This window comes from Typopeltis vanoorti, chromosome 2, assembly GCF_054136105.1.
Source record: "Typopeltis vanoorti isolate ZY-2024b chromosome 2, IOZ_Tvanoo_1.0, whole genome shotgun sequence".
Classification (NCBI taxonomy): domain Eukaryota; kingdom Metazoa; phylum Arthropoda; class Arachnida; order Uropygi; family Thelyphonidae; genus Typopeltis; species Typopeltis vanoorti.
Genome location: NC_143550.1, coordinates 142237763 through 142814478, shown reverse-complemented (window position 1 = coordinate 142814478; position 576716 = coordinate 142237763). Strand labels below are relative to the sequence as shown.

Here is a 576716-nt window from a genome sequence, read left to right as displayed (position 1 = left end):
TGTTGCGGAGTTACTCTTTTGGGAACCTCTGGCTTCATCTGAAGGGCATCTGACCTTTTATATTGAACTTCAGGAAGCTGTGAAGTAATCTCTGTCACAGGTGTGTGCTGAGTGAGGAAGAAAATGTTTCTGCTTCTGATTTTCTATTTCTTGGATTGTGAGCGCATCCTTTGTAATTGGCAGTGTGAGGACCGCCACAATTGGCACATTTCTAGGAAAACAGCTCCTGTGCACTGGCGCCAATTGTAACTGGTAATGATGTATTCGATAATTCTGTGGATTTGCTGAGTAGTACTATGGTGTTGAATCTGAAGGCCGTGGATAACATCTGGAAAAGTAAAGTGATCAGTCTGCAAACAAAACTAAGAGTATTGGAAACATGCATCTTCAGTGGTGTACTTTACGGATCTGAAATGTGGGTAATAAATAAGGAATCAAGAAAAAGAATTTTGGCATTTGAAAGAACTTGTTACAGGAAGATTCTAAGAATAGGATGGGTACAGAAAATCACCAATTAAGAGCTCTATCAGAAGATACAACCAAAACAGAATCTAATGCAGAAGATTATAAAACGGAAGCTGCAATAATTTGGACGCATCTGTAGAATGAGTGAGGACTGGAAGATAAAGACATTTACGTTTGGTATTTTGGATGGCTTAAACAGAAGAGGTAGACCATACAGAGAATGGATAGCCGATATAAAAGACTGGTGTGGAATGGGTGTACAAAAACTGCGACACTGTGCACTGGACAAAGAAAGGTGGAAGAAGATAGTGATAGTGAAACAGGCATCAGACATCAACTGGCAGTGAGCCCGTGATGATGATGACTATAGTGTTGCCGAAAACTAAACTGTTCTTTAAGGAGGATGTTTAGCTCATTTACTGAGGTTTGGAGTCGTGAGAGGATGACCTTCTCCACAACTTTAGTCAGATTGGAGATGAGACTGATTGGACGATAATTTTGCGGTAAGTGTGGGTCTTGGCCTGGCTTATGTATAGGAATTACATCAGCCAGTTTCTAGGTGGAAGGAAAATAGTGAAGTCTTAAGATTGCATTTATTATACTAGTCAGGTGCACTACAGCTTTTCGAGGAAGCAGCTTGATCACTCTGTTTGAGATGCCGTCTGGTCCAGGAGCTTTATTGTTCTTAAGTTTTTTAATAATATCATATAATTCAACAAGTGTTGCGGGTGCAATATGGTCAGCACTGGTACCTGGGAGATTTAATGCATGCCTGACTTGTCTGTGGATTTTGTACAAGTGATTGAAATTTAAGTTGTTATAAGAAGGTTTGCACTGCTGCTCAAGATTCTTTAGTATGGCTTCTGCCTTATCTGCATCAGTGTGGACTAGGCCTTGGTTTGAGATTATGGGGGAGGGATCTGCTTTTATTTTTGATGTTTCTCAGTAACCCCCAGATAGAGTGATCAATAGGTGAGATAGAGGTTAACTTTTTATACTTTTTAACTTTTTATGAGTTTTAAGTGCATCTCTTACTGCTCCATTCAATCTATTAAGCACTGTCTTGTCCTGAGGAGCGCGAGTGTTACAAAATCTCTTCCTAGCTCTGTTCTTCTCTCTGATCAGGCCCATAATATCCTCAGGCAAACGACCAAGCTTGGGAACAGGTTTGTGGAAGGTTGCAACCGTTATAGCGGACTTAATCTGTTGGGTGAGGCTAGTCACTGCAGATTCCACATCTTTTGGTGTGCATATGTGAGGGACAGGTCCAATTTGATCCCTTAAGTGCTTTAGACAATCTCTCCTACGATATGCCTGAATGAGAGGGAGGAGACAGGCATTCTTGATCTCCCAATTGCAGTAGAATTTGGTTGTGATCCGACGACAGCTCGTTTAGTGATTTAAGGCTGTACTGTAGTTTAATGTCTTGCAGGATAACTATATCCATGATGTCAGCAGTGCCAGACGTACTGAGATGTGTTGGTTCGGTAGGTCCAGCCACAACAGCATAGTTTGATCCTGTGTAGCTAGAAAGGAAGCGACCATTTTTATTGGTAGATTTACTGTTCCAAGCAGGATGTTTTGCATTGATGTCTCCAGCAAATGACGACCAGTCCTTTTACTCCAAGGATGGCATCCAGATCTGAGGTCAATAATGTCTTTAATGGAGGCTTATAAGCAGAAAAAATTTTAAGGTTTCCAATTGAGTTTGTGAGGACATTAATTCCTGTGATTTCGTGGTTGGTGGTTGTAGGGTTGGTTATTGAATGATGACTGATATAGTTTTTGATGTGACTGTACCTCTACCTCTATACCCAAGTCTGTCGTTTCTGTAAATCTGATACCCTCTGATTTTTAGGATGTCAGCAGGCCTCAAGAAATCCGTTTCATTGATTAGAAATATATCTGGGTTGTATCTATTATTGAATTCCTGGATTTCTAACAGTTTATTTTTGATACGGTTGGCATTCCAAGCAATAATCCTAAGAGAATTTGGGACGATTTTTTCCTATGCATCAGAGAGTGCAGATAATATGGATTGGGTTTGCTGTAAGAATTTTTTGTAACACTTATTGATGGATTTGAGTTGCTGAAATCCTGCAGCATGTTTGCAAGAGAAGAGGTGATAATAGCTGATAGATTTGAATGTGGATTATTCAGGTTCTGGGTTTGTACCATCTGTTTGGAGCGGACCACATCAGCATATGTTCTCGCTTGATGTTGAAGATTCATTTTCTTAAGGGGCTCAGTTAATGATGGGCGAGCACCTGTTGTCATGATCTCACGCTTGGCGAACTGAGGAGCCTGAGCTTCAGGAACTCTCGCACTAGATGACGGGGTAGATTTTGGCTTGGTGCAAGGTGTTTGTGGGATGATTCTCGCCACATTTTAGGCATCTGAACTGAGCTTTGCATAGCTTCTGGGCATGGCCAAATTTTTGGCATCTATGGCACTGCCCAGAAGATGCTTTCTTTCTCAATGGTTCTGGGGTTATTTTGAGTCCACAGATTGATTTTAGATTATAGATGTCTTTGTAAATGTTATGAATTTCTACTAAGAATAAAGGCATAGGTGTCTTATTTGATCTAAACATTCTAGTGACCTTTATGGGAGGTAGATCCTGTAAGTTAAGGTCAGTAACTATTTCATCCGTGTCAATATCCTCGGGACTCCTCGTAGGACCACTTTCAGATTTTTTTCGGAGGCAAGTGAAAATGTGTGATATTGAGTTCCTCTTGAGTCCAGTTCCTTTGTATGATTTCTATAATCAGCCACTGTGGTAGGCTGAATTTTTACGCCTTCGTCTACATTTTTATCAGATCTATAACTTATTTGTAAGTTAGCCATGATGGTTCTTAGTGTTGTCCATCTCTGCTTTTTCCTTAGGATAATCAGTGACACCTTTTCATTGGGGGAGGCAGAGGGATCTGAAATGGGAACATCCTCGTCCATACCAACATCATTTGTTGGCTCAGCAGCGAGAGTTTTTCTCTTCTTACGAGCGTGGATTTCTCTTTGATCAGAAGGATTAGAGGTAACGACAACTAGATTGAGTTTTTCCTCCATTTGAGGAGATTCTTCATTTTCCTCAACGTCGACTTCAGATGAAAATTATAAGTTTAAGTAGCCGGGCCAATCCTGTTCAAACTTTTTGAAAGCTTTTTAATAAAAGTGAGTGCTAGCTTTTTATCGAGTGACTCGATAATGATGTCGGGGTCCATCATGCTAGCAGGCCATGTCAGCTTGAACTTCATTTGGAGTTTATCAATAAGTACAAGAGCCGGCTATTTATCGAGCAAACCAGTGAATACGTCTAGGTCAGGTACGCTCATATCGTTTTAACTGCGTATGAGTTAATAAAAATCCCGTAGGTCTAAAGACCTGCCAGCAGAAATTTTTGTAGAATATCCCGGAGCTGCAAGGAACTGCCAGCAATACCAAGCGTAGGCTGAAGAAAGCAATAGCAATTAAATTGCATCTAATCAAAGTCTTACCTTGAAATACCAAGCATAGGCTAAAGAAAGCAATAGCAATTAAATTGCATCTAATCAAAGTCTTACCTTGATGATATTTCATAAAATAAAATGAAGAACGCTTCGAATTCCTCCTTTTTTCCCGACCACCACTCCTATTACTTATTACTACGAGAAACTTCAAGAGGATGCAATGAGTCACCTTCGTTTATTCCTTTCCTTATAAGGACTGGTTTTAAGGGGCGAAGCAAGAATGCTTTTCATCTTCCCCGTTATCTGTAGAGGACAGTGTATGGATAAGGTGTTATTGAGCTATTAAAGCTCTGATCATGGCAGGATGGTTAACAGCAATAGCCGATCCTCAGTTAGAGCTTCATTGTCTAAAGCATTGCCATCCATTACCCTCCAAGAGTATTGGATTGAATGAATCAATCACCGCATTTCACGGTCGATTGATTGATCTCCACCTTCTTTTATAGTCCTTATAAGGACTGGATTAAAGGGGCGAAGCAAGAATGCTTTTCATATTCCCCGTTATCTGTAGAGGACAGTGTAGGGATAAGGTGTTATTGAGCAATTAAAGCTCTGATCATGGCAGGAGGGTAACAGCAATAGCCGAGCCTCAGTTAGAACTTCATTGGCTACAGCATTGCCATCCATTACAATCACCGACTATGTAAGTAAAGGTGAAATCTCAAAAATATGGACGATCCCTAGGCCACTCTATAGTGGGCGAAAGACCGTCCTAATCTCAGCGTTGGTTCCACTCAGTGACGGGCTCCCCGACCACTGAGCAGAACCGCTCAAATTCCGAGGAAAATAATTCACCGACAAAGCCCCTCAGCGGGCCGTGCCGGAGAACACTTTCCCCGGAGACTCAAAGTGCTCCCTTAAGGCAAAAAACTTAAGAGAGCGAACTCAAAAACTCATCACCCAAGGGGGTAACAGCAACAGCCGAACCTCAGTTAAACTTCATTGGTACAGCATTGCATTGTTGCCATCCGTTACCTCCAAGGGCATTAATGAACCAATCGACCGACTATGTAAGTAAAGGTGAAATCTCAAAAATATACGGATACGGACGATCTCTAGGCCACTCCATAGTGGGCGAAAGACCGTCCTAATCTCAGCGTTGGTTCCACTCAGTGACGGGCTCCCCGACCACTGAGCAGAACCGCTCAAATTCCGAGGAAAATAATTCACAGACAAAGCCCCTCAGCGGGCCGTGCCGGAGAACACTTTCCCCGGAGACTCAAAGTGCTCCCTTAAGGCAAAAACCTTAAGAGAGCGAACTCAAAAACTCATCGCCCAAGGGGGTAACAGCAACAGCCGAACCTCACTTAAACTTCATTGGTACAGCATTGCATTATTGCCATCCGCTACCCCCAAGGGCATTAATGAACCAATCGACCGCATCTCACGGTCGATTGATCCCACTCTTCCCAGATCACCTTCTTTTATAATAAACAACATATTTTATATATTAAAATTATTTATACAAATTAAAGGTGCTAGACTAGTTACTTCATTAAATTAAAGAACTCTTTTAAAATTTAATACTATTAAGAAATTATGTAATAAAATTAATTTTTCCTTTCTTTTTTATATATTAACTTCGAAATAAATAAATAAATAATGGGCGTATGCTTTAGCGGTATTATCCATTACAACGATATAATATACTGTTGGATGAACTCAATTGAGATCGTTGACCTTGTGAGGCTGCAAATTGTTCATTTCTTACTGAAGACTATAGGACGAACTGCTTATTTTCACTTTCAAAAATTCAGTATTCTACATGTGAAACTTACAGGCCTCTGTTGAAAGAAACTCTCTTCGATGATATATCTGTGTATCGTCACTTTGATAACAAGTGATTTCGTGTGTAATTGGAGTGTCGTGACTATTTTAAGAGCAAGAAGATGCGATCTTTTAATAAGAGGAACAAGACACTATAATGGGTGTAGTGACCTGTGTTTTTTTTTTTTTTAACGTCGAGGACATTGAAGTTGTAATATGATATTAAACAGATCACGATTGTATTAATAAACCACTAATGCTCCTATTCGGGAGAATCATGGGATAATATTAAAAAAAAAAAAAACTTATTTTTATTCTAAATAATAACAAAAAAAATTGCAACAAGAGGTTTCAAAATAAAAGTTGTTAATATTGTGTCATAATTTTATTGAGCATTGTTAAGAATTTATTCCCGAATTTGTAATATCGGAAGAGGAAAGAGCACCGTCTTTTTCTCCAAAAGTTGAACCATCAACAACCAACAAATACAAGAGAATATGCAACGCAAACGGACTATATTATTATTATACACACTGCTTGGAAAGAAGTCAACGGACACCATAGTGTGAGGAACAAACATTCATGGAGTCCATCTTAATAAGATGTAGGACCTTCTTTCGTTGGTCCCGTTGGTTCCGCAATTCTACGGGGCATACTTTTCCTATGCAATCAATAGCAATCAATTTGAATTTTGGACCATTCTTCCTGTAGTCATGCAATGAGGTCCTAGGCTGTTGTGGGCCGACGTCCGTTGACCTCACCTGACGCTCCAGTTCATCTCACAGATATTCAATAGGGTTAAAATCGGCTGCTCTGCGGAGGCAGTCGAGCGTGGTGACATTTACAGCAGCAACCTTATGACACGGTGCATTGTCTTACTGAACAAGACAATGATCAATTCCATAGAAACGCCACAGAACATTGCATTGCCCAGAATGTTCGGATACCTCTCGGAGTTCATGATAAACCATAATTAAATGGTTTATAATTAAGCCATTTTATTTTATTTTATTTTATGTCTGTTTTAGGTCTTGTTTTAATAAATTATGTCTTATAAAAGGCTCCAGAAGCAAATATAAAACAAATCACGTGGTTGTCTCAAAAACGCGCCTCCTGTTAAAGGCCAAGCTGTTGCAGAAGTGCGATTCCGGTAAAATAAGAGTTAATTAAAGCACAACAGCACAAGATTCAGCTGTAAGATTCGTAGAACCTCAAACAGAGGTCCGAGGCAAACTAAAAATAAAAAAAAAACTGGAACATACGATCACAAAGCCACCTCCGAATTTCATAGTTGTGGTTACGCACCCTGGTATATTATTATTGAAGTAAGAGACGTTCACCTCTCATCCGCCAACCCCACCCGTCTATCTGCTCGGTAGAGGGCGTAGCGTGTTTCACTGCTCTTCATAACACATCTTTCCAAGCTTCCACTTCCCACTGTACACACTCTTTGCACTACTGAAGAGGACGCAGCATGTTAGTTCCGGTAATGTGAGGCTTGCATATTGCGGTTCTACCATGGAAACTTGTTGTGAGCCTCGATTCTGAATGTTTTTGTAACTCTGCACTCAACGTGCCGGCCAACGAATGGCGGTTTATGCATATCAGTGGCGCACCCAGGGGGGGGGGAGCCAAGGCCCCCCTCCAAAAAAAAGAGAAAGGAAAAAACACTAGAAAATTTTCCAAAAATCTTTTCCTAATTAAAATGATTTTTTTTTATTTATGTTTTGTCGTGTCTTCTATTTCTATACCTAGAGCTCTCGGGAATCACGGTCGCTGTGAACGCAAGGCGAACGAGGTAGTGCTCTGACGGACCGAGCGCTACTTCGTTTGCCAGAGGAGATCACGGGTTTCATGTATTGGCGATCATTGCAGATGCTCAGTCATAGGTCGTACGCATTGCATACTACCTATGACTGAGCGTCTATTCTCAAATCATCTACTCAACTGCCTCCTTCAAGATTATATATATATATATATATATATATATATATATATATATATATATATGTAGAAAGTATTTTACCTTGGGTATAATAAATGTTAAAGATACCAAGCTATTTTAAACCTAGTTTTACTCCATTTCCCAAGTAAGCAAACAGACAAACAAGTCAAGTTTGCGCCTGCAAGTGTTGCAAGTCTAGCTGATCCTACACGTAGTGCAAGACCAAGACAACTCATGGTAAAAGTAGAATAAGCTCTGATCACTAATCTTAATATTTACCCTTAATGCAAAGCACATCTCCTGGAGGAGATGTATGATATTTTGTATTAAAGGCAAGGGGGGGGGGCACTACCCAGACCGGTTTCGACCTTTATTGAGGTCTCATCAGTGGGAGCCAGGCTAGAAAAATACCAAGATTTTAGTAATACAGAGGTAGTGGCCCCCTTGCCTTTAATACAAATTGGAGGAATATGATGCTCCCAAGTCAGTGCAACTGTGTCCTGGTGAAATGAGCGAAAAGGGAATTGACGGAATTTGAAAGGAATTTATCTGTTCGGCACATTTTTTTCACATTGGGCCATCCCAGGTCAGGGCTGGATTAACCATTAAGCAAAATAAGCACGCGCTTTGGGCATCATGGAAAGGCGGGGCACCACAGAATTTCTGCTTTAGTTAGATGACGAATTTAATTTAATTTAAATTAACTTTTAATTAGTTTTTCATTGTTTTTATCTTTTCTTATTGTTATATTCTTTGTTTCAATAAATAATGACGTGTAGAAGACCTAATAAAACTCTAACCACGTGCATGACGGTTCGATTACACCGTATTATCGCTCAGGACGCTTTCTGCCACTAACATTGCGTCAAATGAGGTAATTTTTTATAATTAAACCATTTTATTTTTTATTTTCCTGTCTGTTTTAGGTCTTGTTTTAATAAAGTATGTCTTATAAAAGGCTCCAGAACCAAATATAAAACAAATCACATGGTTGTCTCAGAAACGCGCCTCCAGTAAAAGGCCTAGCTGTCGCAGAAGTGCGATTCTGGTAAAATAAGAGTTAATTAAAGCACGAAAGCACAAGATTCAGCTGTAAGCCGAAAATTAAATTGTTCGTATGGTTTTGCCTGTGATATATCTGTAACTGTGCTGATTGCCACCTAATATTCAACAAAATAATATTTTTATTTATGTATTTAATAGATCCCAAGAACCAAGATGAAACGTGTTCAGTTAAGTGATGCACGAAAGCGAAAAACTATCGAAAAAGAAACGAGGAGACTTTGGAATTCGATTCCAAGACTGCAAAGCTGACTGATTTCTTCACACAAGTTCCACAACATTATATACCAATTCCTGATCAGAGCAAATCTCCGTCATCAGAAGTGGACACAAATATCACTTTGATCATTTCAAAATCAAAATATGCTGATGTTGGAATCATCAAGGTGTCACAAGCAGGTTCATCTAGCACATGTCTCACTACTGACCTCACTTTGTAAATTCTCTTGATGTCTCTACTGCAAATGTTGATGCAAGTTGCTTTGCAAAACATTCTGAGGTTGAAATAATTGCTGAAAATGAAAGTTTAGTAGGCCATGGTGATGGTGGTGAAATGATTCAGTCTGCAAAAGATGAAGTAAATATAGCAAAAGATCTAGGGTTGTGGCTTGATTTCTCTGCTGCTGATGATGTGGCTTGTTGGACTGATTGTGGACCCAGTCACTGTCAATACCACAATAGGCCATTTGACAAGTCTTACCGACATTTCAGTAGTAGCAAACCAGTAAGATACTGTTCACAGAAACATTTTGTTGAAACAAAAGCTAGTGGTGAGGAATACAAGAGAGAGTGGTTATTGTATTCACCATCAACGGGATCAGTTCATTGTTTTGTTTGTAAACTGTTTGCTCCTAAAAATTTCTCACATTTTGTTACAAGAGAAGGGTTCAGTGTCTGGCGAAGTACTATTGTAATTGATCAATATGAAAAAAGCATTACTTACCGAGACTCTATGCTAACATACTTAACTCGCTAACTAGGTGTAGAGTTGTGACAACAGTTTGAAAAACAAATTCAAGAAGAGTGTGATTATTGGGAACATGTCCTGCGGCCTGTCATAGCTGTTATTCGTACGTTAGCTGATGTGGCTTGGCTTTTCGAGGAACAGAAGAAAGATTTGGATCATTGCAAAATGGGAACATTATAGGGCTGCTTGAGCTCATAAGTCAGTTTGGTCCATTTTTAGCAAGTCACATTGCGAAATATGGAAATTGTGGCAAAGAAAATCCTTCTTATCTGTCCAAAGCCACCTGTGAGGAACTCGTTCAACTGATGGCTCAAAACGTCCACGTGCTTATTGTTGATGAAGTAAAATCTTCTGGTTATTTTAGTTTGTCAGTTGATTCAACACCAGATCTGTCACATATCTACCAGTTAAGTGTTGTACTTAGGTACTTAAAAGATGGATAGCCTACTGAACGATTTTTAACCTTTCTGGAAATGAAAAGCCATACCGGTGAGGAAATGGCAAATCAGGTGTTGCAATACTTCCGTAAAGTTTGTCAGCTAAACTTTTCAAAATGTAGGGATCAGTCTTATGACAACGCTGCTAACATGTCTGGGCGCCATAAGCGGATGCAGCAAAATTTTTTAGAAACAAACAAGTTTGCTATATGTGTGCCCTGTGCAGCTCATTCACTAAATTCGGTAGGCCAAAGTACTGTTGACTGCTGTCAAAAGGCGGTTAATGTCTTAAAATTCCTCTCTGATACCAGATGGGAGGCACATGCTATGGCAACAGCAGCAATTTTGAAATCTTTCCTTCAAATTTTAGAAGCGTTAGACTGTATAGCCGAAGACTAGTCACAAAAGGGAGACACTAGAAGAGAAGCAGATAATATTGCAAATAAGATGCAAGAGCTAGAATTATTTTTATGTTGAATTTTTGGGATGAGATTTTGCAAAAGTTTCATAGAGTAATCTAAGTTATACAGAATGATGATGTCAACTTAAAAATATGTGCAGTTCTGTATGGATCATTAGTTGGCCAGTTGTGCACTTCACGAAACGAATTTGAAAGATATGAAGCAGCTACAAAGGAAGTGCTACCAGATGTTGATTACAAGGCAGCTCAAACTCGCAAACGTATCAGAAAGAAGGTACCCAATGACGGAGATACTCCAGAAGTATATCTGAATGCCAGAGGTAAATTTCGTATCACTACCTTTTACACAATTGTTGACAAACTTGAAACTGAGTGAGAAGAAGAGGAGAGATATACAAAGAAATATCAGAGGGATTTTCTTTTCTAAGGTGATGTGCCACATAATGCTACTTCAGTGACTTCATCATCTACTGAAATTGAAAGGTATTCTCAGTGTTGTAAAAAGCTGACTGATGCTTACCCAGAGGATTTGAACTCTAATTTCTCGGCTGAGCTTCAGCAGTTTCACTCATATGTGCGCCATAAGTTCAGTGCAACAAAAAATGTAAAAACAAGATTCAGTCATGCTGAACTTTATAAAATAATTGTAGAAGACAATATTGAGTGTGCCTTTCCAAACGTAGACATTGCCTTTCGTATATTTTTAACATTAATGGTTACAAATTGCTCAGCTGAGCGTTCATTTTCTCAGTTTAAGTATATTAAAAATCCAATCAGAACAACTTTGCAACAAGGCAGGTTGAATGCCTTATCTCTGCTAAGTATAGAAGCAGATGTGTTACGTAAGATTAATTTTGAGGATCTGATCAAAGACTTTGCAATTAAAAAAAGTAGGAGAAACCTTTACAAATCTAAATAAAGTTGAAGTATGCAAAAAGAAACATTATTTTCCATCTTACTATAAGTTTTGTTTCATTTTGAAAAATAAAAATTTATTTTATTGTTTATTATTGTTTATATTTTGAATTACATATATATGGGGCACCAAAATCTTTTAAGTGCTTAGGGCCTCTATGGGTCTTAATCCGGCCTTGTCCGAGGTCAACTTAAAAACCGCCATTCGTCGGCCGACACGTTCAATGTGGTGTGGTGTTTTTGGGATCGATTGGAACAAGAATCTGCACAAAAATATTCATAACCGGGGTTCACACATGGGTTTCCATGGTAGGACCGCAATTTGCAAGCCTCAAGTAACATCGAATCAACATACAGAGTCTTCAGTGGTGCAAAGAGCGAGTTCAGTGGGGCATCGAAGTTTGATAAGCGATGTTATGGAGCGAAGAATCATGCTACACCCTCTACTCAGCAGATGGACGGGTGTGGGTGTGTGCAGCGGATGCGCGGTGAACGTCTTTTATCAGAGTGCGTAATCCCAACTATGAAATTCGGAGGTGGCGGTGTGATGGTATGATCCTGTTTTTCCTGGTTTGGCCTCGGATCTCTGTTTGTGATGCCACGAACATTGACCTCCGAGAGGCATCTGGACCTTTTTTGACAATGCAATGCTTTGTGGCGTTTCGTAGATATATCACAAAGTATCTAATAATACTCTTTAATAAAAAAAATAAATAAATAAAAAGAGAAGCTTAATAAACTCAGGAAGCTATAGAAGTTTGAACGGAGCAGGCTTTTATAAATATCTGTACTTTACTGGGGATTTGAACCCACACCTTCTGTACTAAATAAGCAGTGACTTTACCTATCGGACTACCGAGGCTGACTGCTTTCAACATGGAAAACTGCGCCTCCCCTGTAATTAGACCAGCTAACACATTTCTTAAGTTGAAAATCCCTTAAAAAGACACCTGATTCCCAGGTGTCTTTTAAGCCCTAACCCTAGTTTTTTAAATCATGTAATGATGAAACTAATCATCTCATTCCCTACCGTCTCGTAAGGAATGAGATGCAGAGATAATCATATAAATCCAACTCTTCAAAATTACATTCACTAATTAAATATATATTAATTATGAATTAAATAAACAACACTTAATACAATTTATGTTTCTTCAAAGATTATTAAAATGTTTAAGAGATAAGTTTTTAACAATTTCTCCTCTATAAGAGAAAAGCTCTTAAAATTTATTCATTTAATTTTTAATTTAAAATATCCATGATTAAGCATATTTCTAATAAATCAGAGAAGTCATATAAATGTGACCTTATTCCGATTCCTTTATTTCTGTACAGAATTATTCTCATAAGACTGAATTTGGAGACAGAAAAGCAGTGAGAATTCAATGCATGTGGATAATAGAATATTATATTCTTACAACGTAAGGGAGAGGAAATTTTTTTCAGTGTACCACAGCATTACACTATTGAGCCCAGGTCATTTCAACAAAAGGACATCGTCAATACCAAATCTGTTACGAAGGCTGGATTACTCCGGTCGCTTAAATCTCAGTCGTACCGAACGCTGAAGACTTAGGTTCGAATCCCGTATAGGATGCAAATCACCTTTATAAGAGCTTTTCAGTGTGAGTTAGGCAAACCGACCAGAGAAATGAATGCAATTAACGGATATTGAATATTGAATGATAGCGTTTCTTTGTTTGTCTCCAACTTAACAATTGATATATGCATAATTCAGCATTTGCTGTGTATGATTTAGTTCTAATGGATGACATCGATCTTGATTCTTCCTGTTTTGCACGCAATGTATCGCTCTGTTTATCCAGTTAAGATCATCCATATTTCTAAGTTGCGTCGAAGATCGACTAATTCGAAAGACCGAAGAATAAAAAAGAAAATAAACCCTAGATAAAGTTATTCTAGTCATTTCCTGAAATTGAACTTTTGTCTTTCTTCTGCCAATCTAGCGTCATGGAGATTACTACTACGCTACGCAGGCATCCCTAGGAAAAGAAACTAATCCGTAGCTACAGTTTTTTCGACCATGTAAATTTACATTAAAGAATAACTAATATGCTTTGGATTTTGCTGCGTTAGTATTCTCGTATGACATATCACACATCTGTTGCCATTACCTTCCATTTACTGATCAGTTTATCCTCCTCCTTTTTTTCACATTCCTTTTTCCTTTCTCTAGTAGTTTTCTTAAGTAGCTAAACCATTCCACTACCTTTATCTCCGTCTGTCCTTCTAACTCAAGTGGCTTGTTCTGCCACTCAGCATTTTATGTTTTCTATTATTAATCTTCTGGTCTTTTCTTTGTTGGATTTTCTACCACGTATCAAATTTCTGTTTTTTTTTCTTTTTTGCTTCATCCAAAGGGCTCTTTTTTTATGACGATGTTAAAAGAAAGATGATTGAAACTGCAATACTCCAGTACCGCAAATGGCATGAGTGCAAAAACACATCTCTATGCATTAAAGACATTCTTTCATATATCTCCGTCGTGGACCAAGTTGGGATTTAAGACTATTCCATTATTTCAATGCTTATGTTCGTTGCTGTTTAACTACTTTGATGCATTTTGTTATTTTTTGTAGTGTAGTTGCAAGCCTGGATAATATGCCGATTTGTGATGAGACATTTTCTTCTGTTATTGATGATGCTGTTGTTAAAAAAGCTGATGAGAAAAAATCCATTCATTAGCATTTTCAATTTAATTATGCATTTATGTTTTTTTTTCCTTCACAATCTCGCATAAGAATTAAACCAGATACAAAGATCATGGTAAAGCTATCGTCCTAGTTACCTAAGAATGACTCTCTATACAAGTATTCAAATGATCAGAGACATTCATAAAAAAAGGTCCTTTTACAATAGCTTATTCTGTAAGGAGTTTATTATTAATCACAAAAAACCCTGGATCTTTTTTGATTAATGTACAAGACATAGTTTATTTCTCTATGATATCTTGTCACACAGTTTTATAATGCCTAATCGTTTTATCAATTTTATCACTCAAATGATTCCCAGTCAGAAACAAAAATCGAAATCTTTCTAGATATTTGAATAAAAATCCCAAATATAATATTATATAATATAATTTTAATCCTACACCCGAGTCGTTAACAAATCTAACATATCAGTACTATGTATAGGCAACAAGAAAGAAGGACCATATTGATGTGGTTCTTGAACAGCTGAAGATTGGAATTCTTGGGGAAGAAAACAATGTGAGGAAGTATGTTCCAGGGAATAATATGAGAGAAGAGGAAGAGGATGGAAAGATGATTCATTGGTTCAGCAGGTTTAAAACTGGATGTGAATGGATGTTGACGAACAGTCGCAAGTGTTTTTTAAACGCTTACAAATAACCTAGAGCAATGAGTGAAACTAGTTTGGAAGAAGAGCATTTATGAAAAAAAAAATCCTACAGAAAAGGACAGAAAGCAAACTGGAACGTCGATGACAAAGCGACCGAGAGAGAGAGAGAGAGAGCATCTGTTAATATCATTACCCGTTTTTTAATAAAAATCAAGTTTTTTGGAGATGTTTGCTTACCGCTCCAAGGGTAAGATAATATAATAGATAATATATAATAATAATAAGATAGTATAATAATAATGTTGGGTGGATTTTGGATTTTTAGAGGTACAAGTGAGAAGGAGCATCATTACTGAAAAAAAAAAGACATCAATGTTTGTAAATGTTGAGGAGGTGATATGATTGTGTAAAGAAACGTTAGACGTGAGTCGAATCAGCCCATGAAGAGAAATTTGATCTTGTCCCGAGATCTAAGTATTATGTAAAGAACGGCGAAGCCAGACCGTTTTTTTTTTTGCAAGAAATAGGAGTGTGTTTTGGTGGCATTGAAATTCATAAAGTTGACCTCACTCCACTGAAGAATAACAAGAATAACCAGTGATTAAAGTATCAGTTATGGAAGACCTTGAGGCTTGGAATTTATGACCACTACATGGTTTGTCGAATGAAGAAAATGAATAGGGAATACATTATCATTTGTAAATCTATACATGGGATTTCTGGACAATACGAAAAGTCACGTTAACACAGGAGGAAGGACTTGAGGAAGTACAGAGCCCTGGGACACCTCAACATCAGTAAGGAAATCTGAAGAAATGAAGCTATGACTCCTAATGATCTAGAAGAGTGTAAATCTGGCAACTGATTTCCAGATTTGGATTAGTAACTCGGGAAGTTTGGCTCTATTCTATACCCTTAAATGGAGTAGAAATGTCAAGACCTGAACATGAAAAGAACGCGAGTTTCTTTTAACGATTTCATGGCATATAGATAATTTGGACAGAAGACCTTCAGTGGACAGAGAGTTGTGAATCCACATTGGCGGTCGTTAATGAAATGGAGGGTTTTCAGGCAGTGAAGAAGTTCGCTGTTGGTAACCTGCATTATTGAGAATTACCGAGAGAACTTAGATTAGGGTAACGGAATTGAATTTACTTCCAGTTCTATAGATTTGATGCCAGACGAGAATAAAATGTTGTAAAGATGTACACGATGAGTGTTGATTCTGAAGCATAAGTATGAATGAATTATTAGGGGACGAGTTGCTATTAGCATTGTGAGATACGATTTGTTTGATCATCTGTGAAAGAGTTCAAAGAAAAGGGTAATTCCAAAAGTTTGACCTAATTTTCGCCTAAGGACGAAACGACACGTGGATCTAATGACTATTTTTGCAAAATTTAACTAAAATTGCCACACGTTGCAAAACTGGGAATGAGTGATTAATATTTATCTTGAGATTATCAGTGTCGAGAGAAACAGATATAGATATTTGCATTTTTAATATAAATCTAAATGAATAACTTGAGATAACTATGCTTAAATGAAATATCATAAAGTCTTGCGAAAATAGTAGATTAGTTTAAAATTTTAAATTATTTTTATTCGAAGGTTTAAAACTTTAAAGTGAAAATATAAATAATCAAATATTTAAGTAGATTCGGATTTAAATTTTTTGCTTTCTTAAAATATTTCTTTATGATTTCCTAGTTTATATGATGAATCACGCTGTTAACATTCCCTAGCTGTTACTAAACAGCTAGGGAACCACTTTGCTTTTCCCCCATTTTTTTATGAGTATCTTAATTAATTGCTAATCTAACCTTAAGGGTCATTGATGTTCGGAGATGTTCCTAAAGAGCTTTTTTGAACTTTCCAAACATCATTGACGTTTTTATATACGTCATGGAAATGGCGACATAGTCAAGTGGAACTGTTGCTTCACCAAGAATCGAGTAAGTGGGCGAAGAGCAAGGAGTAAATATTTTTTTCACCTTTTATGGTGAAACGAAGCACAATTATTTCACAAACACAAACCCTATATTTCACTTGCATAAATTACAATTAAAATAATTATCTATTTCTATTTTATGATTATATTAAGATAACTATTTATCAATTTTATGCAAAAAATAAATAAATAAATAACTGTGCCTGAGATTTTATGTTAATCAGCTTTTATTTTAAAAAAAAAAATACTGGCAAAAATATAATATTTTAAGTACTTATATTTAATTACAATAAATAAATAAAAAATGATAAAAAATTAAAAACTAAAAAAGTTAAATTCTTATAAAAATTAATCTCATGACATCACTCATTTGGAGATATGTTGGCAGCTTAGGGACCCCATCATACAGGTAAGGTTTTGCTTATTTAGTTGTATTTAATTATTAATGATATTAATTATTGATTTTTTAATTCTTCTTCTTCTTCTTCTTCCGATAGTCCAAAATAGGACCCTTGAGAAGATATCAGAAAATGGTTCTCTACGAAATCTTTCAGCCAGTCCTTGAGCGACACTTAGCTTCAACTGGATACACAAAAAAAAAAAAAAAAAAGTTGAACAGGTGCTTCTTTTACATGAAGCACCTGTCCAATATATACATATAGTCTATCCAATTTATTCTAGGTCTTCCTCTTTTTCGAGTTTCTGTAAGTTTTTCAATGACTTTCATTGGGATGCCATCAAAGACGCTGATATGGCCAAGCCAGATGAACAACTCTATTTCATCGAGGTTCCAAGTTTCACTTCCATACAGAAGTACGGAATTAACTAGTGTGTCACTAAGGCATAATTTGTTCATAATTGTAAGCTTGTTATCTATCTATCCATAATGATTTTCGTTTTTGGATGCTATTGCTTTTGTAATTTTTGTTCTAATGTCCTGTCTGGATCTTCCATCTTTATTAAATATTTAAAGTATTTAAACTGGTCAACTTCTTCTATGGATGTATTCTTCAGTAGGATATTTTCAGTTTCTGCCATAATACTTCTTTCTTGGTCAGAAATACGGATATTTGTCAGTTTTGATTTGGGGCAATTTATGATTAAGCGATGTTTTTTAAGAGTATGAGCTAACTTTGTACTGATTATTCATCACAGATTAATTAATTATTGATTATTGAAAAATTATTAATTGAATTGTTACTTATTGATTGATTATTGACAGTGGTAGAAGGCTTTATCACGCAAGAGAAGCATTCTCCACATTAGTCTCATCAGGGTGGTTGTTTTCTTCAGCAGTGGTATTACAAAGCTGTGGGATTAATTAATTTGAAACAGAATCATTATCATTATATTTTAAATTGTAAATTAAATATTAAACGTGTTGCTATTTTATTTCCACCTTAGACATTACTCGTAATTAATGACGTATTTAAGAAATAAAATAGACAATTTATGGAAGCATCAATGTTAATTAGTATGAATGTCCACATGAAGGTTTCGTAAAGGTGAATTTCAACACTTAAGCTTAGCAGAATAATCCGACACAACTCATGACCGTAATCGTAAATATTAAGGAACTGTCGCAACTCCATCACGAACTGTGATTTACTTCTAAAGATGTACATCGAATTATTCTGATATCCTTAAGGGAAAACATTCTCAGTACATGAATCTTTCTTGGACTATTTTTTTTAAATTCAATATTAAGTTATTTATTTTCTTTCTATTAATGAGCTTTTTCTTTCCCAACGAATTTTCATGTTTTGCTGCCTCATAAATAAAAACATCATATAAAAAGTGTGTTTGGCATTAGGAATAAAATTCGAATATAAAACTCCGGTACTTCACCAACAACCTATCGCAAGACAGCCTGAGAAATAAACTTAGAAAAAGAAGAAGAATTAAAGATAACCTCTTTATAATTAACTTCTGACCTTATGCATAGGACTACATTCAATAGGATATTGTACTTGTCTGAGTATTCTCATTATGTTTTGGATTTATCTATTAACGCCATTTTCTACTTATCGTGAACTTGTGGACAGAAGACATCGCACTAGAATAGCTGAGAGATGCTGTCAGTAAATATGACATTACGAGAATTCCATTTGTGGAGCAAAGAGGGCACGTCAGTGCATTTATTATATGATGGGGAAGATCTGTTGCCACAGACATTTCCCTTCATTCAGTGGGTCCATGAAACATTTTTTTTTCATTCGACCCAGTGTGATAATAGTAGCAGGGGAAAATCTATCTCCGGGAGGCGTTGTAAACATTACCATAGCTACTTCCAAGACCTTTTAGCAAACCAGTTTTGAACGAATTAAAATTATCTCCTCTCCTAGTTTTCCATTCAACAGCTTATGAATTTCAGGTACAACACTTAAAAGATTAGTAGCTACTAACAAGACTCGCCAAGGACATATGTTAGATAATATTCCGAGTGGCAGCACATTTAAAAGAAAGTTCCCCTTCTGTTAATATAGATTATATTCATAAAATGTTCACTATAGTATCTCTCATGGCCGTTAAGATTTAGATTACTTTGAATGGTTTTTGCTGAGTATATAATTTAAGGAACTAATATCAAACAGTAAATGGAAAACGTTTTACTGCTTTGTCCCTCTAGCGGAAGCCGGCAGAAGTCACTGAGAAATAATTATTTATTATTAATATTGGTTGGTTAATTTAAGCGAATGTGTTGCACTCCAATTTTTACAGCAAACTGCACAAGAGAGGGCGCTTATCTCCTACACCTTTGCAAAGGTAGGTTAGCAGACGCTATAATAATATTTCATTCAAACACGAATAATTCTAAAGATATTTTTTATCATTTGCGTTATAATAAATTACAAACATGTGAACCATTTTTTAACTATTAAATACAGTTTTAGTTAAACGATTCCAAAATACGTACATTAAAAACAAAAACCGTGAAAATTAAATTCTCGATAATAATATTTAAAAAAACGTTTAATGAAATGAATGAAGTTGATTCTGTTGGGAATAAGTTGGTTTGGTGAAATCCGGTTCTATATTTGTTACTTTTAGCCGTATATTGGAGACTCCTCGTCAAGAAGCAGGTTTAATTTTTTTTAAAATTTATTTTAATTTATTTCGAAGTTAAAAAAAAAAAAAAACTAAGGGCAGAAGATATTTCGTAACTTTTTCTGATAAAAGTGGATATTCATTATTAATAGGTAGCCAAAATTTTATTAGTATACTCTGGTCATATTTAGTTTTGAGAATGTCATCTGAGGCCAATTCTAATAGTCAGAACGCGGTTGAAAGATTGAGTCCACCTATACGCTGCCCTTACGGAGGTTAAGGAACACATACAAAGAGACATATTTTGTTTAAAACATTCCTTAATTTTTTTTAAGTTATTGAAAAAATATACAGAATATACCTATACTTATCTGCGACAAAAATAAAAATAAAAAGGTAAAAAGAAATATATCAAAATTGAAAACCGAGTACCACACTTTGGAAAACTCTGGTCCAGATTAGACAAAATACTAACCGTCAATGATATTCTCAAAGGTCGACTACATGGAACTCTTGTAAAAGGTGAAATAGCGGACCTTCTGAGTTTAATTACGAAATAAACGAGGTATTAATTACAAAATTCAGGTTCATACATCGATATGGAATAAGGAGGAAACATAATGAGTACACCAAATGACAAAGAACTCATTTTCTCCTAGTAGAGCGCTGTAGCAGTCTTTAGTCGATACACATCGCGCTTGAAATTGAAGTGTCATGTGATCAAGAGTCCTTCATGGCATCGGATTAGATTCCTTAACTTTTACAGCTTTTGGGTATTAAAAACGCCGAGAAAGTGTGAAGTAGAGAAATTTCATCTGAAAATATCAAACTTTAGGGGTTGAAGAGCTTTTAACCTTCACATTAAGAACTACAGAGTAATATGAGCCGGCCTAAGTCAAAGTAGGTATAAGGCAACATAAATAAAAGAGACCTTTTTTTATTGTTGTTTTGTGTGATTTCTGTAAACAAAGGCAGATTCCTAAGTGTATTTCGTCTGGCAGTATTTGAAAAAAAAAAGGGGGGGGAAGAGAGGGAGGGCTGACTATTCAAGCGTGAATGCACATTCTAGACTATCCTTGGAAGTAACAAGTTGGCTTGTAGTATTGCTATCGCGTCACGGTTGTGCTAGGTGTAGTGACGCATTTCTTACAAGGCAAACGTCTGTGTTTGTAAGCTGTTTGTCTCTGTCAAGTGTTTATGGGCAGAGATCTTGTTACAGAGAAAGCCCACGTGAGGACTGCTGCTAGAATTGCTTTGTTTCCACGTGGTTGTAATTTTAAATAGGTGCTCGCAATAGAATAACTTTGAGGAATGACTTCTGATGAGTTTGATAAGATTTAAGAGCCCTTTTTTTTACCAATAAAAACTGAAGTCTTTCTTGGAGTCAGATTAATCAATCACAACCCATGTAAGCTCTCCTAAAAGAGATACCGAGCTTCTAACAGAAATTTCTTTATCCTGTTTGAAAACTTTGCGGTATTAAACGAAAGGCGTCTATCTATTCTTTTTATTTATTATTTTTTTTTAGCATATTGTATTAGAACTTATGCATTATTATGTTAATGCATGTTAGTATATTCATATTAAGATTTAATCCGATACAATGAAGCAGAGTTGTATAACATTGACATTAGAACAGAAAAAAACTTAGAAAAATCTGTTCAGACTTCAAGTCGTCATTTATTTTACTTTACAGCAGTATATTCTAATGCTCATTTATACGACGTCGTACTCGTTCGTACGTTTATTTTAGCTACATGACACTGCAATGCATCAACTTATGGGCAGCATTCGTGAACTCAGTTTATTTACAACGTTCTTCGCCACATCTCTGTTTTGGTGTTTCACTGGGAATTATAAACTGTTTAGAATTATTATTTTACTGTTGTTAATAATGGCCGATAAAATTCAAAGGGTGCTGTTGCTTTCAGTGATGACAGCAAGCAGTGAAAATTTATATCTTCCAATATTAAATTCTTATAGGATTCTTTATCTATTAAGGAGTCCTATAATAAATTCACCTTAAGACAGATAAACCACGTGCGCAGTTGATAAGCAATACATGTCGTTTGGTCTCAGTAATCAATGCCTTGTTGTAGTATTAAACAAACATCCTATAACAGAACACTGCTTTTTTAGATATTCAATTTCAAGAAAGGGAAGCGAGTTTCTAATTATTTTCATATTTCTCCCCATTATCGGTGTATTTTTTTTTTTAATCTAAACGTTCATTATTTGTATTCTGGTGTCTTTTATCTGTTTCCTTAATTTTATCTTCCATATTCAATTAAAAATGCATGCTATAAATGAATTATAAACAAAAATAACTTTCATAGAATATTAATGCGCCTTATTCCTATTTTGAGTAATGTTAAAATGGATTTTATTTGCTTTAATTAAGTGAGAACTTACTAAAAAATCTCTTCAAGTTTAGTCACACGTCACAAACTGAATGATCAAAGATTGTAAGGTGATGAGCTCTAAGTAACGCCCTCTGAGAGAATCACAACAGATGATCTTGGAGTTTGGACTGGAGGTCTTACATATCACATGTGAGTGAGTTGTTTTATTTTGTTATATCTTTCATTTGTTGCATTTTATGTAGCATGCATCTAAGGAATGGTCTGCAAGTCCAAAGCAGTCATCATGGCTGTACTGGCAACAGTTTTTGTTCTCTTCCAGTCTAATGTTAACTGATCTTCATGTTTGACAGAAGTAAGCTAACTTATAGAAAGAGGGTACTGTACCAGAGTACCAGGGTAATCCAAGGGTAGAATGTGATTTTCATTAGAATGGTCTTTAGGAGAAAGAAATCACATGGTAAATTGGTAAATTAGCATCCTTAGTCGGCTCTCCTCAGGATCCATTTCCCCCTTTGGATCATTCTTGGGTTTCCAAATCTCTGTCATTTTGCAAGTTAGCCTATTTCAGCTATACTGGAAAAAGAGCTAACAATAAACCCGGGAGAACAGAATAATATATCTGCAACCACCATTATGGCCGCTATGGTCCTGAAGAAGCAGACTATGTTTTGGATTCTCCACATAAGATTCGACTGGGAGAAACCTCACTGACATACAGAAACAAAGGCAGATCTGAAGGATTCTTCCCAGAATTGGCCTATGATTCTGAAGCAACCTTCGAACCTCAATAAATATGGTTGTTTCAGGTGCCTAAAGATTTGAGAGGCTGTAATCCTAAGGTTTCCTAGACTATTAATCACTTTCTACGATAACTCTTGTTAGCATTTTTAAAATAATGCATATATTTAAATTGTCGGGTTTCAAATAAAATGTCAAATACAGTAATTATAAAATTTGCTATAAATAAACAAATTAATGATTATTTATCATTATTTAATGATTCATTAAATAATGATAAATATTTAATGAATATTAAATATTTATCATTATGAATGATTAAATATTTAATGATAAGGATTCATGTTATGTAAATCCTTATCATATTAAGACAAGCTAAGCAAATTTATAAAAAAAAGCTTATATAAACTTTGAAACGTTTTTTTTTTCTTTTCTTTTTTTCTTTTTTTTTTTTTCTTATTAATGATCATTTATCATTTATGTGACACTCCTGATGTTTACACCCGCTACTAAAATAGCGTAGATAAGAAATCTACGCTATTTGCTATGGAAAAACAGTAATATTCCTTGTTAAATGCAATGTGCATGAACGTTCATAGACATCACCTATTTTTTGTGACTGATTACGTCATAAGTATTTATTTACGTAATATTTTTCCAAACTAGATTTAAACATACGTATAATTCTATGACCTTGCCCTCACTCATAGTAATACGTGATCTCTTTAATAATTTTGCAAGATTATATATCTCCAGATGGCGTAACAGAAACAAAATTCTTAATAATTACGGCAATATAATTTATTATATTTTTTTCTGGCGTCGCGCAGCATCGTAAATATGCTCATAACATCATAATTACTAGCAATTAAACATTTAATGTATTATAATATAATTTATGTCGTCGCATTATACTAATTCACATACTAATATCGCAAATAAAATTATGTATGTATATTCGAGTTTAGCACCTATACAGCGCTCCTTGTTCGTCTGCTTGAGTGAAGATTTCTCAAATACAGTTTCTAAAATACGTAAACAGCTTATTAACGACTGAATACGCGATATTTATTAACAACTAAATACTACAGTGTATTAATAAATAGTAACATATTTATCAATGTGTTTAATATAATTTAATATAAAACATTTATAAAATTATTTTTACGCATACAGGCCGGTTTATATACTCGTATACATATAGGAGTACAGTATATATAATTTTTTTGGTCGTCTGCTTGACGAAGTGAGTATCTGCTGAACCACTTTCTGTAAATTACAATTATTGTTATTATTGCATCTCCATGTAGCCAAAAGGCTAATCGCAGGGCACCCAAACTATCCACAATATCTATCATACCTCTCTTTAAACTTATTGACAGACAAAGCACTCAATTGAGTCTGGCAATGCATTCCACTCCTTCGCCACTCTCCAACCAAAAAATCTAGCCCTCACGCCCTTGTTAACCACACTCTTACTTAATTTCCAAGGATGACCTCTTGTTCTTCCATCACTAGCCACCTTACGAAATATATCCCCTACATCAATCGTATAAAACCCTTTTAGTAAATTAATTGTTTCCATCATATCCCCTCTTCTCTCCCTGTCAACTAACTTCTGTAACCCCAAAACTCTCAATCCATCAATGTAGGAAGCATAAGACCACTCTCCAACTTGGTCACTCGCCTCTAGAAGACCAGATATGAGCACAGTAATCCAATGTAGTCGTATCAACTCCTATAAAGAGAAATAATAACTTTTTTTTTATTTCTGTATGAGTGTATTCTTCAGTAATTCAGTAATCCTGTGAGCTACCTTGGACACCTTAGCAATATGCCCGCTGAACTTCAACTCTCTACCCACCAACACCCCAAGTCCCTAGCCTCACCAATTTCCTGGAGTACCGTTCCATCAGTATGGTACATAGTTTTTAATATTTTAATCCTAAAATGCATAACTTTACACTTTTCCATGTTAAACTGATATCCATTATCTTTTTGCCCACACTGCCAGCTTATTTAAATCATCCTGCAAGCTCTCTACATCAGGTTTAATTATTACGCTACCTAAATTTGCATCATCAGCAAACAATTGAATATCTCCCTACAAATCATTTCCTATGTCATTTCTGACATAGGAAATGATTTGTAGGGATGCAGATGACCAGTGGCACACCACTGGTCATCTGCTTCATCCTGAACTCTACTCCTACATACGCTACGTTTGGTATCTACCCATGAGGCATTCTCGAGTCCTTGTCACCAGTTTAATACCCATCATTTGTCCCAGTTTAAAAGTATTCCATCGGATCTCCTCTCAAACGCCTTAACAAAATCTAGCCGTATCACTGTGTAGCCATTTCCCCTTGTCGAACTCAGTTGTTAGTCTATTAAAAAAGACAGGCCATCATCAAAACTGTGTTGTCCCCCCCCCATAGAGGATCATATTCTTATCCACCCATTCCTGAATTCTATCTTTAACCAACTTACCAACTTTTCCAATACTTTTATCACCATTCCTGAGATGGTGATTGATCTGTAATTTTCTACTGCAGTCTTAGAGTCTCCTTTATGCAAAGAAACGAAATTATTTTACCCTCTTTCCATTCCTTGGGACCTTACCAAAGCTCAGACTTAAACAGCCAAGTATGAGGCATTGATAATGCCTTTGCACATTCAAGTAATACCCGAGCTGATAACCCATCTAAATACACAGCAGCATTTACATTTAAATTTCTGCAATATCCTAAGCGCCTCTGAATGATTAACCTCAATTCTCATATCAGTTATTTGTTCCATAACTGATATGACAATTACATAAGACAGAAATATCTTCACTCGGGTGATAGACTTTTGAAAAGTGGTCACTCAGTAACTTTACTATTACATCTGACTCAGTCACCTCGCTGCCATCAGCGCCCACTAAAGTTATCCATCCAAAGTCATTCTTCCTTTTACTTGCAACGAAAGCATTCTTCGGAATTTCTTTTGATCTTCTTGGCTAAGATTTCATAATCTGATTTAGCCTTCATTACTGTGTTGATAACTTTTCTAGTCTGAGCATTGTACTGCTCGTGAGCTTGCTGATCTCCAATCTCCTGGTAAATCCTCCATAACATTTTCTTTTTTTGCAGATCACGCCTGTTACTACTACTACTACTACTACTCACCTCTAACGCTTACCTTATTTACTTCTACCATGAAAATAAATTCCGGTATTGCTTTCTTCAGATACCTGTTGACTCTCCCATGCATTGCTATATATATATATATATATATATCCCATGCATATATATATATATATATATCTCTTCTTAAGAGAAAAATCAACAAATTTTGCAACCTCTCAGGTCAATACCGCACTTTCACCAATCGGAAGTAACATGAACACCTCACTTATGCAAAGGTCTTCTGAACCTATGATCAGATCCGACCTCTCACACGACGAGTCCCTTCAGTTATATGCTGTTTCAAGTAATTATCTCTTAGAATGTGTATGAATTCCATTTCCTTCTTGCCACGTGGTCTTTCCAGTCGATATCTCCGTAGTTAAAATCCCCCATAATAATTACTAGACCTGAATTCATTGTGCTAATTTGCTGATGCATGTCTTCTACTAACCATGAACTGTACAGATTATTTAATGAGCCAGACATTATTAAGTACATAAAAATAAATAGATTAAGTTAGGCTGGACACATTATACGCATGGAGTGTAATAGAATACTTAAGAAGATGTTTAATGCTAAGCGGGAAGGAAAAAGAAAAATTGGAAGACTTAAATTAAGATAGGAAGATGGAGTGATGCAAGATATTAAGGTTTTAGGAGTCAAAAATTGGAGGAGTTTGGCATTGATTAAGGAAGATTGGCAGAAGTTTCTGAAGAAGGCCAGGGCCCACGTAGGGTTGTCCAGTCAATGATGATGATGATGTCTTCTACATCACCACTGGCCTATACCAGCAACTAATTGTATTATTTAGTTCTGTTGGCCACTATTTCATCCCCAGATTGCCTCAAAGAACTACCATTCACACACCTGTCTTCTTGATAGCCTGATTTTTGTTCTTTTTTTTTTTTGTTGTTGTTGTTGTTGTTGCAGTTCTTCAACTATCATCAGCAATACTTCTCCCTTGTTCTATCTTCCCTGAAAATATTAATCCCATCACACTCAATTCCAATAAACACATCTTTTGCTGTCAGCCGAGTTTCACTAATTCTTATCACTTTTGAAGAAGAGATTGCACTGACTACTACTACCAAAAACTCGTTCCTCTTATTTTGAATGATTCTTACATTAGTATACAGAAACTGTAGATTCCCTTTAGTTCTCATACTACCTTTATACCCTACAAACATTCTAGTAGTTTCAATATTCGCAAATAGCCCAATTAAACTTGGACTTTCCGTATCTTAAAATTGTATGTTTTCATATTATACTTTAATAAATGTCTGTTATTATTATAATTAAATATTTTTACGCAAATAAATTCCTGTAAGCAATACATGGAAAGAGAAGTAAGATTACGACTTTCACCTCGTCTTTTTTAATTAAAATTCATTCCTGCAAACATTTTCGTAGATGTCAGAATTCTAATGAACCCGATTTCAATGAATGAAGTTTTTTCAGGTAGATAGGTAGGCGATGACCTTCGATTTCAGGAAGGCATGATAGCCATCCGCTATTCGACATAATAATAGTCTTAACTAGGTAGTAGCAGTAAATCTTGAAAAATAGAGGGAAAGAGAAGGAGAAGAAATACTTTCATTTGTCAAGTCGGAGCAACGTAACCAGTTTTTCTTCTGGTATGTCAAATAAAAGTCTATAAAAGCCCAACTTTAAGAATGTTTTTGGAAAGAAGGACCGCATGTCGATTTTACCTTGCACGTGCTTACATTACAATGAACTGACCAATGGTGTTACAGCGCGCGATGAAAAAAAGATTTTTATTTTTTTAATAAACAAGAGTTCGCTTCTGAAAGAAGCTTCAAAGTTGCTTTTTTTTCTCTCCCTCCCCCCCAACTTTTTTTTAGTTGACCAACCGTAAGGGCAATCGTGAGGTTCGCTTAACAACCATTTACGGAAGTTAGCCTGTGGGAAGCGAGCTTTTGTCGCCCTGCCACCCCATTCCTTTCCTCTCTCTCCCCCTCACTACGCTTAACGGCGTCTGCCGGACTGGATGAAGTAGCGTCAAAGAGGAATTGCGTCCGTGTGTGCACCCCCAGTTGACAAGCATTGTGAGTGCGGTCAGTCGTGGAGCAAGACGTGAATCTGTCTCCGCCACTGAATATTAAGAATCATCGGTCTCCAGTTGCCAAAGGAAAAAAAAAAAAAAATGAGGAAAATGGACGGAACTATGAGCATATTCATCTTGTTGCTCTTTTTGGCATTTATGGGTCAACATGGAGGTCAAGGTCAAGAAAACGGTAAGTAATTTTTTTTTCTCTACTTAATGATCTATGCGTGCCTTTCTACGTGAAAAATTGAGGCGAATGTAATTTAGCACCAAAGTTAAACTGATGCATCAAGTCTGCTTGCTACTGGAGTACTCTTTTTATCATAATCTTTTATCGTTCCAGATTTTCCTTTGTAAAGGCAAAAATATTACACAGATATCATTATAGACTGACTAAGATCGTTTCAGATTAGTTGGCAAAAAGCCCTCTTGCCCCTTTGTAACTTTCTTGACTAAACTTCTGAGTTTGTCCCTAGTTTTAGTTTAAGATCACTCTCCTTTTCCAGAGATGAAGGGAGCTGTTGTCTCTTACAGCTGTTTCGATACATACTCTGGTTTATGCCAAAACTCAGAGAAATCGATATGGAGATGAAATCACGTGTTTTGTTAATACAATACTTGTAGAATTATTAGTTCTATCTGGATAACCTGAGTAAGATGTTTTTTATTTTTTCTATGTATATTTTTATTAAAATTATCTTTTCTTTGGTTTACTGAAGTATTTTGAAATAGGTAAGATCACGTTAGTATAGTCTTCAACTTCATTATAATGCAGTATATTTTAAAATAGAAGTATTTACCCTTCTTAAAGGGAAGCAGGGGCGTAATCCATACCTTATCCTACGGTGGATGCTACCTGAGCAACAGTGATCTCAGCTCAGAAACACAATAGTACTTCGCAATGCATCTGTATATTGAACTTTCCTTGAAATATTTTAAGGTTATTGCATCGTTTCTGAAATGCACCACACAGAAGCAGACTCAATTTAATATATATATATTTTTTTGTAATGTTTCTTCACTAATTATCAATGTTGGTGATTGGTCTTCCTGTAACAGAAACTTGTAAAAATCGTTTATAAAATTCATTTTTTGGCAGTTTTTCCCCTACTAAACTAAACTGTTTAGGTGAATTCTTACTGCAACTGGTGCCGTCCTTTGGCCAAATGGTTAGCATACGCGCTCTTCAACCAACACGCTGCTGGATGGTCGTGACTGTCTTTAGGTGGGAGATGAATTTCATTTCCCGATACGACACCACATACACCGCTTATTGGAGACCAAAAATAGCTTGATAAAAGTTCTCGGTTTGGTATCTAGAACAGGATTCCCGGACTATGTTAAAAATAAATTAAAACTACAAGGAAATATATAAAATTGATTTAAAAAAATAGAAAAGAAATCCTTAGCCCACTCACAGTATAAAATGTACGATAGCTTTGCATATAACCTTTCGTGGACGGGAAAAACATAAAAAAAAAAAAAAAACTAGTTCGAGGAAAAAGTGTCAGGTTTTTTTCCGTTTCAGATTAACGCCTTTAGCACAACATGTATTACTAACCGTTTATTATCATCATCATGAAGTCTCGTTCAAGTTGTAGGACAGTTACATTGTATTTATTTATGTATATCTCTACACGCCCCTCTTATTGGTGTCTACATTGTCCCAAGGATCATTTTTCTTCTCTCTCTTTAAAAGAAGAAAGTTGCACAACAGTGCATAACGATTTTCCTTCTCCTCATAACAAGCGTTCAATAGGGCCCTTGTTACCCATAAGATAGGTCCTTTGCAGCTTTTGTTGAACTGCCTAAGCACTTTCATTCGCCCTGATCAACTCTCAGGTTCCCGCCATTGAGAGATTTGAGATTTCACAGGATGGTGGTTATGTCACCGGGAAGTGCTTCAAAAAAAGTACTCGTTGCGTTTGTCTTCTGAAATAGAACGAAATAGCTCCTTTAGAAAATTTTATGTCCTGCCTACTTGAATATCTAGAATATGTTCGGGTTTATCACTATTACGTAGCTGAAAAAAAAAAAGAAACAAATCTGGTTTATTACTCCTTTTTCAACGGCTGACATATTCTGAGTCATGTATTGAGTTGTTTCTCACTATATGCAGTTGTAGAAAACAAATGTAGCGACATGAAAGGCAGAACAATCTTTGGATGTCGCGATCTTTCTCATCACAGACCCAAAGACTTGCCCTGCCTACTACTAATCAATGTCACAATTCACTTACGCTTGATAGCTGTAATCCTTAGTCCTCAGTATGAAATAAATCTTCTCCAGGATTTGCAAGCGATCTCACCTGAATATTATGCGATATAAATTAAGAATTGATGTGTGTGTGTGTGTGTGTGTGTGCGGTCGTCGCCAGATTAGATCGCTCCCTGAAGCAAACAATTCAAATCGCCCCTGATGGATTATAAGACAAAAATATAAGAAAATCTCCATATGCTATTTTGGAGAAACATTAATACAAAACAATTACAAAATAATATTAATTAAACGTTTGCTCTACGAGGATATCGCACGATAAAACTGTTTATAAGCTCTTCTAAATTGAAATTATAAGCTATGTTGCCTCTGTCGATATAGTTGCTAGACCCACCAATCTTTCTTGGGTCATTGCTGTAGGTCATTGCAGTAGGTGCTGCAATATGTCAGCCATATTGCGGCACCTACTGCAATAGTGTGTGTGGGGGGGGGGGTTTAAAAAGCATATAATTCCTTTGTCTCTAGAGGTGTATAGCTCTTGGAAAAACTCGAAAGTTTCATGCTGCCAGCGTGGTTAGCCAAATGGTTACTTGTATCCGCCCCCCAACAGCAGGATGCGGGTTCGAATCCCGTGAGTATGGATGATTGTCTTGAAGCGGAAGATGAATTTCATCACAAGGTGTGAGACCACCGCTCTGCTTTTAGGAGGGTCTACAGTTCATGTTTGGTCTCTAGAGTGGGATTCCGGATTGTGCAAAAAAAAAAAAAAATGTAGTTAACAATAAATATATTTTATTTAAAAACAGATCTTTAGTCCATCCAAGATACTATGACTGTAAGTTGATAACCTTTCGTGGGTGGGAATCACATAAAAAAGAATGTATTTTGCAATCTGAAACAGAATGGGTTCCAAATTTTGGAATCGCAGTTTTGAACCTACACCGTTGTAAAACTTAGAAAAATAGGATTGATCTTTCTGAGTGAATTGTAAGACATTACAAATCTGCAATGAAAATGGTGTTTTTGATGCAAGGTTTTTATTTATTTCGCCTATTACTGACACCCCCCCCCAAAAAAAAATAATAAAGAAGCACAGCGGAGGGCATTGAGGACTGCATTGCGTGCAGACCCTTATCCGATGTTGAAAATAGACTCGGCTAATTGCGATATTACAACTGACTTTCTCGTAGGGAATTCGCCCTACTTCTCTGTTGATCTAGGCGGCAGCCAGCGCAGTACATTGCGACCTGGCGTTTTAACCAATAGGTTAAACTCGCTCCCTCATTGTAGAGAGAGAGAGAGAGAAAGAGAAAGAAAGAAAAAATCCCTGTTTTCTGTTCCCTATCCAAGGACAAAAACCATGAGGATAAATCCCGTAAAAGAAGATCGAATGTAATATCGAATAATATGAGAAGAAGTTATTCTTCCTATTACATCTTCATTTTTATTGACATTCCAAGTAACAAAGCAATCAAACTTCAATTTCGTTACAGAAGCAGTCATGAAATGTATTTAATTATTCACAATGCTAATGGAGTATGACAAACAGTTTAACCTCGTCTGTACGAACCAACAAACCAGTTTTATCTCTTTTACTTTATCCTCATTCTCGCACTATTAATGAATGTAGAATTCTAATCGAGAGTGCAAACAGTTTGGCATATTTATGAACTTCTCCTATACCTCGTATGTTATAATAACGGTGCCGAGCACCAAGGTTACATGAAGGTCAATTGCTATAATGAATTTTACAAATGAAGTCATTTATTTTCTTGATACCTTTTTGGAATTGAATAAAGTGGAATTTGCAAATGGTTTTCAAAAGATATTGACGCGAGTAAGCATTGCCTCATCTGTTTCTTCAATGTGATAGTTTTTTTTTTTTTTTTTCTGTTTTATGAATGGGAGTAGGTCAAGTTAAAGACAAAACACGGATCCGTTGATTGCGTAGTACTACGAGAAAGCTGGGTGCAGAATTCACAAGCTCCCGACCTAATTAAGAAGCATTGTAAAAAATAAATAAAAGTCAACAGGGTGTTTAAAGGTCAGCGTGTATTTACATATCATAATTAGGTCAATATTTCGTGGAAAGTAGAGGTCTAAATTCCGAATTCGTTGGTATTCATTGCATTTTCCCCACAGATATATTTCAAGCTCCTTCAGTTCATCAAGTATCATATACAGGTATCCCTCGATTAACGCGGTTAATGAATCCCTCGATGTTACCGCGTATATCAATATCGCGTTAATCAAATCTAATAATCAATGGTAAAAAAGTACGATTCGTCCCTGATCGATTACTGTACTAATAGTTCGTTTTATATGGTACTCGTTTAGGAAAGATAAAAAATGAATGCAAAGTAAATGTTTAATAAATACTTGTACCTACATTAGTTACTGCAATTTTTTTTAATCAAAAGAAGTTATCAAGAGTCGTTTGAACAGTTTTAGTTTTTTTTCTTATCGACATAAATTCTACGATAACAAGCAAAATGACTCTCCAGACCTCGGCAAACAAGCATTCTTCGATTAACATCTGCATTCATATCCATTACTTGCTGCTTAAGCGATTCTAAACTGCGAAATATTCCATCCAGTTCTTTGACTGTTATTTCCTTTGGAACCTCATCTTCACATTCCATTTGTTCGTTGTCTTCATATGTGCGTTGTTCAATGAAATTGAACAACGCACATATGAAGACATATGATCGTTGTCACTGAAATCTTTTGAATTTGAATCCAATAATTCTTTAACATCTTCTGCATCAACACCATCAAAACCGAGGTCTTCACCAATTGCAACGATTTCTTTGACCACGTTGTTCACAGGATTTTGAAAACAACCTAAGTCATTAGCGCATTCTGGCAAGTTTTTCCAAACAGTTTTCATGCAACTAGAAGACACTTGCTACCACGAATCACGAATGTTTTCTCAATTGCGTGTTTAATGTTAAATTTTTTTCAAAATTCGTGGAGCGTAATCGCATTTTCTTTCGTTGTTGTTTCTGCTGCCTTTGAGAATGTCTTTTTAAAAAAATATGCTTTGAAAGTTGCAATGATGCCCATGTCCATAGGTTGTAGCAATGATGATGTCGTATTTGGTGGGGAAAATAAAACTTTCACATTCTCACACAGATCATTAAGAGAATTTGGATGACTAGGCGCGTTAGCTAAAAGCAAAAGAGTTTTGAAAGCGAAGTTATTTCTCTTGCAATAAGTTTCAATTGCGGGGCAAAAATATTACTTAAACCAATCTTCGAATAGACTTTGGTTAACCCAAGCCTTCTGATTCGCTCGTCAAATTACAGGTAAAGAGTTCTTGTTACATCCTTTTAAAGCCTTTCGGTTCTGAGTTCGATAGACAAGCAGCGGCTTCAATTTAAAATCTCCATTAGCATTCCCTCCAAGCATAACAGTTAAGCGATCTTTTGATACTTTATAGCCAGGCTGCGCTGCTTCTTTATATATATATATATATATATATATATATATATATATATATAAGTTCTAGATGGCATTTTTTTCCAATAGAGTCCAGTTTCATCTACATTGAAAATTTGGCGGTAATCGTAATCATTTTCTTCGATAATTTTCTGCAGCTCAGCAGGAAATGTGGATGCAGCATCCTCAAGCCAGCCTTTGGTAGCTGCGAATTTTGAATTGTTTTCTTTATATTTAGTCTCTTTAAGTCTTGAAAACAGGCCTGGAGCTTTGGCCTTGATATTATAGGCACTAATTGGAATTCTCTTTTGATTGCAGTCTTCCAGCCAAATAATCAACAGATCTTCCATTTCAACCATTATAGCGCTCCGGTTACGTGTGCATTGCATACTTGCAGATGTATATGGCACTTTACCTTGCTCGCAGTGCTCACCAGCTTTGGATAAAATAGTCCGTATTGTAGACTCGTTAAAACCAAATTCGCATCCGATCTTACTTTTACTTTCACCACGTTTAAATCTTCTTTTTTTCACTTAATGACCCGGTGGTGGGATTGCTCTTATTCTTCGACATGATCAATGGGCTGTAAAATTTAAGAAGAACGTAATTTGTAAATACGTACAAACAGAACAACTGGAGCTTGTAATGCACCCACTCTTAATGCTAGCAGCGAAGTACCTGGCTGGCACTCAGCCTCGTGGCGTGATTTTCATGATTTTCACCCGTTGTTGTTTCAACTGCCTTTGAGAATGTCTTTTTAAGAAAATAGGTTTTGAAAGTTGCAATGACTCCCATGTCCATAGGTTGTAACAATGATGTTGTATTTGGTGGGAAAAATAAAACTTGCACATTCTCACACAGATCATTAAGAGAATTTGGATGACCACGAGGCTAGCAGCCTCGTGGCGTGAGCATGATTTTGCGTGGTAGATTTAAAGGCGCGTTAATCAAAACTCTTGCCGCGTATATCAAGGGATTGCCACAATTAATTTCGCTGCGATAATCAAATCCGCGTTAAGCAAAACCGCGTTAAGCAAGAGATACCTGTACTTAATACAGAGTGAGTTTGGAGATATATCCTCGGATATACCCAAATGGTATCATAAGTATACTTTTTGGTATAGTAAATTATACCAGAAACTATATCACTATACCCGAAAGCATAAACGAATACTTATTTCGATATATTTCATCTATTTTTTTTTACTGCTATTGTCTACTTTAAATCCTAGGTTTCGTTTCCCACTTCATACTCTTTCTTAAAATCGTTTCACATTCGGCTGGACGATATTTATGTTCTATTAGGCAATATTTATTATTAATTGCGCCTACGATCAATTGTTTTATAATTAATGTTTTATGTGAGTTCAACTCAAAGAACTGTTTTATACTGTTCTTTGAGCAGTTGATGTTCTTTAAATTATCTCAGCACATGAAAGAGCATTTATCAGACAATAGAAAAGAAATTTTAAGAAACATCGAGTCAATCAAAATACATTATAGAAACTAGCGAAGAAAGAAAGAAAGAGAGAGAGAGAGAGGCCAGATCCAGTTGGCTATTTATATCACTGACATTGCTATACAAAGAAATGGACAGTTTATCAAGATAAACATAATGGCCTCAGCCCAGTCGAAGAACTTTATTCCGTGAAGTCCTAATGAAGCCTTTATACGCTGTAACTGTAACTTTCAGACACACCCCTCTAATAGAACCTTTCACGATAAAATGGATTGCCTAAAGAATTTAAAAACAAAAATAAAGGTTAAAAAAGTGGTTAGGACTTAAATATGTATGTAAAAATAAATGATTGGCAAGGATAAATATTAGATACAGAGAACAGCGTAGTTGATGCACTAAATGCACATATTTCTAAATCGGTAATACGATATCTTGATGTATAATTTGCAGGTGTCCCTGACTCCTTTTTTTTTTTTTTTTTTGATACACTTCCAGCTGATATAGAAATTCGATGCTTGGTACAGAGATAAAGAAATACTTAGATAGCGCGTATTGAAATACTGAAATTCCGAAAAGTGACATAGAGGCGAACAGCGCAGTCGTAATCCCTAAGGAACTAAGACAGTGTCTTGAAGGGGTAATTTTGGAGGGTAAAAAAAAAAAAAAAGCAACAACATTGTATCTCAGCTATAAAAACACCGTTTACATTTATTTATTTATTTGTTTTTTTTTACTTATTTTCTTGAATTTAGGGACAATAAAATATTGTTTGCCTAGGAAAGACATATCCTACAATGGTCCTGAAGGTAAATTGTTATACAATGCCTGTTTTCTTTTGGCACTTCAAATTCGAAATGAGAACTGAAATACATTATCTGCATCAAACACGGCTAGTTTAGTATCCAATAAAATTAAAACATAAAAAAGAAAGGATGGAAATTCAAAGGAAACGTGTTTTTAAGATAATTTCTTTTGTTTGGTAGAAGGCGATCGCATTATTTTTGATGGTATCTCGCGAACGTTAGCCATGTTATACTCTCATCAAACATATCCGGACACTTCACAGTAGTGAATGTGCCTAACAATAAATGGATCATACTGAAGAGCTCAGCGACTTTCGATGTGACACTATAAAATGTTCCCCTTGGCAACAACTGAGTTCCAGAAATTTCTGCCTTGCTACAGCTGCCCAGATCAGCTGTAACATATTATTGTGAAGTGAAAACTTCTGGGAGCAACCCAATCGCGACTTAGTATGCGCACAAAGTGGAATCGCCAAGTGCTGAAGCGAGTGACGCGAAAAAATCTTCTCCTCGGCTGAATCACTCGCTACCAAGTTACGAAATGACTCTGCAAGCAACGCCATACCACTAGTTTTTGTCGGAAGTTCAAGAACATGGCTTCCCATGGCAGTGCAGTCACACACAAGCCTAACATCAACAAGAACAACGTCAAGCGTCGAGCGTAGTATTGTAAAACTCTCCGCCGTTGGACTCTGGAGCAGTGGAAACGCGTTCTCTGGAATGATGAATTACGTTTCACCATCTGGCAGTCCAATGGACGAGTCTGGGTTTGACGGATTCCAGGAGTGAACACTACATGTTTGAATATGCTGGGCCAACTGTGAAGTCTGATGGAGAAACATCATGGTTTGGGGCCGTTTTTCATGGTTCGAGGGCTGGACCCCTAGTTCCAGTGACTGAATCCTCTACTGCTTGTAATGATATTATAAACAATTCTGTGCTTCAAACTTTATCGTGACAGTTTGGTGAAGGCCCTTTCCTGTATCAACATGACAGTGCTCCTGTTCACAAACAGAGGTCTGTGCAGGAATGGTTGGATGAGAAACGTGTAGAAGAACTGACCTGTTGTCAACCCCCATGAACACTTATGGGATGAATTGGAACGTCAACTACGAGCCAGGCCAAATTGTCTGACAGTAATAACCGACTTCACTAATATTGTTCTGTAAGAATGGAAGAGAACTGTAGCCACGTATCAAAATCTAGTGGAAAGCTTTCCCAGAAGAGTAACTGCTTTTACAGCAGCAAAGGGTGGACCAACTCCATATTAATGCCTTTCATATTAGAGTGAAAGTTGGAAAGAGCATTTTTTGTGTTAACTATCATATGCATGTTTTTTTTTTTTTAATCAGATCGTTGTTCCATTCAAAGTGGAGAATTTTGTTTTATAAAATTCTCTTACTTTCCTTTTTTTATCGTATCTATTCAATTAGAGTAAGTATATCGGACACTACTAAACGTATACAAATACACCGTGGCCATGAACAAACAGCTGGATTTTTCCATTTTTCTAAGAAGTTTTCAAATAATCAGTGAGAACAGAATTTAAGATTCATCTAATCTAACAGCGACAATGAAAACTAAATATAGCAAGAAACTTTAAACTAATGGAGAAGCATCATAGTCTGGGGCCGTGACGAATTTTCGGACGAAAATTAATGCTCGATGACGTGACCAAATATATGATGCAAAATGCTGTACTTAATTGCGAGTGACAGTAGTATTCACTGTGACATTGAATATGGCATGTGAACAATATATTTTTATGAAATCCGTTTCCTTGTACAACTACGAAAATGGAGAAATGGACAGAAATATAGTTTTTTTTTTTTTTCTTACAATATCGCTGATTAAGATTTCTTGCAAAGATATTAACACCATATGCACATCCATGACTGTACACCCCTTGAGGGTACATGGCAGGAATTTGATGATGATGATGATGATGATGATGACTGTAGACCACATACGCACATATGGGCTTAGTCAATACCTTCATAACGTATACATGAAGCATATTGAAAAGATATCAACTCTTGTTTGGAAGAACCTGTGTTCCTGCCAAGGATATGGGATTCGAATCAGAGTTAGTTTATTTTTGGTGGAGTCTGGAAATTTTATTTTTTTCCCCGTTGTTAGATAGAAGGCCTGAAAATGCACACACAAGTCACAGAGATAATATACTAATTTCTTAACACCTAATGATCCCGGTGACTTTATTTATATGGTCGAAATTGTTGGCTTTATAATTGAGCGATGCTAGTGAACTATCATGTCCAGGAGGTAAATAGGTAGAGAAGCATGCTCTTGAATTAAACATTCAGTGTTATTTATTTATTTATTGTCGTTTTACTGTTTCATGTCGCAAACAAGCAATATATATATATATATATATATTGTGCGGCATTGCAATTTAATATTAAAAACACCGCTTCACTTCAAAGAAACTAATCTCATCGTCAGCGGATGCCATACTTAAGTCCTTTTCTGTCATAAACATTATAATCAACTAATTAACCACTTTTTTGATATGCGATTATTATAATTTCCAATGCAATTTAAGAACCCAAGAAATTTTATTAAATTTAATTATAATTTAAATTAAAATATCTTCGGAAGTTTTATTTAACAAATAGGCAATTTTATTCTTCTCAGAATTGCATAATTATTCATGTTCTCGGAATTAGCTAACGTTTTGGCTAATTCCAAGAATGTTAATGTAACTCATAGTTTTTAATCTACTTGACTCATTTTTGTAGGTTTTAAAAACGGTCAAAAAATAAAAATAAAGAAGCAAAATTCTATAAGTTATAAATACAATTGATTTTCGCATACATGGATAGAATATATAATATACATATATACATATAGGTTTCCATTGCAGATATTTACTGAATACCAAGACCTTCGAATGTACGACTGAACAACTTGTGTCTTAAAAAAGTGTAGGTGCCAAGCAAGAATCAGAATATTAACAGTCACACATGCTTCATGGGACAAAAAAAAAGAAGTGAAAATTAAAAAAAAAAGGCTTTTTGGGGAAGCAACTTTTAAGGAAGTGATAAAAATTAGATCCTGATGATGAATCAGATTACTTTGATGCCATCACAAATGATGAAAAAAAATTTTTTTCGTTTGGGACAGTCGGTTTTGGGCAGAACATTAACTATGACTGCACGTAAGGTATCGTTTTTGAGATGCACATATGCAGAATGTGGTCGGAAAGGCGTCCTAAGGGTTGATATTTGTTAGTATCATTATTATTTTCTAGTTTAATATAATATTTTGCATCCACGTTTCATTTCGTACTGTTTTGTTGCGCGCGCGCGCGCGTGTGTGTGTGTGTGTGTGTGGTTGTGTGTGTGTGTGGTTGTGCGTGTGTGTGTGTTGAGAATCTTTCAGTTTTTATATTATCGGTTCCATATCATCTTACACAGAAAGTAATAAGCACCTTACAATATGCTGAAACAATAATAAAGAATTCTTGAGCCACTTTTCTGTGAAATCGCTGAACTCTTCAAAGCCTCGAGTACACTTGAGAGTTACTCTTGATAAATAAAAAACAAGTCTAACAACCTGAAGCAATTAACCAAGTTTACTATCTTCAATAAGAATAGAAAAACGTTATCTGGAACATATCTAGTGACATATTTATAGAATTTTTCATAGAAATAAAAACAACTCTTTCTTTCAAGTGTAAGGTTTTATTTCATGCGAGAGAACCCTTTTCATAGTTTAATCAAGTCTCCATTCCGTTTTATTATATCAAGCAGAGAAATCACTAGGGGGTAGGCGCCATTAAGCCCAAACGGATATATTTTTGATATGAAAAAAAAAAAAAAAAAACTTACCAAAACATGCACCACAAAGTGAGATGTTAATGTAAACTTTCTTTCTAATGTACAATGTCACATTCTGTATCTTGGCCATTTCTTATCCTTTTAACGTAAAATATTGCAATTAAGATCTCATTTGTCTCATAAATAAAAATCTTAAAAAGTTCTGGATCTCTGTTTTTTTTTTATTTTTTTTAAAGGTTTAAAAATTCCGCTGCCCTACAGTTTAACTGTTTTATTTAGTTATTCAGTTAATATAAATAATTCTAGTTTCATTATTCTAATCATAACCACGTATAGTTAATTAATTATTTGTAACTATTTAAATTAGTTTTATGATTAATCTGATAGGACAAAAAGCAATTACTATTACTATTACTATTATTTGACGCCTCCAGGGAGTCCAAAGACTCATTAAGTCTCATTAAATTAACTACTTAATTTACTTTAATTTACTGGAGTTTGGTAAATTCCCATTACTAACTAGCTAAACAACAGCAACAAAAAAAAAAAAAAAGAAAAAGAGCATTTGCTGACGTTATTGTTAGGGCAACAGCGGAAATACTCACATATTGCTGTGAGCTAACGAAATTGTTTTATCATGCAAAGAAACCAAAAAATATTACACTTGTCAACGGCAAGAGTGTAATATTTTGTGGGACAGTTTTCCCCACTTAAACCATACTTTGTTATAGATTTTAGAAAACATGTTTCAGTAATCATGATGATGATGATGATAATGAATAGGTGGGCGAGGTCTGCTGAAAGTGAGACAGACTGTTGAAGAAGAAGAAATTAGTTTAAAAAATTACATCGACAATAGCTCTGAACAAATGCTCCAAGCCATTTCACAAATTTCTTCTAAAAGCAATAGAAAATAAATCCGCTTACCAAAAGGAACAGCAAAATAACCGATATGTGCGCTGGAAAAATAAACCCTTGCATCACCAAATTTCTTCATAGACACCGAGGAAAAAATTGACGTGACCAAGACGTGTCAATGTCTACAATGTGGATATATTACAAAAGAAATAAGATTTATTCTAGCTGCTCAAGAACAGGAGTTACAAACTAATGCAGTCTATGCAAAAATTGAGAACAGCAGTAATAACAGCAAATGCATATTATTCGATCAGAAAGATGAAACTGTAGAACATCTGATTAGTGCTTGCAGCAAGATGTCCCACACTGATGATAAATGCCGCCATGATCAAGTAACTAAAATAATTCATTGGCATGTATGCAGAAAATATGGCTTAACCCGGCAGCATAAAATAGAGACAGTATTGGGAAACGAAACAGCAAAAGTTTAGAATACAAACTAATTGGCATTTGGAACACAATAGACCTGACATCACAATTATTGAACATCGACAAGTTTGGATTATTGATCGCAATATCCACCGATAACAACATTAACAACAAAGAATTGGGGAAAATATCACTAAATATCGAGATCTGGCAATCAAAGTTGGCCGGATATGGCTTAAACCAACACTTCCCAAACTGTAGGTCGCAGCCCCCCTTGGGGACCGTTAGTTTTGTTGAGGAGACCGTGAAATATTGAAAACAAATTTTGAATGTTTTAAGACTAAGTGTGGCATGTCAAATGAGGATGTAAGATGCTAAAAATGTAATATTTGCATTTGATTTTTGTGATATTCGCTGTGTATGTTTTGTATTGAATATAAATACAATAAATATTATAATAATATATGTCTGTATTACGATTTTTTTTTTTCGATGGGGGCCGTGAAATATTTTAATTTTTCCAAAAGGGGCCTTTACATTCATTTGGGAAGCACTGGCTTAAACAGATAAAAGTCATCTTAATTGTTATCGGTGCACTTGGAACAATTTCAAAGAAGCTATCCAACTATTTACAAGAATTAAACATCAACGTAGTGGTCACATATGATCTACAGAAAAAAAAAGAAAGAAAGAAAAGCATTACTTTGAACAGTCCGTCCATATTTTACGACGCTACCTGACAGACTATTCTTAGATTTTTCGGTTGAATCTGAATTGCTCTGTATCACCAGTCAAATTTACATTTGAATGATATCTTGTTTTGTCTGTGCTTCATTTGTGTCAATAATAATAATAATAATAATAATAATAATAATAATAATAATAATAATAAAAAGATAAACGCATATACGTATCCGCTCAGATAGAAACTAATGAACATACACACAAAACTGACAGATGAAAAACGTTATTATCTTAGTTGCTTGGCTATTAATCCCCAAACACCTATCTTAAGGCATAACTAAAACAATTTTTGCTGCGCTAAAACTGTTTTAGTTATGAGCAAGCATTAAGATGCATGATACAGATAGACTGAATGATATAGACAGAATAATGGTATAGTACGAGGGTAGTCTGAAACGTTCTCGGCCTCGACCATAGAGGGCAACACTGTCGGCAAGATTTTTTTTTTTCTAAGTTGGTACATCTGTCATAAGCATTCATGTGAAATTGCAAGTCATTCTACGAAATAGTTTGTTTTATACAGCTGTCTAAAGCAAAAGTATTGTCTGTATCCCTTGAAATGGATAAAATTGAGCACCGTGTGATTATAAAATTATTTGTAAAAGAAGGTTTAACGCCAAAAGAAATTCATTCGAAGTTCATAAAAGTTTACGGGCACTCTTCTCCTTCGTTTTCGACAATTAAGAAATGGGCTGCCGAGTTTCTGCGAATTAAAGTATGTGAAACTGCTGATACTATAGTCATTTCAAAAGAACGTGTAGGATATATTTTGCATAAAGAATTGCAAATGAAAAAAAGCTTTGTACAAGATGGGTGCCATGCTTGCTCACAGCAAATCAAAAACGCACTCACATGAAAATATCTGAATAGTGCTTGGAGCGTTTTAACAAGAATAAAACTGATTTTGTGCGTCTATTTATTACTATGGATGAGACTTGGATTCACCATTACGCACCAGAATTCAAACAGCAGTCAAAACAGTGGACAGAAGACGGTTGTTCAGCGCCAAAGAAGAAAAATGTCGATTCCATCAGCAGGAAAGGTCATGTCATCAGTGTTTTTGGGATGCTAAAGGCATTTTGTTTATTAATTATCTTGAAAAGGGTAAAATAATAACCGGGGAATATTATTCCGATCTCTTAAGCAGACTAGACGAAAAAAATTCGTGAGAAAAGACCCGGTTTGCAGAAGGAAAAAAATCATCTTTCATCAGGACAATGCACCTGCCCACAAAGGTGTTTGGGCAATGGGAAAATTTCCCAAACACCCAAACAAAGGGATCTGCACTATTAATTGTTGGAATATCCACCCTATTCCCCATATTTGGCTCCCTCTGACTTCTATCTCTTCCCAAAACTAAAACTCTTCCTAGCTGGTCAGTGAATCAAGAGGTGATTGCAACTGTAGAGGAGTATTTTGCAGATCTTACTGAGAACCACTACTGGGGTGGGATAATGGCGCTGGTGCATCGCTAGAATAAATGTATTAGTCCTAAGGGAGATTATGTTGAAAAATAAAAATAAATTTGAAATTATAAATTCGTTTTTTCATTGTTAGGCCGGGAACCTTTCAGACCGACCTCGTACCATAGGTCATCGTTTCTCAACTTCTTTTTTTTTTTTTTTTTGCTTTGTGAATAATACTTTTCATCGATTTTTCATAAAATCATAGGCCACAGGAGTTTACATGACACAAAAGCAGGGAGAGAGGAAACGCATGTAAATGGAGCACCAACTCTCCACGTAGCTACCATGCATTACAGAATGGCAAGCAAGAAGGGGAGTTTATCCTTATTTAATCATATTGATATTTACCAAAGCATATATAATTTTAGAGCCTGAATAACTCAGTCGATTTCGACAATGCTCTTTAGTTGGAAAGATCTGGTTCAAATTCAAAGATAGATAATTCTAGAATAGCGTTAAAAAATGTTTGTCTAGTCGGTGTCAAGAATGAAACCGTCTTACTTTCTATAGACAACGTCAGGGAAGTTAGCACAAGACGGCAGAGGTCTCCATGACATGTGAAATAATATTAATATGGATTTATGTTATTGATAATTAATTAATTAAAATATCTGTTTAATGTACTGCAAGTAATTGGCGATATTAACATGCTCGTGTTAATATCTGTAACGAAATATACGGAAAGGCTACTGGTTTGACACTAGAATTTGAGTAATATTTGAATCAAATATTTGAAAATAAATATTTGCTTTTGTGTTTTAATCATTTAATCAATTTTAATCATAAAAATAAATCAAGTTGTTCTCCTAAGTGGCGATATGTCATTTAATTGCGTTGCAAAACTCCAAGAGTACCTTTGACTGTGTTATGAATGAGTAATTGCTGATAGGAGTGTAAAAAATGCGAAACAAGTGAAATTTAGATTAATATCTTTTCATATTTACTTGTTGAAATTTTCAAATGGTGCAAGAAATGAAATAAATTATTCTGTTCATTCACGAGCCAATAAATCAATAGTATGAGAACAGCATATTATATATTGAATCCAAAACTCGTTCTCCGATATCCTTTTATTTTAATGACTTCCTTCCTTTTTTTTTTTTTTTTTTTTTAAGAGCCACCCATGTTTGTGCATTTTCTTATCGGGAACAAGTTCTTTCAATCGATTGCAATACATCCAAACTACATCACGAAACATGCTGGTACTATCAATGTAAGAAAGAGGAAAGAATAGAATTGTGTAAGAATTGACCTTTTTCTATATTACCAGATGACCTACCACGTTGAATAAAATTCCACAACCACCTGCAAAGAGGAAAACATCTTTCGTTATGTGTCTTGCGGCGCAAATGTCCTTTCCAATCACATTAATTATAGATCTGTTGACGTACTGAACATAGAGGTTTGGATGAGTTAACATTGAATGTCGGTATTTAGAAAGGAACAAGGGAAAAAAAAAAAAACCTATCGCAATGGTCCATTCTCATTACAATAAACTTTTCTTAAGAAAAGCTTGGTGTGTTACAGTAGTTGGAATGTGAACTTTTTTTTACTGTCTTTTTTTTTCTTCTTCTTATAACAAAAAGTATTATGTACATCTACATCCGCAGGGAGCATAGAAATCCCACTTACACGGTAGCAAGCTTATGTACATATATATGATGGTAGGTTGTGCATTACAAATAAATCCCCAAAAACATAGTATACAGCAGAACCAGTTGCTTGTATATAAATTAAAGAAACTATATTTTAATAGCTCAGTTTTTTTTATAAAACAAAAGTTTCTATAACTTTAATTTTAATATAAAATCAAAGTATCATTATTAATTCTGTTTAGTCACTAAATAGAATTATACAACTAAAAACGAATATATACAATAATCCCCTCCCCTTATCCTCGGGTTTGCTATCCGCGGTCAACCCCGGTCCGAAGGTATTAAATGGAAAATTCCAGAAATAAACAATTTATAATTATAATAAACAACTTATAATTTATGAAATAATGTTGGATCTAATATCCACTTTGCCCGTTGTCATTTTACATCGCCGAAGTGAAGCCGTATGGCTCTTTCTTTTAGTAGCAGACCATTCGGCTGATCCCAACACCAGGGCAACTCGTTACAAAGGTGGAAAAGCTGCATGCACCTTGCAGCCTTTCGGAAATGAGGAATATCAGGAATTGGGCGCCGTTCTGGGTAGTTCTCGGCTATCAGATCGACTGTCGCAGTATCGCAGTGCTTGTGTTCAAGTAACCCTTATTTTACTTAATAATGGCCCCAAAGTGCAAGCGTAGTGATGCTGGTAATTCGGAAACGTGTGCTGAGGTTGCTAAGATTCCATTCACATTCAGATAACTTTATTACAGTATGTCGTTATTATTGTTCTATTTTATTATTAGTTATTATGAGCCTCCGTAGCTCAGTCGGTATAGACGACGCCCTTTGGGCGGAAAGACCTGGGTTCGATTCCCGTCCATGACGTGAGGACCCTTTATCTAGTCTCTTTCCATTAAAGCTGAGTTAGCCGGTCTCCTATGGAGGTAGAGGGTTTTTTCTTCTGGAAACTCGGGTTTTTCTTGGAGAGTTTCTCAATGTATGCAGAGAGTTTTTCAAATAAAATATGTAGAATATAAACAATACAGTAGTCTCCCCCTTATCCGCGGGGGATACGTTCCAAGACATCCCGCGGATAGTACCGAACCCTATATGCACCTATTTCCTATACATACATATCTATGATAAAGTTTAATTTATAAATTAGGCACAGTAAGAGATTAACAACAATAACTATTGTAATTTTTGTTAATTGTTATTTGAGGTGGTTAACGAGTGGAATGAACCGCGGGAGATGATTTAATGTAGACCTCCTATGGTGAGCTTCCGACTCCGTGGAAATGTCTGGAATAAATAATAATAAGAATAATAATAAACACTAGATTATTACACTAAGTCTTTTGATGTAATACGGATCAAGGATAACACGAAATTTTTAAATTATAATTTTTAATTTATAAGATATAATATAAAAAAAATCTCATTTGTCGCTACAATTATTCTATAAGATATATTGTACTTCGCTTTCATTATCTTTGAAAACAGTACCTCGCTATAACGTAATTAGCTTTTTTTATATATATAGTGATGTTCTTGAGAACTTTTCTGAATTAAATTGACTGTACTTCCTACCTTTTAAGTTTGTAAAAAAAAAAATGTGTTTCGAGGCATGCCTCAGAGAGTTTTAATAATAAAGATTTTATCCTTTTGTCTCAATCAATTGTTCCATTTACTAGAAATTTTATCAGAAAATGAGCGAGATTTTAAGGGAATAGTAAAAGGAATGTTTGTAATGCGATGTCGAGTGAGAAGAAAAAAATAGGCGACAGTCAACACTTGGCTCATTTATAATAAAACATTATTATAAATAATATTTAAATAAATATTATATTATATATTAATTTCATCATTTTATTTACATGAATATATATCTAATTTTATTGCAATAAGGGTTATTTTCTCATCATACAAAGTATATAATGTTAAATAAAAATTATACGATTTTTGTGTTAGAAGTTTGAAGCATTTCCCTAAAGTTAAGGTCAATGATTTGAAATTCTATCCCATAGTCCATGTCTTTTAAAACGGAAGAGTGGTACGATGTACGAATACAGAACATTGCCATATATCAAAGGATGTGACAAGCTACGTGAAAACTTCGTGACAAGTTTTCAGCAAATTCTTTTATATAATCAGTGCCAAGTGCTAATAGGTGAAGGATAAATAGAAGGTTTATCATCACATCCGGGTCTTCGTGGGCTAAACACAATGTACTTTTCGTGTCAATTGAAATTCTCACTTTAGAAATGAGGATTCAATACTTAAAAGTAATGTCAAAGTTTAAGTAATTGACGTTAAAGATTTCCGTTTTGGTTTTATGATGCTTTGCATTGATTTATGAGAGAAGTGACATAATCAAGATGAATGTAAGGTGGTGAGACATTTTTACTTTTATTACGTCTGTAAATTTCCAACTGGTTAATGACCATAAGATCAAAGGTGAATCGTAAATAATGGGGAAGTAAAGTAATAGGATTCGTATCGCTTTAATTTAAAAGAAGAATACTCGAGTTATTTATGATAGTTGCTTTTGTACTGGCCTGTGTGTTACCATAGTTGTATAAAAGAGGACATAAAGGAAGACCTCGTTAATCTATTACAATACAATCAGTTTATCACTTATTAGATTTGAGGATTCTTCCCGAATAACTGTAGGAGAGAACTGGTCCAGAAGTCAAAAACATTTGCTTTGTTCCTTAGGTAATTAGGAACTTTTTATGTCTGTTATAAATGATGACAAACAAATCTGTGTGTGTGCACGCGCATAGCAGTAGCGAACAGTAGGAGAGGATTGTAATTTGATGACCACCTACTGTTTTGAAGCTGCGAACTATACAGCAACGCACATACCTTAACATTATTCATAATTTATTCAGTGGCTGTTAAAATAAAGGCTGTTTCTACTTAAACTCCACTATAAATGTTTTAGAATAATAGAGCATCACATTTTAAAGATAATTCGAGATTTTTTTGTGTAATTTTCATACGAATTTTAATGTTTATTATCATTATTTTCTTCTATTTTATTTTAAGGAATAGGCTATATAATTTAGCTCTCATTATGTATGCTTTCCTAGAATAATTTCATGCCGAAGTTATTTTTTTTTTTTATATTTATACATAGAATAAATTTCAGCGAAAATAACAAATATTAAAATGTTTACATACGTTTTTATCGTTAATCACGAATGCAAATAATAGATGTAATAATATTTATTATTTCTCTGTAGATTTAAGAAAATTGTTAATATCAGTTCTCACTAATAATTTATTAAATTGGAATTCTTCATTTAATTTAAATATACTCAGTGTTTTTAATTGCGAACGACTTAATAAATAAACCGTATCCGTATTGGTTTATTATGATTGCTATAAATTATGGAATAAAATATTTCGGTATTAATAGACATTTGAGATAAAAAAAAATCCGTCTTAAGTAATGTTACAATAAAGTACATTATAAATATTATAGTGTTTCGAATAATGTCGTATTAGGTAGTTCAAATTTTTTCCGGTAGGGGCATCATACGTTTTCGTCTGCTTTGTTTATGAGAAGAATGCAATTTGAATCATATAACTCAGCGAATATGAATCAAAAATTGCTTTTTTTTTCTTTTAGAGGATTACATAAAAAAAAAAAAGTTATACAACATCGCGCCCATCAGTTGAAAATTCAACAAAGTATACAGTTTAGCGAAATGTTCTTGGTATTGAGGGAGTAGTTTAGAGAAGAAAGGTGCCACTTTGAAGGGTGTGGAACTGCTCTTAAAATGTCATGACTCATATACACTGCTTATTACAGAGCAAGTGGGGTCAATTCAAAAGTGGAAACTAATCAAAGATTCGATCCCATATTCTTTCATTGGGTATGACACCATTTGTGTTTGGTATTTACTCTTCCGTTGTTTGCATTGAATCTATGATATTAGGAAAACTTTTCGATGTTTTAGGTGCTGCACCATTTACCGGGTGGGGGAGGAAGAAAATTCTACTGTTGACAGCTGTTCGGAGAGTCTAAATAACAGGCTTCGCGCAAATCTGTCTTCTAATGAACCCATGCCGCAAAATAGAGGGTGGAAGAAGAATAAAAAAGAAGGCCAGTAAGGTCAAGAAAACGTTTTTGAGCTGCCACTCCGCCTAATGATCAAGAAACAGCAGAGGTACGATAGTCGCGTTACGCTAAGAGAGAGAGAGAGAGAGAGAGAGAGAGAGAGAAAACGAATTCGGTTAATGGATTTTTTAAAGTAAAATTAAAACACAAATTTTGTGTTTATACTATTTTTCCGTGTCTGTTAGAAAGGCAAGATAAATTGTTACTATAGTAGAATTAACATTAAAGTTTGAAAGTAATGTTTAAAAAACCTATTTTTGTGCATTGTGGGTATTTTATTCATTTGCCTAAAGCTTTTTTCTTATACTAAGAATAAAAGAAATTCGACTTGGTAAATAATCATGTTAGATGCACGAATTCTCAGACGACTCTCACTAGGTAGTGACATTGTCGCTACCTAGTGAGTACTGAAGGCTCGTTCCAGAGAACACACATAATTGGCAGACATAGCAAAGTATGTGGATAGGAATAGACGACTAATCGTAACATTGATTAGGTTCATATAAAGCCAAGTTACTTGGCCGTGAGAGGCCATTGATCCTCACACGTTAAGGAGAGAATGAGATGAGAATTTCCAACGATAATAGATGAATTCTTTCCCATTGGCATATCCTATTTAAGGTCATATTTCATATCATTACTATTGAAAGCCCTATTAACGTATTTGTGTTATGACAAATGTTACAATACAATGTTGGTGGAATTACTTCCAAATCTACTATGCCAATGAAGTTGGTGTTTATGTTTATAAATGCCGTTTGTTAATTATACTAATTCTTTTAGTATATAAGTTAAAATGAATATGCAAAAAAAGAAATAGATGACTTTCAGTGTCTTAATATATCCATATAAAAGTGTCAGCAGAGACGGATGTGACGTAATGTTTCCATGACAACCCAGTTAAGTTTACTAGATGCGCAGTACTATTAATTCCAAACGTTCTGCGATGTAGTTCAATTACGTCATCAATATGCTATCATAATAATAATGATTATTTTACTTTAAGATTCTAATTACCATAGGGACGCAATTATTTTTAACTCCTGATTTAAAGTATCCTTTGCTTCAAAAATAATGAAAGATTTATATTTTTCTATTAATAAGCAATACACAATGGCTAAAGCGAAAACCTGGCAGGTGTTAATTCTTTATTTTTAAGTTAAAGGTCGGAGAACAGAAAACTACTCATCTTTTCTTTCAAACACACATCGATTTCCATTTCGGAAGATTTTATAACTTCCTTCCTCGTGTGAGGATTCATTAGTAGCGTGGCTTAGTTAATCACGACTACGTGAAACCCTTTGACGTTTAGATCGAAACACATTGGCAATAGCCTTCGTGGATTGCAATGCTGGATTCTGTATGTAGTTTTAGAGGCGATTTTCAGTGGTCATTTGTGAGATGAAATATTTGCGCCTTCATTATTGAAAGGTCAGAAATGTGGTCACGCCTTCGTGACTCGAATGCATGCTTACGACAGGAAAGGGGAATGATATCTGAGTTGGGCTATTTAAAACAAGAAAATTGAGGTTCATTATACGCACTGTTGGCAGGGATAGGTCGGATAAGGGGATAGAGAGAGATTTCCCTCTGATAAATATTTTTAATTTTAATTTTTATCTCACGCGTTTTTTGCATAATAACGAAATTCCCGATGAACTAGCCGACCTCGGTGGCACAGGCATTAAACACTACTTGTCCACCGAAGGACTGGTTGGAATCGTGCATATGGTAAGTCTTCTCTGAACAAACTAACAATTTTCCGTTTATAGGAAAGGTTGCTTAACAACATCAAGAAAAAAAATCGCCATATGGCATTAGATGAACCATTTCTTCATTACTCATTGCTGGCATCTTTAATTAATATAAGGTTTTATCAAACTGTCTACCTTTGAGAAGATTGCCACTGAGAACCAGTCCTTAATTCGCACGTCCAATATTATCCTATTTCCGTAGATATTTGTGATCAATGGGGAACACAAATTTGTGGTTGTCTCTTTTGAAAGACGAAAAACTTTATTAAACCAAATTTTTATTTGGTTTAATCCTTTATCCAAGTGTAAGCAAACGAAGTTTGCGCCTGAAGTAATTTCAGGACTGGGGCAACTCGCGGTAAAGGTGGTATGACTTCACATCACTTGCCTTAGTATCCCATAATGCAAAGCACATCTCCTTGCAGACATATATAATACTATGAATTAAGGGAAGGGTCATTCATTACCCACACCGGTTTCGACCTTTATTGAAGTCTGATGAGCGGGAGCCAGACCCAGAGGTGGAGATACCAAGGTCTGGCTCCCATTGATGAGACCACCACAATAAAGGTCGAAACCAGTCTGGATAGTGATCCTTCCCTTAATGCAGAGCATTATAAACGTCGTCAGAAAGGGAGTGGGGAGTGCTTTGTATTATGGGATACTAAGGCAAGCGATATGAAGTCATACCACCTTTGCCACGAGTTGTCCCATTCCTGAAAGATACTTCAGGCGTAAACTTTGTTTGCTTACACTTGGATAAAGGATTAAACCAAGTATATAATTCGTAGCATGACCAAGTGGAAAACAACTTCCAAGTATTATTATTTATTTTTTTAGATTAATATTTGTAGAATATTTTAGATGTATTTAGAGAGAAACAAAGGGAGCTACATCTTGCATTTATTGATCTGGAGAAAGCATACGATAGAGCGCCAAGGCAAGAAGTCTGGAGGTGTCTGAGGGAGAAGAAGGTGCCGGAGAAATATGTCAGGTTGTTGCGGGAAATGTACAGAAATGTGAAGACAAGTGTTCGGACCTGTCTGGGACAGACAGAAAATTTTCGAGTAACAGTTGGCTTGCATCAAGGGTCAGCATTAAGTCCGTTTCTGTTTAATATTGTGATGGAGGTGGTAACAGAGGAGGTGAGAGAAGATGCGCCTTGGACAATGTTGTATGCGGATGACATCTTGTTGTGTGCAGATTCAAGAGAAGAAGTGGGAACTAAACTGGAAAGATGGAGAAAAGTACTGGAAGAGCGGTATGAGACTGAGCAGAAGTAAGACAGAGTATATGTGTTGCACAGTGGGCGGCGGACAGGAGACAGATCTGGAGCTGGAAGGAAATGCCATCAGGAAGGTGAGAGACTTGATACTTAGGTTCAACAGTGGAAGAAGATGGAGGAGCTGAGAAGGGATGCAGGATACAAGCGGGTTGGAGGAACTGTACGGAGATGGCTGGAGTGTTATGCGATAAGAGGGTGCCGATCAATCTGAAAGGCAAAATCTATAGGACAGTAGTGAGGCCAGCTGTGATGTATGCTATGGAAACTGTGGCCCTGAGGAAAAATAACATCAGCAGGATGGAGGTAGCAGAGATGAGAATGCTTAGGTGGATGTGCGGTGTGACCAGAAAGGATCGTCTGAGAAATGACTATGTCAGGGGAACAGTGAAAGTTACGAACTTAGGAGCGAAAATACAGGAGGCAAGGTTGAGATGGTTTGGTCATGTGATGAGGAGGGAGGACGAATATGTAGGAAGAAGGGTCATGCAGATGGATGTGCAAGGAAGGCGGAAGCGTGGGCGGCCAAAGAAGAGATGGAGGGAGCTGGTAGAAGAGGACTTGAGGATGAAGAACTTGGATGTGGTGACAGCCCAAGACAGGAAGGTGTGGAGGAGACTCATTATCAACAGTGACCCCACTTAAGTGTGAGAAGCTGCAGAAGAAGAAGAAGAAGAAAGATTATTATTTTGTTTTTACATTATTTATTTTTTATTAGAAAAGCAGAAATCAGGTTGCAACAGCCAATGCAGGTCTTTATCGAGGTCTCTGTAATGGTCTAGAAAATATTTTTATACACGTGTACATTTGATTTTTGAATGCTAGTCGACTAACAACAGATTGCTTCATTGGCCTACTCGTTCATCTGATATCTGGATTCATTGCCTATTTATGAAATTACGTATACTTTGAGTGAGATAGATGTTCACAATATCTCACTACTGACCAAAAGTGCTATGAAACAAAACAGATGAATAATGTACTACACTAATGCTCGAAAAATATTCTGACATGTAATCTTTTCTTGTTTAAATTTTGAATATTTACAAAATAATGCAGGATAGTTCCAATATTTCACTATCAAAACAATCGAATAACGCACTATACGAAATCTAAAACATTCAATATGAAATTTGCTCTTTTCCTATATGCACCTAACTAGGTAAATATATATACACATCCCCAGTCATACGACACGTTAGGCTACAGACTATCGTATAGTGAATTTCGTCGTATACTGAATCACTGCCTTTCTCTCTCTCTCTCTCTCTCTCTCTCTCTCTCTCTCTCTGTGTGTGTGTGTGTGTGTGTGTGTGTGTGTGTGTGTGTGTGTGTGTGTGTGTGTGTGTGTGTGTGTGTGTGTGTGTGTGTGTGTGTGTGTGTGTGTGTGTGTGTGTGTGTGTGTGTGTGTGTTGTAGATGCCTGTAGCGGTTTAATAACGTTTAAAGCAGTCATCGTATATGTGCTTAAATTACTTAAAGTATTAATTCATGTCAGTTACTGAACCGAAAAATTTAGAATAATGTTCGCAAACATAAAAGTTATTCCGAACATGACAACCAATTTGGTCACTAATTTACACTATTAAAAGTTTTCCCGTTTCAACAATAAGATTGTCACGTTTACGAATAACTGTAGAACTTTCAACTTTATTTTTGTTTTTAAATAATAACACGGATGGTGCAGGCTAAACTTACCTCGCAAAATCGTGCGAGGTAAGTTTAGCCTGCAGCCTATGTCAGTGTTTGATACGCCATATTGTTAGTAAATTTAATACTTTTAATCTTAGTACGTAATGTAATAGTAACGACACTCTTACTTTGAATTTTATTCACCATTATTAACAACAATAAAATATGTTGCTTGCTGAGTCTCACCCAAACACAGAGACGCACAGCAAACGATGTTGGAAACAAACAGTTCAGGCAAACTGAGCATTGGTTGATTCGTGGGAACGTAATGTCGCTAAAAACGTCGTATGAACCCGTCGTCGTATAAATGGACATTGGTCATAATTGAAAGCGTCGTATGAGCGGATCGACATAAAGCCTAGAGTCGTATAGCGGGGTGTTACTGTACGTACTTCAATCCTGCAGTATTTGTCGAGTTAAAACATTCTTACTCAGAGCTGGAAATTTTACTTATTTATAGCAAAAATATGACAAAATTTTAACATCCCCCCCTCCCCTCAGTCTTCAGTGGTCCAAAACTTAGGGCTAAAACGATATCGCATATTCCTTATAGAATAATAAAAGGCGTTAGTAGATTTTATTTATTTATTATTATTATTATTATTATTATTATTATTATTATTATTATTATTATTATTATTACTACTACTACTACTACTACTGCATTAACTCTTTTGGAGTTAAATACTCATCGAGAGAGAGAGAGAAAAAGGGATTTACTATTGACAATTATGTACATTTCATAAGTATACATTACATTAGCAAAAAGAGTACATATATTTACAAAAGTCCACATACTTATCACGGAAAATCCTGCCTGCAACATATCATTACACTGAAGCTTAAATTCTTTCACACTCTAAGCATTCATAACAAAGTCAAGCAATCACCCTCACCCACTCCTTTTCACATTAAAAAAAAATCCGAACTATAATTAAGTACTGAATATTAAATACTGATTTAACATTAATATTATTTTAATATTTAAAATTGTTTTTCTAAAATTCTAACAATATTAACAATACTATTATCAAAAATTGTAACATCTTTTAACATCCTCCTTCAGTGTATTATAAATAAAATACTGCCAATTCGTCTTTGTTGGATCCCCGTGTGGTTGCCGGGATAAGAATAGCACCAATGTAGCTAATGCATGTCGTACTAAAATTGGTACCCTTGGAGGGTAATGGATGGCAATGCTGTAGCCAATGAAATTCTAACTGAGGCTCGGCTATTGCTGTTACCCTCCTGCCATGATCAGAGCTTTATAGCTCAATAACACCTTATCCTTACACTGTCCTCTACAGACAACGGGGAATATGAAAAGCAATATTGCTTCGCCCCTTTAAGCCAGTCCTTATAATTAATAATAAGTCTTTGTTGGTTAGTTCTAATTTCTTTATTGCATTCTCTTCTTGACAGGGAGGGAAGAATTCACAAGTTCGAAGAATTTGTAAGTTGTCGAAATCTGTCAATAAGTTCAAAGTCCATTCCGTAAATTCGAACTAAATGGTAGATATTTATAAACATAAGAGGGGTTCTTAAAGTTTTCTGTTCTTGTTAATAAAATGAAATATTAACAGCAAGAATCAGAATGAACAACTTTATTCAACTTATAGCTGGATAAATTGTGTGATCAAGATCTCAAACTTTTTTTTTTAAAAAAAGCAACTTCTTTCGCATTCCAAATGTGGCACTGTTTTTCTTGCCATAAATGATATAAAGATAAAAAAAAAAAAAAAGAATGATCGCATACAGTGATCAAAAGGTGTGTTCCGTAATCACATTCTTGTATAATGACATTCAATATTATAACAGTCGAATACATAAAATCAGATAAATCAAAATCCAGTTATATATACGCAAAACTTAATTAATTACAGCGAACAATGGAAAAATATTGTTTTTATCATTTGAAATCAAAACTGCCAATAAAAAGAAAATCATAAAAAAAAATTAAAAAATCTGCAAGTATTTTTGAACCCAAAACGCACACGCTGGCGATCCATGGTTTCGATAGTGGTTGGAAAGTTCTAGGTAGGATAAAGCCTTCATTTCAGAAAGAATTATCTCAGTTATTCTGTCATCTGCTGAGGAGAAATTATTCGAGGAGGTAATATGGTAATCATATCATGAAAATAAGACTATAGATCATGGAAATCATCCCATTGGGCATCATCGTAGTATAGTACCAATGTTCACGAGACTAAGAGTGGTTGGGTGAAGGACATTCTATTGAAAAAGGAACTTGGACGAGATTACTATGGTCTTGGTTACCAAGAGGGAGAGATAACATCTACGGTATATAAAAGGCGAGATAATTATTAAGAAAAGGTGCTGTATGTTGAGAGGATGGTGATGGCTATCTGATGTTCTTGTTGTTGTTCTGTGTCAATAGATAGCATTGTGTTCTATAATCACAAGATTGTATGTAGAGCATAATTTAAACCTTAATATAGAGCTACAAGCGAGTCATGAAATGAATTATAGATATAATTTAGCACAGTGATTGCCGTTTTAAAAGAGTAATAATATTTTTAAAGAAAATCTGATTGAATTGCTTTCGGTTGTTGTATTTTATAGTGAAATAACGATGATTTCCCCCCCCCCCTCCCGGCACAACCTTTTTAATTAGCCTGGCAGTTTTTAGATGATCCACGTATCACTTCCGTGGTTTTCGCTGAGCTCTCTGTACACCGTATAGCGTTTCGAGCTTCAATACTGTGAACTAGTAGTTCACACCATTGTTCTTATTTTATAGCGGCAAACACCTATTAATTTGATATAAATTAAAATGCTTTAATTAAAGAGCTTCAAATTAGCTGTGCACGTTTAGCATGCCATTTTTTGCTTATTTGATAGACCATAGATAGGAAACATTTTAATATATTAATGCTGGGATTTATATTCAAATGTACGCAGTTGAATAAGATTTTAACAGCCTCGCAGATTTCTCTGTCAGTCTTTTGTCATCACACATCTGTTAACATTGCCTATTTATATTTTGTGTTTCTGAGCAATGCTGAATTCTATGATATCCTCCCCCTCTCTCCTTCCCTTAGTATAAAGAACTAAAGGAATAATTGTCAGTCATTGATATCGAAGTATAAAAAATACTGTAGATAAGCAGTCATTACGGTTTTTTTTCCTCTAAATGCTATCTACTTCATGATCCAGTTTATCGAACTTAATTTGATTTACTATCGATTTATTTTCATTATCATAAAAGCAATAAGTCACTCATTTTTGAAACCAGTACCTTAAAAGGAGATAATCCAGTAAAATAGATCTTTCTATATCTCATTTGCGACTTTTACACAAATATTGCGTAACAGAAGTAGCTCCAGCTAGACCTTAACAGAAATTAGTGCTCGAGTGTATTCGGTGATTTCACACTCGATTCTTGTCTTCACCTGTTTATTGATTATTCGTCAATTTCATGCAAACTTTAGGAGCGCCCGACCAATTGACCTCCTTCTGTAACTTTGTGTCTAGATCTGGAAATTGTTGTTGTTGTTTTTTTTTTACTCCAAGGACCTAATTACATTGATCCATCATTGCTAATGCTGGTGTCACAAGAGTAGGGGAAGTAGGTCAAGTAACAGAGCCTAAGATTAATGATTGATCACTCTCATCCTTTTCTTCTCCCCACCCCACCCAAGCGGTTCTTTAGTTCTCCCTTTCGGGCACGATTTAGGCAGATGTGTGTTTCAAAGGCAAGAGGAGTGCCAAAAGAAATAACCGTTCTTTCTACCCCCCCCGTTCTTTCTTCTTGTGGTAGTTGACGTACCAAAAGTGCACAGAATAATGAAATGGATGACACAGGTCTGACGAATGATGACTGTGTGAAATCGGAATGAAATAAATGCCCGCCGACCTTTAGAAACAGAATCAAAACTTTTATTGTGCACCTGCTGATTTTCATTTTGACCCGAAACTGGGGGTACAATTTCTATTAAGAGCACAGCTTTAAATTCTCTGATGACAGAAGCAATATATGCACAAGTACATAGTTTAGGAATCTGACGAGTTTGAATAACATCAGTCTTTTTTTTTTTTAACTTTTAAACAGAATGAAATCTCATTCAATGTATGCACAACTGCTTAAAAGTCCTTATAAGGACTGGCTTAAAGGGGCAAAGCAAGAATGCTTTTCATCTTTCCCGTTATATCTGTATCTGTAGAGGACAGTGTAGGGATAAGGTGTTATGAGCTATTAAATTAAAGCTCTGATCATTGCAGGAGGGTAACAGCAATAGCCGAGCCTCAGTTAGAACTTCATTGGCTACAGCATTGCCATCCATTACCCTCCAAGGGCATTGGATTGAATAAATCAATCACCGCATCTCACGGTCGATTGATCTTCCTGCACAATTGCTATCTACATTACAATTTCAAATATTTTTTAAATTATTAAAATATTAAGCTTCTATGAATAAATTGTTATTTAATAAGAAAAATGCTCTTATCCAAAGAATAATTATTATATTTCTTCGAAATATTTAGTTTACAGCAAATTATTATAGATTATTATTATTTTATATTAAATGGTTATTATTTGTACAAATAAAGCTGGGATTGTGAAGTAGACTTGCAAGGATAAAAAATTGACAATTAAAATGATTTAAGTTAATAAAAAAACATTACTAGAGGGCACTGCGGATTTTCCTCTTTGTTCTTTTTATTTGATTGTTACGTAAAAAAAGTGGTAAGATTATATGTATGTGTGTAAATTGATCACTACTAGATACTGAAAATTCACTCATACATTAGATGTTTCAGCTGAAACACCACCTACTTATCGGAGACCTGAAGTTGCTGTCACGTCTCCAGAGCTCAGTCTGGTGTTTTTTCCCCTTTTCTTAGATGTGGTGTGGGTGACATCCCTTATAAGTATACGTATCTCATCCACTCGGCGGTAAGGCAGTAAAAGGTTCATTAGGCCGGTCGCTAGATAGGCACAGGACAGAAACTGATGGTAATGCATCAGAGGGCCTCCAATCAGCAAGAAATATAGTGACAGGCAGTATATGAATGTAAGTACAGTAGTTTGCACGGAATGATGGGTACTTCCTGTGCAGAAAATATTCTCATTGGACTTTCATCTCTATACTACGTCTCTGCTTTGGAATTTTTTTTTTACGTTATTACATCACTAATCATGACAGTTGCGTTTAAAAACACACTCACATTGTGGATTAGAAAAAATATTCCACAAAGAAAACATCAAAAATCAATAAAAAGCGTGAGGTCTGAATCCCATGTTACAGAATACCAAATCTTGAATCCCCCCCCCCCTTCTATCGTTTTGATTTAACATGACAAAAATTTCAAGCCATACTTCTTTGCATTCCTTTGTTATCCGTCGCTCTTAAAATTCTAATAAGCATTCTGATCAGTTTAATTGTTTATTTTTGAAACTTGATATCCTGCAGTCTAATGTTCAAGCAATCGGGTATTTTCCAATGAGACTTAACAACTCAAACTATCTTCCTTCTCTTATTTCGCTGATCAAACGGAATTAAGAAAAGATGTTGAAATCCTTACTTTTAGTAATGATATAATACAAACTGTCCATTTATCCATTAGAATATCAGATGACCCTCGCCATCTTTTCACTACTCTGGATGGTAAACTCCTTTCCAATATACTGCGGATGTCAACTCTCCTCTTGATAACTCCGACCATAATTTGTCCCTGCCTTATTTTCTATGGAACATCCATCATCCAGCAATTATCCGTCTCGTATCCTTTTGCACCAGGACATCACCAATGGGATACCTGTTTACTCGTCCTTTCCATGATCTAATTACTGCTTACGCGCTCTCAATACGAACACCTGCCCTAATCAAATACCTCGAGTATTCATCGCTGGAATGAACACGTTCATTCCACCGAAAAACCTTTTAACTTAAAACCTTGTGAATGCAGTCCAAGATAAAAATTCAGCTATTTCTAATGGTGCATGTTAAAAGCTCCAGTTTCGCGCTCAGCTTACACTGCGGACTGCAATATCTGTAAAATAATAAATAAATAAACAGACTTCGAATCCAACTTTCAGAGAGTCGAATGCAAAAATTTACCTCTGCTCAAAATTTAGCCTTCTAGACTTTCGTCAAGCTATTGGATGCAACTTCTGCACTTCTAGATACCAATGGCGCTATATTAATATCATCCCAAAAATAAAGCTGGGTCTTTTCTACCAACTCTGTATAGATGATCAGGGCAAATCATCTCCCATTATATCAGCTGCAACGAAGTATATCTCGGAAATGTGAGGTTTCCAGACTCATGTTTATTGGGACCTTATAGTGGAGAAGTCGTTAAAATTTGTCAGAGGTGTGGAATCGCCCTGTGCATCGATGCTGCGGATAGTTCAGCTTGAAATTTACCGAAAAACCAAGTTGTCATTCTCCTATTCGTTCTCTCTACCATTGTTCAAGAGACACATCAAAAAGTTTCCTGTTTCCTCTGTAACCACTTGCGGTTAAGGAGAAAGAGGAAAGAGGAGGGAAAAAAGTCCATGTCATTGTTGTGTTATAAGTTTTTCGACAGCTCCCTTGCTGGGGGGGGGGGATATAAAATTGTAATATTTTGGGTCCCTGTGCAAGATGTCAGTGAAAACCTAAAAGAACTATGTCTGACGGTAAGAAAATTAGATAACTTTTTTTTTTTTGTCAGTGCCACCCAAAAAACGTTGCAAATTATAGTGCTAGGGTTAAAAGGTTGAAATAAGGGTTAAATTATTCAGAAATCTTGCTCTAAAGACCAAACAGGATATTTTTATTTTAAGAACCGTGATACTTTAGACGGATAAATAAAAATCGTCTGCATTCAAACAATATTTAAAAAATCTATATCCACGGCGAGATTCGAGCCTACGGCCTATTGGGATTCAAACTCACAGCTTTCTAATTTCATAGAAACATCTTCTAATTATATTTGGATAATATCAATGATTTGTATTTTTTAAATCTGTTTGCATATTATGTTTAAATAATATTTCTAAAATTAAAAACTACATTCAATATTATCGCAAGCGGAGAAAGAGTATGCAAGAACCCTGAAGTTCTCAAAATTTTGGAGACAATGTGACAAAAAAAGTATTGCACAAATGTATTATATCAAAATAAATTCGTTTACTAATATAAGTCAGGAAAAGATGCTACGTTTGATTAATTTTCAGAGGGTAAACATTTCAAATGAACGAAATTTAAGTTAAAAAAAAACATAACAGATCATAATGTACTTAGTATAAATAAGTCTACACGCTTTCCGCTCTTTCTTTTTTTTTTTTTTTTTTTAATCTAGAATTTATTTTCTTTCACGGAATGTGGAAATATGACACATGCAAATATATAAACAGATACACATATATACAATTATATATAATGAACATTATTATATATAATTCATTTGTGCAATACTTGTTTGTCACATTGTCTCCAAATTTTGAAAATCTACGATGACCTGCAGATGATCCGGAATTGAGAGGATACCTGCTCTACACAAATGACAGACTGGATTACAGATCACTGCCATTTTTATCAAAAACTACATTAAGCGCAATTCAATAACCAATTCATCAACAACAAATTTAGAGATTATAGGCATTGAAGAATACATCAGCTGTGTTGTTTACAATCAGTATGCTGTTTACAGCTCACCAACAAGAACTTTGCTGTGGGCTGATTTAGAAGCACAAGGGAGTCCGTCATCATCGCTGGGGATCTGAATTCAAAACATCCAGCTTTGAATAGTAAAGCAATCAACAAAAACGGTCGCAATCTATTCAATTTCATAGGTCAAATTATTCTGTAGTGACTGAGCCTACTGAGCCAACTCACCACAGTCCTATTGCTAGATCTGATGTCCTAGATATTGTAATTCTACAGAATGTTAAATATCAGTATAACGTTCAATAACTGAATGAGTTATCCTCAGACTACAACCTGATTTTACTTAAATTAGGCAATCAAGAACAACTACGAGTATCTCCCTTTCACTCTTTCATAGCTTGAGAAAAAATATCAAAGTACTACCCGAATGCATCTGCCTTGTACCCAACATAAAATCAAAGGAAGAAATTGCTAAAGCAAGTAATAGAAAATCTCACCAATCAAATTAATAAAGCCCTAACAACAGTCACCAAAACTACAACTATTTATAAACCTAACCGTCTCCCAGAAGATATCATGAATAAAATTAGAGACAACAATGAAGCAAGGAAAAGATATCATCACACACATGCTCCACAAGATATATATATATATATATATAAACCTCCTCAACAAATTTAGCATTTCAGTCAGTCAGAGAAGCTCTCAAAAATCATAAAAACCAGCAGATGGAAAATAAATTATCATCCCTTAACCCTACAAATCATTCCATATGGAAATTCTTCAAAAATCTCAGAAACAAACGTAAATCCCTCCCCCTCTCCAGTCAGATCAGAGTCCGTACACACTGATGCTGAAAAAACAGAAGCTAGAGCAAGTAATTTGGAAATACAGTGCAGTCCTACATATGAAAACTTAAACATCAATCATATATATATACGAGGGTAAGGGTCATCGCCATGTTAGACGCACACTAAAATAACTTGACAATAATTCAAACCTGATCACTCCTACTTCACCAATAGAAATAATTAACGTCAAGTATCTAGAGAATAAAAAAAGCTTCAGGTCTTGATGGCATCACAAACAAAGTTATCAAATTATTACCCCACAAAGCTATAGTGTAGCTTGTCAAAAGCTATAGTGCATCTTGTCAACATTATAAATGCAATCCTCATAATGTAGTATTTCCCTCCCTCTTAGAAAATTGCTGACATTATTCCAGTTCACAATCTAGGCAAAGCTTTAGCTAGATCCACATTTACCTCAAAATTATCGCCCCATCAGCTTACTATCAAATCTAGGTAAAATCCAAAAAAATTATCCTCTCCAGACTTCAAGAATCAGTTGACAAATTAAACATCATACAGTGTGAACTATTTGGCTTTCGCCGAAGCCATAGTATCATCCAACAAATTCATCGTTTAACTGAATACATCACTACGAGATACAACTGGAAACAACACACCGGTGCCGTGTTCTTTAACATCGCAAAGGCTTTGGCACTATGATAATCAGATCATATCTCATGAACAGAAAAATGCAGGGAATTCTACGTTGGGTTGAGAAACTATCTCAACCAAACGTAGAATTTTGACAGGAGTTCCACAAGGATCCTTACTAGCTCCGATATTGTTCGCAATCCACATGGCAGATAACCGACAGAATCGCATGTCTTCCATCATCGCCCTTTATGCAAATGACACGACATTATTAGCTAGATCACTCCGTCCTCACCTTGTAACAAAAAAACTACAACATAGCATTTTAAAGCCTGAAAAATAGTTTTCATACTGGAGGGTACAAGTAAACCCTCAAAAAATTGCAACCATACTCCTCACTAGAAGATTAACATCTCCCAAAGGGGACATCGTTTCTATTTGATACCAAAATTCCATGACAAATAGAAGCCAAATACCTCGGAATACTACTACTAGACAAAAGATTGTGCTTCAACAACCATATCAAGAACATCTGTGTAAAAGTATCTAAAACTATCGCTCAACTCTACCCCTTGATTAATAGACAGTAAATTAAACAGAAGGAACAAACTATTACTCTATCAGATGGTGATTCGTCCTATAATTACCTATGCCTCTCTAGCTTGGAGCCATACCCCCAATGTCAACATACTTAAATTTCAACGAGTGCAAAACAACGAATGATACTAAATGCTACATGGTTCGTCAAAAATGATCAGATTCACCGGGACACAAATATCCCATCTATCTCGTCATTCCTTCGCTCTCTAGCAGTAAAGTTCTTTGCAAAAGTGGCTACGCACCCTAATCAGTTGATACAACAAGCTGCAGACTACGGCGAAAGCGACCTCTACAAGCACAGAAGAACTAAAGCCATTCTAATATCCAATGATGTCGTTTAACCCCTTTACCCTTACAGGGCGAGCTAAATGCTCGTAAATTTTTTTCCTACCAATGTTTTCTATGTATCAGACAATGGGGAATATAAAAAGCGTTAAACTTTACCGTTTGCAACAGTAGCGTTCTGCGTTGAAAATATCTACCGAGTAAATATTGTTCAATGTTTCCAACTCGGACGAAAATAGAAGTCATCTTGAAAATAACGTTTATGAATTTCTGGTGTGAACAAACTGTCGTTATACTCAGGTAATGGTGTACTGCAATTTTTATTATTAATACTAAGATGTATGCTGCCAAAACATAACGTTATATCATCATTTCGTAATCCTCAAAGGGCATATAGCATATTACAGCTTTTTATGTACTGTTATGGTGGCCGAAAAAAATGTTTGTCCCAATTATGCGTATATTCTTGATGTTCTCCCCTCATAATCAGACCTAACCAGAATGTCTTCAGGAGTAAGTTGTACACATGAAAAGATAAGGGTGTAAAAATTTATCTAGACATTGACTGCTTTTTCCGGCCTGATCAAATGATTTCTAAGAAATCACTGAACCATTACTATTATTATTAGATTAATTTTAACAATAAAAAAATGACATAAAAAACGAGGTGCCTGTATAGAATAATGCCAAGCCATCTACTTCACTAGTATTACTCATGTATTTAACTGAAAACAGTGCAACTTACAGAAAGCCGGTGATAATATTATCTCACCCCGTGGGTCTTTAATTTCACGCAACATAAATATCAGTCTTTTTATGACACTTAGGTGATGGGATACGCTCCATTTATTTCGTAGTCATCCTTCCCGTTTGGTTCCACCAAAGTATCTTATATACAACGTTGAGGTTCAGAGGTCATAACAGTTGACACCATGCAGCTTTTTCTTTCTATACACTTCCATATGGAAACCACTGCCATCTGGACGATGCTTGCCTCCGGGGAGCAAAGATTTATCGCGTGCCCGTAGATTTCGAGTGTCCCATACATGTGAAATATGAGTGAAAAAGTGCGCCCGGGAGACCAAAATGTGTCTGTGACTGGAAATACAAAACTAAAGACTAACGGATTCCTTCTGTTAAGACATGATGGAAGAATGTTGTAAATTAGTTCTGGGTGGAGGTTAGGTTATTTTTATTTGGGTTCCGGTCTTTAGTTGTTACTTTTTTTTTTTTACTGATGTCGATGTCTACATAAGGTGAAAAAGAAATAAAATCTCTTGCATAACTTCATTCTTTGTCCAGTTATGACTCATTTTTACGTTCCTACAGATGCGTAAAGCCATTAGAAATATTTTCTTCGGATCAACTTTCTCGAAGTAGTGATTAAGATTATATATGATTTGTTTTAAATATTTCCATGACGAGATAGCAGTATACTGAAATAAAAAATACGGAAATTTTAGTTAATAATTCTTGTTTATGTATTCCATTATTAAATATGAATGAATGTGGTACGTTGTGACTTTAAAAAATGCTAACTCAGGACCAACAGGACATAGGTTGGAATCTCACTGCCTGCATGAGTGTTTGGGAATGTCTTTAGGTGGTAAAATCTTTTACCACCTAAAGATATTCAGATCTGCTTATCGGAGACCTGGAGTGGCCTTCGATATGCAAACTAGGAACATACTCTGTGCACCACTTCCCTTAGCAACCCGTGGTTCTAATGTATGACAGGATTCCAATCTTTCATGGGTAAGATTGACTGCAAAAAAATAAAAAAGTCAGTATGCCGAGTAAACTTCCCACCACAACTAAGTTTGAAGAATTGATCAAGTAATACTTTGTATGGTTCCGTGGGCCCTCGATAATATTTCCAACAAGAATTTAGTGCCATTTATCTACAAACGCAGCACGACAGACATACAGTCAGACGCTAGTCAATCTTGCCGTCGGGTTCACTAGATCAAGCGAGTCGTGTTGTAATGCCGAGTTTTACAACTTCAGTGACATCACACTGCACTTCCTTATTAAAGATTTCTACTTATGAATAAGAAAATTTCCTTCTATAATTTTCACTGCTGAAGAAATAAACTGCGTGTTGGAACATTTCTGTTTCTTCTTTTTTAAAATACATTTTCATAGTTACCAGGGGATTTTATATGGAAAGAATTTCAAATGCAACATATTCCCCAGTGTCTAATGTTCCATTTGAAGATTTTTTTTTAAATGTTGTTTCACGCGAAAAGGAAACGAGTCAGCAATTGTGATGCTTCGTGTTGTAGGCGAAAAGCATCTCGGGTTTCTCTCTTTCTCTGTATTGCCTGGGATTCTTTTACCGACCCTCCTCCTTAACTGTTTTTTCCAGGACATTAGTAATCAATAAGAGCACTTTCTTATCGCGGATGGAAGGATTTCGTGGCATGAGCTCATTAGTTGAAAATGTGTGGATTCGATTAGCTGACATGATAAAATTTCTTTGAAATAAAAGAGCTTTTTGCTTTTTTTTTTTTTTTTAACTGAAGGTGTTAGCTGGTCTACGGACATGGTAGTTTTTAACACAGAAAGTCAACACATCAGGAAGTAATAGGCCCACAAGAGATTCCAATGGAGGGTATTGGCTCAACGGTAGTCTACGTTTCGTTGGTTGGAATTATAGCCAAAGCAGGCCAGTGCACTACTGCCTATAAACTGCTCGTGCTCTTCTAGTACGTCCTAGATGGGCGGCTGAGAAAAAATAACGGGAAAGAATCTATGAACTGATATCAGGAATCTGGATTTAAGACAGCAAAAATATTGGAATTCATCCAATTGTTGCGTATTTGAAACAACATCCCCATAAGTCAATTGAATGTACCTAAAAATTGTGACGTCTATTAAGATATTAAGCCTGAGAATTATAGATCGAGTGTGCCAGACAAAATTCCTGACTAGTGAAATATTCAGAGGCTGGATCTGGATTCAGGCTTAAACCTGTCGAATTGTTTTACCTTCTTCCTGGCCTATCTTCATACTTTTGCCAGTAAATAAATATTCCCACCTACTCTTCTATTGCCATATAAGTGCTCTGTTTCAGATTGTGAGTGTCCACTTGTGTATAACAAAAATAATTATTTAAAAAATTAATTAGGGCAGCTATAACAACTGAGCTTTATTCCACTACATCCTGGATGGAGTAGAAATAAAGAAAAAAATATCACTTGACAGAAAAAAAGCCCCTTAAGCAATAATACGATAAAATTAGACTATTAACTAATTTGGTAATTTATTAAAATGTAAAATTTATTTAACATTTATTTAAAATTTATTTTCAAATGTTATTAATACAGAAATCTGATAGCTTCTCTAGCTTTAAAAAGAGGGGAACGATTAAGTGAATATTTTTGACACTTCAGAAACTATACATAACTGCAAAGTTATGTTCACACAATAAATAATTTCTACAATATAGGTAAAACTTCATGATTATTAAAGTTATATTTTATACATTAGCTAGTAGGCTTTTCCATCACCTATCAGAACTGTAGCGCCCTCTTTCACTCAGTGTCTGTTGAAACAAACTTGATTCCTTTATGACTACGCATTTGTTAAGTGGTAGCGATCGTCGATAAGTTAATTTTAATTCTTCGCAGTTCGTCAGTAATACATTTATTTAGTGTATTGGTAGCATCTTCTGATCTATTTTTACTAATAAAGTTCATTATTAGTAAAAACAGAAAGGTAAACTGAGTTGAAAATCCGTGCATTTAAAATGAGTATTTTCAACAGAGATGTGCGTAAGCCTTATTGTTTTTGGATGTGCGATACAAGTGATGAAATATATAAATAGTACCGCGCACTGGACGCCAGTTTTATTATTATTATTATTATTATTATTATTATTATTATTATTATTATTATTATTATTATTATTATTATTATTATTCTAATTCTTCTTTTTCTATTTATTTTACACCTGTACAGTAATTTTGGTTTTCTACTATTGTCCATTCAATTTAAATGTTCTATACATTTTTGTTTATATCTACTTATGTAATAATTAATTGGTTTTACATTCGGAGATTGTAAAATTTCTTTATTTGTTTTATGGTCCCACTTGGTATATCGAGCTGTAAAAATATACATCTAAAAATTTACATTTAAATATAATTTACATTTAAATTATATTTAAATGTAAATATGAATTACAGTTAAAACAAAAATAAAATCCCATAAAGTTGTAAACATTACCTTTAACCTTTGTCACGGAGCAAGAGAATTTAAAATAAGATTTCTTTCCTCTAACAGATCATTAAATTTTACTTTTATTTTAATACAGTTTTTCCTCGTTTTTTTTTTCTTCTTTTTGATTGGTCTCCCAGCAACAAAATGGTTTCATTGTTTTCAATATGTTATCTAAGTATCTCTCCACTTATTACGCATCGACGACAAAGCCACTGTTTAAAATATCCTTGACAACTTCAGAAAACGAAGATTAATTGGGACGTACTGCTAGAAAAACAAAAAGGAAATAATAAATACATTATTCATGTGACAGATTTTTGTTACTTTAAAGCCATAATCAGTTATATTTCCAGATGTCATGTAAAACTTGCGCATGCGCATTTTAGATTAACCAGCAGTAACAGTTATTTATACTTTCGTACATTGTGTTTCATTATTTCGGAAAATGGTAAATAATAATGATAAAAAACACAAAATAGATACATTACAAAAATATATGTATAAAACCAAAGTTAAAAGTGAGTGAACTGATATAAGTAAAAGCTAATTTTCAGTGTAATGTGGGAAAATCAAAATACCCCAATTCTTATTATTAATAATAATAATTGAGCTGATATGATTTCCAATGATTGTCATCGGACAATATGTTTAACTAAGGCATGTTATGATGTAGAAATATAATTCGTAAGGTTTTAGAAACTTTGCTAATACTGTGTATAGTAGATTACAAACAAAGCCTTTGGGAAAATATTTGGTGAGGTAAAAATGCTCTTTCTTTGTTCAAATATTATTAATTATGACACTGATTTTTAGTAGAAACAGGGTATTAAAATTAAATTAAATCTTAGTAAAACATATAAACTCACCTAAAAATGTGGAATATCAAATACAAAAGACAGAGATGAAGATTATTGTAGCGAAACCACGAAGAAAATAATTATCAGGTTCCTTACATGGGTATTATTATTATTATTATTATTATTATTATTATTATTATTATTATTATTATTATTATTATTATTATTATTATTATTATTATTATTATTATTATTATTATTATTATTATTATTATTATTATTATTATTATTATTATTATTATTATTATTATTATTATTATTATTATTATTATTATTATTATTATTATTATTATTATTATTATTATTATTATTATTATTATTATTATTATTATTATTATTATTATTATTATTATTATTATTATTATTATTATTATTATTATTATTATTATTATTATTATTATTATTATTATTATTATTATTATTATTATTATTATTATTATTATTATTATTATTATTATTATTATTATTATTATTATTATTATTATTATTATTATTATTATTATTATTATTATTATTATTATTATTATTATTATTATTATTATTATTATTATTATTATTATTATTATTATTATTATTATTATTATTATTATTATTATTATTATTATTATTATTATTATTATTATTATTATTATTATTATTATTATTATTATTATTATTATTATTATTATTATTATTATTATTATTATTATTATTATTATTATTATTATTATTATTATTATTATTATTATTATTATTATTATTATTATTATTATTATTATTATTATTATTATTATTATTATTATTATTATTATTATTATTATTATTATTATTATTATTATTATTATTATTATTATTATTATTATTATTATTATTATTATTATTATTATTATTATTATTATTATTATTATTATTATTATTATTATTATTATTATTATTATTATTATTATTATTATTATTATTATTATTATTATTATTATTATTATTATTATTATTATTATTATTATTATTATTATTATTATTATTATTATTATTATTATTATTATTATTATTATTATTATTATTATTATTATTATTATTATTATTATTATTATTATTATTATTATTATTATTATTATTATTATTATTATTATTATATAAGGTGTCTTCATCGCGGGAGAGCCAACATTGACATACTAACCGTTATTCACGCAATACCTGTCATACTTCCCCTTAAACTCATTCGCAGATGAAGCATTCACAACCACCTCTGGCAACGCATTCCATCCATTTACAACCCTCGAGCCAAAAAATCGAGTCCTAACACCCTTGTTAACCACACAATTGTTAATTACACAATCTCCAAGGATGACCCCTCGTTCTCTCCCTTCCTGCACTGGTCTTAAAAAACTTATCAGTATCAATCCTATAAAACCCTTTTAATAATTTATATGCCTCTATCATATCTCCTCTCCTACGTCTATCAACTAGTTTTTGAAGCCCACAGACCTTCAATCTGTTATAAATTAAAAATAAATCTACAAAGGTGTACACAATTTTCAAAGAAATATTATCGGACAGCGAAACTACAGATAGTCATTAATTCAAAATAATTTTTATTCATCAATAAACTACAACGCTGAGTACTGTTTTTTATTTAGTTTTAAAGACTGTAAGCTTTTTTCCTGTTCACACTGAACACGCTACATATATATATATATATATATAATTATAATTATTATTATTGTTCCGGGCAATTCCAAGGAGTCAACAGACTCATCGCGGGAGGCCCTAACATCATGTCAAGAACAACTATTCGACATTTACACAGTATCTATCATACCTTGCCTTGAACTCATTCACGGTCGTTGCACCCACAACAGACTCTGGAAGCTTATTCCACTCATTCACTACTCTTCAAGTAAAAAACCTAGCTCTAACACCCTTGTCAACCACGCTCTTGCCCAGCTTCCATGCATGACCCCTAGTCCTCCCACCACCAGTCATATTTTCAAAAATATCTTCTGGATCAATCTTATAGAAACCTTTCAGTAATTTAAATGTCTCAATCATTTCACCCCTCCTTCGCCTATCGACCAATTTCTGCAACCCACAAATCTTCAACCTATTCTCATAAGGTTCATTCCACAGACCTGCTATCATCTTGGTCACTCGTCTCTGGATCCTCTCCACTTCCTCCCCATCACGAAGAAACCCTGGTGCCCACAACTGGGCACAGAAGTCCAGATGGGGTCTTATCAAGGCTCGATACAGAGGAACAACAACTTGTTTGTCTCTGCATGTTAAAGTATTTTTCAGAAGCCAAGTGATTTGGTGAGCTGTTTTAGTCACTTTTGCAATGTGCCCCCTAAACTTCAATTCCCTATCCACCAACACTCCCAAATCCCTGGCCTCATCAATCTCCTGGAGTACGGTTCCACCAATGTGATATACTGCTGCTATTCTTTTCACCCCAAAGTGCATAACTTTACACTTTGCCACATTAAATTGACATCCATTTTTCCTAGCCCAGTCCTCCAAACTATCCAAATCATCCTGTAAAATTTTGACATCCTGTGCACTTATAATTGCTCTACCCAACTTTGCATCATCAGCAAACAAGTGAACACTTCCTCTCAAATCCTTTCCTATATCATTGATGAACAAATTGAAAAGCAGTGGTCCAAGAACAGAGCCCTGTGGCACTCCACTAGTCACAAGATGTCTTTTAGACTCCACTCCTGAATAAACGACTCTCTGGTATCTCTCCTTCAACCACCCTCCTGTCCATCTCACCAACTCCATATCTATCCCCATCTGCTCCAGTTTACTGATTAGGGTTCTATGTGGTATCCTATCAAAAGCCTTGGCAAGGTTCAGTAGTATTACTGTAAACCCATTACCCCTATCCAGTTCAGCCGTCACTGTGTTATAAAACGTGAGCAAGTTACTGAGGCATGATCTACCCTTCACAAAACCATGTTGTTCCCCATACAATATCCCATTTTCATCTATCCAATCCTGTATTCTTTTCTTGACTAATTTCTCTAAGACCTTGACAATGATTCCTGATATGCTAATCGGTCGGTAATTTACAACAGCAGTCTTGGAACCACCTTTATGCAGTGGAACTATTTTCCCCTCTTTCCACCCCCTCGGGACTAACCCATACCCGAGACTCAAATTAAACAAAATGGTCAAGGGTACTGACAATTCTTTAGCTGCTTCTCGTACAACACGAGCTGGTATACCATCCAATCCCACAGATGTATTGACATTGAGGTTATGCAATAGGCTACTCACCTCCACTTCATTCACCACAATTCCCGTATTATCTACTGGTACATTCGTTTCTGCAATGTCACCACCTGGATGATATATTCTTGCAAAGTGCTCACTCAGTAACTCAACTATATCAATTGATTCAGTTACCTCCCTACCATCGGCATTCTTTAAAATCATTCTGCCATGTACATTTTCCCTTTTAGTTGCTACATATCTGAAAAACTGTTTAGGATTTTCTTTAGCCTGCATGGTCAATGTTCTTTCGTGATCTTTTTTGCTTTTCTTACCACACTCGTTACCCTTCTGGCCTGAGCTTTATACCGTTCGTGTGCCTGCGAGTCACCTTTCTCCTTAAATTCCCTCCATAGTTGTTTCTTTTTTTGCAGCTCAAGCTTAGTGGTGTAATTCATCCATTTAACCCCTAGTTGATTTATTATTCGGACTCTAGGTATACAGTCAGCCATTGCTTCATGCAAACACTTCTTAACTACCTCCCATGCACTATCGACTTCTAGTCCTTGCAGTTGTACATGCCATGGCACTGAACCAATCAAACTCCTAAGCTTGTCATACTTTCCAGCCCAATAATTCCACATGTACCCTGTCTTAATTGAAAATTCTACACCTTTAGCCACCTCCCAAGTCAATACCCTATGATCACTCTCACCGATTGGTGGCAATGTGGTCATATTTGTTACAGCCAAATCCTCAGATGTAATTACTAGGTCAAGCACTCTCTGAACCCTAGTATCTTCCATTACATGCTGTGGCAGATAGTTATCCCTTAATAACCGCATAAAATCCAATTCCTTCCTCCCGTGTGTCCTCTCCTCACTCCAATCAATGGGACCATAGTTGAAATCTCCCATAATAATCACCTTCCTTCCACTCATTTCTTCTATTTGCTTGGGCATACTGTCACCACCATCTTTTCCATCACCTGGTCTATAGCAGCACCAATTGTATATTTAGTTCTGCTAGCCACAATCTCACACCAAATGGCCTCAAATGTGCTCTTTTCTCTATCCTGCAATTCAACTTCTATTCTCCTTGGCTGCAGCTCATCAGCTATCATCAACAATACTCCTCCCCCCATTTTATTCTCCCTGTCATTCCTGAACACACTATACCCCCATCACATTCAATCTCACTAGCTATATCATCTACAGTCAGCCATGTTTCACTAATAGCAATAACCTGTGGTCTGGAAGTGCCAACCATGGCCAAAAACTCTTCCTTCTTGTTCCTAATACTCCTAGCATTAGCGTACATGAATTTAAGACCCCCATTAGCCCCAACCCTACCTTGTTGCCTTATATTAACTATCCCACTCTGATTTGTTGTCCTTATTTGCTCGGCCATATTATATTCATTCTTACATTCAACTGCCTCCCTAAGGACTGTAAATCTACTTCCCCCTTAATAAATCTAGTTTCCCTGAATTTGCACATCCACCACATTCAGCAACACTTTCTCGAGTCTTCTTACACTGTAACCATTCAAATGCAAGCCATCCATCTTATATAGATCCTTTCGCCCATCAAACTCACTCCACACATCCACAAATTCCCCACCACCCGTCATACATAACCCACGCATAAAGTCATTCGCAATTATGGCCCTCCTTTTAAACATTTCACTGTCATACCGTGACAAAAGACTAATCATTCTAACTCTCTCACTCTTTTCTTTTGCTACCTCAAACAATTCATTCAGGTCTTCTATCATTTCCATTTTGTCTCCTTTCAAATCATTCGTACCTGCCACAACAATCATTTCTTTCACCCTTTCCTTTTGCTCTCTAATAGACTCAGTTACATCCTTTATGGTCGCACCAGGTTGGTACGATTTTATCAAATCCTCTACTATCACACCTCGTACTAACGAGTCTCCATACAGCACTCTATCCTTCATTTTGTTCATGTTCACATTCATACGTCTATTTTTCCTGTCATACTTTTTATTATTGGCTGGTTCATTCAGTCGACTTTTGCTCATACACTCTAGCTGCTGTTTTGCCCTTTGTATCGCACCATTCAACAACGCGATCTTACTCATTGCATCTATCTCACAATTTTTAATTTTCTCTATAAAACCATTAATACTATCATTCACACTTTCTACATTCACACTCTCACAGTTCTCTGGTACAACCTCCCCGTTTCTTGTCATATCCCTATTTTCTTCATTCTGAAGTTTGACAAAAATATCACACTCACGATCCGAAATACTCTTCAATTCCTCATTCTCCCTACATTTTCTACACACATTCCTTTATTATCATCTAACCACACTCCGACCGCACTCCGCAAAGCGTACATTTCGCAGCTAGTACACTGAATCATCTCTTTTATACTACCGTTCTTTGATAAAGATGGCGAACCATCATTACTGGCAGCCATTTTCCTTCGTACTGAAGCCATACTTACTTGCAACGTATTTTATCAAATTATAAATTATAACACACCAAAAACACACAAAAAGATGCACTAAGAGATGCAAGGCAAACAAAACTAAGCAATATTAAATAAATTTATCAACGTTTATTAACTGAAAATAATACTTATCTTATCCGGAGCTTTCACGACACACTACGAATCCTTCTAGCGGCGACAGCCCCAATAAAATATGTTATAAAGACACACAAAATAGTCATATAACCTCGAACCCAAGTGTATGTGTGTGTATATATATATATATATATATATATATATATATATATATATATATACACCCTCTGTCCAAAAAAGTTGAAAAAAAAAACACAGGCCAATGATAATTATTCAAATAATTTATTTCAATCAATATACTCTCCCTCAGCTTCGATACAATATTTGGCATGGTCAATTAATTCGTTAAATTAGTTTTTTATATCGGTTTTTGGCATACTGTTGAGGGTCGTGGTTACTGCCGCTTGAACGTTTTCAGTGGTGTCGTCGTATCGCTTTCCTTTCATCGGCAAATGAAGTCGAGGAAAGAGAAATAAGTCACAAGGTGCAAAATCAGGTGAATACGGCGAGTGATCCAACACACAAACTTGATTTTTGCTCAAAAACTGTCTCACAATGTTCGAACGATGAGATGGTGCATTATTGTGCAAAAGTGACCAGCTGCCTGCATCACGATATTCATGCAAATATTCGGTCAAAATGTTGTGCATAGTTGATTTTGGAATCCCCAATTCATCTTCAATCTCACGGATGATTTCGGGTTTTCTTTGATGAAATCACACACTTTTTTGGATGTTAACTTCGCTCAATCCAGTTTTTTGGACCGCCCAGCTTTTCAAAGCGTCTCATGACCACTTTGAAATCACTTAACCTTCTCATAAACTTCAGTACAGGATAAGCATTCATCACCGTATGATATTTGAAGCATTTGATGCGTTTGTGTAAAACTTTTACCAAGTTTAACACAAAAGTTAATCACAGCTCTCTGTTTGAAACTCATTTTCCGACCGTTCGTCAAAACATACTGTCACTCTTGGCGCTATAACTCGGCTTCTAATGAAACACAAATGTCATAAACAGTTGACACAACACTATATATGAAACACATATATAGTATTGTATCTAATGAAACACAATATATATATATATATTTTTTTTTAAATAGATTTAATGACTTAAAAACCGAGATTACTTATAAAGATTTAATAAGATTAATACAACTAGTTTCGGCTTATAATAGCCTTCATCAGGTATTCTTAAAGGAAGAGAACAGTAATAAACATTGAAGTATCTAAAAACTTGAAAATACAGGTAAAAAATCGCCACACATAATTGATACATAAAAAACGTTGTATTTTTTCAAGTTGTTCTAACAGGCGTGCCATTGTTTATTGCAAGTATGCGTGCAGACTCACGTCGCCAATATTGAATAACTGCAGCATGGCTATCTGGGATGTTATAACTCAAATTGTTGTTTAAGTGGACAGGATTCAGAAGGATTTCCCTTGATTCTATAATTTTTCTCTCAAACTCATCATCAGAGGGAAAAATATTTTCTGATCTATCCCAGCAAACGGAGTGGCTTTGTTGATCATCATTAGGATTATTCGAAAAAAGAACATGACTGGATAACGCAGTTGCATGTGATCTTTTGTAAGAGATGTCTCTTTTATGCTCTTCTATACGTTGTTCAATAGATTTGTTAGTTTGTCCAAAATAAGGGATATTGCAATCGCACCATAATTTATATACACCTGGATATTTTAGGTTGTGATGAGGAGGCTTTGGATGGCTGATTAGAGAACGGATTTTTGGAAGGGTGGTGAAGAACGTCTTGATGTTATATTTTTTAAGGATTTTTGCTAATTTGTTAGAGACTGTGCTAATGTACGGGATGGAGATGCTGCCTTTAAAATTACTAGTTTCTGTGGTGCACTGTCTAGGAGGATCCAGAAGAAATTTCTTAATCGTTTTTTCAGAGTAACCATTTTGTTTAAAGATAAGAGAGAGTTGATTTATTTCTTTTTTGTAGTTCATCTTGTTCATTCAAGAGAGAGCGTGCTCTGTGTCCTAAGGTAGATATAGTTCCAAGTTTTTGTGGTGGAAAATGATGAGAAAGATTATGCAGATATCTATTGGTATGAGTAGGTTTTCTGTATATAGAGATTTTTAATCTTTCAGAGCAACGTGTAAGCATGACATCCAGGAAAGGCAAGGAGTTATTATTTTCTAGATCAGCAGTAAATTTTATATTAGGATGTTGGATGTTAAGATGATTAAGAAAAGCTATGAAAGATGTGTGCCCGTGATTCCAAACAATGAAAATATCATCAACATATCTTTTCCAAACTTTCGGTTTAAATGAGAAGGAAGATATGGCTTTCGTTTCAAAATCTTCAAGGAAGATGTTACTGGGATGTTACTAGAACTGGGGAGAAAGGATTGCCCATTGCCAGGCCTTGTTTTTGTAGATAAATGGAGTCCTGATATTTGAAGTAACCAGAATGAATGCAATGTTTTAATAAAGCAAACATTTTTTTGGATAATTTGTCCTCTGAAAAAACGATTAAGAAATTTCTTCTGGATCCTCCTAGACAGTGCACCACAGAAACTATTAATTTTAAAGGCAGCATCTACATCCCGTACATTAGCACAGTCTCTAACAAATTAGCAAAAATCCTTAAAAAATATAACATCAAGACGTTCTTCACCACCCTTCCAAAAATCCGTTCTCTAATCAGCCATCCAAAGCCTCCTCATCACAACCTAAAATATCCAGGTGTATATAAATTATGGTGCGATTGCAATATCCCTTATTTTGGACAAACTAACAAATCTGTTGAGCAACGTATAGAAGAGCATAAAAGAGACATCTCTTACAAAAGATCACATGCAACTGCGTTATCCAGTCATGTTCTTTTTTCGAATAATCCTAATGATGATCAACAAAGCCACTCCGTTTGCTGGGATAGATCAGAAAATATTTTTCGCTCTGATGATGAGTTTGAGAGAAAAATTATAGAATCAAGGAAAATCCTTCTGAATCCTGTCCACTTAAACAACAATTTGAGTTATAACATCCCAGATAGCCATGCTGCAGTTATTCAATATTGGCGACGTGAGTCTGCACGCATACTTGCAATAAACAAGAATGCGTGCGTAAAATAAACAATAAATGGCACGCCTGTTAGAACAACCTGTTAGAAAAAATACAACGTTTTTTATGTATCAATTATGTGTGGTGATTTTTTACCTGTATTTTCAAGTTTTTAGATACTTCAATGTTTATTACTATTCTCTTCCTTTAAGAATACCTGATGAAGGCTATTATAAGCCGAAACTAGTTGTATTAATCTTATTAAATCTTTATAAGTAATCTCGGTTTTTAAGTCATTAAATCTATTTTTAAAAATGTATCACAACAACCGAGTTGAAGCATATAATCACATACAGTATATATATATATATATATATATATATATATATATATATATATATATATATATATATATATATATATATATATATATATATATATATATATATATATATATATATATATATATATATGAAAAACAGTAATAATAACAAAGTGTTCATTTTGAAAAATCCAGATTAAAAAGTATTTTATAATATAAGCTAAAATAAAATAAAACAAATCCGCTAACGTCTTTTATTCCCAAAAAGGGTGAGGGGAAGCCGTTTTAGCTCTGAATAGGCAGTTGTGTTTAGAAATATTTGTATACGGCCTACTATTTATAGGTCTTTAGTAAGCATAAATTGCTATAAATAGCCTAAGTGCATTCGTAAAAGAAGACAGCCGATGAGACCCAGTTATGGTTATAAAGACAATCGTCCGTGAGGTATTATAAGGATAGCTTTGATAAAAAAAAAATTAAAAAAAAAATTGAATGGCACCGTGTTGCGATAGTGGAATGGTTTTAAGATCTTCTGGGAAAGAAGTGGGATGGAATCCCTCCTCACTTCTTCAAATTTCTCGTCGAAGTTACTGAACTCGGCGAATTCCGGAAGAAAGCAATAAAGGAGAGTACTTCATCTTGCATAGTTGGCATAGCTACTATGGGAAAGAACAAAAAATCGTTAGCATGCAAGTTAAACGAATGATAAAATAATGTCCTTTTCTAGAAGATTTTTATGTTCTTGTAGGTTTAACTGAGTCATTTTAAATTAATGAATGTGGCGTTGTTAAGTAAGACGTACAGTGAGGGAGGTATAAAATAAAATTAACGTCAATAACTTACAGAAAATTGGAATTGTTTTAAATAAAATGTACATAAAACTGCAATATACTTACCGACTTACATTAAGTTCGAAAATTTGATAATGGAAATCATAATGGAAATAAAATGAATTATCGTACGATAATTCCCAGTTATCACACTACTGTTAGATATTGGACTTATTTAACAATAATCTTGTATAGGATCTGGGGGCAATTTTTTTTTTTTAATAAAGAGCGCTCGTCAAATATAGTATCAAGTATATTTTAGAGTCGGCTTTGTCCATTTCATTTAAATATTGTGTTTATTTTTTTTAAAAATATTTGCGAGCTTTAAAATCACTTACACGAAGAAGTGATGTGTCAAAAAACAGCACGAAAGAAGCTTACAATATTAAGGACTTCCATTGAAGCTCATCTCATTGGTGGATTTGAACTTGGCTGGAAGAAAAAGTGTCAATATATTTGAATCCTAAAGTTTTTCCCCTATTGCTTCTTCATAGAATGTGTTTCTAATTCAAAGACAGGTGTTGCAAAGTAGAAATTTTAATAGTGGGTTTAATTGTTTTGAGATTTTTAATCGAGTTGTATTTTGTATTGAGTACCTGGATTAGCAAACCTTCGATTAACAAAGACTTCCCGGACTACTACACACCTATGATTTATTAGTTGTACATTTCAGTATTAGTATATACAGTCTTGAGAAATTACTAGGTTCACAGAAACAAAAAAGTAGAACAATGAAAATTAATTTTTCCATGGCACATTTCTATACTACTGAGACTAACTTGTAAACAGGTTTGTTTTAACATTTAAGTCACCATGTTGATAAATATTCTCTTTGTTTTAGACAGGCATAATATGTGAAATGAAGTTTGATTGATCTACAGCAAAACTTCTTTGAGTCAGCCGGTTTAAAGGTGGTTATCACAAAGGAACTCTTCTTGAATGAAGTAGAAAAAAAATCTAAATGTTGTACTGCAATGTGACCCTGTCAGATAAATTAAATATATTCTTTGAAATAGGCAAGGTCATAACCTAAAGGCGGATTCGTAGGTCAAACGATACCATAATTGTGTGTCATGATGTTTTAAAAGTAACACCGTGAAGAATTAGCTGAATTCCGCTGGAAATAACGTGAGATGGCCCCTCCTTCCACTTAATTCTTAAATTTTGAGGGTTATTAAAAAAAGAAAAAAAATTATAACACAGGTTAAAGGGCAATTAAAATCTAAACTCAACCGAATCAGTCTTAAATCCAAACTTCCAGAACTGTATGTGAGGCAGAGTTCAAATTATTTACAAATTATGTACATATTTATGAATATTACATAATTCAAATTCAACTGTTGAAGTATTGAACAGAGATCCAATAAGCTACACTATTAAGATTTATTCAAAATTATTTACCAACATGAAGCTCGTAATAATATTATTCGAAGGATGTGGTTCAATTTCTAACAAAATCCAACTTTATGCTTATCATCATAGTCCCAAACATTTCATTTACAGGAATGAAATTTGGCATTTTTAAAAGTTCCCTACTTGTTGACCATGAATACCAAATTTCTTCCAAAATACTGAGTAATCAAAAAATCCTTATCGGCATTTTTGTGACTGGATTGGCTGTTTGATTTATGCCTTTCATTTTAGACACACCTTCGAGAATTTGTAAAAAAACAGGAAATGTGGACTAAGACTAAATTATATATGTAATACTTCTATCGTTCTCATGCATGTGTCTGTTTTTTTTTTTTTTTTTTTTTTTTTGCAATTTTTTAAAATGTTAAAATCTATTCCCCTGGAGAGTAGCTAGGGTTATCTATGCTTGTGAGTTAATTCTAGATTACATTTCACAGTACTATTGAGTAGGGTGTCGGACCAAATGTTAGACTTCTCACTCAAAGGTAGTGGAGGGATGTCGTTGTTGTTCGTTTTGTATGGCTGAAGCAACTAAGATTGTGAAGTCAGTGTATTAATGCCCGTTGATTTCGTGCGTGTTCTTCTGGGTGGGTTATCATGTTTTGTGAGATGAAAAGTCTGAATTTCTGAAATGAAAGATCTGAGTTTATGCAACCAGCAACGCACCCTATGAGGAGAGATATAACCAGAGTGGGAACTTCCATTAAGGTAGGTGATATATGTTAGAAATAAAATACTGTTCATAAAATAATTAAACAGAAATATAATGAATAGTATTGTAAAAATCCAAATATATCGCAAAAAAACTGATATTTTTCTGAAAAAAAATACCTTGTTTAAGAATGAAAGTTTAAAAAACACCTAAAAATTGAATGATAATTTAGGAATCAATATACAGTAAAGAACTTTGAAAATTTTCTGAAGCATGCAGATTTCTGAGATTCATTATTATATTATTATTCAATTCATTTTATTCAATTTATTTATTCATTTATTCGATTCATTAAAATCAAATGATTCGTCTTTTTCATTATAACCAGAGTCAGCTTATTATTCGCTACTCGTTTACTGCGTAACAATGACGTACCACTGGACAAATGGGTGCAGAACAATTCCCACTGAACTTTCTTCTTTATTTAGACGGGGAAAGAAATATTACACCCGTGTGTGTGTGTGTGTGTGTGTGTGTGTGTGTGTGTGTGTGTGTGTGTGTGTGTGTGTGTGTGTGTGTGTGTGTGTGTGTGTGTGTGTGTGTGTGTGTGTGTGTGTGTGTTCGAATTTTGCGTGCGTATTCCTGAGGTAGTATCTCTCATTTCCATGGATCTTTGTTCAGGTTATCTTAGATTGTTGCTTGATCAGTCCCTAAATCTAAACCTTAGTATCATGGACCGTACAATTGTCCCCTCCCCCCTACACTCAGGTCCACTTTCTATAGACGCATTGCTTCGTTCAGTATTTATGGGTGTGCTTTTTGTCTGGCTAGTCAAAAGTCTACTTTCAGGAGGTTAAAACCCGATTTTTTTGGGAAGAAAATATCCTGCACTACCGTAAAAGACAGAATCACTGAAAAGAATTTTCAATTTCATGTTAATGTTCTTCAGTTGCTGAATTCTCAGAGCACTTGCTATGTCATTCCTTGACTACGTGCCGGAGACTATCCCGTCAAGGATGCGAGGAATTTGTTCTAAACCTTATCAACGAGTTAGCCGGTATCAGAGGCTTGTGTGATTACGACAAACTTATAACACCAAGTCCAGAAAGTAGGATTTTTCCTCCGGTAAAACAAACCGAGAGATGCCAGTTAATACAATCAAGACGTAATGTGCGCTCCTCGCAGTCCTGACTGCCTCGACATTAATTCGAACAACGTAATTTAATCCAACCCTTCCTCCTTCATTTTCGCACGTTCCATTGTCGTCTGTTCTGCTATCAAAGTTATTTCCAGCCTTAACATTCTCACATTTTTCTCTGCGTCTTAACGACTTCCGCTCTGAAGTTTTGATCAATGCAAATGAGTGTCATTGTCTGACCGAGATCTTATCATTTTGTTACTTCCACACCACAACTCAATGGTCAATTGTGTAGCTCAGGTGAGAAACTGCTGCTATTCTCTCCATCTCTTCCCCAAGGGCTGATGAACCATCTCTCTTTCTCTAGACTTTTTTTTTTCTATTCTTAAGAATGAAATATCTCTCATTATATTTGCTAAATAATGAAAGCACCTGCTTCACTCGTAAATCTCCGGAGAAAATGTATGTAAACAACCTCACTCGTATTCTATGTCAATGACTGAAAAGGTCTCTTAAAAAACCTTAAGTGGCTATTAAAGTGACAAATATTTGGAAGGCGAAACCTACTTAAACAGGTTTCCTGTCATTAAAAGGCAGTCACAGTACAAAGACGGGTAAAATAAATCGTTTAAAAGTATTTCAAATCCTGTTTTTCCTGCTTTATCTTGAGGGAAATGAGGTTGCGTTTACATTAAGCGACTGTCTTGTATGATGTGTGAATTTAAATTACAATTCATATCAAGTTTCTTATTTTTTTTCTTTCTTTTATGAAAATTTCATTGAAAATTCTTTTCTTGGAATTTCTTATAAAGTACCTGTCACATTCTGTATTCTTCTCTCTCTCTCCATATTAAATTACTATTTAGTTTATTCAAATTACTAACTGAATAGTTTATTCAAAACAGAGCGGTATATTCACTGATTTGATGTTTAAACATAATTTTAAAAGAAACAGTTTTATTTTTAAAACTTTTAAATGGTACTCCACTTCTAATGGAAACCTTTTAATGCATTCAGCAATTATTATTATTATTATTATTATTATTATTATTATTATTATTATTATTATTATTATTATTATTATTATTATTATTATTATTATAAATAACAGCTTTAAAAACTGAATATAAGATAACAAGGAATCGCCTTACAACAGAAATAAAAAATGCAAAAAGAAACTACTACAGAGACAAATTAACCTCTGCACAAACCAACACGAAACAAACCTGGCATCTGATCGATGAGATGCTAGATTATGCTCCCAACACCACCGCCTCCGAATCCATAAAACAAAGCTTCATGAAAGACGCAAAACCTATCCAACAACTAGCAAATGACTTTAACCAATACTTTGCAGACTCCATCCAAGAACTGCACAGAAATATTCCCCCAATCACAAAATATGACCCCTCATTTGGACCACAACCAAAACAGACATTATGGTTCCCAACCATAAAAGAATCAGAGATCCTCTCTGTAATACAACAAATCAAACCAAACAAAGGCCCAGGAATTGATGGCATAAGACCTAAGGATATCAAGCAACTTGCAACTAGCTTAGGTCCTATCCTACTAAAATTAATAAATAAAATATTTAAAACAGGACAGATACCAAGTATGCAAAGACCGCCATAATCACACCCATATACAAACATGGAAAAAGAAATTTAATTAGCAATTACAGACCCATAGCAACATTACTAATTATCAATCAAATTATGTTGCGGATCATACTGAAGAAACTCACAACATATACAGAGACCTTTCATATTATCCTCAAAACACAATATGGTTTTCATAAAAATAAGAGAACAACATCTCTCTTGGAAGACTTTACAGACGTAATTAATACCGCTTTAGACAAAAACAAAATTGCCATGGTAGTCTTTATTAATCTAACTAAAGCATTTGATACACTCACACATCAAACCTTGTTAGAAAAGCTGAGGCATGTTGCAATAGACGGGCCTTTGCACAGGTGGTTCACAAACTACCTCCAAAATAAAAAGCATATCAGACGTATCGGGTCAAACCGAAGCAGAGAGCTACCAGTAACCTGTGGAGTGCCACAGGGAGCTGTGCTCTCCCCAACTCTATTCAATATTTACACGCACGATATTAACCAGCTAGCTCTCAAAGGTAAGATATTCCAATACACAGACGATACAGCTATAATATCCATCCATAATAACGCAAGCGTAGCACAAACAAATATGCAAGATGGCATAAATCTAATCACAGACTGGCTCACTAAAAACTCCATACACCTAAACTCAGATAAGACAAAATTAATGATATTCAGAAATCCACTGACTCCACCAGTTGATAACAAATATATAACCATCCAACATCCACTCTCCAACATAAAAAACACAGAACAGCAAATCCACTACAATCACTCAGGTTGAAACGATACGATACCTTGGAATTTACTTCGATGCAGATTGAACTGGAATAGCCACATAAACATCTACACAACAAACTCCGAACAATAAGTGGCAAACTCTACAGGTTAAAAGACATAGTTCCCACACGCCTAAAAACACTAATATACAAAGCACTATGCCAAAATATACTAAGATACGCTATAACAATGTATGCTTTCTGTGCACCCTACAAACTAAATAGATTAATGCCAATACAGTACAAAATTATAAAAGTGATCTTTTGGGAACAAAGCGACAATAACGATTTTATATACACTGCTATGTCAAAACACAAAATACTGACAGCAAAACATTTATGTCACACTATGCAGCTTTGCTAAAATATTATTTCGATGCCAACTACAGGACAGTCAGAAATACATACCGTATAACAAGACCTCAGACTACTAATTATATGACATTTAAATACAATAATCACTAAAAGGCCACACGAAACTTCTACATCCCAGAAATGATAAACAAATTACCTTTTGAATATAGAAACCTTACAAACTACAATAGCCTAAAAAGAGCACTAAGGACATGAACAAGAAACACGCACCCAAAACACCATACAATCTCAATGAAACACAATATATTCGTTCAGGCTTCCAGTTCTGCGACACATTAAGACATTGCAAGTTGTCGTGTGTGTGGGGGGGGGGGGATGCGCGTGCGTGCGCGTGCGTGTGAATTTCTCAATCAATGGCTGCAGAGGAAATCAAGCCTATTATACATAGATTTGATTTCATAGCTTCCCAACACAGCAAACAACCAATAAATAATAACTGGTGTCATCTTCAGATAAGCTCACAAATAAGCTTCGAGGATGAAAGTTGAGAAATAGCATCTCATCCAAGATAAATAAATAAATAAATAAATAAATAAAATATGTATTACATGTTATCGAATGTATGTAATGTTATATCATAGGTAATCAAAAGTATGTAATGTATGCATCATATATTATAAATTATCATAATTATTATTTCGGAAAAAAAATGTTATTATTAATATTAATTATCAGTTTACATATGATACATGTATGTATCATATGTAACCAAAACTATGTAATGTCATATGTAATAAATTATTATTATTAATTAAAGGCCGATAATTAATTATTGTAATTAATTATCGGCCAGTTTAGCTGTGGTTTTTTCATCCTGCAAGCAGGCAAACCGGCCCCACGAACACACACACGGACTAGTCATGAATACCTCCAATAGGAATGCAGCAGAGGAGTGTCGTGCCGGCTGCATTATTTCGCCATGACTCCTCATTAGGAGGAGCCCCAACCCATCTATGAGTCCAAAACTAGCCATATGATTTGAATAATATGACGATCCATAGGTTGAGATGGGTCATCATATTTGAGAATCGGTTGGCTAGTTCCAATTTGATAAATTTATCTAACATGAGATGGAGAGGTGATTAATTAAAGTTTATAATTTAATTCAGGGTGTATAAGTTAGGAAATTTATTGACCTTTTTTAGTTATCTTACATTAGCTACTTAAGTGGCGCCTTTTGGAATTATCAGTTGTTGTTTAATTAGTTTTATACATGTACTGAAGATGCCTGTGATACTTAGGCGAAAATTCTACCTAATATATATTATTTTACGTGCGTTAATTACGTTATTATAATTTTAATAATTATGAATACTCGTTTCATCTCATGGACCACGGAATTAAGTTGATAAACCGAAGACATCCGTTTTTTTTTCCCATAATAGGAGACAATCATAAGTACGCGCATTTCCTATTAGCATCCTTTTATAACGATGAAGTTTTTCATCATCACAACTGAGTCTTTTTTATAGTGCAATACGCAAATATCTGTAAATGCCTGTAGATTCGTTTTGATTAAAGAAAATATGAGCAAGTCATTTTGAGGCTCCGAAGACACCGATTTTTATTAACATTGGATATTTGAAATTCTCAAAAAACTTTGTTAGAGCATTTTAATTTTTGTTTTAGTCAGATTCATTGCAGGGACATAAGGGAACAAAAATGCATTGAAATTATATGTTGTATTGACCCTTCTCTGGCTGGATTGAAGTTCATGAAAGTTGCGATTTAGGATGTACACAAAGGATCTGTTATAGGGTTTAGTTTTAAATTTCATTAGATCAATGTTATTGATCTAGTGTTTTAGTCCTATCTAACTTTTTGAAGACTGAGAGACAGTCAATTTCTATCATTAAACAATCAGAGATAGCTGATCCCAGTTATCAATGATGCTAAATGGCTGAAGAGAGCACGACAGATAAATACTGCTATCTCGTGTTCCCTAAGGATATATTATTGCCTGAAATAGTGTAGGTTCTACAGTTGATTTTCTTGAGTTGTGGGATTAAAAACCGGCATCTCTGTGCCAGAGATTGGCTAACTCGGGAACCGGTCGAAGAAAGGCTTTGAAAGAGATCTATACTTAGCGACTAGAATCGAAATACTTAGAACGCACTTCTTTTGAGTGACCTAGCACCAGGGCCGTCCATCTCGGGGGTGCAGTGGGTGCAATGCACCCGGGCCCCACGATCGAGTGGGCACAGTCGATACACATTTGCGGAAACGTATTATATTTCGAATGTGTTTTTTTTTTGTTTTCCTGTGCCAAAATCATTTGCAGGTAAGAGGTTTTACAATACGTTTATTTCGAATCCTTTAATTTTTACCTTTGAAAAATATTTTAGGGCCCCAAAAGGTTTCTTGCACCCGGATCCCTTTATAGAGAAGGCCGGTCCTTCCTAGCATTGTGGATGCAAACGTCATTTCCTCAGGGCAATATAAGCTTATCTTTTCTTGATTGTCTATCTTATTGTCTTCTTGGTTTAGGTACTTATACTCAGTTTATTTATTATCATTTGTAACATAATTTTGCCAGCCTGGTTGGCCGAGTGGTTAGCGTATCTGCTCTCCAGCCTAAAGGCTGCGGGTTGATGATGAAGGTAGTTGCGTTTGGTGGAGACGGAGAGCTGTAGAGTAGGTGCCCTCCCTCGATGAGACCTTGGACTCCCTGGAGGTGTTACGTAATAATAATAATCCTTCGAATCGTTTTGCGCTGGTTTTACCAATTAAAATGATTTCAATCAAAATTGAGATATTTGACGAAATGTGTCAAAGAATCCGAATACCAATTTTTATTAAAATCAGAAAATCTGATCAACAAAATGAATCTATTTTAATTGCTTACGCAGTGAAACATAACTAAAAGAAAAAAATCATTGAACATAACATACATTCCATATTCATCATTTATCATTTCTATTTTTATCCACTTGGAATCTTTTAAAAGCAACCTTCAGCTCGTATTTCTCTATTTCGATAGCTTAACGAGAATTGCCTTGTCCGTTACTGTTCCAAAGCTGCAAAATATTTTGAACTTTTATAGACAAGTTAAGTGGTCGGCATTGCCGTAAGACGGAAAGGCAAATTTTTTGCTCAAACAAGGATGTTCAAGGACAAGGTTTGACACGACTTCCGACTAATATTCGTTATACTTTATATGGCCATCAAGAGATATAAGTAACAATCAGGAAGTACTTTAACCCTTTTCTAGTTAAAAGAGAACTTAAAATAGCACACAGCTTGAGAATTTCGAGTAAGTTAACATGTGGTGCACTGTGCTTGCGAGATAAATTTAAAACCTTGATTTTACTGCCCACTTGTGTTACTGGATTTTTTTTCTTTATTTTTAATGTTTTTTTCACCTCTGTACTGTTTCATTCTGCTAGACGATTTTATCTCTGTTTAATTGACATCGGCTCTTAAGAAGATAAAAGTGTTTATATGTATATTTGTATGTATAAGCATTTTGTTTTTAGTTTAAATTCTTGCTAGAACATGAAAAAGTTGGTAAAATGTTTTTATAGGCAAACAAAAACATAAAAAGTTAGTGGATGCTACTGTGCATTGGAAGTAAATATATCGGATGTCACTTACTTGGTCTGTTCTTTCTCTTTCTTTCGTACAGATTTTTTACTGTGGTGGTCGCGATTCATGTTCTATGGATTTGTAAAGAAAAATCCAATTGTTTTAAAACGCTGTTCCAATCATTTACACTTACTATGTTTTATATTGCCGACGAAAAGCTCCTAATCCATAGAAAGTTACAATACAATATAGCAAATTTGAAAACAACGAGTTCTTTTCAAATTTGCAGTAGAACATATGTTTGCAGACTTAAGTTAACTCATACATTATTAGTGGTTATGGTGAGCCAATAAAGCTTTTTCCCCCTGTTTTGCAGCGATTTTTACGATGCCTGAAAGCATGAAACAAAGTGTATGCATTCAGTTTTTTTTTAATTGTCGAAATTACTAATGAAACGTGATTTACTAATAAAACAAGAAAGTGTGCCTTATAGAACCATACGTAAATGCAAGATTTCGAGTAGTTAGGTGGATTAATAAAAGAAAAACAAAACTTTAATCGGAAGCGATTCAAACTGGACTCCATTAGCATCAAGAAACTATGAGAAAAGTGTGCGATTTAGTTTGAAATGACTTATGATGAACTATACACCAGACAGTAAAAGTAGTTCGAAAATATCTATAGGTGTCTGATATCCAATATTTAACTGAAGATCGAAAAAATGAAACTTTAAAACACACATCACTTTTCTCCAAACAACGAAACAAAAGATAGAAGTCTTCGTATTCGACGACTTTTATTTAACTCTGTTCAACTGTTATTTTATTTTGTTCTTTAGGCTCAAAAAAGGTTTACTTACATTGAGTCCAATACAAGAAAAACGAGAAAAAAATACAATAAAAAAACGTGCTATTGGATATCCCGAAAAACAGATTTGGTTGATTTTCGTATGGTATACATATTTAAATTTTGCTTTAAAAAAATAAGCATTATTATCTTGATATTGCATAATTTTGTTTGGGATAAGAGTATAAAAACACAAACTAATAAACAAATAAAATGAAAATCCACAAACTCTTGTAAAAACGTTTAGTAAAATATTAATAAACAGTAAAATGCAAAACATTTAATGGACACAAATCCTAGCAATTACCCTAGCAGCGCTAAATAATTTCTGCCTACCTAAGTAGCTTGACTCCGAAGTTTTCTATGTGGTATGACATTCATTTTTAAGCTTCATAGTATAACCATCAGAGGGAATTTGGATCTTTCAAATTGTGTGTGTGTGCGTGCGTGCGCGTGCGCGCGCGCACTCGTACCATTAACAGCATTGTATCTAAGGGATTTGCAGTCTTAACCCCTTAGACAGAAGACTAAAGGTCACTAATGCTACTTCTGGGAGCGTGAGAAGGTGCTAGATCATAAGTGCTGGCTGAAGAGGCCATTTTCTTTTGGTTTATTTCACGACAGATATTAGACCGAAGATTTGAACGGTTGTCTATGACTCATATCATAAAAGCATTTTCCAAGAACGCGAGTCGTTGATGGTTCTTTTTGGGTCCGTAGTTCCCACTGCCCTTTTAAAGGTTTCAAATGAAATTTTGACTGGAGTATGAAAAAAATCCAAGTTCTCTAGAGAGAAGCCTTGCCTCCTTCATATGAGACCGGCTAACTCAAAATCGCAAATTACCTAAGATATTGCTTGCTTCTTTCGTTCACAATATTCTTTTCAACATTCACCACTTGTCTTTACAGGACAAGCAAGTCAAATAAATTCATTTCTGTCATAATAAAACAATCACCAAGCTATATAATCAAATTAAAACATTTCTGCATTAATTAATAGTATATTTTATGGGCAATTTTTTAATGACATCTCACTTACCGATGATTGTAAGTCAGTAGTTACATTAATATCGTGAGTAAAGAAATAGATAATGTAGGATCTGTTCTAGAGACAAAATATGGCTTCATTTTAAAGCAGATCAGTTGAGATTTCCAATAACCAGGATGACATTCTAGCAACAGGCGATGAAAGTGATTGCTATCTAAAGATTATCACAGCAAGAGTTAACCAGACTGCCCTGACTAGCCAAATGGATTATGTTTCCTGGTTAACTAGCTGACAGGCCGAATCTCACAGTGGTATGGATGTTTGTAAATGTCTTCTTAATATGTAATTTTTCATTTCATGATTAGACTTGCATTCAGTCCTTTGATACCAAATTGATTTAAAGGCGTTATCGAAATATTTCTCACAGGAATGAGTTCTTGTATCCATCGATGTAGTATGAATTTTCAGTATAATAAGTACGCCGGTAAATTAAAGATACCAAGAAATTATTGGTATTATTATTCCTGATACCTCCAAGGAGTCTGAAGACTCATCGCGGGAGGACACCTACAACTGTCTCAACCACTACACCGAACCTCTATTACGAATCATCCCCATCAACGCCATCTACTATAACTAGTATTTTTGTCTGTAAATTGCGTGTGTTCTGAAGGGCCGATTTGTCTGTATGCGGGATGAAAAACCCGAGTTTCCGGGAGAAAAACCCTGCTACCTCCGTATGAGATCAGCTAACTCACCTTCGATTGAAATCGTCCAGATAAAGAATCGAACTTAGGCCTTGTAGTATAAACCTATATACTTGGTTTAATCCATTATCCAAGTGTAAGTAAACAAAGTTTGCGCCTGAAGTATCTTTCAGGACTGGGGAAACTCGCGGCAAAGATGGTATAAGTTCACATCACTTGCCTTAGTATCCCATAATGCAAAGCACATCTCCTTGCTGACATGTATAATGCTATGCAATAAGGGAAAGGTCACTACCCAGACTGGTTTCGACCTTTATTGAGGTCTCATCAGTGGGAGCCAGACCCAGAGGTGGGATACCAAAGTTGAAGTAATGTAGAAGTCATATTTACCTATACGAGTTGCGAAAAATTGTCACACCTTATTATTAAAATACTCTGGATTAAATCGGTCTGGGTAGTGACCCTTCCCATAATGCATAGCATTATACATCTCTGCAAGGAGATGTGCTTTGCATTATGGGATACTAAAGCAAGTGATGTGAACTCATACTTCCTTTGCCACGAGGCAAAGGTGGTATGAGTTCCTGAAAGATACTTCAGGCGCAAACTTTGTTTGCTTACACTTGGATAATGGATTACACCAAGTATATCATTTTTTGGTATCTTTCATTTATAATATAACCAAGTGAAAAACTATCAACAAGTACGCTGGTAGTTACAGTTAAAATAATGCATGATACACTACTCGTATGAAATAAAAAAAATAATTAAAAAATCATTCTCGAAATATTATTTTGTAATTATTATTATTTGACACCTCCAGGGAGTCCAAATACTCATCGAGGGAGAGTGTTGCCAATTTTTTTTTTATTTTACTTTGCTTATTTTAGTCATACTACAATACGTATGTTACGTAATCATTTGTATTTATCTCTTATCAAAATGACGCATATTTTAATAATATATTCATTTGAAATAAATTATATAAAATACATATAAATTATCAGTGCATAAAAAGGTTCAGTTCTTTTAAACACAGGTAATAAATAATAAAATCACTAAATTTATGGAGGGGGGGAATGTTTTGTGAATGCTTAAAAGTTATTTTCGTATTCAAATTCGTATTCTGAGAGTCAGCTGAATAAAAGGTAGCCGATAGAAAACCATATGTTTACAAATTATATTTAGCATCCTATATCATGGTTGATTCATGTTTATTTCACAACGGAGTATCTGAAAGGTGGATGTAGGGGGGGCGGTAAATAAACACAGTGATTGGAATTAGAGCAATATCTATAAAGGAAGTCGCGGTACTAATTAAACTAGTTTATGGTGTACGTAATATTTAATGTAGTGATAAATGAAGACATCATAAGCTGCACCATTCCTGATGACCAAAACAAGTAAAAGGTAATTAATACCCAGGCCTTTAAGTAACGATTTTATTGATTCGAAATCTAAGCACGAATTTCATTTGCATTTCGTTGTTTTTTTATTTTATTGTTTTACTTCTCTTGTATCATAATTGGTATTCACATGCTTTACTTATTCCAAGTGACATGGACCAATTCCTTACAGATTGAATCATTCGTATCAAGGACAACTGGATAAGTTGTGAATTACAAACCATAAAATTTTCTAAATGAAGGTCAGGCATTTGAAGAAAATAAAAAGGAAATTTAGCTAAATTACAAGGACAGAACATCATTCAACATTACGTGTAATCGCCAAGTATAATTATATTAATACATGTCACGTTGAAATTAAATATATTTGAGCAATTTCTGCGCGACTGTAATATGCAATTAGCTTGCGTAGTGCTGCATTCTGTAAGGAATTAGTACAATATTTTAACACAGAAACTATCCGAGAGATCAACATCACAGAAATTTAGAATGCCACAAGCGAGATAAGAAATTGAAAAAAAAAAAAAAAAAATCTTGTCGAAGACGGTATAAATGCCACACTTGCTTAAAATTTAGAGTGGAAGAACTGTTACCTATTCTAGCGAAAACATATGTTTTCTATAAGTATTTATAATCCCTGAGCTCCTGCGCTACTACAATTAAATTAAAAATATGGCAGGGTAGGTACTGTAAAAGAAACAGTACCGCATTCCGCAAAAAAAAAAAAGGGGGGGAGATATTGTAGGTCTCCGTAACGTATTGGAAGAACAACAGGATATTATTATTATTATTATTATTATTATTATTATTATTATTATTATTATTATTACCAACAGACCTCCATGGAGTCAAGAGACTCCATGGAAGTCATGGAGGACATGCGTCCTTCGATTGGAAAAGAGTCGAGTTCAATTCTCTTCCTGAAGAGAGGAATCTCTATATGGGCTTTTTTCAGTTGAAGATGAGTTAACCGATCTCATACAGAAGTAGCAGGGTTTTTTCCTCCCAGAAATTCCAGTTTTTCATCCTGCATACAAGCAAATCGGCTATTGAGAACACACGCAGTTTACAGACAATCAATACTATTGTTGGTAGTGGTGGGTGGTAGATGGCGTTGGAGAATTAAGTAGTAGGTGTGTAGTAGAGAAGAGTGTCCTCCTGCGATGAGTCCTTGGCCACCTTGGAGGTGTCACCTAATAATAATTATTATACCATTCTCTCAAGACATTAGAGCGAAATAAGAATAATAATTATTGTTATTATTATAATTACGAATATAATATGGCGATGTCTTCACTAATGTAGAATATGCAATTAGCTATTAACAGGCTTGCAGAAATCAAAAAGAGTTATTTTATTTAGATGCAATCGAAGTTTGAAAATCAGTAGTAAAAGACTGGCCTAAAAGTTTGCTATCACAAAGAGCTTTGTGCTATTTTAAGTGAAAAAGATGAAACTTCTCGACTTTATAAAATTATAAATAAATCATTAAAAAAAACAATTTCGTTATTTTATAACGTGTGCTGAGGTTGCTAAGATTCCATTCACAGATAACTTTATTACAATATGTTGTTATAATTGTTCTATTTTATTATTAGTTATTGTTGTTAATCTCTTACTGTGCTTAATTTATAAATTAAATTTTTTCATAGGTAGTATGTATGTATGTATGTATAGAATGCTTTGTATTCCCTGAGGATGCTAATAGAAAAAGATTGGCGAAACATATAGGAGGATAAAATAAAGCTACTTGACAAAGATTGTATAAAAAAAGTGTAATAGTCTTATGAATAATTGTCAAGAAAAAATTCAACATAATGAGCCTTGTGCTATTTACTAATATACAGTAGTGCCCCCTTATTCGCGGGAATAGGTTCCAAGATACCCCGCGGATACCTGAAATCGCGGATAGTTCCGAACCCAATATATACTTATGTTTTTTCTATACATACATACATACTACCTATGATAAAATTTAATTTATAAATTAAGCACAGTAAGAGATTAACAACAATAACTAATAATAAAATAGAACAATTATAACAACATATTGTAATAAAGTTATCTGTGAATGGAATCTTAGCAACCTCAGCACACGTTATAAAATAATGAAATTGTTTTTTTTAATGATTTATTTATAATTTTATAAAGGCGAGAAGTTTCATCTTTTTCACTTAAAAGAAAGTATTTGACGGCCTCTCTTTGGCATATCCGAATTGCAAGATCACTACTCTTGCACCTTGGGTCCATTATTAAGTAAAATAAGGGTGAACACAAACGCTACGATATTAAAACATATTAAAACAAACAGTCGATCTCATAACCGAGAACTACTCAGAACAGCGCGTTAATCCAGATATTCCTGATTTCCGAAAGGCTGCAAGTGCGTATAGCTTTCTCCACCTTTGCAACGAGTTGCCCAGGTGTTGGACTACCTCTGGGATCAGCCGAATCGTTTATTACTGAAAGAAAGAGCCATACGGCTACATTTCGGCGATGTAAAATTACATCGGTAAAGTGGATATTAGATCCAACATTATTTCAAAGCCGAATGTTTGTAGAAACTATGAAAGTTTTGTAAGTTGAGCTGAGAGCTTACGAGAATAGAATCCTCGGCAAAACCGAGTTGCATCAGCCTTCACTACTACTACTTAACTTAGTAACTAAGGCAACTCGGGGATGCCGAGGATTCTATTCTCGTAAGCTGTCATGTCATGTCAACTTAAGAAACTTTCGTAGTTTCTACAGACATTCGGCTGTAGAAATAATGTTGGATGTAATATCCACTTTACCGATGTAATTATAAATTGTTTTTTTCTGGAATTTTCCATTTAATATTTTCGGACCAGGATTGACCGCGGATAACTGAAACCGGGGATAGCGAACCCGCGGGTTTGGGGCGACTACGGTATTCATATTTATTCCAGAATATATACATAACCGCTATAAAAGTGCGTTCAAAGTGGTTTTGTTTGTGAGGGAAGAATTGGAGTGGGAGGGGAATCAACCCAACAATTGAAGCCTGAGATTGATTAATTCAATGTTGAAAACAAGGTGGGGGGGACGAATGGCAGTAATAAACGAAATAATAACCGATACGCAAACCGCGAAATTCAACGCCTATATTAAGCTCTCTTGTGTAAATAATTATTACTATCATTTCATGACACCTCCAAGGACTCATGGCGGGAGGACATCCTACTCTACTACTTAATCCTCTGTTTACACACAGTAGCGCTATACGTCATCTATACTCCCAATAATTCACTTGTCTGTATACTGCGTGTGTTCACGGGTCGATTTCCTTATATCTTCTTCTTCTTCAACCTTTTGGTTCTGCCCACTGCTGGACAAAGGTCTCTCCAATGGTTTTCCAGATCACTCGGTTTTCTGCCTCTCCCATCCATCTCACTCTTGTAATTTGTTCCAGTTCATCCCTCCACCTTCTTCTCGCTCTTCCTCTTTGTCTTGCTCCATCCATTGGTCTCCACTCTGTTGTTTTTCTAGTCCATCTCCCATCACTGCATCTGGCAATATGGCCAGCCCATCTCCACTTAGCCTGTTTAATGTTTTTTACAATATCCATGACACCTGTTTGAGATCTTATCCAGGTATTTGTCTTCCTATATCTGAATGTTATTTTTAGCATACTTCTTTCCATGCGATGTTGTGATTTCTCAGCTTTTTGTTTATGGTTTCTGAAGTCCACGTTTCTCCTCCATATGTTAGGACAGGAAGTATTCACTGGTCGAAAGCTTTCCTTTTTAGACTCATAGGGATGTCACTTCTGAATGTGTCTCTCATTTTCCCATAAGCCATCCATCCAAGGTGAATTCTTTGTTCAAACTCTTTTCTTTGGCACTCCTCAAAGGATAACAATTGGCCCAAATATACATATGAAGTATCATGGTTTCAACTTTGACAGTTCTATGGTTAATATATTTATTCATCATTATTTTTGTTTTTTCTCTATTTATTTTTAATCCAATTATTCTGGAGGCTTCATTTAGCTGATTTAGCCTTTCTTCCAGATCTTCAAGATTATCTGCTATTAGGACAATATCATCTGCAAATTTCAGATGATGCAGCCTTTCTCCATTTATGTTTATTCCTTTTGTTTCCCAGTCAAGGCTTCTAAAGACTTCCTCTAGTGCAGCTGTAAATAATTTGGGAGATATGGTGTCACCTTGCCGGATGCCTTTTTGTATTGGGAACTTTTCACTGTTTTTATATAATTTAATTACAGAAGTTATCAGTTCCCTGGGTTTCAAGTGCTTTTAGTGTTGCAGATGTTTTAACTGAATCAAATGCTTTTTCGAAGTCTATATAGGCTAGGCATAAGGGTTTATTGTATTCAATTGATTTTTCAATGAGCTGTCTTAATGTGTGAATATGGTCCAATGTATTGTAATTCTTTCTAAATCCAGCTTGTTCACAGAATTGCATTCTCTCCTGTTTAGATTTTATTCTATTATTTATAATTTTTGTGAAAACTTTATATATGGTGGGGAGCAGGGCCGGCCATCTCGGGGGTACAATGCACCTGGGTCCCACGATCGAGTGGACACAGTCGGTACACATTTGCGGAAACGTATTATATTTAGAATGTTTTTTTTTTTTTTTTCCTGTGCCAAAATCATTTGTAGGTAAGAGGTTTTACAATGCGTTTATTTCGAATCCTTTAATTTTTACCTTTGAAAAATATTTTAGGGCCCCAAAAGGTTTCTTGCACCCGGATCCCTTTATAGAGAAGGCCGGTCCTGGTGGGGAGTAGGCTTAGAGGTCTGTAGTTTTTAATTTCTTCCTTATTGCCCTTTTTAAAAATTAATATTAGAAGTAAATTGCTCCAATTTTTTGGAATTTTTCTGTTTTAGGAATTTTTCTCTATTTATTAAAGAGTTTAATCAGCTGTTTGATGACAGGGCTTCCTCCCAGTTTCAAGAAGTCTACCATAATTCCATCTTCTCTTGGGGCCTTTCCATTCTTCATTTCTCGCAGTGCCTTTCCACTTCGCCTTGTAAGATCTCAGGGGCATCATGTTCTTCCTCACTCAAGTTATCCATAGATGATTCTTGGATGGCACGGTCTTTGTCTTTATAGAGTTCAGTATAAAATTGCTGAATTCTTTTGATTATTGCATCTCTATTTTTTATAAGTTCATCATTTTCTCCTCTTACAGCAGCTATTTCCTTTGTTCCAACTGATAATGTCCATCGTAGGACCTTCATATTACTATTGTTTTCTATTGTTTCTTTAATTTTCCTAGTATTATATGATCTAAGTTCATGTTTCATCCTTTTACGTATAGTTTTACAAATTCCCGCATATTCTATTTTATTGGTGTCATTCAAATCTCATTTCATATCTTTTTCTTCATTAAATCTAAGGTTTCCAGTCTTAGTTTTTCCTCTCTTTGGTGCCTTTTTTCACCTCCTATTTCTAGTGCACAATTCAAGATAGATTTTGTTAATATTTCATTAGCATCATCGATGGTAGTACCTGTGTTTAACTTTTTTAGTTCATTTTTGAGTGATTCTCTCTTGGTATCTTTAACATTTATTATACCCAAGGTAAAATACTTCCCCCCCCCCCACACACACACTATATATACAGAGCTCCAGAAATCCATTCCACGGTTGCCATAGGCTATCAGAGACAAGCGGCGACTGAATTTTATTATTATGATGATGATGATTAGTACAATGTGACACCTCCAAGGAGTCCAAAGGCTCATCGCGGGATATAATTCTACTCTACTCTGCTCCGCTATTTTGTCGTCTTTCCTATTACTTAATTCTCGAATTACAACACAACGATACTACTATCATCACGCCATCTACCCACCAGCAACAATATTTTTTGTCTGTGAATTGCGATTATTGTCATGGCAAAGTTGCCTGTACACGTGAAGAAAAACCTAAGTTTTTGTTAAGAAAAACCTTGCTACCCCGTTTGAGATCTGCTAACTCACCTTCAATTGAAAAGGCCCATTTAAAGATTCCTCTCACTTGATCTTTTCAGACTCGCTCTAAATGCATTCAAAATATATGATTTTCTCGCATGATTTAGACTTTTTTTTTTTTTTGAAACTTCTCATTCACTGTCAAGTTATATGATCACAGACGGCTGCCAAAGAATTTATTAAAGAAGTTTTATATCCAGAAAGTTGGAAATGAAACTTCTGGATGTGAAATGCTTAATTTGCCTTTTGAAGACTCACCAAAACACTTGCTATTTTCGTTGTAGGATTTCTCTAAAATTTATAACGTAAACAAGTCTTCATTTTTTTTGTCCTTTTTTGATTATTATTATTATTATTATTATTGCGTATACCATTGAAAACGGTATACCTGGAGCATACCGTATTCAGTGCACCTGCAATTTGCCCTATATAGGTGAAACAGGACGCACAATTCCTATCCGAAAAAAAAGGACCATAAAGAACATTAAATTTAATAACTACGGTAATTCCGGCTTTTCTGATCATGCCCTGAATATTCTACATAGAACTTGACTAGAAAGGCAACTGTTGTTTACATCACACCAAAACGTGGTATGAACGTAAATTTAAGGAGGCCTATGAAATTCTTATCAACCACCCTAATCTTAACAATAATGATGGTTCTAATGGATGGCACACGGTTCTACCCCCACATAACCTTTTGGTCTAAGAGTTAATCTTTAGTTAGGACTATCAGTAATCTAGGATCTTAACTCTAATATAACAACTCTCATGTTAAATTAGGACACCACTTTTGCAGTAACCAAGTATCTATTGTATATGAATATGTTCTCTGGTGATGTTATAAATAGAATATAGCTTTGATGTAGCATTTTTTCCACTAGACGTCAGGGCGGTAGAATAATGGTTGATATGTCATTGTTTTTTTTTTTTTGGCATACTGTTTGAAATGTAATATAGCTTGTCTCTGCATATATATGTGTACTTCAGATGATGACCTTAATATGAAGGTCAAAACTGGGAAATTAAAGCAATTAATTCTAACACGGTCGTAGTCTCCAAAATTTGTCTGAAATGAAAACCTTAAGTTAGGGCAACTGCAATGCCGATGATTGTGTACTCATAAGCTCTCTGGACATAATTTCGAAACTTTCAACTTTGAAATAATGTTTCATCTTTAGTATCCACTATTTCTATATAATTTACATCACAGAAATGAAGCTATTTTTCATTTCTTATCTTTATTTGACACTTATCTTTTCCAATAAATAAATTTCCAATCAAATCAATGCATTCATTTAGTACAATATTAACTTTATACGTATATACATACTCTCGATATATGTAATCAATTATTTTTTAAAAATAATATCTTCATCATCATAACACTAATTACTGGTAGAGACCATATTGGTCTGTTCCGGTCTCATTATCCATCCAATATCCTTTTTTGAGGTCTACCCTGCCTTCTCTTTCCAATTCGCTTATATTTCAGTATTTGTTTAGGATGTCCATTTTTGTTTATAATTGTTTAGTTTTTCTTCTATTGATTTTGTTTTTAGTTCTTTTAAAATATCTTTGTTCCTTTTTTGGCCTAATAATGTGTATTTTGCAGTTTTTCTCATAAATCTCATTTCACTTGTTTTTATTCTTTGTTTATCTTGTTTGTTTATTGTCCAAATTTCACTGCCATATAATAATGTGGTCACTGTTAAAGTATCGTATATTTTCAAGCGTGTTTCTTTTTCTACTATATTTGGCTTGAGTGTTCTATTTATCAGCCCTATAATCTGCAAAAATTTTGAAGTTTTTAATTTGATGTCTTTTTCTCCTTCATATTATATTTCACATCCAAGATAACGGAAAGTATTTATCTGTTCTATTATTTTATTATTAATAACTATTTTGCTTCTAACTGGAGTTTGTCCACAAAATGCCATTGTTTTAGTTTTATCTATGGAAATTTTCATTCCAAACTGTTCTACTATAATGTTTAAATTATATATTGCTCTTTGTAAATTGTCTTCCTTATCTGATATTATTACCTGATCATCTGCAAATAATAGTGTATTTATTTTGTTCTTCTGGGAAATTTCTATACCTTGATTGTTTAAGGTGTTCCACTGTATTAATATTTCATTAATATAAATGTTGAAAAGTGTTGGAGACAGAGGGGGTATCCCTGTCTTACTCCTTGGTTTATAGATTGTTTTTCAGACAACCTTTCATTTATTTTTATTTTTATTTCATTATCTTTGTATATATTCAATATTGCATGTAGTAAAATATTAGGTATATTTATTCTTTGTAATATATCAAACAGTATATATCTTTTTACTTTGTCAAATGCTTTTTCATAATCTATAAACAAAAGATGAGTTTCCAAATTAAATTCTCTTCTTTTTTCTATAAGTAGTTTTAAACAGAACGCTGTATCCATTGTAGAGCGTCCTTTTCTAAATCCATTTTGACATTCTAATAATATTTTTTCGCTGTATCTTTTTAGTTTTTCATTAAGTATTCTGCAATATATTTTGTAGCATGTATTCAATAAACTAATACCTCTGTAGTTAGCAGGTTTTGTTTTATCCCCTTTTTTAAATATCGGTATTACTATGCTTGTATTCCATTCTATTGGTATTTGTCCATTTGTATATATTTTATTTAAAAATTTTAGTAATCTTTGATGAAATTTTTTTTCCAGCAAATTTATACAGTTCGAAGTTGATCCCATCTTCTCCTGCTGATTTGCCATTTTTTATTTTATTTAGGTTGTCCTTGATTTCTTTCGTTGTTATCATATCATTTAAGGTATTTTGTAAGTTTCTGGTGTGATTGTTTTTGATGCCAGTATTATCCGTCTAAAGATCTGTAAAGTAATCCAAAAATTCTTTTACATCTATTTTACAATTTATATTTGCAGTTTCATTTATATCTGCATTCATGTGTTTTAATATTTTGTACGCACTGGGTCTTATTTTGTATATATCATTTTCTAGTTATGATACAAATCCCCCCCCCCCCCAGCTTTCTCTTTGTCTCTTTCTGGTTCTTTTGGCTATTGTTCGTCTTTTTTTATATTCCATTTCATCTTCTTGTTTTTTGCTACTTAACCATCTTTTAAAAGCCAGCTTTTTATTTTCAATTATTGTTTTTATTTCATTGTCCCATATATGTGATTTTTATTTTTATGATATTTTTTGTGTGTTCCTAGACTTTCATATGCTGCTGATGCGATAATTGCTTTTATATTATTCCATTCATTCTCAAATAGGAAGAGGTTTGCTGCCTTTTCATTTGCTATAAAGTAGTCTATTATTGATTTTTGTCCTCTTGCACACCACGTATATTTATGTATATTTTTATGTTTGTAAATTGTATTCATTATTTTTCAACAAACGAAAGAAAACGCAAACAGTGCTGTAGTGAGCTGTGTTGTGGCATATACAAGGTGGTCTGAAAAGTTCTCGGTCTAGACCATAGACGGCAACACTATCGGAAAGATTTTTTTTTTTCTAAGTTGGTACATCTGTCATAAGTATCCATGTAAAATTGCAAATCATTCTATCAAGTAGTTTGTTTTATACAGCTGTCGGAAGCAAAAGTGTTGTGTGTATCCCTTGAAATGGATAAAATTGAGTATCGCGCTGTTATAAAATTCTTTGTAAAAGAAGGTTTAACGCCAAAAAAAATTCATTCGAACTTCATAAAAGTTTATGAACACTCTTGTCCTTCGTTTGCGACAATTAAGAAAAATGGACTGCCGAGTTTAAACGTGTCCGTACCGGCCTTAAAAATGTCCACGTGAAGGACGTCCAAAAAGTGTAACAACATCAGAAATCATTGATCAAGTGCACGATATGGTATTGGATGACCGGCAAGGAGTTAAAGTGCTTGAAATTGCTGAGACTATAGACATTTCAAAAGAACGCGTAGGATATATTTTGTATGAAGAATTGCATGTTTTCAGACTATCCTCGTATTTTAAATCCACGTTAAAGGAAAAGCATATTTCTATTCCGATTTGTATGTCCCGATTTGTGAATTTTAAAGTGGGCTACCAGAATTGGGAAAAATGAAGTAGTACACTGCTGTTCAAAACCTAAGGACGAACACTGTTCTGAAGATCACAACCACAAATTCAGACGAAATGTGCCGATTGCAAGCAGGTCAGCTTGCAATCTGCATAATTCAAGCACAGGTATATGCGGATATCTCGACAAACTGTGGCAAGACGTCTGCGACAAGTAGGCCTATAAGCCCGAAGGCCTTTAGTCTGCGTTCCTTTATCCACAGCTCATCATACAACACGTTTTAGTCTTGTTGTAGTCTTTACTCCGATTCTAGACGACACTTGATCTGGTGTGAAAGTGGTACTGCTTACTATCGCGTTGAAAGGGATAGACCCAGTGGTGTAGGGAGTCATTGCTGGAAAAAAGGACTATGACTGGTGAACGATGTTGCAACGAAGTTCTTCAACGTCATGTTCGATTGCTCCGTGGTACTGTAAGCGAAGAATTCGTTTTTATAGATAACAATGTCACACCACATCGTGAACCAGCAGTGGAGATACTTCAGGAGACCGAAGATATTAATCAAATTGAGTGGCTAGCACACTCTCCAGATCTCAACTCTATAGAACACGTTGTTGTCTTGTCCTCCGTCATATTTATCATCAGGATCCCGGACTGATGCCCCCAGACGCGGCAATGACGAATCACAGAAAGAAATCATAGAACACGTTTGGGACGCAATAGGGACAGGCATTGTTGCCGGTCGAAATCCCCCCCCCCCCCAGAAAAGAAACAAGGGCCTTATCTTTATTCTGAAGAAGGAGTTGGTCAGTTCGCCTCTAGAATCACTTGGTGATAAGCATGGTATGGCATTGTGAGAGCTGCATCACAGTTCTCGGGGTGGGGGTGGGGGGGAGGAGATAGTTCTCTGTACGCTCTGTACATTAATTCCTTAACTACGTCGTTAGGAAATTTGTAACTTTTGCTAAAAACGTGTTGCAATTTAATTTGTATGAAATTTATAACACTTTTTTGTGTAATGTAATTTATTAGTATGCTGGAAATAAAGTTATGTCCACATTTGGCTGTAGTCACGAAACCTTTTTCATATACAGGTAAAAACGTAGATTTTACCTGTATATACCTTTAGATTTTGTACACCAGTGTAGATAAGATTCTTGTACTAAGGGTAGGTAACCACTCTTTTAGTATCGATTATCGAAACTTTCTGTTTCGTCAAAATAATCTTTGTATAATGAAATGCTCTGTGCATTCATTCTGTTGTCATTGGCGATAGATGGAGCCACTCTCCATGACAAGGTACTACATATTGTCAAGATTTAGCTTGTGGCTTGTGCTTGCTTCTTTGTTATCAATGATTTGCGTCATGGTTGATATCTTGTAAATCGAAACCGCTTGACTAAAATTTTTTTGGACATTATAATATTCCTTTCGGTTAACGAATTATGGGATTTAGAAAATGGGGTCTATAATGATAGAGGTTTGTAAACTTCTTAATGGGTGTTATAGGATATCGTCTGATGAAATTTTTCGTTTTATGGAATGTTTGGAGAGAACACGCTGGCTCCATGAAAGTTAGGTTTGTTCGCAGAAAGGGTAGAGCTAGATTTTTCTCTCACAGAAAACCGAGTTTGCCTTTAGGGGTAGTGAGTGCATCTAGTGTGAATGAATTTAAGGGAAGGTATGACAGCTGGTTTGGGTGATTTATAGCCTTTCTCGATGAGTCCTTGACTCACTGGAGGCCTTAGATAACAATATAATAATAATAATAATAATGAACATCCATTTTTTAAATGTATTACGATAATAATATGTGTTCTTAAGTTGATGTTTTTTTGCTTAGGTTCGGAAACGAATTCTGGAAAGATTTATTCCTAGAATTATTCCAAGTCTTTTATGCTCGATGGAAGGAAGACTTAATAAGACCTGATTGGTTATTGGTTTATTTTATTTTTTGCCGAAGACGTTATTTTCCTGTCGTTAATCCCCCCCCCCCCCCCAATAAAATAGAATAACACTCATTTTTGTAGAAAAAAAAATGAATAAGAAATTAGAAGCAAAGAAAAAAAATTCGAATATAATCACCTAAAAAGAGAAAATACTTCGATGTTCTAGCCATAAGTTTAAACATGCCAATAAGGCATGGGAACACTTAAAGCACATCATTAGGCGGCTTGCTTATTCCATTATTATCTAAAAAAATTACTATAACTGAAACGTTATTATTTAAAAGTGTAAATAGAAGACATATAGCGGAACATTTTGTTGTTAACTATTTTTAGGCACACTGAATTATTATAAATATTGATAAAGAAGCCTAAGGGAATTTATTTTCTTAATTTTTTTTTTTATCGGTATTTTAACAAAGACACATTTTTGACCAGACAAAGGAAAAAAACTTCTTGGCAGGGGTGGGATTCGAACCCACGCCTCCGAAGAGACTGGTGCCTTAAACCAGCGCCTTAGACCGCTCGGCCACCCTACCGACCTATAAAGATGCTTTCCGTTACTCGTTATATACAGATATCAGTAATATTACGATAATATGTAATGCATTATAATTAAGTATTCACGTGTTTTGGGATAACACAGATGTGTTATGCTATACACAAAATATCGTCATGTGTTGTCATTTTAGCTACTAAAAGCATTTCGAACATGCCAAATGTTTCCAACAACTATATAAGTCGTTGCTTTCAGTTTCGGTACGAAGGAGCTAGAAAAATATTACTATATACTTAAATATAAAGAGCCAATAGGCTTCATTTCGGCGATATAAACAGGCATGAAACTCTATTATTCAAATTAAGGGGATATTAAATCCCACATTTATGAAACTCTCTGATTCCAATCTTTGAGTTTCTTATTCGGTTTTAAAACAATGTGGGATTTAATATCCCCTTAATTTGAACTATGTACGCCACTGATATATTATGTTATAAATTACTTACAAATGTGTAGTACATTTAATTTGTGTTGTGCTTACTTGGGATTGTAGTAGGATGACATCTATATTCAAACTTCTTGTTTTTATATGTACTATATATAGCTGATAATGATAATAATAATATACTGTATACATCTTTTCGAAAATTCAGTACACACAAATAATCTTCTTATTTATGATTGTAGTTGTCCTTTCGACGAATATTGAATTTCTTTATCGATAGATGGCAGTATGCTGTCGGAAAAAAGTAGGAGAATAATTTCCACCGAAATTTTGTATTACAAAAGAGAAATGACAGCTTTTGAGTTCAGTGCAGGGGGAGAGAGAACGTGTGTTGCTGTAGGTGTGCGTGGAGGGAGGAGAATTTCAGTTTCTCTGCTCTGAAACTATTGAAAGGTTAATTATAAAAAAAGTTAAAACATTCTTCTTTAGGAAAGAATTTCACATACTCCTTCTTAATAACGAAATATACATTGTTAATATATATATATATATATATATATATATATATATATATATATATATATATATATATATATATATATATATATATATATATATATATATATATATATATATATATATTATCAATATAGACAATATACATGATTAAATTTAAGATTTCAATTGAAATTATTTTTGTAATAAAATAAAATTTTAATTTATATTCAGACATTAAAATTTTAGTTATAAATGTAATAATGCAGTTAATTGTAAATCTTTATAATTATTACAGGTGGATCACAGAATTATTATTATTATTACTTGTTACCACCATTGTAGTCTCAATACTCATTACAGGAAGCCAGTCACCCCACCCAACACTACATTACACATTTCATCCACTCGTTAAATGAAATGTAATCTGTTAACTGCTTGTATTCTTGAGCTGGTTTATCTGCTTTGAAGAACAAAAAAAACTTACTAATCTCCATATGAGATTTGCTTAACAGAAATGATATTAACACAACAAAGAAATGAGAGTGCTAAGTAACTGGGAATAACACTTGGTAGTCTGAACAGTTGGCCTAAGTGTGCCCCCCCCCTTAATAGTCTGGACTGTTAAGGGGTGCACAGTTCAATGTAATTCCCTTAGCCTGCCCTCATATACAATTTACCTTTATCACTGGTTTGATTTGGATTTATAGCCAATACAATAAAGGTTATGAGACTACTGTATTATATCAGTTAAATGTGTGTGTGTTCTTCTGGCCAGTTTGCCTGTTTTACAGGATGAAAAAGCTTAGCTTCCATGAGAAAAATCCTGCCACAAACTCATCACTTGAGAATTATGGCTGTTAACAAAGAATGGCTTTACTTGTTACTTTACTTTACTTATTATATTAAAAAAAAAAAAAAAAAAACATAGTAAGAACGATATTGAATAGATTCTAATATTGGTTAGAACAGTAGAATATATATATTGGTAAAGCCCAAATATGCTGAATTCAGCTGAAAATAGGTCTTTGACTGTGTTTATCTTGTAGAAGAAAGTTAGTAACTTGCTCAGTTTCTTGAGACTTTCATCTTCAGTATTGTATTGCAAATATATTTGCTGGCCTGGTTGGCTGAGTGGTTAGCAAATCTGCTCTCCAGCCAAAAGGCTACGGGTTCAAATCCTGCCATAGGCATGAATGTTTGTGATTAAAATCTAGTGGTGGTGGTGGTGGTGGTAGCGGCAGCCAGTAGATGGCGCTGATGTAGATGATGGTAGTTGCAGTTGATGGAGACAGAGAGTTGTAGAGTAGGTGCCCTCCCTCAACGAGTCTTTGGACTCCCTGGAAGTGTCATGTAATAATAATAAAATATAATGCTAGCTTGGTGGGCCTAAGTGTTAACATACCGATTCTCCAGCCAATAGGCTATGGGTTCAAATCCTATGATGTTTAAGATTGTCTTTAAGTGGGAGATGAATTTCATTCATCTAGGTGAGGCCATCACCACCCTGCTTGTTCATGACTTGAAGCAGCTTGAAAAAGTTCCACATTTAGAGCAGGGTTTCTGTATTATGTAAAAAATAAATTTAAAGAAATACAAAAAATAAAAAAAATGGTTAGCCTGCCTACCATACTGATGTACTATAGGTTTACTAGCTTTTATGGGTAGGAATCACATTAACAAAAATACTGAAAGCTCACAGGAGTAAATCACTGATATCAGTTAATTTTGTATTTTCTAGGATTTCAACTTCAGTATTATATTGTAGGCACTAAAACCATGAATAAATCACTTATAACAGTTTCTCTTGGTGACTTTTATTTCTGTTGCACAAAGTCCAAAATTATTTCTTCATGAATTTTCTAGGTGTTTGGCTCACACGTAGCACACCTGTAATATACATCCAGGATTTTAGTCCTAACTATTTTAAGACTGGCAGCCAGTCTTTATGAATTGAGGCTTCTGTGGTGTTAAATGTCCATAGTTATATATCAGACAAGACACATATAACATTTTCAGAAAGAGCACTGTTTAATTGTTTCATACAGCCTATTGTGTATGTCTTCAATTAATTGAAAAATTAGAAAAAAGTTATCAACCAGTCTTTATTATTATTATTATTTGACACCTCCAGGCAGTCCAAAGACTCATCGAGGGAGGGCACCTGCTCTACAAATCTCCGTCTCCACTATTTAACCTCATCCACCCACCATCTGCATCATCTACACCAATGCCATCTACTGTCCACCACCACCACTAGTATTTTCACAGACAATCACAAACATCCATGCCCATGGCAGGATTTGAACCCACAGCCTTTTGGCTGAAGATCGGATATGTTAACCACTCGGTCAACCAGGCCAGCATTTATCCTTCAGCTTTCACTGATAGTGAGCTCAAGCTATCAATAAACTAAAGCTTTCTGCTGTCATCTCATGCTGTCATTGCTATTTGCTCTTTGTTTTAATAATATTGTGATTGGAGTACAGGGTGATATTCAGTTGTCTGCAGGTGGCGCAAAGCCCTGGAGAATTGTTAGTAGTGATGCTTATGTAGTAAGAGGAAGAAGTTAGGCAAATAAGTGGAGTCATGCTTATTATTATTATTATTACAACCCTCCATAGAGTTGGCAGACTCATCATAGAAGGTCATTCAACTGATAATAAAACTATTATATTGAATAATAAAATCGTGACACTTCCTGCATTAATAACATATTCTGGTGATGCATTCCATTCATTGACAATTCTCCATGTAAAAAATCGTCATGGGTTGCACAACTTTCAGGAATTGCCTCTGGTTCCTCCCCCTCTTGCCCTTCTACTCTTTTTATAATCCCCTCTGGATTGATCTGATAAAATCCCCTCACTAACTGAATGTCTTTATCACATCACTTCTTTTCCTCCTGTTCACCGAACTTTATATTCCACTTTTCTTCAACCTCTCTCCATATCCAGCATTCCAGAGTCCTGATATTGTCTTAGTAACTTTTCTCTGGACCCTCTCCAATGTTTCCACATCACACTGAAAACCAGGTGACTATATCTGAGCACAATAGTCCAAGTGTAGTGTGACCACGGCTTTATACAGTGGCACAACCACCTCCTTATCCCTATATGTTAGGGTACTTCATATCATAGCAGCACTACAATGTACAGTCTTGCACTTATTAAAACTACAATCCCACTCCTTTGTCCAAGTCTACTCAAATCTTTCTGAAGGGAGTTAATATCAGTGGTGCTACTTATAATTCTCCCCAACTTTGGATCATCAGCAAACAGTTGAAGGTCATCAGTCAGTCCACATGATATATCATTTACAAACAAGTTAAACAGCAGAGGCCCAAGAACAGAACCCTGGAGCATGCCACTGGTTACCCTCCATTTTTTGAGACACTGCTCCATCATACACAACTTTCTGGTATCGTTCAGAGAAAGAGCCAATCTCCACTCCAACTAACCAATGTGCTATCTATTCCCATCAGCTGCAGCTTGTATATCAACTTATCATGTAGTAGTCTATTAATATTATGTAAAAAAAAAACACCGGTATCTCTGAAGATAATATTATGGCTAGCCTGGATGTCACATCTCTATTCACAAATATTCCAGTTTCAGAAGTCATCAACATCTTAGAAAACTTGTTCCCACCAAACATCACCAAGTTGTTCAAGCATTGTTTAACTTCGAATTATTTTACATGGCAAAAAACCTACTACAAACAACTTACTGGATTAGCCATGGGTAGCCCTCTCTCTTTCTTGTGCCGACCTATTCTTAGAAAATTTAGAAACTCAAATTTTATCCCAAATTACCCCTAAACCAACCACATGGTTTAGGTATGTTGACGACATCTTCATCATTTTGAATCACAAAAGACAAGAATTAATGGATTATCTAAACAAAATGAATTGCTTCCTCAACACTATCAAGTTCACATTGGAACTAGAAAAAAATAATAAACTTCCATTCCTAGATGTCCTTATTAAGAAACAAACTGACAATAGCATCAACCTGTTGGTATATAGAAAACCTACCAACACTGGGTGCTACCTCCATTTCAACTCGTCTCACCACATATCCCAGAAACTCAGCATTATCCATATGAAAATATCCAGCTTAATGAAAATATCCAGAGATCTATCCCTAAATGGCTACCCTACAAGACTCATCAACAAGATTCTCTTTCATGACATACCACAAAGACAACAAGATGAAACCCAATACATCAGCTCTATAACAATTCCATTTGTTAGTACCACATCCAAAAAATTAGCTCTTCTTCTAAAACCATATAATATCAGAGTAACCTTCAAACCTATTGAGCCCATTCAAAAGTTTATAAGATCCCTGAAAGATAGCCATCCTTTCTACAAATACTCTGGAGTTTACAGCATACCCTGTTCATGCGGCATCAATTACATCGGACAGACATCTAGAAGTTTTGAAACAAGAAAGAAAAAACACATAGGCTATGTAAGGAATAACAGACAAGATATATCAGGCCTTTCTTCTCACTTCGCCTCTACCAACCATAATATTGAATGGGATATGAGTCATATGCCCTACATAGAAGAGAACTACCATTCCAGAACATTCAAAGAAATTGCTACAGTCGCCCGTTAACAGGTAACTTAAATAAGAATCAAGGCCTAATCCTACCAGATATATGGAAAACTCTAATTAGATCATTTAACCAAAAAGAAATGAACTTTCATGAAAATTACAATAAATATCTCAACAAATAAAACGTTGTACTTGTGACACGCGTATTGTATCACGCACAGTGATAACTTTATATAATTTTTAGAATTGTCGGTTAGTTTCCTAGTTTTTGTTACTTTCCATTGCTTACCAGTATATCCCTGAAAATGCTGACAGATATTAGTCAGTGAAACATGTCGGATATTAAACAATTATTTACTTGACTAACATACCGAATTAAGTCTTTAATTTATTATCACTGTATATGATTCTCCCTTATCTAACACACTTCTTGTCACCTTGTCATAAAATTCAAGTAAATTGCTAAAACAAGATTTACACTTTACAGATCCATTCCAAACCAACCTCTCCAGTACTTTAACCACAATTGCATTTTTACAAACTGGTCTATAACTGGACCGGTTTGCCTTCTTTCCACTCCTTAGAAACCTTACCTACTGAGAGACTTTCATTAAATGTATCATTTATAATAAACAAAATTATCAATGTGAGTTTTTTTTTAAAACCTTACATTAAGTTCTTTAAAACAGACTACACTACATCAACAGACTACATGAAGGTCATGTAGTCTATTGGTGGATGAGATAAAGCATCTTGGGATGAGGTCATAAGAAATTGAAGAGCAAGCATACATTCCCAGGGTGAGGAAAACAATTTACCAGATTACTATGATAGCAAGACAATGGTCAGGAGAGATTTGGATGTGATAATTCCTTTCTGTAGCACTTTTATCAGATCGGACCCGGAATGCTATGTGCAGATTTGGCCATCTCAATGTGAGGCGGACAAAGAAACAGCATGGCAATAAAGACAAATTGCAAAGATGATATCAGAAGTTTAGAATGTTAGGTATAATTACAGATTGAGGGAATATGATCTACAAACTTTGATAGATAGGAGGAGGGAGAATAATATGATTGAAACATATATACAGGAATAGAAGTAGCAGAGTACAAAATTTTCAACAGGATAGAAGAACAAATGCAGTGATGGAGTAATGCTTATGATAAGTGATGAGTTATGTCCTCTCAAAGTGGAGGATTTGGAGGGCAATGGCACTAATGGTTTTGAAAGCATATAGTGTGAGGTAGAGGCGGACAGGATGGGATATTTTGTGGGATGTTGCTATAAGCCAGGGCGCATAGAGGGTGAAGAGATGTTTAGGCATTTGAGTTTGGTGAGCACAAAAAGAATGATTGTTATGGAAGACAAAACGGGAAGAGGAAACTGCATGTAGCAGTAAGGGAATGGAATTTCTGAATCCTTGAGGGACAAATGTCTAGGCAACATCTAGTAGAAGGAACACAAGATTCAAGAGTTTTAGATTTGGTTATAGCATCAGAAGATCTGATTATAACCGAGATGGATCTCTTTCTCCAGATGGAGAGAGTGAACATGTGGTTTGGACTTGGAAGATGAATAGACATGCAGGAGTATCAAAGAGAAAGGAATGTATGTGGAATTATAATTATAATTCCAGGTGATTATATAGTCTTAGAAATCAGTTTGGTGCAGTTCCATGGATGGAGGAATTAGATGGGCAAGATATCATCAGTGCTTGGGAACTTGTGAAGGAATATTTATTAGCAGCAATAGCAAGTTGTATACTGCAAGTGAAGAAGGGAACACAATTTGATGTAAAGTGGATGCCAAACAGGAACTTCAGGTTAAAAAGAGGTTGTAGAAGAAATAAAAGGAGAAGGGTGGAAAGCAGATGCATATAAGACTCATGAATGCAAGAATATAAGACTCAGACCAGAACAGAGGCTAGTATGGTAATGAAGACAAAACTGGAATATGAGAAGAGATTGGCCCTGAGATCTAAAGGAAATCCTAAGGAATAATTTTGTTATTTGGCCAGCGGAAAGAGAAATGATTGTGAAAGAATGGCATTATTGGATAAAAATGGGAGTAGAGTAACTGATGCAAAGGACATAGTGGAGTTGTTCAATGAACACTTTATGGGGATATTTCATCCTATAGAAGATGGTTTTAATATTGTAGGGATAGGGCAGGTTCAAGGTTTAGAAGCACAAGAGGAGAGTGTGTTTCAAATACGAGTACTCTGGATGTCAATAAAGCAATGGGCTAGATGGGATTTTGCCACAGGTTTTGAGAGAATGCTAAATAATTGACAGCTCTATGATCTGGATTGTCAATGAAAGTCTGGCCATGGAAAAGGTACCCAAAGAGTGGAAAGACAGCAAGATATTTTGCATAAGGGTAAAAGCAGACTGGAAGTGTCAAACTATATACTAGTTTGTATTTCATCAGTAGTTGTTAAGAGTTTGAATTAATTAGTGAGGGATCATTTACAGGCAATAAGGGTAATATTATCTGTGAGAGAAAGCATGGATTTGTTCTGCTCTTGTTTTAGTAGAGGGGTGCTCTTGTTTTAGTAATATGATTGCCTTTTATAATAAACTGACAAGAGCAGATGATGAGGGAAAGGCATATTCTGCCATTTTTTGTATTTTGCAAAGGCATTTGATAGGGTACTACATGATAAGCTGATATTTAAGTTGCAGCACATGGGTTTGGATATCAGGTTGGTCACCTGGAAACCTATAGAAGAAGGTTTTAATATTGTAGGGATATTCAAGGTTTAGAAGTGCAAGAAGAGAGTGTGTTTCAAATACTGAGTACTCTGGATGTCCAATAGGTATCAGAGAGTTGCATGAGAGAGCATTTTCAAGGAAGCAGAAGGTTACAAGTGGTTTCCCACAGGGCTCAGTACTGGGACCAGTATTTTTAACCTTTATATCAATGGCAATGTCAATGGATTGTAGGGGAATATTCAGTTGTTTGCAGATGATGCAAAGAGCTGGGAAGGGTTATTAGTAATAGTGTAGATGTAGTAGCCCTGCAGGAGGATTTCAATAAACTGCTCAGATAGGCAAATGAATCAGTTTAATTGAGCTAAATGTCAAGTTTTGAAGTTTGGGGTGCATCGACTAGAGGAAGTGGGGTAGACAAGTGATCTTTGATAATTGTGGTGATAATTGATAGAAACCTGAGAGAGAGAGAGAGAGAGAGCTAGAGAGAAAGAGAGAGAGAGAGAGAGAGAGAGAGAGCTGGGGATCATCCCTGGAAGTTGTGTAAGAGTATGGTTAGTAAAGGCATCTGGACTATGTTAGTTTATTTTCATAGTATTGATTACAACACAAAATGATAAGAAAATATAAGTGATCATCATCATCATCAAATTCCTGCCATGTACCCTCAAGGGGTGTGCAGGATATGATAGTACTACATGAAAAATTTACATCATTACTAACTTCCTATCTACAATTTTCCTCCAAATCAGTTTGTTACTTGTCAAGACTCCAACATTACCAGATCTTATATTTCTATCATCTAAGGCACTTTGTACCCTATCAAACCACCTATATCTTGGTCTTCCTCTGGGTCGTTTTCCTGCCAACTTGGCTGAGAACACTTGTTTTGCCAATCTTTCCTTACCCATTCTGTTTAAATGACCATACCCACTTGAGATTAGCTCTGCTAATGCATTCCTGGATGCTGACAGTGTCAAGTTATTTCCTAATATCCTCGTTTTTAATATGATATTGCCATTGATGCCATCTGTTCACACCTATAATCTTTCTCAGGACTCTCATATCTGCAGTCTCTAGTCTTTGGTCAAGTGTTTTACTTCTGACCCAGCTCTCAAATCCATAAGTTAAAACTGGTTTGAACACTGTCTTGTATACAACTAATTTAGTGTTCTGACTAATTTCTCTCTTATTCCATATGAATTTATTCAGTTGACTTCCTACCATACCAGCTTTGTTGATTCTGTTGTCTATTTCCATATTTAATTTACCATCTTCAGTAAAAATCGTGCCTAAATAGCTGAAATGTTTTACTTGTTCCACAGGTTCTCCATTCACAACACAATTGACATTTTCAATGATTCTGTCTATTTTCATTGTCTTTGTCTTTTTATTGCTGACCTTCATACCATATCTATTACAACAGTTATTCAATTTAGTCAGAGAATCTTGCAGACTTGTAGCGGATTTATTTAGAAGTATAACATCATCTGCATAAAGCAAAGAACTGACATTAACATCTCCAATTTTGATATCATGTTTAATACCACTTTCCTTCATAATGTGATTCATATAGGTAATGAATAACAGAGGGGATAATGTACATCCTTGTCTCACACCAAATTTAACATTCAACCATCTTCCTGTACTTCCTTCAATTCTAACTGCTGACTTACAACTCAAATAAAGACTAAGTATTGCTTGATATAATGCCCCATTGACACCATATAATTGCAGCTTATTAAATAGCTTCTCTCTTGGTACCTTGTCATATGTCTTTTCCAAATCGACAAAACTTAAATACAGATCTTTCTTATATTCCCATGATTTCTCCACTATTTGTTGTAAAGTGAAGATCTCATCCTGAGAGCCTCTATTTGACCTGAATCCAGCTTGTTCTTCACCAAGCTTTTCTTCCACAATTCTTCTCAACCGTTTCTCAAGTATACTTGCATATATTTTACCAGAAACACTCAGAAGGGATATACCTCTGTAATTCTCACATTCAGTTTTATTTCCCTTTTTATATATGGGTACTATATAAAAAGGGAAATAAAATAAAAAAATAAAACAGGGAAATGAATTCCAGACAATTGGAGCTCTACTCCAATCATCTGGAATTCATCCCTCTGTCCAGGCATTCTGAACTATGCAGTGCAGCCACTGTAAGACTTTTACACCACCATACTTCATCATTTCTGGTCAAATATCATCTACTCCTGCTGCCTTTCCACATTTCAACCCTTTGATGGCTTTTTATACTTCAAGTATGGATATGTATTCCTGACTTCATGCCTGGTCAGTGTTTTTTACCACTGTGCTGTCATCACTGCCTGTTTCATTTAGCAAATTTTCAAAGTAATTACTCCATACTTCAAGGATATCTTTTTCTCCCATTTTGATGTCACCTTTATCATCTCTAATTCCTTTTACAGCACTCTTTCCTCCATTCCTAAGCTTCTTCAACACCTCCAGAATATTTTGCCACCTTCTTGATATTTATTTTCTATGTTCTTGCCAAAGTCCTCTCATGACTTTTGTTTAGCTAGTTTTACACACTTTAGCTTTCTTACATTTGTCTCTGTATTCTCTAAGAGCACAAGCTGACTTATTCGCCAGGAACTTTTGATATGGTTTCTTCTTTTCCTTCACTACCTCTTTAACTTCCTGTGTCCACCATGGAGTTCTAATTTTTCTATCCTTGCAGACAGCTTCACCACATGCCTCTCTAGCTGAATCAATCAGTGTTTTCTTCAAGGCTTGCCACTGAATCTCCAAGGTTTGGTTCCTGTTCTCAAACTCTTTCATTTTTCCTTCAATAATCTTTGTGTATTTTAGTCTACAGTTCACATCTGAGAGCTGCTCAACTTTTATTCGCTTTAAAACTTTCTTACATGTTATTCTTTTCAATATGAAATTCAATTTTATCCTGCTCACTTCCAATTTCAAATCCTCTGTACACTCTGTTGTCCTGCACCAGGGAGAAAACATCACTATCAACAATAACATAGTCAATGAGACTTTTCTTATTCCTAGCCCCTTCTCTCCATGTGAATTTGTGCACATCTTTATGTTGGAACATGGTGTTAGTAATAACCAGTCCATGTCCTGAGCAGAAATCCAACAGGTATTTGCCATTATTATTAGCTTTACTCTTTTCTCCAAATTTTCCCAAAACATTTTTGTATGTCTGACAATCACTTACTACTCTGCTATTTAGATCCCCAACAAGGACCAACTTTTCCTTTTTCATTGTGTCAGTAGCTTTCTCTAGAGCCTCAAAAAATTCCTCCTTCTACCTTAGTAGAACCTTCTGTGGGACCATAGGCACAAATAAATCTAATTGTCCAGTTCCCCATTCTGATATTTGCCCAAATCACTCTACTTGACACTGCCTGCTATTCATGAAGATGAGCCTCGTATTTTGTGTTGAATACTATGGCTACTCCTTCTTTGTCTTTCTTGATTGTCATTGGCTGAATATAACATTTTTTATTTATTGCTCAGAAAGATCTCACCAGTTTTTGTCTTTTTGTTTCAGTCACCCCTAGTATGTCGATCTAGTACTTATCTAATTCCTCCGCTAGCTCCATTTCTTTGCCATTCAGGTTTCTTATGTTGATAGTACCAATCTTTAACTCTGGTGATGCTGAGTTGGGGTTTGTTTTCAGATTTGTTCCAGTAGCTGAATTTTCGCTGTTCGCCCTGGTTCCTTGGTGAAAACAATGGGGGCCTTGTTTAACCGGGCGACACCCCAGCCGGAATGAAATTTTGTCATGTTGTACCATCATTTTGTATTTTGGTTTAACCAATAGAAATACAATTTGGTCGGCTAAATCCCAAATTGTCAGACCATCCTCATTCGTTCAGTATCCAGGTAGATACCCAACAGGGTGCACCACGAGAAGGTGAGGATTGGACATTAGGTCAGATGCCTTGGACGGTTCTCTGCATTCCTTTAAAGGCTATATGGAGGTCTCCTCTCAGTTATACAGCTTTGACCCTTAAGCACCCCTAATATAAGTGATAAATAGTGAAAATAAAAATGATAGAAAATAAACATGATAAGTGGTGTGGTGCATAGCTTGTATTCATACTATTTCACTGTTTTTATTTATTTATTTTTACAAAAGGAATTACGGGAAACAGTGGTGCCTTCCAGTTAAACTGTTGCGAGATTACTGACTAGAAAATGTGTGTAAATAGTAATTCCTTAAGAATTATTATTACCTACATGTGAATTTTTTGTTTGTGATAATTCAGATTAAAAAATAATTTATAATTTCTAGATCCATGCTCAGTTGGAGGATATCTAATAATTAATGATTCACACAGAAGTCCTGATTATCAAGCTCCGACTCGTCAACAATTTCTCTGTGATAGAAACCTGAATATTGGCTGGTATAAGTTTGAAATGAATGGTACTGCAGCAGAAATACCAACTTCATGTGTTCCAGTAAGTATCTTGTTATGTGTAAAACATATATAAAATAATAGATTTTGCTGGTGTATATTTATATATACGAGTATTTGAATAATATAATATTATCATAATGGTTAGAATAATATGAATGAAGTAAGCAAGCTAGTCAGAGAATTGAAAACTAGATAATGGGAAAGTGAGTGTAAGATACCTGAACTGATATAAGATATACAAGATATAAAGAATGAAGGAAGACAAGATAAGGATGCAGGGATCATCATAGTGGGAGCAACAGAGTCAAAGAACTCAAATAATGTGATAAGGTATTCTAGGAAGAGAAGAAAAGGGGGGAAAACAGGGGAAGGTTACTTTTCTTATACACCAGTGCAAGGAGTAAGAGGATAAAAAAAAAGGTGCAGAGTTTGTGGCCTTGATACAGTTAGTCAGTCCACAAATTGTTGATGTCATTGTGAGATGGTTATCGATGATGTAATGATGATGATGATGTATGCACAGGAATAGAATATGATGGTTATAGCATTTTTTGAAAATATAAAATTTTTAAATAAAAGAAGAGGTGGAGTATTAATGATGATTTCAGAAGAGTTATGTCTTCCCTTCATGTTGGAGCTTAAAGAAAGTAATGATAATGGCTTTGCATTTGGTTTGAGGCTAAAGTAAGCATAAATTTTTGATATTTAATGGGGTGTTGCTTCAGGCCAGGAAATGCAGAGGAAGATTCTATAATGTTTAAACTGGTGAGCAACAGGAGGGTGATGATAATGGGTGACTTTTATGGAAGCACCTGAAAGTGAAAATAACTTGTGTGACTAAGGAGATTAAATTAAAGAAGATTAGATCCTTAGGCTACTTAGGGATAACTACCTAATTCAGCATGTAGTTGAAGCAACATGTGGAACACAAGTGTTGGATTTAATAATATAATTTCATACAGTGATAACAGAAGATGTCACCAGTGCCACCAACTAGGGAGAGGGATGATGTTGTTTTGATGTGAGGAGTGGCTAGGCAGGTAAAAGCTTCATGGAACAAGAGAAATATGCAGAATTACAGAGCAGGTAATTCTATGATAAATTAAGGAAACAGATTGGTAATGTGCAGTGGCTTGATCAGTTAAGGGGAGAGAAATTAGCAGTACCCAGGACTTCATCCATAATCAGTTACTTAATTTATCATAGAGTCACCTGCTCTGTAATTCCACACATTTCTCTTGTTCTGGAAGGTGGAATTCAGTCCATCTTCCATATTTACCTTTTCTTCTACTATCAACATAATTATAGAATTCAGCACCATATACTCCTCATTCTACTGTAGGATATTCTGTTCTTATATCTCCTCCATAACATTTCCTTTCTCAAAAACTTCTGCATAATTCTTTGATTCATCCATTTCACCCTACTTTATTTACCCTTCTCATCTTAGGAATGTCGGATTATATTCTGAAGATTAGATTAGAAGGGTAAATAAAGTAGGATGAATCAAAGAATTATGCAGGAGTTTTTGAGAAAGGGAATGTTATAGAGGAAATATAAAGAACGGAGTATCCCTCAGTAACATATGGAGTATATGGTGCAGAATTCTATAATTATGTTGCATAGAAGAAAAGTTGAATACACTTGCTGGAGATAGAACACATCTTCAGCTGGTCACATCTACTGGGTATATAGGTGATTATAAGATATAATGGAAATGGTCAATGAGTGTTTCATTAGTGTATTTCATGTAGGAATTATTGAATAACAATAGGAAGGAGGAGAGAAGACTGACAGTTCAAGAATGGAAAGTGTTTAAAATATTAGGTAAGCTTGATGTCAATAAAGCTGCAGGACTGGATGGGATATCACCATGTATATTATGAGAATGTGCAAAAGAGTGGAAAAATGATACCACCACTGCATAAGGAAGAATCCAAGTCAGTAGTATCCAACTAAGGCCAGTATGTATATCAGGTGTAGTGGTGAAGGTGTAAGAGAGGCTGATTAGACACAGAATAGAAAACTGGATTGATGAGAATGGAAATCTTCTGAGAGCATAACATAGATTGGTTAAGAGGGGGTCATGCTTTAACAACTTAGTTACATTTTATAATAGAGTAACTAGTATATTAGACAGAAGAGATTCTTATACAGTAGTTTATCTGATTGAGTATCATGCAGTAAACTAGTATTGAAATTGAGTAAGATGAGGATGGATCATTTGGTAGCTTGGTTACAGCGATGGTTGACTAATAAGAGCCAGCAAGTTTTGTATGGGAGTGGAGTGTCCTGAAAAAAGAAAAGTGACAAGTGGGGTACCATGAAGTTTTGTTCTGGGATCACTGTGTGAAAGGGTGTGAGAGGAGATATTCATTGTATGCTGATGATGCTAAATTAGGAAAAGCAATGTCAGATAGTTCTGACATGATGTTCAAAAAGATTTGAATATTTGGGTCTTTGGGCCAAACAATGAGGATATCATTTCAATGTTACTAAGTTTAAAGCTATGCACTTTGTTCAGAGAAGATGGAATGAGATTTATCATATTGAAGGAACTTTGTTTCAGGAAGTGAAGGAGACAAGAGATCTTGGTAGATATGGAACTGAAGTTCAGGGGATGCATTGCAAAAGTTGTATGGGTTAACCAGAAAGCTATTGCTATAATGTAAAGAAGACTGACTTATGGATTCGGAGGTAATAGTTCTATTGTATAAGGCACTAATTAGGCCTCATTTGAATTTCTGTGCAAGATCTGGTCACTTGGCTATAAGGATGCAATGTATTATTACTATTATTACGGGCAACTCCAGGGAGTCATTAGACTCATCGAGGGAGGCCCCAAATCATATTCATCACAACTATTCGACATTCATACAGTATCTATCATACCTCGCCTTAAACTCATTCACTGTCACAGCATCCACCACAGACTCAGGGAGCGCATTCCACTCATTCACTACTCTAAAAGTAAAGAACCCAGCTCTAACACCTTTACTAACCACACTTTTGCCCAGTTTCCATGGATGTCCCCTAGTCCTCCCACAACCAGCCCTGTTCTCAAAAATATCTTCTGAATTAATTTTATAGAAACCCTTCAGTAATTTGAATGTCTCAATCATATCTCCCCTCCTCCGCCTATCAACCAATTTTTGCAACCCATAAATCCTCAACCTGTTCTCATACGGTTCATTCCACAGACCTGCTATCATCTTGGTCACTCGCCTCTGGATCCTCTCCACCTCCTCCCCATCAAGAAGAAACCTAGGTGACCAAATCTGGGCACAGTAGTCGAGATGGGGGTCTTATCAAGGCTCGATACAGAGGAACAATAACCTGCTTGTCTCTGCTTGTCAACGTATTCTTCAGCAACCAAGTGATTTGATGAGCTGATTTGGCCACTTTTGCAATGTGTCCCCTAAATTTCAATTCCTTATCCACCAACACTCCTAAATCTCGTGCCTCATCAATTTCCTGGAGCACGGTTCCACCAATGCAGTAAACTGCCGCCAATCTTTTCACCCCAAAATGCATAACCTTACATTTTGCCACATTAAATTGACATCCATTCTCCTTAGTCCAGACCTCCAATCTATCCAAATCATCCTGCAAAATTTTGACGTCATCTGCATTCACTATTGCCCTACCCAACTTCGCATCATCCGCAAACAAATGAACTGTTCCTCTCAGATCCTTTCCTATATCATTTATGAACAAATTAAACAGCAGTGGTCCAAGAACAGATCCTTGTGCCACACCACTAGTCACAGGCCGTCTTGTGGACTCTACTCCTGAGTAAACCACTCCCTGATATCTATCCGTCAACCACCCTCCTATCCTTCTCACCAACCGTATGTCCATTCCCATATGCTGCAATTTACTGATTAGAATTCCATGTGGTATCCTGTCAAAGGCATTAGCAAGGTCCAGTAGAATCACTGTAAACCCATTACCCTTATCCAGTTCAACCGTCACTGTGTTATAATATGTGAGCAAGTTACTGAGGCATGACCTACCCTTCACAAAACCATGCTGTCCCCAATACAGTATCCCATTTTCTTCTATCCAATCTTGTATTTTCCTCTTGACTATTTTCTCTAAGACCTTGATAATGATTCCTGTTATGCTGATTGGCCGGTAATTTTCAACAGCAGCCTTGGAACCACCTTTGTGCAGTGGAACTATTTTCCCCTCTTTCCACCCCTTGGGACTGACCCAGTCCTGAGGCTCAAATTAAACAAAATGGTCAAGGGCACTGACAATTCTTTGGCCGCTTCACGTACGACACGAGCTGGTATACCATCCAATCCCACAGATGTATTGACATTGAGGTTCTGTAATAGACTAGTTACCTCTACTTTATTCATCACAATTCCAGTATAAGCTGTTGGTTCTTCCATTCCTGCAAAGTCACCACCTGGATGATATACTCTTGCAAAGTGCTCGCTCAGTAATTTCACAATATTGACTGATTCGGTTACCTCCCTACCCTCAGCATTTTTTAAGATCATTCTACCATGAGCATTTTCCTTTTACTTGCAACATATTGAAAAAACTGTTTGGGATTCTCTTTAGCCTGCGTGGCCAATTTCCTTTCGTAATCTGCTTTTGCTTTTCTTACCACCCTTGTTACCATCCTGGCCTGAGCTTTATACTGTTCCTGCACCTGATGGTCACCCTTCTCCTTAAATTCCCTCCACAATTGTTTCTTTTTTTGCAGCTCAAGCTTAATAGTGTTATTCATCCATTTAACCCCTACTTGATTTATTATTCGGACTCTTGGTATACAGTCAACCATTGCCTCCTGCAAACAGTTCTTAACCACCTCCCATGCACTATCAACATCCAGCCCTTGCAGTTTTATATGCCATGGCATTGAGCCAAGCATACACCTAAGCTTGTCATACTTACCAGCCCGGTAATTCCACATGTACCCTGTCTTAATTGTAAATTCGACTCCTTTAGCCACCTCCCAAGTCATGACCTTATGGTCACTCTCACCTATTGGTGGCAACATGGTCATGTTCGTTACAGCCACATTCTCAGTTGCAATTACTAGGTCCAGCACTCTCTGCCCCCTGGTATTTTCCAATACATATTGCAGTAGATAGTTGTCCCTTAATAACCGCATAAAATCCAATTCCTTCCTCCCATGTGCCCTCTCCTCTTTCCAGTCAATGTTACCATAATTGAAATCACCCATAATAATTACCCTCCTTCCACTCATTTCTTCTATTTGCTTATGCATACTATCTCCACCATCCACTCCATCACCCGGTCTATAGCAGCACCCAATTGTATATTTTGTTCTGCTAGATTCTATCTCACACCAAACAGCCTCAAATGTGCTTTTTTCCCCATCCTGCAGTTCAACTTCTATACTCCTTGGCTGAAGCTCATCAGCTATCATCAATAATACTCCTCCCCCCTTTTTATTCACCCTGTCACTCCTGAACACGCTATACCCGTCGCATTCAATCCCACTAGCTTTATCATCTTCTGTCAGCCATCCCATTCTGATTTGTTGTCCGTCGTACTCGCTTGGACATAATATACTCATTCATACACTTAACTTCCCCCCTAAAGTCTGCATATCTATTCCCCCCCTCTTAATAAATCTAGTTTCCCTGAGTCTGTACATCCACTTCCACATCATTCATCAACACTCTTTCAAGTCTCCGTACACTAACTCCATTCAAATGTAACCCATCCATCATATATAAGTCCTTTCGCCCATCGAACTCATTCCACACATCCACAAATTCCACACCACTCTCCATGCATAACCCACGCATAAAGTCATTGTCAATTATGGCCCTCCTTCTAAAAACTTCGCTGTCATACCGCGGTAAGATACTCACCATCCTAACTCTCTCACTCTTCTCTTTTGCTACCTCAAACAACTCCCTCACATCCTCTATCATTTCCATTTTGTCCTCTTTCAAATCATTCGTTCCTGCCACGATTATCATCTCTTTCACCCTCTGTTTTTGCAGTCGAATAGATTCGCTGACGTCCTTTATGTTTGCACCCGGCTGGTACGACTTCATTAAACTCTCAATTATTACTCCTCTTAATAGCGAATCCCCATACAGCACTCGCTCCTTCATTTTATTGACGTTTACAAACATTCTATTATTTGCCGTCACAGACTTCCGCCGGTTATTTATCGGTATGTTCAACACACATTTTTTCATACGCTCCAGTTGTCTTTTAGCTCTGTGTATCACACCATTCAAACAGGCAATTTCGCTACTCGCATTTATCTCACCATTTTCATTATTGATCAAATCATCCATTCTTTCTGTGTTTCTACCTTCATTTACACTTTCAGCGACGCTCTCACACCTATCTGGCACTACCACGCAATTCTCTAGCACACCGCCATTTTCTACATTCTGACTATTGTTAACGATATCACTCTTGACACACGAAACACGCTTGAAGTCCTCATTCTCTTTACACTTTCTACACATATTAACTCCACTATCACTTTCTAACCAGACTCCCACCGCTCTTCGCAAGGCATACATCTCACAGACAGCACATTGCATAAATTCGTTTACATCAAAACTCTTAAACAAACATGGCGACCTGGCCGCCATTTTTTTCTTTATCGGTGCCATGTGTACGCTATCTTTTCTTAAAAATAATAATTAAAATAACAGAAAACATGCAAAAATTGCACAGACACACCAAGAAACAAAAAGCAAACAATACTACTTAAAATTCTAGTAAAATATCTAATGTTAACACAAAATACTACTAATCTTTTCAGGAGCTCTCGACAAGCCGACGATCTCAATACTCCTAATACTCCTTAGATGAATATCTAAGGATGTATAAAGGTCATAGGAGTAAGGAAGTGAAAAGAAAATTTTTTTTCATGGTGAGTTGTGAATGAGTGGAATGCATTGCTGGAGTGGGTGGTGAATGTTCCAACACTGAATGTGTTCAACATAAGGCATGCTAGTTATTGTGATCTGTGAATGTTTATCTCCCCCACAGTAAATCTTTGGACTCCATGAAGACTCAGAAACAATACTATGAATTAATCTAATGAGCGGGCCTTTTTTTTAATAACTGAACCTAATGGACAATTTCATCACATGAGGAAATTCAGAAACCTTGTGAATTCTTGCTTGTTGCTCCCATTTCTTTGGCCTATTGGTGCTATCGGTTGGACGAATATGCACTTGACCAACCAGACTGACATTGCAGGTATAGGATTAGATGAGAATATGATTTTCTCTGAAGGCTAGAAGGATGATGGTAACTGATAAAAAAAATTATATAGTTTTCTATTTAATGTTCTAATCAGTATCTAATCTCATTTGCAGCAGTTGAAATACTAATTTGCCATTTGGAAATCTGTCCAAATGCCCTTGCACTAAATATCTCAGTACTATATAATTTTTTTATCAGTTACCATTATCATTCTGACCTTCACAGAAAATCATATTCTCATCTAATCCTATACTTGTAATGATAGTCTGGTTGGTCAAGTGCATATTCACCCAACCAATAAGTCATGGGTTGAAATGCTGCTCTCCGAGATTCTATCTAGAATGTTTTTAGGAGTAAATGAATTTCATTGCATGGTGTAAATCTACCTTTCTGATTGTTGGAGGTCTAAAGTAGCTTGAAAAGATTCAATTACCAAACTTCTATGGACTCAAAAGACTTGCCATGGGAGGTCTTCACTATCAGACTAAATGCTCATCACCTGCACCTAAATTCATTTATTATTTAAACACCCACCATCCCAAACAAAAAATCTCCTAATTTCCTTGTTCATGTTCTCTTTACCACAACTTCCAGAGATGGTCTCTTGTTCTTGTCTCAATCAATTCTTGTCTCCCTGTACAGGAATAAAAAGGCGTCAGCTGGGTTTTTTTGTTTTTTTTCTTGGCAGTGTATATATAAGAACGATTTTGAATTTACTGAATGTATGTATTCTTCTTCTACAAAATGTATTTATGATTTCAGAAGTTTGCTTCACATAATTGAATTGTCAGAAGAAATATAAACATATAAATGTATAAACGATTTGAAGGCAGATGGTCCAAGATTTTTTGTCCTTTTATTACTTTGTCCAAGGGAACATTCATCTGGTCAGACATTTCGTCCAATCTCAATTTGTCCTATCAATGTCAACTGACTATTATTGTCACCTGTGTAAACTGACTAACCTACTACTATGCAAACTGACTAACCAATGTGTCAACTAACCTAACCTAACCTAACTAAAAATGTGAGGGTGGACCATGCATATTGTCTTGCATCCTTCTCTTTTCTGTCAACTGACTATTATTGCCAGCTGTGCCAACTGACTAACCTACTACTGTGCCATCTGACTAACCTAACTAACTAATGTGACCACTAACCTAACCAAACATGTGAGGGTGGACCATGCATATTGCCTTGTGCCCTTCTCTTTTGTGTCAACTGACTAACCTACTACTGTACCAAATGACTAACCTGACTAACTAATGTATCAACTAACTAACCTAACCTAATGTAACCAAACGTGTGAGAGTGGACCATGCATATTGTCTTGCGCCCCTCTCTTTTGTGTCAACTGACTATTATTAATGAAAGTTACTTATAACTCCTTGGACTATTATGAAGAATTAGACGAATAAGATTAGACGAAATGTCCTATTGGATGAGAAATGTAATAGACGAAATCTAGGGATTGGACGAGATGCATTGGACAAAAATAATTGGACGAAATGCCCTGAAACCATATAAACACATAAATATCTTGAATAGACTGGTTAAGTGGGAACGTGGGTGTGGTTACCAGTTCATTGTTGCAAAATTTAAGGTTTTGAAATTTAGGATGTGAAGATGAGATGCAGAGTATATATTTCATTTGGATATCTTAGAGAAGGCCAAGAAGTTAAGGGATTTGGAAGTGATAGTGGAAAATAACCTAAACTTTAGCGTAAACATTGCTAAAATTATGAGCACAGCCCAGCAAAGTGAATTATGGCAATGATGAGGTGGACATCAAAGTATAGAAGTAACAATTCTTACCAAAGCCTTCCCATGACTTTTCTTTAGCTACTTTTATACATAGCTGAGCTCTAAATTAAAGATACCAAGAAATTATATACTTGGTTTTAATAATTTACCCAAGGAAGCAAATCAATGCTTTGTGTGTGAAATATATTCATGTCTGAGCTACTTGTATATAGAGGCTAATGACTTCACATCACTTGCCTTAGTATCCCATAATTCAAAGCACATACCCTTTCAGATGTGTAAAATGCTATGCATAATTGGAAGGGTCACTACCCAGACTGGCTTCTGGTTTTAATCCTTTACCCAAGGAAGAATATAGAAGCTAATGAATTTCATTAGCCTCTATATACAAGTAGCTCAGACTTGAATATATTTTATGAGCAAAACATTGTTTTGCTTCCTTGGGTAAAGGATTAAAACCAAGTATATAATTTCTTGGTATTTTTAATTTATAATAGAATCAAGCTAAAAAAAAATTTCAACATCTTTCTTTCATCCAAGATTTTTATTAATAAGATCTAGCACTTTTTGGCTACTTGTATATGAGATATACCACTTCTGCTTTACTTCAACCTTGGTATCATGACATGGGAAAACTAATAGACGAAACAAAATTTGAAGACGTTTATTGGGAATTTATCCACTTAGGTGAAGTACTTAATAATAACTGGCCAGGAAAAGTAAAACTCTATGACATTTTCCCCCCCCACAATTGTCACAGAAAACCGTCACCATGAAAACGCGATGCCGTTGGACATCAGACAGCGAAGCTTGGGACAGTCGTTAGAACCCTGAGGATGTGGCAATATCCCAAAACAATGCCCACCATATATTGGATACAGCTGACACAGAGAAAGAATTCCAAACCATTAAAACTAAAAAAAGGAAAATTTCTATTACTAGAGAATCACCCAAAACAGTAGAAATGGAGACCAATATTCATAACTCTAGAAATATCATTTACGAAAGCCACTAATACAGAAGAAGGAATTCACATCCAGCCAAAAACTTCTACTGATTACAGACAACTAACAAAATTACTGGATAATAGCAACCTACCCTACCACACATTTGCACTCAATAGTGAAAAGAACTTTAAATTGTGCTTGAGAGGGGTAACAGACTCCATTACAACAGACGAAGTACAAGCAGATCCAAAACAAAGGCTTCAGACCTACAAAAGTCAGCCATATGCATAGAGCCTGATAAAATACCATACCCTCTAATATTGGTAGAGATCAGCAAAGACCAGAAACACATCTACGATCTTCAAACAACGATGCAATGTCATCGCTGTCAAAAGTTTGGCCACTCACAATGCTGCTGCAAAGTAGATTACTGATGTGTAAAATGTGGTGGCAAACACACAACAGTTGAATTCCAAAAACCCCACACACAACCAGCAAAGTGTGCAAATTGCAGAGGCCCACACCTCTCAAACTACAGGGGATGCATAGCATTTCCTCAAAACCAAAAGACACAACTCAAAACCAGCAAACCTATACAAGAATGCATGTTGTCCCATCAAACCACAGTCTTTGCTGATCTCCAACACAATGGACAGAAGGTCATATGCTGAAGTTACAAGACCAACCTACCTAAAAGATCCAAAACCAAACCAGTCACAGCAAACCAACAAAAGTATCCTACAGAACATAACAAGCCACATAGGTGAAATGCTTGCTGAACTCTGGTAAACCAACCCAACTCAAGAAGCCAAGGATATCATCTTAAGACACACACACAGTCACTACTTGTTGAAATCCTTAATGGATAAGGCTAATAGAAAACCTAAATCATTACAGATTGTCAACTGGAATGCAAACAGACTATCCAACAAGATACAGGAACTACAGGAGTTTGCAGCAGAAACCCAAACAGACATCATCCTCATAAATGAATCACACCTTCGTCCAAGTGACAAGATCAGAATCAACAGTTATAGCACTTACCGTACAGACAGATCCTATGCAAGAGGAGCAGGCACCACCATCTTTGTCAAAAGAAACATAAAGCATAATACAATTGTTGAACCCCAAACAGAACACATGGAAACCACAGGAATAGAAATACATACGGAAAACACAAGCAGTATCAGGATATACGTAACCTGCAACCACCCAAAATAAAAAACTCCTTGAATATGACTTAGATGTGATACTAAACGCAGGCAGAGCAGTAATCATAGATGGAGATTTTAATGCCAAACATTCAGTCTGGAATAGCAGAAACTTAAATATCAACAGAAGAATACTCAATTCTTATACTACTTCATGAACTATAACAGTAATAGGACCCACACACTATGGAGCAACCGGATGTCCTGATGTACTCGATATAGCTATGTTAAAACACATAGCGCAACTAGGCGACATACAAGATTTAACGGAAAACACTACCACTTTTATAAACTAGAAACAACTACCTTCAGCTTTCTAGGATAACATTGGCCCAGTTCCAGATATAACATCCACTGAAGATATAGAAAAGGCAGTGAAAACCTACAACATCTGTAAGTGTAAGGCTACAACATCTTCTCTACACTTATAGTTCGTACCAACTTTGCATCATCTGCAAACCACTGAATATCTCCATCCAAATCTTTGCCAATATCATTAACATACATTAACATACAAAGTAATGACCCTACAACAGACCCCTGAAATACACCACTAGTGACTTTCCTTTTCTGGGATATTGCTTCCCCATACACAACTTGCTGATACCTATCAGATAGCCAGTCTCCGATCCAATGCACTAATCTAATATCCAACCCCATCCGCTCTATTTTGACTATCAACTTATCATGCAGTAATCTATCAAAAGCCTTTGCAAAATCTAAGTATATTACTGTGTACCCCTCTCCTCTGTCCAAGGAAGCCATCACCTTATTGTAATAAGTAAGTAGATTATTAAAACATGACCTCCCTTTAGCAAATCCATGCTATCCATCAACGATAATACCATCATTTTCAACCCACTTCTGGATCCTAGTTTTCACAAACTTTTCCAACAACTTAACCACAACACCTGACACACAGGTAGTCCTGCCTGTAATTTAATGCTTGAGTTCTATCACCTCCCTTATGAAGTGGCACAATCTTGCCCTCCTTCCACTCCTTAGGAACTTGACCCATTGTAAGACTCATATTAAACAAATATGTCAAGGCAGAGGTCAATTCCCTGGCAGGTTCCTTCAAAATATGCAGTGATATATTATCAAGTCCCACATCCTTATTAACATCAAGTTTGCTCAACTTCCCATACACCTCTTGCTCACTTATAGTCAGTCTCTCCTCTTCACATCAACTGCTCTCAATCTCTCTCTCTCTCTCTCTCTCTCTCTCTTTCTATGAAGTCACATTCACAAGAATGAAAGACCTTTAGGAACAGCTCATTAAGTATCTCCACTATATCTTTGCAACAGCTGTCCATATACCATTTTCTCCAATCAATGTCATCCTTCCATAATCATTCTTTTTTTTGCTGGCTACATATCAAAAGAACTCCCTAGCATTCTTTTTGGCTTCATTAGCTAAATGCTGCTCATACCTCACTTTTGCTATCCTTACCAACCAAGTCACCCGCCTTTCCTGGTCTTTGTAATCCTCATGGAATTGGTTATTACCACTTCTATTATGCTGCATCCATAATGCCCTTTTTCTCTTTATCGCATGCTTAATCTATTCATTCATTCATCCATTTCACACCTACCTTATTTAACCTTCTGACCCTTGGAATACATTTAGACATTGCTTCAACTAGATAGTTCTTGAATATCCCCAAGCTGCATTGATCTCTTTTTCAGCTAACTCCACATTCCATGCTACACCTGCAAGCTGTCTCCTGAACTTTTCATAATCATGAGTATTCTTTCTTCTTGTTCAGGACTGCTTCTTTAAAATCTCATGCCCACTATGGTGTCCTTAATCAATGCTTTCTTCATAGTTTGCCACTGAGACTGCAAGCTTTGATTTTTGTTTTTGAAGAGTTTCATTTTTACTTGAAGTTAGCATATCCGCTTTCCAGCCAAAAGGCTGTGGGTTCGAAATCCGCTGTAGGCATGGATGTTTGTGATTGTCTGTGAAAATACTAGTGGTAGTGGTGGTGGTCAGTAGATGGCATTGTAGTTGGTGGATTGATTGGTGGAGACAGAGAGTTGTAGAGTAGGTGCCTTCCCTGAATGTGTCTTTGGACTCCTTGGAGGTGTCACGTAATAATAATAATAATGTTTATATAGTTGAGTCTAGATTTTACCTGTAAAAGCTGCTCAACTTTAATTCTTTTTAAAACTTTCATACATACTTCTCTTTTCAATGTGATAGTTACTTTTATTATTATTATTATTCAGGCCTCCATGGAGTCAAAAGACTCATCGTGGGAGGTCCTTCCTAAGAAACACAAAGTCTATCAAGACTCATCGAGGGGAGGTCCCCCCCCCCCAAGAAACACAAAGTCTATCATACCACTCCTTGAACTCATTGACCGTTCTCACTCTCACCACTCCATCAGGCAATGCATTCCATGGTTCAACCACCCTCCATACAAAGAAACCACTCCTCACCTTCTTGCTCACAGTTTCCTTTCGTAACTTCCAGGGATGGCCTCTTGTCATCACTCCTCCCGCTGTTCAACCAAGTGAAAGAACTCCCTAGTGCCAACCCTGTAACCACCTCTCAACAGTTTAAAAGTCTCAATCATATCACCTCTCCTTCTTCTATCCACCAAACTCTGCAGCCCACATTCCCTCAGCCGATTCTCATAACTATCATTGTACAGTCCTGAAACCATCTTTGCTATCTGCCTTTGTACACTCTCCACAGTCAATTTATCCCCTTCAAATCCTAGGGACCAAATCTGAGAACAATAGTCCAAGTGTGGTCTGATCAGGGTCTTATACAACGGAATGATAACTGTTTTATCTCTGCAGGTCAGCGTCCTCTTATTATTGCAGCAATCCTCTGCGTTACCTTCGCCACTTTTGCAATATGTCCCCTAAATTTCAGGTTTCTATCAATCATCAACCCCAGATCTCTTGTCTCCCCTACTTCCTCCAGTATAACTCCTCCCATAGAGTATGCAGTGTCCCATCGATGTTTCCCAAACCTCAAGACCTTACATTTTGCTGCATTAAATCGATACTCCCATTCATTTGCCCATCTATCTAGCTTATTCAAATCCTCTTGCAGGGCTGCTGCATCTGCACTATTACTAATAATCCTTCCCAGCTTCGCATCATCCGCAAACAGCTGAATATCCCCTTGCAATCCACTGACAATGTCATTGATATAAAGGTTAAACAATATAGGTCCCACATTGAGCCCTGTGGGACCCCACTTGTAACCCTGTGCTTCCTTGAAACTGCCCCACCATACACAACTCTCTGATACCTATCAGACAGCCAATCCTGAATCCAGTTGACCAATCTGACATCCAGACCCATATGCTGCAACTTAAATATCAGCTTATCATGTGGCACCCTGTCAAATGCCTTCGCTAAGTCTAAGAAAATATCAGTATATGCCTTTCCCTCATCTAATGCTCTTGTAACTTTATCCAACACAAAACTAATTAATGATTGCTTTCAATTTCAAATCCTCTGTACACTCTTGTATCTTGAACGTCATGAAGCTATCACTGTCAACAATGACAATGAGGCTTTTCTTATTTCTTGTGTCTTTTCTCTATGTGAACTTATTCACATTTTTGTGCTGGAACATGGTTTTAGTAATGATTAGTCCATATTCTGAGCAGAAATTCAGCAAATACTTAACGTTATTATTAGCTTTGTCCTTTTTCTCCAAATTGTCCCAAAACATTCCTATATGCTGGTGGGATTAATTTCCTACTCTTCAGTTTAAATATCCAACATGGAGCATTTTTTCCATTTCTTTATTTCAGTTGCATGCACTGATGACTCAAAAATTCCTCCACTTTCTTTCTTAGGAGATCCTTCTGTGGCACCATAGGCACAAATAAGTTTCATTGTCCATTTCCCCATTTTGATGTTTGTCCACATTGCTCTACTTGAAATTGCCTTCCAATCAAAAACCTTCATGTTTGGTGTTGACTATCACTACTTCTTCCTTTTCTTTATCATTATTGCCCAAACATAACATCTTATTATCTAACCTGTTTTAGTTTTCTTTATCTCAGTAATGCCAATTATGTCCACCTGGTACTTTTTCAGTTCTTCTGCAATTTCAATTTCCTTTCCATTAATATTCCTTATATTGATGTTTCCTATCTTCAGTTCTTATGATGTTGGGTTTAATCTTCCTCTTCTAAATTTGAGTTGGAGTTTGTTCCAGTAACTGACTTTTCACTGTCTGCCCTGGTTTTCCTGATGTAAACAGTTTGGGCCTTGTTTAACTGGATGATTCCCCAGCTGGCATGAAATCTCATCATGTTGTATACTATCATATCTATTTTTAGTTTAAGCCAATAAAGAGTAGAATTTGGTTGTTTAAGTCTCTAATTGCAAGCTCATCCTTGTTTATTCACTACCCAGTGGATATGGAGATAATAATGATAATAGTATATAATATATTATTCTATTATTATATACTATATATTATATATAATATATTATTATTATATATCACCTCTGTATGGCTACTCTAAAAGTTATTTTTCTCACATTAATATAACTCATATCGAACAAGCACACAAGTGATTTATGTATACTGTATTTAGAATTATTGTGTTATAAGTAGCAGATAAATCCAAATTGTTTACTTTTTTTTAAACTAAAAATATTGCATTTTTAAAATGCTGTATTTGATTGCAAAGCAAATTTCCATATCCTGATGGACTGTTTTCACTTGCTTTAGGTAAATCACTGTGGCACTCAAGCACCAATTTGGTTATCACTTGGAAGTACAAATCTTCCCTTACCAAGAGAAGAAAAATATATGACTGCTTGTACAACATGGGCATTTCCAGGACGTTCTGAACCAGGATGTTGCGTTTTTCGAAGTCCAGTAAAAGTAAAAAATTGTGGAAACTTTTATATTTATTTCCTACAACCGCCACAAGGGTGTCATATTAGCTATTGTGCTGTCCCAATGAAAGGTGAAAATTATAAAGCTGTTTTACTATTTCCAATAATATGTAATTTAAAATATTGACATATTAATAATTTTTCTTTGAACTTTTTATCCTTTTGAAATTGTCTTGCTTCCGAGGAGGATTTTCACCTCCACTTCTCTTCTTTTAAATTTTTGCTTTTATTTACTATATTATTTTATATTTTCTTTTATCTCTAACAGTAGTTAATTAACGATTGTTATAAGTACTAACAGTTAAATTCTGTAACTAATCTCCTTTTACATATTTCTTGTAGATAATTTAACAGTTGTTGCAACACTATCCCCTGTGATAACTGCACAAGTAGTTGAGAATAATCATATAGAACTTAGTTGCAAGTATGGAAAAAAAGAGAAAAGCGATTCTTCAAATATGATATACAGAATAAAATGGTTTAAAATTAGTACTGATGGTGGTCTTCCAATTCATCTGCACACTGTGCAGAATACAACAGCATCTGAAGCTAGAATTCCTATATTGGACATGGTTCAGTTAGGAGAAAAGGTAATCTCTCCTTAAAATCTCCTTGTGAAATTCATGAATAGCCACTCCAGTTAACTTAGTTTCTGAAAATTTGAATTTTCATTAATTCCTTGTTGCTGTCACTTAATACTAATTGAATTTTGTAATGAACATCCATAAAAGTCAATTATTATATATCAGAGACTCCAAAGTATTAAACAGAGTGACACGTATGAATTACATTTAATATAGAATTTTTATGCAAAGAATTTTATTAAATTTTCATTAAATCTCAGTGAGAGGGCATTATCAATCACAACAGTGATATTCAAGTTGAAAGCTAAGTCATATTTTGAAATAATTGATGATATTTAATTCAGTTTTAATGACCTACTACTTTTACAAATGCTTGCTTATTTATTTCTAAACTTTTGCTTTATGTAGTTATTAGAAAAAAAAAACTGTTACTTGTATTATATATGTCATTTGTTATGGCACTGAGGCAAAGTACAACAGTAGTGGGCAAATTTAACATGTGGGATTTTGTTTGCTACAATATGTATGTATGTGTGTGTGTGGATGATGTAAAGCTGGCAGAGTAGCCAGTTATTTGAATGATCTGATTTCTTTATAGGAGGATCTACAATGTTAATCCCCACTTACCCATGAACAAACATGCATGGGGAAGTGGAGGTTAACATTTATTGTGAACAAATTGAAATATATTTAATTTGTTTGTTTTTTTTTACTTTGCTTTGCTATTGGCACAACAGTCCCATGTAGTTTCTTGGCCTCCCGATTTTGGGTTTCATAACTCACTACAAGGTGGGGTCATTTCCCCCACGCTCAACCATGTGTAATTGTCTGTGAAGCATTGTGTGCTTAAGACCAGTTTGCCTGCTTTGCAGGAGGAAAAACCCCAGATAAACTGGGGAGAAAAACCCTGCAGCCCACCCCCAAGACCGGCTAACTTGGCTATGTCTGAGAAAGATTTTTAGCTCCTCACGTCAGCGACAAGAATCGAACGCAGGACACTCCTTTCCCAGGCATATGGTTGTGAAGCACGTAACCACTCGACTAACCGTGTGGACATTTAATTTGGTTAAAAGATAATAATATTAGATGGATATAAGTCGAATATACACTCTAGCAGAAGTTAATAAATACAAAGATTCAGATAATTTGGTTGATAAGCAATTTAAATTAATGAATCATATTGGTAAAACAATAAAGTTCATGAGATAGTAGGATCAATTAAAAGAAGCTTCACTTGTATGACAAAGGAAGAAATCATATCAGTATACAAGTCTTTAGTCATGCCAGTATTGCATTATGGCTTCCAGCTTTACTACCCAAGGTTTTTAATAGATATCAAGAAAATTCAGGATAGTCATAGAAGATATGACTAAATATTTAGTGAGATTGTACTATGATAGTTATAAAAATCAGTTGTTTAGTTGTAATCTGATGAATTTATCTAACAGGAGATGTAGAGAGATTCTAATTGAAGTTTATTTTTATTATTATTATCCTAAGAATCCATGGAGTCATAGACTCATCTAGGAGGTCTTTTGTCATACACACAGGTCATCATACCATGCCTTTAAAAACATTCCAGTTCTCTGCAGACACCACCCTCTCAGGTAATGCATTCCAATCATTCACAACTCTTAATGCAAAAAACCTGCTTCTCATTGCCTTGCTCACACACCATCCTTATATAGCTTCCGGGGATGACCTCTTGTTCTCCTGCAATCTCCCATGATTTTATTATTATTATTATTGTTCCGGGCAACTCCTAGGAGTCGACAGACTCATCGAGGGAGGCCCTAACATCATGTCAAGAACAACTATTCGACATTCACACAGTATCTATCATACCTTGCATTGAACTCATTCACGGTCGTAGCACCCACAACAGACTCTGGAAGCTTATTCCACTCATTCACCACTCTCCAAGTAAAAAACCTAGCTCTAACTCCCTTGTCAACCACGCTCTTGCCCAGCTTCCATGCATGGCCCCTAGTCCTCCCACCACCAGTCATATTTTCAAAAATATCTTCTGGATCAATCTTGTAGAAACCCTTCAGTAATTTGAATGTCTCAATCATATCACCCCTCCTTCGCCTATCGTCCAATCTCTGCAACCCACAAATCTTCAACCTATTCTCATAAGGTTCATTCCACAGACCTTCTATCATCTTGGTCACTCGTCTCTGGATCCTCTCCACTTCCTCCCCATCACGAAGAAACTCTGGTGCCCATAACTGGGCACACTAGGCATAGATGGGGTCTTATCAAGGCTCGATACAGAGGAACAACAACTTGTTTGTCTCTGCATGTTAAAGTATTTTTCAGAAGCCAAGTGATTTGATGAGCTGATTTAGTCACTTTTGCAATGTGTCCCCTAAACTTCAACTCCCTATCCACCAACACTCCCAAATCCCCGGCCTCATCAATCTCCTGGAGTACGGTTCCACCAATGCGATATACTGCTGCTATTCTTTTCACCCCAAAGTGCATAACCTTACACTTTGCCACATTAAATTGACATCCATTTTTCCTAGCCCAGTCCTCCAAACTATCCAAATCATCCTGTAAAATTTTGACATCCTGTGCACTCACAATTGCTCTACCCAACTTTGCATCATCAGCAAACAAGTGAACACTTCCTCTCAAATCCTTTCCTATATCATTGATGAACAAATTGAAATGCAGTGGTCCAAGAACAGAGCCCTGCAGCACACCACTAGTCACAAGCTGTCTTTTAGACTCCACTCCTGCATAAACCACTCTCTGGTATCTCTCCTTCAACCACCCTCCTATCCATCTCACCAACCCTATATCTATCCCCATCTGCTCCAGTTTACTGATTAGGGTTCCATGTGGTATCCTGTCAAAGGCCTTAGCAAGGTCCAGTAGTATCACTGTAAACCCATTACCCCTATCCAGTTCAGCCGTCGCTGTGTTATAAAACATGAGCAAGTTACTGAGGCATGATCTACCCTTCACAAAACCATGTTGTCCCCCATACAATATCCCATTTTCATCTATCCAATCCTGTATTCTTTTCTTGACTAATTTCTCTAAGACCTTGACAATGATTCCTGATATGCTAATCGGTCGGTAATTTACAACAGCAGTCTTGGCACCACCTTTATGCAGTGGAACTATTTTCCCCTCTTTCCACCCCCTTGGGACTAACCCAGACCCGAGACTCAAATTAAACAAAATGGTCAAGGGTACTGACAATTCTTTAGCTGCTTCTCGTACGACACGAGCTGGTATACCATTCAATCCCACAGATGTATTGACATTCAGGTTATGCAATAGCCTACTGTTGGATCCTACTTGTTCTTAATCTATACTTTGGATCCGACATTTAGTTATTACGATGTTCTTACCCTATTGATAAGTTGTAAGTTGATTTCTAATTCAAATATAAAGAAAATTTATATTTAAAGACTGTGCCACTTTATATCTGAATTAGTTCAAGAATTGAAGATAAACCAACTCACAACTATCTCTCCTTTTAGGTGTTAATATTATATATACTGGCCGAGTATATTTGACTTATTTAATTCACCCGCTTTGGTTCGAATATTTTACGCATGGTGCAGTAAAGGGGATTCAGGCAAAATACAACATTAGACAAAACAAACATTTAATTTTATAATTACAAATTATATACTTAAGATCAAAATACTAAATAAGTTATTATAAACACTTCAGCCTTTCTGATAATACTGTCATACAAATTCAGACAATGGTAAATCTGTTATCTCTAATACAGTTTTCTCACAGTTCCTTAAGTTCCAAATACAATAAATATGCAGTAACACTTCTTCACAAACAAACACTTTTAATTTTACACTTCAGTTAATTCTCACCAATAGTTACTGTTAATATAAGGATATTCTAGGTTGAAACTCACACACTTCTCTGTATAGAAATATTAATGGTTGGATTATTCTTACCGATAATCTTCTATCTTCATCTACTTATACATATACACTTTTTATAACTGTAAACACTTTAAATAGTAAACGGCACTCATTAAAATAATTCTTCTAAGCAATAACTGAATTAATCATCGGTCACAATACACATAAACAAACGTTGTTGCATAAAGTACTACTGATCACTCATGAAATAGGGCAACACAATAATTCCTTAACTTTAGGTTTTATATGCACAGTTGTTCACTCTTCCGGCATTCAATTAATTCTTAGACACTACAATTCTAAACACAGCTATCGGTAAACTTCAACTTTACAGCTCTACTATTCTTTAGTAACTTCATGCTTTGTTTCAAGGTTCTGTGTGTCCTTGAAAGGTCGGCCCTGAAATTAAATCTCAATTCAAGTATTGCTAGACTATTTAGTAGTCACTCTGCTGTCTTCCGTAGCTATAATTGTTATTCTATAACTTATTAGCTAACCGCTTCTCGACTAGTAGACTTTATTATCTGCTTGAGTGACTTGCCGCTATTATCGCACTGTGATTCCCGAATGCTCCGATTCCAACCTAATGCTAATCCTCTCTCTCTCTCTGTTTCCTTATTATTCTTATTTTCCGCGTTCTTCCTTTTTATATCCATCCTTCCCGCCTAAATTGTTCTCGTGATCTAAAACTCTTTTCAATAAACCTTCTCCTCACGTGGTGTTCCAAAACGTGCTCGCTCACTTACATACGTCTCCATGACAACCAAACAAAATATAATAAAATTGAGGTATTGCATAACGCTAAACTTCTACAAATGGGAATAAATAAGGAATATTTACATTTCAATTAATGCGCAGTTAAATTATCAAATACAAGTTCTTATAATATTAATATAGTAATGAATAAAATAGCTTAAAAATAACTTTCTACATTCACACTCTCACAATTCTCTGGTACAAACTCGCCGTTTCTTGTCATATCCCTATTTTCTTCATTCTAAAGTTTGACAAAAATATCACACTCACAATCTGAAATACACTTCAATTCCTCATTCTTCCTACATTTTCTACACACATTCACTCCTTTATTATCATCTAACCACACTCTGACCGCACTCCGCAAAGCGTACATTTCGCAGATACTTTGTAAAAACCCTCTTCAACGTTAATCCTATAACAACAGTTACCAACTTGTATGCCTCTATCATATCACCCCTCTTCCTCCTCTCCACTAGACTGTAAATTGCATCATCTCAATCTTTTTTCATATTCAACATTCCAGGGGTCAGAAACTATTTTAGTCACTTACCTCTGAATCCTCTCCAACATCTGTTCATCCTTTGGAAAACCAGATGACTAAATTCTGTGCACAGCAGTTCATAAGTGGCCTAATCAGAGCCTTATACAACAGAACCAGAATCTCCTTACTTTTACAAGTGTGTCCTCTGCATCATTACCAGAATTCATTGTGCTGTTCCCACAATTTTAGCAATGTGTCCTCGAAATTTTAGATCCCTATCCACCATCATCCCAAGATCTCTTATTTCCTCCACCTCCAACAATATATCCCCATCAAGATTAAATTCTATATCCCATCTTTGTTTTCCAAATTTTAAAAACTTATATTTTGTAGCATTGAACTGGCATCCCCACTCCTGTGCCTGTTCACTCAGTCCATTCAAGTCTTCTTGAAAGGCCACGCCATATGCTTTACTCCTCATAGTTTGTGTCATCTTTGCATCATGTGCAAAAAAACTGTATTCAAATTTCAATTCTTCATTCGAATCTTCCTCAATATCATTAACATACAGCTTAAACAGCAATGGCCCAAAAACAGACCCTTGAGGCGCATTGTTAGTGACTTTCCTCTTCTGGGATATTGCTCCCCATACACAACTGGTTGATACTTATCAGACAGCCAGTTTCCCATCCAATGCACTAATATAATATCCAACTGGCCTATCTAGTTTGACTATCAACTTATTATGCAGTAATTTATCAAAAGCCTTTTAAAAGTCTAAGTATACTACTGTGTATCCATCTCCCACATCCAATGCTGCTGTCACTTTATTGTAATAAGTAAGTAGATTACTAAAACATGACCTCCCTTTAGCAAATCCATGCTGTTCATCAAAGATAATACCATTGTTGTCAACCCAGTTCTGGCTCATGATTCTCGCCAACCTTTCCAACAGTTTAACCACAACACCTGCCACACAGATTGGCATGTAATTTGATGCTTGAATTTTGTCACCACCTTTATGAAGGGCTAAAATCTTGCTTTCCTTCCACTCCTTTGGAACTTGACCCATATTAAACAAATATGTAAGACTCATATTAAACAAATATGTCAAGGCAGAGGTCAACTCCCTAGCAGGTTCCTTCAAAATATGCAGGGATATATTATCAAGTCCCACAGCCTTATTAATATCAAGTTTGCTTAATTCCTCTATATACCTCTTCCTAACTCATAGTCAGTCTCTCCTCTTCATCATCCACAGATCTGAAACTCTCCATGATGTCACATTCACAAGAATGAAAGACTTTTATGAACTGCTTATTAAATATCTCAACTGTATCCTCCACAGCAGTTGTCCTTATATATGTCCTTTCTCCAATCAATGCCATGTTACCATAATCATTTTTATTTTTACTGGTAACATATTTAAAGAACTCCCTGCATTTTTTTTTTTTTTTGGGGCTTCATTAGCTACCTGCTGCTCATACTGAACTTTTACTATCTTTACCAACTGAGTAACCCTCCTTGCCTGTTCTTTGTATTATCATGGAATTGATTATTACCACTCCTCTTATGTTGCCTCCATAATGCCTTTTTTCTGTGTATTGCATGCTTAATCTCTTCATTTATCCATTTCACAGCAACCTTATTTAATCTTTTGACCTGAACTTTGGAATATATTTAGTCATTACTTCTACTAGATAGTTCTTGAATATCAGCAGTATCACCAATATCCTTAAGGAGCCTTAAAGTTTTACTGATTTTTTCTAACACCCATTCATTTGTATGCCTTTCAGTATATGATATCCTCAACAGTCTTCTGTAATACCACATCTCAAAAGCAGATATCTGTTTCTTATCTGACTTTTTTAGGTTCCAAGTCTCACATCCATAAGTTGCAGTTGGAAAAACAACTGCATCCAAAATCTTCAACTTTGTTCCCATGGAGATAGATCCATCCTTCCAGATTTTAGACGGGTCTCTGACTGTTGTTTTAGCCATTCCTAATCTTCTTCTGATGTCTTCTGAACAGCAATTCTTCACATTAATAATGGACCAGGTACTCAAACTTGTTGACTTCCTCGATTCTTTCTCCATTAAGGTACACTTGTTTCTCAAGAGCTTCTCTGTTTATTTCCTTTGAGAACCATAATCTTTGTCTTGCTAGGATTGAGTTGAAGTCCTCTGTTATTACTGATCTTGTTAACTTTGTCAAGAATTAGTCCTAGTTCTTCCATGTTATTACAAAGGAGTACTGTATCATCAGCATACCTCAGATTACTAATCAATCTACCTCCTATCCTAATTCCTGTCCTGAGCTCATCCAATGCTTCACGCATAATGTCCTCAGCATATATACTAAACAAATGAGGAGAAAGTAAACATCCTTGCTTAACTCCTTTTCAACTTGAAGCTAGTCAATCAATCCAACACCTGTTCTTACCATGGCTTCTTGCTCCCTGTACAAGTTAGCTATCAACCTGATAGTGTGTTGAGGAAAACCCATTCTTTTCATTACTTCCCACAGTTTCACATGCTCAACAGAGTCAAAAGCTTTAGAGTAGTCTAAGAAACACATTATCAGAGGGAGTCTGAATTCTTTATATTTTTCTGTAATATGTCTAAGGCAAAGGATCTGATCTCTGGTGCTCTTACCTTTCCTAAAACCTGCTTGTTCCTCAGGCATCTCTGCCTCAACTTTGGCCCCAATCCTATTTAGCATGATCTTCAATAAAATTTTGCTTGCATGAGATATTAAACTAATAGTTCTATAGTTGTTGCATGTCTTCATATCACCTTTCTTATGTAGTGGTACGAAAACTGACTTCTTCCAGTCTCTAGGCTATGATCCTGTCTCCCATATCCTTGTAATCAATCTATGAAATCCCTCCATCCCCTGTGGCTTTAATTAACTCTGCTGGGATTTCATCTGCACCTGGGACCTTATTGCTGTTAAGCTGCTTAACTGCTCTTTCAACTTCATGCCTAAGTGGAGAAAGTTCCAAATCAAAATTTTCCTGGTGAGGGGGCTCCACATTTCCTTTATCATTCTGCTGTACAGTTCTTCACAGTATTCTTTCCATCTGTTTTTGATTTCCAACTCTTCTGTTAGTAATGCTCCATTCCTGTCTTTGATGTCATTCAGTTTAGGCTTAAACTTGTGCTTTAAGTCACGAACTAAATAAAACATCCTTTTATAATTGTGTCTCCTCATCTGGAACTCTATCTCTTTACATTTATTAGTATAGAACTTTTCCTTGTCCTGCTTGATGCTCTTCTGACTTCTCTATGTCTTGTATTCTTCAGTCTCTGTGTCTCTTTGTTTTTCCAACCGCCTTCTTTTGATTAGTTCCCATGTTGAATCTGATATCCATGGGTCTCTTGGTCTTCTTACTGGGCCGAGATACTTCTTCACTGTATCCTGTATTATCACCTTGACTCCTTCCCAAAGCATTTCTGGTAAGTTCTCCTCATTGGTCTGCAAAAAATCATCCAATCGAGTTGATGTTTCTTCTGTGAATCCACTAGGATGTGCCTGACCTGGAAGTTTTCGGAGTCTTAGTCTGACTTTGGCTCTTACTAGCTGATGGTCTGTACCACAATCTGCTCCAGGACAAATATGCACATCAGAGATGCTCGTCTTCCACCGCTGGAGAACCAGGATGTAATCAATCTGGTGCCTTGACCTATCAATGTTAGATGTTCAAGTATAGGTCCGTCTTGGATGTTTCTGGAAGCAGGTATTGGTAATAACTAATCTGTTAGCATGGGCAAATGCCAACAATCTTTCACCATGGGTGTTACGTTCACCCGGACTAAACATGCCACACTCCGGCCTGACTCATAGTCTTTCCCACTTTTGCATTTAAGTCTCCTAAGATGTATAATATGTCTCTCCTTGATAGGCAGTCCAAAACAGTTTGTAAGTTTTCATAGAATTCTTCACTCTCTTCTTCAGGCCTATCCGTATGGGGTGCATAAACTACCACAATTGATACATTGGTAGGCTGAGCCTTAAGTCTAATGGAGAGTATTCTATCATTAATGGGGTTATAACCAAGATGGCTTCTTGCCTGAGCTGTCTTCAGTATCACAGCTACCCCATGATGTTTTGAGTCACCACCTGAGTAAATAACTAGCTTACCATCCTGTCTTTTGAAGTGACCTTCTCAATTCCATCTGGTCTCTATAATTCCTAGGATGTCAATTTTATACCAGTCCATCTCTTTACAGACAATCTCAAGCGTACCCATCTGTAGACCCCAAACATTCCATGTACCTATTCAAAATTCCATTCTAAGATTAATTTTTATACCTACTTTTGCTCATTTACAGTATCACTGACTTTTTTATAGAGACTGTAATATACTTCTTGAACAGGACCCTCTGCCTAAGCCCTGAACACAGCTCTGATTATTATGCATGACAACCAATGCAGCATGAGATGTGTTATAAGGTACAACCATATTAGCATTTTGGAGTGAAGTCGCTGCAAGAAGAAAGTGGTAGGGTTGCAGAGGCCCTTGCCACATAAGATGAAATAGCAAAATAGGAAAGATTCACTCCTAGCCCTCGAATACTCTAATAGCATTTGGGGGGGGGGAATAATAATAACAGATGTATATTACGTGAAGTAAGGTATACCTTGGGTTTGCCATGCCCATACTCACTAAAGCGAGCCTTGAGGCTTGTATTAGGAAAAACTAGTCAAATATCTTAAAGTTAATTTTATACTTTTATGAACATATAAAAGCACAGCAAATATCAAAAATTAACAGTTTGTGCAACAGCTCTAATATCTAATCCTCATACACCTGAGTTTCTTCATCCAGTGAGGCAGCAGTGAGCCTAATGCTGCATACACCATTTTGATAGCTTTTAGCAAATGGTGATGGATTTTTGTAGTACGTGAATTTAAGTTAATTAATTTCATCATTATCAATTTCTTGATATGTATCCTCAAGGGTTGTTCAGGCTACAGTGAGTACTACGTTATTATTAATCTAATAATAACGTTGATATTGTTGTTATTATCGTTGATTATTAATTACAAATTGTTGATATTATTAATCTAATAATATCAACAATTTTCCTCCAAATTAATGTATTACTTGTCAGCATTCCAATATCATTGTATCTAACATTTTGTTCTTCTAAGGTACTTCTGATTGAATCAATGAACTAGACCTTGGTCTTCCTGTGGGTATTTTTCCTTCCATTTTGGCACCAAACACCTGTTTTGTAAACCAGTCTTCTACCATTCTGTTTAAGTGACCACACCACCTTAGATTAGCTCTGCTCACACATTCTTGAATGCAAGCAATGACAATCATTATCATCATCATCATGCTTGTCAAGGATTTAAGCCTAAAGTGGCCTGTTCTGGCCTTAGAAGTCATCTTGAATCTCTTAAGAGGACATCCTGGTTTTCTTTTTCCTAATGGTTTGTAATTGGTTTGTAATTTTCTAATGGTTTGTAAAAAAAATGGAAGATGGCGCTAGTGTCGCAAGTTAACATGGCGGTCGTTTTGAGCTATGCTAGAAAAAGTGTTTTTATATTAAAGTATAGTAAGGCTTTTTGTCTCAAATTGTGCTGCAGTTGTGCTTCGGTTGGATGCAAGTGTCCTTCAGTGGTGTTATTGCTGAAACTTTGTTGTATATATTTTGTTTTCACTGCTGTTCGTTGCACTACTTCAGCGTCTAAAGATGGCGACCATCAAGAGACGTATGTCAGTGGCTCGGAGGACTTCTACACGAAAGTCTAGCTCTGCCTTGAATTTTTCGCAGGATGCATTGCGGAAACTGCTATATGTATGCGGTGAAGAATGTGAAGGATCTGTGGACTCTTTGGCTCAATGAGAAGAATGAAAACGTCAACGTATGTGAGAAGTGTCGGGATAGAGTGGAGTGGAGTGATTAGGAATGGAAGCAGACGTCGAGACCGTAACGGAAGAGCTTTGGCAGAAGTTCGTGAAAATGAAAAGTGACCTTCATCTCCTGCAAGAGGAATTGGAAGTGCTCAGTAAGGAGGTTCTGCAAATTACAACTGAGTTAAATGTGTTGAATAAGAAATTAGGACTGTGGAGATTACTTTAGCTGAAGTAACTGGAACAGGATTAAGTCAGGGAGAGTCTTTGGTGAATGATGAAGTATTAAATAGTATGGGAGTGATTGGGAGTCAACAGAATGAAAGCACAAGAGATCTAGAAGAAATGAGATGTTGTGAAAGTGAGGGAGCAAGTAAAAGAGCGTTGAGGGAGAGTCATGTTGAATAGCATAGAAAATGAGGCCGTGAGTGATGCATATTTGGATTTGAATGAAGTTATGATTGGTACAATATATTGTGATTCTATGATTAAGTGTATGGAGAGCGGTATGCCTGAGGAGTGCTTGGCTGGTGGGACAATAGAGAAAGTGACTTTAGCAATAAAGAGAGGGCATGATGCAGAAAAGATGATAGTTATGGTGGGTACAAATGACCTGAGTGGTAGTATTAATCAGGTAGCAAAAGATTTAAGAACATTGTTAGATATTGTGAAGAAGAAAAGTGTCAAAGGAAGGATAGTGTGTGTGTATGCTGCCTCGTTTTGACAATTATGAGTTAAGTAGACGAGCGATGATAATGAATGATATGATTGAAAGAATCTGCAAAAAAAAGAGGTCTGGAATTTGTTGATGTCTGGAGTGTGTTTGAAGGCAAGAGATTATTATTATTATTATTATTATTATTATTATTATTATTATTATTATTAGACACCTCCAGGGAGTCCAAGGACTCATCGAGGGAGGGCACCTGCTCTACAACTCTGTCTCCACCACTCAATCCACCAACTGACTCCAACTACACCAACGCCATCTACCGCAGCCCACCACCACTAGTATTTCCAGGGACAATCACAAACATCCATGCCCATAGCGGGATTCGAACCTGCAGCCTTTTGGCTGGAGAGCGGATACGCTAACCACTCGTCCAGCCAGGCTGGCAGTTGGCAGAGATGGGTTGCATCTGAACATGGAAAGTCATAAGCATTTGAAGAAGTTACTGTTTTCTGAACAAGTTGAAGTAATTGGGAAGGGAAACTAAAATTGAAAAGGTTTAGTACAAGAGGGAGAAACTTAGGCAGTGAATGTATATTTGTTGATGCTTTTTTTCAAAATAATTTGAAGAGTAGAGTGGATAAAAATCAGCATGGGACTACTGAAATTAGTGAAATGTATATCAGTTCTAAAGCTGGTACAAGAAATAAAGGGAATCTGCAATTTTTGTATACTAATGCAAGAAGCATTCGAAATAAGAGATAAGAGGGAAGAATTTTTGGCATTAGTCAGTGCAATCTCACCAAAAGTTGTAGGCATTAGTGAAACTTGACTGTCAACAGAAGATGTGGTTACTGGAATTGAATGTGATGGGTACCGTATTTTCAGGGAGGATAGAGAAAATAGAATGGGAGGAGGAGTACTGTTGATGATAGCTGATGAGTTGCAGCCAGAGAAAGAAGTATATCAAGAGGATAGATGTGTGAATGATAGTTGATTTGAGGTGGTCTGGTGTGAAATAGTGACCAACACAACCAAATATACAGTTGGTTGCTGCTATAGGCCAGGGAATGATATTGAATTCATGCATCAGCAAATTAGTGCAATGAGTGCAAGGTTAGTGATTATTATGGGGGATTTTAATTATGGTGATATCAATTGGAAGGAGGAAATATCATGTGGCAAAAAGGAAATGAAATTCATACACCTCCTAAGAGATAATTACTTGAAACAGCACATTACTGAAGAACTCGTGGTGTGAGAGTGTTGGACCTGGTCATTAGTTCAGAGGACATATGCATAAGTAAGGTGTCCTCGTTACCTCCAATTGGTAAGAGAGATCATGTGATATTGACTTGGGAGGTTGCAAAATTTGTGGATTTCTCTTTAAGAAGGGTATATAAGGAACTATAGGTTAGGTAATTATAACAAGCTTCGGAGTGAGCTTACAGCCATCCCATGGCAGAACATATTGCAGGGGAAAGATGTTAGTAGTGCATGGGATAAAATCAGCAGGTATCTGAGGAAAGCATTATCAGAATGTATTCCCATGGTCTGGAAGACAAACAAGGGAGGCTTTAGATGGATGAGTAGTAGTTTCAGGCCTGATCTGCAAAAAAAGAAAATGTTATGGAGAATTTACAAGGAGAAAGGTGATCAATACACCCATGAGCAGTACAAGGCTCAAGCTAGGAAGGTTACCAGCATAGTAAAAAATGCTAAATCAGATTATGAGAAGACCTTAACCAAGGAGATCAAGAATAATCTCAAAGTGTTCTTCCACTATGTGGCAAGTAAAAGGAAGAATGACTTTGGAAGGATAACCTTAGTGGGTGCTGATGGTACTGAGGTAACCAATTCAGATATAATACTCATAGACAGGCTTATGCATTGGTTATGCATTACTAAATCACTTTAGGAATTGACGACGTAGATACGAATATAAATTAAATTATACTTTAATAAATATTTCCGATATTTCGGCAACCTCATGTTGCCATCTTCAAAAGGAACTTACAAAAAAGGCACGTGAACGTAGGCACTACAACACAGTAATTCAGAATGAAGTGATGAAGCTATTGTTCTCCTAAAAGTCCTGATGGTGCTCCCTAGCAGGCTAAGTAGGTGTTCTTGGCCAATGGGCTGAAGGTCTGCTGATGTAAGCCTCCCAAATTTGGGACAGTCTCATACAACCAAATTTGTTGCGGTTTCGAGAGTTTCTTAGGGCTGAGGCTGATTCCATAAATAGTCTTTCGAATTTGACAAATTTGAAAGACTATTTATGGAATCAGCCTCAGCCCTAAGAAACTCTCAAAACCTCAACAAATTTGGTATTGCTCCATATATACCCCACCTAAACTATCTTTAGGAGAACAATAGCTTCATAACTTCATTCTCAGTTACTGCGTTGTAGTGCCTACGTGCACTTACATTTTTTCTAAGTTCTTTTTCAAGATGGCAATTTAGTAATCAGATGTAATAGTAAATTTTTATTATTATTATTATTATTATCCAGGCCTATGGAGTCAAAAGACTCATCTCAGGAAGGCCTTCCTAGGAAACAGAAAGTCTATCAAGACTCATTGCGGGAGGTCTTTTCTAGGAAACACAGTCTATCATACCACTCCTTAAATTCATTGACTGTTCTCGCTCTCACCACTCTATCAGGCAATGCATTCCATGGTTCAACCACCCTCCATGCAAAGAAACCACTCCTCACCCTCTTGTTCACAGTTTCCTTTCGTAACTTCCACGGATGGCCCCTTGTCATCACTCCTTCCCGCTGTTCAACCAAGTGAAAGAACTCCCCAGTGTCAACTCTGTAACCACCTCTCAACAGTTTAAAAGTCTCAATCATATCACCTCTCCTTCTTCTATCCACCAAACTCTGCAGTCCACATTCCTCCAGCCGATCCTCATAACTATCATTATACAGTCCTGAAACTGTCTTTGTTATTTGACTTTATACCCTTTCCACAGTTAATTTATAACCATCAAATCTTGGGGACCAAATCTGAGAACAATAGTCTAAGCTTATTCAAATCCTCTTGCAGGGCTACCAATCTGCACTATTAATAATAACCCATCATCTGCAAACAACTGAATATCCCCCTGCAATCCACTGACAATGTCATTAATGTAAAGGTTAAACAATATAGATCCCACTACTGAGCCCTGTGGAACCCCCCACTTGTAACCCTCTGCCTCCTTGAAACTGCCCCAACGTACACAACTCTCTGATACCTATCGGATAGCCAATCATGAACCCAGTTGACCAACTTGACATCCAAACCCCATGTGCTGTAACTTAAATGTCAGTTTATCATGTGGCACTCTGTCTTCGCTAAGTCCAAACAAATGGCAGTATATGCTTTTTCCCCATCTACTCTCTTGTAACTTGATTATAAGACTTTAAATTAAAGGCTGGAATATTACTAAAACAAGAGCACCCCTTAACAATATCATGTTGACTCTCACAGATAACATTACCCTCATCTGCCCAATGCTGTATATGGTCCCTCACTAATTTCTTCAAGATGTTAACAACTACTGATGACACACAAACTGGTTTATAATTAGACACTTCCAGTCTCCTACTTCCCATATGCAATGGTACTATCTTACCTTCCTTCCTTTCCCTGGGCACCTTTCCTGTAGTCAGACTTTCATTGAGTAGCCTGGTAAAAGGAGCTGTCAGTTCTTTAGCACATTCTCTCAAAACTCATGGTGAAATACCTTCCAGCTCTATTGCTGCTAACAAATATTCCAGTCTCACAGCTTTACTGACATCAAGAGTACTCAGTATTTGGAACACACTCTTCTCCTGCACCTCTAAACCTCGAACCTGCCCTATCCCTCTAGTATTAAAATTTACTCCTCCAGGATAAAATACTCCAATAAAGTATTCATTGAACAATTCCACTATGTCCTCTGGATCAGTCACACTATTCATATTTTTATCCCATGATGTCATTCTTCCACAATCATTTCTCCTCCTACTGGCCACATAGCTAAAACATTCCCCAGGATTTTCTTTGGATCTTAGGGCCAATCTCTTCTCATATTCCAGTTTTGCCTTCCTTACCATACTAGTCACTCTCCTGGCCTGTGTCTTATATTCTTCATGCATCTGCTCTTCACCTGTCTCCTTATATCTCTTCCATAGCTTCTTCTTCAGATGCAGTTCCTGTTTAATATTGTTTGTCATCCACTTTACTCCAAATTGTGTCCTCTTCTTCACTTGTGGAATACTGTTTACTATTGCTGCTAACAAATATTCCTTCACAATTTCCCTAGCACTAATGATATCCCGGCCTTTTCAAAAGTCTGTCACCCAAGTCAGGATATCTCTGTACCTGTAACAATAATTAATGTGAGAATTGAAGTTAATAAATCAGAGGTACTTAGTATATTGTAGAATTTAAATGCAAACACTGCCATAAGTTTAGATGGAATATCAGCTCAGGTGTTATGTGAATGTGCAAAGGAATTGTCAATCCCTCTTACTTGGTTATTTAACTTAAGTTTGAACTCTGGTATGGTCACTAGGGAGTGGAAAGAAGGCAAAGTAGTTCCTTTGCATAAAGGTTGCTCTAAGACTGCAGTATTTAATTACAGACCAACCACCATCTCAGGAGTGGTGGTAAAAGTATTGGAAAAGTTGATTAACACGTTCGCTGCCACGCTACTTCGGCATAGTCTGTTCCCATACACCAAGTAATTTCACTTCTTCAAGGTCAGTACGGTAATCTCGTTGCCGGCAGTAAGCGTTGTACGAGTATACTCGTAGTTGGCTTGTGCAGAGCATATACTATCTATGAGAATACACAGTTTTGATGCTAGCTCTACAAGCCAAGCATTTTCACTTCTTCAAGGTCAGTACAGTAATCTCGTTGCCGGTGGTAAGCGTCATACGAGTATACTCGTAGCTGGCTTGTGTAGCTGGTTTACAAACTACGAGTATACTCGTAGTTGGCAGCGAACGTGTCAAAGGCAGAATTCAAAAATGGGTGGATCAGATCAGAATATGGTACTGTAGAAAGTATTTTTAACTTGGGTATAATTATGTTAAAGATACCAAGCAATTTTAAACCTGGTTTTACTCCATTTTTTCCCAAGTAAGCAAACAGACAAAAATGTCAAGTTTGCGCCTGCAATTGATGCAAGACTAGCTGATCCCACAGGTAGTGCAAGACCAAGGCAACTCGTGGTAAAGGTGGAGCAAGCTCTGATCACTAATCTTAATATTTACCCTTAATGCCAAAACACATCTCCAAGAAGGGGATGTATGATGTTTTGTATTAAAGGCAGGGGGCCACTACCCAGACCGGTTTCGACCTTTATTGAGGTAGAATGGGAGTTCATGCCTTTCATCACTGGCCTCTTTAGATTTAAAAAAAAAAAGTTGTGCTGAGAGTCAGCTTGATAGTGAGAGAGGAGAAGGAAGATAGAGTGGATAGTAGTAGATAGTTAAAAGAGGCCTCAGTCGATCTACTTGGCCTGACTTAAATGCCAGCACCAAGCAGATCTCCGACATTATCTCCCTCCATCCGTTCTCCTCCGCGTTCTCCAGCCAGCCACCTCTTCAGATGTCTGGCCGATGAAAGAAGTGAAAAAAAAACAAATGCAGGAAGATACACATAAATTGAAAATCAAAAGAACTAAGACACACATAAACAGAATCAACAAAGGAGCTAGAACACGTATAAACAGAACAACAAAAGTCGGTGAATTAACAGAAAAGTACTGCAAGAATGGGGGAAGAGCCTGGCCCGAGTGATGCAGCCCGCAAGGAGCTGCACCGCCTCGCTGTAAGCCTTCGCCGCTCGGGTTCTCAGGTCTGCCCCCTCCTATGTGGATTAAGCGTGAACATACAGAAACAGAACCAAGAAACTTAGAAGGGGCTTTTTTTTTTTTTTTTATGTCATATTTGCCCTGCTATCTCTTACCGCTTCCTCATAGTCTTTTACCACGTTTTCCATCACTGTGAGTACGTGTACTGACTCTTCATCATTAAGTTGCCATATTCTCTTCAAGCATTCATTCCATTCCGCTCGGTCGTAAGTGAACTTTCCCAAACTTGAGCCATATTCTAAGACTCTTTAGCTCACCTTCACATTGCAAAGCCACGTCTCCCTTTTCCTGTACAGCTGTGTGGACTTTGTTTTTTATCTCGGGTTTATTCCTAAGATAGAATAGGATTCGTTTTGTTACATTCGAATATTCATATCGGGGTTCTTTTCTTTTTGCCGGTTTTGTAATGGGGTGAGAAGAACCGGTGTTTGTATCTACTGGTAAAGTTCTTTTTTCAAATTCCTTCATTATCCCTGGGTATCTCTTTTCCAGATCTACTCGTGTCAGCGACTTCAATGTGTCGCATAGGTGTTGTTTTTCTTCCTCTGTTAAGTCCAGGTGACCGTCCAGTTGCTGGGGCTCGACCTTGGTTATATCTTTTACATAGAGTTCTCCCCATATGAGTCTATTGCTCCTCTTAAAAGAACAAGAAAGTTGGCTCTCCTTTTGTGGTCATTATCTGAAATAGTTTTTCTGCCGTTTTAGGAGATCCCTTAAAGTTCTTCAGAATTACAGAGCCGTTTGGAGTATTGCCTTTAACGAAGTCTGTTCCTTCCTTAGTTTCTGGATTGTTTCCTTGCTCTCTGTCTTCTTCTTCTGATGAGGTTTCTTCCTCATTTTCTGTGTTGTTTCGCGACATTATCTCATTTCCTTCCTCATCCTCATCTGAACTTGAGGCTTCTATTTGGCTTTCAGTGTCCTGTTTATTTCATTTCATTTCTCTTTCTTCTTCCGGCGTGATGGGTCGTTTAGTTGTACTGGTGTTGATTTCCATTTCCTCTGTTTCTGTGCTGTCATTGTTGCCTTCCGATTTCTTACTGTTCTGTTTCTTTTTCTTCCTAATTCTCCCTTCTGCGTTCCTCCCAGTTATTGCCTGATTTCCTAATGTAGTCATTGCGGTAGCTGGCAGTTGGAAGGCTGGAAACTCTTCTGGTTCAGTTGTTTGTGGTTCGTTTACTGTTTGGCCGGTAGCTCGAGAGTCCTGTGTTGTGAGCTTAGGAATGGCTACTGCCGCAGGTGTTATGGCGCCTCCTGCTCTTTCTGCAAGGGTCCTATTAGGACAAATATCTATTTTATGGGATGTGTTCCCACATTTACGGCATGGTGACTCACATTGATTCAATGTGTGTTCTGTCGATAAGCAGTTGCGGCATGTGTTGTTTTTCGGGCAGTGCACACTAAGGTGACCCAAAGCGGTGCACCGAAAACATTGTTTCCTTACGCCTGGATAATTGACTATTACTCTTGCTGAGCCTAAAAAAATCAAGTTGGGGACCTCGGTTTTCATCTCGATTGAAACGCTCACTTCCCCTGATTTCCACTCTGGGATATCCGCGTCTTGTCCGATTGTTACGTTTCGGACAATCCCCCACTTGGAGAAAATGGTTTTAATGATTTCCTCCCCTTTCTCTAGATATTCGAGTGGAAACCTGTCAATTTTTACGGATTTTAAAATACTTCCGACTAGGAAGGGTAGGTATTTTTTCCCTTCACATTCTACGCCCTTAAGGAGCGTTTCTCTTGTTTCTATGTTGTTTGTTACTATTTGGAATCTACCCCCCCCCCATAAGGGGTAAGCCCGTAAATACTTTCTGCTTTGACGACTTTGAGAAGAGCTCTCACAAACGTCGCTTTGTCGATGTTTGGGTCAATTTCGATCCCGAGAGTACGAACTCTTGGCAAGAATTTCGACATTGTTTAAAAGCAAATACCTTACCAACGGAATAGCAAATTTCAGTCCCCAAAAGGAAATACCCTAAAACGGACCTGCACCAATTGGAACGAGGCCAGGCCGCAAAAAATAAAAACCAACAAAAGAAAAACTAGAAGGGTTCTTACCAAACAATACTGGAATAGGAGCTCTCTCTCGGGATCTGGTAACTGGCAACTGGAATCCAAAAGAAGACTGGAACATGGAGCTTTCTCTCAGGGCTGCTTTACTGAGGTCTCATCAGTGGGAGCCAGGCTAGAAATACCAAGATTTAGTAATGCAGAGCTTGTAAGTATTTTACCAAAACAAGTTACCATAAGGTGTTATAACCTTATTAAATAAAAATCTCAGGAGGAGATATAAATGTAGAAAGTATTTTTAACTTGGGTATAATTATGTTAAAGATACCAAGCAATTTTAAACCTGGTTTTACTCCATTTTTTCCCAAGTAAGCAAACAGACAAAAATGTCAAGTTTGCGCCTGCAATTGATGCAAGACTAGCTGATCCCACAGGTAGTGCAAGACCAAGGCAACTCGTGGTTAATACAAAACATCATACATCCCCTTCTTGGAGATGTGTTTTGGCATTAAGGGTAAATATTAAGATTAGTGATCAGAGCTTGCTCCACCTTTACCACGAGTTGCCTTGGTCTTGCACTACCTGTGGGATCAGCTAGTCTTGCATCAATTGCAGGCGCAAACTTGACATTTTTGTCTGTTTGCTTACTTGGGAAAAAATGGAGTAAAACCAGGTTTAAAATTGCTTGGTATCTTTAACAGAATATGGTACTGTATAGGGGCCAACATGGTTATGTTAACGGTCGATCCTGCCTTAGCAATTTATTAACTTTTTATAATAGAATGACATCTGAGTTGGACAAAGGAAATGGCTACACAGTGGTACATCTGGATTTTGCTGTCTTTTGACAGGATAACCCATGGAATATTGTTGCGCAAATTGAAGCATATGGGGATGGATACTAAACTGTGATATGGATAAAAGAATGGCTCAGGGAGAGATACCAGAAAGTGGTGTATGAAGGAGCAGAGTCCAGGATGTGACCAGTGGTGTGCCTCAGGGCCCTGTACTTGGGCCGTTATTGTTTAATTTGTACATAAATGATAAGGAAATGGCTTGAATGGAGATATTCAGTTGTTTGCTGATGATGCAAAGTTGGGTAGTGGAATAAAAAATAAAGCTGATGTTGAGAGTTTGCAGGATGATTTAAATAAGCTGGCAAAATGGGCAAGAGGTAATGGATGTCAATTCAATGTGGAAAAGTGTAAAGTTATGCATTTTGGGATTAAAAGATTACCAGCTGTGTATTACATTGATGGAATGGTACTCCAAGAGATTGATGAGACTATGGACTTGGGGGTATTGGTGGATAGAGAGATGAAGTTCAGAGGACACATTGCTAAGGTGTCCAAGATTGCACATAGGATTACTTGGTTGTTGAGGAACACACTGACATCCAGAGATAAAGAGGTTATTATTCCCCTTTATAAAGCATTGATACTTCCACATTTGGATTACTGTGCTCAGGTCTGGTCACCTGGATTCCTTGGAGATGAGGAGGCTGTGGAGAGGGTTCAGAGAAGAGTGACCAAGTTGGTGAGTGATGTAAAAGTGCTCAATTCATCAATGTTCCCTATATTGATGGATTGAGAGCTTGTAGATTGCAGAGTTTGGTTGATAGGCAGAGAAGAGGGGATATGATAGAAACATTTAAATTACTAAGATTGCTGCAGGGGAAATATTTTAGCTGTGTGATAGTGATGGAAGAACAAGAGATCATCCCCAGAAATTAAGGAAAAATGTGGTTAACAAGGGTGTGAGAACTAGATTTTTTGCCTGGAGGGTGATGAATGAGTGGAATGCATTGCCTGACTCAGTTGTGAGTTCTTTGTCTGTAAATGAATTCAAGAAGAGATATGATAGATATTTTGATAATTTGGATCTCCCACAATTAGTCTACTGACTCCATGGAGATACCCGTAATAATAATAATAATTTGCAAACAATGTCAAGTTCCTTCCTAATGTCTTCATTTTTAATATGATTCTGCCCCTAATTTTTCTAAGAACTATCATATCTATGGTCTCTCATCTTTGACCAAGTTTATGTCACTCCCACTCATGAAAAGTATGTAAACCTATAGTACATTTGTGCTGTGGATAGGCTAAGGATTTCTTTTTTCTATTTTTATTAATTGTGTATATTTGTTTGTGTTTTTTATATTTATTTTTCACATAATTTGGAAATCCTGTTCTAGAGACCCAACAGAAATTTTCAAGCCACTTCAGGTGTCCAGTGTGCAGGATGGTGGTCTCACATTGGTCAATGATATTCATCTGCCACCTAAAATCAAGTGTGTTTTAATTTTTATGTAACTTAAAAAAGTGGTTTGAACACTGTCTTGTATACTGCTAATTTATTGTTTTGGCTAATTTCTCTTTTATCCCACATAAATTTATTCAACTGGCTCACCACTATACCAGCTTTGCTTATTCTATTTGCCATCTATATTCTATTCTGTTATATTCTATTATATTCTATTCTATGGCATATTCTATTTGCCAGCCTCTAAAAACTAAAAACTGTGTCTAAATAGCCAAAAATTTTATTTGTTCTATAGATTCTCCATTGAGAATACAGCTGAAGTTTTCTATGTTCCTGCCTATTTTCATAGGTTAGGTCTTTTTATTGTGATTTTCATGCCAAATTTGTTACAGCTGTCATTCAGTTGCAAACAAGTCTTCAGGATTCTCCAATCCTGAAGCATTCAGTTGCAAACAAGTCTTCAGGATTCTCCAATCCTGAAGACTTGCAATGGATGTGTTTAGGAGTATTAATAATATAAATTAAAGATATCAAGACACTTGGATAAAGTTTACACTTACATGTGAATAAACACTTGGATAAAGGACGAAACCAAGAATATAATTTCTTGATATCTTTAATTTATAGTATAACCAAATGAAAAACTTTCAACATCTGTCTCCTTAATCCAGAGTATTTTAGTAATACAGGATAACATCTTTTGACTACTTGTATATGGGAAGTATATGACTTCTTCACTACTTCAACCTTAGTATCTTTTCTGGGTCTGGTTCCCACTGATGCACCTTCCCTGAGATATGGGCAGCTCTGCTTGTTGGGTGGAGCCACCGCTAAGGGCTCTGCTGGGTGACAGAGTGGGCCTGTTGCTGAGTAGAGCCAATAATGAGTCAAATGATCCTTCAGGTCACTCATTGTTGGGTAATTTGAGGGATTGCATGAGAGGTAACCCTACACATGAACATTCCTCAATAAAATTCAAAATTTGTCTGGGTAGTGGTCCTTTTCATAATGCATAGTATTATACATATCATAAGGATATAAAAAATCTGTAGTATGTCAGTTAATGGTTGAGATTTTACATATTCCATCATTGACAAAATATGTACAAATAATGTACAAAATAATCCATCACTGCTGTTATAGCTGTCAGGTGATTGCTGTTTTCTGTTGCCATGAAAATAAATAAATAATTCAAATAAATTAAACATCTACTCATCTGTGACACCTCACTTTTCAAGTCCTGAATTGGTTGACAAGTGAAAAAAAAAATTCAAAAGAGAAGTTAATTATCACTTTTATTTATGTAATGTAGATTCCGTGGCATGTTTTATGTCTTATGTTTTACATTTTGAGTGCTCAGATGTACATTTTTGAAGTCCTGATTATGGCATACAATCTTTGCAGAATATAATAATTCATTGGAATATTATGGTGAAAGTGTGATAGATACATTTGTGTGGAACAGATTTAAGTTGAAGATATAATCGGTATAGTAGTAGTAATAGAATGCCTCAATAGCTCATTTGATGTAGACAAGCCCTAAGACTGGAAAGATCTGGGTTCAAATCCCATCCATGATGGGAGGAATTTATCAGGTGTTTTCAATCAAATGTTGAGCCTCCGTAGTTCAGTTGGTATAGACAAAGCCCTTTTGTTCGGAAAGACCTGGGTTCGATTCCCATCCATGATGTGAGGAACCTTTACTGATCTCTTTCAAGTAAAGGTGAGTTAGCTGGTCTCATACAGAGGTAGAGGATATTTCATCCCTCAGAACAGGCAAACACACACACACACACACACACACACACACACACACACACACACACACACACACACACACACACACACACACACACACACACACACACACACACTCCGGATTTACACTCATAAATACATACTTAATCCTTCATTAGGAGGACTCGATCAGTCCTATGGGATGAATGAGGAATGGGGGGGGACCCCATATGAATAAATAAATAAAATGGTGAGCTAGCCAGTTTTATACAAATGTGGAGGGTTTCCCCTCCTGAAAACTTTTTTTTTTTTTTTTTTTTTTTTTTTTTTTTGTCTCTCAAAACAGACAAACTGGCTCTGTGAACACACATATCTATAGACGTTGGATAATAACTGCAAATGGAAGAGACTTTTACTATCTTATCTTTCTACTGCACATTATGGATCTCAGGTAGAGATAAAAGTAATCAACTTCCTGCATGGGAAGTTGATTACTTGGATCAACTGCATGGAGATAACACTTAACAAGATAGTAACAGAATGAATTTTATAAATTAATCCCACAATTCTGTAAAAATTGAATTTTTTTTTTTAAAGTGAATTCCACCCACAAAAGATTAAAAACCTGTAGTACATCGATACCATTTATAGGCCAAATGATGATGATGATAAGAGTTTTTCTGCAGGACATAGTAATTTGCATATTAGTATGAATTAAACTGATTGTTCCAAAAATTGTTAATATTCAAAATATTATTACTCATTTTAGTAATTTTGTTAATGGGAAAAACCTTTACCATATATTCCAGCATATAAGTCGACTTTTCAGTATTGAAAAAAAGTACTAAATTTTTTAGGTCGACTTATATGCCAGGTCAAAAATTGATTGCTTTCCAAGAAAAAACTAGTACATATCATACTCTGTTAAATTTATTAGCAATATACAAAAAGGGTAAATAAGTAAAAATATTTCAACTTATATCAAATTTATTTACAGAAAAAATTATTTACATGTTATATAATTATTTATTTACAAAAGAAAATAGGTATGTAACTACATAATTAAAATTTAATTTTCACTGTCTGAATGTATGAAAAGTTCATTGTACTCTGGTTTTGTAATTTCTTCTGGTATATCATCATATAAATTGTATTCGTTTTCTCCATCAGATTTAGCATCAATTTCATCATCATTGTGAACAAAATCATCTTCTGAGCCATCTAATTTGTTAGATATAGCACATTTTTTAAAAGATTTTATTACTGTATCTGGTTTTATTTCATCCCATGCTTTCGCTACCCATTCACACATAGTTACCAAAGACGCATGTTGCATTTGTCTTCCTTGTGTGTAACTTTTCTCTCCTTCTTGCATCCACGCATTCCATTGTTTTCGTAAACTGTCTTTAAATGGCTTGTTTATACAAACATCCAACGGTTGCACTAGTGAAGTTAACTCACTTGGAATCACTGCCATATTGGTATTATTCTTTCTTAATAAAGATTTTGTGCTCTCCGTTAAATGGGATTTGAACATGTCCCACACTAAAAGACTGTTTGGATTTTTTAATGCACCTTGTCAATGTACCTGGTCAATACGAAATAAAATTTCTTTTGTCAACTAGGTATTTTATATCTTTTGCTAAAACAAAGAATGGAAGGACTAAAAAAGGCAGTTATGATCCTAGCGGTTGATGCCTGTATAAAAATTTTGCTTAAAAACTGTAATAATTTTTATTTTTAAAGAAATTTTTCGAGTCAACTTATACGACGAGTATACTATAAAAACTCAAAAAATTCCAATATCAACTTATATGCCAAGTCAACTTGTATGCCAGAACATACGGTATTTGTTGCCTTTAGGGAAAAGGCAACAAATTATGAAAAATGTAACATCAAATTATTCAAATTTTGGATGTATATTTTTCATAATTTAAATTTTTTTTTAAGTTATTGTAAATATAGGCCTGAATTGATAAGTTGATAGTCCATGCACAGATTTTGAATCTCTGTGGTGGGAAGTGGAAATTAATAGATTAGTATCTGATAGGATGCTGTTATAGGCCAGAGAATACCGATTGTGAAATGTTTAGACAAATTGGTTAGGCATGTAAAAAGAAGGTGATCAGATAGAAGAATTTATAGAAGGAGGAGATAGTGTATGGGAATGAGAAGAGTGAGTTTGTTGAATTTCTGAAAGATAAATATCTTAAGCATCATGTGACTGAAGCAACTAGAGGCTTTAATGTTTGGGATTTGGTGATAACTTCACAAGATGCAGTTGCTAACAAAGTGGTGAAACTGCCCCCAGTTGGTGAGAAGTACTTGCTTAGGAAGTGATGAAACAAGAAAAGGTTACTGCCAAAAATGGATATATGTGGAAGTATAAATCAAGTGATTATGAGAAGCTCTGTAGTCAGTTAGCATCAGTATGTTGGGTAGATGAGCTGAGCAGAAAAGATGTTGGCAGTGCATGGAAATTCACAAGGCAGTATCTGTCACAAGTAATGTATAACTGCATGCAAAGGGTTAAGCAAGTAAATATAATAGGAGTGAAATGAATGAACAGTGAAATCAAACAAGTTGTGTTGGAAAGAAAATGCTATGGATGAGATACAAGACAGTTGCTGGTGATCAGATCCATAAAGAGTATAAAGTGCAGGTTAGGAAGGTGACAAGCGTGGTAAAGAAATAAAAGGTGTAGTATAAGAGGAGATTGGCTGGTCAGGCCAAGGTTCATTCAAGGAAATTTTTTCACTATATGGCAAGCAAGAGAAGGATTATGGCAAGTTGACATTGGTAGATGTCAACAAGGATAGTCATGGTAGCATATTGACAGTTGCAAAGGATATAGTGGAATTATTGAATGAGCACCTTATCAGTGTATATTACTGGTATAAATGATGCAGTGCAATATATAGAAGGGAGGCAAGTATTAAGAGAATTGGAAGTGAAAGAATAAGAGGCATATCAGGTGTTGATTGGGTTGGATGTTAATAAGGCTGTGGGGAATGGATGACATATCACAACGTATTCTTAAGAAATGTGCACAACAGTTAGCCATATCCTTGACCTGATTGTTTAATGAAAGTTCTGCAGTGGGTAGGATTCCTAAGGAGTGTAAAGAAGGCAAAATAGTACCATTCCACAAGCATGGTTTTAGGATAGAAGTTTCCAGTTATAGACCAGTATGTATAACTGCAGTTGTAGTCAAGGTGTTGTAGATATTGGTTAGGAATAGAATAGAGGATTGGGTTGATGGACATAGCATTCTTTATGATGGTCAGCATGCATTTGTAAAGAGTAGGTCTTGTTTTAGCAAGTTACTTACATTTTATGATAAGGTAATGAGTGTGTTAGATAAGGGAGAATCATATACAGTGATATTCTTGGACTTTGCAAAAACATTTGATAGATTGCCACATGATAAGTTGGTAGCTGTAGACAATGGGAATAGATCATATATTGGTTAGAGTTGATCAGAGATTGGCTCTGAACAATACCAGCAAGTTGTATATGATGGAGCAGTGTCTCAATAAAAGGAGGGTAACCAGTGGCATGTCCAAGGGTTTTGTTCTTGGTCCCCCTACTGTTTAACTTTTGTAAATGATGGATCGACTGGGGATCTTCAGTTGTTATGATGCAAAGTTGGGGAGAATTATAAGTTGCACCTGATGTTAATTCCCTTCAGGAAGATTTGAATAGACTTTTGACTTGAACAAAGGAGTGGGATTGTAGTTTTAATATTAATAAGTGCATGGTGTTGCACTTACTAATATTAATAAGTGCAAGATGTTGCATTTTGGAGTGCACAAATATAAGGCTGTGTACTATATTGATGGTGCCATACTGCAAGAAGTGGATGAGATTTGAGAGTGATGGTTGAGAGTATACTGAAGTTTAGAGGGCATATTGCAAGTGTTGTAAGGACTGCACATTGTAGTGCTGTTATGAAGAAGTATTCTAACATGTAGGGATAAGGAACTGGTTGTGCCACTCTATAAGGCACTGGTCAGAACACACTTGAACTATTGTGCTCAGATCTGGTCACCTGGTTTTCAATGTGATGTAGAGACATTGGAGAGGATCCAGAGATGAGTGACTATGACAATATCAGGACTTTGGAATGCTGGCTATGGAGAAAGATATTGAAGAAATGCAGATTGCAGAGCTTCATGGATAGAAAGAAAAGAGGTAATATGATAGAGACATTTAAGTTAGTGAGAGGATTTTATTGGATTAATCCAGATGGGATTCTAAAAAGAATAGAAGGTGAGAGGGGAAAAACCAGGGGCCATCCCTGGAAGTTATGAAAGAGTGTGGTGAAGAGGAGTGTGAGAGTAGATTTTTTACATGGAGAATTGTCAGTGATTGGAATACATTATTAGTAATGATTAGTAATACATCATTAGTAAAGATATAAATTTTTCAAATAGTACTATCATATCCTGTACACCCCTTGAGGGTATATGTTAGGAATTTGATGATGATGGAATGCATTACCAGAGTGTTGTTAATACAAGGAGTGTTAACGATTTTAAGATTTGGTATGATAAATATGTTGTCATTTGAATGAACCTTCCACGATGAGTCTGCTGACTCCATGGAGGGTGCAATAATAATAATACTAAAATATGCAGTACATAAATATATATTCAATAATTTTTTTTCTAATTGACAGTTATGATTTTTCAGTTATTATTAAATAATATTGATCAAGCTTATGCTTTAGCATACTTATTACAAGGAACTGTGACTTTCTGGATAAAATAATAAGTTCTGTTTTTCTGGTTTATGTCCTAAAATATGTAGACTACCTTTTTAAATTTTAGTTAAAAATATCCATGTGTACTAATGTTATGTTATTTTTTTCTTTTTGTTCTGTTACTGATTTTTCTACTCCTTTGGCTAGGTAATATGTGAAGTAGTAGCTCTTTCCACTGGAGGAGTGTATTTGTCATCTCCTTCATCTAGTAAACCATTTCTTGTTGGAATTGAGGTAATTATTTTATTTTTTATTTCTCATCTCTCCATTAGTATTTATAGTTTCTTTATCTTGTAACCACTATATAATGTCATCAGTCTTTTAGAACTGCATATGTCTAAATTAGTCATTTTTAATCTTTTGATTGCAAAAAAGTTTCCAAAAAGTAATGCAAAGTTATTCCGAATACAAAAAATTAGCCGACCTGGTTCACCAAGTGGTTAGCGTATCCATTCTCCAGCCAAGAGGCTGCAGGTTCAAATTCTGCCATGTGCATGGATGTTTGCAATTTTCCTATTGTCTGTGTGGAAAGGGCATCTGCTACTCTAGCAGAAAGCTTCACTCCCAAAACCCGGTGAGCTACGGGAGTGACCATATGGCATCTACGGATGTCAAATGTGTACAGATGTCAATGTTCCATCCTGGTATGGTAGGCTTTATTCCTAGAAGGATAATGAGTAGTGAAGTGTTAGAAGTGAATGAAGAGGATGTATTCCAAATACTGAGTATGCTAAATGTTAGTAAGGCAGGGGGACTAGATAGAATTTCACCACGTGGGTTTAAGAGAATGTGCTATGGAACTGACTGTGCCACTATCTTGGCTGTTTTATGAAAATCTTGCAATGGGACAGGTTTCTGGAGAGTGGAGGGAGGGTAAGATAGTGCCATTGCATAAGGGTGGTTGTAGAATGGAGGTATCAAACAAACTATAGGCCTGTTTCTGTTTCTTCTGTAGTTGTTAAGATTTTCAAGCAATTGGTAAGAACCTGTGTACAGAATTTGGCAGATATGGGTAATATTATTTATGCAGGCCAGCATGGATTTGTTAAGGGATGCAGTTGTTTTAGTTATCTTTTATAGTAGAGTGACTAGAGTAGTGGATGAGGATAAGGCATTCACTGCAATTTTTTTTTGATTTTGCAAGCGAATTTGACAGGGTGCCACATGAGAAATTGGTTTTTATGTCGCAACATATGGGGTTTGAATATCAGGTTAGTGGATTGGATTGGTAACTGACCTACTGATAGATATCAGAGAATTAGTAATATCCACAGAGTATGAACCATGTGGAACTGGGACCATTATTCAATCTTTATGTCATTGATATTGTCATGGGGACTGCAAGGAGATATTCAATTGTTTATAGGTGATTTGAAACTCAGGAAGATTATTAGTAACAATGCTAGTGTTTTTTGCTCTTCATGGGGTTTTCAATAAGCTGGAAAGGTTGGCAAATTAATGGGAACATCAGTTTAATGCAACTAAATGTAAGGTTTTGAAATTTGGGATCTACAAATGGGAAGCTTCATACTCATTTGGCAGAGCTATACTGGAAGAAGTGGAAAAACCAAAGGATCTTGGGGTGATTGTAGCTAAAAATTTCATGTTCAGAGATGCAAAAGTTGTGAAAGCATTTCAGAAATTGCTGCACTATTTATGAAGAGATTGACCATGAGAGATAAAAGGGTGGTGGTCCCATTGTATAAAGCCTTGATCAGATCACGTATGGAGATCTGGTCACTGGGATTTGAAGGGGATGAAGTAGCCTTGGAGAGGGCACAGAGATGAGTAACAGAAATGATATCAGAACTGTATAATGTTGATTATGAGGATAGACTGAGAGCATGCAAACTTCAGAATTTTGTGAATAGGAAAGGGTACAAAGGCGGATAACAAAGATGGTGTCAGGACTGTACAATGTTAGTTATGAGGATAGAAGTTTGGTGGATAGAAGAAGGAGAGGTCATGTGATTGAAACTTTTAAACTGTTGAGAGGTGGTTACAGGGTTGGCACTGAGGAGTTCTTTTGCTTGGTTGAACAGCGGGAAGGAGTCATGACAAGGGGCCGTCCCTGGAAGTTACGAAAGGAAACTGTGAGCCAGAGGGTGAGGAGTGGTTTCTTTGCATGGAGGATGGTTGAACCATGGAATGCATTGCCTGATGGAGTGGTGACAGCGAGAAGGGTCAATGCGTTTAAGGAGTGGTATGATAGGCTTTGTGTTTCCTAGGAGGGACCTCCCTCGATGAGTCTTGATAGACTTGTGTTTCTTAGAAAGGACCCCCCACGATGAGTCTTTTGACTCCATGGAGGCCCGAATAATAATAATAATTAAAAAAAAAAGACAAATGGAGGATATGATTGAGACATTGAAGCTGTTGAAGGGTTATTATTGGATAACAATGGGGAGAATTTTCATACAGTAGAACACGGAAGGAACAAGGATAAGGGGTGAACCCTGGAAGTTGTAAAAGAGTAAAAAGTATGTTGCTTGCATTATGGGTGATAGAAGCATGGAATGCATTGCCTGAGAGAGTGTTGAAAATGGTGGATGAGTTTAAGGAGTGATATGATACACTTTGTATTAAAAGCGTTGACGTCCCACAATGAATTTTGTAATTCCATCGAGGTCAAGAAAAGAATAATAATAATTTGACCTTATTTGGATTTCTGTGCACAGATCTAGTTATATTATTATTATTATTCAGGCCTCCATGGAATCAAAAGACTCATCGTGGGAGGTCCTTTCTAAGAAACACAAGTCTATCAAGACTCATCGAGAGAGGTCCCTCCTAGGAAACACAAAGTCTATCATACCATTCCTTAAACGCATTGACTGTTCTCGCTCTCACCAATCTATCAGGCAGTGCATTCCATAGTTCAACCACCCTCCATGCAAAGAAACCACTCCTCACCCTCTTTCTCACAGTTTCCTTCCGTAACTTCCAGGGATGGCCCCTTGTCATGACTCTAGAGCTGGTTACAGGGTCAACCCTGTAACCACCTCTCAACAGTTTAAAAGTCTCAATCACCTCTCCTTCTATCCATCAAACTCTGCAGTCCACGCACTCCCTCAGCCGATCCTCATATCACCTCTTCTTCTATCCACCAAACTCTGCAGTCCACACACTCCCTCAGCCGATCCTCATAACTAACATTGTACAGTCCTGAAACCATCTTTGTTATCTGCCTCTGTACCTTTTCCACAGTTAATTTATCCTCTTCAAATCCTGGGGACCAGATCTGAGAACAATAGTTTAAGTGTGGTGTGATCAGAGTCTTATACAATGGAATGATAACCCATTTATCTCTGCAGGTGAGTGTCCTTCTCATTATTGCAGCAATCCTCTGTGTTACCTTCACTACCTTTGCAATATGTTCCTTGAATTTCAGGTTTCTATCAATCATCAACCCCAGATCACTTGTCTCCCCTACTTCCTCCAGTTTAACTCCTCCCATAGAGTATGCAGCGTCCCATTGATGTGTCCCAAACCTCAAGACCTTACATTTTGCTGCATTAAATCGATACTCCCATTCATTTGCCCATCTATCTAGCTTATTCAAATTCTCTTGCAGAGCTACCACATCTGCACTATTACTAATAACCCTTCCCAGCTTCGAATCATTTGCAAACAACTGAATATCCCCTTGCAATCCACGGACAATGTCATTGGTATAAAGATTAAACAATGTAGGTCCCAGTACTGAGCCCTGTGGAACCCCACTTGTAATCTTCTGCCTCTTTGATATTGCTCCACCATACACAACTCTCTGATACCTATTGGACAGCCAATCCTGAATCAAGTTGACCAATCTGACATCCAGACTCATGTGCTACAACTTGAATATCAGCTTATCATATGGCACCCTGTCAAATGCCTTTGCTAAGTCTAGGAAAATGGCAGTATGTGCCTTTCCCTCATCAAATGCTCTTGTAGCTTTATTATAAAAGGTTATCATATTGCTAAAACCAGAGCGTCCCTTCACAAATCCATGTTGACTCTCACAGATAACATTACCCTCATCTGCCCAATGACGTATACGGTCCCTCACTACTTTCCCCAAGATCTTACTAACTACTGATGATCCTCCAATTGACCTATAATTAGACACTTCCAGTCTGCTACTGCCCTTATGCAATGGCATAATCTTACCTTCCTTCCATTCCCTGGGCACCTTTTTCTATAGCCAGACTTTCACTGAAAAGTCAGGTCAAAGGAGCTGTCAGTTCGTTAGCACATTCTCTCAAAACTAGTGGTGAAATACCATCCAGTTCCACAGCTTTACTGACATCCAGAGTACTCAGTATTTGGAACACACTCTCCTCCTCTAAACCTTGAACCTGCCCTATCCCGGTAGTATTCAAATTGACTCCTCCAGGATGAAATACTCCAATAAAGTGTTTATTGAACAATTCCACCATGTCTTTTGCGTCATTCACTCTATTCCCAGTTTTATCCCACAATGTCATTCTTCCACAGGCATTTCTCCTCCTACTGGCCACATAGCTGAAAAATACCCTAGTATTTTTGTTGTATCTAAGTTGTATCTGTTTTTTGCTCTTCATGGGGTTTTCAATAAGCTGGAAAGGTTGGCAAATTAATGGGAACATCTGCAATTTTTTTTTGATTTTGCAAGCGAATTTGACAGGGTGCCACATGAGAAATTGGTTTTTATGTCGCAACATATGGGGTTTGAATATCAGGTTAGTGGATTGGATTGGTAACTGACCTACTGATAGATATCAGAGAATTAGTAATATCCACAGAGTATGAACCATGTGGAACTGGGACCATTATTCAATCTTTATGTCATTGATATTGTCATGGGGACTGCAAGGAGATATTCAATTGTTTATAGGTGATTTGAAACTCAGGAAGATTATTAGTAACAATGCTAGTGTTTTTTGCTCTTCATGGGGTTTTCAATAAGCTGGAAAGGTTGGCAAATTAATGGGAACATCAGTTTAATGCAACTAAATGTTGCATTAAACTGATGACTCCATGGAATCAAAAGACTCATCGTGGGAGGTCCTTTCTAAGAAACACAAGTCTATCAAGACTCATCGAGAGAGGTCCCTCCTAGGAAACACAAAGTCTATCATACCACTCATTAAACGCATTGACCGTTCTCGCTCTCACCACTCTATCAGGCAGTGCATTCCATAGTTCAACCACCCTCCATGCAAAGAAACCACTCCTCACCCTCTTTCTCACAGTTTCCTTCCGTAACTTCCAGGGATGGCCCCTTGTCATGACTCTAGAGCTGGTTACAGGGTCAACTGTAACCACCTCTCAACAGTTTAAAAGTCTCAATCACCTCTCCTTCTATCCATCAAACTCTGCAGTCCACGCACTCCCTCAGCCGATCCTCATAACTAACATTGTACAGTCCTGAAACCATCTTTGTTATCTGCCTCTGTACCTTTTCCACAGTTAATTTATCCTCTTCAAATCCTGGGGACGACCAGATCTGAGAACAATAGTTTAAGTGTGGTGTGATCAGAGTCTTATACAATGGAATGATAACCCATTTATCTCTGCAGGTGAGTGTCCTTCTCATTATTGCAGCAATCCTCTGTGTTACCTTCACTACCTTTGCAATATGTTCCTTGAATTTCAGGTTTCTATCAATCATCAACCCCAGATCACTTGTCTCCCCTACTTCCTCCAGTTTAACTCCTCCCATAGAGTATGCAGCGTCCCATTGATGTGTCCCAAACCTCAAGACCTTACATTTTGCTGCATTAAATCGATACTCCCATTCATTTGCCCATCTATCTAGCTTATTCAAATTCTCTTGCAGAGCTACTACATCTGCACTATTACTAATAACCCTTCCCAGCTTCGAATCATTTGCAAACAACTGAATATCCCCTTGCAATCCACGGACAATGTCATTGGTATAAAGATTAAACAATGTAGGTCCCAGTACTGAGCCCTGTGGAACCCCACTTGTAATCTTCTACCTCTTTGATATTGCTCCACCATACACAACTCTCTGATACCTATTGGACAGCCAATCCTGAATCAAGTTGACCAATCTGACATCCAGACTCATGTGCTACAACTTGAATATCAGCTTATCATATGGCACCCTGTCAAATGCCTTTGCTAAGTCTAGGAAAATGGCAGTATGTGCCTTTCCCTCATCAAATGCTCTTGTAGCTTTATTATAAAAGGTTATCATATTGCTAAAACCAGAGCGTCCCTTCACAAATCCATGTTGACTCTCACAGATAACATTACCCTCATCTGCCCAATGACGTATACGGTCCCTCACTACTTTCCCCAAGATCTTACTAACTACTGATGATCCTCCAATTGACCTATAATTAGACACTTCCAGTCTGCTACTGCCCTTATGCAATGGCATAATCTTACCTTCCTTCCATTCCCTGGGCACCTTTTTCTATAGCCAGACTTTCACTGAAAAGTCAGGTCAAAGGAGCTGTCAGTTCTTTAGCACATTCTCTCAAAACTAGTGGTGAAATACCATCCAGTTCCACAGCTTTACTGACATCCAGAGTACTCAGTATTTGGAACACACTCTCCTCCTCTAAACCTTGAACCTGCCCTATCCCTGTAGTATTCAAATTGACTCCTCCAGGATGAAATACTCCAATAAAGTGTTTATTGAACAATTCCACCATGTCTTTTGCGTCATTCACTCTATTCCCAGTTTTATCCCGCAATGTCATTCTTCCACAGGCATTTCTCCTCCTACTGGCCACATAGCTGAAAAATACCCTAGTATTTTTGTTGTATCTAAGGGCCAATCTTTTCTCATATTCCAGTTTTGTCTTCCTTACCATGCTAGTCACTCTCCTGGCCTATGTCTTATATTCTTCATGCATCTTCTCTTCACCTGTCTCCTTATATCTCTTTCATAGCCTCTTTTTCGCATGCAGTTCTTATTTAATATTGTTTGTCATCCACTTTATTCCAAATTGTGCCCTCTTCTTCACTCATGGAATATTGGTGATAAGAAAACAATGGAGAGCATGTAGGAGAATAACCAAGACTGTCTTGGGACTCTGAAGTACTGAATATTAGGACAGAATGAGGATATATGGTCTTAAGAGACTGGCCAATAGGAAGAGTAGGAGGAGGAATGATGTGATTGGGATTATTATTATTATTCAGACCTCCATGGAGTCAAAAGACTCATCGTGGGAGGTCCTTCCTAAGAACATAAAGTCTGTCAAGACTCATCGAGGGGAGGTTCCCCCTAAGAAACACAAAGTCTATCATACCACTCTTTAAACTCATTGACCGTTCGCGCTCCCACCACTCCATCAGGCAATGCATTCCACGGTTCAACCACCCTCCACGCAAAGAAACCACTCCTTAACCTCTTGCTCACAGTTTCCTTTCGTAACTTCCAGGGATGGCCTCTTGTCATCACTCCTTCCAGCTGTTCAACCGAGCGAAAGAACTCCCCAGTGTCAACCCTGTAACCACCTCTCAACAGTTTAAAAGTCTCAATCATATCACCTCTCCTTCTTCTATCCACCAAACTCTGCAGTCCACATTCCCTCAACCGATTCTCATAACTATCATTGTACAGTCCTGAAACCATCTTTGTTATCCGCCTTTGTACCCTCTCCACAGTCAATTTATCCCCTTCAAATCCTAAGGACCAAATCTGAGAACAGAAGTCCAAGTGTGGTCTGATCAGGGTCTTATACAATGGAATGATAACTGTTTTATCTCTGCAGGTCAGTGTCCTTCTCATTATTGCAGCAATTCTTTGCGTTACCTTCGCCACTTTTGCAATATGTCCCCTAAATTTCAGGTTTCTATCAATCATCAACCCCAGATCTCTTGTCTCCCCTACTTCCTTCAGTATAACTCCTCCCATAGAGTATGCAGTGTCCCATCGATGTTTCCCAAACCTCAAGACCTTACATTTTGCTGCATTAAATTGATACTCCCATTCATTTGCCCATCTATCTAGCTTATTTAAATCTTCTTGCAGGGCTACCACATCTGCACTATTACTAATAATCCTTCCCAGCTTCGCATCATTTACAAACAACTGAATATCCCCTTGCAATCCACTGGCAATGTCATTGATATAAAGGTTAAACAATATAGGTCCTAGTACTGAGCCCTGTGGGACCCCACTTGAAACCCTCTGCCTCCTTGAAACTGCTCCACCATACACAACTCTCTGATACCTATCAGATAGCCAATCCTGAATCCAGTTGACCAATCTGACATCCAGATCCATATGCTGCAACTTAAATATCAGCTTATCATGTTGCACCCTGTCAAATGCCTTCGCTAAGTCTAAGAAAATTGCAGTATATGCCTTTCCCTCATCTAATGTTCTTGTATCTTTATTATAAAAGGCTAGCATATTGCTAAAACAAAAGCACCCTTTCACAAATCCATGTTGACTCTCACAGATAACATTACCCTCATCTGCCCAATGCTGTATACGGTCCCTCACTACTTTCTCCAAGATATTAACAACTACTGATGACACACAGACTGGCCTATAATTAGACACTTCCAGTCTGTTACCACCCCTATGCAATGGCACTATCTTACCTTCCTTCCATTCCCTGGGCACCTTTGCCAAAGCCAGACTTTCATTGAAAAGCCAGGTTAAAGGCACTGTCAGTTCCCTAGCACATTCTCTCAAAATTCGAGGTGAAATACCATCCAGTTCCACAGCTTTACTGACATCCAGAGTACTCAGTATCTGAAACATACTCTCCTCTTGTACTTCTAAACCTCAAATCAACCTTATCCCTCTAACATTAAAACTGACTCCTCTAGGATGAAATACTCCAATAAAGTGTTCATTGAACAATTCCACTATGTCCTCTGCATCAGTCACTCTATTTGCATTTTTATCCCACAATATCACCGCAGTCATTTCTCCTCCTACTGGCCACATAGCTAAAAAATTCCTTAGGATTTTCTTTGGATCATATGGCCAATCTCCTCTCATATTCCAGTTTTGCTTTCCTTACCACACTAGTCACTCTTCTGGCCTGTGTCTTATATTCTTCATGCATCTTCTCTTCACCTGTCTCCTTATATCTCTTCCATAGCCTCTTTTTCGCATGCAATTCCTGTTTAATATTGTTTGTCATCCACTTTACTCCAAATTGTGTCCTCTTCTTCACTCGTGGTATACAACTTACCATTGCTGCTAACAAATATTCTTTCACAATTTTTCACGCACTAATGATATCCCGGCCTTCCAATTCCTCCCTCCACGAAACTTCCCGAAGTTGACGTCTAAGTCTATTATAATCACCTGCATTATAATTCCACATAAGTTCCTGTCTCTTTGATACTCCTGCATGTCTATTCATTTTCCAAGTCAAAACCATACGGTTACTGTCTCCAACTGGTGGGAGAGAGGTGAACTCATTTATTATCAACTCTTCTGATGCTATAACCAAATCCAAAACTCTTGAACCTCCTGTTCCCTCTGTTACATGTTGCCTAAGACATTTGTACCTCAAGAATTCCAGAAATTCCATTCCCCTATTGCTACATGCATCTTCCTCTCTCCAATTTATACTACTGTAGTTACAATTTCCCATAACAATCATTCTTCTTGCACTTGCTAAACTTAGCTGTCTAAACATCTCCTGGTCCCCATCCTCTGTGCTCCTGGGTCTGTAGCAACACCCCACTAAATATCCTGTCTTGCCTACCTCTACCTCACACCATACGCTCTCAAAATCATTTGTCTCACTTCCTTTCACAGCCTCCACTCTTAGAGGACATAGGTCATTACTTATCATAAGCAGTACCCCACCACCATGCTTTCCACCACCATGAAGGACCTCACCACCATGAAGGACCTCCCACGATGAGTCAAAAGACTCATCGTGGGAGGTCCTTCCTAAGAACATAAAGTCTGTCAAGACTCATCGAGGGGAGGTTCCCCCTAAGAAACACAAAGTCTATCATACCACTCTTTAAACTCATTGACCGTTCGCGCTCCCACCACTCCATCAGGCAATGCATTCCACGGTTCAACCACCCTCCACGCAAAGAAACCACTCCTTAACCTCTTGCTCACAGTTTCCTTTCGTAACTTCCAGGGATGGCCTCTTGTCATCACTCCTTCCAGCTGTTCAACCGAGCGAAAGAACTCCCCAGTGTCAACCCTGTAACCACCTCTCAACAGTTTAAAAGTCTCAATCATATCACCTCTCCTTCTTCTATCCACCAAACTCTGCAGTCCACATTCCCTCAACCGATTCTCATAACTATCATTGTACAGTCCTGAAACCATCTTTGTTATCCGCCTTTGTACCCTCTCCACAGTCAATTTATCCCCTTCAAATCCTAAGGACCAAATCTGAGAACAGAAGTCCAAGTGTGGTCTGATCAGGGTCTTATACAATGGAATGATAACTGTTTTATCTCTGCAGGTCAGTGTCCTTCTCATTATTGCAGCAATTCTTTGCGTTACCTTCGCCACTTTTGCAATATGTCCCCTAAATTTCAGGTTTCTATCAATCATCAACCCCAGATCTCTTGTCTCCCCTACTTCCTTCAGTATAACTCCTCCCATAGAGTATGCAGTGTCCCATCGATGTTTCCCAAACCTCAAGACCTTACATTTTGCTGCATTAAATTGATACTCCCATTCATTTGCCCATCTATCTAGCTTATTTAAATCTTCTTGCAGGGCTACCACATCTGCACTATTACTAATAATCCTTCCCAGCTTCGCATCATTTACAAACAACTGAATATCCCCTTGCAATCCACTGGCAATGTCATTGATATAAAGGTTAAACAATATAGGTCCTAGTACTGAGCCCTGTGGGACCCCACTTGAAACCCTCTGCCTCCTTGAAACTGCTCCACCATACACAACTCTCTGATACCTATCAGATAGCCAATCCTGAATCCAGTTGACCAATCTGACATCCAGATCCATATGCTGCAACTTAAATATCAGCTTATCATGTTGCACCCTGTCAAATGCCTTCGCTAAGTCTAAGAAAATTGCAGTATATGCCTTTCCCTCATCTAATGTTCTTGTATCTTTATTATAAAAGGCTAGCATATTGCTAAAACAAAAGCACCCTTTCACAAATCCATGTTGACTCTCACAGATAACATTACCCTCATCTGCCCAATGCTGTATACGGTCCCTCACTACTTTCTCCAAGATATTAACAACTACTGATGACACACAGACTGGCCTATAATTAGACACTTCCAGTCTGTTACCACCCCTATGCAATGGCACTATCTTACCTTCCTTCCATTCCCTGGGCACCTTTGCCAAAGCCAGACTTTCATTGAAAAGCCAGGTTAAAGGCACTGTCAGTTCCCTAGCACATTCTCTCAAAATTCGAGGTGAAATACCATCCAGTTCCACAGCTTTACTGACATCCAGAGTACTCAGTATCTGAAACATACTCTCCTCTTGTACTTCTAAACCTCAAATCAACCTTATCCCTCTAACATTAAAACTGACTCCTCTAGGATGAAATACTCCAATAAAGTGTTCATTGAACAATTCCACTATGTCCTCTGCATCAGTCACTCTATTTGCATTTTTATCCCACAATATCACCGCAGTCATTTCTCCTCCTACTGGCCACATAGCTAAAAAATTCCTTAGGATTTTCTTTGGATCATATGGCCAATCTCCTCTCATATTCCAGTTTTGCTTTCCTTACCACACTAGTCACTCTTCTGGCCTGTGTCTTATATTCTTCATGCATCTTCTCTTCACCTGTCTCCTTATATCTCTTCCATAGCCTCTTTTTCGCATGCAATTCCTGTTTAATATTGTTTGTCATCCACTTTACTCCAAATTGTGTCCTCTTCTTCACTCGTGGTATACAACTTACCATTGCTGCTAACAAATATTCTTTCACAATTTTTCACGCACTAATGATATCCCGGCCTTCCAATTCCTCCCTCCACGAAACTTCCCGAAGTTGACGTCTAAGTCTATTATAATCACCTGCATTATAATTCCACATAAGTTCCTGTCTCTTTGATACTCCTGCATGTCTATTCATTTTCCAAGTCAAAACCATACGGTTACTGTCTCCAACTGGTGGGAGAGAGGTGAACTCATTTATTATCAACTCTTCTGATGCTATAACCAAATCCAAAACTCTTGAACCTCCTGTTCCCTCTGTTACATGTTGCCTAAGACATTTGTACCTCAAGAATTCCAGAAATTCCATTCCCCTATTGCTACATGCATCTTCCTCTCTCCAATTTATACTACTGTAGTTACAATTTCCCATAACAATCATTCTTCTTGCACTTGCTAAACTTAGCTGTCTAAACATCTCCTGGTCCCCATCCTCTGTGCTCCTGGGTCTGTAGCAACACCCCACTAAATATCCTGTCTTGCCTACCTCTACCTCACACCATACGCTCTCAAAATCATTTGTCTCACTTCCTTTCACAGCCTCCACTCTTAGAGGACATAGGTCATTACTTATCATAAGCAGTACCCCACCACCATGCTTTCCCTTCCTATCCTGATGAAAAATGCTATACCCAGCGACTTCTATTCCTGTTGTTATATCCCCTTCTGTCAACCATGTCTCAGTGATCGCAATAATTTTTGACCAGGCTGATGCTATCTGCACCACCAATTCCTCTCCCTTATTCCGGATACTCCTGGCATTAGTATAAAGCATATAAATGCCATTGTTTCTATACCCAGCATTATCCCTTCTAGACTCCACTGGGCTCAGTGTTACCTGACATCGTCTCCCTTCTCCCAAATATCCATTCCCACAAGAGGCCACCCCTGCTATCATCCTCCCTGGGACACACTGACTCGTTCAGAACAGCAATCTCTCCAGATGCCTACATCCTTCCTCATTCAAATGTAAACAGTCTCTCGCATACAATTCCTCTCTTTCCTCAAACGCACTCCAAGCATCCACATATACCAGTCCTCTCTTGTCACACATTATTGCTATTCTGCCATTCAATATCACCGCTATTCTGTTCAGCTCATCATTATCATATCTAGGCAACACGCACACTATTTTTCCTCTCTCTGTCTTCTTCCGTACAGTCTCAAGCAAAAATTTTATATCTCTCGCTGCCTGACTTACATTACCAATCAAGTCATTTGTTCCTATCATCACAATCATCTCATCCACCCTTTCACCTCTCTTAATTGCCATAGCCATCCTTTCTATTGTTCCTCCTGGCAAACACTCCTCACGCATCCTATCTTGAACACCATGGATCATTGAGTCGCCATACATTATACCTCTTACCATTCCCTCTCTCCTATTGTTTCCATTCTCTCCTCTTCTTTCATTCCCATAGGTCTCTCTCATTCCCTCTCCTCTACTGCTATTCTCTCTTTTAGCATTCCCATACCTCTCTCTCCTGCTGTTTCCATTCTCTCCTCTTCTAGCACTCCCATACATCTCTCTCTCTCATTCCCTCTCTCTCTCCTACTGTTTCCATTTTCTCCACTTCTAGCACTTCCATATCCTTCTCTCATTCTATCTCTCCTACTGTTTCCATCCTCTTGTCTTCTAGCATTCCCATACCTCTCTCTCATTCCATCTCTCCTACCATTTCCATTCTCTCCTCTCCTACCGTTTCCATTCTCTCCTCTTCTAGCACTTCCATATCTCTCTCTCATTCCGTCTCTCCTCTCCTACTGTTTCCATCCTCTCGTCTGCTAGCATTCCCATACCTCTCTCTCATTCCCTCTCTTCTACTGTTTCCATTCTCTCCTCTTCTAGCACCCCCATACCTCTCACTCATACTCCCTAAATTCTCTCTCTCCCCTACTCTGATTCGCCTTGCATTTATCTCTTCCATTCTCCTAATCTTATCTTTCATACTTCTGCTCTTATTCACAAGACATTCCACCTCCTCTTTCAGCTCATTTATCTCCCTCTGCAGGTCAGTCACTCTTAATCTAAATTCACTCTCCCAAACAAAACCATCTCCTAAACTTTCACAGTCACTCACACCTTCCACACTATCAACTACTATTTTCTCATTCATATATATATTTTTTTCATTCTCTCCTACCAGATGTATGAGTTGGTTAGAGAAGTCTAACAAATAAATACAGGGGAATTATTGTGTAGGATAATGGGCAATGTGAGAATGAGACATCATCCCTGATGTAAAAAATTATATGAGTAAGGAAGTGAAAAGGAGATTTTTTGCTTGACAGGTATTCAGTGAGAATGCATTGCCACAGCAGGTGGTGAGTGCTCCAACATTGAATGTGTTCAAAGCAAGGTGTGATGGTTATTGTTGTCTGTGTGTGTTCAATCCTCATCGATGAGTCTTTGAACTCCATGTAGGCTTGGAAGTAATACTGATTTAGCATTTAGTTAACTGAGGTTTTTTAATTATTATGAAATCAATGTTGTTTTTTTCTTTAGATAAATTCTACATCACTGGTAATATCAGAAGATGGACAGACTCATTCTGTTCAATTTACACCAACAATTCCATATCTATGCTCCAGTCTTAAAAGCTCAGAAAATTGCCAGCTGAGATTAAAGTTAGTGGCAAGAACAAACTGTAAGTCTTCAATAAGAACATATGTGATTTTGAGATATTTAATGAATGGTTAACATCAATCTATATTTTTATGACATAGCTATATCACAGGTTTCAAATATTTTCAACTAACACTCTTCTCTCTTCACAAACAATTTTAATTTTTTGCAATCCCTTCTTTTTACTTTTTTTTTTTTTTAAATTCTAGAATTATGGTTATAATTTAATTTTTTGATTCAATGCATTCAGTTTACATAAATCTAATATTATCATTATATAAAATACATTTTTTGTAATTAAATTCAAATAAAAAAATTAATGGGCTAGTTTATACAATACTGGCAGAGCTTTTGTTTGCACTTTGGCAGTTTTAAAACAAGTAATGTGCTGAACACTTTTTTTTTTTTTTTTTTGATATTTCTCTGGAAAAATTCACATATTTATTTTAAATTTCAAAATGTTTAGTGTGAAGGTGATGTTTTACTTCCAGTCTCATGCTGACAGGTTCTATTATATCAAACACATTACATACTGACATAATTACTCAACACCAATCACTAACCTTGATTTAATTATGTTCCTCCTGCAAAAGTCATTTTAATTTTTATACATCCCTTCTTAACTTTAACATAAAAATTTATGTTACTCCTTGAGACATCTTCAGGGAATACAGTTAACACTTGTGGCCTCAGATGGACAAGGGGAGGGGGTCTAAAAGTTCTAATAACACCTAGTACAAAAATGATATTAAAACAACTGAAATAAACACAAGAAAGAACATACTAGTAGTACAGTTATTAAAGTAACTTATATTCTTATATCCTTTATGTTTTTTTTGTGGTTATATCAGTTGCTTTAATATAATTTTTGTTCTAAGTGTTTATCAGAACTTTCCATATCCCTTCATAAATTGAAACCTTTGAGCGATTAATGTTTCCCAAATTTTGGGAAGTTTTTTGCACTCGCATTTGTTTAAATTCAGTTGATTTCTGGGTACCAATGCAGATTCCAAAAACAGTCTTTCTTTTTTAAATTTACTGTGATGGTGAATAGTGTTTTTTTTTTTTTTTTTTCAGAAGATCCTGTGAGTGGTCTCCAATACATGGTCCACAAGACTAGATTGACCATAGTCATGATTGCAGATGTGAGTTTTTGTGTTCATCTAAATAGATGGTGACTGGTTTACCTGCAAGAAGAAGAAGAAGACCTAATTTGGAAGCATGCCAACTTGCAGGTCTTCTTCTTCACGCATTAGATGTAGTATCTGTTGAGACCAAGACTTCATCTTCTTTAATAGTATCTTTTAATCTTTTTCTAGGTCTTCCTGCTCTTCTCTTATTCTTTGGTTTCCAACTATAGACTTGTTTTATTACTCTATCTTCACTCCTTCTTTCCACGTATTCAATCCATTTTATTCTTCGGATTGCTATCCAATTGTTTATTGCTTGTATTTCACACTGTTTTCTTATATCTGTATTTTTTATTTTATCTAATCTAGTTTTATTTACTATTTTTCTTAATATATTAATTTCACCCGTGTTTAACATTTGTTTGACTAGTGTCTGGTCTTGTTTCTGTATTATATATCATTGCATTATATGTCAACTTGCAGGTAACATGGTATATTTTTATATACTCCAGGCACCGAAAGAGGAGATAACTGATCATTGGTAGAACAGATAATGGTAGCAAGTTTCTGTTGGGGCTTAAAAGCTATGTAGAAATTGTACTTTTTTAAAGATCTGACTATTATTTTCAATGTATCCCAGATGTAGGGGATGGTGACAGCATTTCTGAAATCCTTCTGAAGGCATTGCCAAGGGAAGATTGATTATTATTTTTTTTTAATTCTATAAGCACTGTAGCCATTGGATAGGAAAATGTTCCACTGGAACAAATATGTAGACTCTATTGGTGGAAATAAGGCATGTCACTAAGGTGTCTAAAAATGGCAAGCTATTGTTAGTTTCCTTTTCCTGGATGCAGACTGTTGAGGTGACAAAGGAAGGAGTCTAATGTGTCTGGGCCAGGAGGCCAAATAGAAAATACATTGTCTACATATCTTAGCCAGATAGAAGGATTGGATGGGCTGAATCTATGGCTTGTTTTTCAATATTTTCCATGTAAAAAATGGCAAGTGTGTCTGTGGGGGAGAAAGCAGAGAACCCATAGCAGCTCCCTCTATCTGTTTGTAAATTTTGTTCCTCCAAGAAAAATAACCAGAATTGATGGCAAAGGAAAAGAGATCTATGATATCAGAAGGAAAAACGTTTTTTAAGAGTGTTAAGGTTGGTAAACAGTGACATGGTGTAAAAGCTTACCAATATATCTGTATTATTTAAAGTTAGATTTTCAATCAAGGCTTTAAAATGAGTAGTGTTTTTTACATAGGATGTGGTATGACCATTGAGTGGGGTAAGAGAGTTTGCTAGCTGTTTTGACAATTTGTAGCATGGAGCATCAGCAACATCTACTTAATTATGAGTTTAAGTAGGCGAGCGATGATGATGAATGATATGATTGCAAGAATGTGCAAAAAAAGAGGTCTGGAATTTGTTGATGTTTGGAGTGTGTTTGAAGGAAAAAGACAGTTGTATGCTAGAGATGGACTGCATCTGAACATGGAAGGACATAAGCGATTGAAGAAGTTACTGTTTTCTGAACAAGTTGAAGTAATTGGGCAGGGAAACTAATATTGAAAAGGTTGAGTGTAAGAGAGAGAAACTTTAGCACTGATTGTATATTTATTGATCCTTATTCGCAGAATAAATTGCAGAGGAGAGGGGATAAAAATCGGCATGGGATTACTGAAATTAGTGACATATATCAGTTCTAAAGCTGGTACAAGATCTAGAGGGAATCTGAAATTTTTTTATACCAATGCAAGAAGCATTCGAAATAAGAGAGAAGAATTTTTGGCATTAGTCAGTGCAATCTCACCAAATGTTGTAGGCATTAGTGAAACTTGGCTGTCAGTAGAAGATGTGGTCACTGGAATTGAATATGATGGGTACTGTTATATCTCTTATTTTTCTCGTGGTTATTCTTTTCTTTAACTTTATTTTTTATTCTGTATCCCTTCTATCTTTTACTATTATCAGTTATTTCATTTGCCAACAAATTTATAGTTATTTTATGACTGTGCCAGCTGGCATTTGAATTCTGATATACTATCTTAGATTACTATAAAAAAGAATGCAGGGATCAAGAGGTTTGCAGTCGTGGTCCCGTTTCTTTAGTTACAAATGGATTTCCCTCTAATGCACGGTTCGTGATTTTTCAAGCAGTAATTCAATCCACAGAAACATGACAGACTCATTTGGTTTAAACATAAGAAATACATTTATTTTGGCAAAACATAGAGATACACTTTAGTCAAACTTTCAATTCTAAAAGAGTCTGAACTCCCCTCTTTTCTTAAATTAACACATCCAAAAGGTTCTATTCTATAATCTCTTATACTATCAAAATCGTACTCTTCCCTACGTATCTATTCTCAGACTCTGTTAATTTCTCTTTAGCTGCTCAGTTATCATACATAGAAAATACAAATATATACAGGCTTATTCTACAATCCTGGCATGGATTATATCAGACGTGTTTCGTCTGGCAAATTTTACATGAGATAACATTCCTTCTTATTTTCAACTTTGTCCCCCCCCCCACAGAATTTTAGCTAACATTCAAATTTAAATTTAACATAATAACATTAATTTTCTTCTTCCAATATAAACAGTCCGAATCCTCGGTTTCCTATTCAGCTCGAGCCTAAGATGCCGCTTGTAGACAAAATGTCCAAAGGAAGACAGTACTTTAAGCACAACACGGAAATTGGCTATTTTCTTAACGTTCAGTTTCTCATTCCTCTCTGGTTACTCTATCTTAATACAAAAGGTTTCAGCTTACCGTTCTTGCTTTATCTGGTAGATTTAGGACCTTCTTAATTAGATTCTCCGATCTCCTCACTGTATTTTCTTCAATGGCGTCTCTGCTATTCTTTTGTTCTACTCGAAAGGAACATTCCTTCACTGACTTGTACACTGGCATTGATTTACCAGTGGCCCTTTCTTCTAGAACTCTGGTTGCATTTTAGCTGCAGCTATGATCCACGTGGCACGTACAGCAAAGGGGAAACTCTTGCTGCGCATGGCGGCAAGCTTTCACAGCTACACAGCTCTCCGCTCAGGAAACCAGGAACAGACGAAAAAGAGAGCGATTGAATTCCCTGCTGAAACCTATATACCACAAAACAGTGCCCTCACTTGGTGGTGTCGTCATGCATACGGCGGCAGCCAATTGGTTACCACGGCTCCGAACTGTCTTTGACATGGCCTAATACTTGTATCAATTTATATACATCTTTTTAGTAATTTTACATGAATTTCCAATCTTAAAATAATTTACAAACATTCTCTGTTCAAGTTATGGGCTTCGCTGACATTAGTTAACATCTACAAAACTGATTATATGCATGTTCTAGATCATAAATAGGCACATTTTCCATCTGGGGGCATAAGTATGTCCTTATCTATCCCTTCTGACGTTACCTTATGTTGGGTCGGAAAAAGGATGACTCATCAAAAGTGAATCAGCACTTTTTCCAACACAACAGTACAGTATTTTCAGGGAGGATAGAGAAGATAGAACAGGGAGAGGAGTACTGTTGATGATAGCTGATGAGTTGCAGCCAGAGAAAGAAGTATATCAAGAGGATAGATGTGTGAATGATAGTTGATTTGAGGTGGTCTGGTGTGAAATAGTGACCAACACAACCAAATATACAGTTGGTTGCTGCTATAGGCCAGGGAATGATATTGAATTCATGCATCAGCAAATTAGTGCAATGAGTGCAAGGTTAGTGATTATTATGGGGGATTTTAATTATGGTGATATCAATTGGAAGGAGGAAATATCATGTGGCAAAAAGGAAATGAAATTCATACACCTCCTAAGAGATAATTACTTGAAACAGCACATTACTGAAGGGACACGTGGTGTGAGAGTGTTGGACCTGGTTATTGGTTCAGAGGTTATATGCATAAGTAAGGTGTCCTGATTACTTCCAATTGGTGAAAGCGGTCATGTGATATTGACTTGGGAAGTTGCAAAATCTGTGAATTTTTTGTTAAGAAGGGGTATATATGGAACTACAGGTTAGGCAATTATAACAAGCTTCGGAGTGAGCTTGCAGCCATCCCATGGCAGAACATATTGCAGGGGAAAGATGTTAGCAGTGCATGGGATAAAATCAGCGGGTATCTGAGGAAAGCAATATCAGATTGTGTCCCCATGGTCAGAAAGTCAAACAAGGCAGGCGTTAGATGGATGAGCAGTAGTATCAAGCTTGATCTGCAAAAAAAGAAAATGTTATGGAGAATTTACAAGGAGAAAGGCGATCAGTACACCCATGAGCAGTACAAGGCTCAAGCTAGGAAGGTTACCAGCATAGTAAGAAAAGCTAAATCAGATTATTAGAAGATCTTAGCCAAAGAGATCAAGGGTAATCCCAAAGAGTTCTTCTTCTATGTGGCAAATAAAAGGAAGAATGACTTCGGAAGGATAACTTTAGTGGGTGCTGATGATATAGGTGACAAAATCAGATGTAATAGTCGAGTTACTGAGTGATCACTTTTCAAAAGTCTATCACCCAAGTGAGGATATCTCTGTACCTTTAGCAATAACTAATGTGAGAATTGAAGGTAAGAAATCAGAGGTATTTAATATATTGCAAAATTTAAATGCAAACACTGCTGTAGGCTTAGATAGAATATCACCTCGGGTGTTGCGTGAATGTGCAAATGAATTGTCAACCCCTCTTACTTGGATATTTAATTTAAGTTTGAACTCTGGTATGGTCCCTAGGGAGTGGAAGTTAGGCAAAGTGGTTCCTTTGCATAAGGGTGGCTCTAAGACTGCGGTAGTTAATTACAGACCAATCACCATCTCAGGAATAGTGGTAAAAGTATTGGAAAAGTTGGTTAAAGACAAAATTCAAGAATGAGTGGATCAGGATATGATACTCTATAGAGACCAACATAGTTTTGTTAAAGGTAGATCCTGCCTTAGCAATCTATTAACTTTTCATAATAGAATGACACCTGAGTTGGACAAAGGAACTAGCTACACAGTGGTACTTCTGGATTTTGCTAAGGCTTTTGACAGGATACCCCATGGAACATTGTTACGCAAATTGGAGCAGATGGGAATGGATACTAAATTGGTGATATGGAGAATGGCTCAGGGAGAGATACCAGAAGGTGGTGTATGGAGGAGCCGAGTCCAGGATGAGGCAGGTGACCAGTGGTGTGCCTCAGGGCTCTGTGCTTGGGCCATTGTTGTTTATTCCCCTTTATAAAGCGTTGATACTTACACATTTGGATTACTGTGCTCAGGTCTGGTCACCTGGATTCCTTGGAGATGTGGAGGCTGTGGAGAGGGTTCAGAGAAGAGTGACCAAGTTGGTGAGTGATGTAAAAAATGCTCCCTACATTGATAGATGGTTTGATAGCTTGTGGATTGCAGAGGTTGGTTGATAGGCGGAATAGAGGGGATATGATAGAAACATTTAAATTACTGAAAGGTTTTTAGAGGATTGATGCAGGGGAAATGTTTCAGCTGTGTGATAATGATGGAAGAACAAGAGGTCATCCCTGGAAATTAAAGAAGAGTGTGGTTAACAAGGGTGTCAGAACAAGGTTTTTTGCCTGGAGGGTGGTGATGAGTGGAATTCATTGCCTAACTTAGTTGTGAGCTCTTCGTCTGTAAATGAATTCAAGAAGAGATATGACAGATATTGTTTTGCTAGTTTGGGTCTCCTGCGATGAGTCTACTGACTCCATGGAGATACCCGTAATAATAATAATAATAAGTCTTAGGGGGAGGAATTTGGGGGTTTGTGGATTTTAGGTAAACCATATATACAGGCAAAGAGAATGAGAATTAAAAGGTTTGAGTTATTTTGTGACCAGGTGGCCATCAAGATACTTTATTTTTAATAAAGTGATAAAAAAGTGATCTCAGAGAATAATATCCATTTCCTATTACATTCATTGTCCTTAATGATTGTGGCATTACTCTTAATTACTCTTATCCACTCTTGTGATGACAATAGTTTTATCTTTTTTAACTTTCTGAGAGCAAAACGTTGGCCAGAAGATAGATTACTTTTTAGAGGCAAAGACTGGAAAAGAATATTGGCAATGTCAAGTCTGTTGTTGTTGTTGTTTTTGGCTATTTCAGGAACTAAGTAACAGATTCTGCATTCTATGTTGTACATTAGGTCTAATTCTGTCACTTTTCTGAGTGCAACAGCAAATTCATGGCCTAGACTTAGTGTGCTCATGGCATCTTTGTCGAAGCTTTGAAGTTTGAAGATTCAGTACGATATGGTGATACCACATCCTATATAAAAATACTCATTTCAAAACCCCCTAATTGAAAATCTAACTTTAAATAATACAGATATATTGGTAAACCTTTACATCACCTCACTGTTTACCAACCTTAACACTCTTAAAAAAAACGTTTTTCCTTCTGATATCATAGATCTCTTTTCCTTTGTCATTAGTTCTGATTATTTTTCTTGGAGGAACAAAATTTACAAACAGATACAGGGAACTGCTATGGTTTCTTTGCTTTCACCCACGTATTTTTTACATGGAAAATATTGAAAAATGAGCCATAGGTTCAGCACTACCCAGTCCTTCTATCTGGCTAAGATATGTTGAAAAATGTATTTTCTATTTGGCCTCATGGCAAAGACACATTAGACTCCTTCCTCAGTCACCCCAATAGTCTGCATCCAAGAATCCAGTTTATGATGGAAAAGGAAAATAACAGTAGTTTACTCTTCTTAGATACCTTAGTGACATGCCTTATGAATGATAACCTCTCTTTCACTGTATACAAAAAAATCCACTCACACAGGCAGATACATTCACAAACTTTCCCACTCATCCCTCTCAACAATATGGCATCATTAAAACCCTATCCATTAGAGTCTACATCTTTGTTCCGGTGAAACCTCTCTTTCAACAGAACTCAACCGTATATACAACCTTTTTCTATCCAATGGCTACAGTGCTTATAGCATTAAAAAAATAATCAGTCCTCCCTTGGCAATTCCTTCAAAAGGATTTCAGAAATGCTGTCACCCTCCCCTCTATCTGGGATACATTAAAAAAGTACAACCTCTACGCAGCTTGTAAGCCCCACCGGAAACTTGCTACCATTATCCGTTCTACCAAAGCTCAGCTCCCTTCTCTCTCAGTGCCTGGAGTATACCTTGTTACCTGCAAGTTTGCATACTCAGATAGACAGGTATATCAGCTGCCATCCATTTAGATGAACACTGCAATCACGAGTGTGGTCAATCTGGTTTTGTATGTATTGGAGACCACTCACAGGATCTTCTGGAAAAGAAAAAAAAACACTATCCTCCATCAAGTAAATTTAAAAAAGAAAGACTGTTTTTGGAATCTGCTTTGGCACTCAGAAATCAACTGAATTTAAACAAATGCAGGTTCAAAACACTTCCGAAAATTTGGGAAACAATAATCGTTCAGAGGTCCGAATTTGCATCATAGGCCACCTCCAAATGTCCATAGAGGGCACATCATCTAGATAGGACTTCCTAGTCATAAAAACATTATTATTATTATTATAATTAACATTTGACCTCCATGGAGTCAGAGACTCATCGTGGGAGGTCACACTATTGCACATAATGCTCATCCAACCGATTTAATGTGTCTACAACACACTCAGGCAATACATTCCACTAACCAACTGCCCTCCATGCAAAGAACCTACTCCTCACTCCTCTTTTCACGCCCTCCTTATACGGTTTTCCCGTGATGTCCCCTTGCTTCTTCTACTCCCTCTCCCATTCTATCAAAAATTTCTTCCATGTCAACCTGATAACAACCCTGACTAGCTTATATGCCTCAATCATATCCCTCCCCCCTCTTCCTCCTATTCATGAGGCTCTGAAACTTACATTCTCTCAATTTGTCCTCATACCTCACATTCCAAAGATCACTGACTACCTTTGTGAATCTTCTTCTGTGAATCCTTTCCAACATATCTTCATCACCACCATGAAAACCCAGCGACCAAATCTGAGCACAATAATCCATATGAGGTCTGATCAAGGCCTTATGGATTATTGGCCTCATTTGGATCACTAATAGATCTCTCAACTCCTCTACTTCTGTTAAAGTTTCCCCACCAAGTGCATACTTTGCATCCCACTATTGCTTACCAAATCTCAAAACCTTACATTTTGCAACATTTCACTTATCTGCCCAATCATGCAATCTATTTAAGTCCTCTTGTAAGGCAATAACATCTACTTCACTCTTCATTGCTCTCCCCAGTTTTGCATCATCTGCAAACAGCTGGATATCACTAGTTAAACCCAACCCAGTATCATTAACATACAAATTGAACAGAGTGGCCCCAAAACTGACCCCTGCGACACACTGCTAGTTACCTTTCTCGTTTGGGATACTGAACCCCATATACAACTTTCTGATACCTATCTGACAGCCAGTCATCGATCCAAATCAGAAGTCTATTATCCAATCCTATCTGTTACAATTTATTTAAGAGTTTATCATGTGGCAATCTATCAAAAGCCTTTGCAAAATCTATGTACACACTGTATATTCATCTCTCCCAAGGTATTTGTCACTTTGTTATAGTACATAAATAAGTTAGTGAAACATGATCTCCTCTTAACAAACCCATGCTGATAACCACAGAGAATACTGCTGTTATCAACCCAGTTTTGTGACTGGCCTATAATTTAAAGCTACAGCCTTATCACCACCTTTATGCAGTGGAACAATTTTACCCTCCTTCCACTCCCTTGGAACTTGTGTTGTTCTAAGACTCTTATTAAACAGGCATGCCAATGCTACTGCCAATTCCCTGGAACATTCCTTTAAGATGCATGGTGATATGTCATCAAATCCTATTGCCTTATTGACATCGTTTATTTATTTCCTCAAATACCTCTTGCTCACTTGCAATTAAGCCATCCTCTCCTATGTCCTCTACACTTAAGTTCCTCACGATTCCATCCTGATCAGGATGAAATACCCTTATAAATTGATCACCGAATACCTCAACAATGTCTTCTGCAGCAGTTACCATTCTACCAATTTCATCCATTAACCAGGACGTATATATACATCCACATTTCCATGGATGCAAAGTGCATATTAAAATTGTAATACCATTGATATTACATTGAAATTTATGATGGATACAAAGCTTTTGAGGGTGCGTATTTGATCTTTAATGGCCGGTGAGGTGGTTAACATCATCATCTTACCATGATCATTCTTCCTTCTACTTGCCACATATCTAAAAAAAACTCTCTAGGGATTTTCTTTGTCTGATTTGCCAATTTTTGCTCATACTCTACTTTTGTTTTCCTTATTGACTGACATGTTTCCTTACTTGCTAACATGTTTTATCAAGTATTGTGTTGTCTTTATATGTGTGTTAGAAGTGTTAAATATACTCCCTGAAGATGTCTCAATGACTGAGACAAAATATTGGAAGCATTAAAATTAGTTTTTAATTCTTTCTTAGTGCATTACACTCACCAACTACTCTCCATTCAAAGAACCTTTTCCTCACTCCTCTGCTCACACTCTCCTTATACAGTTTCCAGTGATGGCATTTTATTCTACCCCCTCCCTCCCTCCCATTTATGAAAAATCTCTTCCATGTTAATCTGATAACAACCCCCTGACTAGCTTATATGTCTCAATCATATCCCTCCCCTCTTCCTCCTATTCACAAGGCTGTGCAACTTACATTCTCTCAATCTGTCCTCGTACTTCACATTCCAAAGAACACTGACCACCTTGGTGAATCTTCTCTGGATCCTTTTCAACATATCCTTGTCACCATGAAAACCCAGAAACCAAATTTGTGCACAATAATCCATATCATCTGATCAAGGCCTAATACAATGGCACCATAACCTCTTTATTTCTGCATGTCAGGGTCCTCTGCATCATTGCCATTATCTGATGTGATGTCTTTACAACTTATGCAATTTGGTCCCTGAATTTCAGGTCCTTGTCCACCATCACTCATAGATCTCTCATCTTCTCTACTTCCTTTAAAGTTTCCCCCACTAAGTGTATACTTTGCAACATTGAACTGAGAGTTCCACTTACCTGCCCAATCATGCAATTTATTCAAGTCCTCCTGTAAGTCGTAACATCCACTTGACACCTTTTCCTCACTCCTCTGCTCACACTCTCCTTATACAGTTTCCAGCGATGGCATTTTGTTCTACCCCCTCCCTTCCTCTCATTTATGAAAAATCTCTTCAATGTTAATCTGATAACAACCCCCTGACTAGCTTATATGTCTCAATCATATCCCCCCCCCTCTTTCTCCTATTCACAAGGTTGTGCAACTTACATTCTCTCAATCTGTCCTCGTACTTCACATTCCAAAGAACACTGACCACCTTGGTGAATCTTCTCTGGATCCTTTACAACATATCCTTGTCACCATGAAAACCCAGCAACCAAATTTGTGCACAATAATCCATATCACCTGATCAAGGCCTAATACAATGGCACCATAACCTCTTTATTTCTGCATGTCAGGGTCCCCTGCATCATTGCCATTATCTGATGTGATGTCTTTACACCTTATGCAATTTGGTCCTGAATTTCAGATCCTTGTCCACCATCACTCATAGATCTCTCATCTTCTCTACTTCCTTTAAAGTTTCCCCACTAAGTGTATACTTTGCAACATTGAACTGAGAGTTCCACTTACCTGCCCAATCATGCAATTTATTCAAGTCCTCCTGTAAGTTGTAACATCCACTTGACTCTGAATTGCTCTCCCCAATTTTGTATCATCTGCAAACAGCTGCATATCACTAGTTAAACCCATCCCAATATCATTAACATACAAACTGAACAACAATATCTCAAAACTGACCTCTGCAGTACACTACTAGTGACCTTTTAGGATACTGCTCCCCCATATACAACTTTCTGATACCTATCTGACAGCCAGTCACTGGTCCTACTCAGAAGTCTGTTATCCAGTCCTATCTGTTGCAATTTATTTAACAGCTTGTTCTGTGGCAGTCTATCAAAAGCTTTTGCAAAATCCAAGTACACCACAGTATATTCATCTCCTCTGTCCAAGGTATTTGTCACCTTGTTATAGTACATAAGTAAGTTAGTAAAACATGATCTCCCTTTAACAAACCCATGTTGATAATTACAGAGACTACTGTACTGCTATTATCAAGCCAATTCTGTATCCTACTTCTCACCAATCTCTCCAGTACCTTCACCACAATTCCAAATATACAGATTGGCCTATAAATTTTACTCTTCTTCCACTCCCTTGGAACCTGTGCTGTTGTAAGACACTTATTAAACAGGTGTGCCACTGCTACTGCCAATTCCCTGGAACATTCCGTTAAGATGTGTGGTGATATGTCATCAGATCCTATTGCCTTATTGACATCAAGTTTATTTATTTCCTCAGATACCTCCTGCAAACTCACAATTAAGCCATCCTCTCTTTGTCCTCTATACTTTCCTCATAATTCCACCCTGATCACTGAAAACCTCAACAATATCTTCTGCATCAGTTACCATCTACCATTTTCATCCATTAGCATCATCATCTTACCATGATTATTCTTTCTTCTACTTGTCACATATCTGAAAAGCTCTCTGGGGTTTTTCTTTGCCTGATTTGCCAATTTCTGCTCATAATGCACTTTTGTTGGCTTTACTGAGTTGCTCTCCTGGCTTGTTATTTATACTCTTCATGAAACTGATTATTACCATTGTTCATCTTGTACTGCCTCCAGAGTACCTTCTTCTTCCAGATTTCATGCTTAAGTTCCTCATTCATCCATTTTACATCTACCTTATTTAGCCTTTTGGCCTTTGGAACTTTGGAATACATTCACAAATTGATGCTGCTATGTATTTCTTTGTCAGTTCCCAAGCAGTATTTATTTCCTTACTGCTCAGTCCTCGTTCCATACTATATCTCCAAGCTGTCTCCTAAGCTTGTCATAATCACCAGCCTTATAATTCCAGATATATCCTTTCCTCACAGGAGTCTGCATATGGATAGCCACAACCCAGGTGATCACTTCATGATCGCTCACCAACTGGAGGAAAGTATGAAACCCCACTCACAATCACATCCTCTGATGAAATGATCTGATCTAAAACTCTCGATCCTCGCTGCCCTCCTTTATGTGCTGTGTGAGATGGTTATCTCTCAAAAACTTGAGAAATTCATTTTCCTTATTCCCAAATGCTATCTCTTCATTCCAATCTATACCGCCATAATTAAAATCTAATTACCCTTCTTTTGTTCACTAATCCAAGCTGTTTATACATTTCTTCATCACCACCCTCCACATTTCCAGGCCTATAGCAACATCCATCTAAATATGTCTTCCTGTCAACCTTCGCATTACACCACACTGCCTCATAACCATTGCCAATATTTCCCTCTTTCATGTCTGCTTTATGTGGACATAATTCTCCTGTTATCATCAGCACTTCCCCCTCCCTTCTTCTCCTTTCTCTCACAAAAAAAATTGTATCCTTCCATTTCTATTCCTGTTAGAATATCATCTTCATTCGATCATGTTTCACTTATTCCAATGATTTTGGGGCAAATAAAGTCAATCGATGAAACCATTTCATCTCCCTTATTTCTTATACTTGTGGCATTTGTAAACAAACACAGTAATTTATTTATAGGTCTGTAACCAGTCATATCCAAGCCACTGGTTGGTTGTGATTTCCCCACAACACCTGCCCTTGCCCAATCACCTTCATCACTACTTATCACATATCTAATTGCAGATATTGCTTCCATTGCCGAGCACTTCTGTCTCTTCAATACTACTCTCCTGATTTTTCACTTCATCTCTTGCACACATCATACACTCTACTTTCATCCAGCAACACTTGCTCCAGTGCACTCACTCCAAAGCCATTCAAATGCAACCCATCATGTCTGTATAATTTCATTCTTCCCTCAAACACATGCCATACATTCACGAACTGTGCCCCTCCTCCTCACACAGCTTTGCTAACTGGTGTTACCAATTTAGCTTTTTTGGCGCTAGATCTGGCTATTTTTTTTTCTTCTTTAGCTTCAAAAATTTTAATCTAGCACCCAGCTCCCAATCTTACTCCTTCAGAACTTGTTTCAGCTCTTTTTAATTGTTTTTATAACCTACTCTTAAAGAAATTGTTTTAAAAGTTTTCCAGATGTTCACATTTGCTAAAGAATTGTACTGTATGTTTAGTGTTAGTATCATACACATTTCAAACACGCGATGACGTCAGCCAGTCACATAGCCCAATAGTCTGCCGTTTTGCTGCCTTGAAGTTTAATAGCATTACTTTACAATTGCAGAGCACCGAATCAAGTGCTCTGCAATTGTAAAGAATATTCTAAGTGAGCATTTTGAAGAAGATCTAATTGCAGATATTGGAAATGGAAATTTCAGCTTGCTAATAGATGAATCGATTGATATCACAGTGAATAAGATTTTAGGAATTGCCATCATTTATTATAACAAGAAATTCAACAAAATTATGCATACGTTTCTGAGCATGGTGGTTCTAGAAAAGTGTGATGCTAGTAGTATTGTGTTTGCACTGAAAAAAGAGCTCTTGACCAAGAAACTGAACATTAAAAATCTCATTGCAATTGGTACAGACAATGCCAGTGTTATGGTTGGTGTTAATAATGGTGTGTATGAACAACTGAAGGCATATATTCCCTCCTTAATCTTAATTATATGTGTATGCCATTCATTGCAACTGGCAACATCTCACACGCGTGCAGAATCTCTCCCAAGAAAATTAGAATTTTTAGTTGCTGAAATGTATAAGTGGTTTTCACATTCTTCTTCAAGACAAGTAGCATACAAAAGGTATCAAACTATCAACGAAAACGATGCTCCTCTGAAAATTGTGAGCAACTGTGTAATGAGGTGGCTCTTCATTAAACCTGCAGTAGATTGAATTCTCAGCCAGTGGTTGGGATTAAAAACTCATTTCAAAGTCGTGAGTGTGACTGAGAAATGTTACAAAGCTCAAATTTTGTAGAGATGTACAAAGATGAAAGGAATCTGTTGTACCTTTTATTTTTGCATCCTGTTCAAGTTCAGCAAGTTAATAATATAATAAAATTTTCGAATCTAACAGTGTGGATAAGACGAGATTATTTGAATACCTTTCTCTTTTGATTCACTCTATTGCTAATATGTTAGTGCTACCATCATCCAGAGTCAACCCTCTAGAGTCAGAGATTGATGACTATTTGAATCCCAAACAAAATCTTGGTTACAGATTTGAAAGAAAAATTTCAGAGTTGATAATACAAAAGAATATAACACAAAAGGATGAGCACAATCTTAGAAATAGAGCAAGACAGTTTCTTCTTGGTCTCTTCAAACAGTTTAAGCAAAGGTTGCCTGAAAACTTGAATATTTTAATTGCGATCTCTTCTTTCCTGTTGACAGTACCCTAAAACATATAAAAAACCTGTTACTTCCATCTTAGAAATAATGCTGAAAATAGAAAAAGATGTTGTTGCTGCTTAATGCCAGTACTTTAGCCACTCAGTCCAGAAAGGAATAAGAGCTAAGTTCTTCTCTCACAGAGCAGTGAGAGAGTAGGACAGGTTGCCTTTAGGGGGGGGGGGGTAGTAGGCAAGAAAGCAATACCTTAATACAAGGGCTCCCCAAGATAAAAAGATTCTCAACAGGATGAATGGTGCAGTGAGAGAAGCACTAATGGGAAGATTAATTAGCTTCCTTTTCATCCAGTGATCAAACCATCTGGAAACTGTTAAGTAATATCAAAAATAAAACTCTTCCCCCAAGTGGATTGCAGGGGGGGGGGGGGAGGGATCTTCAGTTGTTTGCAGATGATGTGAAGCTGGGAAGGGTTATTAGTAATGGTGCAGATGTGGTAGTCATGCAAGATGATTTGAATAAGCTAGACAGATGGGTAAATGAATGGGGGTCGGTTTAATGCAGCAAAATGTAAGGTTTTGAGGTTTGGGACACATTGATGGGATGCTGCATACTCTATTGGAGGAGATATACTGGAGGATGTAGGGGAGACAAGAGATCTGAGTTGATGATTGATAGAAACCTAAAATTCAAAGGACATATTGCAAAGGTGGTGAAGGTAACACAAAGGATTGCTGCAATAATGAGAAGGATGCTGACCCGCAGAGATAAAAGAGTTATCATTCTGTTGTATAAAACCCTGATCAGACCACACTTAGACTATTATTCTCAGATTTGGTCCCCAGGATTTGAAGGGGATAAATTAACTGTGGGAAGGGTACAAAGGCAGATAACAAAGATGGTTTCAGGACTGTACAATGTTAGTTATGAGGATTGGCTGAGGGATTTGTGGATAGAAGAAGGAGAGGTGATATGATTGAGACTTTTAAACTGTTGAGAGGTGGTTACAGGGTTTACAGTGGGGAGTTCTTTTGCTTGGTTGAACAGCGGGAAGGTTGTACTTCCTGCTGTTCAACAATGGGAAGTTTAACGTTGTACTTGAACAATGACAAGGGCCATTCCTGGAAGTTACGAAAGGAAACTGTGAGCAAGAGGGTGAGGAGTCGTTTCTTTGCATGGAGAGTGGTTGAACCGTGGAATGCATTGCCTGATAGAGTGGTGAGAGTGAGAACAGTTAATGAGTTTGAGGAGTGGTATGATAGTGTTTCCTGGGAAGGACCTCCCACAATGAGTTTTTTGACTCCTTGGAGGCCTAAATAATAATAATAATAATAATAATAATAATAATAATGATAAATAAATGGACGAGTATAAAAAACACTGAGCTTTTCTGTGCTGAAGTACAAGAATACAAAGATGCATCTGGAATGAATCGATTTTAAAAAAATTGCTTAGTGTGTAATACATTTATTAATACTGCCAAATTCTAATGCAGAAATTGAACAGATTTTTAGTTCCATGAATGTAATTAAAACTAAATTAAGAAACAAGATGGGATTGCCAATGCTGACAGCTATTTTGTCAGTCAAGTATGACCTCAGGTGTAACAACAAGTGCTGTACAGACTATCATTTACCAGCATCTGCACCGAATAATATTGGAATGATGGTCACATATAATAAAGCTGAAAATCTAAGTGAAAACGCAGGTGAATTAAGCCATAAAACCACTTGGAAGATGTCTTTAGCCACTTAAATGCAAGTGCCACTTCATCTTGAGTAAAGTAAGTAACCGAAAAGTATCTGCTACCAATTCTAAAAATTTAGCTTCAAATTTTTATTTTCAATTTTTAGCTCTTTTCGAGCTGTTTTTTTTTTTTTAAGCTTTAGCTGTTTTAGGAATTTTCCTTTGGCAACAGTACTGCTAACATACCATTCATGATTTTGGCTCTCCATTGCAACTCATCATTGTTATACCTCAGCAACACAGTGACAACCTTTCTCACTACACTGTTATCTTTCACTCTTCTCAGTAACTTTCTGATATTCTCCCTCACATGCTTCTTATATGATGTGCAGAAGGATAGTATCTGGGTGACACAAGCATGCCCACCATCTTCATTGTTATGCTATGCCCACAGATTCGAGACCTTTCGACACTTCTGCGCATGTTACAAAAAGGAAAATCCATTCCGATAATAGGATAATCAATCCGTCTTCTGGGATGAGTTGTTTATTATTACACATCGGAAAATTAACTTCTCTTTTATGATCATTGTAGTTTTTAAAGTGGTAACTATTTTGCTTGTATAACAGTTGGAAAATTTTATCTATAAAGCATGTGATTTTGTGTGTTGGTGACCAATTCATACGTCCATTTCTTTCTCCCCTTCAGTATGAATCGACTATTCTTGGCACCAAGCCATGCAAAGCTGTACAAAGTGTGGGCATTCTATAGATTACATCATGCAAGAAAGTGCGTTAAAGCTGATATCAGAATTGCATATAAAATAATCTCATTTCTTTACTTTATGTAGATGATGATGTACTCCTAAATAAACCCAGTACATTTCTGCATGATTTTTTAATTAAATGACTGCCATAACAAATTTGGCATGAAAATCAGTAATAAAAAGATGACTTAAAAATAGGCTGGAAAATTTAAAACATCAGCTGCATCCATTCAGGATGCAGCTGATGTTTTCAATTTTCCAATTTTTACTGAAGAGGACACATTAGCTATGTAATTGTGGAAATAGACAACAGAATAAACACAGCTAGTATGGTGAGGAGTCAACAGAATAAGTTAATACGGAATAAGAGAAGTTAGTCAAATCACTAATCTGGCTATATACAAGACAGTGTTTATACCAGTTTTAACTTATATATTAGAATTAAAGAGTTAGGTTAAATGTAAAACAGTTGATCAGATATGAGAATTCTGAGAAAAATTAGCTAACTGAACAGATGGTATCAATGGTAAAATCATATTAAAATGAAGATATTAGGAAGGAACTAAACATTGTTAGCATTCAAGAATGTGTGAACAGCTCTTAGAAGGTGTGAATACCTAATAAGAATGGGAAAACCAATGTTAGCAAAACAGGTATTTAATATTTAATTTAATCAGGAATGGGTGGAAAAAAACCAAACAGAAGACCATGATCTAGGTTGCCTGATACAGTAAGTGCCTTAGAGGACAAAAATATACGATCTGATAATCTTGTAGTCCTGATAGATAATAGAATAATTTGGAAGATCAGGAATTTTGTGATGATGATTAAACTATATTAATCAAATTTCAATCACTTTGACTCATTCAAGTAGCATCATTGCACATTTGTCTGCCTTATCCTAATGATTATATGGTTACTTCATCTTTGATATTCCAGTTTGGCCGAGTGGTTAGCGTATCCACTCTCCAGCCAAAAGGCTGTGGGTTTAAATTCCACCGTGGGCATGGATGTTTGTGATTGTTTGTGATAATACTAGTGGTGGTAGTTGGCGGTAGATGATGATGATGGTAGTTGCGGTTCGTTAAAGTTGGTGAATTTGAGTGGTGGAGACAGAGAGTTGTAGAGTAGATGCCCTTCCTCAATGAGTCTTTGGACTCCCTGGAGGTGTCATGTAATAATAATAATAATAATAATAATAATAATAATAATAATAATAATAATAATAATGTGTGTGCTGGGGACACCAAAGTCTATTACAGTTTTCTTTTTTATTCACTGTCATTTTAATCATATCACAGATTTTCTGAACTTTTTTTATTTTTCATATATATTTTTATCTTTTAGATATGTTATTATGCAACCTAAATAATTACTGTGTCACCTGTTATATTATTTTATTTTGTATGACTATTTTTGATTCTAACATGCTCTAGACCTTTAAATATCATGATTTTGTTTTCGTTTGTGAAATTTTTAAATTGTATTCTTGGTTTATTTTGTTTAATTCATAAACTGATTTTTGAAGGTCATCGTTATTGTCTTGTAATATAATCTGATCATCTGCCTACAGCATTGTATTGATAACAGTTTTTCATGTTAACTGGATACCTTGTTGTATGGTTGTTTTCCATATTATAAGAATTTGATCAGTGTATATATATATATATATATATATATATATATATATATATATATATATTGAATATAGTTGGAGATGAACTACATCCTTGTTACACCTAGATTATTTCAGTCTCTCCTGTTAATTTATTACCTAATTGTAACCATATTTTTATTTTTGTATCTTTATATGAACTTTGTATAACTTATACCAAATGGTACAATTCATTATACTCTAAAATTTTCTCTTTGTATTTTATCAAAAGCTTTCTTGTAATCCTTAAAAGTCAAATGAGTTGTCAAATTAAATTCTCATCTTTTTTTTAATGATTTGTTTTAAAACATAAATATTGTCTATACATGATCTTTCATCTAAAACCATTTTGCTCTTCTGAGAGTAGATTTTTTGCAATATGTCTGCAATATTATTTTGCAACATTTTGCAATATCGAAATATTACAAAATCATATTTGAGAGGAATTTAGTTGAGCAGGCCAAAGAAATTCCAAAGAGTTCTTTGCAGTGAGCAGAAAAATAGAATGATTATGGAAGGATATTTGTAAGAATTTAAGTTGGTAGTGAAGTAACAAAAGCAGAAAAAAATAGTTGAATCACTGTGTGATTATTTTGTAATGTAGTGACTGAGAACAGAGACAGATGAGCTGAAGATGCATGAGATTTCTTTTTTTTGGCTTACACAGCTAATTTTCCCTTATAATATTATTTTGCCTTTCTTACCATACTTGTTATCCTTCACTCCTATGCTTTGTGATGCTCATGAGTAGTGACCAGTCCAGGAACTTTTGAGTAGCACCTCATACATGCTAACTGGTTATGAGAAGGTGAAAAAGAACTGATAGTGTTCCTGACAGAACTTCTGAATTTAAGTTCAGAATTAGTCACTTGCCAATAAACAAAAAACAAGTTAAATAAACTGGTAATAATTCTGCATTGAAGAACAAATGGCATTTTTCATGTCACTTGGCCTCAGTAAGCAGGAGAACACAGCAGATTAGTGCAATGAATTCAAGTCGGCTTCAACTTTGGAGACATAGTGGAAGGAGGAAAGATCACATGGAAGGAAGAAAATGGAATTTATACACTTACTGAGAGATAATTACTTGAAGCAGAATGTGACAGAGGGTCTTGAGGGACTTTGAAAAACTGCTAAATGAAACAAGCAGTGATGACAGCAAAGTTGTAAAAAACACTGACCAGGAATACATATCCATGCTTGAAGTAGAAAAAGCCATCAAAGGCTTGAAATGTGGAAAGGCAGCAGGAGTAGATGATATTCAATCAGAAATGCTAAAGTATGGTGGTATAAGAGTCTTACAGTGGCTGCACTGCATAGTTCAGAAAGCCTGGACAGAGGGACAAATTCCCGATGATTGGAGTAGAGCTCTCATAGTACCCATATATAAAAAGGGAAATAAAACGGAATGTGAGAATTACAAAGGTATTTCCCTACTGAGTGTTCCTGGCAAGATCTATGCAAGTATACTTGAGAAACAGTTGAGAAGAATTGTGGAAGAAAAGCTTGGTGAAGAACAAGCTGGATTCAGGACAAATAGAGGCTGTCAGGATCAGATCTTCACTTTACGACAAATAGTCGAGAAAGCATGGGAATATAACAAAGATCTGTATTTAAATTTTGTCGATTTGGAAAAGGCATATGAGGTACCAAGAGAGAAGCTATTCAATACGCTGCAGTTATATGGTGTGAATGGGACATTATATCAAGCAATACTTAGTCTTTATTTGAGTTGTAAGTCAGCAGTTAGAATTGAAGGAAGTACAGGAAGATGGTTTAATGTTAAATCTGGTGTGAGACAAGGATGTACATTATCTCCTCTGTTATTCATTATCTATATGGATCACATTATGAAGGAAAGTGGTATTAAACATGATATCAAAATTGGAGATGTTAATGTCAGCTCTTTGCTTTATGCGGATGATGTTATAGTTCTAAATAAATCCGCTACAAGTCTGCAAGATTCTCTGACTAAATTGAATAGCTGTTGTAATAGATATGGTATGAAGGTCAGCAATAAAAAGACAAAGACAATGAAAATAGACAGAATCATTGAAAATGTCAACTGTGTTGTGAATGGAGAACCTGTGGAACAAGTAAAACATTTTAGATACTTAGGCACAATTTTTACTGAGGATGGTAAATTAAATATAGAAATAGACAACAGAATCAGCAAAGCTGGTATGGTGGGAAGTCAATTGAATAAATTCATGTGGAATAAGAGAGAAATTAATTGGAACACTAAATTAGCTGTATACAAGACAGTGTTCAAACCAGTTTTAACTTATAGATTTGAGAGCTGGGTCAGAAGTAAAACACTTGACCAAAGACTAGAGACCGCAGATATGAGAGTCCTGAGAAAGATTATAGGCGTGAACAGATGGCATCAATGGCAATCTCCCATTAAAAACAAGGATATTAGGAAAGAACTTGACATTGTCAGCATCCAGGAATGTGTTAGCAGCGCTAATCTCAGGTGGTCATTTAAACAGAATGGGCAAAGAAAGATTAGCAAAACAAGTGTTTGCTGCCAGGTAGCAAAACGACCCAGAGGAAGACCAAGATATAGGTGAATTGATACGGTACTAAGTGCCTTATATGATAGAAATATAAGATCTGATAATGTTGGAGTCTTGACAAGTAACAGAGTGATTTGGAGGAAAATTGTTGATACGAAGTTAGTAATGATGTAATTTTTTTCATGTAGTACTATCATATCTTGTACACCCCTTGAGAGTACATGGCAGGAATTTGATGATGATGATGATGATGATATTGTTTTCTGTATGGTATTATTAGGAGTGAAAGTTATAATATATAGTTCTGCCTCTATACAATACCTAGAAAAACACTCCATTCAGAAGTAGCAATAATGTTATAGTGCTATTGGTTTGATATAAGAAACCAGTAGCTTTCCAATGAATTATTAATTTGCATACTCCATAGAATTTTCTCTTATTTTCATAAAAATTTGGATTTTCATAAAAACGTATAACCACATCACTACATCATTGCTGAATTAGGGGACTTGACTTGCATTAATGTGTTCTAGATGTTTTAATAAACCTTACTCACCAGCCCACCGTGTTCCACTTGCTCTTTAGAAGTAGGGACAAGTACTTCAAAGTGTTCTGAATGGCATTGATTACTGTTGATCTTATTGATAGAGAAGAACACTTCAAGAATTTTCCCCATAGTGTTTGGGTAGTTAGTAGTCTAGGTTTTTGCAGCCCTCATCAAACTGACTCTAAAAACACACAAGTTACTCTTTATCAGTAGCATTTTTTGACTGTTGGCTTTATAGCAATAGACTGAAACTTTACAATTAACAGCAAGAGAGCTGTTTTTTGTGATCAAGTCATAAGCATTCTTTATAACATTATTAATTATTTATCATTGAAATATGTTTCTGAATAGACAATATGGTTATTCTAAAGAAACAAATGAGAGTGTGTAGAGACATGATTATGTAGTGCTCAGCGTGATTTCACAGGTTTCAAATCTGAAACGTTTGGTAATGACATTACATAATGGTAAATATGGGTCCAAGGGGATGTTGAAATGCATATACACAAATGATAAAAGTATCACAAATAAAGAAGAGGAGGTTTTGGCTTTGGTTAGCTTGACTTGACCAAAAATTAGAGGCATCAGTAAGACCTGATTGAAAGAAAATGATACAATAGCAGGAATATAATGTAAAAAGTATTGTATTTTTAGGAAGAATAGAGGGAATAGGACAAGAGATGGAGTATTACTGATGATAGCTGAAGAACTTCAACCAACAAAATTTAGAAGTGGATTTTAGGTCTGGGGAGATGGTTCATTTGAGGCAATCTAGTTCTTCAAATGAACCTCAAATAGAGGCCAACAGGATAAAATATATTGTTGGTTGCTGCTATAGACTGGGGGCGGGGGAGGTCCACAAGAAGATCTAGATGCCATGCATCATTAGATTGAGCACATTGAGTGCAGGTTGAGGAATTATGATGGTGGACTTCAACTATGGGGACATAGATTGAAGGGAAGAATGGGAGTATGGCAAAATGGAGGTATAATTTATGCAGTTTCTAAGGGATAATTACCTGAAACAGCATGTGTTGGGGGAGACCATGGGATTTGGGAGTTCTGGATCTGGTAATAGCATCAGAAGATATATCCATAAACAAGATAGTCACTGTCTCCAAATTGGGGGAAAAGAATACCCAACCATAAAGTCTTGATCTTAGAAGTTGTTAAACATGCGAAAATCTCTTTCGAGAAATGGTTTATGTTGAACTACAAAGCTGGTAATTATACAGACGTATGAGACTTTGAGAACTACCATGGCTTAAGAAGCTACAAGCAAAGAATGTCAGCAGTGCATGGGAAGTGGCTAGGGATTGTTTGAGAGAAGCAATATCAAATTACATATATGTGTCAGTAGAATAAACCAAGTGAGAATTAAGTGGAGGAGTAGAGATATAAAGCAAGAGCTGCAAAAAAAAAGAAAGAAAAAAAAAAGACAACATTGTGGAAGGAATATAAATAAAAAGATATCAGCATACTCATGAGCAGTACAAAGTGCAAAAGAAGGGTGACTAATATGGTAAGGAAGGCCAAATCAGATTATGAGAGAAAATTTGCTAAGCAGGCAAGTAAATCCAAAATAGTTTTTTCATTACATAGCAAGTAAGAGGAAAAATGACTATGGAAGGATGACTATAATCAATGCTAATGGTAGGGAGATGACAGCAGCAAAAGAAATAGTTGAGTTGCTGAATGATTACTTTGCCAAAATGTATCATCCATGTGGAAATTTTACACTTGCAGATGTAAGGTAGACTCGTGTTAAAATTGAGGTTGATGAACAGGATATGTTCACAAATTGAAAAATATCAATGTGAATACAGCAGTGGAACTGAATGGTATATCAGCCCCTGTGCTATATGAATGTGCAAGAGAATCTAAGTCTCAGTTCTGGCAAGGTTCCAAGTGGAAAGATGATAAGACAGTTCCATTACATAAAGATGGCTCCAAAACAGAATTAGCAAATTACACACTAATTAATGTCTCAGGAGTGGTGGTTAAAGTGTTGTAAAAGTTGAGAAAAGATAAAATTTAGCAGTGGTTGGATAGGAATACGATACTGTATGGTGGGCAGCATAGCTTTATAAAAAGTAGGTCCTGCCTTAGTAATTTACTCACATTTTATAGTAGTGTAAGTGCAGAATCAGAATTAAATAAGGGAAATAAATGGCTATACCATGATGCTGCTGGATTTTGCAAAGGCATTTGACAGACTACCACATAAAAAAGTTGAAGCAAATGGGAATGGATATGAAGTTCATAGCATGGATGGGGGAAGGGTTGACAAATAGACACCAGAGAGTAGAATATGGTGGAGTGGAATCTGAGAATGAGGGTGACTAGTGGAGTGCCTCAGGGTTCTGTACTGGGACCACTACTCTTTAATTTGTATATTAATGATATAAGGAAATATTTAAAAGGTCGGGGGGGGGGATATTCACTTGTTTGCTAATGATACAAAACTGGGGAGGGCAGTAGTTGATAAAGGTGATATGGCCAGTAGGATGATTTAAACAAATTGGCATTGTTGCAGAAGGATGATGATTATCAATTTAATGTTGAAAAATGTAAGGTTATGCCCTTCAGGTTGACAAAGTATATATTGGGTATCACATTGATGGTACTGGATTGTAGGAAATTGATGAGGCTAGGGACTTAGGCATAATGGTGGACATAAAATTGAAGTTCAGAGGGTATATCACAAAAGTTGGTAAAATAAAGGATTACTCAGCATGTTTTTAAACATCCAAATAAAAATAATATCCTCCCAAATAAAGATAGGGAGGATATTATTTTTCTTTATAAGGCTATGATTTGGCTGCATCTTGACTACTGTGCACAGATTTGGTCACCTGGGTTTCTTGAGGAGGTGGTGGAGAGAATTCAGTAATGAGTGACCAAGCTGTGACAAGTCTGTGGAATGCTGTCTATGAAGATGGTTGAAGGTGTGTAGGTTGCAAAGTTTAATTGATAGGCAGAATAGGAGTGACATGATAGATTCTTCTCTTCTCTCCCGTTGTCCTAAATGGACCATTGGGTCACTCGTGGCTGGTAGGTGATATTCTTTGTTAGCCTCCTCCAATCATCTCGGTCTCTTGTTCTTGATGTCAGTTGAGAAAGGGAGGAATTTGTCCATTTTTTGATGTTATCAGTCCATTTTAATCGAGGTCAGCCTCTTGATCCTGGAACAATTCCTTCTAGTGCTTGCTTTGGAATGCCATTAGCCCTCTCCACATGTCCGAACCATTTCATCTGTCTTCTTCTGATGACTGTGAGAATATTTTTCCTTTTTCTCCCGTATATTGAATCAATGAGTTTTTGGACATTTTCTTTGGTTTCGTGAGCAGTATAGGGAATTCTCAAAGTCTTCTGTAAGTTTTCATTTCAAAAGACAGGAGTCTCCTCTCATCTTCCCACAATAAAGTCCAGGCCTCACAACCATACAAGAGGATAGAATTCACCAAGGTGTCAATTAGTCTTAGTCTGGTTGTGATTGCTATTCTTATTTCCCCACAATGGTTTTAACTTCTGTAGGGCCACGGTTGCCTTAGCAATTCGGTATTTAATGGTTTTTGAGCGATCATCTTGACTCAGTGTGCTTCCTGGATAATGAACTTGTTTACATTCTCAATTTTTTTATTGCTAATTTGTATCTTTAAGAATTCAATGTGATTTTGAGGTTATCATTGTTTTTGTTTTTGTAGGTTTATGTATAATCCATATTTTTTTAATGTTCCTAAAACACGGCTGGTTATCTTTTGTAATTCTTCAGTTTCTGCCAGAAGATCGATATCGTCTGCAAAACATAAGTTATTTATTCTTAATCTGCCAACTACTATTCCAGTGTCATATTCATGAAGAGCTTCATCTATGACATATTCCAGAAAACGATAAAAAAAAAAAGAGATTTTGCAATAGTTTGCAAAATCTCTTTCTCCCCATTCTTGTACATACCTCCTACCCTGAAAGGTACTTACATAAGCAGATGTACCATCATCCATCCTCCTAACAATGTGACATCTTCAAAAGACTTGCACATAGTTCAGGGCTGTTAGTTCTAATGGCACAGCTATTGCCATAAAACTCTTATGTTCACAGTGATTTTTTAGCTAATGGCTGCACCCCCCCCCCCCTTCCCTCATAAAATAGGCAAAATACTACATGCACACTATCCCTTCACCTGACACACAAGATCACAACAAAATTATTCTTATCCCTTATATCCCATGAACCTGAAATGATCATGTTTCAGACCACGCATCCAACTAGCAACCTTCATTCTCTTGCACATCCTGTAATATATAAAGTATCTTGCACCTGCAGCTTAGTCTGCTTGGCAGACAGGTAGATCTGTGAACATCAACCTCAAAGAACATAAAAACTACATTCACTATCATCAGCATGGTAGGACTCAGATCATGTTCTGGATGCCCTTCACACAGGAATTAAATGGGAAGTAAACCTGTATAGAAATTGCTGTACAAGTCTGAGAGACTAATTTTAGAGTAGTATTAGCTATGAAACACTCACTTAACCTCTGTAAGTATAGCTGCATTAATTTGCCAAAATCTCAGGGACAGCTGTTCTGAGACTAGATTAATCCTGATGTATTTTACAACACAGTTGTAATTTGCACTCTGAAGATCTGGTTCAAAATCCAGAGAAATATTAGTAATGTAATAAATTATATTATTTATTTTGTGAAGCACTGCTGTAATTAATTACCAATGCTTGAGGCCTTCATTACATTTATAGATATATTTCTTATTCTTTCAACATATTAACTTCTTTTTTTCTTCTTGAAATATGCAGTTGATACACATCTACCAGATATTACTCTTTCTTCCTGTGAGATCCTCCTTCCTGGTGGCCCATGCCAGGGGGTCTGTAAATCTGCTGTAGTTTATGTTAAGGCTAAGCAAGATTATATTGATGATGAAACCACTTCAAATATTATAAAAACTACCATCATAACAGAAAACAACAATTGGGCAGCTTATCATCTTCCTGATATAGAGGTAAGACTTAAATAATTAAATTGCATCATTTTTATTATTATATGGTAGCCTCCAGCTCACACACCACCAGTCATAATACCTCTTCTTAAATTCAATTACAAACACTTAATACTTTCACTGGGGGCCTGTTCCACTTACTTACCAGTTTTAAAGCAACTTGAATATCGATGTTAAATTTCCTTAAAAGTTCCAAGTTTGAAACTTTTTTAAGTTGGATTTAAGCCTTCAAAACTTTTTTGGTAGTTTTTAAGTTGAATTACCTAGCTCATACTCTATGCATACTACTAAAATTATTATTATTATGTGACACCTCCAGGGAGTCCAAAGACTCATTGAGGAAGAGTGTGCCAACAGCCACGAACGATTGAACCCCTTCCAACTACTAACTGCACTCAAACTTGCTTAATTTTTTGCGTGAGCCATTAGTAGCAGAGGCTCTACCAGTTGACCAACCTTTGCTGGCATTAATGGCAAAAAATGTGCTATAGGTGTTTCTTACCTTTTGTGAGTGTTACTAACATAAAACAAAATGTAAAAATAACAGAGTAGAATTACATTTTATTACCTTCAGATGAGAATTAAGTTGACTATTAAATTTCCTAACAATTCGAAGGAGATTTCTTAAATTGAATTGTATTTGGTAAATCTATTTTGAATGAAATTTTGCAGGAACTGATAAATATACTAAGCAGTTATCTGAGAATGAAAAAAAAAAAAGCAGGCTCTCTGGAACATGCTTTTCATCATTTTCAAATTCTTGATGTGTACTTTTTTTTGGGAGGAGGATAGAGGATGTTATAGTACTATATAGTGCTAAATATTTCCTGTTGACAGTTTTCCTCCAACTTAATCTGTTTCCATCAAGAAATGTATAATCACTATTATTATATCACCTCCATGAAGTCCAAAGACTCATTGCGGGACACCCAAACTAGTCACATCATCTATCATACCCATTAATAGATAAAGCATTCACAACTGACTCTGGCACCCATTCCACTCATTCACAACTCAACAAGCAAAAAATCTAGTCCTTGCACCCCTACTAACCACACCTTTATTCAACTTCCAGAGATGACCCATTGTTCTTGCTCCTCTGGCCAAGTGCTGAAACATTTCCCCCTGCATCATTCCTATAAAAACCTTTAAGCAACTGAAATGTTTCTACCATATCCCCCTCTTTTTCTCCAACATCAACCAATTTCTGCAATCCACATGTTCTCAATCTACCTTCATAGGGAACATTCCACAGACCACTCACATTTGAATCCTCTTCACCACTCCCTCATCACCAAGAAACCCAGAAGACCAGACATAAGCACAGTAATCCAGATGTCGATGTATCAAGGCCTTATTAAGAGGAATAACAACTTCCTTATCTCTACTTGTTAATGTATTCTTCAACAGCCATTTTAAGGGCTATCTTAGCAATATGTCCGCTAAACTTTAACTCTCTGTCTACTACTACACTTGAATCTCTAGCTTCATCTACATCTTGGAGTATAGTGCCATCAGTGTGATACATGGCTTGTAATATATTTATCCCAAAATGCATAACTTTACATTTCTCAACATTAAATGGACACCCATTATTTTTAGCCCACACTGACAGCCTATTTTAAATCATCCTGCAAGCTCTCCACCTCGCCTTGATTAACTATTCTCTCCCTAATTTTGCATTATCAGAAACAACTGAACATTTCTTTTCAGGTTATTTCCTATATCATTCATGTACAAATTTGATCTGGAGAAAGCATACGATAGAGTGCCAAGGCAAGAAGTCTGGAGGTGTCTGACGGAGAAGAAGGTGCCGGAGAAATATGTCAGGTTGGTGCGGGAAATGTACAGAAATGTGAAGACAAGTGTTCGGACCTGTTTGGGACAGACAGAAAGTTTTCAAGTAACAGTTGGCTTGCATCAAGGGTCAGCATTAAGTCCGTTTCTGTTTAATATTGTGATGGAGGTGGTAACAGAGGAGGTGAGAGAAGATGCACCTTGGACAATGCTGTATGCAGATGACATCTTGCTGTGTGTAGATTCAAGAGGAGAAGCAGAAACTAAACTGGAAAGATGGAGAAAAGTACTGGAAGAGAGAGGTATGAGACTGAGCAGAAGTAAGACAGAGTATATGTGTTGCGCAGTGGGCAGTGGCCAGGAGACAGATCTGGAGCTGGAAGGAAATGTCATCAGGAAGGTGAGAGACTTTAGATACTTAGGTTCAACAGTGGAAAGAGAAGGAAGAGAGGAGCTGAGAAGGAAGTGGGATGCAGGATACAAGCGGGTTGGAGGAACTGGAGGGAGATGGCTGGAGTGTTATGCGATAAGAGGGTGCCAATCAATCTGAAAGGCAAAATTTATAGGACAGTAGTGAGGCCAGCTATGACAGCTATGACATATGCTATAGAAACTGGCCCTGAGGAAAAATAACATCAGCAGGATGGAAGTAGCAGAGATGAGAATGCTTAGGTGGATGTGCGGTGTGACCAGAAAGGATCATCTGAGAAATGACTATGTCAGGGGAACAGTCAAAGTTACGAACTTAGGAGCGAAAATACAGGAGGCAAGGTTGAGATGGTTTGGTCATGTGATGAGGAGGGAGGACGAATATGTGGGAAGAAGGGTCATGCAGATGGATGTGCAAGGAAGGCGGAAGCGTGGGCGGCCAAAGAAGAGATGGAGGGAGCTGGTAGAAGAGGACTTGAAGATGAAGAACTTGGATGTGGTGACAGCCCAAGACAGGAAGGTGTGGAGGAGACTCATAACAAACAGTGACCCCACTTAAGTGGGAGAAGCTGTAGAAGAAGAAGATTCATGTACAAATTAAACAGCAATGGTTCCTGTACTGAACCTTGCAGCACACCACTAATCACCTGTTTTTGCCTTGATTCTGCTCCCTTCAAATGCCACTTTTTGATATCTGTTCAGCAACCACCCTTTTATCCACTTAACTGGTGTCATATCCATCCTATTTGTTCTAATTTTGCATAACATAGTTCCATGGGTATTCTGTCAAATGCCTTTGCAAAATTCAGCAGAATCATTGTAGCTTTTTCCTTTATCCAATTCTGCTGTTATTGTATTATAAAAAGATAGTAAATTACTAAGTCATGATCAACCCTTCGCAAAGTCATGTTGTCTCGTGTATAGTATCATATTTTTATCCATCCATTCTTGAATTCTCTTTTTGACCAATTTTTCCAGTACTTTTATCACTATGCCTAAGATACTGATTGGCTATAATTTGCTACTACAGTTTTAGAACCTCCTTTTTGCAAGGGGAATTATTTTTGCCTCTTTCCACTCCCTTGGAACTTTACCAGAGCTGGGACTTAAACTAAAGAGCCTAGTCAGAGGCATTGCCAGTTCCCTTGCTCATTCTCGCAAAACCTTAGCTGATATCTCATCTAATTCCACAGCTGTATTTACATTGAGATTCTGCAATATCCTAAAACTTCGAGTTCATCTACCTCTGTTCCCACATCAGTGTCTGTCACACATATTACAGTAGTAACCTCACTTGGATTATGTACTCATTCAAATTGGGCACTCCTTAATGTCTATTTTATCTGCTTCTGTCGCCTCATGAATATCATCACTCATTAAGGTTAATTTTCCATAGTCATTCTTCCTGTTATTTGCCACATAATGAAATAAATTTTGGGGATTAACTTTGGATTTCTCGGCTAGATTTTTTCTCATAATCTGATTTTGCCTTCCTTGCCATGCTGGTCACCTTTCTTGCCTGAGCCTTGTATTGTTCGTGGGTTTGTTGGTCAACTTTCTCTTTATATACCCTCCACAGCATTTTCTTTTTCTTCAGCTCATACTTAATAATATTACTCATCCATCTAACTCCTACCTGATTTAACCTCCTCATCTTAGTTATACAGTTTAATATTGCTTCCTCTAGATGACCCTTAACTATATCCCATGCACTACCTGGGATATAGTTAAGGGTAACTGCCTTACCTGGCAGTTTCTTATGCCATGGCACAGATTTAAGCTTCTTCCTAAGCTTGTCATAATCACTTGCCTTGTAGTTCCACATATACCCTTTCTTGACAGAATATTCCTCATGTTGTACAATCTCCCAGTTCAAGACTGCATGGTCACTTTCACTAATCGGAGGCAGTGCAGTCACATTGGCTAACCATACCCAATATTTTTGCTTGAGAGAGACTAAATTCCACACAAGAACAAGAGACCATTCTTACACTCACTTGCCTCATGGAGGCCTTCACACAAACTCACTTGCCTCATGGAGGCCTTCACACAAACTCACTTGCTTCCATCCTAATTACTTAAGTTTTCCTGAATTTGCACTTCAGCATGCACAGTAAACAAAGCTCTCTCTAGACATCTAACACAAAACCATTTAGCTGCAGTCAATCAGCATTGTACAAATCATTCTTTCTGTCAAACACAGAACACAGATCCATGTATCTTTCATCAGTTCTTCTGGGCGTTGCTAGATAATGAGTCTACATATAGACTCGTTAGCTAGCAACGTCCTCCTTCTCATTTCACCTCTATCATAGTGTGGTAGGAGACTTGTAATCTGCACCTTCTCGCGCTTCAGTTTTGCCTGACAAATTCTTTACATCCTCCCTTATAGAATATTTCTCTCCTCTTGAATCATATGTGCCAACCAAGACTAATAATTTCCTTCGACTTATCTTTTTGCATTCCTAATGGCAACTAATATTATGAGTTTTTGCAATAGAGAAACACGATTTTGTCACACATTCATTAAGTAATCCCCTGATCATTGAGTCTCCATATGTAATTTTCTCCTTAACTTGTTTTCTTGTTTGTTCGCTCAGTCTTTATTATTACTTTGGATCACGTACTTCCTTCTCTTTTCAGTCCTGCTGATCTCTTGCCACTTCTGCAATTTTTCAATTTTGCACTTTGTCCTGTGAAGGATAACATTCAAGTTCACTGTTTCTTTATTAATATCCATTTATTTCTCCTCTGTTTTCATAGCTGCATGTTTGACATTAATAACATTATTTTCCATCCTGCCTCAGTACTTTACACTCAACTAACATTTGCTGCATTCTTTTCACCTAATAGGCACTCAGTTTGGAAATATTTAATGTGTGCATACACATACACTCTTTCTTTCTCTCTCCAGTTTCAGTGTCCTTCCACATATCCTTTAATTTTCTCGACATATACATTTCACAATCTGATGAATATGGTCTGATCATATATTTTGTTCTAAGGCATTTCTTACTGTATCAGTCTGCCTAATCATGGTCTTGCTGTGGTGTTTTCCTACCATCTTGACATCAGACATCTGATTTGCTAATCTTTCTTTTCCTTTCCCATCCTGTTAAAGTGCCATACCACCTGAGGTTAGCCCTATTAGCACAATCCTGAATGCTAACATTGTCAAGCTCCTTTTCAGTATTCTTGTTCTTAATATAATTCTGCCATTGATGCTATTTCACTCCTCAAATCTTTATCAGAACTCTCATATCTCCAGTCTCCAGTCTTTGATCAAGTGTTTTATTTCTAACCCAGCTCTTAGATCGATAAGTTAAAATTGGTTTGCACATCTTGTATACAGCTAGCTTAGTGTTTTGACTAATGTATCTATTCTCTCTCATGTAATAGAAGGAACATGAGGTTCAAGAGTTTTGGATTTGGTCATAGCATCAGAAGAGCTGATTATAAGAGCTGATATCTGATCTGATTATAAGAGCTGATTTTAAGAGTTACAAAGATTATATCCAGATTATAGGATTTAGATTATGAGGACAGAAACCAACCAAATCTTAACAAATATGGTTGCATTAAGCTTCCGAAGATTTGGGAAACACTCATCACCAGAGGTCCCACCTTACATTCCAGGCCACCTACTACCGCCCTTAGAGGGTGCTCCACCTAGATAGGACTTTAGTGTCACCCACGTGGTTGGGCTTAGTATTGTAAGTTTTTGTGTGCATGTTACATTAATTGTTTTTGTAATCCCCGTAGATGTCCTAGTGACTAGGACGAAATATAGGAAGTATTAAATTCTATTTTAATTCTTTTTTGAGTGTTGTAAAAAAAAAATCCATTAAACCTCCAATATAATGTCCTCACAGCACTTAAGCCTCTACACAAGAATTATGAGGACAGATTGCGAGTATGTGGATTACAGACTGGTTAACAGGAGAAAGAGCGGTGATATGATAGAGGTCTATAAACTTTTGAATGGGGGTTGTAGCATTTCAACTTATGAAATTTTTCATTATATGGAAGGTAGGGAGAGAACATGGGGCCATCCATGGAAGTTAAATTTATTTGCAGTCAAGAAAGTGGTAAGAACTAGGTTTTTGTCCCAGAGAGTAGTGAGTGAGTGGAATAATTTGCCCTTATGGGTAGTGAGTGCATCTAGTGTGAATGAATTCAAGGGTAGGTATGATAGTTGGGTTGGGTAATTTACAGCCTCCCTCGATGAGTCCTTGACTCCCTAGAAGTCTCAGATAATAATAATAATAAAATAACTGAGATGGCATCTCTTCCCCCAGTTGGAGAGAGTGACCATGTAGTTTTGACTTGGAAGATGAATAGACATGCAGGAGTATCAAAGAGAAGTGAATATATGGAATTATAAGGTGGGTAATTATAATAGTCTTAGATATCAGCTTAGGGAAGTTCCATGGAGGGAGGAAGTGGAAGGGCAAGATATCATTAGTGCTTTGGAAATTGTGAAGGAATATTTGTTAACAGCAATAGTAAGCTGTATTCCATGAGTGAAGAAGAGAACACAATTTAGTGTAAAGTAGGTGACAAACAATATCAAACAGGAATTGCAGGTGAAAAAGAGGTTATGGAAGAGATATAAAGAGAGGGTGGAGAGCAGATGCATTGCATGCTTCCTAATAAATCCAGTTTTTAAGGATTCCCTTGATTAAATTGAATAACATCTGTAATAAATCTGGTATTGAATTAAATATTAAATCTGGTACAGAATCAGCAATAAAAGGACAAAGACAATGAAAATAGGCAGAAACATTGGAAACATCAACTGCATTCTGAATATGGAACATATGGAATAGGTAAAACATTTCAGATATTTAGGCACAATTTTTAGCAGACAGCAAATTAAATATGGAAATCGACAACAGAATTAGCAAAGATGGTATGCTAGGAAATCACATGAATAAATTTTATGGAATAAGAGAGAAATTAGTCAAAACACTAAGCCAGCTGTATATAAGAAAATGTGCAAACCAATTTTAACTTATCTAACTGAGAGCTGGGTTAGGAATAAAAGACTTGATTAGAGACTGGAGACCACAGATATGAAAGTTCTGAGAAAGATTAGGAACGTGAACAGATGAGATGGCAACAGTGGCAGTGTAATATTAAAAATGAGGATATTAAGAAAAAACTTGACATTGTTAGTATTCAGAAATGTTTTAGCAGAGTTACTCTCAGGTGGTGTGTCCATGTAAATAAAATGGGAGAGGAAAGATTATCAAGACAATTGTTTTTGTGAGGTTGGCAGGAAAAATACCCAGAGGAAGATCAAGAACTAGATGGATTGATACAGTAAAAGTGCCTTAGAAGACAAAAATATAAGATCTGATAATATTGGAGTCTTGACTGATTTGGAGGAAAATTGTCAGTCAAAAGTTAATAATGATGTAATTTTTGCATGTAGCGCTATCATAATATCCTATACCCCACCCCATGAGGATACATGTCAGGAATTTGATGATGATGATGATAGATGAGTACTATGAGAGCTCTACTTCTGACCAGGCCTTCTGAAATATGGAGTGTAGCCACTATGATTATAAAACTTTTATACCTCCATATTTGAGCATTTCTGATTGAGTATCATCTACTCCAACTGCCTTTTCACATTTCAGATTTTTGATGATTTTTCTACTTCAAGTATCGATGTGTACTTTTGTTGCACTCCTCTTGAATCACTGATTCCTTTTATGCTCTTCATTTCTAAGCTTTTTCATGCCTGCAGAATATTTTGTCACCTTCTATTCATTTTGTATGTTCTTAAAGTTTTCTCTTGACTTTTGTTGAGCTAGCTTTAAATATTGCTTTACCTTCTTAGATTTTTCTCTACATTCTTTCAGAAAGCATACCTGTCAGCACTTTTGATATACATTCTTCTTTTCATTGATCATCCCTTTAACACCCTGAGTCCACCATGAAGTTCTGATTTTACTGTCTTTGCATGTAACCTGAGCACATGCCTCTCTTGCTGAATCATTCAGTGTTTTCTTCAGGTTCTACCACTGAATCTCAAAGGTTTGGTTCTTTTTTTCAAACTCATACATCTTTTCTTGAACATTATATGCATTATTCATGATCTAGTTATCAGGTTATCAGTAATGTAACTAGCACAGTGTCTCATTACCCTCAATCACTTCACCTATTACTTTACTTTTGTACTATTGCTGCCCCTCATGCAAATTCTCTCCATTCATAAAATACTGTTTTCATCACACAAAAGAATTCTTCAGGAAACTAAAATTATTTACTCACTTCAGAAGAGAGTGTAATATTATCTAATTTATAATTCTTCTCATTAATTCATTTTGCCTATCACATATCCAGTTTCTGTTAAATGCATTTTTATATGAAAATTCTATAATCATTCCCTTTATTCTTTTTTACCAAAAGTTTATCAGGTACTGCTTCATACTCCTCATTCATTCTCTCTGCTCATTATTTGGTCAAGCAATATGCACTTACTGAAGGCTAGATGGTAAGGAGTAAAGAATCTGTAAATGATAATAGTGATGTACTAAAGAATTGCAGCTCAGAAAACATACTGCAAAGGTAATAATAAGAGCACTGGCAGACATTGTTGAAGGAATAGTTATCTCATAATATAAATCTTAAACAGACCACATTTGGATTATTCTGCATGTCTGTTATGAAAATTATAAGCAGCAGACTAGAAGAGTCACAACTCTTGTATAGAAAGGTAAGTCTGAGTATGAAAAGAAATTGACCCTGCAAGCTAAAGACAACCCCCAAAAATTCTATCATTATGCTGCAAGTAAAAGAAAGAATGAATATGAAGGAATAACTAATGAATGCAGACGATGAGAAGATGACAGATGCAGAAGAGACTGTTCAACTAATGAGTGTCCATTTTGCTGAAAGCTATCAACCTTTTGTATGCCACATTGAGCTTGCTGCTACCTTTTTACTGGATGAAGAAGCTCAGAGGAGGTATTAGAGCTGTTGCACAAACTGAATAAGAATTCATCAATAAGGAGTGATGGAATAAAGCATGGATGCTAAAAGAGTATTCAGCTGAACTAGCTATTCTTTGACCAAGCTATATAATTTGAGCCTCAGAACAGGGAGGATTCTGCAGGAGTGGAAAGAATGTATAGCAATCCCATTGCACAAGGATGGTACAATGACCAATGTATCCAACTATTGACCAATCAGTATCTTTGGAGTAGTGGTGAAGATTTTGGAAAAGTTGGTTAGGACTTGCATTCAGAAATGGGTTGACAGAGAATCTCTTTAATTAAAAGAAACACACGTATTAACCACAGTGAAAATTATTTAATTGTAATATTTCATCCTAAGTATCTTAGGACATCATCAGCACAGTAGTTTAAAACAATAATAGGAATATATATCATACAGTTAGGGCGCATGATTACAATAGAATCTCATTAAATGTGCGTAATGTGTTACAGAAGTAAAAAAAAATAAATAAAATAAATAAAAAAATAATAATAATTAATTATTTAACACAATTTTGTATGGAAATTTCCCATACATTAGGAATAGTAAGAACGTCATTGCAGTTTAAGTTTGGTCTGTGTAGTAGGGCTTCAGAACTTTCTTTGTATAAATGTTCATGTTTATATGAAGATCTATGTAAAAGTTTAGACTTTTCCCAATGGATCCTATGGTTTGGATTTTCAATTCCATGTTGAGAGAGGCCAAATTTCTGTGGTTTAAAGGAAGGTCTAAGGGAAGGTATGTTTTAGCAACTTGCTCACATTCTGTAATAATGCTACCATTGTGGTAGCATTATTAGGGAATGAATACAACATGATACTTTTGGGTTTGCTAAGGGAAGGTTATGTTTTAGCAACTTGCTCACATTCTGTAATAATGCTACTATTGAGGTAGCATTATTAGGGAATGGATACAACATGATACTTTTGGATTTTGCTAAGGCTGTTGACAGAATACAGCATGGATGACTGTTGCATAAATTGGAGAATGTGGGATTAGATTATAAAATATTAGTGTGGAAGCCAGCAAAGGTTGGTCGATTGGTAGAGCCTCTGCTACTAATGGCTCACGCAAAAAGTTAAGCAAGTTTCAGCGCAGTTAGTAGTTGGAAGGGAATCAATCGTTCAATGCTGTTGGCACACTCTCCCTCGATGAGTCTTTGGGCTCCCAGGAGGTGTCACATAATAATAATAATAATAAAAGGACAGCTGACTGACAGATATCAAAAAGTGGTATATAGGGGATGTGAGTCTGCAAGATTTAAGTAACCAGTGTAGTAATTGTGGGCATGGTAGTATTAGACAAGTATCAGTCCTTGCTCCACTGTTACTCAATCTATACATTAATGCCATTGGGAAAGATTTGACAAGTTGACATACAACCATTTATTGATGATTAAAAGATAGGTAGAGTAATCAAGAATACTGCTGATATGTATATCAGCAGCATTCCTGATTTCTTTACCTATCCAAATAATAAACCAAATAATCCAGCCTATTCAAATCAGTTGCAGAATGATTTGAATAGGCTGGAATTGTGGGCATGGGAAAATGGATGTCAGTTCATTGTCAGTAAAAAGATGTTATGCACTTTGGCGTGATTAGATATCCGATGTCATAAGGTATTATATTGACAGGATTATGCTAGACAAAACTGATCAGGCTAGAGATCTTGTAATATTAGACAAGTTGAAGTTCAGGGGCCATGCAATAAAGATAGTAAATACAACTCAATAGATAATTACAATACTTAAACGAATTTTGGCATGCAAAGATAAGTCATTTTGCCTCTTTACAAGGCCTCACTTGGACACAGGTCTGGTCTTCTGGTTTCTGTTGTGATTCTGATACAGTGGAGAGATTGCAAAGGAGAGTATTAAAATGATACCAGGATTGTGGAATACTGATTATGAAGACAGATTGAAAATTTGTAGACTGCAGACACTTAGCAAACAGGAGAAAGAGGGGGTGATATGATTGAGACTTACAAACTTCTGAAAGGGTCATATAGGAGTTCAGTTGATGGAATTTTTCATTTTATGAAGGGTGGAGAAAGGATGAGAGAACATCCTTGGAAGTTGAAAATGAATGCCCCGGGGTTAAGATTTAGACTTTTCTCTCATAGAGTGGTATGTGATTGGAATGGATTGCTATTGGATGTTGTTTGTGCAAGCAGTGTGAATGAATTCAAGACGTATAACAGCTGGTGTATGTAGTATGTGGCCTCCCTTGATGAGTCTGTAGATTAGTCTCATTACATGAGACCTCCAACTCCTTGGAGGTCTCATGTAATGATTTCAGATGGATAAAGAAGTATTGGATAATGTTGGCAAGTAAAGCAAAATCATATTGTATCCTTTCCAAATAAGTCATATCATGACTATTATGCATGGCCTCCACATCCTGAAGCAGGCCCCCAGGCCAGGATTTTTGGTGGGTCCCCCTACCTGTCGCTCAGGTTAAGGACAACACATTGCTATAAGGTCTCCATGGTTTAGGATCAATGAGTTTAAATGATAACACAAAAGTAATATTTATTTAAAAACTACCAACATCTATATAATACAAACTAATAATAATATTCAAAATTACTTCAAAGTATATTTTCTAGCTTTTGTCAATGCAAATTTATCAATAATGTCAGTAAAATCAACTCACTTAGCCAAATCATTTTCAATGCACAAAATTGCTAGGTGATTAAGTCGTTCTTGGTTACTTGTGCTTTTTTGCCATGTTTTCAATGAATTGGTCAGTCAGCTGGATGATCTCTCAGCTGAAGAAACAGTAACTGTGCAAAATAGTTTAATGATGAGGCAGATATTGGCAAATATACCTTGCAGGTTTTTGTCTTTTCAAAAATGTGTTCAGAAGTCTCACCAGACTTGTTTCTGTGCCAAAAACTATCTTATGAATACTTTTAAAGTGAAGAATTTGATTCAATAATTCTTTTGACTGATCTTTTTCACGAGTTTTGCTGCTTTTGCGATAAGTTGACCATCATCCAAGTTGTGGAAATTTAAAACAGGTAAGAATAATTCACATATATTATCTGCTGCTTCAAACCTTGTTTTTAAATCATTCATAATGAAATCCAATACTGGATAAATTACGAAAATTTTGAAATCTTGCTCAGGTTCTACAGTAGTTTCTTGATTTTTGCAAAATTGAGGTTACACACTGATTGCTTCAGCAACTACTTTTGCTTCTTGGACAACACTTTCCCATGAGTCATGTAAGTGTGTATATCTTGCATTAATTCTATTATAATTATTATTATTACCCCAAGATCTCATGGAGTCAAAGACTCATCTGGGAGGTCCTTTTATCACACACACACACATAGCTCATCATACCGTGTCTTAAACACACTCAAACTCCTTGCAGACACCACACTCTCAGGTAAGGCATCCCAATTATTTACAACTCTACACGAAAAAAACCTGCCTCTCACTCCCCTACTCACACCCTCTTTATACAGTTTCCAGGGATGACCTCTGGTTCTCCCCTGATCTCCCACTATTTTCTGCAGAACCTCTCTAGCATTGATCCTATAACAACCCCTTACCAACTTGTAGATCTCTATCATATCTCCCCTCTTCCTCCTGTCCACCAGACTGCAAATTACATCTTCTCAATCTTTCCTCATACTCAACATTCCAGTGGTCAGAAACTACCTTAGTCAGTCGCCTTTGGACCCCTCTCCAACATCTCTTCATCCTTCTGAAAACCAGGTGACCAAATCTGGGCACAATAGTCCACGTGTGGCCTAATCAAAGCCTTATACAACAGAACAAGAATCTCCCTACTTCTACACGTCAGTGTCATCCGTATCATTCCCAGAAGCCTTTGTGTTGTCTTCACAATTTTGGCGATGTGTCTCTAAATTTTAGATCCTTATCCACTATCACTGCCAGATCTCTTATTTTCTCTACCTCCAACAATATATTCTCACCAAGCATAAATTCTTCATCCCATCTTTGTTTTCCAAATTTTAAAACCTTACATTTTGCAACATTGAACTGACATCCCCATTTCTGTGCCCAATCACTCAATTTATTCAAGTCTTCTTGTAAGGCCACAACATCTTCACTACTCTTTATGGTTCGTCCCAATTTTGCATCATCTGCAAACAACTGAATATCTCCATCCAAATCTTCGCCTATATCATTAATATACAAGTTAAACAGTAATGGCCCTACAACAGACCCCTGAGGCACTCCACTAGTGACTTTCCTTTTCTGGGATATTGCTTTCCCATACACAACTTGTTGATACCTATCAGATAGCCAGTCTCCAATCCAATGCACTAATCTAATATCTGCTCTAGTTTGACTGTCAACTTATCATGAGGTACTCTATCAAAAGCCTTTGCGAAATCCAAGTATATTACTGTGTATCCTTCTCCTCTGTCCAAGGAAGCAGTCACTTTATTGTAATAAGTAAGTAGTAAAGTAAAGATAATACCATTGTTGTCAACCCAACTCTATATCCTAGTTCTCACAAGCTTCTCCAACAACTTAACCACAACACCTGACACACAGATAAGCCTATAGTTTGATGCTTGAGTTCGATCACCTCCTTTATGAAGTGGCATAATCTTGCCCTCCTTCCACCCCTTAGGAATTTGACCATGTGCAAGACTTGGTCAAGTTCCGGACTTGTGCGATAAGTGCAGACTCGATCTCAAGAGATATTCCTTTACTTTGTATAATAATGTTCTTATTGTCAATATTTGCTAATATTTTGTGCTAAAACATTGTCATTAGCATACCTTTATAAGATCTGAAATATTTTTTCAAGCCTTTAATTGTGTTCAGTGTTGAAGGAGAAAGCGAGACGGGCAAACGAAAACTGAAAACCAAAGTAAATCCTTTTGAATGGGAAGTTCAGAATTGTAACCATAAGTCTGAAAAGAAGGATAATGGATTAGAAATGATTGAAAAAGCTAGTAGTCCTACTCGGCACATATTCATTCATATTTTATAAAGTTTCTTTTTGTCTTTTGTTAGTCTCACTTAACTGGCCAACCAGTTAAGTGAGACTAATAAGAACCTACTGGATAAAATGTACTGGATAGATGATAGGAAGTTTTTTTATCACTAAAAAAATTTTCCAAAAATTATATTGTTGTTTATTCTTTTATCTAAGTATATACAAACAAAATTTGCAGTGGAGTATATTCATGCCTAGGCTATTTGTATATAGAGGTTAAATGACTTTATATTCATGCCTTAGTATCCTATAATGCAAAGCATACATCCTTACTGGCATGCATAATGCTATGCATTGTGGGAAGGGCCACTACCCAGACCAGTTTTCGACTTTTATTTAAGTACTGCTATAGTGCAGGGGAACGTTTCCAAAAACTCTGAATGATCTTCAAGATTACTCTAAATTCCACTGAGTGACCCTAAAGAATCACTATTAAAGTTATCACTCCTAACTGAATTACTGCAGGACAGGAAGCTCATTGGTGGCTTCACTCGGTGACAGGCAAAATCCCACCACTGAGCAAAATCCCACCACTCCTCAGGAAGCAAGAGAGCCCAAAGAAAATCAAATATCATCAGAGGGAGCCAGACCCAGAAGAGATATTAGGACTGCAGTAATGTAGAAGTCATATATTTCCCATATATAAGTAATGAAAAGGTGTATCACTTTATTATTAACTCTGACTCAGAGATAGTTGTACAAAGTTTTTTCACTTGGTATAAGTTAAATTAAATTTTTCAAGAAATTATATTCTTGTTTATTCTTTTTATTATTATTATTATTATTATCCTAAGACCCCATTGAGTCAAAGACTCTAGGGGTTCTCTTTGTCATACACACAGCTCATTACACCTTGCCTTAAACATTCAAATTCTCTGCAGACACTATACTCTCATGCAAGGCATTCCAATCATTCACAACTCTGCATGCAAAAAAACCTGCTTTTGTTCACCCCCTCCTTATACAGCTTCCAGGGATGGCCTCTTGTTCTCCCCTGATCTCCCACCATTTTATAAAAAACCTCTTCAACATTGATCCTACAACAACCCCTTACCTCCTCTGGACCTTGTCCAACATTTCTTCATTCTTTTGAAAACCAAGTGACCAAATCTGTGCATAGTAGTCCATATGTGGTCTATTCAAGGCCTTATATGATGGAATCAGAATCTCCTTACGTCTACAAATCAGTGTTGTTGTGTCGTAAAAGGAGCTGACTCACTATTTGTAAGCCATCTTGTTTCCGACCCAACACACAGCGACAATTAGACCTAAGGATAAGGACATTCTTGTGCCTCAAGAGACAGGGCTAAGAGAGTGTTGTACATATGTTCACTCAAAAGTGTATCAAACCGACTGAGATTGTTAATATTAAGTAAACCTAGGAAATCTGTTTTTAGAATTGATAATGTCTGTGTAAAATAAGCAAAGGGAAATTGTGTTTCAGGACCGAAATCGTTATTATTAAATGTGCATAAGAGATCTATGTATTAGAACCATGTCAAAAACAGTTCGGAGTTGCGATGACCAATCAGCCATGGCTAAGAGTATGACGTAGTCACCGAGAGAGGGCACTCGCATTTGTAATATAAGGTGCGGCGTGAGACTCAATCTCTCTCGTTTTCTGTTCCTGTGTTCCTGTCCAATTCCGGATAGCTATGGAAGCTTGTCACCAGTGCCCAGCAACAATCTCCAGGTTGCTGTTGTACCAAGTTGGATAGAGCCACCAAAGGAATGAAGTCAGAATTCCAGTAGAGAGCCGTTGGTAAGCTGTGCCAACATGAAGTCAGCGAAGGGCAACCTTTGAAGATAGTGGAAGTAAGTTGCTGATGCCATGAAAACACGTGGTGAGAAAATACGGGAGTGAAAGTGTGGAGGGAAGTCACGGAAACTCCATGAAAAGAAAAACATGGTAATGTACAATTTTTCCTACTCATTATAGAATTGTAATCGTAAAAGGAATTCTGGAGGTTGTTGAAGAAGCTTAGGAATGGAGGAAAGAGTGCTGTAAAAGGAGTTAGAGATGATAAAGGTGACATGAAAACGAGAGAAAAAGATATCCTTGAAGTATGGAGTAATTACTTTGAAAAACTGCTAAATGAAACAAGCAGTAATGATAGCACAGTGGTAAAAAACACTGACCAGGCATGTAGTCAGGAATACATATCTATACTTGAAGTAGAAAAAGCCATCAAAGGCTTGAAATGTGGAAAGGCAGCAGGAGTAGATGATATTCGACCAGAAATGCTGAAGTATGGTGGTATAAGAGTCTTACAGTAGCTGCACTGCATAGTTCAGAAAGCCTGGACAGAGGGAGGAATTCCCGATGATTGGAGTAGAGCTCTCATAGTACCCATATATAAAAAGGGAAATAAAACGGAATGTGAGAATTACAAAGGTATTTCCCTACTGAGTGTTCCTGGCGAGATCTATGCAAGTATACCTGAGAAACGGTTGAGAAGAATTGTGGAAGAAAAGCTTGGTGAAGAACAAGCTGGATTCAGGCCAAATAGAGGCTGTCAGGATCAGATCTTCACTTTACGACAAATAGTTGAGAAAGCATGGGAATATAACAAAGATCTGTATTTAAGTTTTGTCAATTTGGAAAAGGCATATGACAAGGTGCCAAGAGAGAAACTATTCAATACGCTGCAGTTATATGGTGTGAATGGGGCATTATATCAAGCAATACTTAGTCTTTATTTTAGTTGTAAGTCAGCTGTTAGAATTGAAGGAAGTACAGGGAAATGGTTTAATGTTAAATCTGGTGTGAGACAAGGATGTACATTATCCCCTCTGTTATTCATTATCTATATGGATCACATTATGAAGGAAAGTGGTATTAAACATGATATCAAAATTGGAGATGTTAATGTCAGCTCTTTGCTTTATGCGGATGATGTTACACTTCTAAATAAATCCACTACAAGTCTGCAAGATTCTCTGACTAAATTGAATAGCTGTTGTAATAGATATGGTATGAAGGTCAGCAATAAAAAGACAAAGACAATGAAAATAGACAGAATCATTGAAAATGTCAACTGTGTTGTGAATGGAGAACCTGTGGAACAAGTAAAACATTTTAGCTACTTAGGCACGATTTTTACTGAAGATGGTAAATTAAATATAGAAATAGACAACAGAATCAGCAAAACTGGTATAGTAGGAAGTCAATTGAATAAATTCATATGGAATAAGAGAGAAATTAGTCGAAACACTAAATTAGCTGTATACAAGACATTGTTCAAACCAGTTTTAACTTATGGATCTGAGAGCTGGGTCAGAAGTAAAACACTTGACCAAAGACTAGAGACCGCAGATATGAGAGTCCTGAGAAAGATTATAGGTGTGAACAGATGGCATCAATGGCAATGTCATATTAAAAACAAGGATATTAGGAAAGAACTTGACATTGTCAGCATCCAGGAATGCGTTAGCAGAGCTAATCTCAGGTGGTATGGTCATTTAAACAGAATGGGCGAAGAAAGATTTAGCAAAACAAGTGTTCGCTGCCAGGTTGGCAGCAAAATGACCAAGATATAGGTGGATTGATACGGTACAAAGTGCCTTAGACGATAGAAATATAAGATCTGATAATGTTGCAGTCTTGACAAGTAACAGAGTGATTTGGAGGAAAATTGTTGATAGGAAGTTAGTAATGATGTAATTTTTTTCATGTAGTACTATCATATCCTGTACACCCCTTGAGGGTACGTGGCATGAATTTGATGATGATGATGAAAGGAATAGGAGCCAAGGAATTAAGCAGCTCCACACTTTAATTTATCCGTAGTGCCTAAAAGACTGCTTGGACTGATCTGTCTGTGTCAAATAAGCTGGTGCTACTCTAAGCTTGTGCTGAGAAAGGAAACTAACCTCTGAACTGTTTCTCGGGAAGAAGCTATATGATATAATGTTAGATATTAGCCTGAATTTTAATTAGGTTGTGGGAGGATAGAGCTTGAGCACGAATTAGAATATTTTCCATGTTAAAATACAAGACGGAATGCGTCTGACATACTTTGTATAAAGATTGTATATAATTGTGCTTGGAAAATGAGCACTGAGTAAACCTGTATGGAATAATCGAGTCTGAACATAATAATACAGCAGAGATATAGGATTCTTTCATTTAAACATAAGAATTGAAATTTTGGATATCTTAACCTAAAGAGGGGGGGGGGGGAGTTCAGACTCTCTAGCATTGAAATTATTACTTAAAGTGTATCTATGCAAGTGCTTATAATAAATGTATTTCTTTACATCAAAGTTCATGAGTCTGTTGTCTCTGAGATTGAATTACCACTTATAAAACTTTCGGACCTGTATGAGTGAAGGGGGAAGCAATTTACGTAAGAAAGAAAAGGGGGGGGAGAGCCACGACTGCATATCACGTGATCCCTTTGTTGCTTAGCGTTATAAATTTGAGTATCAGAATTTAGTTGCCGGCTGGCACATTCATTCTAAACAAAATATAAATTTGTCGGCAATGAAATAACTGATATGCAAGAGAGATAAATAATAGTTATATAGAATAATGTAACATAAGAAGTAAAAGTAAAAGTTACAGGCAGGGATGTAACAGTGTCCTCCACAAATGATGCGGAGGACACTGTTACGTCCTCCACAAATTTTGGCAATATGTCCTCTAAATTTTAGAGGATAAATTTTATAAGCTAATTTTATAATATATTTTAAATAAATGTTTATATTTAAAAATTTTTTTAATTATTTTTTTTAAAACTTTATAAATCCTCTAAATATTATAAGTTAGTTCAAAGCATATATATATAGCAGAGATTTTCTGTATTTGGCTAAAACCAAACTCTTCTATTGGGCATACTAAAAAAGAAATCATACAATGTTCATATTTTACTGCTAGGATAGAAACTATGTGAATTGGCTTCAGCAACAGGTTATAAATGCAATGAATTTATATCATAAAAACTTTAAGAAAGAATTCGATAGTTGTTGTCTGGAGGATAGGTTAATTAAAATATATATTATGATCATCTAATTTGATGTTGAACATGTCGGTGTTGTTATGTATTTGTATTAGGCAACAATAAATAAAAATAAAAATGTGAGAGGATGAATGAGAGAGAGAGAGAGATAGATCAGTGAATATACACAAGCCAATCTATAACATGGGCAGTGAATTCCATGGAATGTATATCAGTTTTGGCCACAGTGTTGATTAGTCAGTATATGATCTATCTGCTGTTTGTGTCCCCCAACCCCTAGCATTGAGTTAATTCTGTGGCTGTGGGAATTGTGCTGGGTTTCCTTAGGAGGCTGTGGTTTTCTCCTCACAAATTAAAATTGAAATTGGATACGTTTGGTATTAGTTATGTGTACATCTTGGTTTAGGTCTGAATTTTGGCAAGCTGTTCCACTGTAGATGAACTTGAATTTCCTGGTGGAAAACTTGCAATAATAATAATAACAGCATGCTTATTTGATAATTGTGGTACATGGGTGTCATGTTGTTTTGCTAAGTTGAACCTCACAACTTGACAGAAGAGGCAATTCCTAAATCAGAAGTTGGTACATAAACTGTGAATTAGTGTGGTAAATACAAAGTGTGATAGAAATATAGTAGGAAAGTGTGAGACCCATTGAAACTTTAGATATTCTTCTCGAGATAGCTAAGATATAATTAATGATTTGTAGTATTAAATCTAGGAATAAGTCTTAGAAATCCTAAAACACCAATTGAAGTTGGATGTCTACAGCAATTGAAATCCTCTGCCTACACCTGCAAAAAGCATTTTACCATCAGATTAGAGAAACTGTTTAGGAGAAGCAACATAAGCAGGGATCAAGGTATGGCATCTAGACCTCTTAGAGGAAAAGCTAAGCTTCTATTATATAAACATTACTGGTACCACCACTTTCCTTATTAACTCTTTTGCATATCATTCACTTGTTGCAATAGTGGCACAACCCAAAATTCTTATTTTTTGAGTTAATACAACATTTGAGTTAATATACATAATTTCTTCAATTCTAAAGAAACTAATTTTAAAAGACAATTTTTTTCTCATTGATTATCTTAGAATTACAATTTTTTCAGTTATGTCACTGTTGCAGTGACATAACTGAAACTAGGATGTTACTCAAAAATCATGTTTGGATTCCAGAGTAACATCCTAGTTCAGAGTAACATCCTGTGTATATAAATGATATTTTCAGAGTTATGCCACTCATCACAGAGACCCATCACCTCTTTCTTTTAAGGATACAGCTCTGAAATGGTTATTTTATATATACCAGTTGCTAGATAGTATACTGAATTTAGTCTAATGGTAATAATGTTTTGGGCTTGCTTCTTTAACTTGCCTCACCCACTAGCAGGTAGCCCTAGTATTCTGTTTGTATCATTCGGGCGATGATGGTACGTGTCGCTTAAGGGGAACACCCTAGCATGTTGTGCAAAATGAATTGTCATCAGCACATAGTGATGCAACATGAATTTTACTCCAGTCAGCTTATCACAGGAGTCTGACCCTGGAGAAACTCTGGGATTTTTATGGGGCCAGATCGTTAGCCTGTCATCCAACCCTCCTCCTTTCTCATCCAGGCTTGAGACTGGCATTGGCAGAGTTTGCTGGCCTGTGAGGGGGGAGGAAATCTCTGTGGCAAAATCAGCCGCAAGGCTTAATGCCAATGGCCAGTGCCCAAGAGGCCGATCAAAGGCATGTTGGCTTGATTATTGTCTAATTAAAGACATGTGCACAACAAATGTCAGCAGTAGAATTGCCCAAGACCATGCAAGATGGAGGAAGCAGCAGACAAGCAGACCCTGCCTTAAAGCAGGACAAATGCTAGGAAGAAGAGAAGAAAAAGAGGTAATAATGGGAGACCTCCAGGTAATCCAGCAAATAATGCTGTCACTAGTCTACTGGTTAATGTTGCAAATAGTGTTATGTATGTTTGTGTGTGATCGAAGGAGAGTAAGCTGCCAAGCCCACTTGCAGAGAAGTGGAAATTTTCCATGTATGTATGTATGTATGTATCGTTTAGAAAAAAATCCATTACCTTATATTCTATATCTCTCCCATTTTCATCTTATCTTAACAACAACAGCCATGAAAGGTCTTTAATAGTTTTCCACATGAAAAATTGATAATTAAATTGGCATAGATGGGAGTTGGATAATAGATTCCTTCACCCCTATACACAACTTGTGTATGGGGGTGCAGTATCTCAGAAGAGGAAAATCACTAGTGATGTGCCTCAAGAGATGTTTTGGAGCCACTGCTGCTGTTTCCTTAACTTGTTTGTAACTGATATTGGGAAAGGTTTGAATGGTGATATTCAGTTATTTGTAGATGATTCAAAGTTGGGAAGGACTGTGAGGAGTAGAGCTGATGTTGTTATAAGAGGACTCGAGTAGACTAGACTGAGGAATTGGTAACTGAGTAAGGTTAAAGTATACAATTGGTGGGGAGGTGGAGAAAATGTGGGATCTGGGGGAGAGAGAGAGAGAGATTGATGATGGATAAGAATCTAAAATTTCATGAACACATTGCTGAAATTGTAAAGCCAGCATAGCAGATTATGGCAATAAAGCAGAGGACTGCAATCAGAAGTAAAGGCATTATGTTTCCATATATGGATTACTGTGTTCAGATTTGGTTACCTGGTTTTCAAAAAGATGAAGAGATATTGGAAAAGGTTCAGAGACAATTTCCTAAGGTGGTTTCTGGAATGTTGAGCATACATATTGAGGAAATGCAATTTGCAGCCTAGTGGATAGCATGGGGGGGGGGGGAAGAGTTAGATATAACTGAGGCATATAAGTTGGTAAGGGCAACTATTACTAGGTTAATGTTTATGAGGCTTTTCCTGAAATGGATACAGATGAGGGCAAGAGGCCATCCCTTGAAGCTGTATAAGGTGTGTGAGCAGAGCAGTGATGAGCATGTTTTTTTAGAGATGGGTGATTGAGATGTATTGCCTATGAGTGCAGAGATGTTGAATGAATTTAAGGCACAGTGTAGGAGCTGTATGTGTGAGAGTGGGACTTCCCACAATGTCTTTTGACTCCATAGAGGTCTGATAATAATAATAATAATAATAATAATAATGAATGAGATGTGTCAAATTGCAAAAGAAAATATATTTTCCAAATAATAATATTATTATTATCATCATCATCATTACAGAATTTCCATGAAGTCAAGAAATTCATTCACTCTATTATCAGAGTCCCTCATATCACATCTTAAAAGCAGTCACTGTTTTTAGGACAATGCATTCCATATCGCCATGCAAAAACTTCTCACTTCTTGCACCATGCCTTTTATTCAACTTCCGGGGCCACTTTTGCTTGTTCCTTTTCCTTTTTTATGTTTGAAAAATTTCTGTTTCTATTTGGTAAACAGGGAATAATCACTTTTGTTCTCTTGCTCCTTCTCTTGTCTTTCAGTCTCTGTAGATCACTTTCTGTAGTCTGTTGTCTGTGTTTTCTATCTTTGTTCCCTTTTTAGAGTTTCTCATCCCTTAAAATCCAGGTGACCATATCTACACACAGTTGTCCAAGTGTGTTCTGATCATACTCTGTAGAATGAATAAATCACAACCTTATCTTATCTGCTTAATGTTAGTGCCTTTGCAATATATTCCTTGAACTTCAACTCCCCAGTCAGCCATTGTCCATCTCACCTCCTTAAGTTTAACATCAATAGAATACACACCTTTTCATCTCTAAATTTCAGCTCAGCTGTCACTTTTAAAGCGATTCATGTCAACTATTATCCCTGTCCATTTTGGCCAATTTTCCAGCTTATTCAAATTTCTGAAGAGCATCAGCACCGTGTCTGATAACTCTCCCCGGCTTCATGCCATCTGCAAACAATCGTAATGTCCCTCTGCAATCTCACATCACTTCAGTATCTCACAGCATCACATAAGAGCCCTGCAGGACTTCCACTTATTACCTTCCTCCTCTGTGATGTTGCTTCCCTATACACAATGACTCTTCAATATCTGTCACAACTGCCAATCCTATCTGCTATCTAGTTATCTAAACTGATTCATTGCAACTTAAATACAACTTATCTTGTGGCAGTCTGTCAATGTTTTGATAAAAATCAAGAAATATTGGTATATTCATTATTGTCAACTATTCTAGAGTTAGTTTAACTTGAATAAGATTGTTCTTTAAAAAATATATGTTGGTCTCTGTAAAAAATCAATCCTCATCCTCCTGTTCCTGTATGCCTTTACCAGTTTTTCCAAAATCTTTACCACTAAAGAAATGAAAACAGGTTTGTAGTTTGACACTTTTATTTTAGCATCACTATTATGAAATTGCACTATCTTTTCCTCTTTCCATTCACTATGAATTCAGTCATTTGCAATACTTTTATTAAAGAACCAATGTCTATGTCAGTTCTTTATCACAATCCCTTAAAAACACATGGAAAAATTTCATGCAACACTATCACCATATTCTAATGTTCAAAATTCATCCATTTTATTTACTCTCAATCCCTCTGTCCACACTTGCCATCCTCTATTAAAATCTTTATCTAGCAAGGTTTTTATTCTGTGATCATTCTTCTTCTTTCTGCTGACATAAAATGAAAGAATTCTCTTGGCTTGTGTACTCCTCTCATGCTCCAATTTGACCTTCCTTACTATACTTGTTTTTTTCCCCTAGCGTGAACCTTATATTCCTATTACAATCATCCATCTCTATTTTTATGTCCCTGTCATATATGAAGTTCTGGTTTAATCATCTTTCCCTTGGAATGCCATTCATCACTACTATCATCAGATATCTGTTAAATAAGTCCAAGCACTAATGATTACTTTTTTCTTCAACTTGTTAAATCCATAGTATAGTTCTTCCATTCATGATGTGTGTATATATAGATATTATGTGACTCCCGCCCATGAAAGGTTGTAAACTTATAGTACTATGGGTGGGTTAAAGATTTTTTTTATTTTTATTAATTTTTACCTGGTCCAGAAACTCTGCTTCAGATGCTAAACATGGAACATTTTAAATTCACTGCTGGCCTCCAATAAATGGGATGGTGGTTTCACACCATGTGATGAAATTTATCTGCCACCTAAAGACAATCACAGACATTCATACTCATAGCAGAATTCAAAACCACAGCCTTGGTTGGAGAGTGGATATGCTTACCACTCGTCCATCCACATTAATCTCTTTTTTTTTAACATGTCCTGTTTGCTTAGGTCAGGACCATATGTTCTTTTTTTTAGGGGTGCTCTTGTCATAGTTCTTGTTTTCTCTCAACCATGTTCTACCTGAGATATTGTCCATTAAGAATTCCAATTTCTTAATCAGTTTCCTTATTGTACAATGCAGATATATCTTTCCAGTATATTTTGCGATAGTTGAAATCTTGCATTATAATTACTTAATTTTCACTAACTAACCCAAATCCTCTTGTAAGATCTTAACGTCAGCTTCATTTACTGTTGTCATCCCAAGCTTGGAATGCTAAGCTGGAGAACTCATAAGTAAATAGTAACAGATATTCCTGTTCAAATCATCCCCAATATCATTAATATACAAATTAAACTGCTGTCAGTCATCATTGAGTCCTATGGTATCACTAGTTCACTAGTCACTGCATTCTTCTAGATTGCACTCCACCTTATACTATTCTCTAATGTCTATCAGCAGTATCACAGTGTTACCATTTCCTTATTTAATGCAACTAAGGCAGAATCTCTCTTTTGCAAATCCATTCTCTAATAGATTAATTAAACAAAACACACGTATTAACCACAGTGAAAATTATTGAATTGTAAATATTTTGTCCTAAGATACTTAGGATGAAACATTTACAATTAAATAATTTTCACTGTGGTTAATATGTGTGTGTTTCTTTTAATTATGATCTCATCCCAGGTTTCGTTATTTAAAAAAAAAACTTTTTAAAAAATTCTCTCATAGAATAACAGAGTATCCTCTACATCCATTCTTGAATTTGAGCCTTAACTAACATTTCTGACACTATAACCAGTTCAGAGGTACTGACCAGTCTGTAATTTTTTCAGTATATCTTGGATCCTCCTTTATCTAATAAAACTATCTTGTCCTCTTTCAACTTACCTTGGGATCCTACCAATGCTGAGATTTAAAAGTAAATAATTTGGTCATAGGCATTGCCAGTTCTTTTGTACTTTTTTGTAATTCATGTACAGATATTCCATTTAATCCCATAGACATTTTACAAAATCATGAGCACTCCATTTTATCTACCTCTATTCTTGCATCTATATCCATCACATCATTCACTGTGTTTGCTGACAAAATTGTCACTCACTAATTCATCTATTTCTTCTGCTTCTTTCACCTTCCTGTTATTTCTATTCATTACAGTTAGCCTTCCTTAATCATGTTGCTTTTTACTTGTTGCATAATAAAAGAACTCTTTGGGATTCTCTTTCATATATGATCAGTTAATATTCTTTTTTATTATTATTATTTCATGAATCTCCATGGAGTCTTAGGACTCACTGTGGAGACTACTACTCACTAAATATTACTATACAATCTGCCCAACTTTATTCCACCTATTAAATATGTTTTTATTTTCTATATGTTCTACATCTGATATGACTGTTTTGCAGAATTTTCGAAACCCCAGTTTCCCAGAAGAGAAATCCTGCAAATCATTGTATCAGATTGACTAATTCACTTTTATCTGAAAAAAAAAAGTCTTTATCAAGATTTCTCATGTTATGATGAGAATTGAATCCTGGTTGTTTCCAACCCAAAGGATGCTTGTCCCATCATCTTTTCAATTTCACTATGGATGACAGCAAAAATGACATTACACCATGTGCATTAGGCTAAATGAACATTAGAAAAAGAACCTTCCAACAGTCCATCTTGGAAATAGAAGTACTTCAACAATGAAAAGTACTGCATTCCAGTGTAACCATATGACTCACTGTAAAATGACATAACTTTATGATATCAATGTTTGGCTATGGTAATTAAGAGGGGTGAAAGAGTGGATGAGATGATTGTGATGGTAGGAATGAATGACTTGAGAGGCAATGTAAATTGGGCAGAAAGAGATATGAGATTCTTGCTTGAGGTACAAAAGAAAATGCAGAGAGGAAAGATAGTGTGTGTTGCCTAGGTATGATAGTGACAAGCTGAGCAGAAGAGCAGTAATATTGAATAACATAATGGCTAGAATGTGTCAGAAGAGAGGATTGAAATATGTGGATGCTTGGAGGACATTTGAGGACAGAAAGGAATTGTATGCAAGAGACTGCTTACATTTGAATGAGGAGGGACGTAGGCATCTGGAGAGATTGCTGTTCTGAACGAGTCGGTGTCAATGCAGGGAAACTAGAATACCCAGGGTGGATGATAGCAGGAGATGGCCTCTTGTGGGAATGGGTACTTGGGAGAATGGGGATGACATCAGGTAACGCTGAGCCCAGTGGAGTCTAGAGGGAATAATGATAGGTATAGAAACAGTGACATTTTTATGCTTTATACTAATGCCAGCAGTATCCAGAATAAAGGAGAGGAATTGGTGGCACTGTTAGCATCAGCCTGGCCAAAGATTATTGGGATCACTGAGACATGCTTGACAGAAGAGGATATAATAACAGGAATAGAAGTAGCAGCATACAGCATTTTTTCACAGGATAGGAAGGGAAAGCATAATGGTGGAGTACTGCTTATGATAAGTGATGACTTATGTCCTCTAAGACTACAGCTTTGGAAGGCAGTGACACTACAGCTCTGGAAGGCAGTGACACTTTTAACTACAGCTTTGGAAGGCAGTGACACTAATGATTTTGAAAGCATATGGTGTGAGGGAGAGGTGGGTAAGACAGAATATTTAGTGAGATGTTGCTACAAACCAAGGAGCACAGAGGGTGAGAACCAGGAGATGTTTAGACAGTTGAGCTTGGCAAATGCAAGAAGAATGATTGTGATGGGAGATTTTAACTACAGCAGTATAAACTGGGGAGAGGAAGATGCATGTAACAATAAGGGAATGGAATTTCTAGAATTCTTGAGAGACAAATGTCTTAGGCAACATGTAATAGAGGGAACAAAAGGTTCAAGAGTTTTGGATTTGGTCATAGCATCAGAAGAGTTGATAATAACTGAAATGACATCTCTCCCATCAGTTGGAGAGAGTGACCATGTGGTTTTGACTTGGAAGATGAATAGACATGCACGAGTATCAAAGAGATGGGAACGTATGTGGAATTATAAGAAAAGTGATTATAATAGTCTTAGATATCAACTTGGGGCAGTTTCATGGAAGGAGGAATTGGAAGGCCAGGATATCATTAGTGCAAAATTGTGAAGGAATATTTGTTAGCATCAACAGTAAGCTATATTCCACAAGTGAAGAAGAGGACACAATTTGGTTTAAAGTGGATGACAAACAATATTAAACAAGAACTGCATGTGAAAAGAGGCTATGGAAGAGTTATAAGGAGACAGGTGAAGACCAGATGCATGAAGAATATAAGGCACAGACCAGGAGAGTGACTAGTATGGTAAGGAAGGCGAAACTGGAATATGAGAAGAGATTAGCCCAAAGATCCAAAGAAAATCCTAGGGAATTAGGAGGAGAAATGATTGTGGAAGAATGGCATTGTGGGATAGAAATGGGAATAGAGTGACTGATGCAGAGGACGTAGTGGAATTGTTCAACGAACACTTTATTGGAGTATTTCATCATGGAGGAGTCAATTTGAATACTAGAGAGATAGGACAGTTTCGAGGTTTAGAGATGCAGGAGGAGAGTGTGTTCCAAATACTGAGTACTCTGAATGTCAATAAACCTGTGGGACTGGATGGTATTTCACCACAAGTTTTGAGAGAATGTGCTAAAGAACTGACAGCTCCTTTGACCAGGCTATTCAATGAAAGTCTGACTACAGGAAAGGTGCCCAGGGAATGGAAGGAAGGTAAGATAGTGGCATTGCATAAAGGCAGTAGCAGACTGGAAGTGTCTAATTATAGGCCAGTTTGTGTGTCATCAGTAGTTGTTAAAGATCCTGGAGAAATTAGTGAGAGACCGTATACAGCATTGGGCAGATGAGGGTAATGTTATCTGTGAGAGTCAACATGGATTTGTGAAGGGGTGCTCTTGTTTTAGTAATATGCTAGCCTTTTATAATAAAGTTACAAGAGCATTAGATGAGGGAAAGGCATATACTGCCATTTTCCTAGACTTAGCAAAGGCATTTGACAAGGTGCCACATGATAAGCTGATATTCAAGTTGCAGCACATGGGCTGGATGTCAGATTGGTCAACTGGATTCAGTATTGGCTGTCTGCTAGGTATCAGAGAGTTGTGTATGGTGGAGCAATTTCAAAGAGGCAGAAGATTACAAGTGGGGTTCCACAGGGCTCAGTACTGGGACCTATATTGTTTAATCTTTATATCAATGACATTGTCTGTGGATTACAAGGGGATATTCAGTTGTTTGCAGATGATGCGAAGCTGGGAAGGGTTATTAGTAATAGTGCAGGTGTGGTAGCCCTGCAAGAGGATTTGAATAAGCTAGACAGATGGGCAAATGACTGGGGGTATCGGTTTAATGCAGCAAAATGTAAGGTCTTGAGGTTTGGGACACATTGATGGGATGCTGCATACTCTATTGGAGGAGCTATACTGAAGGAAGTAGGGGAGACAAGAGATCTGGGGTTGATGATTGATAGAAACCTGAAATTCAGGAAACATATTGCGAAGATGGTGAAGGTAACACAGAGTATTGCTGCAATACTGAGAAGGATGCTGACTTGCAGAGAGTTATCATTCCGTTGTATAAGACCATGATCAGACCACACTTAGACTATTGTTCTCAGATTTGGTCCCCAGGATTTGAAGGGGATAAATTAACTGTGGAAAGGGTACAGAGGCAGATAACAAAAATGGTTTCAGGATTATACAGTGTTAGTTATGAGGATTGGCTGAGGGGATGTGGACTGCAGAGTTTGGTAGATAGAAGAAGGAGAGGTGATATGATTGAGACTTTTAAACTGTTGAGAGGTGGTTACAGGGTTGACACTAGGGATTTCTTTTGCTTGGTGGAATAGTGGGAAGGAGCGATGACAAGGGGGGCTATCCCTGGAAGTTATGAACGGAAGCTTTGAGCAAGAGGGTGAGGAGTGGTTGACCTGTGGAATGCATTGCCTGATAGAGTGGTGAGAGTGAGAATGGTCAATGAGTCTAAGGAGTGGTATGATAGACTTTGTGTTACCTAGGAGGGACTTGCTGTGATGAGTCTTGATAGACTTTGTGTTTCCTAGGAAGGATCTCCCACAATGAGTCGTTTGACTCCACGGAGGCCTAAATAATAATAATAATGTTTGTTAACTGATTTCTAATGAAAATTTCTAAATGAAAATAAGCATAACAGTGTAATCAATAGTGTTTTTCTTTGTTTTTTGTTGTTCTTTAGGTTCAAGTAAAAAATATTCCAAGTGGAATCTGTTATTCCTTTACTGAACCACATTACATCACATTTGATGCCAGGTTAGTTTTTTAGATTTGAGAATTCCAGAATAAGAAAAAAATGATAACTATAAGTACAAAGTATGAAATTGGGATTTTGGATACTTCTATTTTTGTGATTTTTCTAATTTTTGGTTAATTCATTAAAATGTCAGTAATAGTTTCATGCTTGCTTGAAAGAGTTGAATGAAATATGAAAATAAAGTCAGCTTAAATACAGGATGTCTCAAAAAAATGTATACACACTTCAACAGCTGATAACTCACTTAATTTTCGTTATTCTGCAGGTTTAACGGATTTGAAATAATGGCTGAAACCAGACTAAGCTTTGAGGAAAGAAAATTTATCCTAAAATGCTACTGGAAGTATGAGAAGGTAGTGGAAGTGCAAAGACAGTTTAGAAGAGAATTTCAATGAGATCTACCTACGAGACTTACTATCACTTGAATTAGAGATAAATTTGAAGAAGATGGAACTGTTCAAAATGTCCATAAGCAACGTTCAGGAAGACCACAAACAGCTACGAGGCCAGCAACAGAAGAAAGGTTGATTGAAATGAATTGTCAAAGTTCAAGAGAATCTGTACAACAAGCGTCTCGTGAGATAGGAGTATCAAAATCAAGTGTCCATCGCATGTTGAAGCGCAGTCATTCGAAAAGTTACATTCCAAGAAAAGTACACGCTCTCAACGAAGATGATCCGGATAGGAGAATGCAGTTTTATGAGTGGTACTTGGAAAAATGTGAAGAGGATGCACAATTTCCAAGACAATTTGTGTGGAGTGATGAAGCCACATTTAAATTAAATGGGTCAGTTAACCGGCACAATTGCACTTACTGGGCACTTGAGAATATGCATGTTATGGAAGAACATCATGTAAATTTACCAGGAGTGATGGTGTAGTGCGGCTTATCAGCACACAGATTAATTGGACCTTTCTTTTTCAACGGTATTGTAACTGGTGCCAATTACGGTATTTGAACTTGCTGCATGAAGCTGTCTTGCCACGTATTCAAGAGGACTTTGAGGATGAGGACTTTTGTTTTCAACAAGATGGGGCACCCTCACACTACCATCGAGATGTGAGGGCCTATCTTGATGAGACTCTACCCAACAGATGGATTGGAAGAAGAGGTTCTGTAGAATACCCTTGCGTTCACCAGACCTCACGCCAATGGACTTCTTCTTATGGGGATTTATCAAGGATAAAGTTTCTACTTCAAAACTGGCAACAGTCGACGACTTGAAAGCAGCAATCGAAAGAGAATGTGACCAGCTACAAGACAAAATGATTCTCAGTGTTTTGCAATTCCATTGCTGCACGTTATCAGCGGTGCCTGGACCAGGACGGTCATCAGTTTTGAATACAGACATTGAGGGATGAAAAGTACATTTATGTAGTGTACTTTACAATTTGAAAGTTAACTGTATTATAATAAATACCAACTCTATGATCATTCAAAGTGTGTATACATTTTTTTGAGACACCCTGTATGTTTATAAACAATCTTAACATATTAAAAATTAGAACCACAGATAAAGAAAGTCACGCCATTTAATTTTTCTTCAGTTATACTAGGTTGTCTTCAGATTGTACATGCTAATGTTTAAAGTAGCTGAAATTTCAAATGCCTTATGTTGATTGTTGAAAATACGAAAACACAATATTTTGTGCATCTAGAAGAATTTTAATTTGATAATGGGAGGCCAGTAATTTTTAATCTACTCTTGATCATAAGTACAATGAGCATTACTGCTTTGTGCATAGCATTGGGGTTGTTAAAAAAAAAGCATAAATTAATTTTTAACATTCTTTTTTTGAGAAAGGTAGCCCCTGTGTTAGAATAATTGGAAATTTTTTAAAAATGCACTAGTAAAATAATTAGCACCAATTATAATTAGATTAATTGCTGCTATCCATATTCAAGCTATTCTGAGATGCCTGTGGAAGAGCATATTTTGAAATTTGGTATATTGACTCTTTACAAAACTTTGTTGTCTTTTTCATCCTGCATCATACAGACAAATTGGCCCTTCAGAACACAATTTACAGACAAAAAATACTAGTGATGGTGGTGGGCAGTAGATGACGTTGATGATGATGATGATGGTAATAGAGGTGCAGAGTAGTTGGTGGAGACGGAGAGTTGTAGAGTTGGCATCCTCTCCCTCTCAATGAGTCTTCAGACCATTTTGCTTAATCTGAGTCTCGGGTCTGGGTTAGTCCCGAGGGGGCGAAAAGAGGGGAAAATAGTTCCACTGCATAAAGGAGGTTCCAAGACTGCTGTTGTAAATTAACGACCAATTAGCATATCAGGAATCGTTATCAAGGTCTTGAAGAAACTAGTCAAGAGAAGAATACAGGATTGGATAGATGAAAATGGGATACTGTATGGGGGACAACATGGTTTTGTGAAGGTAGATCATGCCTCAGTAATTTGCTCACGTTTTATAACTCAGTGACGACTGAACTGGATAAGGGTAATGGGTTTTCAGTGATTCTACTGGACCTTGCCAAGGCCTTTGACAGGATACCGCATGGAACTCTAATCACTAAACTGGAGCAGATGGGGATGGATATAGGGTTGGTGAGATGGATGTTTAGGAGGGTGGTTGATGGAGAGATACCAGAGAGTGGTTTATTCAGGAGTGGAGTCCAAAAGATGGCTTGTGACTAGTGGTGTGCTGCAGGGTTCTGTTCTTGGACCACTACTTTTCAATTTGTTCATTAACGATATAGGAAAGAATCTGAGAGGAAGTGTTCATTTGTTTGCTGATGATGCAAAGTTGGGTAGAGCAATTGTGAGTGCACAGGATGTCAAAATTTGCAGGATGATTTGGATAGTTTGGAGGACTAGGCTAAGGAAAATGGATGTCAATTTAATGTGGCAAAGTGTAAGGTTATGCATTTTGGAGTGAAAAGATTAGCAGCAGTATATCACATTGGTGGAACCATATACTCCAGGAGATTGATGAGGCCAGGGATTTGGGAGTGTTGGTGGATAGGGAATTGAAGTTTAGGGGGCACATTGCTATAGTGGATAAATCAGCTCATCAAATCACTTGGTTACTGAAAAATACTTTAACAAGCAGAGACAAACAAGTTATTGTTCCTCTATATTGAGCCCTGATAAGACCTCATCTGGACTACTGTGCCCAGATATTAGCACCAGGGTTTCTTCTTGATGGGGAGGAGGTGGAGAGGATCCAGAGACGTGTGACCAAGATGGTGGCTGGTCTGTGGAATGAACCTTATGAGAACAGATTGAAGATTTGTGGGTTGCAAAAATTGGTTGATAGGCGGAAAAGGGGTGATATGATTGAGACATTCAAATTACTAAAGGGTTTCTATAAGATTAATCCAGAAGATATTTTTGGGAATAGGGCTGGTGGTGGGAGGACTAGGGGCCGTACATGGAAGCTGGGCAAGAATGTGGTTAACAGGGGTGTTAAAGCTAGGGTTTTTACTTGGAGAGTGGTAAATGAGTGGAATAAGCAGCCAGAGTCTGTTGTAGGTGCAATGACCATGAATGAGTTCATGGCGAGGTATGATAGATACTGTGTGAATGTCGAATAGGTGTTCTTGACATGATGTTAGGGTCTCCCTCGATGAGTCTGTCGACTCCTTGGAGTTGCCCAAAATAATAATAATAATAATAATTGTCAGCTTGCCTTTGTTCGTTGAGTTGCACAATCTTTTGTTAATACCACACCAATCATATGCACACCTTCTTAGCTGCTCTATCTCTACCAGCATACCATTGCTGTCCATTTTCACTCTGCTTTCACTTCTCATTAGTGATTCATGAAGGATTGTTTATTACGTATTTCAAGTGATGTAAATTACTGTTAATTTTTGCTTGAAATATGGAAAAACATTCAAGTTACAGTGATGGTTTAAAACTCAAAGTTATAATAAAGTCAAAGATCTTGCAATTCTGAAATGATAAATGGACAAGCAAGAATGAATCTGTGTTTTAAGTAAATTACAGAAGCATTTCGCTAAAGATTCAAGTATATCACGTGATGAAGGTCAGCAGCCGGTCGCTTAAATAACTTAAATCCACAGTATTCATTTTAATTCGTAATTAAAATTTAAATGCATTAATTTAATAAATAATGTGAGCAATTATAAATTAAAATGAATACTGAGGATTTAATTATAAATGTCAATTTAGTTTTTGCCTGAAAAACTTTAGTTTCTGAAAATTCTCACATATATCTTGCATCACGAATTTTGAACTTTCATTTTGGGGGAAAAGTACGAGTTATATTCGAGTAAATATGGTAATTTCTTCACATCTTTAATTTATAACCAAGTGAAAAAATTTTCAACAACTAGCACTGATCCAGAGTATTTTAATAATAAGGTCTGACACCTTTTCATTACTTGTATATGGGAAATATATGACTTCTGCATTACTTCAACCTTGGTGCTTGGTGTCATTTCTGGGTCTGGCTCCTAGTGATGACATTTAATAATGGTTTTCTTTGGGCTTGCTTGCTTCTTGAGGAGTAGGGTGGTTATGCTCAGTAGTGGGTTTTTGCCTATCACTGAGTGGAGCCACTACTGAGCTTCCTATCCTAGAGTAATTCAGGTTAGTAGTGATGACTTTAATAGTGATCTTTTAGAGTCACTCGGTGAGATTTAGAGTGATCTTGTAGATAGTTTTGGAGAGGTACCCCTGCACTGTTGCAGTACCTCAATAAAGGTCAAAACCAGTTTAGGTAGTGGCCCTTCCCATAATGCTTAACGCATAATTCCCATAACACACACACATATGCGCGCGTGCGTGTTTGTGTGTGTGTGTGTGTGTGTTTTTAACCCTACCAGGAGGTAATTTATTCTTACATGCTCCATTGCATTACAATGCTTATATTAAATGTAGCTTACAAGTACTGATTAACATTTCTATTTATATTTTTGTATCAATTTTCATATTTACATTTATATTTTTATATATAGATATATTAACACTATACAGTATAGTTCACATAATATCAGTATTTATGTTAGACCATAAGGACTGGAAGTTGATTTTATTAGCAAATTTAATTAATTCTATGTAATACTTTTCGATTAGTCTCTGTTTGTTTTGACACTGGCCACTTGTCTCCGGAAGTGATGACGTGTTGTATTAGGGGCATCCAGATGGAGTCCAATAGCTGACAGTAGTAAAGTATGTAGTCAACAGTCTGTTGAAGGTGTGGACTGCAAATGCATGATGGTGATTCCAGGATATGGAATCTGTGTAGATAGTGTCTTAGTTTTCTGTGTCCCATTAGTAGCGTGATTAAATCTGGAGAAATGGCGTGTTTTTTCAGTCGGAGTCTGCTTTTGATGCTAGGAAAGAATTCTTTTGTTGTTGATCTGTTTTTTGATGTTTTCCATTCTTCTTCCCACATGTCTAGGCTTTTCTCTTATGCAAGTGTTTTTATAGCAGATTTCGAGAATTTCTGGTAACTTGTTAGCTGTTCGTTTCTAGCTGCTTCTTTAGCCAACTGATCCGCTCTCTCGTTTCCTGCTATTCCAGTATGCGCTTTCACCCAGCAGAACTTGATTTTCCATCCCTCTAGAGTGAGATTTCAAACCAGATTTCTTGTCTGTTCTATTAATGCAATATGGTTGTTCAGTTTTTTTATGCTGTCTATAGTGCTTCTACTATCACTGTAAATTGTTGCTGTCTTTCTACTCTCATGTGGAGCATTCCATAGAGCTGCCACAATCTTTGTCACTTGCTGCTGGATTCTCTCTACAATTTCTTCATCACCATGGAATCCAGGTGTCCAGATCTGCACACACACACTAGTCCAGATGTGGCCTTATATAGGAGAACAATAACATCTCTATCCCTGCTTGTTAGTGTGTCCTTCAACAACCATGTAATCTGATGTGCTGTTTTGGCTGTCTTTCAATATGCCCTCTAAACTTCAACTCCCTGTCCACAATCACCCTCAAGTCCTTAGCCTCATCACTTTCCTGCAGTTCAGCTCCATCAATATAGTACATAGCTTGTGGCTCAAATTAAACAGCTTGATCAGAGGAGCTAATAATTCCCTTGCACATTTTCATAATACACAGGCTTATATTTCTTCAACCTCTATTCTCCCATCAGTTAATGTTGCATCCAGCATTGCAGTATCATCATCTAGATGGTAAGCCTGTGCAAAATGCTCAGTCAGTAATTCAACTGTTTGGTTTGCTTCTGTTACCCCCCACCATTAGCACTTTTTGAAATCATCTTTCCATAGTCATTCCTCCTTTTACTTGCCACATAGTGCAAGAACTCTTTAGGATTTGGTTTGGCCTCATCAGCTATCTTTCTCTCATAGTTAGCTTTGGCCCCTTCCTTACCATACAGGTCACCCTTCTTATCTGTTCCTTGTTCTGCTCATGGGTATGCCAATCATCTTTTTCTTTATATTCCGTCCACAATTTTTCTTTGTCCAACTCTTGCGTAATGAAACTATATAAAAAAAAAGCTTCTACTTATATTGTAACTGTTCCTACATGTTCTGCATTTTAGCAATGTTATAGTTCATATTAGCCTTTTATTACATTTTTTATCTTAACCCAGTAAAACCCACAAGTGTTTGCAGCAGAACTAGTCAGTGTAATTTTTTCATATTGTTATGGCCAAATAAATGCAACGTATTTTTCTCCTTACAATTGAATTTACTGGTCGAAAGTCTACATATTCATCGTGATAGAAACAATTGTCTTTCAAGACCCTGTAATAAGTTCTGTTTTTATGATTATAGTGATATGTAAATATTTATATATCACTACTATGTCACTATTTATTTTTAACCATAATTACTAACTTTTTTCAGACGCTATGATTACTATGGGACTGGCACTTTTGTTCTCTATAAGAGTGTAATCCGTCCATTTGAGGTATGTAGCTTTGTAAATTTTTGTGTATTAGTCATTAGTTCACTTTTAGTTTATAGTTTAGTTTGCATTATTGCTTTAAAAAAATTTGCAGTTTCATTATTCCAACTTCTAAATTTTTACCCATAATAATTAACTTTTTGAGTTGCAATCTCTTTATATATTGCTTTCAAGAAGATATTTATCTTCAAATTATTATTTAACCATCACCATGGAATGCATTGCCTGATGGAGTGGTTAGAGCAAGAATGGTCAATGAGTTCAAGGAGTGGTATGATAGACTTTGTGTTTCTTGGGGGGGGGGGGGGATCTCCTCTCGATGAGTCTTGGTAGACTGTGTTTCTTAGGAAGGACCTCCCACGATGAGTCTTTTGACTCCATAGAGGCCTGAATAATAATAATAATAATAATATATCTTAAACTTATTCACTAATAATGCATGCATAACTCTCTCTGGCAACCCATTCCACTCATATACCAAAAAAAAATCTGGTCCTCATCTCTGCTAACTGCAATTTTATCCATTTAACAAGAATAACTCTCTCTCCTTATATCTATTGAAAAATGTCTCTATCTGTGCTTCAGAATCCTTTTAGAACCTACATATTTCAGTCATAGTCCTCTTTTCCACCTGTTAATTAAATTTTGCAGCCCACAAACTTTAATCTACTATCACAGATCTGCTACCACTTTGGTTACATACCTCTGGATCCTTCTCCATCCTTCCCACAACCCATATCCAAATCTAAGTACTTTAATTTAATATCAAGGTCTTATAAAAATGGACATAACTTTCTCATTCCTACTTATATTTTTCAACATCCAGGTGATCTGGTGTTAATTTCTGTTGTTTTGCTCACTATTGTAATATCCTCTGAATTTCAACTTCCTGTCTGTTACTCCCAGATTCCTAGCCTCATCAGTTTCATGCAGTGTTATTCCATCATTGTAATATGCAGCTTGTAATTTCTTCAGTCCAAATGAATAATATTGCACTTTTTCATTATTGAGTTGGCAACCATTATTCATTGCCCATAACATCTAATTCAAATCCTGAAGAATCTGTACATAATTTCATTTACTGTGTTCTCTCCAGCTTAGCATCATCAGCAAACAACTGAATATTTCCCCTTAAACCATTCCCATTACTATCTAAATAAACAGTGGTGGTCCTAAGACACAGTGCTGTGTGTTTGGACCACGTCTGCTCTACCATATACTACTCTGATCTTATCTATGTGTCATCAGCTTTATATCCATCCCATTTGCACCAAATTACATAGGATAGTACATGAAAGATATTTTCATGTACTATCCTATCAAATGTCACATGGTTATACCTTCACAGTGTGAAGGTATAACCATGTCCATTATCTAACACATTAACTAACATGTAATTATAGAACATGAATATATTACTACAGCAACAGCCCTTCTTCATAATGCCAAGCTGTCCCTGCAGTTCATCTACTTCTTTTCTCACATTTATTCTTATCATGCTAGTTTAAATGCTTTGTTATTAACATATGTGAGAAATAACTTAAATATTTTTTTGAATACATAACAGAATGGAAAATAACTAGAATGCATTGGATGAGAGTGCAGAATAAGCATTGACATTCCACAGAGGGAAGAAATGCAAGCACAATAATAGCATGAGAGCTATTACAACTATTATTTGCATAATTTGATTGAAATCGATTAGCAACAATTTATAATTATCATATTTGTCGTTTTAATGTATATTTTCGAGGGGTGTCAGATGGTATGATAGTATCTCACTATGTCATTACTAGTTCAGGTCTTTTTCTATTTTTTGAAGGACTTTTAAGTGAATCAGTTCATCTATATCTTGATTTCCTCTAGGTCTCTTTCTTGCTATTCTTGCTTCAAAGGCGTGTTCTAATCTTTCATTTTCTGTTCCATTTTAGTAACCATACCATTTTAGATTGCCCCTGCTTACATATTTTTGAGTTTTAATAATGTCAAGTTCTTTTTGAGATTTTCATTTTTAATATGGCTCTGCCATTTGATGCCATTTGTTCATTTTCCCTAATTTGGGGGTTTTGAAGGATTTTCATCCAATCTTACTGAAGTTTTGTGTTATATGTGTATGTTACAAAAACATTAAAGCTTATCTACTTTTAAAATAGCATTATAAATATGTGATATTACTATGATATATATATGTATTTTTTTTTCTTTTTTTTTTTTCAGATTCATAGTAGAATTTGGCAGTGTGGTATATCACCATCCATTGTATCTTGTAACTGTGGATTTGCTGCTAGAGAAGACAATAATTTGATAAAATTAGATATGTGTAATGGAGAGTTATATACCACAGCTCCAACAATATCTTTAGCCTCAACAGATGGAGAAGAACCAAAAATAAAAGTCTTGAGATCTAGAAATAAGAAGATTTTTACTGTATGTTTAGAACATTTTTGTTATTAAAATTACTTGTCCTGAGCTATTGGTGACAATGCTGATGCAAAACAAACTTTGTTTAAGACTCTATATTATTTTCAATAATTGCTTTATTAATGTTAATGAATGTTAATTTCATTAATATTCTGTAATTCTTAAGAAATTGCTACATAGTAACTTAACTGATCTTAGCTTAGGATATATTGTACTATTGTAAGTGGAGGTTTCTGTGGTTTAGAAGTTCATAAGGCATATTCCGGTAATTGGACCACATTTTTTTTATTAAGCTAAAAGCACAATAAAGAAATAAAATCCAACAAGTTTCATAAGTCATTTGACTTACATCTTCAGGGGTAAAAGGTAACTGAAAGTTAAAACAACAAAAAAGAGAAATTAATAGTTCATACTATATAGTTGTAGTCATCTGACTGTTTATTATTATTATTATTATTATTATTATTATTATTATTATTATTATTATTATTATTACCCCAAAACCTCATGGAGTCAAAGACTCATCTGGGAGGTCCTTTTATCACACACACACATCTCATCATACCATGAATAAAAATTAAAAAATCAGAATGCAGATTCAAAGCAGTGCTAAGATTAAACAATGCTGGATGATGCCATGTTCTGTTGTTCACGATCATAATGTCCGAGGTCTGACTGAGGTATATTTTTTATCAAAGCTGACCAAACTTGGTGTAGAATTAAGCCTTGGTTTTTATTGCATTGTGTTGGAATTCTAAGCATGTTTGCAGCTTCTTTAAATTTCCTTATGTAACAGTTTTTTTCTATATAAGACATGTTTGTTTTCTGCAAGATTACATTGTGGCCGGTGGAAGTGGTATGGAAAGCTAAACCTGATTTGTGTTCTCTTCTGTTTTGTACATCCTTTTGGTGTTCATTCATGCGTATTTCCCCAGATCTTCCTGTCTGTCCTATGTAGCAGATGCCGCAAGAACAATAAATTTTATAAACACCTGGTTTTTTTAAAGGATGATGTGGAGGTTTCGGGGGATATAGAAATCTTGAAATTTTTTCCGGCGGCAGAAAGACTACTTTGATGTTATGTTTGTTTAGTAATTTCACCATCTTGTCTGTAACATTCTTGATATATGGAAGCATGATGGCGTTTTTGAAATCTTGTTTCTGTGGGATGCTTGTAGGAGGTGTATGGAGGATTTTTTTGATAGTCTTGGGTTCATAACCATTTTTCTTTTGAGGATCTGTGTTAAATATTCCAATTCTTCATTTCTCTGTTTTTCTGTGCTGGAAATATTATAAGCTATGTCCCTCAGGGTTTTTATTAGACCTATTTTTTGCAAAGGGTGGTGGTGTGAGGCCACATTAAGAAATCTTCCTCTGTTGGTGGGTTTTCTATATATTGAGAAAGAAAGTTTATTATCTTTTTCATTGACTTCTAATAGGATGTCAAGAAAAGGAAGTTTTCTAAGTTCTTCTTGCTCTAAAGTAAATTTTATATTCTTATGTAAATTATTCAGGTAATTTTTGAAAACAATGAGTTAATCTGTTGTTCCTGGCCAAATTATGAAAATATCATCTATATAGCATAGCCATTTTGGTTTTTTATGATAATTGATTAAAGCATTATTTTCAAAATTTTCTATAAATATGTTAGCTAAAGCCAGAGAGAGGGAAGAGCCCATACCAATACTTATTTTTGTTCCCAAAATTTGTCTTGATACATGAAAAAAGTATTATTTATGCAATGTTTATAAAGATCTACAATGTCCGGAGGAAAGAGGTCTTCAAGGAGATTGACAGTTTCGTTTCTTGGAACATTTGTAAATAGGCTGATAACGTCCAAACTTGCTAAGATGTCTGAAGGTCCAATGTAAATATCTTTTACCTTCTCAATAATATGTGCACTGTTCTTGATGAAAGAAGATGTTTTTCCTGTATGAGGTAAAATCATGTTAGTGCGATGTTTTGCTAAATTAAAGGTCGGAGTCTCTTCTATCCACTATCGGTCTTGAGGGAATACCTATCTTATGTATTTTTGGTACACCATAAATTCTTGGAACTAATGGGTGTTTTGATTGTAGAGTTCTTTTAAGTTCTTCAGTCCAATTAGGCATCTTTTTAATTAGATCATTGGTTTTATTGTGAGCACACCATGTGGGATCTCTGTCTAAAGGTCTATAGGTATTAGAATCTTCAAGAAGAGTTTTAATTTTATTGTTATAATCTTCAGAGTTCAAAACTACTGTTGCATTCCCTTTATCTGCTTTGATTATAATGATATTTTTGTCTGATTTTAGTTCTTTGAGGGATGTGTATTCTGTGTAAGGAAGGTTCCTTTGAGGTAATTTGCTTTGCAATAGTAAAGCTGTGCTTTGTATGCGGATGAGATCTGATGTATCACCAAGTAAATTTCTTATTCCTTTTTCTATTTGAGTGATTATGTCAATTTTTGGTAGGAAATGTGGCGTTAAGGCAAAGTTGAAACCTTTCATGAGTAGATTTTTTTCGGTTCTTGATAGGAGTCTTGAAGAAAGGTTAATAACTACTTTGGAATAATCTAAAAGCACAATAAAGAAATAAAACCCGACAATTTTCATAAGTCGTTTGACTTACATCTTCAGGGGTAAAAGTTTATAAGTCAAAAAGATGTAAAAAATAAGTTTAAAAAAATTGTTTATAAGTTTAAAAGATGTAAGTTAAACAACTTACTTACGAAACTTGTTGGGTTTTATTTCTTTATTGTGCTTTTAGCTTAATAAAAAAAATGTGGTCCAATTACTGGAATATGCCTTATGAACTTCTAAACCACAGAAACCTCCACTTACAATTAAATGCTCATGGTGAATGCTTTTGGTATAAAGTTACGCAACTAGAGAAATTATGTATTAAACATCTGAATTTCATCAATCGTCTTATATTCTTAATCCAATGCAGAGATGAAGAAATCATACCTAAGTTCATCCAAATCAAGCGTACATGCCATACAAATAAAGCTAACAGAATTTACTGAAGAATGGAACTAGTGATTCTGAAAGAAAGAATTTCAGCCACTAGATCAGAATTAGCACAAATTAGCTGAGATACATTTTCTCTACATGATGAGTTAGCCACATCTCTTCTATCTGACCTGTGGAACAACATAGATATCATCACATATAACAAAGCTGCAGCAATTTCTGATCAGAAGAAGCATACTTTAATCAAAAAATTTAACTTACTTCTTCATGAAAAACAAAAACAAAGAAAACACCTAGATTATTCCAAAGGATGTACAAAACAGAAGAGAATACAAATCAAGTTTAGCTTTCCATACCACTTCCACCGGCCACAATGTAATTTTGCAGAAAACAAACATGTCTTATATAGAAAAAAACTGTTACATAAGGAAATTTAAAGAAGCTGCAAACATGCTTAGAATTCCAACACAATGCAATAAAAACCAAGGTTTAATTCTACACCAAGTTTGGTCAGCTTTGATAAAAAATATACCTCAGTCAGACCTCGGACATTGTGATCGTGAACAACAGAACATGGCATCATCCAGCATTGTTTAAACTTAGCACTGCTTTGAATCTGCATTCTGATTTTTTAATTTTATAAAGTCAGACTGCTACGACTGTAAAGTATGAACTATAAATTTCTCTTTTTTGTTGTTTTAACTTTCAGTTACCTTTTACCCCTGAAGATGTAAGTCAAATGACTTACGAAACTTGTTGGGTTTTATTTCTTTATTGTGCTTTTAGCTTAATAAAAAAAATGTGGTCCAATTACCGGAATATGATATTGTACTATGCATGTGAATAATTTATCCAATTCTCTAAGTCTAAGTCTGTGAGGTAAATTTGTAAACACTATAACTTATTCATGGAACATTTTCCTTCCATTTATTTTTGACCAACTATTTGCTTTTTAGATTAGGAAAACTGTAGTGCAAAATTATTTAGTTTGTTTTAGGCACATTTTATTATTATTATTATTATCATCATCATCATACACTCCATGGAGTCAGCAGACCCATCGTGGGAGTCAACTGCAACGTATTCACCATACTGAATCTTAAAATTCTTAACACTCCCTGCATTATCAACATATTCTGGTAATGCATTTCATTCACCCACAATTCTCAATGTAAAAAAATTTACTCCTCACATCTCTCTTCACTACACTTTTACCCAACTTCCACAGATGACCTCTAGTTCTCTCCTTCTCACCTTCTACTCTTTTTATTATCCCCTCTGTATTAACCTGATAAAATCCCTCTCACTAACTTAACCATCTCTATCATATCACCTCTTTACCTCCTGTCCACTAAACTGTAATTTACATTCCTTTAACCTCTCTTCATAGCCAATATTCTAGAGTCTTGATATTATCTTAGGTCACTCATCTCTGGACCTTCTCCAATGTTTCCACATTATGATGAAAACCAGGTGGCCAAATCTGAGCAGTGTAACCCAAGTGTGGTCTGACCATTTTTTATACAGCGGCACAATTACCTCCTTATTCTTACATGTTAGTGTACTTCCTAGTTAATGTCCTCCATCACAACCATTAAGTTAATGAGATCTCAAATCTCGCTTACTTCCTTCAGTATAGTTCCATCAATAGTGCACATTTTGAAGTACTCTACATTTCAAAATGCAGCACCTTTCACTTATTAATATTAAACCTACCATCCCACTCATTTGTACAAGCTAAAAGTCTTTTCAAATCTTCCTGAAGAGAATTAATATCAGCTGTGCTGCTTATAATTCTCCCCAACTTTTCATCATCACCACACTACTCTCACTGACACACAACTTAACATGAGCACCATCTCTGGTACCTTAATTTACATTACTTTAGAAATATAAAGAATAATTGATCATTCACACATTGTTCGTATTTCACTTTGTTTTTTTAAAACTATTCCTATGTAGCCACTGAAGATGGTCTGTAATATTCATACCGAAATATTTGGCAAATTAAACATTATTCTTGTGTAAACGTGTATATATTTCTAATCATTATGTCACAAGTATGGTTAAAAAATCATACATTACTTTAACCTCTCTTCATAGCCAATATTCTAGAGTCTTGATATTGTCTTAGTCACTCATCTCTGGACCTTCTCCAATGTTTCCACATTACGGTGAAAACTGAAGATCTACTCCTCTCTCGTGGTTACCTATTCTTTCCACATCACTCCTCCATGCTTCAGAAGAGAAGAAGCTACCATCAAAGAAATAGAGAAAATCAGAAATAACGTGCACTTTCTATACATCAAGATATCTCTCCACCTCCAGCTGGCTGCCTTACATCCAGATCTCCCATATGGCTTGTGGAAATACTAGCTGATGGTCCTCAGGACTGGTGGTGAAGACTCTGGAATGAACTAAAACAAGTACCTGATTACACATCCAACTATCAAACCGCCAGGATTCAATCTTTCTCAACACCTCTGGAGCCAGCTAAACAGATTTAGGACCAGAGAAGTCCACTTATTACATCTGTGGGGAATTTCATGGTCATCCTTTTGCATGCATGTGGTTCTGTGCAGTCATCTTATCATGGGTGACCCCCACCCACACACACACACACACACACTCTTTTCCTGGAAGCTTCAGAAAGTGCCATCAATTGGTTAACTGTCCATCTGTATATAGTTTTGCTCATTAATTTCTTGTTTTTTTTCCCATACAGTAGGTGACCCAAGAACAGAACCTTGGGGCACACTACATCCAGTTATATATTTTATTATTATTATTTTAGTTATTTTATTATTATTCTGTGTTGTCATCTATACCATGAAAATATAAATTAACATGTACGATGAACACATAAGCCTTTCCATGCAATTATATATTTTGTCCTCTTAGTCTCTGTCTAACTCCTTCAAATGAACTGCCATCCATATGCCCATCTTTCTCATCTTCCATGCTTTTTGGCTGCAATTCATCTACTGTCATCAGCAGTACCCCCCCCCCTATTGATTTTTCTATCCTCTCTGAAAATACTATACTTTTCATTTATCCCCATAATTATGTCTGCCGTCAGTCAAGTCTGATGTCTATAACTTTTGGTGAGGTTGCATCAACCAATTATTATTATTATTATTTAGGCCTCCATGGAGTCAAAAGACTCATCACGGGAGATCCTTCCTAAGAAACACAAAGTCTCTCAAGACTCATCGTGGGAGGTTCCTCCTAGGAAACACAAAGTCTATCATACCACTCCTTAAACTCATTGACCGTTCTCACTCTCACCACTCTATCAGGCAATTCATTCCATGGTTCAACCACCCTCCATGCAAAGAAACCACTCCTCACCCTCTTGCTCACAGTTTCCTTTTGTAACTTCCAGGGAAAATGCAAAAATTCTCTCTCATTCCTGATATTTCTAGTATGTATGAACGATAGCATCCTCCTTGGTCCCCAGATATCTTTACATTTTGTATTGACTGCCCCAACAACCAAACACATACTTATTAAAAAGAAAAAAATAAAACAAATTAACCTAATTTTATTAACAAGTTTGTTGATAGGAAAGTCTATTAACAAACTTACCTACTGTTAAGGTTGATACATGAAATTTCTTCAGAATCCTTGCACTGCATTACAATAAGCCTTTGATTTGTGGAAGTGATGTGCTTTTCTATTCAAAATAAGTAGAAGTAGATGGCATATAGCTTATCCAGTTAAGTTCCAAATTATTCTTGATCGCATTAATTTCTTGATGCAGGCATCATGTGTCTAATATGTTTTACAAAGCATATTGTTCCAGTGAATGTATTGTTCTCTAATTGTAGATTTGTGAGCTACAGGGAAAGAGAGTGAGTGTCATCAGATTATGGCATGAAGAAATGCTAAGTGGTTATTGGATGGTTTTTCTAGTAAATCAGATTCATCAACAAAGATTATTAATTTGCTATTAAAATATATTATGCTCTATTCTGGATATCTGGATCAGCACATAGATAATGCCATTTCTTTCATAGAGTTATTCATGTCCATGGCTAATTGCTGCATTACTGAAAAAAAATTAACTTGTCTCAAGTTTTTCTTCTGCAAAATAAAAAAAGCCATACAGAGAACACATGCAATCTCATCTCATCTTCCTTTTACCCTCTTTTACCTTGCGGTGTCGAGGGTTTATTAATCATTGGACCTCAAACCGTTTACAGGATAAGGTGGTCAGCCCTATGCCCCGGTGTATCCTATGTCCTCTAGTGTTGAGTTCTCAAGGCCAGTTTTCTGGCTTTGCGGGATGAAAAACCCTAGGATAAACTGGGGAAAAATTCTACTGTCCACGCCCAAGACCGACTAACTTGGCTATGGCTGAGGAAGATCCTCAGCCATTGGGCATATTCCTGTGCCCAATGACTCAATTTATTCAAGTCTTCTTGTAAGGCCACAACAACTTTACTCTTCATGGTTCATCCCAACTTTGCATCATCTGCAAGCAACTGAATATCTCCATCCAAATCTTCACCAATATCATTAATACATCAGTTAAACAGCAATGGCCCTAAAACAGACTCCTGAGGCACACCACTAGTAACTTTCCTTTTCCTGGATATCGCTCCCCCCATACACAACTTGTTGATATCTATCAGATAGCCAGTCTCCAATCTAATATCCAACCCCATCCACTCCAGTTTGACTATCAACTTACCATGCAGTAATCTATCAAAAGCCTTTGCAAAATCTAAGTATATTACTGTGTATCCTTCTCCTCTGTCCATGGGAGCAGTCACCTTATTGTAGTAAGTAGATTACTAAAACATAACTCCCTTTAGCAAATCCATGCTGTCCATCAAAGATAATACCATTGTTGCCAACCCATTCTGGATCCTAGTTCTCACAAGCTTCTCCAACAACTTGACTACAACACCTGACACACGGATAGGCCTATAGTTTGATGCTTGAGTTCTATCACCTCCTTTATGAAGTGGCACAATCTTGCCCTCCTTCCACTCCTTAGGAACTTGACCGAGTGCAAGACTCATATTAAAAAAAAATATGTCAAGACAGGTGTCATCCCCCTGACACATTCCTTCAGAATATGTGGTGATATATTATCATGTCCCACAGCCTTATTTACATCTAGTTTGCTCAACTCCCTATTACACCTCTTGCTCACTTACAGTCAGTCTCTCTCTTCACCATCATCAACTGCTCAATCTCTCCATGAAGTCACATTCGCAAGATTGAAAGACCTTTATGAACTGCTCACTAAGTATCTCCACCACACCTTCTGCAACTGCTGTCTTTATACTATTTTCTCCAATCAATGTCATCCTTCCATAATCATTCTTTCTTTTGCTGGCTACATATCGAAAGAACTCCTTAGGATTCTTTTTGGCTTCATTAGCTAACTGCTGTTCATACCTCTGTTTAGCTACCCTTACCAACCAAGTTACCTGCCTTGCCTGGTCTTGTAGTCCTCATGAAATTGGTTATTTCCACTTCTCTTATGGTGCCTTCATAATGCCCTTTTTCTCTGTATCGCATGCTTAATCTCTTTATTTATCCATTTCACACCTACCTTATTTAACCTTCTCACCCTTGGAATACATTTAGACATTGCATCTACTAGATAGCTTTTGAAATTCCCCAATCTGCATTGATCTCTTTTCAAGCTAACTCCTCATTCCATACTACACCTGCAAGCTGTCTCCTGAGCTCATCATAATCACCCCCCCCCCTTGTAGTTTCACATATACCCTTTTCTTACAAAGGTCCTCACACTGCTGGCAATCACCTCATGGTCACTCTCACCAATTGGTGGGTGATTTGACACTTCATTTATAATTACATCCTCTGATGAGATGACCAAATCCAAGACCCTCAATCCTCATGTGCCCTCTGTTACATACTGTCTGAAGTAGTTATCCCTCAAAAACTCAAGAAACTCAGTTTCTTCCAGTTGCTATCTCATCATTCCAGTCTATATTGCCATATAATTAAAATCACCCATAATGATCACTCTTTTCTTATTTGCTTGGCTAATTTGATTATACATTTCAAAGTCACTACCATCCACATTTCCTGGTCTATAACAACATCCAACTAAGTATTTAATTCCATCAACACTGAGTAAAGTTATCTTTCCATAATCATTCTTTCTCTTTATTTGTAACCTAGCAAAAAAATCTCTTTTGGATTTAATTTCGCCTGCTTAGCTAATTTTCTCTCAAAATCTGATTTAGCCTTCCTTACCATACTAGATACACTTCTTGCTTGTGCTTTATACTGCTCATGGGCATGCTGATTATGGGCTTTCTTTTTTTGCAGTTCCTCCTTTATTATTATTATTATCTGAGACTTTCAGGAAGTAAAGGACTCATTGAGGGAGACTATAAATCACCGAAACTAGCAGTCATACCTTCCCTTACATTTATTCACACTAGATGCACTCACCACCCCTAAAGACAAATTATTCCACTCACACACTGCTCTCTGGAAGAAAAACCTAGCTCTAGAAAAGTTCTAAAAAAACTTTACCTAGAAAAACCAAATAAATTTAACTTCCATGGATGCCCCTGTGTTCTCTCCCCACCTTCCATATAATGAAAAATTTCATTAGATGATATCCTATGACACCCATTCAAAAGTTTATAGACCTCTATCATATCATCCCCCCCCTCTTTCTCCTGTTAACCAGAGTCTGCAATCCACATACTTGCAATCTGTCCTCATAATCTAAATCCCATAATCCGTATATAGTCTTTGTAACTTTTCTTTTCATCCTTTCCACAGCTTCTTTATCCCCTTGGAACCCGGGAGACGAAATCTACAGACAATAATCCAGGTGTAGTCATATCAAAGCTTTTAAAGAGTCAAAATGACTTCCTTATCCTTACATGTCAAGGTTTGCTTCAACATTGCAATTATCCTTTGAGTTGTATTTGCAACATTTGCTATGTGACCTTCGAACTTCAAATTCTTATCCACCAATATGCCAAGATCCCTTGCCTCATCAGTTTCTTGTAGCATAATCTCACTGATATAATATGCCGCTGGAACTCTATTCATGCCAAAATGCATAACTTTACACTTACTAACATTAAACTGATAGCCATTTTTGTTTACCCAAATTTCCATCCTATTCAAATCATTTTGTAAGTGCTGAATATCAGTAGCATCGCTGATTGCCCTGCCTATCTTTTCATCATTGGCAAACAATTGCACATCCAATGTTAGACCCTGCCTGATGTCATTAATGTACAGATTGAACAATAATGGCCCAAGGACCAAACCGGAGGTACACAACTGGTCACCTTAAATCTGTCTGTCAACCATCCCCTGATCCAAGTGCAACAGTCTTTCGTGTGGTAACCTAACAAATGCCTTTGAAAAATCTAACATTATCATAGTGTATCCATTCCCTTTATCCAACTCAGCCATAACATTGTTGAAAAATATGAGCAAATTGTTAAAATGTCACCTTCCTTTAGTAAACCCATGCTGCTGCTCCTTGCAGAGTATAGTTTGTTTGTCTACCCATATCTGTATGCAAGTTCTTACCAACTTCTCTAAAATCTTCACTACCACACCAGAGATACTGTTGGGTCGGTAGTTAGACACACCAGTTTTTGCATCACCCTTGTATAATGGAACTATCATATATTCATGAGCTAAGACTCAAGTTATACAAACACGTAAAAGGCCTAGCCAATTCGGCTGAACATTCCTTTAGCAAACGTGCTGATATTCCATCTGTCCCTATAGACAAATTCTTATCTAGGTTATGCACTTCAGCTCTTCAACTTCATTTTCATGAACCTCTAATCTAACTTTTTATCCAATGTAGCAGTAACCTGTGCACTATGTTACATACACTTGGGTCATATATCTTAGCAAAAATGAGCACTCTTTAACACGTTCGCTGCCAACTACAAGTATACTCGTAGTTGGTATATGAGCCACACAAGCCAGCTACGAGTATACTCGTATGATGCTTATCGCTGGCAACGAGATTACCTGTACTGACCTTGAAGAAGTGAAAATGCTTGGCTTGTGGAGCTAGCAACAAAACTGTATATACTCATAGATGGTATATGCTCCGCACAAGCCAGCTACGAGTATACTTGTATGCCGCTTACCGCCGGCAACGAGATTACCCGTACTGACCTTGAAGAAGTGAAATTGCTCGGAGTATGGGAACAAACTATGCCGAAGTAGCGTGGCAGCGAACGTGTTAACTGAACAATCTCATTAGCTTCCAACACTCGAGTGCCATCTGAATTCAATAAAGTTATTCTTTCATACTCATTCTTTCTTTTGCTTGCAGCATAATGATAAAATTCTTTTGAATTGCCTTTAGCTTGCATGGCCAACTTCTTTTCCTACTCTGATTTAGCTCTCTTCACAATACTCGTTACTTTTCTGGCCTGAGCCTTATATATTTCATAACTCCTCTCACTGTTATTCTCACGATATTCTTTCTATATCATCTTCTTCTTGTGGATCTCTTGCTTAATGAGGTTGCACATCCATTTCACTCCCAACCTATTTATTCTTCGAACAGTAAGGATACATTCAGATACCACTTCATTTAAGCACTTTTTCAAAGATTCCCATGCATTGCTGACATTTTTCCCATTCAGTAACTGATACCCTGGAACCAAAGATAGTATTTTCCTAAGCTGATCATAATTTCCAACTTTTTAGTTCAGCATGTAACCTGATTTAATCAGAACATCAATACAATTAGATACTTCCCAAGAAAGTGCAGCATGATCACTGTCACCAACTAGTGGTAAAATAGCTATATTCTTAACAGTGACCCCTTTTCATGCTATGAGCAAATCCAACACTCTTTGACCTCAAATTCCTTCTTTCACATGCTGCTTGAGAAAGTTGTCTTGCAACAATTCAGTAAATTCCTCTTTTTTCTTATCATGAGATTTCTCTTCTACCCAATCAATGTTGGAAAATTAAAGTCACCCATAATGATCATTCATTTGTACCCATAAGGCTGAATTGGCGATGCATTTCTTTGTTCCCTGCAACTGAACTGCCAGGCCTGTAGCAACATCCACCATATATTTCATTCTGTTAACCTCCACTTCACACCAGATAGACTCAAACTCACTGCTACACAGGACATTGTTACCATCATTGTTTTTTTTTTTTTGTGTTGCTACCCTAAGTCATCTGATATCATTATTATTAGTAGTAGTACTCCTCCTCCTCCTCCTCTCCTATCTCTTCTGTCATTCCTAAAAATAGTATACCCTTTACACTCGATTCCACTTGCCATATCTGATAGCCAGGTTTCACTAATGCCAACATTTTAGGCATTAGTGAATCCTGGTATTCAATAAAGCAACAAACTCAACCCCTTTGTTTCTCATGCTCCTGGCAATTGTGTCTGGACATAATAAATTACCACCTAGCCTATTTTTATAATTAGATATGCAATCTATTTGCTCTTGTTCTACAATTTTCTCTTTTTCCTCCCCAGACATACTTAAAAGGTCTGAACCCAAAGCATATTTTTCCACCCCTTCGCCACATACATAACCATGTTCGAAGACATTCATATCTTTATCACATTTGCATACCATAGCTGAACTTTCATACACATTTTTCCCATTCCTCCCTTGATGATCTAGTTTCCCTGAATCTCTGTATTAGGTCTCATAGCAAGAATTAATTTCTCCAGGCTCCTGATGCCAAATGAATTCAAGTGCAGGCCATCCTCCTTACACAAGTCTTTAGTGCCAACAAACACACTCCACACACACACACACACATCTAAAAACTTACATTCATTTCTTCTACACAGCCTGCACATGAAATCCTTTGTTATTATCGCCTCCTTCTTAACTCAGTACTGTCATATCTGGGTAGCAATCGTACAATTTTTACTCTCTCTCACATTTCTTTCTCGCTTCTTCCAACAGACCTTTCTTATCTTCTCTCATATTATGTTTGTCACTACTTAAATTACTTGCACCTACCAGAACCACCATCTCTTTTACTTTTCTTTTTTTGCTTTTCAATTAGATTTGTCATATTTTTAATTTTCGCTCCCTTGAAACTAGCAGTCGTGACTCCCTTGGTAAGAGCAAATTTTAAGATTGAGTCACCACTTGTATTTTTAGTCATCCACTTATTCCTTACTTGGTTTATCCTCCTGACCCAGGATATGCACTCTGATACTGCATCACTCAAACAGTCCTTGAATACTTCCCATGCACTAATGACATTCATTCCATGTAGTTTCTTATGACATGGCACTGTTCCAAGTTGAATCCTACATTTGTCATGATTGATTGAAATTTTCGCATGTTGCAACCTCCCAGGACAAGACTGCATAGTCCCTTTCCCCGATCTTAGGTACGGTTGCTACTGCAGTTATAGATAGATCTTCTGATGCTGTTACCAGATCCAACAATCTCAAACCCATGGTTCCTTTCATCATGTGCTGTTTCAGGTAATTATCCATTATTAACTGTATAAATTCCATTTCCATTTTGCCATGTGCCCTTTCCTCCTCCCAATCTATATCACTATAGTTGAAGTCTCCCATGATAATTGCTCAGCCTGCACTCATGTGCTAATCTGCTGATGCATGTGATCTCCATTTTCCTCTGAACCCCCAGAGCTATATTATTATTATTATTACTCCAAGACCTCATGCAGTTAAAGACACATCTGGGAGGTCCTTTTATCACACCCACAGCTCATCATACTGTGCCTTGAACACATTCAAACTCCTTGCAGACACCACACTCTCAGGCAAGGCATTCCAATCATTTACAACTCTGCATGAAAAAAAATTGCCTCTCACTCCCCTACTCACATCCTGTTTATACAGTTTCCAGGGATGACCTCTGGTTCTCTCCCGATCTCCCCTATTTTCTGTAGAACTTCTCCAGCATTGATCCTATACAAACCCCTTACCAACTTGTAGGTCTCTATCATATCTCCCCTCTTCCTCCTGTCCACCAGACTCTGCAAATTACATCTTCTCAATCTCTTCTCATACTCGACATTCCAGAGGTCAGAAACTACCTTAGTCAATCGCCTTTGGACCCTTTCCAACATCTCTTTATCCTTCTGAAAACCAGGTGACCAAATCTGGGCACAATAGTCCATATGTGGCCTAATCAAAGCCTTATACAAGGGAACAAGAATCTCCCTACTTCTACATGTCAGTGTCCTCCGCATCATTCCCGAAAGCCTTTGTGTTGTTTTCACAATTTTGGCTATGTGTCCCCTAAATTTTAGATCCTTATCCACTATCATCCCCAGATCTCTTATTTCTTCCACCTCCAACAATATATCTTCACCAAGCATAAATTCTGCATCCCATCTTTGTTTTCCAAATTTTAAAACCATACATTTTGCAACATTGAACTCACATCCCCACATCCATGCCCAATCACTTAAATTATTCAAGTCTTCTTGTAAGGCCATAACATCTTCACTACTCTTTATGATTCGTCCCAACTTTGCATCATCTGCAAACAACTGAATATCTCCATCCAAATCTTCACCTATATCATTAATATACAAGTTAAACACTAATGACCCTAAAACGGACCCCTGAGGCATGCCACTAGTGACATTCCTTTTCCTGGATATTGCTTTCCCATACACAACTTGTTGATACCTATCAGATAGCCAGTCTCCAATCCAATGCACTAATCTAATATCCAACCCCATCTGCTCTAGTTTCACTGTCAACTTATCATGAGGTACTCTATCAAAAGCTTTTGCGAAATCTAAGTATATTACTGTGTATCCTTCTCCTCTGTCCAAGCAGTCACTTTATTGCAATAAGTAAGTAGATTACTGAAACATGATCGCCCTTTAGCAAATCCAAGCTGTCCATCAAAGATAATACCATTGTTGTCAACCCAGCTCTGGATCCTAGTTCTCACAAGCTTCTCCAACAACTTAATCACAACACCTGACACACAGATAGGCCTATAGTTTGATGCTTGAGTTCGATCACCTCCTTTATGAAGTGGCACAATCTTGCCCTCCTTCCACTCCTTAGGAACTTGACCGAGTGCAAGACTCATATTAAAAAAAATATGTCAAGACAGGTGTCAACTCCCTGGCACATTACTTCAGAATACATGGTGATATATTATCAAGTCCCACAGCCTTATTTACATCTAGTTTGCTGAACTCCCCATACACCTCTTGCTCACTTACAGTCAGTCTCTCATCCCCATCATCTATTACTCTCAATCTCTCCATGAAGGCACATTCAGAAGATTGAAAGACCTTTATGAACTGCTCATTAAGTATCTCCACAACAAATTCTGCACAGCTGTCTTTATACCATTTTCTCCTATCTCCATAATCGTTCTTTCTTTCTTTTGCTGGCTACATATCGAAAGAACTCCTTGGGATTCTTTTTGGCTTCATTAGCTAACTGCTGTTCATACCTCTCTTTAGCTACCCTCTCCAACCAAGTCACCCTCCTTGCCTGGTCTTTGTAGACCTCATGAAATTGGTTATTTCCACTTCTCTTATGCTGCCTCTTCAATGCCCTCTTTCTCTGTATCACATGCTTAATCTCTTTATTCATCCATCTCACACCTATCTTATTTAACCTTCTCACCCTTGGAATACACTTAGACATTGCATTTACTTGATAGTTTTTGAAAATCCCCCAAGCTGCATTGATCTCTTTTCCAGCTAACTCCTCATTCCATGCTACACCTGCAAGCTGTCTTCTGAGCTCTTCATAATCTCCCCTCCTTGTAGTTCCACATATATCCTTTTCTCACAGAGGTCCTCACACTGCTGGCAACCACCCAGGTAATCACCTCATATAAACATGAAGTGATACAACAGTATATTTTGTCTTATTGGCCTCTATCTCACACCAGTCAGCCTCAAATGAGCAATTTCCATCAGATCTACAACTTCATTAACTTCTATTTTTGTTGGTTGAAGTTCTTCAGCTATCATTAATAATACTTCCCCCCCTCCTCCTGTCCTATTTCTTCTATCTTCTCTGAAAATACTATATCAATTATATTCTATCCCTATAACTACATCATTCTCTCACAACCGGGTCTTGCCGATGCCAATAATTTTTGGCCAAGTTGAGCTGACCGATGATAAAAACTCCTCTCCTTTACTTCTGATACTTCGGTCATTCATGTACATGCATTTGAACATTCTCTTGGACTCGCAGTTACTGTTACATAATGTCATTACCTGCCCATTCAGATTTAATAGACATTTGATTCAGATAGTTATCTATCCTTGGGTTGGCTATTTCTGCACTGTCATTTGTCCCAGGGGTGGCTCGACATATGCTTGAATCCTTCCTGCCTAATGTCTCTAGGTTCTTTGGTTTTGCACTTCCAACCTCTCACTGAAAAACACTTTCTCCAAGTACCTAACTCCAAAACCATTTAAGTGCAGTCCATCAAGTATATACGTCCTTAGGTCCTTATATCCATCACATTCACTCCAGATATCTATAAAGTGCACAGCATTTCTCCTGCACTTCTCTTTGACTCATTGGCAATTGTGGCCCTTCATCTCAATTCTGTCCTATCATACCAAGGGAGCAGACTCACAATCTTTACTTTCTTACTCTTCATTTTTGCTTCTTCTAAGAACCCTTTCATATCTTCTCTCATTGCATATTTCTCACCTTTCAAATCATTGGTAAAACAATTAACTCATTTGCTTCTTTCTTCTGCAAACATAGAGCTTCACTAATATCCTTTAGCTTCACACTTGGAAAGCATGCTTTTGTCACTCTCTCATTAAGTATACATCTTGTCATCGAATCCCCATACAATATTATCTCTTTTATCTCAGTTTATTGCACTTTTATGCTTTTCCCATTCACTCTTTCTTTCATTCTCTGGCCTTCTGTACCACATGTAAATTTTTTTCTCCAGTTTCTCAAGTTCACTTTTTGTCCTGTGAAGGAGTCCGTGTAAGCATGCAATTTCTTTCCATGCTGGCATCTCATTATCCACATTATTACTTTCCACTACTTCCTTCAAACTCTCATTCATATTTCATGCACTATCATTTACTGCTTCTGCTACATGCTCCACAACACTTTGACAATTCCTGTATTAATCACTTCATTATTTTGCTCATGATATGATTTGCATTTCTTATACTCACAAACATTTCTAACAAACTTTATTCTGACTCTCATACTGCAAACCATTCACTCTCAGCAATGAATACATTAAACATATGCTATATTGCACTAAATCTGGCATGTTGATATCAGTCAACATCGATCTTTTTTGCCATTTTTCTCATATGCATCGATGCTATAATGAACAACATTTTGAAAAAGTATCATGTAATAATAGTTAACTAAACAGCACAGTCAAAAATAAACAAAATACCACCAATTATATATAACACTATCATTAATATCTGCTAAAAATAATGACTTATCTGTGCAACACAGGTATGGCAGCCACTGAGGATGATTCTAGCACCTGCATGGGCACTAGCATCGTTTAAGAGGGTGCTTTTACTTTTATTTTAATTTTAATCAAAAGTAAAATTATATATATTCAGTTTCCTCAAAAGATTATCAATTATGGCATCACCTCATTTAATTACTCTAAAAAGCCTACCATTGGGTGACACTTTGTAGTTCTTATCTGAAGATTTCCAAGAAAAGAGAGCATAATTATTTAAATCTGTGATACACTGAGTCTGTTTTACTGGGGAAAAAACAAAATATATAAACAGATGAGGATTCTTTCTACTGGAAACTTGGACTTTTTCCCCCATAATGAATTCATGGAGGTGCCTGATCATTAATAAATACCAATAAACTGAACATGTGCAATTGGCACTCATAATACATTCACTTCAAAATCCCATCCCCATGAAAATCTTTTTTTGGGGGGGGGGGATTAGAGAATTTGTTTTGAGCTTACCATTAATTCTAAATAATTTTAACTGTTTCCATAAAGGCATTTTTATTCATTGGTACTTAACCTTTCCATGTTCAACTTGGGATTTTTGTTCTGTATTTGCACAAACAATGTTTGTGCAAATCAGTGCAATAATAATAATAATTTTTAATTTTTTTTTATCAGGTGATATTTCCTTCAGGTTCGTGCATTCGTGCATATGTAGAAAAATGGGGTATATCTCTAATCATTCAAGCACCAAGTATAGATTATAGTCATACCAGAGGACTTTGTGGTGTATTTGATGGAAATCCAGCTAATGATTTTCATCATGGGAGTGAAAATATAACTTCACTAAATACATCAGCAAATGTTTTGAAATCAGCAAAAGAATTTGTTAATTCATGGAGGTAAGAAAATATCATGTGTTTCGAATAAATAAAGCTTGGTATTTATTTTTTGGAAAGAATTAAGAACTAAGCAATACATTTAAACAAAGAATACTTTATTTGTATACTTTTTGATATATGTTCGTGGAATAACCACCTTCTGTTATAATCAGAGATAATTTTAACTTACACAGGAAGTACAACACTATTAAATCAGTTGTAAACATTTCTCTTCAATTTCAAGAGAAATTGAAGTAATGATCTTCTTATTCAAGCTTTATTTGTACTGACTATTATTATTGCACAGAAATAAAACAATTGATCAAAGATTGAAGACCACAGATATGAGAGTTCTAAAAAAGATAAGGGTAAGTGAACAAATGGCATCAGTGGCATAATCATATTAAAAAAGAATATACTAAAGAGAAAGTTGACATTCTTAGCATTCATGAATATGTCAGCAGAGTTATACTGAGGTGGTATAGTCACATAAACAGAATGAGAGAAAACAGGTTAGCAAGGCAGGTGTTTGATGCAAGAATGGTAGAAAAAACAGCAAGAGGAAACCATGGTATTAGAAAGGTTGATACAGTAACAAGTGCATTAGAAGGCCAAAATATAATATCTGACAGTATTAAAGTCCTGACAGATTCATTTGGATGAAAATTATCAATAAGAAGTTACTAATTATGTAAACTTTTCATGTAGTATTTTGAGGATGGTCTGAAAAGTTCTCAGCCAAACAATGAAAAACGAACTTATAATTTCAAAATTATGTTTATTTTCAACATAATCTCCCTTAAGACTAATACATTTATTTCAGCGATGCTCCAGCACTATCATCCTGTCCCTGTAGAGGTTCTCAGTAAGATCTGCAAAATACCACTCTACAGCTGCAATCACCTCTTGATTCGAAGAAAAACGCTGCCCAGCGATGAAGAATTTTAGTTTTGGGAAGAGATAGAAGTCCGAGGGAGCCAAATCTCGGGAATAGGGTGGATGTTCCAACAATTCATAGTGCAGTCCCTTAATTTTCTCATTGCCAAAACACCTTTGTGGGCAGGACTACATTGTCCTGATGAAAGAGGATTTTTTCTTCTGCAAACTGGGTCTTATTATTATTATTATTTAGGTCTCCAAGGAGTTAAAAGACTCGTTACGGGAGGTCCTTCCTAGGAAACACAAGTCTATCAACTCAACATGGGAGTCCCCTCCCAGGAAACACAAAGTCTATCATACCACTCCTTAATTCATTAACCGTTCTCACTCTCACCACTCTATCAGGCAATACATTCCACAGTTCAACCACCCTCCATGCAAAGAAACCACTCCTCACCCTCTTGCTCACAGTTTCCTTTTGTAACTTCCTGGGATGACCACTTGTCATCACTCCTTCCCGCTGTTCAACCAAGTGAAAGAACTCCCCAGTGTCAATCCTGTAACCACCTCTCAACAGTTTAAAAGTCTCAATCATATCACCTCTCCTTTTATCCACCAAACTATGCAGTCCACATTCCCTCAGCCAATCCTCATAACTAAGTACAGTCTGGAAACTGTCTTTGCTGTCCACCTCTGTACCCTTTCCACAGTTAATTTATCCCCTTCAAATCCTGGGAACCAAATCTGAGAACAATAGTCAAATCGTGGTGTGATCAGGGTCTTATACAACGGAATGATAACTCTTATCTCTGCAGGTCAACATTATTGTAGCAATAATGTTCTCATTATTGCAGCAATCCTTCTCATTATTGCAGCAATCCTTTGTGTTACCTTCATTACCTTTACAATATGTCCCTTGAATTTCAGGTTTCTATTAATCATCAACCCTAGATCTCTTGTCTTCCCTACTTCCTCTAGTATATCTCCTCCAATAGAGTGTGCAGCATCCCATCGATGTGTCCCAAACCTCAAGACTTTATATTTTGCTGCATTAAACCGAACTCCCATTCATTTGCCCATCTGTGTAGCTTATTCATATTCTCTTGCATGACTACCACATCTGCACTATTACTAATAACCTTTTCTGGCTTCACATCATCTGCAAACAACTGAACATCCCCCTGCAATCCACTGACAATGTCATTGATATGAAGGTTAAACAATATAGGTCCCAGTACTGAGCCCTGTGGGACCCCACTTGTAACCCTCTGCCTCCTTGAAACTTCCCCACCATACACAACACTCTGATACCTATCGGACAGCCAATTCTGAATCCATTTGACCAACCTGACATTCAAACCCATGTTCTGCAACTTAAATATCAGCTTATCATGTGGCACCATGTCAAATGCCTTTGCTAAATCCAAGAAAATGGCAGTATATGCCTTTCTCTCATCTACTGCTCTTGTAACTTTATTATAAAAGGCTAGCATATTACTAAAACAAGAGCATCCCCTCACAAATCCATGTTGACTCTCATAGATAACATTACCCTCATCTGTTGTATACAGTCCCTAACTAATTTCTCCAAGATCTTAACAACTACTGATGACACACAAACTGGCCTATAATTATACACTTCCAGTCTGCTACTGCCTTTATGCAATGGCACTATCTTACCTTCCTTCCATTCCCTGTGCATCTTTCCTGTAGCCAGACTTTCATTGAAAAGCCAGGTCAGAGGAGCTGTCAGTTCCTTAGCATATTCTTTCAAAACTCGGGGTGAAATACCATGCAGTCACACAGCTTTACTGACATCCAGAGTATTCAGTATTTGGAACACTTTCTCCTCCTGCACCTCGAACCTGCCCTATCCCTCTAGTATTAAAATTTACCCCTCCAGAATGAAATATCCCTCCAGTATTAAAATTTTACCCCTCCAGGATGAAATACACCAATAAAGTGTTCAATGAACAATTCTACTATGTCCTCTGCATCAGTCACTCTATTCCCATTTTTATCCCACAATGTCATTCTTCCACAATCACTTCTCCTCCTACTGGCCACATAGCTAAAAAATTCCCTAGGATTTTCTTTGGATCTTAGGACCAATCTCTTCTCATATTTTAGTTTTGCCTTCCTTACCATACTAGTCACTCTCCTTGCCTGTGTCTTATATTCTTCATGCATCTGGTTGTCACCTGTTTCCTTATATCTCTTCCATAGCCTCTTTTTTCACATGCAGTTCCTGTTTAATATTGTTTGTCATCCACTTTACACGAAATTGTGTCCTCTTCTTCACTTGTGGAATACAGCTTACTATTGCTGCTAACAAATATTCCTTCACAATTTCCCAAGCACTAATGATATCCTGGCCTTCCAATTCCTCCCTCCAAGAAACTTCCCCAAGTTGATGTCTAAGACTATTGTAATCAACTGCCTTGTAATTCCACATATATTCCCGTCACTTTGATACTCCTGCATGTCTATTCATCTTCCAAGTCAAAACCACATGGTCACTCTCTCAAACTGGTGGGAGAGATGTCATCTCAGTTATTATCAGCTCTTCCAATGCTATGACCAAATCCAAAACTCTTGTTCCCTCCATTACATGTTGCCTAAGATATTTGTCCCTCGAGAATTCTAGAAATTCCATTCCCTTATTGCTACATGCATTTTCCTCTCCCCCAATTTATTCTGCTGTAGTTAAAATCTCCCATCACAATCATTCTTCTTGCACTTGCCAAGCTCAGCTGTCTAAACATCTCCTGGTCCCCACGTTCTGTGCTCTATGCTTTCAAAGCACCATATGCTTTCAAAATCATTAGTGTCACTGCCTTCCAAAGCCTCCACTCTTAGAGAACATAAGTCGTCACTTATCATAAGCAGTACTCCAATTTTTTCATCTAGTCTGGTTTAAAGATTGGAATAATATTTCCAGGTTATTGTTTTACCCTTTTAAAGATAATTAATAAAAAAAATGCCTTAGCATCTCAAAACACCAGTGCCATGACCTTTTCTGCTGATAGAACTGACTTTGTCTTCTTTGGCACTGAACAAATAGCTGTTGTCCACTGTTTCGACTGCTTTTGGATTCTGGTGTGTAATGGTGAATCCAAGTCTCATCCATTAGTAATAAATCAATGCACAAAATCAGTTTTATTCTTGTTAAAATGCTCCAAGCACTATTTAGAGATTTTCATGCGAGTGCATTTTTGATCTGCTGTGAGCAAGCACTGCACCCATCTTGTGCAAAGCTTTTTCTTTTGCAATTCTTCATGCAAAATATAGCCTACACGTTCTTTTGAAATGCCTTCAGTCTCAGCAATTTCATGCAGTTTGACTCGCCGGTCATCCAATATCATATTGTGCACTTGATCAGTGATTTCTGGTGTTGTTACACTTTTTGGATGTCCTTCACATGGATCATCTTCGGCTGGTATGGCCATGTTTAAACTTGGCAGCCCGTTTCTTAATTGTCAAAAAGGAAGGAGAAGAGTGCCCATAAACTTTTATGAATTTCTTTTCTCATTAAACCTTCTTTTACAAAGAATTTTATAACCACATGATATTCAATTTTATCCATTTCAAGGGATACAGACAACACTTTTGCTTCAGACAGCTGTATAAAAAACTACTTGATAGAATGACTGCATCCATGTGAAATGACTTGCAATTTCACATGGATGCTTACAACTTAGAAAAAAAAAAATCTTGCCGATAGTGTTGCCATCTATGGTTGAGGCCAAGAACTTTTCAGACCACCCTCATATTAGAATATCTTGTACACTGCTGAGGATACATATCAGGAATTTAAGGTGGTGGGGATGATGATGTTATTGTACAGGAATCCACATAGAGTCCAAAGACTTACTGGGAGAGAATCACACTATCCACACAATATCTGTCATATCCTTCCTTGAATGTATTTGCCACAAATGCTCACAACAGGCTCTGGAAAACCATTCTACTCCTTCACTTACCAGGCAGAAAAAGCTAGTTCAGACTCCCTTGCAAACCACTCTTACTCAATTTACAGGAATAACTGCTTGTTCTTCCCTATCTAGCCATGTGCTGAAGAGTTTCCTTTGAATCAATCCTGTAAAACCATTTTAGTAACTTAAATGTTTCTGTCATATCATCTCTTTTCTGCTTATGAGCTATTTTACACAGACAGCCCTTTGGATAAAAGTAACAAATGTGTTTATAGTTTGGACTACTAGTGTGTGTTGTAATTGCAGGTGCAACTTTTGAGTCGAGCGATGCAGAAGTTTTTGTATGGCAGCTGTTGAAGTAAGAGTCTGTCAGTGGAGCATGTTAGAAGATGCTTCAAGGATCAAAGAGTTGTGATAAAATTTTACTGTAAATTAGGAAAAACTGCTACAGAAGCGTACTGAGACACCTAAAAAAGTTATGCCGATGACAGTTTGAGCCATGCACAGGTGTTCCACTGGTTTCAACATTTAAAGAGGAAGAAGTCCCTGGAGGATGAACCATGCTGTGGTTGGCCAGTTTCTGCATGAACAAATGAAAATGTGGTGAAAGCTAGGAAATTGTTACTCGTGACAGGTGAATGATCACTAGGCTACTCAATGTACAGCTTAATGTCGGTAAGGAAATAGTCAAATTAATCTTAGAAAGAGATTTGCACAAGAGGAACATTTGTTCAACGTTTATTTAATTGATCAAGACCATGATATGTTGCAGAGAATTGTTACCTGTGATGAAAGTTGGTGTTTTCAGTTTGATCTGGCAATGAAACACCAGAGCATGGAATGGCATGGAATGTCTTCTCCCCAGCAGAAGAAAGTCAGGTTGCAAAAATCACATGTCAAGACAACGATCATTGTTTTTAAGATGCTGCTGGATTTTATCCACCACGAATTTATTCCTGAGGGCACCACAGTGAATAGTCAGTATTAGTTAGTAGTAATGCAATGTCTGCACACCCATATATACGATGTGTCAGGAAAGAACTGTTCCGTAACAAATGATTTCTGTTGCATGACATGACAATGCTCTCTCACACTGTGCACTGCCTGTGAAGCAGTTTTTGCCTTCGAAGTTGACCCCCATTCACCAGATTTGGCTCTCATAGACTTTTTCCTCTTCCTAAAGATGAAATATGCCTTGAAAGGGAAGTGCTTCAGGGACGTTGAGGACATCCAATGCGTTGTGACCCAGAGACTGAAGGAGGGTCCTATTCAGAATTTCCACTGTGCTTTCAAACACCTGTATGACAGTTGTAAACATTGTGTGGAGATTATTTTGAATCTGTGTGATTGACAATTCCAAATATAGTTCTTTGTTTTGATATAATAAAAATTGAACTTCATGTTGGAGGCTTAATGGATTTTTTACAACACTCAAAAAGAATTAAAATAGAATTTCATACTTCCTATATTTCGTCCTAGTCACTAGGACATCTACGGGGATTACAAAAACAATTAATGTAACATATACACAAATAACAAACAATACTAAGCCCAACCACGTGGGTGACACTAAAGTCCTATCTAGGTAGAGCGCCCTCTAAGGGCAGTAGTAGGTGGCCTGGAATGTAAGGTGGGAACTCTGGTGATGAGTGTTTCCCAAATCTTCGGAAGCTTAATGCAACCGTATTTATTGAGATTTGGTTGGTTTTTGAGAGCTGCTGCTGCTTCTAAGAAAAGTCTCTCTTTCTTGAATTTGCTGTGGTGGAGCACGGTGGTTTTCTTCCATGATACCCTGTGGGTGGTGTCCAAAACATGGTCAGCCAAGCCTGAATGACCATAGTTGTGTTTGAAGATGTAAGACTTGTGTTCCTCTAGATGGATGGATGCTGATCTGCCTGTCTGTCCAAAGTACGCCAGCTTACAGGAACAGGGTACTTTGTAAACTCCAGGCAGAGAGAGAGGAGGGAGCTGATCTTTTGTAGAACGGATAAGGGTAGAACGGATAAGAGGCATCGGCGGTTCAGTGGTAGAATGCTCGCCTGCCACGTGGGCGGCCCAGGTTCGATTCCCGGCCGATGCAATTTTAAATCAGCTCCCTCCTCTCTCTCTGCCTGGAGTTTACAAAGTACCCTGTTCCTGTAAGCTGGCGTACTTTGGACAGACAGGCAGATCAGCATCCATCTGTCTAGAAGAACACAAGTCTTACATCTTCAAACACAACTATGGCCATTCAGGCTTGGCTGACCATGTTTTGGACACCACCCACAGGGTATCATGGAAGAAAACCACCATGCTCCACCACAGCAAATTCAAGAAAGAGAGACTTTTCTTAGAAGCAGCAGCAGCTCTCAAAAACCAACCAAATCTCAATAAATACGGTTGCATTAAGCTTCCGAAGATTTGGGAAACACTCATCACCAGAGTTCCCACCTTACATTCCAGGCCACCTATTACCGCCCTTAGAGGGCGTTCTACCTAGATAGGACTTTAGTGTCAGCCACGTGGTTGGGCTTAATATTGTTTATTTGTGTATATGTTACATTAATTGTTTTTGTAATCCCCGTAGATGTCCTAGTGACTAGGACGAAATATAGGAAGTATTAAATTCTATTTTAATTCTTTTTGAGTGTTGTAAAAAATCCATTAAGCCTCCAACATGATGTCCTCACAGCACTTAAGCCTCTACACACATAAAAAGTGAACTGTTATTCAGTTTCACCAGTTTCTATTTCCTGATCTCTTGCTTTATTTCTTTCTTCTATTCTCCTGCTCACATCATTTGTTCCTCCTTGCAGCAGTAGTCTCTCTAAGTCTCTGACTCACACCAAACCCATTCAATTGCAATCTCTCAGTTTTGTACATTTCCATCTTTTCTTCAAATACTTCTCACAAATTCACAAACTCTGCTCCCTTCTCCTCACACAGATCCGCCAATATACCATTCATGATCCCTGCCTTCATCTCAACTCACTAACCATCTTTCCAACTATACTGTTATCTTTCACTCTTCTCAACAATCTCTACAGGTATCCATTCTTACATGCTCTTTATGTCCAAACAAGTCATTTCTTCTAACTACAACCAAGCTCACATGTGCTTCTCTTATTTAACGCATCAGTTATCCTGCTGCTGGAAAACACACCTTATGTTTCACTTATGTGGTAAAAATTTCATTTACCAACCTAATGAAATCTTCATACATCGCTATTCTCAAGTCATTTGTTACCTCTTTTTCTCTGCTTTCCTTTGTTCTAACCTTTTGTACTCGTCCATTCTTATCCACCAAAACTTCTCATCTCACTATGCATATTTTTCCTTTCACTTCTCATTTTGATTAATTCATTTTTCAAGTTCTTGCATCCTAGCAATTACACTATCTGTCATTCTATCATTTTTATCTTTTGTTTCCTCATTCCAGCATTCCTTCACTTCCACAGTGTGTCGCTCACTTTAGTTTCTTCAGCTATACTTTCTTTCACTTCCATTCCATGATTTATACAATTATTTGCTCCTGCAATTACTTCCATTCCATGATTCATATGATCATTTGCTGCTGCAATTATGCGCTCTTTCATTCCATCATCAGCTAGTTTTGCATTTACTAATAACTTATAGTCCAACAGAATATCACACTTTTGACATATCCATACCCTCTCATCTCCTGTTCAGTCTCGCCATTGTTTTCGTCACACTCTTCACATTCGACCATGTATACTTGTTACATTCACGATAATGTACCATCCTTGAAAATTCCACGCCATTAATTATGTTTGATTTTCACACTATTCAATTTTCCGAATTTCCCAACCCATTTGTACTGCCATTTTGTTGTTATTCACTGTAGGTGTCAAAAATAGTAAAACGAAAAGTCTGTGTCAAACACACAAAACTCCACAAAAACTTATCTTTTCGGCAGCAATTTCCACCAGCTTTTCACTGAGTGGTCCTCTAGCACTCTCTACAGCTATTAAACAATTTGTGTGTGTGTGTGTGTGCTGAAACTACTGGCACGCATGCGCGCCAGTAGTTTCAGCTTTTGGTACATTAGCACTTTGATCTTGCTGTTTCTTTTTAGAATTATTCATGTTACAAAATTCATTATCAAACGCAAGATATTTAGTGAACTTGAGCTTGAAGCACTGAAAGTTATGAAAAATTTTTTTGTCAGTAAATTATGTGTGTGTGTGTGTTCTACTGGCTGGTTGCATGGTGGTGGAAGGGAAAAACCCTTCCACCTCCATATGAGAGTGGCTAACTCACTTTCAGTTGAAAAGCCCTGATAATGGTTCTTCATGGGATTTCTAATTTCTGTATCAACTGAGATACAGAGGAATCTCTCAGAAGAATGACTATGGAAGGATAATTTTAAGAGGTACTAATAATAGCAAGGCAGACAAAATTGTTGAGTTGCTAAGCTGCTATGACAGATGCAACAGGAACTAATGTAAGAATAAAGCAGAATATTGCAGAATCTGAGTACAAATATAGCTGTGGGATTAGAATGGTTATCATCCTGCAAATTACAACAATGTACAAAGGAATTAGCATCGACTCTGACTAGGCTGTTTAATTTAAGTCTTGGCTTTGGTAAAGTCCTAAGGGAATGGAAGGAAGACAGTATAGTTCAATTTAATAAAGGCGGCTCCAAGACACTGGCAGCAAATTATAGAGAAATGGGAATTATAGACCAATTATAGATCTTAGAAACGATGGTGAAGGTAGTAGAAAAGTTGGTCAGAATCAGAATTCATTAATGGGTGGATATGATCTTCTGTGTGTGTTGAGAGTTGACCAAAGGGAATGACTACATGACTCTATTGCTGAATTTTGTGAAACCATTTGACAGGATAATAGTACATGGAACTCTGTTATGCAAATTGTAAACCTTCTGTTATGCAAATTGTAAACATTGTAAAGCTGTAAAAGGAGACTGTACTGACCCTGAACTGACTAAGAATATGAATGGAGCAGAACCACATTTCAACATGCAGAATGCTGAAAATGTTGAAAATATTCAAATAATTGAAAGGAATCTATCAGGGAAGAAACAAGAACTCTCCACAAAAATTATCGAGCAATAACATTAACCATATTTAACAAAAAATGAACAATAACCTGGAACGAGTTAGGCTTCCATTATTGAGGCAACTACCTCAACAAAAACTGAAGGAACTTCTACAAGAAGCCAATAAAGCTGCAAAGGCTATTCCTAGTGGAACTATTGGACAAACAAATCAACTTATATACTCAATAGCCTACGTAGAAATATCTGAATTAGGCTATAAGATCATTGAACCTACAGTAAGGCTCAGGAACCAAAGTGGAAGCACCAACTGGAGAATAAATTTTTGCAGTTGGTGAACTCAGAACAGACGTGAGCAATTTGAAAAACCTTAAGGAAAAGAAGCTGAAAAACATGAAAATCCAAAATAACCTTATAAAGAGGTATAATATTGGAACATGACCTATTGATGAAGTATTAGAGGATCTGAAGCAAAAAATAGTTGCAGTTGCAGCTAAAATAAGAAGATACAGTGCATCCATTGAATAGTACAAGCAAAATTCAATGTTTCACATGAATCAGCACCAATTTTACAAGAAAATTGATTGCTGCAGGAATGATAATCTTAAAGAAAATATAAATATTGCAGACAAAGAAAACACTTAATTGGCAAAACCTATGGGACAACCCTAAGAGGCACAATAATAAGGCAAAGTGGATTGAACAAATTATGAATGAATCTCAAGAACAAAAAATGGACCAACTGAAATGGTTCAAAAGCAAGCTAAAAGGATAAAAAAAGAAAAGTGACTCACAGCAGGCAAAATGTTTTTGATCATAAAGAATAAAGAAAAAGATCCAAAGCCAGAAAACTTCCAACCAATAACCTGCCTGCCAACAATTTTTAAGCTACTCACAGGCATACTAGTGACAAAATATGCAGCTATCTTAAAGCAAATTCTCTTTTTCCAATTGTACAAAAAAAAGGTAGCAGCAAAAATTTAGAGACACAAAAGACTAATTGCTAATTAACAAAATGATTCTGAAAAATTGCAAACATAGAAAAACCAGCCTTCATATGGCTTGGATAGATTGCAAAAAATCGTTTGATTCAGTGCCTCATAGTTGGATTTTAAAATGCAAGAACTATTTGGTATTAGCAAAAACGTACAAAATTTTTGCAAACCAGCATGAAAAATTGGAAAACAAAACGTTGTTTTGAATAGAGAAGAAATTTGGGAGATAAACATAAAAAGGGGTTTCTTTCAAGGAGACTCATTATCCTCTTTATTGCTTATCTTGTCAGTGATCCCCCTTAACTAGAATTTTAAATAAAACTGCTCACGGTTATCAAACTGCACAAAAAAGTGCAAAGATACCTCACCTTTTATATATGGATGATGCTATATGCCAAATCAGAGAATGAACTTGGATCATTGCTTAATACTGTGCACATATTCAGTCAAGATATATCAATGGATTTTGGCTCATGGCTACAGATATTTGGGAATTTTAGAAGCATCAGAAATTCTGCTCAATAAGATCAAAGAAAAAACTAGAGCAGAATACATAAGGCGATTAAGAAAACTTCTTAAATCACTACTTAATGCTGGAAATTTGATAAAAGCAATTAACACCTGGACCATACCTGTTCTGAGATTTGCAGCAGGCATTGTTGAATGAACCCAGCTAGAGGTGGAGAATTTAGACTGAAAATCCAAAAATTAATGACAATGCACCATGTCCTCAATCTTCACAGTGGCGTTAATAGGCTCTTCCTATCACGCAAAAAAGGAAGCAGAGGATTATTACAAGTAAAGCAAGTTGTTGAAGAAGAAAAACAAAATCTGAATGATTATCTGCAGCAAACAACAGAAAAATTTCTAACTGAGGTAAGGAAAGAAGGTTTATTTAAACCGATGGAGACAAAATTGCAGTACAAGACCGACCAAGTAAAAGTGAGAACTAAAGATGGAAAAATAAGGCATTGCATGGAAAATACCTTCACGGCATAGAGGACAGCACTGACAGCAACTTAACCTGGCAATGGTTGAGAAATAGAGCACTGAAGAAAGAAACAGTCTGTAATTTTTGCAGCACAAGAACAGGCCATTAAAACCAACATTATAAAGGCAAAAATACAAAAAATTCAAGAAAACAGTAAATGCAGATTGTGCAAAGAGAGGGAAGGAAGGAAGGAACAGTGGACCACATTATGAGTGGGTGCAGCAAAATCGCACAAATTGAGTACCCTAAAAGGCACGATAATGTAGCTAAGATTATTAACTGGCATTGATGTAAAAAGTATGGGTTTCAAATATCTAAAGACCATTGGAAGCATAAAGTTGACCAAAACGTGATTGAGAATGAAAAAGCTAAAATACTCTGGGATTTCAAAATCCAGACTGACAAAATCTTGGAGTGTAATACACCTGATATAAAGTGATTGAAAAAAGTGAAAACAAGTGTGTTCAGTTTATCAAAAGGTCAGTACCGGGTGATAGCCGAATTGACGAAAAAGAAACTGAACAAATTGCAAAGTATCGTGAGTTGCAAGTCAAAGTTGTACAAATTTGGCAAAAGAAAACGAAAGTTGTTTCCATAATAATAGGTGCTTTAGGCACAATTCCCAAAACACTGAAAAAACATCTAGAAGCACTCGAGTTAAGAGGATTAAAAACTGGGCAGCTGCAAAAGGATGCTTTCTTTGGCACAGCATTCTTATTCAGAAGGTATTTCTACAACTCATAGGCCCTTGGTAGACCTCAAATTAGTGGAATATAACCAGCCTTTTAATTAAGGCTGAGGAAGCGAATCAAGCTTGAATGAATATTATATATTTATATATATATATATAATTTATTGTATACAAATAGTTTCAGCTTTTGGTACATTAGCACTTTGACTGGATATCAGATTTTTCACAACTGGTTTGTCTTTCTGTTTCTTTTTAGAATTACTCATGTTACAAAATGCACTCTGAGTTACAATTCGAAATTGTACATTGATTCAATAAAAGCATGGAATTCAAATCTTAAGTTTATTTCATCCACTTATAATAATGTTATAATTTTCTACATAGACTTGAGGAATTCAGAAATGTTGATGTGTATATACAAAATTATAATTAATTTGATAATGATAATTATGTAGATAATAAGTTCATTAAATGAAAAATTTTCTTAGAAAATTGCAGCAAGAAATTTTTCTTTCACATATAATTATTCATATTATCTTATATTTTTAATTTATAGACTTAATCTTGGAGAAAGCCTTTTCGATAATGTGCCTGTCAAGTTAAACACATCCCACAAGTTGCATTTCTGTAATTGCCATGAGAGGAATTTCATTAATTCTTATCCTGCCCAAGTAAAAATAAATGAAAACAAATTTGGATCCATATCACCTGATCATAGTTTATCTCACTGTAAGTCACCAAATCAGAATTGTGATTCAAATTGTGGTATATATCAAAACATAAATAATTTCAGTCTTCTCAACTCAGTTGATATTACCAAAGAATTACTAAATAAAAGTCACAAAAGTAAATCTCAGATATCTGGAGCATTTTCAAATCCCTTAATAATTACATATGGTAGTGAAGATATTGTGTTAAATGACAATACTACTGGCCTTTTAAATGTTGCATCAGAATTAAAGCAAGATTATGAGCAGCATATTATGCCTAACAGTTATCATCTACTCAGTAGTGAAATCTTAAATCGATATAAAAGGACTCCACGTGGTGATATCCCTGGAAATTTGTTCCTGCCAGAAGAGGAGCCAAGATATATATTTTCTGGTGATCTAATTACTTCAGATCATAACTCTATACCTGTTGTGTGGCCAACTCCCAGTGGACTGAAAGAAAAAGATGTTAGAAGTCTGTGTGAAAATGCATTATTGAATTCGACAGTTGCTAAAAAATGTGCAGAGTACCTTCATCCTGAAATTCTCTCCCAGTCTGTGGATATTTGTGTATTGGGTAAGTCATTCATTATATAATGTTTGCACTTTTCTTTACTTAGCATGAAATTTTAAAAGGAAAATTACCATTTGGTTTCATGTACATATATATTTAACTTTTGAAATATTTGTAACATTACAAGTAAAATTTCTGTGGGATTTTTATTTTCAGATGTGACTTTGATGGACAATACTTCATGGGCATTGCATTCTCTACCTATTTTGGAAACAAACTGTGAGCAAGAATTTCTTCAAAAGAGAGGTGAACTTCATCGAATTGGCTCAAGTAGTGACATTGCACAAGAAAATATCCTTGCAGCTCTTAACTGCCCTAATGACTGCAATGGAAGAGGAATTTGTGAAAAATATGACTGCTTATGCAATCCTGGGTTTGGTGGTTATGACTGCAGCATTATAGAAGGTGTGTTTAATCGTGATTAAAAAAATTTTCTTTCTGTATATAGTCCTAATCATGTACAATAAGTATTCTTTAACAATTAATGTTAAAAATTTTTTAAAAAAATGATGGTGTTAAACAAGAAAATAACAGCAAATTTTCTGTAAAAGTGGAAAATATGGATATCCTGTTAACTGGATGTTTCAGATTTTATGTTTGACATCTTCAAATTGCAATTCTTTTTTTTTTTCCTTTTTATTTCTTTATGTGTTTTTTTTTTAACATGTTGGAAGGCCAAAGAAGCATGTAAAATTTACATGGGATATTCATGCTGCCATGTATTTGTAAGAAGTTAACTTTCTTTCATTATGAAATTATGTATGAAAGCCACTACACTGTTTGAATAATAACTTTGCTATCGATATAAAGTTATTATTCAAACCTTGTGTAGTTGCCATAAGTTTTTTTCATAATGAATGTTATAAACTTTCAAACTTTGAGGTTTGTTTCTCTGAGCAGTTGGTTAATTGAACAAGTTAATAACATAAAATATTTAGGAATAGAACTAAATAACTATAGCATCACACAAAATGAAGTACAAAAGCAAGCAATAAAAACCACTATGATATCTGGCTGGCTCAAGAGCCTTATCATAAATTTAGTTTAATCCTTTATCCAAGTGTGAGCAAACAAAGTTTGCACCTGAAGTATCTTCAGGACTGGGGTAAGGTGGTACAACACCAGGGCAACTCGTTGCAAAGGTGGAGCAAGGTGGAGTCTAATCAAGGCCTTATACCACATATGGGCAACCCGCAGGCTTGATCCGGCCCTAATCTATTTCAGCAAAGTTTGTCTGATTCATGGTGGGAGAAAACATGAAGTGTTCTACAAACTCACATTAAGCTGATGTCATATGACTTGCGCAAAACACACTATGTTTTCTCCAACCAAGGTCTCTTTCTCACTTTGACTAGCGATGTGTGTGAACGTGTTACAATTTGTCAGTTTGGTACTTGCGTTAGTGTTGTGCTTTGTTCAGTGCCTGCATTGATGTTATGTTCTGTTCGGGGCCTGCATTGATGTTGTGTTCTGTTCAGTGCCTGCGGTGTAGAAGACAGTTTTGTTTGACAGTTCTGAATATTGCTTATAAATTTGGGACAATGTCAGGGGTTATTGCAAAAAAAAGAAAAGTAGATGCAGAGAATTGTCAATTTCAAGACAACTGGACAGAAGATTATTATTTTATTCTGAATAAAGGTTTGCCCGTATGTTTGCTGTGCAGCGAATCTGTATCTGTCAACAAAGAATACAACTTGAAGAGACACTTTACTTCAAGACATGCAGATCACCCAAAAATTGATGGACAGCTTGTGTTCATCAATTTTTGGGTGATCTGCATTCTTTGATAAATTCTCCTTGATGAAGGAGAATTTATCAAAGAATGTCTGCTGGATGTTGCAAGTATAATATGTCCTGAAAAGAAAAAAGACTTAGAGAATATTCGTTTGTCGAGACGTACTGTTGTCCGACAGATAGAAATTATGGCTGATGATATCAAAAAAAGTTTAAAAGAGAAGATTGCTAGATTGGAAGCATTTTCAATTGCTTTGGATGACAGCACTGATGCCTCCGATACAGCACAACTAGCAATATTTATTTGAGGAGTTGATGTGGATTTCAACATCGCAGAAGAATTATTAGCGCTTCGGCCATTAAAAGGAACAACTACCGGTGAAGATATATTTGAAACAGTCAACACAGTCTTCAAGAGATTTGGGCTTAAATGGAGTTCATCACGATCTGGCATATGCACTGATGGAGCCCCTGCAATGGTTGGTGCACAGAAGGGATTTATTGGAATAGTTCATGAAAGAGCAATAGAACTACAGATCCATCCAGAAAATTTAACAAATTTTCACTGCATTATCCACCAACAAAATCTGTGTGCAAAATCGATTAAATTCACAAATGTTATGGAAGTTGTAGTAGCCAGTATTAACTTTATTAAGTCACATGCACTTAATCACCGCCAATTTAAGGAGTATTTGGCAGACCTATTTTTGGATTATGAAGATGTGTCTTATTATTGTGAAGTGAGGTGGTTGAGTAAAGATAAAATGTTAAAATGATTTTATGATCTGAGACAAGACATTGCAGATTTTATGGACATAAAATGAAACACAATTAACCAAGTAAAAGATGATGAGTGGGTGGTGATTTAGCATTCCTTGTAGATGTCACCGGATACCTAAACGAACTGAATCTTAAATTGCAAAAACAAGGACAATTGGTTCATGAACTGCATGGACATCAAAACTTTTTGTAATAAACTAAGATTGTTGTAAAGTCAGATAAGAGCTAAAAATTGTTATCATTTTCCTACTCTAGCAACTCATAAAAATATCTCTTATAATTGTTATGGAGATGAACTGAAGGCACTAATAGAGCAATTTGATACAAGGTTTGCCGACTTCAAAAACAAAGACTCCACATTCGCTATATTTGCTTGTCCGATGGATGCTGATGTAAATAATGTGCCAGAAAACTTACAGATGGAACTTATTGAGCTTCAGGTGGATTTAGTGCTAAAATCACAATTTAACAACATTGCTTTGACAATTTTTATAAATTTTATATGGTGGAAGAAAAATATACAAATTTATGCGCCTTTTCAAGAAAAATCATTTGTCTTTTCTGCAGCACATATGTGTGAACAGTTTTTTTCGAGGATGAAATACAATAAATCAAAAACTCGTACAAGAATAACGGACGAAAACCTCGAACATTCTATGCGATTATCCTTAAGTAATATTAACGTCAATATTGATAGTCTCGTAGTTGAAGTACAAGGCCAATCTTCACATTAAATTGTTATGTCGTTCATTATATTATAAAATTTATCTAGAGCTTTATACCAAAGCATTATATTATAAATAAATGAAATATGAAGTAGCAACTTGTTTTAATTCATTTAATATTAATTTATTTTATTTAATAATTTGGTTCGGCCCTTGACTTGGAGACAGAATGATAATTTGGCCCACGAACTAGGAAAGGTTGCCCATGCCTTCCTTATACAATGGAACCAGAATCTCCTTACTTATACAGTTCAGTGTCCTCCGCCTCATTCCCAGAATTCTTTGTGTTGTTCTCACAATTTTGGCAACATGTCCTCTAAATTTTAGATCCTTATCTGCTATCACCCCAAGATCTCTTATTTCCTCCACTTCCAATAATATATCCCCACCAAGCATAAATTCCACATCTCTTCTTTGTTTTCCAAATTATAAAACCTTACATGTTGCAACATTGAACAGGCATCCCCACTCCCATGCCCATTCACTCAATCCATTCAAGTTTTCTTGTAAGGCAACAACATCTGCTGTACTCCTCATAGTTCATCCCAACTTTGCATCATCTGCAGACAACTGAATATTTTCATCCAAAATCTTCCCCACTATCATTAACATACAGGTTAAACAGCAGTGGTCCTAAAACAGCCTGAGGCACACCACTAGTGACTTTCCTCTTCTGGGATATTGCTCCCCCCATACTCAATTTGCTTATACCTATCAGACAGCCAATCTCTGATCCAATTCACTAATCTAATATCCAACCCCATCCACTCTAGTTTGACTATCAACTTATCATGTGACAATCTATCAAGAGCCTTTGTCAAATCCAAGTGTACTACTGTGTACCCATCTCCTTTGTCCAATGAAGCTGTCACCTTATTGTAATAAGTAAGTAAATTACTATAACATGATCCCTCTCTTTAGCAAAATCCATGCTGTCCATCAAAGTTAATACCAATTGTGGATCCTGGTTCTCATCAGCCTCTCCAATATTTTGACCACAACAACTGACACACAGATAAGACTATAATTTGATTCTTGAGTTTTGTCACCTCCCTTATGAAGCAGGACAATCTTGCCTTCCTTCCACTCTTTTGGAACTTGATCAATTAGGTGTTCCCAATAACCAAGGATGTTAGTGAAGCTGTTAGTTTGCAAAAGGGAGAAGTGAAAGAGTTGATTGTTTTGGCAGGAACAAATGATTTTAAAGGGAAGAAATATGCAGTGAGAGCAGGGTCCTACTTACACTCAGGTCCATCCCTCATTGTTTGAGGTACTTAAATTGGTCCTAATTTTTTGGGGTCCCAGCTAGAATCTCGTGTACCTGTGCATAAATACGGTGCTAAATGAGAGAAATGATATGAAAGAGTTGTTGAAAGATGTTGGAAGTTTTTCCACTTGGTTATACTATAAATTAAAGATACCAAGAAATTATATGGCCCTGAGTGAGAGAGAGAGAGAGAGGATAAGAGTTGTTGAAATATGTTGGAAGTTTTACCGCTTGGTTATACTATATTTTAAAGATACCAAGAAATTGTATACTTGGTTTAATCCTTTATCCAAGTTTAAGCAAAAAGTTTGTGCCTGAAATATAATCAGGACTGTTTTAATAATAATAATAAGTATTTTAATAATAAGGTGTGACAACCTCTTTTTACTTGACCACCCAATCTGTTCATACTTTGACTTCTATATTCTCAGGTCTATAAAAACATCCTAATTAGAAATACTATTATATTTATTTTAATCTCATATCAAAGAGCCTCAAAGCCATAATATACTGTCATTTTTAAACTGCCTGAGTAGACAAAATTTCTCTGTTATTATTTACAATACTCTATGTCATCTTTTTTTTCTTTCCTATTCTCCAAAATTCACTATCTCTCCATTTCTAGTTTTGCCTTTATATTATATTTAGTTAATCAAATTTTGCACATACCAATAATCTTTGAGTACACCTGACATTGGTTTCTAGAACAGCTTATGTGTATTATCTAACTTTATTTCACAAATATCACTAAAATGAATCAGGAGATGAGGTGTATGAAGTATGAAATTAGAAGACTGGAAAATATGAATGAGAGGGATGCAGAAGAAGTGAATAAAAGACTGGAAAATATGAATGAGAGGGATGCAGAAGAAGTGGATAAAAGACTGGAAAATATGAATGAGAGGGATGCAGAAGAAGTGAATAAAAGACCAAAAGAAAGTAACAAACGATTCAAGAGCAATGCTATATGAAGATTCCATTATAAAGTCAGCACAGATTATTTTCCCACTGTTTTCATGAAATGACTTAAAACTAATTATTGCAGACCACTGATTTATGGCACCCATCTTTTATTACTAATAAAAATTTTCCATTATGACCATATGAAATGATGGGCCACAGAAATTATGTGATCAGGTTGCATATACTTCAAATGCAAGTTGTTGTCAGAATGAGACCACAGCATATGACCCAGAATAAAACATTTAAAGTAGCATCAATGGTTTCTAATAAATTAATCAGCATAGTTTATTTTTTATCCACTAACCAAGTTTATCATCATAAAATATTGTATACATATTTGTGTTTTTAAAAACATGTCATTGTTTTGAAGAACAATGACACTGTTTGTCTGAAATAAGATAATCCACAAGAGCAAGGAATCTGGTAAACACCTGGATAATTAAGATGTGGAAGCTTGTCCTTAGGAGAAGTGAGAAAAGTGGAGATTTTTCTGAACGGTTGAAAGGCAACAAAAATATTCAGTGGTTTTAAAACTTTTGCTATACGTTCACTAATGTCTTGTACATAAGGGATAGGAATGCACATTATTTCTTCTGTATTTGAAGAGGAAGACATATTAAAACTACTCAAAGCTCTTTTGATGAAGGAATTCTTATATCCATTAGATAGAAAGGAAGAAGTAATATATTGCAGTTCTTTCTGTAATAGATTGTCTGAAGAACAAAAGGAGTGGGCTTGATGAACCAGTGTTTTAATAGTTCCTGCCTTTTGACTGGAATGGTGATGAGATTCAGCATGGATATAATGGCCTGTATGAGTCTTCTTTCTATAGACTGAGAAATGTAGGTTACCATCTGGTTGGCAAAGAATTAGAAGATCTAAAATGGCTAACTGCTTATTTGATTCTACTTCTAGGGTAAACTGGATCCTTGGATTAAGTGCATTTAACTTAGTGAGAAACTGTTGAAGCTCACCAGAAAAGCCATTCCATATAGCAAAAATGTCATCGACATATCTGAACCAATGAGTAGGTCTGGGAGAAATGTTGTCAAAGATACGTTGTTCAAAATGTTCCATAAAGAAGTTGGAGATAGCAGGAGAAAGAGGATTGCCCATTGCTGTTCCTTTAATTTGTTGATACAACTTATTTTTAAAAGAAAAATAACCAGAACGTATTACAAAATCAAATATTTTTACAATGTCTGAAGGAAATTCCTGTTGCAGTAATTCAATGTTTTCAGATAAAGGAACATTTGTAAATAAAGAAACAACATCTAAACTGATCATGATATCCAAAATGTCCAAATGAAGATCTGAAATTTTATTTTTGAAATCCAAAGTATTTTTTATATAAATATCAGTTCTTCTAGTTGAAGAAGTGAGAAGATTTGATAAAAATTTTGAAATTTTGTAAGTGGGACAACCTATACAATCTACAACTGGCCTCAACGGAATGCCTGGTTTATGAACTTTCAGAAGACCATACAATCTAGGTGGACGACCGAAGAAGGTTTTAAGTTTTATCTTTTGATCTTCATTACATGTAGATTCATTATCTATAAGAGAATTAAGTTTCTTCAATTGACTCCCGGTAGGATCCGATGTAAGAGGCCTATAAGTTGAATAGTCGCGGAGTAATAGAGACATTTTTCTCTCATATTCCTTCCTATCTTGAATAACTACAGCCTTCCCCTTGTCAGCTTTCGTAATAATTGAATTATTGTTATTCTTAAGTGATTTCAATGCTTTAAATTCAGAGTAAGAAAGATTAGGATGTGGAGGTTTGGCATTAAAAAGAATTTTCGCACATTCAAAACATAACCTGTTGGCTGTTTTTTGGGATAAGGATTGAATATCTCTGTCTATGTTATGAAAAAAATCCATCGCACCTTATTCGGTGCAACGGCGAAATCATGTCCTTTTGATAAAACAAAACGTTCACTGTCTGTTAGTGGACGCCCGGAAACATTGATAACTATTTTATCTGTATCGCTATCAGCATTACTGGATATGATTCAAACTTGCGCTTTAAATTATCACAAGAATCATTAAAGACCTTTAGGTAAGAAGCCGAAGATATGTGCAATAAAGTGTTAAAAGTTTCAGCCGTTAAAACAGATTCTAGAGCGTTCTTGATGTCCATAATTTCTCTATTTAAGAGGGCTAGAGATTTCTTAGCGTTGTGTAGCTGATAATTCGAAAGAGACTTACTAGCTTTTAAATAGATCCGATGAGCTCTTGGAGACCTAAAAACTTCTTTTATTTTACAACAGGTAGGAATAACCTGAGCCATCTTACATTGCTTTAGGAAAATTATTCTGTTAATGCATTTAGCCTTCTTTACTAATACTTTGCCGTATCTAGCAGATTGTTTGGAAATACACTCTCCGTAAGTCTCGCAATAAGTTTTAATAATGGCAAACCGTGAGCAGACACATAAATACAAAATTAATAATGGAAAAACTCACGTAAAAAGATTATTTAATAGTATAATTTTCGCCTGTGTGTCACAGGCATCTTCAGTACATTTTAAGCTCAAATTAAACAATAACTGACAATTAAAAAAAGCGCCACCTAAGTAGCTAGTGTAAGATAACTAAAAAGATCAATAAATTTCCTAACAAAAAAATAAATAAATAAAATAAAAAAAATAATAAAAAATGATATATACAATAAAAAGTTAGGAAAGATTAGCTGAATTATAAAGTACTATCTCCCATAAAGGGGATAGATGTAAACCATCAGATCTTTAAGTTAGGAGAGTGAAGTAAAGTTTCACATGTTTCTTTATAAAGCCATTCCATGAGGAACCGGCTTTTGTGAAGGACTCTTGTCTTTTTCCAATGAACTCTATGTCTAGTGATGATGGCATGTTCTGCAAGTCTTTCCCCTGCTATCTCCAACTTCTTTATGGAACATTTTGAACAATGTATCTTTGACAACATTTATCCCAGACCTACTCATTGGTTCAGATATGTCGATAACATTTTTGCTATATGGAATGGCTCTTCTGGTGAACTTCAACAGTTTCTCACTAAGTTAAATGCACTTTATCCAAGGATCCAGTTTACCCTAGAAGTAGAATCAAATAAGTAGTTAGCCTTTTTAGATCTTCTAATTCTTCGCCAACCAGATGGTAATCTACATTTCTCAGTCTGTAGAAAGAAGACTCATACAGGCCATTATATCTGTGCTGAATCTCATCACCATCCCAGTCAAAAGGCAGGAACTATTAAAACACTGGTTCATCAGGCCCACTCCTTTTGTTCTTCAGACAATCTATTACAGAAAGAACTGCAATACAGTCATACCATGACTTACGTTACCCCTACTTACGCAAATCCGGAGTTACGCGGTTTCTTATATGTACGTATTCGCTTCACGCCTCACCACTAGTCGTATCTTTCAGGTGCCAGCCACATTCGCCAGTGTCGCACATGCTGTGAACAAGCACTGACGTGTTGCGCACGGTCTCCATTCATACACGATTTTTATAGTCTACAAACCTTGCGATTGTTTAATGTTATGTTCTTGATAAAAATTTTATCACATAAAAAATAATAATGTCATCCAAAAGAAGCAATTCCAATTCTTCTACCGCTAGCAAGAAAAGTAAAACATTGACTTTGGAAACAAAACTCAACATTATTAAGGATTTTCAAGGAGGAATGAAAATTTGTGAGCTAGCAAAGAAGTTCGATCTACAGGAATCCACAGTAAGAACAATCATAAAAGAAAGGTTTACAGATTTTGGAGGACATAGATTCTAACGAGCAACAAATTGTAGCCACAAGGCAAGGAATAAAAAAATCATTAGCTTGCTATAAAGAAATTTTGCATGATTGCATTTTGGAATTGTCAGTTATTGTTTAATTTGAGCTTAAAATGTACTGAAGATGCCTGTGACACAGGCGAAAATTATACTATTAAATAATCTTTTATGTGAGTTTTTCCGTTATTAATTTTGTATTTATATGTCTGCTCACGGTTTGCCATTATTAAAACTTTTCACGTATATCCATTCTTGACAGACACCTTCTGTTCAGCCGCCTTGCTGGTGGCTATTACTAAATCATGAATAATTTATGTTGTAATAGGTTTCATGGTAGAGATGCAAGGGGGAAATGGGGCCAGTGGTTTTGAGGCAGTATGGTGTGAGATAGAGGTGAATAGAATCAAATACTTGGTGGGATGTTGTTATAGACCTGGTAATGTGGATGGTGGTGATAGTGAAATGTATAGTCAAATAAGCCAAGCAAATAAGAAAAAGGTGATCATTATGGGTGATTTTAATTATGGCAATATAGACTGGAATGAAGAGATAGCAACTGGAAGTAAAGAAAATGAGTTTCTTGAGTTTTTGAGGGATAACTACCTCAGACAGTATGTAACAGAGGGCACAAGAGGATTAAGGGTCTTGGATATGGTCATCTCATCGGAGGATGTAATTATCAATGAGGTATCAAATCATCCACCAATTGGTGAAAGTGACCATGAGGTGATTACTTGGGTGGTTGCCAGCAGTGCAAGGACCCCTGTGAAAAAAGGGTATATGTGGAACTACAAGGGGGGTGATTATGAAGAGCTCAGGAGACAGCTTGCAGGTGTAGCATGGAATGAGGAGTTAGCTGGAAAAGAGATCAATGCAGCTTGGGGGATTTTCAAAAAATATTTAGTGGATGCAATGTCTAAATGTATACCAAGGGTGAGAAGGTTAAATAAGTTAGGTGTGAGATGGATGAATAAAGAGATTAAGCATGCAATACAGAGAAAAAGGGCATTGTGGAGGCAGCATAAGAGAAGTGGAAGTAACCAATTTCATGAGTTCTACAAAGACCAGGCAAGGAGAGTGACTTGGTTGGTGAGAGTAGCTAAAGAGAGGTATGAACAGCAGTTAGCTAATGAAGCTAAAAAGAATCCTAGGGAGTTCTTTCGATATGTAGCCAGCAAAAGAAAGAATGATTATGGAAGGATGACATTGATTGGAGGAAATGGTATAAAGACAGCTGTTGCAGAATGTGTGGTGGAGATACTTAATGAGCAGTTCATAAAGATCTTTCAATCTTGTGAATGTGACTTCATGGAGAGATTAAGAGCAGTTGATGATGGGGAGGAGAGACTGACTGTAAGTGAGCAAGAGGTGTTTGGGGAGTTGAGTAAACTAGATGTAAATAAGGCTGTGGGACTTGATAATATATCACCACGTATTCTGAAGGAATGTGCCAGAGAGTTGACACCTGCCTTGACATATTTTTTTAATACGAGTCTTGCACTTGGTCAAGTCCCTAAAGAGTGGAAGGAGGGCAAGATTGTGCCACTTCATAAAGGAGGTGATCGAACTCAAGCATCAAACTATAGGCCTATCTGTGTGTCGGGTGTTGTGGTTAAGTTGTTGGAGAAGCTTGTGAGAGCTAGAATCCAGAGTTGGGTTGACAACAATGGTATAATCTTTGATGGACAGCATGGATTTGCTAAAGGGAGGTCGTGTTTTAGTAATCTACTTACTTATTACAATAAAGTGACTGCTTCCTTGGACAGAGGAGAAGGATACACAGTAATATACTTGGATTTCGCAAAAGCTTTTGATAGAGTGCCTCATGATAAGTTGACAGTCAAACTAGAGCAGATGGGGTTGGATATTAGATTAGTGCATTGGATTGGAGACTGGCTATCTGATAGGTATCAACAAGTTGTGTATGGGGGTGCAATATCCAGGAAAAGGAAAGTCACTAGTGGAGTGCCTCAGGGATCTGTTTTAGGGCCATTACTATTTAACTTGTATATTAATGATATTGGCGAAGATTTGGATGGAGATATTCAGTTGTTTGCAGATGATGCAAAGTTGGGAAGAACCATAAAGAGTAGTGAAGATGTTGTGGCCTTGCAAGAAGACTTGAATAAATTGAGTGATTGGGCAAGCAAATGGGGGTGTGAGTTCAATGTTGCAAAATGTAAGGTTTTAAAATTTGGAAAACAAAGATGGGATGCAGAATTTATGCTTGGTAAGAATATATTGTTGGAATTAGAGGAAATAAGAGATCTGGGAGTGATAGTGGATAAGGATCTAAAATTTAGGGGTCACATCGCCAAAATTGTGAAGACAACACAAAGACTTCTGGGAATGATGAGGAGGACACTGACGTGTAGAAGTAGGGAGATTCTTGTTCCATTGTATAAGGCTTTGATTAGGCCACACATGGACTATTGTGCCCAGATTTGGTCACCTGGTTTTCAGAAGGATGAGGAGATGTTGGAAAGGGTCCAAAGGCGACTGACTAAGGTAGTTTCTGACCTCTGGAATGTCGAGTATGAGGAAAGATTGAAAAGATGTAATTTGCAGAGACTAGTGGAGAGAAGGAAGAGGGGAGATATGATAGAGACCTACAAGTTGGTAAGGGGTTGCTATAGGATCAATGGTGGAGAAGTTCTACAGCGAATAGTGGGAGATCAGGGGAGAACCAGAGGTCATCCCTGGAAACTGTATAAAGAGGGTGTGAGTAGGGGAGTGAGAGGCAGGTTTTTTTCGTGCAGAGTTGTGAATGATTGGAATGCCTTGCCTGAGAGTGTGGTGTCTGCAAGGAGTTTGAATGTGTTTAAGACCCGGTATGATGAGATGTGTGTGAGATAAAAGGACCTCCTAGATGAGTCTTTGACTCCATGAGGTCTTGTTTAATAATAATAATAATAAGAAGAAGAACACAGATGGTTAAGAAAATAACTATTTATTAACTTAAAAGCTAATATTTTGCTGGTATTATATCCAGCATCTTCAGAGTACACAACACAAAGTTTGTTAGAAATGCATTGTTGTGTGCTCGGAAGATGCTGGATATAATACCAGCGAAATATTAGCTTTTAAGTTAATAAATAGTTATTTTCTTAACCATCTGTGTTCTTATCATACCGTGAAACCTATTACAACATGTCTGATGAACACATAAGCCTATCCACGTGCATGAATAATTTATTTATAGCCACCTGGAAGGTGGCTGAACAGAGGAAGGTGTCAGGTGATGCCTGTTTTTTGTTTCAAGTAGCGATGAAAAGTGGTGTGTAGCTAACGTTCTATGTTTGTTGGTTTCCTATAGACTGAGAAGTTGAGTGCATATTGTTCAGATACCTCAACTAATGTATCCAAAACCTAACTGACTTTTGGAAACTCGGGAACAGCCATTCTTCACCCTTAACCAATCACAGATAGCTGGCCCAAGGCTATCAGTGATTTTAATGAATTAACAATCTTATTGAAAAATAAAACTTAGATAGATAAAAATAAATCAGCGTTGAGCTCGGTTAGTACTTGGGAGGGTGACCACCTGGGAATACCGAGTACTGTTGGCATAAGATTTTTGCAGCAAGGGTTGGTATTTTGGTAGAGCCTCTGCTACTAATGGCTTGCAAAAAGTTAAGCAAGTTTGAGCGTGGTTAGTAGTTGGAAGGGGATTTCACTCGTTCGATGCTGTTGGCACACTCTCCCTTGATGAGTCTTTGGACTCCCTGGAGGTGTCACATAATAATAATAATAATAATAATAATAATAATAATCAGGAAAAAATAAGTGTTTCATTTAAAAATTTTTCCATTTTAGGTCAACTAGTCACATAAAACTGTTTAATATTTATTTAAAAAATAATAATATTATATTTATTTTAAAATAAAATTTAAAAAATATATTTTTATTTTTTATTTTTATCATAGAAATCAGTGATATTCACTTAATAGAAGCAGGTGACCAAGGTCTGTGTGATTCTTTTGCAACTTCATGTGACATGATTCCTGTATATGGCAGTAACTTTAAACCTACAACTAGTCTTTTATGTAAGGTGACTCAGGGAAAGGTAAAGTTGTTGTTTTTTTTTATTTGTGGGGGGAGACATACTGTTGCTTTATAATTCAATATTAGAAATTAGTTTTGCCTAAGTTTATTTGAGTGAAATTTTAAATAACTTCTTAACAATAGCCATTTGTGTATATATTGCAATGTATAGGATAATAATTCATCTTTGCCTTAATTTATCCTGTTAGATATCTAATGGTAGCTTGTTACACTAAAGTAATTTGTTTCATATAAACCTAATTAATATCAATATATTAATATACTGATAATATACTGAATATTCCCTGGCTGCTTTTACTGTTTTTCTAAGACAAAAGAAAAACCTAGATTTTTGGGGGGATGGGAGATACCCCCCAATTTTCCATCTAACTCACTTTGTATATAAATCATCACTTTGAATGTATTTCTTTGAACCATCACTTTGAACCTCCAGGAATAAGTAACTAACCAACCTATTCCATAGGATTTCAGTTCTGACTGTAGGCAGTCGGAACCGAAAATGTGTAGGTCTGCATGTGAGCGTAAATTAGAATAGAAATGTGAATACAGCTGTGGGATTGGATGGTATACCAGCTCTAGTTTTATGTGAAGTGGCGAGAGCTTTGTCAGTGCCCTTGACCATATTGTTTAATCTAAGTCTCAGCTCGAGGTTAATCCTGAGGGGGTGGAAAGAGGGGAAAATAGTTCTATTGCATAAAGGAGGCCCCAAAACTGATATAGCAAATTATTCACTGATCAGCATATCAGGAGTTGTCAAAATATTGGAGATGCTGGTCAAGAGAAAAATACAGGAATGGATAGATGAAAATGGGATTCTATATGTGTGTGTGGAGGGGGGGGGGGAAGCATGATTTTGTGAAGGGTAGGTCATGCCTCAGTAACTTGCACACATTTTATAATACAGCTGAGTTGAATTAAGGTAATGAATTTACAGTGATACTGCTGGATTTTGCTAAGACCTTTGACAGGATACCACATGGAATTCTAATCAGTAAACTGCAGCAATGGGGATAGATATAGGGTTGGTGAGATGGATGGAGGGTGGTTGATGGAGAGATATCAGAGAGCAGTTTATTCAGGAGTAAAGTCCAAAAGAAGGCCAGTGACTAGTGATGTGCTACTGGGTTATGTTCTAGAACTGCTACTGTTTAATTTGCAGAACAATAATTTGCATTAATGATATAGGAAAGGATCTGAGAAGAACTGTTCAATTATTGCCAATAATGCAAAGTTGGGTAGAGCAATAGTTAATAGAGATGATGCCAAAATTTTGCAGGATGAATTGAATAGATTTGCAGACACAAAGGAGAATGGATGTCAGTTTAATGTGGCAAAGGGTAAGGTTATGCATTTTGGGGTGAAAAGATTACTAGCTGGTGGAACTATACCACATTAGTGGAACTGTACTCCAGGAAATTGACAAATCCAGGGACTTGGGAGTGTTAATGGATAGAAAGTTAAAGTTTAGGGGGCGCATAGCAAAAGTGGCTAAAGTAGCTCAACAGATTTCTTGATTACTGAAGAATACTTTGATGAGCAGAGACAAACAGGTTATTGTTCCTCTTTATCAAGCCTTGATAAGACCCCTTGTTGACTACTGTGCACAGATCTGGGTGCCAGGATTTCTTGGTGATGAGGAGGACGTGGAGAGGATCCAGAGGCGATTGACCAAGATGGTAGCTGGTCTATGGAATAAACCTTACGAGAACAGGTTGAAGATCTGTGGGTTACAGAAATTACTTGATAGGCAGAAAAGGGGTGATATGATTGAGACATACAAATTACTGAGTGATTTTTACCAGATTAATTCAGAGGAAATTTTTCAGAACAGGTCTGGTGGTGGGAGAACTAGGTCCCCATCCATGGAAACTCAGTAAGTATGTAGTTAACAAGGGTGTTAGAAGCAGGTTTTTTTGATTAGAGAGTAGTGAATGAGTGGAATAGGTGCCAGAGTCTCTTGTGGGTGCTATGAGTGTGAATGAGTTCAAAACAAAGTATGATAGATGCTGCGTAAATGTTGGATAGTTCTTGACATGATGTTTAGGGCCTCCCTCAGTGAGTCTAAGAATATCTTGGAGTAGCCCGTAATAATAATAGTAATAATAATAAATATTATTCTATTTGTGAACTCTTTTCAACCAGAAGCATTATCACTATCGTTTGAACTTTGGAGGCTCATAGAATTTCCCTGCAATGAGTGACTCCACAGAGTTAAAATAATAATAATACTTCTTTAAGTATTCAGTATCTAAGTATTAAGTATTCAGAGGCTGTCAGGATCAGATCTTCACTTTACGACAAATAGTTGAGAAAGCATGGGAATATAACAAAGATCTGTATTTAAGTTTTGTTGATCTGGAAAAGGCATATGACAAAGTGCCAAGACAGAAGCTGTTCAATATGCTACAGTTATATGGTGTCAATGGGGCATTATATCAAGCAATACTTAGTCTTTATTTGAGTTGTAAGTCAGCAGTTAGAATTGAAGGAAGTACAGGAAGATGGTTTAATGTTAAATCTGGTGTGAGACAAGGATGTACATTATCCAATCTGTTATTCATTATCTATATGGATCACATTATGAAGGAAAGTGGTATTAAACATGATATCAAAATTGGAGATGTTAGTGTCAGCTCTTTACTTTATGCGGACGATGTTATACTTGTAAATAAATCCGCTACAAGTCTGCAAGATTCCCTGACTAAATTGAATAACTGTTGTAATAAATATGGTATGAAGGTCAGCAATAAAAAGACAATGAAAATAGGCAGAATCGTTGAAAATGTCAACTGCGTCATGAACGGAGAACCTGTGGAACAAGTAAAACATTTCAGCTACTTAGGCACGATTTTTAGTGAAGATGGTAAATTAAATATCGAAATAGACAACAGAATCAACAAAGCTGGTATGGTAGGAAGTCAATGGAATAAATTCATATGGAATAAGAGAAAAATTAGTCGGAACACTAAATTAGCTTTATACATGACGTGTTCAAACCAGTTTTAACTTATGGATCTGAGAGCTGGGTCAGAAGTAAAGCACTTGACCAAAGACTAGAGACTGCAAATATGAGAGTCCTGAGAAAGATTAGAGGTGTAAACAGATGGCATCAATGGCAATATCATATTAAAAAGGAGGATATTAGGAAAGAACTTGACATTGTCAGCATCCAGGAATGTGTTAGCAGAGCTAATCTCAGGTGGTATGGTCACTCAAACAGAATGGGAGAGGAAAGATTAGCAAACAAGTGTTCTCTGCCAGGTTGGCAGGAAAAACAACCCAGAGGAAGACCAAGATATAGGTGGATTGATTATGGTATAAAGTGCCTTAGATGATAGAAATATAAGATCAGATAATGTTGGAGTCTTGACAAGTAACAGACTGATTTGAAGGAAAATTGTAGATAGGAAGTTAGTAATGATGTAAATTTTTCATGTAGTACTATCATATCCTGTACACCCCTTGAGGGTACATGTCAGGAATTTGATGATGATGATGATGATGAAATATTCAGTATATGGAATAATACATTATTTAGTGATTTCAAAATGAACTGCATGAAATTTGTAAATTCCAGATGGAAGGAATTAAAAATGAATATACACTTAATGGTTCTCTAATAATGTAGAATTTTTTAATGAATATGTGAATTACACCGGATAAAAGAATATATTAACTTAGCAAGGAAGCAGGTGATTGATACCTACTCTCAATTCAGCACCAGTGGAAACTCTGTAATTTTAAGAATAGTTTTTTGAAAACTATTTTAACTAGCTGAATTTAAGAATAGTTTCTTACAATGTTTTCACATACATTTTTTAGTTAATTATATATGAATTTCAAAATGTGTGCATTCTGAAAGTATTGACATTTTTTGATGTGCAAATTTTTTAATTAGAAAAATAGAAAAGGAGTTTAAAAAAATGAAGGATCATGCGAAGTTCTACACTTTTTTATTTTTGATATTGTTTTTTTTTTATTATTTATTAAAAAAATAGTCACAGAATCCACATTGGAAAAATTCCTAATTGAAAAATTCATTATATTGTAATTAAATAATTTATATATTATCATGAATGGAAAAACAAATTTGAAGGATAGTAATCAGCAATGTACCTGAATTATCTCTGCAAATAGATCCTGGGCAAGACAGGATATTTACCATGTGGTTTTGACTTGGAAGATGAATAGACATGTAGGAGTATCAAAGAGAAGCAAATATATGTGGAATTATAAGGCGGGTGATTATAATAGTCTTAGATATCAACTTGGGGCAGTTTCATGGAGGGAGGAATTGGAAGGGCGAGATATCATTAGTGCTTTGGAAATTGTGAAGGAATTTTTTTTTTTTTTTATGTTAGGCCGATATACAAGACTGTAAAAAGTTTTTTAACTTGGGTATACTATGTTAAAGATACCAAGCAATTTTATAAGCTAGGTTTTAATCCTTTTTCCCAAGTGTAGCAAACAGACAAATAAGTCAAGTTTGCACCTGAATGTAGTTCAAGTCTGAGGCAACTCCTGGTAATGCTGGAGTAAGCTCTGATCACTTTCCTTAGTATTTCCCCCTAATGCAAAGCACATCCCCTTGCGGAGATGTATGATGCTATGCATTAAAGGCAAGAGCCACTACCCAGACCGGTTTCGACCTTTATTGAGGTCTCGTCAGTGGGAGCCAGACCCATAAATGCCAAGGTTGAAGTGATGCAGAGCTTATAGATTTTACCCAAACAAGTTGCCACAAGGTGCTTTGACCTTATTAAATAAACATCTCAGGATGAGAGTAAGATGTAGAAAGTTTTTTAACTTGGGTATACTATGCTAAAGATACCAAGCAATTTTATAAGCTAGGTTTTAATCCTTTTTCCCAAGTGAAGCAAACAGACAAATAAGTCAAGTCTGAGGCAACTCGTGGTAAACCCAAGTTAAAAAACTTTCTACATCTTACTCTCATCCTGAGATTTTTATTTAATAAGGTCAAAGCACCTTGTGGCAACTTGTTTAGGTAAAATCTATAAGCTCTGCAACACTTCAACCTTGGTATTTATGGGTCTGGCTCCCACTGATGCGACCTCAATAAAGGTTGAAACCGGTCTGGGTAGTGGCCCCGTGCCTTTAATGCATAGCATCATACATCTCTGCAAGGAGATGTGCTTTGCATTAGGGGGAAATACTAAAGAAAGTGATTGTATCTTAGTCCACCTTTACTACAAGTTCCTCAGACTTGAACTATGCTCAGGCAAACTTAACTTATTTGTCTGTTTGCTTCACTTGGGAAAAGGGATTAAAACCTAGCTTATAAAATTTCTTGGTATCTTTACCATTTACGAGAGGTTGGCTGGTCAACCTATAGTACATTAGTACCATATATGAGTACTGGGTTGGAAAAGGAGAAACTTGTTTACATTTGATTTGAATGCTTGTATGTTGTATTCTTTGGGAAATATGTTAGGGGTAAAACCATTCCACAGTACCTCAGTAGCAGGTATGGAGGAGGAAAACAAACTTGTTCTGTGGGTTTCAAGGTGTACTGTGAAAGAATGTTGGGTGGCAGCTGTACATATTTCAATGTGCTTAGTACAGAGTGGAAGAATTATTGATGCTGTTTCAGATGAACATTTCCCATAGAAATATTTATAGAATATACAAGTCGCAGAGACCAAGCATCATGATGGATCATTTATCAGTCTAATTGCCCTCCTCTGTATTGAGTCAAGCATTTTGAGGGAGCTTTTAGGAGCCCCACTCCAAATGTGAGAGCAGTATTCGATAGCTGGGTGGATTTGTGATTTGTATAATGTTAACAGCTGTTTAGAGGTGAAGTAGCATCTTGAGCGAAAGAGAAAACCTAGTTTTTTGAAAGCTGAGGATGCAATAGTTGTGATGTGTTTATGCCAGGAGTCTTGATGTCGAGGTAATTCCGAGAAGAGAAATCCCATCTTGTCTGGGAATTTGAGTGTTATCAAAAACAATATTGGGGGAAAATGGTTCTTTTTTGTGAGAAATAAGACAGAACTGGGTTTTAAATAAAATTAAAGCATTAAAGTTAACGAGGTTATCTGAGCCCCCATTGGAGGATGGCTTGGAGATCAGAATTAAGGCCAGTGGTGGTTGATGTTCTGTGGGTCGAAGTGAGTTGTGTAGAGTAGGATTTGTCAAATGAGAGGGAGGAGTGTAATGTGCTGTCATCTGCTAAACTGTGTATTGGGTTAGAGGTTAACTGAAGTAGGTCATTGATATATAGAAGGAAGAGGGTTGGTGAGAGAACTGAACCTTGTGGGACCCCAGCATTAGTTGGATGGTGAGAGGATAGGGGAGTCATCTACCATCTCACATAATGTTTGTCTAGACAGGAAGCTGGCAATCCATCTGCAGAAATCCTGAGACAGTCCAAATGATGGGAGTTTGCATAGTAAGCCTTTGTGCCAGACCCAGTCAAAGGCTTTAGAGATATCAAGTGCAACTACTTGGGATTCGCCGAATTTCTCCATGGCATTTGTCAGCGATGGGTGATATATGAGAGTAGATCTCCTGTTGATCGGTTTCGACGGAATCCTTACTGGTGGTCGCTTAATAGTTGGGTACCTTCAAGGTAAAGTAGGAGTTAAGAGTTTATGGTTTTCTCCATCACTTTAGATAGGACTGAAGTGAGTGAGATAGGGCGGTAGTTAGATGGTAGTGATTTATGACCCTTTTTAGGAATGGATTGAATGTTGGCCAGTTTCCAGGCTTTGGGATATATACTAGTGAAGTAAGAGAGTATGTACAGACAGCATAGGATAGGAGTCAGTTCTGTTGCGCAGGCCTTCAGGACAATTGAAGGAATGCCATCAGGGCCTGTAGACTTTTTTGTGTCTAATTTAGACAACAGGTTTATGATATCTTTTTGGCAAAAGGATACAGGGGCATTGCATGTTGGGCAGTTGGAATGACTGGAGGGCATTTGACATTGTCAGTTATGTGTGCATTCGAGGCAAAGTGTGAGGCCAGGAGGTTTGGTTTTTCTGTGGGTGATGTTGCAATTGATCCATCAGGATATGACAGTGGTGGGAGTAGTGATGTTCATCTTCCAAGTCAAAACCACATGGTCACTCTCTCTCCAACTGGGGTAAAAGATGTCATCTCAGTTATAATCACCTCTTCCCCCAGTTGGAGAGAGTGACCTTGTGGTTTTGACTTAGAAGATGAATAGACATGTAAGAATATCAAAGAGAAGCAAATATATGTGGAATTATAAGATCGGTGATTATAATAGACTTAGATATCAACTTTGGGCAGTTCTATGGAGGGAGGTATTGGAAGGGCGAGATATCATTAGTGCTTTGGCAATTGTGAAGGAATATTTGTTAGCAGCAATAGTAAGCTGTATTCCACGAGTTAAGAGGACACAATTTGGTGTAAAGTAGATGACAAACAATAACAAACAGGAACTGCAGGTGAAAAAGAGTTTATGGAAGGGATATAAGGAGAGGGGTGGAGAGCTGATGCATGAAAAATATAAGATTCAGACCAGGGGAGTGACTAGTATGGTAAAGAAGGCAAAACTGGAATATTCCCTTGTTGAAAGAGCTCTCTTGACCTGGCTTTTCAATGAAAGTCTTGCTATGGGAAACGTACCCAAGGAATGGAAGGAAGGTAAGATAGCCCCATTGCATAAGGACGATAGCAGACTGGAAGTGTCAAACTATAGAGCAGTTTGTATTTCATCAGTTTTTTAAGATCTTGGAGAAATTAGTGAGGGAGTATATACAGTGTTGGGCAGATGAGGGTAATGTTATTTGCAAGAGTCAACATGGATTTGTTAAGGGATGCTCTTGCTTTAGTAATATGATTGTCTTTTATAATAACGTGACAAGAGCGATTAATGAGGGAAAGGCATATTCTACCATTTCTTTTGATTATGCAAAGGCATTCGACAGGGTGCCATGTAATAAGCTGATATTTAAGTTGCAGAACATGGGATTAGATGTCATTATTCAACTGGATTTAGGATTGACTGTCTGATAGGTATCAGAGTTGTATATGGTGGGGCAATATTAAGGAGGCAGAAGGTTAAAAGTGGGGTCCCACAGGGCTCAGTACTGGGACGTGTATTGTTTAACCTTTATATCAATGACTTTGTCAGTGGATTGCAGGGGGATATTCAATTGTTTGCAGATGATGTGAAGCTAGGAAGGGTTATTAGTAATTGTGCAGATGTGGCAGCCCTGGAAGGGGAGGATTTGAATAAACTGGACAGATGGGCAAATGAATGAGAGTATCAGTTTAATGCAGCTAAATGTAAAGTCTTGAAGTTTGGGATACATCAATGGGAGGCAGCATACTATTGGAGGAGCTGTACCAGAGGAAGTAGGGGAGACAAGAGATCTTGGGATGATGATTGATATAAACCTGAAATTCAGTTAATATATTGCAAAGGTGGTGAAGGTAACCCAGAGGATTGCTGCAATACTGAGAAGGACGCTGACCTGTAGAGATAAAAAAGTTATCATTCCATTGTATTAAGCCCTGATCAGACCACACTTGGACTATTGTTTTTCAAATTTGGGCCTTAGGATTTGAAGGGGGATAAATTAACTGTGGAAAGGGTACAAAGGCAGATAACAAAGATGGTTTCAGGATTATACAATGTTAGTCATGAGGATCAACTGAGAGAATGTGGATTGCAGAGTTTGGTAGATAGAAGAAGGAGAGGTGATAATTGAGACTTTTAAACTGTTGAGAGGTAGTTACAGGGTTGACACTGGAGAGTTCTTTCACTTGGAGGAACAGTGGGAAGGAGTGAGGACAAGGGGCCATCCCTGGAAGTACGAAGGGAATCTGCGAGCAAGAGGATGAGGAGTAGTTTCTTTGCATGGAGGATTGTTGAACAGTGGAATGCATTGCCTGATAGAGTGGTGAGAGCACGAACGGTCAATGAGTTCAAGGAGTGGTATGATAGACTTTGTGTTTTCTGGGAAGGACCTCCCACAATGAGTCTTTTGACTCCATGGGTGTATAATAATAATAATAAGTGAGCTGTGAAAGAAGACATCAAAACTTTCAGCAAAATTTCTTAGACATCCATTCAATGAAAAGGCATAGGCATAACTCTATAAATAGTTGAGTCAGAGTTGGCTCTACATTCATCTCAATTTATTTATCTTTCATTAGTTCATTCTTTCTCTGTTTTTTCTAATTTTATCAATTTTTTATATATATTTTTTTGTATTTTATTATTATTATTATTATTATTACCACCCCAAGACCTCATGGAGTCAAAGACTCATCTGGGAAGTCCTTTTATCACACACACAGCTCATCATACCGTGTTTTAAACACATTCAAACTCATTGCAGACACCATATTCTCAGGTGAGGCATTCCAATCATTCACAACTCTGCACGAAAAAAACCTGCCTCTCACTCCTCTACTTGCACCCTCTTTATACAGTTTCCAGGGATGACCTCTGGTTCTCCCCTGATCTCCCACTATTCTCTGTAGAACTTCTCCACCGCTAATCTTATAACAACCCCTTACCAACTGGTAGGTCTCTATCATATCTTCCCCTCTTCCTCCTGTCCACCCAACTCTGCAAATTACATCTTCTCAATCTTTCCTCATACTCGACATTCCAGAGGTCAGAAACTACCTTAGTCAGTCTCCTTTGAACCCTTTCCAACATCTCTTCATCCTTCTGAAAACCCGGTGACCAAATCTGGGCACAATAGTCCATGTGTGGCCTAATCAAAGCCTTATACAACGGAACAAGAATCTCCCTACTTCTACACATCAGTGTCATCTGCATCATTCCCAGAAGCATTTGAATTTTGATAATTTATTTTTTACATAGTCTGGAAACCGTGCTCTAGAGACCAAACATGGGACTTTTTTTCAAGCCACGTAAGGCCTCCAATAAGCAGTGCGGTGGTCTCACACCAGTCAATGACATTCATCTTCCACTTAAAAACAATCACAAACATCCATGCCCATGGTGGGATTTGAATCCTCAGCCTGTTGGTTGGAGAGCAGGTACCCTAACCACTCAGCCAACCTGGAAATGTAGATCTAGGTGGCACAGCTAGTTACTGACATCTATCCTCCATTTTTTTTTCTTTTTATCCAGGTACCATATATTAATACTTAGTAAATTTCTTTTTCTTTTAATTTATTAATCTGTTAATTTTAGTTTATTAATCTGTTGAAATGAATTATAATTTTAAGAATTCTGATGGTGAATGGGAGCTTTCGGAACTTCCAGTGATTACATCTGCTATTTATGCGAATTCCACTACCATAAAATGTGAGATTCCCATTCAGAGCAAGTCTCATCACTTTTATGAAGGACCTGAAGTTACCTGGGAGATCAAGGTATAGGTGGGGATAATTAATTTTTTTATTTTTTTTTTGTTATTTCTTTCCTAATGTTTTCTATAATTAAAAAACCTTTTCTATATTTCTACCTTAATTTTTTTTTTTTAAACCAGTAATTTTATTAGTAGTATTATTGTTATTAAAAAGGCATTTCCATGTCATCTGAAAACTCATTTCAGGAGGCTCAAATTAACCATTATTCACATAATTGCTGTTATATCTCTTTGAAAATTTTCTTCTGTATCTCTCATTTCTGTTATATGCCCTCTTTGCATATCAAGCAAGTTTTGTAACTCACAAGCCTTTAATTTATCCTCTCTACTGTTTTATTTTTATATCCCAAGAAATTCACACAACCATATCTGTGAACAGTTATCCAGATATGATTATTATTATTATTATTATTATTATTACCACGGGCTACTCCAGGAGTCCTTAGACTCATCGAGGGAGGCCCTAAACATCATGTTCACGCAGCTGTTCAACATTCTCACAGTATTTATCATACCTTGCCTTGAACTCGCTCACTGTCATAGCACCCACAACAGACTCTGGCAGCTTATTCCACTCATTTACCACTCTAAAAGTAAAGAACCCAGCTCTAACACCCCTGCTAACCACGCTCTTGCCCAGCTTCCATGGGTGTCCCCTAGTTCTCCCACCACCAGTCCTGATCTCAAAAATATCATCTGAATTAATCCTATAGAATCCTTTTAGCAATTTGAATGTCTCAATCATGTCTCCCCTTTTCTGCCTATCAACTGGTTTCTGCAACCCAAATCTTCAACCTGTTCTCATATGGTTCATTCCATAGACCTGCTATCATCTTAGTCACTCGCCTCTGGATCCTCTCAACCTCCTCCCCATCGAGAAGGAACCGAGGTGACCAAATCTGGGCACAGTAGTCGAGATGAGGTCTTATCAGGGCTCGGTACAGAGGTACAATATATTGTTTTTCTCTGCTCGTCAAGGTATTTTTCAACAACCAAGTGAGTTGATGAGCTGATTTAGCTACTTTCGCAATGTGCCCCCTAAACTTCATCTCCCTATCCACCAACACTCCCAAGTCCCAGGCCTCATCAATCTCCTGGAGTACAGTTCCACCAATGTGGTATACTGCTGCTAATCTTTTCACTCCGAAATGCATAACCTTACATTTTGTCACATTAAATTGACATCCATTCTCCTTAGTCCAGAACTCCAATCTATCTAAGTCATCTTGCAAGACTTTGACATCTTCTGCATTCACTATCGCCCTACCCAACTTTGCATCATCAGCGAACAAATGAACTGTCCCACTTAGACCCTTCCCTATATCGTTAATGAACAGATTAAACAGCAGTGGTCCAAGAACAGAACCCTGTGGCACACCACTAGTCACAGGCCGTTTTTTGGACTCTACTCCTGAATAAACTACTCTTTGATATCTCTCCATCAACCACCCAGCTATCCATCTCACCAACCCTATATCCATTCCCATATGTTGTAGTTTACGGATTAGAATTCCATGTGGTATCCTGTCAAACGCCTTTGCCAGGTCCAGCAGTATCACTGTAAACCCATTTCCCTTATCCAGTTCAGCCGTCACCTTGTTATAAAACTTGAGCAAGTTACTGAGGCATGATCTACCCTTCACAAAGCCATGCTGTCCTCTGTACAGTATCTCATTTTCATCAATCCATTCCTGTATTTTTCCCTTGACTACTTTCTCCAAGACCTTGACAATGACTCCTGATATGCTGATCGGTCGGTAATTTGCAACCATAGTCTTGGATCCTCCTTTATGCAGTGAAACTATTTTCCCCTCTTTCCACGCCTTCGGTACTAAGCCAGACCTGAGACTCAGATTAAACAACATGGTCAAGGGCACTGATAATTCATTAGCCGCTTCATGCAAGACCTGTGCCGGTATACCATCCAATCCCACAGATGTATTCACATTAAGGTTCTGTAATAGACTATTCACCTCCACTTCATTCATCACAATTCCCATATAAACTAATGGTTCCTTCATTTTTTCAACGTCACCACCTGGATGATATACTTTTGCAAAGTGCGCGCTCAGTAACTCCACTATATCTACTGGTTCAGTGAACTCTTTACCATCGTCATTCCTTAAAATCATTTTGCCATGTACAGTTTTTTTCTTGCTTGCAGCATATTGAAAGAACTGTTTGGGATTCTCTTTTGCTTGCATAGCTAGTTTCCTTTCATAATCAGCTTTTGCTGTTTTTACCACACTCGTTACCCTTCTGGCCTGTACTTTATACCGTTCGTGTGCCTGCAGGTCACCCCTTTCTTTAAATTCCCTCCATAGTTGTTTCTTTTTTTGCAGCTCAAGCTTAATGGTGTTATTCATCCATTTAACCCCTCCTTGTTTCACTATTCGGACCTTAGGTATACAATCAGCCATAACCTCCTGTAAATGCTCTTTGATCGCTTCCCATGCTCTATCGACGTCCAGCCCTTGCAGTTGTACATGCCATGGCACTGATCCAAGCAATCCCCTAAGCTTGTCATACTTGCCAGCACGGTAATTCCACATATACCCTGTCTTAATCACAAATTTCACACCTTTAGCCACCTCCCAGGTCAAGACCTTATGATCACTCTCACCAATAGGTGGCAACATGGTCATATTCATTACAGTCAAATTCTCAGATACTATTACCAGGTCAAGCACTCTTACACCCCTAGTATTTTCAATTACATGCTGTTTCAGATAGTTATCCCTTAATAATTGAATAAAATCCATTTCCTTCCTCACATGTGTCCTCTCCTCCTTCCAATCAATGTTACCATAGTTGAAATCCCCCATAATAATTACCCTCCTTCCACTCATTTCATCAATTTGTTTATGCATACCATCTCCACCATCTATTCCATCACCTGGTCTATAGCAGCACCCAACTGTATATTTTATTCTGCCAGTATCAATCTCACACCAAATAGCCTCAAATGAGCTCCTTTCACTATCCTGCAATACTTCAATTCTCCTTGGCTGCAGTTCATCAGCTATCATCAATAACACCCCTCCCCCAATGAACAGATTAAATGGATTATATCAAAGCCTTATAAAAGTGGAATAATAATAATAATAATTATTATTATTAATAACTTCTTAGAGCCTGTGTAGCTCAGTAGAAGTGACATTTGCACTCTATCGCACTTGATCGCACGAAGAAAGACTTGGGTTCAAAACTAGTCACCAACTAGAGAAACTTTTTCTAAGCCTTTTTCGACCAGTTCCCAAGTTTGTCAATCTCTGGCATGGACAAGCAGGTTTTTTCTCCCAAAAACTCAGGTTTTTTATCCTGTAAACTCAAGAAAATCAACTGCCGAATCTACACTATTTTCAGACATTAAAAATATATTGTTTTAGGATTAGGGACATGAGATGGTGGCAATTGTTAGCCATCTCTTCACTGCATGCCATTTAATGAGTGATAGCCTTGGGCCGGCTATCTCTGATTGCTACGAGTGGAGATTGAACTGTCCACTCAATCTCCAAAAGTTAGGTAGGGCTAAAATGGCCCCGCCTACTATGCCTATATGAGAATAAAAGGCATTAGCTGATTTTATGATTAACTCTTTGACTGTACATATTATGTGTTTTTCAGCATCCTAGTGATCTTTTGAACTTTTGCAATAAATACTGCAAACTTCAACTTCCTAACATTATCAATTTCTTGCATTTCATTTCTATCATTGTAATATACAGTTTGTAATATTTTCATACAAAAATGCACCATTCATTACATTTTGCTACATTGAATTGGTATCCATTATCCTTTGTAGCAATGTCAATTTATTTAAGTAATCCTCCAAAATTTGTACATCATCTTCATTAACTTTTGCCCTCCTCAGTTAGCATCAACAGCAAACAACTGGATATTCCTCCTTCAAATCGCTCCAGTATAAATACGTATATGTTGGGTATTAAACATAGGTTCAAATATAGATCTCTGTATTACTAAATCACTTAAGGAATTGACAGCGTACATAAGAATATAAATTAAATTATACTTTAATAAATATTTCCGATATTTCGGCAACATCACATTACCATCTTCAAAAGGAACTTACAAAAAAGGCACGTGCATGTAGGCACTACAACACAGTAACTGAGAATGAAGTGAGGAAGCTATTGTTCTCCTAAAAGTCCTAATGGTGCACCCTAGCGGGCTATGTAGGTGTTCTTGGCCGTTGTGCTGAAGGTCTGCTGATGTAAGCCTCCCAAATTTGGGACAGTCTCATGCAACCAAATTTGTTGAGGTTTGGAGAGTTTCTTAGAGCTGAGGCTGATTCCATGAATAGTCTTTCGAATTTGAACTTGCTACGGTATATTATTGTAGCTTTCTTCCACCGTATTCTGTGGCATGTATCCAGAGCATGGTCTGCAAGACCCGAGTGGCTGTACTTGTGAAACCGGATGTAGTCCTTGTGTTCCGAAATTCTGATATTCACTGTCCTGCCTGTTTGGCCAAAGTAAGACAGTTTACAGCTTCAGGGGACCTGGTATACACCAGGTAGGTCTAGGGGAAGTGGTTGGTCTTTAGTGGAGTGGATAAGGGATGCCAATTTTCTGTATGGTCTGTAGCAGGAGGATAAGTCATGTTTTTAAAAGGTTTTGATAATTTTTTCTGAGGTGCCTCAGATTTAGATGGATTTAGAGTAATCCTTGTTGTGAAGGGGGGGGGGGGGGATTGTGGTTTTTGGTTTCAATATTTTAATATTGAAGTATAATTTAATTTATATTCTTATGTATGTTGTCAATTCCTTAAGTGATTTAGTAATGCGTAACCAATGTATAAGCTTGTCTATGAGAATTACTATCATCCACGGAGGGCCCACCAATACGGTAAAATGAAGTTGAAGTTATCAAGACAACTAAATTGTCTGACTTTCCTAAAATGCTGCTGGGATAATCAGGTAATCCCAAATTGTGTAAAATTAAAGCACCGTTTTGTTTCACAAAAAGCTCCCTGTATCTATAACCATGTCAGCTACGCATTGCTTTGGGAGCAAATTGCCGCCACGCAGTTTCTTTTAGCTGACATTAACAATGCTATTCTTGCACTTGAAGAAGAGCTTGCATGCACTTTAAATCACGAGCTTTGGTCAATTTTACATGACATCTTGTGTACCACAGCAGACAAAGAATTTGAGAAAATACAGGTCGACATATCAGAAAATTCAAAAAATTAAAAAAAGAACTCCACCGTCAATCCAAAACTTCCTACCAACACTGTAATCAACCTTTCTTCAGTCACCCTGAAGCCTAAAGCACTCAATGTGCTTTCATGTGGCCACAACTTCGCCATTGCTCCCAGAAAAATACCTAGTGAGGATATTATGATCCAGATCAAACACGTAATCTGCCACTTTCCAATTCAAATCGCCAACAGTGTAAGACTGGATGTAGCTTGTGTCCTCTCCAAAGCAAGACCACCAAAAACCAACATATCCAATGAGGAGTATAATGCTATACAGGAAATGAGGAATAATAAAGAAATAGTTATCAGCAAAGCAGATAAGGGAAATGCAACTGTAGTACTTAACCAAACGGACTACACAGGTAAGCTTAATGCACTTCTATTAGATCAGGCTACTTACCTCCCTATCGAATACAATCCCACCAACTCACAAATGAGAAAACTTCACAGGCGCCTTAAGAAGGTCACTTCTTGGCCTGTAGAAGTTACTAACAGATTAAAACCGTTTAAATCTATACTCCCCTCCGGTATTTATGGTCTCCCTAAAATACATAAATAAAATGCCATTACGTCCCATAGTGGATGGCATTGATTTCCCCCACATGCAAATTAGCTAAACATTTGACCAAAGTGCTCACACACTATACTGGCAACATACCATCACACATAAAAAACTCAGCCCACTTCAAAGCCAGCATATAAAACCTTACACCCCAACATTCTCCTCCTTATTCACAAATGTCCCACTCAAGGAAACTTTACAGCTAATCCAAGCTAAATTTCCTCCCGATATCTCAGCCCTATTTCAGTTCAAATGACCAAAATCTTAAAAAGACATGACTTGACCTCCTGTTACATGCCATACAGAAAATTGGCATCCCTTATCCCTTATCCACTCCACTAAAGACCAACCACTTCCACTAGACCTACACTTCCCCTTAACTGATTTAGTAATGCATAACCAACATATAAGCTTGTCTACGAGAGTAGAGCTCTGTAGTGGTCACCTGCCTTGTACTTAATTCCACTGCACTGTATTACCCTTTAATGTCTAACCATCAGCTATCCTCTTATTCCTTGTCCAACTTCATATCCATTCCTTTTCAGTAAATAATGAAGAGTACCACTATATTAGGAATAATTACTTTCATTTCCCAGCATTTCAACCTTCTTATTAAGGTCATCATCTGTTTTTTTTATTCCCTTTGGCATACTTTATATATATATATATATATATTGTGAAAAGAGTTGAATGACTTAAACCGAGAGTTAGGTAAAAAGGGGTTTAATAGTAAAACACAACTACTTTTGGTTCATAACAGCCTTCATCAGGTGACATTATAAAATAAAAACACTAAATACTGAAGGTTAAAAAAAACTATGAACAACATAGAGAGTCTCTATACATAATTAGTATGAAAACGTTGTAGTTGTATTTAAAGCTGTTCTTTCGTTTGTTGCATTGTTAGGAGAGTGCATGCTTGCAGCATCATGTGAATGCCAGTACATGATTACAGCTGAATGACTATCTGGGAGGTTGCAGCTCAAGTTATTATTTAGATGTTCAGGGTTGAGGATGATTTCCCTAGATTCTACGATTTTTCTCTCCAATTCATCATGGCAATGAAAGATGTTAGTAAATCTGTCCCAGTGGACTGTATGACTTGGGGGTTTCATCATTAGGATTAGTTGAGAAAAGGATATGGCTTGATAAAGCACTGGCTCACTGTCTCTTGTAAGCAATGTCCCTCATGTGTTCCTCCATGCGTAATTCAATAGATTTGTCTGTCTGGCCAAAATAAGGAATATCACAATCACACCAAATTTTGTACACACCAGGAAATTTAAGATGATGATGACATGGTTTTGGGTGGCTTATTAAGGAGCAGATTTTTGGAAATGGAGTGAACAAAGTTCTGATATTGTATTTTTTTGAGAACCTTGGCTAATTTTTGTGAAACTGAACTTATGTAAGAAATAGATATATTGCCTTTAAATGTATTTATTTCTTCTGTGTGATGACTAGGAGGATTAAGAAGGAATTTTTCAAAAATTCTTTTAGAATATCCATTAAGTACGAAAGTAGTTTTGTGATAATTGATTTCTTTTTGAAGTTCATTTGGGTCATCAAGAAGAGCGAGCTCTATGTCCCAAGGTATACATATATATACTAGTCCGGAACTCGAGTTCCGGAACCGGCCTACCAGTCCGGTTCTCCTTGAATTCTGAAGACTCGAAAGGGGGACCCCCCCCCCGAGTTCTGGACTGGTAGGCCAGTTTTCCTTGCATTCTGATGACTCGAATTTTGAAGACTCAGCACTCAGTGCAGCCCCTGAGTTTCAAACAACTTGACAAAAAACGTGACACAAAAACATTACAAAAAAAGCTTATCATTTATAATATTTATAATATTAATATTTAACTGACTAGAACCCGAGAAAGAATAACACAAAAAACTTTAATAAATCACAACTAGTTTCATCGGTGGCCCAACTTCTTCAGGTGAGTAAGAAATAACACAAAACTTATAAAACTAACAAGGTAAAAAACATGGACTTTCCAGTTTAATAAAAAGAAGAAGAATAGTAACAGTCATATTTGAATAGGTGGCCGCGTGCTATTGTTAGCATAAGAGCGACTATACAACTCTGCCAAAACTTCGTTCTTTTCTGAGTCGACCAAAACACAACCAACTGCATTTTCCTGGTGTTTATAAAGTTATGTGCAACTGTGGTCGATCTTATTTTGGCCAGACAGATAAATCTATTTCACTACGTCTTGAGGAACATAGATGGGACATCTCCTACAGTAGAACACGTAGAACCCTTTCCAGTCATGTTCTTTTCTCTGCCAACTCTAACCTCGAAGAATGTCAACACCAAGTTGATTGGGACCACACAACCAATTAATAGATATGCATGGATGAATTTGAAAGACGAATTATAGACTCCAATGAAATAGTTCTGGACCCTTCACACATGAACAACAATCTGAGCTACAATTTGCCTGATTCCCATAGTGCAGTAATCTAGTACTGGTACTCTAAAATTAGCTGTCACACACATTCAACTCATGTTAACAATAACACACAGTCACCTATTCAAATATGACTGTTACTATTCTTCTTCTTTTTATTAAGCTGGAAAGTCCATGTTTTTTACCTTGTTAGTTTTATAAGTTTTGTGTTATTTCTTACTCACCTGAAGAAGTCGGGACACCGATGAAACTAGTCGTGATTTATTCAAGTTTTTGTGTTATTCTTTCTTGGGGGTTCTAGTCAGTTAAATATTAATTTTATAAATGTATATATATATATGTGTGTGTATGTATATATATATGTGTGTGTGTGTGTGTGTCTGTGTTTGTACTCCAGATGATGACCTCTTAATATGAAGGTTGAAACATCAGGAAATTAAAGTAATTATTCCTAATACAGTTGTAGTTTCCATAATTTACCGAAATGAATGCTGATGACTGTGTAACATTAAAGAAAATGATTCATATTCATTTCCGTTTGCTCCAGTTTACATAATAAGCTTCTGTGCACCTATCAAATGCCTTTGCAAAGTATAACCTTATCATGGTATAACCATCATTACCGTTATACATATCAGATATCATTTTTTTTTGCAAAAGTGAGTAAATTACTGAGGCAGGACCTACCCTTCACGAGTTGTGCTCCATAGAGTATTCCTGTCTATCCATTACTGAGTTCTGCCCTTAACCAACTTTTACAATGCCTTAATCACTTATCAACTGAAGCAGAAGACTTTATGTCTTGGAGTCTTCTACTTCTGTCATCTTCTTACTATCTACAGTATATTTGTGTATAGAGGATTAAGTGCTGTGAAGACATAATGTTGGAGGTTTAATGGATTTTTTACACCACTCAGAAAGGATTAAAAAGAATTTAATACTTCCTATATTTCGCCCTAGTTACTAGGACATCTACGGGGATTACAAAAATAACTAATGTAACATAACACAAATATCATACAATACTAAGCCCAACCACGTGGGTGACACTAAAGTCCTATCTAGGTGGAGCGCCCTCTAAGGGCGGTTGTAGGTGGCCTGGAATATAAAGTAGGATCTCTGGTGATGAGTGTTTCCCAAATTTTCGGAAGCTTAATGCAACCGTATTTATTAAGATTTGGTTGATTTCTAAGAGCTGCTGCTGCTGCTTCTAAGAATAGTCTCTCTTTCTTGAATTTGCTGTGATGGAGCATGGTGGTTTTCTTCCATGATACCCTGTGGGTGGTGTCCAAGACATGGTCAGCCAAGCCTGAATGACCATAGTTGTGTTTACAGATGTAAGACTTGTGTTCCTCTAGGCGGATGGATGCTGATCTGCCTGTCTGTCCAAAGTACGCCAGCTTACAGGAACAGGGTACTTTGTAAACTCCAAGCAGAGAGAGAGAGGAGGGAGCTGATCTTTCGTAGAACGGATAAGGGTAGCAAGTTTGCGGTGGGGCTTATATGCTGTGTGTAGGTTGTACTTTTTTAGAATCTTGGCTATTTTTTCGGATGTGCCACGGATGTAGGATATGGTGATGGCATTTTTAAATTCTTGTTGATGAGGAGGACCGGGAATGGGAGAGGAACTGATTATTTTTTTGATACTGATCACTGTAGATATTTGTGTTATGTTACATTAGTTATTTTTGTAATCCCCGTAGATGTACTAGTGACTAGGACGAAATATAGGAAGTATTAAATTCTTTTTAATCCTTTCTGAGTGTTGTAAAAAATCCATTAAACCTCCAACATTACAGTATATTCATTAAAAATATCTTTCAAATTTTCTTTCTTTTATTCACCACACAGTGAAAAATCTCTGTGATTTCCTTTAATTTGTTTTGCTAATTTTCTTCATAATTTGATTTTGCTTTCCTTAACACGCTAGTCACCTTTCTTGAATGTGTGCTTTGTAAATTTCTTGATTGTATTTCTCTTTATATTCCCTCTACAGCAATGTTTTTCCTTCTTCTTCTTTTTTTTTTTTTGGTTTACCAGCTCTTACTTAATGGTACCTGCTCATCCATTTAACAGTCACTTTACCCTTCTGACCCTATTATATGCATTTTGATGATTCTTTCAAATACACAACCATTTCCTATGCTCTACCAACCTCTTGCCTTTGCAATGTCTTATTCGAGATACTTCAAGCCGCCTCCTGACTTTGTCATAATCACCAGCTGTGTAGTTCTATATGTATTCCTTCTTAACTGAAAAGGAAACATTAAGCAATTTCCCAGTCAAGACTATATAAAAACTCTCCCCAAAAATAAAGTGTTTGCTTTGATTTTTTTGGACAAGCCTCTAATATCATCAGCAGATTAAGAATTCTCAAACCCTGGATCTTCTCAGTCACATGCTGTTTGAGTAATTAGCTCTGAGTAGCTGCATGAATTTCATTCTCTTTTCTCCTTACAATTTCTGTAAGGCGAAAAGTTCCTGTTCCTGTTCCTCAAATTAACTCATTGCACACAAAATAAACAAAATAAACAATTACTATTATAAACTTTAGTACAGGAACAGAAATTGTGAGTTTGCTGATACATGGCATCTGTTCTTCCATTGCCCTTCCTAGAATATAACAGGAACCAATATGTATATTTATATATATATATATATATATAAATTTATTTATTTATTTTATATTGATCCCATACATAAGCAGTAGAAGAATCTTATAGTATATCAGTGCTGTGTGGGAGGGGGGGGTGCAGGTGAAAGTTAGGAATGTTAGTTGCTAGGGGACACATAATAGGAAAGGCTTTTCCAAAGGACAGATGTAAGCAGAACATAAAAAGGAAAAGGGGATGCAGTTTGTTTTCAGTTGGACTGAAGATGGATATTGGATAGCTGCTGCTCAAAGCAGAAGAATGATAGTTGACTCTTCAGTTGAGCAATGTCTATGGAAGTAGCTGTGGAAAAGACAGAGCTGAAATAGTGGCTACAAGGTAATTGTTGAAATGGATTAGTGAGAGGAGGGAGATCATAACCTATCACCTGAATCACTCTCCTCTGTACAGCATGAAGAGCCTGCCAGCCTGGCTGGCTGAGTGGTTAGCATATCCACTCTCCAGCCAAAAGGCTGTGGGTTCGAATCTCGCCATGGGCATGGATGTTTGTGATTGTCTGTGGAAATGCTAGTGGTGGTGGTCGGCAGTAGATGGCATTGGTGTAGTTGCGGTCATTTGGTGGATCAAGTGGCAGAGACAGAGTTGTAGAGCAGGTGCCCTCCCTCGATGAGTCTTGGACTCCCTGGAGCTGTCTAATAATAATAATAATAAGAAGAAGAAGAATTTTTAGGAAATTTTAAGTGCACCATCTCAAATGTGAATAGTATTCCAAGGATAATCAGATTTGAGATTTTTACAAAGTAGCTGGAGCATCTCTAGCAGAAAAGAATGTCTGGTATTTTAGCAGTTTAGGAATTTTAGCTGTTCATGGGATGTTTACTGAGGCATTACGGGTGCATTGCTGAGGGTAAGTAAGCTGAGATCTCTTTAGACCAGGATAATCTGGTCATCTTCAGTGCTACCAAGCTTCAAGCATGGGATGCTTCAGAATTGCATGGTTTGTTGACTGGATCAGAAAAATGAGCTGTCCTATCATTATATAGGATTATGTTGATTCTATTGATAATTTTCTTCATTAGTTTGGAGAAGACTGAGGTAATAATGATCAGCAGTGGTGGGATGACAGACTTTTATCTCTCTTTATTGTATATATAGTATACAATGGAGAAGCTAGTATATATATTAATATATATACTAGCTTCCATGCAATGAGATAAATGTTAGCTGAGTATAAAAGATTGTAAAAATGATGTAGGATAGATGTTAGTTCTTCAGCACACCATTTGAGTTCAGTTGCAGATATTCCATTGGGACTCGAAGACTTTTTTGGAATTCTGATATCTTGTTTTCCAAAAGACCATAGGAAGCATATGCTTCTCTATTTCTAATATGGCAAGAGTATGGCCATGTTCATCTATGCAGGAGTTAGAGAAGAAGAATGATGCCAGGAGTTGAGCCTTTTCTTTGGGTGCTGTAACAGTGATGCCATGAATGAGAAAGAGAGGGTGAAATGCAGGTGAGCAGAAGCTGCATCTGATGGCCTTTGTAAGGGACCAGAGGGCATAACTGCCATTTGGACAGGAGACAAGTTTTCTGCTGTTGGCCATTACCCAGTCAGATTTTGATTTACTGATAGTTGTTTTGAATTTACTGCATACTTCAGCTTATGAGTTGCGGTTGGAGTACTTGTTGTAAGCCACTTGCACTATGCTGAATATTTTCTAAACTGTTTTGGTATGCCTTTTTGTTAAACCAGACTTGGAAAGTGGGCAGAAATTTTGATGGAATAAGGAATGAAGACCTTTATATGCCAGTGAGGATAATTTCTATGACTCACTCAGAGCAGGTATTTGAATCAGAAGAGTGGAAAAAATTATATATCTTCTCCTGTTGTCTTTTCTGTCTCACTTCAGTTAGTTTCAACTTTACTGCCTTCCATGGCCCTCCCTTAAACTACTCTTGTTAGTTTCAGTTTTTCAGCTATATGAGTTTTGACTCTACGAGGTGTTTGTATAATAATAATTATTTTCCTGTATCAGGAAGACTGTCCTCTTTCAGCCAAGACTTAATCATTTCTATAATTTTTCAACTAAGTCAAGCTAACCAGTGCCAAAAACTCTACTCCTGTTCCTGCATGAAATGAAATATCTCCTTTGACTCACAGTTATCTTTAAATCATTGTTCCGTTCAGTTGAGACCTGAAAAACTACATTCATCATTCTTTGATTTTCCCATTCATACACTCATTCACTCATTTGCCTGAAGGATGCCTGTGCTCCTGCATCTTCCCATAGTTCTATGTTTTTTTTTTTAATTTTCTATTATTTTTTATGTGTATTCCACCCACAAAAGGTTAATCTATGATGTGCCAAATTCCATGAAAGGTTAAGGAATTTTTTATCGTTATTTATTATTTTATTTATTTTTTTAATTTGGAACCCCCCCCCCCTCTAGAGACCAAACATGGAGCTTTTTCAAAAGCCAGTTCAGGCTTCCAGTTTACAGAGTAGTGGTCTCTTACATCAGACTATGAAATTCATCTCTCACCTTAAATACAATCACAAACCTCCATGCTCACAGTGGGATTCAAACCCACAACAAATTAGTTGGAAAGTAGTCATGGTGTTGTGACGTCTTTCTTCTTCATTAAGTTTTCTTTTTCGCTTAGTGCAGTTTTCCAATTTATTTTTGGTATTCAGTCACGAGACAGTCTAGGCCTAATCTCTATATGGGTAATACTGTACAAGAGTTAAAACAATAAGAGAGGTTATCGATGAGGTCAGTAATTCCCTAACTCTTTCTGCTGATTGATTCCATTTTCGAACACAAAGAAAATTTATATTTAACTGCGCCACTCTGTGTCCATGGTTGTGAGAATAATGTTAAGGAATCATCAGCAAATACAATGCTACCGTAATCTAAATAAGACAGAACTTTCCTTAATCAAATTACCTTTAAGTTATATAGCAGTCGTGGTTCTCTAATCTTTCCTTACTTTCACATTAAATAGAGTTCCCACTTAGATCCGAACTGTTAAAATGAGCGGTGCAATGAAATGAACTCAGGCAAGCACAAAATTCAATTTAAATAAAAACATTTAATACACTAATACATGAATTTACATTAATCAAAGAAGATCTAAATATAATAAAATGATCATGAAATAAAGAAGTTCTTATTAAGACAATAGTAACTTCACAGTAGAGTATACTCAGCGCAGTTAAATTCTTAACATATAGATTTCTACCCTTCTTAGAGTTATAAGCTTCTAAGCACAACTTTTAGACAAAGGTTATCTATTCAATATACTTCAATTGTCGACTCTGCTTAGCCGTTCAGGATATACAAAGCACATATCACTAAATACACACCAAGGAATTCTAAAGTCCTGTCAATCTATCACAGTAAATCTAAGTAAGTCAGTTTCTAACTTATATCATGTTCTCTTGGAACAAGCTTCAAGATATCACACATTCAAACTTGAACTGTCATTAAGGCAATACAGTTCTCCTTTATTGTAATTACATTCACAAAAGACATAGAAAGGATTTCCTTACCGGGATGGTTGATATACTTCAATTGTTGGCTCGGGAATTCATGCTTGCTTCGATCTAAAATTGTCTATCATTCAGGTTTCCTTGGCAATCCCTGTCATTCCGCTAGTCTTTCACAATTACAAGATGAGGGAATTAGAATCAAGATAGAACAAGAGCTCACGAAAGAGTAAGAGAAAAATATAGAGCTCCCTTGTCTTTTCAACCCCGGTTATCTCCTTCGTGCCTCGTTTTTCTCCTTATTCAACAGCACATGTCTCCTCCTTCCTCTTTTCATGCCAAAATCCACCTCGTGGATCTTCGTTAGCTCGGCATAGTAACTAGTGCCAAAATGTGCACTGGGGGCTAACTTCGTAATTTCATACAGCACTTAATTTCTGTTATACTGGCTATGTCCTTGGCAATGGTTTACATAAACAGACTACGTTCCAAGTTTCCGTGCACAGTTCACATAGGATATATATACTTTACAAAGAATTAGTACAGGATAAATAACTAACAACTATTAGAACATACAATTATTTTATAATTATGGAATATACATCAGTAAGTGAATAATTTACTATTTGTCTGATGAGCAAATTTGGCTCAGAGAATGGCAGACTATGTTAAATCCTGAATGAAACACTATTATATTATAATTCCCTTCATTCAGAATTTAACAATGGTACCACTCATCCAACCAGTTATCCTGATTTAGCACTTCATTCCTTTTAAAGAGCATATGCTGCAGACACATAACTCTAAATCTATTCAAGTGCAGCCAATCAAATATCCTTTTGTTCATTAAATTCATTCCATACATCTAAAAACTTGCACATTCTTCTGCTTAACCTTCATTAACATACAACAGACTTATAATCTTTACTCTCTCACTTTTCATTTTCACTGGAAAGTGAAAATGAAAAGTGAGAGATTTTTATTTGTACCAAAAAGTTGGCCCTAATCATGGAATCACCATTCAATATACCCTCCCCTCTCTCTCTCTCTCTCTCTCTCTCTCCCCTCTCTCCCTCCCCCTACTCTCTTGCATAGGCTTCTTTCTTTACCCTTCACCTTTCCTTTCTTGTGTTCTTGTCATTATAACTGATGTCTTATTTATTAATTCCATTTTCGATGTTTTAAATTATTTTGTTTAAAATTTTATTTTATTTTTATTTTAATATTAACATTAATTTGCAATAATGATGAACATTCAATTTTAATGTGGTTAAATTTAATTATGCAAAAAAAAAATCACAGATATCATCTCTGCAGTTTTTTGCAAAGGGTCACCAGTTAAATGTGTGGCAAAGTGTAAGGTTCCATTGGTGTAATTAATACAGCTTGAAATCTTTTCAAGCTGTATTACATTGATGTAACTGGACTGCAAGAAATTGATAAAGCTTGGGATATTGGAAATGATTATAAGTTCAGAGAACCTGTTGCAAATATGAGCATAATGGAGAATTGTCAAGATTATTAGAATACCTCCTGTAAGATAAGTTTGTTTTAATGTGTGGTGATATTTTGTAGATTTAAGTTGAATTTCATTTTGTGATAGTTTGGAACTGAAAGTTCATGTTTAATTGAGTTTTAGTTATTGTTAGGTTAATTTGAGTGTGTTCTTTATTCATTATGATCCAAGGCGACATTATGGTAAGAATGAAGTATTTGAATCTGTCAGCATGTAAGGCAAAGAACACGAGTCATGTGGATTTTTCTAAGATGATACATTGCCAAGAGTGTCATATGTGTGGGGGTGGGTGGGCAGGGGGATGAGGAAGAGTGTTGTGGCAGGAGAGAATGAATAACAGAAGTGATCAAGTATGGGGGTATGCAGGAAGTGTGACACAGGGAACACGGATTAAATGATGTTGGACAAAGTGTGGAAGGCAGTGCAGAGTGTAATAATATGAGCTGTAGCAGGAAAAAAAAAAGGGAGACAGAAGACCCTGGATGATGCCATAAAAGTGAGCACAACTAATGGCAAAAAATGAGGGACTAATGGTGAGAAAGTGAGTATGACTGATGCATGATAGCAGGCATGTATGACAGTGAGAAAGTAATGCAAGAGTTGAGAGCTGAGTAGGTGAAGATGAGATAAGAGGTAAGTGGACCTTGTGCACAGTGAAATTAAGATGAATAAATATAAATAGAAGTTTGTTGAAGAATTGAATGAAAGATGACAGTGAAGAAGTAACAAATGATTCAAGTGGCATTTCATGGGGATTCCATGACTGAGATTATTACAGATGTGGTGAAAGGTGTACAAACTTCACTTTTCATGAGGAAGAATGAGCTGATTGAGACACTGGATATGAGGAGTAATGTAGTTTGTGAATGTGTGCAAAGAGTTCGAAGGATGGATAGAATTGTATGAGTGACAGATTGCATTTAAATGGGTTTTGTGTGAGTCAGCTGGAGTGGCTGTTGCTGGAAGGGAGAATAAGAACAAAGGTGAACAAGAGATCTGAGAATGTAAGACAATGTTGAGGAATAGGAGAATGAGGTGTGGCAGACTGAAGAAGTGCTTCCAGTAGAGAGGAGAGTAGTCTGAGAAAGAGAGAGAGAGAGAGAGAGAAAGGAGAATGAAAGAACAGAATGCAGGAGGGATAGGAAATGTGGGAGAGTCAGGGTATACAGAGAGATATCGCATCACAGGAGTGACAGCTGGAAGTAATAATGAGCACGTGTATATAAGTAAACAAAAAAGGAATGGAACGAACTGGACTTCAAAGGAAGCATTAGAATGTTGAGAAATTTATGGAATTGATGGTGATATAGAAGAATTGCCTAGAGCAGGTATAGAGGAGTCACATTCTGAGAGAAAATATAAGTAAAACTGCTGTATACCAAGTAATGAATTATTAGGTTTGTTTAGGAAGGCTAGGAGTATAATATAATAAGAATGAAATTGTTACATTGATTGAGTTTATTCATCAGAAATGAACAGTTCGTAAAGATATTTTATCCCCATAAGTGTGCACTATGCAGAATTTTTGTGCTGAGAGAAGGGTGAAATAGCAAGAGGTATTTGAGGAATTAAGTAAATTTAATGTGAATGAGGTGATAGGACTTGGCATATACATGTTTCAAGAGAATATTCCAGCGAGTTAACAATCCTTGACATACTCATTTAACCACCTTACAGGCCATTATGGATCGAATACGCATCCTCATAAGCTTCGTATCCATCATATATTTGAATGTAATATCAATGGTATTACAATTTTAATATGCACTTCGCATCCATGATAACCTTAATGTCTGTAGACATCTTGGCTGATAGCATGGTTAACAAGGACTTGCAACTAGATCAATCCCAAAAGAGTGGAAAGAGTGAAAAATTATTCACATTATTTTATCACAAAGGATGTGATAAATCTGGGGCATTGTATTATAAACCAATCTATGTGTGTGGAATTGTGGTTAAAGTGTAAGAGAAAACTAGGATCCAGAAATGGATTGATAACATCTTTTTCTTTGATGATCAGCATGAGTTTTCTAAAAGGAGATAATGTTTTAACAATATACTTGCATGTTACAACAAGGTGGCAAATGTACTGGACAAGTGAGATGCATATACAATGATATGTTTAGGTTTTGTAAAGCCTTTGATAGATTATGCATGATAAGTTGTTAATTAAATTGGAACGAACAGCATTAGATAATAGATTGATACATTGCATAGGAGATTGACTGGTATCCATCTGATAGGTATCAGCTAGTGGTGAACAGTATTCTGGAAAAGAAAAATGGTGATATTCCCCAGGGATCTTTTTGGTGCCATTACTGGTTTAACCTGTATGTTAAAGGATATTGGGAGAGATTTAAATGGGGAAATGCAGTTATTTACAGATGATGCAAATTTTGTTGAGAACTATGAAGATTGGGCAGAGGAGGGTGATATACAATAAGTGCAAGAGATAAGGGATCTGAGGGCAATTGCAGACAAGAACCTAAATTTAGGAGACATTGCTAAAATTGTGTGGGCATTCACAGCAGATTATAGTAATGATGCAGAGGACATTGACGTGTAGAAATAAGGAGATCATGGTTCTCTTATATATGTCCTTGATCAGAGTACATATGAATTACTCTGCACCGATGTAGATACCTGGTTTTCATCGAGATGATATATTGGAACAGGTTCTGATACAAATAGCTAAATTGTTTTCCAGTCTATGGAATGATAGGTATGAAGAAAGATTGAGAAATGCAATTTGCAGAACTTCATAGATAGAGAGAAGGAGGATGGAAGGGAAGGATATAATTGAGATGTGTAAATTGATAAAGGGTTATTACTGGATTGATATAAAAGGGATTTTTCATAGAATGGGATTTAACAGGGATAGCATAGGAGTGATGAGCAGTTTTTTTCTGAGAAGAATGGTTGGCAAGTGAAATGCACTTGAAATTGACTGAGAATATAAACTGTATGTAATCAACTTTCAGGTGATAAACAATCAGATAGGTCAGTGAAGTCATCAGAGTTAGAAGAATGGTAGAGGCAGTAAAGTGAGGTAAGGATGTTTTGAGCCAAAGTAGATCATATAAAAGGGATATGCAGTCTGATAACCTTAGGCATGTGATATCAAACATGACAGGGCAAGTCCCACCCTTCTTATGAAAGACTTCATGGAGAATCTAGTGAAGAAAGTTGAAGTGAGATATTGTTACAGAGAATATTCCTTGTAATTCAGTGATGAATAATGAAAAATCAGGTTTGGATGTCTGTAGGTGCTGGTGCACACCAAAGATGTGCATCAGCACCTCCCAGTCAATATGGAAGATTTTTTTATTACATGGTGTTGTTGGATATTTTTAGTTATTTTTAATCAATTTTTTGGAACATTTTTATTAATTTTTGAGATTTATTATTATTGTTATCCTGAGATCCAATGGAGTCAAAGACTCATCTAGGAGGTCCTTTTGTTATACACACAGTTCATCATACTTCACCTTAAATACACTCAAATTCTCTGGAGATACCACCCCCTCAGGCAAGGCATTCCAATCATTCACAACTCTGCATGCAAAAAAAACTGCTTCTTACTCCCCTGGTCTCTCACCATTTTTCTGTAAAAGCTCTTCAACATTGATCCTGAAACAACTCCTTACTCACTTGTAGGTCTCTAGCATATCACTGCCTCTTCCTCCTATCCACTAGACTCTGTAAATTGCATCTTCTCAACCTTTTCTCATTTTCAGTGGTTTTTGTGGGAGTTTTTTTTTTATTGAATTGCAGTGACTAGAATTTTTATGCTTTTTATCATCATAGTGAATAAATTAATAGGAAAATTTATAGAGCAAGGGCATGCAGCAGAGTCACGTGGTGAACAACATCCACAATATCAGCAAGTACTTGAAGACTTGAGGTCACTATTCCCACACAGAGAGTGCCCAGACTCCAATTCAAGTGTGGCCACAGATGCTCCTCCCTGCAAGCTGCTATACTTGGACTCTCCAAGCACAACATAGCAATGTAAGCAAGTATTTGCCAGTTGATTGGCAAACCTCCTGAAGAGTTATTAGAAGGTTTGATCTAATGTACTATCTTGTTTGTCAACCTTTGGAAACTGCTTTAATGCTGTATTATCCTCAAAATGAGGAGTCACTAGTTTCCTAAATAAATATTTAGAGTGTGGAGAGCATTAAAAGGCAGGTGTGATTGGAAAATCACAACTGGCTTGGGTAGGAATAGTTATAGAACTAAAAGTAAACTGCTGTTTGTTTACAAATGCCAGGAGTATCAGAAATAAGGGAAGAGAAACGGTTTCAATGATTGAGTTTATTTGCTCCAAAATCATTGGAATAAGTGAAACATGGTTGAATGAAGATGATATCCAAATGGTAAAAGAAATGGAAGGGTACAGTGTTTTTCATGAAGATAGAAAGAACGGGAAGGGAGGGGGAGTGCTAATGATGACAGAAGGGGAATTATTTCCACATAAAGCAAACATGAAAGAGGGAAATAGTGGCAATGGTTAGTTATGAAGCAGTGTGGTGTGAGTTGGAGGTTGACAGGAAGAGATATTTCTTCATCAGTATCCTCCACATTCCGGGGCATATGCAGTATATGCCAGGGAATGTGGAGGGTGCTGATGAAGAAATGTATAAACAACTTGGGTTAGTGAATAAAAGAAGGGTGATTATTATGGGCAATTTTAATTATGACAGTATAGATTAGAATGAAGAGATACCATTTCAGAATAAGGAATAAGGAAAATGAATTTCTTTAGTTCTTGTGAGACAACAATCTCAGGCACACAAGGATTGAGAGTTTTAGATCTGATCATTTCATCAGAGGCTGTAATTGTGAGCATTGTTTCACACTTTCCTCCAGTTGGTGAGAGTGATCATGAAGAGATCACCTAGGTTATGGCTAGCCAGATTCAGACTTCTGTGAGGAAAGGATATATATGTAAAATTATAAGGCTGGTGATTATGACAAGCTTAGGAGACAGTAATATAATAAATTTAGTTTAATCCTTTATCCAAGTGTGAGCAAACAAAGTTTGCGCCTGAAAGTATCTTCAGGACTGGGGTAAGGTGGTACAACACCGGGCAACTCCTTGCAAAGGTGGAGCAAGCTTACACCAGTCCTATCTCAGTATCTCCCATAATGCAAAACACATCTCCTTGCAGATATGTATGATGTCATGCATTAAGGGAAGCGCCACTACCCAGACTAGTTTCGACCTTTATTGAGGTCTCTTCAGTGGGAGCCAGGCCCATATGTGGAGATACCAGTCCTTATAGTCCTTATAAGGACTGGCTTAAAGGGGCGAAGCAAGAATGCGTTTCATCTTCCCCGTTATCTGTAGAGGACAGTGTAGGAATAAGGTGTTATTGAGCTATTAAAGCTCTGATCATGGCAGGAGGGTAACAGCAATAGCCGAGCCTCAGTTAGAACTTCATTGGCTACAGCATTGCCATCCATTACCCTCCAAGGGTATTAATCACCACATCTCACGGTCGACTCCTAGCCGTGGAGATACCAGGCAGAAGCAATAGCAAGGTCATCTCTACCTATAGGAGTTGCCAAAAGGTGTGCCACCTTTTTTTATTAAATTACTCTGGATTTAGAGAAAGATGCTGAAAGTTTATTTTTCACTTGGTTAGACTATAATAAATTTAGTTTAATCCTTTATCCAAGTGTGAGCAAACAAAGTTTGTGCCTGAAAGTATCTTCGGGACTGGGGTAAGGTGGTACAACACCAGGCAACTCCTTGCAAAGGTGGAGCAAGCTTACATCACTCCTCTCAGTATCTCCCATAATGCAGAACACATCTCCTTGTGGATATGTATGATGTTATGCATTAAGGGAAGGGCCACTACTCAGACTAGTTTCGATCTTTATTGAGGTCTCTTCAGTGGGAGCCAGGCTCATATGTGGAGATACCAGGCAGAAGCAATAGCAAGGTCATCTCTACCTATAGGAGTTGCCAAAAGGTGTGCCACCTTTTTTATTAAATTACTCTGGATCCACCTTTGCAAGGAGTTGCCCGGTGTTGTACCACCTTACCCCAGTCCTGAAGATACTTTCAGGCACAAACTTTGTTTGCTCACACTTGGATAAAGGATTAAACTAAATTTATTATAGTCTAACCAAGTGAAAAATAAACTTTCAACTTAGGAGACAGCTTGAAACTATAGCATGGAATGAGGAGTTTGGTGGTAAGGAAATAAATGTTGCTTGGGAACTGACAAAGAAATACATAACAGTATCAATGTGTGGATATATTCTGAAGGTCAATAGGCTGAATAAGGTGGGTGTAAAATGAATGAATGAGGGGATTAAGCATGAAATATGGAAGAAGAAGAAGAATGCACTTTGGAGACAAGATGAGTAATAATCAGTTACATGAAGAGTATAAAGAGCAAACAAGGAGAGTGACTCAGTTAATAAGGACAACAATAGTGCAGTAGGAGCATAATTAGCAAATCAGGCAAAGCAAAAACCCTACAGAATTTTTTAGATATGTGGCAAGTAGCAGAAAGAATAATTATGGTAATATGATGTTAATGGATAAAAATGGTAGAATGGTAACTGCTGTAGAAGACTTTGTTGAGGTATTCAGTGATCAATTTATAAAGGTGTTTTATTCTAATCAGGGTGAAATCATGAAAAACTTAAGTGTAGAGGACATAAGGAGGATGGCTTAATTATGAGTGAGCAGGAGGTATATGAGGAAATAAATAAACTGTACTCTAGAGACAAAACAAGGCCAATCTGTATATTGGCTTGTTGTGGTATATAGAGTTGTAGTGAAGATACTAGAGATTGTTGAGAACTAGAATACAGAAATTGGTTGATAATAGCAGCATTCTCTTTGGTTGTCAGCTTGGGTTTGTTAAAGGGAGATCGTGTTTTACTAACTTACTTATGTACTATAATAAGGTGACAAATGTCTTGGACAAGGGAGATGCATATACAGTGGTATACTTAGATTTTGCAAAAGATTTTGATAGCCTGCCACACATGACAGGCTGTTAAATAAACTTGAAAGAAATGGGATTGGTTGGGATGGATTTAACCAATGATTTGTAACTAGTGACAGCTGTTTGCAGATGATGCAAAATTGGGGAGAGCAATGCAGAGCCAAGCAGATGTTATTGCCTTACAGGACTCAAATAGATTACATGAATGGGCAGGTAAATGGAACTATCAGTTCAATGTTGCAAAGTGTAAGATTTTGAAATTTGATAAGCAACGATGAAATGCAAAAATTTCCCCACCAAATGTATTTCATTTGGTGGGGAAACTTTAAAGGAGGTAAATGAGATGAGAGATCTGGGAGTAATGGTAGACAAGAACCTGAAATTCATTGCTAAAGTTGTAAAGTCAGCACATCGGTTAATAGCAATGATGTGAAGAAATAAAGAGGTTATGATTCCATTGTATAAGGCCTCTTATCCTCATATTCGACATTCCAGAGGTCCGAAACTACCTTAGTTGGTTGCCTCTGAACCCTTTCCAACATCTCTTCATCCTTTTGAAAACCAGGTGACCAAATAACCTGGTTTTCAGTTTGAATGAAATTAGTTTTTATTATTGTTACTTACTGATCTTCTGAAATAGTTAGCTTATTATATTTGATTTTTTTTTTTTTTGTCATTATCACAAAGTTTGAAACCCATCTTTTATCTTCTATTTCATTGCCAGCAAAGGTTGATCGATTGGTAGAGCCTCTGCTACTAATAGCTTGAACAAGTTTGAGCGTGGTTAGTAGTTGGACGGGGATCAATCGTTCGATGCTGTTGGCACACTCTCCCTCAATGAGTCTTAGGACTCCCTGGAGGTGTCACATAATAATAAATAATAAATAAATAAATAAATAAATTTTAAAGAGAGCAATTTTTTTTTTCTAGGTCAGTAAAGATCATTCAGATTTCAGTAATCCCATTTATGTTACATTATATGATTCATCCTGTCAGAAATGCAGTCCTGGAAATCCACCAGCCTGTATTCTTGAGGTATTTCTATATATATATTTTTTTTTATTTATTTATTTTTTATTTTATTTTATTTTATTTTATTATTATTAAACTTGATAAAATATACATTGGAAGATATGCAACAAAAAAGGACTATTTACATATTATAAGAATGTATATTACAGAGAAAAAAAAAAGATTTTCTTTTTAGATATACAATAGAAATGAGGGAAAAAGATACATTAGTGGTAGACAGGATTTGTCTTTTCAGTAAGAGTCAATATTATAGTTCAGTATCACTTTTAGTTATTTTTCAACTGAAGTGTATCGTTGTAGGCAATCCAGAACAGGGTACCAGTTGGATTCCACCCCTCTATGATTTTTGTGACAGTTCCTGTTTCTTTGTAATAATCAAATTCCACTGAAAGCCTGCTTTGTGGTTTCCGATGTAGGCTACACATGAGGGTTTGTTCCAATTCAGTGATGGATGGGTGCTGGTTGTTTCTTGTGTGCTTTCACGTAGAAACTGTAAACGATGGCTTTGGTACAGGTGAAGAGGAAATTGCATATTCTGTGTTTGTTCTCTTCTGTATGTACTAAATTCCAGTAGTCTTCTTGGCTGTGTGCATAGTTACAGGTCCTAGAGGCTGTATTCAGGATGTAGGTGATCATCGCTTTGTTTGCAGGACAGGTTAGATATGTGTGTTCCAAGGTGCCTGAAACTTTGCAGAATGGACACTGATCCAATTCTCTTAGCTGAATTTGTAGAGCTTAGTAGGAGTTGGCAAGATGTTATGCCATAGCCTCCACTGTATGTCGGAATCTGGTTTGGCACACCTTGATTTATATGGAAGATCCCACTGAAAACTGGGTGGCATGTGCAGCTTAGTAGATGACAGGGTTAAGGATGAATATATACGAAGGGCAAAGTTGGAGGCACTGATATAAGGAAGTGGTATATTTCCTTGTAGTTGGAGGGAAGAATTGGAAGCGAGGCTTCAGATGATGCAAGATGAAAGGTAGGCTCCCCGCAGTTTCTAGAAGGAATATGGATTCCCTGATGTTGTAGCGATATCTGGGAAGGCTTTTATAATAGCAGCTTGCATCAGTTGATATTGTTTTCAATTTTTGGGTTTTTCAATGGTAGGAATGTAAGTGTTTTCCACTTTAGCATCTGGATCAGGAGATCCCCTATGATTCTTATTTCTGCCCATTTCCATGTAGGAAAAAGGAAGGGCTGGCCAGTTGTTAGACTTGTTATGTTTCTCTTCAAAAACAGTGATTCTCTTAGTACAGATGACTCTGTTGATCCTGTCAGTGTGTGATGAAGTTCTGTATTTTTCCACCACTGTAGAGCATCTTTGTAAAAATGAGGTAGTTTAGGAGGTGGTGGCAAAGAACTGGCCATTTGGAGGATTGTGGAAAGTGTAAGTCCTCTGGTGGATGATTTCATGATGTAATCAAAGGTGGTTACATAAGCTTGATTGGCTGAAGTGTCTTTAGAAGAAGGATTATCCTGAAGGATGTGATTTTGTTTTCATGGGATATCAGGCCTTGGCCTCCCTTATTGAGTGGCTTGCAGAGTTCAGAGTATGTTGTCTAGTACTCTGAACTCTGTTGTTCATTGCCTTTTGAATGTGATGGAGAAAGTCTTCAGGGGGTGTTAGTACTTCGAGGGTATGCCATAGCACACTCGCAGCCATCTGGTTGATTATTATGATTCTACCTCTAAGTGAAGACATTGAATGAATGCTGTTCCATTTTCCTAGTGGATTCCCTAGCACTTGTTTAAATCGGTTGTGTAGCTGAGTCCAGTTCAGTTTATTATATAATTTGGTGTTGCCAAGTTGTACACCTAAGTATGTTTGTCCTTCATTTGACCAGGTACATTCGGAAAATCAGTTCTGGCCTTCCATCTTCCTGACCACAAACCAGTGGTTTTTGCAGAGTTTAATTTGGCCCCTGAGGCTTGTGCATATAGCCTGTATGCTTCATTGGTTACTGTCATTTCTTCATCATTATGGATTATTACTGTGATGTCATCAGCATATGCTGATAGGCTGGTTTTTTGATGTGGCTCTGTTATGCTGGTTTGTTTGGAGATCATGATGTCGTGTACTCTTTTTAAGAAGGGTTCTATGGCCAGTGTGTATAATTGTCCAGAGAGAGGACATCCTTGCTTGATTCCTTGAGAGTATGGCAAAGTGCAGGTGAGCCTGTTGTTAATTTTTAAACAGAAGAGTGCATCTCTGTATAGCAATTGCACTGTTTCAATGATGAGACGACCATAGCTGAATGTCTTTAGGACTTCATAAAGGTACTCGTGCTGTACCCTGTCAAAAGCCTTCTCCTGATCAAGGCTGACGAGTGCTAGGTTTTCATTTTGGCTGTTTGTGATGTGGATGAGATCTCTTATTAAATGGAGGTTATCATGTATTGATCTTCCAGGAACAGAATAAATTTGATGTCAGCCAATAACTTCAGGCAGTGTTGGCTTTAGTCAGTTTGCAATAACTTTGGAAATGATTTAGCAATCTGTATTGATTAGTGAGATTGGACGCCAGTTTCAGATGTCTGTGTGGTCTCCCTTCTTTGGTATCAATTGTGCTACTGAGGTCATGACGGATTCTGGGAGCCCAGAATCCGTCACGATTCTGGGCTTAAGGAGAAATGGTCTGAGTTGATTTCAGAAGACTTGGAAAAACTCTGTTGTGAGACCATGAAGGCCGTGAGATTTATTCTTTGGCAAGGATGTGCATGCAGTTTTCAGTTCCTCTAGAGTGATTGGGTTTTCTTAGTGATTCCAGTCTGTTGCAGATATTCTTTTTGTTTCTTTCAATAGTTCGTGAATGGTGTGAAAGTATGTTCCTGTAGAGCTGTATGCATTCTTGTAGTATTGTAGGATTTCAGAAGTGATTTTACTTGGATTTCTGTGATGCTGCCATCTTGAAATCTAATAGTGGAAATGCAGTTTGTTGCCTGATATTTTTTTTCCAAAGAGAAAAAATATTTTGTGGATGCATCTGAAAAATGTATTTGTGTATGCCACAATCTAAGTAGGGCACCCTTTGTGGATACTTGTAAGTGTCTTTGCATGGCTTGGAGGACTGAATTATATTTAGGGCTTCTTCTAGTAGATGCTGGAGCTGTTCTTCGAGTTGTCGGATGCTGATGCTTCTCTGTTGATTCTTCTGGTGACTATAGATCTCTGTGAAGGATTTTATTCGTGATTTTAAGTGGGATCACCATGTTTTCATCGGTTCTGTATTCCCTTTCGAGTGAGTGAGGTTAGTTATTAAATCCTGGGTTTTTATTATATAATCTGAATCTTTCAGAAGAGTATTGTTGAAGATCCAGTAGGCACTTCTTGATTTGGATGCTTCCAAAGATAATGAAAGTTGCAACTTTATGAAGCAGTGATCTGAGATGTAGGAAGGAATATGTGAGATGTTTCTAACTAGAGGAACAGTGTGTTTGGAGATGTAGTATCAGTCCAGTTGTGCTTGGTAGAGTGGTCTTATACCTCCATGGTCCTATACATGGAGGTATAAGAGGTCCTATATCTCCATGTATAGGACCTCTTATCTGGATGCTGATGCCAAAAGACATCACTGAGGTCATTATCATTTACTAGCTTTTGAAGTTGGTTTATTAATGAGCTATGCCGTTCAGCACATTGAAGTCTTTCTTTTCCTTTGTCAAGAGTGATTTTTTTTGTATGCAGTATTGACCAAGAACACATCATAAGTTTTCTTAGTCAATACTAGAAAGATGGTTTTGAACGAAGTCCAAGATTTGTGATGCCTGAACATCCTGCTGTGGTATGTAGATATTGAACACATACAGGGTATTATGATTGGGTGCTTTTATGTGAGCATGCATGGTATCTGCAATCACTTTAAGTTTGTAAGGGGATTGATGATGTACACCTAAAATAACCCCTGCTCCATGGTGTTGTTGGGTTGCAGAGTGATGTAGGTCATAAGGCCACTCCACCCATTTTCTAGATAAATTGGGATGAGGAGTTGATATTTGTTTCTTGCAGAAGTATTAGGTCTATATGGTATTTCTGTACCTGGTAAAGGATTATTCCATTGCATAAAGCAGAGGCACATCCTCTTGCATTGAGAGAAAAAAGCTCAATGACATTATGTTTATGAAAGTTTGATGGTAAATTGAATTTTATATTGGTCCTGGTATTGTGCTTGTAGCCCATTAATTAGGTAGTAGAGTCGCTTACTCCTGTTAACCTCCACTCTGCTCTTTTTACATTCAATTTTGAGTGTAGATCCTGAAGTCGAGATATTAGTTCCAGGATTTTTGTGATGTATTTAAGGACTATAGTTAATTTGTGAGGGTAGCCTTGCACTTTTTGTATGTAGGGGACTGTCAGTGTGGGGAAGTTCCCCCCTCTGCTTCTTCCTCCTCTAAGTCGTCGTGTGGAAGTACAGCTCCTCATCATCTGGGAACTCTGTTCCTCCTTTGCTGGCTGCAGGTGATGAAAGGCCATTCTGAGTATTTTCTTCTATTGAACAAGGTTTTGAATTTGTGGGAACCTGGGTTGGTGTGGTTGTTGTGTACGGGGGATTGCTTATAATTAGTTCATCCTGGTCATCTCTGTTAGGAGGATCTATGTTTTCATGCTGTTTGTTAAGTGTTGCTTGATGTGTGACTTTGTTATCAGAGCTTTGGATCTTATTACTCTTCAGGCATTCTAGAGCGATGTGAACCTTGTCTTTTCCAGTTCGGGATTTTCTTGGCTCTGAAATTCGTGATGGGGAGAAGATTTTTGGTTTACTTTTTCCTATGCTTTAATTTTCTTCATGTATGATGTTGTTCTGTTCAACTGTTTTGCTATTCTGGACATAAGAAGTCTCTTCATGACATAAGAAGCACTGTGATGAGAAAGCAAAGGATAAGTAGAAAGTTTAAGTGATTCCATTTGTGTCCATGTCAATCAACTTTGGCAGATTATGCAGTGTGTCATTGTTTGGAAAGTGCATTAATGCCTGTCTTTGGAAGCTTTTAACATGGGTGAATTCGGGCTTTTTTGTGGCTGCTGACAATGTGCAGATTTTTCCTGTGACAGAACCGTATCTTGATAATATGAATCTGATGAGTTGATGGGGAATTTCAGGGGAAACGTTTGATACCATTACTTTTGTCGGGGCCAGAGCTATTGTGGCTGCTTCGAAGTGTTGTTCACCTATATTGATGCCTTTTTACAGTACTGTTTGTGCCCATGAGATGTGGCTGAAATACACCTGCACAGTACCAGCTACATGGAAGGCATCAGTGATATTTTTTATGGGTATATTTTTGGCAATCGCTGTCAGAAATTCTTCTAGTGCTATGTTTTCTTTGGTGCGAAAATAACAATTCCATTTTCTCGGGAAATGATGTTGGTAACAGTGGTAGTTGTTTTTGCATTAATTGGTTTACTGCTGGCTGATGTGGCATTCATGTGTGAGATCAGTGTTTTGTGGGACGATAGGATATTTCCATTAGATACAATATTAGCATAAGATTTTGAATTGACTGACCTGTTTTCCATGTCTATAGCATCTGTGAACTTTGCTCTTCCTTCTGTGTCCAAAGTGGTGGTGGTGGTGGGGGGGTCTTTGTTTTGCTGAGTCAGTGGTAGTACAGGAATGTGTGGTTGCCATGGCAGGTAATCCTTCGCCGGTGATAACCGCAGGTGAGGAATCCAGCTATTGCAGGTTGCGAAGAAAGGATTATGGCATCGAAGTTGAAGATAGATACAGCAGGAAAAACTAATACAGCAGGAAAAACTAAACTCACAAATCACTTATCATTATACTTACACGTACACAACTTGTATAAATGGATAACTCTCAGATTGAGGAATATATCTATATAAAAATGCAAGTCCTTATTTGCAGACAAACATATAAAAGGTGGGAAAAGGCAGGAGCAGTATGAACACACATGCAACACCTTGGCCACCTAGCGATATATATTTCTATATATATATATATATATATATATATATTATAGAGAGAGAGAGAGAGAGAGAGAGAGAGATAGTTTTTTTATTTAACTTGATAAAATATACATTAGAAGATAGGTAATAAAAGGACTATTTACATATTATAAGTATATAAGTATATATATTACAGAGAAAGGAAAATTTTCCTTTTGGATATACAATAGTAAATACACTAAATGAATCAACCTTACAGTTCAATTTCACTCTTAGTTATATTTCAGATGAAGTGTATTGTCATCGGCAATCCAGAACAGGGTACCAGTTGGATTCCAGTCCTCTATGAATTTCGTGATAGTTCTTGTTTCTTTGTAGTAATCAAGTTCCAGTAAAAGCCTGCTTTGTAGTCTCCGACATGGGCTATAGATATAGATAGATAGATGTTTTTTTTTATTTCAGCTTAGTTTAAATATACATTCTGATTATTATTATTATTATTATTACTTGCTTCCAGGGAGTCCAAAGGCTCACCGAGGGAGTGCACCTACTCTATACTGTCTCTACCACTCAATCCACCAATGAACCGCATCTACACTGATGCTATCTATACTAACGCTAATAACTATTTTCAATTATAAACATCCATACCCACAGTGGGATTCGAACCCACAGCCTTTTGGCTGGAAAGCATATGCGCTAGCCACTCAGCCAGCCAGGCCAGCAATATATATGTATATATTGCCGACTTGGCTGGCTGGCAATATATATAATACATATATATATAATATATATATATAAACTAATTGGAAAGAGAAGGCTGGGTAGATGACTTCAAAAAAGGATATTAGATGGATAATGAGACCAGAACAGACAAATATGGGCTATATCCGTAATTAGCATTATGATGATTGTGATGATGATTTTGATTATTATTATTATTATTACGGGCAACTCCAAGGAGTCCTTAGACTCATCGAGGGAGGCCCTAAACATCATGTTGAAAACAACTATTCAACATTCACACAGTATCTATCATACTTTGCCTTGAACTCATTCACATTCCCAACAGACTCTTGCAGCTTATTCCACTCATTTACCACTCTCAAATAAAAAACCTTGCTCTAACACCCGTGCTAACCACACTCTTGCCCAGTTTCCATGGATGGCCCCTAGTCCTCCCACCATGAGTCCTGTTCTCAAAAATATCCTCTGAATTAATCTTATAGAAACCCTTCAGTAATTTGAATGTCTCAATCATATCACCCCTTTTCCCCCATCAACCAATTTCTGCAACCCACAAATCTTCAAACTGTTCTCATAAGGTTTCATTCCATAATTATGTATAATAAAACAGACTATCTTCATTTAAAAGCATTCAGAAATTTAGAACACATTTCTGAAAAAGATAATACATATACAGTTGACTTGTCCCTTGCGAACACAGGTTTGAACTGTGTGGTTCCACTTATACAGTTTTTTTTAAAATAAATATATTGGAAATTTTTTTAGAGATTTTGACAATTTGAAAAAACTCAAAGACAAACTATGCAACTTAGAAATATCGAAAATATAAAGAAAAAGTTAGATATGTCATGAATGCATAAAATATAGTAGATACTAGTATATTTTAAAATATACTAGTATCTACTATAATGATAAAATATAGTAGATATTTTATCATTTACTACCATAAAATATACACAAATCTATTATAAAAAAAAAAGTTAAAATTTGTCAAAACTTACTCACACAACTACGTACAGACCATGCATGGCCATTCACAGTCAAGAGAACTGTAAACAAACTTAAAGATGCAGTATTAAATCATAACTGCATCAAACAAACTGTTATTAATCAGCTAAATTAATTAATTAACATACATTAAAAAACATTATAAAGATTCATTCATTAGCATATAGGCTAGACTACCACAAAGCAATTGTATTGATTGCACTAGGCTACCATAGAGCAATCTTATTGCTGCCTTTTTGTTATCAATGCATGAATCGTTGTACCTGTAAATAAATATGAATTTCTTTTCACATTATCTTTTCATTTTTGATGTCTAATGTTAGTAATATGTATAATATATACAGTGTTTTGTATCATATAAGACAATATTGATGTTGGTATACTGACAGACATACAATTCGCCTTGTAAACATAAGACGTAATTTTATGGTATCGATAAATACAGTACAGTACTGTAAATGTATTTTCACTTCCTCTAGTTCACTTTATTGTAGGAGAATGTAGTATATAATACATACATACCATACAAAATATGTGTTAATTGACTGTTTATGTTATCGGTAAGGCTTCCAGTCAACAGCAGGGTATTAGTAGTTAAGTTTTTGGGAAGTCAAAAGTCATACATGGGTATTTGAACAACATGGGGGGTCAGCACTCCTAACCCCCATGTTGTTCAAGGGTCGATGATATATATTATTATTATTTGACACCTCCAGGGAGTCTAAAGACTCATCGAGGGAGGGCACTTGCTCTATGACTTTGTCTTTACTCAATCCACCAACTGACCACAACTACACCAACGCCATCTACCACCGACCACACCACTAGTTTTTCCACAGACAATCACAATATATATATATACAGGTATCCCTTGATATATGTGGCTTTGATTAATGCACAAAAAATTATTGTGACCATAAACTTGATATATGCGGTATCAAATTTGATTAGTGCAGCCCAAAACGTTTGAAAATAAGCAAAGCGTTAGACTTGGTCAACAAAACCGATCAGATAACATAGTACGAGTCATGCTCCAACGTTAGTAACTCACTCTCTGCTTCAGTCTGAGTACTTCAATTTATCAGCAGAGCTTGGCACGTACAGGCGTATATGTGTATGTATTACAGTGTACGCTTACGGCCTATCTGCATATCACGTAATTTTCAAATTATGTAAAGCATTACCCTTCATAACCATCGCCTCGAAAAAGAGTAATAAATGAAAACTTATTACTTTGGATACTAAAATTGACATTATTAAAAGGTTTGATAACGGAGAAAGCAAAGCATACATCGGAAGAGCTCTAGGCTTTGGTGAATCAACTATACGAGTCATTTGTAGATCTAAATGTAGAGAGAAGCATGAACGTTAGTCACAGTTTAGATAAACAGATTGATTGTTATCGCAAAATCGTGGAGGAAAAAATAGCTACCACTGTTCAATTTACGTTAGATAAGTTTTTTTATAAAAAATAAATTTTTAGATAAGTTTTTATGTAACAAATATGTATAAATAAAATATATAAATACGTATCACCTTAAAAATAAATGATGTTTAAATTTTTATATTTTGCAGAATTCATTATAATTATTCCCATTAATTCTTAACATTGAATAATGCGGTTTTGATATATGCGGTGTCCATCGAGAATTAATTAACCACATATATCAAGGGATACCTATATGTATATATATATATATATATATATATATATATATTTTTTTTTTAAATGACTACGTTTTAAATTATCATTATTAATACATCTCCATGAATAGTTTTTTTTTTACAGAGAATGATGAAGTTTTCCTTTTGCATTTGGGGGAGCAGCATTTTTTCCTGGAAGTTTGGAATGAACTCTGTTATATAAGAATGTTGATATCTCCTTCTTTGAGGTTCAAAAGGATGTCTGTTTCATTCTATTCTTCAGTGAACTGAGATAGAGTTCCTTATTCTCCATAGTGGTGATATTCAAGGAATAGTCTGCTGTGCAGGTTTCTTCATAGGTTTCACTTGAGGTTTCTCTGGACTTAGTGAGCAATGGGTGATCATTATTTCTTGTGTATTTTAGATAGAAATTATAGATGATGGCCTTTGCAATGATGAAAAGGTAGTTTCATTTCTGTGTCTCTTGCAGCCTGTGTAGAGTAGATAAAAGCAATTTTCTAGGCCATGTATCTGATTGCAGGCAGTAGAGGCAGTGTCCAGAGCATATCTGATAATCATCATATTTAAAGGATAGGTCAGATATATGTGGTCAAAGGTTCCAGGTATGTTGCAGTAAATGTTCAGAGGTAGCAATAGGTTGGGGTGTTTCCTATTTATTTATTTATTTAACTCCATACTGAGTGAGCAGTACTACTCTTACATTAGTCCTAAAAAGGACTCTGAAGAAGGCCGAAGCCTGTACAAAAGAATTTTCAAGAGTAGTATTACCTGACACCAGTTCATATTATCATATTAGTCATATGTTGGTGGTAACGCAACACAACTAGTGTGCCTTGCAGGGCCCTCAAGGAAATTACTTGAAAGTCTTTCTTGGATAAGCCTAATGGATATAAATTCTTGTAACTAGCGGCACTCTCCATACGCCGCATAGAGAGATGGTGTCACTGATAAAGCAGGGAGCTGCCCCAAACTTCTCTCTTCTGCTTTACAAGATCTGAATTCTGCTCAAAACATTGGACCTTGTTTTAATTGCAGTAAGTATGAGCGCCCAATACCCACTACCTGAGCATCAATTACCCAGATGTCACCATCTTTTCTCATTATGATATCTGACTTTCTAATGCCAGTATTGGTTCTGTAATGAGGTTCAACCATGGTCTCCCAACCTTTGTTCTTAAAACAATTATTCAATATGGAGACAACAGCATCATGTCTCTGCACTCGAACACCATGAGTGCAAAAGCAACATTGAGATATATATGAGACAAAGTCTCACTGTAGTGGCAGCCAGCCCTACAGCTTATGTCATCTCTGCCCCATTTTCTGTACGAGCCCTAGTGGGCAGGGCATTTATTCTTGTTCTAATTAAATCAATGTATTCATAACCCAGGAGTAGTCTGGTGCATCCCGTACCCACTGATGCTGGGGGAGGCACCAGATGTGATTCCTTGAAGCGAGTGTCATCTACAGAGCCATGAAGTAACAACGCCCATCTCTTATGCTCTGCTGACACAGTCTCAATCTGGAAGCCCTGATATTGGGACAAGCGTTTGGCACATCTATAATCCTCTTCAATGATGGGGCTAAGAAAGGCCTGCCTACAGATTGGGGAGGATGGTGTTTCAAGCTTTTATATTTTAGATAAACAAAGTTGTGGGATTAGCCACCTTAGTAATGGAACTCCAAGCCTGCCGTCCTTCACCCTTGCATGAAAGTATGCAATTGGAGTGTCTGGCGGAAGCTGGAACCACGATCTAACAGCCGAGCGGAGAGCCCTGTCTATTCAGGACAGTACTGAGACATAGGTCTTACCAAGGACCAACTTATGATAGTAATGAGATAGAAGATAATAGAACAGAATAAACAACCTTTGCTGGGGCTTAAGAGGAGCTTTCCTCAAAGAAGTAAGCCCAGACTCCAAGGCAGAAGGAATAGAAGACCTCCCCTTCGGAGTGAACATAACCTTGGGTTATGTTCACTCCTCCAAGATGGTCAAAGAATGTAATGGCCTAGCATGCAGGGAAAACTCAATACTCTCAACCTTTAGCTCCTCGTCATGTCCAGAAGGGACAAGGGTTAATGAGCAAGACTTCTCTGCATTAATAGTAAGGCCTCAAACACGAAAGAAGTCAACTGCCTGGTCAAGGAGTTCCCGCAAACCCATTTTAGTTGAGGCTACAAGAATAAGGTCATCAGCAAAGGCCATGGCAATAAAGAAAGAAGCACCTAGAGAGTAACCAATATGGTTAGGAAGAGAGTGAAGAAACTCATCTGCAATGCAATTGAAGAATAGAGGGTCACCCTGTCATACACCCCACACCATGGGTATGGTGGTTACATGGGCCCCTGTTGTTATAGAAATGGAGCTACCTAAATATAGCTCCATAACATAAGTAAGAAAGAGTTCTGGACATCCCACAATGAATAGCACTCGAAGAATAGCAGGAAGTGAGACACTCAAAGGACTTATGGAGGTCCAGGGACACCATGTTATAGAGGCTTAAGGTGGCATCGGGAATTAGAAAGAAGAGAAGAAAGAAGATAGATGTTCTTGGTACAGCCATCCGAAAGGACAACGGCTCTCTATTGGTAGTCATGCTGAATATATTGTTGAAGTCTCCTGACCAAAATTTTATGGAAAAGTCTTAAGAATCACTATGCCTATTACTATCTCCATAGTGATTCTAAGATTCTACTTTATAATCAGCTGCAAATCTGGAGGTTTCCTTCTTAGGTATGAAGATAGTTCTAGACATATGTAGGTATGGTGGAATAACTCTTGTGGAAAGGAGAATGTCTATTAAATCTTGCAGGATAGGAAGAAGCACTCTGCGAAGTCTCGAAGCTGGAAAACCATCAGGTCTGGAGGCTGATGAATCTGCAGGAAAAAAGCTTATTTTAGTTCTTAGAAAGATACAGGACTCAGAGCTGTGATACAAGGATGGAACGCAGTACTGAGGGTCAGTTCATTTCAGGAAGATGTGCAGGTGGAGCAGAAAATATTGAGCTCCAGAACTTCACAAAGTCATCATGCTGATCATCTAGAGGTGGAGGAGAAGCACCATCTAAGATCATCCTGGTACACGTCCCTCTGTTCTTCTTATAAAGGGTCTGCATTACTGCATAGGCACTCTTCCTCTGCTTTCTCTTAAAAGTCAATATAGGTAAGTGGGGCAGGCTGAGGCCAATGTCGATGAGGCATCTGGTGCTGAGAGAATTCTTTATAGAGATATTGATCCAGCCCATCTGTAACATCCTGACCCAACAACTGAGCTTGGATAATATCTTTGAGAGAATATGACTGTAATCAGAGAGGAGGTTGATCTAGAGTTATGCCACTCTAGTGATCAGAGCCTCCCTCAGCTGATTCAAGATGCTGGCTAGGGGAATGATGGAGAGAGGTAGGAGAGGAAGGGCCAGTAAATACGATGATATTACCTGTCCCTTCCTCATGTGGATGTTCAATCATTTCCTGAACCAATAATTTGTAGCTGGCCTTTCTTCTGTGGCTTTTGATGGCATCCAACAATCTATGTGGAAGCACCTCAGCCAAGGCCTCATATGTTTCTAATACCTTTCATCATTAGTCGGACTTCATGGGCGGTGAGTATCCTTTCTCTTCTTCAGCACTCCAACATGCTTTCATATGATCAGTGTGTATAGTGGCATTGGTCTTTACAGGATGTTTGGAGGTAAGATGCACTTCTAGGCCTACCTTGGTGGAAAATGCACGATTACAGTCAGTACAGACGAAGTGTTTTAATGCCAACGAACCGCTGAAGCATTATGTCTCTGACTAGTAGGTATTGAATGCCCACAATTGATGCATTGATGTCTCCTTCTTTTCTTGAGGGCAGAGCTGGGACGGGTAACTGGCACGCCACCAAACAAGTCCCGGACCTTGGTATCTACTCTTGGGAAGTTTCCTGGCTCCAACCAGAGAGTCGGAGCCATCTTCATCTGTAGTATTTTTGCCAGTTGGAAACAAAAACCCTACCAGGGGTGATAACCCTGGAAGGGAGGAATCAATGGATGATCATTATTTCGTGCGTATTTTAGATAGAAACTATAGATGATGGCTTTTGCAGTGATGAAAAGGTAGTTTCATTTCTGTGTCTCTTGCAGCCTGTGTAGAGTAGATATCAGCAGTCTTCTAGGCCATGTATCTGATTGCAGGTAGTAGAGGCAGTGTCCGGAGCATATCTGATAATCATTATATTTAGAGGATAAGTTATATATATGTGGTCAAAGGTTCTAGGTATGTTGCAGTAAATGTATACAGAGGTAGCAATAGGTTTGGGGTGTTGCCTAAGTTAAACTCTAGTATTTTTCCCCCCTCACTTGACCAGTTGCATTTGATTGGAGAGTTAGTTATGGATTTAAGTTCCTTGTTTGTTTGTTTGTTTTTTTATCCATAAGCTATTGCTTTTTCCTAAGTTTAATTTTGCTCCCAAGGCTTTTGTATGCAGTTTGTATATGTGTGTTTCATGAATGGTTTTTCATTTCTCTTCATCTCATATTATGATTATTGGCTTATGCTGTTAGAGTAATTTTGTAATGTGGATCCAGTACTTGACTTTGCTTGGATAGTAGGCTATTGTATTTTTTTTCCAGGAAAGGGACTTTTTATTATTCGTGACACCTCCAAGGAGTCCGAAGATTCATCTCGGGAGGACACCTATTGTACAACTCTCCGTCTCCACCACTACACCGAACCTCTACCACTAATCATCAACATCAGCGCCATCTACTGGATTTTTTTTCTGTAAATTGTGTTTGTTCTGAAGGGCTGATTTGTCTTTATCCGGGATGAAAAACCCGAGTTTCCGAGAGAAAAAAACCCTTCTACCTCCGTATGAGATCGGCTAACTCACCTTCGATTGAAAATGTCCATATAAAGATTTCTCCCGTCATGACGAGAATCGAACTTGGGCCTTTTCCAATTGTGCTACGGAGGCGCTTAATTAGTCCCTTTCCTGGAAAAACTCCAGAAAGATAAAAATACCAGAGAGAGAGAGAGGATTGCTATGTTTTATCCCTCATGAGTAACGTAAGATAATGTGTGGTGTGATTGTTATTTACTTTCAAACAGAAGTTTCTTGTATAGTAAGTGGACTGTCTGTGTGATGTAAAAAGCCATATCAATATGATCTCAAACTTTCAAATAATACTCATGTTCAACTGTCAAAAAATGTTTTCTTAGTCAAAACTAATTAATGGTAGATTTTTGCTGTGAATATTGACCAAGTGGATGAGGCCTCTGTTTAGGTATAGGTTGACATGAATCGAATGCCCTGGCACAGAATAAGTTTGGTGGTGGTGGTAGTCAATAACTTCAGCCAAGGTTGACTGAGGTTATTGACTACTACCTATGTAGGTATTCATCATCTATATGGATCACATCAGTTGGCAATATCATATTAACTTGCACAGATGATCAATGTTGTTGGAAGTTTTTTCACTGGTTATACTATAGATTAAAGATACAAGAAATTTTATACTTGGTATCTTTAATTTTTTTAATTATGATTATTGGCTTATGCTGTTAGAGTAATTTTGTAATGTGGATCCAGTACTTGACTTTGCTTAGATAGTAGGCTATTGTATTTATTCCAGGAAAGGGACTTTTTATTATTCGTGACACCTCCAAGGAGTCCGAAGACTCATCTCGGGAGGACACCTATTGTACAACTCTTCGTCTCCACCACTACACCGAACCTGTACCACCAATCATCAACATCAGTGCCATCTACTGGATTTTTTGTCTGTAAATTGTGTGTGTTCTGAAGGGCAATATTTTAAACCTAACTCTAACACCCTTGTCAACCACGCTCATGCCCAGCTTCCATTCATGGCCCCTAGTCCTCCCACCACCAGTCATATTTTCAAAAATATCTTCTGGATCAATCTTATAGAAACCCTTCAGTAATTTGAATGTCTCAATCATATCACCCCTCCTTTGCCTATCGACCAATTTCTGCAACCCACAAATCTTCAACCTATTCTCATAAGGTTCATTCCACAGACCTGCTATCATCTTGGTCACTTGTCTCTGGATCCTCTCCACTTCCTCCCCATCACGAAGAAACCCTGGTGCCCATAACTGGGCACAGTAGTCCAGATGGGGTCTTATCAAGGCTCAATACAGAGGAACAACAACTTGTTTGTCTCTGCATGTTAAAGTATTTTTCAGAAGCCAAGTGATTTGGTGAGCTGTTTTAGTCACTTTTGCAATGTGCCTCCTAAACTTCAATTCCCTATCCACCAACACTCCCAAATCCCTGGCCTCATCAATCTCCTGGAGTACGGTTCCACCAATGCGATATACTGCTGCTATTCTTTTCACCCCAAAGTGCATAACCTTACACTTTGGCACATTAAATTGACATCCATTTTTCCTAGCCCAGTCCTCTAAGTGTAAGTGTAAGCAATGAAAGTTTGTGCCTGAAGTATTTTCAGGACTGAGGCAACTTGTGGTAAAGCTGGTATGACTTCATATGACTTGCCTTAGTATCCCATAATGCAAAGCGCATCTCCTTGCAGACATATAATGCCATGCATTATGGGATGGGTCACTACCCGACCAGTTTTGAAGTATGGAGGTCTCTTCAGTGGGAGCCAGACCCAGAGGTGATAGCAAGGTGATCCATAATGCATAGCATTATACATGTCCACAAGGATATGTGCTTTGCATTATGGAATACTAAGGCAAGTGATGTGAAGTCATACCACCTTTACCACGAAGTATTTTCAGGACTGAGTTGCCTCAGTCCTGAAAATGTGCAAACTTGGTTTGCTTATGACACTTGGATAAAGGATTAAACCAAGTATATAATTTCTTGGTATCTTTAATTTATAGATGATCAATGTGAATTTGATTGCTGCATTTTAGTTTTACATTGGAATTAAAGGGAATAAAGGAATATGTTTTGATGTAAAGTCAGGTGTAAGACAAGGATGCACATTATCACCATTCTTTCTCATCATCTGTATGGATTGGATTATGGAAAGAAAGTAGCATTAGGCCTGATATTAGAATTGGACATGTCATTTAGTTCTCTGCTTTATGCAGTAATACTCCTTTATGCAGATAATACTCCAATCACATCTAGTGCAAGTCTCTAGGTTTCTCTAACTAAATGGAATAACAACTGTTACAAATTTGGCATGAAAAGCAGCAATAAAAGATCAAACTTACGAAAATAGGCAGGAACATAGAAAACTTTATCTGCATTCTCAATAGAAAACCTATTGAGCAAGTAAAATATTTCAGCTATTTAGGCACAGCTTTTAGTTAAGATGGCAAGTTAAATCTGGAAATTAACAAACAGAATAAACAAAGTTGTATGGCCAGTTGAATAAATTTATATGGAATAAGAGAGAAATTAACCTAATCAATAAAGTAACAGTATACAATCAAAGACCACAGATATGAAAGTTCTTAGAAAAATTAGAGGCCTAAACAGATGGCAGAATCATATTAAAATGATGACATCAAAGGAACTTGACATTGCATTCAAGAATGTGTAAACAAGGGTAAAGAGGTGTTTGATGCAAAGGTGGAGGAAAAAGACCTAGAGGAAGACCAAGGGATTGATTCAGTCAGAAGTGTCTTAGAGGAATGAAATGTTAGATAACAATAATGGAGTGCTGATGAGTAATAGCCTAAATTGAAGATAATAGACTAATTCTCCTCAAATTTTCTCATGAAATTTGAGATTAGCTATCTTGACATAAGAGTAGCCTTGAAGCCCATTTTAATTACATGAGGTTTACTTCATTCACTTAAAGACCACAACTCTCTATTCAAACATCCTGGGGTTTATAATGTTGTTGCAGTCTTTGTTACTTAGGGCAGACATCTAGAAGTTTGAAAGTAGACAGAAAGAGTACATTTTTGAAAATTATGGAGACAACTACCGTGTTTGAGTAAAACTTTAGCACATTTTAGTGCCTAGTACTTTATCAAGCAAAAAAAAAAAAAAAGCCTTCATTAAGTAGGTTGGAAAGGCTAGGCATTGAAAATCAACTACCGCGTAGAGTTTAGTTATATTAAACTAAAGTTTTACTCAAACACGGTAGTTGTCTCCATAATTTTCAAAAATGTACTCGGATCACCATGCAAGCCTAAAAGAAAGGAAAAGTAGACAGAAAGAGCATATTGGAGACATTAATAACAACAGAGAAGACAGCTTGGACCTAGCTTTTTATTTCCCCCCCCCCACACACACACACATACACATCATAACATTGAATGAGATAAGAACTCCATACTTTACATAAAGAACAACTTCATTGCTTGTTACATAAATGAATCAGCTCATAAATATGCACATCTGTTCATCTGTTCATAAGGCACACTCGAACCAAGAATGATCCTGTGTGATATTTGCTGAAATCACTCAGATTTTTCTGCATGTCAGACTAACTTTTCAGCCAAATATCTTTTACATGTTACTGAACAATAGCTAACCCATGCTACACATGGTTTCTTTCCATTTTAACCTATATTCTAATAGCTCCTGTAGGTTCTGTATTTTAGTAATGTTATTGTTTATGTTAGCCTTTTATTGTGTTTTTGGTCTTCCTAACCCAGAAGAAGCCACAAGTATCTCTGGCAAAGCTAAGTGGTTTTCATTTTTATATTGTTATGGCCAAATAAATTATTATTATTATTATGAGTATCTCCATGGAGTCTGTAGACTCATTGCAGAAGACCCAGACTATCAAAACAATATCTATCATACCTCTTCTTGAATTCATTTACAGACAAAGAATTCACAACTGAGTCAGGCAATGCATTCCACTCATTCACCACCCTCCAAGCAAAAAATCTAGTTCTCACACCCTTGTTAACCACACTTTTCCTTAATTTCCAGGGATGACCTCTTGTTCTTCCATCCCTATCACACAGCTGAAATATTTCCCCTGCATCAATCTTATAAAAACCTTTTAGTAATTTAAATGTTTCTATCATATCCCCTCTTCTCCGCCTATCAGCCAACTTCTGCAATCCACAAGCTCTCAATCTATCAATGTAGGGAGCATTTTTTACATCACTCACCAACTTAGTCACTCTCCTCTGAACCCTCTCCACAACCTCCTCATCTCCAAGGAATCCAGCTGACCAGACTTGAGCACAGTAATCCAAATGTGGAAGTATCAATGGCACAAATAAACTATGTATTTTTCTTTATAATTGATTTTTGTTGGTCAAAAAGCAATATGACAGATACAGTCAACTTTCAGTTAGAGTGTAACAAGAGCTGAGTATTTTGGAAGTAATGACAAGGATTTTCCTCTAGGCAGACCAGCTGGAAACAGACAGTTAGCAGATAATAAGCTGGCCTCATAGTTGCTTTAGTCATAAATCAAACCAGCACAACCCAATCTAGCTTGCTGTAACAAACAGTTATATGAACTCAATTGCTTTGTTAACTGCTGAAAAGTCGAGTCCAAGTTCATGTCTCGTTGCATCACCTAAATGAAATTCATTATAGCAGACCTTTCAGCATGACAGACTGTTCTTATCTGTTCTCCAATGAGAGCCAATTTGCTGATTGTGTGAAACCTCCTGCACTCCAATCTTTTGTCTCTGGAAGTCTGTTAATAATAATAATAATAAATTCTGCACAGGTTCAGTGCACAACAGAAGTTATATCTTTTTGTTTCTATTCTCAGAAAACATTTTTTGAAATTCATCACTGTCATGAAGACCACCCCCTCCCTCCATCATCATGGAATCACTGTATCATACTGTCTGAATGTCATATTCTCTTTCATACCCTCCTGTCTCTCTTCCCTCATACTCCCCTCCTCTTTCTCTTCTCTGTCATCATGAATACTTGCCATATGTGTCTCCATCCACTTGAGTTCTTCTTTGCCTAGTGTAGCACAATATTTCTTTTCTTATTTCTGTTTTACAATCTTTTCATCATTGATATCACTTACTTCACTTTTTTCCCCTTACATTTCCTTCACTTACACTTTCCCTTCATTTGCATCACTTTCAAAAAACTTTAACTCTCACATTTACATTCCTACCTTTATACTCCTTCAGCAATTAAACTTTTGCATCCTTTGTCACCCATTTTCACTAACAAATCTATTTCACGTTGAGGAAATGGTGAAGAGGATCCAGAGGCAAGTGACTAAGATTGTAATAGGTCTGTGGAATGTTCCTTTTGAGGAGGGATTGAAGATTTGTGAGTTGTAAAGTCTAGTTGATAGAGAGGAAAGAGAGAACATAAAATCATATCAACCACCTGACAGTTACACTCTCTAGGGAATCTGGAGATCGGATCAATTCTAAGGAATACTATCTGTTCAAATCACAAATTATTATATCAAAACCAGATCAGTGTATTTTTGTGTTACATGCTTAGAGAATATCAGTGATGCAAAAGTTTATTTTTCACTTGGTTAGAGTATAATAAATTTAGTTTAATCCTTTATCCAAGTGTGAGCAAACAAAGTTTGCACCTGAAAGTATCTTCAGGACTGGGGTAAGGTGATACAACACCAGGGCAACTCGTTGCAAAGGTGGAGCAAGCTACCAACACTCCTGTCTCAGTATCTCCTATAATGCAAAACACATTTCCTTGCGGATATGTCTGATGTTATGCATTAAAGGAAGGGCCACTACCCAGACTAGTTTCGACCTTTATTGAGGTCTCTTCAGTGGGAGCCAGGCCCAAGTTGAGATACCAGGCAGAAGCTTTAGCAGGTCATCTCTACCTATAGGAGTTGCCAAATGGTGTGTCACCCTTTTTTAATAAATTACTCTGGATTTAGAGAAAGATGTTGAAAGTTTATTTTTCACTTGGTTAGAGTATAATAAATTTAGTTTAATCCTTTATCCAAGTGTGAGCAAACAAAGTTTGCGCCTGAAAGTATCTTCAGGACTGGCTCCCACTGAAGAGACCTCAATAAAGGTCGAAACTAGTCTGGGTAGTGGCCCTTCCTTTAATGCATAACATCAGACATATCCGCAAGGAAATGTGTTTTGCATTATAGGAGATACTGAGACAAGAGTGTTGGTAGCTTGCTCCACCTTTGCAATGAGTTGCCCTGGTGTTGTATCACCTTACCCCAGTCCTGAAGATACTTTCAGGCGCAAACTTTGTTTGCTCATACTTGGATAAAGGATTAAACTAAATTTATTATATCAGTGATGCAAGTGATGAAATGTAAATTATATATCTTGTTTTAATCCTTACCCAGATGTAAGCAAACAAAAATTGGCATAAGAAGTGAAACATAGGTATATAATACTTTGAGTAAATCATATTTTACAATAGGGTTATTCATAATATTGAAAAGTAAATAAATATTATTTTCGTCCTGTCTAATTGTCAACATACAAACCTTAGATACAAATTTTTAGATTTATTTCATCTTGAGCTTATGAACAAAATTTGCTAATTTACATTTACAGCTAGTTATCCCTTTTCTTGCTAGCAAGATATTTGTGTAATTAAAGGAAAGTGTATTCATCAAGAAGAGAAAAACCCTGAAAATGGATGTCAAATATGTGTTCCTAGGATGGCTAAAAATAAGTGGACTACTAACCCATGTGAGTTTTTGCTATTTAGTAGGTTTAAATAAAAAATTTTAATTTCACTACAAGGCAAAGAACTTGCCTCTTCAAATAAGTTGTTTGCTTTTAGTGTATTAAAAGCATCTATGATAAATAAATAAATGTATTAATTATTAATTGATCCATTTTTATAAGGTTTCACCTTATCAAAATGGACCAATAAAAGGCAAATATATGGATGCTTGGGCAAGCAATCATGTCTTATATATAGTCTGTGCTAGGGTAACTCGTAAATACCGGTGAGTATATTCCCGTAAGCTCTCTGGTCAAAAAATTCCATATGAAACTTTCATAGTTTCTACATTCAGCTTTGAAATAATGCTGGATTTAATATCCCCTTGATTTATATAATCTTTATCTTCAATTTTCACATCACCTTTATCATATCTGATTCCTTGTATGCTCTCTTTATTCCATTTCTAAGTTCTTTCAAAATGGCCTGTAGAGTATTTTGCCACTTTCTTTCCTGATATTTATCTTCTTTTTTTCTTACCAAAGTCTTCTCATGACTTTTGTTTAACTACTTCTATACATTTCTTTGCTTTCTTACATTTATCCTGCGGGATAAATGTAATAGGGTTTCTTTTCAAACGCTTTCAGTTTTGCTTGAATAATATTTATATATTTGAGTTTACAGTTTACCTCTAAAATCTGCTCAATTTTGATTCTTTTTAATACTTTCTTACATGATCAGCTCTTATAAAAGCAGACTTACTATGACTGAAATTCTAATTGATTTCTTTGAATGTCTATTACATGTTAAAGAAAATTACTTTTACAGATATATTTTCTTTTAATATAGAACTTGGTTTTAAAGGCATTGAAATTGCCAATATAACTATCTCATTTCATTACTTTAATTTTTCAGGGAATGCAGCTCCATTATTTACAGTACCAGCAGACTCTTTTAAAGCATTTGATGGTGAACATTTCACTTATCAGTTTTCAGCCTATGATGCTGAGGGAGATGAAGTTACTTTCAGATTAACAGATCATATTCCTGGAGCCTCATTATCACCAAAGGGAGCATTTCAGTGGACAGCAGAATTAAACAGTATTGATCCATCTTTGCCTAGCTATGAATCATTTAATTTAGTTATTGCAGATGATTGCAATATGGTTACAGATTTCACTCTAGAGGTGATTGAAATTCTTTTATTTGCATGATTTCTCTTATTTTCTTTGATAATTTCTTACGATCAGTAATTAAAAATTATATCTTTTCACAAGTGACAGGCAACTCAGTTTTTAGAAGCTATTTTATCATAGTAGTGTAATTTTTTTAATACATGAAATGCAGATGGTGTGAGAGTGACAGATGCAGAAGAAGTTGTTCAACTAATGAGTGCCCATTTTGCTAAAAACTATCAATCTGATATATGCAACATTGATCTCACTGCTACCTCTTCACACGATGAAGTAACTCAGGTGTATGAGGAGGAGGTATTAGAGCTGTTGCACTAACTGAATAAAAATTTGGCAACATGGACTGCTGGAATATCAGCACGGATGCTAAAAGAGTGTTCAGCTGAACTGCCTATTCCTTTGACCAGTCTATATAATTTGAATCTCAGATCAGGGAAGATTCTGAAGGAGTGGAAAGAATGTATGGCAATCCCATTGCACCAGGGTGGTGCAAAGATTGATGTATCCAACTATCAACCTATCAGTATCTCTGGAGTGGTGGTGTAAAGATTTTGGAAAAGTTGGTTAGAGTTCACATTCAGAAATAGATCGAGAGAGAATCTCTACTATACAACAAACAGCATGGGGTTTAATAAGGGAAGGTCATGTTTGAGCAATTTGCTCACATTCCATAATAATGTTACTATTGAGTTAGATAGGGGGAATGGATACATCATGATACCTATAGATTTTGGAAGACTTGCATAAATTGAACAATATGGGATTGTATTATAAAATATTAGCATGGATAAGAGGATGACTGTCTAACAGATATCAAAGAGTGGTATATGGGAGATGTGAGTCTGTAAGATTTATGGTAACCAGTGGTATACCACAAGGATCAGTCTGTGGTCCACTGTTATTCAATCTGTACATTAATGACATTGGAAAGGATTTGACTGGTGACATACAACTATTTGCTAATGATTCAAAGATAGGCAAGGGTAATCAGGAATGTGGCTGATATGCTGTACTTGTAGAATGATTTGAATAGGCTGGAATTGTGGGCATATGAAAATGGCTATCAGTTTAATGTTAGTAAATGTAAGTCATGCACTTCAGTATGATGAGATATTCAGTGTTATATTTTATTGGTGGGATTATGCTAGAAGAAACTGATCAGGCTAGGGATTTTGGAATTCTGATAGACAGCAAGTTGAAGTTCATTAATTGCAATGCTGAAATGAACTTTGACGTGTAAAGAGAAGGAAGTCTTACCTCTTTACAAGGTGTTGATAAGACCTGGTCTGTTGTGCACAAGTCTGGTTTCTGTGGTGATTCTGATACAGTATAAAGAGTGCAAAGGAGAATGTTAAACATGATATTGTGAAATACTGATTATGAAGACAAATTGAGAATTTGTAGACCACAGACACTAGAAAACAGGAGGAAGATCGAATGAGATTGATTGATCAATATGATTGAGACTTACAAACTTCTGAAAGGGTTATGCAGGATTTCAGTTGATGGAATTTTTCATCTTATGGAGGATAGGGAAAGGATGAGAGGACATCCTTGGAAGTTGAGAATTAATGCCATCAAGAAGGAGATGACAGCTAGATTTTTCTTTCATAAAGTGGTACATGATTTGAATGAATTGCCATTGGATGTGGTGTGTGTGCAAATAGTTTGAATCAATTTAAGAACAAGCATGACATCTGGTGCATGTAGTATGTGGCTTTCCTCAATGATTCCCTGACTCCCTGGAAGTCTCTCTTAATAATAATAATAGCAATAATATTAATAATAAATACACCTGCTAACTTTCAAATTTATCAAATCAGATTTAATTAAACACCTCTAATATTTTAAATCTAATAAATTTAAAATATTAGAGGTGTTTAATTGAAAAAAAAAAGTTTTTGTGGAGGTTTTGCTGTTATTAATGATTGTAGCTTTATGATTAGAACATAAACTGTTAGATCATTATGTCAGCGTGGTCAACTGAAGATGATTCTGCAACAAGAACTAGCATTCTATGAATGGTCCATCATTGGTATATGTGAGACAAGATGGGCAGAATCTGGAGAATTAACAACAGAGGAAGGAAATCTCTTTTATTACTTGGATACTCCAGAAGGGGACTCAGGTCGGGATAGTTTCTTGATCCAAAAGAATATTAAGCACTGTGTCATAGACTTGGAGTTGCTTAAGGATTAAAGCCATATAATTAGGAGAAGTTCTCCACAACACCTTTGAGGAATGTAGAGAACTGACTGGGGATTCTGATCTAATGTCTAATCCTCACCTTCGTGTGGTGTATCCTGTTAATAGGTATCTGCTGGATACTTAACAAACATGAGACTTAGCCAATCAAATTGTACTCTCTATTTACTTAAAAACGACAAATACATATGATGGAATTTCATGCCAGCTAGGGCATTGCCCAGTTAAACAAGGCCCCTGCTGTTTTCTTCAAGGAATGCAGGTGAGCAGCAAAAAGTCAACTACTGAAACAAACTCAAGCTCAGAAGACAGGAGATAGCAACTATCAATATAATGAGTATTAATGGAAAGGAAATCAAGCTTACAGAAAAACTGAAAAAGTACCATGTGGACATAATTGCCATCACTGAAACAAAAGACAAGAACGGGTGAGATCTTACTAAATAATAAGTACAGGATGTTATATTCAGGCAATAACAATGAAGGCAGGGAAGAAGGATTAGTGATAGTGTTCAACACCAAACATGAAGATAAACTTGATTTTTTTATTTATTTTATTTATTTATTTTTTTTTTATGTTGAGACCATACATGAGAGGTTGGTTAATCAACTTATAGTGCATTAGTACCATGTATGGGTAATGGGTTAGGAAAGGAGACATTTGTTTACATTTAATTTAAAAGCCCGTATATTGTATTCCTTGGGAAATACATAAGCAGGGAGACTGTTCCACAATATAGCAGTAGCTGGGATGAAGGAGGAAGGGAAAAAAACTTGTTCTGTGGGTTTCAAGGTTACTGTGAAAGGATGGCAGACATCAGTTGCACGTGTTCCAACAGACTTAGTACTGAATGAAGGAATTATGATTGCTATTTCATATGAACAATTGCGATGGAAATATTTATAGAAAACCAAATACTTATGTAAAGTGGGAGGAGTGAGTGGTAAGAGATAGGTTATTAATCAATTAATTGTCCTCCTCTGTATTGAGTTAAAACATTTTGAGGGAACTCATAGGGGGGACACACTCCATAGGCGAGAGAAATAGTCAATAGCCGGGCAAATTCATGATTTGTGTGAGGTTATTTGTATAGGATTTGTTCAGAGGTGAAGTAATGTCTTGAGCGAAAGAGAAATCCTAGTTTTTTAGAAGCTGAGGAAGGCAATGGCTGTGATGTGTTTATGCTAGGAGAGGCTTGATGTCAGGATGATTCCAAGAAGAGAAATCTCATCTTTTCTGGAAATTTTAGTGTATTCAAAGGTAATACTGGGAGAAAAATGGTTCTTTTTTGTGAGAAATAAGGCATAACTGGGTTTTGCTTACATTGAAATTGAAGAAGAAATTCATTCTCTTTGCCTTTAGATGCCATCTCTGTATTCCATTCTTATATTACCAAATTAAGATCACAAAAAATGATCATACTTTTCTTATTTGCCAGATTAATTTGCCTATACATTTCCTTCTCACTACCCTCCACATTATTAGATCTATAGCTAAATATTTCATCCTGTCTATCTTTACTTCATGGGTAAGTACCAGGGAATGAGATGAAAAGTGTGGAAGATAAGATTAGGTGAATGGAAGGGATGAATGCAATGCGAATCAGAGTACGAGTGAGAGAAAGTTATGGGAATGATAGAAGAGGAGAGAATAGGAACAGTAGAAGAGAGGGAATGAGAGAGTTATGGGAATGATAGAAGAAGAGAGAATAGGAACAGTAGAAGAGAGGGAATGAGAGAAAGTTATGAGAATGGTAGAAGAGGAGAGAATAGGAACAGTAGAAGTGAGGGAATGAGAGAGAGCTATGGGAATGATAAAAGAGGAGAGAATAGGAACAGTGGAAGAGAGGGAATGAGAGAGAGTTATGGGAATGATAGAAGAGGAGAGAATGGAAACAGTAGGAGAGAGTGAATGAGAAGAATGCAAGGGAGTGCTGGAACCAGGGATAGAGTGATGCTAGGACAGCAGGTAAGTAGGGGAACACACAGAGAAAGGATTAGAGGAGAGAGAGAGAGAGAGAGTGAGGGATGCAGGTGAGCAATTGAGGAACAGGGTGGTAAGAGGTGTAATGTATGGGGGCTCATTGATTCGTGGTGTGCAAGATAGGATGCTTGAGGATTGTTTGCCTGGAGGAAATAGAAAGTGTAGCTATGGCAATTAAGAGGGGTGAAAGGGTAGATGAGATGATTGTGATGGTAGGAATGAATGACTTGAGAGGCAATGTAAATTGGGAGAGATATGAGATTCTTGCTTGAGGTAGTACAAAAGAAAACGCAGAGAAGAAAGATACTGTGTGTGTGTGTGTGTGTGTGTGTGTGTGTGTGTGTGTGTGTGTGTGTGTGTGTGTGTGTTGCTTAGGTATGCTAGTGACGAACTGAGCAGAAGAGCAGTAATATTGAATAACATAATAGCTAGAATGTGTCAGAAGAGAGAGAATTGAAATATGTGGATGCATGGAGGGCATTTGAGAACAGAAAGGAATTGTATGAAAGAGACAGCTTACATTTGAATGAGGAGGGACATAGTCATCTGGAGAGATTACTGTTCTGAACGAGTCAGTGTGTCTATGCAGGGAAACTAGAATACCCAGGGTGGATGTTAGCAGGAGATGGCCTCTTGTGGGAATGGGTACTTGGGAGAAGGGGGATGACATCAGGTAATGCTGAGCCCAGTGGAGTCTAGAGGGGATAATGCTAGGTATAGGAACAGTGGCATTTTTATGCTTTTTACTAATGCCAAGAGTATCTGGAATAAAGGAGAGGAATTGGTGGTGCTGATAGCATCAGCCTGACCAAAGAATATTGGGATCACCGAGACATGGTTGACAGAAGAGGATATAATAACAGAAATAGAAGTAGTAGGATACAGCATTTTTCGGGGATAGAAGGGAAAGCGTGGTGGTGAAGCACTGCTTATGATAAGTGATGACTTATGTCCTCTAAGAGTGGAAACTTTGGTAGGCAGCGATACTAATGATTTTGAAAGCATATGGTGTGAGGTAGAGGTGGGCAAGACAGGATATTTATGGAGTGTTGCTACAAATCAAGGAGCATAAAGGGTGGGGACCAGATGTTTAGACAGTTGAGCTTGGCAAGTGCAAGAAGAATGATTGTTATGGGAGATTTTAACTACAGCAGTATAAATTGAGGAGAGGAAGATGCATGTAGCAAAAAGGGAATGGAATTTCTAGAATTCTTGAGGAATAAATGTCTTAGGCAACATGTAATAGAGAGAACAAGAGGTTCAAGAATTTTGGATTTGGTCATAGCATCAGAAGAGTTGATAATAACTGAGATGATATCTCTCCAACCAATTGGGGAGAGTGGTCATTTGGTTTTGACTTGGAAGATGAATAGACATGCAGGAGTATCAAAGAGATGGGAACGTATGTGGAATTATAAGAAAAGTGATTATAATAGTCTTAGATATCAACTTGGGGAAGTTTCATGGAGGCAAGAATTGGAAGGCTGGGATATCATTAGTGCTTGGGAAATTGTAAAGGAATATTTGTTAGCATCAACAGTAAGCTATATTTCACAAGTGAAGAAGAGAACACAATTTGGTTTAAAGTGGATGACAAACAATATTAAACAAGAACTGCATGTGAAAAGAGGCTATGGAAGAGTTATAAGGAGACAGGTGAAGACCAGATGCATGAAGAATATAAGACACAGGCCAGGAGAGTGACTAGTATGTTTAGGAAGGCGAAACTGGAATATGAGAAGAGATTAGCCCAAAGATCCAAAGAAAATCCTAGGGAATTTTTTAGCTATGTCGCCAGTAGGAGTATAAATGATTGTGGAAGAAACATTGTGGGATAGAAATGGGAATAGAGTGACTGATGCAGAGGACATAGTGGAATTGTTCAATGAACACTTTATTGGTGTATTTCATCCTGGAGGAGTAAATTTTAATACTAGAGGGATAGGGCAGGTTCGAGGTTTAGAGGTGCAGGAGGAGAGTGTGTTCCAAATACTGAGTATTCTGGATATCAATAAAGCTGTGAGATTGGATGGAATTTTGACACAGGGATGGGAGGCCAGAGAGTTGTCCATCAGCATTGGAAGGCACTAATGCAATTCAGCTCATCGCACTTATTCTTCTGCACATTTTATTTTCCACATTGCATATTAAATTTTTGAAAATCAGTGTAAGTATTGTATACTAGCATGACTATTAATATCTATGCGGTCAAGTGATGCTACAATATCGCCTGTTTGGAAGAAGACCTAGGTTTGAGTCTCGGGCGCAATGTGAAAGGATCTTTATTAGGTATTTTTTGAGATGCAGTTAAGTTAGATGGAATTGATATAATAGTTTGACGAGTAGTAAGGCTTATGTGTGGATTGAGTGGTAGAAACGGAGAGTTTTTGAGTAAATGCCCTCCCTCGATGAGTCATTGGACTCCCTGAAGGTGTCATGTATTAATTATAATAACTAAGAATTTAAACCTTGCCATAACTACAAGAAAGAACAGACTAGTAGCAGAGTTATGAAGATAACTTATGTTCTTATATCCTCTTATGTTCTTTCTTGTGGTTATTTCAGTTGCTTTTATATCATTTTTGTTTTTGGTGTTCATCAGAACTTTCCAAACCCCTCTCATACTGTTACAGTTTCCACACACCATTGTGCTGCCCACAGAATTGTGTGAGCCTGGTTCTGTTAGTGCCACCTGTGCACAGCCAACATTTGCCATGATTGCCAGTAGACCAGTCTATATAAGCTTGAGAGGGTAGCCTGAAGAAACGACACCCCAGCATTGCCAGCATGATAGTGGATTTGGAGTGAGCAGGTGGCAGCGTTTCCATTGGGTGTTGTGCATGTCACCATTGATATGTGGCCTTACAGACTTAAGGTGTGCAAGAAGGCAAAAGGTGGGCATTTCGAACATTCAATTTTGCTATATGCACATTATATGTGCAGTTTGTAGATGCTGAAAGCTGTAAAGGATTTACTAATAGATTAAAGGTTTATGCACTGTTCAAGTTGTAAACAGTGCATAAACAGTGCTTTATGGCTAGACTAGGCAAACTTATTCAAGTACTGCTGTCATAGTAGCCTGAACACCCCCCTTGAAGGGACATATCAGAAAACTTCTGATGATGATGATTTATTTACTTGGTGATATTTCACTGGTTTTCTGTCTAGCTTCTTCAGAGCACAATGAGTTTGTCACAGCACACAAACAGCATCAATTAGTTAATAGTGAAAGTAGTTTCAAATTATAATGGACAACACGAAGAACTAAAGTCATAATTTGTCCCATCTTTTGTTGGATTCAGAGAGAGAGAGAGAGGTTGACAAGTATTAATTCAATCTTAAAATACTGTGTATTTTAAGATTGAATCTTATTGTATTATAATAAAATCTTAAAATAAATTGGTACAGCCATTCATTTCTCTTAGTTTGAGAAATATTTTAAAGTTGCTACTGCTGATTCTAAAAACAGTCTCTCTGACTTGTAATGACTTCTGTTTATCATGTTTGTTTTCTTCCATATAATCTTGTGTGAGTGGGTGTTCAAAGCATGGCCTACTAGTTCTGACTTTCCATAACTATGATGCCAAATGTATTTCTTATGTTCCAAGGCAGATCTTCCTGCCTATCCAAAGTTACAAGTACAGGATACTTCATATACTCCTGTATGTGAAAAAATAGTTTGTCCATAAGTGAATAGATGAGGATTGCAATTTTGATACAGCAATTAAGCACTCTGGATATCTTTTCAGATGTGCCTTGAATGGAAAAGTAACAGTTTTGTTGTGGTCTTGTATAATAAGGAAGGGAGGAGAGCATTTAATATTCTCTCTATTTTTAAACAGAAGTTATATCCTTAAAAGAGCTGTGCAATAACAAGAATATTATTATAACAAAAGCAGACAAAGGTAACACTACTGTGGTAATGAATCAAACAGAATATGATATTAAAATGCACAATCTTCTACAAGATCTTTCTTACAAAATCATAGATTGTGTTCCTACTAATTCACAAAAGAAGAAAATTTGTAAATGACTGAAAAAAGCAATTTCTTGACACAAAGAAACTGTTAACAAACTCAAGCCTTTTCATATAAAGCCACTCAGAACATATAGAGCACCAAAAAATTCACAGACAAGATTCACCTCTGTGCCCAGCTGTTGAGAGTATAAACAGTTCTACATATAAACTTGCTAAACATTTGGCAAAATCACTAGTCCACCTTACAGGTATTTCTTCTTCCTTTGTAAAAAAATTCTGTTCACTTACAAAGTATATTAAATAACATGTTTTTTTAATATACTTTGTAAGTGATATAATAACAATTTTACTAATGTACCATTTTCTTAGATTCTTGATTTGATAAATCCCCCCCATCCCTCCAGATATATTTGAATTATTCAAATATACAGTACATGCTGGTTATTTCACATGAAGAAATATTATACAGACAATTAGATGGAACAGCCATGGGTTCGCCTTTTTTTCCTCTTTGGCTAATTTCTATATAGAATACTTAGAGAACCAAGCACTCAGTACAGTCATGCAGTAGGTTGGCTTTGCTATGTAGATGTGTTTGCTATTTGGCTACATGGTCCAGATACATTACATATGACCATTAGATACATTTTATTGTATTTAAATAGCCAACATTGTAAAATCCACACAACAGTGGAAAAGGAATCAAATAATTGTCTACCCTTCCTCTAGAAACACTACTCACATGCCTTCCAAATGGTTCATTATTTTCTTCTGTTTACAGAAAGCCTACGCATGCTGGAAGATATTTGCACAATCATACTATCATCCAGCATGACAGTATAGTATACTATACTAAAAGCAATAAGAGACAGAGCCAAAACATCTGTTCTGATGATACTGGTCCTACCACTGAACTCCTATCTTTGCCACACTTTTTTTTTGCCAATGGCTATAATCCCCAGAAAATAGAGAAAATACTAAATACATCTCTTCAACCTTTCTCTCCCTTCTTTCTCTAATACTCAAGACCACAACAAAACTGTTATTATTCAGTACATTCAAGACATATCTGAAAAGATATCCAGAATGCTTAATAAATACCAGTTCCACCACATTTAAACTATGTATCAGATTGGCTCTGCCCTCATCCATTCACCTAATGGCAAACTCATTTTTCACATCCAAGAGTATATGACCTGTATTTGTAACTTGGCTTACTATGGATAGATAAGTAGATCTGTTGACATCAGTCTTGAAGGATATAAGAGAAATACATTTGATACCATTGTTATGACAGGTCAGGACTAGCAAACCATGCTTTGGACATCTCTTCTCTCTCTCTCACACACACACACACACATGCATGCACGCATGCACACGCATGCACACGCATGCACGCGCACACACACACACACACACACACACACACACACACACACACACACACACACACACACACACACACACACACACACAGAGGATTAGATGGAATAATACAAACTTGTTTTTGGAATCAGCAGCAGCTTTAAAACATTCCTCAAACCTCAACAAGTATATGGCTACATCAATTTATCAAAAATCTGAGAGATGGTTATTTTAAGATTGAATTAATACTTATCAACCTTTCCACCCCACCTCTCTCTCTCTCTCTTTTTGTCTATCCAACAATCGATGGTGCCAATTTGGACTTCAGTTCTTTGTGTTGTCCATTGTGGTTTTTAATTGTTCCCACTATTAACTAATTGTTGTTGTTTGTGTGTTGTGACAAACTCTTTATGCTCTGAAGATGCTAGATAAAAAACCATTCAGATATCACCAACTAAGCAAATAAATACATTATTTATTGTCTTGACATGATAGGTGGAAGTGGCATGATTAAGAATGAGGTGTAGAAGGTGAAGTGCTAGTTGGGGTGATTCTGTTGCAGTGAATCTGGCAATTTTTAGAAGTCTGCTCATAATAATAATATTTTCATATTGTGAATTGACCATCAGTATAATCATCAGATGCAATAGTGGGAAAAGAAACTTACTGTACAAACGCAAATTTAGAGACTGTTTTTGGAATCTGCCTCGGCTCTCCATCATTCTCCCATCTTAAAGAAATCTGGCCATCTTGGAGATCATTATTATGAGATTATCATCTTACCATGCCTGTAGAGGACCCAGTTTATTGTATGTATTTAGGCTGTTGTTCTTCCTCCATTTGTATACCTGTGTGCAGTACAGTAACGAGGGTATGAAGCACCTGTGGCAAGTGTCTAACTTGTGTCCCCTAACCCAAAAATGACAAAAATTTTGGAAATGTTTTACATTTTGCACCCCAAACGTAGTTGCACCCATGGAATGAGAAGAATAGAGATCTGCAAGTTGTCCAACTATGTCATGCAGAAGGCAGACAAGAGTATACAAAAGAACATGCAGGTAGATTATTATGTCTGTACACAAATGCTAGGAGTATCACAAACAGTAGGTAGTCAGCATTCATTTTTGAAATTATGGATTCTACAACTGTTAAAATAACTCTTTTTTTTTAGAGTTGAAACCTATGACTGCAATACTACTAGTAACAATTTTTCATATGGCAATGAGTTTGAAACCATCTTGTGTGAGATGGAATCTAACAAGATAATTGCATAGTAGGTGTTGTTACAGACCTGGTAGGTTGGTTGCTAGTGATGAAGAAATGCATCACCAAATAGAAAAGATAAGTGCAGAAAGAGTAATCATAATAGGAGACTTTAATTATCTAAATATTGATTGGGTAGCAGTAGAATTTCATGAGAAGAATGAAAATACATTTATTCAGCTATTGCAGGACAACTTCTTCAAGTAGCATGTGACAGAAGGAACTCGAGGTCAAAGAGATTTGATTTGATTATAGTGTCAGAGAGCGTTTCAGTTAAAGATGTAACTATTCTGCCTCCGGTTGATTACAGTGATCATGCGGTACTCACTTGGGAAGTGACTAAGTTTATGAATGTTTCATTCAGAAGCGGTTACATGCTGAACTACAAAGCAGTAAATTATGACCAACTGAGGAGTATGCTGAGTTAGGCAGTATGGCATTGATTGCTGGCTGAGAAGAATATTGACAGTGCATGGGAAGCATTTAAACAATACTTAAATGATGTGATATCAGAATGTGTCCTGAGAGTTCGAATAACGAATAGGTTAGGAGTCAAATGGACGTGTAATCTTATTAAGCAAGAGATTCATAAGAAAAAGGATGATGTGGAAGGAATACTGTGTGCATAAGGATGATGTCCATTATGAAAGTTATAAGCAATAGGCTAGAATAGTCACAATTGTTGTACAGAAAGCAAAGTTGGAGTATAAAAAGAAACTGGCTCTGCGTGCTAAAGACAACCCACAGGAATTCTATCGATATGCTGCAAGTAAAAGAAAGAATGAATATGAAATAATAACACTTCTAAATGCATATGGCATGAGGGTTACATACGCAGAACAGGTTGTTCAACTAATGAATGCCCATTTTGTTAAAAGCTGTCAACCTGGCATATGCAACATTGAGCTGTTTGCTATCTCTTCACTGGATGAAGAAACTCAGGTGTATGAGGATGAGGTATTAGAGCTATTGCACAAACTGAATAAGAATTCAGCAATAGGAACTGATGGGGATATCAGCATGTGTGCTAAAAGAGTGTTCAGAACTGGTTATTCCTTTGACCAGGCTGTTTAATGTGAGTCTCAGAACAGGAAAGAGCGTATGGTAACTCCATTGCACAAGGGTGGTCCAAAGATAGATGTATCTAACTATTGACCAATTAGTATCTCAGGAGTGGTGGTGAAGATTTTGGAAAAATTGGCTAGGGCTACAGTGAATCTCTATTTTGCAATGAGCAACATGTTTACTAAGAGAAGGTCATGTTTTAGCAACTTGCTCACATTCTATAACAATGGTACCATTGAACTAGACAACAGGAATGGATACACCATGATACTTTTGGATTATGCTAAGGCTTTTGACAGAATACAGCACGGTAGACTGTTGCATAAATTGAAGAATATGCATTTGGGTTATAGAATTTAGCATGGATAAGAGGATGGCTGACTGACAGATATCAAAAAGTGGTATACGGGTGAATGTGAGTCTGAAAGATTTTAAGGTTCCAGGTGGTGTACCACAAGGATCAGTGCTTGGTCCACTTATTCAATCTGTACATTAATGATATTGGGAAGGTTTTGACAAGCAACATACAGCTATTTGCTGATGACTATAAGATAGGTAGGGTAATCAGGAATGCTGCTGATATGCAGTACTTGCAGGATGATTTGAATAGGCTGGAATTGTGGGCATGGGAAAATGGATATCAATTCAATGTCAGTAAATGTGATGTCATTCACTTTGGCACGATTAGATATCCAATGTATTATATTGGTGGGATTATGCTAGATGCAACTAATGAGGCTATGGATCTTGGAGTATTAGTGGATAGGAAGTTAAAGTTCAGGGGCCATGTAGCAAAGATTGCAAATACAGCTCAAAAGATAATTGCAATGCTGAAACGAGCATTCACATGTAAAGATAAGAATGTTTTGCCTCTTTATAATAGTCCAAGTGAGGCCTTGATAAGACCTCACGTGAACTATTATGTGCAGGTCTGGTCTCCTGGTTTCCATTGTGATTCTGATATGTTGGAGAGAGTGCAAAGGAAGGTGTTAAAAATGATAACAGGATTGTGGAATACTGATTATGAAGACAGATTTGAGAATTTGTAGACTGCAGACACTAGCAAACAGGTGAAAGAGGGGTGATATGATTGAGACTTACAAACTTCTGAAAGGGTCATACAGGATTTCAATTGATGGAATTTTTCAATTTATGGAGGGTGGGGAAAGAACAAAAGGGCATCTTTGGAAACTGAGAATGAAGGCCACCAAGAAGGGTGTGAGGGCTAGATTTTTCTCTCAGAGTGTGGTGCATGATTGGAATGGATTGCCTTTGGATGTTGTGAGTGCAAGCAGTGTGAATGAATTCAAGAATAAGTATGATAGCTGGTGTGTGTGTGTGTGTGTGTGTGTGTGTGTGTGTGTGTGTGTGTGTGTGTGTGTGTGTGTGTGTGTGTGTGTGTGTGTGTGTGTGTGTGTGTGTGTGGCCTCCCTCGATGAGGCTCTCACTCCCTGTAGGTCTCTCTTAATAATAATAATAATATACTGTATATATACTCCTAAAGGTAGCCTCAATACAGAGGCTGAAATATTGAATGTATTTATTTGTATTTTTAGTAAACATTATTCTCTAAGATGGTAGGAAAACGTTTATAGTCACTGTACTTACTAAGGATTGTAAACCTTACAGTGCATTAGTATCCACCCATGGTACTAATGCACTGTAAGGTTTACAATCCTTTATGGTAGGAACGGAAAGTTCAACTTTAAAATTATTTTAAAAAAGAAGAATTATAATATTATAGGTACTACAGCATTATAACAGAATCTGAAATTCTTATAGATTGAAGTTGTGCCATGCAATTGTGAAAATGGAGCTACTTGCGCAAAACCACCAGGCCAAAAGTCTGGGACAGGAGAGTATATCTGTTTATGTGCTTTTGGTTTCACAGGTTAGTGGGCAAAACTATAAATTTGACTTCTTTTTTTAATTTTTGATTTCAGAAAGTCAAACAAGATTTAAATTTCATAGAATTTTTTATTTATTTATTTTTTCTTTCTCTCCTTCAGCCAGTTATGATTTTACACACACACACACTCTGTTGAGTTATGAACTTATTACTTTGTAATGCTATAGAAATGATAACTGCATTAAGTTTCTGCCTGGTTACTGAATTGATATTGTTTCTGTTTTTCAATCCATGGCTGTGATGTTAGTGAATATAAGTGATAGATGATTTCATCATTTGGTGTGAGATTATGACCCTGCTTAAACTGAAGCAACTTGAAAAACTGTCATCTTTGGTCTCTATGGAGTGTCCATATTTAAGCCTTAGGTTACATGGTATTGATGTACTGTAAATTTATAATAATTTTTATTTATTATGGTTGAGACTATCATAAAAAAGTAATATGATAAATAATAAAATAAAATCGATAATAAATAAAATAATAAAAAATAAGTAATAAGCTAATGCCTTTTTATTCCCTTATAGGGAATAGGCGAGGTCTTTTAACCCTATCTAGCTTTTGGAGACTGAGTGGGCTTTTCAATCTGCACCGGTAGCCAATCAGAGAAAGCTGGCCCATGTCTATCACTAATTATAGATAGCCACTGATGAAGAGACTGGCACACAGCTGCTGCCATCTCTTGGTATCTAACCCTAACAGGATATGTTACTGGCTGAAATAATGTGGGTTCTACAGTCAATTTTTTTGAGTTTACGTGACAAAAAAACCAGAGTTTCTGAGAGAAAAAAAACCACTTTCCCATAAATTGACTAATTTGGGAATCAGTTGAAGGAAGTCTTAGAAAAAGTTCCTCCAATCAGCGACTTGAACTATAAGTCTGTCTTCAGGTGGCCTAGCATGTGTGTGTGTGTATTTTTTTTTATCTGAATCCCATTCCCTCCCCCCCCCAACAAAAGTTGTAAACTCATCATACATTTAGTACTGTGGGTTGATGGCCCTGAAATAGAGACCAAATATGGTACACTTTTTGAAGCTCCTTCAGGTCTCAGATAGAGAGAGTAGTGATGATCTCGCACTGGGTGACAGTTATGTGTCACTTAAATTGCCCAACTAATTTATTAACTAAAAAAAGTCCTGTGTTTTGTCAATACTTTTTGACATTATGATCTTCAAGAATCAACTTAGAAAAATTGTCATAAAGCTATATGTAATAAATTAGCACTAAACAGATATCAAAATTATTATTATTATTATTATTATTATCCCAAAACCCCATGGAGTCACAGACTCATCTAGGAGGTCCCTTTTTTCACACACACACACACACACACACACAGCTCATCATACCATACCTTAAATATATTCAAATCCTCTGCAGACAACACCAAGCTCTCAAGCAATGCATTCCAATCATTCACAACTCTCCATGAAAAAAATTTTCTTCTCACTCTCCTACTCACATCCTCCTTATGTAGCTTCCAGGGATGACCTCTTGTTCTCCCCAATCTCCAGCATTTTATGAAAAACCTCTTCAACGTTAATCCTATAACAATCTTTTACTAACTTGTAAATCTATCATATCACTCCTCTTCCTCTTATCTGCTAGACTCTGCAAATTGCAGAGTCTCAATCTTTCTTCATATTCAACATTCCAAAGATCAGAAACTATTTTGGTAAATCACCTTTGGACCCTCCCGAACATCTCTTCATCCTTTTGAAAACCAGGTGACCAAGTCTGTGTACAGTAATCCATATGTGGCCTAATCAGTGCCTTATACAATGGTACCAGAATCTCCTTACTTCTACATCAGTGCCCTCTGCATCATTCTGAGAATGATGCAGAGGGCACTGCATCATTCTCAGAATTCGTTGTTGTCCTCACAATTTTGCCAATATGTCCTCTAAATTTCAGATCATTATCCACCATCATCCCAAGATCTCTTATTTCCTCCACCTACAACAGTATATCCCCCACTAAGAGTAAATTCTATGGAAACAGAACACAACCCTACTTTTTTTATGTGATCTGAGACTCGCATAACGTGATTTATATAACACAGCATTTCTGCGGAACCTAACATCCATGTTATACAAGGGTTACCTGTACATAGTTTTAAATGGTCAGTAATTCATTATTCTGCTAATCAGACTTCAATCACACCTCTCATTCCCTGAATGATAACAAGAGCAAGCGTGAATTTCAAGACCAGCATTTGCCCCTGATAACAACTTCCTTATCTCTACTTGTTAAGGTATTCTTCAGCAGCCAAGATTACTTGGCTGCTGAAGAACAACATGGAAAACCTACATATGTTTGTCAATAAAATCAACTCACTCCACAATAAAATCAAATTTACTCTAGAAGTAGAAAAAACGAACAACTACACTTCTTGGACATACTAGTTAAAAGACAAGGTAACAATTTTAAAGTGTCCATTTACAAAAAAACTACGGACACTAGATGATATCTACATTACTCTTCAAACCATCATTGGTCACATAAACAGAGCATCATCCACATGTTGAGAAATAGAGCCAGAAACTTTATCTCTGACGATGAAGTTCAGACAGAACTGTCCCAAATCGCTATAACACTATCGCAAAATAGTTATCCTCGAAACATCATCAACAAATTTCTATACAAAGACAACCAACAAGAAAGAACAGTCTCCCAGCAAATTTCAACAGCAATCATCCCCTTTATGGGTTCAATTTCCACCAAAATTGTGAGATTGTTAATAGCCCATAACATCAGGGTTGTATTTAAACCAACTACTAGCATCAGACAGGTTCTAAGATCTTCTAAGAACAGTGTTCCATTTTATAAATAATCAGGTGTGTATAATATTCCATGCACGTGCAGTCTTTCCTACATTGGACAAACTTTGAGAAGCCTGGAAATAAGACAGAAAGAACATGTTGGCGATGTAAATCACAACAGAACGATCACCTCTGGTTTAGCACATCACTTTTCAACTTCGAACCACACTATAGACTGGGATAACAGCTCTATGCCCTACGTAGAGGATGATTACAGACATCGATTATTCAAAGAAGCAGCAGTAGTGCTACGTACAGGCAGCAACCTAAACAGAAATCAAGGGGCCATACTGAATGATACTTGGAAAAATCTAATTAATTCTCTCAGTTCAACAGAACTATGGTATGCGAATAATCATATTACGCGTTTGCATGGAATGCATGTTCATGATACTTAGTAGAAAGTCTCAATTCATACAGACATGTCACGTGAACGTGTTACCCTAGCTACCTAACAGGTACTAACGTTTTTTGTATTCTTAAACCTTTTTTGCATTTATCAATTTTTTTTACTGTGCAAGCCTTGAAAAAGCTAGTCAGTTATGAGCAAATCCGGTAGGCAATATTGTACGAACATACATATGAATTAAAAATCTATGGTCAGTTTATCAATAAGTCATATTTATTACAAATTGTACTTAAACTTCATTGCACATAATGCATAATGTTTTAGGCAAAATAAAATAGTGCATATTTTAATCTTTCATAGCACAAGGATTTTAGGATTGGTTAATAAACACTGGTTTTGTCATGTAATCACCTGATGCATTACTACAAAACAGTAGAGTAATTATATTTTTGGAAACTTTGAATCTAAGAGCTGATCTTTCATTTTTCAAAATATTGGTGCGTTTTTGCACCTTTTTCCAATATAACCTGGATTCATCTGCACTGAACACCTGGTCTGCACTATAAATGTTTATAAATTTTGAGAGTTTTTTGTTTAATGAGATTTCCATTCATAGGAATTTTCTTTTGAGGTGCCATTAGAGATTTCTCCATTTTTCCATTAGAATATCGCGTACACGGGCAACGTGCTTTGCACTTATCGTTGACCCAGCAATAAACACTTTCTCGGATCTTTTTGTTTGATTGTTTGAATTGTTGATTCATTTAAATTCAAAGTCCCTGCAAAAACTCCTGGCTTTTCTCCATTTTTCAACCAATCCAAGATTTTGAATATTTTTCTTCAAGAGAAATTAATTTTGTTTTCAATGTTGGTTTTTCCCTTTCGTTGCAGTTTGTGGCCATTACTATAAAAATAATTTTTTACACAAAAAAGCAAGCATTACATATTGTATGTAACTCACCAGAAAATAAAGTGCTCAGCTTGAGATGAACACACTTATGATTTTTAATACACTTTCCTGGCAGAAACGAGGACAAATTTCAACAATAAACGTTTTATACGGTAAACAATTGAGGTACATGTGTGCTAAAGAGTATTTCCCCTAATATAAATTTGCTACTATAATTACATGCATGATACAGGCAGACACAAATTTAACGAAGATAAAATTTGATTTTTAAGTTGCGCAGTGAAAAACATATGAAAAGATAAAGGGTTACTACGATTTGTAGACCGTGTTTTTATCGGAACCGTGTTGTATAAGTACTGCGTTCAACAAGGGTTACTACAATTTTAGACCGCGTTATATGTAAACCGCATTGTATAAGTACCACGTTATATGAGGGCTACCTGTATTTAGAAATTTATGTACATTTAATCCTACAAATACAACATTTATTTTACAAATGATATTCTATCTTTTTCAATTTAGCTACTTGAATACAAATTCTACCCTACAGTTCTTCTTTATGAACTGGTCAATAACATCATCATAAAAAGATGGTTGTAACTTAATAGTTAAGTTACAACCAATGTACGACGCTAGCCAAGGTAGCTTGACTAGCGTCGGCCTTCAATACACAATGCAAAGCTCAATTATTGCCGCGCAAGCTTAAAACATCTTCTGTCTACAAAAATAAAAGCCTAAATGGAATGCTTATAAATGCATGCATTTATTAATAAATAAATATTACTTCTTTCTCAATTAATGAGCTTGCTCAGCAAGCATAGCAAGCATGGAGAATTTGCCACTGGTTGTTATTCCCCTTTATAAGGTCTTGATACATCTTTATCTGGATTCCTGTGCTCAAATCCAGAGGTGAGTGGTTTGTCGAATGTTTCCTATTAGGAGAGATTGAGAGTGTGTGGATTGCAGAAGCAGATTGATAGGAGAAAAGAGGGAATATGATAGAAACATTTAAGTTGCTTAAAGGGATTTATAGGATTGATGCAGGGGAAATGTTTCAACACTTAGCTAGAGGGGGCAAGAACAAGAGGTCATTCCTGGAAATTGAAGCGGTGTGAAGACTAGATTTTTTGCTTGGAGAGTTAGTGGAATGGGTTTTCAGAGTCAGTTGTGAGTGCTTTGTCTGTTAATAGGTTCAATAAGAGGTATGATAAATTGTGTGGATAGTTTGAGTCTCTATTGATGGGTCTTCGGACTTCATGGAGATGCATATATAATAATAATAATAATCTTTGTTTTCCAAATTTTAAAACCTTGCATTTTGCAACATTGAACTGTCAGATCCCCACTCTCTCGCCCATTCACTCAGTCTATTCAAGTCTTTTTGTAAGGCCACAACATCTGCTGTACTGCTCATAGTTTGTTCCAACTTTGCATCATCTGCAAACAACTGAATATCCCTATTCAAGTTTTCTCTAATATCAGTAACATACAGATTAAACAGCAACGGCCGAAAAATAGAATCCTGAGGCACACCAGTAGTGATTTTCTTCTTCTGGGATATTACTCCCTCCATACACAACTTGTTGATATCTGTCAGACAGCCAATTCCCATCCGGTGCACTAGTCAAATATCCAACCCCATCTGCTTTAGTTTGACTATCAAATTATCATGGGTCAAATGCTACAAACTTGCCTCCTGCCCAAACTGTCATTCCTTCTGGTCCCTTGCCAAGGCCATTTGGCAAGTTTTCTGCCAGAAAAAAATCTGAAGAATCCTTAATAACTTGAACACAAATAATCATCTTTTGTGGGATACCATCCCACAACAGATGATTAAAAATTTGTGTGTCTAACTTACAACATGGAAGCAGGCCCACATCTAGCCCATCCCAAAGAAAGGTGATAAAAGTCAACCAACAAACTACTGTCCAATTGTTCTCATTTCTGTTCTCTCTAGAATTATGGAGCAGGTCAATGACAACCAACTCTTGAACCACCTAGAGACCTGCCAACTAATCAGTGACCAGTAGAACAGATTCCACCACTTGCAATCCACAGTGCCAATTTTCTAGTTTTCACTATGCACTTCTGGACTCAAGCCATGGAAAAATTCAGAGAAACTCATATGCTTGTCCTCGACATTTCAAAAGCATTTGATCAGATTTGACACAGGGGCTTACTTAGCAAACTGTATGTAGAAGGCAGACCATAGAATGGTCTTCCTTCCACACTCTGCAAATGAATTGGCAACTTTTCACTGGCTACTCACTATGTGTCATGGTGGATGGTTTCCTCTCCTCAGATTTCACCACCAATGCAGGAGTACCCCAGTGTTCCATTCTTTCACCCACTCTCTTCCTCTTGTATAAATAAATAACCTCCTCTCACAGACTTCCAATCCTATGCATGGCTTTGCTGATGACAGTACACTACATTCCTCTTTTTAATTTGACAAACCTTGTAGTGCTCAATTATCAGAAATCTCAATATCTAATATACATATCCAATGTCTTAATTTTTGATCTCCTAGTTGTATCCCAATGGAGAAAGGACAGCCTTGTAGACTTCACTGCACCAAAACTCTGTCCTGTCTGATCTCTTGAAAGAAAGAGCTTGCATCCTTCCTGTTACTTTCAAAGTACCCACATATTCAAACATGATCAGATTTTTCTTCTTGGGCTGACCTATACCTCTGACCTCTCCTGGCACAAACACACTTCAACTATACAATTAGCATGAAATAAGCCAAATGATAATTGTTCAAGAACAAGAATCCTGTGGCATAACTCTAGATACTCTCATTTCTGGAACATTACAGCATCTTCAGCTGCCGAAAATCTTGGTGTGCGTGTTTTTTTTTTTTGTTTTTTTTTGCATAAGACACTTTCTCCCATCTTCACAGCTCTCTATACAAATCCCAAATCCACCCAATCATGAAATATTGTTCCCATATTTAGGATGGTTCGAATCCCGCCGCGGGAATGGATGTTTGTGATTGTCTGTGAAAATACTAGTGGTAGTGGTGGTGATGGACGGTAGATGATGATTGTAGTTGGGGAATTGAATGGTGAAGGCAGAGAGTTGTAGAGTAGGTGCCCTCCCTGGATGAGTCATTGGACTCCCTGGAAGTGTCATGTAATAATAATAATAATAATAATAATAATAGTGCATCTTGAAACTCACTAAACTGATCACCTCCTCTTCTTTCATTCCAACTACTACTAATTCTTTGGTACAGCCTTCCCAACTCTGCCTTCCTCAAAGAATACAGCCTTCAGTTGTTCAAAAAAAACAAAAGGTGAACAGATTCCTTGTTTCATCTTATCCTCTTGCCCACACATGGCACTTCTATAGGTCTTGCGACCTTTTGTGTGTGTGAATCAGATATGTGTGTGTGTGTGTATATACACACACACACATACACACATGCAATTAGCATGAAATATCATTAAAAAATAAGCCACATGATAATTGTACAAGAACAAGAATCCTATGGCATAACTCTAGATACTTTCATTTCTCGAACATTATATCTTCCATTCCCATACATCACTTGCTGGTATCTTTCAGATAACTAGTGTTCCTAGTCATCTGACTAATCTGTTATTCATAATGATAAAATTATAAAGTAATAGAATGGCATTCAATTACTTTATAATTTTATCATTGTGTCATCTCTTACATCTTAGTATTTAAATCTAATCTATTATCCATTGCCATGCTGTAGTCTGTTAAATGCCTTCATAGAGTTAAAAATTTTTTAAATATCACCATATAGCCATCTCTCTCTCTCTCATTTCTAGAATATTTGTCACTCCCTACTTCCCTTTCTCCCATAAAATGCAAGTAGATTCTAAAGTGAGACCTTTCTTTTACAAATCCATACTGAGTTATAACCATCAGTCCAAGTCCAAATTGGTGTTCTAGTTCTGATCAACCTCTTCAGTACTTTAACCACAACTGGGTACAGACTAATAACTGGAAGCATCTATCTTAGTAGTTAATTACATTTGACAGTGAAACCTGGATCTTACTCAGAATATGATTCACAAATTGAAAGTTACCTAGAGAAGAATGGAAAGGAATATGTTTGGTGTGACACTTAAAGACAGGATACCCTCGTCTTTGATAAGATCAAAAACAGGTACAGGACCTCATTAGTTATGTATGCATTCAAAATGGAAATGGGCTGAACACATAGCAAGATATCCTAAATTATTGACAGAATGGAGACCTATGGATGGCAGTAGACAAAGCGTAAGACCAAGGAAGAGATGTCTCAAGATGAAATTGTTAGGATTGCTGGAATGCAGTGGATGAGAAAAGCTGAATATTAAATGGAATGGAGAAAATTGGAGAAGAACTTCATCCGGCTACGGACCAATCCAGGTTAAAGAAGAATAAGTCTTAGTACTGTTCTTGTGCACTAATACTATTTTGCCTTTTTTTCTACCTCTATAAGATCTTCTCTGTTTCCTAACTCTCATTAACCAGGTAAAGGTTGAAGTCAGCCCCTTTTCACACTCTCTAAAATTAGTAATAGCATCTAACGTATTGATATACCATATCAATACATTGTTAATTTATTAACTTTTAGTCGTTAAAAGAGAATGAACAAAGCAAGAGACTGAAAGAATTCCTCTTGTTCACTCCATATCTCCACTGGATTTCCTTTGGCCTAACCGAGAAGTCTCAAGTATTATTATAATTATTATTATTATTCAGGCCTCCAGGGAGTCAAAAGACTCATCGTGGGAGATCCTTCCCAGGAAACACACAGTCTTTCATACCACTCCTTGAACTCAGTAATTGTTCTTGCTCTCACCACTCTATTTAGGCAATGCATTCCACGGTTCAAACACTCTCCTTCATTTGCCCATCAGCCACTCCTCATCCCCTTGCTCACAGCTTCCTTTCGTAACTTCCAGGGATGGCCCCCCTTTGTCATCGCTCCTTCCCGCTGTTCCACCAAGCAAAAGAACCCTAGTGCCAACCCTGTAACTACCTCTCAACAGTTTAAAAGTCTGAATAATGTCACCTCTCCTCCTTCTTCTATCTACCAAACTCTGCAGTCCACATTCCCTTAGCCAATCCTCATAACTAACATTGTATAGTCCTGAAATCATCTGTGTTATCTGCCTCTGTACCCTTTCCACAGTTAATTTATCCCCTTCAAATCCTGGGGACCAAATCTGAGAACAATAGGCTAAGTGTGGTCTGATCATGGTCTTATACAATGGAATGATTACTCTCTGCAGGTCAGTGTCCTTCTCATTATTGCAGCAATCCTTTGTGTTACCTTCACCACCTTTGCAATGTGTCCCTTGAATTTCAGGTTTCTATCAATCATCAACCCCCAGATCTCTTGTCTCCCCTACTTCCTCCAGTACAGCTCCTCCAATCAATTATGCAGCTCCCATCGATGGATCCCAAACTTCAAGACTTTACATTTTGCTGCATTAAATCGACATCCCATTCATTTGCCCATCCGTCTAGTTTGTTCAAATCCTCTTGGTTGGCTGCCACATCTGCACTATTACTAATAACACTTCTCAGCTTCACATCATCTGCAAACAACTGAATATCCCCCTGCAATCCATTGACAATGCCATTGATATAAAGGTTAAACAATACAGGTCCCAGTACTGATCCCTGTGGGACCCCACTTGTAACCTTCTGCCTCCTTGATATTGTCCCACCATACACAACTCTCTGATACCTATCAGCCAGCCAATCCTGAACCCAGTTGACTAACCTGACATCTAAACCCATCTGCTATTATCATTGTTGCTCTTTTTTTTTTGTTTTTTTGTTTACAATTCTTCTTGTCTCTTTTTTTTTTTTTTTTGCCTGTATATTATACACCTATTATACTCCAAGAGCCTGTATAGCTCAGTAGAAGTGGCATTTGCGCTCTATGGCACTTGACTGCACAACGAAAGGCATTCGAACCTAGTCACCCAACTAGAGAACATTTTCTAAGCATTTTCTTGACTGGTTCCTGAGTTAGTCGATCTCTGGCATGGGCAAGCAGGTTTTTACTCCCTGGAACTCGGGTTTTTTGTCCTGTAAACTCAAGAAAATCATCCGTTGAATCCACAGTATTTTCAGACATTAAAAAAATATTGTGTTAGCATTAGGGACCACAAGATGGCAGCCCTTGCCAACTGTTTTCTTCACTGTGTACCGATTAATTAGTGATAGCCTTGGGACAGCTATCTCTGATTGGCTACCAGTGGAGTTTCAATTGCCCAATCAGTCTCAAAAAAGTTAGATAGGGAGAAAATGGCCTCACCTACTTCCTGTACGGTAACAAAAAGTTTTTTTTTTTTTTTTTTTTTTTTTTTTAATTAGACTCCAATGGAACAATATGTGGTCATATCTTATAAAAGTTGAATATGTTCATTGTAAGATTCAAATTAATTTCTCATAGTTTAGTTTTATATGAAATGAAATAATAGGCTTAACATTACTGTACTGCATTCTTAAATCAAAATCTGATTATGACCTGTTTTATCAATGAAATAAAATTTAGGCCTTGTAATTTTTAATACACATTATACCTATTTATTAATTTAAAAGGTGAGTAGATTACTTAAAATATTGATATAATTTTCAGATTTAATTTTATTTAACAATGTATTACATGTTAGGCACTTACTGTGAGCAGAAAAATAATCCCTGTAACTCTTCTCCTTGCGTTCACGGAGCTTGTATAATTACTGGCAGTGATTTCATATGTCGATGTCCAGCAGAATATTCAGGTTTGTAATCATGTTTATTTTTCAAAGAAAGATTTGTGTCAATGCGTAGTTGATAGACTTACTCGTACATATTTGTTTATGCTGTTCTCATAGAATTATCAGCTTTTCATATTACAATAGTCTAGTTAATTCAGGCTGAGTAGATAAATTATCAGCTCTGAATTATGAATCAAGCTATTATACAACATTTATATAAAATTTCTTTGTCCTCCCCCTCCCCACACCAATTTCTCATCAAATTGGAAGAGTATATATACCAAAAAAAAAAAAAAAATACCTGAAGCCATTATTAGGAAGAGGTTGCAAGACCAACAACCTTTTCTTGTTTATGTAAATTCACAAGACACACAACTGGTTTAAAAATCTGCCTAGTTTCCCCAAAAATTGAAGAACATTTTTCAGTAATGTGATGTGGCTTCATTCTATGTCTACATCCCTCTACCCTCCTAAGAGCATAGCACATTTTTAGCATGACTTCCCTTCTGCATATGTGTTAGCTCAAAATTAGGATAAAATTGTATAAAATACAAGGATCATGAAGTTAGCCTTCCACAAAAAAACAGAAAGAACATAACAAAAATAAGCGATTTTAAAATATTGCTATTCTTTTCATGATCAGCAAATAGTTATTGTCATAATCATCTTCGTTTATTGATAATTTTACATTTATAAATAGGGAAACCAATCAAAACAAATAAGTAGTCTGTATACACTGAGACTTGGAGGTTGTCATGACATGAAGGAAAACCAGGCTTCTCTGTCATATGCTAATTGAACGATCTCTGATGCAGAGAGTTGGGGGGAAACGGGAAGAATATTGCTGATGCAAAGGGTACAGAGGGGTGGATGTCTGAATTGGTGGCTGAGCCATTTTATTTGGTTTCTTTGAACAGTGTTGACTAGAGAATCTTGCTGGGTTTCATCTAATATAGTAGAGGTTGGGAATGTGGTCTTCCCAGGAGTAATCCAGGTTATTTCTTAGACAAGTAGTTCCAAAGCTATTTATAATATTGGTTGCCGCTTTTTTTGAGATGTTTCAGGTCTGGGAGCCTGAAATAATAAAGAAACATTTGTTTCACATGCTATATTTAGGCTGTTTTCCTATCAGAAAATGTGTTTGTTTTATTTTTTTTTTTATTCCATCTGTCTCACAATTCAAATACGACACTGAAAGTTTTATATACTACTTGCATTTATTTTATGCCACCACCACATAAAAAATTAATAAATAGTTTCACAGTGCTATGAAGGCTTTCTTTGCTATTTTCTAAGGAATAAGAAGAAAATAACTATCACTGTGTCAGGATATATTACAAGCAAGAAAACAATTTTTAATTCTTCACAAAGTGGATTTGCATTGCATTTTTAGAGAATCAAACCTTAAAGATTTTATAATTTTTTTTTTATAAACACAACAATCCTTTTTATATCTTTTAAATTAGTATGCTAATTACTTAACATTGAACAGAAAAATTCAAATAATTTTCTTCTTCCAGAAAATAAGTATTACAACTTGATTTTCTGGATGTAAACTAAACTTTTTATTCTTGTAGCCGTAGAGGCATTCTAAGTTCTTAAATGCAAAATGTGCTTTGTCAGTTGCTTCATTCATTCATTCATATGGAGTTTTCTCCCCCTTCCCTATTGGGGCGAGTTGAGCCCCTTCATGGGGGGGTTAAGTATTTACGGCTGTAGATCTGTGTGTGTTCATGGGGCCGGTTTGCCTGCTTGCGGAATGAAAAACCCCAGATAAACTGGGGGGGAAAAACCCTGCTGTCCACGCCCAAGACCGGCTAACTTGGCAATGGCTGAGGAAGATTCTTAAGCTCCTCATGTCGGTGATGGGAATCGAACCCAGGACACTCCTTCCCCAGGCATATGGTTGCGAAGCGCAAAGCCACTAGGCTAACCGTGCGGTGTCAGTTGCGAAGAACCACTTATGGTAAACTCTGTTGAAGCGACTGGCTTTTCAGAAAATTATGCATGCAGATAGTGAGTATCACTGTGGGAAGAGTAGTAACTCTGTCTCTTCCCACCAATAGAGAGTCAATCTGGATGACACTAAATGAAGTGTATACACAGTTATTTAGTAACAACTAAGTGACTGTATATAATTTGTTGCAAATAACAAATACTTTTATTCTTGGCATTTCTAATAATAAATACAGTTAACTATTTTATTACTGTAGATGAAAAACAGAGTAAATGTATGTACGTCATTACATTATATGACTCCAGTATCTAATATGCAATATTCATTATTGACGATTAAGTACTAAAATTGATTTGGCATGTACTACTCAAAAGTCGTTTCAGTGTTTGCAGATGATGTGAAGCTTGAAAGTGTTATTAATAATAGTGCTGATGTGGTGACCCTTCATGAGGATTTGAATAAGCTGGACAGATGGGCAAAAGATTGGGAATATTTAATGCAACTAAATGTGTAGTCTTGAAATTTGGGATCCACCAGTAGGAGGCTGAATACTTTAGTGATGGAACTGTACTAGTGGAATCAAAGGAGGCAAGGGACCTTTGGGTGATAATGGATATAAATTTGAATTTTAAGAGACATTATTTCATCGTTGGAGGTACATGCTATTGCACACAGTGCTCATCCAACCATGCTTTAAACTGATTCAATGTGTCTATACCCACAACACACTCATGCAATGCATTCTGCTCACTAACCATGCTCCATGCAAAGAACCCACTCCTCCTCTGCTCACACCCTCCTTATACAGTTTTATACAGACATATCATAATGGTGGTGATGGTAATCCTGAGGATTTCTGCAATACTGCATGGATGATAACCAGTAGAGATAGAAGAGTGGTGATTTCATTGTCTAAAGCCCTGTGCTCAGATCTGGTCACCGGGATAAATTAAACGTTGAGAGAGTGCAAAGGTGGATATCAAAAATATTAGAGATATTTTGCTATCTACCTTTGAATGGGAAGATGTGGTATGATTGACACATTTAAGCTGTTAAGAGGTAGTTACAGGATTGACAATAGGTACATCGTTTGTGTGCTGGGACAGGGAAGGAGGAGCATGGTCAAAGAGCCATACCTGGAAGTGGTGAGCAAGAGGGTGAGAAGTGGCTTTTTGTATGGATGATGGTTGGACTATGGAATGCATTGCCTGATAGGGTGTTAAGAGTATAAACAGTGAATAAGTTTAAGGAGTGGTAAAAATAAGAATCTCCCTACATCTACAATTCAGTGTCCTTCGCATCATTCCCAGAAGCCTTTGTGTTGAATTGGTATAACAAGTCAATATTTTTGTTGCAGTAATATTTAAGAGATATGTAATTGATTATACTGTTTGTTCAGATAAAATCTTAGATATTATTATTATTACCCAAGACCCCATGGAGGCAAAGACTCATCTAGGAGGTCCTTTTATCACAAAATGTGTAAGATCCTAATTTGGAGGGAAATAGCAGAACTTCATTTAATGACCAAAGCAAATATATACAGTACATACATTATTACTTGTTTCCCTGAAGATATCTGTATGATAGTTGTAAATGAAATTCTGGAATCTTAAATTATATTATTAAGTTAAATTATACTTATCTTCATTAAATTATATTTATATTCCCTAATCAAATGTGCATGTGTGTGTGTTTTTTTATTTGAATCTCACTCATGAGCAGTGGGAAACCTGTTGTACATTTTAGTATTATGAATAGACTAAGAGTTAGATAAATTCCATAAATCCTCCAGGAGACGTTAATGAAGGTAATGCAGGTAATGGTGATTTCACTCCAAGTAATGAAAATCAGATATCACTCAGAGACATTCACAAACATCCATATGTATTTGTTAGAGAGTATTGATGTTATTTACTCAGCCAATCTAGCCTGCTTTAAGTTTATTTATTTAAAACATTTTAATTAAGTAAACTTAAAATGTGCTTCAAACAATCCTGTTCTCATTTTTAAAGGTGTTTTCAATATTTTTTAGGGAAGTTGTGTGAACAAGAGGAAGATGCTTGTAAGTCTAATCCTTGCTATCAAAATGCTACCTGTTCCAGTTTGAAAAGTAAAGCAATTTGTGGACCCTGTCCTAGTGGCATGACAGGAAATGGTTTCCATTGCATTGGTAAGTATTGCTTGGTATTTAGTCTAATGATTTGGAATGAGAATATATAGTGGTGATAAAAGTACTATGTTTCTTCACATTAATTTTCCTCCCAAGACTTTTTTGAAAGATTATGTCAGTTTAAAGTTGTAGGCACCTTCTTGGACTACTGAATTGGTATAACAAGTCAATATTTTTGTTGCAGTAATATTTAAGAGATATGTAATTGATTGTACTGTTTGTTCAGATAAAATCTTAGATATTATTATTATTATTATTACCCAAGACCCCACAGAGTCAAAGACTTATCTAGGAGATCCTTTTATCATACACACAGCTCATCATGTACCGTGCTTTAAATACACTCAAATTCTCTGCAGACACCACACTCTCAGGCAAGGCATTCTGATCATTCACAACTCTGCATGAAAAAACCTGCTTCTCACTCCCCTACTCATACACTCTTTATACGGTTTCCAGGAATGACCTCTGGTTCTCCCCTGATCTCCCACTGTTTTCTGTAGAACCTCTCCAGCATTGATCCTATAACAATCCCTTAATAACTTGTAGGTCTCTATCATATCTCCCCTCTTCCTCCTGTCCACTAGACTCTGCAAGTTGCATCTTCTCAATCTTTCCTCATACTTGACATTCCAGAGGTTAGAAACTACCTTAGTCAGTCGCCTCTGGACCCTTTCCAACATCTCTTCATCCTTCTGAAAACAAGTTGACCAAATCTGGTCACAATAATCCATGTGGCCTAATGAAAGCCTTATACAACGGAACAAGAATCTCCCTACTTCTACACGTCAATGTCCTCCTAATCACTCCCAGAAGCCTTTGTGTTGTCTTCACAATTTTGGATGTGTGCCCTAAATTTCAAATCCTTATCCACTATCACCCCCAAATCTCTTATTTCCTCTACCTCCAACAATATATCCTCACCAAGCACAAATTCTTCATCCCATTTTTGTTTTCCAAATTTTAAAACCTTACATTTTGCAACATTGAACTCACTTCCCCATTCCCAATCACTCAATTTATTCAAGTCTTCTTGTAAGCCACAACATCTTCTCTACTTTTCATGGTTCGTCCCAACTTTGCATCATCTGCAAACAACTGAATATCTCCATCCAAATCTTCACCAATATCATTAATATATAAGTTAAACAGCAATGGCCCTAAAACGGACCAATCAGGCACACCACTAGTAACTTTCCTTTTCCTGGATATCGCTCACCCATACATAACTTGTTGATAATCAGATAGCCAGTCTCCAATTCAATGCACCAATCTAATATCCAACCCCATCGACTAGTTTGACTATCAACTTATCATGCTGAATCTATCAAAAGCCTTTGCAAAATCTAAGTCTATTACTGTGTATCCTTCTCCTTTTTCCTTGGAAGCATTCACCTTATTGTAATAAGTAGATTACTAAAACATGACCTCCCTTTAGTAAATCCATGCTGTCCATGAAAGATAATACCATTGCTGTCAACTCAATTCTGTATCCTAGTTCTCACAAACTTCTCCAACAACTTGACTACAACACCTGACACACAGATAGACCTATAGTTTGATTCTTGAGTTCTATCACCTACTTTATGAAGTGGCACAATCTTGCCCTCCTTCCACTAATTAGGAACTTGACCGAGCGTGCAAGACTCATATTAAAAAAATATGTCAAGGCCAGCGTCATCTCCCTGACACATTCTTTCCAAATACATGGTGATATATTATCAAGTCCCACAACCTTATTTACATCTAGTTTGCTGAACTCCCCATACACCTTTGCTCACTTACAGTCAGTCTCTTCCCCATCATCAACTGCTCTCAATCTCTCCATGAATTCACATTTGCAAGATTGAAAGACCTTTATGAACTGCTCATTAAGCATCTTCACTACAGCTGTCTTTATACCATTTTCTCCAATGAATGTCATCCTTCCATAATCATTCTTTCTTTTGCTGGCTACATATCAAAAGAACTCCTTAGGATTCTTTTTGGCTTCATTAGTTAACTGCTGTTCATACCTCTCTTTAGCTACCCTTACCAACCAAGTTACCTGCCTTGCTTGGTCTTTGTAGTCCTCATGGAATTTGTTATTTCCACTTCTCTTATGGTGCCTTCATAATGCCCTTTTTCTCTGTATCGCATGCTTAATCTCTTTATTCATCCATTTCACACCTACCTTATTTAACCTTCTCACCCTTGGAATACATTTAGACATTGCATCTACTAGATAGTTTTTGAAAATCCCCCAAGCTGCATTGATCTCTTTTCCAGCAAACTCCTCATTGCATGCTGTATCTGCAAACTGTCTCCTGAGCTCTTCATAATCGCCTCCCCCCCCCCCCTTGTAGTTCCACATATACCCTTTTCTTACAGAGGTCCTCACACTTCTGGCAACCACCCAGGTAATCACCTCATGGTCACTTTCACCAATTGCTGGGTGATTTGACACTTCATTTATAATTACATCCTCTGATGAGATGACCAAATCCAAGACTATCAATCCTTGCGTGCCCTCTGTTACTTACTGTCTGAGGTAGTTATCTCTCAAAAACTCAAGAAACTCATTTTCTTTACTTCCATTTGCTATCTCATCATTCCAGTCTATATTGCCATAATTAAAATCGCCCATGATGATCACTCTTTTCTTATTTGCTTGGCTAATTTGATTATACATTTCATAGTCACTGCCATCCACATTTCCTAGTCTATAACAACATCCAACCAAGTATTTCATTCCATTCACCTCTATCTCACACCATACTGCCTCAAAACCACTTGCACTATTTCCCTCTTTCATCTCTACTTTGTATGGACATAACTCTTTCTCTATCATCAATAGCACTCCCCCTCCCTTTTTAGCCCTTCTATCCTCACGAAACACATCATACCCTTCCATCTCTATTCCTGTCTGGATGTCGTCCTCATCTAACCATGTCTCACTTATTCCTACAATTTTTGGGTGAACAGACTCAATTAGTGCTACCATTTCATCTGCCTTGTTTCTTACACTTCTAGCATTTGTATATAAACACAACAGGCTCATTCCTGGATCTACAGCTAGTTCCACTGAAACCACTCATTTGATGGGATCTCTCCATGCTCGACTGGGGCCATTTCCCTTTCTGCTTATTCATTTTAGAACCCTCTTCAATTCTGTTTCCTCTTGATCCCAGGTCATCCTATTTCTTTCCTGTCTACACATCCTCTTGGAGCATCCACCTTTCTCATGCTGGGTATCCCTGTCCATCCTGAGCCTCCCCATTTCCCTGTTCATCCTGCACACCCATTCACTCATTTTCCATACTCATGCCACTTACTTCCTCATTCATAACCACCTCTTCAATCTCTCCTGTCATACTCTCCTGCTCTTCCATATCACTTCCCACTTGATCTGATTCATTCTCTGTACTCACTTCTCTACTTTCCAGCAACAGTCTCTCCAAGCGACTCACACCATAGCCACTCAAATGCAGTCCATCGCTCCCATACAGTTCACTTTGTCCTTCAAACTCATTCCACACATTAACAAATGGTACTCCCCTCTCCTCACACATTTCAGCCAACATATCATTCTTAATCCTTGCTCTCTGCCTCATCTCACCACAGTCATACCTATAGAATTTCTTCTCTTAAAATGCTAAGCAAATACATAATTAAGAATTTATTTTATATCAGTATAAGTATTACATAACCAAAAGTAATATTTTAACTATTATTTTTAAAATAATAGTTAAATGTGCTTAAGTTATCTTCTTCAATGCTATATTTATTCCTTATCATAAGTTGGGGATCTGAGTTCAAGGTTATATTGTGAGTGGTGTAAAATTTGTGATTTTTATCTGTTTTATTGTTTTTTCTTTAGAAAATTAGTGTTTTACAGTATATTTTGTGTTTTACAGTATATTTTGTGTTTTTAGAGTATTTAGTGTCTTTATAACTTATCTTTATTGTGATATTGTAATATTAAACACAGAGGAAATGGAATACTAACAAAGACAGCAACGTAGTGAACAAGAAGGTTTTCTCCACTAAAGACAATAGTGAAAATAATTTATCCTCCAAAATTGTTAGGTTTAAGCAGATTATTAGAATAGACAATGAGGAAATTACAAAAAGTCGAGTGGCATTTAGAGGAAATCGGGAAGAATAAAAAAAAAGTTCAGCAGCAAAATGAAAAACAACAAAGCACAAAATCAGGTAAGTTAGTGTGTAATAATGAAAATCTGGTAAGTAAAGTTCATTGGAAAAAGGAGGATGTTATTTGTATGCTGACTGTCTTAAAACATGCCATTGGTGAGCAAATTATAACAGCAAGTTTTCCTAGAGCAAAAATTAAAAATATAACATGGGCAGTTGAAAAACAGAAAAGAAAAGCAAAAGAGGTTATAATTCTGGTAGGTACCAATGACTTAACTATTGATAAATTCAGTATGAGAGGGGATGTAAAACGGTTTTTGGAAGAAGCGAGAGTAAAGAGTGAGGAAGTAAACATTGTTACTATATTACCTAGATATGATGGAAATGAATTACGATGAAAGGCTATGGTGGCAAACAATTTAATCTGTAAGTGTGTAGAAAGAATGATGTGAGTTTGAGGGAAGATTGGATTTGTATAAGAGGGATGGCCTACACTTGAATGCATTTGGCATAAGGATCTTGAAAAATTATTAATTGATATGAGACCTAATACAGAAAGTCAGTGAAACTGAATTCTGATGGGAGGAATCATGAGAATTATTAATGGAAATGATTATGGAGAGTGAACGATTCTGTGTTCATCTGGTTTGGACCTATCAAGCATGTCTAAAGATGTATGCATAAGTAAGGAACTAGATACGAACAGAGATCTGCAAGTTGTCGAACTGTGTCATGTGCAGGGAACACTTATTATGTCTGTATACAAATTCTAGGAGTATCAGAAACAAAGGAATAGAGTTTGTTTCCTTGGATAATATATTGTGACCTCATATTGTAGGCATTAGAGAGACCTGGCTATCAAAGCAGACATACTAACTGGTATTGAGTGAAAAGGGTACAGTATTTTTAGGAAGGATAGATAGGATAGGAGAGGAGGGGATGACGTGCTGCTAATGATATCAGATGACTTGAATCCAGTTAGAATTGAGACCTATGACTGCGGTACTAGTGACAATTTTTTATGTGGCAGTGAGTATGAAGTCATCTGGTGTGAGGTGGAGTCTAACAATCAAATTCATACTGTGGTGTTGTTACAGACCTGGTGGATCAGTTGCTAGTGACAAGGAAGTGCACCAAATAAATATGATAGGTGCAAAAAAGGGTAATCATAATGAGGGGGTTTGAATTATCCAAACATTGATTGGGTAGCTGTGAAATATCATGAGAAGAATGAAACTGAATTTATTGAGCTGTTGCGAGACAGCTTCCTCAAGTAGCATGTGATAGAAAGAACTCGTGGTCAAAGAGTGTTAGATCTGATTATAGTGCCAAAGGGGGTTTCAGTTAAAGACAACTATTCTGCCTCCAGTCAGTGAGTGATCATGTGGTACTCATTTGGAAAGTGATTAGGTTTATGAATGTTCCATTCAGAAAAGGTTACATGCTTAACTACAAAGCAGAAAATTATGACTAACTGAGGTTGTTGTTAATTTCCTGGAACATTCTCTCAGAACAAGTGGTGATATATTTTTGAACACTACATTAACATCAATATTGATGTTATTATAAAATGTTGGATTCTGTGCCATGGTATCAGTTGTTGAATGGGAAGGATGTGAAGAATAAATAGAGTAGGAGTGAAATGGATGTGTAATCTAATTAAGCAAGAGATTTGTAAAAAAAGATGATGTGGAATGCCATGTGCATAAGGATGATGTCAGTTATGATAATTATAAGCATCAGGCCGGAAGAGTCACTGTTGTATAGAAAGTTAAGTCTGAGTATGAAAAGAAAATGACTGTACAAGTTAAAGAAAGAATGAATCTGAAAGAATAAACCTACTGAATACAGATGGCTGATGCAGAAGTGATTGTTCAACTAACGAGTAGCCATTTTGCTAAAAGCTGTCAACCTGGTATATGCAACATTGAATTCACTGCTACGTCTTCACTGTAAGTACTAAAGCTGTTGCACGAACTGAATAAGAATTCTTCAATAGAAACTGATGGGATATCAACAGAGTGCAGATTTCTAAAAGATTGTTCAGCTGAACTGGCATTCCTTTAGCCAGGCTATATAATTTGAGTCTCAGAACAGGAAAGATTAAACAAACCTGGGAAGAATGTATGGTAATCCCATTGTACAACCATGGTGCAAAGACTGATGTATCCAACTGTTGACCAGTGAGTGGTAGTGAAGATTTTGGAAAAGTTGGTAGGGAACACATTCAGAAATGGGTTGACTTAGAATCTTTACTTTGCAATGAATTAGAAGTTGAGAATGAATGTTGTCAAGCAGGGGGATGAGGGCTAGATTTTTGTCTCATAGAATGGTGCATGATTGGAATGGATTGCCCTTGGATGTTGTGTGTACAAGTGGTGTGAATGAATTCAAGAACAGGTATGACAGCTGGTGCAGATATTATGGCCTCCCTCAGTGAGTTCCTGACTCCTTGGAGTCAGGAACTCACTGAGGGAGGCCATAATATCTGTGAGGCCTTGGTCTGAGACCCGAAAAACTGATGTCTGAGCCAGGAACTCACCTCTTAATAATAATAATAATAATGTGGTAATAATAATAATAATAATAATAATTAGTGATAATGCATTGCTTCTTCATGGACAGTGGATGAAGTCCACAAGAATTTATGGATACTGAGTTTATATTTATATTCTGGTGCACTCCAGATCTTGCATTCTGTTATAGATCTTTTACTTTGTTTTGGCTCATTTTTAATAGTAACATATGATATATAACATTAATGTACATCAGGACTGGCTGAAGGTTTTGCGAGGTCTCAGGAAAAAGTTATTAGTAGGACCTCTCGTATTTGCCGGTGCCTTTTATCATTGTCTGTACCCTGTACCGGCAATGATAAAAGGACAAAGAATCAATATAAATTTAATTAAAATATTTCCTATATCAATACATCTCTGAAACATCAAAAATTCTGTCATCAAATTTTCTTAGAAATTTGAAAGTGTGGGGCCCCCTCTGAGCATGCAGGGCTTTGGTCTGAGACTGGAAAAACTGACGTCTGAGCCAGTCCTGATGTACATGATGATTTTGTTGACTTCATTTGCCTAAATAATTTCATAAACAATATTCACTGATGGCAACTTTGTGCTGACAAAGTAGCTATTTAGTGTCAAGACAATGCACTTTTGAAAAGTCAATATCTTGAAAGACAATGCCTGCCACAAGGCCATTCTGGTATCCAGTAATAATAATAACATATAATAAAGCAGTATTTTAAATGATATTTTAAAGCATACTGTTTTAAAAATATACTGAAAAATTTTTTTTCTGATCTAATTTATTCCTAATGTAATTTTATAGACATAGATGACTGTGCCAAAAATCCTTGTTATCCAGGAGTAACCTGCCATGATGTCGCAGCACCAGCAAGAGGTTTTATATGTGGTCCATGTCCAGAAAACCTGACTGGAAATGGTATACACTGCGAGAAAAATGGTATGTTGTGGTTACATATATATGTATGTGTGTGTGTGTGCGTCTGTTTGTCTGTGTATTGTATCAGATTTAGATTCAAATCATCTCCATTATAATTTGAAATTTTTTTATAGTTATTTCAAGTGTATCTGTATTTTTGAGATAGATTTCTGATAATTTATTTATATGTCTAAATTGCTTAGACATGTAAAAAATAAAAATATATATTCTTTAAATATTTTTGTTCATCATTTCTAATAATTATTTAAGCAATACTTGTGGAAAATGTTTTTCCATAATTCTTATGGAAAAACACTTGAATTCTTATTACTTTATGCCACTGATAAATATTGGATTTTGCCAGTGGTTATTATTAATTTATAATTTCATGTTTACTTCTGTAATGCAGTCAGAATGACCATACCAAAAGTATTCTTTGGAAAAGATATGGGCTTGAATTTCATCATGAGATGGAACTTTATACTTAAGTTACCTAGCCTCATACACATGGTGCAGGGTTTCATTCTGCATACATGCAAGAGAATGCATTCGATTTATAGACAAAAAATACATTTTAGTAGATGTAGAACTGGCCGCCTGACTTTAAAATAAAATCAAATGATGCTGATAAAATGCCTCAATGCCTAATAGGTATTACAAAACTTCTGACCAAAAAGAAGTGTTATTTATTAAAAGTATAATTTTTAACATTAGTTTCAATGTCAGACTAATTATTTTACTATTTCAGATGAAAACTCATCTTAAAAAAGCATAATTAATCTTGTTCTGTTTTTTGTCATACAAGGGCAGGACAAAAGTAATACCTCCTTTTTTATTTCTTTAGATTTGAGTACAGCAGAAAGCTTTACATGTTCACTGAGTGGACAATAGTAGTCATTAATTCCACCACGATGAGTGGCACCGTGATTGGTCACATGAGCCATTTTGAAGTAGTTCAAAATAATGGCTGTTCCAGATGCACACATCTGTTCCAAATGTGTGCATCTGGCAACAGGAGCAAAAAGAGTGGTGAAACAGCTTAATGTTGCTATTGTAACGTTTGTGGATGACAAGGAGCTGAAACAAGTTGAATGAAGAGTAAGGACTTTTATGGAATACAGGGTCTCACTCACTTATTGTGACAAAAGTGTATCGAGAATAATGAAGACTTTATTCAAATGACAGAATGTTCACAAAAGATGAAGAATAATCCATGTGAAAAACATTGCTAAATGAATTATATTTTCTGATGAAAGTAATAGGAGACATTACAATTAGCAGATTTTATTAGAAACTGTAGGAGCTGTAGAAAAATATTTATTTTATTTATACACTGATGCTGAATGTAGTGTGTATCAGTATACTCCCTACTCTCTCCACAAAAAATCTGCCTTTCACTCTCTTACAAAATCCTCACAGTTTCCTGGGATGTTTTTTCATTCCATGAAATATCCTATGCTATTGCACAGACATTTTCAGTACAGTAACCACAACTTGAGATGCACTGATTGGCCTGTAATTCCAGACTTTACTCTAGTCACCAACTTTATGAAGGAGAATAATTCTGCCCCTCTTTCCAGTCCTTTGGAAATCCCTCCCCCCACCTTGTGAGATCCAGGTTAAAAAGTACATCGAGGTTGTTGTTAATTTCCTGGAACATTCTCTCAGAACAAGTGGTGATATATTTTTGAACACTACATTAACATCAATATTGATGTTATTATTAACATCAATTAATTATTAACTTATTGCTGATATTTCACTGGTTATCCAGCATCTTCAGAGCACAAAAACAGTTTGTCACAGTATGCAATACAACCACAATCTGATATATTAGTCTTGCATACTGTGACAAACTGTTTTTGTGCTCTGAAGATGCTGGATAGAATACCAGCAAAATATCAGCATTAAGTTAATAAATAGTTATTTTCTCATCAGTCTGTGTTCTAATCTATACTTTTAAAATTAATCAACATGTACAACAAACACATAAGCCTTCCCACACATTATTAACATCAAATTTACTCAGTTCCTCATATACCACCTGTTCACTCACCATCAATCCCTTCTTCACCTTTCTCACTGTATTTAAGTTCTGCATGATGTCACATTCATGAGGATGAAATACCTTTATGAATTGCTCATTTAATATCTCTGCCATATCCTCAGTAATGCTTATTATTCTGCCATTTTCACCAGCCAGTGTCATCCTACCATAACCATTCTTTTTTCTGCTTGCCACATATTGAAAGAATTTCCTGGGATTTTTTTGACACCAACTATTTCTCATTCTGTATTTTTGCTCTCCTTAACAAGTGAGTCACATTTCTTGCCTGCTCTTTTGTACCTCTCATGCAACTAATTATTAGCACTCATGTGCTACCTCCATAAAGCCTTTTTCTTCCAGACTGTATGCCTCCACCCCTTCATTTATCCATTTTGCACTCTTATTTAACTTTCTAATCCTCGGATTATATTCACACTGCCTTTGATTCTCATAGACAGGCTTATACATTGGTTATGCATTTCTAAATCACTTAGGGAATTAAACAACGTAGATCCGAATATAAATTAAATTATACTTTAATAAATATTTCCGTACTTCGAACGATAGCTTCATATCTTCATTCTCAGTTACTGTGTTGTAGTGCCTGCGTGCACGTGCCTTTTTGTAAGTTCCTTTTGAAAATGGCAACGTGACGTTGTCAAAATATTGGAAATATTTATTAAAGTATAATATAAAGTATTCCAATATTTTGACAACGTGACGTTGTCAAAATATTGGAAATATTTATTAAAGTATAATTTAATTTATATTCGGATCTATGTTGTTTAATTCCCTAAGTGATTTAGAAAATCACACTGCCTTTGTCAGATATTTCTGGATTAGGACCAAAGCAGCATTGATTTTTTTTCATCCAGTTCCTTAATCCATATTATAGCTGCAGGCTCTCTTCTGAGATTTCATAATCATGAACCTTATAGTTCGATATATATTCCTTTCTGTTCTATATAATATATATGACTATCTGTTATATTAACTCGGAATTGGGATATGTTCATATTTTTATATACTGACTTAGATCCAAGAGTTAGAACAAACAATTAAATTTATTCGCAACACACACACACATATATATATAATATATATATGTGTGTGTGTGTGTGTGTTTGCTGTTTGGTCCTATAGCCCTGACAGCTTAGTTATACATCTTTCCAACGGTTAATTTTTTCTGCTTATAGAAGCCTTGATTTCATAGTCCCATTTCCATCAGACATATATTAATTACTGAAATCTACAGTATGAACAGGTTATTTTAGACAGATTTCATGGTTTTTATATATATCTACCCTATATATATATATAAAATGATAAGCCTTTTTATGTCACGTCTGTATGTCACATTTTGAAACTCAGGGGTTACCCTGAGTGTCGAGTCATCAGAATTCAAGGAGAACCGGCCTAACAGTCCGGAACTCAGGGGGTTGTGCACCAGGGGGACAGAACCCCCCCCCTTTCGAGTCTTAAAAATTCGAGTCATCAGAATTCAAGGAGAACCGGCCTACCAGTCCGGAGCATGGGGAGATTGGGTGCTGTAGGCATCAGGGGGGGGCTAGCCCCCCTAGTATATTATATATTTATAAACAAGCTGATAAAGCCAATGTGCTATCATAATGAATTAAAAGAATACAGAAAAAAAAAAGCATAATCTTCTAAACATTTTTACTTGACAGATCATAGATCCAGATTCCACTGATACACAAAAGAAAGAAGTTCTCAGATTATTGAAATATTATACCTTGGTGTATCATATTAAAATGTTAAACCACCCCAGATAATAGGCACCAAAAATTAACAAACCTAATTTTGTCCCCATGTCCAGTAGTTGACAGTATAGACAGTGACCTGTTTAAAACTTGCTAAGCATTGCTAGCAAAACCACTTGCTGATCTCCCTTCACATGTAACAACTCTCTTCTGCAGTGGTGGCCGGTGAAAATTTTAAGTGGGGGTGCTGCATATACAAAAAAAAAAAAAAAAATTTTTTTTTTATTAATCAGTAATGAATTTATTAATAAATAAATTTACATATTAAAAATTGCTTTATTAAAAATATTTCATCCTCACCACGAACAAACACCAATAATAAAAGTTTCATATCAATAGCAATGACAAGTGCAAACAAATATCGGCATTAGATCGCAGTGCATTTGTTTCGTGTAATGATAATTGAAAAAATATAATTCTTTTCATATTTTCAACAGTGACATTCATCATAATTCAGCCTTGTATCTATAATAGATAAATAATTATATGTTATTTTAACAAAATAAAATAAGATTTACAAAAACAAAGTTCACCACGAACACGCGCCAATAATAATTGTTTCATATCTCACAGAAATAACGAGCGCAGGCATAAGATACACTGCCCAATCGGCAGTATATCTAATGACGTAACGTGCAACAACAGCAAACAAATATTGGCATTAGATCACAGTGCATTTGTTTCGTGTAACGATAATTGAAAAAATATTATTCTTTTCATATTTTCAACAGTGACACTCGTCATAATTCAGCCTTGTATCTATAATAAATAAATAATTATATGTTATTATAATTACAGCTATTATAGCCTGTTTTTGTTTAGGATTGTCCCTTATTATAAATACATTGGCTATTATTACTCAAAAAAGGGGGTTTATATATTTTAGGGCATTATGAAATTGGAAGACATCTTGGAATCAAAACAAGGTATGTACAAAATTTTTCCACCTCTTTTATTCTGCTATAATTGCCTTCTGTACTCACCCATAATCCTCTAAAATATATATACACCTTTTTTTGAGTAATAATAGCTAATATATTTATAATAAGGGACACTCCTAAACAAAAACAGGCTATAATAGCCGTAATGATAATAATAGTGTTTAAGAGGAGTAGCATGGGAATTTTCCCAGAAACTATACCTAAATTATATGTTATTTTAACAAAATAAAATAAGATTTACAAAAAGTAGTTCACCACGCACACGCACCAATAATAAACGTTTCATATCTCACAGAAATAAGGCACATAAGGATACTAAAAATACACTACCGTTTGAGCAGTTACAGTTGGGAATGACTTAACATTATTATTATTATTATTATTATTCAGGCCTCCAAGGAGTGAAAAGACTCATCGAGGGAGGTCTTTCCTAAGATATAAAGTCTGTCAAGACTCATCGAGGGGAGGTCCCCCCCTGAGAAACACAAAGTCTATCATACCACTCTTTAAACTCACTGACCGTTCTCGCTCCCACCACTCCATCAGGCAATGCATTCCACGCCTCAACCACCCTCCACACAAAGAAACCACTCCTTACCCTCTTGCTCACAGTTTCCTTTCGTAACTTCCAGGGATGGCCTCTTGTCATCACTCCTTCCCGCTGTTCAACCAAGCGAAAGAACTCCCCAGTGTCAACCCTGTAACCACCTCTCAACAGTTTAAAAGTCTCAATCATATCACCTCTCCTTCTTCTATCCACCAAACTCTCCAGTCCACATTCTCTCAGCCGATTCTCATAACTATCCTTGTACAGTCCTGAAACCATCTTTGTCATCTGTCTTTGTATCCTTTCCACAGTTAATTTATCCCCTTCAAATCCTGGGGACCAAATCTGAGAACAATAGTCCAAGTGTGGTCTGATCAGAGACTTGTACAACGGAATGATAACCCTCTTATCTCTGCAGGTCAGTGTCCTTCTCATAATAGCAGCAATCCTTTGTGTTACCTTCACCACCTTTGCAATATGTCCCCTAAACTTCAGGTTTCTATCAATCATCAACCCCAGATCTCGTCTCCCCTACTTCCTCCAGTATAACTCCTCCCATAGAGTATGCAGCATCCCATCGATGTTTCCCAAACCTCAAGACCTTACATTTTGCTGCATTAAACTGACATCCCCATTCATTTGCCCATCTATCTAGCTTATTTAAATCCTCTTGCAGGGCTACCACATCTGCACTATTACTAATAATCCTTCCTAGCTTCGCATCATCCGCAAACAACTGAATATCCCCCTGCAATCCACTGGCTATGTCATTGATATAAAGGTTAAACAATATAGGTCCTAGTACTGAGCCCTGTGGGACCCCACTTGTAACCCTCTGCCTCCTGGAAACTGCTCCACCATACACAACTCTCTGATGCCTATCAGACAGCCAATCCTGAATCCAGTTGACCAATCTGACATCCAGACCCATGTACTGCAACTTAAATATCAGCTTATCATGTGGCACCCTGTCAAATGCCTTCACCAAGTCTAAGAAAATTGCAGTATATGCCTTTCCCTCATCTAATGTTCTTGTAACTTTATTATAAAAGGCTAGCATATTGCTAAAACAAGAGCGTCCTTTCATAAATCCATGTTGATTCTCACAGATAACATTACCCTCATCTGCCCAATGCTGTATACGGTCCCCTCACTACTTTCTCCAAGATCTTAACAACTACTGATGACACACAGACTGGCCTATAATTAGCCACTTCCAGTCTGTTACCACCCTTATGCAATGGCACTATCTTAGCTTCCTTCCATTCCCTGGGCACCTTTGCCAAAGCCAGACTTTCATTGAAAAGCCACGTTAAAGGCACTGTCAATTCCCTAGCACATTCTCTCAAAACTCGTGGTGAAATACCATCCAGTCCCACAACTTTACTGACATCCAGAGTACTCAGTATCTGAAACACACTCTCCTCCTGTACCTCCAGACCTCGAACCAGTCCTATCCCTCTAGCATTAAAACCGACTCCTCTAGGATGAAATACTCCAATAAAGTGTTCATTGAACAATTCCACTATGTCCTCTGCATCAGTCACTCTATTCCCATTTTTATCCCACAATATCATTCTTCCACAGTCATTTCTCCTCCTACTGGCCACATAGCTAAAAAATTCCCTAGGATTTTCTTTGGATCTTAGGGCCAATCTCCTCTCATATTCCAGTTTCGCTTTCCTTACCACACTAGCCACTCTTCTGGCCTGTGTCTTATATTCCTCATGCATCTCATCACCTGTCTCCTTATATCTCTTCCATAGCCTCTTTTTCGCATGCAATTCCTGTTTAATTTTGTTTGTCAACCACTTTACTCCAAATTGCGTCCTCTTCTTCACTCGTGGTATACAACTTACCATTGCTGATAACAAATATTCTTTCACAATTTCCCACGCACTAGTGATATCCCGGCCTTCCAATTCCTCCCTCCATGAAACTTACCGAAGTTGACGTCTAAGACTATTATAATCACCTGCCTTATAATTCCACATAAGTTCCCGTCTCTTTGATACTCCTGCATGTCTATTCATTTTCCAAGTCAACACCATATGGTCACTCTCTCCAACTGGTGGGAGAGACGTCAACTCAGTTATTATCAACTCTTCTGATGCTATAACCAAATCCAAAACTTTTGAACCTCTTGTTCCCTCTGTTACATGTTGCCTAAGACATTTGCCCCTCAAGAATTCTAGAAATTCCATTCCCCTATTGCTACATGCATCTTCCTCTCTCCAATTTATACTACTGAAGTTAAAATCTCCCATAACAATCATTATTCTTGCAATGACAAAAGCAAACAAATATCAGCGTTAGATCGCAGTGCATTTGTTTCATAATCTAAAGCAATTCCAATTATTAACTATTCAATCAATGTCAAAACATAAGCTGTGACCTTTAGCATGTTGTACTGCATTTATATAATGTTGTAAGCATTGTTATTATTTATAAACACAAACAAAATTTAATTTTTTCATTTTTTCCTTGGGGGTGCTAACAGTGTCACAGTGCTTATGTACAGGCCACCACTGCTCTTCTGTGTAAAAATTCAGACTTGATTAGTTTTTATTTTACTCTGTTTATGTACTACTAACAGAGATCCTTGATTTCATAGTTCCATTTCCATCAGACATATATTAATTACTGAAATCTACAGTATGAGCAGGTTATTTTAGACAGAAAGAAAAAATATACAAACAATTTGATGAAACTGAAACTGTTTCCTTCCCCCTTCCCCATTAGCCAATTTCTGTGTGGAACTTAGAGAACAAAATACTCGAACACTGTTGTTGGCTTGATGATATGTTTGCTGTTTGGTCCTATAGCCCAGACATAATTTCTGCTTTCTGTAGGCACCTTAGTTATACATATTTCCAATGGTTAATTTTTTCTGTTTATAGAAGCCTTGATTTCATAATCCCATTTCCATCAGACATATATTAATTACTGAAATCTACAGTATGAGCAGATTATTTTAGGCAAATTTCATAGTCCCATTTCCATCAGACATATTAATTGCTGAAATCTACAGTATTAGGTTATTTTATGAGGTTATGAGTAGGTTATTTTAGACAGAAAGAAAAAAAATATACAACTTGATGAGACTGCAATTGTTTCCTTCCCCCCATTAGCCAGTTTCTGCATAGAGCACTTAGAGTACAAAATACTCAAACACTGGTCTGCTTGATGATGTGTTTGCTATTTGCTCCTATAGCCCAAACACATAATTAGGTACATTTTTAGTACATTGAAACAGTCAACATCCTAAAATATACTTGAGGATAAAAAAGAATTGTATGCTTTCTGTAGACACTTTTGTTACACATCTTTCCAATGGTTACTTTTTTCTATTTATAAAAGCCACCTCAAACACACACACTGGGAGATATTTATACAAACAATCACATCATGTTATGGTATCCTTAAAACATTGATACACAGAGGCTATCTGTTCCAACAAAACTGGTCTTGATGCTGAACTCATCTACCTTTGCCATGCATTTTTAGCCAATAGTTGTAACCCCCATCTTTTCATCTCCCCATTGAGTACACAAAATTTCTGAACTATTCCTATTCCGTACATCTAGGGAACTTCCAAAAAGATAGCCAGAATGCTTAATGAAACACAGTCTCCATACCATATTCAAACCCCACGTATTAGACTAGCAACCCTCATGTAGGAAGTGTTCTGTGTCTTTAATATGGCTTACTTGGGATCGATAGGAATATGTATTAATATTTGCCTTGGAGAATGTTAGAAACACAGTCACTGCTATCAATATTGGCAAGTCAGGACTGGCAAACTATGCTTTGGACAGGTATTTCATCACATAGATTAGAGAGAACCGATAAAAAACTAATGCATGTTTTAACTCGCCAAACAAATTTGATAATGTATTACATTCAGCTCATCCTTTTATTATTTTTTAATGCAAAACATCTTGTAGTTTTCTTTTACAATGGATACATTTTTACATCATCACTGGTTTGAATCTGACACATATTATATGAAATACTGTATAGTACAAAAAATGTTACTGAGTTTTATAAGTCATCATAATAATTGTATATGATATATGTTTATACAATATTATATGAAACTGTGATAACTGAAGCATGCTTTTTGCAGTACCTCACATTTTTCACAATAGTGTGTGTGAATCTGCCAATCTTTGCTTTCCTGGAGTTGAATGCAAAGCATTTGCTAACAGTCACAAGTGTGGAAATTGTCCAGATGGCTACAGAGGAGATGGGGTCACATGTAAAGGTAGGTTAACCTTTATTTTCACCATTACAAATAAAAAGCATGGAGTATGTGCACAGAGTGAACACTGTGTTCCTAAAATGTATTTTTGTGTTGACCTTTGCAATTATTATTATCAGTAACCATAGTATTAAATCTCAATAGGCCTTTAATAACAAGTCTACCTTTCGCTGTGCCTGTCATGCCTTTCCTCAAATTCATTCAACATCAGTATTTATTGTTTCTAGTAGTGTACTTCACTTGCTTACCAATCTCCATACATAATTCTATTCCTTTTAAACTTCAGTGATATCTAACATTTCAACACATCTTTTAAACATCAGTGATCATCTCCTATCCTATCCTAATTTACACTCAAGCATAGACCTATACATTTTACCGTGTAGGCATTTGAAACTGAAATCCTACAGAATAGGTTGGTTACTCCTTATTCCTGGAGGTGTCCTATGCCTGTAGAAGTGTGTATGTTCACGGGACCAATTTGCCTGTTCTGAGGGAACGAAAAACCTGAGTTTCTGGGTGAAAAAACCCCCTATCTCCATATGAGACCAGCTAACTCACTTTTAATCGAGAGACCAGATAAAGGTTCTTCACATCACTTATGGGAATTGAACCCAGGTTTTTCTGACCAAAGGACTTCATCTATACTGACTGAGCTATGGAGGCTCTGTGATCACCTCACTCTTTTTAGTTGTGCATAGTTGTGATATTATTTCAGTTACTTATCTATAATGATATTTCTTTGTTCTTTCCCAAAATTCAGACAATCAAATCTGTGCTTAGTAGTCCAGATTTAATAATGTTTCATATTGAATGCATCTGTATCAATACTATGTTCCTCATTTAGTTGCTGATAGGAGTGCAGATTTAGCATCATCATCATCATCATGATCAATAAACTGCTGCAGAGGGCGTAGTCAAGATATTCAGTGAGCAGTTCATCAGGGTATTTCATACTCATCAGAATGACATGATAAAAAGCTTAAGCTTAGAGGGAATGGAAGAGGATGGACTACTAGCAAACAATCAAGAGGTATATAAGGAATTCAGTAAACTTGGTGTTAATAAGGCACTAGGATTGTGTGCCTTAAGGAAATATTCTGAAGTTAACAGCAGCCTTAGCATATCTGTGTTAACAAGAGTCTTGCAGCAACACAAGTCCCACAGGAGTGGAAAGAGGATAAAATGATTCCTCTTCAGAAAGGTGGTGATAAGGCTGAAGCTTCAATTATAGAATAATCTGTATATCTGGAGTTGTGATTAAGTTGAGAGAGGTTTGTAAGAACCTAGGATACAAGAAGTAGATTGGTAAAAGCAGTATTCTCTGTGATAGTCAGCATTTAATTAAAAGGAGGCCATGTTTAACTCATTTACTTATGTACTACAACAAGGTAACAGAATGCATTGAACAAGGAGATGCACATATATATATATATTATATTATTATATATGATTTGGATTGGCTGTCAGACAGATGTGAACAAGTTATGTATGGAGGTATACTGAAAGAGGAAAGTCATTAGTGGTGTGCCCTGCAGGGTGTTTTGGGATGATTGTTGTTGTTGTTTAACTTGTATATTAATGATAGTGGAATGGATTTGGCTAAAGATATGCAGCTATATGTAAGTAAGAAGAAAGGAGGAAGTGCTTCACTTTTTTTTTTTTTTTTTTTTTGGAACTGCTGAAGGTTATATTCTTTGGGGAAGGCAGAGTTGGGGAGGCTGTTCCAAAGAACAGAAGTAGATAGAATGAAAGCAGAGGCAGAGAAGTTAGTTTGGTAAGTTTCAAGCTAAATGTAAATGAGTGTTAGTTATCCGAAGCTCTGGTTCTTATGATTTTGGAGAAAATTAGAGGAACAATAGTGGCCAATTCAGCAGAGCATGTTGGTGAGAGTATCTGTAGAACAGACATAAGAAAGAAATTAATGCCTATGGGAGGGGGGGGAATGAAGTGGATCTGTGAGAGAGAGAGAAAAAGAGAGAGATCATTGATTAACTGGATTGCCCTCTTCTTGATAGCATTGAGCAATCTCAGAGAGGATTTTGATGCACCACCCCAAATATGTGAGCAATATTCCATTGGTGGGTGGATTTGGGATTTCTATAGAGTTAGCAGCTGTAAAGGTGAAGTGGTGTCTTCAGTGATAAAATACACAGAATTTTTGGTAACTGCAAAAGCTATGGTTGAGATATGTTTGTGCTAGGAAAGGATGGAAGTGTAGGTCAATTCAGGAAGGGAAATCTAGTTGTGCTTAGATATCAGAGTATTACTGAAAGTTAGGGGAAGGGAGCCCGTTCTTTTGAGAAATCACACAGGACTTAGTTTTAGTGACACTGAAGGGTGTCCTTTTCTCATTAAGATCAGAATTCTGATCTCACTAGGAGATCAGAATTCATTGCATCGATCATAGTGGATCTTGAGGGTTCTAGCAACTGTGCACTACAGGGTTTGTCAAGTATTGCAGTATTGAATAGAATTTGAATTCTGTAAGAGTAGGTCATTTATAATAAAGGAGGAACAGAGTGGATGAAAGTACAGAACACTTGGGAACTCTTGCACTGGTGAAGAAGTCTTGGGAGAGGAACCATCTACCATAACTTGTAGTGAAATAACAAGTGAGAAATTTGACAATTCAGTTCCAGAGGGTGGCAGGAAGGAAGACCACAGAATGGCAGTTTGCCAAGTAGGCCTCTTTGCTAAATCTGATCAAATGTTTTAGAAATGGCAAGAGCAACCACAAGTTTCTCTGAATTTTTCTGTGGCTTGTGTTCAGAGGTGGGTAGTTAAGGCTAGAAGACTGGTTGTGGACCAGTAGTTGTGGAATCCACATTGCTGTCACTGATTAGTTGGTAGGTCTCCAAGTGGTGCAGAAGTGGACTGTTGATGAGCTTCTCCATGGTTTTGTAGAGAAGTTCACAGATATTGCAGAATTGGGGAGAATAATGAGTCAAACAGATGTTTCCAAAGTAGGAAAGCTGGTAGTCACATGGACAAACTGGATGTTCAATAAAAAAAAATAATACAAGAACATCAATCTTATATTCTTCACAATAAACCCAATGAGTCTGAATTGACGCAACACGAAATGGAGGCAGACCACAATGTTCTCTGATCTAAAACACGCCTTCTACACAAATGTTGGTATAAATTTGAATGCCTATTTAAAGAAAGTGCTGAGGCCTTAATTCACTGCCCTAACTTGAATCAGAATGACTGCTTATCCTTATCAAAGATATGGGAAAGTTTGATCCAAATAACACATTAAATTTTTTATTTATTTATTTATTTTTATTATCATCATCATCATCATCATCAAATTCCTGCCATGTACCCTCAAGGGGTGTACAGGATATGACAGTACTATATGCGGAGAGCAAGGATTATGAATGATATTCTGGCTGAAATGTGTGAGGAGATGGGAGTACAGTTTGTTAATGTGTGGAATGAGTTTGAGGGACGAAGTGAGCTGTATGGGAGCGATGGACTGCATTTGAGTGGTTATGGTGTGAGTCGCTTGGAGAGACTGCTGCTGGAAGGTAGAGAAGTGAATAGAGAGAATGAATCAGATCAAGAGGGGAGTGATGTGGAAGAGCAGGAGAGTAAGACAGGAGAGATTGAAGGAGTGGAAATGAATGTGGAAGTGAGTGGTATGAGTATAGATAATGAGAGAATGGGTGTGCAAGAGGAGCAGGGAAACGGGGAGGCTCAGGGTGGACAGGGATACACAGCGTGAGAAAGGTGGATGCTCCAAGAGGAGGTGAGAGAATGTGTAGGCAGGAAAGTAATGGGATGATCAGGGATCAAAAGGAAACAGATGGAATTGCAAAGGGTTCTAAAATGAAGAAGCAGAAAGGGAAATGGCCCCAGTCCAGCATGGAGAGATCACATCGAGTGAGTGGTATCAGTGGAACTAGCTGTAGATCCAGAAATGAGTTGTTGTGTTTGTATACCAATGCTAGAAGTATAAGAAACAAGGCGGATGAAATGGTTGCACTAATTGCGTCTGTGCACCCAGAGATTGTCGGAATAAGTGAGACATGGTTAGATGAGGATGACATCCTGACAGGAATAGAGATGGAAAGGTATGATGTGTTTCGTGAGGATAGAAGGGGTAAAAAGGGAGGGGGAGTGCTATTGATGATAGAGAAAGAGTTATGTCCATACAAGGTAGAGATGCAAGGGGGAAATGGGGCCAGTGGTTTTGAGGCAGTATGGTGTGAGATAGAGGTGAATAGAATCAAATACTTGGTGGGATGTTGTTATAGACCTGGTAATGTGGATGGTGGTGATAGTGAAATGTATAGTCAAATAAGCCAAGCAAATAAGAAAAGGGTGATCATTATGGGTGATTTTAATTATGGCAATATAGACTGGAATGAAGAGATAGCAACTGGAAGTAAAGAAAATGAGTTTCTTGAGTTTTTGAGGGATAACTACCTCAGACAGTATGTAACAGAGGGCACAAGAGGATTAAGGGTCTTGGATTTGGTCATCTCATCGGAGGATGTAATTATCAATGAGGTATCAAATCATCCACCAATTGGTGAAAGTGACCATGAGGTGATTACTTGGGTGGTTGCCAGCAGTGCAAGGACCCCTGTGAAAAAAGGGTATATGTGGAACTACAAGGGGGGTGATTATGAAGAGCTCAGGAGACAGCTTGCAGGTGTAGCATGGAATGAGGAGTTAGCTGGAAAAGAGATCAATGCAGCTTGGGGGATTTTCAAAAAATATTTAGTGGATGCAATGTCTAAATGTATACCACGGGTGAGAAGGTTAAATAAGTTAGGTGTGAGATGGATGAATAAAGAGATTAAGCATGCAATACAGAGAAAAAGGGCATTGTGGAGGCAGCATAAGAGAAGTGGAAGTAACCAATTTCATGAGTTCTACAAAGACCAGGCAAGGAGAGTGACTTGGTTGGTGAGAGTAGCTAAAGAGAGGTATGAACAGCAGTTAGCTAATGAAGCTAAAAAGAATCCTAGGGAGTTCTTTCGATATGTAGCCAGCAAAAGAAAGAATGATTATGGAAGGATGACATTGATTGGAGGAAATGGTATAAAGACAGCTGTTGCAGAATGTGTGGTGGAGATACTTAATGAGCAGTTCATAAAGATCTTTCAATCTTGTGAATGTGACTTCATGGAGAGATTAAGAGCAGTTGATGATGGGGAGGAGAGACTGACTGTAAGTGAGCAAGAGGTGTTTGGGGAGTTGAGTAAACTAGATGTAAATAAGGCTGTGGGACTTGATAATATATCACCACGTATTCTGAAGGAATGTGCCAGAGAGTTGACACCTGCCTTGACATATTTTTTTAATACGAGTCTTGCACTTGGTCAAGTCCCTAAAGAGTGGAAGGAGGGCAAGATTGTGCCACTTCATAAAGGAGGTGATCGAACTCAAGCATCAAACTATAGGCCTATCTGTGTGTCGGGTGTTGTGGTTAAGTTGTTGGAGAAGCTTGTGAGAGCTAGAATCCAGAGTTGGGTTGACAACAATGGTATAATCTTTGATGGACAGCATGGATTTGCTAAAGGGAGGTCGTGTTTTAGTAATCTACTTACTTATTACAATAAAGTGACTGCTTCCTTGGACAGAGGAGAAGGATACACAGTAATATACTTGGATTTCGCAAAAGCTTTTGATAGAGTGCCTCATGATAAGTTGACAGTCAAACTAGAGCAGATGGGGTTGGATATTAGATTAGTGCATTGGATTGGAGACTGGCTATCTGATAGGTATCAACAAGTTGTGTATGGGGGTGCAATATCCAGGAAAAGGAAAGTCACTAGTGGAGTGCCTCAGGGATCTGTTTTAGGGCCATTACTATTTAACTTGTATATTAATGATATTGGCGAAGATTTGGATGGAGATATTCAGTTGTTTGCAGATGATGCAAAGTTGGGAAGAACCATAAAGAGTAGTGAAGATGTTGTGGCCTTGCAAGAAGACTTGAATAAATTGAGTCATTGGGCAAGCAAATGGGGGTATGAGTTCAATGTTGCAAAATGTAAGGTTTTAAAATTTGGAAAACAAAGATGGGATGCAGAATTTATGCTTGGTAAGAATATATTGTTGGAAGTAGAGGAAATAAGAGATCTGGGAGTGATAGTGGATAAGGATCTAAAATTTAGGGGTCACATCGCCAAAATTGTGAAGACAACACAAAGACTTCTGGGAATGATGAGGAGGACACTGACGTGTAGAAGTAGGGAGATTCTTGTTCCATTGTATAAGGCTTTGATTAGGCCACACATGGACTATTGCGCCCAGATTTGGTCACCTGGTTTTCAGAAGGATGAGGAGATGTTGGAAAGGGTCCAAAGGCGACTGACTAAGGTAGTTTCTGACCTCTGGAATGTCGAGTATGAGGAAAGATTGAAAAGATGTAATTTGCAGAGACTAGTGGAGAGAAGGAAGAGGGGAGATATGATAGAGACCTACAAGTTGGTAAGGGGTTGCTATAGGATCAATGGTGGAGAAGTTCTACAGCGAATAGTGGGAGATCAGGGGAGAACCTGAGGTCATCCCTGGAAACTGTATAAAGAGGGTGTGAGTAGGGGAGTGAGAGAGAGGTTTTTTTCGTGCAGAGTTGTGAATGATTGGAATGCCTTGCCTGAGAGTGTGGTGTCTGCAAGGAGTTTGAATGTGTTTAAGACCCGGTATGATGAGATGTGTGTGAGATAAAAGGACCTCCTAGATGAGTCTTTGACTCCATGAGGTCTTGTTTAATAATAATAATAATAATAATAATATGAAAAAATTACATCATTACTAACAATAATCATTATTTTTATTATTAAGGCCAAAATGATATTTACAAAGACAGAAGGTACTAAGAAACCATCTGGATACTACATTTGTCTAAATAATCTGTTTAGTATGATATTATAAATTAAGTTTTTGTATGATAATATAAATTATAAATTATTTATGCAATTTATTTTACACTTTTATGATTAACCTTTCTTCAGTGAAAGCATAACGCTATTAGCAATTTAACATCATGTGGCTCGTACTATTTTGAATAAATCAATTGTTTGCATTCTACCTTATAAAAAACTGTTGTTTAAACTACTGATGATAGTTTGTTAATTTCAAACTTTAATATTTGGAAGTATATTTAATAAATAATACTTTTCCTTGTGTATATGTGTAGATAATTTGTACTATGGCACAAGTTTCCCTCAAAACTATGCACTTTCCATTTTTTTGCAACAATAATGCAAAACATAGGTATGCAAAATCTGTATTTACAATGAAGCAAGCAAACTGATCAACTTAAAACTCATCTCATGACAAAATAATATGAGATCACAGGATTCCTCTCAGCTTTGCTCTCCCTCCAGATCAAACATTGTAGCTATATTTACTACATTTTTTTTTTTGTCACTCCTTGTATTTTTCTACAGAAGAAATAAATATATTTGATATTTCTCTACAGAAATATTGAATATATTTGCTTACTAATATTTGATATGTATGAGATATCAAACACATACTAGATTTCAATTCTAAGTTTGATACTACCTTATGCATATTAAATTATTACTATGTCATTAATTAAAATTTAATTTGTATATCTCTGCTTTAGGTGTATGCAGTAAAGGCTGCCACAGGAACCAGTTGTGTGTTGGACCTGAGCAGTGTAGGTGCAGAACAGGATATTCAGGAGCTTTCTGCTTTTTGCGTATGTAATGTGTAATTTGTGTTCTCATTGACATATAGATTCTTCTTCTTATTATTATTATCAGACTTCCATGGAGTCAAAACCTCATTGCAGGAGGTCCACAGCCGCATACAAAAAAGATTATCAAACAGTGTTTTAAACCCATTCCACTTTTTTCTGCATTCACTACATTCTCAGACAACACACTGCACTCGCCAACCACTCCCAATGCAAAAAACCCTCTCACACCCTTGCTTGCACTCTTCTTATTTAGCTTCCTGGTATGGCCTCTTGCTCTCCTCTCTTCTCCATCTTTTCAGTGAAAAATCTTCTATAGTCTAATGGTTACTAGTTGAATGTTGCCAAGTGTAAGGTTTATTATTATTAGTATTATTATTATTATAGTAGTAGTATTAACATCAAATTTCCAATGAGCAAAAGACTCACCGCGGGTGGTCCACACTATCATGCAAAAAGTTCATCAAACCATGCTTTAAACTCATTCACATTCTGCATTTAGCATATTCTTAGGCAACGCATCCTAATTACCAATCATTCTCTATGCAAAGAGCCTTATACAGCTTGCAGGGATGGTCTCTTGTTCTGCCTTTGTCTCCACCTACTCTATGAAAAATCTCCTCCACATTAATTTGGAAACAAGACCTCACCAACTTCAACATCTCCAGTTCACAAGGCTCTGCAAATTGCATTCCTTCAATCTGTCTTCATATCCCACATTTCACAAACCCTACACTGATTTAGGGAATATTTTCTAAATTATAAGATATCATCATCCCCCTTGAAAACCAGGATTCTAGATTTGTGCACAGTAGTCCAATGTGGTCATCAAGGCCTTATGTACAGAAAAGATAATTATTATTATTATTATTATTATTATCCCAAGACCTCATGGAATCAAAGACTCATCTGGGAGGTCCTTTTATCACACACAGCTCATCATACCGAGCCTTAAACACACTCAAACTCCTTGCAGACACCACACTTTCAGGCAAGGCATTCCAATCATTCACAACTTTGCACAAAAAAAACCTGCCTCTCACTCCCCTACTCACACCCTCTTTATACAGTTTCCAGGGATGACTCTGATTTTCCCCGATCTTCCACTATTTTCTGTAGAACTTCTTCAGCATTGATCCTATTACAATATCTATCATATCTCCCCTCTTCCTCCTGTCCACCAGACTCTGCAAATTATATCTTCTCAATCTTTCCTCATACTCGACATTCCAAAGGTTAGAAACTACCTTAGTCAGTCGCCTTTGGACCCTTTCCAACATCTCTTCATCCTTCTGAAAACCAGGTGACCAAATCTGGACACAATAATCCATGTGTGGCCTAATCAAAGCCTTATACAACAGAACAAGAATCTCCCTACTTGTACAAGTCAGTGTCCTCTGCATTATTCCCGGAAGCCTTTGTGTTGTCTTCACAATTTTGGCTATGTATCACTTAAATTTCAGATCCTTATCCACTATCACACCCAGATCTCTTATTTCCTCCAACAATATATCCTCACCAAGCATAAATTCTGCATCCCATCTTTGTTTACCAAATTTTAAAACTTTACATTTTGCAACATTGAACTCACATCCCCATTTCCATGTCCAATCACTCAATTTATTCAAGTCTTGTTGTAAGGCCATAGCATCTTCTCTACTCTTCATGGTTCATCCCAACTTTGCATCATCCACAAACAACTGAATATCTCCATTCAAATCTTCACCAATATCATTAATATACAAGTTAAACAGCAATGGCCCTAAAACAGACCTCTGAGGCACTCCACTAGTGACTTTCCTTTTCCTGGATATCGCTCCCCCATACACAACTTGTTGATACCTTATAGACAGCCAGTCTCCAATCCAATGCACTAATCTAATATCCAACCCCATCTGCTCTAGTTTGGCTGTCCCCTAAAAAAGATAACCTCTTTTCATCTTCATGTCAAGGTCCTCCTGATTATTGCCATAATCCATTGTAATGTTATCACAATTTTAGCAGCGTGACCGCTAAACTTCAAGTGTCTGTCCAACATCACGGTCATCCTCATTATTGCCATAATCCTTGTAATATTATCACAATTTTAGCAGTGTGACCTCTAAACTTCAAGTGTCTGTCCAACATCATTCCCAGATCTCCCATCTCTTCCACCTCCAAAATTTCCCCATTAATTGTATACTCTGCATTCCATCCTTGCTTACCAAATTACCAAACTTTATGTTTTGCAACACTAAACTGAAACTCCACTCACTTGCTCACTCATACAGTCTAATGAGATCCTTCTGTAAGACCACAATATCTGGCCCTGCTCCTCATAGTTCTTCAGAACTTTGCATTATCTGCAAGCATCTGTATATCTCCAGTTAAACCTATCCCAATATCACTAACATGCAAGTTAAACAATAATGACCACCAAAATACAGATTCTTGAGGCACTTTACTGATAGCTTTTGGGATACCACCTCTCTATCCATAACCCTGTAATACCTATCTGATAGCCAGTTATGTATCCAACTCACTAGTATATTACTCAATCCCATCCATTTGAAGTTAGTTACAACCTTGCCATTTGGCAGTCTATCAAAGAATTTGAAAAATCAAAGTATACCATTGTATATAAATCTCCCTTATTCGGTGGATTTGTCATCTTGTTGTAGTACACATAAGCAGATTGCTAAAACTTGACCTCTCCTGAACAAACCCATGCTGACCATCATAAAGAATATTGCTAATTTCAACCCATTTCTGAATCCTAGCCCTCACCAGTCTCACCTTAAATGCAACTTCAGATGCACAGACCATCCTATGATTTGTAGTGTCAGTCTTATATTCCCTCCCACCCACCTTCCCCTTTGTGAAGTAGAACAATTTTATCCTCTTTCCACTCCTTTGGGACTTGCTCTGTTGCAAGACTGATATTAAACAGGTATGCCAATAGTGCTGTTAACTCCCTGGAGCATTTCTCAAGACATAGTGATATATTGTGAATCCAACCTGCCACACAAAAAATGCACTCACCCAAAAATCCACCCCATTTTTTAATGTGTCCTACTGACTTATTGAACTCAGGAGAAGTTCCATAAACTGCTCATTGTTGTGTTGTATTATGTGTTTTTAAAGTTAAAAAGATTTGGTCTAAAAAGTTTTTTTTTTATTAAATAAATTAATATTATATTTGGTTTAACATGCAGCTACTCACTAACTAGCAAAATCACTCACTGTGGGCAAGTGTATTTGTCGATCCCTGAACATGAACTTTCCTTATTTCCTCATATATCTCCTGTTCACTCACTATCAGTTCCTCCTTCACCATGCTGCAATTTTGCTGTCCCTACCAGCCAAGTCACCTTCCTGGCTTGCTCTTTGTACTTCACATGTAACAAATTATTAAACTTATCTTGTGCTGCCCCCATAAAGCCTTCTTTATTTTCCTGGAACATTCTCTCAAGACATGTGGTGATATACCATTAAGTCCCATGGCCTGTTTAACACCAAGTTTACTCATTTCCTTATATACCTCCTGCTTGTTCACCATCAGTAATTCCTCCCCCATTTGAACTGCTCATTTAACACCTCTACAATATCCTCCTCAGTGTTTATCATTCTCCTATCATCACTGACCAACATTATCATCCCATAATCATTCTTCCTTCTACTGGCAACATATTGATAAAACTCCCTAGGATTTCTTTTAGCATCATTTGCAAACTGCTGCTCTTCTGCACTTTTGCTACCCTTATTAAGTGAGTCACCTTCCTTGGTGACTTCCTTCACCTTTTCAGGCATCTTCAATTGAAATCAATTGAAATTGCCCATAATGATCACTTTTCTTATTAGTCAGACCAACTTGTCTAAACATTTCCTTTTCACTGCCTTCCACATTACCAGGTCTATAGCAACACTCTACCAAACATTTTCTCGAGAAAAACTCCCCCTCCCTTCTTGCCTTTCCTAACTTCATGAAAAGCATTATATCCCTCCATTTCTATTCCCTTCAAAATGTCATTCTCATCCAACCATGTTTCACTTAAAGCGCCTCCGTAGCGCAATTGGAAGAATGAGGTACATTGTGCCCTTCGATTGGAATAGGCCTAAGTTTGATTCTTGTCGCGATGGGAGGAATCTTTATCTGGACGATTTCAATCGAAGGTGAGTTAGCCGATCTCATACGGAGGTTGCAGGGTTTTTTCTCCCGGAAACTCAGGTTTTTCATTCCGCATACAGACAAATCGGCCCTTCAGAACACACGCAATTTACAGACAAAAAAAAAATACTAGTTGTGGTGGAGGTGAGCGGTAGATGGCGTTGATGGAGATGATTCGTAGTAGAGGTTCGGTGTAGTGGTTGAGACAGTTGTAGGTGTCCTCCAGCGATGAGTCTTCGGACTCCTTGGAGGTGTCAGGAATAATAATAATAATAATAATAATAATAATAATAATCTATTTTACACCTGCCTTATTTAATCTCCTGACTTTTGCCAGATAATTCCTGAGGAGACCAAGCAGCATTGATTTCCTTTCCATGTAATTCCTCATTCCATGATATCACTGCAGGCTGCCTCCTGAATTTGCCATAATCACCTGCCTTATAGTTCCACGTATAACCCTTTCTCACAAAAGTCCTGATATGGCTGAACACCACCCAAATGATCACTTCATGGTCACTTTCACCAACAGGAGGAGGATGATGTGACACTTCATTTTCAATAATATTTTCTGATGGAATGATGAAATCCAAGACCCTTAACCCAAGTGTAGCCTCTATTATGTGCTGCTTAAGGTAGTTATTCTTTAAAAACCCAAGAAATTCATTGTTTGGTTGCTAATGCTGTTTCTTCATTCCAGTCTATATTACTATAATTGAAATTGTCCATAATGATCACCCTTTTCTTATTAGTCAGACCAACTTGTCTAAACATTTCCTTTTCACTGCCTTCCACATTACCAGGTCTATAGCAACACTCTACCAAACATTTTCTCAAGAAAAACTCCCCCTCCCTTCTTGCCTTTCCTAACTTCATGAAAAGCATTATATCCCTCCATTTCTATTCCCTTCAAAATGTCATTCTCATCCAACCATGTTTCACTTATTACAACAATTTTCAGGCACATTAAACTCAATCAGTGCAACAATTTTATCTCCCTTATTTCTGACACACCTGGCATTTGTAAATAAACATAACAATTCATTTCTTGGTTTATAAACAGTCCTACTTGTGCTGTTCCCCATGTGACTTCAACTCACCTGCTCCTGTCTACTCATCATTTGCTCCACATAGCCTCCAAGACTCAACTCTCCCATGTATTCCTAGCCATTCCATTCCTACTCTGATGATCTACATATGTGTGCATTCATTGCTGCTTCCAGAATCCACTCTCCTTACATCACATCCCCATTACCTCCCTGTCTCACACCATTCCCCTGTCCAACTTGCTTTCTTATTGTCAAATTCTCTTCTCCATTCAGAATCACATTAGTCTCACCTGGTCCACTCTCCTGCTCATTCACATCATTTTTGACTTTCACTGATACCTTGTTTCTATCACTCATTACACTGCCCTCCAACAGCAACCTTCCAAAATGACTCCCACTACAACTATTCAGATACAATCCATTGCTCTTATATCACTCCATTCATCAATCAAACATAGTCACTGCGGAACTGCGGCACCCTCAATTTTTCTCAATATATAAATATATTTATTAATTTATTTATATTTGCTTGTAATATTTAATTTTATCATCAACAATCCTATACAATTCTCTTCTTTTGTATAAAAAATAATAAAAATCGATCTTGTAGCACTTAGGAGGGCGAAGGATGCTAGCAGCACTGTGTTTACCACAGTGTCATATTGCTACGCGTGCAAGCATATGCACGTCATATGAGATGCGAACTATTAGCGTAATGCGGTGCTGTCCATTGTGCAGTTCCACTGTTGTTTATGTGCAATTTGCTCCAGTAGTAGAGTGTTCATAGTGCTTATCATGTTTACTCTGTCTCTTTAAATATTTGGACATTACAATTAAAGACATAATATTTGTTATAGTTTTTATTTTAGAACATTATTGGGGTTGTTGACAATTATGACCTCAGAAATACAACCTCAAGAAATAAGTTCTGTGACTGTAAGTGAACTACAAATTCTTCAACAGTCACACAAATATCAAGGAAAACGTTATTGACCTTTTTTGCTCAAAACAAAACAAGAAAAATGGATTTTATTTTTAAATAATTTTGAATTATACTAAACTGTATAATTTTATCGATAATAAACAATATTTTTTCATGAAACAAAAGAAGAAAAATATATTTTATTTTTAAGTAATTCTGAATTATACCAAACTGTATAATTTTATCGATAATAAACAATATTTTCTCACAATAAAGAGCCAAGAACCTACTCACTGATGAGACCTCAATAAGGGTTGAAACCGGTCTGGGTAGTGCATAACAATAATAGTGCACAGTAATACATCTCCTAGGAGCTGCGTTTTACATTATGAGAAAATATTAAGGATAGTGATGGATCTTGCCCCACCTTTTCTCCGAGTTGCCCTAGTGTTGTACTATCCAAGTGATAACTTACGCTTGGACTCACCGATAGCTCTTCGGCATGAACCTCTTAGATTTCGATGGATTTCGATTTCCGAGTTTCGTACCCGGTTGTAAAATAATACGGGATTTACTATCCCCTTTAATAACTTAATATTTTCTCATGTTTAATTTTTTTTTAAATTTAAATTTTACCATAATTTTAATATTTTATCCAAACACGTATACACTGTACTTACAGTGTGTATGTATATTTCAAAAGTTGCAGCACCCCATGATTTCAAGCCACGAGCCGCCACTGATCAAACTCATCCCACACATTTGCTAACTGCACTCCTTTCTCTTCACATATTTCCACTAACATTCCATTCAAGATTTTTTGCTCTCTTGAGCAAAAATTTGATAATGTGATAATTCCTCAAATTATCATTCCCATATACCTGGGCAATACACCAACTACCCTTCCATGTGTCCCCAAATTTTTCATAATCAGCTTTTTAACATCTACCGACATTATTATCAGTAGATGCTAAGACTCTCAATCCTTTTGTGCCCTCTGTTACATATTGGAGAAATTCATTATTCTCCTTATGCCCAGTTAGCATCTCTTCATTCCAATCAGTATTACCATAATTAATATTATTCATAATGGTCACCTTCTCTTGCACATTAAATAAATTTAATCTCTGCCTTCCACATTTCCTCATCCTATCAATCTCCACCTCACATCTTTCTGCTTCAGAACTACTGCCATTGTTTTCCATTTATATCTCCACCTTATGTAACCATTTCCCTGCTGCTGTTTGCAGTGCCTCTCCTCCCTTTCTTCTTACCCTCTTTCTCCTTACAAAAAGCACCATACCATTCCATTTCTATTCCATCAAGATATCATTCTCATCAAATCATGTTTCACTTATTCCAATTCCAATTATTTTCAGCCAAATAAACTCAATCAATGCAATAATTTCATCTCCCTCATTTCAGATATCCCTGGCATTTGTAAATAAGAACATTTCATTTCTTGGTTGGTTTCCAACCAGTCCTACCCATGCCACCCATCACCTGTTGCTTCTCCATACCTGCTCATATCCACTCACCTTTGTAACCCTTAAACCAATATAACTCCCCAGGCTCAACTACTTACTGTGCATCCTAGGATGCACAGTAAGTAGTTGATTCCTATTCCATTCAACTTCTATGCAGACCATCTCCAAACATCCATTCATTACCGTTTCCCAAATCCACTCTTCTTATACTGTGTCTCCCTGACTACCCAAACTTCCTGTGTTTTCCTGTCCATCTCACATTCTCATCTTTCACACTTTTCTCCTTCCCTTCCACAAACACTTCATTCCCACCTGTTCCACTCTCTTGCTTATTCACCTCTGACTTCCTATGAGCCCTTGTTCCCATTACTCATTACACTCTCTTCTAGACATTCTCTCCAGTTGATTATGAAAAATTTGGGGACACATGGAAGGGTAGTTGGTGTATTGCCATTTATTCAATTCCACATGAATGTATTCCACATGCCAACACACACTGCACCCCTTTCTCTTAACACGGCCTAAGCATATACAGGTAACTCTCGTATAATGCAGATGTTCGGTTCCATAGAAATTCCACATTATATAAATCGCATTATGTGAGACTTAGATCACATAGAAAAAGCAGGGTTATGTTCCAAACTGTAAACAACAATGACATATCCAATAAAAATATATTTTTATTGAATTTAGGTAATTCATGTAATTAAAGAAAACATATAAACTATGAAACAAATACATAGTATAAAATTATAAAAATTACAAATTGTACATAAACTTCATTGCATAAATGTTTTAGGCAAAATAAAATAAAGTGCATATTTTAATCTTTCATATCACCAGGATGTGAGGATCGGTTAATAAACATTGATTTGTCATGTAATCACCTGATGCATTACAACAAAAGAGTAGAGTAATTCTATCTTTGGAAACTTTGAATCTATATTTTAATAGCACCTATATTTATAGGTGCTATCAAAATATAGGTGCGTTTTTGCATTTTTTTCCCAATATAACCCGGATTATTATTATTATTATTATGGGTATCTCCATGGAGTCAGTAGACTCATCGCAGGAGACCCAACTTAGCAAAACAATATCTATCATATCTCTTCTTGAATTCATTTACAGACGAAGAGCTCACAACCAAGTCAGGCAATGAATTCCACTCGTTCACCACCCTCCAGGCAAAAAACCTTGTTCTGACACCCTCGTTAACCACACTCTTCTTTAATTTCCAGGGATGACCTTGTTTTCTTCCATCACTATCACACAGCTGAAACCTTTCCCCTGCATTAAACCAAGCACAGAGTCCTGAGGCACACCACTGGTCACCTGCCTCATCCTGGACTCGGCTCCTCCATATACCACCTTCTGGTATCTCTCCTTGAGCCATTCTCCTATCCATAACACCAATTTAGTATCCATTCCCATCTGCTCCAATTTGCGTAACAGTGTTCCATGGGGTATCCTGTCAAAAGTCTTAGCAAAATCCAGAAGAACCACTGTGTAGCCATTTCCTTTGTCCAATTCAGATGTCATTCTGTTATGAAAAGTTAATAGATTGCTAAGGCAGGATCTACCTTTAACAAATCCATGTTAGCCTCTATAGAGTATCATATCCTGATCCACCCATTCTTGAATTTTGTCTTTAACCAACTTTTCCAATACTTTTACCACTACTCCTGAGATGGTGATTGGTCTGTAATTAACTACTGCAGTTTTAGAACCATCCTTATGCAAAGGAACCACTTTGCCTAACTTCCACTCCCTAGGGACCATACCAGAGTTCAAACTTAAATTAAATATCCAAGTAAGAGGGGTTGACAATTCATTTGCACATTCACGCCACACTCGAGTTGATATTCCATCTAAGCCTACAGCAGTGTTTGCATTTAAATTTTGTAATATATTAAATACCTCTGATTTCTTAGCTTCAATTCTCACATTAGTTATTGCTACAGGTACAGAGATATCCTCACTTGGGTGATAGACTTTTGAAAAGTGATCACTCAGTAACTCGACTATTACATCTGATTTTGTCACCTATACCATCAGCACCCACTAAAGTTATCCTTCCAAAGTCATTTCTTCCTTTTACTTGCCACATAGCGGAAGAACTCTTTGGGATAACCCTTGATCTCTTTGGCTAAGGTCTTCTCATAATCTGATTTATCTTTTCTTATTATGCTGGTAACCTTCCTAGCTTGAGCCTTGTACTGCTCATGGGTGTACTGATTGCCTTTCTCCTTGTAAATTCTCCATAACATTTTCTTTTTTTGCAGATCTAATACTACTGCTCATCCATCTAACGCCTGCCTTGTTTGACTTCCTGACCATGGGGACACAATCTGATAGTGCTTTCCTCAGATACCTACTGATTTTATCCCATGCACTGCTAACATCTTTCCCTTGCAATATGTTCTGCCATGGGATGGCTGCAAGCTCACTCCAAAGCTTGTTATAATTGCCTAACCTGTAGTTCCGTATATACCCCCCTTCTTAACAGAAAAATCCACAGATTTTGCAACTTCCCAAGTCAATACCACACGATTGCTCTCACCAATTGGAGGTAACGAGGAATTTTCTTTTCAGTGCAATCTTCTATCCAAATCATTAGAAATTTTTCCATTAGAATATCGCATACACAAGCAACGCGCTTTGCACTTGACCCAGCAATAAACACTTTCACACATTTTATGTTCAATTTGTTTGATTGTTTGAATTGTTGATTCATTTAAATTCAAAGTCCTTGCAACAACTCCTGGTTTTTCTTCATTTTTCAACCGAATAATTTTAATTTTTTCTTCCAGAGAAATTATTATGCTGGTAACCTTAATTTTGTTTTCAATGTTGGTTTTTCCCTTTCGTTGCAGTTTGTGGTCATTACTATAAAAATAATTTTTTACATTAAAAAAACAATTACATATTAATTATGTATGTAACTCACTAAAAAATAAACTGCTCAGCTTGAGATTAACATACTTATGATTTTTAATGCCCTTTCCTTGCAGAAAATGAAGACAATTTTCAACAATAAACACTTTATACGGTAAACAATTGACGTTCATGACTGCTAAAGGGGATTTCCCCTAATATAAATGCGTGATACATGTGCTATATGGGCAGACACAAATTTAACAAAGATGAAATTTGATTTTCAAGTCACACGGTGAAAAACATATGAAAAGATAAGAGATTACTACAATTTGTAGACCACGTTATATCGAAACTGCGTTGTACAAGTACTGCATTATACAAGGGTTACCTATATTCATGATTTTTGCTCTTACTGTCTCAACTCATCCTTGTTATTTCTGAGCAATACACCAACTATCCTTCCTACCACACCATTGTCTTTCACTAATCTCCTAATATCAATCCTCACATTCTTCCTATATACATTAGTGATGCCTGGTATCTTCCTATGTCAAAATCCTTTTAGTACAGTCACTTGTTAATGAATATTTCTAGACTCTTCCATATCTATACAATGCATGTGTTCACAAGTTAATTTTCCTCTTTACAGTAGGAAGAAAATCTGGATTTTGCAGTAAGGTATATAGTTTCCATTTAAGACTTATTTGAAAATGACATACTGAAATTCTTCTTCTTCTTCTCACAGATGGGAATTTCAACTAACCCAGACAAGTGATATTTGATGAAACCACTCAATAATATATACATCTGGTAAACAGAAACAAATGTTAATCTCTATGTTGTTCCATCAGTCATTTAAACATTTCAAACATATCAAAGTTGAGAGGTTTAGATTTAAACCTTTATAATTACACTAACATTTCATTAAATCATTGAAAGGTTGGAAAGGTAGTTAAATATTTTTCCACATCCTTTTCTTGATGTTTTTTTTTTTTTTGTAAATCTTAATTAGAATTGATTTTTTATATTGCATACTTAGAATAGTTTGCTATAATGGATAGTTTGCAATACCAAATTTTGTTTAGAATAACATTGTACCTAATGGTTTTAGTAAACAGTATACAGTTGACTGTAGCAATTTGTTATAACAGTGTTTGCTACAGTCAACTGTATATTGTTTACTTGCAGGCCAGAACTGTTATGCAGTTGTTACACATTGTTTTATCTGTAAAATAACTAGCTATACCAAACTGTAGTAAATACAAACAGTCCTGTTTATTTTTACTACATCATAATTATATAATTTCATATAATATAATACTTCAAAGAACTAGGTAAAATAATTCATGTGATATCACATCATTTAGAAACTTTTTGGGGTTCTTTATAAAATTAGTTACTGTGTTATAAAGTTTCACGGTTAATGAGCAATTACTATTACTAGATATCTCCCTCATGTAAAAGCTTTGATCAGGCTGTTTGCAGATTTGATCACCTGGTTTTTGAGAAAATGAAGAGATTTTGAAAAGGATCTGGGGAGGAATGATGAACAAAGAAGGTAATGTTAAGTCTGTGCAGTGTTGAATATGATAAGTCGTTGGTCTCTGTGTAGATGTTCAAATAAGAATAATATATTACTGTCTCTCTCGCTCTCTCTCTCTCCCCCTCAACACCCTCCCTCTGTTTCCTTGTCCACCTTGCACACCTCACTGCTTGCTCTAATCTCTCATTGTTCTTTTCTCTGTGTTCATTCACCACTAGCATTCCTTTAGAATGAAAGAGCAGCATATCTCTTTTTACTTCTTCATATTAGTCAAGGCCTCTGATTCTAAATTCATCAATCTCATCCAGTCCATCTTATCTTTCTTTGTGTACTTGGTCTAGTGGTCTATTATGGTTAATTAATTATTATTATTATTACCCCAAGACCTCATGGAGTCAAAGACTCATCTGGAAGTTCCTTTTATCACACACACAGCCCATCATACCGTGCCTTGAACACATTCAAACTCCTTGCAGACACCACACTCTCAGGCAATTCATTCCAATCATTCACAACTCTGCATGAAAAAAACCTACCTCTCACTCCCCTACTCACACCCTCTTTATACAGGGATGACCTCTGGTTCTCCCCTGATCTCTCACTATGTTCTGTAGAACCTCTCCAGCATTGATCCTATAACAATCCCTTAATAACTGGTAGGTCTCTATCATATCTCCTCCTCTTCCTCCTGTCCACCAGACTCTGCAAGTTGCATCTTCTCAATATTTCCTCATACTCGACATTCCAGAGGTCAGAAACTACCTTAGTCAATCGCCTTTGGACCTTGTCCAACATCTCTTCATCCTTCTGAAAACCAGGTGACTAAATCTGGCCACAGTAGTCCATGTGTGGTCTAATCAAAGCCTTATACAACAGAACAAGAATCTCCCTACTTCTACACGTCAGTGTCATCTGCATCATTCCCAGAAGCCTTTGTGTTGTCTTCACAATTTTGGCTATGTGCCCCTAAATTTCAGATCCTTATCCAATATCACTCCCAGATTTCTTATTTCTTCCACCTCCAACAATATATCCTCACCAAGCATAAATTCTCCATCCCATCTTTGTTTTCCAAATTTTAAAACCTTACATTTTGGAACATTGAACTCACATCTCCATTTCCGTGCCCAATCATTCAGTTTATTCAAGTCTTCTTGTAAGGCCACAAATTCTTCTAACCAATTAATTTGGTTATTAATTATCCAGTTTTCATAGTCTTTTGAATCTGTCAATCAAACAATCAATTTTTTTGGGGGGGGGGGAGTTAAGCAATACTGTAATTTTTATTTTATTTTATTCCTTATTTTTTATTAAAGTTTCTCCAGTTTACACATATCCTTAATTTGGAGAACAGTTTGAATTCCATCAAGTTTGTTAAGTTTTTTCAAGCAAAACACAGCATTGTATTCTGTAAAGATCTACTTAGCTGTTTGGTGAGATATCTTCATAAATGTCTCAATCAGATATTCCTCTCTCTTTTCCAACCTATTTACCAACTTTCATAAGTTAATATTATCTATCTATCCCATATCGCTTAGTAGCTTCGGCCATAATTCAAAACAACCTAATCCAAGGCTGATTGAATTTAATAGAGAAAATTCCTGGTGTTGTGTTGTCCCATCTTGCTTACTGATCTAATTATGATGGTTAGTTGAACTTATCCTTACTTCTTTAAATTCCGTTTTTATTTGTTATTATATGTTGATTGATACTGATCCGAATATAAAGAAATTTATATTATCCTGTGCCACCTTATATTCAGATTAGTCTATATAATATAGTGGAATCAATCATCAACTAACGTTTGCAATCTCACTATTCTACAGGCCGAGGTTAATATTATCTTTTAAGGCTTCCGCAAGGTCCGATAAATTTTTTTGTGAGTGGTGCAATGAAAGAAAATCAGACGAAGTTCAAATTGATTTCAATAAAACAAAACATTTAATGCAGGGTTATATAATATGTACATCTAAGTATAATTTTCTAAGCAAGATAATCTAATTGAATAATATTCAAAATATCTCTGAGATACTAGTAGCCACTCAGTTTGGTTTAAAGATTAAAGTTAAATTTACAGATCTTATTCTAACTCTTAAATACTATTATCACAACTTGTCTCTATTCAATGAGATAATTCAATTCTTTTATACATCAACTTAGTTCAAATACTCATAACAAACATAAAACATTAGGCATCAAACATTCAGCTGTCAATTCTATATTCTTCCGAATAATTGAAAATGGTTCACACAGTTCAATGTTCCAGAATTTTACAGTAATTATTCTTAAGGTAGAATTCTCTAATTCTCTCTTAGTCAACAAACACTTAATTTAATTATGAGGCAGTCATCATTTCAAGGGGGAAGCTCCTTACTTCGGCTATTTTTAGTAGAACGCCACAGTTAATGTTAAGATATATCAGGCGGAGCTAACTCTTATTTCTTCACGCTGAAATATAAAAAAGACTGCTCTTACTAGATAGTTAACTATTACTTTGAAGTTACACTATTCAAAAGAAATCTTCACTATAATAACTGAAATATTAAACATAGAGCTTCACAAGTCATGACGTACTTGTTTTAGGTAATCTACTTATTCCTTATTTTCTTCTGTGTCTTAAATTCAGCTTTGCACTATTCTTCCTCACAACAATTGGAATGTGTCGTAATTTTAGAATTCCATAGAAATATTCCAAATTGCCTATTAATTTCCCGGTCCTTTCTTAATCTATTTATGGCATTTCCCAAATCCCCTTACTGCCACCTGTTTACTTCACTCCTTGCTGTCCTGAATGCTTCTCTCTTTCTTTACTTTCATTTTCCAATTAAAATCGTTCATTCTTCCCACTACAATCTGGTTCTAGCCAGTTCAGCTTGCATCTACTGGCTTCACTCCATATCACAGCCGTTCACGTTCTAAACACGCGCTGAATGAAACAAGTTCCGTTTCTCCTTCAGCAGCCGATCAAATTCAATCAGAAGAATTACATAAAATCACTCTTACGTACAGAAACAAAATAAAAGGATATTTTACAATTCATATAATATATATTTAAATATGATAAATACTAATTCTTATAATATATTTGCACGGCTTCTTATAATATTAACACAGGAATAAATAAAATAAATTGAATGACATATGTATTAGTAACGAAAGAACACAGAGTTCTTTCGTTACTAATACATATCTCAAAATTATATAATTAAACAATAATAAACAAACTCAAAGTAATTATATGAATAATATGGCTGTGGCAACTATAGAGGGATCAAGCTGATGTCACACACATTGAAGATATGGGAAAGAGTAATTGGAGGGAGTATACGGAAGGAAATGAAAATTGGTGAGGAGCAGTTTGGATTTATGCCAGGAAGAGGGACAACGAATGCGATATTTGCGCTAAGGCGATTGATGGAGAAATATAGAGAGATGCAAGTGGAGCTGCACATGGTGTTTATAGACCTGGAAAAGGCATATGACAGAGTGGCCAGGCAAGAGGTATGGAGGTATATGAGGAAGAAGGGGGTGTTGGAGAAGTATGTGAGGTTGGTGAAGGAGATGTATGAGGGAACAGAAACTCAGGTCAGGTCTAGTGTCGGCATGACAGATGGGTTCCCCATTGTTGTAGTACTACACCAAGGGTCAGTTCTGAGCCCCTACCTCTTTGACTTGGTCATGGATGTACTAGTGGAGGATGTCAAGAAGGAGGCACCATGGAGCATGCTGTTTGCCGACGACATTGTTCTATGTGAATCATCCTGAGAGAAACTTGAAAATACCCTGGAAGAGTGGAGAAAGGTATTGGAGGAGAGAGGCATGAAAATTAACCGGGAGAAGACTGAATATGTGTCAACGGGGAGTGATGAGGATACGACTTCAGGGTGAAAGGCTAATTTCAGGGAAGAAATTCAAGTACCTTGGGTCGGTCTTCGAGAGGAATGGTGACCTGGATGAGGAAATACAGCACCGAATAACATGCGGCTGGATGAACTGGAGGAAGATGAGCGGGATCCTGTGTGACAAGAGAGTGAGTTGTAAGAGGAAAGGAAAACTGTATAAGATGGTGGTGAGACCGGCGATGCTTCATGGCATGGAGACGTGGCCTATAACAAAGGCACAGGAGAGGAAGATGGAGGTAGCAGAGATGTTGAGATGGATGAGTGGTGTGACAAAGATGGACAGGATAAGGAATGACTACATCAGAGGGACGGTTAAGGTGGGACCAATTGGCAAGAAGATACAAGAAAGTAGGCTGAGGTGGTTCGGACATGTAGAGAGGAAGGGTGAGGAGTATGTCGGTAAATGAGTAGTGTATGGAGTTGGAGGGAAGGAGGAAAAGAGGCAGGCCCAAGCTCAGGTGGAGGGATAAGGTGACAGAGGATCTTATGGAGAAAGGATGGAATCCGAAGGACACCCTGGACTGGAGAACTTGGAAGAGGAAGGTTAAAGATCGGTGCGCCGACCCAGTTTAACATGGGATAAGGCATAGTGAAAGAAGAAGAAGAAGAAGAAAGTAATTATATGAATAATAATTTACAAGCAGGAGATTAACATCAAATAATATTTACAAGTCTTGCTTAAGTTATGGCAGATTATGTTAAATGTGAATGAAGAGTTAGAATTCCCAAATATCTTCATTCACAATTTAACAAAGGCCTACCCTTTCACCGAAAAATTTTTCTTTTAAGAAGAAGTTTTCACACAAGTCCTTTTAGTGGAGGATCTAAACCTTATATTTTCTACATGAGGTCTCACACAGAGATTTAGACTTACTAAATCTCAACTTGTCATCACAGTTTGTGCACTTGTTTCTTTTCACTTTTCTTCTTGGATCCTTTCTGTTCCAAATACAAGGAAATAATTGTTCTTTGTACTTATTGTGAAGAAAAGTCCTTTCATAGCAGGAATCTTGTTCTCTGTCACTATAATTGAAACTTAGTTGTCTCATAACTGGTTGATTGGTTCTATTGGTGTTCCTCTTTCGATCACTCATTTCTTGCCAATTCTTTCTTCTTCCCCATACTTCTTTTATTCTTCTTCCTTCTTCCTTTCTTATTTTTCTAGTTCTGTCTTGCAAACTAGTCACCTTGGCAAAATTAACCTTTACTGTTGGTTGATCTTTATGGTTAACTTCTGGTTTAGGTATGGATATTTATTACTGTGAAGGCTTATCAGTGTTAAGTAGTGTTTCTGGCTGATAAGGCACAACAGATTCTGTACTACTATCCTTCACAGTTGGTTCAGTTACAGATAATTGTACCTTATTTGGAGAATTTTTTTTTTAGGTGCACAAAACCTTTTTTTCTGTCTCCTTGTTCCATCATACATATAATTGCTACTTCTGATATTTCTTTTCCTGTTCATCAGGGATATTTCCTTTCTAAAAAAATCACAGGAGAACTGATATGATATGTGAGGTTGAGGGGATAACAAGCAAATCTTGCCAGACACATAGTTTAAATTCTGGTAGGTAGATTCTTGTACGAACCTTTTCATAAACTATGAAGTTTGAGTCTGAAAGAGTAGTAATTCTTACAGGTTCTCTCAGTTTGGTAATGTTCTTCCATAATTTGTGTTTTATACTTAGGAAATAGTCCTTTCTAATGGTTGAAGCATTGCATCCTGTATTCAATAAAATATCACACTTAGAATCTAGTATTTCTCCTCTAATTTTCATCAATTGTTCATTAGATCTTTGGTGTTTCTGAATTCTATTATATCCTCTGTGAGGTATGTGTCCAAACTTTGAATCCCTGTTTTTGTTAGAGTAATTTCTTTTGTTATAAAAACAATTTCTAGCAAGATGTCCAACTTTATTGCAACTATAACATATGGGAGGATCTCTATGTTCTCTCTCTATCTGAGGTTGAGAGACAATGGGTATCTGTTCTTTAAGATTTTGTAGTCCTTGTAACAACTCACTTAGATTTCCTAAAATGGGTTGATTTTGTCTTTCTACTTCTCGTTTGATTCTTTCATCAACCTTATCTGCTGTGGGGTTTTGGTCTTCTTTAGACTTTACAGTGATTGCTGTCAATTGTCTCATCACTTCATGAAGACTATCCATAATTGGTTGTTGCAATTTCTTAACTTCTTGGTAAATTAAGCTCTGTACATCTTCCATCAACTTCTTATTAGATTGTTCTTCATTCACATTCATGTGATTAACACTAATAGGACTTTCTCCCTTATTCTTTCTTTTCTCCTCTTCTTTTTTATTCTTCCCTCCAACTTTAGACTGGAGGGAATAAAGCTGATTAGTCCAATGGATAATCAGCTTTATTCACAACATTTACAAGGCCTACATTGGATGAAGGACAAAAGTCTCTAATCACCCGTTCTCTTTCTTTGACAACCTTAAAACATTCTTCTAAGGTGTTAATTCTTTTCTTGTAGGCAGTCTCTCTTAACTCTAATTTTATGCCTTGTCTAAACTGTTCGAATACAGCCCTATCTAAATGAAGTTTATCTTCATTAGTCACATTTAAACTGTTTGAAAGAGTCAACAAATGATTGTAAAAATCTGTGACACTTTCTTTATCTTTTTGTGTGGCTCTCTGTAGTTTCCATAAGTTGGGACCAATACTTCTTAATCTAGAATACTGCGAAATTAAAACATCCTTAAATTTCTGATACTCTGATGTTTCTTTAAGAATTGGGGATGAATACAAAAATATTTTTGCTTTACCAGTTAATTTACTTCTCAGCAATATTAATAATTGAAAGTCAGTCCAGTTTGCTATTTCTCTAAGCTTTTCAACAAAAGAAAAAAAAGACAGTACATCATCTGATTCCTCTCCCGAAAATTGAGGAAAGACCTGTTGTGGGTTCACTGTACGAAAAAATTCACTATCTTCCATTCTCGAACTAGATGAAACAGCCATATTAATATATCAGATACAAAACTTAAATTTAAAAATCTAAATTCTAAATTAAGTTGTTTCTTTGCCTGACTCTGGTTCACAACCTGCTCACAGTGATTCACTTAATTTTATTCTTAAGGTTTTAAGGATTACTTCTTCTACTATTATTACATAAAATTTATTTAATTACTTAACTTATATTAGTGAATTCACATCTGCTGACTGCGCCATTTTGTTGTGTCGTCCCATTTGGCTTACTGATCTAATTATGATGGTTAGTTGAACTTATCCTTACTTCTTTAAATTCCGTTTTTATTTGTTACATGTTGATTGATACTGATCCGAATATAAAGAAATTTATATTATCCTGTGCCACCTTATATTCAGATTAGTCTATATAATATAGTGGAATCAATCATCAACTAACGTTTGCAATCTCACTATTCTACAGGCCGAGGTTAATATTATCTTTTAAGGCTTCCGCAAGGTCTGATAAATTTTTTTGTGAGTGGTGCAATGAAAGAAAATCAGACAAAGTTCAAATTGATTTCAATAAAACAAAACATTTAATGCAGGGTTATATAATATGTACATCTAAGTATAATTTTCTAAGCAAGATAATCTAATTGAATAATATTCAAAATATCTCTGAGATACTAGTACCCACTCGGTTTGGTTTAAAGATTAAAGTTAAATTTACAGATCTTATTCTAACTCTTAAATACTATTATTACAACTTGTCTCTATTCAATGAGATAATTCAATTATTTTATACATCAACTTAGTTCAAATACTCATAACAAACATAAAACATTAGGCATCAAACATTCAGCTGTCAATTCTATATTCTTCTGAATAATTGAAAATTGTTCACACAGTTCATTATTCCAGTATTTTACAGTAATTATTCTTAAGGTAGAATTCTCTAATTCTCTCTTAGTCAACAAACACTTCATTTAATTATGAGGCAGTCATCATTTCAAGGGGGAAACACTTTAAAGCTCTTTACTTCGGCTATTTTTAGTAGAACGCCACAGTTAATGTTAAGATATATCAGGCGGAGCTAACTCTTATTTCTTCACGCTGAAATATAAAAAAGACTGCTCTTGCTGGGTTACACCTTTTACACATTGGATTCACTATAGGCACACTTAAAACTGTAGTTAACTATTACTTTGAAGTAACACTATTCAAAAGAAATCTTCACTATAATAACTGAAATATTAAACATAAAGCTTCACAAGTCATGATGCACTTGTTTTAGGTAATCTACTTATTCCTTATTTTCTTCTATGCATTAAATTCAGCTTTGCACTATTCTTCATCAAAACAATTGGAATCTGTCGTTATTTTAGAATTCCGTAGAAATATTCCGAATTGCCTGTTAATTTCCCGGTCCTTTCTTGATCTATTTATGGCATTTCCCGAATCCCCTTACTGCCACCCATTACTTTACTCCTTGCTGTCCTGAACGCTTCTCCCTTTCTTTACTTTCATTTTCCAATTAAAATCGTTCATTCTTCCCGCCAAAATCCGGTTCTAGCCAGTTCAGCTTACATCTACTGGCTTCACAGCCGTTCACGTTCTAAACATGCGCTGACTAAAACAAGCTCCTTTTCTCCTTCAGTAGGAGAAACGGAGCTTGTTTTAAGCTTGTTTTAAAATGGAGAAACCAAATTCAATCAGAAGAATTACATAAAATTACTCTTACATGCAGAAACAAAATAAAAGGATATTTTACAATTCATATAATATACATTTAAATATGATAAATACTAATTCTTATAATATATTTGCACAGCTTCTTATAATATTAACACAGGAATAAATAAAATAAATTGAATGACATTTTAACACAGAGTTCTTTCATTACTAATACATATCTCAAAATTATATAATTAAACAATAATAAACAAACTCAAAGTAATTATATAAATAATAATTTACAAGCAAGAGATTAACATCAAATAATATTTATAAGTCTTGCTTAAGTTATGGTAGATTATGTTAAATGTGAATGAAGAGTTATAATTCCCAAATATCTTCATTCACAATTTAACACTGGACAGCTGAATGACCACCGGACAATATTAGGAGAATTAAAACATTCGCTGCCAACTACAAGTATACTCATAATTGGTATATAAGCCAACTACGAATAACTCATATGTCGATTACCGACCTCCTATGCCAAGCATGAGTTAACCCATAATATAAGCACATTAATATGGACTCTTGGCTTGTGAATAAAGTGGAGAGCACATCTGGGGTCTTGGTAGAAGGAAAATAATTTCAGCAAAAGTATAGTATAAGAGGTATTGTTGCATAAACTGTGTATTTATTAATGCAAATAAAACAAATTTTTAAAGTTTTTTCAACATATACATATATTTATATACGATATATCATCATTTGAGTCATCGCTAGAATCGTCTACAGGATTATAATTATCTTCAGAATTGGAACCAAATAATTCATTCCATTCATCATTGCTCATATTACTGTACACTTCTAATTCTTCATCAGTAAGCTTTCTTTTACTGGCCATGGCGTAATTGAAGATTTTTATTTAGATAATTTTAAATAATTGTAAGACTAGATGCAATAAACCTTACTGCACTGAATGTCACTGACTCTGAACTCAAGTTACACAGTTCAGCACATGTAAGTTAGCATATGAAACAAAATTCTGTCTGATAAGCCAGCTATGAGATACCTTGTAGAAGTGAAAGTGCTTGGCGTGCGGTAACAAACTATGCCCAAGGAGTGTAGCAGCAAATGTGTTAAACTGGATTTTTACAGCTATCACTAATGCAATAGCAATGAATGTCCTACCCAAGGATCTCTTTCAGACTTTATTTCGACAAGATCTGTTGGTGGCAAGTCTTTTCAGGAATTTTATGTTGGCAGAAAGAATTATGAGATCATACAATTGTAGTCCAGTATCCAGTCCAGCTATGCCACCTACATAACATCATCCTATGTGGCAAGCATGGAATTTAGCAGTTGACTTATGTCTATCTTAGCTACCTTCTATATTGAAGGAAGAAGAAAATCCATTTAGGCATAGCTCCTTCTTTACAGAACAGCTCACAGCTTTTCAGGTTTGGCATTCATTTGGTTCTGAAGCACATAGCTCTCCTGAACAATTGCCAATTGTCCTGCAGGTGTTGTTCAGTCAGGTTCATAGACTTCAAGCCCTTGAACTTCTCAGTAGGTTTGTTGATCTGGGTCCATGGGCTGTCAATCTGGCTCTTTCTGTAGGAATATTTCCTTATATCATAAGATTACTCTAGAGTTCTGCTTGTGAACTAAGACCTCTGTTAGTATTTATATGGGCCAAAGTTTTAGCTGTGGATACTGAACTCTTTCAGAAACACCTTACTCATAAAAAGTCTCCACCTGGCGTTGTTCTAGGAGGAGGACACAAATACTTTTTGAATGCTCTAGCAGATATCTTTATGCCTGCTGAACATCGTAGTATGACAGCATTTGTTATGGCTTGCATTGTGCATAATCATCCCAATGGACAAGAGGCTGCTCTTCAATGCAATTAATTTCTGTGTGTTTGGAACAACTAAATGATCCTTGCTCTTTCCTCCATAACCTAAGTAGCGCCTTTTGTAATGTGTCAATAGCGGCAAAATGGTTTTGCAGTTCTGAAATACACATGGATGCATGCATAACGCAATTAACATTTTTAATTCCTTACAAACTGTAGAACAAGCTGCAGAAAGTACCCGATATATAAATTTTATCTGTTTTATTGTAACAATCATTTGAACTAGCTAGAAAATTTAATACTGTATATAAAAATAAGCCATATATTAAATATATATGACAAAGCAGCATGAAAGTGCTGAAGAAGAGTTGAATATAAATAAAAATGAGATCATGAAAATCTTTAAAAAAAAAAAAAAATCTCTCTCTCTCTATATATATATATCCTCAGTGTATTTTCATAGTTAACATTACTATAATGTATACTAATATACTATAATGTATTACTATAATGTATACGAAAATATTAATTCTAAAAGACTTTAATACTTTCCTATATTTCAGCAATGTTACATTGCCATCATCAGGAATCACAAAAAAAAAAACAAAAAAAAAAAAAAACATGATATGTGCATGCAGTCACTGGGCAAATGAGGCTGGAGAAAGGCAACAAAAGTCAACTCTAAGCATCCTAATCATTGCCCCCCTAGTGGCCTAAATTGGATAGTCATGGCCGTTGGGCTGACGATAATATATTCCTATCTTCATGGAGACCTTTGAAGAAAAAGCCTTAAACTCTGCCCCACATAACCCCACTCTCTGGATGCATTACATGGATGATGTGTTCTCCATTTGGCCAAAATACCTAGATACACTCCACAATTTCCAACACATCTAAACAATCAAGATCCCAGGATCCAGTTTACTTTGGAAAAGGAAAACAATAACATTCCTAGACACTCTGATTATACACCAACCTGATGGATCCCTGGCATTCTAGGTTTACATAAAACCTACAAATATAGGTAGATACATTCACCAGCAGTCACCCCCCCCCACAATATGGCATTATAAAACCTATAAATACCCTATATAACAGTTCTGATAATGCCCTTACTGAACTTAACCATATCTTTAACACTTTCTTAGACAGCGGCTATAACCTCCCCCCCTCCCAAAATATCAAACCTTGTGACCACAACCTCCACTCCTCTCCCTTCAATCAGAGATTACCCAAAATCTATCATCATTCTCTATATATATGGGGCACATCTGAAAAACTGACAAAAATCCTAAGAAAATATGACATTACAACCACTTACAGACCACAAAAAATCGGTATCGCTTATCTGCTCCACCAATGACCAGCCACATCCCCTAGACCTACCAGGGGTATACCAGGTCCCTTGCAGTTGCAAACTGTCCTACTACAGCCAAACAGGCAGGATAACCAATATTAGAATATCTGAATGCAATGACTACATCCAGTTCCACCAATACAGCCACTCAGGACTTGCTGACCATGCTTTGGACACCCATCACAGAATACACTGGAAGAAGGTCACTCTTGTACACTGCAGCAAATATAAATATGAAAGATTTATATTTAGATTAACATTCTAAGATCATCAGCCCAATGTCCAAGACTAGGAGGCACTGTTTAGGATTCTAGGCTTGACTTCTGTTGTCTTTCTTCAGCCTCATTTGCCCAGTGTTAGTGCCTGTGCAAATATAATCGTTTTCTGTGATCTCTGATGATGGCAATGGAACATTGCCAAAATATAGGAAAGTATTAATTAGTCTTTTATAATTAATATTTTAGTATATGTTGTTATTTCCTGAAAAATTAATAGTTATAATCTTGATGATATCATTATTAATGCTCTTTGGGGTAATCCAAAACTCATCGAGGGAATGCTCATTTAAACATTCATACTAAAATGCCATCATGTCTATCTTTGAACATATTTACCCAAATACACTTGCAACATCTAATATTAGTCCACTGCGCACGCACACACACACGCACACGCACACACACACTCTCTCTCTCTCTATGTGCCATGAGAAGAACCTGAAAACTTCATATCTTCCTTCCATTAGGCAGCTTCCTGGGGTAACCCTGAGTTCTACCTCCAGCATTTATAAGCTGCAAAATCTGACTTATGTCTATATTGTAAGATCCCCCTAGTGACTTGTATGTTTCTATCATATCTCCTCTCCTCCACTGTTCCTGAAACTTTGAAGATCGTATTCCCTCAATCTGTCCTTCTTCACAACTTCATAGGCCAGTTATCATCTTGGTTACTCGCCACTTAATCTTTTCAATGGTCTCCTATCTCCTTGGAGCACAGTCATCTGTGCGTGGTAATCCAGATATGATCATATCAAAGCCTTGTAAAGTGGGAACATAACTTCTTTATTCCTACAAGCTAGTGTTCTCTTTAATAGTGCTGTTATCCAGTGCAATGATTTAACCACCTTAGCAATGTGACTTTTAATCTTTCAGTCACATTGACTACTTCCACCAAATTCCCATTAATATAATACTCTGCCTGCATTATCCTCCATCCAAAATGCATAAACTTATACTTGACAACATGAACTCATATGCATTATCATTTGTTCATATAATCAATCTGTTCAATCAACCTGCAGGGATTCTGTATCAACTACACTTGTTATCACTCTCCTTAACTTAGCATCATCAGCAGATAACTGGATATCACACTCATTATCCTCTCCAATATCATTAATATATAATAAACAACAGTGGCCCAAGTACAAACAGAACCCTGTAGAATACCACTGGTCACCTCCTCATAGGCAGCACTATCATATATCACTTTCTGATACTTGTTCGTTTGTCATTCTTCAATCTATATCATAAGTTTGTATTGCCGAAACCCATAACTTGGAATTCTCATAACCTCCAATTTAGAATCCTTGGCAAAAGTACTTGGCTTAATACATAATCCTCCATTCATACAAGACATCTCGGTACACAATAAATAACGGAAAAAACTCACGTAGAAAGATTATTTATTAGTATAATTTTCGCCTGTGTGTCACAGGCATCTTCAGTACATTAAGCTCAAAATTAAACACTAACTGACAGTTCCAAAAAGCGCCACCTAAGTAGCTGGTGTAAGATAACTAAAAACGTCAATAACTTTCCTAAAAAAAAAAAAAAAAAAAAAAAAAAAAAAAAAAAAAAAAAAATTAATACAATAAAAAGTTAGGAAAGATTAGCTGATTTGTAAAGTACTATCTCCCATAAAGGGGATAGACGTAAGCCGTCGGATCTGTTTAAGTTAGGAGAATGAAGTAGAGTTTCACATGTTTCTTTATAAAGGCGTTCCATGAGAAACTGACTTTTGTGAAGAACTCTTGTCTTTCTTCAATGAACTCTGTGTCTAGTGAAGATGGCATGTTCAGAAAGTAGAGACTTTTCAGGTTTAAAGTATTCAATATAAGATTGGTGTTCTTCTAGCCGAATAGAGGCAGATCTTCCCGTTTGTCCGAAATAAGATAATCCACAAGAGCACGGAATCTGGTAGACACCTGGATGATTAAGATGTGGAAGCTTGTCCTTAGGAGAAGTGAGAAAGGTGGAGATTTTTCTAAATGGTCAAAAGGCAACAAAAATATTCAGTGGTTTTAAAACTTTTGCTATATGTTCACTGATGCCTTGTACATAAGGGATAGTAATGTGCGTTATTTCCTCTGTGTTTGAAGAGGAAGACATTAAAACTACTCAAAGTTCTTTTAATGAAGCAATTCTTATAACCATTAGATAGAAAGGAAGAAGTTATGTATTGTAGTTCTTTCTGTAAAAGATCGTCTGTAGAACAAAAGGAGTGGGCCCGATGAACCAGTGTTTTAATAGTTCCTGCCTTTTGACTGGGATGGTGATGAGATTCCGCATGGATATAATGGCCTGTATGAGTCTTCTTTCTATAAACTGAGAAATGTAGGTTACCATCTGGTTGGCGAAGAATTAGAAGATCTAAAAAGGCTAACTGCTTATTTGATTCTACTTCTAGGGTAAACTTGATCCTAGGATGATATGCGTTTAACTTAGTGAGAAATTGTTGAAGTTCATCAGAAGAGCCATTCCATACAGCAAAAATGTCATCGACATATCTGAACCAATCGTAGGTCTGGGATTAATCCGTGCTCTTGTGGATTATCTTATTTCGGACAAACGGGAAGATCTGCCTCTATTCGGCTAGAAGAATACCAATCTTATATTGAATACTTTAAACCTGAAAAGTCTGGACTTTCTGAACATGCCATCTTCACTAGACACAGAGTTCATTGGAGAAAGACAAGAGTTCTTCACAAAAGTCAGTTTCTCATGGAACGCCTTTATAAAGAAACATGTGAAACTCTACTTCATTCTCCTAACTTAAACAGATCCGACGGCTTACGTCTATCCCCCTTTATGGGAGATAGTACTTTACAAATCAGCTAATCTTTCCTAACTTTTTATTGTATTAATTTTTTTTTTTTTTTTTTTTTTTTTTTTAGGAAAGTTATTGACGTTTTTAGTTATCTTACGCCAGCTACTTAGGTGGCGCTTTTTGGAACTGTCAGTTAGTGTTTAATTTTGAGCTTAATGTACTGAAGATGCCTGTGACACACAGGTGAAAATTATACTAATAAATAATCTTTCTATGTGAGTTTTTTCCATTATTTATTGTGTACCAATATGTCTACTCACGGTTTACCTCTTTTAAAACTTATACAAGACATCGTTCTTGTATAAATGGAGAATTATGTATTAAGCTAGGCATATGCAGGTTCCTTCATGTTGTTGTTGGAGATAGATGTCTGGCAGGTAAGTACTGAGTGCTCATTATAGATTCATACCACACTCTAGGAGCAGTATATATATAATTATTTTAGTTATTCATCTCTGAACTTTGGGCATTTCCTTAAAATTCTTAAAATAAGATATACTTCTTTTTTGAGGGCTTTACTGTTTATCTAATTTCATGTTATGTTTAGTTTAGGAGTCAGGAGCATGCAGAACAAATTTATAAGCTGCAAAATCTGACTTATGTCTATATTGTAAGATCCCTTTAGTGACTTGTATGTTTCTATCATATCTCCTCTTCTCCACTGTTCCTGTGGAATTCAGGAGCTCTATGAATTATTTTGTATATGTACCTGTTTCTTGATATCTCTCAACCGATCTGACTGTACTTAATGAAATTAGAACTGATAATTAAATTTTGATTCTAACACTAGTGAATTAAAGAATACATTTTTTGAGAAGCATTCACTTATTACAGCTATAAGAAACTAACTATAAAATCATTAAATTTATTCGTTGCTTATTTAGAATGATTTAATGTCTCTCTTTCAGCTGTTTGCTATCCTCCCTGTATGAATGGTGGATTATGTATTAAGCCAGGAATATGTAGGTGTCCTCCTGGTGTCACTGGAGATAGATGTCAAACAGGTAAGTACCAGCTCTTAAAGATTTACACCTCACTCTAGGAACCTAATTAACTGACTATATACATAAATTATGTAATGAAATATAGTAATTTAATATTTCATAAATTACATAATATCATTATGTAATCTATGAAATGAAATACCTCAAGGGCTCACTTTAGTGAGTATGGGTACTCCAAACCTGAGGCACCTGAAGCTGGACCATGCCTTACTTCATGTAATATACCTGTTAAATTATCTGTAGACTAGTCCCTACTCTTCTTTCCCCCTGTATTTCTTCTCTTCTTGCTCCTTCCCCCCAAATGCTATTAAAGGATTCAAGGGCTAGGGGTGATTCTTTCCTGTTTTCCTATTTTCTTACCTCATGTAGTGGGAGTCTGCCTTCTCTCCCAGGTATCTGTCCCACCTTAATTATAGACACTGCATCAGAGGAGTGGCAAACTGGCTGCCGTATCTGCCTTTAAACTTTATGAGTAATATACTTATACCTGCCTTAACACTGCATAAGGCAGATGAGAAATTTACAATGTGGTCTTCCAAAAAATATTAGCCATATTTCAACAATTAATGTTTGGATGCTATTCAAACCTGGAAAATGCAAAGTGATTGAGAAAGAATTGGAAAGATTGAAATATAATGTAATCAGAATCGCTGAAACCCACTGGCCAGGCGAAGGAATGTTAGAACTAAAATGCGGTAGAATATATTATTGCTAATGCAATATTTTATCACAAAAAAAATCATAAATATACCTGGACCTCCCCAAATGGAGAAGTTAAAAATTGTCTAAATTATATAATAATAAATAAAAATATGGAAATCCTTAATCAGTAATGTAACAACCCTAAGAAGCATAGATATGGACACAGACCATGAGCTCTTTAAACAGCAAAATTAAAATTGAAATTTAAAATCACAAAATCAGCTCCACTACCTAAAAGAATGTATGTTTTAAAACTAAAATCAGAAAATCATAAAAAAAATTGGGTGTGGCTGTGTTGGAGCACGGCTGGAGAGGTTTTACATGAATACGTCATGCCAGCGGATTATATATGTGTTGGGAAGTGTAAATAAATGAAAACAAGTTTAATAATCAATTATAATTTTATTTATCATAGATCTATGGTAAGAGAAGTAAGATACAAACGGTAGACAAGATACATCCAGGTTTCTGGCGAAAATCAAATCAATACAAATGTTACTTAGTGTGGTCACCATGGTCTGAACATAAGTGAGATTAAACTCGCGTTCCATAAAGTCCTGCAGTGATCAGTTTTGTGACACATCGACATTGAAGTCACTGGTGATAGGTCTGACTTGATACTGGAGATTATTTTCTTTATGCTTTTTGAGTATTGCAGCGGGGATCGATAGATACAACATTCTATTCCTGACAATGATGCTTTCGGATGAATGTACACAGTTCTGAGGACAAATTTAGATACACCGTTTATCGTTATGTCGTCCAGTCATATATCTCCCATTGATGGTTCTTCAACTCTAAGCTTACGACTGACATGAATGGTAACGATACATTGACAATCGGTGAAGCTGTTGAGGTTCCTGTATATGGTGACTCCACTGGGCATTTGGACGATGATGATGGTTGATTGCATTGCCTTTCTATGGCTGTATTCTTACATGCTTTAAGTTCGAAACCAGATACTCACAGGTGTGGCATCATCCATCCAGGTTTGACTGATGATCAAATAGTCAGATATGTTCGTAATGGACTCAATTTCGATATCTTTAGTGTGCTCCGGCAAACTCTGTGCGTTGATCACCGACACAAGTCAGACTCCCTGCCATGAGTTTTTGCCATTGTCATGATCATCATCTACGTTTAATATCTGGACTTCCTCTGTGATCGCAGCAGTCGACCACAGAAACTGTCAACTTGCTTAAACCAGAGCATCAGCAAGTGGTGTTTCTTCATTCTCTCATATTCATCGCGTATCTCCCTGACAGTTGAATTTTCGGTAATCATGATGAAATTTATAATCTCTCTCGTTAGTCAAATACAGCCTGTCGATAGAAGTGACTCTGCTCAGTGCAACGTACACCAGTTGGTTTTGTTGAAACTTGTCGTACTGAAAGATGACTCATCAAAAGTGCCTCCTTACTCTTCTATTGTCACCGATCTTCCGAAATTCACATCCATTTCGTTCAATCCATCTTCCGAAGCGGTGGTATAGTCGCTTACGTCATTTACATTCATGGGTTCATGTGCCGCTGCCACCGAAGTGCTGGTGCCATCAGCATCACACTGCGCCGCTTCCAATTTCTTTTGCTTCCAATACTTCCTTATTCGTTCCGATCTAGACATTGGGATATTATTGGAAAGCTGACGAGCTGCTCTTTCCCGTCGTATGCATTCGAGATGTTTCTGGCTGTCTTTCCGGCGAGTATTGGTAGACATTGTGAAATTTCTAAAATTTTTTAACTTCAATCCACATTTTCTTCCCCAACACTGTATTGAAATTTAAGAATCATATGTTAAATCGATAGATCTCAACGAGAGCTGTTGATTGACACTAAAACAAGCATCGTACCATGACAGAGTGCGAAGTTATACTGAGTGGAAGTTTCCGAGGTGCAGTGGATTGTACACAAAATGGCAGAGCCTCCACTGCCACCCACGGGGCATGGCGTGCTATCTGAAGGTCACCAACGAATCTTTATTTGCTCAGCTATCGAATGATATAAGTTTGGTTTTAGCTACCTTTAATACTTTAGAAATTATTAAGCCAAACCTTATTGAATGATTTCGTTACACTAAACTTTTTGTCCTGTACCCCCTAGTACCATTCTGAATTTTATTATTATTATTATTATTATTTTGGGGAACTCCAAGGAGTCGGCAGACTCATCGAGGGAGGCCCTAACATCATGTCAAGAACAACCATTCGACATTCACACAGTATCTATCATACCTCGCCTTGAACTCATTCACAGTCATAGCACCCACAACTGACTCTGGCAGCTTATTCCACTCATTCACCACTCTCCAAGTAAAAAACCTAGCTCTAACACCCTTGCTAACTACATTCTTGCCCAGCTTTCATGTATGGCCCCTAGTCCTCCCACCACCAGTCCTATTCTCAAAAATATCTTCTGAATTAATCTTATAGAAACCCTTCAGTAATTTGAATGTCTTAATCATATCACCCCTTTTCCACCTATCAACCAATTTTTGCAACCCACAAATCTTCAACCTGTTCTCATAAGATTCATTCCATAGATCTACTATGATCTTGTCACTTGTCTCTGGATCCTCTCCACCTCCTCCCCATCAAGAAGAAACCCTGGTGCCTATATCTCGGCACAATAGTCTAGTGGGGTCTTATCAAGGCTCGATACAGAGGAACAATAACTTATTTATCTGTGCTTGTTAAAGTATTTTTCAGCAACCACGTGATCTGATGAGCTGATTTAGCCACTTTTGCTATGTGTGCTCCCTAAACTTCAACTTCCTATCCACCAACACTCCCAAATCCCTGGCCTCATCAATCTCCTGGAGTACGGTTCCACCAATGTGATATGCTGCTGCTAATCTTTTCACCCCAAAATGCATAACCTTACACTTTGACACATTAAATCGACATCCATTTTCCTTAGCCCAGTCCTCCAAACTATCCAAATCATCTTGCAAAATTTTGACATCCTGTGCACTCACTATTGCTCTACCCAACTTTGCATCATCAGCAAACAAGTCAACACTTCCTCTCAGATCCTTTCCTATATCGTTAATGAACAAATTGAAAAGTAGTGGTCCAAGAACAGAATCCTGCGGCACACCACTAGTAACAAGTCGTCTTTTGGACTCTACTCCTGAATAAACCACTCTCTGATATCTCTCCATCAACCACCCTCCTTTCCATCCCCATATACTGCAGTTTACTGATTAGAATTCCATGTGGTATCCTGTCAAAGGCCTTAGCAAGGTCCAGTAGAATCACTGTAAACCCATTACCCTTATCCAGTTCAGCCGTCACTGTTAGTTACTAAGCAAGTTACTGAGGCATGATCTACCCTTCACAAAACCATGTTGTCCCCCATACAGTATCCCATTTTCATCTATCCAATCCTGTATTTTTCTCTTGACTAATTTCTTCAAGACCTTGACAATGATTCCTGATATGCTAATCGGTTGGTAATTTATAACAGCAGTCTTGGAACCTCCTTTATGCATTGGAACTATTTTCCCCTCTTTCCACCCCCTCGGGACTAACTCAGACCTGAGACTCAAATCAAACAAAATGGTCAAGGGACACTGACAATTCTTTAGCTGCTTCACGTACGACACGAGCTGGTATACCATCCAATCCCACAGATGTATTGACATTGAGGTTTTGTAATAGACTACTCACCTCCACTTCATTCACCACAATTCCCGTATAATCTATTGGTTCATTCATTCCTGCAGTGTCACCACCTGGATGATATATTCTTGCAAAGTGCTCGCTCAGTAATTCAACTATATTAACTGATTCAGTTACCTCCCTCCCATCGGCATTCTTTAAAATCATTCTGCCATATACATTTTTTCTTTTACTTGCAACATATCAAAAAAACTGTTTGGGATTCTCTTTAGCCTGCATGGCTAATGTTCTTTCATAATCCGTTTTTGCTTTTCTTACCACACTCGTTACCCTTCTGGGCTGCGCTTTATACCATTCATGTGCCTGCCGGTCACCTTTCTCCTTAAATTCCCTCCATAGTTGCTTCTTTTTTTGCAGCTCAAGCCTTAATGGTGTTATTCATCCATTTAACCCCTACTTGATTTATTATTCAGACTCTAGGTATACAGTCATCCATTGCCTCATGCAAACACTTCCTAACCACCTCCCATGCACTATCAACATCTAGCCCTTGCAGTTTTACATGCCATGGCACTGAACCAACCAAACTCCTAAGCTTGTCATACTTACCTCCCTACGATCACTCTCACCAATTGGTGGCAACGTGGTCATATTCGTTACAGCCAAATTCTTAGATGCAATTACTAGGTCAAGCACTCTCCGACCCCTAGTATTTTCCATTAGATGCTGTCACAGATAGTTATCCTTTAATAATCGCATAAAATCCAATTCCTTCCTCCCATGTGTCCTCTCCTCCTTCCAATCAATGTTACTATAGTTGAAATCACCCATAATAATTACCCTCCTTCCACTCATTTCTTCTATTTGCTTATGCATACTATCTCCAGCATCTATTCCATCACCTAGTCTATAGCAGCACCCAACTGTATATTTTGTTCTGCTAGTTTCAGTCCCACACCAAATTGCCTCAAATGTGCTCTTTTCTCTATCCTGCAGTTCCACTTCTAATCTTCTTACCTGCAGCTCATCAGCTACCATCAATAACACGCCTCTCCCCCATTTTATTCTCCCTGTCCTCTTGAACACCATACCCCTCACATTCAATCCCACTAGTTATATCATCTTCTGTCAGCCATGTTTCACTAATGCCAATAACCTGTGGCCTGGAAGTGCCAACCAAGGCCAAAAATTCTTCCTTTTGTTCCTAATACTTCTGGCATTAGTATACATGAATTGCAGAAGCCCATTTGTCCCATCCTATTTTGATGCCTTATATTACCTATCCCATTCTGATTCGTAGTCTTTTGTACTCGCTTGGGCATATTACACACATTCATACACTCAACTGTCTCCCTAAAGTCTGCATATCTACTCCCCCCCCCTTAATAACTCTAGTTTCCCTGATTCTGCACATCCACTTCCACTACATTCAACACCTTTTCAAGTCTCCGTACACCTAATCCATTCAAATGTAAACCATCCATCTTATATAAATCCTTTCGCCCATCGAACTCACTCCACACATCCACAAATTCCACACCACTCGTCCTGCATAATTCACGCATAAAGTCATTTGCAATTATGGCCCACCTTCTATACTCTTCGCTGTCATACCACGGCAACAGACTCACCATCCTAACTCTCTCACTCTTCTCTTTTGCTACCTCAAGCAATTCCTTCACATCCTCACTCATAGCCATTTTGTCTCCTTTCAAATCATTTGTACCTGCTACCACTATCAATTCTTTCACCCACTGCTTTTGCATTCTAATTGACTCGCTTACACCCTTAACGTTCGCACCAGGTTGGTACGATTTTGTTAAACTCTCACCTAACACACCTCTTACTAAGGAATCTCCATACAACAGTTGCTCTTTCATTTTGTTTACACTCACTATAATACTCTTATTTTTTTTCATACTTTGGCCGTTTATTAGTCGCTACGCTCGGTAAACATTTTTGCCAACGCTCCAGCTGCCGATTTGCCCTGTGTATTGCTCCGCATAACCGAGCGATCTCACTCATTGCATCAGTCTCATCATGTTTATTCTCCGATAATTCATTCATTCATTCATTCTGTATGTTTACCTTCATTCTCACTTTCAACGCCACTCTTACAGCTATCTGGTACTAACCTTGTAAATATCACTATTTTCTAGATTCTCACTTTCAACAACAATATCACTCTCACGACCTGAAACACTCTTTAAATCCTCACATTCTTTACACTTTCTGCACATATTCACTCCGCTTTCGTTGTTTAACCAGACTCCAACAGCTCTCTTCAATGCATACATTTTGCAAACGGTACACTGAATCAAAACCTTTAAATTAAAATTTTTAGACAAAGATGGTGACCTGGACGCCATTTTTGTTGTATTCCTCTTTATGGGGGCCATGTGCACGATAATCGTATCTATCCATTTACTATTTAAAATACTCGGAAAACACCCAAAAATCACCCAGACACGCTAAAATACGAAATGTGAATAATACTATGTAAATACTATGCAAATTCACCAATTATTACTTAAAATGATACTTATCTGTTCGGGAGCTCTCCACAAACACTACACACCATGTAGCCCACAATTTAAAGATGTATTCACGTCAAAAAGAATATATCAAACTTTTAGAAGAAAATCTCAATTACAATCAAACAGAAAATATAGAAAAGTTATGGGAAAAAGGAAAAGAAAGTATTTTAAAATCAGCAACTGAAGCCCTTGGTCATCTTGTTAGGACTAATAATGAGTGAATGATTTGGTTGGGAACAAGAAGAATATATGGATGACTGTGATTGAGGCATTTGAATATGAGGAATAAGTGAGAAAAAGAGTGTTGGTTGTGATAGTGGGTTTAACTGCAAACTTCCTCTCCTACCACATTGTGAATGACTGTCAGGAGATAGTTGTTTGGGAAAGTAAATGATAACAGTGTGGTAAGAGAGGTAGTCGGTGTTTCCCACGTATGATAGTAATGTGTTGAGATGGTGAATGAAGATCGCGAATAGTATGCTATGTGAGAAGAAAGGAGTACATTTTGTGAAAATGTGGAATGATGAGGGATGAACAGAATTGTATAAGAGGAACAAACTTCATTTATTTAATGATTTTATTGGGTTAGCTAGAAATCTATTGCCAAAAAAAAAATGTAAAGATTGCAATATATAGATGATCTGACAAAATGAGGTAATATATGGAAGTGCAGGAAAGTAAAGTAGGAGAGTTTGTGAATGGAGAGGTAGTGAGTAGTATGATTGAAGGGAATAAGAAGGCAGAAATACAGGATAGACAGGGGAATGGGAGTTGTCGGAATGGATAGAGAGACATTGGATGAGAAGTGTGGATGCTGGACTCAGAGGTGAGTGTGTGTGGGTAGACAGGAAAGTACTGAGATGATCTCAGGCCCCGGATTATATGATTGGTGGTAATGATCATTATCATTATTATGTGACATTTCCAAGGAGTCCAAAGACTTATCGAGGGAGAGCACCTACTCTACAACTCTCCGTCTCCACCACTCATCCACCATATACAGTGAACTGCCTCAACTACACCAACACATCTACTGTCCATCACCACCACTAGTATTTTCACAGACAATCACAAACATTCATGCCCATGGCAGGATTCAAACCCACAGCCTTTTGGCTGGAGAGCAGATATGCTAACCACTTGGCAAACCAGGAGTCACATCCAAGAAGTGGTGTCATTGGGACTTGTTATGGAACTGGAAATGAGCTGTTATGTTTATATGCAAATGCTAGAAGTATTTGAATAAGGGGAACAACATTGTTGTATTGATTGAAGTCATTCATCCGAAAATCAGTGAGACATAGATGGATGAGGATAGCATCCTGACAGGAATAGTGGAAGGAAAAAAAAATCACATTTCCCATCCACAGAAACCATATGGTCACTCCTGTACTTCACTGGGTTTTGAAAGTGAAGCCTTCTGCTAGAAGGAGTGGTAGGATCACAGATGCCCTTTCCACACAGAGTTAGTAGGATTACAAACATCCATGCCCATGATGGGATTCAAACCCGCAGCATCTTGGCTGGAGAGCAGATATGCTAACCACTTGGCCAACCAGGCTGGTAGACAGGAATAGAAATGGAGGGATATGATGTTTTTCATGAAGACAAACAGGACAGAAAGGGAGAGGGAGTGCTGTTGTTGGTGGTGATGGCAGAAGAGTTATTTTCACAAGGTGAAAATGCAAGGGACAAATTGCAACAGTCATTTTGTGGCAGTATGGTGTGAAACAGAAGTAGACAGGATGAAATATTAAGTGGTGTTGCCATAACCCTAGTAATGTGAAGGGTGGTGAGAAGGAAATGTATATATGCAAATTAGGCTGCCATATAAGTAAATGATCATCATTATGGTGATTTTAGTTATGGTAATGTAGATTGGAATGAATTTCTTTTGTTGAGAGGCAACTACTTTAGGCAACACATGGTACATAAAGAGTCTTGGATTCATTTCATCAGAAGATATTATAAAAGGAGTGTCAAATCTTCCTCTAGTTGGTAAAAGTGATCACTTGAGTGGTGGCCAATCATATAAGGACTTCTGTGATAAAAGGATATTTGCAGAGCCTATTAATCTCGTGATTAAGACAAACTCAGGAGATGCCTTGCAAGCTATATCATGGAAGAGGAATGAGATGGAAAGGGGATCACTGCTGCTTTGGTCCTATTCTAGAACTATCTGGCAAAGGCATTGTCTGAATTATTATTATTATTATTATTAGACCCTCCATGGAGTCAACAGACTCATCGTTGGAGGTTCATTCACCTGACAACATATTTATCATATAGAATCTTAAAGTCCTTCACAATCCTTGCATTAACAACACATTCTGGTAATGCATTCCATTCACTGACAATTCTCCATATAAAAAATCTACTCCTCACACCCTTCTTCACCACACTTTAACATAACTTCCAGGAATGACCTCTGGTTCTTCCCCTCTCACCATCTACTCTTTTTATAATCCTCTCTGGATTAATCTGATAAAATCCTCTCATTAACTTAAACATCTCTATCATCTCTTCCTCCTATCCACCAAACTCTGCAATCCACATCTCTTCAACCTCTCTCCATAGCCAGCATTCCAAACTCCTGATATTGTGTTAGTCACTCGTCTCTGGACCCTCTCCAATGTCTCCACATCACATTGAAAACCAGGTAACCAGATCTGAGCACAACAGTCCAAGTGTGGTCTGACCAGTGCCTTATGCAGTGGCACAACTACTTCCTTATCCTTGCAAGTTAGAGTACTTCTTATCATAGCAGCACTACGATGTGCAACCTTTGCAACGCTAGCAATATGCCCTCTAAACTTCAGTCTGCTGTCAACCATTACTCCCAAATCTCTAATCTCATCCACTTCCTGCAGTATAGCACCATCAATATAGTACACAGCCTTATATTTCTGCACTCCAAAATGCAACACCTTCACTTATTGATATTAAAACTACAACCCATTCTTTTGTCCAAGTAAAAAGTCTATTTAAATCTTCCTGAAGGGATTCAGCATCAACAGTGATACTTATAATTCTTCCCAACTTTGCATCATCAGCAAATAACTGAAGATCCCCAGTCAGCCCACATGATATATCATTTACAAACAAGTTAAACAGCAGGGGGCCCAAGAATAGAACTCTGGGGCACACCACTGGTTACTCTTCTTTTTTGAGACACTGCTCCATCATACACAACCTGCTGGTATCATTCAGAGAGCCAATCTCTGATTCATCTAACCAATATACTTTCTATTCCCATTCTCTGCTGCTTGTACACCAACTTATCATATGGTAATCTATCAAACACTTTAGCAAAAGTCTAAGAATATCACTATATATGATTCTCCCTTATCTAACATACTTGTCACCTTGTCATAAAATACAAGTAAATTACTGAAACAGGACTTACCCTTTACAAATCCATGCTGACCTTCATAAAGAATGCCATGTCCATCGACCCAATGCTGTATTCTATTCCTTATCAATCTCTCCAACACCTTGACCACAGCATTATTATTATTATTACTATTAACGTCTGATCTTCATGGAGTCAAAGGACTCATCACGAGAGGTCCATACTCTCTCATCCAAAAATATCATCGAACTGTGCTTTAAACCCATTCACAGTTTCTGTACTCACCATACTTTCAAGTAATGCATTTAATTTACCAGTTGCTTTCCATGTGAAGAGCCTGCTTCTCATGCCCCTGATCACATCCTCCTTATACAGTTTCCAGGAGCCTATTGTTCTACCCTTCTCTCCCTCTACTTTATGAAAAATCTTCTCTGCGTTAATCTAATAACAAATCCTCACCAACTTATATGTCTCAATCATATCCTCTCCTTCCATTCACAAAACTCTGCAAGTTACATTTCCTCAATCTCTCCTCATATCTGACATTCCATAGCCCTGACACTGACTTAGTAAACCTTCTCTGTACACTCTCCAAAACATCTTCTCTTGAAAACTAGGTGACAAAATCTGTGCAAAGTAGTCCATATGTGGTTTGATCAAAGCCTTAGGCAAGGAACCATAACCTCTTTGCATCTGCATGTCAATGTCCTACTCATTATTGCCATAATCTGTTGGGATGTTCTTACAATTTTAGCAATGTGACCTATAAACTTCAAGTCTCTATCCACCATTGCTCCAGATCTCTCATCTTGTCCACCTCTTTCAAAATTTCCCTATTAATTATATACCCTGCATCCCAACCTTTCCTACCAAATTTCAAGACCTTGCACCTTGTAACATTGAACTGATGGCTCCACTCATTTCCCACTCACATAGTCTAAGATCCTCCTGCAAACCTGCAACATCTACTGTACTTCTCATAATTCTTCCCAACTTTGCATTGTCAGCTAACAGCTGCCTATCTCCAGTTATCTGTTCCAAAAATGTTCCCTACTGATACATATTTGACAGCTAATCAATTATCCAACTTACTAGTTTGTTGTCTAATCACATTTTCAATTTATCTTCTGGCTTGTGATGTGGCAGTCTATCAAAGGCCTTTTAAAAACCCGAGTACACCACTGTACCACTCTATATGTATCTTCTAAAGAAGATAAACAGGAGGTTAAATAAGGTCAGTGTGAAATGGAGATGAATGAAGAGGTGAGGAATGCAGTCTGGAAGAAGAAGAAGGCAGCATAAGATGAGCAGTAATAATCAGTTGCATGAGGAGTACAAAGAGTAAGCAAGAAACATGACTTGCTTGGTGAGGTAGCAAAAGTGCAGCACAAGTAACAGTTTTAGTTAATGATGTCAAAAAAATTCCAGGAAGTTCTTTTAATATGTGGCCAGTAGAAGAAAGAATGATTGTGGTAGAATGATATTGACTGGTGAAGATGGTAGAATGATAACCACTTCAGAGGATACAGTTGAGACATTAAATGAGCAATATATAAATGTAATTCATCCTTTTGAATGTGGCATATTACACAACATGGGTGCATTGTAGGCAGCACTGATGGTGAGTGAGTAGGAAATAAGTAAACTTAATGTTAATAAGTCTGTTGGGCTTCATGATATATATCAGCACATGTTTTGAGAGAATATTCCAGAAAATTAACAACCAGCCTTGCATTGGGAGTGATGACTGTTTAATTAAAATAAAATGGACACAACGTTTTCAGTTGTAATAAAAATTAGAATGAGTAGACACGTACCACGTTGTGGTTCTTCAAGAATTTACCGTTCATGTTTACAATAAGTTCTCAAACGTTTGACCTTAATCTGAAATACACAATGCTGCACATCTGCATATGACTTGTATATAGCTTTCGTCAATGCATTTAAAGAGTGATATGGTGGACTTTGTGTTTCCTAGTAGGGACCTCCCTCAATGAGTCTTGATAGACTTGTGTTTCTTAGAAAGGACCTCCCACAATGGCTCCATGGAGGCCTGAATAATAATACTAATAACGTGAGATTTATATTGGGCCAAATTCCAAAGAAGTGGAAAGATGACAAATCAACTTCATTACAGAGTAATAAGACTAAGTGTTAAATTAGAGACCAATCTGTTTGTCTGGAGTTGTGATTAAAGTATTAGAGAGGTTAATTAGATTCAAGATTCAGAATTTGGTTGGCAACAGCAGCACCCTCTCTCTCTCTCTCTCTTTCTCTCTCTCTCTCTCTCTCTGATGGACAGCATATTTGCTTAAGGAAGAATTTTTAGCAATTTATGTTTTAGCAATTTTCTTACTTGTTATAACCAGATGACAAGTGCATTGGATAGTAGAGATGCATACTCAATATACTGTATTTAGATTTTGTAAAGGCCTTTGATAGATTTCCAATGGATTGGAGTGGGGTGGATAGTATATAAGTGTGCTGAATTGCAGATTTGCTATCTGATGGGCATCAGCAATTGTGTATAGGAGGGAAGGGGAATCCCAGAAGATGAAAGTTGCTAGTAGTATGCCCCAAGTCTGTTTTGGGCTGTTGCTATTAAACTTGTATATTAATGATATTGTGAAAGGCTGGTATGGTGATATGCAGTTGTTTGCAGATGATGCCAAGTTGGTAGAACCTATGAGGAGTTGAACAGATGTGGTTTTGCAAAAGAATTTAAATATATTGTGTGAATAGTAGGCAAGTAAGTGAAGTTACCAGTTGAATGTTGTAAAGTGTATGGCTTTAAAATTCAGCAACCAAAGATGAAATGCAGAGTATATAATTGGTGGAAATATCTTAGAAGAGGTCAAAGAGATGAGGGATCTGTGGGTGGTGATGTACAAGGGCCTAAAATTTTAAGGACACATTACTAAAATTGTCAGGGCACAGAAGATTATGGCAGTGATGCATAAAAACTGACTTGTAGAATTAAGGATGTTATAGATCTTTTGTATAATGCTTTGATCAGGCCTTATATAGATTATTATGCACATTGATCACCCAGTTTTCAAAGTATGAAGAGATACCAGAAAGGATGCAGAAACAATGGACTATGGTAGTTTTTGGTCTCTGGAATGTTGAGTATAAGAGTAGATTGATGCAGTGCAATTTGCATAGTAGATGTCTACTGAAGGATTAGGAGGAGGGCGAGGATTTGATTGATACATACGAGCTGGTACGGTGTTATTATCAGATTAATGTGGATGAGGTATTTTATAGAATGGGAAGGACAAGAGGCTTGCTCTCTCTCTCTCTCTGGAAACTATATAAGAAGGATGTGACAAGTAGGTTTTTTTTTTACATAGAGAATGGTAGGTGATTGGAATGCATTGCCAGAGTGTGGTGAATATGGAGATAATGAATGCATTTAAGGCATGTGGCTTGATCAGCTGCGTGAGTGACAGAAGCTGCCATGATGAGTCTTTGAGCTCCACTGAGATCTGACGATGATAATAATAATAACAATAATAATAATAATAATTAATACCTAGAGAGATAATAATAATTAATACCTGAGAATGATCTTTACAATTCATAGTTCACCAAGGAATCAGCACGCAGTGTTAAAAGATATTAAACTAGGAATGCTGATAGTTAATAATAAATAACAAAGTAAAGTGTATTTTCAAACAGATTAGAATGAATGCAACAAAATTACTTCTAAACTAGTTGCTGTCCAACATTACCTGATAATACTAATCACTTCTATTTGGGACTGTTTATTGGATATTCACAGCCAGCTTTCATATGTATGTGCAGGCTATTCCTCTGGTTTACTTTGCTTTAATACAGTGCTGTGAGATAATGGCATTAAAAAGCCAGTGTGAACATGCTGCTTTATTTGAAAGGAATTCTCTCTCTCTCTACAACAAATATTTTGATTTTATTCTAGTAGTTTGAAAATTTCACAAGTTTGATTTAAGTTCTGGTCAAATGTTACATAGAATATCCCTGTTAATGTTAAATAGAATATCCCAGAATATCAAAATATCCCTGCCCATTACAGAAAATCATGACTCAAATGTACAAAAAAAAAATAAAAATAAATAAATCAGACAATAGACTTTGAAAAGAATATGGCTTATTTTATTCATTTCAGCATGACAGAACTAAATAAAACAAAATGAATCCTCTAATGCCTTTCATTTTTCAAGAGAGTAGGAGAACTCTCTTCAGCCCTAACTAACTATTGAAAATCAGTAAGTATTAAATTGCTTGAATCCCCCAGGCATTAAATTGCTGGGGGATTCAAGGCTATCTGATGAAAAGACATGCTGTTAGGCAGCTCCTGAAAGATTGGTGATTTTCTTAGATTTATTGGTATATTTTTAGTATATTATTGTAGTTTATAGTGTATTTATTGTACTACAGCATTTAATAACATAATTGTAGAAATATTATTAGTTTTTCCTACTCTTAAGAATGTCAATGAAAACTCGTCACAACAGGGCAATGTCTCTAAAGCTCAAGTTAAAGTTGTTACTACTGAGAAGAACATTTGTCCCAATGAGCAAAAGCATTGTTGCAGTGATGATGATAATTTATCTGAGAATAATCTGACACTGGAAATATCCTGATTAAATGAAATTATTAAAAGTCAACCAGAGATTAGAAAAAGTGGAAAAACATTTAACAAAACTTAGACAGAAAAAGAAAAAGGATCAGTACAAGAAGAGGCAGGAAAACACTGAACTTGGTAATCATAATATTAATAACAACAAGGTAAGTCAATTAAAATCTAAAAAAAAAAAAAAGAGATGATATGATATGGTGATTCAATCTTAAAATTTTGAGCTTGCCCAAGGAGTCACTACTTCTAATTTCCCTGGGGTCTAAAATTAAAGTATGACAAATGTAATAGAAGAACAGAAAAGAAAAGTAAAAGAGATGGTAGTTAGACTAATAATTTGAGTAACAGCAAATATAGTATTAGAGTGAATACGAAAGGTCTGTTGGAAGAAGCGAGAAAGAAATATGAGAGAGAGAGAGAGAGAGAGAGAGAGTAAAAATTGTAGGTTTGCTACCCAGATATGACAGTACTGAGTTAAGAAGGAGGGCAATGATAGCAAATGAATCCATGCACAGTCTGTATAAAAGAAATGTGTGCAAGTTTTTAGATTGTGGAATGTACTTGATGGCAGAAAAGACTTGTATAAGATGGATGGCCTGAACTTGAATTCATTTGGCATCAGACAAAATTACTTATTTGTATGAGACTTAATGCAGAGAGTCAGGGAAACTAGATCATCAAGGAAGGAAGGAATGGGGAAAATGTGTGTGAAAATTCAGCTATTGTATGCAAACATGATAGATATGAATGGGTCAGAACATGGTTATGTATCTTGTGAAAGCATGGAAAAATATGCTTTGGGTTCAGACCTTTTGAATGTGTCTATTGAGGGAAAAGAGAAAGTTCTACAACAAGACCTATTACATATCTAATTATAAGAATAGGCTAGGTGGTAATTTGTTATATCTACAGTATACACAAATTCCAGGAGCATTAAAAACCAAGGGGTTGAGTTTGTTGCTTTATTGAATACGATGTGGCATAAGATTTTTGGCATTAGTGAAACCTGGCTATCAGAATCAGATATGGTAACTGGGATTGAGTGTAATGGATATACTATTTCTAGGAAGGACAGAAGAGATGAGAGAGGAGGGGGGGGGGGGAGTACTACGAATAATATCAGATGACTTAAATCCAGTTAGGGTAGAAATGCGAGAAAACAACAATGGTAACAATGTCCCAGTTTGAGACTATTTGGTGTGAAGTGGAGACTAACAAAATGAAATATATGGTTGGATGTTGCTACAGACTTGGTGGCTCGATTGCAGGGAACAAAGAAATGCATCGCCAATTTAGAATTATGGGTACTAAACGAGTGATCATTGTAAGTGACTTTAATTCTCCAAACATTGACTGGGTATAAGAGAAATCTCATGATAAGAATGAAGAGGAATTTACTGAATTGTTGTGAGACAACTTTCTCAAGCAGCATGTGAAAGAAGGAACTTGGTCAAAGAGTGTTGGATTTGTTCATAGCGTGAGAAGAGGTCTATATTAAGAACATGATTATTTTACCACCAGTTAGTGACAGTGATCATGCTATGCTTTCTTGGGAAGTATCTAATTATATTGATGTTCCCAACAGAACAGGTTACATGCTGAACTAATTGATGTGTAATTGTTTGCCAATGATGTGAAAATATGTAGGGCAATCAGGGAAGCTACTGATATCTGACACTTGCAAAATGATTTGAATAGGCTGGAAGTTTGAGCAAACAAAAATGGCTATCAGTTTAATGCTAGTAAGTGTAAAGTTATGTACTTTGGCATGATGTTCCAGCAGCATATTATATTAGTGGTATTATGCTATAAGAAACTGATGAGGCTAGGGATCTTGGTGTAATTGTGGATAGGAATTTGAAGTTCAAAGGTCATATAGCAAAAGTTGCAAATACAACTCAGAGGATAATTGTGATGTTGAAGTGAACCTTAACATGTAAGGATAAGGAAGTCATTTTGCCTCTTTATAAGGCCTTAATAAGACTGCACCTGGATTATTGTGCACAAATTTGGTCTCTAGGTTCCAAGAGGATAAAGAACCTGGAAAGGGTGCAAAGAAGAGTTACAAAGATTATATGGGATTATGGGATTTAGATTATGAGAACAGATTGTATGTTAACCAGACTCTGGTTAACAGGAAAAAGAGGGGTGATATGACAGAGGTCTACAAATTTTTGAATGGGTGTTATAGGATATCATCCGATGAAATGTTTCCTTATATGGAAGGTGGGGAGAGAACATGAGGGTATCCATGGAAGTTAAGTTTGTTTGCAGTCAAGGAAGGGTTAAGAACAGTGTAGTGCAGTGAGTGAGTGAGTGAAATTGTTTGCCTTTAGGGTAATGAGTGCATCTAGTGTGAATGAATTCAAGAGAAGATATGACAGCTGATTTATAGCCTCTTTCAATGAGTCCTTGACTCCCTGGAGGTCTTAGATTAAAATAATAATAATAAATGAATTCATGGCTACTGATGATTTGAACACTGTTGCCTTTCATATTCTTAAATCCTAACTGCATATTATTGTCTTAAAAACTGCAATGTCTACTGTTAATGCTAATTATAATAGTTCTACTAAACTATTATAATTAATAAATCCATAAGAGTAAGACTTGCTAATGATTTATTTTTTTCATTTGTTTTCAGCTGTTTGCAATCCTCCTTGTTTAAATGGTGGAAAATGTATTGGCAAAAACATCTGTTCATGTCCCTATGGCTATGCTGGAAGGAGATGTGGAATAGGTTTGTTTTTAGATTGTTTACTAGATAGGTGTAACAGTTCATTAGACAAATGCATATTTTATGCTTATACAACATATTAACCATTTAAGATTATATTTATTCCAGAGATTCATCTGCCTGCTTTTAGTACTATAGAATTGCAATTTTTCCAGAATACATTAGATCATAGTCATTTAATGCTATTTATTCTAACCAATTATTGATCTCTCTGCAATAGATTTCCATTCTAACAAGTGTCCACAATGGTTAAAAAAAGGAAAAATCAATATGAATATTCATTCATATTGATAGAAATGGAAAAATCAATCTACTCCAGAGAATAACATTTTCATTTCCCGATATGTCCCTCAAAAGGTATGCAGAATACTATGATAGTATTACCCTCTTGAAGTTCCTAGTTGCAGTTGGAAGAATGACTAGATATTGCACCATTTGATTAGCAAACACTGGAGTTTAATTCTCAGTATGGCTTTATATATATATATATTTTTTTTTTTTTCAGTTGAATGTGAAGTATCTGATCTGATATGGAGATAATAACCTAAGTTTCTCCTGGAAACTCAGGTTTGGTCATTCTGCATATATTCTACATATATATTAACATTGTCGGCATGGTTGGCCGAGTGGTTAGGGTATCCACTCTCCAGCCAAAAAAGCTGTGGGTTCGAATCTCACTGTTGGCATGGATGTTTGTGATTGTCTGTGAAAATACTAATGGTGGTGGTCGGCAGTAGATGGCATTGGTATAGATGATGAAAGTTGGTGAATGTGGTGGAGACAGAGAGTCGTAGAGAGTAGGTGTCCTCCCTCGATGAGTCTTTGGACTCCCTGGTGGAGTAATGTAATAATAATAATAATAATAATAATAATATATGCAACTTGGTCAGAGAACACATGCACTTAGCAGACAAGAATACTATTAGTGGGTGGTGTATCATATGGTATGTATGCAGTGGTTTAGTGGTATGGTGTGCCTTCCACAATGAGTTCTTGGACTCCTTGAAGGTGTCACATAATAATTATAATGTTTGCATTATTGCTATCTTTCTATCAACAGTTGTCATCATCATCATCATTATCATCAAATTCCTGACATTTACCCTCAAGGGGTGTACAGGATATGATAGTACTACATGAAAAATGTACATCATTACTAACTTCCCATCTACAATTTTCCTCCAAATTAATCTGTTATCTGTCAATCTCCAACATTATCAGATCTTATAGTTCTATCATCTAAGGCACTTTTTACAGTATCAATCCACCTATATCTTGGTATTCCTCTGGGTATTTTTCCTGTCAACCTGGGTGAGAACACTTGTTTTGCTAATCTTTCTTCTTCCATTCTGTTTAAGTGACCATACCATCTGAGATTAGCTCTGCTAATACATTCTTTCCTAATATCCTCATTTTTAATATGATATTGCCATTGATGCCATCTGTTCATGCCTCTAATCTTTCTCAGGAATCGTATATGCAGTCTCTAGTCTTTGATCAAGTGTTTTACTTCTAACCTAGCTCTCAGATCCATAAGTTAAAACTGGTTTGAACACTGTCTTGTACACAGCTAATTTAGTGGTTTGACTAATTTCTCTCTTATTCCATATAAATTTATTCATTTCCTACCGTACCAGCTTTGTTGATCTTGTTGTCTATTTCCATATGTAATTTACCATCTTCACTAAAAATCGTGCCTAAGTAGCTGAAATGTTTTACTTGTTCTCTAGGTTCTCCATTCACAATGCAGTTGATATTTTCAATACTTCTGTCATCCAATTAATCTGTTATTCATTATATCTCTGTATTGTCAGATCTTACATTTTGGTCTTCTAGTGTACTACTAGACTGAAATCTAGGTGGCTAGATATCATCTATTCAGTCTGTGTTTCCACATTTCAGATGTCTGATAACTTTTATGCTTCCAGTTTTGAAATGTATTCATCAATGGATTCATCCTGGATATTTCTTAACACTTTTCCATCTGCTTATCTCATTTAATAATTTTTCAGAGTAATTATATTCCAGATTCCTGAATATCCTTATCTTCACTACCACCATGTTATGCATTTTTGGATAAACAGATTACAAGCTGTGTACCACATTGATGGTGTACTGCACGAAATAGATGAAGCTAGAGATTTAGTGGTAGTAGTAGACAGAGAGTTAAAGTTTAGGGGACATATTGCTAAGGTAGCCCATAAGATTACTTGGCTATTGAAGAACACCTTAACAAGTAGAGATAAGGAAGTTGTTATTCCCTTTAAACAAAGAAGACAAAAACAGCTTCTTGGCCTGGTTAGCTGAGTGGTTAGCATATCTGCTCTCCAGCCAAAAAGCTGTGGGTTCAAATCCCACTGTGGCATGGATGTTTGTGATTGTCTGTGTGGTTGCCAGTAGATGATGATGGTAGTTACACTTCACTGAAGTTGGTGGATTGAGCGATGGAAACAGACAGCTGTGGAGTAAATGCCCTCCCTTGATGAGTCTTTGGACTCCTTGCAGGTGTCACATAATAATAATAATGAGTATAGGATGTTATGTTAGGGCAATAATGATCAAGGAAAGGAAGGTGATAACATTCAACACCAAACATGAAGATAACTTCTTGATTGGAAGGTAGTTTCACATAGAGTTATTTAGGCAAACTTCAAAATGCAAAAATGGACAGTGCAACTTATTTGTGCCTATGGTCTCACAGAAGGATCTCCTAAGAAAGAAGTAGAAGAATTTTTCAAGTCACTAGACAGGCAGCTGACATTTAAAAAAAAAATGGAAAAAATAGTGCTTGTTAGAGATCTAAACAGCAGAGTAGTAAGTGAATCCCACAAGGCATATAGAAATGATTTGGGAAAATTTGGAGTAGAGGGGCAAGGCTAATTAATAATGGAAAGTATCTTCTGGATTTCTGCTCAGGATATGGATTAGTCATTACTAATACCATGTTTCAAATAAAGATGTACACAATTTCACATGGAGAGAAGACACAAGAAATAAGAAAAGCCTCATTGATTCTATTTTATTGATGGTGATATCTTCTTGCTGAGTTCAAGATACAAGAGTGTACAGAGGATTTGAAATTGGAAGGACCATCACTTAGTTTTAAGTAGGATAACAGCGAATATCACATTGAAATGAATGGCGTGTAAAAAAAGTTTTAAAAAGAATTAAAGTTCATCAGCTTTCTCAGGTGAACTCTAGACTCAACTAGACAAACATTATTCAATTAAAAATGAAATTTGAAAACAAGAACCAAACTTTGGGATCTCAGTAGCAAACTCTGAACAAAACATTGATTGATTCAGCTAGTGAGGGATTTGGTGAAGTCTCTTGCAAGAATAGAAAAAAATAACATCATGGACACAAGAAGCTAAAAACGCAGTCCTTCCCAATGTAGTCTCTACCACATTGGAAGAATGTAGAAGATGAATATCAGGAAGGTAGCAAAATTTTCTGGAGGCTATTGTAAAAGCTTAGAAATGGAGGAAAGCACTTTATAAAAGGGATCAAAGATAATAAAGGTAACATGAAAATGGAAAATAAGTATATCCTAGAGTCTAGAGTAATTCCTTTGAAAGACTGTTAAATGAAACAAGCAGCAACAGAACTATAGTAGAAAATTTTCAAGAGAAATCCAAACAGGAATACATATCAATACTTGAGATAGAAAAGCTATCAAAAACTTGAAATGTGGAAAGGCAGCTACAGTAGATGATATTTGACCAAAAATCCTCAAATATGGAGGTATAAAAGTTTTGCAGTAGCTCCATTCCATAATTCAGAAGACCTGGTAAGAAGAACGAAGTATTCTTGGAGAAGATCGAATGATTGGAGTAGAGCTCTCATAGTACCCATCTTTAAAAAAGGGAATAAAGCCGAATGTGAGAATTACAGAAGAATTTATCAAAGTGTTTCAGGTAAGATTTATGCAAGCATACTTGAAAAAAGGCTGAGAAAAATTGTGTAGAAGAAAAAGCTGGATTCAGGCCAAATACAGGCTGTCATGATCAGATTTTCACTTTATGGAGTAATCATGATAGTATGACAAGGATTTCTACTTAAGTTTTGTAGATCTGGAAAAAGTATCTGACAAGGTGCCCAGGGAAAAGCTTTTCAAAATACTGCAGTTATATGGGGCAGATGGAACATTATACAGTGCAATATCTGTATTTCAATTGTAAGTTAGCAGTTAGAATTGAAGGAAATACAGGAAGATGGTTTCATGTAAAATCAGGGGAAAGACAGGGATGTACCCACTCTTATTCATCATCTGTATGGATCACATTATGAAAGAAAGGGACATTAGGCCTAATATTGGAATTGGAGATGTCAAACTTAGCTTAGTGCTTTATGCAAATGATGTTGTACTCCCAAACACATCTAGTGCAAGTATCCAGGATTATCTAACTAAACTGAATAATAGTTGTAACAACTTTGGCATGAAAAGACCAAAAGTATGAAAATTGGCAGGAACATAGTAAACTTCAGCTGCATGCTGAATGGAGATCCTATAGAATAACTAAAATATTTCAGCTATCCCGGCACAGTTTTTTAGTGAAGATGGCAGGTTAAATGTGGAAATAGATAACAGAATAAGCAAAGCTGATGTGATGAGTAGCAAGCTGAATAAATTTATGTGAAATAAGAGAGAAATTAACCAAAACACCAAACTTGCAGTGTACAAGAAAAAATTTAAACCAGTTTTAAGTTATGGATCTGAAAGTTGGGTTAAAAATAAAGCTCAAAGACTAAAGTCCACAGATATGAGGGTTCTGAGAAAAATTAGAGGAGTGAACTGACAGCATCAATGACAGGATCATATTGAAAATGCAGATCTTAGAAAGGAACTTGACATTTTTAGCATTCAAGAATGTGTGAGGAGAGCTAACACACACACACACACATGGTATGACCACTTAAATAGGATGGGTGAAGAAAGGTTAGCAAAATAGGTATTTGATGCCAAGATGATGAATTGATTCAGTTAGTAGTGCCTTAGAAGCATGAAATGTTAGATATGACACAATATTGGAGTGCTCACAAGTTATTATTATTATTATTCAGGCCTCCATGGAGTCAAGAGACTCATCGTGGGAGGTCCTTCCTAGGAAACACAAATTCCATCGCACCACTTCTTGAACTCATTGACCGTTCTTGCTCTCACCACTCTATCAGGTAATGCATTCCACAGCCCCATCCATGCAAAGAAACCACACCTCACACTCTTACAGCTTCCTTTCGTATTTTCCAGCAATGCCCCTTGTCATCACTCCTTCCTGCTGCTCCACCAAGTGAAAGAGCTCCCCAGTGCCAACACTGTGACTGCCTCTCAACAATTTAAAAGTGTCAATCATATCACCTGTCCCTCCTTCTTCTATTCACCAAACTCTGCAGTCCACATTTCCCAACTGATCCTCATAATTAACATTGTACAGTCCTGAAACCATCTTTGTTATCCACCTCTCCACCCTTTCCACAGTTAATTTATCCCCTTCAAATCTTAGGGACAAAATTTCAGAACAATCCTCTGGGTTACCTTCACCACCTTTGCAATATGCCCCCTGAATTTCAGTTTTCTATCGATCGTCACCCCCCAGATCTCTTGTCTCCCCTACTTCCTCTAGTACAGCTCCTCCAATAGATTGATTTGGAGGAAAATTGTTGATAAGAGATTAATAATAATGTAAATTTAATCACCTAGTGCTGTCATAATAGCCTGAATACCCCTGGAGGGCACATATCTGGAAATTGATGATATAATTTCTGAATGTAGATAGGCTACGTTATGGTCTTGCCTACATAAAATATGATAAATACTTCAGTGACGCAGTAATACATTCTTGAATAAATACCATTTAGGGGATAATGTAGCATGATTATTTGCTAGAATCTTTAGACAATAGATGATATTTGTTATCCATTGTGATACTGCCTTGCTCTTTAGAAGCTTGAAGTGGGGTGAAAATATCTCTGGCTTCTCTACATACTTAGGCAACCTACTTGTGTAGAGGCTTAAGTGCTGTGAGGACATTATGTTGGAGGTTTAATGGATTTTTTACAACACTCAAAAAGAATTAAAATAGAATTTAATACTTCCTATATTTCGTCCTAGTCACTAGGACATCTACGGGGATTACAAAGACAATTAATGTAACATGCACACAAAAACTTACAATACTAAGCCCAACCACGTGGGTGACACTAAAGTCCTATCTAGGTGGAGCGCCCCCTAAGGGCGGTAGTAGGTGGCCTGGAATGTAAGGTGGGACCTCTGGTGATGAGTGTTTCCCAAATCTTCGGAAGCTTAATGCAACCGTATTTGTTAAGATTTGGTTGGTTTCTGAGAGCTTCTGCTGCTTCTAAGAAAAGTCTCTCTTTCTTGAATTTGCTGTGGTGGAGCATGGTGGTTTTCTTCCATGATACTCTGTGGGTGGTGTCCAAAACATGGTCAGCCAAGCCTGAATGGCCATAGTTGTGTTTAACGATGTATGACTTGTGTTCCTCCAGGCGGATGGATGCTGATCTGCCTGTCTGTCCAAAGTACACAAGCTTACAGGAACAGGGTACTTTTTAAACTCCAGGCAGAGAGAGAGAGAGGAGGGAGCTGATCTTTCGTAGAACGGATAAGTGTAGCAAGTTTGTGGTAGGGCTTATATGCTGTGTGTAGGTTATACTTTTTTAGTATCTTGGCTATTTTTTCCGAAGTGCAACGGATGTAGGGTATGGTGATGGCATTTTTAAAATCTTGTTGACGAGAGGGACGGGGAATGGGGGAGGAATTGATTATTTTTTTGATACTGTGTTCGCTGTAACCATTGGAGAGGAAAGTTCTGTGTATGTGGTTAAGCTCAGTAGTGAGGGCAGTTCCACTGGAATAAAGATTGTGGGCTCTCTTGGTAAGGGTTTTAATGATGCCATATTGTTGTGAGGGGTGGTGGTGGGAGAGTTTGTGAATGTATCTGCCTGTGTGTGTAGGTTTTCTGTATACAGTGAAGGCAAGTGTATCATTAGGCAGGCGTGTGACTAAGGTGTCTAGGAAGGGTAAACAATTGTTCTTTTCCTTTTCCATAGTAAACTGGATTCTTGGATGTAGGCTATTGAGATGACCGAGGAAGGAGTCTAACGTGTCTGGGCCATGAGGCCAAATAGAGATCACATCATCTACATATCTTAGCCAGATAGAAGGTTTGAGTGGGGCTGAGTCTATGGCTCGTTTTTCGAAATCTTCCATATAGAAATTGGCAAGGGGGGGGGTGAAAGGGGGGAACCCATGGCGGTTCCCTCTATCTGCTTGTAGATTTTGTTATTCCAAGAGAAATACCCAGAGTTGATGGCAAAGGAAAAGAGATCTAAGATGTCAAATGGGAAAATGTTTTCTAAGAGAGATAAAGTTAAGGGAATATTGGTAAACAAAGAGGAGATATCAAAGCTTACTAATATGTCTGTATTATTCAAGATTAAATTTTCTGTGAGGGCTTTAAAGTGGGTCGAGTTTTTTATATAGGAAGCTGAATTTCCAGTGAGGGGGGACAGAGAGTTGACCAGATGTTTAGACAGTCTGTAACAAGGTGCATTGGTGGCATCTACTATAGGTCTGAGTGGGGAATTGGGTTGTGGATTTTTGGTAAACCGTATATTAGGGGGGGATGGGAGCAGAAAGGTTTAAGTTTTTTCGTGACGTCAGGGGGCCAGGAGGTTACTTTTTTAAGTAAGATTTTTAATTTCTTAACTTGTGTTTTTGTGGGGTCGTGTTCTAGCGGGATGTAGGTAGCGCGATCGCGGAGGATAATGTTCATTTTACGATTGTATTCGCTGGTATTAAGAACAACTAAGGGTAATGCCACAGTTGTTCTTAATACCAGCGAATACAATCGTAAAATGAACATTATCCTCTGCGATCGCGCTACCTACATCCCGCTAGAACACGACCCCACAAAAACACAAGTTAAGAAATTAAAAATCTTACTTAAAAAAGTAACCTCCTGGCCCCCTGATGTCACGAAAAAACTTAAACCTTTCCGCTCCTGTCCCCCCCCCCCCCCCGAAAATATGGTTTACCAAAAATCCACAAACCCAATTCCCCACTCAGACCTATAGTAGATGCCACCAATGCACCTTGTTACAGACTGTCTAAACAGCTGGCCAACTCTCTGTCCCCCCTCACCGGAAATTCAGCTTCCTATATAAAAAACTCAACCCACTTTAAAGCCCTCACAGAAAATTTAACCTTGAATAATACAGACATATTAGTAAGCATTGATATCTCCTCTTTGTTTACCAATATTCCCTTAACTGACACTTTATCTCTCTTAGAAAACGTTTTCCCCTCTGACATCTTAGATCTCTTTTCCTTTGCCATTAACTCTGGGTATTTCTCTTGGAATAACAAAATCTACAAGCAGATAGAGGGAACCGCCATGGGTTCCCCCCTCTCACCCCCCTTGCCAATTTCTATATGGAAGATTTCGAAAAACGAGCCATAGACTCAGCCCCACTCAAACCTTCTATCTGGCTAAGATATGTAGATGATGTGATCTCTATTTGGCCTCATGGCTCAGACACGTTAGACTCCTTCCTCGGTCATCTCAATAGCCTACATCCAAGAATCCAGTCTACTATGGAAAAGGAAAAGAACAATTGTTTACCCTTCCTAGACACCTTAGTCACGCGCCTGCCCAATGATACACTTGCCTTCACTGTATACAGAAAACCTACACACACAGGCAGATACATTCACAAACTCTCCCACCACCACCCCTCACAACAATATGGCATCATTAAAACCCTTACCAAGAGAGCCCACAATCTTTATTCCAGTGGAACTGCCCTCACTACTGAGCTTAACCACATACACAGAACTTTCCTCTCCAATGGCTACAGCAAACACAGTATCAAAAAAATAATCAATTCCTCCCCCATTCCCCGTCCCTCTCGTCAACAAGATTTTAAAAATGCCATCACCATACCCTACATCCATGGCACTTCGGAAAAAATAGCCAAGATACTAAAAAAGTATAACCTACACACAGCATATAAGCCCTACTGCAAACTTGCTACCCTTATCCGTTCTACGAAAGATCAGCTCCCTCCTCTCTCTCTCTCTGCCTGGAGTTTAAAAAGTACCCTGTTCCTGTAAGCTTGCGTACTTTGGACAGACAGGCAGATCAGCATCCATCCGCCTGGAGGAACACAAGTTGTACATCGTTAAACACAACTATGGCCATTCAGGCTTGGCTGACCATGTTTTGGACACCACCCACAGAGTATCATGGAAGAAAACCACCATGCTCCACCACAGCAAATTCAAGAAAGAGAGACTTTTCTTAGAAGCAGCAGAAGCTCTCAGAAACCAACCAAATCTTAACAAATACGGTTGCATTAAGCTTCCGAAGATTTGGGAAACACTCATCACCAGAGGTCCCACCTTACATTCCAGGCCACCTACTACCGCCCTTAGAGGGCGCTCCACCTAGATAGGACTTTAGTGTCACCCACGTGGTTGGGCTTAGTATTGTAAGTTTTTGTGTGCATGTTACATTAATTGTCTTTGTAATCTCCGTAGATGTCCTAGTGACTAGGACGAAATATAGGAAGTATTAAATTCTATTTTAATTCTTTTTGAGTGTTGTAAAAAATCCATTAAACCTCCAACATAATTAGGCAACCTACAGAACACAAAATGTGCCATAAGTTTTGAATTTTTGACCCTGAGTTGGTGGGATCATCATAATTTGTTTGTTTTAGTTTTTCTGGTAAACAAATGTTAATGGAAAAAGTATAGGATATTCCAGAAACAATTTACTTTTGATTATTTTTAGAACCCCCACACAGATATTTTGTTTTAGATTCTAGTTGTGATGTGTTCTTATCGAGTCCATTGAAGAGCTTCTAGATATGACCATGGATCTGTTCAACTTTGATAGAGTGGAGTTTTTCTCTAGGGTTATTGTCAATTTTTTGTAGAGCAGTAGCAGTAATTTCTGGAGAAGAATAGATTTGGGCAGGTGTTAGTTCAACTCCTGGACAGTTCTTGCATGTTTCATAGCTCCTACTACCGTCTGGCTGAATTTTCATGCATTTAAAATGTTCCATCCTTAGTCTGGTGATGATTGTGGTTATCTCTCTATTATCATTGATTTCACTGATTTCATTCTTCTTCTTGATAGTTTGTTTTACCAATCTTATTTTGGCGACAGAGTTAGCATCAGTTAGTAATAGTAGATGTAATTCTTGAGGTAAGTATCTTTGACTAATCTGTCTGCTCTTTCATTACCTTCAGTATTTACATGGAGTGTACAGTTGGAGTATACATGGAGTATCCAATGCAGTGTACAGTTCTTATTTTTCAAATTTAAAGTTGTTAGTTAGAATATACCACCGTATGGAGAAAGCCTTACTCAGAGAACAGATCCATGCTACTAGAAAAAACTTGGCTTTTACTCAAAACTAGGTACAAAATTTAAAATCTGAACTTTCAAGTTACTTTAAACAGATATTTGGGTTATCCTTGAGAGAATTACGGACAACTCAGCGAACCATATCCTTCAAATAAAGAAAAAAAATCTCATATCCAAATTTCTTAGATTAAAAGATTGACAATATTCAGAAAAATCAACGGACATATTTGAATGTCTCCGTAGTGAACGAAAACAACCAACCACAAGCCAGTGATAACAACAACCAACCAGAAGCAAGGAACAACAGGAGCCACCAATTGCCTTCAGGTAATAGTCAGGTAGTCAACCTATCCAACCATGCCTTAAACAAAGATGAACTCTCGCTACTCAGCAAAGATTTAAACTTTGCCGTGGCACTCAGATCAATTAACAAACTGGATTTTATTTATGATATTGAAAGAGGCTTCAGATTCATCCCAACTACCACAGCAGATAAAATACGTTTAGAAACTGCTAACATTTTAAACGTAAATTATAAGAAAACAATATCGAGCAACTTAATGAAACATGAATTAACAACGGTGAAAGCACTGAAATCAAATCCAGACATCATAATTACTAGAGCCAATAAAGACAGTGCCACAGTTATTCTAAATCGAACCACATATTTAGAAAAAATGAATCTGATAGTCTCGGACAACAGTACCTATCAACTTGTAAACTACGACCCAACTAATAAAATAAAAAAAGAAAACAGAGAAGCTACTTAAATCAGTCACTACACAGGCCTGGAGATACAGTCAAAAAATTATTTCAGCACAACGGTCGTTCTCCAATAATTTACGGTCTACCAAAGATTCACAAACAAAACACAACTCCAGCCAATAGTCGAAGGTATAGACAGTCCTAATTATCATCACCCAAGAAATCAGCATCAACACTCAAGGAGTTGGTTGTTCATTCCCCCTCCTATATTAAAAACACACAACACTTTATAAACATAATTAAAGACATTACTTTAGAAAAAGATGATTTATTAGTCAGTTTTGACATCTCTGCCCTCTTCACGAATGTCCCAATCAATGACACAACCTTCTTTTCCAGGACAAATTCCCTCCCGAAAGTTTATTCCTTTCCTTTAAAATCCAAAGTCTGGCTTAGATGCGTTGACGATGTTTTCGCTATCTGGCCCCATAGCCACCAGACATTAGACACTTTCCTCAGCCACCTAAACAAACAACACAAATGCATACAGTTCATAATTGAGATTGAAAAGCAGAACACACTTCCGTTTCTAGATACGCCTGTCACATGTCTTCCTTCTGGCAGTCTTTCCTTCACTGTTTACCGGAAAACGACACTTACTGACCAATATATACACATAAACTCCTACCACCACCACCCAACACAAAAACTAGGTGTCATTAATACTCTAAAAACAGGGCTTCGAAGATTTGCTGCAATGAACAGGCACTTAAAGATGAATTTAAAGTTATCAGCAATACTTTCCTAAATACTATCAACAAAATTCTCTGCAAGACCTCTCTTAAAAACAAAGATAAACTAGACTACAATAAAAACTGTAACCATTCCATACATTAAAGGGACATCAGATAAAATAAACAGAATACTACAGAAATACAACCTTAAAGCCATCTTAAACCTGCAAAATGTAAGCGTTTACTCAACTCATCCAAAGACCCACTTCCTCTGTTAGCCCACCCTGGAGTATACCTTATTTATTGCACCTGTAATCTACCCTATCTAGGAGAAACAGAAAAAAGGAACCCTTTCAGAAAAAAGGAACACAAACGACACATTAAATATAATAACTATGGTGAAGCTGGTCTTTCTGATCATGCCCTGAACACTTTACATAGAATTGAACTGGAAAAGCACCTGTTGTTTACACCACACCAAAACATGGTATGAACATAAATTTAAAGAAACCTGTGAGATTCTTATCAACCACTCTAATCTTAACAATAACGATAGTTTAAAAATCCAAGAATATGGAAGTCACATATTCTACCCACTTAACCTTTCTCTCTAAGAGTTAACTATAAATAAGACCGTAGGTAATCCGGAATCTTAAATCTAATATAACAATAGTCATGTTAAATTAGGACATCATTGTTACTGTAAGAAAACTATCTATATGAAAGAATGTTTCTCTGATGTTATCTTAAATAGAATATAGCTTTGATGTAGTTTTTTAATTAATTAATTTTTTTTAATTTATTTATTTATTTATTTTTTATTTTATTCTATTTTCACTAGGGGTCATGCCAATAGAATAACTGTTGATCAAATCATTGTCTCTTTAGCATACTGTGTGAAATGTAATTCAGCTTGTCTCTGTATATATATATGTGTATACTCCAGATGATGACCTTGATATGAAGGTTGAAACGTCAGGAAATTTATAACATGGTTGTAGAGTCCATAATTTATCTAAAATGAATGCTGATCACTGTGTAAAGGAAAGGTTAAAGTTGTTCATGAATTTCTTGTGTGAGTTTTTTTTTTTTTTTTTTCTATTTTTGATGCCTCAAGTGCAGATTTTGAGTTGCTGTAAATGGTTATTCCTTCTGTAATGTTTATTACTGGATTTGAGAGATAGAACTTGAGAGCTGTTTGTATGACTGTTAATTCACAAGTGAAGTGTGAAGCTATTTTGCCAGCTGTGGTTTTGATTTGCGTTTCCTCGCCTCTAGATAGGCTCGCCTCCTGAACCTCCTTGGTTGAGTGCTTCATCAGTGTAGGCAATGACATGGTTTAGTTAAGTGATGTATAGTGTCAATTCCTTTTCTTTTATTTTCTTGCTATGAATCATTTTTTGAACAAGATTCTAGAAGTTTATCTTTGTGTTTTTTGGTAGAATAGTGGAAAAAATAGCTCTTTGCTTATTTCATTGAGCAGGTGCTCTAAGTCGATCTGTTTTCTAATTTCATGATCATATTGTAAAGTAGATGATCTCTTTAGTCTACATTTTCTTGTCCAGGTATTGAAAGTCCTGAGTGAGATGTGATCCTGTTGTTGGTTCCTGATTCTTTTAGTGAATTTAACTGTGGAGAGTTTTCTTCTGTCTTCTAGTATGTGAAGCCCACACTCTTGTTGAGATTTTAAATTATTTGTAGATGAGACCACCTATAATAATATTTTTTGCTCTTGATTGTACTCTGTCAAGTTTTTCTTTTGAGCTAGTAGAAGCTGGAGCCCAGATCGATGAGGCATATTCCATAGTGTGTCGTATGAATGCCGTATATGGCAAAGGAAAGGGATGATTATAGCGAATCCTTGATGGACTATATTCATCCCATTCCTTAAAATTTACTTAAGTATCTTTAAAATTCACTTTAAAATATTCCTTAGATTACAATAGACCTTTTGTTATTCTGTCATTTTTATTTTCATTTATTAGTGCATTTTTTTCTTTACTGTGCATTGTCACTGAAAAAATTTGAACTACAAGGAAATTTCATTCATAGTTTGCATACTGTTAGCATTTGTAAATGTATAAATGATATAATATGGTATTTTAAAATGCATCTTTACATATTATATTCACTTTAGTGTTTTAATAGTGAAAGTTTATATCAAATTTTCAGTTATGTGTCATCTGAGTTGCTTGAATGGTGGAACTTGTCTAATTTCTGGAAAATGTGCTTGTCCTCCTGACTGGACTGGTCCTACTTGTGCACATCCTGTGTGCAATCCTCATTGCAGTAATGGAGGGTCCTGCCTATATCCTGGAGTCTGTTCTTGTCCTGTTGGTTTCTTTGGAAGGGACTGCAGCTCAGGTATAATTTTTAACTGTATAATATTCAGATGAATTAAAAACTGAATTGGTCTAGTGTTTTCTGTTAAATCAGAGAAAAACAGTTACAAATAACACTTTCATTTTGATGTATTTGATATTTATTATTATTATTATTATTATTTGTCACCTCCAGGGAGTCCAAAGACTCATTGAGGGAAGGCATCTACTCTACAGCTCTGCTTCCACCACTCACAATCCACCAATTGACTGCAACTACAATGGCGCTGACTGCTACTAGTGGTGGCAGTCAGCGGTAAATGCCGCCGACTGCCACCACTAGTATTTCCACAGACAATCACAAACATCCATGCCCACGGTGGGATTCGAATTCGAACCCGCAGCCTCTTGACTGGACACACTAACCATTCGGCCAGCCAGGCTGGGCAATTCATCTGAATGTTTAAAGATAAATTGGGCAGTTTATCTTAATGTTTAAAGATATTCATTTTGCTTTTCTTTTTCTGTGTACAATATGTTTAGAAGCATAAGCAGGGCCATGATAGGAATGAGTCAATATGTAGTTTATGCAGGACAAAAGATGTGGAGCGAGTTTTTCAGACAAAAGGACTTATACAAGGTGGATGGTTTGCATTTGAATGGGCTTGGCATCTGGTTTGGGGGGGGGGGGGGGGAACACTTTTTGCAGACTTCCAGAAGTCTGCAAAAAGTGTTGTTGAATGAAGTGAGATTGGATGTGCAAAATCAGGGAAACTAGAGCTTGGATGAGGGGGGGGGGGGGAACTATTGAGCAAATTCACAGATATCAATGAGACAGTTGAATGTAAGAATATGCAAAAAATGCCTAAGTTAGTAACAAACTGCTGGTAACAAGCCAGAATGGGATAGTCAATATAAAGCATAAGGACAGTGGGCCTAGGGTGCTATTGCACTTTATGTGCACTAATGCTAGGAGGATTCAGAACAAGGGCAAGGAGTTTTTGGTATTGGTTTGTTCATCTTATCTTGGCCAAAGGTTATTGGAATTAGTGAAATATGGCTGATGGACAGAATGTGAAGAGTATAGTATTTTCAGGGAGGACAGAGAGAAAAGCATAGGAGGAGGGATATTGTTGATGATAGCTAAAGAACTGCAACCAAAAAGAGTAGGAATTCAACTGCAGAGAGATTGGTTAACAAGAGAGACTGATTAAAGTGCATTTAAGACTATCTGGTGTAAGATGAAATCCAGTAGGACAAAATATACAACTAAAAACTTTATTTGTGTATTTAAAAATTTATTCACTTTTAATTATTTTAATACAACAAAAGAAAAATATATATATTGGAATAAAATATTTATTTCTCTATTTTGGAAAACCAAAGTTAGAAAAAACAACAGATTGATTACAAAATCACAAGTTACAGGAAATGCTGGTTGATTAAAAAAAAAAAAGTTAATTGAAATTTGGCATTGTTTGGACCTCGCAATATTTTCATAGTCAAGTTGATATGAAGAAATGGCCAATCGCAAACAATCATCCAAATGATCATTTGTAATTTGGTTTTTTAATTGATTTTTTATGACGGTCATATTTGAAAAAGCGGATTCTGACAAGTATGTCGATCCGAAACACGTCAGAATTTTTCGCGCAATATCAGTTAATATTGGGAATTTTTCATGTGCATACTTCCAAATAACTTCATTGTTTATTGATTTTAAATGTAAACTATTCTGAATGTTTATTATCTCAAGTTCTACTTCAGCTTGGTTTATATCAAACAGCCCACTAATTTTATTTCAAATTTCTGTGATGCTCAAGTTTTCTTGAAATGGATTATTGATAAAATATACAATCATTTCAGTTTTATTAAAATCTTTAAATCTTGAATTTATTTCTTCCTCAACTAATTCTATTTCACGAATAAATTCTTTTAAATCATAGCGAAGCATTTCTTGATTTTGTTCAAAAAATTTTAATAAATATGGGAGATGTCTAAATTCGCGGTCGTTTATATTTTTCTTCAATAAAAGTAAGTATTGTTGGAAAGTTTTTATTGAACTTAACATGTCAATTAAATTTTTATCTCTACCTTGTAACTCTAAATTTAAATTGCTTAATTTCATACAGAAATCTACTAAAAATGATAAGTGTAACAACCACCTTTTATCACTCAATTGTGGATAAATATCTCCTTTTTCATCAAGAAAATTTTTTATATCGTTAATTAATACAATAAATCTTTCTAAAAATTGACTTCTGCTGAGCCAGCGAACATTATTGTACAATAGAAGTTCCCTATCATCATCTGACTGTAATTTAAATCACTGCCGTTGCAGGGCTTTTCCTCGAACAGAATTTACAATTTTAAATATAATATCCAAAACATCTTTTGTGTTTAATCTTTTACTACACAGTACTTGTTGGTGAATAATACAGTAGTACGTTAAAAAATCTGGATATTTATCATCGTTTTTACTTAATGAAATGAAGCCTGATTTATTACCTATCATTACAGGAGCACCATCAGTAGTAATAGACACAAGTTTAAAAAAAGCGGAAGTTTGTGTTGTTTCACAAATTCATCAAATGCCAAAAAAATGTCTTCTCCCCTAGTCCTTCCCAATAATGGTATAATTTTCAAAAGTTCTTCTTTACTTGAATAATCTTGAAATACCATGCGAATAAATACCATTAACTGAGAAATATCAGTGAAGTCGTTTGATTCATCAAATTGTAATGAAAACGCAACACACTGGTGAATGTCTGACATTAACCTGGCCTGGAAACTTTTCTCCGGCAATTGGAACTCTTCCTTTTGGCAATTTGAAACCTTGTCTGCAGCCTAGAAGTAGTCTCTCTCTCTAGTGACGTCTCGAACCGAGAAGCTCCTTTCTGGAAGCAGGAAACTCCTCTCTCAAGCAACATGGATCCAGGCAGTCTCTCTGACGGCGACTCTAGACCGGGAAGCCTCCTCTCTGACAGCAATTCTGGAACCGGAACCCCTTCTGCTTGCTTCAGTCCCTTTTTATTAGGCCTCCTCTGAGACCTCGCATGAAGTTTGGCAAACCCCAAAGAATTGGTATGAGTCTTTCATCTTAAGTTTCAAGTTCAGTAAGCCTTTTGTTTTCCTCCACTTTCTTTTGATTGTAAGTTGTCAGCCATCGGAAAGTTGTTTGAACTCTTTCTGACTGACTTCGGAGATGTTTACGCTTAGAGCATGCAAGCCTTTCTCATGCATACAAGTTTCGATAACAATCTTTCTAACACCGCCATATACAGCTTCGGCGACAAAAACATTGCCTTTGTTTTTAACACTCTAACATATTCTTATTAAAGCAGTATATACAGTTAGCTTTAAAAGAGTTATTTACAAAAACATTTAATACAAACTATACCGAGACAAACAAAGTTTATTTTTTTACAATATTCACATGGGACTTAACCTTAGTAAAAAATCAATGTAATGTGCTTTGGAATATTTAATATTTAAGCTATCGAGTTTTGTACACTTTGCTTATAATCGTATTCACTCGGCTCACTGTTTGACTTCCACTAATCCAAATGAATTCATTTACCCGGACTTATAAGAAAATTACTGATTTGACAATTTTAATGGTAAATAAAATATTAGTTTTCGGTTTTAATTAAATTTGTAAGTAAGGAGGAATACACAAGAGATCGACCAAAATTCGCTCTGCGATCGACCGGTCGATCGGGATTGACTGGTTGAACACCCCTGGAATAGAGGATATAAAGTATGATGCCGATAGCATACATCAGCAAATAAGCCCAATGAGTGGAGGGTAGGTAATTGTTGCAGAAACTTTAACTATTTATTTATTCATATGGGGTTCCCCCCCATTCCTCTACCATCCCTTAGAACTGGTGAATTCATCTGGTAAGATCATTGAATCTTAATCCTATTTAGATTAAGATTCAATGATCTTAATCTAAATAGGATTTAGATTAAGATCAATTTAGTGAGGGATTAAGTATGTATTTTTATGACTGTCAATCTGTGTGTGTATTCACAGGCCAGTTTGCCTGTTCTGAGGTATTAAAAACCCGAGTTTCTGGGTGAAAAACCCTCTACCTCCGTATGAGACCTAACTCAACTTTAGTCGAAAGAGGCCAGATAAAGGTTCCTCACACATGGGATGGGAATCGAACCCAGGTCTTTCCGACCAAAGAGCTTCATCTATACCGACTGAGATACGGAGGCTCTTACTTTAAATATGACAACATAGATTGGAAGGAGAAAAGGCACATAGAAGGAAGACAATGAAATTTATGCAGTTATTAAGGAATAATTACCTGAGGCAGCATGTGATGGACTGTACTAGGGGTTTCAGAATACTAGATCTAGTAATTGTATCAAAGAATTTGTCTGTAACCAAGCTGACCACATTGCCACCAATTGGTGATAGTGATCATATCGTCTTGACCTAGGAAGGCAAAATGTGTGAAATTTCTAGTTAAGAGGGAGTATATGCTGAATTACAGGATTATAAGCATGACAAACTTAGAATATTGCTTGGAGCAATCTCACAGCATGAGAAAGTGTAAAAGCTGGATGTTGATAGTGCATGGAAGGTAGTAAAGGAGTGTTTGAGAGAAGTAATTGTGGACTGCACACCTAGAGGCAGGAGGATTAATCAAGTGGGAGTTAAATGGATGAATACCATCATTAAGCAGGAGCTATAAAAAAAAATAAAAAAAAAGAAATATTTGGGGAGGGAATTCAGCAAGGAAGGTGACCAGCAGGTGCATGAGCAATACAGAGCATAGGCCAGAAGGGTAAACATTATGGTAAGAAAGGCAAAAGAAGGATAAAAGAAAATTAGCAGTACACGGAAAAGGTAATTCCAAAGAGTGCTTGTGGTATGTTGCAAATAATGGCGAAAATGATCATGGAAAATAATTTTAACGAATACCGAGGTAGGGAGGTAACTGAAGCAAACAAACTAGTTGAATTACTAAGTGAACACTTTGCAAGAGTATATCATCCAGGTGGAGATATTCCAGTAACAAGAGAGGCAATAGCTTATATGGAAATAGAGGTAGATGAACTGGAGGTGCATAGGATATTACAGAACCTTGATATGAATACTACCATGGGATTAAATGGTATACCAGCTCAGGTTTTACAAGAAGGTACTAGAGAATTGTCAATGTCTTTAACCACATTGTTTAACATAAGTCTCAGCTCTGGGTTTGTCCAGAGCTGAGACAGTTCCTATACTATATAGTATACTATCTCAGTCATGGAGACATAAAGGAGGCTCCATGACTGAGATAGTATACCAACCAATCAGCATCTCAGGATTAATGGTCAAGGTATTGAGAAGTTGGTTAAAAGGCAAATACAGGAATGGATAGTGAAGGGTAGGTCATACCTCAGTAACTTACTCACATTTTATAATACAGTGACAGCTGAATTGGATAAAGATAATGGGTTTATAGTGATACTCTGGACTTTGCAAAGGCTTTTGATAGGATACCACATGGAATTCAATTCAATAAATTGCACAACATGAGGATCAGAGATACCAAACAGTACTTTAGTCAGGAATAGAGTCCAGTAGAATGCTACAACTAGTGCCATTATTATTTAATTTGTAAACGAACAATATAAGGAATGATCTGAGAGGAACTATTGTTGTTTGCCAGCGATGCAAAATTGGGCACAGCAATAGTCAATAAAGATGGTGTGAAAATTTTGCAGGATAATTTAAATAAACTGGCAATATGGACAAAGGAGAATGGATATCAGTTTGATGTGGCAAAGTGCAAGGTTATGCATTTTATGGTGAAAAGATTACCAGTTGTAATGTAAACCATATTGATGGAACTGTACTCTAGGAAATTGATGAAACCAGGGATTTGGGGATGTTAGTGGGACCAATAGAGTCAAATTACTGGAATGATGGAATAAGGAATTCTAGGAAGGAAAGGGGAACTAGAGGAAAGCTACTGTCCTTATGCACATTGCAATATCAAGAATAAGGACGAAGAGTTTGTAGAGTTGATACAATTAATCAGCCTACAAATTTGGTGTTAATGAGACATGATTAACAAAGGATAATGAGCTTATGGGAATAGAATGTGATGGTTGTAGCATTTCTTATAAGACAAAAAGATAAAAAAGAAGATGGGTTATTACTTCAGAACATGATTTCAGAACAGTTATGTATTCTTAATGTGGAACTTGAAAAAAGCAATAATGATAGTGCGTTTAAGGCTATTTGGTGTGTGGTTGAGGTTAGCACAAATCATAGATTTATAGTGGGATTTTACGACAGACTAGGGAATGCAGAGGGAGATGATTCTGAAATGTTCAGACAGATGAGACTGGTGAGCAATAGGAGGGCGAGAAAAATGGGTGATATAGGAAATATCATGTGTGAGTAAGGAGATTGAATTTCTTGAGCTATTTAGAGACAATTATCTTATGCATCATGTAGTTGAAACAACATATGGGACTTGAGTGTTAGATTTAATAATATCATTTCATACGAGGGGGGATGTCTGGAAAGTTCTGATAAATATCTAGAACAAAAATTATATTAAAGCAAATGATATAACTATGAGAAAGAACATACGAGGATATAATAATATAAGAACATAAACACCTTCATAACTCTGCTACTAGTATGTTCTTTCTTGTGGTTATATCAGTTGCTTTAATATAATTTTGTTTCAAAACTTTCCAGATCCCCTCCCCCTCCCTCATACAGTGTGATGACAGAAGATGTCATCACAATGCCACCAGTTGGGGAAAGCGAACATGTGATTTTGATGTGAGGAGCAGTTAAGCAGAGTCTTTAGACTCCCTGGAGGTGTCAAATAATAATAAAAATAATAATAAGAGATATGTGTGGAATTACAAAGTAATTCCAACAATGATAAATTAAGGAAACAGATTGGTGATGTTGCAGTGGCTCAGTAAGTTGAAAGGGAGAGAAATCAGTAGTTCCTGAGATTTGGTTTGAAATAAATTACTTAGGACAATGCTAGATTGTATTCCTAAGGTTAGGAGGATGAATAAAGTAGGGATGAAATGCATGAGTCATAAAATTATGCAGGAACTTCTGAGAATGAGGATGTTATGTAGGAGATATAAAGAGAAGGACACCCATCAACAGCATGAAGAGTATAAGGTGCAAAGTAGTTAGGAAAGAGATTGACTGAAGCAGTTAGCAAAACCCTAGAGAATTTTATATTTATGTTGATAGTAGGTAACACTGAGTCTAGTGGGGGGTCTAGAAGGGATTGTGATAGGTATAAAAGCAGTGACATTTTTATGCTTTATACTAATGCCTGGAGTCTGAAATAAAGGAGATGATTGGTGGCGCTGATAGCATCAGCCTGACCAAAGATTATTGGGATCTGAGGCATGGTTCACAGAAGATTATATATAATAACAGGAATTGAAGTAGCAGGGTTTTTCATTTTTCAGCAGGATAGGAAAGGAAAACATGGAGGTGGAGTATGATAAGTGATGACTTATGTCCTCTAAGAGTGGAGGCTTTGGAAGGCAGTGACACTAATGGTTTTAAAAGCATATGGTGTGAGGTAGAAGTGGCCAAGACAGGATATTTAGTGGGGTGTTGCTACAAACCAAGGAGCAAAGAGGGTAGAGAGCAGGAGATGTTTAGGCAGTTGAGCTTTGCAAGTGCAAGAAGAATGATTGTTATGGGAGATTTTAACTACAGCAGTATAAGCTGGGAAGAGGAAAATGCATGTAGTAATAAGGGAATAGAATTTCTAGAATTCTTGAGGGACAAATGTCTTAGGCAACATGTAATAGAGGGAACAAGAGGTTCAAGAGTTTTGGATTTGGTGATAGCATCAGAAGAGCTGATAATGAGTGAGATGACATCTCTCCACCAGTTGGAGAGAGTGATCATGTGGTTTTGACTTGGAAAATGAATAGACATGCAGGAGTATCAAAGAAAAGGGAACGTATGTGGAATTATAAGGTAGGTGATTATAATAGTCTTAGATATCAACTAGGGGCAGTTCCATGGAGGGTGGAATTGGAAGACCACCATATCATTAGTGCTTGGGAAATTGTGAAAAAATATTTGTTAGCAGCAAAAGTAAGCTGTATTCCACAAGTGAAGAAGCAAACACAATTTGGTGAAAAGTGGATGACTAACAATATCAAACAGGAACTGCAGTTGAAAAAGAGATAATGAAAGATATATAATTAGAGGGGTGGAGGGCAGATGCACAAAAAATATAAGACGCAGGCCAGGAGAGTGACTGGTATGGTGAGGAAGGCAATATTGGAATATGAGAAAAGATTAGCACTAAGATCCAAAGAAAATCGTAGGGATTTTTTAGCTATGTGTCCAGTAAGAGGAGAAATGATTGTGGAAGAATGATATTGCAGGACAAAAATTTGGAATAGAGTGACTGATGCCAAGGACATAGTAGAGTTGTTCAATGAAAAATTTATTGGAGTATTTCATCCTGGAGAAGAAGGTTTTAATACTAGAGTGATAGGGGAGGTTTAGAGGTGAAAGAGGAGAGTGTGTTCCAAATGCTGAGCACTCTAGATGGTATTTCACCACATGTTTTGAGAGAATGTGCTAAAGAACTGACAGCTCCCTTGACCTGGCTCTTCAATAAAAGTCTGGCTGCAGGATAGGTACCCAAGGAATGGAAGGAAGGTAAGATAGTGCCGCTGCACAAGGGCGGTAGCAGACTGGAAGTGTCTATTTATAGGCCAGTTTGTGTGTCAACAGTAGTTGTTAAGATCTTGGAGAAATCAGTGAGGGACTACATACAGCATTGGGTAGAAGAGGGTGATGTTATCTGTGAGAATCAACATGGATTTGTTAAAGGGCGCTCATACTTTAGTAGTATGATTGTCTTTTATAATAAAGTGACAAGAGCAGTTGATGAGAGAAAGGCATATACTGCCATTTTTTTTGGATTTTGCAAAGGCATTTGACAGGGTGCCACATGATAAGCTGATATTTAAGTTGCATACATGATAAACCCATGTCGTGTTATTCAACTAAATTCAGGATTAGCTGTCTGATAGGTATCAGAGAGTTGTGTATGGTGGAGCAATATCAAGGAAGCAGAAGGTTACAAGTGGGGTTCCACAGGGCTCAGTACTGGGACCTGTATTGTTCAACTTTATATCAATGACATTGTCAATGGATTGCAAGGGGATATATTATTATTATTACCCCAAGACCTCATGGAGTCAAAGACTCATCTGGGAGGTGCTTTTATCACACACACACATCTCATCATACCAAACCTTAAACACACTCAAACTCCTTGCAGACACCACACTCTCAGGTGTTGCGACGTTCTATTTTCATATTATGTTCTAAATCCGCCATCTTGGTTCAAGTCACTCTTATCAATATAACACTTAATCGCAAATTGATCACCGATCCAAAAATAGGGAAATTTATATTTATACTGCGCCACCCTATCTTAGATTAGTCTATATAAATAGTAAGATCAATCTTTAATTAGCTAGCAGTCTTCTCATTTACTCTGGCCGAATTAACTATTATTCTATTTGGGGCACCCGCTAGATTCGAATTTTTTATGAACGGTGCAATAATAAGGAATTCAGGCAAACACAATATTTAGATTAACAAAATAAAACATTTAATATATGATATATAACAAGTACAATAATTCTACTTTTAAATGAAACAATACAATAAACTCAATACAACTCGCTAAGTCTCTCATTCCAGTTCGATGTTCTAAATTCTCAAAAACAATTTGCAACTTCAAAAACACATATTTTCTTAACTCAGATTAAAATAACAAACTTCACAATCAGTCAGTCTCTACAAATCTGTCAGTTCAATGCTTAAGTTCTCAGCAGGCACTAATCTAGGTAGACAATATTCCAAGCAAGCTTATTCCGGACTTTGAGCATCGGAGATCTATTACAGTTAATGCTAGAATAGACAAACATATACAACTACTCTTACCAGATAAAATCTTCAATACATCAAGTTATTGCGAGTACACTTATGAATTAACTTATTTACATTAGCGGAACACACATAATAAAATTCTTCTACGCTTTAACTGAACTTTTGTTAACTGCGCTTCACTATTCTAAAAAAACAGCAATTTTGTTTATCTGATTACTGCATTAACTTTTCTTCTATAACCACAGCTGATTTCACTTCTAACAAACTTTATGATTCACTACGCTTTGGCCTTCTAACACTATTCTCATGAATATCTGCCCTAAAGAATTTATAATCTTCTTTTACTTCTTTGCTTGTATGCTACCTTCCTACTGGTTCCGCAAAGCTCACTCTCCCCTCTCTCTTACTAATAAAACTTCCATTATCTCCTTTTTACTCTTTTCACCCCCCCCCCCCCGTTCGAATGCCACGTTCTCTTCGACCCCGTGGTTGTTTACTCATGCGTCTCCATGACAACAAACTAAACGCAAACATTTCGCTAATGTAATACAACGCTCCACTACTACATGAACGATTACATAACGTTAAATAATTTCACAAATAAGAATAAACAGAATATTTGAACTACTTAGTCAACATTTTCATTACATATGAAATTAATTATAAATAACACTTTACGTTACATCATATATATTTAGTTACCATAAATTTTACACATATTATTATTTAATATATTAACAGTAGGTTAAGAATAGAATAAATAATTAAATAGTAATTCTTAATTAAAGAACAATAAATAATCTTTATACAAATTATGATTAATACATAATATGCAATGTTAAATGTGAATAAAAAAAATAAATTACACAACATAGTTTCATTCACAATTTAACACAGGCAAGACATTCCAATCATTCACAACTCTGCACGAAAAAACCTGCCTCTCACTCCCCTGCTCACACCCTCTTTATACAGTTTCCAGGGATGACCTCTGGTTCTTCCCTGATCTCCCACTATTCTCTGTAGAACTTCTCCACCGCTGATCTTATAACAACCCTTTACCAACTTGTAGGTCTCTATCATATCTCCCCTCTTCCTCTTCTCCACCAGACTCTGCAAATTACATCTTCTCAATCTTTCCTCGTACTCAACATTCCAGAAATCAGAAACTACCTTAGTCAGTCGCCTTTGGACCCTTTCCAATATCTCTTCATCCTTCTGAAAACATGGTGACCAAATCTGGTCACATGTGTGGCCTAATCAAAGCCTTATACAACGGAACAAGAATCTTCCTACTTCTACACGTCAGTGTCCTCCGTATCATTCCCAGAAGCCTTTGTGTTGTCTTCACAATTTTGGCGATGTGTCCCCTAAATTTCAAATCCTTATCCACTATCACCCCAGATCTCTTATTTCCTCTACCTCCAACAATATATTCTCACCAAACATAAATTCTGCATCCCATCTTTGTTTTCCAAATTTTAAAACTGTATATTTTGCAACATTGAACTCACATCCCCATTTCCGTGCCTAATCACTCAATTTATTCAAGTCTTCTTGCAAGGCCACAACATCTTCACTACTCTTTATGGTTTGTCCCAACTTTGCATCATCTGCAAACAACTGAATAGCTCCATCCAAATCTTCGCCAATATCATTAATATACAAGTTAAACAGTAATGTCCCTAAAACAGACCCTTGAGGCACACTAGTAAGTTTCCTTTTCCTGGATATCGCCCCCCCCCATACACAACTTGTTGATACCTATCAGATAGCTAATTTCCAATCCAATGCACCAATCTAATATCCAACCCCATCCACTCCAGTTTGACTATCAACTTATCATGAGGTACTCTATCAAAAACCTTTGCGAAATGCAAGTACAGTATATTACTGTGTATCCTTCTCCTCTGTCCAAGGAAGCAGTCACTTTATTGTAATAAGTAAGTAGATTACTAAAACATGACCTCCCTTTAGCAAATCCATGCTGTCCATCATAGATAATACCATTGTTGTCAACCTAACTCTGGATCCTAGTTCTCACAAGCTTCTCCAACAACTTAACCACAACACCTGACACACAGATAGGCCTATAGTTTGATGCTTGAGTTCGATCACCTCCTTTATGAAGCGGCCCAATCTTGCCCTCCTTTCACTCCTTAGGAACTTGAGCAAGTGCAAGACTCATATTAAAAATATATGTCAAGGCAGGTGTCAACTCTCTGGCACTTTCCTTCAGAATATGCAGTGATATATTATCAAGTCCCACAGCCTTATTTACATCTAGTTTACTCAACTCCCCAAACACCTCTTGTTCACTTACAGTCACTCTCTCCTCCCAATCATCAACTGCTCTCAATGTCTCCATGAAGTCACATTCACAGATTGAAAGATCTTTATGAACTGCTCATTAAGTATCTCCACCACACATTCTGCAACAGCTGTCTTTATACCATTTTCTCCAATCAATGTCATCATTCCATAATCATTCTTTCTTTTGCTGGCTACATATCGAAAGAACTCCCTAGGATTCTTTTTGGCTTCATTAGCTAACTGCTGTTCATACCTCTCTTTAGCTACTCTCACCAACCAAGTCACCCTCCTTGCCTGGTCTTTGTAGACCTCATGAAATTGGTTATTTCCACTTCTCTTATGCTGCCTCCACAATGCCCTTTTTCTCTGTATCTCATGCTTGATCTCTTTATTCATCCATCTCGCATCTACCTTATTTAACCTTCTCACCCTTGGAATACATTTAGACATTGCATCTGCTAGATAGTTTTTAGTAGGTCACTCTCACCAATTGGATGATTTGACACCTCATTTATAATTACATCCTCTGATGTGATGACCAAATCCAAGACTCTTAATCCTCGTGTGTCCTCTGTTACATACTGTCTGAAGTAGTTATCCCTCAAAAACTCAAGAAACTCATTTTCTTTACTTCCAGTTGCTATCTCATCATTCCAGTCTATATTGCCATAATTAAAATCACCCATAATGATCACTCTTTTCTTATTTGCTTGGCTAATTTGACTATACATTTCATAGTCACTGCCATCCACATTTCCTGGTCTATAACAACATCCAACCAAGTATTTCATTCCATTCACCTCTGTCTCACACCCTACTGCCTCAAAACCACTGGCACTATTTCCGTCTTGCATCTCTAGTTTGCATGGACATAACTCTTTCTCTATCATCAGTAGCACTCCCCCTCCCTTTTTACCCCTTCTATCCTCACGAAACACATCAAACCCTTCCATCTCTATTCCTGTCAGGATGTCATCCTCTTCCAACCATGTCTCACTTATTCCGACAATCTTTGTTTGAACACGTAATTAGTGCAACCATTTCATCTGCTTTGTTTCTTATACTTCTAGCATTGGTATACAAACACAACAGCTCATTTCTGGATCTACACCTAGTTCCACTGATACCACTCACTTGATGTAATCGCTCCATGCTAGACTGGGGCCATTTTCCTTTCTGCTTCTTCATTTTAGAACCCTTTTCAATTCCAACTGTTTCCTCTTGATCCCTGGTCATCCCATTCCTTTCCTGCCTACACATGCTCTCACCTCCTCTTGGAGCATCCACCTTTCTCGCGCTGTGTACCCCTGTCCACCCTGAGCCTCCCCATTTCCCTGCTCCTCTTGCACACCCATTCTCTAATTTTCTATACACATACCACTCAATTCCCCATTCATGTCCACTTCTTCAATCTCTCCTGCTCTTCCACATCACTCCCCTCTCGATCTGATTCATTCTCTCTATTCACTTCTCTACCTTCCAGCAGCAGTCTCTCCAAGTGATTCACACCATAACCACTCAAATGCAGTCCATTGCTCCCATACAGCTCACTTCATCCCTCAAACCTCAATCAGTACATTAACAAACTGTATTTCTATCTCCTCACACATTTCAGCCAGCATATCATTCATAATCCTTGCTCTCCGCCTCATTTCACCACAGTCATACCTAGGCAACACACTGACTACCCTTCCTGTCACACTATTCTCTTTTATCCTTCCAAGCAGCCTCCTGATATCCATTCTGACATGCTCTTTGTCCTCTCTCAAATCATTTGTACCAATTAATACTATTAACTCTTTTGCTCGCTCCCGTCTCATATCCAATGCCTCAATCACTCTACTCATTTTACCGCCTGGAAAACATACCTTGTGCATTCTATCCTCTAGCACACCTTTAATAATAGAATGGCCATACAACGCTACTCGCTATTCTTTCGTTAACTCTTTCATGCCATTATGATTTATTTTAATAGTTTTGACATGAATTTTTTTAATTTCATTCCGCATTCATTTCATTTCTTGCCTCATCTAATCCAATTCAAATTCCGAATCTCACGACACATTCTCTCTGTCATTAAATCTTTCTAACTCTTGACCCCCTCTTCTCACTTTCACTCTCATTCATCCTTCTTTGTTTCCGTACTTTCAGTTCAACATACATCCAACTTTCGCTATCATTCTTCTCACTTTCACTCTCATTTATCTTTCTTTGTTTCCGTACTTTCGGTCTAACATGCATCCAACTTTCGCCATAATTCATTCTTTTTTCGCTATCATTCATTCTTTTGATTTTTTTCACTTTCGATTTCTGCGTCACGCCATTTCTAGTTTCATTCGTTCTCTCAAGTTCATTTCCTTCTGCCACTCTTCCTCATTTTTGTCCCTTTTAACATCAGTTACGGTTTTCAAATCGTTCTTTTTTTTTTTACTTATTTTTTAACATTTTTTCACCTCTCTTTCAAACGTGCACTCATGTTTTTTTTTCCGCAACATTCTCGTTACTGACACTTTCTGTCATCAATTTCATATTTGCATTCATCAGTTCCTCATTCAGGTCACACTTTGCACACACACACACCCTTCTTCCATCCGCTCTAAACATCCACAAATCATTTATGTAATTGAAAGAATACATATAACAGACCTCACACTTAACGAAACGACTGAAATCTAAATTAAAATCATGGAATGACAATGTCGCCGCCATTTTTTTTTTTCAGTTGTTTGTGGATGATGTGAAACTGGGAAGGGTTATCAGTAATAGTGCAGATGTGGCAGCCCTGCAAGAGGATTTGAATAAACTAGACAGATGTGCAAATGAATGGGATGTCGATTTAATGCAGCAAAATGTAAAGTCTTGAAGTTTGGGATCCATCGATGGGAGGCTGCATAATTGATTGGAGGAGCTGTACTGGAGGAAGTAGGGGAGACAAGAGATCTGGGGGTGATGATTGATAGAAAACTGAAATTCAGGAAGCATATTGCAAAGATGTTGACAGTAACTCAGATGATTGTTGCAATACTGAGAAGGACGCTGACCTGCAGAGATAAAAGAGTCGTCATTCCATTATATAAAGCTCTGATCAGACCACACTTGGACTATTGTTTTCAAATTTTGGCCTCAAGATTTGAAGGGGGATAAATTAACTGTAGAAAGGGTACAGAGACGGATAACAAAGATGGTTTCAGGACTGTACAATGTCAGTTATGAGGATCGGCTGAGGGAATGTGGACTGCAGAGTTTGGTGGATAGAAGAAGGAGAGGTAATATGATCGAGACTTTTAAATTGTTGAGAGGCAGTTACAGGGTGGACGTTGGGAGTTCTTTTGCTTGGTGGAACAATGGGAAGGAGCAATGACAAGAGTCTATCCCTGAAAGTTACGAAACGAAGCTGTGAGCAAGAGGGTGAGGAATGGTTTCTTTGCATGGAGGGTGGAATGCATTGCCTGAGAGAGAGTGATTAGAGCTAGAACGGTCAATGAGTTCAAGGAGTGGTATGATAGATTTTGTGTTTCCTAAGAAGGACCAGGACCTCTCGTGATTAGTCTCTTGACTCCATGGAGGTCTGAATAATAATAATAATGATAATAATGATAATAATAATTTGTCAAGTATATTTGCATAAATCTTACCAGCAACATTCAGTGGAAAAATACCTCTGTAATTCTCATATTCAGTTTTATTTCCTTTTCAAAGATGGATGCTATGAGAGCTCTACTCCAATCATTCAAAATTTGACCCTTTGACCAGGCCTTCTGAATTATGCAGCAGCCACTGTAAAACATTTTATACCTCCATACTCGACATTTCTGGTTGAATTTCATCTACTCCAGCTGTCTTTAGACATTTCAGGTTTTTGATGACTTTTTCTACTTCAAGTAACAATATTTGTTCCTAGCTGCATTCCTTTTTGAAAAGGAAATAAAAGTTGCATTGAAATTTTGCTGGCCATAAAATCCTGCTCCTCTCTGCTGTCTCCTCCTTTTATGGAAGTTTTATTATTTTCAAGGCAAACATTAAGTAAACATAAAGTACCTGAATCAAATATCTTATTCTATCGATGAAAAATATTTCAGAAATTAATTAATTAAAATCTGCAGTTATTTCTCGGTAATAAATTAATTTATTTCTAGAAGTGAGCTAATGTTACTTTGAAGCAGGGGAAATTTAATTATTTTTTCACTCATGCTTCCGAAATGAAATTCATTTTTATATCTCAAGTTAACAAATAAAATATACAAATATAAAGCAGAAAAAGTTAAAATATTGGAAGAAGATTTCTTATAGGGAATTCCAGGTAAAATAGTTTAGTCAATTGGTCTGAAGGTTGCAGCTTCTATGCAGTTAATCCAGTAATAGCCCTACCATAAAGGGATTAAAAGCTGAGCATGCTAATTGCATCATAAAAGACAGAAAACCATCAGTGAGGTTAGCCATGAAAAATCAACAGTATTTGGCATATTTTATCCCTTTCACAATTGACTGGGTCTTAAGAAAAAATTAATTAATACCTCCAGGGATGATACTTGAAATTAATGCCTGTGGGACATTACTTGGAATAAAGTTGTATATATATCATAGATCAAACTGTGAATATTTATTGATAAATTATATATATAAATTTGGCAATTAAACTGAAACAGATAGATTTGGACAGTAGATTAGTGCACTGAATTTCATATTCTTCATAATTCTTCCAAAAAAGTTTGGAAGAATTATGAAGAGTAGAATGGATCTTGTGGACTTGCATAGCCTTTCTGAATGGAAAAATAATAGAGCTTCCAGTTCAACATAGCAAAGTGTAAGGTTTTAAAGTTTGTGAAGCACAGATGGTATGCAGAGCATTAGATTGGTATGGGATATCATAGAGGAGAGGTGGGAGGGGGGAATGAGGGACCTGGAGGTGTTGGTGGATAAGGACCAGAAATTTCAGGAACATGTTTCTAAAATTGTAGGACAGTGCAGTGTATTATTGCAATGATGTGAAGAACGCTGGCATGTAGGAGTAAGCCTTGATCAGACTGCATATGGATTACTGTGCACAGATTTGGTTACTAAGTTTTCAAAAGGATGAAGAGATATTGGACAGGGTTCAGAGATGATTTACTAAGGTGGTTTCTAGTCTTTTGAATGTTGAATATGAAGACAGATTGAGGGAATGCAAATTGAAGAGAGTAGTAGAAAGATGGGGGAGAGGCATGATCGAAGTTGTTAAGGGTTTATTACTGGATTAATGTGGATCAGATTTTTCATAGAATTGCTGGAGATACAGGGAGAACTAGAGGCTATCCCTGGAAGCTCTATAAGGAGGTGTGAGCAAAATCATGAAGAATAGGTTTTGGTGTGGAGAGCTGTGAGTGGTTGAAATGCATTGCCTGGAAGTGTGGTGGGTATACAGATGGTGATTGCATTCAAGTCACAGTATAATAAGCTCTGTGTGTGATAGAGGACCTCCCAAGGTTAGCTGTTGACTCCATGGAGATCTGATAATAATAATAATAATATCTTACAAATAAAAAGATGTCATATGTCACATATGTGAAAAACAAAGCAGATATGCTTTGTTATTAAATTAGTGTAGCCATAAGGCCATAGCTCATATCATAGTCTGGTTACTATGCAATAAAATCTGAAGTTATTTTTGATAATCAGATTTTACTCCGGAATTTTTTTTTTTTTTTTTTTGCTTATAGTGATTATCATTAGTTAGGCATGCACATTTTTATAAAAAAATGCATGCATTATTAAAACACTACAGCTGTAATAGTATAATTCATATCATAGCAACTGATATATATATACACACACACACACACACACACACACACACACACACACACACACACACACACACACACACACACATGCATGTGTATAATGAATAAAATGAAATCAAAAATCCCCACCCCACCTACACTACTAATGTACTATACAGTAGTTTACAGAACAACTTTTATGGGAGGCAGCCACATAAATAAAATAAATAAATATATTAACATTATAATAGTACCTGTGAAGTACTATTATATGAAGTAATAATTTAAATGTGGAAACAGATAACAGAATTAGTAAAGCTTGTATGGTGAGAAGTAAACTGAATAAATTATTATTATTATTATTATTTGATACCTCCAGGGAGTCCAACGACTCATCGAGGGAGGGCACCTGCTCTACAACTCCATCTCCACCATTCAATATCACCATCTGACCGCAACTACACCAATGCCATTTATTGTTGATCTCCACTGACAATCACAAACATCTATGCCCAAGGCAGGATTCGAACCCGCAGCCTTTTGGCTGGACAGCGGATACGCTATCCACTCGGCCAACCAGGCTGTCTGAGTGGATAGCTATTATGGAATAAGAGAATTAGTTAAAATACAAAATGAGCTGTATACAAGATGGTGTTCAAACTAATTTTAAGTTATGGATCTGAGAGCTGAGTTAGAAATAAAAAAGTTGATCAAAGACTGAAGATCACAGATATGAGAGTTCTGATAAAAATTAAGGGAGTAAATAGGTGGCATCAATATCATATTAAAAATGTGGATATATATTAGGAAAGAATTTGTGATTATTAGCATTCAAGAATGTATTAGCAGAGCTAATCTCAGTGGTATGACCACTTAAACAAAATCGGAGAGAAAGGTTTGTAAGGCAAGTTTCTTTTGCCAGGGTGGTAGGTAAAAGATCTAGGTGGATTGATTCAGTTAAAAGTGCTTCAGAAGACAGAAATATATGATCTGATAATACTGGAGTCTTGACGGATAACAGATTGATTTCAAGTAAAACTGTCAATAGGAAGTTAGTAATGATGCAACTTTTTCATGTTGTACTATCATGATATCCTGTCCATCCCCTAAGGGTACATGTCAGGAATTTGATGATGATCATGATCAAGTGATATTATGCCAAGGTTTCGCTGTTGCCTTTTTTTTAAAAAAAAAAAAAAAAAGGCAACAGCAATAAAATTGCCTTACGATTCATTTGATGATTTATAATTTTGATAGATTGTCATGTACTAAATTTTTTTTTTTTTTGAGGAAATGCCTTTTGATGAATTGCTTTTTTGATTAACTTTGGTTTGAAGACTTGCTTATTTGTGTAATTTTTTTTTTGATAAATTGCCATTTGGTGAATTATTATTTGATAAATTGTCTTTTGATGTCAGAAACTTTCTGCATGCTGTGAATGCTTTGTCAGAACTTTTTATTATTATTATTATTATTATTATCCAGGCCTCCATGGAGTCAAAAGACTCACCGTGGGAGGTCCTTCCTAAAAAAAACAAAGTCTATCAAGACTCATCGAGGGGAGGTCTCCCCCCCTAAGAAACACGAAGTCTATCATACCACTCCTTAAACTCATTGACTGTTCTCGCTCTCACCACTCCATCAGGCAATGCATTCCATGGTTCAACCACCCTCCATGCAAAGAAACCACTCCTCACCCTCTTGCTCATGGTTTCCTTTTGTAACTTCCAGGGATGGCCTCTTGTAATCACTCCTTCCCGCTGTTCAACCAAGTGAAAGAACTCCCCAGTGTCAACCCTGTAACCACCTTTCAACAGTTTAAAAGTCTCAATCGTATCACCTCTCCTTCTTCTATCCACCAAACTCTGCAGTCCACATTCCCTTATCCGATCCTCATAACTAACATTGTACAGTCCTGAAACCATCTTTGTTATCTGCCTTTGTATCCTTTCCACAGTTAATTTATCCCCTTCAAATTCTAGAGACCAAATCTGAGAACAATAGTCTAAGAATTATCTGATCAGAATCTTATACAACAGAATGATAACCCTTTTATCTCTGCAGGTCAGGGTCCTCATTATTGCAGCAATCCTCTGTGTTACCTTAACCACCTTTGCAATATGTCCCCTAAATTTCAGGTTTCTATCTATCATCAGCCCCAGATCTCTTGTCTCCCCCTACTTCCTCCAGTATAACTCCTCCCATAGAGTATGCAGCGTTCCATTGATGTTTCCAAACCTCAAGACTTTACATTTTGCTGCATTAAACTGACACCCCATTCATTTGCCTATCTATCTAGCTTATTCAAATCCTCTTGCAGGGCTACCACATCTGCATTCTTACTAATGCAGCAAAATGTAAATTTTGCTGCATTAGTAAGAGTGCTAATGTAGTAGCCCTTCCCAGTTTCGCATCATCCGCAAACAACTGAATATCCCTTTGCAATCTACTGACAATGTCACTGATATAAAGGTTAAACAATATAGGTCCCAGTACTGAGCCCCGTGGGACCCCACTTGTAACCCTCTGCCTCCTTGAAACTGTCCCACCATACATAACTCTCTGATACCTATTGGACAGCCAATCCTGAATTCAGTTGACCAATCTGACATCCAGACCCATGTGCTGAACTTAAATATAAGCTTATCATGTGGCACCCTGTCAAATGCCTTCACTAAGCCTAAGAAAATGGCAGTATATGCCTTTCCCTCATCTGATGCTCTTGTAACTTTATTATAAAAGGCTAGCATATTGCTAAAACAAGAACGCCCCTTCACAAATCCATGTTGACTCTCACAGATAACATTACCCTCATCTGCCCAATGTTGTATACTGTCCAAGATCTTAACAACTACTGATGACACACAAACTGGCCTATAATTAGACACTTACAGTCTGCTACCACCCTTATGCAATGGCACTATCTTACCTTCCTTCCATTCCATGGGCACCTTTCCTGCAGCTAGACTTTCATTGAAAATTCAGGTCAAAGGCACTGTGAGTTCCCTAACTTTTAGTTTATTATAATGGTGTTAGTTATAGTGAGAATCAGCTGTAGTTTAATTGGTATATTTTTTACATTTGTTCAAATCTGTACTAGATATTTCGCCTCATCTACTTTCAGTTACGAGTATTTTTTTAAAAAATGCCAGAAAATATTCACTTTTTCACTAATTTCACTGACAATTCTTTATTTAGGTGTATGTTTACCACCTTGCAGAAATGGAGGACACTGTATGCGCTTTAATACATGTTTATGTCCTAAAGGATGGAGAGGAAGACTCTGTGAGATATGTAAGTATTAAAATGGAATTTATAAATGATGTGGTGTATGTGCCTTATCATAGGAGATACAACTTAAATGTGACAATACCTGTTATGTGATATCTTAAATTCATTCGCATTCCTAATTCTCACATAACTCTCTGGAAATACTCCAATCACCCACCACTCTACATATAAAAATTCATTCTTAAAGAGTAATAATCGACAATATTTCTTGAATGTTGTCGATTATTATACTATTATTTTTGAGAACAAAGTGTGTCTGCTTGATTTTTGGCATGATTTATTAAATTGTTAGATTTATTATTTATTAAACTGTACACAATGACAATACTCACAAGATAAACCATTGCTTTTTTTTTTATTAACTTTGACCAGTGCAACTAGGTAAAAATCAAGTGGCATTAAAGACAGACTTTTTTAAATTAATTCAATGTCGTGAGTGTAATATGTATGCATGGCAGAGCATAAGGGATGTGTTTGTGGAGAGAATGGATGGGAGACGAGGGAAGGTATGAGTTGGTAGGAAGTGCGATATATTATTAGACTATGAGGAAATGAATGCAAAACAGACTGAAAAATGAAAGATGGCTTAAATGAAAGAAAGAAATGAAACGAAAGTTAGTGAAATTCAAGTAGTGAAAGAATGTAGAAATGAAAGTTAGTAATAAGGGAGCAAAAGAAAGTATGAATGAGGAAACAGAAATATGGTGCTACAGAATGAGAGGTCGTGAGGCTATGGGAGTGACAAAGTGAAATTTTCAGAATGCAAGATTTGATGAAACAGTTTAAAATTAAAAATGAAATGAGGAATATGCATTGTAATATGAGATGTTTAGTGGAAACAAATGAAAGTGTGCAAAAGAATGGAATGAAAGAAAAAAGGGTAAAAGAGGTGACGAGTGACTCTAGGATAGCAGGATTAGATAATGATAGAATCCATAAGGTCTAATTTGAAGAAACACACGTATAAACCACAGTGAAAATTATTTAATTGTAAATATTTCATCCTAAGTATCTTAGGACATCATCAGTACAGTATTTAAACAAAAATTAGGAATAACATAAAGTTAGGGCGCATGATTACAATAGAATCTTATGAAAACGTGCATAACGTGCTAAAGTAGTACAAAAAAAAAAAAAAAAAAAACGTTAATTATTTAACACAGTTTTGTATGATAATTTCCCATACTTGAGGAATAGTAAGAACGTCGTTGCAGTTTAGGTTTGGTCTGTGTAGTAGGGCTTCAGAACTTTCTTTGTATAAACGTTCATGTTTAAATAAAGATCTATGTAAAAGTTTAGCCTTTTCCCAATGGATCCTATGGTTTGGATTTTCAATTCCGTGTTGAGAGAGGCCAGATTTCTGCGGTTTAAGAAGACAAATGTGGTCTTGATGTTCCGAGATGCGTTTCTGAACAGACCTACCTGTCTGTCCAAAGTAAGATAATTTGCATGAGCATGGAATCTCATAAACACCAGGTAACATCAAGGGTGAGAATTTGTCCTTAGGAGAAGGTAATAAGTTGTAAATTTGGTTGATAGGTTTGTAAGTAGTGGCAAAATTGTATTTCTTCATAATTTTAGAAAGACGTTCTGAGATGCCTTTAACGTAAGGTATGGGAATCCTATGCACTTCTTCCTGTCTGGTTTGATGTATGCAGAAGTGACTGATGATTTTTTGAGTTGTTTTGGGATTATATCCATTTAGGATGGCTGTATTTTTGAATAACTTCTAATTCCTGGTTTAAAGATTCTTCAGAGGAGCAGAATTTGTGTGCTCTGGAAACTAGTGATTTAATAATGCCAGATTTCTGAGATGGATGATGAGCAGAAGAATTGTGAATGTAGCGACCTGAGAATGTAGGCTTGCAAAAGACGGAAGTGGCGATGGAACCATCTTCTTTTCTTTTGATGTGTAAATCCAAAAAAGAGATACCCTGTGGAGATTCTTTTTCTAACGTAAAGTTGATGCGATGATGAAGAAGGTTACTTTTATCTAGAAACAGTTGAAATTCAGGTTCGGGATGATTCCATACTGCAAATACGTCATCGACATATCTTAGCCAAATTTTTGGTTTGGGTTCAAAAGTGAATATTTTTTCCTCAAGGTGTTCTAGAAACAAATTTGCTAAGTTCGGTGATAAAGGAGATCCCATTGCTGTTCCTTCCTCTTGCTTGTAAATTTGACCTTTCCAGGTGAAGTAACCTGATGCAATAACAAACTTGAACAATTCAACTATATCAGACGGAAATTTTTGAGTTAGTAATTCTATTGTTTCTTTATGGGGAATGTTAGTGAAGAGGGAGACAATGTCGAAGCTGATTAACAAGTCAGTTTTTGATAGTTGAATGTCTTTAATTTTTGTGTGAAACTCAGTAGAATTTTTGATTGAAGAGACTGAGTGGCCTATGTGAGGGCGGAGAAGGTTAGATAAGAATCTTGATAACTTGTACGTTGGACAGCCGATACAGTCTACGACAGGTCTAAGTGGAACATTAGTTTTGTGTAGCTTAGGTAAGCCATAAATTCTAGGAGGTCTTGCATGGTATGTCTCAAGTTTTTTGATTGTTTCTTCATCTAAGGAGGAAGTTTCATTAAATAGCTTATTTAATTTTCTGAGTTGACGATTCGTAGGATCAAAATCCAATTTGGAGTAAGTATTACGATCTCGAAGAAGTAAATTAATTTTTCGGTCATATGAATTGGTATCAAGAACCACAGTGTATTTCCTTTATCAGCTCTAGTAATGATTAAATTTTAGTTACGTTTTAAGGAAATAATAGCTTTCAATTCCGACGGTGGGATATTTAATTCTGAAGGTTTGGCATTGTAGATCACTTTAGCTACTTCGAAACGAAGTTTGTTGGCTTCAGTACTGGAGAGATGCTTGATGTTTCTTTCTATATTATGTATAAAGTCTAAATATGGGAAACACTTTGGTGACATCGCAAATTTATGGCCTCTTGCTAGAACATTTAATTCATCTTTTGTTAGTTGACGGTTAGATAAATTGACTACCCATTTTTCCGTTGGTAATTTGTTAGTGATCTTTTTTGATCGATTTAATAGATTAAGGTATTTAATATGTAGAGCACTATTGCTTTTATCAAAAGCTTTTTTTCCCGAATTCTTTGAGACAGTTATAATTAATTGCAGAAATTCTTGATTTAACGTATTTGACAAATCTGTTTCTAGTTCTGTAATATTTAAATTATTTGTTGCTAGTTCATGCTTAGACACTCGTAACTGATTGAGTAGTAAGGAATGACTTGCTTTTGATAGATTTTATGGGTGCCTGGAGATTTGATGGTTTCTTTCAGTTTTGCAAATGTTGGAATAAGATTATCACGTCTGCACTTTTTTAAAAAAGATATTCTAGCTCGTAGCTTACCCTGTTTTAGTTGCAGTTTTCCTAGTAAGTTTTTCTTCTGCGCTGTCATTTCCCCGTGAAGGAATAAAACTTTTTTAAATAACAAAACATGTGGTGCGTTCATAATTAGAAGAAACATATGTATAAACCACAGTGAAAATTGTTTAATTGTAAATATTTCATCCTAAGTATCTTAGGACATCATTAGTACAGTATTTAAACAAAAATTAGGAATAACATAAAGTTAGGGCGCATGATTACAATAGAATCTCATGAAAACGTGCATAACGTGCTAAAGTAGTACAAAAAAAAAAAAAAAAAGTTAATTATTTAACACAGTTTTGTATGATAATTTCCCATACTTTAGGAATAGTAAGAACGTCGTCGTTGCGGTTTAGGTTTGGTCTGTGTAGTAGGGCTTCAGAACTTTCTTTGTATAAACGTTCATGTTTAAATAAAGATCTATGTAAAAGTTTAACCTTTTCCCAATGGATCCTATGGTTTGGATTTTCAATTCCGTGTTGAGAGAGGCCAGATTTCTGCGGTTTAAGAAGACGAATGTGGTCTTGATGTTCCGAGCGTCTACATCAAGCATCTCTCCAGTATTGAAGCCAACAAACTTCGTATCGAAGTAGCTAAAGTGATCTACAATGCCAAACCTTCAGAATTAAATATCCCACCGTCGGAATTGAAAGCTATTATTTCCTTAAAACGTAACAAAAATTTAATCATTACTAGAGCTGATAAAGGAAATACCACTGTGGTTCTTGATACCAATTCATATGACCGAAAAATTAATTTACTTCTTCGAGATCGTAATACTTACTCCAAATTGGATTTTGATCCTACGAATCGTCAACTCAGAAAATTAAATAAGCTACTTAATGAAACTTCCTCCTTAGATGAAGAAACAATCAAAAAACTTAAGACATACCATGCAAGACCTCCTAGAATTTATGGCTTACCTAAGCTACACAAAACTAATGTTCCACTTAGACCTGTCGTAGACTGTATCGGCTGTCCAACGTACAAGTTATCAAGATTCTTATCTAACCTTCTCCACCCTCACATAGGCCACTCAGTCTCTTCAATCAAAAATTCTACTGAGTTTCACACAAAAATTAAAGACATTCAACTATCAAAAACTGACTTGTTAATCAGCTTCGACATTGTCTCCCTCTTCACTAACATTCCCCATAAAGAAACAATAGAATTACTAACTCAAAAATTTCCATCTGATATAGTTGAATCGTTCAAGTTTCTTATTGCATCAGGTTACTTCACCTGGAAAGGTCAAATTTACAAGCAAGAGGAAGGAACAGCAATGGGATCTCCTTTATCACCAAACCTAGCAAATTTGTTTCTAGAACACCTTGAGGAAAAAATATTCACTTTTGAACCCAAACCAGAAATTTGGCTAAGATATGTCGATGACGTATTTGCAGTATGGAATCATCCCGAACCTGAATTACAACTGTTTCTAGATAAAATTAACCTTCTTCATCATCGCATCAACTTTACGTTAGAAAAAGAATCTCCACAGGGTATCTCTTTTTTGGATTTACACATCAAAAGAAAAGAAGATGGTTCCATCGCCACTTCCGTCTTTCGCAAGCCTACATTCTCAAGTCACTACATTCACAATTCTTCTGCTCATCATCCATCTCAGAAATCTGGCATTATTAAATCACTAGTTTTCAGAGCACACAAATTCTGCTCCTCTGAAGAATCTTTAAACCAGGAATTAGAAGTTATCAAAAATACAGCCATCCTAAATGGTTATAATCCCAAAACAACTCAAAAAATCATCAGTCACTTCTGCATACATCAAACCAGACAGGAAGAAGTGCATAGGATTCCCATACCTTACGTTAAAGGCATCTCAGAACGTCTTTCTAAAATTATGAAGAAATACAATTTTGCCACTACTTACAAACCTATCAACCAAATTTACAACTTATTACCTTCTCCTAAGGACAAATTCTCACCCTTGATGTTACCTGGTGTTTATGAGATTCCATGCTCATGCAAATTATCTTACTTTGGACAGACAGGTAGGTCTGTTCAGAAACGCATCTCGGAACATCAAGACCACATTTGTCTTCTTAAACCGCAGAAATCTGGCCTCTCTCAACACGGAATTGAAAATCCAAACCATAGGATCCATTGGGAAAAGGCTAAACTTTTATATAGATCTTTATTTAAACATGAACGTTTATACAAAGAAAGTTCTGAAGCACTACTACACAGACCAGACCTAAACCGCAACGACGTTCTTACTATTCCTAAAGTATGGGAAATTATCATACAAAACTGTGTTACATAATTAACGTTTTTTTTTTTTTTTTTTTTGTACTACTTTAGCACGTTATGCACATTTTCATGAGATTCTATTCTAATCATGCGTCCTAACTTTATGTTATTCCTAATTTTTGTTTAAATACTGTACTGATGATGTCCTAAGATACTTAGGATGAAATATTTACAATTAAATAATTTTCACTGTGGTTTATACGTGTGTTTCTTCTAATTATGAATGCACCACAGGTTTCGTTATTTGAAAAAAAAATAAAATTAAATTAAAAAAATAATAAAAAAATCCATAAGGTCTGCTATCCAGGAGGGAGAATGAAGAGAATAATTCAGACATTGGACATGAGGAAGAGAAAGAGAACTAGTTGTGGTCATGAGGACAAAGGATTTAAGTGGACATAAGGAGTATATAAGGGTGCATATCAGGAGTTATTGAGAAGAGTGAAAGAAGCAGTGTGGTGGGAAAGAAGGTTGTCAGTATGCTGCTGAGGTATGACAATAACGAGTTGACACGGAGAGCTAGAATCATGAATAGTACAGAGCTGTGTGAAGAAAAGCAAGTACAGTTTGTGGATGTATGGTATGTGTTTGAGAGAAGAATGGAATTATACAGGCATGATGGATTGAATTTAAATGGTTTTGGAGTAAGTGTACTGTTGAAAGTGTTGCTAGATGGAAGTACAGTTTGTGTGTGTGTGTGTGTGTGCGTGTGTGCGTGCATGCAAGAGATCCAAAGAAAAAGATGAAGTGAAAGATCAGAAGAGTGGTATTGAAGAGACAGAAGTGCTTGACAGTGGAAACGATGGCAGTATGAGAGAAGAAGAGAGAATGGGAACGCATGAGAAACAGGGAAATTGGGGAGGGCGGGAGAGCCTAGGTGGACAGGGAGACGTGGCGTAGCGAGAGTGGATATTGAAAGTAGCAGTGAATATGTGTATATGGAGATAGAGTATATAGCAATGTAGGTGGGGAAGTTGAGACTGAGTGGATATATGTAGTAAGTGTTGATAAAGGTGATTGGGCAAGCACAGGTGTGGTAGGGAAATCACAACCAACCAACCAGTGGCTTAGATAGAACTGGTTATAGACCTAAAAATGAACTGCTGTATTTGTTTACAAATGCCAGAAGCAACAGATGATGAAATGGTTTCAGTGATTTATTCAGAGTTTCAGAGTTTATCCGACCCGAAATCATTGTAATAAATGAAACATGTTTGAATGAAGATGATATCATAACAGGAATAGAAATGGAAGGATACAGTATTTTTTGCGAGGTTAGAAAGGGCAAGAAGGGAGGGGGGAGCACTGATGATGATAGTGGAGGAATTAAGTCCACATAATTATTCCGTGACACCTCCAAGGAGTCCAAAGACTCATCGAGGGAGGGCACCTACTCTACAAATCTCCATGTCCACCTCAACCAATAACTACAGCAAACTACATCATCTCCACCAATGCAATCTACTGTCCACCACCACTAGTATTTTCGTAGACAATCACAAACATCCATGCCCATGGTGGGAATCAAAACCACATCCTTTTGGCTGGAGAGCCGATATGCCAACCAGGCCAACAGAAGATAGACATGAAAGAGGGAAATAGTGACACTGGTTATGAGGCATTGTGGTGTGATGTGGAAGCTGACAGAAGACATAATTAGTTGGATGTTGCTATAGGCCAGAGAATGCAGAAGGTGGTGAAGAAGAAATGTATAATTATTATTATAATTATTATTATTCTCGTAGACAGGCTTATACGTTGCTTATGCATTATTAAAACACTTAAGGAATAGAACAACGTAGTTAAGGATATAAATTAAATTAAACTTTAATAAATATTTTCCGATATTTCGGCAACGTCACATTGCCATTTTCTAAAGTAACTTGCACAAAAAAGTTACGTGCACGTAGTCACTACAACACAGAAACTGGGAATGAAGAGATGAAGCTATTGTTCTCCTAACAGTCCTGGTGGTGCCCTCTAGCGGGCTAAGTAGGTGTTCTTGGCCATTGGGCTGAAGGTCTGCAGATGTAGGTCTCCCAAATTTGGGGCAGTCGCATACAACCAAATTTGTTGAGGTTTGGAGAATTTCTTATGGCTGAGGCTGATTCCATAAAGAGTCTTTCAAATTTGTATTTGCTATGGTGTATCACTGTAGCTTTCTTCCACTGTATTCTGTGGCGTATATCCAGAGCATGGTCCGCAAGCCCAGAATGACTGTATTTGTGAAAACGGATGTAGTCCTTGTGTTCCGAAATTCTGATATTAGCTGTCCTGCATGTTTGGTCAAAGTAAGACAGTTTACAACTGCAGGGACCTGGTAAACACCAGGCAGGTCTAGGGGAAGTGGTTGGTCTTTAGTGGAGCGGTTAAGGGATGCCAATTTTCTGTAAGGTTTGTAACATGAGGTCAGGTCATGCTTTTCTAAGATTTTGGTAATCTTTTCCGAGGTGCCTCGGATATAGGGAATGGTGATGGATTTAGATGTTGTGGGGGGAAGGAGGGGATCTGTGGTTTGTAGGTTCTAATATTTTTTGGATTTTTTTGGGGGGATAGCCATTGGCTGAGAAAGTGTTGAGGATGTGATTTAGTTCAGTGTTTAGGGCCAAGTCGTTTGAACTGATTAGTTTAGCCCTGTTGTATAGTGTTTTCACTACTCCATATTGTTGTGAGGGGGGGGGGGATTGTTGGTGAATGTATCTGCCTGTATGGGTGGGTTTTCTGTAAACTGAGAAAACCAAGGATCCATTAGGCTGGCGGGTGACTAGTGTGTCTAGGAAAGGGAGGCTGTTGTTTTCCTCTTTTTCCAGAGTGAATTTGATTCTGGTGTGTTGGTTGTTTAAGTGTGTTAAGAAGGAGAGAAGTGTTTCAGAGCCATGTGGCCAAATAGCGAACACATCATCATCAACGTAGCGAAGCCATATGGTTGGTTTTTGTGGGGCAGAGGCTAAGGCTTTTTCTTCAAAGGTCTCCATAAAGAAATTGGCCAAGGGTGGGGAGAGTGGTGAACCCATGGCTGTCCCCTCTATATGTTTGTAGAATTTTCCCTGCCAAACAAAATAGCCTGAGTTCATTGTGAACTGAAATAAGGCTGAGATATCGGGAGAAAATTTAGCTTGGATTAGCTCTAAAGTTTCCTTGAGTGGGACATTTGTAAATAAAGAGGACACATCAAAGCTGACCATTATGTCAGTATGTTGGAGTGTAAGGTTTTCCTATGCTGGCTTTGAAATGGGCTGAGTTTTTTATCTGTGATGGTGTGTTGCCAGTATAGTGTGTGAGCTCTTTGGCCAAATGTTTAGCTAATTTGTATGTGGGGGAATCAATGCCATCCACTATGGGACGTAATGGCACATTTTCTTTGTGTATTTTTGGGAGTCCGTAAATACGGGGGGATATAGAGTTAAAGCCCAGAATGACTGTATTTGTGAAAACGGATGTAGTCCTTGTGTTCTGAAATTCTGATATTAGCTGTCCTGCCTGTTTGGCCAAAGTAAGACAGTTTACAACTGCAAGGGACCTGGTAAACACCAGGCAGGTCTAGGGGAAGTGGTTGGTTGGATGTAGCCTGTGTCCTTTCCAAAGCAAGACCACCAAAAATCAACATATCAAACAAGGAATATAAAGCTCTGCAGGAAATGAAAAATAATAAAGAATTAGTCATCACCAAAGCGGATAAGGGAAATGCAACTGTAGTACTTAACCGTTTTCACAAATACAGTCATTCTGGGCTTGCGGACCATGCTCTGGATACACGCCACAGAATACGGTGGAAGAAAGCTACAGTGATACACCGTAGCAAATACAAATTTGAAAGACTCTTTATGGAATCAGCCTCAGCCCTAAGAAATTTTCCAAACCTCAACAAATTTGGTTATATGCGACTGCCCCAAATTTGGGAGACCTACATCTGCAGACCTTCAGTCCAACGGCCAAGAACACCTACTTAGCCCGCTAGAGGGCTAAGTAGGTGTTCTTGGACTGTTAGGAGAACAATAGCTTCATCTCTTCATTCCCAGTTTCTGTGTTGTAGTGCCTACGTGCATGTAACTTTTTGTGTAAGTTCCTTTAGAAAATGGCAATGTGACGTTGCCGAAATATCGGAAAATATTTATTAAAGTTTAATTTAATTTATATCCTTAACTACGTTGTTCTATTCCTTAAGTGTTTTAATAATGCATAACCAACGTATAAGCCTGTCTACGAGAATCAACATCATCCACGGAGATACAATCGCACGGAAGGCCCGCCAATACGGTAAATTGAAATTGAAGCTGTCTAGACAATTAAATCATCTAGCGTTCCTGAAACGCTGCCGGGATAATAAAGTAATCCCGAACTGTGTAAAATTTAAGCACCGGTTTGTGTCACAAAAAGCTCTCCGAATATATAACCGCGCTAGCTACGCGTTGCTACGCGAACAAATCACCGCCACGCGGTCGCTCTTAGCGGACATTAACAAAGCTATTCGTGCCGTCGAAGATGAGCTTTCACGCACTTTGAACCACGAACTTTGGTCGATTTTACATGACGTCTCATGTACCGCTGCCGAAAAAGAATTTAAAAAAATACGAGGCCGACAGATGAAAAAGTTCGAAAAATTAAAAAAGAACTCTACCGTCTTTCCAAAACCTGCTACCAACACGGTAATCAACCTTTCTTCAGTCACCCTGAAGCCTGAAGCACTCAACGCGCTGTCATGTAGACACAACTTCGCCATTGCTCCCAATAAAATACCTAGTGAGGATATTATGATCCAGATCGAGCGCGGAATCCGCCACCTTCCACATCAAGTCACCAACAGTGTAAGACTGGATGTAGCCTGTGTCCTTTCCAAAGCAAGCCCACCAAAAACCAACATATCAAACAAGGAATATAAAGCTCTGCAGGAAATGAAAAATAATAAAGAATTAGTCATCACCAAAGCAGATAAGGGAAATGCAACTGTAGTACTTAACCAAAAGGACTACACAGGTAAGCTGAATGCTCTTCTATTAGATCGGGCCACTTACCTCCCTATCAATTACAATCCCACCAACTCTCAAATTAGAAAACTTCACAGGCTCCTCAAGAGAGTCACTTCTTGGCCTGTAGAAGTTACCAACAGATTAAAGCCGTTTAACTCTATACCCCCCCCCCCCCGTATTTACGGACTCCCAAAAATACACAAAGAAAATGTGCCATTACGTCCCATAGTGGATGGCATTGATTCCCCCACATACAAATTAGCTAAACATTTGGCCAAAGAGCTCACACACTATACTGGCAACACACCATCACAGATAAAAAACTCAGCCCATTTCAAAGCCAGCATAGGAAAACCTTACACTCCAACATACTGACATAATGGTCAGCTTTGATGTGTCCTCTTTATTTACAAATGTCCCACTCAAGGAAACTTTAGAGCTAATCCAAGCTAAATTTTCTCCCGATATCTCAGCCTTATTTCAGTTCACAATGAACTCAGGCTATTTCATTTGGCAGGGAAAATTCTACAAACAAATAGAGGGGACAGCCATGGGTTCACCACTCTCCCCACCCTTGGCCAATTTCTTTATGGAGACCTTTGAAGAAAAAGCCTTAGCCTCTGCCCCACAAAAACCAACCATATGGCTTCGCTACGTTGATGATGATGTGTTCGCTATTTGGCCACATCTGAAACACTTCTCTCCTTCTTAACACACTTAAACAACCAACACACCAGAATCAAATTCACTCTGGAAAAAGAGGAAAACAACAGCCTCCCTTTCCTAGACACACTAGTCACCCGCCAGCCTAATGGATCCTTGGTTTTCTCAGTTTACAGAAAACCCACCCATACAGGCAGATACATTCACCAACAATCCCCCCCCCCCCCTCACAACAATATGGAGTAGTGAAAACACTATACAACAGGGCTAAACTAATCAGTTCAAACGACTTGGCCCTAAACACTGAACTAAATCACATCCTCAACACTTTCTCAGCCAATGGCTATCCCCCCCAAAAAATCCAAAAAATATTAGAACCTACAAACCACAGATCCCCTCCTTCCCCCCACAACATCTAAATCCATCACCATTCCCTACATTCGAGGCACCTCGGAAAAGATTACCAAAATCTTAAAAAAGCATGACCTGACCTCATGTTACAAACCTTACAGAAAATTGGCATCCCTTATCCGCTCCACTAAAGACCAACCACTTCCCCTAGACCTGCCTGGTGTTTACCAGGTCCCTTGCAGTTGTAAACTGTCTTACTTTGGCCAAACAGGCAGGACAGCTAATATCAGAATTTCGGAACACAAGGACTACATCCGTTTTCACAAATACAGTCATTCTGGGCTTGCGGACCATGCTCTGGATACACGCCACAGAATACGGTGGAAGAAAGCTACAGTGATACACCGTAGCAAATACAAATTTGAAAGAATCTTTATGGAATCAGCCTCAGCCATAAGAAATTCTCCAAACCTCAACAAATTTGGTTGTATGCGACTGCCCCAAATTTGGGAGACCTACATCTGCAGACCTTTAGCCCAACGGCCAAGAACACCTACTTAGCCTGCTAGAGGGCACCATCAGGACTGTTAGGAGAACAATTGCTTCATCTCTTCATTCCCAGTTTCTGTGTTGTAGTGCCTACGTGCACGTAACTTTTTTGTGTAAGTTCCTTTAGAAAATGGCAATGTGACGTTGCCAAAATATCGGAAAATATTTATTAAAGTTTAATTTAATTTATATCCTTAACTACGTTGTTCTATTCCTTAAGTGTTTTAATAATATTATTATTATTATTACATGATACCTCCAAGGAGTCCAAAGACTCATCGAGGTAGGGCACCTACTCCACAATTCTCCATCTCTATCACTCAATTCAACAACTACTGTCATCATCTACACCAACGCCATCTATTGCCCACCACCACTACCACTAGTATTTTCACAGACAATCACAAACATCCATGCCCACAGCAGGATTCAAACCTGCAGCTTTTTGGCTGGAAAGCAAATATCCTAACCACTTGTCCAACCAAGCCGGCATATGGCTAGCTATCACCCAGGTGATCATGATAACTTTCACCAACTGGAGGAAAGTATGCAACTCCTCTCACAGTTACATCCTTTGATGAAATGATCAGATTGAGACTTTTTGATCCTTGCATGCCAGTAATAACGGTAATTACCAGCATGCAAGCAATATTATAACCATAATGGTAATAATCATTATGGTTATAATGATAATATAATAATCATTATAGAAGATAAATGTCTCATGCAGCACGTAAATGAGGGCTCATGAGAATTGAGAGCTCTGGATCTGATCATTTCATCAAAGAATGTAATTGTGAGAGGGGTTTCACACTTTCCTCCAGTTGGTGAAAGTGATCACCTGGGTTGTGGCTAACCATATGTAGACTTTTGTGAGGAAAGGATATATGTGGAATTATAAAGCTGGTGATTATGACAAGCTTGGGAGATGGCTTGGAGGTATAACATATGAGGAGTTGAGCAGTAAAGAAATAAATGCTGCTTGGCAACTAACAAAGAAATACATAACAGCATCAATTTGTGAATAAATAGATAAAGGGATGAATGAGGAGATTAAGCATGAAATCTAGAAGAAGATGCTTTGGAGGCAGTACAAGATGAATAATGGTAATAATAGGTTACATGAAGAGTATTATTATTATTATTATTCTACGGACACCTCCATGAAGTCTGAAGACTCATCGTAGGAGACCCAGTCTATTCACACAATATATCATACCTCTTCTTGAACCCATTAACAGACAAAGCACTGATCTGGCAACCCATTGCACTCATTCACAATTCTCGAAGCAAAAAATATAGTCCTCATACCCATTGCTAACCACATTTTTATTCAACTTCCAGGTATGACCCCTTCTTCTGTCCCTCTAGCCAAGTGCTGAAATATTTGCCCTGTATCTATCCTATAAAACCCTTTAAGCAACTTAAATGTTTCTATCACATCCCCTCGTTTTCTCCTATCAACTAACTTTTGCAATCCACACCTCTCCAATATACCCTCATAGTGAACATAGGCCACTCACCATCTTGGTCACTTGCCTCTGAATCTTCTCCACCGCTTCCTCATCCCCAAGAAACCCAGGGGACTAGACTTGAGCACAGTAAACCAGATGTGGGCCTATCAAGGCCTTATAAAGAAGAATGACAACTTCCTTATCTCTACTTGTTAATATGTTCTTCATATTAACAAGTAGAGTAAACTTTAACTCTCTTTCTACCACCATTCCTAAATCTCCTAGCTTCATCTATTTCCTGGAGTACAGTGCCATCGATGTGATAAACGCCTTGTAATCTATTTATCCCAAAGTGCATAACTTTATATTTCTTGACATTAAACCGACACCCATTAACTTTTGCCCATACTGACATCCTATTTAAATCGTCCCGCAAGCTTTCCACATTGCCTTAATTAATTATTATTCTAACTAATTTTGCATCATCAGCAAACAACTGAATATTTCCTTTCAGGTTATTTCCTATATCATTTATGTACAAATTAAACAGCAATGATCCCAGGGCTGAAACTTGCTGCACACCATAAGTCACCTTTTTTTGCCTTGATTCTGCCCCTCCAAATACTGCTTTTTGATATCTATCCAGCAGCCACCCTCCTGTCCACTTAACCGGTGTCATATCCATCATGATTTGTTCTAATCTGCATAACAGAGTTCCATGTGGTATTCTGTCAAATGCCTTTGTAAAATTCAGCAAAATCATCATGTAGCCATTTCCTTTATCTACTTCAGTGGTTCATAACTATTATAAAAAGATAGTAAATTACTAATGCATGACCTTCACAAAGCCATGTTAATCCTCATACAATATCATATTTTTATCCTACCATGTTTGAATTCTCTTTTTACGAATTTCTCTAGTACTTTTATTGCCACTCCTGAGATACTGATTAGTCTATAATTTGCTACTGTAATCTTACAACCTCCCTTATGCAATGGAATTATTTTGTCCTCTTTCCACTCTCTTGGAATTCTACCAGAGCTGAGACTTAAATTAAACAGCTTAGACAAAGGCATTGCCAGTTCCTTTACTCATTCCCATAAAACCCTAGCTGATATCCCATCTAATTCCACAGCTATGTTTACTTTGAGATTCTGCAATATCCTGAGAATCTCCAATTTATCCAGTTCTGTTGCCACATAGGTTAAAGCAGTAACCTCACTACTATCCAACCACACATGTGAGAACCTTAGCTGGCACAATTCCAATAAGACAATGTACGAATTCCTCACCAACATGTGAAATCACGTGCTTTATTCGTAAATTTTCCAGCTCTTCTACAAGCAAAATAGTTACCACTTGGAAAACTAGAATTTTCATAACATATAAGCTAATTTTCTGATGTATAATAATAAACACTCATCATTACTCTATTATCAGAATGGATTTGCCTTCTTCTGCCATGCACAGAAGAAGGCAAATCCAAGGGGAGTTGAGGGGTCTTGCATCTGGTCAGACAGTAGAATGAGATATCCTTGCAATGTGGTCACTCAGTAACTCATTTATTTATACGCTTCTGTCTGCTCGTGACCATCATCACTCATTCAGGTCCATCTTCCATAGTCATTCTTCCTCTTACTTGCCAGATGAAGAAAGAACTCTTTGTGATGATGATGGTCACAAGAAGACAGAAGCTTGCTCATCTAGATTCTTCTCATAATCTGATTTTGCCTTCCTTGTCATGCTAATCACCTTTCTTGTCTGAGCCTTGAACTGTTCATGAGTTTAGCAGTCACCTTTATATACCCTCCACAACATTTTCTTCTTCTTCTGTAGCTCATGCTTAATGATATTACTCATCCATCTAACTCCTAGCCGATTAACCTTCCTTAGCCTAGGTATACAATTTAATCCTGCTTCCTCTAGATGATCCTTAACTACATCCCATGCACTATTAACATCCTTACCTCACAGTGTTTTATGCTATGGTACAGATTTAAGCTTATTCCTAAGCATGTCATAATCACTTGCCTTTATCTAGTTCAGTGGTTACTGCCTTGTAGTTCCACAAATACCCCTTCTTGATAAAATGTTCCTCCTGTTTTACAAATCTCCCAAGTTAAGACTGCATGCTCACTGTCACCAATTGGGGGCAACGTTGTCACCTTGGTTATGGATTGCTCTTCTCATTCTATGACCAAGTCTAATACTCTCCCACTACACCTGCTGAGAGATAATTACTTAAGGTAGCATGTGATGGAGGCCTTAAGTAATTATCTATCAGCAGGTGTATAAATTCTATTTCCTTCCTGCCATGTGATCTTTCTTCCTTCTAGTGTATATATATATCTCCATCGTTGAAGTCCTCCATAATAATCACTCGACCTGTACTCATTTTAATAATTTGACAATGCATGTCTTCTAGATCATCTGTGGAACTCCCTGCCCTATAGCAACAACCAACTGCATATTTTGTCTTACTGGTATTAATCTCACACCAAATTGCTTCAAATGAACAGCAACCCTCCTGCCTGTCTCCTATTCTTTTTGGTTGCAATTCATCTGCTATCATCAGAGTTACTCCTCCCTGCATTCTATTTTCTTTCTCTTCCCTGAAAATGCTAAAGGCTTCACATTCAATCCTTGTAACTCCATCATCTGCTGTTAGCCAAGTCTTACTAATGCCCATAATTTTTGGCATTGGTTAGTGCAACCTTGCACTAACAAACTTGCTGAATTGACTACCCTATTCAATATTTTTGCTTGAGAGACTAGATTCCTCACTTGGTTACTCTTACACTCATTCACTCGCCTCATGAGTGCTTTCACACAAGCTCACTTGCTTCCACCCTAATTGCTTAAGTTTCCCTGAATTTGCACTTCAGCATGTTTGGTGAACAAAGCTTTCTCCAGACACCAAAACTATTTAGATGCAATCCATCAGTATTGTGCAAATCCTTCTTTCCATCAAACAGAGACCACAGATCCACAAATTCTATATCATTTCTTTTGCACAATCTATATATAGACTCATTGCCTGTCAATGCCCTCATCAAATAAAGAGGAAGGCATTGATATAATATATCAATATGGTATAAAGAACGAGCCAGGAGAGTGACCCAGTTAGTAAGGAAAACAAAAGTGCAGTATGAGCAGAAATTGGAAAACTAGGTGAAAAAAAATCCTAGAGAGTTTTTTTAGATATGTGGCAAGTAGAAAGAAGAATGATCATGGTAAAATTATGTTAATGGATGAAAATGGTACAATGCCAGCCTGGCTGGCCGAGTGGTAAGCATATCCGCTCTCCAACCAAAAGCTGTGGGCTCGATCCTGCCATGGGCATGGATGTTTGTGATTGTGGAAATACCAGTAGTGGTGGTCGGTGGTAGATGGCGTGGGTGTAGTTGCGGTCAGTTGGTGGAGACGGAGTTGTAGAGCAAGTACCCTCCCTCGATGAGTCTATGGACTCCTTGGAGGGGTCAGATAATAATAATAATAATAATAATAACTGCTGCAGAAGACATTATTGAGATATTCAGTGATCAATTTATAAGGGTGTTTCATCCTGATCAGGGTGGAATCATGAGGAACTTAAGTGTAGAGGACATAGAAGAAGATAGCTTAATTCTGAGTGAGCAGGAAGTGTCTGAGGAAAGAAATAAACTTCATGTCAATAAGACGATGGGATTTGATGACATATCACCATGCATCTTAAGGGAATGTTCCAGGGAAATGGCAGTAGCATTGGCATAGCTGCTTAAGAAGAGTCTTATAACAGCACAGGCTCCAAGGGAATGGGAGTGGAAAGAAGGTAAAATTGTTACACTGCATAAAGGTGGTGATAAGGCAATAGCTTTAAATTATATGCCAATCCAGTAGCTTCACCACATCTGGAGTTGTGGTGAAGGTACTGGAGAGATTGGATATAGAAATGGGTTGATAACAGCGGTATTCACTGTGATTATCAGCATGGGTTTGTTCAAGGATGATCATGTTTCACTAATTTATTTATCTACTATAACAAGGTGACAAATACCTTGGACAGAGGAGATACATATACAGTGGATATTGGATTTTGCAAAAGCTTTTGGTAAACAGCCACACGATAAGCTGTTAAATAAATTGATATGGATGAGATCGGATAATAGACTTCTGAGTTGGATCAGTAACTGGCTGTCAGATAGGTATCAGAAAGTTGTATATGGGGGTGCAGTATCCTCAAAGAGAAAGGTCGCTAATGGTGTAGTGCAGGGGTCAGTTTTGGGACCATTGTTTGCAGATGATGCAAAACTGGAGAGAGCAATACAGAGGCAAGTGGATGTTATGGCCTTAAAAGAGGAACTTGAATAGATTGCATGAGTGGGTAGACAAGTGGAACTATCAGTTCAATGTAACAGAGTGTAAGGTCTTGAGATTTGGTAAGCAAGCAACAATGGAATATGAAGTATACATGTATTGAGGAAACCTTAAACGAAGTAGAGGAGATGAGAGATCTAGGAGTAATGGTGGAAAAGGACCTGAAATTCAGGGGCTACATTGCACAATTTGTGAAGCCATCACTCCAGATAATGGCAACAATGCAGAGTACCTTTACATGCATAAATAGAGAAGTTATGATGCCATTGTATAAGGCCTTGATCAGGCCTCATATGGATTATTGTGCAGAGATTTGGTTGCCAGGTTTTCATGGTGACGAGGATATGTTGGAAAGGGTTCAGAGAAGATTCACAAAGGTGATCAGAGTTCTTTGGAATGCAGAGTATGAAGAGATTGAGAGAATGTAAGTTGCAAAGTCTTGTGAATAGGATGAAGAGGGGGCAGAATATGATTGAGACATATAAGCTAGTCAGGGGTTGTTATCAGGTTGATGTGGAAGAGATTTTTCATAAAATGGGGGAGGATAGAACAAGAGGCCATTGCTGGAAACTGTTTAAGGATGGTGTGAGCAGAGGAGTGAGGAGAAGCTTCTTTGCATGTAGAGTGGTTGGTGAGGGGATGTATTTCCCGAGTGTGTTGTGAAGGTAGATACATTGAATCAGTTTAAAGCATTGTTAGATTAGCATTGTGTGTGTGTGTGTGTGTGTGTGTGTGTGTGTGTGTGTGTGTGTGTGTGTGTGTGTGTGTGTGTGTGTGTGTGTGTGTGTGTGTGTACCATCCACAATGAATGTCTGACTCCATGGAGATCAGATGCTAATAATAATAATAAGTCTCACCCCAATAAAATTTTTCACATGCTTCTAATGCTAATTCCATTCATTCAAGTGTAGGCCATTCCTCTTTTACAAGGCTTTTCTACAGCCTGCACATCAAATCATTTGCCCTTATAGCCCTCTTTCTTAATTCAGTGCTATTGTCTTGGTAATAGACCAAGTGTTTTCTCTCTCTCTCTCTCTCTTTCTCTCTCTTTCATTCTTCTTTCTTGCTTCTTACAGCACTTTTTATATCTTACTTAAATCATTAAGTTTCTTGTCCCTATTTGTCTTATCCTTAACCTAACCTTACCTTTGTGGTTTCCTGCTTCTTATTGATCTGCTTCATTTTTTTTTTATTCTGTTTAAGTGTTTTGATAAATGTTTCTTGACTTTTCTAAATCTCTGGTTGATTGTCTAATAATTGGTTTTAATCTGAAAATTTCATATCACTTATCTTCATTTATGTGATCAATATTGCTGATTTACTTTTGTTTAGCTGGAAAAAGTTTTCCTCTCCAGTATCTTGTTTGCTTGTGCTTTTGCTTTTGACACTGCTTTGTTTTGATTGATTTTTGGTGCCATTTTCAAAGATTATCTTAAATTAACATTATATTTATAAATATATTAGTAAGTGCGGTAAATACAATAAATCCAGTAAAACCACAATAATATACTAGGAATGGATTAATTAATCTAATAAAATAACATATTTACAAACCAGACTCAATTCATATTATTATTATTATTATTATTATTATGTGACACCTCCAGGGAGTACAAAGACTCATCGATTTTAATTTCTTATAAAGTATATAATAGTGTAATAATACTATTCAACCAAAAATAATAAAAAAATTAAAAAATTTTCACTGGTATAAAACGATTTGGTTATGAATATAACCATTCATTCAACAAATGTCCAATATTTACCATGGATTTATCCAGCAGCACTAAAGATTGGCTGCCTTCTTATCTGACATTATTGCATAAGAGTGTGCTGGATAGTTTCAGGATTATACAGTGCTAGCTGTATTTCAGTCTTTTGATCAGGTGTTTTTATATAAAATAATTTGCAAATTTATTTTAATATATATAAAAAAAATAAATAAAATAATAACAATAAATACAAACTGCAGCTACTTACCACTTAGTAGCTCAACTCTTTTTTTTTTTGTATACTATCTTATAGCCATATGTGAACCTGAATGCTTGAATGGTGGGAAATGTTGGAAACCGAACAAGTGTTCCTGTCCTTCAAGATGGAAAGGAAGATTTTGTCAGAAACGTAAGTACAGCACGCGCACACATGCACACCATTTTCAGCTGAATGACCTGTTAGAAAGTAATTTTTAAACTTTTTTTAATTAGAGCAAGTCACATATTCCTGATTTTCTCAGCACCTAGTTAGACAGATAATGGACATTTTTCTACAATATATGAGTGCTTAGATAGCATATATCAAACTCATGAGCATAAAATCATTCCTATCATCCCCCCCCCCCCCGAGAAAAAAAATTCACTCTTTTTATTGAGCAGGAATTATAGTTGGCTTCAGGCATCAACTTGTCATAGTACAGACAAGCAATATTGGTAATACATCATTAACGGTGGTTAGAGAGTTTGTTTTTGCTTATTTATTTTTTTTTGCAGTTAACTGAAGTAACTTAATGAGACATGCAGAATTTACATGATGTTGGGTAAAATGAAACACAAAAACATTGTAATTTGAACATAAAATGATAATACAGGATTATAAAGACTTAAAAGTGGGAAAAAAAAGTGCAATGAATGTGTAATTTTCATTTCATATTCATTTCAGGATCAGATATTTACTTTAAAACAAATATGTTAAAGATACCAAGCAATTTTATAAGCTAGGTTTTAATCCTTTTTCCCAAGCAAGCAAACAGACAAGTCAAGTTTGCGCCTGCACATAGTGCAAGTCTGAGGCAACTCGTGGTAAAGGTGGAGTAAGTTCCTATCACTTTCCTTAGTATTTTCCCCTAATGCAAAGCAGATCTCCTTGCAGAGATGTATGATGCTATGCAAAAAAGGCAAGGGCCACTACCGACCGGTTTCCCTTTGTTTAAGTGCGGGGATACCTCTCCAAAAACTTGTAAAATCAGAAACTCAGCATTGTTCCCCTCAGTAACAGGCTTGCCCTGCCACTGGGAAGAACTCTGAGAACCGGTTGGCTCTACACTGTGGCAGGCTCCCCCACCACCGAGCAGTGTCGCTCATTTGCTCATCTAGAAGGATAACAACAACAGCCATGTATCAGTTAACTTCACAGACTACAGCATTGCCATTCATTACCCCACCACTCAGGTCCTGGGTGACAGCAACAGCCGAGCCTCAGTTAAAACTTCATGGGCTACAGCATTGCCATTCATCACCCAAGCTTCCAACCGGTTTCGACCTTTATTGAGGTCTCGTCAGTGGGAGCCAGAAATGCCAAGGTTGAAGTAATGCAGAGCTTATAAATTTTACCTAAACAAGTTGCCACCAGGTGCTCTGACCTAATTAAATAAAAATTTCAGGATGAGAGTAAGATGTAGAAAGTTTTTTTACCTTGGGTATATACTATGTTAAAGAGACCAAGCAATTTTATAAGCTAGGTTTTAATCCTTTTTCCCAAGTAAGTCAAGTTTGTGCCTACACGTAGTGCAAGTCTGAAGCAACTCAGTGTAAAGGTGGAGTAAGCTGCGATCACTTTCCTTAGTATTTTCTTCTAATGCAAAGTACATCTTCTTGCAGAGATGTATGATGCTATGCATTAAAGGCAAGGGCCACTACCCAGACCGGTTTCGACCTTTATTGAGGTCTTATCAGTGGGAGCCAGACCTAAAAATGCCAAGGTTAAAGAAATGCAGAGCTTATAAAAAAGGCAAGGGCCACTACCCAGACTGGTTTCGACCTTTATTGAGGTCTCATCAGTGGGAGCCAGACCTAAAAATGCCAAGGTTGAAGTATTGCAGAGCTTATAAATTTTACCTAAACAAGGTGCCACAAGGTGCCACAAGGTGCTTTGACCTAATTAAATAAAAATCCCAGGATAAGAGTAAGATGCGGGTTGCTCATTATTGGGTGATCCGGGGGATTTTACGAGTTTTTGGAGAGGTATCCCTGTACTTAAACAAAGGGAAACCAGTTGGAAGCTTGGGTGATGAATGGCAATGCTGTAGCCCATGAAGTTTTAACTGAGGCTCGGCTATTGCTGTCACCCAGGGCCTGAGTAGTGGGGTAATGAATGGCAATGCTGTAGCCTGTGAAGTTAACTGAGGCACGGCTGTTGCTGTTACCCTTCCAGTTGAGCAAATGAGCAGCTCTGCTCGGTGGTGGGGAGCCTGCCAACCGGTTCTCAGTGGCAGGGCGAGCCTGTTACTGAGGGAAACAATGCTTAGTTTCTGACTTTCTGATCCTGCAGGTCGCTCATTATTAGGTGATCTGTGGGATTTTACGAGTTTTTGGAGAGGTATCCCCGCACTTAAACAAAGGGAAAACGGTCTGAGTAGTGGCACTTGCCTTTTATGCATAGCATCATACATCTCTGCAAGGAGATGTGCTTTGCATTAGGAGAAAATACTAAGAAAAGTGATAGAAGCTTACTCCACCTTTACCACGAGTTGCCTCAGACTTGCACTACATGCAGGTGCAAACTTGACTTACTTGTCTGTTTGCTTACTTGGGAAAAAGGATTAAAACTTAGCTTATAAAATTGCTTGATATCTTTAACATAGTATATACCCAAGGTAAAAAACTTTTTAAAGCAAATAGTCTAGAAATCATGAGAATATAACAAGGATCTGTATGGTCAGTTTTTGTAGATTTGGAAAAAGTGCATAGTAAGATGCTAAAAGAAAAGCTTTTCAACCCAATTATATGGTGTAAATGGGCATTAATCAGAACAATATATAGCTCATACTTAAGTTGGAAGTCGGCTGTTAGAATTGTAGGAGTCACAGAAAGATGGTTTGATGTAAAATGAAGTGTAAGACAAGGATGCATGCTGTCTTCACTGTTGTTCATAATCTATATGGAGAAAGTGGCATTAAACCTGATATCAAATCAGAAATATTCAACTAAGCTCAGCTCTCTTGATTTAGATGATGTTATACTCTTAAAGGAATCCAATACAAGTCTTCAGAACTATTTAACTAAATTGAATATCTCTTCTAAAAATCTGCAATAAAAGATAGGGTAGGAACATGCAAAACTATGAAAATAAGTAGGAACAGGAAATGCAATTGCATTCTCAATGAAAAACATATTTTTGCTCTTTAGGCACAGTTTTCAGTGAAAATGGCAAATTAAATTTGGGAATAGATAATAGAGTAAGGAAAGCTGTTGTGGTGGGAAACCATTTCAAAAATTTATGTGGAGTAATAAAAAGAAATTGGCCAAAATCATTAAACCAGAACAGTATTCAAGCTAATTTTAACTTATGGATTCAATTTACAGTTGGTTTAAAAATAAAACAGATGATCAAAGACTAGAGACTACAAATATGAGTTAATAAAAAAATTAAAGAAGAATAGAGATGACATCAATGGCAGAATCACATATATAAAATGAAGATATTATTATTATTATTATTAATCAGGCCTCCATGGAGTCAAAAGACTCATCATGGAAGGTCCTTCCTAGGAAACACAGTCCATCATACCACTCCTTAAACTCATTGACCGTTCTTGTTCTCACCACACTATCAGGCAATGCATTCCATGGTTCAACCACCCTCCATGCAAAGAAACCACTTCTCACCCTCTTTCTCACAGTTTCCTTTCATAACTTTCAGGGATGGCCCCTTGTCATCACTCCTTCCCACTGTTCAACCAAGCGAAAGAACTCCCCAGTGTCAACCCTGTAACCACCTCTCATTCACTCCTAGTGCTCTGTTTAGCACCAGGAATTCAATGCCCACACTTTGTGTGTATGTGTGTGTGTGTGTGTGTGTGTGTGTGTGTGTGTGTGTGTGTGTGTGTGTCCTTCTTAGGACTTTATACTTTCAGTTTGCCTTTCACTTTTTTGTGTGTGTTTGTTTTTTGTATACATGGAGAATAAAAATTGAGATGCAATTCATATACTATCTCATATTCCAGAAATGATTCTGTAAGAGAGAGGAAATATTGGCTTCATTAAAATTTTGTTTAATTCATTCAGCTAAATCAAAAAAATTAGATTTGACAATATTAGAGACCTGACTGTTGAAAGAAAATTGTTGATGGGTAGTTAGTAATAATGAAAACTTAATCATGTTGTATTATCAGATCACCCTATACATCCCATAAGGATATATAGTATGAATTTGATGATGATGATGAAGAAGAGGCAACAGAGAGGATCCAAAAAGAATGGCAAAATGATCAAATAGTCACTACACAAGACTGGTATCAAGACAGATTTACAGTTATAGACCAGTTTGTATTATAGTAGTTATGCATATACGAGGCTTGTTCAAAAAAAAGACCGAATTTTTTAAATGGTGTGCCAACCGGCACAGTGTGCTGTGGCTACTAAGCACACCTAGTGGCAGGTTTTGACAACAAACTGCCATTTGCCCTGTTCTGCTATGAGCATTAGTCGTCAAATTACATCCGCTGAAGTGAGTGCGTGCACAAGCTGTTCGTCAGATTAGTGAAAAAGTGACAATGAAAGAGCTTGAAGAACAATGTGTGTGTGTGTGTGTGTGTGTGAAATTTTGCTGCACACTTGGTAAAACAGTGCTATGAGTGGTTTAAGCATCAATGGATGAGTCAGTCAAAGATCAAGGTGATGTTGGTTGTGTTTTTTTGATTGGAAAGGCATTGTCCATTATGAATTTGTACCATGTTGTCAGATGGTAAACAAAGAGTTGTACTGGGAAGTTTTAGCACATTTGAGGGATACTGTGCACAGGAAGACACCTGAATTGTGGGATAACTAGACTTAGATGTTGCACCACAACAATGCTCCTGCTCACACGTTGCTCCTCATCTGCAGTTATATGGCAAAACATCAGACATCTGTTGTGTCCCATCCACTCTATTCTCCAGACTTAGCCCCAGCAGACTTTTTCCTGTTTCCCAAACTTAAAACCACTTTAAAAGGACGTCATTTCCAAACCATAGAGGAGATTCAGGAAAATGCAATAAGAGAACTGCACATGCACCATCACAGAAAGTGCATTCCAACAATGGAAGAAATGTTGAGAACAGTGTAGCAGAGGTGACTACTTTGAAGGGGGAGGGGGGAGTGCTTGAAATGTAAAATGAGCAATAAAGTCTTTATAGCAAAAGTTCAGTCTCTTTTTGAACACACCTTGTATATAGACTATTCTGCTCAAAGTATTATTGGAAAGGGTAACTAGAAATAAAATACACAGTTGAGTTGATAATTATAGGATTTTTTAAGAAGGTGAGCATAGAATTATAAAGAGGAAATGTCTTTAATGTATGGAAAGGTTTATGTATTCGCAGTACATATTCATTTATTATCACGGTATCAATGACAATACAGAATAATTAGAAAATATTAATATTTATTAAATTATTTGGTGATATTTCACTGGTATTATATCCAGTATCTTCAGAGCACAAAGAGTATGTGAAACAACAACAATTTGGTGTACCAGTGGGACTAGTTTAAAAAATTATAACAGACAACACAAGTCACTAAGGTCCTAATTTGGCACCATCTGTATTGGAAAAAGAGAGAAAACAAGTATTAAAATGACTGTCTCCCAGATTTTTGGTAAATTTATACTGCCATATTATTGAGCTGTGGAGTATGTTTTAAAGCTTCTGTTGATTCCAAAAACAATCTTGCTGACTTATAATTTTGACACTTAATTTTACAGTGTAGATAAGTATGATTAAGATTTTGCCACTCGTGGTAGGTGGGAGGAATAACTTGAGGTCATCCCCAAAAGCCAACTAAGGATGGGGTTGGAGACATGTGAATTTCTTCTCATGGCAAGTATAGAATGAGCTACGAGTGCATCTTTGGTGAATGATTTCAAAAAAAAAGGTATTATTATTATTATTATTATTACGGGTATCTCCATGGAGTCAGTAGACTCATCGCGGGAGACCCAAACTAGCAAAACAATATCTGTCATATCTCTTCTTGAATTCATTTACAGACGAAGAGCTCACAACTAAGTCAGGCAATGAATTCCACTCATTCACCACCCTCCAGGCAAAAAACCTTGTTCTGACACCTTTGTTAACCACACTCTTCTTTAATTTCCAGAGATGACCTCTTGTTCTTCCATCACTTTCACACAGCTGAAACATTTCCCCTGCATCAATCCTATAAAAACCTTTTAGTAATTTGAATGTTTCTATCATATCCCCTCTTCTTCGCCTATCAACCAATCTCTGCAATCCACAAGCTCTCAATCTATCAATGTAGGGAGCATTTTTTATATCACTCACCAACTTGGTCACTCTTCTCTGAACCCTCTCCACAGCCTCCTCATCTCCAAGGAATCCAGGTGACCAGACCTGAGCACAGTAATCCAAATGTGGAAGTATCAATGCTTTATAAAGGGGAATAATAACCTCTTTATCTCTGGATGTCAGTGTGTTCCTCAACAACCAAGTAATCCTATGTGCAATCTTGGACACCTTAGCAATGTGTCCTCTGAACTTCATCTCCCTATCTACCAATACCCCTAAGTCCCTAGCCTCATCAATCTCTTGGAGTACCTTTCCATCGATGTAGTACACAGCTGGTAATCTTTTAATCCCAAAATGCATGACTTTACACTTTTCCACATTGAACTGACATCCATTTTCTTTTGCCCATTTTACCAGCTTATTTAAATCCTCCTGCAAACTTTCAACATCAGCTTGATTTTTTATTGCACTACACAACTTTGCATCATCAGCAAACAACTGAATATCTCCCTTTAAGCCGTTTCCTATATCATTTATATACAAATTAAACAACATTGGCCCAAGCACAGAGCCCTGAGGCACACCACTGGTCACCTGCCTCATTCTGGACTCGGCTCCTCCATACACCACCTTATGGTATCTCTCCCTGAGCCATTCTCCTATCCATATCACCAATTTAATATCCATTCCCATCTGCTCCAATTTGTGTAACAGTGTTCTATGGGGTATCCTGTCAAAAGCCTTAGCAAAATCCAGAAGTACCACTGTGTAGCCAGTTCCTTTGTCCAACTCAGATGTTATTCTATTATGAATAGTTAATAGATTGCTAAGGCAGGATCTACCTTTAACAAAACCATGTTGGCCTCTATAGAGTATCATATCCTGATCCACCCATTCTTGAATTTTGTCTTTAACCAACTTTTCCAATACTTTTACCACTACTCCTGAGATGGTGATTGGTCTGTAATTCAATACCGCAGTTTTAGAGCCACCCTTATGCAAAGGAACCACTTTGCCTAACTTCCACTCCCTAGGGACCATACCAGAGTTCAAACTTAAGTTAAATATCCAGGTGAGAGGGGTTGACAATTCATTTGCACATTCACGCAACACCCGAGCTGATATTCCATCTAAGCCTACCGCAGTGTTTGCATTTAAGTTTTGCAATATATTTAATACCTCTGATTCTTTAGCTTCAATTCTCACATTAGGTATTGCTGTAGGTATAGAGATATCCTCACTTGGGTGATAGACTTTTGAAAAGTGATCACTCAGTAACTCGACTATTACATCTGATTTTGTCACCTCAATACCATCAGCACCCACTAAGGTTATCCTTCCGAAGTCATTCTTCCTCTTACTTGCCACATAGCGGAAGAACTCTTTGGGATTACCCTTGATCTCTTTGGCTAAGGTCTTCTCATAATCTGATTTAGCTTTTCTTACTATGCTGGTAACTTTCCTAGCTTGAGCCTTGTACTGCTCATGGGTGTCCTGATCGCCTTTCTCCTTGTAAATTCTCCATAACATTTTCTTTTTTTGCAGTTCAAGCCTGATACTACTGCTCATCCATCTAATGCCTGCCTTGTTTGACCTCCTAACCATGGGGACACAATCTGATATTGCTTTCCTCAGATACCTGCTGATTTTATCCCAAGCACTGCTAACATCTTTCCCTTGCAATATGTTCTGCCATGGGATGGCTGCAAGCTCACTCCGAAGCTTGTTATAATTGCCTAACCTGTAGTTCCGTACATACCCCTTCTTAATAGAAAAATCCACAGATTTTGCAACCTCCCAAGTCAATACCACATGATCGCTTTCACCAACTGGAGGTAACGAGGACACCTTACTTATGCATATAACCTCTGAACCAATAACCAGGTCCAACACTCTCACACCACGTGTCCCTAAGGCATGTATGTATGATAGCTATTCGTGCATTGTGTTAGCTGGAATATGCCCTCCTTGATGAATCTTTAACTGGAAGAGCCTACATAATAATAATAATGAATAAAGTAACTAATTACAGTAGCCTTATCCACTTTGTATCATTTCAACACTTTAATTGAGATGATATATTATCTGTCCCAATTCTTATGCTGTTAAGTATAATAAAAAAAGAGCTATGCTTTTCTTAATGTACATCTGTGTAATCATATATTTATCATTAGCACAGAATACATTTTGTATATCATCAGAAACTAGTCACTTAAATTTAAAAAAAAAAAAAAAAAAAAAAAATATATATATATATATATATATATATATACATACCGATTACATGATTTTTTCTGTGATACCTATTATCTTCAACTGCTTGAAGATGTTGGAAGGCTTATTATTCTGCTTCATTATTCTTAATGCATATTAATTTGAAATTTGAGTTCAAGTGGGAAACATTCTTGCAGCCACTTCTGATATGTGTGATGAATTACTTTTTTTTTTTTTTCAGCTGTCTGTATTGGGAAATGCTTGAATGGTGGAACATGTATCTTTCCTGATATCTGTGCCTGTCCTGCTGGTTATGGTGGAACTTATTGTCAAGAATGTAAGTGCACCTATTAATAAACTGTTAAAAATTTTCAATAATATTTATGCTAGTTTCATGTTTGTAACAGCAATTGTGATGGACATTTTTTATTATTATCAGATCCTTATGAAGTCAAATGAATCATCATAGAAGATCCAACTGTCAACACAGCCTATCTTACCATGTATTAAATGCATTCACTATCTCCATATTTGCCATGCTCTCAGGCAGTGCATTCTGATCATCCACCACTCTCCATTTAAAAAAAAAAAAATCTACTCATTATCACCTTGCACATATCTTTCATATATATAGATTCGAGGGGTAGCCTCTTGTTCCCCCCTTTCCCCCATTCTATGAAAAGCATTATGCATTATTCATATTAATCTTGTAATAAATAACTACCAACTGTATGTCGCAATCATATTCCCCCTGTTTGTACTGTCCAGTAGCCTCTCCAAATTGCATTTCCTGAATCTTTCTTCATACTCAACATTCCAGAAACCAGAAACCACCTCAGTCGATCTCTAGATCCTTTCCAACATCTCATCCTTTTGAAAACCAGGTAACCAAATCTGTTCACAATCCATATTGGCCTGATCAAAGCCTTATACAAGGGAACCATAATCTCCTTACTCCTACATGACAGGTCTCTTAGCTCTGAATCCTATCTTTCCTTTTCGAATTTTAAAACCTTACACTTCACATCATTGAACTGGCTATTCCATCCACATCCTGTTCACCCAGTCTCTTCAAGCCTTCTTTGAATATAATGGATGAATAGGAAGTGAGAGGGATAGCCAGTTCAATACTCCTCATAGTTCTTCTCAACTCTGCATTATCTGCAAAAAATTGCATTCAAACCTTTCTCAATATAGGGGGTGATTATGAAGAGCTCAGGAGACAGCTTGAAAGCGTAGCGTGGAATGGGGAGTTAGCTGGAAAAGAGATCAATGCAGTTTGGGGGATTTTCAAAAACTATCTAGTAGATGCAATGTCTAAATGTATTCCAAGGGTGAGAAGGTTAAATAAGGTACGTGTGAAATAGATGAATAAAGAGATTAAGCATGCAATACAGAGAAAAAGGACATTATGGAGGCAGCATAAGAGAAGTGGAAATAACCAATTCCCTGAGGACTACAAAGATCAGGCAAGGCAGGTGACTTGGTTGGTGAGGATAGCTGAAGAGAGGTATGAACAGCAGTTAACTAATGAAGCTAAAAAGAATCCTAAGGAGTTCTTTCGATATGTAGCCAGCAAAAGAAAGAATGATTATGGAAGGATGACATTGATTGGAGAAAATGGTATAAAGATAGCTGTTGCAGAATGTGTGGTGGAGATACTTAATGAGCAGTTCATAAAGGTCTTTCAATCTTGTGAATGTAACTTCATGGAGAGATTGCGAGCAGTTGATGATGGGGAAGAGAGACTGACTGTAAGTGAGCAAGAGGTGTATGGAGAGTTGAGCAAACTAGATGTAAATAAGGCTGTGGGACTTGATAATATATCCCCACCTATTCTGAAGGAATATGCCAGGGAGTTGATGCCGACCTTGACATATTTTTTTTAATATGAGTCTTGCACTGGGTCAAGTTCCAAAGGAGTGGAAAGAGGACAAGATTGTGCCACTTCATAATGGGGGGGTGTAGAGCTCAAGCATCAAACTATAGGCCTATCTGTGTGTCAGGTGTTGTAATTAAGTTGTTGGAGAAGCTTGTGAAAACTAGGATTCAGAATTGGGTTCACAACAATGGTATAGTGTTTCATGGACAGCATGGATTTACTAAAGGGAGGTTATGTTCTAGTAATCTACTTACTTATTACAGTAAAGTGACTGCTTCCATGGACTGAGGAGAAGGATACACAGTAATATACTTAGATTTTGCAAGATAGATTACTGCATGATAAGTTCATAGTCAAACTAGAATGGATGTAGTTGGATATTAGATTGGTGCATTGGATTGGAGACTGGCTATCTGATAGGTATCAACAAGTTGTGTATGGGGGGGGGGGGGGGGAACGATATCCAGAAAAAGGAAAGTTACTAGTGATGTGACTCGGGGATCTGTTTTAGGGCCATTGCTGTTTAACTTGTTTATTAATGATATTGGTGAAGATTTGGATGGATATATTCAGTTGTTTGTGGATGATGCAAAGTTGGGATGAACCATGAAGAGTAGAGAAGATGCTGTGGCCTTACAACAAGACTTGAATAAATTGAGTGATTGGGCATGGAAATGGGGATGTGAGTTCAATGTTGCAAAATGTAAGGTTTTAAATTTTGGAAAACAAAGATGGGATGCAGAATTTATGCTTGGTGAGGATATATTGTTGGAGAAAATAAGAGATCTGGGGGTGATAGTGGATAATGATCTGAAATTTAGGGGACACATAGCCAAAATTGTGAAGACAACACAAAGACTTCTGGGAATGATGCGGAGGACACTGACATGTAGAAGTAGGGAGATTCTTGTTCCATTTTATAAGGCTTTGATTAGGCTGCACATGAGCCATTGTGGCCAGATTTGGTCACCTGGTTTTTGGAAGGATGAAGAGCTGTTGGAAAGGGGCCAGAGGTGACTGACTAAAATAGTTTCTAACCTCTGAAATGTTGAGTATGAGGAAAGATTGAGAAGATGCAACTTGCAGAGTCTGGTGGACAGGAGGAAGAGGGGAGATATGATAGAGACTTACAAGTTATTAAGGGGTTGTTATAGGATCAATGCTGGAGAGGTTCTACAGAAAATAGTGGGAGATCAGGGGAGAACTAGTGGTTATCTCTGAAAACTGTATAAAGAGAGTGTGAAGCTGTATAAAGAGAGTAGGGGAGTGAGAAGCAGGTTTTTTCATACAGTGTTGTGAATGGTTGGAATGCCTTGCCTGAGAGTGTGGTACCTGCAGAGAATTTGAGTGTGTTTAAAGCATGGTATGATGAGCTGTGTGTATGATAAAAGGTCCTCCTACATGAGTCTTTAACTCCATGTGGTCTTGGGTTATAATAATAATATCATTAATATAAAAGTTAAGCAACAGCAACTCCAAAACAAACTCTTTGGACACACTCTGATTGACTTTTCCCTTCTGATATTGTTGTTTCATGCACAACTTGCTGATGACTATCAAACTCCAGTCCAGTGCACTAACATACTATTTAATCTTCATCCATTCCTGTTTAATTATAGCTTGTCATGTGGCAGTCCATCACATGCCTTTGCAAAATCTAAATATATATCACTGTAAGAATGAAATCTGGAATTAGAACGTACTTCGAAGGCAGTATAAGATGAATAATGGTAATAATCAGTTTCATGAAGAGTATAAAGAACAAGCCAGGAGATTGATTCATTTAGTAAAGAAAACAAAAAGTGCAGTATGAGCAGAAATTGGAAAATCACGCTAAGAAAAACCCTAGAGAATTTTTTAGATATGTGGCAAATAGAAAGAAGAATGATCATGGTAAAATGATGTTAATGGATGAAAATGGTAGAATGGTAACTACTGCAGAAGACATTGTTGAGGTATTCAGTGATCAATTTATAAAGGTGTTTCATCCTGATCAAGGTAGAATCATGAGGAATTTAAGTGTAGAGGACATTGGAGAAGATGTGATGGCTTAATTGTGAGTGAGCAGGAAGTATCTGAGGGAAAAAAAAACTTGATGTCAATAAGGCGATAGAATTTGATGGCATATCACCATGCATCTTAAGGGAATGTTTCAGGGAAATGGTAGTAGCATTGGCATGCCTGTTTAATAAGAGTCTTATAACAGCACAAGTTCCAAGGGAGTGGTAATAAGGTGGTAGCTTCAAATTATTGGCCAATCTGTATATCTATATTTGTGGTGAAGGTAGTAGAGAGAGATTGGTGAGAAGTAGGATTCAGAATTGGGTTGAAAACAGCAGTATTCTTTGTGATTATCAGCATGGTTTGTTAACAGGTATATCATGTTTTACTAACAAGGTATTCCACAAATACCTTGGACAGAGAAGATACATATGCAGTGGTGTACTTGGATTTTGCAACAGCTTTTGATAGGCTCCCACACAACAAACTATTAAATAAATTGAAACAGATGGATTGTATAACAAACTTCTGAGATGGATCAGTGACTGGCTGTCGGATAGGTTTCAGAAAGTTGTATGTGGGAGGTGCGATATCCCGTAAGAGGAAGGTCACTAGTGGAGTAACGCAGGAGTCGGTTTTTGAACTATTGTTGTTCAGTTTGTATGTTAATGATATTGGGATGGGTTTAACAGCTGCATATCACTATAACTAGTGATATGCAGCTGTTTCCAGATGATGCAAAACTGGTGAGAACAATACAGAGTGAAGAGGATGTTATGTCCTTACAAGAGGAACGTGAATAGATTGCATGAATGGACAGGCAAGTGGAACTATCAGTTCAATGTTGCAAAGTGTAAAGTTTTGAGATTTGGTAAGCAATGATGCAATGCGAAGTATACACTTTGTTAGGAAACTTTAAAGGAAATAGAGGAGATGAAAGATCTAGGAGGGATGGTGGGCAAGGACCTGAAATTCAGAGGCCACATTGCACAAGTTGTGAGTAATTGTAATGATGCAGAGGACCCTCACATACAGAAATAGAGAGGTTATGATGCCATTGCATGAGGCTTTGATCAAGCCTCATATGGATTATTGTGTACAGATCTGGTTGCTGGGTTTTCATGGTGACGTGGATGTGTTGGAAAGGATTCAGAGGAGATTCACAAATGTTGCCAGTGGTCTTTGGAATGTGGAGTACAGTAACACTGGTTGAGAGAATGTAAATTGCAAAGCCTCATTAATAGGCTTTGCAATTTACAGGAAGAGAGGAGGGATATGACTGAGACATATAAGCTAGTCACAGTTTGTTGTCAAGCTGACATGGAAGAGATTTTTCATAGAATGAGAGAGGGGAGGGTAGAACAAGAAGCCATCACTGGAAAGAGTATAAAGATGGTGTGAGCAGAAAGTTCAAAACATATAGTAATGCATCATCAAGCCCTAAGCCTTATATCAATTTCTTGTATACCTAATGCTCATTCACCATCAGTGGCTCTTCTACCCTTTCTGCTGCACTGAAGCTCTGCATGATATCACATTCACAAGGATGAAATACCTTTATGAATTGCAGTGGTTCTCATTCTACATTTTCACCATTCAGTATCATTTTTCTATAATCATTCTTTCTTCTGCTGGCCATATATCAAATGAATTCCCTGTGTTTTTTTATTTTATTTATTTTTTACTTCATTGCTAATTACTGTTTATATACTGCACTTTTATTATCCTTAACATGCAAGTAACCTTTCCTGCCTGCTGTTTGTACTCTTCATCCAACTGATTATTACCACTCATTTTAAAAAGTGTGATAACTAATTATATGAAGAGCCAAAGGCTTCAATTTGGCGACATGAACTTATTTAAGTTAAGGGATATTACATCCCATATTGTTTCTTAGCCGAATAAGAAACTCAAAGAGTTTCATGCCGAATATAGAAACTATATAAAATACCTGGATAGGTATTTGCTTATGCTTTGAATCGCCGAATTTTATATAGTTTCTATATTCGGCTAAGAAACAATATGGGGTGTGATAACTAGATTTTTCTCTCACAGAGCAATGAGTGAGTGGAACAGTTTGCCTGTTGGTGAATGTATCAAGTCGTAATGAGTTTAAGAGAAGGTATGACTTCTAGTGTAGGTTAGCTGTGGCCTTCCTTGATGAGTTCATGACTCCCTGGAGGTCCAATAGTAATAATAATATACCTATCCTATAAACAAAAGAAGGCTTTTGACCAGGTAAAACATAATAAAATGTTCAATATATTAGATAAATTAGACATAAAAGATCATGTACTTAATGTTGAAAGTTTATTTTTCACTTGGTTAGAGTATAATAAATTTAGTTTAATCCTTTATCCAAGCGTGGGCAAACAAAGTTTGCACCTGAAAGTAGACATATCCGCAAGGAGATGTGTTTTGCATTATAGGAGATAGAGATAGGAGTGTTGGTAGCTTGCAACGAGTTGCCATGGTGTTGTACCACCTTAACCCAGTCCTGAAGATACTTTCAGGCGCAAACTTTGTTTGCCCACACTTGGATAAAGGATTAAACTAAATTTATTATACTCTAACCAAGTGAAAAATAAACTTTCAACATCTTTCTCTAAATCCAGAGTAAATTATTAAAAAAGGGTGGCACACCAGTTGGCATTTCCTATAGGTAGAGATGACCTGCTAATGCTTCTGCCTGATATCTCCACTTGGGCCTGGCTCACACTGAAGAGACCTCAATAAAGGTCGAAACTAGTCTGGGTAGTGGCCCTTCCCTTAATGCATAACATTAGACATATCCGCAAGGAGATGTGTTTTGCATTATAGGAGATAGAGATAGGAGTGTTGGTAGCTTGCTCCACCTTTGCAATGGTGTTGTACCACCTTAACCCAGTCCTGAAGATACTTTCAGGCGCAAACTTTGTTTGCCCACACTTGGATAAAGGATTAAACTAAATTTATTATATCATGTACTCAAGATTATAAAAATGATTTACACCAAACAGAAAATGCAGCTGTTTAACTCTGAGACTTCTGAAGTGAAAATAAAAAGAGGAGTTAGACAAGGTTGTATCCTTTCACCAAATCTATTTAATATCTATAGTGGGACAGTGATGAAAAAGATTGAAAAACAAAAAAAAAACAGGAATTAGTATCAATGGTATAAAATACAACAATCTTAGATATGCTGATGATACCATTCTAATAGCAGAAAAGAGAAACAAATTAATCAAATTACTGCAGCTACTAATTGAAGAAGGTAAAGAATTTGGATTAGATATTAATGCAAAAAAAACCAAATTTATGAAAATCTCAAAAGAAAGCAGATCTGAGCCAGAAATATTCATAAACAATATGAAAATTGAACATACAACAGAATACAAATATTTAGGCACCTACTTTACTGCAGATGGAAAGCAAGATAAAGAAATAAAAATAAGAACAGCCATAGCTAAAGATGCATTCTGGAAAAATAAAGATCTGCTCAGAAGTTCTGTGAGTATCGAGACAAAGAAAAGAAAGAATTTCACTTCCATATGTGAAAACAATTTTCACATATGGAAGTGAGACCCGGATATTCAAGAAGAGAGTAAGGCAACAGATAATGGCCTTTGAAATGTGGTGCTATAGGAGAGCTCTGAAAATCCCATGAACAGAACATGTGACAAATACAGATGTCCTACAGAAAATGAGAACACAGAGATCTTTTACAGGAAATGATCCAGAGAAAAATGAGATTGGCAGGATATATACTGAGAGGTTCAGCAGGACAGAGGATATTAACAGTTTTAGAGGGGAAAATTATGGAAAACGGATCAAGAGGAAAAAAACGAAGGACATGGCTTGAAGATATAAGATCATGGACAGGATCACATGGCTATGCAGAAACAAAAAGGAAAGCCACCAACAGAGAGAACTGGAAGGACATGGTGCTGCACCCTCTCACTGAGGTAGCTACATGAAGAAGAAGAAGATAAACAAAAGGCCTCAGAACCTGCAAAAAATTAATGCCATTTATGGGCAAGAGTGTAGTAAGCAGTACCATGTATGGTACTGCTTACTAAGTATCCAGATTCTAAATACAGTAGATTCCGGTTAATTGGGCATTGGTTAATCGGAGAAGCCGTTTATTTGGGACAAATATTGAAGAATAGAAACAAATTGAGTATATAACCCAAAGTTACTTATTTGGGCCACCTTGCTGCTTTATCGGAACAGTAGCTATAGATGGTGCACTTATAGTGAGTTGCTGTCAATCAGTGCCATAATACAGAGAGAGAGAGAGAATGCACATATTTTGACAGTGTAATGATTCTGCTTACAGTGACTACTAGGTAGCATACTTTTGAATAAAACAGGTGTGTGTTAAATTTTTAGTAAAAAGTGTAACAAACAGTGTACCGATTAATTTTTATTGTTTTTATAAGGTTCCTGCCAAGATACCAAGGAAAGATCTAATGTTAGCAGATAAAGTTGCCTTACTTGACAAAATAAAAAGCCCACTGTCTAACACCAGTCATTGTCAGCTGATAGAGATAACTGGTGTTCTAAAATCTACAATAGCATGTTTGTTAGGCCAGTAGGACAAATTGTGAGAAGAATGGGCATCCCAAAAATGGAAGCAAGAAGTCAAGGATCCAGATGTTGAGGAGGCTCTCAATCAATAGTTCTCTATTGTAACTGAACAAGGAGTGCTTGTTAATGGTTAAGTGTTAAAAACCAAATCAGAAGAATTAGCTAGAAAGATGGGCCATGTGAGCTTTAAAGCTACAGATGATTGGTTATCGCAGTGGAAAACCAGACATGAAATAAAATTTAAGAAAGCATATGGAGAGAAAGACAGTGCTGAAATTACAAGCACTAAACAGTGTAAATCAACTAAACTACCCGAGTTTCTGCAGAAGTTTAGTCTTTCCCTGTGTTGTCAACATAATAGATTTCCTAATGAAATCTATTATGTTGACAACACAGGGAAAGTTTTCCCCCGTTTCATCAGTTGAATGGATGGGTTGCCAGTTCTGTGTTATGCCAATGAGAATGCATGGATGACTTCTGTTAATTTTCAGGAATGGCTAATGAGTTGGGATGCAGAAATGCAATGAAATTAAGAAAAATTCTCCTGCTTCTGGATGACTGTGCAGCACACCCTCAATTAGATTGAACTTTAATTACATTCAACTTTAATTTCTTCTTGCTAACACCATGTCCCTGGTACAGCCACTGGACATGGGAATCATAAAAAATTTGAAGACATTGTATCGCAGAATTGTTTCTTGAAACAATTGAAGAAAATCTACTGACATCATCTTGAACAACTAAATCAGTGTAAAGGTTATTACCATTTTACAGGCAATACGGTTTGTTGGAGATGGTTGGCGAGAAATAAGCAGCAAAATAATTCAAAACTGATTTGCTCATTGTGGTTTTAAGAATTCAGACCAGGAAACACCAGGTATGACTGATAATGAAAATGAAATCATTTTGGAACTGCAATACATCAGAAACTACAAAGAGTTTTTATGCGCTGACAATAGCTTTCAATGTTAAGATGAAAAATTCAGATTGTCAGGATGCAATTTCGAACAAATTGCAACAAAATACCTAAAGATTGCGGAAGACATTTAAAGTAATGAGGATGACACAACCGAACATGAGAAAGTGACTAGCAAGGAAGCCAGGAAATTCATTGCTGAATTATGATGCTACTTTATGCAAGAAGTCAATGAAGCCAGTCCTTTATCATAATTAGATACTGTGATGATTTTGTTCAGTTGCAGTCTAGAAAGGGAATACATCAGGGTGCACTTGATAAATTTCTCCAAAATAATTGTTAGGGAAAATATGCTTCTTTGATAGATACCCACATATAATTAACTTCTTTAGGGATACTGACACATATGAGTATGTTTAGTTTTTTTAAATAACAACATGGTTAACAAAGGTAAGGTGCTGAAAGTTTGTCTATTTTTAAACATTTTTAACTTTTTGTGATATTTTCGCTTTTTCTATAAAATTTTGCATAATTGGGACAGCCGCTTAATCGGGACAAAGTGTTCTAGCCCCAATGTGTCCCAGTTAACTGGAATCGCTGTATATTTTAAAAAATTCATTAAACATTAAAGCCAGCTTGGCTGGCCAAGTAGTTAGCGTATCTGCTCTCCAGCCAAAAGACTGCAGGTTCAAATCCTGCCATGGACATGGATGTTTGTGATTGTCTGTGAAAATACTAGTGGTGGTGGTAGGCAGTAGATGGTATTGGTGTAGATGATAATGGTAGTTGTGGTTCACTGGTGGATTGAGTGGTGTAAACAGAGAGCTGTAGAGTAGGCACTCTCTCTCGATGAGTCTTTGGACTCCTTGGAGGTGTCACATAATATAATTTATGGTCGCATCTAATTGAAATACTTAAATACATCAGCGCTATTGTTACTCCCTGAAACATTTTCTCAAAACATCCAGTTATGCATCGCCAAGCCTTACAGCCTTATATCAATTTCTCATATATGTACTGCTCACTCACAATCAGTTCCTCTTCCGCCCTTTCAAGTGAATTAAACCAGAAAGAGCTAAATATAAAGCTTCAGCAATAAGACAGTGACTTATCTCTATGAAGAAAAATTTGCAGCTGCTCCTCTCCCAAACAAAAAAAAAAGTAATATGGAACTATGCTTTGAATCTTGCTGTTGTATATAAATGTGCAGACTCGAATTCTTGTTCGTTTGTTTTGTTTTATATGCATGTCATGCCTCAGTAACTTGCTCACGTATTATAACACAGTGACGGCTGAACTGGATAAGGGTAATGGGTTTACGGTGATTCTACTGGACCTTGCCAAGGCCTTTGACAGGATTCCACATGGAATTCTAATCAGTAAATTGCAGCATATGGGAATGGACATAGGATTGGTGAGATGGATAGGAGGGTGGTTGACGGAGAGATATCAGAGAGTGGTTTACTCGGGAGTAGAGTCCACAAGACGGCCTGTGACTAGTGGTGTGACACAAGGATCTGTTCTTGGACCACTGCTGTTTAATTTGTTCATAAATGATATAGGAAATGATCTGAGAGGAACAGTTCATTTGTTTGCGGATGATGCGAAGTTGGGTAGGGCAATAGTGAATGCAGATGACGTCAAAATTTTGCAGGATGATTTGGATAGATTGGAGGTCTGGGCTAAGGAGAATGGATGTCAGTTTAATGTGGCAAAATGTAAGGTTATGCATTTTGGGGTGAAAAGATTGGCGGCAGTTTACTGCATTGGTGGAACCGTGCTCCAGGAAATTGATGAGGCACGAGATTTAGGAGTGTTGGTAGATAAGGAATTGAAATTTAGGGGACACATTGCAAAAGTGACCAAAACAGCTCATCAAATCACTTGGTTGCTGAAGAATACGATGACAAGCAGGTTATTGTTCCTCTGTATCGAGCCTTGATAAGACCCCATCTAGACTACTGTGCTCAGATTTGGTCACCTAGGTTTCTTCTTGATGGGGAGGAGGTGGAGAGGATCCAGAGGCGAGTGACCAAGATGATAGCAGGTCTGTGGAATGAACCATATGAGAACAGGTTGAGGATTTGTGGGTTGCAAAAATTGGTTGATAGGCGGAGGAGGGGAGATATGATTGAGACATTCAAATTACTGAAGGGTTTCTATAAAATTAATTCAGAAGATATTTTTGAGAACAGGGCTGGTTTTGGGAGGACTAGGGGACATCCATGGAAACTGGGCAAAAGTGTGGTTAGTAAAGGTGTTAGAGCTGGGTTCTTTACTTTTAGAGTAGTGAATGAGTGGAATGCGCTCCCTGAGTCTGTGGTGGATGCTGTGACAGTGAATGAGTTTAAGGCGAGGTATGATAGATACTGTATGAATGTCAAATAGTTGTGATGAATATGATTTGGGGCCTCCCTCGATGAGTCCAATGACTCCCTGGAGTTGCCCATAATAATAGTAATAGTAATATGTATTTATAGATTAATGATTTAATATTTCAGTGCTATCATTGCACATCGTTTTCATTTATTAAGCATAATTAACCTATATAGGCCTATGCCACATTTATGATTGATTATTTGTCAATATTTTTTTTCCTCTAAGGAGATGTTTCAAAATATATTTATTTTATGCTTTTATGCATCCAGTTTATACTTGATATATTCATAGATCATAGGATCTCAAGTGGAATAAATAATGTTAATTTTTTTTTTCTTTTTTAAGTGATTTGTACAAAAAAGTGCCTAAATGGAGGCAGATGTATATTGCCAGGAAAATGTTTATGTCAGATAGGCTTCCAAGGAGAAAACTGTGCAATTAAAATTCCATTTCATCATCATTTAAGGCATCAGGTAAATTTTATGTAATATGTAGTATTTATCATCTTTGAAATGTTTATTTTATAACATGACTTGAGAAGCTCATATTTATAAGTATGGAATATTATAGGATTGTAGTAATTTAGGCATGAATAAATGTCAGCAGTTAACTGAATTAAAATAATTTTAATTTATCGTATACTAGGAAGGAATTCTACCAAAATTCTAAACATAAACAATTAGTTCATTTAATTAAATGGATTAATGACTGAATGTTGGAATGAAGGTATCTTCCCTTTTCAGGAATGCTACTGATTAATCTAGCAACTCAGTTTCTGGAAGTTAAAAGGTATGCCTGCTGATTGTGAGATGATCACTCTGTGTGTGTGTGTGTGTGTGTGTGTGTGTGTGTGTGTGTGTGTGTGTGTGTGTGTGTGTGTGTGTGTGTGTGTGTGTGTGTGTGTGTGTGTGAGAGAGAGAGAGAGAGAGAGATCTCTTCTTCTGAATATCTGCTCTCCAGCCAAAAGGCTGTGGGTTCAAATCCTGCCATGGGCATGGATGTTTGTGATTGTCTGTGAAAATACTAGTTGTGGTAGTGGGTGGTAGATGATTATGACGGTAGTTGCAGTTCGTTGTGGTTAGTGGATTGAATGGTAGAGATGGAGTTGCGGAGTAGGTGCCCTCCCTCGATGAGTCTTTGGACTCCTTAGAGGTGCCACGTAATAATAATAATAATAACATATTCTGCTGAATGGCTTGTCAGGGCCAAGTTTATACCAGCTTAGCTTTTTATAAACCTAACACTGGTCAACAAATTGAAACTTTTTTGCAACTGGAAGTAATTTAGTTAAAGTCTTTGAAGATTCTGAATCCATCACATAAAGATTTATTTTCTGGATATATTCTCTTTTTCATAGTTTCTTGAAATATATTATCATGAATTAGTAATAATACTAAGAATAGTTATTTTTAAATTATAGTATTATAATCAATAGATGGTCTGGTCTGGCATGAATGGGTAGTAGGTACATCCAAGGAAAAATACAGGATAGGCTAAAGTCACGTATATAGAGGAGTCATGTCTTTGAGAAGCAGAATGGATAAGATTGGTTATAGATGTGAGAGGTATCAGAAATAAGGGGATGAAATTGGTGCATCGATTGAATTCATCTGCTGAAAATTGTTATTTTAAGTGAAACATGATTGGATGTCATTAACTGAAATTTCTTCATCCATTCCAAATATGGTTTGATTAGGACCTTAAACAGTGGATCAACACACTCTTATCTCTACTGGTCAGTATCCAGTTGAGATAAGAGTGTGTTGGTCCACTGTTTATGATTCTAATCAGACAAACCAAAGAATTGTTGTATTACAACAATTCCCTGGGGTTTTTTTTCATCACCTTTCCAATGTGACCTGAATTTTCCAGACTGGTACTGGTTTCGGTTGAAACCGGTACCGGTCTGGGTAGTGGCCCTTCCCTTAAGGAATAGCATTATACATATCCACAAGGAGATGTGCTTTGCATTATGGGAGATACTAAGACAAGTGATGAGAGCTTAGTCCATCTTTACCACTAGTTGCCTCAGCCCTGAAGATACTTCAGGCACAAACTTTGTTTGCTTACACTTGGATAAAGGATTAAACTAAATTTATTATAGTCTAACCAAGTGGGAAAAAACTTCCAATGACTAAGAACTGTTGGGTGAAGATTGTTCCCTGGTAAAGGAGACTTATATTATGCATGGTCTGAGTTACCAAGAGGAGAACAACTGACATCCACAGTGTATTTGGGAGTTTCTTAAGAAGAAGTCAAGAGTGTTGTCTAGTATTCTGGCAAGGAGATTGTGTTAGATTATTGCTAATAGCAAATACCTCAGCATCCCTGCCTGCTTAATTAGTGGAGCTGGAAATGATAAGCCAATTTGAGTTGGGATCATTGAAGATCCCAAAAAGGATGACCTCACTATTAGGGTACTTTTAACTGCAGAAAATCAAGCTTTAGAGATAGATAATCACACAGATCAGAGTGGTTATTTGAATTTGGAAAATGATAGAGACAATAAATGATTGCAACATGGTTTGGTAAAGAAATTTTGAGGCTCAGCAGATCTACAGAAAGATTTGAGGTTTTAGAATCTCTAACATGGAATTTCAGTTCAGATGAATTCATAAGTGCTGTCCTTGTGGCAGTTGAGGCGGAAAGTAATTGTTGAGGTTGACAGCTGGCAGATGATTGTAGGTGGTAATGCACATTATTTATATTGCTGTTTAGGCCACAAATGTTGGTGAAGTTATAGACCCTTTTGTTTTGTTAGAATTCTTAATGTTTGTTTGGTGGGGGGGGGGTGCTTTTTTGTTATTGTTGAATTTTATATTGTATTTTAGTTCTTTTTTTTGTGGGAGATTTTTTAGGATCCACAGTCAAACTGTTTTATCAAATAGTAATTCATTATATTCAAGGAGGAAGAGATGAGTAGGGAATAGAGCATACAATTGGATGTAACAGACTCACAAACATAGCAAACACATAGAAGGAATTCAGTCTCCTGTCCACATATAGTCCCAACAGTTTCCCTGCATACCACACTACTTGGAGTCTTTATAGTCAAAGACTGGCAGTAATTTATCATTAGCTGATCAGGAAGCCTCTGGATTCATTACTATCAGGGTCAGTCCCATGTACTAACTAGTGGCTGGTTTGCAAAACCATTTTACTGGTGTACCCTGGAATGGGAAGGGTCTGAACCTCTACAATGTGATTGGCATGTGCTTGAGGGTATCTTTCCCACTGCATGTGAGGGGGAAGGAAGAAACCGAAGCTCTTGCTTTGATGATGACAGCTGCAAGCCACTTCAGACCACCAATAAACGATGCGGTGGTATTTCACTGAGTGATAAAAGATATCTGCCACCTAGCCTAGAAGCCTAATTGGCATTTATTATTATTATCATTATTATTATTATTATTGTTAACAACATCTGACCTCCATGGTGTCAGAAACTTATCATTGGATGCACACACTATTGCACTCAACTCCTCCAATCATGCTTTAAACATTCAATGTGTCTACATTCACAACATGGCAGCAATACTCACTAGATAAGCCAGAGCCAAGTTTATGGAAACAGGCTTTAATGCTTCCCTTCCTAGAGTACTTTAATAATAAATATGAATTGTTTTAGGATTTTTAATAACTCTGAGAATAAGACCAATATCTTTTAAGTAATAAATAATATTATTTGAACTGTGAAATTCTTATCTGTTACTTACATAATAATAGTTAGAATTTTGAATTATTCCTTGCAGTTGCATTTTTTTTAAAGAGTACAAGTTTTTACAAGTACAAGAGCATAGCTTTTATTTAAAAACATTCAAACTTTAATGAAGTATTAATTTGTAAGACAACATTTGTTATACTGTTTAAAAATAAATATGTTGTACTATATGTAATTTTATTTAAAATATTATTAAAATTTCAAAACTAGTATTACTATGTTATTAAAGAAATATTTAACTTTCAAATTTAATAAGCCGAAAGGCTATTTTACCGGCGAATATGTTAATAGAAAGGGGGATAGTAAATCCCTTTGTGTTTTTATAGCCGGGTATGAAACTCGGATCGAAATCCATAGAGTTTCATGCCAAAAAAACTATCGGCGAGCCCAAGTGTAAATGATCACTTGGGTAGTACAACACCAGGGCAACTCCATGCAAAGGTGGAGCAAGCTCCATCACTAACTTTAATATTCTCTCATAATGTAAAACCCAGCTCCTAAGAGATGTATATATATATTGTTTTACATTATAAGAAGAGGTCACTACCCAGACCAGTTTCAACCTTTTTTGAGGTCTCATCAGTGGGTAGGTAGACCTGGAATATCAAGGTTTTAAGTGAACATGAACTTACATACCTCTACTATCGAATTGCCGAAGTGGTGTACTCCTATATTTATTGTTAATTACTAATTTAATAAGCTGAAAGGCTATTTTACCGGCGAATATGTTAATAGAAAGGGGGATAGTAAATCCCTTTGTGTTTTTTTTTTCGTACCCGGCTATAAAAACACAAAGGGATTTTCTATCCCCCTTTCTATTAATATTTAACTTTGTTGCTTCATTAAAAACATATGATTTTAACAATGAATTATTGTTTGTATTATGTAGAAACACAGACGACGTCACAGTTGATGTATCTGAGATCCATCTATGTCAAAGAATATTCTTATCAGTAATGCCAGGAAGAAAAATCAACACTGATCTGTTCTAAACATGATTGTCAGAAAAAAAAGAAAAATTACACATGTACAAAAATGTTTCTCAGCTGTACAGATAAACTTCTGAACATCTATAAAGTCTTATTTTCCCAGCAGCAATAGTGAAATATGTGTAATTTGCACAATAATATCTATTATAATATCTAAATCTACAAAGTAATTTATTGGTTTTGGAGAAATTATTTTTTAGGTAGAGTATTGTTTTACACGTAATATGATTATTGTATAAATTCAGCCATGTTTTTTATAATATATCTTTGGATGAAACTGGTTGTTACTGATGTTCTTTCATTCTATATTGTGATTAATTTAATTTATATTCAAAATACTTCTGTTTGTAAATATATTTGTCACAAAAAAGAACACAAAATTTCCCAGAAAGTATGACTTGAAAAATTATCACTTATGTAAATCTGAAGAATTGGAATGAATATTTTGTAAAATTTTTTCTCACAAAACAATACTCAAAGTTGTTGACTACATTAAAACTGTGATTTAATATTGAATATAAAGAAAAAATAATAATAATGTTTTTCTGATTGTGTTTCAGTGCTCTCTCTCTCTCTCTCTCTCTCTCTATTTTGAAAAGGTTCATTCATTTCCATAATATGTTCAACTTTAGCTTAATTTAAGGTATGAGGAGTGCTACGAAAACATATACTTCTCTAACTAAACATATACTTCTCTGGATTTAGATTCCACATTATAACTTAACATTCTATTATTAAGCAAATTTTAAAGAAAAATATTCACTGGTCCATATCATCATCACATCATTTGTTGATGGATAACACTAGTAGTTTATGTCATAATGCTGTATTTCACATAATTCTCAGGAATGACTACTATAACTGTCTATACTGACAGGTGAGTGAAGCTACTGGTTCAATGTTGAAAATATATGGTTTTGATATTTTAAATGATGGGATGTTATGTATTCAGTTCATGTAGCTGTATTGAAGAAGGTGGAGATGATAAGGAATTTGGAGATGATGCTAGACAAGAAACTGAAATTTAGGAGCCATGTTATGAGAATTTTGAAGACAACATAATGGATTATAGCAATCAAAAGAAGCACATTGATGCATAGTAATAAAGAGGTTAGGGTCCCATTGAACAGATCCTTGATTAAATAATATGTTCATCATTATGCACATTTATTAGTTTTTGAGGAAATGAAGAGAATTTTGGAATGAGTTTAGAGAAAATTGACTAGTATCAGAGAAATGTTGGATTAAGGACATATTCAGAGATTGCCATCTGCAGAACCTGGTGGATAGGAGGTGATATGATTGAAACATCAGTTGATGGTGTGATTTGTTACCAGATTAATATAGTACAGGAGAGATTTTGCATAGGGTAGAGGAAGACTAGGAGAAGAGAACAAGAGATCATCTCTGGAAGGTGTACAAAGAGAGCATAAGCATGGAATAGGTTTTTTGATTAGAAAGTGGTGGCTGAGTAGAACATTTCTTTAAAAGATTGAGAACATTGCTTTTAAAGAGTGAGAACATTGCTTGATGAATGTTGTGTGTGTGATAGTGAGCCCTCCCATAATTGAATAATCATGTCTTGAGGCCCATAACCCTCTTCCTTCTTCCCTTTCCTTCCTTCCTTCCATTCCACAGCTCTCTCAACATACAGATTACAGTAATATTATTACTATCCTCTCTATCTGGGACACCTCAGAAAAAATAGCCAGAATATAAACAAAAAAGAATCTCAGCACTATTTCAAAACTCCATATTAAATTGACTGCATTCCTTCCCTTCTCAGCTCCAGATAAAGTTGATTGTACTTGCAGCTTTTTTTTTTATTATTACAGACAAACTGGAAGATCTACCAATGTTATTGGGAGTTGCAGAGTTTCACAACGGTTTTTATGATAAGTGATGACTTATGTCCTCTGAGAGTGGAGGCTTTGGAAGGCACTGACACTAATGTTTTGAAAGCATATGGTATGAGGTAGAGATGGGCAAGACAGGATATTTAATGGGGTGTTGCTACAAGCTAAGGAGCACAGAGGATGAGGAGCAGGAGATGTTTAGGCAGCTGAGCTTGGCAAGTGCAAGAAAAAGAATGATTGTTATGGGAGATTTTAACTACAGCAGTATAAGTTGAGAAGAAGAAAATGCATGTAATAATAAGGGAATGGAATTTCTAGAATTCTTGAGGGACAAATGTCTTAGGCAACATGTAGAGGGAACAAGAGTTTTGGATTTGGTCTAGCATCAGAAGAACTGATAAGGAGTTGAAGCTTAGGCACATAGCAAAAGTGGCTAAATCAGCTCATCAGATCACTTGGTTACTGAAGAATACTTTGAGGAGCAGAGATAAGCAGGTTATTGTTCCTCTTCATCGCACCTTGATAAGACCTAATCTTATCAAGTGTCCAGATCTCGGAGCCAGGGTTTGATGGGTAGGAGGTAGAGAGGATCCAGAGGCAAGTGACCAAGATGTAAGCTGGTCTATGGAATGAACCTTAAGAGAACAGGTTGAAGATCTGTGGGTTACAGAAATTGGTTGATAGGTGGAAAAGGAGTGATATAATTGAGACATTCAAATTACTGGTAGGTTTTTACAAGATTAATTCAGAGGAAATTTTTCAGAACAGGTCTGGTGGTGGGAGAACTAGGGACCATCCATAGAAACTGAGCAAGAGTGTAGTTAGCAAGGGTGTTAGAACTGTTTTTTACTTAGAGAGTGGTGAATGAGTGGAATAAGCTGCCAGAGTCTGTTGTGGGTGCCATGACTGTGAATGAGTTCAAAGCAAAGTATGATAGATACTGTGCAAATGCTGAATAGTGTTTGACATGATATTTAGGGCCTCCTTAAATGAGTCTAAGGACTCCTTGGAGTTGCTCGTAATAATAATAACTGAGATGACATCTCTAACTGGGTTTCCCCAGTTGGAGAGAGTGACTATGTGGCTTTGACTTGGAAGATGAATAGACATGCAGAAGTATCAAAGAAAAGGGAACATATGTGGAATTATGAGGCAGGTGATTATAATAGTCTTAGATATCAATGTGGAGCAATTCCATGGAGGGTGGAATTAGAAGGCCCCTTCAGAATTTTATTTATTATTATTATTATTTGACACCTCCAGGGAGTCCAAAGACTCATCGAGGGAGAGTGTGCCGACAGCATCGAACGATCGGTCCCCTTCCAACTACTAACCGCACTCAAACTTACTTAACTGAGCCATTAGTAGCAGAGGCTCTACCAATCGACCAACCTTTGCCAGCAATTTCCCAAGCATTAGTGCTCGGGAAATTGTGAAGGAATATTTGTTAGCAGCAATAGTAAGCTGTATTCCATGAGTGAAGAAGAAGAGGACACAATTTGGTGTAAAGTGGATGACAAACAATATCAAACAGGAACTTCAGGTGAAAAAGAGGTTATGGAAGAGATATAAGAAGAGGGGTGGAGAGCAGATACATGAAGAATATAAGACTCAGGCCAGGAATATGAGAAGAGATTGGCACTAAGATCCAAAGAATATCCTAGGGAATTTTTTAGCTATGTGGCCAGCAGGAGGAGAAATGATTGTGGAAGAATGACATTGTGGGATTAAATGGGAATAGAGTGACTGATGCAGAGGACATAGTAGAGTTGTTCAATGAACACTTAATTGGAGTATTTCATTCTGGAGAAGTAGGATTTTAACACTAGGATAGTGCAGGTTAGAGGTTCAGACGTGCAAGAGGAGAATGTGTTCCAAATACTGAGTATTGTGGATGTCAATAAAGCTGTAGGACTGGATGGAATTTTTACATGTGTTTTGAGAGAATGTTCTAAAGAACTGACAGCTTAGTTGACCTGGCTTTTCAATGAGTCTGGCTATGGGAAAGGTACCCAAAGAATGGAAGTAAGATAAGATAGTGCCATTGCATAAGGGTGCTAGCAGACTGGAAGTGTCTAATTATAGGCCAGTTTGTGTTTCATCAGTAGTTGTTAAGATCTTGGAGAAATTAGTGGGGGTATATACAGCAGTGGTGCACTCAGGATTTAATCTTGGAGGGGGCCAGGCGCTCAGGATTTAACCTCGGGAAGGCCGAGTTGAGTAGACAATTTGCAAATACATACTACGCATCGCATACGACCTATGACTGAACATCTGCAGTGATCGCTAATTCATAAGTAGTATAGAAATAGAAGACATGACACAACATAAATAAAAAAAAAAGAATTTTAATTAGGAAAAGATTTTTGGAAAATTTTCTGGTGTTTTTTCCTTTTCTTTGGGGGGTGCCCGGGCCCCTTGCTCCCCCCTCTGGGTGTGCCACTGATATACAGCATTGACAGATGAGGATAATGTTATCTGTGATGGTCAACATAGATTTGTTAAGGGGTGCTCTTGCTTTAGTAATATGATTGCCTTTTATACTAAAGGGACAAGAGCAGTTGATGAGGGAAAGGCAGATACTGCCTTTTTTTTGGATTTTGCAAAGACATTTGACAGGGTGCTACATGATAAGCTGATATTTAAGTTACAGCGCTCAGGTTTAGATGTCGGGTTAGTCAACTGGATTCAGGATTGGCTGTCTGATAGGTATCAGAGAGTTGTGTATGGTGGGGCAATATCAAGGACTCCATGGAGGCCAGAATAATAATAATAATAAGTATGTATCTGGAAGAACACAGTTTTGATCAATCAAGTCTAGCAGACCATGACATGGACACTTCTGCACATAATCAAATGGAAAAAAGTCTATTATTTTTCACCACAGTAAGTACAACCACAAGAGATTTTTTGGGGGAATTGTCTGCAGATCTTAAAAATTTACCCAGCCTCAATAAATATGGTTGTTGTGTCAGAATCCCCCCCCCCCCCCAAGATATGGGAAACCGTAATTCTTAGATTTCCTGTTTAACAACAACCAAGACTGCCTACCAAAATGTCTCTCATAATATGACTTTAGGCTCTCAATATAATCACTTCCACTGGTTTTGTGTTTGCTCATATGCAGTTATAATTCTTATATTGTATCCCAGCATCAGGGATACAATTCTTATATTGTATCCCTGATGCTGTCTCTAAAAAAGATATGAAATATTGGAGTTTGTTAAAGCAACATTTAATTCATTCCTAGTGCTGTTTTCATTCCATTAAACCAAATCCACGATGTGTCTCATGACTCTACAGTGGTCAGGAAAATAATAATAAAATGAGTACCATAAAGTATTTTTTGTCTAAATGGAAGTTTCTGGATGATAATCATGATAAAGCACTTCAGCATATTTACACATGGTGATGTAGGTAAGGATATGTTGAAAGCAGAATGTTCTGCTGTCATCATCAAAGAACAACATAACATTTTTCCAAATATTCATCACATGTTGAGAATTAAGATCAAGAAATGTCAAAAAAAATATCAAAATGTTCCTTAAGAATAACCACAAAATATGAATATTTCCAGATAACTATCCAAAAAATTTGCAGCAATACTTAAATTATCCTCTTTAACAGAAAGTTACATAAGTAAAGTGCTGTATGTATTCAACACTACAATGTGAGCTGCCCACATTTTTAGATGCTGGAATCCTGTTTTATTATAACCATATATCTCTTCCAAAAACACACAGAATGTTGTTAATTTACCAACTCAGGAAAATATTCTGGTTAAAAATCTTGTTTGTATTTTCAAACTGTTTTCTTTAGATCTTGGATTTAGTTGATGTCAATTGGATTATTAGAATTCTTTAGAGATGCAAATAAATCAGAAGCTAATCAAAATTGAATTAAACATATCTTCTTAACTGTTGTAGACAAATCATGAGTCAGCAGATTAGCATTCATAACATAATAAGCAATTGCACAAAACTAGGCAAAAAAAAAAAAAAATGAAAATTAATGGATCAAAATTTAGACAATGAAAACACTAACAAAGAAATAATAATAATAAATCTTGTTTAATCCTTTATCCAAGTGTGAGCAAACAAAGTTTGTGCCTGAAAGTATCTTCAGGACTGGGGTAAGGTGGTACAACACTGGGCAACTCATTGCAAAGGTGGAGCAAGCTAACATCACTCCTATCTCAGTATCTCCCATAATGCAAAACACATCTGCTTTCAGATATGTACAATGTTATGCATTAAGTGAAGGGCTGCTACCCAGACTAGTTTCAACCTTTATTGAGGTCTCTTCAGTGGGAGCCAGGCAGAAGCATTAGCAAGGTCATCTCTACCTATAGGAGTTGCCAAACGGTGTGCCACCTTTTTATTAAATTACTCTGGATTTAGAGAAAGATGTTGAAAGTTTATTTTTCACTGTTAGACTATAATAAATTTAATTAGACTATAATAATAAACTTTCAACACTAACAAAGAAAGAACCACAGGAGAAAAAAAAAATGTATTTGATAGTATTGAAAGAAGGAACAAATATCAAATAATATATTTATTTGTCTACAAAGATTAAAACACTTTCTTAAAATAAATTATTACAACATGATATTTCTGGATTTTGTAAAGGCATTTGTTAGGATATGCAGTGGAAAGCTATTATGCAAATAGAGATCGAATTCTGTTCCACAAAACACAATGCTTATTTTGTGAACAAAATTCAACCAGTGATGTGCTTGGGTCAATGCTGTTTAATTTGTGTTTTAATTATATTGAGGATGGTGTTTGAAAGGGGGAACATATTAATTTATTTCCTTATGATTGTTAAGTTTGGAAATTCATTCGTAAATGAAACACATAGAAACCCTGCAGGAAGATTGAATAGATAGACTGATACTCTGAGTAAATTATAATGAATGTCACAACACTACAATCAGTTTTTGCAAAACATAAGGTTGTGCTTTAAAATAAAGAAATCAAAAGTTATGTATTATATCAGGGGTCAGCAACCAGTGGCCCAAACACAAGGTTGACCATATTTACATGGCATATAGCCCATATGTTGAATTATTTAAATAATGCATTTTGTAATATGAATAATAAATTAAAAATAATTTTATTCGTGATATCTCCCATGCAATTTGGAAATACCAACAAAAGGAAACTTTTGTTGCTATTATTGAAGATTTACAAACTGAAGTTTCAACAAGATAAGTGGATTTTCATAAAAATAGCATCGAAATGCGATTATGTTTGAACACTTTTAATGTTGACATTGATGACGTACCAAACCAACTACATTGGGATTACAACACAATGAAACATTAAAGAATGCATTTTCGTCAGAAAATATCTAAAAAATTTTTCGATGCTTATCAAAAAAAAAAGTAGAAGAATTAATCAGTTTTGCAAAGAAGACGATAGGTGCATTTGGAAGACCTACATTTGTGAATAAGCATTTTCTGCCATGAGTTTTAGAAAAAATAAAAACTCAGGTTATGAAGTGGATATAGATAATCTAGCTAAGGGAAAACAATCACAAAAGTCACATTAAGTAGGGAGACATACGTACATATTGAGATGGATACACTATGTTACTTTGTTTTTACGTGATAATAATTTTTCATTGTGTTTCATTTTAATGCTTGTTTCATATCTCATACTTTAAATATTTCTGTTTTTTAAGATTAATATAATAAAAGCTGATAACTTAAGTATTTTGTTTGCTCTCTCTCGTAATTAAATGCTTGTGGCCTGATTATTAAAAATAAAAGTCAAATGTGGCCCACGAGTCTGAAAAGGTTGCTGATCCCTGTATTATATTGATGAAACTGTGCTGCAAGAGATTTATGAGATTTGGGATCTGGAAGTGATGAGGGACAGGAATTGAATTTTAGGGGAGATATTTTCATTTATCCCTCACACACACACATAGAATATTTCTGGGATGCTAATAAGTAGGGATGAAGACATTACTGTTTCTTTTTATAAGACTATGATACCACATCTGGATAACCATGCTCAAATGTGAATGCCTCAGTTTTGCATGGTAGTGAGATAGATAGGTATCCAGATGAAAATAATCAAGCTAGTGTGCACATCTGTGGGATGTACATTCTGAGGATATATTAAGAATTTGTAGGTTGCAAAGATGATGGAGAGGAAATTGAACATTTTGGGTTTGAGTGAGACAAAATGGGGGGGGGGGGGGCTAAGGAATGAAAAACTTAAGACTGTTCCAAATGACTAGTCAAAAAAAAAGAGGGTGTTATTGGCTTTATCATCACTAAGTAAGTGACAGACTTATAAAGTGTGATGAAATTGATCATAAGATAATGTGGTTTAAATTTTTGAATTTGATAGAGAACAAATCTCACTTATCAAGGTATACACACCACAACAACATCTAGATATGGAGGAATTTGAAAATTGGTTTGAGGGAATTATTCAAAATAAGAGTGCAATAATCTTGGGAGAGCATAATACTTGGATAAGCATAATATGTTGGAGAAGATAGAGCAGGAGTAGAAAAAGATTTAGGTCCATTTGAATTTTGTCAAAGAAATGGTGAAGGATAAAGGTTATGAAACTTACATCAGAAATTATTACAAAACTGGAAACAACTTTGATAACAGACAAAGCCACAGAATTAAAAAGTATAGTTGGAAAAAGTGAGAAAAAAACAGATACCAGATTATTTCATTCTTGATGAAGAATGGAGTGAGTGAGTGAGGAAGTCATGGTCAGTAAAGATTTTCCATCTGTTTCCTTAGATGGAGATCATAGCTACCTTTAAGGATGTATGGAATATACATGTGGCAAGAAAAAGAATCTGTTATGAAGTCGTGGGTTAAGCAAGATGAAGCAAATCTCAGATGAAGTCCAAGGCTTATGACTTAATAACAGATAATGTAAATGAAGAATGAGAAATATTTCAAGATGTAATGGTAGTAAAAGCAGAAGTGGTATTTGTGAAAGAAAAAATGGAAGAAAAAAAGGAAAAGAAAGATTTTGATGAACGAGAGAGTTAAAGAAGCACTTAAGTCAAAATATAAAGACTTACAATAGATCAAACGGCAATAGAATTGTTTATAATGAAAGAAAGAACCATGCAAAAAATAATTAAAGCAGAGAAGATAAAATGGGTTGAATTCACATATAAATAAGTTTGAGGAAGATATTAATAGGAATAAGAAAATGTTATACAGGTTAATAAAAAATAGAAGCAATGAAGGACAGGTTTTTTTTAATAAATGGGGCTAGATGCATTAGAATAATGCAGCAACATTATTTTAAAGATCTCTGTTAAACAAAGTGATGAAAACAGTGGTGAAATAAACGTAAATAAATATAGGGATGAGTGAGAGGGGGGGGGTGATAATAGGGAAATGGAATGGCAGAGGTTGAAGATGAGGAAGACAAAGAATGGAAAATGACTTGGATAAATGATTTGTCTTTTCAATTGAACAGAGCTTCTGGTAGTTCACGATTGAAATGGTTGTATAGCATCTGGTGAAAGTAAGCTAATAAAAGAGTTTCAAGAAGGTAAGTGTAGTAACTGTAGAGGAATAGCATTATGGTGTTACTGTGCAGCATTTTATGAAAGGATAATGGCAACAAGAATAACAGATAAAATAGAGGGACATTAGAGAGAAGAGCAGTTTTGATTCAGTAAAGGGAAATCAACTGTTGATTTGATTTTTTCTATAAGGGATGGACATACACAAGGAATTTCGGAAAAGCCTACTTATGACTTTTCTGGATTTGGAAAAAGTCTTTGATTGCATTCACTGTTAAAGTCTGGGAAAGTTTGGACCAGATAGGTTATAGTAAAAGAAGAAATAGTTATGATCAAGAATATGTATATTGAATAAAAGAGCTGTGTGAAAACAAAATTGATAATTCAGAGTGACTGACTCTTAATAATGGACTGCAAAAAAAAGGTAGCATTTTGCATCCATTACTGTATGTTGTGATAATAGGGAAATTAAGCAGGATAAATAGTGTCCTAGATATGGTTAATGAACAGGAAGGAAAAAATCAGCTGTGTTTGCAGATGGCATGGTGAACCAGATACATTCAGAAGAACAGCTACAGAAAAAACTGAACAAATGAAACAGTATGACAGAACTATAGGTAAATGTGTGTGGTTTAATTTGGAATAGTGAGGTCCTGCTGAAGTGTAAACTTTTGATCAAGACAAATTACTTTCTACTTATTTTGTCTTATGCAGCAAAGATATAGCGACTAAAAAATGAAATATAAACAGAATACAAGTTGAAATTAAAGTTTTGAAGTCAGCAAAAAACAAGAAAAAATAGAATAAGAAATATGGAAATATTTTGGAACTAAAAAAAGTGTTATAGAAATACTTGTGAACTCTCACTTGAAGTGGTTTCGACACGTAATGAATTTAGAAAGAATAACAAAAAGTGCATATGAAGGCCACGTGGAAGGTTATGGGAAGGTGGAGAGACTAGATAAAAGAAGATTTAGACAAAATAAAACTGGATTTGGAACAGTGTATATTAAAAAGAATATGGGAGGATAGAAAGAGCTTTGATCTGCCAGAACTGACAGTTTCTGTTGTAGCAATTGTTGATCAATAAAAAGAGGTTGCAAAGCTTAGTAAATATGCAGAAAAGAGGTGATATGATAGAAACATAAATTAATTAAAAGGGTCTATTGGATGGACAGGGGGGGGAGGACTATTTCTGGAAATTTATATTTGCCAGAGTGGTGGCCTTTTGTGGATATAGTCACTTTGGAGATGGGACAATGTATAGTATTATGCAGAGTCAAATGGCATCTAGAAGGATAATAATGGGTACAGAAATGGAGACAGTGCATTGATATTTCTTTATACATATAAAGTGTACCAAGATACCAGGAGATTCAAGAATGAAGAAAGTGAATCAGTGGCATTGATAGCCTCATCCTACCCTAAGATTTTTGGAATCAGTGAAACGTCATTGACAGAGGATGATGTCCTGATAGGAATAAAAGTAGAAGGGCATAGCATATTTTGGCAGGATAGGAAGGGTAAATGAAGTGGTGAAGGTGATATTCATCACCTTCACCACTATTATAAGTGATGAATTTATCTCTCAGAGTAGAATTAGGAAGGAAATGGCACCAATAGTTTTGAAAGTGTCTGGTGGAGGTGAGCAGGACAAGATATTTAGTAGGATGTTGCTATTTAGACTAGAGGATACAGAGGGTGATGAGCTTTTAGGTATCAGTTTTGGTGATCACTGTGCAAGATTTTAATTATAGTAATATAAATTGGGCAGAGAGGAAGTGGCATACAGTAGTAAGGAAATGGAACTTCTGGAATATTTAGACAACATGTAGTAGAAGGAACACAAGGATCAAGGGCTTCAGATTTGGTCCTTGCATTAGAGAAGCTGAATTGTAACATAGATGTCAATCTTTCCCCCATTGGTGTGAGTGACCATGCTGCCTTGACTTAGAGGCCAAACAGACATGCAGAAGCTTCCAGGAGAAAGGGATTTATGTGAAATTATAAGCCTGGTGACTATAATAATCTTAGAAATCAGCTTGAAGACAGTGCCTTAGATGGAAGAATTGCAAAGTAGAGGTATCAGCAGAGCACAAGGGCTAGTGAAGAAATATTTATCAACAGCAATGGCAAATAGCATTCCTCAAGTAAAAAAGATAAAACAGTTTGGATGATTAATGAAATCAAACATGAACTGCAGATGAAAAAGAGATTGTGAAAAAAATATAGACGTGGGGAACAGTTGCATAAGGAATATAAGACTATGGCCAGGAAAATGACTAGTATAGTAAGGAAGACAAAAATGGAATACAAGGAGTGATTAGCTCTAGAGTAAGAAAAATCCTAAGGAATTCTTTTGTTATATGGCCATTAGGAGGAGAAATAATTGTGGAAGAATGACCCTGTTAGATGGAAAAGGAGATAAAGTGACCAGTGCAGATGATTTGGGGGTCTGTTTAATGATCAGTTTATTGGGTCATTTCATCCTGGAAAAGCAAGTTAGTTATATTCCTGGTGGAATGGGAAAGATTGAAGGTTTAGAAGTGTATGAGAAGAATGTGTTTCAAATAGTAAGTATTCTAGAAATCAATAAGACATTATATTATATTAGATCATACAGAATATTATCTGCAAAAGTCAGATAACATTCTGACTTTTGCAGATAACAAATTATTTTGCAGATAACAAAGAAAGCAAATTACTGAAACTCTTGTTTCAGTAATTTGCTTTCTTTTATAATAAAGTGACAATAGTAGTTGACAATGCATTTTTGAAAATTATGGAGACAACTACCATGTTTGAATAAAAACTTTAGTTTAATATAACTAAAATCTACATTTGATGTTTCGACCTTTATGTCAAGGTCGTCTTCTGGAGCATACAACTATACACAGAAAACAAGCTACGCTACAATCAAACTGGTTTGTTAAAGACACTGACCAACCACTACAACAATTGTTGGCCTGACCTCTGGTGAAAAAAAAATAAAATAAAATAAATTTTTAATTAAATAAATAAATATTTTTATTATTATTTTTTTTTTTTTAATTTTTAAATTTTTTTTTAAATTTTTTTAAATTTTTATTTATTTTTTTAAATTTTTATTTATTTTTTTATTTTATTTTATTTTATTTTTTTTTCACCAGAGGTCAGGCCAACAATTGTTGTAGCAGTTGGTCAGTGTCTTTAACAAACCAGTTTGATTGTAGTGTAGCTTGTTTTCTGCGTATAGTTGTATGCTCCAGAAGATGACCTTGACATAAAGGTCGAATGTAGATTTTAGTTATATTAAACTAAAATTTTTATTCAAACACGGTAGTTGTCTCATAATTTTCAAAAATGCATTTGGATGATCACCGTGTAAGCTTAAAAGAAAGTAGTTGACAATTTTTTAGGGTGTCGCATGATAAGTTGACATTTGATAGGGTGTCGCATGATAAGTTGATATATAAGTTGTAACACATGGGGGTGAATATCAGATTGACTGTCTGATATATATTAGAGTTGTTTATCAGTAAATTTATTCAACTGGCTCTCTATCAGTCCATCTTGTTCATACTTTAGCTACAGAAAATCATGGCTGTCAATATTACTATTATGTGCTATTCGTTATCTAAAGGAAATCAACATAATAACAAAAGCATTTTTCCACTGACAATCTTAATATAAGCTTTATCCATTATTCTAATAAAATTATAGTAATATTTAGTATTAGTAAGTCAGTTACCAATAATAGTCTTTCTAACATGATTTTTCAAAGGTTAGAAACTGCAGATGATGATGATGTGCAATTTAAAACCCATTATCTCCTCTGGAAGTTGTGAGCCTGGTTGGCCGAGTGGTTAGCATATCTGCTCTCCAGCCAAAAGGCTGCTGGTTCGAATCCTGCCATGGGCATGGATGTTTGTGATGTTTACTGTGAGTACTGTGAAAGTCCAATACTAGTGGTGGTAGTCAGCAGTAGATGGTGTTGGTGTTAGATGATGAAGGTTGGTGGAGTAGTGAGATGAAGGGTTGTAGAATAGATGCCCTCCCTCCCTCGATGAGTCTTTGGACTCCCTGGAGGTGTGATGCAATAATAATTATAAAGTTCCACAAAGGATTGGTTTGGTGAGGAAAACAGTGTGAGAAGTGGCCTTTTTTTAAAATTCTGAAAAATGGTAGGTACCACCTCTGCCTGAGAGTGCAGATACTGAGTGAGGTTAAGGTTCCTGCAATAGATTTTATAGTGCTTTTGTGACTACACAGAAGTCCTCTGATAATAAAATACCTCCAAAGACTGTGAAGAGATTTTTCATAGAATGGGATGGGGGGGGGGGTGTAGAACAAGAGGCAATCACTGAAAACTGTATAAGGAGAGTGTGAGCACAGGAGTGAGGAGCAGGTTCTTTGCATGAAGAGTGATTGGTGAGTGGAATGACCACAACAACCACAACACACATTGCCTGAGTGTGTGTTGTGGTTGTAGATACATTGATCTGACAGAATAAGGATTAACCACCCTATTGTGTCAGGTCTGATTTCAAAAGCCAGCACATATGCATAAGCTTAAAACATGAGCAAAACATGCAAAACAATAGCAACGTTTTGTCACTCCCCTCCTCATGCAATAATTCTGTTCCTTCAAATCACCATAAATATTTCATCGATAGCTCATTGTATATTACTACTTCCAACAACCGGTTATACTTCACATCGTATGCGAGGGAAAGTGAAACGCTTTTCATTGCTATTATGTAAACAAACTACTTTTGAGTTTGCTTTTGAAAAGTCCACACATAAATATCACTTGAGTTTTATCAATTTCTTTTAAAAGCTATCAATATCAAGGTAATAACAAATTTCATGATCTGTCCCAAAATATGAAAATAGGATTTTTACTAAATAGCTTAAGGAAATTACGTACAGTAGAATATACATTAAAATAAATTTTGATACACTTCCAATATTTCGACAACGTCACGTTGCCATTATCACAGGAACTTAAATACAAGACACGTGCAAGCAAGCACAACAACGCAGTAAATGAGGAATGAAGCAGGAAGCTATTCTTTCTCCTAAAAGTCAATTTTTTGAAAAATTAGGTCAATTAGTTTGAAACCTGAAGCACTCGACGTCTCTCACATGACCACAACTTTGCTATTGCGCCCAAAAGAATACCTGCTGAAGGCATTATGATACAAATTGAACGCAGGATACAACACCTTCCAAACCATGTCGCCAATGATATTAGACTGGATGTGGCTTGTGTTCTGACCAAAGCAAAACCACCAAAAACCAACATGCCAAATAAGGAAATTAAATCTCTGCAAGAATTAAAGAAAAACAAGGAAATAATAATCACCAAAGCGGATAAAGGGAACGCCACAGTATTGCTTAACCAAAAGGATTACACAGGTAAGCTGAATGCTCTATTGTTAGATCGGGCTACTTATCTCCCTATCGAGTACAATCCCACAAATTAGAACTCCACAGGCTCCTTAAGAAGGTCACTTCTTGGCCTGTAGAAGTCACTAACAAATTAAAACTGTTTAACTCCATATCCCCCATGTGGACTCCCAAAAATACATAAAGAAAATGTGCCATTACGTCCCATAGTGGATGGCATTGATTCCCCCACATATAAACTAGCTAAACATTTGGCCAAAGCCCTCACACACACTATACTGGCAACACACCTTCACACATAAAAAACTCAGCCCACTTCAAAGCCAGCATAGAAAACCTTAAACTCAAACACACTGACGTAATGGTCAGTTCTGATGTCTCCTCCCAATTCACAAATGTCCCACTCAAAGAATCCTTAGAGCTAATCCAAGCTAAATCTCCTCACAATATCACAGCCCTATTTCAGTTCACAATGAACTCAGGCTATTTTGTTTGGCAAGAAAAATTCTACAAACAAATAGAGGGGACAGCCATGGGTTCTCCACTCTCCCCACCCTTGGCCAACTTTTATATCGAGACTTTTGAAGAGAAAGCCTTAAACTCTGCCTCACAAAAACCAACCACATGGATTCGCTATGTTGATGATGTGTTCGCTATTTGGCCACATGGCTCTGATGCACTCCTCTCCTTCCTAACACACTTAACACTTTCATTGCCAAGCTGAAAATTGGAATTTCGTGTGGTGGCCAAATTTTTTATATTTTTTTATTTAGTTAGCGATGTCCACGTGATAACGCGTGATCGGCCGTTTGGTGAGAGCTCACATCGCGTGTTTTGCAATGAACATGTTAAACAACCAACACCCCAGAATCAAGTTCACCCTGGAAGAGGAAAAAAACAACTGCCTTTCTTAGACACACTAGTCACCCACCAGCCCGATGGAACCTTGGTTTTCTCAGTTTATAGAAAACCCACCCATACAGGCAGATACATTCACCAACAATTCCCCCCCCCCTCACAACATGGAGTCATTAAGACACTACACAACAGGGCTAAACTTATCTGTTCAAATGACAATGAACAGATATTGAAACCAATAAACCACAACCCCCCCCCTCCATTCACAACAAGGATTACTCTAAATCCATCACCATTCCCTATATCCAAGGTGCCTCGGAAAAAATTACAAAAATCCTAAAAAAACATGACATTTTTTATAAGGTCTGTAACTTCTTGTTACAGACCTTATAAAAAATTGGCTACCAACCGATGTATCTGGTGCACTCAGGGCCGGCGCTACCATTTAGGCAAACTAGGCAACTGCCTAGGGAGCAAGCCATGAAGGGGCGCAAAACAAGCTATGCTTCATTCATACTTTACTAAAATATCAAAATTAAATAGTGATATATGATTTAGGTATGGATTCTTTTTCCTTATCCCTCACACATCACACTATTTTACTATTTAACTCTCTTGGTTCTTTTTTGTTCCTTACCTAAATGATTTTGAACTTACCGCTATTTAAAATTCAGTTAAGATAAATAAGTTAAAACGTTAACATTTTAAAATATTAAATTTCGGTATTTTATCTTTTTTTTTTTGTAAATGAATTATAACAGAATTTTCAAATTAATTAAAAAAGAAAATAAAAAAGCCCTATTAAATTACTTATTAATTTAACGTGAAAGACAATTTTATTTTGTTTAATGTCAAATAGAAACATTTTAGTTTATGAAATAAGGGGCGCACTTGTAAACTTTGCCTAGGGCATGAAATAACCTGGCATCGACAGTGGTTGCACTGTAGAGTGTTCTTTACGGAATCCGAATTTTTCATCGGGAATTATTCCAAGCTTGTCAGTAATTGCTTGTAGCCTTGTAATGATACCTTTTCTGTGAACTTTCCAAGGTTTGACATGAGACTAATGGGTCTATAATTTTCAGGAAGTTGGGGGGGGGGGGGGTTCTTACCTGGTAGATATTATAGGTATGATATCTGCTGTTTTCCAGGTTGTTCGAAAGTGCTGAAATCTGATGATTAACAACAGGGGTTGCTCGTGTATAGGCACTGCGGAACTACAGCACCCTCAATTTTTCTCGATATATAAATATATTTATTAATTTATTTCTATTTGCTTGTAATATTTAATTTTATCATCAACAATCCTATACAATTTTCTTATTTTGTATAAAAAATAATAAAAATCCATCTTGTAGCACTTAGGAGGGAGAAGGACGCTAGCAGCACGGTGTTTTCCACAGTGTCATATTGCTACGCGCGCAAGCATATGCACATCATAGTGAGATGCGAGCTATCAGCGTAATGAGGCACTGTCCATCGCGCAATTCTACTGTATGCAGTTTGTGCCAGTAGTAGAGTGTTCGTAGTGCTTATCGTGTTTACTCCGTCTCTTTAAAGATCTGGACATTACGATTTAAAGACATAACATTTGTTATAGAAAATTTTAAGTAATTATATATGAATTATACCAAACTGTATAATTTTATCGATAATAAACAATATTTTTTCATAAAGCAAAACATGAAGAATATATTTTATTTTTGAGTAATTTTGAATTAGACTGAACTGTATAATTTTATCCATAATAAACAATATATTTTCATATTTAGTTTTTTTTTTAATTTTTACCATAATTTTGATATTTTATCCAAACACGTATACACTGTACTTACAGTGTGTATGCATATTTCGAAAGTTGCAGCACCCCCACAATTTCAAGCCACGAGCCGCCACTGATTAACAATCTGTATTATAGCTTTTCTTGGTAGCATTTTTATTATCCTGTTTGGCCCTGGAGCCTTTTTGTTGTTCAAATGGGTTATGATGTTTGTTATCTTTTAGGGTAGTGGGAGAGATGTGTTCTGAGTTATCTATATGATGGTTTGGTTTACAACTTTTCTGACCTGCTGATGAATTTTATAGATGAAGTTAATGTTTAAGTTTTGACGCGACGGGCTGCACTGCCTCTCCAAATCATCTATAAGGGCTTCTGCCTTTTCCTTATCTCAGTGGACCAGTCCTTGCATATTCTGTGTGGGAGATAGAGGTTGGAAGCATTTGTCTGTTGGTGGAAAGGATTTTTAGGAATTTTCAGAGGGAATGGTCTTCTGAGTTGACTGTGACTAATTTGGTTTCCCATTCGTGATTAGGACGGTTTTGAAGTGCCTCTCTGACGTTTCTATTGAGATTATTTAATACTGTTTTGTTTTATGGGGCTCTTGTATTGTGATATCTCTTTCTAGCTTTTTTTTTTTGTTTTTGTTCTGATTTCTTCTGGGATCCTATTGGTCGAGTGGTTGATGGTAGTTTGCGTAACTTATTAGCTATTGCCTTGTGAATTTGGCTTGTTAGTTTGTTTATAGCTATGTCTATCTTCTCTTTATTGTGAATGATGGTCGGTGGGCCGATGAGCTCTGGAAGAATTTTGGAGAGTTTGTCCCAGGCTAAAAATGAGTGCTGGGGTGAGATTTGTTCTTGAGAGCCTGGCTTAAGCTGAATTGCGTTGTGTTCTGATGAAAGTTCTTATATTGTTTCTAGTTGGTATTGGTATGGGATGTTTTTGAGAATAACTATGTCCAGAACATCTGAATTTCCTGTTGGGCTGTGATGAGTGGGCTTGGTAGGTCCAGCGACGGCAAAGTTGAGCATTGCATAGTTGTATAAAGTGTGGCCTTTAGGCCCTTGATTGAAGAGCTGAACCAAGCTGTGTATTTGGAGTTGAGATCTCCTGCTAAGATTATGGAGTCATTTGATTCGAGGAGGGAGTCAAAATTAGATGTCAGTAGTGGGATGCTAGGAGGGATGTAAGCTGAATAAATTTTGAAATTGCTAGCGTTGCTGATGTGCACCTCCACCCCAGTTACCTCCAAATTCGTAGTTTAAGGATTGGGTATTGTATTGTGGTTCAGGTAGCTTTTAATACAGATGACAGTGCCTCCACCTCTTGCACCAAGTCGATCGTTTCTGTACATGGAAAACCCATGAAGTCTTGGATTATTTGTTGGCCTTAAGTGCGTCTCGTTAATTAAAATGATGTCAGGACTGTATCTGGACCCAAATTCTTGGAGTTCCAAGATTTTGTTTGCTAATCCATTAGTATTACATGCTACTATTATAAATGAACTGGGTTTGAATTTTTTATTCATGGCGGAGAGCTGTCAATATAGATTGGGTTCCTTGTAGGAATCTTTTTCTTGAAGATGATGAGGGACTTGTTTTGCTGAATTCCTGCAGCATGGTGGCAAGTGATGCAGTTAGAATAGAGGTTAGGTTAGCGCCTGCTTTCTCATGAGATGTAGGAGTCTTAATTCGTGCAGCCTCAGCATATGTTTTGGTCATGAAAGTGGGTCGGATTCTTTCCTATGTTGTTCGGGTGGTTTGAGCTGAAAGGTGACTTGCTTAACTGGTTATGGAGTCGTTGCGAGGAGGGTAAGATTAATTCTTGCTGACCCTCGATTTTTTGGGTGGAAAATGCACCCTTTATAATTGGCGGGATCAGGTCCTCCGCAGTTTGCACTACGTACCGGAGTGGTTTTCAGCTTCGTGTAGATGCTGGTCTGGTGTCCCTCGCCACATTTTAAAGATCTAAAGGCAGCGTTGCAGAGTTTTTGGGCGTGCCCAAACTTCTGGTAAGGGTGGGACTGTCTGGCTCAGTTGTAATTTTGAGCCTGCATACATTTGTTAGTTCGTAGATTCTTTTTTGAGTGTTACTAATTTCCACCAATACAAGTGGCATCGATTTCTGTCTCCGATCTTAACATCCTACTTACTTTGACTGGGGATCAGGCCTTGGTTGATGAGGTCGGCAGTGACCTCATCAGTCGCGATTCCTTCGGTAACTCCTCTAAGTACCACTTTTAGGTTCTTTTGGCTAGCTAGTGCGAAGTTGTGGAAAGGCAACATGGAGCTGTCCAACATTTTAGTCATTTTGCGATAATTCATGACAGTTGCGGGCTGAATCTTTACTCCCTGGTCTGTATTTCTGGCCCAGGAGAAGTTGATATTTTGTTCTCCTAGGGACCTGGAGACTAAGGTCCACTTTTCTTTGTCTCAGAGTATAACTGAAGGGACCTTTTCTTTTCTGTCTTCGGTATCATGTGTTGTTACATCCTCTTCCATATGATCTTCAGATGTTCTTCGCCATTTGTTTGATTGTCGGGGAGTCTTTGGTGGTCGAACAGGTGTGAAGTTCCCTTCAGTGTCCACATCACCTTCTTTCGTGTCGTGAACCTGAGTGTAGATATTCAGGAAGCCGGGCCATTCTGCCTCAGATTTCTTTAAGGTAAAGTTAAGAACGTCAAGTGTCAGATCTCTGTTTAGATTTTGAATGGCGTCCTTGATGTCTTTTATGTTTTCCATTTTTTTTTACCGTTATTTCTGGATAATATTCTTCCGGTGTCTATAGATAATCCTGCAGACTTTGGAGGGTCTACTGGCAAATCCCGAAGATCTTACGATCTTCCAGCTAAGTCCAGTAAACACACAATTACCAGCAAATCAATGCTTAAGTTTAAAATACGTAATAAATTGGGAAGGAGTGTCGAGAATTCACTTGGCCACAGGATGAAAGCCTACCTCCCTAAAAAAAACCATAAATCCATCACTGGTCCTCATCGCGGGTGGGGCTTACACGGCCATCAGACCTCATGCATTTTTCATGCAGAGGGAGAGACAGTAGGAATCAAACTGTGTCAGCTCTAGTGCAACAATGTGAGATTCACGAAAATCCTTTAATAACATCTAATCAGGATCAATCTAATTTACATCCGCCTTAGAATCTCAGAATCAATCTAAAAAAAATCCATCAAATTTCTCAATTCAATCTCCAAAAACCTATTCAGCCATCTTTTCATAAACCCGTGATTAAAATTTTATTGTTTTTTTTTATCAAAAAAGAAATATAGTGTATCACTGTATTCTATATATAAAAATTTAAAGTCGTTTTTTGGTTTGATTCATAAAAATTTTAATATATAAGGAATATCAATCTTTATGTTCGTTCAAGAACTCTTAAATCATGAAAATTCGAAACGATGATGATAGGCTTACCACAAATAGAGTAACTGAATTATGGTGCCATCTATTGGCATGCAAGGTAAATAAAGACCTTTATGTATTAATAGCACTCAACTCTGACATCGTTGAAAGGTGCTTGTTTTTCTCACGTACATTAGTACCGTAGGTAGATAGATATAGACAGTGAAATTCTTTTTAAGATTGCAAATGATGAAGATCATTGATATCCAATTGGCAGGTCAATGCTGTTATGGAGATTTAAATTCAGTCTTGGAGAACAGCGGATTAGTATCTATTAATATTTCTTTTGAACATATTGTAGTTCTTGAGAAAGTTTCGTCAGGAAGGCTGAATACAGAGGATACAGAAAGATGGAATGAAAGAGGTGGAGAAGAAGAAGAAGCAGGTCGTGGGGGAAAGGGAAAGGAAACTAGGAACAATGGATGCTAGATGAGTGAAGCAACGTCCATGGAAGCTTCCAGAAAATGTATAAGACAGAAACCGAATGTCTCTAAGACGGGCTTCAGAAAGCTCTTCAGAAAAGTGTCACCAATTTCCCGAATTTGACTCTTCTGGATGATATCAAAAATTTTAGCTAGGTTTTTTGATGTTCCACCCAGAACGATATTTTCAGGACTCTTCTGGTTAGTTTCTGACGAAAGACTAGGAGAGGAGCATAAAGGGGATTATTTAATTAACGTCTTGTGGCGAAATAACTTAGCGTAGTAATTAGAACAGGACTTGAAGGAAAAGAATGATGCCAAGAGATTTGCATTATCTTTGGAAGGCACTAAGATTGCATCATCAAGATGAGAAAGATACGGAAGCATGAGGGAAGAATTTTCATCTTGTTTGTTCGACCCTTTTCAAATCAAGTTTAGATTTGTTTAATGTTTTTTTCCGGTTATTACAAAATACATGAAATACGCATATTTTATTATTATAATAAAATATGCGTCTTTTATTATAATAATAAATTTCACTGTATACTTGATATTACAGTTTGAAAACTGGCTGTGCGTAATTTCTTGTGCCGATTTAAAAATGCAGCCTCCCTCAACAAATAATAATAATAAATCCATTTTTTTTTTTTTTTTTTTTTTTTTTTAAAGTGAAGTTCAGTCGGATGTTTAAGTATCTGTGAACAAAATTCTGATTGCGAAAATTTTGGTTACCGTAGAGCTAAGCCAAAAATTGAAGATAAAACTACGACTGTTTATACAGATGGAGAGCAATAATTTTTATATAATATCTGTAATACAGGTATAAGTGAACTTCGGTGTTTTAAATAGCCCCACATTTATTATTACTTTGTTTAGATCGTAGCAAATTCACGCTTCTGGTTCTGTTTTGAATATTCACTTTAAATTGAGATTCGGGTAAACTTTCAGGTTTAGATTTCAAATTCATTAAATTTTTAAAAATTTATAATTAATTTGTATAAATTCAAAAAAATATGAAAATAATAAAAATATTTTAAAAAATTTAAGCAATTGCAAAAATATTTAATACACCTTTTGAAAATTAACATAAGTTAATTAAAAGTAATGTTGTAAATGTACGACAATTTCATGGGGATGGATGTTTCATGGAGATGGATGATCGGCCGTGAGATGCGGTGATCAATGATCAATACCCTTGGAGGGTAATGGATGGCAATGCTGTAGCCAGTGAAGTTCTAACTGAGGCTCGGCTATTGCTGTTACCCTCCTGCCATGATTAGAGCTTTAATAGCTCAATAACACCTTATCCATACACTGTCCTCTACAGATAACGGGGAAGATGAAAAGCATTCTTGCTTCGCCCCTTTAAGCCAGTCCTTATAAGGACGACAATTTCATTGAATACACTTTTTATCGCTATAAGTGTTATTGAATTTACGCACTTCATGTGTAAAGCATTCGAATTCCTATGGCTTTCACAACACATAAGAATATCCTGCGATGTAAAATATAAAATCAATTTAAGAAATAGGGAAAAAATCATGTTGTTGTTTTTCTTTGAGGTGTAGAATTAAAACTCGTATTGCAAAAAAAAAAAAAAAAAGAAGTCATTCCACTGAGCCAAACTGGCAGGTGTACTGTACCATACTGCGATATGATATATTCTTTTCGAACTCATTTTTGGTTCAATATGTTTGGTATTAGAGTCCACAATTCACCTCTGAAACTCGCTGAACTTTTCTTTTTTAAATTATTCGTACACACCCTTCTTTTCAATGTGATATATCAAGATATCCTGCACAAGCTAAACCTATTTCAAAGACAACTGTATACTTCGTGTCTTCGATTCAGCATGATGGTATCCCTGATGGAAGTTTTTTCACTTGGCTATGCTGCCAGTTATATATTTGGTTTAATCCTTTATCCAAGTGTAAGCAAACAAAGTTTGCGCCTGAAGTATTTTCAGGACTGGGGAAACTTCTGCATTACTTCCACCTTAGTATCACCACTTCTGGGTCTGGCTCCCACTGATGAGACCTCAATAAAGGTCGAAACCGGTCTGGGTAGTGACCTTTTCCTTAATGCATAGCAGTGTGCATGTCCGCAAGGAGATGTGCTTTGCATTATGGGATATTAAGGCAAGTGATCAGAACTTATACCTCCTTTACCACGAGTTGCCCCAGTCCTTAAAATACTCCACGCGCAAACTTTGTTTGCTTACACTTGGATAAAGAATTAAACCAAATATATAATTGGAATGATGGTATTATCCCTATCACCAATAACACAGCACACGAGACTTTATTGTTTTTTGTGCTGCGTTGCGTCTTTCTGTTGTAACAGGTATTAGTAATGAATAATACATGTCCTGGACAGAAATCCTACAGGTACTTTCCGTGATTATTTATTATTTTTCTTAAAATTTTTCAAACACATTTCTATATATTCTGTAATAATTTCCTTTGGAAGATGTCCAAGAAGGACGAACTTTTTTTTTTTTTTTTTTTTTTTTTTCCACTGGTGAAAATACTTTATCACTTCACTAAATGTTAAGTCAAAAGACTAAACAATATCACAAATGGAGACTCGAGTTAATGTATAATAATCAGGTGCACTTTCTAAACGAAACCGATTTTGCAGTTACAATAATGCAAAGTGTCGCTGTTAATTGGAGCAAAGGTACGTATTTAACTATTTTGATGAACATGCGTGCATCAAACAGGAAAACACGGACCCAGAAAAGCATCTCTGAATAATGTTGATATCGCTGTTTTAATGAGAACGGACAGAATAAAAACTTGATAAACGGTGTACTCTTTTCCACACCACCTCAGGGGGTAGAGTACCTGGCGCGTTTTTTTTAACGTGGTATCCCCAGTAGGCCTAATCCACGACTTGATAAATTTAAAATTTATCAGTTTACTTTGTGACAAAAGAGCTGAATATCATTTTTCATATCAAAAAAAAATTATATTATTAATACAAAGATTGAATAGCAATGGACTAAGGACTCATTCCTGAAGAACACCTGAAGGTGATCGCCTTAAATCTTGGAGACTCGCATTCCTCCTACACCTCTTTCTGATATTTGCCACAGAGTAATCCTCTTATCCAAAATGGTAATCTTTATTCCAATTCCACATCATCCATTTATGCAACAGCCATCAATGCTTAATCCTGTCAAAATCTTTAAGAAAGCCCAAAATTTTCATGGTGTAACAAATGACCTTGTCTAACTCAACCGCGACATTGCTATATAATGCGAGAAAATTACTAAAAGACGACCTTTCTTGGTAAACCCAGTCCGTTCATCGCAGAGCATAAAATCTCCGTCAACCTGTTTCTGTATGTGGTTTTACCAACTTTTTCAAAACCTTCCTCACCGCTCCAGAGATCCTGATATGTTATTTATTAGACGCATCAATATTTCTACCAGCGTTGTTCAATTGTTGTTGTTGTTGTCAGCAGGTGCAATCCCAGTGTTGGGGAAAGGTCCCCCCCATGTTATTCCATTCGGTTCTATTTTGGATTGTTCTCGACCAGGTTGGTCCTGCTGTTAGAGAGTAAGTTCATCTCTCCATCCTTCTGTCTACCTCTACTTCTATTTCTTTCTCCAGGTATCCAGTGAGTGGTGAGTTTATTATCTCGTTTTCTCATCAAGTGTCGTGCCCATTTCCATTTTATGGATTTTACTGTTCTTAAAAGACGTCAGTGACTTTTTTGTTTGTCTTATTTCTAGGGGTTCTATTTTCTATTCTTTTGATGTTTATCATTCTTCCTTTCATTGCTCTTTTGCATGTTCTTAGCTCATCTTAGCTTGGTCGCTTGTTTAGTTGTTAGCGACCATGTTTGTGATCCATAGGTTAGAATGGGTAGTATGATCATATTATGAAGTTTGCATTTTAGGCTGATTGGTAGTACTCCCTTCATCCACTCTTTTAAACTATAATTTGAATAATTGGGTTGATAGTATGTAGACGATCAATAGTTGAAACACCTTTTCAAAATTCTGTTTGTTCATCGTGTTGGTTCTGACTAGTTGCTTTGTAATTCTATTTTGGATAATCCTGATGAATATTTTATAGTTATGTGAAATGAGACTTATGGGTATGTAGTTGCTAATGTTTGATCTATCACCCTTCTTATGAAGAGTATTATTTCTGAATTTAGCCACTGCCTTGGTACTGTCTCTGTGTAGGATGTCATTCTATCGCTTGAGAAGTTCTGGTAATAGTTCTACGAGTTCCATTTTGAAGAATTTTTTGGAATTTGATCACCGCTATGTTTTGCAATTTTTCATTTGTTTCACTGCCTATTTTCTTTCTTCTTCGGTGATTTCCAAGATAGGATCATCACATGCTCTAGTTGTTTGACTGTCTCTTAGAATGCTTGATTACTTGAATATAATTCTTGGTAGAATTTTGTTGCTATTTGAGAATTTCGGATCTGTTGTTTGTTTTATGACCAAATTCATCTACTAAAGAAGGGATCCAGGATTTGACATTTTTCTAATTTGTCGTTTGACTAATTTGTTTAGTTCAACAAACTCTATTTTATTTTGTATTGATTGAAACATTTTTTTCTTTAGTAATTCTTTAGTAATTTTCTTGTGTTTTCAGTGTTATTAGTTAATTTCGACTATTTAGTTCTCTTGTTGCTACTCAGTGGTTGGTATGCTCGCTTCATTACTTCCTCTTTATTATCGCAAAGCTTTTCAGTATTAATTAATCTGGTTGATTTTTGAGTTGCTAATATATGGCTTAAGTGGTATCTAAATTTCTTCTGGTTTCTTTGTAGATCTTGAACTCCTGGTTGTCTGTTTCTGAACCAATTATTCCTGTTTTTGGTTGTGTTTTTTTTTTTTTTTGGAACCAGAAAGTTCCGCTTATTAACCTATGATCTGAATTAAAGCTGAAATTATCGAGAACTTCAAATTTATAAAGACGAAGTGAATCTGTTAATAATCCATAGTCTCTTTCATTTCTTGTTTTTCCGTCCGGTGAAATCCATGTCCATCTTATTTTCTCACTTTTCCTAAAGAAGGAATTTCCAGCTGGTGGTTAAAGATGAATTGGAGGCGTTTCCTTCCTCTGTCGTTCCTTTTCTGTCTGCCATGGTTTCCAAGAACTAAATCTTCTGTCTTTTGTTGCTTAGTGCCTGCTTAAGTCTCCCATTATAATGACCTGGGAGTTGTGGGGTGTTATTGCTAGTGTAAGTTCATCATAGAACTCCTCTAATTTTTTTCCGCTGATCTTAGCGTGTGGTGGTACCATAAACCTGTATTATTGTTAGTGATTGGTTTTTTCCTGATTCTAATTTTAAGGAGGCGATTCTGCTCGTATAACTTTTGAATTCTGCGATATGTTTTTGCCATTTGCTCCTAATTATGAAATCGACTCCATTAAATCAGTTTTCGCATTTATTATGGTAAAATAGAAATTGTCTACTTCTATTTTACTGGAGAAATTATTTCTTTCGATAATTGTTTCGGTGTCACGTCTCACCTTTGAAAGTCCCGTGATGTCCGGTTGAATTTTTCAGGGTTTCTTCTAGTTCTAGTAATCTATCTTCTGATTGTAATGAACGAACATTCAATGGGATGATTTTTATTGTATACATTTCAGTAGTAGATTTAGTTATAGTTTTAGTAGAAGATTTCGTGATGGTTTTCCCAGTCCTCTTATCAGAGGCGGACCTCCCTTCAGGGTTTGAGTTCGCATCTTCATTCTCCTGGCAGAGATTCGACAAAATCGGTAAATGTCCTTTTCGGCCTTGGACAGTGTGGCATTTCGTTTTTCTCTTTGCCATGAAACATGTCTTTTGCAATTGGATTGTTGTTTTTATTATTATTACGGGACACTTCCAAGGAGTCCAAGGACTCATCATGAGGCACTCTACCTGTGCTACATTTACGGGACACTTACCATCTTCTTTACTACGTAATTATCCAACGAAACACAAAGACACTCCTACTACTGCTATCACCAACAACAACAGTATTTTCCTCACTAAATTGCGCATGTATTCATGGTCGATTTGCCTGTACGCGCAATGAAAAACCGTGTTTGCAAAAATAAAACCATGCTACCTCTTCATCCGATGGGTCAACTCATCCTCAATTGTAAAAGTCAATATAAAGAATCCTACATTATCATTCAAACTTTCATTCTGCTGTTCCTGGTACAATGGGTACAATGTTCCTGGTACAAAAAAAGTACGTCCTCCTCATATATCTGAATTACTTCCTTCAGTGTAGAGGTGGCTGTGAGGTCAATACTGCACACACACCAGCTTGAAACCTTCTATCAAAATGGCACTCACTAGCTGAGCAATCTGCCACTTGCACACCATCCGAATTGAGGGGAGTTATTCTTTCACATTCATTGATTGTTACAAAATAAGGATAGAATTGTTTTGGAGTGTTTAAGCTTGCAAAGCCAGTTTCATTTCATTGCCACAGTTAGTCTTTCGTACAATAGTTGTCACTGTTTAGACCTGAGCCTTATAATTTTGACAGCTGACATCATCCTTATGCCTACGGTATTATTTTCACATTATCTTTTTTTCCAAGAATTTCTTCCTTGATAAGATGCCGTATCCATTTACACACAATATCAGTTATTTGTGATCAGCCATAATAAGATAATAAGTTACGTCCATGCTTTTTTCTTTCTTCTTTGTGTACTTTCTCTCTATGGTGTGTACGACCAAATAGGGCATCTTTCAGATTCCTGTTCGTATGTGATGGTTCCTTTTTCAGAAACCCTAGAATATATTACTCAGGTCCGAACCTGATCAATACGCATTCATCTTTTCATCACAATAACCTCAGCCGTTGATGATAATTATATCATTAATACGAGTGCGTATCTTAGTCGTTCTTACACATAAATTCTTTCCATTTCCTCCTCATCTTATCTGCCTTTGTCTCTCTCTCTCTCTCTGTCTGGTCTTATTGCAATAAATATTTTAGTGAAGTTCCTGTTACCAAATACACATGTACAGATCATCCCCTCTTATATAAATCCCTTCTTCCTTTACACTCACTCCACACATCCAAATACTTGCAACCCTTTTTCGAGATAGATTATAAATCGAATCGTTTGTTATCATAACTCTTCATCTTAATTCCGTGTGATCATATCTAAGTATTATATTAACTTTTTTTTTTTACTTTCTCATTTTTCGAGTATTCAAGTGGTCATTTCGTATCCTCCCTGATGCTCTATTTATCATCAGACAAAGCGTTTACTCATACCAGAAGATCTATAGGTAGAAGTACTGAGACTGCGTATCGAGAATACGAGTATGCGCAGTCGCAGTTCTAACCATAAAGACGTTCACTTCCGCATCCGGTCTGCTCTTTATTTCTTGACAAAAACTTATCTCTTAGCCCTCTCAGAACTCTACTCCTCCACACATCTTTGACTCCTTTCCCCTCTGAGGTGAAGTTTGTGGATCTATTCGCTCCATTATACCTTGGCAAATAGTATCCAAATGGAATCTTCCCATTTTTTTCTCCTTCGACCACAATCCAGTCCAGATTTGTTTCCTTGTTTTATTGTTTTATCCGTGTATTAGCGTTTACAGATTTTCATTCTTCATTGTACTGGTTTTTATGATATTTTTACAGTTTTTCTTTTTATTATTGTTTACTACTGTTACGTTTTTAGGTATTTCCGTTTATGTAACTACTTTAATGAGATAAACGTCTGATTTCTATTTTTTTCTTAAATTGTTTTTAAAACTATTACTAAATTATTTATGGAACTAAATACTTTTAGGAATTTAGAAATTTCTTAAATAATTTTATTTAAAAAAAAAAACTTACCTCACACCAATTTTTTTTTCCCATAAACTTCTTGAAATAATTTTCTAGAAAAAACTTTATTTGTCATGATGTGGCATTGATGTTATGCCGCGAATATTTCCAGATTTCTGAGCAATTCTTGCTCAGATTACTTTCCAACAAAATAAAATGTTTTAATATTATAGTTTTTTTTTTTTTCATTATCAGGAAGAAGTTGTTTTCAATGTGTGGAGGCGACTTAACTCTGAAAGCCACAGGGAGGTGGAATGATCTGGACTTCGTGAATTGGAATGAATGTGATGGAAGGATTTTAATAAGTTGGACGGTTTGCATTTGATTGGATTTCGCGAGTCAAAAGAGAATCTCATGATAATATCTCCAAATTTAGGTATATATATACGGAAGTGTGAGAGTTAGGATCGGATTTTGTATTGCAATTCATTAATATATATATATATATATATATATATATATATATATATATATATATATATATGTATGAAGTTGTAAGCGACTAAGTATATTGGTACTATTCATAGGCTAAGGAAATTTACAATATTAACATTCGTAACATTTGTCACTACCCCACCCATTATGTATTGCAGTATACATCTCTTAGTGAGATGTGCTTTACGTTATGGGAAATACTAAGAATAGTGATCAGAGCTTTAACCACCTTTACAATGAGTTGCCCTGGTGTTGCACCACCTTTAGACTTGAACTAAGTTTCAGGCGCAAACTTATCTGTTTGCTTACTTGGGATTACGAGTAAAATAACCAAGTTTATAAAATTACTTGTTAACCCTAATATATATATATTCTTAAAATTGGTATTAAAAGCGTTATGAATACGAATGAAGCGGAGGAAGATGAAGAGAATGACCAGATGATGGATGAGAGATAGTCCACCCCACCCCACAGAATTCTTCAAACGTGAGATTGTGTAGTTGGAGAAAGACTTGGCGGATGATATAACAAACCATCGAAAGAAGAGGAAGATGATGCAAGTCGAGAAAAAAGCAGAGCAGGAATGAGCGAAAGTGTGAGAGTTAGGATCGGATTTTGTATTGCAATTCATTAATACGGGGAGTTTTTGAGGAGAGTGCGAAGAAATCATGTTTTCCTGGTGCAAACATTAAGGATAGTAGTGATGATGTAAGCAGGTGAAGTACATGTTTAGTTCGGACAAGAAGATATTAAAGGTGCATGCGAAAAAGAAGAGCGAGGAAGTAAACGTTGTGAGTCTGTTGCTATGGTATGATAGAGGCTAAATGAGACGGCAGATTGTGTATGAGGAATAGTCTGGACTTCGATGGGGGGGGAGTATTGTCCATAAACATATAATAATAATAAAACATTTATTTCGTTGAACATATAATCTGATCAAGCGAACTTGATGGAAGGAGGATTTCGATACGGTGGATGGCTGGCATTTTTCGAGATCTTCTTTAAGGCGATTGGAATCATTCAGGAAGGCGCAACGTCAGAAGTCTGTTAAAGAATAAAATACACTTTTTGAAAGAGCCCATTCTGACTGAACAGAGTTGGGAAATACAGCAGAGTGAAATTTCACACATAAAAAGAGAAAATATAAATACACTTCGGAGATACAGGATCTAATAATAATAATACTCAAGTTATTAATTTCTTACTCATAATAATAATAAAATAATAATAATGGAAAAACATAAGTCATTGACATATTCAGAAAAAGAAATACGGCGAAAAACACTTCAAGTATATACGAATAATATAACATCAATGATGTAAAGTTTACATCATTGGTGTTTAAAACTTAACACTATGGAAAATGTTGATACTGATGACGTAATCCAAAGTTTGAACAAAAACCTAGCACTCGATCTCCTTTAAAACTATTAAAGAAATTTGAAGTCTTGTGGCCAGGTTACTTAAATCACTATTCAGTGACAAATAATGGTCCAGAAGATAATGACATGGGTACAGAAAATGAGAAGATTGATTTCATGATTTCCCTACCTCTTCCGTTTCAAGAAGTACATGCGTGTAAAAAACTAACAACTGAAGGGCTAGGCGGAGATGACAAATTAGATGATAGCAACCGTAATACAGACACTTCAACGACTAAAGAAAAAGTGTCTCCAGTCATCCTATGAGTCAAAAGCAAATGGACAATGCTCGTATTGATCATGAAGAATCAAAACTTTGCCTGTTCATGAGCTAAAAACACAGACGAGAACATAAAGATTCGGCCCACCTCAGTAGAAGACTATCGTCATCTAACCAAAGTTATGGAGGATATCAACGTATAATGACACACATTCTCCCTCAGCTCGGAAAAAAATCTAAAAGTAGTTTTGAGAGGAGTTACCGAAGATATCACTACTGAGGCGACAGCAACAGATCTCAGCTGGGACAGCTGAGATCTGTTGCCTCCCGTCAAAGTGAGCAGAATGTTTAGAGCTGACAAGAGATCAATGACGCTAGTTTTGGTGGGAATAAAAAACACCCATAAAAACCATTTATGACTTCACATCAGTCTGTGAGCTCAGGATAACGCCTAAACCTTTAAGAAAAGGAACATTGGCAGGGAAATGCCACAAATGTCAGAAATTATGTAGAACTGATTACAGACGTTTGAAATGTGGAGAGAATCAATCCACCAACACCTGTAACAAGCCTAGAACACTCCAACCAGATGTGAAAACTACAATAGCCCTTATCGTGCAAATTACAAGGGGTGCACCTATGTTCAAAAAGCAGACTGGTAGTAAAAAATAATCAAACATCCTCTCAATCTCGCACGCAGCTTAAGCAAAAAATAAAAAAGATACACATCAAATGAACAAAACGTACGCCGAAGCGAAGCTTCCCATGAAAGCAACATGCTAGGAATCAAACACGTCCTAACCTGACTGCGGCCAGCAAATCAAATCCTCACTACCCTCTACAAAAAGATTTCTTCAAGAAACTCACTCTATCCTAAAAGCACTCACTTATGACTAGAAATAAATTTCTATCAAACTCCCTTCTAATTGCCTCTATTAGAATATATTATTACGGGTTATAATTGGAAGCAACATACCGGTTCTGTATTCCTTGACATAGCAAAGGCTTTTGATAAAATCTGGTACTATGATTTGCTTTACAAACTTATCACCACCAGTAGATCTATGAATATGATTCGTTTAATTAAGTATTAGCTTACTGACAGGAAAAAAAATGCAGGTCGGAATTAATAGAACAAGCTCTACCCAACGTAGAAGTTTGGCTGGAGTTCTACAAGGATACTGACTGGTCGCTTTTGTTTGTAATCTAGATGACAGATATTCCACAGAATCCCCATGATGTTAATCACGGCTTTCTATGCAGACGACACTGCAGTAGTAGCTAGATCACCCGTCATCACCGTGTATCCAAAAGACAGCTTGTAAACTTCAAGACAGAATCCAAATAGAAAAACGATTCTCAGACTGGAGAGTTCAAATAAACCCTCAAAAAAGTGTATCCATACTCTTCACCAGAAGAACAGCATCTCCTAAAGGAGATATTATTCTATTTAGTACAAAAACCCCATGGCAAAAAAAGAAACCAAATATCTCGGGTTGCTTCTAGACAAAAGATTGTGCTTCAGTAACCATATCAGGCACATCTGTGTGCAAGTATCCAAAACACTCACTCAACTCTATCCCTTGATTAATCCACAGAGCAAATTAAATACGAGGAACAAACTTTTACTCTATCTGGTTGTGATTTGGCGCATAATTACCAACGTCTCTCCAGCTTGGAGCCACCTCCAAAGTCAATATTCTAAAATTACAACGAGTGCAAAACAAGTACTTACCGATGATGCTCCGTGGTTAATCAGAAACGAACAAATTAACCGTGATACCAATATTCCGGATATCTCTTCATTCCTTCGCTCTCTAGCAGTAAAGTTCTTTTCAAAAGCGGCTACGCACTCTAATCAGCTGATACAATACAACAAACTGCAGTCTACAACGAACATCCCTACAAACACAAAAGAACTGAAGTCATTCTACTTTCCAATGATATCGCGTAATCCTTCAGCCCCCATAGGGCGTGCTAAATGTTCATAAATAATTCCTAACAAGGTGGTCTCAGTTTCAGACAACGGGGATAAAAAGTGTTAAGCTTCACCCTTTTGTGACAGTATCGTTATGCATTATGCAGTTCGGAAATATATTAAGATATTATATCGACGCACAAAATCAATTTTATTCTTGTTAAAACGCTCCAAGCACTGTTCAGACATTTTCATGTGCGTGTGTTTGTGATCTGCTGTGAGCAAGCACGGCACCCATCTTGCGCAAAGCTTTTCCATTTGCAATTCTTCATGCAAAATATATCCTACTCGTCCTTTTGAAATATCTATAGTCTCAGCAATTTCAAGCACTTTGACTCTCGCCGGTCATCCGATACCATATCGTGTCGGATGTGGGATAACACCACCAGAAATCACTTGATCAATGATTTCTGGTGGTGTTACACTTTATGGACGGCCTTCACGTGGATCATCTTCAAGGCTGGTACAGCCACGTTCAAACTCTGCAGCCCATTTCTTAACTGATGAAACGAAGGAGAAGTGTGCCCATAAAATTTTATGAACTTCGAATGAATATCTTTCGGCGTTAAACCATCTTTTACAAAGAATTTTATAACCGCACGATACTCGATTTTATCCATTTCAAGGGATACACACAACACGTTTTCTTCAGATAGCTGTATAAAACAAACTACATGATGGAATGACTTGCAATTTCACATGGATGCTTATGACAGATGAATCAGTTTAGAAAAAAAAAAAAAAACGTGCCGATAGTGTTGTCATCTAAGGTTGAGACCGAGAACTTTTCAGATCACCCTCGTATACTCGGTTTTTTTTTTGTCCTCCAGAACAGGCAAACTGGCCCCGTGAACACACACAGGCTATAGTCATAAGATACCTCCAGGAATAAGGAGTAACCAACGTATTCCGTAGGATTTCCGTTCCGAATGCTTACACGGTAAAAAGTGTAGGTCTACGCGTGAGCGTAAATTAGGATAGGATAAAATATATAAAATATAATTGCACCGCTATATATAAATACAAAATAGAATTAAACTGCATTACATATATATAAAAATAAAATAAAATATAATTGTATTTATGTATTTCGGAATGCCAATCAAAAGTTCCAATGACCATTTTACATAACGTTTTACAGTATTGCCATCTAGTGACGAGAGAATACGGAAATCGCTGAGTTATTTTAGTTAGCGATGGAAATAGAAATGCAAACTATAAGCATAATTATTACAATATGACAATTCTAAACATCCTATTATATAAAATTAATTTTCTTAAATCTATTATAATGTCGACATTATTTTATAAGAGTTTTAAGATTAACATTTATTTTTATAGATTTAACATTACTTCAACTATTCCAATTAAGTGATTATATGCATTATTGCAAAGCTAATTGCTTAATTCCCATAATGAGCAAAGCGCTAATTCAAATTCAAATAAGTTCGTTATAGTCAACAAAGACAAAGAAAGATTTTACAAATAAAATATGAACGTTTAGCGTACCAGAGTAGTCAGCGGGAAGGAATTGTTACTGTCGATAATTCCTTTCTTTGGTCCAGATAGATATGTGCTCTGCATGTAACGTAAAAGTCTTTTGAGTGTCGCTTGAAGATCTGCGTGCTGAAGGCAATGAAACAATGCAATGTGATATTATTGTTCCAACTGCAAAAATAATCCCAGAGCTTCACTGCACTGTAGAATGACTGATTGTTAAACAGGGTTTTGTTATATTTTACGAATAGCAGTTAGAAAGGACAAAAAAGGTTTTATTATTTAAACTTTAAAAAAAAAAAAAAAATATGGGATAGTAATATTATTTCCCTAAGAGAAAATAAAACTTCAATTTTATTTTAATATATATATATTTATCTTTTTTTTTTTTTGACTAACCGAAACCGATATTTATATTTATGCTCTTATAGTTAAGAATTAAAATTAAAGATATATATGGTCCTTATAAGGACTGGCTTAAAGGAGCGAAGCAAGAATGCTTTTCATCTTCCCCGTTATCTGTAGAGGAGTGTAGGGATAAGTACAGCATTGTCATCCATTACCCTCCAAGGGTATTAATCACCGCATCTCACGGTCGATTAATTCTAACTGCTAAAGATTATATATATATATATATATATATATATATATATATATATATATATATATATATATTAATCACCGCATCTCACGGTCGATTAATTCCAACTGCTAAAGATATATATATATATAATGTCTTATAATCATTATATGGTGTAATTTTGTCAGTGTAAACAAATAAAGTACTAAGCATTCTCTACTGGCTGTTAAAAATAAATGAACACTAATAAAATAAAGAACTTTTATTATTAAAAGACCAGAAGATAAATGATAAAAAAATACAAAGAGCCAACAAGTTTCACTAGCCACTGTCTAGCATTTTCAAGGCTGCAACTGGTGTGAAAACAAATGCATTAAGTTACATTTCAAACATACACTTTAGTAACTGTTAGGCCGTTACATTTGATCATTCTGTTTGAAGGCGTGCATGTGTTCGAAAGCTTCAGTCAGATTCCGGTACATGACCACGTGGTGTGTAGTTTTTTGCATATTGTAATTCTGTCGAACTGAGAGAGATGATGAGCTTTTTCCATATGTCTTTAAGAAGAACACCCTGATTTCTATATCTTCTGGTTTTTAATAATAAAAGTTCTTTATTATAAATGAACACTTGTAAAAAATCTTACACTGTATTGTAATACCGTTTACTTTGTTAGAAATTAAATTCTAACAAAAAAATGAATTATAGCTCGTTTACGGAGATCTATCTACTGGATCTACTGCAGACAATTCAGAAGCCGAATCCAAAATTCGCATAAATAAAAAACAAATGTTTATTAAATAAATAAATATTTTAATAAAAATAACTTTATTTCAAATGTAATAGATAATATATGCCAATTTATAATCAATTTTTAATGTATTTGCAAATAACCTCTTTCTACACCCTTTTAAAATAAGAATGTAAATAGTATTTATTGAAAAAAAAAACAAGATTTATCAATCCGTTATGAACAAAGAGGGAAAACCAACCGTGAAAAACCGTGAGATATTTCACAGGATCATTTCTGTATGGTTAGCGTTCATTTTTGTGAACTTTTCTCATAGGTGATTAGCAAATTGTTTAGCTAAGCGCAAATTGTAGTATATGTTAGCTCAGTTATTATCAACAAAGCGTCTCATAGAGGCACTTGATAATAAACTACAGCAGCAGATTTCTGTATGATTAGCGTTCATTTTTGTGAACTTTTCTCATAGGTGATTAGCAAATTGTTTAGCTAAGCACAAATTGTAGTATATGTTAGCTCAGTTATTATCGACAAAGCGTCTCATAGAGGCACTTGATAATAAACTACAGCAGCAGATACAGATAAACCCCGGACTGGGGCAAGAATAACATACTCGGTGGTGGGAATAGCTTATTCCCCTCACCAGCCATGGCTTTTCCGCGTACGCGGACCCTTGGAATCGAAGCTGACCTACGACCTCGATGTTTGGCCAAAGCCCTCATCGAAAGCGTCGGCGCTGAGCAGATTTTTGGTTTTACTCCAGCTTCCAAGTAGTAGTAAGGAGTGAACAAACTACTTGCAGGATTCGAGTGTAATGGAAAAACAATAGTTCCATTTTTGGTAGGGAGCATTACCAAACTACTTAGAATCCCCAGATTCCCTTTAGAATTTAGAATATATTGATATTGAAACCGATGTAAAGATCATCCACGAAATATTCGGGAAATGGGGCGTTGTACACAAGTTGGAAGTCCTAAATGACGCAGAAAACCCCAAATGGAAGTCGGGTGAAGTCCACATCTCCCTCGAGATGAAAACGCCCTTTCCCAACTTCATTATTATTGGATCCGCCAGAGTAATGATAAACTACCCTGGTGTAAAAAAACAATGTTTTAGATGTGGTGCCTTCACTCACCTTGGGGCGGACTGTCCTACAGTGAAATGTAAAAACTGCCTCAAAGCAGGCCACAACCAAGAAACCTGTGAGTCAGCTTGCCTGAAATGTGGGGTCATTGACCACAAAGTGGACAATGACCTCACCTCTACAGATAACGGGGAAGATGAAAGGCATTCTTGTTTTGCCCCTTTAAGCCAGTCCTTACTTATAAGGATAGATATATCACTTGTAGTTGAGAGTGAGATTTTGATGTGAATGGACGTATTATTTTAGACATGCCCATCCAGAACCCTTGCTGAGAGGATGGGTGGTGCAATCACGCCAGCAACTCCACCAAGCAATGGAAATGACACAGCACAGAAAGCTTCTCCTCCTTTCGAGGCTGCTCCTGATATAACAGAAATCCATACCTCCACGTCTAAGAAAAACCGTAAGGGGAAAAAAACTTCCACAAGCAGTAAAATCCAACAAAAAGAAACAGTCGTTATTGAAACCATCAATACCAATATAGATACTAATACAGATATAGATAGGAAAGATGGAGGTGAACACCAACACCTCCAAACGGCCATTAAGCCCACAGGAAGAAAAGTTGGTAACGCCCAAAACAGCAAAAGTATCTGAGACCGCCCACCCAGAAGTCCCTCACGCGAAAGCAGGGGAGACTCTCAGCCATCTCATCAGAGGTATCCCAGGGATGGCGGAAAAATTCAAAGAAGCGATGAAAAAAATAGAAGAACCTGAACTCCTCCTCACAGGGGAACATGGATCTGACATCGTCAGCGCAAAATGGGGTGACATTTTCGTTGATGACATCAGCAAAGTCACCCCTGAGCAGGTAGAGGTAGCCCAGGATTTAGACGAGGAGGCAGCTTCGGCGTTCTTCATAGCTCTCTGCAAACTAGACATGGCCAAGGGAAGTGAGGTCGCCAAAAGAATAATAACTGCCCACAACAAAAGAAAGACACAGTAACCACCTTGTGGGGTTTCTGTACACAGCTTCACCGGTTTCAGCTATCACAGGTGGTGGAGGACCTGAGAACACGAGCGGCGAAGGCTTACAGCGAGGCGGTGCAGTTCCTTGTGAGCTGCATCACTCGGGCCAGATCCTTCCTCCACCTATAAGTTTAACTTTCAATTTTTGCTTTTCTGTGTAATTTTTTTTTGTTTGTTTTGTTACAAGTTTCCTTTTTAGGATTTTTCCTTTTTTGTAAAGTGAAAAACCAACGACCGTTTTAGAAACGCCCTTGGGGGGGGGGGGCAAACAGCTAAAACAGGTCAACTGAGGCCTCTTTAACCTACTCTACCACTATGCACTCTATCCTTATTTCCTCTCCTACTATCTGCTGACTCTCAGCATATCTTACTCTACAGGCCGATGATGAAGATTTGTTGAACTCACAAATTATTATGTGGTAATTTATAATTAATACCCTTGGAGGGTAACGGATGGCAATGCGGAACCAATGAAGTTTAACTGAGGTTCGGCTGTTGCTGTTACCCCCTTGGATAATGAGTTTCGAGAGTTTGCTCTCTTGAGGTTTTTGCCTTAAGGGAGCAATTTGAGTCTCCGGGGGGAAGGTGTTCTCCGGTGAGAGGCTTTGTCGGTGAATTATTTTCTTCGGAATTTGAGCGGTTCTGCTCGGTGGTCGGGGAGCTCGTCACTGAGTGGAACCAACGCTGAGATAGGGACGGTCTTTCGCCCACTATGGAGTGACCTAGAGATCGTCCGATTTTTTGAGATATCACCTTTACTTAAACAGTTGGTAATTTATAATTAATACCCTTGGGGGGTAATAGATGGTAATGCTGTAACCAATGAAGTTCTAACTGAGGCCCGGCTATTGCTGTTACCCTCCTGCCATGATCAGAGCTTTAATACCTCAATAACACCTTATCCCTACACTGTCCTCTATAGATCAATCTACAGATAACGGGGAAGATGAAAAGCATTCTTGTTTTGCCCCTTTAAGCCAGTCCTTACTTATAAGGATAAGGATAGATATATCACTTGTAGTTGAGAGTGAGATTTTGATGTGAATGGACGTATTATTTTAGACTGAGCCTGATTAGTTTGTTTACAAGGTATTTCACGAAACGCGCATTGCACTGGTGCAGACACAGTTTGTTTCCTACTGTCTCCCCTTCTGCATGAAACATGCAAGAGGTCTAATGGCCAGCAGGCCCCACCCGAAATGAGGACCAGTGGTGGATTCATGGTTTTATTTAGGGAGGTAGGATTTCAATCTGTGGCCAAGTGAATTCGTGGCACTCCTTTTCCCTACTGCAGGACAGTTAGTCGTATTTTATTGCTGATAGACACCTGAGAATGTCTACGGGATTTGCTAGTGGACCCTCAAAAGTCCACAGGATTATCTGTAACTTGCTCGGGACACCTGGGCAATCTCTACTCTTTCTCCAGCTGTCGTTACGAATTTCTAAATTATTGTTGTCATGGCAAAACTTCTGAATGAGGCCAAATTCAACGAAGTATACAATGAATTCCTCAGACATTTCCCCCCCACACACAAACACAGCAGTCACAGAGGACAATATGGATGACATAAGTGAACATTCCATAACTCTGACGCAATCAGATTTTGCACACTCCCCAAATATTGAAGATGATACATCCCAAGACAGCAGTAATTATTCCTTGGAAACAGATACAGAGTTCCAAATGTTCAAAAAGAAGAGGAAAATCTCTACCAATGTGGAAGAATCCAAAACAACAGGGATAGAAGCACTCAATGGTCCTAAAGAAAAGATACCACCAGTCATATTAAGGGCTAAGGAAAAATGGATCCCTGTCTCTTCAGTCCTCAGAGAACAAAACATCTCATTCTCGTGGGCCCAAAACTCAGATGAGGGAGTTAAAATACAACCTACTACTGTCTCGGATTACAGACAGATGACCAAATTTATGGACAATGCTAACGTCCCATATCACACCTTCACTTTACCCAGCTGAAGGTATCACTCTTGAAGATGTGAGCACTGATCTCTCCAGACAGGACCTGTCCCCAGTAAAAGTGAGCAGGATGCTCAGATCTGATAAAAGACCAATGCCTTTGGTGCTGGTGGAAATAAGCAACTCACAGAAACAGATCTATGAACTGACTGTAGTATGCGGACTCAAGATTTCAACTCAGCCTCTTAGGAAAAGAGCATCTGCAGGTCAGGTCATAGATGCCAAAGGTTTGGACATGCCTATAAATTATGTAAGGCAGCCTTCAGGTGCTTGAAGTGCGGCGAGGGACACCAGTCCATCTCATCCACCAAACCACGCACTACCCCAGCATGCTGTGCAAACTGCAGAGGACCTCACCCCGCCAACTACAAGGGATGCCTTTCCAATCCAAAAAATCGAGGATCACCAAAAGTCAATCTTGCTCCTCCACGTAACGTTTTAAGTAACCAATCAAATTGTCCTCCAGTCCGAAACACCTCGCCTTCAACCTCACAGGAAGGAACAATCATGACCAAAACATATGCTGAGGCTGCAAGAACTAAGTCTCCTACATCTCTCGAACTAGAAAGCTCCAACATAACATCCGTTTTAACAGCCTCACTTGCCACTATGCTGCAGGAATTCAGCAAGACATGCCCCTCAACATCTTCCAGGAAGAGATTCCTGCAAGGCACTCAAAACATTATAACAGCCATCTGTCATGAATAATAAATTCAAACCAAAAGCTCTTAAGATAATCGCATGGAATGCAAATGGATTGATGAACAAGGTTTTTGAACTTCAAGAATTTTCAACTCGTCTCAGTGCTGATATCATCTTGATTGGTGAAACACACCAAGACCAGCTAATAACCCAAAAATCCGTGGATACGCTATGTACAGAAACGACAGAATTGGCACAAAAGGTGCAGGCAGACCCATATATGTTAAGAGTTATTTGAATCATAATACAATAGACAAGCCCCAAACAGTAAACCCGGAGGTGACCGGTGTGGAGGTACATACCTGCAATGCTGGGAGTTTCAAGATCTTTGCTGCTTATAACCCTCCAAGCATTCCTCTGCTAACAACAGATCTGGACTCCATACTTGATCCAAATGACTCCATAATAATAGCAGGATATCTCAACTCAAAACACAACTTGGTACAGCTCATCAACTAACACCAAAGGTCACACACTTTTCAACATTGCCATGTTGAACTCTGTTGTTGTGGCCGGCCCTACTGAGCCCACCCACTTCAGCCCTTCAGGTAGTTCGGATGTACTAGACATTGTCATCTTTAAAAATTTAAGATACCAATTCAAATTGGAATCAGTCAACGAATATTCTTCTGTCCACAGTCCTATAGTGCTTAATCTAGGTTCATCAGATCAATTCTCTCCTCTGCACACATTCATACCATGGGACAAGTTAGCCAAGGTTCTTCCCGATCATATTGGTCCAGTGCCCAATATCAGTAAAAAGGAAGAGATTGACACAGCAGTAAATAACTTAACCATACAAATTCAGAAAGCAATAAAATCAGTCAGACAATCCACTGTCTTCCACCCAACCAATCGTATCCCTGAAGAAATCATGGAGCTAATCATAGCAAAAAATAGAACCAGAAAGAGATACCACAATACCAGAGCCCCACAAGATAAAACAGTATTGAACAATCTAAACAGGCAGGTCCGGGAAGCTCTTCAAAAACATAGAAACCATCAATGGGAAACCAAATTGGCTAACATCAATACTGAAGATCATTCTGTATGGAAATTCTTAAGAGCGATCCTCACCAAAAAAGCAACTCATACCCCCTATACAAACCAAGAAAGGGATAGTTCACGAAGATGAAGAGAAAGCTGAAGCACTAGTAGATAACCTAGAATCTCAGTGCAATCCATCTTATACAAATCTAAATATCAACCTTATGTACAAGATTCATCGTCATGTTAGGACAACCTTAAGACAGAACACTCTTAACTCCAAACATATCACTCCTACAAATCCGGCAGAAATGATAAATATCATTTCCCATCTAAACAGTAAAAAAGCTCTAGGACCGGATTGCATAACTAAGAGAATAGTAAAACTACCTTCCAAGAAGGGCCATAGTCCATCTTGTCAACATTACAAATGCCATCTTTAGATTTCAGCATTTCCCTACTACATGGAACACAGCCACCATCATGCCATTGAAGAAGCCAGGAAAACATCCTCACCTTCCCGAAAGCTACAGACCCATAAATGCTGGTTTGGAGAAGACTCCAAATCAGCATACACATTTTAGAAAAGTGGATGGCAGACTGGAGGATCCAAATTAATCCCTAGAAAAGCTCAGCTATATTGTTTACTAGAAAGAAAATCCACACCATGAAGGATATTTATTTATTGGGAGTAAAGATTCCTTGGCAGACTGAAGTTGAATATCTTGGAGTGATTTTCTAAAACATTCTAAAACTTCAGAGATTACAGAATAAGTGCCTGAGGATGATTCTGGATGCCCCCCTGGTTCATAAGAAACACCCAGATCCATAGAGAAGTTAATATCCCTTATATCTCTTCCCTTCTCCTAAATCTAGCTGAGAAGTTCTTTACCAAGACAAGTAACCATCCAAAACCGTTAATCAAGGAAGCCTCGAAATATAATGAAGAAGAAAATTTCAAATATAAAAGACCAAAGTCTATCTTGAATTCAGCTGAACACAGCTAACTTCACTACCCTCAATGGGCATGCATATAGCTCACAAACACTCCATTCAAAGTTCTTTCATTACAAGACGAAGGGGAATATGAAAAGCAATTTTGCTTTACCCATCTAGCCAGAAATGTTAATTAAGATTTATCAATCAATTCAATCTGAATGCCATAAGTCAGAGGGCTCATTCATTTAATTTCGTATGGTGATTCAACGGCTTTGAGCCCCTTTTACGGGGGGGGGGGGGTACGGCATCACCTCAATCTCCCATATTTTTATCCTGGTTCGGGATCGACATAGCTGACAATTCAGCCTTAGGGATGGAGGGGTTGTCTTAAGTATTCCTGACTGCATCCGCGTATGTTCACGGGACCAGTTTGCCTGCATCCGTACGAAAAACCCCAAATAAACCGTAGGAAAAACTCTTCTGTCCACGTCCAAGACCGGCAAACTTGGCTATGGCTGAGGAGATCCTTAACCTAGGACACTTTTTTCCCAGGCATATGGTTGCGAAGCGCATAGCCACTAGGCTAACCGCGCGGACAGTCAGAGGATAACGGATGGCAATGCTGTAGCCAATGAAGTTTTAACTGAGGCTCGGCTATTGCCGTAACCTCGCCTGATTAAAGTTTATAGCACAATAACACCCCATCCACACATTTCCTTCTACAGATAAGGAATATGAAATGCATTCTTGCTTCACCCATCTAGCAAAAAGAAAAAAAAAATGCGTTATATACTACTCAGAACAATTAGGGAATATTTTGGTTATTTGTAAATTATAAGGTCATAAAAATTATTTACAAATGTAACATTTATTTTAAAATATTCTTAATATACAACAGCGTAGAACACGCAACTGCGTACAAATCATGTTAAGACTTGTCGAAACGTGTCTTAGCCGTATTAGTATGTGGGCGGGGGGGGGGGTAAAAAAGCGTGGCTTGTTGCGCTCACTTCCACAGTGCATAATTATCACTTAATTGTCAACTTGTGTCACTTACCACCCATTATTTTCTTCAAAATGGCAGAGTAACATGATATCCCGGAGTCCATGGCTTGGCTTGGAGAGTCATTGGTCGATTAGAAGCTGTACAAACGCAGGAAATTGTCGCTCGAGCGTGTCGTGTATCTCAAAGCGTAATTTCGCGACTTGACTTTGGAATCGCTTTCTGGAGACGGGAAATGTTTGCCGAAGATAAGGTCAAGGTCGCCCATCACAACATGAGAACTCCATGAGATCAATATTTGTCATTACTTGCCAGAAGAACATGCCAATCCATCGAACATGCCTGGGATGCTTTAGGTAGGCGCGTTTCTGCTCGACTGGTGCCACCACGATCGCTTCAAGAGCTCGAAATTCCTCTCTCAGAAGACTGGGGAAATATCTCACAAGAACTGCTTGATCATCTTATTCGGTCCATGCAATCGAGATGTACCGCTGTTTTGGCTTTTAATGGAGACCATACGCCCTATTGAAAATTAACAAAAGCGTTTTTGGCTATGCTTGTTGTTATTCTTGTTAAAATTATTTCACGCTAAAATGTATAATTTGTTAGATTTGTAATAAATATCGATTATTTAAACAATATCTCAACAATTACACCCTATCTATACGTAAGAAATATTTATTCATGTATAAAGTACCCAATAGTTATAATTATTTGCAGAAATTTATAATTATCCGACAGAAATTAAATATCCCCTAATTGTGTTCAGCAGTGTATCATTTTATTATTGCTATTGAACTTTTGTTCATACAAATCATGTGCATCAACAATAATTAAAAAACAAATGATGCACGCCCATGGGCTGTTTCATAAACTGACGCTTCCATGGAGTCAAGGACAAACTGCGGGAAGGGCAATATGTTCCCCACAACCAAGTTTCTGCTCTTCTTAAATCTTCACCCTCACAATACGCCATCTATCCACAATATTGACCTGTTTCTGTTAATTATGTTCATTTTTCGATTTATCTGCATGCAGAATGAAAAATCCGAGTTTATATCAAAATGACCACAGCTTATCTTATATCTGATATAAAGATGCAAATTATTAAAGAACAAAATAAATATTAATATAAAAATATATAAATCATTAACACTCTTTTGTTATCCAAAAATATTATGTGCAGCTTTTTTAGTCCTACATTTGGAAATCGGTAGGAAGTCTCCACTGTAACCGTTGCAAATGGCTTATCTCCTGCAACTGGATGATATTTGAAGGCATCACGGGAGAGGCCAAAAAACTGCAACCACATCATCGTTCTCGACCCTGAGACCGAAGGACTGTATTGTCTGAAATAGTGTGAGTTCTACAGTCATTTTTTAAGAAATGCTGGTCTAAGAACCAGATTTGCAGCGACGATAAACTAGTGTCCTATAAGGAAAACCAAACCGCCTCATCACGTGAGGGGCTAACTAGCCTTCCGTTCAAAATCTTTGATAGCCATTCAGCATGTGGAAAGTCTAAATGATGACTTCGAGCCAAAGGTCATCGATTTTATCAACTGAAATACAAACCAGCCGAGTGGGAATAATGCAAGCGAAGAAGAGGAAATATAATATAATAATAACAAGACCAGTTGAGTTAAATAGCATCAAAATTTATTTGAAAGATTTGATGTCATTTTCAATGAGAGAGAGATCTACGCTCTCTGCTCATCACCGACGTTTTCTTAAGTTCTTAAAAGAACTGGGCGATGGACTGAGTCCTTGACTTTTTATACCGTCAAATGAATGAAGAGAATCTGTGTGGATGGAGCGTCATTGAGTTAAAAGCTCTAGTCATGGCTGGGTAATGGCAATAGCCGAGCCTCAGTTAAAACTTCATTGGCTACAGCATTACCATCCTCTACCCCTGGAAGTCCTAAAAAGGACTTTCATGTCTCACGTTTTATAACTTCTAACTTCTATGGCTGGATGGGCATCAACCCCTTGGGTTTTTATCCCGTAATCGGTATTTTTTAATTGTTTAAAGAAAGAAAGTTTTGAGCACTAGGCTCGCCCTAATTAGGGCTGTGTAGAAATATTTCAATCTGTGATCAGGGCCGTCTTTGAGCGTTTATGTTTCCATCTGTCTTTTTCATCGTAATCTGAAGACTCACTAATGAGTAGGTTGGGATGGAGTGATGTTTGAGCAAAGTACTTGGTTGCTATCTGGAGTAGAAACGTAGGTATGTCTGACAGGTTTCCGTCTTGATGGAGGATAGTGTTCCTCATGAACCACAGAGCATCGAATATTATTCGGAGGCATTTGTTTTGGATTGTTTGTGACCTTTTGATGTTGCTAGGGAAGGTGAGGCTCCACGCTGGCGAACAGTAGATTAGTATAGGTCTGATGATTGGTTTGTATATTCTTAACTTGTTTTCTGGACTGACTTTGCTTCTACGGTTGAGTAGAGGGTAGAGTTGAGCTATTGCTGAGTTTGCCTTGTTGCAGGCATGAGAGATGTGGGAGTTGAAGCTGAGATGATTATCTAGTTTGATTCCCAGGTATTTTACTTCTTTTTGCCATGGGATATCTGTGTTGAACATCGAGACTGCTCCGTGGTGGATTGATTTGCTTCTTGTAAAGTGTATGGCCGTACTTTTGTCGGCGTTGACATCTATCCTCCATTTCCGTAACCACTCTTCAAGATTCGTTGCTGCGTTTTAAAGTCGTTGTGTCGCTAGGTATGGTCTGAGCGATCTGGTTTTTTGTCTGACGTCCCAAGCACAGCATCAACTACCATGGCTTTCTAAGCAGATGATATGGCGATTCTGACCTATTATCACCACTACTCTTCAAAGGGAGCCTTACGGGACACCTGCTGTTATACTTCTTGTAGTGGATCTGAGCCCACGGAGTTTCACTTGAAATTTTCGGTCTTTCAGGTAAGAGTCTATGATTTGGATGAGGTTTAGTGAGTCTTTTGCAGTTATTAGTTTATGGATGAGGTCTTTGTGCCACGCTTTATCGAAGGCTTTCGCCACATCCAGGAAGATTGCACCTGTATGCTGTTTCCAATTAAATCCGATAGTTATGTCTTCTATAAGTCTGTGGATTTGCTGAGTTGTGCAGTGACCAGTTCGAAAACCAAATTGTTCTTTTGGGATTAGATCTAGATTGTCTGTTTCGTTTTGAAGGCGTTTTAGTATTATTTTTTCAGCAATCTTCCCAAGGCCCGACAAGAGGCTGATAGGTCTGTAATTCTGGGGGAACTGAGGTGCTTTTCCTGGTTTGTGTATGAGGATTATATCTGCCTGCTTCCAGCGAGTGGGGAAGTAGTTGAGTCTTAGCATCGCATTGATGATAGCCACTAGATGCATTATTGTTTTGTCAGGGAGTGCTTTTATAATTTTGTTTGAAATCCTGTTTAGCTCTTGTTTATCCTGTGGTGATAGTGTTGTATGGTATCGACGTCTGATGCTGTTTTTGTTGTGGATAAACTTTAGAATCTCTTCTGGGAGTTGGTTAGTTTGTGCTGGAACAGTAACGGTGGAGGCTGTTGCAAGGCCAGTTTAGATTGCTGCGTCTACTTCTTTGGGTGAGGAGATGGTTGGGACAGGGCCTGTGATGTTGCAGAGATTTGCGTTGAGCTTCTTGAGATTTGTATAGGATTGTCCGGGGATGATTTCTGCTTTCCCACCTAGGCTAAACAGAACTGGATTGTGGTTAGAGCTAAGATCATTAATAACCTGTAACTGGAACTGATGTGGAGTGTTCCTGAAAATGGCTATATCTAGCAAGGTCAGGTTTGCCCAATGGTCCGTTGTGAGTTGGTTCAACAGGACCTGCTATGGTGATGTTTCTTGTCATAGCAAATTTGTGTAGGTTCTTCTTATTATTATTGGCGTTTCTACTGTTCCACGCAGGATGTTTTGCGTTAAGGTCTCCTGCCACTATTGTTGCTTCGTTTGTGTCAAGGAGCTGGGAGAGGTCTGAGGTTAGGAGTGGTTTGCCTGGAGGGTTGTAGACTGAATATAATTTTAGATTACCTGTGTTGTTTGTATGTATTTCAATTCCAGTTTCTTCCAGGTTTATAGTTGATGTTTTCTTGATCTCATTGTATCTTATGCTTTTTTTAACAAATATAGCCGTTCCGCCCACTCTGGCATTGAGTCATCTGTCCTAAGTAGTGTGTGGTACCTTATTTTGGGGTTGTCGCAAGGCCGAAGATGGGTCTCGTTGACTAAAATGATATCTATCTTATATCTTTCAGCAAATTCTTTTAGTTCTAGGAGGTTGTTGTTTAGTCCGTTAGCATTCCAATAAGCAATCTGTATTGAGTTGGCTATGGTGACCATGTTATCCATTAATTATGGAGAAGCTAACTTGTGTGTTTTTGAGGAATTTATTGGTGTTGGCGGCCTGATTGGGATTTGTTTTGCTAAAGGCCGTTAACATCTCTCCTAGAGTGGAAGCTAGGATTGCTGCAGGGGTTTGGTTGCTAGATGCCGGTTTGTTGCTAGTAGAGACCGCAGATGCGTATGATTTCCCGGGAGTAACAGTCCGCGTTCTGAATTCTGGTGTAGTTCGCTTCTGATTGGGCGGGGATAGTGATCTCTAGCCTTCTGCAGGTTGGATGGGTGGAGTGAACATCCCTTGTAATTGGCTGGGTGTGGGTCGCCACAGTTCGCACACTTAGCAGGTGTGGTTCGTGATTTGACGCAAGTGTGTGAGGGATGATTGTCGCCGCACTTCACGCATCTGTAATCTGCTTTACATAGCTTTTGTGCATGCCCATACTCTTGGCAGCGATAGCATTGACCAGCTGAAGCTTTTCTTCTGAGAGGTTCGGTCTTGATGATTAAGCTGCATACTGTTGTAAGATCGTAAATTTCTCAATGGTCTTTACTGATCTCGACTAAGACCAGTGGCATGGGGCGCTTGTCTGCTCGGTACATGCGTGATATCTTGGCTCTAGGCCTTGTGATCTGAGGTCAGTAGCTATTTCTGCAGCTGGTATGGTTTCATCCAGATCTCTGATGACAACTTTTAAGTTTTTGTCACTCCTAAGCTGAAACGTGTGATATGGGACTATCAGTTCATCCATAAGTTTGGTGAGCTGGCGGTAGTCCGAAATTCTTTCTGGTTGAATCCGGATTCCTTCAACTGTACTTTTGGCTGATGTAAATTTTATGTTTGCGTTCTTCATCGTTTCTGTTGTTAAAGATAATTTTTCTTTTGTTCTTAAAATTACTGGTGGAAGCGTCTCTTTAGGTTGTGCCCTGGAGTCGGTCCCCTTATCTTTCATTAGGTTGTACTGTTAAGTCAATTGGAGTTGTTCTTTCCAATGGTTGAGGTATGATTTCGGGTTCTGCAGCTGGCGACCCTTTCTTACGTTTCTTCCTGCTGACAACCTGGTAGTCTGTGGAGTTATCTGAGTCCACTAGGGACTGGTCGTTAACAGGCGACATAATCTCTCTGGTGTTATCTTGAGAAGTGCTGGGGAGGGGGGGGGGGGTCGGGGATTGATAGTCCTCTGTTTCAACCTCCTCTATTTGGTGGATTGCTACCTTTCCCGGCCATTTCCTTTGCAGCAGGCATCCTACATGTTTAAAAATTGCCAATGGCTGCTTAAAATTGAGCTCGTCGTATGGTGAGTCCAATATCTGGCTTCAGAGAAAATAGCAGTTGTTCGGGTTTCCCGAGTGGTTTGTAAGTGATCCTGTAGACTTTGAGAGTTCACTAGCCAATCGCGTAGACAGCTTAGAGTAAGCTTCTACCAGCAAAAAATTAGTTTATTATAGGTGACTATCTTAAAAACGAGGGAAAAGGAGTTTCGGGAATTTACTTGGACAGAGTGCCAAGACCTACCTCCTTAAAATACCATTCGTCCATCACTGGTCCTCATTGCGGGTGGGGCCTGCCGGCCATCAGACCTCTGCATATTTCATACAGAGGGGGAGATAGTAGGTCTCGAACTGTGTTAGTTCCAGTGCAATGCGAGCTTCCCGAAAAATCTTATATAAAATGTAAAATTCAACTAGGTAGAATTCTCTCACTAACGTTTTGAACTGAATTACATAAAACTCTGATCATGGCAGGAGGGTAACAGCAATAGCCGAGCGTCAGTTATTGGCTTCATTGGCTACAGCATTGCCATTCATTGCCCTCCCAGGATGGTAACCTGGAATTCCACATTCCACATTCAATTGTTACCTACCACTTCCTCACTGACGTTTTGACAATTGAAATTTATGTCTTTAGGGATGAAGCAAGATGCTTTTCATATTCCCCGCTATCTGTTGTGGTTACAGTGAAGGTAAAATTTATGAGCAGATTGCTCGCCCTGAATGGGCATGGAGATTATGCATCACTAAAGGAGCTAATATAGCTTTTGGTCTTCTATATTTGAATATGTCCGTTGGATCGTATGCTGCAGCTTGCTGAACCAAATCGTTGTGATGTGTGGACGTCTTTAGGAAAAACTTGGTTGCTAAGGATTGTAGAAAAGAGAAAATATAGGGAATATTTGTGTCTCTATGGAGTTGATTGTTTCTAGCATACCACTGGGCATTCAGAATCATTCTCAAGCACTTATTCTGCACTCGCTGTATTTTGATAATGTTAGCATTAGAGGTGTGGCTCCAGGCCGGAGAGGCATAGGTGATTATAGGACGAATCGTCATCTGGTATAGTTGCAATTTGATTCTGTTGCTGAGCTTGCTATTTCTATTAATTAGCGGATAAATCTGAACTATAGCTTTAGATGCCTTTGTGCACGCAGATTTGATGTGTTGGTTGAAAGCTTTTTGTCGAGAATTACACCCAGGTAATTTGTTTCTGTCTGCCAGGGAATTTTAGTATTGAATAGTAACACATCTCCTACAGGAGACATTGGCCTTTTTGAGAAAAGAACGGCTGAGCTTTTCTGGGGGTTGACTTCCAATCTCCACTTGGAGAACCAATCCTCCAGCTTTAGAAGGTTTTCTTGAAGTTTTCTGGTAATGAAATGGGGTCTGAGAGATCTGGTTAGTATTGCCGTATCGTCCGCATACAGGGCCAAAATGGAAGTCATCGGATTGTGCGGGATGTCTGACATGTATATAGAGAACAGCAATGGAGCCAGTAGAGATCCCTGCGGCACTCCAGCAAAGATGTAGCGCTGGGTGGATGTAGAACCGTTGATTTTTACTTGCGTTGATCTATTCTGAAGATATGAATGGATTAAGTGAACCATTTTTAGTGAGGCCCTGGTCAGAGAATATTGGGGGAAGGGATCTGTCTTTGTTTTCGATATTTTTCAGTAGTCTCCAGATGGAGTGATCACTAGGAGAAATGGCGGATAACTTTTCATCCCATACTTGGTCTCTATGGGCTCTGAGTGCATCTCTTACTGCCCCATTTAATCTGTTTCACTGACTTTTTGAATTCTCTCATTAAATAAAAGAGGTTCCATATTAAAATTAAAAAATGGTGTCAGAAGAAATGGTTATTAATATTTTTGTGTGATATAATATTCCTGATATCACCAATTACTACATTATAGAGAATTTACTATTAAAGGGTTTATTATAATTTTGAGCATTTTATTATCTAAATTTCTCACACATGCGTTATGAATTAGATCATTCTAACTTATGCCTGCTTGCTAAAGTTGATGGAATTAGGAAAAGAGGAAAACTAAGAATTAGATGGGTGGATGGAGTTAACGAAGCAACTGGAATGCGCCGAAATTCTAAAAGATATGGCCAGGGACAGATCTGAATGGAGAGCGTATGTTTATAGAATCACCAGGAGTCGAAAATGACTCGATGGAACATAACAACAACATCAAAACGTTTCCACCAGTTGCCATCAAATATTTCGTTCTGGTGCATCTAAGCGCAGAATTTTATATTTCCAGTCAGTCAGATATGCTGTGTTAAGTTAATGTTTACTTGAAAAAAAAAAAGAAAAGTCAGCAAATATTGTTTTAGTTTTACATTGGATGAGTGGACGAATATCAGAAATAAAAGTTGTTTCAGTATTTATTGTTCCTTCAAATTTAGATAACGCAAAAATTTTTCATTTAGGATTAGTTCGTATTACCGGAAAAAATATACTTCTATTGATATTCAGGATACTGTCGATTGCGAATTCACAAAATGCAAAAATGTGGAATCATTAAAAAAAAAAAGAAAAAAAAGACATTTTTGTTTTATCGATAGATGAAGAGAGAATGCAGAAATATAGACGTGAAAACAGTTAAAAAAATTTACTCTGCATTAATCATTACATTCAATGAGTTGGTGCATTTTATATAAAAAATATATAATAAATTATAAATATGTAAAAGATAATTTACTACCAGAAAGAAAATGTATTGTCCCGGGAATTTCCGTAACATGAAAAATCAATGTCTCGAGTCCCAGCAACAAAAGAACAGGCGAGACTCAGCACCCTATACCAGACACAATTACATTTCTCTGCTTGGAATTAACGTAACCTGGATTCCCTTTTCACTTAATTTCATTACAAATATATTAATTAAATCATTGCACTATCTTGTTACCGTCCATGAAATTAGGTTTTCTCTTTTTCTCAATGCAGTGCTTCATCTTAGAACAATTA

At 36.7% G+C, this 576716-nt stretch overlaps 1 protein-coding gene and 2 non-coding genes across 3 annotated transcripts; 2 read left to right on the top strand and 1 right to left on the bottom strand.

Annotated features, from left to right (window-relative positions):
• Window positions 1-104630: 104630 nt before the first annotated feature.
• On the bottom strand, window positions 104631-104712 carry TRNAL-AAG (transfer RNA leucine (anticodon AAG)). The gene has a single exon. It is a non-coding gene; the product is annotated as a tRNA-Leu (tRNA).
• An 817-nt stretch (window positions 104713-105529) lies between these two features.
• LOC150109481 (von Willebrand factor D and EGF domain-containing protein-like) lies at window positions 105530-524950 on the top strand. The gene is made up of 32 exons (XM_090402470.1): window positions 105530-105570; window positions 117181-117347; window positions 133171-133411; window positions 133683-133930; window positions 162387-162473; window positions 176627-176768; window positions 204255-204460; window positions 234127-234200; window positions 241014-241077; window positions 243292-243501; window positions 261542-261765; window positions 274815-275545; window positions 275699-275947; window positions 288710-288849; window positions 299052-299198; window positions 322917-323021; window positions 343807-343921; window positions 344814-345085; window positions 358735-358843; window positions 369595-369705; window positions 373674-373811; window positions 381285-381419; window positions 390844-390981; window positions 398576-398671; window positions 426438-426533; window positions 444006-444101; window positions 458107-458298; window positions 479454-479549; window positions 499594-499689; window positions 508242-508337; window positions 520093-520220; window positions 524358-524950. Exons 2-32 carry the CDS (start codon window positions 117306-117308, stop codon window positions 524379-524381), a joined length of 4848 nt encoding a protein of 1615 aa, XP_090258596.1. The 5' UTR covers window positions 105530-105570; window positions 117181-117305; the 3' UTR covers window positions 524382-524950.
• TRNAG-GCC (transfer RNA glycine (anticodon GCC)) lies at window positions 268568-268638 on the top strand. The gene has a single exon. It is a non-coding gene; the product is annotated as a tRNA-Gly (tRNA).
• Window positions 524951-576716: the final 51766 nt, after the last annotated feature.

Excerpts from the sequence above, each read along its gene's own strand:
- LOC150109481 (XM_090402470.1), top strand. The coding sequence starts at position 117,306 with ATGAATGGTACTGCAGCAGAAATACCAACTTCATGTGTTCCA. Across the intron at positions 299,199-322,916 it reads AAGTTACCTGGGAGATCAAG|GTCAGTAAAGATCATTCAGA; the intron begins GTATAGGTGGGG and ends TTTTTTTTCTAG. Across the intron at positions 426,534-444,005 it reads TGGAGATAGATGTCAAACAG|CTGTTTGCAATCCTCCTTGT; the intron begins GTAAGTACCAGC and ends ATTTGTTTTCAG.